Source organism: Capra hircus, chromosome 6 (assembly GCF_001704415.2).
Source record: "Capra hircus breed San Clemente chromosome 6, ASM170441v1, whole genome shotgun sequence".
Classification (NCBI taxonomy): Eukaryota; Metazoa; Chordata; class Mammalia; order Artiodactyla; family Bovidae; genus Capra; species Capra hircus.
The window spans coordinates 57,624,089-58,200,804 of record NC_030813.1 but is presented as its reverse complement, the minus strand read 5'-3'; the positions used below and the strand labels follow the sequence as shown (position 1 = coordinate 58,200,804).

The following is a 576,716-nucleotide window of genomic DNA, read 5'->3' as shown; positions in this document are numbered from 1 at the left end:
GCTGCGTGGTGGGACAGAAATATTACACAAGGAATCCTCCTGTCATCACTATCGCTTTTCAGGTAATTGAGGACTCATTAGGGAGGCTTATTAACAATATAAATTCCCTCGTTTCTAACTCCAGCCTACCCACCCCCAGGAACTCAACAGGGATATGGTAGGACTCAGGAATCTGCATTTCCACCCAAACTTCAAGTGCTCTCGATGCAGGGCATGGCTCACAGACGACACTTTGAGAAACACTGCTTTAAAAGAAAGACCTTTCACTCTGAACAGGAGCCACTGCTGCCTTCCCTCTTGCAACCGTTCTACCTTAGGTGTGGCAATAATAAAGCAATGAGTTAATCATCTCAGTTAAAATGCAGACGGAGCAGTAATCTGAGTACAGTTTTGGACTAGAGACACTCCAGTTCTGGAGGTGTGTGGGTGGTTGGCCCTTTCAAGGCAACTTGTGCTGAAGGGTGGGTCAAAATGTTTTGGGCGGGGGGTGAAGGGCAGGTCCTGGAAGTGCTCTCTCTAACTGTGGACAAGAGAAGGACATTGGCCACCAGCTGCTGTGGGAAGGTGACTCATCAGCCTATGTGGCAGTAACCACTAGCTGGCGAAATGACTCCCTTGGCCGTGGGGGGCCGTGGGGGAGGTGATGGTTGTGGCTGGAGAGAGCAGTGCATTCCAGAGGAGAACCAGACCTCCTGCAAGGATGCCGATCTACGCTGTCAGTCACCTTGGCAGCCACGGAGGAGGGAGAGGGAGGGGTAGATGAGCGGTCTCAGCAAGATGGCAGAGGCACCATTTAGTCACTGGCGTGATCAGCCCTGTGTCCACTACCCCCGGACTCACCCTGCCTCCTTCTCTCCCCATCTCTAAATCCAATGACTAGATCTACTACCCCTGGACTCACCCTGCCTCCTTCTCTCCCCATCTCTAAACCCAATGACTAGATCTACTACCCCTGGACTCACCCTGCCTCCTTCTCTCCCCATCTCTAAATCCAATGACTAGATCTACTACCCCTGGACTCACCCTGCCTCCTTCTCTCCCCATCTCTAAACCCAATGACTAGATCTACTACCCCTGGACTCACCCTGCCTCCTTCTCTCCCCATCTCTAAATCCAATGACTAGATCTACTACCCCTGGACTCACCCTGCCTCCTTCTCTCCCCGTCTCTAAACCCAATGACTAGATCTGGTCGATTCTACACTTTAACCTCTTCTAGGTGCCCCCTCTACCACTGCCTTTGTGTCACCGCTGTCATATACCGCTCATCTTTCTCTTTCTGCGCATCCCCATCATTATGATCCAGGCTTGAGTTCCTGTCATTGCTCACTTGGACTCCTGTCCCTGCCTCCTGCCTCCCTGTCTCTAATCCATCCTTCCTACAGCCACCTATGTGTTTTCTCCAAAAGTGAAAATGCAAGCATTCCCTTACTTAAAATTCACAGCTAGAAGGGGGGAAAAAAAATCCTCAGCTTACCACGGCTCAGTGGTTTTTGAACTTCACTGTGCCTCAGAATCACCCGGGGGCTTGTTAAACCACAGCATGGGGCCCCAGCTGGAATGTTCTTCACTCTTCCACATCTTCTTCCTTTACCCACTGAATTCCTGACCCTATAACCTCTGTGACGCCTTCTCCATCTCTTTGCCTTCGTCCTCACTCCACCTCCCCCCCCACCATCATCATCACCACCCACACACATTGAGTGCTTGCTATGGTGCATTCCATTGAATCATCACAGGGGGAAAAAAAAAATCCATGATGTGGGTCCCATTATTTTTCCTATATAATATAGGTGTTGAAACTGGGGCTCAGATAGGTGCAGAAACTTGGCCCAGTCAGATGACTAGAAAGCAGTGAAGTCAGGATTCAGTGCCTGGGCTCAGGACCCCAGCAAATATCAACTCATCCAGATGGAATTAAACCTTTCTTCCTCAATGCTCTCAGAACACTCTTCCTGTCACTTACACATCTAAATCCACACACAACCAGGCTGAGTTATTTGAGGGTGGGTCTTCACCTTTGTTTCCTATGCCTAGCCCATAGAGGGAACTCCATGCTGGGTGAATAAGTCATGAATTATGTGCACTGGAGTGCTGGCAAACGTAAAGGAAAATTTTTGATGGGTCATAAGAAATGAGAAATATTCCAGATTACTTAAATTCCTTATAATATGCAAACTCAACATATAATATGCCAACAGGTACCGTTTCATATTGGGGATACACAAGTATCACTCTATATTAGGGGAAACCCTGAGACAAATGAAAATACAAAGAACATGATTGCCATTAAGTGGTCATTTTGACCTTTCCATCTTGCCTCTCCTGATTACATCTTTTAGACATATTCAAAGTACATGGAGGTTTCTCTCTGGAATAGCATGATGGCAGAAGTATTAATTTTACAGGAAACTTTGGTTAAGTCTTTTCTGTTGGTGCAGAAAAAGAACTTGAGAAGTCAGCATATTAAGCAAAAAAAAAAAAAAATTTACAGGAGTATGTGTTTTAGAGTGAAATTTCACATGTATTTGGAACCAAGGCAGAAACAATGCTTTCTGTAAATGAGCACCATTAACTAGAGAATATAACTTACCTTCCATATACAAATCCAAAGTATAAGCAAATGGCAACTTTTGCTTCCCTCTTTTACTAGGAAGGAAATTGTAGCCAGCTAGCCCCCAGGGCATCTCTCCCCTGCTGCAACTTTGCTTTCCTGGGTTAAGAAATAACATTTTTGGTTAAGAAAGGGGAAAAAAAATGAGAGAATGCTACACCCCAGAGTAAAAGCGACCTGTCAGCACTGATTTTCCAGAACTAGTGCCTGCCCCACAGCTCCTCCCCATCTCACTCTGGGCTTGGGGCCATGCAGTGCCAAAGGTGGTGCTCCTTTTCCATCCGACTTCAAAGCCTTTGTCAAAACGAACCATAAGTTAACAGGCTCTGTCAACGTGGATGCCTCTTTGAAGGCACCTTAAGGCCAAGCGTCACCTGCTCTGTTCTGGAAGGCAGTGAAACAGAGGAAAAGCCGCACCCCTCCCCTCCTGCAGTGTACATTCTAACTCTCTTGCTACCAACTGTACAAAACCCTGTTCTCTCAGGCAGGTTTGGGACCCAGAGCAGCTCACTGTCTGGGCCTCTGTGTCTTCTCCCTCCACTTAGAAGCAAAGTTTTCAGGCCTTCAGGGACCTGCTGAGGCCCGGAGCTGGGCTCCTCCTTGGTGGCAATGGGGAAGCTTGGAGCTCCTTTCACCCAGTGGGCATAGAGGTGACTTCATTTTGCAACTCCCTGAGGCTGGTTTTCCCTTCCCTACAATTCAGTAAGCACAAATCTTTGCAGAGAAGCCTGGAGTTCTAAGCATTCGCTCAGCAGAAGGAAAAAAAACACAAAACCCACCACACCACTTTTCCAACTCAGCCCTGTTAAGGACATGGTCTCAGACATTTCCTGCCTGAGCCTCCGCGGCTTCCCTCCTCTTGCACACGTGCTCCCCCTACTGCCTGATGGGGGCAACGCAACCCTGGCTCCAGGAGACCGAGGAACGCCCCAGCCTGGCCCTGGAAGAGCCATGTTGTAAGGCTGCAGAGGGATTGCCAAAAAATGAAACAGTAGATCTTAAGAATTCTTCCATGGCTTCGGTGAAGGGCCCAAGCTAAGTCTTTACATTTCAAGAGTAAACTCTGTAATAGAGACTGAATAAACAAATGTTCCCTGAATAGAATTTTGCCAAATAAATTAAATGTAGGCTTCCCTCTAAGAGTTAAATAAATGAAAAGAGCTTTGGACTTGGATTGAGAATAGGGGACTCAGATTCAGGTTATGCTTCTTTTTTTAAAATGAGTGACCTTGGACTTTAACCGTTCTCACTCTCAGTTTCCTCATCCATTATTTGGGCATATGGCTCATCTCTTAGTGTTGTTGTGAAAAGTAAACGAAAGTGTGAACGTGTGAGAAACGTGTTTTATAACATAAAAATTTAATATGAGCCATTATTTTTTCCTTTCCAATGCAACACACACACACACCTGCCTTTTTCATACATTTCAGTGGAAATGATAGGGGAGGCAATTTAAACCCCCAAAAGGAAGTAGGACAAGGAAGCTCAGTCACAAACAGGAAGTAACAAAAATGCCATCAGAAAAAATTGGCTCAAGCAAAAGAAAAAAAAAGTCATAGGCTATGTTTTAAAGATCAAGTTAGACTTAGTTCATGATTTGGGGTGTTGCACAGCCCCCTAAATTAGAGGGTTTTCAGAGATGATTAGGCAACTCTTTTGACCTTGATTTGACCTCACAAATGGGAATTCTCCGGGGCGTTTTTTTGGATCTCTGTAGTTGGTAGGTTCCTGCCTTTTTAAGTGTAGGTCTCTCCTCCTTTTCCCCTGCGGCCCTGGGAGGGGCCCAGCGCCCTGAGCTGGGGCCCCGCCCTCGCCCGCGCCCGGAGCCGCCCTGCCTCCTCTCGGATTACTCCTCCCTTCCTGGCCTCACAAACTCGCCACATTGTAGGTTGGCTTCTGCAGGAAAAGTAAGAAAAGCACTGCAATGCCGGCGCACAAAGAAGTTTTACAGTGCTAGGGTTCAGGTCCAACTTTCCTTCCAAATTTTTGTTAAGAAGAGACAAAATCTTGGATATTTTCCTAGGAGGAAGAAAACAACAACAACTTAAAGGGAAACAAAATAACATGTCAGGACACATTGTGCTATTTATTTTCTTGTTTTTCCTCTCATTCTTGAAACTTCCCTTCAAAAATCTTAACACCTTTCTTGCCTCTTGCTTAATTTTGTGTGTTTTTAGCATAGAGAGAGAGGATTTGAAGCCTAAGGATTATAAATCAGAACCAAGGAGGAGGGCATGGCAACCCACTCTAGTATTTTTGCCTGGAGAATCCCCCTGGACAGGGCAGCCGGCTGGGCTAGAGTCCATGGGGTCGCAAAGAGTCGGACATGACTGAGGGACTAAGCACTGTATATGTCAAGCATTCCTAAAACTCATCTGTTTGCAGAATCAGGGTTCCTTTTCTGGCCCAAATGAAGAGACTGATTTCTGCCTTCTTTCCCCAGACTTTTAAAATTAAACCACTCTTGAGCAAATTGCTTGGGGAAGGTGAGATTTGGAAAGTAAGGAGATTCATGTCCATCTAAGTGACTCAAGTTTAAGGATAGTGCCATCAGTTCAATCGCTCAGTCGTGTCCGACTCTTTGGCACCCCATGGACTGCAGCACGCCAGGCCTCCCTGTCCATCACCAACTCCTAGAGTTTACTCAAACTCATGTCCATCAAGGCGGTGATGCCATCCAACCGTCTCATCCTCTGTCATCCCCTTCTCCTCCCGCCTTCAATCTTTCCCAGAATCAGGGTCTCTTCGCATCAGGTGGCCAAAATATTGTAGTATCAGCTTCAGCATCAGTCCTTCCAATGCATATTCAGGACCGATTTCCTTTAGGATGGCCTGGTGGGATCTCCTTGCAGTCCAAGGGACTCTCAGGAGTCTTCTCCAACACCGCAGTTCGAAAGCATCAGTTATTCAGCGCTCAGCCTTCTTCACAGTCCAACTCTCACATCCATATATCACTACTGGAAAAACCACAGCCTTGACTACAGGACGTTTGTTGGCAAAGTAATGTCTCTGGTTTTTAATAAAAGGATAGTGCCATAGAGACACATATTCTAAAGACTGTCCCCTGTCTTGTTGCAAGCTTAGTGTACTTTGTGGCGGCCTTCAGCTGTGCCGCAGCCTCCAGCTGTGCCTTGGCCTCCAGCTGTAGGTGTACATTTGGCAACTGTACTGTCAGGATGCTAATAATGATATTTTCAAAGTATTTTCACACTTGTGCTTCATAACAACACCGGGAGCATGGTGAAGGGATGAAATTTGCTGCTGTTACAGACGAGGAAGTGAGGAGAAGGGGGGGGAAAAGTGATTTGTCCAAGGCCACTCAATTGGTTCCCTACAAAACCCAGACTAAGAGGTCAAGATCTTCCAAATACTACACTGGTATTTAATGCCCGGTTTGGAAATTATTACCAACAGGTTCCACGGGCTCTTGTTTATGCCAAAACAAACTGTGTTCATTTTTAAACTAGGGTAGCATGAACTTTTAAATTAACTTTTTACAAATTATGTAGAGTATGTATCATTAGCAAAGGGACTTAGAGGCCCTTTTCAATAGACAGTATTTTTTTTTAATTAAAATTTCATTTTTAATAAACTTAGGGAGGGCATATTTCACTTTCATGACTGGAAAAGTCGCAGTCCTAAAGCCTAGTACACTTGGGAAATCTTGTTGCCACCTCCTCTCCCTTCAGCTCTTTTCTCTACTTCTGTCCCTCACTGGTAGGCACTTTTATTTTTTTGAATCCTACCCCTGTTTCTTTAGGAAAATACAAATAAGTACAAATACATGATCCTATTCTTATGTATTTTCAGTCTTACAAAAAAGAGAACATTTTGAATTGGTTTTCTGGATGTGTGTGGGCTTTGCTAAACCATCTCTCTTTTCCCTGGGAAGCTCAGGGGTCTGCAGACAATTCTAGTGTGACTGAGAATCTAGAGGTTTCAGCTGGCTGTAGAGGTTTCAGTTGGGTAGCTTTACCCGCTAAACCTAGGCCCCTCCCTCAACCAGAACCAGATGCAGCTGCTGCAACCCTGGGCTTCGATCACATACTGCTATAGGACAGCTCGTTGTTTCACAAGGAGAAAGTCATCTAGATGTCCGAGGAAACCCAAATGATATGATAGGGGCAACGTTTTAAGCAGTAATTGTCTGTTACTGTTGCTGAAAGGATGGTTAGTGACGAGTTCCATCACTATGGGACTCATTCTACTATGTCCCACTGTGACAAGGTCATAGTGCCTGACAGACAGAGGGGCCATCTCCAATACACTCTCCAAATAGGATTCTTCCACAAAGGAGCTTTCACATCCTCCCTGTCCTCAGTGGCACTGAAAGAACAATCAAAGATCAAACTCAGGCTATGGCAAGGGGGAAGGTCAGGGGCCCTCTGAGAGCAGGAAATCCAGGCCAAGAGCTAAGCAAGGGAAGGACCAGTGTGGGTCAGAGCACCTGGGCCATCAGTGCTCTAGGCTCAGGAGAGCAAGGGCACTGACGAGCGGCAAGTGCAGAGACCGGCCAGGAGGCTACCGCAGCTGCTCCTGAGGAGCGATGGGCGTGCAGCGGGGCCTGCAGATTCTCCACACCACTGACGGGGCAGATCCTGAGGAGACGGCTGGCAGAGGTGTCATAGAAGCCCCTGCTGTCCCTTGTGTTAGTTTACTGGGGCCGCCACGACAAAGTGCCACAACCCGGGTGACTTACAGTCCCAAGATGTATTGTCCCGCCATAATGGAGGCTAGAAATTCAGGACCAAGATGTCTGCGGGGCTGGTTTCTCCTGAGGGAGGAATCTGTGCCGGGGCCCTCTCCTCGGCTTGTGGATGATTGTCTCTTCCTGAGTGTCTTCTCATCATCCTTCCTCTGTGTGTGTCTGTCTGTGTCTGAATGTCCCCCTTCTTATAAGGAGTCCAGTCACACTAGGTTAGAGACCCTCCTAAGAACCATCGTTTTAACTTGACTACCTTTGGAAAGACCCTGTCTGTAAATAAGGCCACATTCTGAGGCACCGGGGCTTAGGACCCCAACATATTTCTTAGCTTTCAGGTTTTTAAATAATTTATTTAAATTAAAACTTATAGCTTTCTGTCTGCGTTAATAGTAACATACAGTTAATAGTTTTCACCCTTTTAACTGGAAATACCAAAACTCAAGAGTTTCCAGAGTTGTTGGTATTATTATTATTATTGCCATCATTATTATTTTGTATGGTGCAATTACTATTAATAAAGATTTTTGATGTTGACTGTGAGAAATTTGAAAGGTCATATTCTATATTTTCTATTCCCGTGGTATTTATCTGGGACCATAAATTTTAGAGAAAACTGTTTCTTCAGTTTATTTTATTGTGGTAGAATATCCTTATACATTTTACCATCATAACCATTTATAAGCGTACATTTCAATGCCGTTAAATACATTCATATTGTTGTGCACAGTCACCAGCTTCCATTTCCAGAACTCTTCATTTTGTAAAACTCAAGCTTTAGACCCATTAAGGAATAACTCCCCATTCCTCCCATCCATCAGCCCCTGGCAATCACCACACTACTTTCTGTCACTGTGGTTTGGACTACTCTAAGTCCCTCACACAAGTGGAATCACAGTATCTGTATTTATGTGACTAGCTTATTTCACTTAGTACAACATCCTCAAGATTCAACTGTGTTGTAGCATATTACAGAATTTGTTTCCTTTTTAAGGCTGAATAATATTCCATTGTTTGTATATATATCACCTTTTATTTATGCATATCTCCATGTTTTAACTACTGTGAATAATGCTGTGATGAACATGGGTAGACAAATTTCTAAGACTCTGCTTTCAATCTGTTTGAATATATATATCCAGAAGTAGAATTGCTAGATCATATGGTAATTCTATTTTTAAACATTTTAATTACTGTAAGTGATGCTGTGATGAACATGGGTGGACAAATCTCTCTTCAAAACTCTGTTTCATTTGATGTATACCAAGTATTAGTAGAATTGCTAGATCACGTGGTAGTTCTGTATTTAATTTTTTGAAGAACACCCTACTGTTTTCCCAGCAGTTGTACCATTTTACATTCTCACCACCAGTGCACAATGATTCCGTTTTCTCCGCATCCCTGCCAATGCTTATTTTCTTTCTGATAGTAGCCATCTTAGCAGGTGTGAGGTGGTATCTCATTGAATTTTGGTTTCCTTTTCCCTGATGATGGTGATGAGCATCATTTCATTCTTTTTCAGATCTATAAGAGTCCTCTCTATTTTCAGAGGTGTTGGCCTCATACCCCCATTTCAATATTGAGAACAAAGCCATACAGTCTGTGGAAGTGGTGAATTAATTGGGCATATTATGGTAAGTAGGAGGGAGTTTGAAATCCCCCTGCTTTCTCACTGGTTGCATATACACTAAATCTAACATGATCTCATTGTGAAGAGTGGGCCCTGTCATTTTCAACAAATCCTTTCTTTGTTTTTATAAAGTCCAAAGCAGAAAAAAAAAAAAAAAGAGAGAGAGAAAGAAAATCCCTGCAACGTCTATGCTATAAACCACGCTCCCTCACCCCTCTCACCTCTCAGTATATACACCTCACCGCTGGTGTTGAGAGCCTGATGCCCAGATTGTACAAAATCGCATGCTCTTTTTACTCAGAAGAATTTTCTTTGCCTACAGTTTTTAAGACACACTAAGCTAAAATGTGCATATCACTCTATCTAGAGTTGGGCTTTGGGTGATGTGGTGTGGTTATTAATGACTTTACTTTTGTTTCTGTTAAACCTGGCCCAACATCTTGCTGAGACGCTGTGACAAACACTTTGGGTCCATGACTCGGCAAGACCAGGTGTGGCCTGGCCCACCCCTTGACAGGCAGGCAAAGGCAGCCAAGCTCGCTCAGTTCAAACATGCTCAAGGGATTCGGCACCTGGAAATCCCCACAAAGCTAGTTCCATTCCAGATCTTTCTCAACACCCAGAGGAGGGAACACAAGGACTGATTGTCTTCACAAGGTTTCCTGCCTGCAGTTCCATAGTCGAGGGGTTTGTGTGGGCTGAGGGTGGGTAGACACATTTACTTATTAGTGTAGGGGCTCAAGCCAGAAAGGTGCCCTAGAGCTCAATGACCAAACGTTGCACCCTGGGATTCTGGGGGGTGATATTTGGAACAACGTGATCCTCAGCCTGTGGGTGCCAGTGTCAAGCCCCTCCCCCAGGCTCAGCCCAATGGCCTATTTTCCATAGGACTTTGTGATTCTGGTTTCTTGTTGCTTCCTGTCGTTCTTGTTTTCCACATTTCTTGGGCTCCATCCAATGCTGAGTAATGATTCATAGCCAGAAGGCCCGAGGCGAGAAGCTGCCACTCCAAAGAGGGAGTGACTAACAGCTCCAGGCACCAACGGCGGGCCCCTCACCTGGCCCACAGGCTCCTGGCCTCTATGTGCCTACAGGAGGAGTTGGGGCACCAGGGTGGGGTGATTTGTTTTCTCTGGCAGGGCTGGGGAGAAGCGGGGGTGTGCGCAGCTGAGCCTCCATCTCTGCTCTTCCCGGGAGAGGTCCCTTACTTCACACACAAAATGTGATGTGCAGCAGTCTCTCACTCCCCTTCCTTTCTCCTTCCCTGTCCCACCCACGGCAGGTTCTTCTTTGGAAGGATTTTACTCCAACATTGCCTTGGGGGGAAGGAAAGAAAGATCTGAAATCAGGGAAGGGTAACACAGTGACTTTCTGCATGTGCCCCAAGTCTGTGACATCCACTGGACTCTGAGCTGGCCCCAACTCCTGGTGGGTGGGCCCCCAGGGCTGGTATGGGAGTTCAGCGGGGCTGACAGAAGGCCTAAGGGAGGTGCCAGCCTTGAGAGTGAGCTCTCAACGGGCACTGTACGAGATTATGGCAGAGGTGAAGGCAGTACCAACAGCCAGAGTTCACTGAGTGCCTTCTGTGTGCCAGGTGATATTCAATGTAATACTCCCAACAATCCTACAAGGTCCATGCTATCACTGTTTCCATTTTGCCAGTGAAGACACTGAGTCACAGAGAGGTCCAGGGTCGCACCGTGAACACAAGGCAGAGCTGGGGAGTTTTAGCCCTGGAAGTGCAACTCTTGAGCTGACTCTCGGTCACAGCTCTATGTTAACCAAAGCATGGTTTCATTGTTCCTGTGTTACGGATGAGAGGACTGAGGAGTGGTGTGCTCTGCCCCACACTGCTAGGGCACACAGCTGCCAGGCACCTCCCGTCCAGTCCTGCCCACTCCTTTGTTGTGGGGGGGAGGAGTTGAGGAAGGGTGGAGTCGGGATGTGACTGCCTCCTACTCACCCTTCTCCACCCCAAGTTTCCACCTTCCTCCTGAAGCTTTGTGCTCTTGTTTCAGGTGACAGGAAGCTACCAGAAAAAAGAGCCAGATAGTGAGTGAGCAGATGAGGAAATCAGAACCCTGCATTTGTCAATCTAGGAATCGGTCCAACACGTCTTATGGAACTGACAGCTGGCTGCCCAGGTAAAGTGTCCAGATGCCCCAGGCACAGGGAGGTGAACATTAGAGGAAGTTAGAGTTTCCAGAATGGTGAATGTGGGGTAGTAGAGAAAATAGAGAAGGCTAAGTTGTGACAGAAATGGGCTAGAATTAGAAGCCCTAGATCTCTATGGTGGGAAGAGCCAGAGAGATTAATGAGTCCAACCTCTTGTATACTATTATTAATGAGAACTAACATGGCTTGGGCACTCATGTGCCAGGCATTGTGCTAAGTGCTTTCCTTGTGCCTACAACAATCCTATGAAGCGGGTGCTATATTTGTCTTCACTAAGAAACTGAATAAAAAGTTAATTGACCCAGTAAACGGTAGATCAAGACAGCCTGCCTCTCTCCAAAGCCCACATGCTTTTGTACTCTTCAACATTTTATGATGAACCATTTTAAATGTATACAAAGTAGAGAGAATATTACAATGAACCTCCGTAATTTCACTGACCAGTTGCAATAATCATCAACACAAGACAGATCTTGTTTCATCATTCATCCCCCATCCACTCTTCCAGTACTAGATTATTTTGAATCTCACACATATTATTTCTTATTGTATCATCCTGTTGGTATCTGTGCATATTTTAATAGGTATCTCCAAGAAAAAAAGACTTTCTTATTGTAGCCATAATACCAGTGTTGTAGCTAAAAAAATAATAATAATTTCTTAATACCATCAAATATCCAAACATTGTTCAGATATCTCAGACTGTCCCCAGATGTTTTTTTAATAGTTGATTTATTTGAACTGGAATTAATAGTCTCTATATTAAAAATAGAAATACCATATTATCCCTCAGTTCCAGTCCTGGGTATTTATCTGAAGAGAACAAAAACACTAACTCAAAAAGACACACGCACCCCGATGTTCATAGCAGCATTAGTTAAGATATGGAATCAACCTACGTGTCCATCGACAGATGAAAGATAAAGAAGATGTGATATATGTATATTTGCATGTGTATATGTACAGTGTACACACACACAATGGAATACCACTAAATTATAAAAACGAATTTCATCATTTGCAACAAGAATGGACTTGGGGAGTATTATGTTTACTGAAATAAGTCAGAGAGAGAAAGACAAATACTGTATGCATCACTTCCATGTGGAATCTAAAAAATAAAGCTAGCGAATATAACATAGAAGAAACAGACTCACGGACAGAGAGAACAACCAGGGGTTACCAGTGTGGAGAGGGAAGTGGGAAGGGCAAGACAGAGGCAGGGGATTAAGAGATACAAACTACTATTAATATGTATAAAATAAATCAGATACAAAGATATGTTCTGCAGCATAGGGAGTCTAGCCAATATTTTATATTAGCTATAAACAACTTTTAAAAATTGTGAATCACTATGGTGTACACTTGACACTTCCATAATTTGTAGGTCAATTGTACCTGAAGTTTTTAAAAAAGTCTCAACATTTGGTTGATACGTAAAGTCCCCTCCCTGCTGCCATTGTTGAACAGAGTCACTGGCCTTGTAAACTTTCTCACATTTTGGATTTTGCTGATTATATCCGTTTGGTGCCATTTAACATGTTCCTCCATCCTCTGTACTTCCTGTAAACTGATAGTTAGATCTAGTGGTTTGATTAGATTCACATTTAATTGTTTGGCAAAGCCACTTCATAGGCAGTACATAGTCGCAGCCCTTATACGTACACCTACTTTTCTCCGGAAGACAAAAGGTCAAATCTAACTCAGGTTAGAGTCAGAAAAAAGCCAGAACCAGGATTGGAACTCAGTCTTCCAGCCCCCTGCCCTTCCACTCGTCACTGGGCTTGACTCTAGAATATTCTCTTTTACTAGGAGGACAGTTTGGCTGTCATTTAATCCTCTACCTCCTTCTCTAAGAGAAACCAACAGAGGAGCAGTGGGAAAGTTCAAGCCTTTCTCCGGCACATGGTACTAGCTTAATTTTAAACAGATGATGGGAGGGAGGGGTCTCCTCAAGGCTGGATGGGGCTGTGTACCTTCCGCGACTGGAAGCACTTCAGCCAGAACTCTGGCACAGAAAGGAGATAGAGCTCCTTTCAAATACTGAGAACTAATTTACCTGAGTACTGATAGGAACATTTCATCTTTTTGACTTATCCATTTTCCTTGATAGGAAAGAAGTAGGTGAACACTCGCAGTGCTGGAGGCCTACTGAAGCACACAAAATTCCACCTGGGGGAATAGGAAGGCAAGAGCTAGTGAAGATGGCAACCCTTCTGTGCATTTCAGCACAGGGAGCACTTTTTTCCCCCCTATTCCTGCTACACTGAGTATGCAAATATCAGAACCAAGATTGATACAGATAACCAGAACTCTTCCCATTGCAGTGGGAAGACCACCCTATACCAAATATTATTGGACCAGGGAGAGGGGTTGGGGAGGAAAGATGACCCGAATGCACAATGACAGTGAAGATTCACATTCCCTGGACACTGGGAAGATTATGTGCAGTATTTCACTGGGGCTTCCCTGGTAGCTCAGATGGTAAAGCGTCTGCCTGCAATGCGGGAGACCCAGGTTCGATCCCTGGGTTGGGAAGATCCCCTGGAGAAGGAAATGGCAACCCCCTCCAATACTCTTGTCTGGAAAATTCCATGGACAGAGGAGCCTTGTAGGCTACAGTCCATGGGGTCGCAAAGAGTCAGACACGACTGAGCGACTTCACTCACTCACTTAATCCTCACAACAGCCCTGCAAGGTAAAACAGAGGTGCTTTAATCAAATCTGCAGGTGAGGAGGGATGTGAAATCTCACAGATACTATCAGTGAGGCAGAATTCAAATCTCTGTCTTTCTCATTTAGTGTCTGTAGCTTAACCATTAGGCTACAAGGTCAGCCAAATGAAGATGGTGATTTGAGAGGGGTTAGAAATCCAGAGGGCTTCCCTGGCAGCTCAGATGGTAAAAGAATCTGCCTGCATTGCAGGAGACCCAGGTTTAATTCCTGGGTTGGGAAGATCCCCTGGGGAAGGGAATGACTACTAATGCCAGTATTCTTGCCTGGAGAATTCCATGGACAGAGGATACAGTCAATGGGGTTGCAGAGTCAGACATGACTAAGCAACAAAGACTTTCACACTTTTTTCTGGGAATTTGGACGGGAGCTTCTGTAGGGTTCAGGAATGGCTTGGATAAGGAACACAGGGGCCCCTAGCCTTGGGGGGCAAGTCATCTGATATTTTAACACAGGTCTCTGAAGTTCATGAATTGAATTTTATGGACGGAGGGTTGGGAAGCCTCCACAAGCAGTTGACATAGAGAAGCAATAGTTAGGCGCTCTCCTGCTCTGTCTCTGTTGAGTTTAAGGCTCCTAACTGGAAAGGATCACTGGGGTCGCATCCGACACATGTGAGGCCTTGTGTAAATTTGAAAGTGACACCTCTTGAAGGGGGATAAATTGCAAAAGCTGCCCCTCTGGGAGGCCCCTTCTGCAAGAGTGGTGTCTGTGTAGCGCCCACTGCTTGGGCCAACGGTGGGTCAGATTTCAGCCCCCTTCATGGCCTCAGCCAAACCATAGAGTATGCAGCAGTCTCTAAAAGAGCCAAGCTGGTTTTCCACCCAACATGCTGTGTGTACACTTGTCAAGGCCAAGTGACCCTTGCTGAGCTGTCATCATCTTTTGGTGGTTGTTCATGTGACTGTGGTCTCAAGTCAGGTCAGAAGAGGACAGAACCCAATTACTAGATTACTCACGCTCCTGATCTTCTTTCTTTCTTTCTTTCTCTTTTTTAACCACATTCACAGCTGTGGCGCATTCAATGCTGTGGCAGTCAAATTCCCCCCTCTAACTCAAGAGGCCAGGTTCCCCCACCAAAGCCTCCAAGGGCTTCATGGTTCCCAGGCCTGAACCCTGGCTCCAAGGCCTCTCCTGGTCATCAGGTCCAGGCAGCCAAGTGCCACCCTTCTCCAAAGCCTCCTCTGACTCTGCCAGCCTCTGCAGATATGCCTGTGGAAGCCTAACTGGCCTGCAGGGACACCTGCACTCCAGGCCAGCTTCAGGAGCCAGTACTGGGGAAAGGAACACACACAGAGATGGGGCTGACACAGCAGGTCCAGACACCTACTTAGAGATCTTGGAGGGCCTGCTAGGGAGGTAGGGACTGGATGTAGCTCACCTTGTGGGCAAGGACACTGATAGTGGAGGCAGCAGGGAATTTTGTTTGTTTGCTGTTTTGTTTTGTTGCTGCTATTGTTTCATTTATTTTACCTTTTCTACTGTATTTTTTAATTTTTCTAACTTTGTTTCTTACTTTTTGTTATTATTCTGCTCTTTTCTGTTTGTTGTCTTTTGTTTTTTGTTGTCGCTGATTTTTTCTTTTGATATTTCTGTGTTGTTTCGTTTCATTTTGGTTTTTATTTTACTTTTATCTTTTTAAAATTTTTGGTTTTTGTTTTTGCTTTTGTCATTTTTGTGTATTTGTCTTTTGTTCTCTGAGCTCTTCTTTTAGTTTTTTTTTTGTTTGTTGTTCAATTTTTGTTTTATGTTTAGGAGGCTGGTGGGCTGCCGTCTATGGGGTCGCACAGAGTCAGACACAACTGAAGCGACTTAGCAGCAGCAGTTTTGTTTTTATTTTTGGTTTTGGACTCTCATTTGTTTAGATGTCTTATTTTTTGCTTTCCTTTTTTTTTAGTAGTGTTGTTTTGGTTTTTGTTTGCTTGGATTTGTTTTTATTATTTATCTATGGTTTTATTTCTATTTTCCTTTCTTTTTTTGTTTCTGTGTTTGTTTTTGTTTGTTTGGTTTGGTTTTTATTATTTGCCTTGGGCTTTGTTTGTCTGCTACCTTTTATCCCCCCATGCTGCACATCTCACAGGGTCTTGATTCCCAGGCCTGGAATCAAGCTTGAGCCCCTGTAATGGGAGCACCAAGCTGCTGGACTACCAGAGAAATTCAGGCCCCGGGGAATATTAACTGGTGTGAGTTCTCCCTGAGGTCCTCATCTCAGAACCAAGATAGGGCTCGACCCAACTGCCTACAAGGTCCAATTCTAGATGCCTCTGGCCAAACAATCAATAAGACAGGAACACAGCCCTACCTATCAACAAAAATGAGGTGATAGAGAAATATGTTACGCATGAAGGAGCAAGGTAAAAATCTACAAGACCAAATAAATGAAGAGGAAATACCTGCAATCTACCTGAAAAAGAATTCAGTGTAAGGATAATAAAGATGATCCAAAATCTCAGAAACAGAATGGAAGCACAGATCAAGAAAACACAAGAAATGTTTACCAAGGACCTAGAGGAACTAAAGAACAAACAAAGAGTGATGAATAGCACAATAACTGAAATGAAAAATATGCTAGGAGTCAATAGCAGAATAACTGGGGCAGAAGATCAAGTAAGTTAGCTAGAAAATAGAATGGTGGAAATAACTGCTGAGGAGCAGGATAAAGAAAAAATAATTTTTAAAATGAGAACTGTCTCAGAAACCTCTGGGACAGCATTAAACACACCAACATTCAAATTAGTGGGGTCCCAGAAGAAGAAGATAAAAGGTCTGAGAAAATATTTGAAGAGATTATAGTCCAAAACTCCCCTAAAATGGGAAAGAAAATAGTCACCCAAGTCCAGGAAGCACAAATAGTCCATACAGGATAAACCTAAGGAGAAACATGCTGAGACCCATATTAATCAAACTAACAAAAATTAAATTTGAAGAAAAAAATGTTAAAAGCAACAAGGGAAAAGCGACAAATGACATACATACAAGGGGATCCTCATAATATTATAAGCTGATTTCTCAGTAGAAACTCTGCAGGCCAGAGTAACAGGAGTAGCAGGCTATATTTAAAGTGATGAAAGGCAAAAACCTGTAACCAAGATTATTCTACCTAGCAAGGATATCATTCAGATTCTATAGAGAAATCAAAAGGTTTACAGACAAGCAAAAGCTAAGAGAATTCAGCACCACCCAACCAGCTTCACAACATATACCAAAAGAACTTCTCTAGACGGGAAACACAAGGGAAGAAAAAGACCTACAAAAAAACAACACCCCCCCTCCCCCCGCACACCAAATTAAGAAAATGGTAATAGGAACATACATATCAAAACATTACCTTAAACTTAAAAGGATTAAGTTCTCTAACCAAAATACACAGACTGGCTGAATAGATACAGAAACAAAAGCTGTATATATGCTCTACAAGAGGTCCACTTCAGACCTATGGACATGTCCACACTGAAAGTGAGAGGATGGAAAAAGATATTCCATACAAATGGAAATCAAAAGAAAGCTGGAGAAACAATACTCATATCAGACAAAATAGACTTTAAAGACTGTTACAAGAGGCAAGGAAGGACGCTACATAATGATCAGCGGGTCAATCCAAGAAGAAAATATAAAAACTTACAAATATTTATGTCCCCAACATAGGTGCACCTCAATACATAAAGTGAAGGTAATAGCCGCAAAAGGGGAAATCAACAGTAACATAATAATAGTGACTTTAACATCCCACTTAACCAATAGACAGATCTTCCAGGCAGAAAATTAATAAGGGAACACAAACTTTAAATGACACATTAGACCAGATAGACTTGATTCATGCTTATAGGACATTTCATCTGAAAGTAGCAGAATACACTTTCTTCTCAAGTGTACATGAGACGTTCTTCAGGATAGATCCCATCTTGGGTCACATATCAAGCCTCATTAAAGTTAAGAAAATTGAAATCATACTAAACATTTTTTTTTTTTGACCATAGCCTATGAGATTAAAAATCAATTACAGGGAAAAAACCTGTAAAAAACACAAACACATAGAAGCTGAACTATATACTACTAAATAATGAAGAGACCTCGAAGAAATCAAAGATGAAGTAAAAAAAATATGTAGAAGGAAATGACAATTAAAACACAATGGCCTCAAACCTATGGGATGCAGCAATAGCCGTTCTAAGGGGAAAGTTTATGGTAATACAATCCTATCTCAAGAAATAAAAAAATCTCAAATAAAGAAGCTAATCATACACTTAAAGCAACTAGAGAAAGAACAGACAAAATGCAGTTAGCAGAACAAAATAAATCATTAAAAAATCAGAACGGATAGAAATAAATGAAAAAGAAATGAAGAAAACAAGAGCAAAGATCAATGAAACTAAAATCTGGTTCTTTGAGAAGATAAACAAAATTGATTAACCTTTAGCTAGCCTCATCAAGAAAAAAAAGAGATAGGACTCAAATAAAATTAGAAATGAGAAAGGAGAAATTATAAAATGTTACACAGAAATAAAAGAAATCATAAGAGATTACTACAAGCAATTATATGCCAATAAAATGGGCAACTTGGAAGAAATGGGAAAATTCTTAGAAAGGTACAACCTTCTGAGACTGAACCAGAAAGAAATATAAAATATGAACAGATTAATCAAAAATGATGAGATTGAAACTGTGATTTAAAATATTACAAAAAACAGAAGTCCAGGACCAGATGGCTTCACAGGCAAGTTCTATCAAATATTTAGAGAAGAGCTAACAACCATCCTTCTCAGACTCTGAAAAAATTGCAGAAGGAGCTCCCAAGCTCATTCTATGAGACTACCATCACCCTTATAACACCCTTATAACAAAGATATCACACAAAAGAAAACTACAGAACCATATCACTGATGAGCATAGGTAAAAATCCTCAACAAAATCCTAGCAAGCAGAATCCAGCAATACATTAAAAGCTTCATACAGCATGATCAAATGGGTTTTATTCCAGAGATGCAAGGATTCTTCAATATACAAAAATCAATTGATGCAATATACCATATTAAAAATTGAAGAATAAAAACTATATGATCATCTTAATAGATGCAGAAAAAGCTTTTGACAAAATTCAAAACCAATTTATAATAAAAATTCTCCAGAAAGTGTGGATAGAGGGAATCTACTTCAACATAATAAAGGCCATATACAACAAACCCACATCAAATATCATTTTCAATAGTAAAAAAACAAAAGCATTTTCTCTAAGATCAGGAACAAGACAAGGATGTCCACTCTCACCACTAGTATTCAACACAGTTTTGGAAGTTCTAGCCATGGCAATCAGAGAAGAAAGAAAAGGAATCCAAATTGGAAAAGAAGAAGCAAAATTGGGAACTGTCTGGGAATGACATGATACTATACATAGAAAATCCTAAAGATACCACCAGAAAACTGTTAGTGCTAATCAATGAATCTGGTAAAGTTTCAGGATATAAAATTAATGCAAAAAAAAAATATCTTGCATTCCTATATACTAACAACAAAATGTCAGAAAGAAAAACTAAGGAAACAATCTCATTTACCATTGCAACAATGAGTCAGGCATGACTGAGCGACATTCACTTTACTTTCAAACCTACCTATGGAGGCAAAAGAGTTGTCCTCAGATACTGATGAAAGAAATCAAAGACAACACAAAAAGATGGAGCGATATACCACGTTCTTAGATTGAAAAAAATCAATATTGTGAAAATGATGGCAATACCCAAAGGAAACTACAGATTCAATGCAATACTTATCAAATTATGCAATCCTTATCAAATTATGCAATCCTTATCAAATCCTTATCAAAAATCCTTATCAATGGCGTTTGTCACAGAATTAGGACAAAAAGTTCTACAATTTGTGTGGAAACACAAAGACCCTGAAAAGGAAAAGCCATCGTGAGAAAGAAAAATGAAGCAGGGGGGATCAGGGTCTCTGACTTCAGGCTAAACTACAAATCTATAGTAATTAAGATAGAATGGTACTAGCGCAGAGTCATGGATGGACCTAGAGATTATCATATATAGTGAAGTAGGTAAAAAGAGAACAAATAGCATATATTAACATTATATGTGAAATCTGGAAACGTGGTATAGATGAGCCCATTTGCAAAGCAGAAATAGAGACACAGGCATAAAGAACAAATATATGGACACCAAGGGGAAAGATTTACTGAGCATGGCTCTGCCCATCAAACAAGACCCACTTTCCCCCACAGTCAGTCTCTCCCATCAGGAACTTTTCATAAGCCTCTTTTCCTTATCCAACAGAGGGAAGACAGAATGAAAACCACAATCACAGAAAACTAATCAAACTGATCACATGGAGCACAGCCTTGTCTAACTCAATGAAACTGTGAGGCATGCCCTGTAGGGCCACTCAAGATGGGCGGGTCATGGTGGAGTGTTCTGACAACACGCGGTCCACTGGAGAGGGAAGGGCAAACCACTTCGGCATTCTTGCCTTGAGAACCCCATGAACAGTATGAAAAGGCAAAAAGATAGGACATGAAAGATGAACTCCCCAGGTTGGTAGGTGCCCAATATGCTACTGGAGAAGAGTGGAGAAATAACTCCAGAAAGAATGAAGAGATGAAAACAACGCCCAGCTGTGGATGTGACTGGTGATGGAAATAAAGTCTGATGTTGTAAAGAACAATATTGCATAGGAACCTGAAATGTTAAGTCCATGAATCAAGGTAAATTGGAAGTGGTCAAACAGGAGATGGCAAGAGTGAACATAGACATTTTAGGAATCAGCGAACTAAAATGGACTGGAATAGACAAATTTAATTCAGATGAGCGTTATATCTACTGCTGTGGGCAAGAATCCCTTAAAAGAAATGGAGTAGCCGTCATAGTGAACAAAAGAGTGAACAAAAGAACTGTACAAAAAAGACCTGCATGACCCAGATAACCACCGTGGTGTGATCACCCACCTAGAGTCAGACACGCTGGAATGTGAAGTCAAGTGGGCTTTAGAAAGCATCACAACGAACAAAGCTAGTGGAGGTGATGGGATTCCAGTTGAGCTATTTCATATCCTAAAAGATGATGCTGTGAGTGCTGCACTCAATATGCCAGCAAATTTGGAAAACTCAGCAGTGGCCACAGGACTGAAAAAAGTCAGTGTTCATTCCAATCCCAAAGAAAGGCAATGCCAAAGAATGCTCAGACTACTGCACAATTGCACTCATCTCACATGCTAGTAAAGAAATGCTCAAAATTCTCCAAGTCAGGCTCCAACAGTACATTAAGCATGAACTTCCAGACGTTCAAGCTGGCTTTAGAAAAGGCAGAGGAACCAGAGATCAAATTGCCAACATTGGTTGGATCATAGAAAAAGCAAGAGAGTTCCAGAAAATCATCTGCTTCAGCTTTATTGACTATGACAAAGCCTTTGACTGTGTGGATCACAACAAGCTGTGGAAAATTCTGAAAGAGATGGGAATACCAGACCACCTGACCTGCCTCCTGAGAAATCTGTATGCAGGTCAAGAAGCAACAGTTAGAACTGGACATGGAACAACAGACTGGTTCCAAATAGGAAAAGGAGTACGTCAAGGCTGTATATTGTCACCCTGCTTATTTAACTTCTATGTAGAGGACATCATGTGAAATGCTGGGCTGGATGAAACTGGAATCAAGATTGCTGGGAGAAACATCAATAACCTCAGATATGCAGATGACACCACCCATATGGCGGAAAGCAAAGAAGAACTAAAAAGCCTCTTGATGAAAGTAAAAGAAGAAAGTGAAAAGTTGGCTTAAAACTCAACATTCAGAAAACTAAGATCTTGGCATCTGGTCCCATCACTTCATGGAAAATAGATGGGGAAACAATGGAAACAGTGAGAGATTTTACTTTTGGGGGGATTCCAAAATCACTGCAGATGGTGACTGCAGCCATGAAATTAAAAGACACTTGCTCCTTGGAAGAAAAGCTATGACCAAACTAGACAGCATATTAAAAAGCAGAGACATTACTTTGCTGACAAAGATCCGTCTAGTCAAGGCTATGGTTTTTCCAGTAGTTATGTACGGATGTGAGAGTTGGACTATAAAGAAAGTTGAGCACCAAAGCATTGATGCTTTTGAACTGTGGTGTTGGAGAAGACTCTTGAGAGTCCCTTGGACTGCAAGGAGATCAAACCTGTCAATACTAAAGGAAATCAGTCCTGAATATTCATTGGAAGGACTGATACTGAAGCTGAAACTCCATTACTTTGGCCACCTGATGCGAAGAACTGACTCTTTGGAAAAGACTCTGATGCTGGGAAAGATTGAAGGCAGGAGGAGAAGGGGAAGACATAGGATGAGATGGTTAAATGGCATCACCGACTCAATGGACATGAGTTTGAGCAAGCTCTGGGCGTTGGTGATGGATAGGGAATCCTGGCATGCTACAGTCCATGAGGTGCAAATAGAAGGATAGGACTGAGCAACTTAACTGAACTGAAGAGGAAAGAGAGGATGAGATGAATTGGGGGATTTGGATTGACATATATGTACTTCTACATATAAAATATTTAACTAGTGAGAACCTACCGTAACACAGGGAACTCTAGTCAATGCTCTGTGGTGACCTAAATTGAAAGGAAATTTTAAAAAGAGGGGATATATAAATATTTATGGGGTTTCTACGGTGGCTCAGAATGTAAAGAATCTGCCTGTAATGCAGGAGACCTGTGCTGGGAAGATCTGGAGAAGGGAATGGCTACCCACTCCAGTATTCTTCCCTGGAGAATTCTGTGAACAGGGGAGTCTGATGGGCTACAGTCCATGGGGTCGCAAAGAGTCAAACCCGAATGACTAACTAATACTTTTACTTTCACGTATACTTAGAGCTGATTCACTTTGCTATACAGCAGAAAATAACACCACATTGTAAAGAAACTAGACTCCTCCTAATTTTTTTTTTAATGCACAAAGTATTATAGTTACATTGCTTGAAAATAAAAAGTAGAGATGAAGTGAGTGTGATAGTCATTCAGTCATGTCCGACTCTTTGTGACCCCATGGACTGTAGCCTGCCAGGCTCCTCTGTCCATGGAATTCTCCCAGCAAGAATACTGGAGAGGGTTGCCATTTTCTTCTCCAGGGAGAGATGAAGCCTTAAATACAAAGGAAAAAAAAAAGAGGCCAGGCTGACAGTACTGTATATGGGCAGCCCAGAGACTGTGACCATATTAATCTTTCTTTTTAATAGAGCTGATTAAGTTAAATGGCGTATTTATGTCATTGGATTTTGCAAAAGAACATGAAAAACAGCTGGCTTTTTATAAACATTTTTTAAATCATGCGAAAAGCTCAAGGTAAATATGAATCTATACAAACTGACAGGAAATAAATTTGGTTGTGACTTGGATATGGTCATTCCACTTTTGGAAATTAATAGTCAAGAAATTCTAAACAGAAAAGAAAAACAAAAACTTCTTTTTATGAAGATATTCACTGCTGTATTATTTAAAATAGGGAGCAAATAGAAATCAGCTGTTCTTTATGGTGAATTATGCTATGTATTATGTAACAGTTTTACATAGTTTTTAGAACTTGTGTTTGTTAAATGACATAGATGCCTATCTTGTTGCATGGGGAAAATATCAGGAAACATGTAAATATAAAGTATGGTCACAACTATGCCAGGCTTGCTTAAAAGACTTCGGAAAGATATACTAAAAGCTGTCTTATTAGACTAGTGATAATAACGAACATTATCATATTTTTATTATGTGCTGGGTACTGTTTGAAGTGACTTACATATATTAACTCAGTTTATCTGTGCAGCAACACCTTGAGGTAAGTACAACTATTATGATTCCATTTTACAGATGAAGGAACTGGGGCAGAGCATTAAGTAACCTACCCAAGTCACTTAGTGTGAACAAGGTCAAAGCTGAAAGAGAAATCCAGGAAGCCTCAATGGCCATGTCTCTTAGCTGTCAATCAGTTCATGGAAAAATAGAAAAAGAATAACGTGGAAAGATATCATTAAAAATGTTGCATGCAACAGGGTGAGCCTGGGACATTTTGTCATAATAGAAAGCAAGGAAGCCGCAAAAGATTCGAGGGCTATCGTCAAGAGTACTCAAGAGCTAAATGGAAGAGGTTCCCCTCGCCTAAAGAAAATACTCCTGGGAATCAATAACAGTGGTGCACTGAAACACATCAATATTTTGAAATATACAGGTTTAATTATGCAGGAAGAAAAAGACCTGCATTGGTCCCTTTAGAGGAGCTAGGGAATAAATCGTTATTTTGAAAACTGGTAAACAGAGGAAAAGTATTTGTGCTGTATAGAACCTAGGGTTACTAAATTGTTGATGAGGGCAAATTTTTATTTATGGAAATATTCCAGATAATACTGAGGAACTGAGGAATGAGGCAGGAATAGTAATTAGCACAATTTTTAACCTGGAATAAAATAATGGATTAGGCAGTAGATGCTAATGTTACAGAAAAAGACATAGCCAGAGTGTGTACTTATTAGTGGAATTATCACATCACCATCTATGAAGTATTTAAGCTACACAAATAAAACCTGAATCAGTTGAACCTCTAGATGTGATTCTCAATTTATAAGAAATGCAGGTGACAGAGAAGTGCTTTAAATGACACAATGGGGAAAGAAATTAGCAAAATCTAGTCTGGGAAAACTTATAGGACGTGGGATTGCAAGAAAAAAGATGGGGAGTGGGGCCTTAGAGATTAAAAGAGACTAATTGCAACAATCTCATCTGCATCCTATTTGGAGGAAAAAATCCTTAAAATATTTTTGAGAGAATCAAAGAAATTCAAATACTGCTTGGATGTTTTATTGAATTAAGGGATTATTGATGCTTTTGAACTGGTGTGTTGGAGAAGACTCTTGAGAGTCTCTTGGACTGCAAGAAGATCCAACATGTCAATACAAAAGGAAGTCACTCCTGAATATTCATTGGAAGGACTGATGCTGAAGCTGAAACTCCAATACTTGGCCACTTGATGTGAAGAACTGACTCATTGGAAAAGACCCTGATGCTGGGAAAGATTGAAGGCAGGAGGAGAAGGGGATGACAGAGGATGAGATGGTTGGATGGCATCACCGACTAGATGGACATGAGTTTGAGCAAGCTGCATGAGTTGGTGATGGACAGGGAAGCCTAATGTGCTGCAGTCCACAGGGTCACAAAGAGTCATACACGGCTGAACTATAGGGATTATTGTTCATTTTTTAAGTGTGATGATGATACTGTGTTATACTTTTTAAAAGAAGTCTTGTCTTTTAGAGATGTATTCTTAAATATTTGTGGGTGAAAATATATTATTTCTAGAATGCACTTTAATATGTCTCAAGAGCAAGGGGGAAATGAATAAGGGGTGGATGCAATAAAGATTGGCCATTGATTGAACATTGTTGAAGCTGAGCAATGAGTATGTACAGGCTGATCATACTCTTCTTTCTACTTTTATACAGGCTTTAATATCTCCATAGTAAAATATTTTTAATGATACAAACATATCTTAAATTTGATCTTATTAAAGTATTTAAATATTTTACTGTAGAATTAAGGGCCAGTAGTAGGCAATGAATGAAGGCATGGACTAAGGACAAGACTGCCTGGTTTGACCTTCAGTGCTATCACTTACCAGCTGGATAATCTAGAGTAAGAAACTTCATGTCACTCTATCTCAGGTTCCTCATTTGTAAAATGGGATTAACAATGCCCACCTACTTAATACTTCATTGACTTAATATAACAAAAAAATGAGTAGAATTTCTCCAGTGTCTAAAACAGTTCATGGCACATATTAAGCAAGATATGAATATATTATTTTTATTGAATTTCTTTTCTTTTTTGTCTATGGACATAAGAATCCTGAAAAATGTCTTCACCAATTTTGAATTTTATAAATATGACTCTGATCCCACTTCTGATCACCAACTCCAATTCTAACACCAACTAATGATTCTGGTACCAATTCTAGTATGTGGGAGTTCTCCCCACATATCCAAGCAATTACTGTTCAGATTCTATCCAACTCAGTTCTTACACTATTTTGAGAGAGCATATGAACCCACAGGTTAAAGACTCAGTCCCATGAGATTGCCCACACACCCTCAACTTTAGATGCCAGTTATAAGTTCAGGCATGTTTCTGACCCACCAGCTCTATGCTGAAGTTTCCAACAACTCCCTCCTTGGGTTCAATTAATTTGCTAGAGTGACTCACAGAACTCAAGGAAACATTCTACTTAGTAGACCACCAGTTCACTATAAAAGAATATAACTCAGGAATGGCCAGATGGAAGAGATGCACAGAGTGAGGTATGGGGAGAGGGCCCAGAGCTTTCATACCCTCCCTAGCTATGCACTCTCCCCAAGTATCCATGTGTCCCCGACAGGGAGCTCTCCAAACGCCCTCCTTTTGGAGCTTCATTGTATAGGCACCATTGATTTAGTTACTGGCCATTGATGATTGAACTCAACCTCCAATCCTTCTCTTTTCCAGGAGGTCTTGGTGTGGGAGTGGAAGGTTCTACCCTCTAATCACTTGGTTGATTCTCCCAACCAACTTCCATCCTTAGGCTACACAGGTGCTTCCCAAAAGTTTCCTCATTAACATAATAAAAGGCACCTTTACTACTCTCGGTTACTTCGCAAATTCCAAGGGTGCTAGGAGCTCTGTGCCAGAAATGTATTAATATATATTAATATTTCTCATTACTAACTTCAGTATGAATAACAATATTCACCTATTCAATCACTCACCCTTAATGCATCAGCTGCAATTTTCCAGTTTCTTTAAAGTGGAGCAAGAGTTCAAAGATACTGAGGGCAAATCCTGCTAGATTTTAATGTTACTTTCAGTCTTTTATAGTTGCTTGTCTACACCTAATCTGACAGTATTTTTTTGGTCATGCCTCACTTTTATCAAGTCTTTTCAAAGAAACTTGATTTTCTTAAGACTGTTCTTTCTGCACTGTATTTTTATTATTTATATGATTCCTAATTACATTACAAATTTCTATTGCAACCATTTCAAATATGTCTGGGAACAAAGAAACCAGCTCTTGCTAAACAGACAACACAACTGGTGGCAGAAGTGCTCAGATGTTTTCTGCGAATGCCACTAGAATGAGTTAAGCTGGCTGAGGGCATCAGAAAAATGCTTTACAGGTAGAGTGGAGGCTGCATCAGTCAAACTGGTGGGTTTATTAAGTGGAAATCAGTTAGGGAAACCTGGTATATGCATGCCAACAGTTTTCCTTCTATTCCAATTTGTTTTAATGATATGTGATCATTCCACTAAGGGGAAAAAATCAGCACTTCAAATTTTTGAAGTGGTGGTGGGGGTGGGTGGAATACATATATATTTAGCAAATCCATCCACAGAGGACCAGCATGCAAACACAAAGAAAATGTGCAATGAATATTTGTCTTCTAAACACTCTTGTATGCAAACAAGTGGCTGAATTCTACAAGCTTCCCGTAACTGATTTCCACTGTTCTTGTGAGAAGTGACAGTGAGGACCACTGATGCTCAAACCCTAGGACAGTGTGTATATTGAACACTGCTGTTCAGTTCAGTTCCGTTCAGTCGCTCAGTCGTGTCCGACTCTTTGCGACCCCATGAATCGCAGCACGCCAGGCCTCCCTGTCCATCACCAACTCCCGGAGTTCACTCAGACTCACGTCCATCGAGTCAGCGATGCCATCCAGCCATCTCATCCTCTGTCGTCCCCTTCTCCTCCTGCCCCCAATCCCTCCCAGCATCAGAGTCTCTTCCAGTGAGTCAACTCTTCACATGAGGTGGCCAAAGTACTGGAGTTTCAGCTTTAGCATCATTCCTTCCAAAGAAATCCCAGGGCTGATCTCCTTCAGAATGGACTGGTTGGATCTCCTTGCAGTCCAAGGGACTCTCAAGAGTCTTCTCTAACACTACAGTTCAGACGCATCAATTCTTCAGCGCTCAGCCTTCTTCACAATCCAACTCTCACATCCATACATGACTACTGGAAAAACCATAGGCTTGACTAAACAGAGCTTAGTCAGCAAAGTAATGTCTCTGCTTTTGAATATGCTATCTAGGTTGGTCATAACTTTTCTTCCAAGGAGTAAGTGTCTTTTAATTTCATGGCTGCAGTCACCATCTGCAGTGATTTTGGAGCCCAAAAAAATAAAGTCTGACACGGTTTCTACTGTTTCCCCATCTATTTCCCATGAGGTGATGGGACCAGATGCCATGATCTTCGTTTTCTGAATGTTGAGCTTTAAGCCAACTTTTTCACTCTCCTCTTTCACTTTCATCAAGAGGCTTTTTAGTTCCTCTTCACTTTCTGCCATAAGGGTGGTGTCATCTGCATATCTGAGGTTATTGATATTTCTCCCAGCAATCTTGATTCCAGCTTGTGCTTCTTCCAGCCCTGCTTTTCTCAGGATGTACTCTTCATAGAAGTTAAATAAGCAGGGTGATAATATACAGCCTTGATGTACTCCTTTTCCTATTTGGAACTAGTCTGTTGTTCCATGTCCAGTTCTAACTGTTGCTTTCATGGTGCCAATTCCTAAATGCTACAGCAGTCCAACTTCATACTCAGATGGTTCACACACTCTAATATTCACATTCTAGTTTCATTTTGACTCTAAAGTTACACAGAAACCAAATGATCAAAACTGCATTTCTTTCTAAATCTACATGCAAATTGTGAGGCAGGGATTCCCCTTGTCACTGGCATTCCTTAGCAGAAAGGATTCTGGACAACCTCAAGCACTAAAGACGTGAGCTGCCTGAACACCAATCCAATTTTGCTAAATTAGACATATCCTGTGTTTGGTCAAATTTCACAAAGCTCACTCTAGTCTGCTCCTCTGTGATATATGATGTTACTATGCTTTTTGATCAACTGTTAATTCTCAGAGTCCTCCTTGAACAGAAGAGAGGAAGTGAGAGAGGTGTGTAGCTACTGCTGTATTCATTCTCATCACTTGACAGAGGGGGAAGCCAAAGTTACAAGTCAAATCTGTTTTTATCACCCTGGGGCATTCCACATCTCTCCTTTGACTCGGAGATTTGATCGTAGGGGCACTTCACGAGAGGTGCTCACAAGAGAAATATTTGAACCTAACTCACCTCATTAACAGTGACAGTGATGTGACCAACTTTGGGGCGTTAAAAAATACAGGGGCAAGATATTGAATTTAGTTTTCTCTGCTAGACAGTAGGTCCTTGTGATTGATCTATCTAATGTATGGTAGTGTGTATCTGTTAATCCCAAGTTTTGAATTTGTGTAACCTATAATGAAAATGAATACATGCATAAATATATTTATGTGTAATTGTACACCTGAAATATTGTAAGTCAAATATATTTCAATTAAAAAGAAGGTACAAATAAAATATAACATATATATATATATATATATATATATAGAGAGAGAGAGAGAGAGAGAGAGAGAGAGAGAGAAAGAGGGTTTCCCTGGTGGCTCAGATGGTAGAGTCCGCCTGCAATGCAGGAGACACAGGTTCAAAGCCTGGGTTGGGAAGATCTCCTGGAGATGGGAATGACTGTCCACTCCAGTATTCTCCCCTGGGGAGATCCATGGACAGAGGAGCCTAGTGGGCTACTGTCCATGGGGTCACCTAAAGTTGTAGCCAGAACACACCAGTTCCTGGTCCTCATCACTTCACTACGTGTTTCTAGAAGTCTGAGCCTGGAGTGCTGTTCAGAGAGTCCTACTGCCTAACGAACTGTACAGACCAAGTAGCCAACCTTGTCCCCAATCTCCTTAAGCACAATGATGTCATTCACAGACAGTACATTCATATTTACATTTCATCAGGAGAATGTATTTCCTCGTTATCACAACGTTTCCTATGATAGCAAAGTCAAACAGAAAAATACACAGCAGCTCCCTCTGAAGAAACCAGCTGCATCTAACATTTTCCACCTTACTGTTTTTCTTCTAATTACCAGCAGATCATTCTTTCATATACTGAAACTTTGCTGGCATTATTCAAAATAACTCCAAACCACAAACATTTATTGGATTCATTCATTCACTTAAACAATTATCGGAGGATCACCAATAATTTATATAAGATACATGAGAACTAGGCTTGGAAAAGAAAGATTACCATAGCAGTGCGATTTGAAGTCAAGGAAAAATGGTATCTGGTTATGCAATCAGATACTTTTGAAATTATTGTTATTCTCATAGGACTCTATGCATATAATTATTGTGAGAATGTGAGAGTTTCTGCAATACAGAAATCCAGCTAAAGGCCATCTAAAGTAATAACAGCACAGTCCACAGGCGAGAAAGAATCCTAGAGAATCCCAAAAATGTAAGTTGCTTTAAGCCAAAGTCTAGAAAAAGAGGAACATTTATCAAAAATATATTTCTCTAGTGCTATCTAAACTAAGCCCAGCTATTTGGTTTTCAATTTATTATTTCTCTCGGTCTAAAAAATAAAAATCTAATGAAATATAGATCAGAAGATGAAAATGAGGTCAGTGCTGCTTCTAGAAGATTGTTCTCAATAATTTCTCTTTGCACGGCATCTGTGCAGGGTAACTTTGCTGCTGTTATAGTTAAGAGGTGATATGTATTTTCTCCTCCTTTAATGTGGGCCAGCCTTGCAAGTTGCTTTGGACTAATAGGGCTTCCCTGGCGGCTCAGATGGTAAAGAATCCACCTGCAATGAGGAGGACCTGAGTTGGGAAGGTCCCCTGGAGGAGGGCATGGCAACCCATATCCAGTATTCTTGCCTGGAGAATCCCCATGGACAGAGGAGCCTGGTAGGCTACAGTCCATGGAGTCTCAAAGAGCTTGACAGGATTGAGCGACTAATCACACACCACAATATAATAGAAAGTGATGGAAGTAATGCTGTGTGAGTTCCAGGCCAGAGCGTCACCAAGCCTTGTAGCTTTCTTAGAATGCTGCCCTGAGACTTCCATGTATGAAAAACAGCTTAGATTATGGACGTTTAAGAAGCCACAAGGAGAAGCACTGCTAGGCCTGTGAGTGAGGCTGGCTGGACCTCCTAATCCACCTTCTGGCTTCCAGCTGGTTGCAAACACATAGATAAGCCCAGGTGAAACCAACAGAAGAAAAGCTCAGGGTGATTTATAAATTACTATTGTTTTGAACCATATAAATTAAAAATATATATATATATATAAAATAATTTTTGCCATTCTAACCATTTTAAAATATACAATTCAGTTGTATTTAGTATACTCGCAGTGCTGGGCAACCATCACTATCATCTAGATCAACAATATTTTCATCACCCCATAGGGAACCTGTACCCATTAAGCAGCCACTCTCCATCAGCCCCTCCCTCCAGCCCCTGAAAACAACTCATCTGTTTTCTGTCTCCATGGATTTCCCTATTTTAACTATTTCATATAAAGGGAATCATATATGGCTTTTTGTGTCTGGCTTCTCATTTAGCATGATGTTTTCAAGTTTCATCCATATATTTTATGGCATATATCAGTAGTTCACAACTTTTTATAGTCAAACAATATTTCATCGTATGGACATAGCAAATTGGTTTATCCATTCATGCTTTAATGGACTTTTAGGTTAAATTTCTACTCTTTGGCTATTATAACTAATACTGCTATGAATATTTGTACGTAAATTTTTGCTGGAATAACTGTTTTTCAAATGTCTTCAATTCTTCTGAGTTTATACCTAGGGCTGGAATTGCTGGATAATATGGTAATTCTATATTTAATTTATTGAGGAATCACCAAATGAGTTTCCACAGCAGCCGGTTTCCATTTTGCATTTCCAGCTTCTCCACATCCTCTCTCCACAGCCTCAGCACCACCTGTCATTCTGTCTGTCTCTCTTATAGCCATCCAAGTGAATTTGAAAGAGTATCTTACTGTGGCTTTCATTTTCATTTCCCTGATGACTGCTGAAGTTGTGCATCTTTTCATTTGTTTGTTGGCTATTTGTATATCTTTGGAAAAACAGCTGTGTCTACTCAAGCGCTTCATTTATTTTTTAAATTGAGTTGCTTTTCTTTCTGTTGTTGTATTGTGAAAGTCTTTTACAAAGTCTGGATGTTGTTCAGTCGCTCAGTCATGTCCAATTCTTTGTGACCCCATGGACTGCAGCACAGTAGGCTTCTCTGTCCTTCACCATCTCTGAGTCTGGATACTAAACCCTTATCAGATATATGATTTTAAAATATTTTCTCCCATTTTGTGGGTTGTATTTTAACTTTCTTGATAGTGTCTTTTTTGATGCACAAAAAAGACCAGGGTTTTTGATTCTTAACTGTAGTGAAGTTCAATTTTTTTTTTTCTTGTGTTCCTTGTAATTTGGTGTTATATTGAAGAAACTGATATCAAATGCAAGGTCCTGAAGTGTTACCCCTATGTTTTCTTCTAAGACTTATGATTTCAGCTCTTATATTTAGGTCTTTGATCAATTTTGCATTAATTTTGTATATGATATGATGTAAAGGTCCCACTTCTCTCTTTACATGTAGATTTCTAATTGTCCTAACACTAAGTGCTGAAGAGGCTATTCTTTCTTCATTGAGAAGCATAGTCTTAGAACTCTTGTCAAAAATTAATTTACTGAATCACTAATTTTGAGGCTGTTGTCGTGTAGCAATAATTAACTGATACATTTCTTTTTTTTTTTTTTTTGAAACAGAGATATTTTTATTATGATGTTTAAAAGTATCTGCTTCAAACCTACCACTAACATCACACAAAGGGAAAATTTACTGGAGGGTAAGTCTTAGAGATTGCAGTAACACAGACAGGTCAACTATTGGCATCATTTGGCAACAATGCCCCCAATGCAACACAACATGAAACCAAAATAAGAGCTATTACAACCGGGAAAGGAGGACATAAAATTATTTACAGATGATGTGATTATTAGACTGGTGAACCAGATACTAAAATTTAATTAAAGAAACTCACAAGCGGTTTCAGCAACAAAATGGATATTACATGTACACACACACATACACAAGGTTCTCCTGCTGCTGCTGCTGCTAAGTCGCTTCAGTCGTGTCCGACTCTTGTGTAACCCCATAGACGGCAGCCCACCAGGCTCCCCCATCCCTGGGATTCTCTAGGCAAGAATACTGGAGTGGGTTGCCATTTCCTTCTCCAACTGATACATTTCTTGACCTGGTGAACTATATTCTGTGTTCAAATCATAATGTACCTCATCTTTCCTTGAAACTTAACAAATAAAATATGTAAGAATAATGGAAAATGAAATAATCTTTCCTTGACCATAAACACATCAAATGGATCATGAATGGAAAGTTAGCTTGCCATCACATTTAAGGTTAGTATTCTAGGAATGGCCACTTATGACTTGATATCCAAGTTTCCAAAAATAGGACTAACCTTATAGGGTTTATATTCATTGTCTATTGCTGTATACAAAATTACATCAAAACTTAGTAGCTTACGACAATAATAAACAGTTACCTCATACAGTTTTTGTGGGCAAGGAATTCAAGCATAGTGCTGATTGAATATCTTTATGTTACATTAGCTGCTTTCTTCCAGATAAGTGATCCAAGAAAGCAAGGCAGAACTTGCAAATACTTTTATAAGCTGGTCATGAATGTTATATAAAATCCTTTCAAAATATTTCTATTAATTACACAGACCAGCCCTTGCTCATTGTGGAAGGGGACTGACTACACAAGAGCATGAATTCCAGGAGGGAATCATGGAAGGCCATCTCAGAGACTGGCTACCACAATCCATCCTCTGAATTACTCATGGCTTCTCACATGCAAAATATACTCGCCTCCTTTCGAGGACCCCAAACTCTCATTTCATCATAGCATCAGCTTAAAGTCCAGACTCTCATCTCATCTAAACCAGGTCCAATTCCTTGAGTAGAGTTAATCTTGATTTGAAGGCCTGTGAGCTTATATGCCCATCTCTCACACCCCCAAAATCCAGTATATAATGGTAGCATATGAGTGGAAAAACTGCAGTGTGGAAAGGAGAGACCTACTAGAATCACTCCTCTCTCTCTGTGAAAGTCATTCAATCGTGTCCAACCCTTTGTGACCCCATGGACTATATAGACTATACAGTCCATGGAATTCTCCAGGCCAGAATACTGGGGAATTTACATCCCTTTACATTCTCAAGGGAATCTTCCCAACCCAGGGATTGAACCCAGGTCTCCCACACTGCAGGCCAGTTCTTTACCAGCTGAGCCACCAGAGAAGCCCAAGAATACTGGAGTGGGTAGCCTATTTCTTCTCCAGTGAATCTTCCCAACCCAGGAATTGAACCAGGGTCTACTGGTGTCACTGGTCCATGAAAACTCTGAAATTCAGCAGGGCATTTTTTCATAACTCCTTGATTGGGAGTTGAGTTTTGGTAATAATTCTCTGTGGCTACTGACTTCACCCTCTGGGCTCACGTTTTTGCCCTCTGAGGCATCATTCCCTTGCCAAAAAAGTTTATAGTTCAATAGCTTTCTCAGACTTCTTCCTGCCTATAAATTTTGGGGTCCAGAGTTTTCTTCATTTTATATTATCTTTCTCTTTTTCAGCTCAAGAAGGAGATGGTTTCGCCATTTCAATACTATTCTCTTAAAACTTTGTTGACAATCTAAAAATATTATTGATAGTCCCTATAGTAGTCAAAACCACACCTACAAAACTCTTTGAGATAAACTCTTTTATATCCTAAGTGTCTATGGAGAATACCTGGGGACATCACCCTTAAGCTTGTTAGAAGCCCTGTTGTTTGATCCAACAGTTCTCTAAGGCACTGACTTAAATCTTTCTAGATGTTAGCAAGGATTTTACAGGCACATCCTTGCCTTCATCTCTATATCAGGCTTTCCTGAGAGGCCTTGGATTTGATCTTTGCTCAGAAGTCATTTCTAAATTTTAGTGTCAATTGACATCTACAGAGGCTGGAAATTTTCAGATCCAGAAATTCCAAGCTCTTTTCTGATTAACAATTCTCCTTTTAGCTTTTTGTCTTCGCTCACATTTTACAGCAAGGCTAAATCAGGGAGCACCTTTAATAATCTGCCTGGAAATCTCCTTAGCTAGATACCCTGGCTCACTAGATACTTATTCTTCTCTCCACGTTATCACTGGCAATAACACTGCCAAACTTTCTGCTTCTGCCCTGCAAGGGCTCCCTTTTCTCTGGTGTGCATTAACATTTTCCTCACTTTCCTCACCAGGACCCTCCTCAAGGACCACCTGTCTTCTGAAATCTGTTCAAAACCGTTTAGACCTTCACTTAACACCCTTCTCAAAATCCTTCTGGTTTCTACCCACTGTTTAGGCACAAAGTTTCTCCCACACTTTTTATTTTTGTTGCAGCAACATCCTACTTCCAGGTACAAAAATCTGTATTAGTTACTGTTTCTGTATAACAAATTACCCTAAAATTAGTAGCTTAAAGCTACAGTAAATGTTCATTAAAAAAAAAAAAAATACTCACATAGTCTCTGTAGGAAGTTGGAAATTGTTGAAGCTGAGTAGTCCTGGCTTGGGATCTCCCATCAAGTTGTGGTCAAAATGTTGGCCAGGGATGCAACCATTTAAAGACTTGATTGGAGCTGGAGAATCCACTTTCAAGATGACTCACTCACGCGGCCGGCAAAACAGTGTTGGTTGTTGGACAGAGGTCCCAATTACTTGCCATGTGACTCTCTTCATAGGGTGGCTGAGTATTCTCATGATATTGGCATGGGTCAGTGATCCAAGACAGCAAGGTAGAAACTGTACTATTTTTTATACTCTAGTCTCAGAAGTTACACACCATCACTAATTCTATTGGCCCCACAGACAAATTCTGATACAGTGTGGGAGGGAGACTATACAACGGCAGGAGGTGGGACTCACTGGGGCATATCTTGGAGACTGGCTGCCCCAGTATGTATATTTCATTCATGTGCTTATGTATTTCCATTGTGATATGCCATTACTTTTTTCAACAGAGTTATTGAGTATCTACCATGCACATAGATCTTGGTACTAAAAAAATACTGATTTCCAAAGCCTACAAAAACACTTCCTCTCATGATCTTAATTCCAAATGTAGAGAGACAGACAACAAGCAAGTAAATAAAAAGCTATTGCTATGAGGGGCAATCAAAGAAGGGCAGGGGGGTTGAGATTGCAAGGGGTGGGGTCAAGGATTGCACTTAAAATAGCATGGTCAGGGAGAATTTCATTGAGAAGGTGACATTTGATCGAAGATCTGAAGGCAGAGAGGGAGTGGTTTCTAGAAGAAGAGCTTTTCAAGACGAAGAGCAAGAACATGCAGAGACACTGGAGTGGCGGCATCTTTGACATGTTGGAAGAATAGCAGAGGAGCCTGTGGGTCTGGAGCAGAATGAACAAAGGTGAGAGTACTGATGATGAGGCTGGAAATGGGAAGAATAGGGCTTTATAGGCAATTGAAGGGACTTGGGCTTTTGTGCCAAGTGATTTGGGAAACAGTCCAAGGATTCCAAGCAAAAAAGTGACATGACTGGGATTAAGTATTAAACAGGACCACTGGTTGTTGTGCTGAAAAAAGACGAAGGGGAAACAAGAGATAAGGAGTCTAATAACTAGGTGATGGCAAGGATAAAGGAGATTACAGAAGCCTGGACCAGGAAGGTGATAGATGTTGTGAAGCTGGCAGATGATACTTTGAAGGAAGAGTCAGTGGCATTTGCTGATGAACTCAAGGTGGAGTAGGAAAGAACAGTCAGTAAGAAGTTTTGAGGTTTTGGTCTGAGCAAGGAGAAAAATGGAGTTGCCTTTTACTAAGATAAGAAAAACAACAGTAGATTCGGAGAGGGCTTGTAGATTAAGAGTTCTGTCTTGTACAAACTTAGTTTGAAATGTCTGTTAGACATCCAAGCGGAACTGTTAACTAAACAAGTGGATATATATGTCTGGAATTTGGGGGAGCGAGTATAGCTAGAGATGAGGTCCAAAGATTAAATCCTATCACCCCATTGATAAGAGTTTGGGTGGAAGAGGAGGAATAAGCAAAGGTGATTAACAGATGGTGCAGCCAGGGAGCTGGAGGAAAATGGATCTAATGTGACATCTCAGAAGCGAAATGAAGGAAGAAGTCAGTTTCGTCAGATGCTCCACATACGGTATGTCAGGTAAGACGAGGACTGAGAATTGACCGCTCTTCTTAATTCCTAAACTGGAGTTCGACAAACCAGTTTTTTAAATGATGTAGTGGCTTTTACCTTACCATGTATGTAATTATCTTTATATTTAATTTGAATTCTTTGCGTAGTTAATAGCAAATGGAACTATGCACACACATACACACCCAGACATATAATTCAAGTTGTCCCTTGGAACCCATGGGGGATTGGTTCCAGGTCTTTCACGGATACTAAAATCACAGATGCTCAAGTCTCTTATAAAATGGCATAGTATTTGCATATAACCTACTCATATCCTCCAATATATTTTAAATATCGAGATTGCTTATAATCATATCTAGACTACTTAGAATTTTATTACCTAATAAAATGTAAATACTATGTAAATAGTTGCAGGTGCACAGCAAATTCAAGTTTTCCTTTTTGGAACTTTCTGAAATTTTTTCTGAATATTTTTGATAGATGGTTGGTTGAATCTGAGGATGCAGAACTCATGGATACAGGGGCTGACCGTACTTATAAACCTTAGCCTAGTCAGTGAACCTAAATTATACACTTCTTAGTATAAGCTAATGTGATCTTTCTCAACTGTAGACTCCAGCCTATGCCCTCATCACTCAATTATAAGCAAGCTATGCAATTTATAACATTCTCTGAAAGAAGAAAGCAATCAGCTCAAGTGCCCCCTCAGGAAATGAATCAACAGAGTACCATCTACGGGAAACCAAGCTAAGGATATAGCCAAAAAAGTTAAAAGTATCTTTTTTGCTGGAGTATTTGGAGTCTAAGTCATTGGACTTATAGTGATTGAGAAGGCAACGCCTGTAACAATGGGCACAACAGCATGGAGATTTTCATGCACTGAGTCCATCATAAGTTAACGTCTTGAATAAATGTCATAGGACAAATAATGACCTGGCTTACTGTAGCCCTTACTTGGAATGTTGGGCTTTCCTGGTAGCTCAGACAGTAAACAATCTGCCTGCAATGCAGAAAACTCAGGTTCAATCCCCAGGTCAGGAAGATCCCCCGGAGAAGGGAATGGCTACCCACTCCAGGATTCTTGCCTGGAGAATTCCATGAACAGAGGAGTCTGAGGGGCTACAGTCCATGTGGTCACAGAAAATTGGACATGACTGAGTGACTAACACTTTCACTTTGTTGCTTTACTTAGAATGTGAGCCATATGATTTATATGACATACAAAGTATGACTACATATTTCAAGAGTAGGTTTAAAAAAAAAACACTCAGAATTGAGATAGTTGTGAGAGTTTTGTCTTCCAAGAGAAAAAAATATATACTGATTCTAGTAATGCAAATATTTATCAGCTGGCATAGCCAAGTACCCACCAATCGACGGAGAGACTCAATCAATAAAAATGCCCAATCAATTAAAACAAAAGGAAGTTGTAGGCAGCCTGTGTGTCCATTTTAGGGCAACCTGGCTGTGATAGTCACCATCACTGCAGAGAATGTTTTTTAAATTCTCTATCTGGTACCTTAGATGCATTTACACCTCAGAATGCCAGTCATGATACGTATTACTGTGTTGCGTAGCTTTTGATTCTGAATAATAATTCTGTGCTTGATCATAAACTCAGGTCACCAGAGCTGGACCCAAATGGTCTGAACTGTTTCCACATCTATTCAAAATAAGGTTCATAGGTGATTCAAATGAGTTTAGAAGAGAAGTTCCACAGGTGGAAAATTGTGATGGGGCTCTGCGTTTCCCCAGGATCCCTCTATCCTCCTGGCCAGAAGCAAGGTGACAGAAGTTGAAGTCTAAGAGTCAGGTTGGGTGAGGACGGGCATCACTAGAGAGATTACACAAGTGAATCAACCAAATGGAGAGATAAAGTCCATAATTTGGAGCCTCAAGGATGTGCATCCCTCCAAGGGACCTAATGAGAAAACGAGGGCAGGTCAGAGTGTTTCAGGTGTAGTCCTAGGATGCCTGCCACAGAAACTCCTACAGTGCTTCTTAAAAAGGCAGATTCCTGGGACCTGCCCCAGAACTAGTGAACAGAATCTTTGGGAGCAAGGCTGGGTTCTGCAATTTGCACCCGTCCTCCCGGTGAGCTTCATGCAGACTGAAGCGTGGGAACCACTGAGTCCACACAATGAAACCTGGAGGAGGAATGAGACAAGGAGGGAGGTATTGACTGAGTCAGGGAGGGGCAAGTGGCTGGACCCCTGGCACCACACAACAGGGTCAGTGTCGCGGACACCTTGCGTCTAAGAAAACCACAACCTGACTGTGTGAGTTAAAATCACATATGCAAGTGATATTTCACAGAGAAAGAGTGCAGTACATCGAAAAAGGCCTTAAGAGGTTTTCAGAGGCCTGGGGCATTTCCCTTTTTGGATGGTTGAAAGTGAAAGTGAAAGTCGCTCAGTCGAGTCCAACTCTTTGAGACCCCATAGAATATACAGTCCATGCAATTCTCCAGGCCAGAATACTGGAGTGGGTAGCCTTTCCATTTAGCCTTTCCCTTCTCCAGGGCATCTTCCCAACCCAGAGATCAAACACAGGTCTCCCGCATTGCAGGCGGACTCTACCAACTGAGCTATGAGGGAAGCCTTTTTGGAGGCTTAAGAACTTTAAAAAATAAACAATGGTGGGAGATGGGCAAAATGGGTCAAGAGGATCGAAAGGTACAATCTTCCAATTATAAAATAAATAAGTCATGAGGCTGTAATATACAGCATGGTGACTATAGTTATTAATACTGTATGGCATATTTGAAAATGGCTAAAAGCACAGATCTGAACATGTTCATAAGAAAAACAATTTGCAGCTGTGTACATGATGGATGTTAACTAAACTTATTGTGGTGGTCATTTTACAAGTATAGAAATATTGAATCATTAGGTTGTACACTTGAAATTATTATAACACAATATTATGCATTAATTATGCCCCAATAGAAATAAATTAAATTTACGATGAAAAAAGGCAATTAAAAAATTTTAATGCCAAAACAAAGTTACAAAACCTGTGATATATTTTAAATGCATGCAAGTAACAAATTAATGTTTGACAGCAGCCAAAAATAATAATAATAAGTAAATGACAGAATACAATTTTCACACAGAATTTATTTTTAAAGTATTAGTTTCTAATGCATCTAAAGTAGCAAGGTCTTGTTATACAGTAACAGAACAGTTTGAAAGCGACATGAAGGACAATTCTAAACCTTTCAGTGTGTGGCTTTGACTGTATCTGTTATAGTCTCTTTTGAGGGTGAAGAAAGAACACTAGGATAGATGCACACTGTGCTTAGGAGGTTCCAGCCACAGGCGCCAACACTCACCTTTCCACAGAGCCTGGTAATGATGAGTTCTCTGGGTTGAACTGGTTCCTGAGACACCACCTAGAGGTGTGACCTTAGGCACTTCATTTCACGTCCTGTTACACGTTTTTTCCAGTCTGTAAAATGAAAGAAGATGATTGCTAAGGTTCTTTCCAGACCTGTGTATCTATTGAATTTTCATCTGTTGTGGTCTATTTGCTATGCATTTCTCTAATACCTCTCATCTCTTACCAGAGTTTCTAGAATTTCCTTGGTGCCAGTCAACTGTGTAAAACTCACTCATTCCTTTTATTACACTTCAATTCAGTCTCTTGCTCTGAGTTCTTTGTCAGTGGTACAGCTCTTTAACAAACATTTCACATGCTGTCTCAATAATTGACAACTAATTAACAGGAAAGCTCTGCGGCTAGGGGCTGGTGCTTTCAAAAAGAAATGAGCAGGAAAGTTGCTTTGCTTTCTGTCTTCACAAGCTCCTGCTGTTGTCATTGTAATATGTTGGAGATTGTGATCCCTTAATAGTGTGAACAGTTTCACTAGAGATCTCTGCTGAAACTATCCATTTGCTATCAGAGGACCATATTGATCCTGAAGAACTGTCATTGAGTTCCAGAGTGCCTGTAAGAAATGGACAATAGGAAGTATGCTTCAGTGTGGGTTATTCCTTTCTCTGAGAAACACATTATAATCAAATGGAATCTAAGTGATTTCCTCCACTGCTCCTGCAGGCTGGAAACACTGACAAGGAATTTCCAGTAAAAAAAAAAATTTACCAACTTGTCCCTTTTCCATATACTTCAGTTAATCTGTCCCCTTCTAAGATGCTTCTGGGTGTCCATTATGGCCCCCTGTTTGGAATTCCCTAATTTGCCAACTTGATATCATGTGGCCATGCTTCCCTGGACAAGGAAATAGGACCCAAAGAGACTCATCTCTTCATTGACCATTAAGACAACTAGGCACAGGAGTTCTGTCCAGTGGAAGTACTGAATACATGTTCTGTTGGAGTGGTTTGGATGATGGGGAGAGACTATGAAAAGGAGCTGCTAATGATAGACACATCCCATGGACGGAGGAGCCTGGTGGGCTGCCGTCCATGGGGTCGCTAAGGGTCAGACACGACTGAGCGACTTCACTTTCACTTTTACTTTCATACATTGGAGAAGGAAATGGCAACCCACTCCAGTGTTCTTGCCTGGAGAATCCCAGGGACGAGGGAGCCTGGTGGGCTGCCGTCTATGGGGTCGCACAGAGTCGGACACGACTGAAGTGACTCAGCAGTAGCAGTAGCAGTGATAGACACAACAGAAGCAGAGAAGGGAGCGTAGGGTCTCCCCAGTGGCAAACCGTTAGGCTGGGTAGCAACAGACATGTGATAAGGGACCCGATGACTGTGCTCTGAACAACAGCCAGTGCTCCATCATGACCGCTGCACAGAAAAGGGGAGCATTTCAAGTCTTCATCACCCGGAGGGTAACCTGAGCATGCAGCTGACGTTGCCACCACCATTGAGAGAGTCCAGTGCCAAGATTTGGCCAGGTCAAACACCACCTGCAGCTCGTAGGGTGAAACACCATGAGTCTCAACTTTATCCTCCAAAATAATAACACAAAAGTATACCCACACTTATACGCATTGATCAATATATTGTTGTTCAGTTGCTAAATTGTGTCCAACTTTTTGAGACCCCATGGACTTCAGTACCCCAGGCTTCCTTGTCCTTCACCATCTCCCAGAGTTTGCTCAAACTCATGCCCATTGAGTTGGTGATGCCATCCAACCATCTCATGCTCTGTTGCCCCCTTTCAACTGATGCTGTGGTACTTTTTTGATAAAGAGAGAAACAAGTAGAAGACTGCGCTGTTTCAGTGGAACTGGTTGAGTGGTAAAAATGAAGACTAATGACCAAATTAAAGCAGAAGTTTAGTATTTGGAAAGGCTGACTCCTCATAGCAGTGTTTTTCATATTTACAGGTAGCCAGAAGCAGGAATGGAATATCATTACTTTCTGTATGAATTTCTTATAAGGCATACATGCTTTTGGTACTATACAAGAGATGGAAAGAAGGCTGTTGTTTAGGAAGCAAAGAGTCCCCAAATAACCTAAATGTATGCCATGAAAATGGTGGAATAAATAGTGGTTCACCCTTACTGGCAATGTCCACCCAACAATTTTTTTTTTTACTTAAAATATTTTAAATTAATTTTTATTGGAGTATGGTTGGCTTTGCAATTTTGTGTTAATTTCCGCTGCACAGCAAAGTGGATCAGCTACATATATATATTTATCCCCTCCTTTTTGGATTTCCTTCCATTTAGGTCACCACAGAACATTGAGTGAAGTTTCCCATGCTATACAGTAGGTTCTCATTAGTTAATTTATACATAGTAGTGTATATATGTCTGTCCCAATCTCCCAATTCATCCCACCAATCAATTTTTGAAAGTGAGGTTGACCTGCAGGTATGGCTATGGAATGTTTTATAAGCTATAATGTTAAATAAAAGAATACTACACCATGATGTCCACTCAGCAGTCACCAGTCAGGGAGCTGATCTGTCTTTAGGCACCATGAGGACAGAGAGAGTCCCCCAGTTTCCCTGCAGCACATAGATAGGAACGTGGGAAAAAGAAAGGAGAGGACACACTCCAAAAGGACAGATTTATCCTGAGGATACTTTTTAGACCACCCCAGGTGATACCCATCTGAACTTAAAATAGACTGCTTAAATGGAGAGGAGACTGTTTAACCCAGAAGAGATTGGAATGTTGCTTATTATCAAGTCTGGACTTTACTGGATACCCTGAGGGCTGAGCCTTGTGAGGAGCTAAGAGCGGTTTTTTAATATCTTTTTATTCTGTTTTATTTATAGCTATGCTAGGTCTTTGTTGCTGCTTGAGAGCTTTCTCTAGTTGTGGCTAGAGGGGGCTACTCTCTCATTGCAGCGGAAATTGGAAGACTCTGATGCTGGGAAAGATTGAGAGCAAAAGAGGGTGGAGGATGAGATGGTTAAATAGCATCACTGACTCAATGGACATGAATTTGAGCAAACTCTGGGAGATCGTGGAGGACAGGGGAGCCTGGCATGCTGCAGTCCATGGAGTCACAAAGAGCTGGACATGACTTAACAACTGAGCAACAACAGCATGAAGTGATAAAAAGACTCTCTGGATCTAGAGTGATGCTGTTGCTGCTAAGTCGCTTCAGTAGTGTCCAAATCTGTGTGACCCCATAGACGGCAGCTCACCAGGCTCCCCCCTCCCTGGGATTCTCCAGGCAAGAACACTGGAGTGGTTGCCATTTGAGATGTATTCAAATCTTTTTCCGTCCACCAATTAGAAGTGTGCATTTGGGTGTCATTTGACCTTCCTAAGCTTCAATTTCCTCACCAGAAAATGGAGATAACAACTTGTAATCCACCATCCCACAGAGTTGTTATGACAGAATGAAGCGAGACAATGCGTATGTAGGAACACTGTAAGATGATGATGTGATGATGGTGATGACCATGGTTGGCATCTGACATGCTTAGGTGCCTAGACTTAGGTGCAAGGAGTGTCTTGGAAGCAGAGGGGTGGAGCTAGCTCTTGCTGCCTTTGTAGCAGTTTCCCCAGTTCTTTACGTTCAGAATTCTGTGAGTACTCTGTAACAACCATGCTGTTTCTAAACAATTATGGAACACTGGTGAAATGGTGACAATACGGTCAGTGAATAAATTATTCTGCTAAATGAAGCCAGGTCAACAACTTCTACTCTTCTTTTTCACCTAATTGACTTATCACCTAGTGTTCACAATTAGACTAGAAAGTCAGGAGAAAAGAGCTAACTTTTGCATGCTTGCAGATGCCAGGAATCTTACATACATCATTTTGGTTAAAAGTCACAGTGAGCGGGTCTTATTTCCATTCCACAGATGAGGAAACAGAGGCTTAGAAAGGCTTGGTCAAGATCACAGAGGAAGTGAGTAGAGGTGCCACCAGGCATGCCTGGAGCTGACTATAACACCTGTGTTTTTCTTCTACTACAGCGCTGTCTACCCAAAAGCCCAGCAGCTGACATGTGGGCTGATTTTTTTTAAATTACAAAAGTCTTTAATCCAACAGCATCCACAATCAGCATGCACGCATGCTCAGTCATGTCTAACTCTTTGCGACCCCATGGACTGTAGCCCACCAGGCTCCTCAGTCCATGGGATTCTCCAGGCAAGAAAACTGGAATGGGTTGCCATTTCCTCCCCCAGGGGGTCTTCCTGACCCAGGGATCAAACTCCTGTTTCTTACATCTCCTATATCACAGGCAGATTCTTTACTACTGAGCCACCGGGGAAGAACCTTCACAATCTCATCACCATGGGTTAATCTTAATTTTCCACAGTAACAGAAAATTGGGACAACAGTCTGGATGATTAAAATCTGAAGTGTTTATTTCCAATAGTTCCACCCTCTTCTTTCAATCTTAATAACAAGGAATAAATTTGGCTGATTGATTTTCTTTTTCTATCCTCTGCTGTACAAAAGCCCTCTTCAATTTTGGTGAAAGAAGCCAACAAGATGTGAGCGGACTGATCAAGGAAGCAGGAAGTCCACAGATAATCCTCCAATTGGACTGCAGTCCCCAAGTAATCAAGGGTTGATTAAAGAATTGGGATAGAATCTAATTAGGGCAGAATTTGCAAATACTCAAAACCCTCCATGGCTAAAACTTAAGCTAGTTGTTTTCTACCTTGGATCCCAAGATACCTGGATTTTCACAAAAGAATAAGGCAAGGGACGGTTAGAAATCATTTTCAATATTTTAGCAAATCTAGCATCATTCACAGAGAAGGCAATGACACCCCCTCCAGTATTCTTGCCTGGAAAATCCCATGGATGGAGGAGCCTGGTGGGCTGCAGTCCATGGGGTCACTAAGAATCGGACACGACTGAGCGACTTCCCTTTCACTTTTCACTTTCATGCACTGGAGAAGGAAATGGCAACCCACTCCAGTGTTCTTGCCTGGAGAATCTCAGGGACGGGGGAGCCTGGTGGGCTGCCGTCTGTGGGGTCACACAGAGCTGGACACGACTGAAGTGACTTAGCAGCAGCAACAGCATCATTCACATATCTTAAGGTGAACAGACCAAAATACATGTTCAAGAATATTGGCTTCAGGCTGGATTTCAAGACAAATTCATGTGAAATATAACTATCATTCAGTTCAGTTCAGTTGCTCAGTTGTGTCCGACTCTTTGCGATCCCATGGACTGCAGCATGCCAGGCTTCCCTGTCTATCAGCAACTCCCAGAGCTTGCTCAAACTCATGTCCATTGAGTTGGTGATGCCATCCAACCATCTCACCTTCAACTTAATAATAAAGACAGCAAAAGCAACAATAAATATTAACTGAGTGCTTTCCCTGTTTTAGGCACTTTATATTCATTTCATCTGATGCTTAAAACAACCCGATAATGTAATAACATTATTCTTCTTCTCATAGATAAGGAACTGAGGCACAGAGAGGTTAAGTTCTTTGGCTAGAGTCCAAGCTTGCACTGCTCACCACACGACAGGCCAACAAATTGAGAGACAAGTTGTTGGGGTAAAGAATAGTAACTTTATTTGGAAAGCCAACAGATGGAGAAGATGGTAGGCTAGTGTCCCAAAGAATTATTTAACTGGAGTTAGAATTCAAGATTCTTTTATACTAAAAGTGGAAGGGCTGCTTGTTGTACACTTTTGCTGTTAGAATCCTTTGTTCTTGCAGGTGTCCACTTAGGTAGGCCAAGTCGTGATGTTCCTGTAAACCTCCAATAAGACAAATGTTATTCTCTGTTCTGCAACATTTTATCTCTATATGAATGAAAGATGTTATACCTTTAAAGGTCAGAGCCTTGATAATGGAATCTCCTGAATATTCCAGGCTACAGGCAATATTCTTAACTTATAGCAAAAGCAATAGAAAATAATGGTTAAAGTAAGAGAAACATCCAATATGGAGTCATATTTGTTCTTCCTTATTATCGGTAGGCACAGCTAATAAGTGTAAGAACCTAGCTTCACTGGTTATTAGTTGTCTCCTGGTGATCAGAAGCTATGTTTGACAAGTACATATATATCTTTGAATAATATAACATGGGAGGAAAGGGGGAGATTTATTTTTACTACTTCAAGGCAGAAGAATAAGGAAATGAGGTCCCTCACGGCAAAAGTATAATGAGAGCTGAATTATGCCATTCTGATAATGAGAGTTACTCTCTGGGGCTAGTAGAACCTGAAGTAGCTTGCTGTTGTTCAGTAGGTAAGTCGTGTCTGACTCTTTGCGACCCCTTGAACTGCAGCATGCCAGGCTTTCCTGTCCTTTGCTATCTCCCAGAGTTTGCTCATGTCCATTGAGTCAGTGTTGCCATCCAATCATTTCATCCTCTGTCACTCCCTTCTCTTCTTGCTCTAATCTTTTCCAGAATCAGGGTCTTTTCTAATGAGTTGGCTTTTTGCATCATGTGGCCAAAGTGTTGGAGCTTCAGCCTCAGTGCCAGTCCTTCCAACGAATATTCAGGATTAATTTCCTTTGGGATTGACTGCTTTGATCTCCTTGCTGTCGTCCAAGGGACACTTAAGAGTCTTCTCCGACACCACAGCTTGAAAGCATCAATTCTTTGGCACTCAGCCTTCTCTATGGTCCAGCTGTCACAGTTCAGTTCAGTTCAGTGGCTTTTTGAGTCTGACTCTTCGCGACCCCATGGACTGCAGCACATCAGAGCTCCCTGTCCATCATCAACTCCTGGAGCCTACTCAAACTCATGTCCATCACGTTGGTGATGCCATTCAACCATCTCATCCTCTTCATCCCCTTCTCCTCCTGCCTTCAATCTTTCCTAGCATCAGGGTCTTATCCAGTGAGCCAGTTCTTTGCATCAGGTGGCCAAAGTACTGGAGTTTCAGCTTCAGCATCAGTCCTTCCATTGAATATTCAGGACTGATTTCCTTTAAGATGGACTTGTTGGATCTCCTTGCAGTCCAAGGGACTCTCAAGAGTCTTCTCCTACACCACAGCTCAAATGCATCAATTCTTTGGCACTCAGCTGTCTTTATACTCCAACTCTCACATCCATACATGACCACAGGAAAAACCATAGCCTCAACTAGACGGACCTTTGTCAGCAAAGTAATGTCTCTGCTTTTTAATATGCTGTCTAGGTTGGTTATAGCTTTTCTTCCAAGGAGTAAGCGTCTTTTAATTTCATGGCTGCAGTCACCATCTGCAGTGATTTTGGACCCCCAAAAATAAAGTCTCACTGTTTCCACTGTTTCCCCATCTATTTGCCATGAAGTGATGGGACCAGATGCCAGGATCTTCATTTTCTGAATGTTGAGCTTTAAGCCAACTTTTTCACTCTCCTCTTTCACTTTCATCAAGAGGCTCTTTAGTTCTTCTTCACTTTCTGCCATAAGGGTGGTGTCATCTGCATATCTGAGGTTATTGATATTTCTCCCGGCAATCTTAATTCCAGCTTGTGCTTCTTCCAGCCCAGCATTTCTCATGATGTACTCTGCATGTAAGTTAAATAAGCAGGGTGACAATATATAGCCTTGATGTACTCCTTTCCCTATTTGGAACCAGTCTGTTGTTCCATGTCCAGTTCTAACTGTTGCTTCTTGACCTGCATATAGGTTTCTCAAGAGGCAGGTCAGGTGGTCTGGTATGCCCATCTCTTTCAGAATTTTCCACAGTTTGTGGTGATCCACACAATCAAAGGCTTTGGCATAGTCAATAAAGCAGAAATAGATATTTTTCTGGAACTCTCTTGCTTTTTCGATGACCCAGCAGATGTTGGCAATTTGATCTCTGGTTCCTCTGCCTTTTCTAAATCCAGCTTGAACATATGGAAGTTCAAATTCATGTACTGTTAAAGACTGGCTTGGAGAAATTTGAGCATTCCTTTACTAGCGTGTAAGATGAGTCAATTGTGTGGTAGTTTAAACACTTTAGGGGATTGCCTTTCTTTGGGATTAGAGTGAAAACTGACCTTTTCCAGTCCTGTGGCCACTGCTAAATTTTTCAAATTTTCTGACATATTGAGTGCAGCACTTTCACACCATCATCTTCTAGGATTTGAAACAGCTCAACTGGAATTCCATCATCTCCACTAACTTTGTTTGTAGTGATGCTTTATTTTTTAGTGAAGTCAAGTAAGGCCCACTTAACTTCACATTCCAGGACGTCTGGCTCTAGGTGAGTGATCATACCATTGTGATTATCTGGGTCATGAAGATCTTTTTTGCATAGTTCTTCTGTGTATTCTTACCACCTCTTCTTAATATCTTCTGCTTCTATTAGGTCCGTACCATTTCTGTCCTTTATTGAGCCCATCTTTACATGAAATGTTCCCTTGGTATCTCTCATTTTCTTGAAGAGATCTCTAGTCTTTCCCATTCTATTGTTTTCCTCTATTCTTTGCACTGATCATGAGGAAGTCTTTCTTATCTCTCCTTGCTATTCTTTGGAACTCTTCATTCAAATGGGTATATCTTTCCTTTTCTCCTTTGCTTTTCACTTCTCTTCTTTTCACAGCTATTTGTAAGGCCTCCTCAGGCAGCCATTTTGTTTTTTTGCATTTCTTTTTCTTAGGGATAGTCTTGATCCCTGTCTCTTGTACAATGTCATGAACCTCCGTCCGTAATTCATCAGGCACTCTGTCTATCAGATCTAATCCTTTGAATCTATTTGTCACTTCCACTGTAAGGGATTTGATTTAAGTCATACCTGAATGGTCTAGTGGTTTTCCCTACTTTCTTCAATTTAAGTCTGAATTTGCCAATAAGGAGTTCATGATCTGAGCCACAGTCAGCTCCTGGTCTTGTTTTTGCTGACTGTATAGAGCTTCTCCATCTTTGGCTGCAAAGAATATAATCAATCTGATTTTGGTGTTGGCCATCTGATGATGTCCATATGTAGAGTCTTCTCTTGTGTTTTTGGAAGAGGGTGTTTGCTATGACCATTGCATTCTCTTGGCAAAACTCTATTAGCCTTTTCCCTGCTTCATTCTGTACTCCAAGGCCAAATTTGCCTTCAGGTGTTTTGACTTCCTACTTTTGCATTCCAGCCCCCTATAATGAAAAGGACATCTTTTTTGGGTGTTAGTTCTAAAAGGTCTTGTAGGTCTTCATATGCTATGCTAAGTCACTTCAGTCATGTCCAACTCTGTGTGACCCCATAGATAGCAGCCCACCAGGCTCCCCCATCCCTGGGATTCTCCAGGCAAGAACGCTGGAGTGGGTTGCCATTTCCTTCTCCAATGCATGAAAGTGAAAAGTGAAAGTGAAGTCGCTCAGTCGTGTCTGACCCTCAGCAATCCCATGGACTACAGCCTCCCAGGCTCCTCCATCCATGGGATTTTCCAGGCAAGAGTAATGGAGTGGGTTGCCATTGCCTTCTCCAGGTCTTCATAGAATGGTTCAGATTCAGCTTCTTCAGTATTACTGGTTGGGGCATAGACTTGGATTGCTGTGATACTGAATAGTTTGCCTTGGAAACAAACAGAGATCATTCTGTCGTTTTTGAGATTGCATCCAAGTACTGCATTTTGGACTCTTTTGTTGACCATGATGGCTACTCCATTTCTTCTAAGGGATTCCTGCCCACAGTAGTAGATATAATGGTCATCTGAGTGAAATTCACTAGTCCATTTTAGTTTGCTCATTCCTAAAATGTCGACATTCACTCTTGCCATCCCCCGTTTGACCACTTCCATTTTGCCTTGATTCATGGACCTAACATTCCAGGTCCTATGCAATATTGCTCTTTACAGCATCAGACCTTGCCTCCATCACCAGTCTCAATCACAACTGGGTTTTGGATTTGCGTTGGCTCCATCCCTTCATTCTTTCTGGAGTTACTTCTCCACTTTTCTCCAGTAGCATATTGGCACCTACCGACCTGGGGAGTTCTTTCAGTGTCCTATCTTTTTGCCTTTTCATACTGGTCATGAGGTTCTCAAGGCAAGAATACTGCAGTGGTTTGCCATTTCCTTCTCCAGTGGACCACTTTTTGTCAGAACTCTCCACCATGACCCGTCTCTCTTGAGTGGCCCCACACAGCATGGCTCATAGTTTCACTGAGTTAGACAAGGCTGTGGTCATGTGATCAGATTGGTTAGTTTTCTGTGATTGTGGTTTTCAGTCTGTCTGCCCTCTGATGGAGAAGGATAAGAGGCTTATGGAAGCTTCCTGATGGGAGAGACTGACTGGGGGGAAACTGAGTCTTGTTCATTACTTTTCTAGTGTGTGAGATGAATACAATTGTACTAGTTTGAGCATTCTCAAATAACAGGGAGGGAATACAGCCCTGCCCATCGACAGAAAATTGGATTAAAGATTTACTGAGCATGGTGCCATCCATCAGAACAAGACCCAGTTTCTCCCTCAGTCAGTGTCTCCCATCAGGAAACTTCCATAAGCTTATTCTTCTCCATCAGAGGGCAGACAGACTGAAAACCACAATCACAGAAAACTAACCAGATGTCACAGGTACTGGGAAATTTGGCTCCATCTGTACTGGAAGAGACCACCAAAAGTGTTACTAGTCAACTGAATCTTGAGATGAGTATAATATTCAGAAAGCAGACACAGGCAGAGCTAAATTAGTTTCACTGCAAAGATGGAAGCAGGGTTGATTGCCTTTGTCCTAAGCCTATAATATTCAAATTTCTTATATATCTATGAAAGAGACTTGACAGGTATCAGAAAGAACTTTTCAGCACAGCTTCCAAATCCCTTTTAATGAGAAGCAGTACAGTTCCTAGGAATGCCATCTTGGGAGGCAGACTATCTGGGTTCAAGTCCAGGCTGCCTACTAGCTGTGTAAGTGCCTCAGTTTCCTCATCTATACAACCCAGGTGGCAACCATAACACTTACCTGATAAGGTTGTTGTAGGGAAGAAAAGAATTGGTTTTTGTCCAGCACTCTAAACCTCTCCTGGCACAAAGGAAGCACTGCATAGGTTTTAGCCAGTATTATTGTTGAATGAAGACTTCTGTGGAATCAGTAAAGAAATCTATGTCTGGCCTTTGAACAAATAAAAGTGATCAAATTGGGGGTTACATTTACTTCTAGGATGATGGAAGAACTTACTGTTGGAAAGAGCACTTGGGAAGTTTCTAGAGTTGATGTTATCTTGTTTCTCAACCTGGGTGGTAATTACAGGTATTCATTTTATAATAATTGATTAAGCACTTCTCTGCCTGTGTGTGTGTGTGTTTTCTAGTGTCCCATTAGAAAAAACAAAGTAGATGAAGGAAAAGGAAGAAAGAGGAAGAAGAGTGGAGGAAGCAGAGAAAGAGGGTAAAGAAGAAAGAGAAAAAGAAACTCTGTTCAATGTGAGTCCTCCCTTCTCCCCTCCATGACCAAGCACTTTTGCAGCAAGTGCCATTTCAGGAAATATGTAAACCAAGGTTTGTTTTTAACTCATTTTTCAGGTGAGAAAACCCTGGCATGGAAAATGCTTATGTAGCATCTTATTCAAAGTAAGTGAATAGCTGAGTTGAAGCACAATTCCTGAGGAAGAGAATCTTAACCATCAATGTACTGACAGGTCTACATGGAGCTATGAGTCCTGGGGCAGGGACTAGGTGAGGGACGTCATGAGCCCAGCTTGAAAACTAGACAGCCAGTGTGCATAGTCCATGAATCACTGTAGCCCTTCCAGGAGACATCCAGAAGAACTGAAGTCTAGAGGAGAGCTACACACACAGCACGCAAGAGGAGGTCCTCTTGTAGAGTAAGTTTTCTCTTGTAGGGAGTCTCTTTGTAGAGCATCAAAGAGCAGTCATGAGTCTGAAAACATCTGAGTGGCCAACTTGTAGGAGAGGAAGACTAAGGTCTCAGCAGGCCTGGAGAATTATCTTGACACCCTGCCCATCAGCAGAACTGGAGAGCATAAAGCTACTGCAGTTGGTGACACTTCCCCTAAAATCATTGTGGAGGGCAGGGTGGGCAATTCAGGTAGATTGTGGTGACTCTTTATGACTACGTATCATCCTTAGCTCCAGAAAAGAAACTCCTGGCAAATTCCCACTGCCCATAACATCTCGTGCAGAAACCCTGCAGAAGTGACAGGTTAACTGAATAGGGTTGGCCTTTAAGAGTTACGGGGACCTACAGAATCACACAGACCAATCAACTACTCCTTCCTGGAGGAAGGTCAGGGGCCAGTGAGGCAAGGGAACTCACTCAAGATTGCTTAGTTAATTAGAGGGAGAGCCAAGAGCAGAATGCAAATATTCTGCTCTAAGGAAAATTCCTGAAAAAGGCAGTGAGTCCTTATAATAAGACACATTTTCTCTAAAACTTGAGATAATAGTGTTTAAAATATTGGTAGGGGCTGCATTAGGCCATAAATCTCAAAAACAAACCTTATCTGCCCCAAAATAAAAACATCAAATACATAAGCTTTGGAGGTCTAAGAAAGATCTCAGGATTTATTCCTTCACCTCACCCCTGACTCCAGTTTTAAGAGTGCCACCCTGTATCAGGCATGAGATGAACTTCTAGAGATAAGAAGTGAGCAAGACAAAGGAAGCCCTGCCCTGATGAGCTCACAAATCAGGGAGGAAGAGAAAGAGAGAGAGGAAGACAGAGAGAGGTTGAATGAACAATTCTGTAAAAATGAAATTGTTTGAAAAGAAAGCACAGGTTTCTAGAAGAGCAAGTAACAGGTGGATTATGCTAGAGGATGAAGGATTTGGCTCTTGGTTTCATCTCTCACCCCTAGATGAACTTCTCAGATGTAGAACATTCTCTTACAGCCAAGTGTGGCCCAACAGTGAATACCACACTCTAGATGCTAGAGACCCAGTGAATCCTAGGGGTGAGTATGACAGCCCCTAGGAACTAGGATGGACTACTCCAGCCCTCAGGGACAATTTAAACAATCTCTCAGAGACACCTCCAAATCAACCCTACATCCATAGCTCACCTTTGTAGAAAACATAATTTCTCATATGTGGCAAAATGTTGCTTACTGGGAACACATCACTCTGCTGTTAACACAAATCAAAGGCATTCATCGGAATGTGGCCTGCATAAGGCTGGGGTTTTCTCTTTCTTGCTCTCCACTCTGTTCAGCATCTGGGAGACATCTGGACACAGGAGGTGCTGTCAAGCATGGCTTTGCAGGATGAATCCGCACACTCACGTGAAGAACTTCCCCATTCTGATCAGATCATGAAAATTAAAATCAGGAATGAAAGCACTAGCTCTGTGCCAGGGAACAACAGCAACAACAAAAAAGCAGGGGGAGGCAAATGGAAACAGAGCAGCAATGAATTTATAAAAGAGCCACTTGGAAAGTCCCCCAGCTCTTCCCTTATTTCACACACAGGCCAGTGGTGAGCAAGTTCTGACAGGTCAATTCACCCTGCCTGGGAATCGTGAGTTGTTGTTTAGTGTCCAACCCTTTGTGACCCCATGGACTATAGCCAGTCATGGGATTTCCCAGGCAAGAATACTGGAACAGAGTGTCATTTCCCCTTCCAGGGGATCTTCCTGACCCAGGGATCGAACCTGCATCTTCTGTGTTTTCTGCTGAGAGGCCTGAGAATTAGAGTTTATAATGAGTTTCCAAATGACACCAGTGCTTCTAGTCTGGGGACCACACTTCGAAAGCCCTGGAATGAATCGTATGCAAGAAATTAATTCTGACTGGTGGAGAGGAAGGAGTCTTGAGGGATGGATAGGAGTTGATTAGACAGACAAAGCAAAAGAAAGGCTACTATGGGAAGAATTATGAATAAAGAGGCTGGAAGAGCTTGGTGGGGTATGAGAAACCACAGGTGAGAAAGAAGCAGCTGGAGAATTCCAGAGTAAGTGCAGCAAATGGGGTAACCGGGAGGAAGCTGCTGCCATCTCCAAGGGAAATGTCACCTACTCTACCCGCTGCACTGAACCGGAGCAAATCCGCAGGGAGCGCAGGGCATTTCTGGAGCCCCAGTCCCAAGCACAGAGAGAGGGTGGCTGTGGGAAGGGCTAGGTCTCTCCTTCGCCATCTCTTCGGGGGTCTAAGCAGTATCACCCCAGGCTAACACTTGCACATCATTCCCCAACCCCACCCCCCACTCTCCCCTCCTGCTCAGAACAAATCACAGGTTTTTATTTTCTTCTTAGCTATCTGAGTTCAGGCCCACAGAATAGGATTCCATTTGGACAGGGGCTCTTGACTCTGCCAGGCGAGGAGAAACTAGGTCAAGTTAATCACTGTTGATGTCATGAAAGCAGCTTTCCTAATGGGGGCCCTGATGGAGGGTGGGGTGGGGGAAAATGCTGAGAACTCCACAGGCTGCTAAGAAGCTCTGGAGAAAGGTGGGTCCCTGGGCAGTCCCTGCCCAAGGCCTTTGAAGTTTTATTCCTTGAGTTTTATGACCACATGCAGTGAGTAAATTATACCTGCAGGCAGCTGCCCTTTGCCTTCCCTGGCAAAGGGAGATGGAATTCACACTAAAAACATTTGTCAGGAGGTTAGTGCACAGGATTGGAGGACAAGAAGGAGATGGAGTTGGTCTGTCCCTGACCGTGTAGTGGGTCTTGTACACGGACTATACTGCAGCCCTCTGCTCAATTTCTCAGGGCCCTTTGCTGTCTTGGCACATGTCCCATTGCTCCTAAGCCACCCTCTCAGAGCAGTTTGGGCAGGTCTTTGGAGCACTTGAGTTCTTCAGGATGAGTTCTTCAGGATGTTTCTAACCATGGCACTGAGTCCATGCAAAATTGGAATGGAGGTGGAGGTGACTGTTGAGAGGTTATTTGTCATTTCCTTTTCAAGCAATTGTTTCCAAACACCTGAGCATAAACTAGTTGTCTCAGATTTTTTTTAAATTGGCTTATAGTTTACTTACAATGTTATGTTAGTTTCAGGTATACAGCAATAAGGCCATATCATATTGCAAATTAATGTAATAAGATACCATTATACACCTAGTAGAATGGTCAAAATCCAAAATTCTGACAAAACCAAATGCTGGTGAGGATAAGGAGAAACAGGAACACTCATTTATTGCTGGTGGGAATACAAAACAATACAACCAGAGTTGATCTGCTGTGCACCTGAAACCATCACAGCACTGTTTATTGGCTGTACTCCAATATAAACAAAGTTTTTAAAAATACAAAATAATATGGTCAGTTTGGGAGACAGTTTGGTGGTTTTCTTAAAACATTAAACCTATTCTTACCATACATTCCAGCAATCACATTATTTGGTACTTCCCCAAATGAACCGAAAACTTCTGGCAACACAAAAAACTCAATGCAAATGTTTATAGCGACTTTATTCACAATTGACAAAGCTTGGGAGCAACCATGATGTCCTTCAATACGTGAATGGATAAACTGTGGTATATCCAGAGAACAGAATATGATTCAATACTGAAAAAAAAAAAGAGCTATCATGCCATGAAAAGGCATTGTTGTTGTTGTTGTTGTTGTTGTTATTGTTTAGTGGCAAAGTCATGTCTGACTCTTTGTGACTCCATGGACTGTAGGCCCTGTAGCCAGGCCCCTCTGTCCATGGTATTTCCCAGGCAAGAATACTGGAGTGAGTTGGGCTATTTCCTTCTCCAGGGGATCTTCCCAATCCAGGGATTGAACCAGCATCTCCTACATTGTGGTATTCTTTAGTGGTATTCTTTACCACTAAGCCACCAGGGAAGTTCCATGAAAAAGCATGAAGGAAACTTAAGTCCATATTAAGTGCAAAAATTAAATCTGAAAAAGCTACATACTTTATGATTCCAACTATACGACATTGCAGAAAAGGTGAAGTTATGGAGACAGCTTAAAGATTAGTGATTGCCAAGTGGTTGAAGGGAAGGAGGAAAAATGAATAGGCAGAGCTCAGAGGATTTTGGGGGCAGTGAAACTATTCTATATGCTACTACTGGTGGATACCATCATTATACATTTGTCAAAAGCCATAGAATGAATACCACCAAGAATGAACCCTAATGTAAACTATGAACTTTGAGTGATAATTACGTGTCAATATAGGTTCCTTGGGGCTTTTCTTGTGGCTCAGCTGGTAAAACATCCGCTTGCAATGTGGGAGACCTGGGTTCGATCCCTGGGTTGGGAAGATCCCCTGGAGGAGGGCATGGCAACCCACTCCAGCATGTGTGTGTGCTAAGTCTCCTCAGTTATGTCCGACTCTTTGCGACCCTATGGACTGTAGCTCACCAGTCTCCTCTGTCCATGGGATTCTTCGGGAAAGAATATTGGAGTGGGTTGCCATGCCTTTCTCCTGGGGATCTTCCCAACCAAGGGACTGAACTCAAGTCTCTTAAGTCTCCTGCATTGGCAGGCAGGTTCCTTACTGCTAGTGCCAGCTGGGAAGCCCTGCACATGTGCGGGGACAGGTGTATATAGAATATCTCTGTGCCTTCTGCTCAACTATGCTGTGAACTTGCAAATACTATAAACAGAAAGCTTATTAATTGAAAAACAGCACAAAACCAGGCAACAGTCTGGATTTGGCCTGTGAACCAGAATTCGCCGATCCCACTGTTGGGGCCTGCGTTTTTGCTTTCAAACTTCATTTGCATTCTGGGTAGCCACCATGCACAGCATGCAAATGGCTGGAAATGTTGGGGCAAACTGAATTCCTGAAGAAACCCGTGGCCAGACAGTGGCCAGACACAGGGATGTTGTATGGAATCCGGCAGCTTTTTCTACCTGTAAGCAAGCTTCCTGGTCTCCAGGGCAAAGGATAGCAGAGGGCCTTAGTGCGGAGAGAAGAATCAGGGGCCTCAGCTCCCAACAGGCAGCTCTTGGAGCATCTCAACCCTGACACCAGTCCCCCAGGAGCCATCACTGAGGGAGTCAGCAATGGGTTAACAGCCAAACCCAAACTGAAGTTTTACCTCCACTGCACATATAGAATAGCAAGCAGGGTCTGGATTAACATTTAAGAAAATAACCCCTGAGGACAGTGCTCTCCAATAAAAGAATCCTATTTCCACTCCACCCTCCATCTTTTTTTTTTTAAAGCAAGTCTGAAACTAGCTCAGAAGGCTGTCAAGCTATGAGTGAGTGATGAGTCAGATGTTTAACCAAACAAGCTTGCCCTCCTTGTACTGCTTGACACCTGCATTAGCCATCAGGGTGGGGCTGGTGGAGAGGCCTCAGCAGCTGGGGCCCTGGGCAGACACACACAGACAGAGTCCATCTGGATCAAGGAGGCAGCCCCACCACCCATGGCTTTGACACTGGCCTAAGTACTCGGTTCTTTAAAGTTTTGCCCTGAATCATGTCATTGCTGACCCCTTCTTACAGTAACTACTTAAGTAACTGCTACCCATGGACTGTAGCTTGCCAGGCTCCCCTGTCCATGGGATTCTCCAGGGCAGAATACTGGAGTGGATAGCCTTTCCCTTCTCCAGGGGATTTTCTTGACCCAGGAATCGAACCTGGGTCTCCTTCATTGCAGGCATATTCTTTACCATCTTAACTACCAGGGAAGACCAAGAATACTGGAGTGAGTAGCCTATTCCTTCTCCAGGTGATCTTCCTGTCCCAGGAATCGAACCGGGGTCTCCTGCATTGCAGCTGAGCTACCAGGGAAGCTCAAGTAACTACTTAGACCTATAAAATATTCAATACCCAAGCCAGATGCTTAAACAAAGGAATGCCCTGGCAGCTGTGCCTTGAGGGGGGTGAGGTATTCGTGGGAAGATTCACTCTATCTTCTCCCCCATCTTCTGTCAGCTAGGAGCAGTCCTCAAATATTAAATCTGGGAGTAAAGGAAAGAAGTTACATTTACTATATTAAATTAAAGAATGTTATATTACACTGGATCCTGACTGTGACTCTATGAGGTGGGTCTTATTCTCCCCATTTTATGGATGTGAAACTGAGGTTCAGAGAGATGATGATTATCCAATGACCCAAAACTAGGAAGTGGCAGACCCAGGGATAGAACCCATCTCTCCTGTCTTCCAGGGCACAGTTCCCTCCACTGCACCAGCTGGGGAGTATCCCTACTTTTATCTCAAGCAGCCTATGAGAATCCAGAAGTTTCTGGGGGAGTTGGAGACGGCATACATTTGGAGTGGCTCCAGAGTAACTGTGGGGATCTAAATCAAATCCAACTTTGATACTACCGTCCCATGAATCTAGTCTGCTGGGTTGGCCCCAAAGCAAAATGGACTTCTCAGACCCATGTCAGGTAATCAGGTTGAATTTGTTGAGATATAAATTGCATGATTCATCTTGCAGGCACTACAAGATGCAAATATTTATTACCTAAAGTTTTACTCATGATTACTCCTAGAGATTAATTCCCAGATGGAGGACAGCTTGTTTACACTGAATGAACTGCAATCATGTGGGAGAAAATAGCCCTCCAGTACTCCCTAGGAACTTTGACCCAAACTTGTAGATGGCTTGTAAAAATGTCCCCAGTTCGCTGCCTCTCCTGCATCCATATTGTCTGCAATGTGACATTATAGCTGTTCCCATCCAAATGTAGAGTTTATTTCCCCACTCCTTGCATCTGGGCTGGCCTTGTGATTTGCTTTAGCCAATAGGGAAAAAGCCACCTTTCTTGTGACTGGGCTAATAAATCAGATTGGATCCTAATAGGAGACAGGATCTGAACTTCCTCTTGTTAATTATTCAGTCTGGTGGGCAATGTTAAGTCACCCCTTCTGCTCCCAATCTTGGTTTTATACTTTTGTGGCCATGATGCTCTTAATGCCTGGCTACCTTAATTCTCAAATTGCCTGTACCCCAGACCTTTGATTTGGGTGCCTCCGGGGGTGGCTTGAGGGCTGCTTGCATGAACATCCATATAGGTTCTGGCTGGTCACCTACACTACCTTGTGTGTGGCTCCCAGAGAAAGCCTGGTGCCTGAGCCCTGCTTTAGCCGATAGAATGTACCAGATGTGATGGTGTGCTGATTTCAAGTCTTACACACTCCACATGCTCTCTTTAAACTCTCTGCATTCATTGTGTAACAAGCTGGGGCCAGTCTTCTAGAGAATGATATCACGTGAAGCACAGACAAGCTATCATAGCTGATGCTATCTTAGACAAGCTGGCCCCCACCTCATCTAGTAGATGGTGACAGATACATGATTCAGACCAGTCAAGAGGATAAGAACTGCATAGATAAATGCAAGTCCAATTGCTTCGCCTGGAATTGTGAGCTAAACAAATTTTGATTGTTTTAAGTCAGTTTAGTTAGTTTACAAAAACTGTATGATATAATCAATAATTTTTTATAGGAATCCATCCCTAGTAATACAATCAGAAATTCCAACAAAATATGAAAAATCTTCTCAGTACTAATTATAATAGCAAAGCAATGTTTTAGAAACCTAAATATCCAGTAAGAGGGGATTGGTAAAATAAATCTTGATATATCCATATAATGCAATTTTATAATGCAGTTATTTAATGTAGAGAGATCAAACAGTTTATGGTACAGCCACACTGCAGTGTACTCTGTAGGTATAAAAAACAAACAACAGCAAAACAAGGAATATCTCCCCTATAGCATTGTATTAAAAAAAATATTGAAAATGTATGCATATCTGGGCTGAGAAGAGGAAGGATGAATAGGCACAGAAGATTTTTTAGGGCAGTGACACCACTCTGTAATGATACTATTAATATAGTGATGAATGCAGGTCATCATACATTTGTCCAAACCCATAGACTGTACGTCATCAAGGGTGAAACTTAATGGAAGCTATGGACTTTGGTGATAATGATGTGTTGATGTAGGTTTATCAATTGAAACAAATGTGTCACTCTGGTGGGGGATGTTGAAGTAGAAGGGGCTGTACATGTGAAGGGATCGAGGGCATATGATAACTCTACTTTCCACTTGATTTTCCTGTGAACCTAATTCTGTTCTTTAAAAATTGTCTGTTTTAAGTATGCATAACATCTAGAAAAAGGGAGGAGGGCAAATATGTATGTTTGCGTGTATTTTAAGATGCAGGAGAAGAACAAAGCAAGTTTTTAATGGTCATGCACAGGAGGGGGAGGAAATAGGGTAGAATGTACGGAAACAGAAGATGAACTTCACTAATGTACCATGGTGTGTCAATTTGACTTAAGGACATGTAAATATTTTGTGTAATTATGAAATAAAAGTGTATTGCTTCCCTAAAGATAAAAAACAAAATAAACTCTGAGAACCTAATAGTACATGGAATTGTTGGCATAACAACAAAGAAGGCATTTTAAATGACTTTGAAACATACAAATTGACACCCAAGAAGGATATAAACTAAGGCCAAAAAAGAGATACAGAGCTATAAAAAAAAATCTTTGTTTTCAGTAATTACTGTGGATGGTAATATAATTATTTTGAGGCTGTTGTGTATATATTATTGGATTAAAGCCTCAGGATAACTATGTTGGTGTTGTTAAGAACCAGGGAGGAGTGAGATACAGATATTAGCTCAAGGAGGTAAAGTTCAAAACTCATAGAATCCTGGAATTGAATTGCCAGTATTGGTATGCACTTTTGATGTATTTTATCCTTAACTAAAAAGCTCAACTCCAATGATTGAAAAGGCCTAAAAATAGTGATTAACCCAATTACACTGAATACCCTTCATCCCCAGATTATGGTCCCTAAATACCTTTTTGTATCAAAAGGACTGTTAAAGAAATGACTGACTCTAGGTCTAGATAAGGAATGTCTGAGATATAAGTATGAATATCTTAGAAAAATAAGGAAGTTGTTAGATTACAAGGGTCATATTTTGAGCAGACACAAGACCCAATCTGAAAAGGATCTCACTTGTCAAAGATGGGAAAATTTGAGCCTCAGTAAGGACTTTTATTGCAATGCACTACAATTCATGAGTTCATAATGACAATGATTGTTAAAAATTGATTGCTCCTATTAGCAGATACTAGAAACCAACTCATTTTAAAACAATTGGTAAAAAAAGAATGAAGATTTATCTTACCGTTTCCTTACAAAATGTTCTTCAGAGTACCAAATAGTTGATAAGAGGAAGTTTATAGAATTATTTCAGCTAATATATGAAAAAAAGAATTCGAACATCATTATTTTACATTTTCTAACAAATTTATAATCTGGGGTGACACTTATGAGTGGGGCTGACATCATAAAAGAGTGACAATCAGACTTCACGGGCCTCCTCATGAAAGTTCCCAGCACCATCTGTGAAGCATTCTTATCGAAAGAACCCAATCTGAATCTGATAGAGCCTCTAGTTCTGATTCCAATTTACAGAAAATACAGGGGAAACCGGAATATGTTGAATGACATCACAGAAATGCAATCAACAAAACCAGACTGGGGGACATTAGGACAGAGGATCCTCTTTCTTCAACTAATAAGTTGCAAAGAAAGTAAACACATAAATAAAAGAAGAAGGAGAATCTGTAGATTAAGAAGAGCCTTATCAACTTGTTTCAGTAATAATAATAATTATGAAACAATTGGGGAGATTTATACCCTGGATAACAAAAAACTGTTATCAAATTTTGGTTGCCATTTGAAGGAAGGAATAGCGCGAGTCACTGTTTATGGGGAATCCACTAAGTGCTCAGCATCATGTGAAGCATCAGACATTCAATATCTCATTTGAGTCTTACAGCAACCCCCAGGATAGCAGCTATTGGTCTCACTTTTCAGTGAGACCTCAAAGGCATGAACTATTATTTCCAAGCCCGTTCAGCTACTCAACCACCAAAACTTGTGCTCCCCTAAGATCTACACTCATTTAACTCATTTGCTATTAGAGCCAAGCATTCAGTTCAGTTCAGTTCAGCTGCTCAGTCGTGTCCGACTCTTTGCAACCCTGTGAATCGCAGCACGCCAGGCCTCCCTGTCCGTCACCAACTCCCGGAGTTCACTCAAACTCATGTCCATCAAGTGGGTGATGCCATCCAGCCATCTCATCCTCGGTTGTCCCCTTCTCCTCCTGCCCCCAATCCCTCCCAGCATCAGAGTCTTTTCCAATGAGTCAGCTCTTCGCATGAGGTGGCCAAAGTATTGGAGTTTCAGCTTTAACATGCATTAGCTTCAGCCAAAATGCTTAACAGCCATGGAAATATTTGGTAAGTTATGGCAGATTCTCCCAGGGGAGTCCTGTGGAGTAATATAAGATGATAAGAAGACTTGGTAGCAATTTAAAAGCATGTTTATGATTAAGCAATCACAACATTTCAAATGTATTCTAATTTTAACCACATTTGAAGAATATGTAGTGCCAAATATTGAAAAGGAACAGGGTCAAATGACAGACTTATTGCCTTAGGGTGATGATACTTGGATACATTTTATTTTGACTTGCAGTTTGTTCTTTAATGATAGGTAACTGTTACAATACAAACTATTTTCTGATCCATGTTTTATTTCTTTAGGGTTCTGTTTTCTGTTGAGATAGTATATTAGTTTCCTATTGCCCTGTGACAAATTGCCACAAATTTTAGTGGGCTTCCCTTGTGGTTCAGCTGGTAAAGCATCTGCCTGCAATATGAGAGACCTGGGTTCAATCCATGGGTGGGGAAGATCCCCTGGAGAAGGGAAAGGCTACCCACTCCAGTATTCCGGCCTGGAGAACATTCCTGTACAGTCCATGGAGCTACAAAGAGTCAGACACGACTGAGCGACTTTCACTTTCATTTTTTTTTAGTGGCTTAAAACAACACATTTATTATCTTATAGTTCTTAAAGTCAAAGTCCAAACTTAGTTTCTCTGGACTGAAATCAAAGTATCAACAGGCCTGAGTTTCTCCTGAAAGCTCTAGGGGTGAATTTGCTTCCTTGTTTTCTCCAGCTTCTAGTGACTGCCCACATTCCTGGCCTCAGGGCCCCTCCCTCCGTCTTCAAAGCCAGCAGTGTAGTGTTGCCACACGTCCTCCTCTGCCTCCGCTTCCACCATTGCATCTTCTCTGACTGATTCTCTTGCCTCCCTCTTATAAGGACCCTTGTGATGACATTCAGCCTACATGGATAATCTAAGATAATGTCCCCATTTTGAGAGACTTAATTTACTCACACCTGCAAAGTCCCTTTTACTGCATAAGGTAACACAGTCACATAGTTTCAGGAATTAGGACATAGACATCTTTGGGGGCCATTTTCACCTCCCACAGGTAGATCATTCATCTCACCATCCACTCTATGCTCACATGTTGCTGGGCAGAATGTGCTCCTCTGTGATGCCAACAAGGTCTTAACCAAATGGAGAAATAAACAGAGCAAAAAGTAAGCATTGCAACAGGGCAGAGGACAGGTAAGTAGCCAGTGGGCACCCCTGGAACAGTGTAGAATCATGGGGTCACATCCAGTGTGCAGAGTCAGTGCTTTCTGGGAATCAGCAGAAATGGGGCTGCTTACATGTGTGGTCTTTGTGTAAGAACAGGTCAACTCCCATCAGTGTTTGGGAACCCTGCCCAGGTCAGCTGAGGCTGAGCAGTTATAAATAAATAAACAGCTTCCTGTAACTGCAGGAGTCACAGTGTAAAGGGCTTTTGGAGTTAGGAGTATGAAGCAGGAACTAGGATTTCTTGAAGTTACCCAGTGGCAGACAGGAATTTGAAGAGAGATCTTGAAAGCTCACAGCTTGAGAAGTAGGCACCTGGGAGCCAGGAATTCCTCTGGGACAATCAAACTACTGTGTTGGGACAGCTGGGAGACATGTAACAAGAACCCAAATGTCAAATGTTTGGGGAACCAATAACATTGTTCAACTCTATCGCACAAGTGGTAATACTTATGCCTCCAAATCCTCTGGGGACTCTGGGGTTATGGAAAGTTTCTCTGGTTCTTCTCTTTCTCCCCTCCATTTCCATCTGGGAGCTCCTTTTCCTTGAATCAGTCCAGTGAATGAGCTACCTTGCCACTGTCCATGGGCTGCCCAGGTGAGGACACACAGCTTTTCTCCCTTGATTTCTCCAAAAACATCAACCATATAAGGCTCAAGTTTGAGGCTCAGAAAAGAATTATGGCACCAAAATTCTAAACATCTTCAAGGTGAACAATAGACTTTCCTATTCTTATAAACATTTCTGTCTCATTACTAGTAAATCCTCCATGTACTTCCATAAGCTTCTTATCCTTACTGATCAGAGGGAAGACAGAATGAAAACCACAGTCACAGAAAGCTAATCAAACTGATCACATAGACCACAGCCTTGTCTAACTCAGTGAAACTATGAACCACACCGTGTAGGGCCACCCAAGATCGACAGGTCATGGTGAAGAGTTCTGACAAAACATGGTCCACTGGAGAAGGGAATGGCAAACCACTTCAGTATTCTTGCCTTGAGAATAGTATGAAAAGGCAAGAAGATAGGGCACTGAAAGATGAACTCCCCAGGTCAGTAGGTGCCCAATATGCTACTGGAGAAGAGTGGAGAAGTACCTCCAGAAAGAATGGAGAGACAGAGACAAAGCAAAAAAAAAAAAAATGCCCAGTTGTTGATGTGACTGGTGATGGAAGTAAAGTCCGATGCTGTAAAGACAATATTGCATAGAAACCTGGAATGTTTGGTCCATGAATCAAGGTAAATTGGAAGTGGTCAAACAGGAGATGGCAAGGGTCAACATTGACATTTTAGGAATCAGTGAACTAAAATGGACTGGAATGGGAGAATTTAATTTAGATGACCATTATATCTCCTACTGTGGGCAAGAATCCCTTAGAAGAAATTGAGTAGCCCTCGCAGTCAACAAAACAGTCTGAAATGCAATACTTGGATGCAATTTCAAAATATTGCTTTAGAGGACATGCCAGGTGGTCCAGTGGTTAAGACTTCGCCTTCCATTGCAGGGGATACAGGTTTGATTGGGATCCCCAGTCAAGGAGCCAGGATCCCACATGCCACAGGGCAACTAAGCCCACAGGCTACAACAGAGACCCAGTATAGTCAAAAAATAAACTTAAATTTAAAAAAAAAATCTTGCTTTAGACTTCTTTATTTTCTGTTTCCCGGATGCCACTCTTTGATTTCTTACCCTCAGACTCGATTCTACTCACTTTTTATTGCAGATGAATTGTTCTCTGCTAGATTCATTACTGTGCCCTGCCAAGCCCTGGGCATTCCACTCCAGGAGCCACCCTCTTAGCAGCAATGAAGAGTAGAAACAAGTTTTGAAATGTGACCTTTCTTTTCTATCTCCCTCTAGTCTCTGTGAGAGAAAGAGGTCACTACAGGTAGATTCTCTGTCTGAATGTATGCAGTTTCCTTAGGTGCTTTCTGTTTTAAATAGCAGTTCTCTTCTTCACATTATATAGACAAGATCGGGAAAGGGCCAATTTAGGGACCCAAAGACCCAATTTCCAGTTCCAGTGTTGCCAAGTGACCTTGCCTAAGTCACTTCACTTCCCTGAGAGCTGGTTTCCTTGCTGGTAAAGAGCCACAGTGATGTCCCAGAGCTGTTGTGATGCTTATAGAAGAAAATATGTGGGAATCTTTAAAAGTGGTAGAAGGCTATGGACTAACGGAGGATTATTATTAATGTTAGCAAGGAAACTACTGTGTATGCAGTTGGCAATCAATCAACCAGAGAAGTGGCTGGTTGGTTAGTTGGTGTCCCACACTGCGTTTCAGAGCTGAGTGATACAGAAAACCAAAATGAGTTGACTGGATGACCAGTTCAGGCCACACTGATTTCAGAGCTGGGCATTCCTGTTGCCAAACGCAGATAAGGCCACCCACATGCAGAGGGTGATGGGGAAACTGTGGGGAATCTTGAGAGGCAACTGGCATTTTCCATCGTTTTTAGGAAAAACGAGAGAGTGACAGTGTTACCAGCTGGACCCGTGTGGGGGCTGGTAAGTCCCCCACACGGGGGACTTGGAGTGCCTTGCCTTCTGAGTTGGGTCCAACCAATGGGAGAGAGGAAAGTGTAGAAGAGTGAGGTCCAAGTATTGATTTCCTCAGCTCAGCCCTTTTAAGGTTGCTTCCTGTTGCTACTTGAAGGTCACAGTGGTCCTCTGTACCCAGAGATTTCCTCCAGTGACCCATCTTTCTTCTTGCCCCTTCAGGCCAAGAGTAGTATCTGCTCCCCAAGGCTGCTAATCTACCCTGGTTCCTGCTTCATCCATGGTCAGTTTCCCTTAAATTGTCCCTGTAAAATATTCTTCTTACCCTATTTTGCATATTAGTGTCTTCTTGCTAAGACACTAACGCACTTCTTTAAATCCATGACAGGCTAACAAAAAAGTTTAACGTGATAACACAAGAAAAATATTTTAAAATCTAGTTAATAGCCAATTGCAGTCAGAACCCTGAAAGATATGAAAACAGAGCATAGGTTGCTAACATAACATTCAGATTCCAGAAACAGCTCAGCCTGACGTCACTGGAATTAGTTCTGTCCTGACTCATCCTGCGCAACAATCTCATCGTTTTGAAAATACCTGGACAAGGCCAGGTCACAGTGCCCAGCCATATCCTAGCTGTTGACAAAGACCTCTGGTTCCTTTTAGGATATTCCTCTTTCTAAACTGGAGTACCAGTTAGGAAACTTAATTCCTAAAAGAGTAGTTTTGATGCCAGACTAATGAAAGACATCTGTAGGGTTCTCCCTTATAAATGGGACACTCTCTCATGCGCTTCCTTGGCAGGATTTTTGAAGGCTGATGAGAAAAGCAAATTCAATAGATAGGTCTCTCATCCTCAGTTGGTTATCAAACAAGTACTATTGTCTACTGAGTGTAAGCACGGTATGTGCTAGAGCCAGGGTCCTGCTGGGAGTGAGAACAGAAACAAATGAAAATGTTGCTCCCCTTCCTTAAGGAATTTACAGTGTTATATATATATATATATATATATATACATACATACACACACACACACACACACATACACATATATGCTTAGCCACTCAATCAGGTCTAACTCTTTGCAACCTCATGGACTGCAGGTCACCAGGCTCATTTGTTCATGGAATTTTCCTAGCAAAATTGGAGTGGATTGCCATTTCCTACTCCAGGGGCTCTTCCTAACCCAGTGATCAACCCAGTGTCTTCTGTGTCCTGAATGTACACATATTCATCTAATGTAGGTACAAATAAAAATCTTTATATTTTGCTTAGTGTTGAGGCTAGGTCTTGTGTGTCTGTCTGCCTATCTGTCTACGTGCATGCCAGAAACAAAGGGCAGGTTTAGAAGCAGTGAGAATTAAGAAAAAGATTATGAGTTTCAGAGTTAAGTATATGAGTTTTACAGTTAATTATTTGAGTTAGTTTGTTTAGCCATATGGTAAATTGTTTCATCTTTCTAAAATTTCCACATCTGAAAAATACATAAAATAAACAAAATATATTGAATACACAGATAGACACAGCTGTCATGAAGATTTGATGACTTGAGATAAACCAAGGAGCCTAGATTGAGCTGGCACTTTGGAGGCCCTCATGAAATGTCAGTTGTTCTCTGTTCCTTCAGAAAAAAATAGACTTTGAAATCTACTTTTATAAATAGCTTGTTTATAAAGGCTTTGTCCTGGAAGAGGGTATTGCAACCCACTGAAGTATTCTTGCCTAGAGAACTCCTTGGACAGATAAGCCTGGTGGGCTATGGTCCATAGGGCTGCAAAGAGTTGGACACAACTGAAGTGACTTAGCATGTGTGCATAAAGGGTTTGTGTAGAAGATGAATCTTTCAAAGAATTTTGACTAATGAAAAGCAGGGGGCCAAAGAAATCATGACCTCTTCAGATACTGCCAGAAAGGGAAATCACAGAATTGAAAAATTAATAAATAAAGTATCCCTATAAATGTTAGGCCATCTATTCTATTGCCTCTAGAGAGAATAAAGCTAGTCTAGAGAATACTCTTTTCTAAAAGAATTTCTAGAAATGTAGTTTCATAACCCACCTAAGTATTAGTATCTCTTAGAACCACTCAAATTTACTTTTTAAACTCTTATCTTCAAGAACTTTTCACTACTATTCAATGCAGACTTTCACCTGAAATTTCAGTCCCACTGCCCCCTCCCCACCAATCCTATGTCTCCTGAGATGGTGTAAAGGTGCTCACACTTCATACCATAGCTGTCTCCATTTCCTTTTATACCATCATTTGTACCTTTTTCTTTCCAGTCTTCAACATGTTTTTTTTGTAGGAACCAGACTAACATGGGAAGGAGACTTTGGAAATAAATTTAGCTGAAGTCCTGAGCTGCCTTAACCCCAGGGAAACTTTAAAATTATCACAGCTGGACTGACCACTTTGTTCAGCAGAGTTGGAAAGCCTCCAAAGCCAATTCACACACCTTCCATGACTGTGTGTGTGTGTGTGTGTGCGTGTGTGTGTGTGTGTGTGTGCACCCAGGATGTTTGCAAACTGCTTGCCTCCTCAAGAATTGTACCTTCTGCAACAACCAAAGAATTAGCCACTGACAAGGTGATCTCTGATGACTGCAAATACTGTTGTACCCAGAATTTCAAACATTATTTAAACAATTCATTTCCAGTCCACAACACAGTTTGTTTAGCAGGAAGGGACAGGGCCACTCTGTAAACTGGCAAGAGACTGAGGAAGAACTGGCAGAGAAGGGCTTCCTTGTTTGTTTCCTGGGGCTGTGCCCTATGGACTGTGACAGTTAGGGGACAGGGTGGGGCCCACTAGACTGAAAATGATAGGAAAGATGCTTTCCTGATTAATCAATTTTATTGGGATAATTATGTATGGTAATTACCACCTGCTGAACTTCATTAACTAGACCTCATAAATGGACAGCTAGGGCTCTAAAGCGAAGAGACAATATTACAGCTTGCCCTGAAGCCCTTAACTGGAGACCATTCAAACACCAGGTCCAAATTGTCATCTTAAATACAGAGATGTGCTTTTTCAATGAAATCATTTTTGGAAAGAAGATATCTCTGATGCATGGCCCTCTTTGGGGTATCCAGTGAGCATTTAAGCCGCTGGGGCAGGCATATATGATTCTGACCCTCACTGAGTTTATTGTAATTGCCCATTGAATTACCTGTCTGCCCTGCTTGGCAATAAAATGTTATAATTTCTACCACTGGGAAAGGATAGAGTGTTTTGAAATCACATGGCAAGGACAACTAATGAAATTTTAAAAGTCATGAGAAGTTTCCCTAAGGGGGTGAGATCTCTGCCAAGATTTAAGGTGAGGCAGTCTAATCAAGCTGAACAATCAGGATGGCAATGCTACCTCCAGCATGGTTTGCCAATCTGGTGCTTCTCAAACTTGAGTGAGCATTCAAATCACTGGGAATCTTATTTAAACATGGATTCCGATTCAGTAGATCTTGGGGGCCATGAGATTCTGTATTTCTAAAAAGCTCCCAGGTAATGTTACCAGTCCAAGGATTACTCTCTGAGTAGCAAGGTGTGACTCAGAAGGTGCTAGATGACCTTCTGAAGTACTCAGCTTCTCCATGCCTTAGTTTTATAGTCTATAAAATGGGCTTCCAAAGGCTTGAGAAACATGGAAATGAATTCAGCTGTGGCATATTCTGACCTGATCACATTCCTGACAAACACTTGTTGATTGAACAAGAATCCCTAGAGATCTGTCAAACTACTTTTCCTTCTATCTTATCAGTATTTTTTTCATCTGCTTATACAATTAAAAAAAAAATCTTTTTCCTACTTCAGGTTTTATACTATTATTAGCTAGAGGATAGCTCTTACTGTAGGATGTATTATGCAAAAGAACAGAATTATTTAAAACATTCAAGTTCTTGAGCTGAAAATTAAAATAATATTGTTGTTGAGTCACCCAGTTGTATCAAACTCTTTGTGACTCCAAGGACTATAGCCCCACCAGGCTCCTCTTTTCATGGGATTTCCAGGATTTCCCACTGGAGTGGGTTGCCATGCCCTCCTCCAGGGGATCTTCCTGACCTAGGGATGGAACCTGAGTCTCCTGCATTGGCAACCAGATTCTTTAGCACTGAGCCACTAGGGAAGCCCTCAAAAGCTGTTGGTATCTTATAGTTTTGGAGGTTAACTGATCCATGGATACATGCTATAATCTCGGAGCAGAATCAGGGCCCATGGATGCTAATTTCGTCGCTCAGTGACAAGCATTTGGTAACACACAGCCTTCTTGCTATAATTAGCTTTCAGGTTAAAAAGCATATCATTTGTCTCAGAATTGCAAAATTTATACTTGCAATCAAACAGATGTTAAATTCGGGGGCTTCATGACTAACCGTGAAATTCACCCTTTTACTTTGACGTGTTGGTTTTCCGCAGCATCTCACCCAGGGCTTGAATCAGAGTGTGAAGGGAATTTTTGAAAAAGCACCCACGACTGGGGCAAACTGAGATGTGGGTGGGGTTCTTCTGAGATAAGAAAGCGATAGCAAAACAGGAGCAAATACAAGCTAAGCAGACTAAGTAAGGGAAATTATATATTTCACTGATAGGTTCACCAGAACTATTCTCTTTGAGAATACCTTGTTAATATTATTTTTTCTTACCTTTAAGATATTTCCAAACCTTTTGTTTGTTTTTATTAAAAAATTTTTATCTATAATTTTTAAAATTTACTTTTTATTGAAGTATGGTTGATAAACAATATCATATATGTAACTATAGTGATCCACAATATTTAAAGTTCATTCTCCATTTATAGGTATTATACAACATGTTGTACCATAGATCCTTGTAGCTTAGTTTATACATAATAGTTTGTACCTCTAATCTCTCATTTGGGATGTTTTTGAGAACTCCCATTTCTCAGTTTCTGCCTGATTGCTCCTTCCATCTAATTCACACACAGAATTAATTCTGAACAACATATGAGAGTGAGAATAGGCTTCATCTACTTCAGTTAGAAGACACCATCCTTCCTCATTTATTGAGCTCCTACTATGTTCTAGGTGCCCTAATGGGCCCTGAGCAACCAGTGGTGTGTGTTCTGCCTTCTTGGACTTTTTAGTCTAGTTGGGGAAGGTTCGGTTCAGTTCAGTTCAGTCGCTCAGTCATGTCCGACTCTCTGCAACCCCATGAATTGCAGCACCCCAGGCCTCCTGGACTTTTTAGTCTAGTTGGGGAAGGTTCGGTTCAGTTCAGTTCAGTCGCTCAGTCATGTCCGACTCTCTGCAACCCCATGAATTGCAGCACCCCAGGCCTCCCTGTCCATCACCAACTCCCGGATTTCACTCAAACTCACGACCATCGAGTCCATGAAGCCATCCAGCCATCTCATCCTCTGTCGTCCCCTTCTCCTCTTGCCCTCAATCCCTCCCAGCATCAGAGTCTTTTCCAATGAGTCAACTCTTCGCATGAGGTGGCCAAAGTACTGGAGCTTCAGCTTTAACGTCATTCCCTCCAAAGAACACCCAGGACTGATCTCCTTCAGAATGGGCTGGTTGGATCTCCTTGCAGTCCCAGGGACTCTCAAGAGTCTTCTCCAACACCACAGTTCAAAAGCATCAATTCTTCGGGGCTCGGCTTTCTTCACAGTCCAACTCTCACATCCATACATGACCACTGGAAAAACCATAGCCTTGACTAGACGAACCTTTGTTGGCAAAGTAATGTCTCTGCTTTTCAATATGCTATCTAGGTTGGTCATAACTTTTCGATACAAGTAAACAAATAAGTATCTAACTTGGACAATGTGCTCTGAAGGAGACAGAAGGAGTTCGGTGCCGGAGAACAACAGGCAGGGGCGGGGAGGGTGTGGTTGATCAGCGGGGCAGGAAGGAGCTCATTCAGGGAGTAACACGCAAACCTGAACTGAAGAAGGAGCAGGGACCACTGTGCAAAGTATGGGAAACATGTTCTTGGCAAGGGAGCCACGTGTGCAAAAGCCTGGACTGTTCTAGAAACTTAAATGGGTGAATTTGTGCTTCTTCATAACCCAAACTAGCTTCCTGGGAACCTTAATGTTCCTCTGTAGGAAAACAGTCAAAATATAGTGCACAGAGATATTCTATGTATGTGTGAGTTAACTGATCAGTCGTATCCAACTCTTTGCAACCCCATGGACTGTAGCCTGCCAGGCTCCTCTGTCCATGAGATTTCCCGGGCAAGAATACTGGAGTGGGTAGCCATTCCCTTCTCCAGGGGATCTTCCCAACCCCGGGATCAAACCCAGGTGTCCTGCTTTGCAGGCAGATTCTTTACTGTCTGAGTCACCAGGGAAGCCCAGAGATATTTTATAGAGAGAGTTATATGATGTGATGATTAAGAGCATAAATCCTGAAGACATCCCGATTTCTAGTTCTGCAGTTCACTAGCTGTGTATCCTTGTGCACATCATTAAATCTTCGCCAACTCAGTTCCTCATCTGTAAAACAGAGAATAGTAATAGCTCCCACCTTATAGGGTTGTTGGAAGGAGAAAATGATGAACCGGTTAATACTTTCTGGTGCATAGTAAGTGGTTTGTAAGTGCCAGCTCCTCTTACAGGCAATTTTTAGAATATAAGAGAAGTGAGGTGCTGAAACCAACAAGATAAAGTGCTAGGAAAGCACAGAGGAAGGAAAAAGAATTTCGCCCGGAGGATATCATGGTGGAGGCAGCTTTTGAACTCTATGTTGAAGGATAGAGAGATGTTGACTCTCTAAATGTGGTGAAAGCAAAATCAGCCATCAGGGGATCTTTCTCAGCTCCTCTTTTCCTTCATCCTTCACATCTAATTGATCATCAAGTCCTTTCTCTGATCACCCACCACTGCCTTTGACAGTGATCTTATCCAGACCACGGCACTGACAATGGCCTTGTCACCTGTCTCCCTTCAGACCCACACCCATGCCTGCGCTACACTTAGGACAACAATACAGGGCAGTTGTCCCTATAAGGGCTTGTTTTCCCAGGAGCCTGAGCCTGCTCCCTAAGTTTGTGATAGATACCTATTGAGCTGAACTGCTATCCACTACTATTCCCCTCTGCATCCATCAGACTTCAGTCAGAATAAAAGAAGCCATTCTAGGTGTTTCCAAAAGTGGGAATTGAATATAGAAGACTGACTTGCAAGAGAAGAGCCAAGAGGCCAAGAGGGTTTTTTTTTTAAGTAATTATTTTTAATTGGAGGGTGATTACAGTCATGAAATTAAAAGATGCTTACTCCTTTGAAGGAAAGTTATGACAAACCTAGACAGAATATTAAAAAGCAGAGACATTACTTTGCCAACAAAGGTCCGTCTAGTCTTTCCAGTGGTCATGTATGGATGTGAGAGTTGGACTGTGAAGAAAGCTGAGCACTGAAGAATTGATGCTTTTGAACTGTGGTGTTGGAGAAGACTCTTGAGAGTCCCTTGGACTGCAAGGAGATCCAACCAGTCCATTCTAAAGGAGATCAGTCCTGGGTGTTCTTTGGAAGGAATGATGCTAAAGCTGAAACTCCAGTACTTTGGGCACCTCATGCGAAGAGTTGACTCAGTGGAAAAGACTCTGATGCTGGGAGGGATTGGGGGCAGGAGAAGAAGGGGACGACCGAGGATGAGATGGCTGGATGGCATCACCGACTTGATGGACGTGAGTTTGAGTGAACTCCAGGAGTTGGCGATGGACAAGGAGGCCTGGTGTGCTACAATTCATGGGGTTGGTTGCAAAGAGTTGGACACGACTGAGCGACTGAACTGAACTGAATTGCCTTATGTTGTGCAGGTTTTCACCATACATCAACATGAATCAACCATAGGTATAAACATGTCTCTTCTCTCTTGAGCCTCCCTCCCACCTCCCACCCCACTCTACCCCTCTAGGTTGTCACAGAGCACCAGGATGAGCTCCCTACACTATACAGCAACTTCCCATTACTTATCTATTTTACACATGGTAATGTATATATTTCAATGCTACTCTCTCAAGTTATCCCATCCTCTCTTTCCCCTGCTATGTCCATATGTCTGAGTCTCTATTCCTGCCCTACAAGTAGGTTCATCAGTACCATCTTTCTAGATTCTATATATATACATTAATAAGACATTTGTTTTTCTCTTTCTGACTTACTTCACTCTGTGTAACAGGCTCTAGGTTCATCCACCTCACTAGCACCTACTCAGATTCATTCCTTTTTATGGCTGAGTGATATTCCATTGTATATATGTACCACAACTTAATCCATTCATCCAACAGGAGGTTTTAAGTAATTTAAATATTAGCATTTGCAAGAAGCTGCTAGCACTCTTGATGGGGGAAGGAGGTCGGGTGGCCAGAGCCCTAAGGCTGACACCGCGTGACCAGAGCTGAAATATAGCAGGAGCTGGAATGCGTGGAGGGGCTCTCCCACAGAGGAAATGGAGGAAGACAGCCTCTAAAGGAGATGCTGTTGGAAGCTGGAAGCGTGAAAACACCCTGGCTTCTCCCCAACTCCCTCCTGGGCAGGCTTCTGCCAGTGTCTTCCAAGGGTGCCTTTTGTCTGGAAGCCAAGTGGCAAAGGAAACTGGGAAACATAGTTGCCAGGACACAGTGCAGAGCCAGGGAGGGTGGGGCGGGGGACTGGGAGCAAACAGACAACCAACCGCCAGTCACCCTTCTGATTCTTCTCCCCCTCTGCTGCTGCAGATCTGAACTTGCTGTCCCCCAGCTCCTCTAAATGTAATCAGACTAGCTCCCTGACATCTACAGACTAAAGACCAAACTCTGCAGGCATGAAAAATAGCACTAAGAAGGTGTCTCAGAGGCTAGTCAGAGAGGACCTCTGTGAGAATACCACCCCGCTGCACCGCAGGTGAGATACGAGGCCCAGCGAGGGAAGGAAGCACCCTGTTTATCTCTCCTGGGGGTGGGAGTGTTGAACAGACTCGAGCACTGGTCCTACTGGAACTCTTGGCCATTGTTATCATTAAAAAAAAATAGGAAATGTTCATGTGCACGTTTGAATCACTTTTGATACTTTTTGAGGTGCTTTCAGAAGCATCATCCAATTTTATCCTCACAACAGCAGGCAGGAGGACATTATTATATCTCATTAAAGCCACAGGTAAGCATAAGAGACCAAGGAAGGCGAAGTGCTCAGCACAGGCCAATGACAGAGTGGTCCTTGAACTTGGGGGCCCTTATTCCTGATTAAAATTGTTTACATCAGGCTCAGACCTGGGGTCTCAAAACTCTCAAAGTCCTTGCCATCAGGATGTGGCCTCTACCCAAGGTTTTCAATACACAAAATGCTGATCAGAAATCACACATTAGCTAACTAAATGCGAGGCTGATTTTTTCCTATTGGACTTAAGACCCCTTAGTTTGGTAAGTAAAGTTATCTGTGAGAGAAATGAATTATTAACTAATAAATTGTTTATTTGGTGGGAAGAAAGAGAAGCTCCAGCACATGGGAAATGAAGAGAGCAGTAGGAGGTGGGGGAAGACAAGCTATGACATGGCTTTTACACATTCCCCTTTATAAAGTTCTCTTATGCTTTGTTTCTTGGTTAGAATTTTTCTGTCAAACAGGGGCAAGATGAGAAAGGTTATGAAATGGGGATAAAATAGAATAAAGAGAGCTTAAAATTAAACTTACAGAAATTGGTGCAAACACTCTGAGGGACAATTTGATGACACCTGTATTCCTAAAATTGTGCCCTTCCTTTGAATCAGCAATGTCATGCCTAGGAATTTATCATAAAGAAATAAATCACAGTTACCTGCAAAAATATATTTTTTAATTAAATATATATTTTTTAATTAAAAAAATATTTTTAATGTTCATTGCAGCTTGACTTGCATTGCAAGTATATTACAGCACCAAAGGTAAAAAATTCCAGTAAATAGAGAATTTGTTAAATAATCTATATTACATTCATACAACAGACTGTCCATTCATACAACAGGCCATGGAAAGTGAGAGTACAGAGAAACATGTAAATAAATCAAATAAAAAATCAAAGTGAGTTATAAAAATTTATATCAAATTGATAATACATCTATATATACTATAATTACAGTTGAGTAATTTTTTCTTGCTTATCAATGTATTTTCTAAACCTTCTACACTCATTTGATTTGGTTATCCTTTTCAGTGTTAAAAACACCTATTAATGTTATGGTAAAGGTAGATAATTATTTTAATCAGGTTTATTAAGGTATATTCTGTATATACAGAAAAAAATTACATTTTAGTATTTAGTCCTATGAGTTTTGACAAATATATACAACATAATCAAGATACAAATTTTCCATCATCCCAAATAAGTTCCCTTGAGTCTCTCTGTAATCAGTTCCTTCTCCACTCCCAATCACTGATCTGTTTGCTCTCATATAAATAGAATCATACCATGTATAACCTTTTGAATCTGACTTCTTTAACTTAGCATCAAATTTCAAAATTATACTCTTACATGAATTAGCAGTTTCATGGTGTGGATGTAATATAATATGTATACCCATTCATGAGTTGATAGACATTTGGGATGCTTTTAGTTTTGAGCTATTATGGATAAAGCTGCTATAGATATTCTCATACAGGGTTTGGTATGGACATATGTTTTCATTTCATATACATTTCATAAATACTTAGAAGTGGAATTGCTGGGTCACATGGTAACTATATGTTTAGCTTTGTAAGAAATAGCCAACCTGTTTTCTAAAGTGACTGCACTATCCCAAGCTTCTCCAGCACTCGGTATTGCCAGGTTGTTTGTTTGTTTGTTCATTCGTTAAAGGTTTTTAAGCCCTTCTGATAGTATGCAGTGATCTTTTTTGGTTTTAACTTACATTATTTAAATGAAAAATAGCATTAGGCATCTTTTCATGTACTTGTTCGTATCTGTAACTCTTCTTTGTGAAAAGTTTGTTCAGATCTCTCACTTGTGTTTGCAGGGATTATTTCTTTTCTTATTTCTGAATTAGAAGACTATTTATTCTAGATGCACATCCTTTATTGATATGCAATTAGTAAATATTTTTCCCAGTTTGTGGCTTGTCTTTTAACAATATTTTTAAACAGAAATTCTTTATTTTGATGAAGCTCAACTTGTTAATTTTTATGAGCTGTACTTTTGTGTAGCATCTATGAAACGCTTCCCTTCTGGCTCAGACAGTAACGTGCCTGACTGCAATATGGGAGACCTGGGTTCGATTCCTGGGTCAGGAAGATCCTCTGGAGAAGGAAATGGCAACCTACTCCAGTACCCTTGCCTGGAAAATCCCATGGACAGAGGAGACTGGTATGTTACAGTCCGTGGGGTCACAAAGAGACATGACTGAGCGACTTCACTTTGTGTAGTATCTACATGGAACAACAGACTGGTTTCAAATAGGAAAAGGAGTACGTCAAGGCTGTATATTGTCACCTTGCTTATTTAACTTACATGCAGAGTACATCATGAAGAACGCTGGACTGGAAGAAACACAAGCTGGAATCAAGATTGCCGGGAGAAATATCAATAATCTGATATGCAGATGACACCACCCGTATGGCAGAAAGTGAAGAGGAACTAAAAAGCCTCTTGATGAAAGTGAAAGAGGAGAGTGAAAAAGTTGGTTAAAGCTCAACATTCAGAAAACGAAGATCATGGCATCTGGTCCCATCACTTCATGGCAAATAGATGGGGAAACAGTGGAAACAGTGTCAGACTTTATTTTGGGGGGCTCCAAAATCACTGCAGATGGTGACTGCAGCCATGAAATGAAAAGACGCTTACTCCTTGGAAGGAAAGTTATGACCAACCTAGGCTGTATATTCAAAAGCAGAGACATTACTTTGCTGACTAAGGTCCATCTAGTCAAGGCTATGGTTTTTCCTGTGGTCATGTATGGATGTGAGAGTCGGACTGTGAAGAAAGCTGAGCCCTGAAGAATTGATGCTTTTGAACTGTGGTGTTGGAGAAGACTCTTGAGAGTCCCTTGGACTGCAAGGAGATCCAACCAGCCCATTCTGAAGGAGATCAGCCCTGGGATTTCCTTGGAGGGAATGATGCTAAAACTGAAGCTCCAGTACTTTGGGCACCTCATGCGAAGAGTTGACTCATTGGAAAAGACTTTGATGCTGGGAGGGATTGAGGGTAGGAGGAGAAGGGGACGACAGAGGATGAGATGGCTGGATGGCATCACTGACTCAATGGACGTGAGTCTGAGTAACTCCAGGAGTTGGTGATGGACAGGGAGGCCTGGTGTGGTGCGATTCATGGGGTCACAGGGAATCAGACATGACTGAGCGACTGAACTGAACTGAACTGATGAAATTTTTAGCCCAAGGTCACAGAGAATTTTCTCCCGTCTTTTCTTCTATAGTTTTATAGCTTTAGGTTTTACATTTTAGGTCTTTACTCAGATATGTATTTGCAAATATCTCCTCCCAATTTGTGCCCTATTTTTCCAGCTTATCATATCTTTTGGTGAGAAAACATTTCCAATTTTGATGAAGTAAAACCCAATTTTTATGGTTGGCATGAATGTTCTTACTCTTACACATACGCACCACAAGCACTCTCTCCCCTCCACCACCACCTCCCAGCTTTCCTTTTTCCCTCCCCCTTCTTTCCTCGCTCCCTGTCCTTTCTTTCAACTCTCCTCCCTCCCTCCCACCTTCCTTCTCTCACAGAGAAAGCCCGAAGATATTTGCCAAGGGCAGTGTAATACAATGGTCTATGAAAACCCAGCTCCTCCTGAGGGTTTCTACACATTGTGGTTTTCCAGACACTAGTCAGAAGCATAGGGAGGTTGATGAGCAAACCTGGTAGACAAAAATCACCGAAAGATATATAAATAGCAGCCTGTGGTTCAGGGGATTATCAAACCCACACACTTCATAACCACTCTTCAAAGGTGAGATGGGCACACACTTTTCCTCTTGTGCCTCAAAACTTAAAGGGGGGATTGCTCTGTGGAAATAAGTGAATACAAATAAGCTCATTATTACTTGGTTTTAAAGGGTGTATTTCAACACTTTTCAATCCAAAAAATTGACTGTGGAAGTTGAAACCTCGGTCAGTGTAGCCTATTTTCCAGGGTAAAGGTGTGTTTGGACAGGTATCTTATTTCATGGATCAAAAAAGGCCAGAGCCATTCACAAGTATTTCATGACTTGCAAGAATTTGAGGTCTTAAGCTGACCTCCATTTTACATAGTGTTTCATATGAGTTAAGGGCCAAAAAAAAAAAAAACAAAAAAAAACAAAAAAAAAACTATGAAAAGTATAATGTTTTGAACAAAAATACTTAAAATCAGTAATGAACTGGCTGAGAGAAAAATCAAAATGAAAAAATCCCTTATCCTTATGATATCATTTAAGAAGGAAAAAATTGAGGTCAAACATTAACTTTCATAGTACTCATGTTTCAGGAATCTCACTATCCCTCTCTCTCTCTACCTTTGTCCTTTCTCTCAAACTTGGAATTGGCAAAAATAAAAAATAAGAGTAGGGCTTTGATAGGAAAACAACTTCCACATTCTCTTTTCTCTCCCCATGTATAAACAGGAACAACCTCAGGACCCCTGAACAAAGAAATAAAGACACCGATGCACAAGGCAGCAAGCAGTACTATCAGCACTGGTGTCGAGACTTTGAACAAACATCTGCATTTATTGGGCTGCACTCTGTCTTGATACCTAGAAATGACGAGTGGAGGACAGAGGAAGGGAAGAAGCAGTGACACCCAATATGTCCTCCAGACCAATGAACTGTAGCACAGTTTGCTCCCTGTTTCTCTAGGACACTTTCCAAGTCTTAGAAAATGATTCAATACATGACAATTCACATTTCGTTCTGAATGTCTGGAACAAAGAAACCTATGGACAGGACATGAGCCAAATAAATGGGTGTGGGCAGGCATTCAGGGCTTTACAGTGACTCCTCACTATGGATGGACCTTTTAATGACAGGACTCTTAAGCACTTTTGTAGGATGAAGGCATAGGCGGGGCTAATAGTAAAAATCCTGCCTGCCAATGCAGGAGATGTAAGAGATGCAGGTTCGATCCCTAGGTCAGGACGATTCCCTGGAGGAGGGCATGGCAACCCACTCCAGTACTCTTGCCTAGAGAGTCCCCATGGACAGAGGAGCCTGGTGGGCTATAGTCCATAGGGTCACACAGGATGAGACACAACTAAAGTGACTTAGCGTGCACAGATGAAGGGATAGACCAGGCCTTCCTTGGGACTCTGTTGTCCCCACAGCTGCCATTTGGCACTTGGCATTTACTGCCTTGAGTTATGGATAGCTGTCCTCATGGACATGACTTTTCTACTCTGGCTAAATCTTAAATTCCCCAAGGGCAAGAATACCCACAGTGAAAGTGAAAGTCCCTCAGTCATGTCCGACTCTTCGCGACCCCATGGACTATACAGTCCATGGAATTCTCCAGTCCAGAACACTGGAGTGGGTAGCCTTTCCCTTCTGCAGAAGATCTTCCCCACCCAGGGACTGAACCCAGGTCTCCCTCATTGCAGGCAGATTCTTTACCAGCTGAGCCACCAGGGAAGCCCATCCCCACAGAACAGCGCCGTAAATCAATATTTACTGACTAACGTTTATTGACATAAATAGAAGGGCATATACGGTTTCTGGAATTCCCAGGTGGCGCTAGCGGTGAAGTCTGCCTGCCAGTGCAGGAGACGCAAGAGACACGGGTTTGACCCCTGGATTGGAAGATTCCCCTGGAGGAGGGCATGGCAGCCCACTCTAGTATTCTTTTCTGGAGAGTCCCATGGACAGAGGAGCCTGGTGGGCTGTATAGTCCATAGGACTGCAAAGAGTTGGACACGACTGAAGTGATTTAGCATGCATACAGTTTCTAAAAGATTTTAAAACAATATTTCCAGAAAACTCCTAGAATAAAAATACAAAATATTTGGACTCCTTTCATGATAGATAGTTTTGTTTTTTTTTTTCTTTTTTGTGTACATGCCCATTCCAAACTCCCTAACTGTCCCTTCCCCCATCCCTCCCCCCGGCAACCCTAAGCTCATTCTCGAAGTCTGAGTCTATTTCTGTTTTGTAAATAAGTTCATTTATATCATTTCTTTTTAGATTCCATATATAATGGGTGTCATATGATATTTCCCGTCTCTGTCTGACCTCACTTAGTATGACACATTCTAGGTCCATCCATGTTGCAGCAAATGGCATTATTTCATTCCTTTTTATGGCTGAGTAATATTCTATTGTATATGTGTACCACATCTTTAGATGGATGGTTTTTTTTACATAGAGTTTTAAAATTTTAGTGCCTGTGGCAACATTATCACAAGCATAACTTGTTTCCTTTACAAGCCTATGCATAATGCATACATGCTCAGTCATGGCCGACTCTTTGTGACCCTATGTAGCCTGCCAGGCTTCTATGTCCATGGAATTTTTCAGGCAAGAATCCTGGAGTGGGTAACCATTTCCTACTCCATGAGATCTTCCCACCCCAGGGACTGAACTTGCTGCATCTCTTGCATCTCCTGCACTGACAAGAGGATGCTTTACCACTCCACCAACTGGGAAGCCCTGTAAGTCTAAGCAAAAACCAATTTAAATTTTTACATTTATATCCGTCCTTAAATCCATCAGATAAAAGGCACTGTTAACCTGATCTGTCCACATATGTAAAGCGATTAAAACAGTGCCTGGCATACATGTGTGCGTAAGCAGTTGTTACTGAAGATGTGGAAGATTGGATTATTGTTTACAAGTCTTTACTCTCTCCTTTAATGGAATTATATGTCCACATTCTGCCATGTGGCTTTGCTGTGCCTTCCAGAGTAGCTGAGAGGACAACATGAAAGTGTGTGTGAATGTGTGTGTGTGTTTGTCCATATCTGAAACATAGTATGTGCTCATTAAGAATTTGTTGGATGAATAAATGCTTAAACCTAAGAGGAAAAGAAACTTCCCTCTATGTCTTATAAATATCAGTACTGTAACCACCTCCTTTTCTTTGAAGGATATATATTAGTGAGATATTGCTATGTTAATAGTGGATAACAAATTTTTTACATAGCAATATATATCTTCCTATCTAACTTTGAGCTTTATGATTTGCTTAAGCCAATGAAATATTAGCAGATATGATGCAATCAGAGGTTTTAAATGTACTTTTATAGCTTGGCTTGGCCTCTTAATTTTCTGAATCCATCATGACCAGTTTATACCTTTGGTAGCTGTTGATCTCACAAGAGACTCAGGGAGCAAACTTCAACCCAAACTAAAATAAAGCCACACAGTCAGCTCACAGACACATGACTCAAAGATCTTGAAGGACATGGTCACAGTATTGAGATTCAGTATATATATATATATATATATATATATATATATATATATATATATACATATACACATATATATATCTCTCAATACCAGGAAATGGCAACCCACTCCAGGATTCTTGCCTGGGAAATCCCATGGACAGAGGAGCCTGACAGACTGCAGTCCATAGGGTCACATAGAGCTGGACACAGCTGAAGTTACTGAGCATGAATGTACACACACGTATGTATATGCAAATATATATAAAACATGTATAAAGATATAGATGACATCCTTTTATTCTCAAGTTTAGAGATACAGATGATATCCTTTTATTCTCAAGTTTAAGCATTTATTCACTCAACAAATTCTTAATGAGCTCTTTTTATGTTCCAGACATGGTGATAGAGATTTTAAACTAACAATATTAAGACAAAAGGGGCCTGAACAATGCAGAAGATTGTTTTAGCATATTCTTCCACACCATAGTGACTGGTGTTCAAATCCTTCTCACCCATTTCACTCTTCAAATATTTAAATCCCCATACCCATCATATATACACAGCCCTCTCAAATCCCTAAGGGCCACCTGCCACTTTCCCTAGACTGGGGGATTTCCAGCTGAGAGTGGAAACTCTGTAGTCTCCTGCATCTTCTCAAGTTGTCTGCGGCTGACTGTGATATGAACCTAGTTTGGGGAACTGCAGGACACTTGGCTGCTGCATGCCCACGTACTGTTTACTGTCCTGACTGCCTGGCAGCACTCAGTGTCCACGTTGCCATCTCTGACTCCAAGTATCCCAGAGCTGGAGCCAGATAGTTACTGAAATATCTCACCATTTAGCTCTTAACAGCCAAAAAAATCAATATTTAATTTTTTTTTTTTAGCTCATCTTCCTCAGGGGGCTTGGGTGCCCAGGCAATGCTTGGGAAGGCCTCATCATGGAAATAGGAACAGAGAGAAAGATTTTGAAGGGTTGCTGTTGGTAACCCCTACACCAGGGTCTTGATGCCTTCTGGTTGCAAAAAAAAAAAAAAAAAAAAGGAAAGAAAAAAGAAAAACTATGAAACACAGACTTCAGAGCAAGGAATTTTATTAGGAGTAAAGAGAAGCACTATAGAATCATAAAGACTATCAATTTACCAGGAAGACATAACAATCCTAAATGTGTGTGCATCTAACAGCAGAGTTTCAAAATACATGGAACAAATATTAATAGAACAGAAAGGAGAAATGGATCTTCAATTGCAGCTGAAGGTTCCAACACTCTTCTCTCAGTAATCAATAGAATAAGCAGACAGAAAGTCACTACAGCTAGAGAAAACCTGAATAACACTATCAACCAAGTTGACCTAACTGACATTTGTAAAAGACTCCAAAATGTCAGAATATATATTCTTTTCAAATACACATGAAGCATTCACTAAGGTAAACAGTGTACTCAGCCATAAAATACATTTCAACAAAATTTCTAATTGAAATCATGCAAAGGATTTCTAAGACCTCACTGGGATTAAATCAGAAATCAATATCAGAAATACATGTGAAAACTTCCCAAATATCTGGAAATTAAACAACATGCTTCTAAATAGAAACAGATCAGAGAGGATTTCGGAAGGGGCATTAGAAAATATTTTGAGTTAAATGAAAACAAAAATAAAGCTTGTAAAAATTTGTAGGATGCAACCAAAGCAGAGGTTAGAAGGAAATGTACAAAATTAAATGATTATATTAGGTGTGAAAGGATGGAAATCAATTATCTAAGTGTTCCTCTTAAGAAATTATAAAAAGAAGAAAACAATAAACCCAAAGCAAGCAGAAGAAAGGAAACGATAAAGATAAGATCAGAATTAATGAAACTAAAAGCTGATTCTTCATAAAGATTGATGCAATTTATAAGCATCTAGCTGCACTAATCAAGAAAAAAAGAAATGAGAGCAAATTACCAATATCAGAAATGAGATGTTATATCACTTCTCTTACAGATCTTTCTGTAGGCAGACATTAAAAAGAAAATAACAGAATATTATGAAATATTTATGTCAATAAATTCATACTCTGAATAAAACAGACCAGTTCCTTTAAAAGCACAAATTACCAGTACTCATCAAATATAACCTCAGTAGCCCTATCCTTATTAATGAAACTGAATTTTTAGTTTAAGAACCTTCCCACAAGGAAACTCCAAGTCCATATGGCTCCACTGGAATTCTACCAAACATTTAAGAAAGAAAAATGCCAATTCTACACAGACTTGCAGAAAATTGAAGAGGAAGTATTTCCAAACTTAGGCTATAAAGCCAGCTTTATTCTAATACAAAAACCAGACAAAGATATTTTAAGAAAAGAAAACTGCAGACAAAGATAGATACAAAAATTCTAGACAAACTTTTAGCAAATCAATTCCAATAATATAAAAACAACACAATTTAGTAGAGTTTAGCCCAGGAAGCAAGAGTGGCCTAAAATTTGAAATTCACCACATTAACAAAAGGAAAACCATATGCATCTCAAAAGACTCAGGAAAAGCATTTTAGCTCCAACACCCATTCCTGACAGAAATTCTCAGAAACTAGAAACCTAAATTTGATAAACAGCAGCTATGAAAAATCTATGGCTAACATCTCACATAATAATGAGATAGTGAATGTTTTCTCCCTAAGATTAGGAAAAAGACAAAGGTGTCCAATCTCACTCCTTCTATTCAATATTCTCTTGAAAGTACTAGCCAGTAAAATTAGACAAGAAAAAGAAATGATAGATTTATACCCATAATATAGATATATTTCTCAAAAATCCATAATAAGGAAACAAAAGCCCAGTGTTAAAAAGTGGACAGATGATTTGAACCAACACTGCTAAAAGGACATACAAATGGCAAATAAGCACATTGAACATCTTTTATGTTCAATATCACTAGCAGTAAAGGATATAAAAATTAAAACTATAATGAGATACCATGTCACACATCTTAGAATGGAAGATGCAACCATCAATATCAAGTGCTAGGGCTTCCCTGGGGGCTCAGATGGTAAAAATCTATCTGCAATGCAACCAAGTTCAATACCTGGCTTGGGAAGATCTCCTGGAGAAGGGAATGGCAACCCACTCCAGTATTCTTGCCTAGAGAATCCCCATGGACAGAGAGCCTGGTGGGCTACAGTCCATGGGGTTGTAAAGAGTTGGACATGACTGACTAACACTTTCACCTTCAGTGAGGATTCAGAGCAAGTTGAACTCTCCTGTGTTGCTAGCAGGAGTGCAAAAATACAGCACTTTAAAGGAGTTTTGCAGTTCCTAATAAATCTACTTACCATATATTTGCCATATGACCCAGGAATTTCACCCTTAGGTATTTATCCCAGAGAAAAGAAAGAATAAGTATGTGAATATTACAGTGACTTGGGAAGTATGTGAATTTAACAGTGAAAAACTTATTACAGCTCAAACATCCATTACCTGGTTAAGTCGTTTCAGTTGTGTCCGACTTTGTGTGGCCGCATAGACGGCAGCCCACCAGGCTCCCCCGTCCCTGGGATTCTCCAGGCAAGAAGACTGGAGTGGGTTGCCATTGCCTTCTCCAATGCATGAAAGTGAAAAGTGAAAGTGAAGTCGCTCAGTCGTGTCTGACTGTTCACGACCCCATGGACTGTAGCCTACCAGGCTCCTCTGTCCATGGGATTTTCCAGGCAAGAGTACTGGAGTGGGGTGCCAGCGCCTTCTCCGCATCCATTACCTAGTGTATGGTTAAACAGACTGCAGTACACCCATGGAATGGAGAACTGTTCACCAATAAAAAGAGACCAACTCTGGATACATGAGACAATATGGATAAATGTCACACCCATTATGCAAAATGACTAAAGTCAGATTTAAAAGGCCACAATGTATCTTCCATTTATGTGCTATGCTTAGTCACTCAGTCGTGTCTGACTCTTTGTGACCCCGTGGACTGTAGCTCACCAGGCTCCTCTGTCCATGGGATTCTCTAGGCAAGAATACTGAAATGGGTTGCCATGCCCTCTTCCAGGGGATCTTCCCAACCCAGGAATCAAACCCAGGTGTCCTGCATTGCAGAGGCAAATTCTTGATGCCGTAAACTGAATGCTATGTCCCCCAAATTCATATTGAATCTGAACCCCTGTGCGATGGTATTTGAAAGTGGGGCCTTGGGGAGATGATTAGGTCATGAGGGTGGAGCCCTCATGAATGAGATTAGTGCCCTTAAAAAAGGGACCTCAGAGAGCTCCCTTGCCCCTTCTGCCAGATGAAGACACAGCAAAATACCATCTATGAACCTGAAAGTGGACTCTCACCAGATGCCGAATCTATTGGTGCCTTGATCTTGGGCTTCTCCGTCTCTTGAATTCTGAGAAATAACTTTCTGTTCTTTTTAAGCTACCTGGTTTACTTATTTGTTATAACAGTCCTGAATGAACTAGGACATATGGTGACCTCCAAAAAGGCAAAATGTTACAGAGACAAAAAAACAGACCACTTGTTGCCTAGGCTGGGTGAGGAGACGGCTTGATTGCAAAGGCACATGAAGGAGTTTTTGTGGAGGGATGGAAATGTTCGGTTTCATTTATGGTGGATACTTGGTCATGGTCAAGTTTAAAAAACAACAACAAACAGGTGGGCAGGGCTAGAGTTCAAGCCTGCCTTCCCATACCCAAAGAATCTAAATGGGTTCCCTATGAGCTGTGCATGGGAAACCCATCAGTGGGCCTGTACTGGATCTTACTCCCTCGTGTCCTTCAGTGTGGCCTAGTGAAGGAACACAGCATACAGCTCTGCTGTCAGCTCTGCCACTAAGCAGCTGTATAGCTGTGAGCAAGTCACTTTCTTTTTCAGTCCTGTTTCCTCAGCTGTGACTTGCCCCGTGAGAACTATACACATCAAGCTTAGTCCGGCTCTCAGTTTCTCTGACATTCCCCAGGGTTCTTTCCTTGTGCTGGAGAGGATGGATGCACGGCCTCAGCAATTTAATCTGTCTAGCTTTGGAGTTTTAAGTGCTTTTTCAGACTTCAGTTCATTGGCCTTCACAAAATCCTGTGAGGAAGCTAATTATCCCCATTTCATTGTTTAAGAAATGGCAACCCAGGAAGATTTATCAATCTGCCCCGTCACAAAGTTATCCCAAAAGGCAGAACCAGTGCTCTCATCTTTCCAGAAGCCCTGTCCCAACTCTGGGTAACATCAGCCACTGGGCTCCAGATCTGCCAGGGTGTCTCTCTGTCCTCCATTAGGTTGAGGGGTTTTATGAAAATGTTTTAAGTAGTCCAGCAGTTTTCTAGTTGGATAAGCAAACAATGGGCCAAACAGAATATGGGATTTATATGCTGTCATAAATTCTGGTCTTCAGAGGTCGATGTTGACCTGGAATTCAAAGAAACACTGCCGCTGGCCCCAGTGCCTCACTAACAGGAAATCCTTTCACAATATCGCGTCCTTATTGCATGCCAGGCACTGTTCTAAATGTTCCATGTGTGTTCTCCTACTTAATCTTCCCAACCGCCAGTGGGGTTACCATATTTAACCCCAAACTATACATGGGGACCAAAGCTCTGAGAGATTTAAATCCATGTTCCGTAGCTCATGCTTCTCCTCCTATCCATCAATCAAATGTGCATCTTTTAAGATCACAGAAAGATCTACTCCACTGAAAAAAGGAAACAATGGAAGGGAAGGAGTGGGAAAGGGAATAAGGGAGGGAGGAAGTGAACAGGAAGGCCCTCAGGCAGATATAGATGAAAACAAAGCAAGATAAAAGTGAGCATCAGCTTCTCTATCAAGGCAGACGGTGGTTGCTTAAAAGACTTATGAAAGAGGCCCAGGAAATAGACCAAAGGAGAGAGGCAAAGTACTGTGTGGGAACCACTCCATCCCATGTCAGTGCATGCGCGCGCACACACACACACACACACACACACACTGTCCAAGACCACTGATCGTCCCAACATTACCGGCTTCATTCTTCACATCTGACAGCCCTGGCTTGTTTCACTTGCATGTTTATTTAGTTTAAGGTCTGCTTGAAAGGGCTCTCCAAGAGAGGCGGAAGGGGAGCAGGAGCGGGGGAAACAACTCTTTAAAAGAGAACTTAGTGATTAAAAAGGAGCCAAGATCAACAGCTCTGAGGGCTCCAGCAGCCCAGGAAGCCAGTGAAGCCCTGAAGGGGGTCTCCCTTTATAATACCACCACCACCACCACTGCCGGCCAGCCCTCCTCGCCCTCCTTCCCATCCTCTCTCTGCGGCAGATGGTGGTCACCCTTCATGCCACAGGCTTTTCCTGTCACAGCTGACTTTGCTCTGGGTGAGAAAGTCTTTTTGAGATAGCATCTGCAGCAACCTCAAAGCACAAGTCATCTTGTTGACCTCAAAGACAACAAAGCATCTGCTGGCCGAGCGCGTGGCATCTGTACTTCCCCTCCATCTCCCAGAGCTTCGTCAGCGTTAGGCACCTAGAGAGGCAATGGGGGTGTAGAAGAAAGACTGGATGATGATCAGGAAGCCCAGGTTCCAGCTCCAGCTCCATCACTCTCTAACCATGCGATCTCACTCCACCCAGTCTTGGGGACTCAGATTATTTATCATGGGAGGGTGACATCTGTCCCGCCCACCTCACAGGGGTGCTGAGAGGGAGAAATGAGACAGGGCGTCTGAAAGTGCTTTCCACAAACATGAGGGAATGACAGGTACTCAAGGGAGGTTTGCTGCTTGACTGATGGCCTGAGTGACAGATGATGCTTCGGGCGACAAGGCTTCCCTGTCTTTCTGGAAACTCTTTTCACCAGAAGCTACAGGATGATGGATGCAGTCTTCAGGGGCAAAGACATGATTACAAATGTCAAACTGGTTGAACACTGTGTTCTGGCCAAGGAGTTTCCCACTTGCTCCCTCCTCTAATGGAATTCGTGTCCCATTTAACACAATGTGTCTGTGATGGAGTCTCTAATTAAAGACTTGCAAGAAAGATAAAAAGTCATTATGTCTCACTTTAGGAAGCACTTCTATTACTTAGGGCTTCCTGTGAGAGGCCCCCGGGGAATGTCTGTCTTCTGAGACTTGGCAAATCCACCAGCTTTTCTGGGTTTTTCTATACTTGGTCACCAAGACACAAATGTTTTAAAGCTCTAAGTGCCCCTTTCAGAAACTGTTGAGCCCAGTAAGCTTAATCCCAGGCTTCAGAAGAAGCTAAGAGAAAAGAATCAAGACCCATCCATCTTCTAGTACTTATGGAAAGAGCAAGCAAGTCACTCCTGGAGAAGGAGAATCAAGACATTGCATTAGGACTTCCGTGGTGGGTCAGTGGATAAGAAATCCACCTGCCCATGCAGAAGACATGGGTTCATTCCCGGATCCTGGAAGATCCCACATGCCATGGGGCACCTAAGCCCATGTGCCACAACTACTGAGCCCATGCACCTAGAACTTGTGCTCTGTAGTGAGAGAAGCCACCACAATAAGAAGCCTGTGCACTGCAAGGAAGAGTAAGCCTTGCTTGCTGCAACTAGAGAAAGCCCATGTGTAGCAACAAAGACCCAGCCTAATCAAAAATTAATTAACTAAATTTAAATATATATATATTTTTAAAGACTACATTAAATAGGGGTGTGGGAAAAAGAGAAAAGAGTGGGAGAAAGAGGAGGGGCCCTCATTGCTGTGTTGACTTGTGTCTTAAAAGATTAATGTGACTGCTGTATGGAGAATAAAGTGGGAGTGGAGCTGGGGCAGGGAGGTGGACGGGGGGTAGGGAGACAGTAAGGAAGCTATTGGGAGGGTTCAGTGGAGATATGATAAAGGTGAGGGCTAAAGTCAGGAGGTAAGCAGTGAGAAGTTGTTGGGTTTGATGTACAGCTCAGAGATCTCTTGGAGGCTTGGAGCATCCTCTGCCAGTCTCCATGTGTCAGGCCACTTGCTAAAGGTTTTCCCCTTAAGATCAAGAGTAAAGCAGGTGTAACCACTTTTACCACTTATTTAACATTGTATTGGAGATCTTAGCCAGTGTAGTCAGGCACAGAGAAAGAGAGGAAGGAAGGAAGGAGGGAAAGAAGAAAGAAAAGGCATTAAGAATGGAAAGGAAGAAGTAAAATTGTCTCTTCTGAGTGGACACCAAGACCCTGTATGGAAAACATCCTAAGGAATCTATTTTTTAATTACAAAAATGGATAAATGAGTTTTATAAGGTCACAAGATAGAAGGGCAATATAAAAATTACATTTCTACATACTAGCAAAAAATGGCAATAGATATAAAACAACCAAATTAGAATAGCACCAAAATAAAATATAGGGAGATCATTTTAACAAACTATGTACAAGACTGGTATTAATACAATGAGAATTACAAATGTTCACAGAGAAAAAGCAGAGAAATGAAACAAATGTATTCATATACCACATTCTGGGGCTTCCCAGGTGGCGCTAGTGGTAAAGAATTCTCCTGCCAATGCAGGAGACTCAGGAGATGCGGGTTCGATCCTTTGGTTAGGAAGATTCCCTGGAGGAGGGCCTGGCAACCCACACCAGTATTCTTACCTGGAGAACCCCATGGACAGAGGAGCCTGGTGGGCTACAGTTCATAGGGTCACAAGGAGTTGGACATGACTGAAGCAACTTGGCATACACGTACCACATTCATGAATTGAAGGATTCGAAAGTGTTGTCAGTTTTCTCCAAATTGGTCTATGGATTCAACAAAGGCCAATCTGTTTTCCAGCTGCCACTTTTGGTAGGAGATTACAAGCTAACGAGATTAAAAGACGCTTACCCCTTGGAAGAAAAATTATGACCAACCTAGACAGCATATTAAAAAGCAGAGACATTACTTTGCAACAAAGGTCTGTCTAGTCAAAGCTATAGTTTTTCCAGTAGTCGTGTATGGATGTCAGAGTTGGACTCTAAAGAAAGCTGAGCACCAAAAAATTGATGCTTTTGAACTGTAGTGTTGGAAAAGACTCTTGAGAGACCGTTGGACAGCAAGGAGATCCAAACAGTCCATCCTAAAGGAAATCAGTCCGGAATATCATTGAAAGGACTGATGCTGAAGCTGAAACTCCAATACTTTGGCCACCTGCTGGGAAAGATTGAAGGCGAGAGGAGAAGGGGATGACAGAGGATCAGACGGTTGGATGGCATCACCAACTCAATGGATGTGAGTTTGAGTAAACTCCGGGAATTGGTGATGGACAGGGAGGCCTGGCGTGCTGCAGTCAATGGGGTCACAAAGAATTGACATGACTGAGCGACTGAACTGAACTGAACAAGCTAATTCTAAAATGTAAGGAAATACAATATATTTAGAATATCCAAAACAATTGTTTAAAAAAAAAAAACAAAGTTGGAGGCTTACAGTATGAGATTTTAAGGCTTACTGAAAGGCTACAGCAATCAAGAGAGCCTGGTATTGGCATAAGAATAGGCATGTAGATCAGTGCAACAAAACAGGGGGTACATAAATCAGCCTACACAGATATGATTGATTGATTTTCAACAATTGATTTTCTATGGTGGAAAGAATAGATTTTTTAACACATAATGTTGAACAGCTGAATCATCACATAAAAAAAAGAACATTGACCCATAATTACACCATATCCCCAAATTAACTAGAAAAATTATTAGACACTAAAAGTATAAAACTTCTAGAAGAAAACCTGGAAATCCCAAGGTAGGCAAAGATTTATCAGGAGCCAGAAGAAAAAATTGAACTTTATCAAAATTGAAAACTTTTGCTCCTCAAAATATGCCACTAATTAAAAGCCAAGCCAGAGACAGGGAGCAAAGATTTGCAATATGTATTACTGACAAAGGACTCCAAAGTATATACAGAATTCTCAAACTCAATAGAGTATTAACAAAATAACCCAATGAAAAGTGGTTAAATGATCGACAATTTACCAAAGAAAATATTCAAAAAAATACCATGGCTTTTTCAATTCTGCCATTGTCCTCCTGGACTACACATGTACACACACACCACATACTTTTTTCACTGCTAAATTTTCAGTTGTCTTTCCTAAGTCATACTCAAAGTGTTTATCTTCCTTGGTAAATATGTAAATATTGCTGTCTATGAGCTTTTATCATTAGATAAATAACTTGCCTCACATTATTATCATTGTCCATTTCAGGATCTATTTCTTCCACTTAAATGTGAACCCCGTAAAGGAGAAGATTGTGGTTTCTTTATCTTGTTATCTCTATCTATTACCTAGCACAGGCCACAGCATAAATAGGTGCTTAATAAATTTTTGTCAATGGAGGGAAAAAAAATTCCTTCCTTACTTCCTGGAATGCATATTACACCTTTGTCTTATCATTTTTGTTAAATTGGGCCCTTTGGGGGAGTAAGGAATCCTAGATCCATGAGATCATCACATTTTAGAGCTCAGAGGATCTTGAAGTTAATAAATTGTGTCCTGCAAACCTGAGGGGGTTCCTCAGAAACCACCTGCAAGGGCTGAAGGACACTCCTCTGTAATTTCATTCTAAGGGATACATATTATTCTATTGTTGGGGTTTATTAAAAATTACTTTGAAAAATCCCTCCGGTTATAAATTCAGATGTTTGTCAAGATTTTATGTTTATGTTTGATACTAGAATGACCCTCTTGCATGTCTAATAATTTCTATAATTACTTAAATCTAACAGTCTATTATTAGATCCATCCCAACTCCATCCCCTTCCTACCATTGACTGTGGTATCATTGTTATTTGAAGCCAAGGAATTAGCGCATAAACCAAATGCTACTTCCTCCTTGGGATTCAGTAATCAATGATCTTTCATTAGTTTTCACTCTGCAATGTCGCATAAAATACACGCCTTCCCTTGCGCTCCCTCAGTTCTTTATCCAACTTCCTCTAAACACCTCTGCGCATCTGTCTCTATCCCATACACTACGGATTTGAGTATAACACCAGAGGTAACATATGCAGGAGAGGCGAGAAAGCCCTCTCTGTGGGTTTAAAAAATAAAATACAAAGTAAAATAAAACCCCACCTCGAGGAAAAAATACAGCATGTGCGATCCTCCCAAATTCTGGAAACATGTGGAGAGGTTTAGATAGAAAAAGTAGAGGTTATTATTCTAGTAAAATTTGATTATGAAAAATGTTCTGAAAGAGGACACTGAAAATTCACTGGGATGTGTTACAAAAGGGATTTTCATCACTGCAAATGAGACATAGGACGAATAGAAGGTCGACATTTTAAAAAATTATACATATTTTTATGTGTTCTTAGGAGAAAACCATATTTTCCTAGAAGAGCAAAAAAAAATTACTTTCACACTATAAAGTATTATAACGCACATCTACTATAAGAAATTGCGGTAGTTTGGGTAAGAAAAAAGGAAAATGAAATTATTTTTATATATCTTAATTTATATTCACATATCTTTTTTAGAATTAATAATTTTCAATCATTTCACATCATCTTTCTAGGCTTCTTTCTGTGTGTGTGTGTGTGTGTGTAACCAAAATGGGATCAAATTGACATAGAATCTGTTTCCCCCTCTGTAAACCACACCTTGAACATCCCAGTGTAATTCATATTCTCCTACAGCATCTATTCATATCCAGGAAAAATTTCTTTCACCAATTCCCTACACATTGAATATGTAGGTTGTTTCTCATTTGGAACCATTATAACAAACTCTACAGTGAACATCCTTATACCTACAGCTTCAACAATTGCCCTAATTATTTAAGATGCTTCTGCTGCTGCTAAGTCACTTCAGTCGTGTCCGACTCTGTGTGACCCCATAGACGGCAGCCCACCAGGCTCCCCCGTCCCTGGAATTCTCCAGGCAAGAACACTGGAGAGGGTTGCCATTACCTTCTCCGAATTATTTAAGATAAATTACTTGAAATAGCATTCTGGGTCAAAGGATATATAAAAAACTTGAAAAAATTCTCTTATTCTTATTCCACAAAAGATAATCTTCTAAGTTTTATGAGAGGTCTCCTTCAGCACATCCTCTTCTGGAGGATGTGCTCTTCACCAGTCCTCTTCTGGACTTGGCTCCATGTGAGTTCCTGGTTAATTAAATGATTTTGGTTGTTAAACTCACGATTGCCAAACTACAAGTATATTTGTGCTACATATGATTCACCTAACACAGGTTTTTCCTTCTACCAAAAAATCCCTGGGAGGTTGGCATTTCCTGCAGCCTGTTTCACCCTAACGTAGTCATGGTTGCTAAGTCCTGCCTTCCTGGCTTCCACCTCCTAGTGGATGTACGCGCTTAGAATCTTGCTGCTCCCGGACCCCTAATCTCTCAGCACCAAATTCTGTCTTTTAAATCCAGAGCATTTTCCACTGGGAAATCTTCCATTAGTTTGTTTCTGCCCATGTTTGTAATAGCTTGTAATTTGGCCACCCGGCCAATTTCATCAAGGTGTTTATATCTGATGGATCCTCAATAAAGATTAAATGGGCAACACCTAAGCTGACCTCCCTGGTCCCACCCACGGCTCCACCCTGTGTCAGTTTCATCCTTGGATTTCATGACACTTCCATGCTTTCTAATTTTCACATGACCACAATTTGGTTGAAGAAGCTGTGCTCCACAGTCACACCACACTTTGACCACACATTTCCCCAGACTCTTAAATGACCCCGTGGGCTGGAAACCCTCCATATACATTTCCATCTCCAAACTCTCCCTTCTCCAGCTTGCTCTATATACTCAGGAGGGTCACCAGGGCAGGCTACCTCAAAAGACTCCACAGCCCTCTGGTATCCAGTTGTGTTTAGCCAACTGGGAGCCCTGTAGGGGAGGAAGGGCAGGGAAGCCTCTCACTCAGCTCCCTCCCTTAGAATGGATGCCCAGTCCTTACACCAATAGTCACTGCCTTGTCAGGCAGCCCTCGTCACACAGCTCTCTCCAGGTCCCCCACCCACACCCTCTTCTTGCCCTTTTCCTCCAAGGAGTGGTCATAGCCCTTTCGTACCATTCCTGGGCTCTCTATGCAACCCCTGTGATTGCCCTACACCCTGCTCATCCCTCGAAAATAATGTCTTTATTAAATTCTCCTTGATTTACCCAATAGGAAAGTGTCATCTGTTCTCTACCGGGACCATGACTGATACACCATGTAACATAGCCAGCCCCAACAGGGCTGGGCTGGTTGAGGTCCCTCACCTCCGCTTGCAATGATGCCAAGTGCCTTCTGGAACCAAACCTCATATCCTCTCAGATCCATAAACATGTAGCTCTTTTGGAGTTCTTACCTTTTTTTTAATACAAAAGGAGACTTTGAAATTCTCTTGACAAGAACTGTTTCAGATGTTCCAGCATTTTCCATTTATACATTTAACAACAAATATTCACCGAGCACCTCCTATGCGCCAGGCACTGAGCTAGACTCATCTGGGACAGGCGCACACGTCAGAGTGTGAGAATAAGTTGGAACGTGGATGCTCTGCAGAGAAATTGTTTCTCACAAGAAGAGTTATCTTTTGTTCTATGTTCCAACTGGTTGAGGCCAGTACCCCTTCTTTCTGGAGGTCTCTAGTCAACATTTCATGATATCCTAAAAGAACTTCAGTCTCAGAAATATAAGAAGACAGGAAGGGAGAGCCTCAGTTTCTTTGTGTTCAAAGGTTCGCCCTGAGCACCCACAATCTTGTCTGTCCCGTCCCCAGGGGCTGTCGCCGTCATGCCGCTCGCCCTGCCTCTACTCTCTCCAAGCCTGTCGCCCTCTCACACCTGACCCGCCCCAGCCCCAGCGGCAAGGTGTGTATGTCCCAGCATGCCGCAGCCGTTACCCAGTGCCCCCTTTCTTCTTCCCAATCTGGTCTCACACTCAGCTCATTAATTCTGGAGACTGAACCTCGGACTCGGCTGCCTCAACCATCACCCCTTGGACAGTGAAATCGGTATTTCTCTCCAACCTTCCAGGTCTTTGATTCTTGCCTTCTTTTGGCGAGTCTGACCTAGCTCATCTCTGGCTTTTCTTATCCCATACTGCCTTAAGGAGCACCCTCTTTCATAGTTCTGGTCTCTTAAAGCCCAACTCCTATCCCACCCGTTCCCAAACTCCAACAGTTCTTTTTTCAGCCTCCTCTAATGTCTCTTCCTCAGATGCCCTGAAAAACCAATTCTCTTCCTTTTCTTTATTCTCTACTCTCTTTTTTGTGCCTTTTCTCCTTTCCTTCTGTCCATTTTCACCTCTCACTCTTCCTTAAAAGAGTTACAGGAATTCCTTGCTTTGCAAAATATTTTCCTGGGGATATGTATGTAATTAAAGTTTGTAACATTTGAAATTTGGACAACATGTTCAAAATCATCATGGTGATGCTGATAGTAATAGTAATAAGAGCTTCCAATTACTACGTTTTCTACATACGAGGCACTGTACTATGAACTTTATACACATCAGCTAATTTAATCCTTACAGAAGCCCTTGGAATAAGTAAATATTATCATTCTGCCCAGTTTACAGTCAAGAAAACTGAAGCTAAGGGAGGTGCAGGGACTTGCCAAAAGTCACACAGCAAGTGGCAGAGCTCGGGCTTCAACACTGGCCTGCTGGATTCCAAATCCCAGCCTTCTTGCCCTCATCACCTCACTGGTTAAAGTAATCCCATTGTAATTTCTCATGAAAGGAGCAACGTTCTGCAACAGAAAGAGGCCCTCCCCAACTACCCAAACTGTAAGTTTAAACCTTTACATAAGGAACCTCCCTCGGCGAGACACACCCGTCCTCCTTATGGGGTGGGGGAAATCTCCCAGGTGACACCTCCTATTTACTGTCCTTCCGCAGCTGGTCCTGTACCACCAGGCGTGGCAGTGGGTGGAGAGCCATCCAAACCACCTCTCTACGTGCTCTCACTGACAGGTCCCCCTAGGATGACTCCGTCAGCCGGTCTGCCTGCCTGGCAGAGCCGTCACAAAGAACAGCAGCTAACAGTCGACTTTGACTAGGGTTGGAGAAGGCAATGGCACCCCACTCCAGTGCTCATGCCTGGAAACTCCCATGGGCGGAGGAGCCTGGTAGGCTGCAGTCCATGGGGTTGCGAAGAGTCAGACACGACTGAGAGACTTCACTTTCACTTCTCACTTTCATGCATTGGAAAAGGAAATGGCAACCCACTCTGTTCTTACCTGGAGAATCCCAGGGACGGGGAAGCCTGGTGGGCTGCCGTCTCTGGAGTCGCAAAGAGTTGGACACAACTGAAGCGACTTGGCAGCAGCAGCAGCAGAGCTTCTGGTGACACGCAACCTCTGTCCGGTCTGTGTTTCTAAAAGAAAGGCTTTCGTGGCTCAGATGGTGAAGAATCTGCCTGCAGTGCAGGAGACCCAGGTTCAACCCCTGGGTTGGGAAGATCCCCTGGAGAAGGGAATGGCTACCCACTCTAGTATTCTTGCCTGGAGAATTCCATGGACAGAGGAGCCTGGGGGGCTACAGTGCATGAGTCACAAAGAGTCGGACACAACTGAACAACTAACACTTTCATTTTCTTTATAAAAAACAGATGCAAATTGAGAAAGGCCAGGCACCTAGTTAAACTAAGCCATGATAGTTCAATTATTCATTCAACAAACACACGCCAAGTGTCAATGTTCCTGGGAAAGAGCAAGGTATTGGGCTCTCTCTTGCCAGGGGTTTATACATCCATCAGCAGAAGGAATAAAAATATTCTGTGTACCTGTGGTCAACTGTATTACAATTTAGCAAACAATTTACTTTGCTCTTTCCTCTCACTCCCTCAATTTCTGCCCCATTGACTGGGGACTTAGCCTTGTAAAATACCCTAGTGAATAGAATGTGGGCCACAGTGATTGCCAGTTCCAAGTGCAGCCTTGAAGAGGCACTGCAAATGTCTGCTGGCTGTCTTGAACACCCGCCCTCCTAAATGGGAACACTGCTGGCCAATGGGGGCTTGTTTGTTCAGCCCAGGTCCCAAAATAAGAAGACACATGGGGACAGTCCTAAACCACAGCGCAACTCACAGCACTGACACAATGCATAGCAAATAATTTATACTTGTTATTGAAGGCCATTAAGAGCTTGAGGTTGTTTGTTACACAGCATTATTGCAATAAAAACTGGCAAATCCATTCCTATGCAGAGCTATATTTCAAACCTACCTCTGGTATTTTTCTTGCTTTTTAAATCAAAATCTACAGCACCCTACAAAGCAGAGACATTACTTTGCCAACAAAGGTCCATCTAGTCAAGGCTATGGTTTTTCCAGTGGTCATGTATGGATGTGAGAGTTGGACTGTGAAGAAAGCTGAGCCCCGAAGAATTGATGCTTTTGAACTGTGGTGTTGGAGAAGACTCTTGAGAGTCCCTGGGACTGCAAGGAGATCCAACCAGTCCATTCTGAAGGAGATCAGCCCTGGGATTTCTTTGGAAGGAATGATGCTAAAGCTGAAACTCCAATACTTTGGCCACCTCATGCAAAGAGTTGACTCATTGGAAAAGACTCTGATGCTGGAAGGGATTGGGGGCAGGAGGAGAAGGGGACGACAGAGGGTGAGATGGCTGGATGGCATCACTGACTCGATAGACGTGAGTCTGAGTGAACTCTGCGCGTTGGTGATGGACAGGGAGGCCTGGCATGCTGCAGTTCTTGGGGTCGCAAAGAGTCGGACACGACTGAGTGACTGAACTGAACTGATAGGTGATGAGTTTCACTGATCCATCCAAGGTATTTGCAGAATGACTAGTAAGGTGAGGAAAGCAGTCTGAACAAAAGTTACTGATCTACACATCATAGAACATACCTGCAGAAACCCCAGATACGCAACAGCAGCCCTTCTACAGAGAGTACTGCTAATAACTGCTACCCACAGACACCTTATTTTCTGTTGTTCATTATCAATTTCTAAAGTTAACATTAGCCACATCAAGAGCAAGTACTTGTTTAAATACTCTGAAAGCTACAAATGAATTAAATGTTTATAATCCAAGACTAAGGCAAGTCAGGAAGACATGAAACCAGGTACTTGTGGCTTAGAGGCCTCTCCAGTCACCATGTGGTACACTATAGGTATTTAATCTTCTTTTAATTTCCTTTAGTTCAACAAATATTTATTGAGCATGTCCTATGTACAAAGGGGAGAAGGCATGTTTCCTACCCTCAACTTATTAGCTTACCATCTCAAGGAAAGGATGAGTATTTACATAACCATAATTAAAGACAACACACCTAAAATATTTTGAAGGAGTGCCAAAATTTTGCCAGGGTTGGCTTCAAAAAAGAGAAGCATGGCACCCAACCTGAGGAGGTCAAGAAAAAAGAACATTTCAAATATAAGGAACTAAGGCGCAGGGGTTGAATGGGATAGAATATGAACAATTCAGAGTCAATAGGAAGATCAGGAAAGACCACACAGCGCACAGCCTTTAAGACCAGGCTGTTGAATTTATAGCCAAACCCAAGAATGACTGAACATGCAACGAATTCATCATGTCCATTTTGACTATGCCCTTCTCTGGCCCCCAAGATTGAATTTTTCTGAGAACTTCAACTTACAGCTGGAGCCTCCACAAAAACAACCAGGGGTAAAAGGTGCCAGTGAGAGGTAAAGATGACAGCAAGACGGTTTCCGTGAGAACAGGCAGGCTGAGCAGGTGTTTCCACAGTCTAGACACTGTCCATCCTGGCTGAGGGAAGAGGGATCAAGCAGTGGGGTGGGCTGTCTTAAACCTCACTTACCCTTGACAATGGGGTCTGGCCTCTCCAGGAAGCAGCATCCCTGTAGGCTGCTTGTGGCAGGGCAGGGCAGGGCAGGGCCCCCCACTCTCCCCCACCCTCCCTCACCATCCCCTACCCTCCCCCACCCCACCCCACACCCTCCCCCGCTCCCATGCCTCTTCCCCAGGCTGCACCTGGCCTCCGGGCTCACCTGCCCCACCTAGTTACACCCAGGACTCTACCTGGCCAGAAAACACATCACTATCAGGCAATTACGAAACAAGATGAAGAAACTCCAGCTGTACTAGGTTTCTGGCTGCACTCAGCTAAGCTGCTCTAGTGCCATCGATACGCCTCTAGCCTTCTGCTCCCACCCAGTGGTTCTTCCCCACTGGGCCATACACTGTGCAGGGACTTTTACCTTTGGGCCCAGTGCCTAGTCCATAGATGGCACCTTTAAATAACAGCAGCACCCGCCTTTCTATGTATTAAAATGCTTTTTCTCCACCCGCTCTGACATATTATTTCACGGAATCCTTCCAACCACCCAACCCTACTGAGTGGTTATTATTATCCTCATTTTGTAAACAGGGAACTTGAAACTCAGGAAGATTAAGTAATCCCTCCAAGATCACACAGCTAAGAAGCAGAGGTGCTGAGATCAGGCCCTTCTTATAGAAGTGGGTTTATATGCATTGTGTATGTGTTAGTTGCTCAGATGTGTCCTACTCTTTGCAACCCCATGGACTGAGCCTCACCAGGTTCCTCTGTCCATGGGATTTCCCAGGCAAGAATACTGGCTTGGGTTACCACTCACTTCTCTAGGGGATCTTCCCAACCCAGAGATTGAACCCAGGTCTTCCATATTGTGGGCAGACTCTATACCATCTGAGCCACCAGGGATAAACTAGGTTTCTGAAATAATAAGACAGAGCATCCTCACTAGCTTGATCATTTGGAAGAAAAATTTCTTCGAGGGTTGATACTTGGGAAATCCCCCCTTGGCTGGTGTTTGGCAGAGACATACAGGGTCTGTCTTTATTGTCTTGATAACCTGAATCGGAATATGAGTGTCTCAGGTGGGAGTATGGGAAACTGACAGGAATAACTCTGTAACTCAGAGCTACACATGCCAAGGCAGATGAGAACTTCCCCAAGAAAGCCAAGAGCTGGCCCTGGACAAGGGATAGCGGCTTGCAGGCAGGCCTCACACACCTGTTGGGAACTCTGCAGTGGCCTCAGCCACGTGCACAAGTTCAGAGGACAGCACTGATGGGAGAAGGGTAGAGGCTGGCTCAGAACAGAAACTTAAATTACCCGCCAGAGGTTGGTGGGAATCTGAGCTAAGAAGATTGCCTGCTAGCACTAACATATTCAAGAGGGTATTTGTCTCAGGGAAGCCTTTTTCAATCCATGGAGGAATTAGTCCAAAACCTAGGTGGTTTCCTAAACAGAAACTGACACCCTAACACTGCTATACAATGACGAGCACCTGTGGAACCATGTTCCGCAGGCCAGCATCCAGGCACATCATGAGGGCTGTGTGAAACAGCTGGGTTTCCTGGCATAGCGACCCTGGGTCAGGAGCTGTAGTGTAGATAAAGAAGATAACTCTGGGCTCTCACCTTGGACTTGGGCAAGGGCACACAGGGATCCGCCCTGCTGACACCAGTCTCTACCACCTGGCTCATCAGGATGAAATTATTTTTGTTTGCAGCCCCACCCACGGCTCCACCTCAAGAAACAGCAGGTAACAGCATCCAGCCTGGTCTGACCCCTGTCAAAAGGCACTCAGAGCACACACAGGTCTCTAGACAGACCCAAGAGACCAAGGCTTCTACAGAAATCCAGGCAGACACTGGGAAAAGTCTGCACAGAGGAAGGGGCCTTGGGCCTCAAAGCATTTCCTTCTCCCTCTACCTGAAGACCAGTTAGGGACCTAGTGAATGATTTACAACTAGACTATTTATACAAAGGAGCACATTAACTTTCTGGATCACTTATCCACAATAAATAATGAAATTGCAAAATTCCAGAAGGCTTAAAAGATAGATCAGGCAATAGGTTAATAATTATGATTTTAAAAAAAAAAAAAACCTTTGTCTAAATTCAGACTTTAAAGAAGTTAGCCCCATTAAATGAAAGGCTGGCATTTTCTTAAGATAAGCTAGAAGCTCATTAACATCAGATGACAGTTCAGCATAGGTACTCAGGTAAGGATGGGGAGCCAGTCTGCCCCAGAACCCTAGACCGACCCACCTCCCTCTTTTCCCCTCATCCCATAAAGAAAGCAATGGAAGGTGGCAAAGTCAGGTCACTAGTTTCCAAATGATCCTGCTTTAAGAACGCAGGATAAATGTTAAAATAGATTAATTTAGCAAACATATTGGTAAGAACTTTGTCTTTGTGAGTTTTGCTGAGTTAAACTGCTTTCAATTAACATTGTTTTTCAACTGCACTGATTTGGAGCCAGGCTTGGAATATTTATCTTTCTTTTCCCAGCAGGAACTGCTTCTTGTGCTTATTTCATTAACAGTTATGAGTCTAAAATCAATTGACTAATATGAAATGTCAGAGGAGAAAACTGGGACCAGCAGGGTGATGCTGCCCTCTTGAATATGTTCCCAGTCTTGGAAAAACCAGTCACAAAATTCATAATACTGTGGGTCTTGGCTCTACCCATATGGCACACTGGTCATATCAGAAATGAGGACGGATCACCCAAGACAAGAACTGATATTCGGCTTACGTGCTCTTTTGTGGCCAGCCTACTGCCTGTGGTTGTGCAGTGCGTGGCCTGTACCACCAGACAATGCAGGACTGGGGATGGTCTCCCTGGTTGTGTATGTCTGGTATGTTTCTGAGTGGCTGATGCTCTTGCTGGTTGTTGAAGACTGTGGCTAGCATTCTGTCAAGAGTCGAGACCCTGCTGCTTACAGAGACTCCTTTACTGAGGTCATTTTTTGCTCATTTTCCCCATATCTCTGGGGCTTGCTTAAAAGTACCCCCTACCAGTTTGGAGTGGGAGCGCTGATAAGTGTCCATTCTGCACATAGTCACTTCCTCCTCCTCTTCTGCCCATGGTCCCCATCTACCCAGTATCTCCCAACCAGAGACCTTCTGTTTCTCCTGAGAACAAACTTCCAAATGCCTTACAGGGGAGCATGATCTCAGAGCAGTGGGTTGGGGAAGGTGATGTGGATCCAAAATTTCTCAAAAAGGCTTCACCCCACTTCCTATATTAGCTCCCCTTTCATGATAGTTCCAGAAACATCTATGCCTTTTGGACAGGTTAGTTAGCAGCGTTCCTCATTGCCAGTTTGAGATTTTTCCAATCTGCTAAATCAGCTAGTATATGTCCATCTTTTGTTCAGCTTCAGAAATTGTGTCGCTGTTTCGCTTCTCCTATTCCCTCATCCTTGTGAGTTCATTCTTTAAAAAAAAAAAAAAAAAAAAGTCTTGTCATTTTAGTTGGGTTTGGGGAGAAAGTTAATCTAGATGAGTATGTTGAGTCTACCATCTGAAATTCATGCCAGAATAGTTTTTAGATCTAGCTACACATCCAAGATTTCCCAACTTTTAATTTTAAATAATATTACTATATTCAACTGGGCTTCCCTGGTGGCTCAGGTGGTAAAGAACCTGTTTGCAATGCAAGAGACCTGGGTTCGATTCCAGGGTCAGGAAGATCTCCTGGAGAAGGGAATGGCAACCCACTCAAATATTCTTGCCTGCAGAATCCCATGAACAGAAAAGCCTGGTGGGCTAGAGTCCATAGGACTGCAATAAGTCAGACACGACTGGGCAACTAACACACTACTTTGGACATTTGGCAATATAAACTCTGAAAGAATCTTTCAGTTCAGATCAGTTCAGTTCAGTTCATTCACTCAGTTGCATTCAACTCTTTGCAACCCATGAACCGCAGCACGCCAGGCCTCCCTGTCCATCACCAACTCCCAGAGTTTGCCCAAACTCATGTCCATTGAGTCGGTGATGCCATCTAACCATCTCATCCTCTATCGTCCCCTTTTCCACCTGCCTTGAATCTTTCTCAACAGCAGGGTCTTTTCTTTTTTTTTTTTAAACTTTTTATTTTTAATTTATTTTACTTTATAATACTGTATTGGTTTTGCCCTACATTGACATGAATCCACCACGGGTGTACATGCGATCCCTAACATGAACCCCCCTCCCACCTCCCTCCCCACAACATCCCTTCGGGTCCTCCCAGGGTACCAGCCCCAGGCATGCTGTATCCTGCATTGGACATAGACTGGTGATTCGATTCTTACATGATAGTATACATGTTTCAATGCCATTCTCCCAAATCATCCCACCCTCTCCCTCTCCCTCTGAGTCCAAAAGTCCGCTATACACATCTGTGTCTTTTTTGCTGTCTTACATACAGGGTCATCATTGCCATCTTTCTAAATTCCATATATATGTGTTAGTATACTGTATTGGTGTTTTTCTTTCTGGCTTACTTCACTCTGTATAATCGGCTCCAGTTTCATCCATCTCATCAGAATTGATTCAAATGTATTATTTTTAATGGCTGAGTAATACTCCATTGTGTATATGTACCACAGCTTTCTTATCCATTCATCTGCTGATGGACATCTAGGTTGTTTCCATGTCCTGGCTATTATAAACAGTGCTGCGATGAACATTGGGGTACATGTGTCTCTATCAATTCTGGTTTCCTTGGTGTGTATGCCCAGCAGTGGGATTGCTGGGTCATATGGCAGTTCTATTTGCAATTTTTTAAGGAATCTCCACACTGTTTTTCATAGTGGTTGTACTAGTTTGCATTCCCACCAACAGTGTAAGAGGGTTCCCTTTTCTCCACACCCTCTCCAGCATTTATTGCTTGCAGATTTTTGGAACATCAGGGTCTTTTCAAATGAGTCATCTCTTTGCATCAAGAGGCCAAAATATTAGAGTTTCAGCTTCAGCATCAGTCCTTCCAATGAACACCCGGGAATGATTTCCTTCAGGATGGAATGGTTGGATATCCTTGCAATCCAAGGTACTCTCAAGAGTCTTCTCCAACACCACAGTTCAAAAGCATCAGTTCTTCGGCGTTCAGCTTTCTTCACAGTCCAACTCTCATATCCATACATGACTAATGGAAAAACCATAGCCTTGACTAGACGGACCTTTGTTGACAAAGTAATGTCTCTGTTTTTAATATGCTGTCTAGGTTGGTCCTAACTTTCCTTCCAAAAAGTAAGCATCTTTTAATTTCATGGCTGCAATTGCCATCAGCAGTGATTTTGGAGCCCTCCAAAATAAAGTCAGACACTGTTTACCCATCTATTTGCCATGAAGTGATGGGACCGGATGCCATGATCTTAGCTTTCTGAATATTGAGCTTTAACCCAACTTTTTCAGTCTCCTCTTTCACTTTCATCAAGAGGCTCTTTAGTGCTTCTTCACTTTCTGCCATAAGGGTGGCGTCATCTGCATATCTGAGGTTTTTGATATTTCTCCTGGCAGTCTTGATTCCAGCTTGTGCTTCATCCAGCCCAGCATTTCTCATGATGTACTCTGCATATAAGCTAAATAAGCAGGGTGACAATATACAGCCTTGACGTACTCCTTTTCCTATTTGGAACCAGTCTGTTATTCCATGTCTAGTTCTTTTTTTTTTTTTTTACTTTATTTTACCTTACAATACTATATTGGTTTTGGCATACATTGATATGAATCTGCCACGGGTGTACATGAGCTCCCAGACATGAACCCCCCTCCCACCTCTCACCCCACATCATCCTTCCGGATCATCCCTGTGCACCAGCCCCAAGCATCCTGCATCCTGCATTGAACATAGACTGGCGATTCGTTTCTTACATGATAGTATACATGTTTCAATGCCATTCTCCCAAATCATCCCACCCTCTCCCTCTCCCTCAGAGTCCAAAAGTCCACTCTACACATCTGTGTCTCTTTTGCTGTCTTGCATACAGGGTCATCATTACCATCTTTCTAAATTCCATATATATGTGTTAGTATACTGTATTGGTGTTTTTCTTTCTGGCTTACTTCACTCTGTATAATCGGCTCCAGTTTTGTCCATCTCATTAGAACTGATTCAAATGTATTATTTTTAATGGCTGAGTAATACTCCATTGTGTATATGTACCACAGCTTTCTTATCCATTCATCTGCTGATGGACATCTAGGTTGTTTCCATGTCCTGGCTATTATAAACAGTGCTGCGATGAACATTGGGGTACATGTGTCTCTTTCAATTCTGGTTTCCTCACTGTGTATGCCCAGCAGTTGGATTTCTGGGTCATAAGGCAGTTCTGTTTCCAGTTCCTGAAGGAATCTCCACACTGTTCTCCATAGTGGCTGTACTAGTTTGCATTCCCACCAACAGTGTAAGAGGGTTCCCTTTTCTCCACTGTGATTTATGTTGGAGAGTGTTTTGCCTATGTTCTCCTCTAGGAGTTTTATAGTTTCTGGTCTTACGTTTAGACCTTTAATCCATTTTGAGTTTATTTTTGTGTGTGGTGTTAGAAAGTGATCTAGTTTCATTCTTTTACAAGTGGTTGACCAGTTTTCCCAGCACCACTTATTAAAGAGATGTCTTTACTTCATTGTATATTCTTGCCTCCTTTGTCAAAGATAAGGTGTCCATAGGTGTGTGGATTTATCTCTGGGCTTTCTATTTTGTTCCATTGATCTATATTTCTGTCTTTGTGCCAGTACCATACTGTCTTGATGACTGTGGTTTTGTAGTAGAGCCTGAAGTCAGGCAAGTTGATTCCTCCAGTTCCATTCTTCTTTCTCAAGATTGCTTTGGCTATTTGAGGTTTTTTGTATTTCCATACAAATCTTGAGATTATTTGTTCTAGTTCTGTGGAAAATACCGCTGGTAGCTTGATAGGGATTGCATTGAATCTGTAGATTGCTTTGGGTAGTATACTCATTTTCACTATATTGATTCTTCCAATCCACGAACATGGTATATTTCTCTATCTATTAGTGTCTTCTTTGATTTCTTTCATCAGTGTTTTATAGTTTTCTATATATAGGTCTTTAGTTTCTTTAGGTAGATATATTCCTAAGTATTTTATTCTTTTCGTTGCAATGGTGAATGGAATTGTTTCCTTAATTTCTTTTTCTACTTTCTCATTATTAGTGTATAGGAATGCAAGGGATTTCTGTGTGTTGATTTTATATCCTGCAACTTTACTATATTCATTGATTAGCTCTAGTAATTTTCTGGTGGAGTCTTTAGGGTTTTCTATGTAGAGGATCATGTCATCTGCAAACAGTGAGAGTTTTACTTCTTCTTTTCGAATTTGGATTCCTTTTATTTCTTTTTCTGCTCTGATTGCTGTGGCCAAAACTTCCAGAACTATGTTGAATAGTAGCAGTGAAAGTGGGCACCCTTGTCTTGTTCTTGACTTTAGGGGAAATGCTTTCAATTTTTCCCCATTTAGGATAATGTTTGCTGTGGGTTTGTCATAGATAGCTTTTATTATATTGAGGTATGTTCCTTCTGTTCCTGCTTTCTGGAGAGTTTTTATCATAAATGGATGTTGAATTTTGTCAAAGGCCTTCTCTGCATCTATTGAGATAATCATATGGCTTTTATTTTTTAATTTGTTAATGTGGTGAATTACATTGATTGATTTGCGGATATTGAAGAATCCTTGCATCCCTGGGATAAAGCCCACTTGGTCATGGTGTATGATCTTTTTAATGTGTTGTTGGATTCTGATTGCTAGAATTTTGTTGAGGATTTTTGCATCTATGTTCATCAGTGATATTGGCCTGTAGTTTTCTTTTTTTGTGGCATCTTTGTCAGGTTTTGGTATTAGGGTGATGGTGGCCTCATAGAATGAGTTTGGAAGTTTACCTTCCTCTGCAATTTTCTGGAAGAGTTGGAGTAGGATAGGTGTTAGCTCTTCTTGAAATTTTTGGTAGAATTCAGCTGTGAAGCCATCTGGACCTGGGCTTTTGTTTGCTGGAAGATTTCTGATTACAGTTTCAATTTCCATGCTTGTGATGGGTCTGTTAAGATTTTCTATTTCTTCCTGGCTCAATTTTGGAAAGTGGTACTTTTCTAAGAATTGGTCCATTTCTTCCACATTGTCCATTTTATTGGCATATAATTGCTGATAGTAGTCTCTTATGATCCTTTGTATTTCTGTGTTGTCTGTTGTGATCTCTCCATTTTCATTTCTAATTTTATTGATTTGATTTTTCTCCCTTTGTTTCTTGATGAGTCTGGCTAATGGTTTGTCAATTTTATTTATCCTTTCAAAGAACCAGCATTTGGCTTTGTTGATTTTTTCTATGGTCTCTTTTGTTTCTTTTGCATTTATTTCTGCCCTATTTTTAAGATTTCTTTCCTTCTACTAACTCTGGGGTTCTCCATTTCTTCCTTTTCTAGTTGCTTTAGGTGTAGAGTTAGGTAATTTATTTGACTTTTTTTTGTTTCTTGAGGTATGCCTGTATTGCTTTGAACTTTCCTCTTAGCACTGCTTTTATAGTGTCCCACAGGTTTTGGGTTGTTGTGTTTTCATTTTCATTCATTTCTATGCATATTTTGACTTCTTTTTTGATTTCTTCTGTGATTTGTTGGTTATTCAGATGCGTGTTGTTCAGCCTCCATATGTTGGAATTTTAAATAGTTTTTCTCCTGTAATTGAGATCTAATCTTAATGCATTATGGTCAGAAAAGATGCTTGGAATGATTTTGACTTTTTTGAATTTATCAAGTTTAGATTTATGGCCCAGGATGTGATCTGTCCTGGAGAAGGTTCCGTGAGCACTTGAGAAAAAGGTGAAATTCATTGTTTTGGGGTGAAATGTCCTATAGATATCAATTAGGTCTAACTGGTCTATTGTATCATTTAAAGTTTGCGTTTCTTTGTTAATTTTCTGTTTAGTTGATCTGTCCATAGGTGTGAGTGAGGTATTAAAGTCTCCCACTATTATTGTGTTATTGTTAATTTCCCCTTTCATACTTGATAGCATTTGTCTTACATATTGTGGCGCTCCTATGTTGGGTGCATATATATTTATAAGTGTTATATCTTCTTCTTGGATTGATCCTTTGATCACTATGTAGTGGCCTTCTTTGTCTCTTTTCACAGCCTTTGTTTTAAAGTCTATTTTATCGGATATGAGTATTGCCACTCCTGCTTTATTTTGGTCTCTATTTGCGTGATATATCTTTTTCCAGCCCTTCACTCTCAGTCTGTGTGTGTCCCTTGTTTTGAGGTGGGTTTCTTGTAGGCAGCATATATAGGGGTCTTGTTTTTGTATCCATTCAGCCAGTCTTTGCCTTTTGGTTGGGGCATTCAACTGATTTACGTTTAAGGTAATTATTGATAAATATGATCCCGTTGCCATTTACTTTACTGTTTTGGGTTCGGGTTTATACACCCTTTTTGTGTTTCCTGTCTAGAGAATATCCTTTAGCATTTGTTGGAGAGCTGGTTTGGTGGTGCTGAATTCTCTCAGCTTTGCTTGTCTGTAAAGCTTTTGATTTCTGCTTCGTATTTGAATGAGATCCTTCCTGGGTACAGTAATCTGGGCTGTAGGTTATTTTCTTTCATCACTTTAAGTATGTCTTGCCATTCCCTCCTGGCCTGAAGAGTTTCTATTGAAAGATCAGCTGTTATCCTTATGGGAATCCCCTTGTGTGTTATTTGTTGTTTTTCCCTTGCTGCTTTTAATATTTGTTCTTTGTGTTTGATCTTTGTTAATTTGATTAATATGTGTCTTGGGGTGTTTTGCCTTGGGTTTATCCTGTTTGGAACTCTCTGTGTTTCTTGGACTTGGGTGATTATTTCCTTCCCCATTTTAGGGAAGTTTTCAACTATTATCTCCTCAAGGATTTTCTCATGGTCTTTCTTTTTGTCTTCTTCTGGGACTCCTATAATTGGAATGTTGGAGCATTTCATATTGTCCTGGAGGTCTCTGAGGTTGTCCTCATTTCTTTTAATTCGTTTTTCTTGTTTCCTCTCTGATTCATTTATTTCTACCATTCTATCTTCTATTTCACTAATCCTATCTTCTGCCTCCATTATTCTACTATTTGTTGCCTCTAGAGTGTTTCTGATCTCATTTATTGCATTATTCATTATATAATGACTCTTTTTTATTTCTTCTAGGTCCTTGTTAAACCTTTCTTGCATCTTCTCAGTCCTTGTCTCCAGGCTATTTGTGATTCCATTTTTATTTCAAGATTTTGGATCATTTTCACTATCAATATTCAGAATTCTTTCTCAGGTAGATTCCCTATCTCTTCCTCTTTGGTTTGGTTTGGTGGGTATTTCTCCTGTTCCTTTACCTGCTGAGTATTTCTCTATCTCTTCATCTTGGTTATATTGCTGCGTTTGGGGTGGCCTTTCTAAATTCTGGGAATTTATGGAGTTCTCTTTATTATGGAGTTTCCTCACTGTGGGTGGGGTTGTATCAGTGGCTTGTCAAGGTTTCTTGGTTCGGGAGGCTTGTGTTGGAGTTCTGGTGGGTGGAGCTAGATTTCTTCTCTCTGGAGTGCAATGGAGTGACCAGCAATGGGTTATGAGACGTCAGTGGTTTTGGAGTAACTTTGAGCTGCCTGTATATTGAAGCTCAGGGGTGTGTTCCTATGTTGCTGGAGAATTTGCATGGTATGTCTTGCTCTGGAACTTGTTGGCCCTTGGGTGGTGCTTGGTTTCAGTGTATGTATGGAGGCGTTTGATGAGCTCCTATCGATTAATGTTCCCTGGTTTCAGGAGTTCTCTGATGTTCTCAGGATTTGGACTTGAGCCTCCTGCTTCTGGTTTTCAGTTTTATTTTTACAGTAGCCTCAAGATTTCTCCATCTATACAGCACCGATGATAGAACATCTAGGTTAAAGATGAAAAGTTTCTCCACATTGAGGGACACCCAGAGAGGTTCACTGAGTTACATGAAGAAGAGAAGAGGGAGGGGATAGTTAGAGGTGACTGGAATGAGATGAGGTGGGATCAAAAGAGGAGAGAGCAAGCTTGTCAGTAATCACTTCCTTATGTGTGCTCCACAGTCTGGACCGCTCAGAGGTATTCATGGAGTTATACAGGGCAGAGGAGAGGGAGGAAGTAGACAGAGGTGGCCAGGAGGATAAAAGAGGGAAATGAAAAGGAGAGAGACAGATCCAGCCAGTAACCAGTTCCTTAGGTGTTCTCCACCGTCTGGAACACACAGAGATTAACAGAGTTGGGTAGAGAAGAGAAGGGGGAGAGAAGAGACAGAGGCCACTTGGTGGAGAAAAAGGAGAGTCCAAAGGAGGAGAGAGTGGTCAAGCCAGTAATCTTGCTCTCAGGTAAAACTGGGTAGTGAAGTTTGGGTTTTTAAATGTACAAAATTGACAACAAAAACCAAAAAGCAAAGACTAAAAATCTAGAGTTGAGGTTGGATTTTCAAAAATACAATATTAAAGAAAAGAAGAAAGGAAAAAAAAACACAACAACAACAACAAAAACAAACAAACAAACAAAAAGCCACAAGAATTATTTAAAAACAACAACAACCACACAAAGACTATATATGGCGTTTGCTTTAAAAAAAAAGGTTGTTTTTTTTTTGAAAAGTAATAGTAGGTTATAGAAATAAAAATTAAAGGAGAAATAGAGGACTTAAGAATTTTAAAACGTTAGAAAAAAAAGAAGAGGAAAAAGAAAAGAAGAAAAAACAACCGCACAACAACATCAACAAAAGACAAAAAAAAGAAAAGAAAAAACAAACAAACAAAAGAATGATTGTAAAAATAGTAAAGATATATCTGACCCTTTCTCTGGTGTTGTGGGCAGTGTGGGGTCAGTTCCAAGGCGGTTCCCTTTGTTTAACTTCTTCTGTTTGCTGGTCTCTTCAGTATCTGATTTCTGTCCTGACACAGGGCAGGTGGTGGTGGACACTTTTTTTTTTTTTTTTTTAGGCTCACTTGTTCAGTCACACTGTGGGGAGGGAGAGATGCTGCAAACAAATAACACTGTCATGTGCACGCAGTGTTTCAGCCCTGCTGGGCCTGCCCCTGCTTGCTGCGCACAAACCTCTCAGGCTCTACGTTGCTCCACTGGGAACCGTCTGAGGCCGGCCCTAGGCTGTGTGCACCTCTCCCGTCTAAGCCGCTCAGGTTCAGTGCTCAGATAGCCCTCAGAAGCGCAGATTCGGTTGGGACTGCATTTTGTGCCCTTCCCAGGTCCGAGTATCTCAGGTGTTTGGCAAGCGCGGTCACTGCGACTTGTCGCCTTTCCCGTCTCTGCTGCCCAGTTTTCTGGGTATACCTCTGGTGCCCCTGGTGAGGCAGATGGTGACTGTCCAGCACCCCCAGAAGTCTTACCAAAGAGGCCTGCTTGCAGTTTGGTAGGTAAAGTCTCACCGGGGCTGCGATTGTCCCCTTCCAGCCCTTACGTCTCTGGCTGCCTGTCACCGGCGGGGGATGGTCTGCAGCCGGCTAGTTCTGTTCTGCCCTTTGTTCTGTGCGCAGTCCTGGCGACGTCTTATGTTTGAGCTTTTCGAGTGGTAGCTATCCCACAGTCTGGTTTGCTAGCCCAAGTTAGTTCGTTCTGCTTATGCATGGGGCGTTCCTGCCTGATTCTTAAAAGCACTGCAGCCTGCGCCTCCCGCGCTTCCCTGCCCTGCCCCCACTTGCTAGTGGCGGATGCAGGCGTTTGCACTGCTTTTTCACTGGGGGAGTTACTGTTGGGCTTGTAATCTGTTGGTTTTAATTATTTATTTATTTTTCCTTCCTGTTATGATGCCCTCTGTGTTTCCAAGGCTCGCCACAGACTCTGCAGGGAGAGTGTTTCCTGGTGTTTGGAAACCTCTCTTCTTAAGCTTCCCTTCCCGGGATGGGATTCCCTTCCCAGGACGGAGCTCCCTCCCCACCTCCTTTGTCTCTTTTTTCATCTTTTATATTTTTTCCTACCTGTTTTTGAAGTCAATGATCTGCTTTTCTGGGTGCCTGATGTCCACTGCCAGCATTCAGAAGTTGTTTTGTGGAGTTTGCTCAGCGTTGAAATGTTCTTTTGATGAATTTGTGAGGTAGAAAGTGGTCTCCCCATCCTATTCCTCCGCCATCTTCTGTCCTTCCTCCATGTACAGTTCTAACTGTTGCTTCCTGACCTGCATACAGGTTTCTCAAGAGACAGGTCAGGTGGTCTGGTATTCCCATCTCTTTCAGAATTTTCCACAGTTTACTGTGATCCACACAGTCAAAGGCTTTGGCATAGTCAATAAAGCAGAAATAGATGTTTTTCTGGAACTCTCTTGCTTTTTCCATGATCCAGCAGGTGTTGGCAATTTGATCTCTGGTTCCTCTGCCTTTTCGAAAACCAGCTTGAACATCTGAAAGTTCACGATTCATGTACTGTTGAAGCCTGGCTTGGAGAATTTTGAGCATTACTTTACTAACATGTGAGATGAGTGCCAATTGTGCGGTAGTTTGAGCATTCTTTGTTATTGTCTTTCTTCAGGATTGGAATGAAAACTGACCTTTTCCAATCCTGTGGCCACTGCTGAGTTTTCCCAACTTGCTGGCATATTAAGTGCAGCACTTTCACAGCATCATCTTTTAGGATTTGAAATAGCTCAACTGGAATTCCATCATCTCCACTAGCTTTGTTCATAGTGATACTTCCTAAGGCCCACTTGACTTCACATTCCAGAATGTCTGGCTCTAGGTGAGTGATCACACTATCATGATTATCTGGGTCGTGAAGATCTTTTTTGTACAGTTCTTCTGTGTATTCTTGCCACCTCTTCTCAATATCTTCTGCTTCTGTTAGGTCCATACCATTTCTGTCCTTTATTGAGCCCATCTTTGCATGAAATATTCCCTTGCTATCTCTAATTTTCTTGAAGAGATCTCTAGTCTTTCCCATTCTGTTGTTTTCCTCTATTTCTTTGCATTGATCATGAGGAAGGCTTTCTTATCTCCCCTTGCTATTCTTGGGAACTCTGCATTCAAATGGGTATGTCTTTCCTTTTCTCCTTTGCTTTTCACTTCTCTTCTTTTCACAGTTATTTGTAAGGCCTCCTCAGACAGCCATTTTGCTTTTTGCATTTCTTTTTCTTGGGGATTGTCTTGATCCCTGTCTCCTGTACAATGTCACGAACCTCCATCCATAATTCATTAGGCACTCTATCATATCTAGTCCCTTAAATCTATTTCTCACTTCTGCTGTATAAGGGATTTGATTTAGGTCATACCTGAATGGTCTAGCGGTTTTCCCTACTTTCTTCAATTTAAGTCTGAATTTGGCAATAAGGAGTTCATGATCTGAACCACAGTCAGCTCCCAGTCTTGTTTTTGCTGACTATATAGAGCTTCTCCATCTTTGGCTGCAAAGAATATAATCAATCTGATTTCAGTGTTGATCATCTGGTAATGTCCATGTGGAGTCTTCTCTTGTGTTGTTGGAAGAGGGTGTTTGCTATGATCAGTGTGTTCTCTTGGCAAAATTCTATCAGACTTTGCCCTGGTTCATTCTGTACTCCAAGGCCAAATTTGCCTGTTACTCCAGGTATTTCTTGACTTCCTACTTTTGCATTCCAGTCCCCTAGAATGAAAAGGACATCTTTCTTGGGTGTTAGTTCTAAAAGGTCTTGTAGGTCTTCATAGAACCATTCAACTCAGCTTCTTCAGTATTATTGGTCAGGGCATAGACTTGGATTACCGTGGTATTGAATGGTTTGCCTTGGAAATGAACAGAGAACATTCTGTCATTTTTGAGATTGCATCCAAGTACTGCATTTCAGACTCTTGTGTTGACTATGGCTACCCCATTTCTTCTAAGGGATTCCTGCCCACAGTGGTAGATATAATGGTCATCTGAGTTAAATTCACCCATTCCAGTCCATCTTAGTTTGCTGATTCCTAGAATGTTGACATTCACTCTTGCCATCTCCTGTTTGACCACTTCCAATTACCTTGATTCACGTCCACGGTAAGAGAAACCCAAGTGAAACAGTAAGCCCTGAGAGAGGGCATCAGAGGGCAGACAGATTGAAACCACAGTCACAGACAACTAGCCAATCTGATCACATGGACACACAGCTTGTCTAGCTCAATGAAACTAAGCCATGCTGTGTAGGGCCACCCAAGATGGACAGATCATGGTGGAGAGGTCTGACACAATGTGGTCCACTGGAAAAGGGAATGGCAAACCACTTCAGTATTCTTGCCTTGAGAACCCCATGAACAGTTTGAAAAGGCAAAAAGATAGGACACTGAAAGATGAACTCCCCAGATCAGTAGGTGCCTAATATGCTACTGGAGATCAGTGGAGAAATAACTCCAGAAAGAATGAAGGGATGGAGCCAAAGCAAAAACAACACCCAGTTGTTGATGTGACTGGTGATAGAAGCAAGGTCTGATGCTGTAAAGAGCAATATTGCATAGGAACCTGGAATGTTAGGTCCATGAATCAAGGCAAATTGGAAGTGGTCAAACAGGAGATGGCAAGAGTGAACGTCGACATTCTAGGAATCAGTGAACTAAGATGGACTGGAATGGGTGAATTTAACTCAGATGAAAGAATCTTTAAGAGTTTTTAAATTATTATTACCGCTCTTGTTGTTGTAGCTTTAAAAAAATAAGAGAATCTGAAAGACTTGAAATACAAATCAGCGTTCCTAAACTATTGGTGAAAACTGTTCGAAATCTGATGAGAACATTGGCTCTTCCTAGTAGTGTCCAGAGTAGAGTGTCAGCCTCTTGCTTGGAGAGTGTAGATCAGTTATGATGATAGCCAGCAGTAAGGTTGTGTGTGTGTGTCTGAGCAAGCTCAGATATGGAACAGCTATTTCTTCTGACATAGTTGGAAGCTGGGAAAGATCATTAGGATGCTGCACACAGAGACATGTCAATGGCATAAGTTGTTGACCTACTCCAAGAGAAGACTCACTCGGTTGGCCATGGATGTTCTCCCATTCTCTTGAGAAAATAAATCAGAAGAGCTGGTCCATTTATTGTAGAAATGAGAGAAGGACTCAACTCACAGCTGGGTTTGCCCTACCCTATGCTCCATAGCCTTTTGCTTCATTCCTTAGACCCCAACAGCTGCTGCAGGAGATAGCATCCTGTAACACCCATCCAGAAAGTTACTCTCTATACTGTATGGAGTTCATTCAGCCAGGATTTACTGAGTTCCTACCATGTGCTGGGACCAGTTCCAAGTCAAGCAAACAAAAGAAAGTCTCTGCTTTCATAGAGCATTTGTTTAAGTGGATGGTCAAAATAATACAGCAGACAAATGTATATGTATTATAGTAGCTGTGAAGGGCTAAGAAATTTGAAAAGAATAGTTCTAGATAGAGTGTGAGGAATGGCCTCTCTGATGAAAGTGAAAGAAACTGAAAGTGTCAGTTGCTCAGTCATACCTGACTCTTTGTGACCCCATGGGCTGCAGCCCGCCAGGCTCCTCTTACCATGGAATTCTGCAGGCAAGAATACTGGAGTCGGTTGCCATTTCCTTCTCCAGAGGATCTTCCCAACCCAGGGATTGAACCTGGGTCTCCTGCATTGCAGGCAGATTCTTCACCATCGGGGCCACCAGGTGGCTGAATAGCTAAAGAAAGAGCCTTCTAAGGGGAAAGTAGAAAGTGGGACCAGGGGCAGGATCCTAAATAGCCAGCGTGTGTAAGAAACAGAAAAATGCAGTGAAAATTTTAGAAGAGGAACTATTCCTGGCTGAGATGGTTGAGGCCGTCTTCTCAGAGGAGGAGCTGTGTGAGCTAGGCATTAAAGAAATGAGTAGATTTCCTTTGAGAGAAGATCTAGGTGAGGGAAACTTCTATGTTGGGAGACTTTATACTAATATTCCTCAGCCTTTTAAGTTCCTGCTTTCTTGGCTGGAGAGGAGGGTAATAAGAGAAATGCTTTTTAGGGTGCATGCTGGCAGCTAGTGGATAAATAAGTTCTGGAGAGTCAATATGCAGTATAAGAATACAGACAACAATATTATGTCATAATCATAAAGCTAACTGAGACTAGATCTTAATTATTTTCCACCACACACAAAAAAATGGTAATTATGTGATATGATAATTAACCATAGCTACACATTACAATATAGAAATGTTTCAAGTGATGTGTTGTACATTTTAAATATACACAAGGTTGTATGTCAAATATGTTTGCATTTAAATAAGTTGTTGAAAGAAAGAAGTCATGCTTTTTTTCAATAAGCATAGATAAGCTGTATTCTCATTTAATGTTGTTTGAATCTCAAAATAAATATCAACCCTTAAAACAAACTGAAGTCATTAAAGAAAACAAAGTCCTTAAACTAAATTCTAACCTCCCAACTCACTCTCTCTGCTCCCCTAGTCACCCAGTTCTTAATAAGGGAACAAGTAATGTGAAGATGATCCTTTCCAAAACCAGAGGACTATGAACTAAACATCTACCATCCATCCTCCCCACAGCATTACAAGCAGTTACACACATGCACACACAATGTTAGGCAATGCAGTGAAGACAGTCAGGAGAGAGCAGGGCACACACTGTTTCTGACAGGAAGAAGCATTCCAGAGAAACTGATAATCAGAGTTTATATTTTCCAGCTCAAATTCAAGCTGACTTTACCTAGAACTAGTAACTTGGCAAGAGTACCTCTAGAGGCAGCCTCTTTCCACCAGTTAATGTGGAAACAGTTTGAAGAGTAGAGAACATAACATTTGCCACAAGGAAAGCAAACATGCTTAAAGAGAGGTGCCTGATTTTATCAGAAGTGCAAAATGGCCTGTCCTGGGTCTAGATTGCTCAGTGATGCACTAGCAGGCCATATGATAAAAGGGAGTTTTATCTGACACGCTGAATGGAGGCCCTGCTGTAACAAGCCTCAGTCTGGAGCAAACAGAGGCCAACTGAACTTCTTCCTCAAACCAGAGGAAGAAAGGCAGCCCCCAGATGCACTTTCGTGAAAAGACTCACTGATCATGGCCTTCTCTCACTACAACAGGAAACAAGGGACATTAGAACTCCACCACCCAAATAAAAGGGCTCTCCAGGTGGCACAGTGGTAAAGAATCCGCCTGCCAGTGCAGGAGACACAAGAGACACAGGTTCGGTCCCTGGGTCTGGAAGATTCCCGTGGAGGAGGAAATGGCAACCCACTCCAGTATTCTTGTTTGGGAAATCCCATGGACGGAGGAGCCTGGTGGGCTGCAGAAGAACTGGACTCAGTGGCTGAGCACTCATGCATACACCCAGATAAACACAGGGCTCACTTATGTGTCTAATGGTTAACACAAGGTGCAAATGCCATGGGTCATATGGGTTAATTCAGAAAGAAAACACACGCAACCGTGTCATTAATCATTGACTCAAAATCTTAACTCCCACGACAGGCACAATTCTGAGACTTTCTTCTGGAAAGCAGTAATAAAGGAGATTGGTGCCAGATTGAGTTCTTAGAAGCCTTTTAATCAGGAAAGATTGCTGATCTCATAGATCTAATGTTGGCAATTAAGCTTCAAGGGTTATATAAATGCAGTGGCCTGGTATATTTTCCTAAAAACCCCTATATTCAATAGTGCCATAAGTAGGAATTGTGTTGCACAAAGGCAGCTGATTCGAACTGTTGCAGAGAAAGTTCACAAGAGTTCAACCTTGAACTTGGCAGGCCAAGGCAGGACACTTTGGCACCTCCACAGATTTGGATTTCAGTTCCCTAAACTTGCCTTCGGGATTCTATTCTCCAGAGGATGGACTGGCAGCAAGAAGGCTCCTCTGGGATTCATTTAGCAGCTCCTATACTTTCTTTACAATTTTACAGGCTATTGTACCTGGGAAGAAAGATGGTTCCATGGAAGTAAATCAAGTTTTACATGGTTGATATTTTCTACTAACCTTATAAACCTCTCCCTTGTAACCTCATTAATTTTTGGCGCATGTATGAGGAACTTTAGGAAGAGCTGATTTGGAGGACATAACTGGGTTAAGCATACTTTTCCGGGTTTTTTCAAAAAGTCAAATCATTTTTATCCTCCAGGCTTCACAACACAGGAAAAACAGCCTTTAAAAAGGGAGAGAGGGTGGGATTGAGGGACACTTCAGGGAGTGGTACAATCTGCCATCTGCCACACAGAATAGATGTTCCATCAATGTTACTGGTTCACTGCTTCCAACAGAGTGAAATATAAGATTTTCCTCATTTTGATTCTTTTAAATAAATTATACTTGAATTTTTAAATATTTTTTCTTTATTTGGTTGCACCGGTCTTAGTTGCAGCATGCGGGATCTCTACTCGTGACATGTGAATTCTTATTTGCAGAGCTAGTTCCCTGGTCAGGAAGGAAATCATTACCCTCTACACTCTCCCCCAACAATTCTCACAGATCTGCCTGTTCACATATAATGTTTTTTTTTTCTTCTAATTAATCCATCATACTACGATGACTCTTCCATGACTCCCATGGAAAATTCACCTCTCCCTCTCCTATTCCCTTTGTGTTTTGAGTTACCCTCTAGTGGGACAAAAGAAAGTCAATTTTACATAAAAGTTAGCATATATCTGCTTCCCTAAGGATAGTAAACATCCTTTGGATCATCAAGAAAGCAAGAGAGTTCCAGAAAAACATCTACTGCTTTATTGACTACACAAAAGCTTTTGACTGTGTGAATAACAACAAACTGTGGAAAACTCTTCAAGAGATGGGAATACCAGACCACCTGACCTGCTTCCTGAGAAACCTGTATGCAGGTCAAGAAGCAACAGTTAGAATTGGACATGGAACATCAGACTGGTTCAAATTGGGAAAGGAGTATATCAAGGCTGTACATTGTCACCCTGCTTATTTAACTTATACGCAGAGTATATCACAATAAATGCTGGACTGGATGAAACACCAGCTGGAATCAAGATTGCCGGGAGAAATATCAATAACCTCAGATACACAGATGACACCACCCTTATGGCAGAAAGCGAAGAATTAAAGAGCCTCTTGATGAAAGTAAAGGAGGATAGTGAAGAAGTTGGCTTAAAACTCAACATTGAGAAAACTTAAGATCATGGCATCTAGTCCCATCACTTCATGGCAAATAGATGGGGAAACAGTGGAAACAGTGAAAGACTTTATTTTTGGGAGCTCCAAAATCACTGCAGATGGTGACGGCAGCCATGAAATTAAAGGATGTTTCCTCCTTGAAGGAAAGCTATGACCAAGCTAGACAGCATATAAAAAGCAGAGGCATTACCTTGTCAACAAAGGTCCACCTAGTCAAAGCTATGGTTTTTCCATTAGTCATGTATGGATGTGAGAGTTGGACTATGAAGAAAGGTGAGCGTCAAAGAATTGACACTTTTGAACTGTGGTGTTGGAGAAGACTCTTGTGAGTCCCTTGGACTGCAAGGAGATCAAACCAGTCAATCCTAAAGGAAATCAGTCCTAAATATTCACTGGAAGGACTGATGCTGAAGCTGAAAATCCAATACTTTGCCCACCTGATACAAAGAACTGACTCAGGAAGAGACCCTGATACTGGGCAAGATTGAAGGCTGGAGGAGAAGGGGACAATAGAGGATGAGATGGTTGGATAGCATCACTGACTCAATGTACATGAGTTTGAGTAAACTCTGAGAGTTGGTGAAGGACAGGGAAGCCTGCCATGTTGCAGTCCATGGGGTCACAAAGAGTCAGACATGACTGAATGACTAAATTGACCTGAAGGATATTAAACACAGATGAAAACTAATGCATTTATGGGTTTCTGACAATGCCTACCAGCCCACTCTGTGCAAAGTAAATGTTTAAATGTGTAAATGTGTTGACTCTAGTAAATGTGTTAACTCTACTAGAAGAAAAGAAGTCCCAAACCTCTTCAGCAATGTGAGCATGCCAACAGAGAAGGGGAAAACCTCACTCTACATAGTTTTTTGTTTTAAGTTTTTCTTTTTATTCTTGAGCAAGAGCAGCACAGCTAATAACCAATACCCTAAACAACTCTAATTAATCTGGGATCCACTGGAAGGGTCTGGGAGAACTATCAGGAGTCCAGCAAGCCCAGTGTGGAGATGGATGGCAAACTCCAGGAAGTTTCGATGTCTTTACTTTGTGTCTCCTCTCCAATCCCTCCTTTTCATTTGGTTTGTTTATGTAATCCAGAACATCAGCAAATACACTTCACAAGGTCAATCATTCCATCAATAACTGAAGCCTGGCCATGGGACAATTCCCCACCCAGTGAACTTTACTCAGCTAAACTCACTATTGGAGCAGAGAAACAATCTTAAAAATAATACAATGCAGAAAGGCAAACAAATATAATAAATATACATACCAATAGTATATCTTTCAAATTGTGGTACTGGAGAAGACTCTTGAGAGTTCCTTGGACTGCAAGGAAACCATACCAGTGAATCCTAAAGGAAATTAACCATTAATATTCATTGGAAGGACTCATGCTGAAGCTCCAATACTTTGGTCACCTAATTCAAAGAGCTTACTCATTGAAAAAGACCCTGATGCTGGAAAGATTAAGGACAGGAGGAGAAGACAGTGACAGAGGATGAGATGGTTAGATGGCATTATCAACTCAATAGACATGAGTTTGAGCAAATTCCAGGAGACGGTGAAGGACAGGGAAGGCTGGTGTGCTATAGTTCATAGGGTTGCAGAGTCAGACATGACAGAGCAGCTTAACAACAACAAAGTATATCTTACAAAGGATAGAAAGCAAAATCAAAGAAGAGAGGTAGAGAACTTGTGTCAGAAGGCTGTGTATCATATATAGGTTTTTGGATCAAAGCTCTAACACTTTTGAACCTTGTAACCTTGGATGAGACATTTAATTTCTCCATGTCTCTCAGTTCCCTTCTTTAAAAAATAAAGAAAATACCAGCTCCAATCTGATAGATTTCTATGAGGTTGAAAGATGCTATTTACATGCGAAGGGCTTAGAACAGTGACTGGCACATAGTAAGGTTTCAACAATGCTATCATGATTATAACTAAAATTCTACAAAGGTTGTGTCTATGAAATCTGAGAAAAGAACAGGTCTTTGAGTTAGAATACATGACTGACATTCCATCTCTGCCCTTGAACAAGCTATGTGACCTTGGGACTGTGTTATCACCACTCTGAGCTTTCGTTTCTTCATCCATACTTGGACTTGGAACTCTCAAGTCCTATCCTCTTTCTGGGGAAGGGAAGGGCACTTTCTTATCAGCCTCTCTCCTCTTCCTTCAACCCTCCCCCTGGGCTCCAGGTCATCTTGTAGTGACATCAGCTGTCCTCCAGGATATTGTGCAGGTCCCAGGTGTAATGTCATCACTCTTTGATCAGTTCTCACTGGTGGGTCCATTTGCCTGAAGCAGATTCGCTTGCCATTGTCAGAACTGATTCTATCCAATCACAAAGCATAGTTCCTTCACCTCATTGTCTAATATCCAGGTTGGGGATCCAACTGTAAGGACCTCTCTTCCAATGGCTCTGGGGGTCTCTTTGCTATGACCTACAATTCTAAGGTTGACAAATACTTTTCAAACTGGGATTGAAAACCAGAAGAAGCTCAAAAATAAAAGTAAATATATTTAACCATGTAAATAGCTTTACTTATTGTGAGTTTAAAAAAAAATAGTAGGAAAATAATAGATTCAGGATAAACTGTAACACACCTGACAGACCAAAGATTAGCATTTGTAATATAAAAAGAGCATTTACAAACTGGCACCAAAAACATGGACAACTTAGAAAAATACAGAGAAGATAGTAAATGGGCAATTCAGAAAAAGAGCTAATCCAAATAACAAAATTACTTAGATCAATTACATCTAGGGAAATAATGAGACATCAGTTTACTCCCATTAAATGCCAAGAGATTTTTAAATTGAAAACATCAAGGGACTATGGGATGGAGTAAAAACTCAGCTACAGTGAAGAGGGTATTCTCATATACCTCTGATTAAAGAGTAAATTGTGATAGCCTTTTTGGAAACATTCTGATCATGTCTATTAAAATTTAATAAATATCACATCCCTTTAATCCTTCAATTCCACTCATGAGAATCTATCCCACAAACATAAAACCACCAGTACAATGGACAGGTTTGCAAGGATATTTATCATAACCTTGTTTGTTGTAACAAACCTGGAAATGATGCCCAGCAGTAGGGGAATGACTCGATAAATTACATATATCTACACAAAAGGAGATCTTTTACAGCCACTAAAAGAATGGATGAGACCCTGATCGGTTAATGTAAAGGATTTCCGTAAGGCATATTGAATATAAAAACACCAGTGTGCATGTTATTCTTGTAAAGTAAATAATGGCAAATCTTCATTTGTATGATTCATAACAATCTTCATTTGTAGGATTACATGTGCATGGAGAAAAATCTAGAAGTCACCCGGGCCATAACATGTTAACTCAGTGGAGGCTGAGGCACATGGTTGATGAACAAGAAGAAATGAGGTAGAGCTCAGGAGAGAAGAATCAAGCAGCAAATGACAAGAAAAAAAAATCCTCTTGGATATATTCACATTTATGAAAAAATTATATGTGTTTGCGGGTATAAATAAACAAACCTTTTATTATTTAAAAGTTTAACTGGAAAAAACTGATCAAGTTTAACTGGAGAAGGAAATGGCAACCCACTCCAGTATTCTTGCCTGGAGAATCCCATGGATGGAGGATCTTGGTGGGCTACAGTCCACGGGTCGCAAAGAGTCAGACATGACTGAGCGACTTCACTTTCACGTCACTAACTGGAAAAAAAGTGACAGCTTCTGACTACTTTTGTCTCATCATCAGGGAGAAGCCTGTCCTGTTAGGCTAAGACAAGGCCCTCCTTGTGTGTGTATGTGTGTATGTGTGTGTGTGTATGTAAGTGGGGGTAGGTGCGGGGGACTGCCCATGAAGGGTTAAGTCTTGGGAGCTGCTCGGCGTTATGCAGAGCCCTAGGACATGTTCCTAAGCTCCCTGTCCCGCCCCCCTGAAGAATTTATTACCCTTAAGGCTCCAGGACGTTTGGTTCTTGCAACATTTCATAGAAGATAGATTAGCTTATTGATAGAAGATAGATTATCTATTTGTGATGTACACAACGGTAAGGGTCTTGTGATTGTATTTGGAGATTAAGAACAATCTTGTGAATGTCAGAAGTCACGTACTTTATCCTATATATACTGCAGCACAATAAAGGAAGGCATCAGCCATTTTGGTCTGATCCTCTCAACCCCATCTTTCGTCTCTCTCTTATTTTTCTTAGCGGGGACGCTCCGTTCTCTCCCTATGCAGGTGTGACTCTTGCTTGTGCTGGCCGCGGCAGGTAGGGGTTGCTAAGTCACTTCAGTCGTGTCCAACTATGTGTGAACCCATAGCCCGCAGCCCACCAGGCTCTCCCGTCCCTGGGATTCTCCAGACAAGAGCACTGGAGTGGGTTGCCATTTCCTTCTGCAATGCATGAAAGTGAAAAGTGAAAGTGAAGTCGCTCAGTCATGTCCAACTCTTAGCGACCCCAGGGACTGCAGCCTACCAGTCTCCTCTGTCCATGGGATGTTCCAGGCAAGAGTACTGGAGTGGGGTGCCATTGCCTTCCCCTGGGGGGTAGGGGAGGGACACTCAGAACTTCTCAGAGCAGTGAGCAGGGAGTTAGTTTGCTTTACACTCACCTCTCCTTTATTACTTCCCTCTCCCCAAATTCCACTCCCCTGCCTTTCCAGACAGAAGCAACAGAGACAGTGTACACGAAACAGCATTGGCTAGTGAGGCAATGAAGGATCATCAATATCAGCAGTAAAAAGGGTTCTTTATCGTTTGGAGGTACAATCTGAAGCATATGAAGCCACTGCAGAAGACCAAGGATCAGAGGCAGATCCTGGAATTCAAAGCCAGAAGCCTGGTGCAAAAGATAAAGAAGACCCAGGGAAGAGAAGAGGGAAACAGTAAACCTTAGTGGCTTCTATTTCTATCAGCAGAGCAGACCCAGACACCCAGAGCAAGCCTCCCACTAAGAACAGGTAACATGCTAACACAACATTAACAAATGTACCTTTATAAATGTATCACTGAGCTGGTAAGAAAAGGACTCTTCAGAGTCCAGAAATAAAGTAAAGATAAGAATTTAGATAGGTAATCCACTTTGCTCTTGGGGGCTTAAGCCAAACCCTGGTGTCATTGAACTTTTGTTTGGACAATGAGAACTCAAAAGCTAAGTTTCATGCAAGAAAAGAAGCATAGGAAGTCCTGCCTTGTAGAACTGAGATCTTACAGACCAGCACTGTTAGTGTACAAATAAACCTACCTCACAAAAGCTGAAATAATATTAAAAGTAGGAATCTATAAAGTTAAATATAAACATACATCAGCGAGGATCAATTAATCAGGTTCTCTGAAAAAGTACAAGAAAGTTGACAAGCCTCTGGCAATACTGATCAAAAAAGAAAAAAGCAATCACTTTAAAAAATCATATTATGAATGAAAGAGTAAAATATAGTTGCTGCAGATATTTAAAAGATAGGGTGTTATAAAGAGATTTGTGCCCCAAATTAAACAGGTGAAAAAGAAAAAAGTTAGAAAATATAAAGTACTAAAATATTACCCAAAAGAGAAAAAAATAATGATTTTATGAAACATTTAAAAATTAAATCCTCTAGTTAAAAAAAAAAAATTTTTCCTACGAAGTAAACATATCATTCCAATCTTAGATAAATTCTTCTACAGACTAGAAGAACAGATAGCTCTTTCCATTTAATGAGGCTGTTGTACCCCATACAAACAACCGAGGATAGTTTGGAGAAAGATAACAAGACAAATTTACTCATGAACATGAATGCAAAAGCCTAAACAGAACATTAGAAAACTGAATCCACCAATAAATAATTTTTTAAAAGACAATACAATAGAATAAATTGACTACATTCACAGATCAAAAGAAATCTCAGGATCATCTTATTAGATGCGGAAAAGCACTCAATAAAATTCAACATCTATCACAATAAGAAAAATTGAGTAAACTAGGCAAAGAAAAAAGTACTATTTTTAAAGTCTATCACAAACATAATGGTAAATGGTGAATGCACAGAACTCAATGGCCAGGAGCCATTTCCTTCAAGATTAGGGCCATCGTGACAGTCTTCACTATTACCTTCTCAATTCAGCATCACCCAGGAGATCCTGGCCAGCACAACAAGGCAGAAAAAACCCAGAAGAGAAATAATCTTCTGTGGACCCACCCAAAGCCGACTTTCTGTAAAAAACAGGTGACAGAAGGGAGGAAGTTGTAAAATATCTTCCACATGCTATGTAAATTCAAATGCTGCTAACTGGGACATCACACACAGCATGGCATTTTTGGAGGTACATGTATAGAAGGTCCATAGGCCTGGCCAATATTACAGGCAAACTAAAGAGTAATATCTGGGGACATGAAAGGCTATTAGAAATTGTTGAACTATCATACTGTATCCAGCCTTAGTGAATCATAACACTCCATAGGACCAAGTCAACTCTAAGGGTATAGGAACCACAGAGCTCTTATTTTTCACTTTTCTGCCAGAACCGCAGCCTGCCCACATACAATTTAATCAAGTTAGAGACTATTCCCCTGGCCTCACATACATAAAGAGTTGCTAGAAACAAACAAAAAAGAAACATCCTTGTGCAAAATAAAACCACTTTTCAAGCAACGTATCTGTTCTCATGGACATAATCTGAGATATTCCCAGCTTTCCCCAGAGCTTAAGCGTTTCTACCCAAGAGTATGGGATTCCATCAGAGAAGCAAAAAGTTGGGAGAAGAGACTCCTTTGGCCATAAAACAATTACAAGCCTTTCATGGTACATGAGATAATGCAAGTAAAATTCAAAGCAGTTTGCCTATATCAGTCTTATTTTTATAACAGTATTTATTCCATGTCAGTGTCTACTTCAAAATAGAACTTCCCCTCACCCCTTCAAAGTTGCTTTTTATCTTTCATCTGAAAAATATCTGCAATTTCTAAAATTTCTCAACTTTGACAGTCTTTAGACTCTGAACAATGCAAGACTTTCTGTAATAATTAGGTTCCTAACCCTGGGGGATTTTGGTACTTCTCTCAGCTTAAATTCTGGGGTAGCTTGAATTTCCTTCCTCTTTCTCTTCCACATTTTGCTTCCTTGATCTTTGCATTTGGGGAAATTTTTTCCTCTCCCTGAGTCCTAAATCAGAGTCTCTCATTGGTGAAAAAAAAAAAACAACTTATTCTTCCCACCACCACCGTCATCCATACCTTCCCCTTCTGGTTCTATTTTCCAGAGTCCTTGTATCATCCCAAGGATAATGACAGAAAACATGCTCGACTGGAGTTAGAAGACCATGATTTCATGGCAATCTCTCTTCCAAGTGTAGAAAGAAGATGTTTGAGTTGGATATGAAAGGTCCTGGGTTAAAGTCTTAGTTCTGATATTTACGTTTATCGCCATTGGACAAGGTTCCCAGGTGGGTCAGTGGTAAAGAAATATATAAATTATATATATATATATAACAAATATATATATGCATATATATATATATATATATACATATATAGTAGTAGGTGTATGCTAAGTCACTTATGCATACTAAGTCACTTATGCATGCTAAGTTGCTTCAGTTGTGTCCAACTCTTTGTGATCCTGTGGACTATAGCCTACCAGGCTCTTCTGACCATGGGATTCTACAGGCAAGAATACTGGAGTGGGTTGCTATTTTCTCCTCCACAGTATCTTCCCAATCCAGGGATTGAGCCCACATTTGTTAGGTCTCCTGCTCTCTATGTAGGGCTTCCCATGTGGCACTAATGGTAAAGAACCCACCTGCCAAAGCAGGAGATGTAAATAGATGTGATTCCTGGAGGGGGGCATGGAAACCACTCCCATGTTCTTGCCTGGAGAATCCCATGGACAGAGGAGCCTAGTGGGCTACAGTCCATAGGGTGCAAAGAGTTAAACACAATTGAAGCGACTTAGCACACATATATATATCACATCTTCTTTATCCGTTCATCTATCGATGGACACTTGGGTTGCTTCCATATCTTGGCTATTGTAAATAATGCTGCAGTGACCATAGGGATGAATATATCTTCTCAAATTACTATTTTAATTTTCTTCAGCTAAATGCTTAAGAGTGAAATTGCTGGATCGTATGGTAGTTCTATTTTTAATTTTTTGAGGAAACTCCATACTGTTTTCTATAGTGGCTGCACCAATTTACATTCCTACCAACAATGCGGGAGGGTTTCCTTTTCTCTACATATTCACCAACACTTATTATTTGTGGTCTTTTTGATGATAACCATTCTGACAAATGGGAGATGATATATTGTTGTGCTTTTAATTTGCATCTTAGTGATGTTGAGCATCTTTTCATGTGCCTGTTGGCCATCTGTATATCTTCTTCGCAGGAACATGTTGGTTTTTTATTCTTTGCTCAAAATTTTGTAAACCATCACGAGTCTTGTTTGAGTTAGCCTGTAGAGTCTCCTTTTTTACATCTAATTTGTATGATCCTAAGAATATGCTGTGTTGTTCTGCTGCCCTGGAATTTTAATAGGCCCTTCCACAAGCCTACTCCAGTTTTCCTGAATGTTCTTGGAGGTTTGTATTGCAGTACCTTAGCCTCTGAGGCTTTGCTGCAGATCTGGGGAGTGACTACCCCTTCCTGAAACTGTTAGTCACTTAGTCATGTCCGATTCTTTGTGACCTCATGGACTGTAGCCCTCCTCTGTCCCTGGAATTCTCCAGGCAAGAATATTGGAGTGGGTAGCCATTCCTTTCTCCAGGGGATCTTCCCAACCCAGTATTCAAATGCTAGTCTTCCTCATTGCAGGCAGCTTCTTCACCATCTGAGCCACCAGCCACCTTTCTGAAGGGAGAAATATACTGGAGCTAGAATTTCCTCAAAGCACCAAGATTCTTCTAATTCTGATTTATTGGCTTGGAGTAAGCAAAACACAGAGCTGGCTATTGAAAGTTCTGAGTTTAGAACAGTCTCTAGCACATGGAACTCTCCTGGGTCTCCAGGCAAGTCTCCTCCCATGCACGACCTCTTTTTAGAATCTGGTAGGTCTGACCATTTCCTATTTCCTTAGGCCCCCCTCACACTTGGTTCCTGAGGTCTCCAGAGGTTCTCCCTGGCCAGCATGTCTTAGCCACTGATTCTCTGTTTATCCTTATGACAGCTCTTTTGACAGGACTGACTTTCCTACATATCAGATTCCACCAGAGCCACCACCTGTAAGATCACAGAACCAAATGGCTAAAAGCCCAAGCTCCAAATACAGAAATATCTGTGCTGGAAACAATAAGGGGAAAAAAATCCTCCAGCTGCCATTTACTGGCTCTGTCATCTCAGTCAAGTTTCTTCAAGCATCTAAACCTCAACTGCCTCACCCTGTGACATGGATATAAAATTAAATCTTACTGTTGTAATTATGTGTTAATTGTATGTGTCTCAGCTGGGTCACAGTGCCCAGATACCTGATCAAACACTATTCTGGATGTTTCTGTGAGGATGCTTCAGAATGAGATTAATGTTTAAATGCGTAGAATTGGAGTAAACACGGTTGCCCTCTATATATGGGTGGGCTCTTCCTGTCAGGTAAAAACCTAAACAGAACAAAAAGACTGACTGATCAAAGGTTACTTTCATCAGTAGGTGACCTTCAGACTTCAACTGCAACCTCAAGTCTTCAGCTGAAAACTCCTCAAGTCCTCAGGAGTCGCCAGCCTGCAGGCCCACCCTGCAGATTTCAGACTTGTCAGCTTCCCATGAACTAATCTTTAAACACTCTGCCCTAGCCCATAGATAGATAGAGAGATGATAGATAGACCAGTTCAGTTCAGTTCAGGGGTTCAGTCGTGTCCAACTCTTTGTGACCCCATGGATTGCAGCATGCCGGGCTTCCCTATCCATCACCAACTCCTGGAGCTTGCTCAAACTCATGTTCATCGAGCTGGTGATGCAATCCAACCGTCTCATCATCTGTTGTCCCCTTCTCCTCCTTTCTTCAATCTTTCCCAGCATCGGGGGCTTTAAGATCTACATATACCCCTTGGACAGCAAGAAGATCCAACCAGTCCATCCTAAAGGAAATCAGTCCTGAATATCCATTGGAAGGACTGATGCTGAAGCTGAAACTCCAATACTCTGGCCACCTGATGCGAAGAACTGACTCATTTGAAAAGACCCTGATGCTGGGAAAGATTGAAGGCAGGAGAAGGGGATCACAGAGGATGAGATGGTTGGATGGTATCACCAACTCAATGGACAGGAGTTTGAGCAAGCTCCAGGAGTTGGTGATGGACAGGGAGGCCTGGTGTGCTGCAGTTCATGGGATCACAAAGAGTTGGACACGGCTAAGCGACTGAACTGAACTGAACTGAACTGAACTGATACCATATAGGGGATTTCTCTGGAGGTCCAGTGGTCAGGACTCTGCACTGCCAAAGCAGTGGACAAGAGTTTGATCCCTGGTCAGAGCACTAGATTCCATATGCCAAGTGGCATGGCCAAAAGATTTTTTAAAACAGAAATATACTGTATATAGTAGATACAGATATATTATATGTGTTATATATCTATGCCTGTGTGCATACGAAATTGCTTTAGTCATGTCTGACTCTTCACGACCTCATGAACTATAGCCTGCCCAGCTCCTCTGTCCATGGGATTCTCCAGGCAAGAATACTGGAGCGGGTTGCCATGCTCTCCTTCAGGGGATCTTCCCGACCCAGGGATCGAACTCTCATCTCTGACATCTCCTGCATTAGAAGGCAGATTTTTTATGACTAGTGCCAACTGGGAAGCCTGTTATGTATCTATATCTGTATCTATATCTTCATATATACACACATACATTCTATTGCTGTTTCTTCCCTGCAGTACTCTGAGTAACATAGTCCCTCATTGGGTTCCTGTAAGATTACATGAGATAAGATTTATATACGGAAAACCACGTGCCTGGTTGTACAAATCTCCAATGAAACGACAAAAAGGGACAAATGATTCCAGCCGGCTCCATTTCTTCCCTTCTGTCTACTCCTGGAGCCCAGTGCTCCTGGATGCTGAAACGGTCTTATCCAGTGCTGCTGTCCCCTATACAGACTGCAAGTAGACAAGGGACCCAGGTTCAGGATGAAGAGGATGAATGACAGCCACCCTGTCCACAGCATCCTGGGAGCAAAGTCAACCATTTCAGAGCCATGGGCTCAGGTGTCCCTGCAGGGTACCTGCAGCTGTGGGGACCATGTTGGCCACCTTTAGCTCTTTCTGTAACTAGGAAAGGCCCAGCTTACTCTAAGGCCCCTAGGAGTTAGATCAGCCTAGAGAGATGGACTACTACCCTCAAGACCCCAACCATAAACCCTCTCCAGATTCTCAGACTCACTGGCCAGGCCACCACAGGCCAAAAATAAAAGCTCTCACAGTAGGTGCTGAATCAACAGACCCTAAGAGGAAGCGAGGAAGATAGAAATACATTTTCTGAAAGGTGAGCCCTTATACATTTTAACTGCCTTTTATTTACTTACAGTCTGGAAACCTGGCCCTGCTGGGGCCTCGGCCAGACCAAACACAGCCTCCCTGCAGCCACAGCTCTCTCTCCCCCACAGGCCCTGATGGAGGGCAAGAGTCTCGAACACATCCTCCCCTTCCCCTGGCAGGCTGCTTCCTGGGAGTGGCAGCTCTAGGTTTCTGCCCCAATTATTGTTTTGCTTGAACAACCTCTGCTTTTACAAACAGACCCAAGCCACTCGGAAGTCGCTTCTGGAGCTCCATCCCAGACCGCTGTATTGTTTTCGTTTCCTGTGCTTCTGAACTTCCTTGTCTTAGTATTATCCTACAGCCCCTGCGCTGCTGGTCAGCAGGCGGGGTGATATGCCATCCTTTGGCATCAGTGGAAATGTTTCATTCAGCTTTTAATCGCAGTCCCTCTAAGGGGCCCTTTGGTAGTTGTGTCGCTAGTTAGGAGTGAATGTCACAGTAGTGCGTGACTTTAGACGAGGTAGATATTTTTCAGATAGGCTGCCCCATGTTGAGACTGGCTTGTGTGGGAAGTGGGAGTGTGCCATCAAGAGAGGTGGAGATAGAAGCCTGAACGTCCCTTCTGCCTGGTTCTCCTAAGTCAGGTAAGTTATCAAAACCCCAGAAGCACCTGGCCCCACCCTGACAGCCCCCGAGTCTCCTCCCCACTCCAAGTGGACAAGCTGCCTAAGCTCCTTCCATGCTCAACCAGGAAATCCTCCTTCCATCGTCAGACTTGCAGCCTCACTGCAGACACTCACTACACAGTGCCAAACAGAGGGGAAATCAATATACTTTCTCTCAGACCTCCCTGGTTATAGATTTCAGAGACATAACATGTGAGGAAATGGCTAATGGTGATTTGAAAACATTGTTCATCAAAAGGCTCATTCTTATTTCTGAAATGTTAAATGATAAGGTGGGGAGGTATGTGTTTAAAATGAATGAAATACAATATCATAAACGTGGTAGCATTTTAGTAGCTAAATTATTTGTTTGGGATACAAAGCATAGCTATTCTTATATTCTCAATCGTGTTGAAGACTATGAAGAACTCAGTAATATATTACATTTTAATTATGGTTTATACTTTATACCTTATGTGAAAAGACTTTATACTCAAACTTCCTCCTTCATCCATCCAAGAAAAACCCTGAAGTTGCCAACCTGATTTTCCTCCTCTGCCCAAGGGAAATTCCTTCTTCCTGGGAGAGAAGCTACTGGTGGCTCAGCGGTAAAGAGCCTGCCTGTGATGCAGATGACGCAGGAGACACAGGTTCGATCCCTGGGTTGGGAAGATCCCCTGGAGGAGGGCATGGCAACCCACTCAGTGCTCTTGCCTGGAGAATGCTATGGACAGAGGAGCCTCGTGGGCTACAGTCCATAGGGTCTCAAAGAATCACACGCAACTGAAATGACCAAGCACACACAGGAGAGAAGCTAAGTTAATTTCATAAAGAAGGGAGAGTGCGAAGAAAAGGAGAAAAATATCAGCACAGGAAGTGGAAAGCAAGGTTTGGGTGGGGGATGGGGGAGACCTGAGGGGTCAAGGGCATGAAGTCTGTACCTGTCAGGAAATGGGATTTTCTGTGTGTTAAGTGCTTAGATCTGTTTTCCTGTCCTTCAGGAGACATAAGGAAAGAATGGAATTCTATTTTAATTACTTTTGGCTATTCAACTGTGCTTCTTGAGTAATGATGCCATTTTGGGACTGAACCACTTGGCTCCAGGGTTTTAAGGTTTACATGAACAGTGATTCTGTGATGTGGCAGAGTAAACATCTTTATCCCTTATTACCGAGAAGAAAATTTAATCTCAGATTTGTTAAATGATTTTGTCCAAAGGCTTCAAGAAGTAACAGAAATGAGAACCAAATCCAAATTTTCTGATTCTCAGTTCACTGGTCTTTCCCTGTGTTACTGCAATAAAGTATTTAAAGTGTAATTTTTTAAAATGTTGTTCAGTCACTAAGTTGTATCTGACTCTTTGCAACCCCATGAAATGCAGGATGCCAGGCTTCCCTGTCCTTCACTATCTCCTGGAGTTTGCTCAAACTCATGTGGTAATGCTATCTAACCATCTCATCCTCTGTCACTCCCTTCTCCTCTAGCATCTTTCCCAGCATCAGGGTCTTTTCCAATGAATCGGCTCTTTGCATCCAGTGGCCAAAGTATTGGAGCTTCAGCTTCAGCATCAGTCCTTCCAATGATTATTCAGGGTTGATTCCTTTAGGATTGATTGGTTTGATCTCCTTGTAGTCCAAGGGACTCTCAAGATCTTCTTCAGCACCACAATTCCAAAGGATCAATTCTTCTTTGGTGCTCAGCCTTTTTTTATGGTCCACCTCTCACATCCATACATGACTACTGGAAAAACCATAGTTTTGACTATATGGACCTTTGTTGGCAAAGTGATGTCTCTGCTTTTTAATATGCTGTCTAGGTTGGTCATAGTTTTTCTTCTAAGGAGCAAGTGTCTTAATTTCATGGCTGTAGTCACCATCTGCAATGATTTTAGAACCCAAGAAAATAAAATCTGTCATTGTTTCCACTTTTTCTCCATATATTTGCCATGAAGTAATGGGACCGGATGCCATGATCTTAGTTTCTTGAATGTTGTTTTAAGCCAACTTTTTCACTCTCCTCTTTCATCAAGAGGCTCTTTAGTTCCTCTTGGATTTCTGCCATTAGAATGGTATCATCTGCATATCTGAGGTTGCTGATATTTCCACTGGCAATCTTGATTCCAGCTTGTGAGTCATCCAGCCCAGTATTTTGCATGATGTACACTGCACAGAAGCTAAATAAGCAGGATGACAATATACACCTTGACATACTCCTTTCCCAGTTTTGAACTGGTCTATTGTTTCATGTCTGGTTCTAACAGTTGCTTCTTCTCCTGCATACAGGTTTCTCGGGAGGCAGGTAAGGTGGACTGGTATTCCCATCTCTTTGAGAATTTTCCACAGTTTCCCACTATTCTTGAAGAATAGTCAAAGGCTTTAGCATAGTCAGTGAACTAGAATTAGATGTTTTCTTCTGGAATTCTCTTGCTTTTTCTGTTATTCAATGGATGTTGGCAATTTGATCTCTGATTCCTCTGCCTTTTCTAAATTCAGATTGTACATCTGGAAGTTCTCAGTCCATGTATTGCTGAAGCCTAACTTGAAGGATTTTGAGTAGTAATCCATTTTTCACTAAGCAAATACACAGTTCTTCATGGTAGAAGGAGCCATGTCAGTTCAGAGATGTAATTTTTAAAAAAAACCCACTTCAATGAAGATTTTAAAAGTAAATTGAATGTGTTCATATATTTGAACCAAATGTTCAACTAAATTTGTACATTATCCCCCAAACTTAGTATATCTATAGATTGCCAATCATGACACTATTAACAGTGATATTAGGGCCTCCCTGGTGGCTCAGTGTTAAAGAATCCACGCGCCAATGCAGGGGACACAGTTTGATCCCTGGTTCAGGAAGATCCCACATGCCGAGGAGGAGCTAAGCCTGTGTGCCACAACTATTAATCCAGTGCTCTAGAGCCCCAGAGCTGCAAGCACTGCGCCTATGTACCATGATTACTGAAGGCCACCCGCGTGCCTAGAGCCCATGCTCTTGCAATAAGAGAAACCGCTGCAGTGAGAAGCCCGCACACAGCACTAAAGAACAGCCCCCACACACCGCAACTCGAGAGAAACCCACTCGGAAACGAAGACACGGCACAGCCATAAACAAACAAATCCTTTTTAAAAACAATATTAAAAAGACCTGGGTCCATCAACTTCACACCTAAATATTTACCAAAGAGAAATGAACGTGTATGTCCATACAAAGAATTGAATGCCAATGTTCATAGCAACATTATCCACAACAGTCAAAAAGTGGAAACAATCCAACTGTCTATCAATTGGTGATAGACGAACAAAAAGTTTTATATCCATACAACAGAACACTATTCAGCAATTAAAAGGAACAAAATGCTGATACGTGCTACAACATAGAGGAAACTTAGATACTAAGTGAAAAAAGACAGACATAAAATACTACATATGTTCTATGATTCCATTGATATAAAATACCTAGAAAACATAAATCTATCGAAACAGAAAGTAGATTAGTGGTTGCCTGAGGTTGGGATTGGGAGAGTGGGCTGAGAAATCTTGGGCTGATGGAAATGCTCTTCATCTGGATTATGGTGATGGTTGCATAACTGTTCATTTACTAAAAATCATTGGATTTGTAAATTTAAAATGGATACTTTTTATGAGGTATGAAAATTATACCTCCACAAAGTTATTAAAAGGAGGAGGAGAAGGAAGAAGTGTTCTACTATTATGAAACTCAGAGAAATTAACCAGGAAGAGATTAACTAGGAAGAGGAAATGGGTGAGGCTGGCTTACATGGGCAGGATTGTTGACCATACGAGTAGAGTTAAAGGAACATAGTGGATGCTGGCATATGCGAAATGTGGGCTGTGGTTATGCAGTGAATGGTAATCCAGAGAGGAGGACAAGTATTCAACAGAAAGGCAAAATTTGGAATGCTAAGCTAAAGGACCAACATCAAGGTTTAATGTCCATTAATACAAATTCAAGAGCTTATGAGATTTTATGGAGTCCACTTTCAGAAACCAATCTATAGGGAAGATGAGGGTACATAGGTCCAGACCATCCTGTTTTGCTGGCCTCCCTGAAGCATTCTGGATAAATCCTTACTGTAGCAAATGTTTGATACATTAATATCTACCATTATACAAAATAAATCAATCAGTTTTATAATCTATTAATCTAGAAATGTTCCATTCTTGCCCTTGGTTAAGTGCTTGGTATTTGAATATAGTTTAAAATATATTGCTCTGAAAATGCTTTATTTGCTTTTACTTTTATGATGGATGAAATCATGTGTCTTGTTTAAAATAGAGTTTTATGGTGTCAAATGAGTAAACTTCTGTTGACAAAAACTTTAAATCCAAAAGAAACACCTGGTCCACATAAAGATTAAAACAGACAGAGGAGAGTGTTAAGATTCTAGGTAAACAGGGGCTTCCTTTTACCACCCAGAAGATAAAAGGACTTAAAGAAGAATGCAACAATGAGGAAGAGATCTACAAAAGCATGGGCTCCCAACACTTTCTGTGCCTTCCTCCACCCTGCCTCTCTTCCAGTCCACCCACCATAGCTCCCAAGAAGTAAAGGAAAAGCGAGGAGTACTCAATGTCTCTGCCTGCCTGGCTGGATGACTCTGAAAAAGCTAAGTTCACACCTTCTGCAATATTAGGAAGTTCCCACGAGGTGCAGCAGAAAAAACAAGACTGACCAGGTGTGGACATTTCCAGAAGAATCTTAATCCACCTGAGCCTTCTGCATTACCAAAGCCAACACTTGGATCCAGAAAGGGTAAGAGCGCAGTAACAGTGTTTAGACAATCACAGTCGTGATCCTGCAGCAGCCAAAGACCTCCCGACTCTGAAGATGAACTGCAATCTATTAGGATCTTCTATGCAGCCATGAAATTAAAAGACACTTGCTCCTTGGAAGAGAAGTTATGACCAACCTAGACAGCATATTAAAAAGCAGAGACATTACTTTGCCAACAAAGGTCCCTCTAGTCAAAGCTATGGTTTTTCCAGTAGTCATGTATGGATGTGAGAGTTGGACAATAAAGAAAGCTGAGCACTGAAGAACTGATGCTTTTGAACTGTGGTGTTGAAGAAGACTCTTGAGAGTCCCTTGGACTGCAAGGAGATCCAACCAGTCCATCCTAAAGGAAATCAGTCCTGAATATTCATTGGAAGGACTGATGCCGAAGCTGAAACTCCAATACTCTGGCCACCTGATGCGAAGAACTGACTCATCTGAAAAGACCCTGATGCTGGGAAAGATTGAAGGCGGGAGGAGAAGGGGATCACAGAGGATGAGATGGTTGGATAGCATCACCAACTTAATGGACATGAGTTTGAGTAGGCTCCAGGAGTTGGTGATGGACAGGGAGGCCTGGTGTGCTGCAGTCCATGGGGTCTCAAAAAGTTGGACACGACTGAGCGACTGAACTGAACTGAATGAGCCAGGCAATGTATCACATGTTTACAGGCATCATCTCACATAATCCTCACTGCTAGCCTCTAAGATTCTCACTGTCAGTCTCCCCTTTTATAGAAAATGAAACTGAGGCTGGGAGAGACTTAGTTTCCTTTCCAAAGGGTACACAACTAATTAGCAGGATTTCTAAGCTCATGTCTTCTCTATCATGCCATGGGTTCCCTGGAATCAGACCAGGAGTTGGTGGCTTTATGAGAGTCAGGAGCCAAGTTCACATTCCTGTTCTTCTGCCCTAGGTGGATGAGCTTACCATCACCCAGGGGAGGCCAGGCTGAGAAGGTATGGGAGTGGAGGTGATTGACAGCTCTGCCAAGGAGCCAGGCTGCCCTCATAGATGTGGGACCTGGGAGTAATGCTGAGAGAGGTCCAGAGGCATTTGGTATATCGGAGTCTCTCTCTCAACCTGTGTAATTTGTTTCTATTCATTTTCTCTTATTTGTTTCCCCCATTTTAAGAGTATAGAATGTGGAATTGGAAAAAACAGGATTTAAACCTGAGGGCTCTGCAGTGCATTGTTGATTGATCTAAGGGAATTTACTTAAGCCCCAAGTCTGGCCTAAAATGAGGATGATTGGCCATACCTACCACACAAAGTTGTTTAAAGATTTAAACAAGATCATTCTCCAGAGAAGGGCTTTATAGGGTGTTACATACATTTATTATTGTTCTAAAATTTGGGACCCTTTCATTTTTTGTAAGAGCTGCTGCTGCTGCTAAGTTGCTTCAGTCCTGTCCGACTCTATGCAACCCCATAGGCGGCAGCCCACCAGGCTCCTCCGTCCCTGGGATTCTCCAGGCGAGAACACTAGAGTAGGTTGCCATTTCCTTCTCCAATGCATGAAAGTGAAAAGTGAAAGTGAAGTCGCTCAGTCATGTCCGACTCTTCGCGACCCCATGGACTGCAGCCTACCAGGCTCTTCTGCCCATGGGATTCTCCAGGTAAGAGTACTGGAGTGGGGCGCCATCGCCTTCTCTGTAAGAGCTACTCCCCGTCAGTTCATGCACTCACCAGTTTTGTTAACCAGCCTCCTGTGTCTTCATCCAAGTTGTTTAGAGAGATGAGGGGACGTGGGTGGGGGCAACAGGATCTGGCTGAGGACAGAGCTCTATTGTTTAATAGCAACAGCCTCCCTCAAGCTGTCATGAATCATCACATCTGATTCATGACAGCATAATTTTTTAACCAGCCAAGAGCTAATCTATTTGTCCTAAATCTGCCTGTGTTTCCCAATCTTCTGAAGGAGATCATGAAAGGATCTGTCAAGCCCCTTGAAATCTGGACACTACCCTCACAACCCTTCCTTGATCTGTCAGTCCAGGTTTTTAACAAAGGAAATCAGATTTGCTAGACCAATTTTATCCTTACTGAGCTCGTGGCACTCCCTACAGATCATCTTTAGAGATGCCCACAAGCCGCTTGTTCTAAATTTGTTCTAGAATGTTCTGGGGAAGGTATCCCTCCTCAGGGCAATGGATCTTGGGAGAATCCGGATGGCACATCAGGTTGGTAAGGGGAGCAGGGCTCAGGCACCAGGTTTTGTCTGGGAGCCCTATGCAAGGAGGTGCAAGGGAGCGGCAGGAATTCATGTGGGTATTGATGCAAGTAGTCCTCAAGTCATCCATGGCAGGACACAAATCAAAAATCCAGGGTACAGGCAAGTTGAGAATTAAGGTAGCCAGGCATTAAGAGCATCAAGGCCACAGGAGTAAAACCAAGACTGGGAGCAGAAAGGGTAACTGAATATCACCCACCAGGCTGAGTGATTAGCAGCAGGAAGTTCAGATGAACCCCACCCATCTCCTACCAGTGTCCAACCTAGCTTCTTAACCCAGACACAAGAAGTGTGGCTTTTTCCCTAGGCCTTTTAAAACAAAACAAAACAAACAAAAAAAAACCCAAGGCATTCATCCTTGACACAAAATGAAACTGAAGCTTATATAAAGTTTCAGGAGCCCACTTTCTCCCACTTCTTGAAAATGCTTCTATTTGTGTGTGTCTAGTCTTCTGGTTATTTCCTTCTCACCCACAGTTTTTAGAAAACTGCCAGCAGCTCCTCTTCCATCACGCTTGCTAGTTATCTCACTAGAGCTGAATCAAGGCTGGGAATATGGACTTTGGCTGCCAAACAGGCCTGGGTGCAAGTCCCTGACAGGCTATTTACTTCTATGATACTTTGAGCTACTACCCAATTGGAGCCCAAATTTTTTCATTGAAAAATAGGGATGACCCTAATCCTACCATGTAGAATTGTTGTGAGGCTTCAGTGTGATAGCATATGTAAAGCGCGGAGCACAGTGCTGCCCACCAAGCTCATTCCACTCATCCCTATAGTCAATTGCATCATAAATCTCTATCATTCCCTCCTCTCGGGATGGATAGCCTTTGCCATCTACATTTGCAGTTCACCCCACTAGAGAAAACATGTACCTTCCATCCCGTTGGTGTTGGGTTTGGCTGGCATGTGATTGGTTTCAGCCAATAGAATTGTTCAGAAGGGACAATGGGTACCCTCCCCGAGAGCACAGGTTATTTGACTTTGTCTCCGCCTTTGGTTCATTCATTCACATTTCTGTGGCACCTGACATGCCAGGCACTGTTGTAGGCCTGTCAATCTAGTGGCCTTATTAGGCAAAGCCACTACTCTCACAGAGCTTACATTCTAGAGAAGCAGATAATAAATAAGAGAACAAGGAATTACCTAGATAATTCCAAACAGCAATCAATGCTGTGAAGTAAGCCCATGAAGGATGAGATGAGGGGGCAGGGGGCCCAGGGGCCAGGGCAGTCCTCTCTGGAGTAGTGACACCCTCTGTTCTCCAAACAGCAAAAATGTCCCTCTCTAGTCCTTCTTCCATGTTCGCCCAGAGAAGATCATTCTGTCTTCAACACTTTAGCAAGTTGATTTTTCTTCTTTCCTTAACCACCTGCTGATCTTGGTACAGATTCAAGTGACTCTTCTAAATGTAACCCAGGTGTCGTCTTCCTCCCTCTGTGCCTGTCTGGATTCTATGAGCTACCTTGGGCGGCCACATCCACCTTTTTAGACACTGCCTCCATTTCTTCCTCCCTGACTCCATTTTTAATTTCATACATAGTAGAGGTTCCATTTTTGAGGGCTCACAACTTGTCATGCCATTTTCCCTTGAAGAACCCTACACTGATCTCATCTTTGGACACTTTGAAACTGCTTCTTTGTAGCCCACAATATTTGACTCTCCCTCCAGTCCTCTCCCTGGCTGTTAAGAACCTAAATGAGAGGACGCTTTCATGGTCTTTGCCCACATCAACCTCAGCCTTCTTCGTGGGCCAGAGGACAGCTCACACAAGCATTTGGCCTCACCCCAGACAGGTGATATCATCACGTAGTGTTTTGAGGAGACGATGTGCAAGCTGAGCATCCAAAGATGAATGTGGGAAGACTTGCAGAGTCAGAACGGAGGCAGAGGGAAGAAAGATCACCTCAGGGAGAAGGAGCTGCATGCACAAAGGCCCTGAGGTGGGAAAGAGAGCAGGTTTGAGGAACTGAAATGAGTCTGCTGTGTGGAGCCTTGCACAGTGGGGCAGGGCAAGTGGCAGACGGGAAGTTAGAGGGTAGGTCATTGTCTTGGACCTTTGTACACCAATGGACTAACCACGACTATTAAACAAAGTAAGCCTGAAATTCTACTGCAAAAGGGTAAATCTGTGATTTGATGGGGTGGAATTTGTTGGCACAGATACTTTCAAAATACCTCCTTGTTTCAGGACTGGTACATGGAAATCCATGACAGGTTAAATAAAAGTATCTGATAGAATGAAATGAGAAAGACCATCAGTCACTGTTCAGATGGCTGCTTATTTGCTCTGATAAAAAAAGGAACTTGGTGAAGAGGGTTTGGGTGGAAGTGGCAGACATCAACATAGCCCTCCTCTGGGCTGGAAGCGAGAAGGGGATAAACATATGCCAAGTGAAGTAAGTCAGACAGAGAAAGACACATATTATATGTCATCACTCATATATGGAATCTGGAAAAAAAAAAAAAGGTACAAATGAATTTATTTACAAAGCAGAAACAAACTCACTGACATGGAAAGCAAACCTATGGTTACCGAAGGGGGAGGGGGTTAGTAGCTTAGGAGTATGTGAATAACAGACACACACTACTACACGTAAAACAGAGAAGCAACAAGCATTTACTGTATAACACAGACATTTTCTGTGGGGGGGCTTTCTCTAGCTGTGGTGTTTGGGCTTCTCATTGCAGCGCCTTCTCTTGCTGCAGAGCACAGACTCTAGGCACATGGGTCTCAGCAGTTGCGGTTCCTGGGCTCTAGAGAACAGTCTCAATGGTTGTGGCACACCGGCTTAGTTATTCCTCTGTATGTGGGATCTTCCTGGATCAGGGATTGAACCCGTGTCTCCTGCATCAGTAGACAGATTCTTTACCACTGAGCCACCAGGGAAGCCCAACACAAGAAATTATATTCAATATCATGTAATAACCTATGATAGGAAATAATCTGAAATAGATATATACAAATGAATCACTTTGCTGTATACCTGAACTAACACAATATTGTAAATCAACTGTACCTCAATTAAAAAAAAAAAAGAATGGTGTAAGCATACTGCGCTTGCCTGCGTGTGTGTGCATGACGCGGTCAAGGAGGAGAGCAAGGGCAGTGCAAAATAAAGCAAAACCTCCGAAGAAAAAGCAGGTGGGCTGGAAACAGGGTAATAAAAACATTCTCATGCCCACTCAACCAATCACGTGATCCTCGGTAGTAGAGGTAATTGAGGGCACAGGGTAGAAAGGTGTCACAGGAGGTATGGTGTGGCCAGAGGTATGGTGTGGGGATATCTGTGTAGCTCGCTGGGTAAGAGGCAGGCCTGTGACCTCCCCCACAAAGCGTAGCAGCTGGTAAATCACCTATTAGATCAATGGCATCAAGTGCAATGTGGCCTGGACAAGGCTCTACATTTTTTAAGTTTCCTCAAAGCCCGAAGTCAGTATAGAGCTCTCTGAATTCCCCAAGGTAGATGGTGCAGCTAAAGCAGCTCCTGGCACTGCCTGCCCTGGGACCAGTTTCCTTCTTTTTGGAGCTTCTCCAGGAGAGAAAAGAGAGGACTCAACTCTGTCCTTTCTGTGCAGGAGACTTTCCTTTCTTAGAGACTATTGAAGAGGCTGAAGAAAGCTGGAGATTTGGTGGCATGTGCAATTAACTCATCCACAAACGTCCCCTGCCCCAGCATGGAGCACACCAAATTTACTAATCATGTATTGACTCAATTTGGACAAACCTTAAGCTAAAATAAGACATTCTCTGTGCTGTTTAAGAAGCGGTCTCAGTGTATCTGACAAGTTTTTCAATATAGTTTTACTTCTATGTTTTTATTGAGATACAGTTGACATTCAGCACTGTACAAGTTTAAGGTGTACAGCATAATGATTTGACTTCCATACTTCATGAAATGACTTTCCTGGTGGCTCAGGTGGTAAAGAAACTGCCTGCAATGCTCCCAGGTTTGATCCCTGGGTAAGGAAGATCCCTTGGAGAAGGGAATGATTATCCACTCCAATATTCTTGCCTGGAGAATCCCATGGACAGAGAATCTTGGCGGGATACAGTCCACAGGATCACAAAGAGTCAGACACGACTGAGTGACTAACGCCCACATCGCAAAATGATCGCAATATGTTTAGCAAAATCCATCAGCTCATAGAGATACAAAATAAAAGAAATAGAAAAAAATCCTTTTCTTGTGATGAGAACCCTTAGAGTTTACTCTCTTAACAGCTTTCATATATAACATCCAGCCATATTAATTGTATTTATCATGTTGTACAACACATCTATAGTACTGATTTATCCTATAAATAGAAATTTATACCTTTTGACTGCTTTCATCCAGTTTTTCTTTCCCCTACCCCCTGACACTGGTAACCACACATCTGATCTCTTTTTCTATGAATTTGTTTTTTTTGAAGTATAATTGACCTGCAACACTATGTTACTTCCTGGTACTTGATATAGTGATTTGATAGTTCTATACATTTCAAAATGGTCAGCAGAATAAGTTTAGTTGCCATCTCTGACAACTTTTAATTAGAAATATCTCTCAAAAATATTTTTTTTAATTTCAAAAAATCAAGCCCTCCATGATCCCACCAAGCTCACCCCCCCATCTTTTCCACTTTTGCCACACCTGACTAGGACCTGTTCACAGCCATCATCTGGGTCCCACTTTGTTGCTTCTTGCTTGCCCTTGTAACACATTTCTACACAAATGCAGTGCCTCCTACACCCACGTGTCTCTGTCGTCTCTGCAATTACCACTTTTGAAGTTACTCCCACATTTGTTAAGAAAAATATAGTTCTCTTCTCCTTTAGCAATTATGAGGTTATGTTTTGAAATCAGATAGGCCTGGAGTCAAACCTTCATTTTGCCAAATACCATCAGGGCCACTTTGGCTGAACAGTCCCCTGGAAGTGTCAGTCTCCTCATCCATGAAACATGAGACAAGAACCCTTACCTCCCAGAGTGGCTACGAGGATTAAACTGGGATACTGAATACAGCCAGCCCTTGGCATCCACAGGGGATTGTTTCCAGGACGCCCTCAGGTACCAAAATCCATGGATGCCCAAGCCCCCTCTAACAAATGGTGTAGTACAATCAACCGGCCATGCCCAGAGATAGGGAGAGCTGGTTGGGTATTTGTGCAAGCTGGGTATTTAGTGTAAGCTCAACATGGAGATGGGATCATAGTAAGTAAACGGAAGCTGTCTTGCTATTAGCATTATTATTATTATTATTTTTTTATCATTCTCCTTTAGAAACTTCAAACAGGATATATCACAACACAGAGGATCTCTAAATATAAATCCCTTCTAAGTTTCTCAATAATGTTCAACACCATTGTCTGCCTCCTTGAGAAGAGCCAGAAGGGCTTCAATCAGCTCAGTTCAGTCACTCAGTCATGCCCGACTCTTTGCAACCCCATGGACTGAAGCATGCTAGGCTTCCCTGTCCATCACCAACTCCTGGAGCTCACTCAAGCTCATGTCCATCATGTTGGTGATGCCATCCAACCATCTCATCCTCTGTCATCCCCTTCTCCTCCCTCCTTCAATCTTTCCCAGCATCAGGGTTTTTTCAAATGAGTTGGTTCTTCACGGCCAAAGTATTGGAGTTTCAGCTTCAGCATCAGTCTTTCCAATGAATATTCAGCACTGATTTCTTTTAGGATGGACTGGTTGGATCTCCTTGTAGTCCAAGGGACTCTCAAGAGGCTTCTCCAACACCACAGTTCAAAAGCATCAATTCTTTGGCACTCAGCTTTCTTCACAGTCCAACTCTCACATCCATACATGACTACTGGAAAAACAATAGCCTTGTCTAGACGGACCTTTGTTGGCAAAGTAATGTCTCTGCTTTTTAATATGCTGCCTAGGTTGATTCGTTCAGCCCAGGTCCCAAAATAAGAAGACACATGGGGACAGTCCTAAACCACAGCGCAACTCACAGCACTGACACAATGCATAGCAAATAATTTATACTTGTTATTGAAGGCCATTAAGAGCTTGAGGTTGTTTGTTACACAGCATTATTGCAATAAAAACTGGCAAATCCATTCCTATGCAGAGCTATATTTCAAACCTACCTCTGGTATTTTTCTTGCTTTTTAAATGGAAATCTCCAGCACCCTACAAAGTAGAGACATTACTTTGCCAACAAAGGTCCATCTAGTCAAGGCTATGGTTTTTCCAGTGGTCATGTATGGATGTGAGAGTTGGACTGTGAAGAAAGCTGAGCACTGGAGAATTGATGCTTTTGAACTGCGGTGTTGGAGAAGCCTCTTGAGAGTCCCTTGGACTGCAAGGAGATCCAACCAGTCCATTTTTAAGGAGATCAGCCCTGGGATTTCTTTGGAGGGAATGATGCTAAAGCTGAAACTCCAGTACTTTGGCCACCTCATGCGAAGAGTTGAGTCATTGGAAAAGACTCTAATGCTGGGAGGGATTGGGGGCAGGAGGAGAAGGGGATAACAGAGGATGAGATGGCTGGATGGCATCACCAACTTGATGGACATGAGTTTGAGTGAACTCTGGGAGTTGGTGATGGACAGGGAGGCCTGGCATGCTGCAGTTCATGGGGTCACAAAGAGTCAGACGACTGAGCAACTGAACTGAACTGATGGGACCAGATGCTGTGATCTTAGTTTTCTGAATGTTGAATTTTAAGCCAACTTCTTCACTCTCCTCCTTCACTTTAATCAAGAGCCTCTTTAGTTTTTCTTCACTCTGCCCTAAGGGTGGTGTCATCTGTGTATGTGAGATTACTGATATTTCTCCTGGCAATCTTGATTCCAGTTTGTGCTTCATCCAGCCCCGCATTTCACATGATGTACTCTGCATATAAGTTAAATAAGCAGGGTGACAATATACAGCATTGATGTACTTCTTTCCCTATCTGGAACCAGTCTGTTGTTCCATGTCCAGTTCTAACTGTTGCTTCTTGACCTGCATACAGATTTCTCAGGGAGCAGGTAGGGTGGTCAGGTATTCCCATCTCTTTAAGAATACAGCTTGTGGTGATCCATGCAGTCAAAGGCTTTGGCATAGTCAATAAAGCAAAAGTAGATGTTCAAACTACTGCACAGTTGCACTCATCTCACACATTAGTAAAGTAATGCTCAAAATTTTCCAAGCCAGGCTTCAACAGTACGTGAACCGTGAACTTCCAGATGTTCAAGCTGGGTTTAGAAAAGAGAGAGGAACCAGAGATCAAATTGCCAACATCTGCTGGATCATCGAAAAAGCAAAAAAAGGTAAATCAAATACCTTATGACTATACAGTGGAAGTGACAAAGAGATTCAAGGGACTAGATCTGATAGAGTGCCTGAAGAACTATGGATGGAGGTTCATGACGTTGTATAGGAGGCAGGGATCAAAACCATCCCCAAGAAAAAGAAATGCAAAAAGGCAGCATGGTTGTCTGACAAGGCCTTACAAATAGGTGAGAAATGATCTAATGGCTTCCCTGCTGGCTCAGACGGTAAAGCGTCTGTCTACAATGTGGGAGACCTGGGTTCGAGCCCCGGGTTGGGAAGATCCCCTGGAGAAGGGAATGGCAATCCACACCAGGACTATTGCCTGGAAAATCCCATGGACAGAGGAGCCTGGTAGGCTACAGGCCATGGGGTCACAAAGAGTCGGACACAACTGGGAGACTTCACTTTCACTTTCTGAATGATCTAGTGGTTTTCCCTACTTTCTTCAATTTTAGTCTGAATTTGGCAATAAGGAGTTCATGATCTGAGCCACAGTCAGCTCCCAGTCTTTTTGCTGACTGTATAGAGCTCCATCTTTGGGTCCAAATAATATAATCAACTGATATTGGTATTGACTATCTGGTGATGTCCATGTGGATTCTTCTCTTGTGTTGTTGGAAGAGGGTGAGAAAAGGAGCCAGAAGGGCTTGGGGGAGGTCTCCTTCCCAAATTAGACTGCAGAGGTGCCCAGGGACTCATTCCATATCACAGGACCCACCCCCACCCCCTACCCTTGGTTTTCCTCCCAAACAGGGATTTACCTGTCCTAATCCTCTGGGGTTCATGTATCACCACTTTTGTAAAGCCATATTAAGGCTCTAAAGATGCCAAATCATTCATCAGTTCCCTGAAGCAAAAACATTTGCCAAAGCTTCCTGTCCGAACTAGCTCAGAAAAGCCGGTCCTTTACAAACAGGAAGCACTCCCCCAACAGGGGTTCTTGCCTCTTCATAGTCTCTTTCTCCAGGCCACTGACGCAGGTTGACCCTTTTGCCAAACTGAAGGGTGACTGCTCTTCATAAAGTACCCAGAGGTATTTGATACCTAATGTAATGACAGTAGGTTGTATATGTGTATAAAATAGCCAACTGGACAGTTATCATTTCTGTAGGGAGAGGAAAAGTGAGTCAGTTTAATTCTTTTCTGCAAATCAATTATTAAGCACTCATTCGAATACTTTTTATTGAACAGTTTTTGTGTGTTAAATGCTGAGAGGGATACTAATACTAATCAGGCAGGGAAACCACTTCTGGATACTGACAGCCTAATAAGAGTGCCAAAGTGGGTAGAGCACATGTAGACGGTGCTGTGAAAGTGCTGCACTCAATACGCCCGCAAATTTGGAAAACTCAGCAGTGACCTCAGCACTAGAAAAGGTCAGTTTTCATTCCAATCCCAAAGAAGGGCAACGCCAAAGAGTGTTCAAGTGAAAGTGAAAGTCCCTCAGTTGTGTCCGACTCTTTGCGACTCTATGGACTATACAGCCCATGGAATTCTCCAGGCCAGAATATTGGAGTGTATAGCCTTTCTCTTCTCCAGGGGATCTTCCCAACCCAGGGATTGAACCCAGGTCTTCCACATTACAGGCAGATTCTTTACCAACTGAGCCACAAGAGAAGCTCAAGAATACTGGAGTGGGTAGCCTATCCCTTCTCCAGCAGATCTTCCCAACCCAGGAATTGAACTACCATACAATTACACTCATTTCACACACTAGCAAGGTAATGCTCAAAATCCTTCAAGCTATACTTCAACAGTACGTGAACCAAGAGCACAAAATACTTTGGAAAATTCTTAAAGAGATGAGAATACCAGACCAACTTACTTGCCTTCTGAGAAACTGTATGCAGGTCAAGAAATAACAGTTAGAACCAGACATGGATCAACAGACTGGTTCAAAATTGGGAAAGGAGTACATCAAGGTTGTATACTGTCACCCTGCTTATTCAACTTATATGCCAAGTACATCATACAAAATGCTGGACTAGATGAAGCTCAAGCTGGAATCGAGATTTCCAGGAGAAATATCAATAACCTCAGACATGCAGAGGATACCATCCTTATGACAGAAAATCAAGAGGAACTTAAGAGCCTCTTGATGAAGGTGAAAGAGGAGAGTGAAAAAACTGGCTTAAAACTCAACATTTTAAAAAACTAAGATCACAGCATCTGGTCCCATCACTTCATGGCAAATAGGTGGGAAACAATGGAAGCAGTGACAATGGAAACTGTTCTTTTCTTGGGCTCCAAAATCATTGCATATGGTGACTGAAATTAAAAAGATGCTTGCTCCTTGGAAGAAAAGCTATGACAAACCTAGGCAACATATTAAAATGCAGAGACATCATTTTGCTGACAAAGGTCCATCTAGTCAAAGCTATGATTTTTCCAGTAGTCATGTATGGATGTGAGAGTTGGACTATAAAGAAGGCTGAGCATCGAAGAATGATGCTTTTTAACTGTGGTGCTAGAAAAGACTCTTGAGAATCCCTTGGACTGCAAGGAGATCAAACTAGTCAGTCCTAAAGAAAATCAACCCTGAATATTCATTGGAAGGACCGATGTTGAAGCTGAAGCTCCACTATGTTGGCCACCTGATGCAAAGAGGTGACTCACTAGAAAAGACCCTGATGCTGGGAAAGATTGAGAGCAGGAGGAGACAGAGATGACAGAGGATGAGATGATTGGATAGCATCACTGATTTAATGGACATGAGTTTGAGCAAACTCCGGGAGATAGTGAAGGACAGGGAAACCTGGCATGCTGCAATCCATGGGGTCCCGAAGAGTCAGACAAAACTGAACAACAATAATACGTATGTATGTATATGTATACTAAGATGCACATATGAGTACAAGGAATAGACAATAATCTCAGAGGAAATGTTTAGATCGTGTTACAGGAGTCAGACAAGGAACCCATTCCCTCCCGCTGAGACCTGATCTCACCACCCTTCTTGCTATCACAACCTGCCTAACCCCCACACTTCCAACCTGCCTCTTCCTGCTTTCCCAGGGCACTTATCACCCTGCAGTGCATCATACAAATTATTTATTTATTGGTTTTTTATCTTTCACCACCACTAGGATGTAATCCCTCTCCATAAAGGCAGAGTTGTCTGTTTTGATGGAGCCCAAGTATAGAACCTAGAATAGAACCTAGCAGATGAGTAGGAACCAAATGATTTTCCCTCAGTGCAAGGCTTCCCTGGTGACTCAGACAGTAAAGAATCTGCCTGCAGCACAGGAGACCTGGGTTTGATCCCTGGGTCAGAAAGATTCCCTGGAAAAGGGAATGGCAACTCACTCCAGTACTCTTACCTGGAGAATTCCATGGACAGAGGAGCCTAGCAGGCTACACAGTCCATGGGATCCCAAAGAGTCAGACAAGACTGAACGGCTGGGCACAAACACACACAATGCAAGGCAGGCAGAACAGGTGTGAGAGACAGCCATGCCTCCATCCATTCACTGAATAAGCATCTACTGAGTATCTCTCTATGCCCAGCGTTATGCTAGTCCCTGGAGATGTAAAGAAAGGAAATCCTCTAACCTCATTAGGGCCTGGCAACCTGGACAGAGGACAAGAGCTTCCTGTTTAGATAAACAGTGTGAGCAAAGGCTCCAGAGGCAGAAGTGTTGAAGCAGGTGGAAAGCAGGGTGTGATGTGGACTTCCTGGGAATAAAGCTGAAGTCACAGCGGGTTCCAAGGTCGGAAAGTGAGAACCCCTGACAAAGAAATCCATGCTGACAGCTGAACCCTCGCAATCCTCAGTGATACAGCTCCAATTCTAAATAATTCCCTTCGACATGGACATAAGACTCCATCAAAGCCAAATAGATCAGACTTAATCCAAGAGGTGGAAAGTGAGACAGCAGGAATGCCCAGAGCTCTCTGCCTTACAGCCTGTGTGGTTTTCATGCTTCCTGCTTTGCTTGTCTTCAAGACACAGAGGAATGGGTTCACACAGGTGGACCCACACAGAACACATGCAGGCTGCTTCCAACTTTGCACAGATCATCCCAGCCAAGAGAGGAGAAGGCCAGGTCGAGTGCATACACATGCCTGGCTCCTGGATTGCCCAGTCACCTTGAGACAAATAAGGATTTTGTATTCAAGCAGCACATTTCTGGAAAGACAAGGGTGGGCTATAGCTCCAAGACACTGGGCAACTCCCGTCATCCCAGGCCTGAGTACAACCATTACTGGGCCTTCTGAGTACCGAGCTTAGAGCCAGGCACTGCGGGAAGTCAGAAAAGAAGTAGAAGAGAGAGTCTGAAAAGTTCACATCTGACCCAAAAGAAGGAGGAAGCAGATGCTATAAAAATAGATGCTTATAGGCACAGTTAGATTGGATGGCTATACTGAGCTCTGGAAAAAAAAATAGCTTATAAAAATAATCCTGTTATACACCGACTCTCTCCTATATATAGCAAATACAAATAATCATCCACTTCCCCAGTTCATCTCTTTCCCGTCTTTGCTTTTCAATATTGTGTCTTCTTGAGAGCTAACCTTACAAGCAAGAGTTCTAGCGCCCATCAGAGAGGAATGTCTAGCCATCAAGGTGAGCTGCTGGTCCCTGCAGGGGGAGAGGAGATCACAGAGGGGTTTTGTGGGGACTGGGTGATTCATTCACAGAGTGGATGTCAGGCCACTCGGGCAAAATCAGAAGCTTGCACGCCAATTGCTGTTGCTACTGGGCTCCCACTCCTGTTCCCAGAGTACTCTCCGAACATTCCCACCTCCCCACCCCCTGCACCTGCTTTGGAGTTCCTTAACAGCATCACTGTAAAACGCCAGGATCACAGTGGGAAGAAGCCACCTACACTGTGTGGCATAAAGGTGTGTGAAGAAAACAAGTGTTCAGGTGATCACACAGGCTGTCAAGGCCCATCTGTGAGGGCCTTGTGAGGCCTGTCTGTGAAGCCCGTCTCTCTTCCTCTAAGCAGCTCAGCCAAGGAAGTAAACCCTCACCACACCTCAGCACGACTGGCTGACAGGGCTGCTGCTAGGAATGTGTAGAGGGAGGGGCCAGGCAGACAGGAGGGATCACTCTTCAGATGACTTAGAGGACTACGTGCTAAGAGATTTCCAAGCCGAGTCTTGTCAGGAAACGCAACCTGGTGTTAAGCCTTGTAATTCTACCCAAGAAGCCTCATTTCCCATTTCTTTTTAATTGTTTCCTCCCTCTGTCCTCTGATGGGAGCAATTTAAGTCACTCTGATGTCCCACTAACAGCCTACTGGATGACAACAGCCCAGAAAAGAGAAGACATTCCAGAAATAGAAAACCACAGTGAAAAATGCCTGCTTAGAGTTTCATTACGTCTCAGATAGCAAGACCACTCCCTGGTCACTGAATTGTTCGGAACGTAAGGGGATCTGAAATAGCAGTGGAATATATTTCTGGTGCTCCAACAAGGGGTGTGGGTCCAGTCATCAGTCCAGTAAACATGCCTTGAGTGCCTGCCCAGTGCTAGGCACTGACCAGAGCTAGTAGCTGATATCTGATGGACCTCTCCAGGCCAGATCCTGGGCTAGCGCTTTTGTAGGCTATGTTATTTAATGTAATCTTCCCAAATATCTGTAAGCATCCTTCCATTGTGACTCCCAATTTATGATCAACATAATGAAGGCACTTAGCGATTAAGTCGTTTTCCCCAAAAACACAGAGCTGAATCCTGGAAAAGCCAAGAGGAAGTCTACTTCAGTTTCCAGTTTTAACTGCTACACTCCAGAGCCCCTAAGAAAGATGTACAAGGAAGATTGTGCAACTTGCCCCGAAAGTCTGTTTCAGGCTTTACCATCAGAAAGTCCCTTAGAGCAAACTCGAATGTCTTCCACTTCCCTTACAGTGTATTTCCTCCTGCTTAGCTCCAAGCAAAGCTGGAGAAGAACCAGGCAGGGCAACTTCTGAGAAGCCAGTGGAAGGAGGGGTTGGTCCCAGCCCCACACTGGAGGGAGAATGCATTCCTTCTACCCGGAACTACAGCCCCTCCAGCCCCTCTGTGGAGCCCTAGTTATATCCTGGTTACTTCTCCTTTATACCCTCAGAGAGCAAAAGGTTCATTCTGCAGATAAGTCAGAATTCTGCCTCTGTTGCAACACTTCTGGCATATTTGTCAAGCTGACCCCACTCCCGGAAAAGGACAAGCAGTGCTTTTACATTCATTAGAGAAGAGGCCCTTGGGTCAGAAGTGCATTTCTGCCTTGGAACCCTCACCAACCTGGGGGCTCGGTTCTGCTCAGCGCTGGTTAACACCACAACCTTAAGCAGCTCTCTGGTTCCGCTGAACACAGGACGCCCCTGAAACACAGCCCACCAGTTCCCTAGGTCTGGGATGGGGCCCCGAGAACTTGCATTTCTAACAATTTCCCACGTGAGGCTGGTGCTGCTGATCCGGGGACCCTACGGCTTCCTGATATTTTTCTGCAGAATCCTTGGTGCTGTGTTAGCACCAGCTGCACCATTCTTGTAAATCCTGGCTCCAAACACAATTCCTACAATCTCAGGAGCACAGATATGTGCATGAGCTGAGAGGCAGAGGGAGTGCAGAAATGAGGGTGCTGAGCCCAGGCTGAATGGCCAGTTAAGAATAAAGCTCTTAAGGCATAGAGAGCAGAATACCGAATGGAGCTGAGAGGGCTTTCCACCTCCTTGCTAAGGGTACTGGAATTGGTCTGGGCAAAGCCAGCCCTGCCAGCCCAGCTCAGCTCAGATCTGCCTGAGGCACTCATTCCTTCCTCAGGAGGGAGCCCACTTACCTTCCAGCCACAGCTCAGTGGCTGAATTCACATTCCTTTCCCTGGGAAAGCAGGGCTTCCCAGGTAACTCAGTGGTATTTAAAAAAAAAAAAAAAATCCACCTGCCAATGCAGGAGATGCAAGGAGACGTGGTTTTAATCCCTGGGTTGGGACGATCCCTTGAAATAGGAAATGGCAACCCACTCCAGTATTCTTGTCTGGAGAAATCCCATGGACAGAGTCCTGGTGGGCTACAGTCCAGGGGTTGGCAAAGCGTCAGACACCACTAAGCACGCACGCAGGCAGGCACACACTCTGGAAAAGAAGGGACATCTCTCTGCCTTGCCTACCAGCTCATCAGCACTTTTCCCGGAAGTCTTGGTTGGACCCTGTGTTTCAGGATAAATCACTGAAAGGAAGGGATCCTGCCTCATCTGCAATCACTGATCCTACTGGAAAGCCTGGAGGTCAGGAGCCTGACACAATCCACCCAGGGACTCAACCTCCTCTTGTCTTACACAGTGGGGCTTCACTCTCCTCATTTCCTCTGAATACAAATCCCTTTGTCCTTGGCCTCCTGGTGAACTCCCAGTCTTCCTTCCAAATTCATCTCAGGCCTTTTGCCTAGGGAAAGCGCTCCCTCAGCACCAACTAGAGTCCATTTCCTCCTCCACGCCTTGGCTGCACTGCTTTGCAAGCTTCCATGCTGTTCACAAATCTGAGCGACAGGAGAGGGATTACTGTCCTCTAAGTATCCCCAGCTTGGCTGCCCTCTCCTAACCAGCTACAAAGCTTCTTCCACTCAGCTTCCACCTCTCTTTCTGTTCTGAGCATGGCAATCTCCCTTTCCAGGATTCTTCTTTGCTGTGATATAGAGTCAAAGTTGGGGAGAGAAAACTAAGAAGAAAGAGGTGTTTAGAAGACATGAGAGGTAAGGACTAGGGGTAGAAAGACATTTTCTCTAAAATAAAGAAAGGAAAAATAGAGTAGACTGGGACAGCTTTCTTGGGGGAGCTGAAGGAAGAATGCCAATCAAGGCAGGCTGAGGGCATAAGGAAGCGGATAGAAAAGGGAAGAGGTTATATTGAGAGTAACTCTGGATGTCCACGAAGACTCTATTTACTAAGTTTAAGAGCACAAGGAAGGGACTTGAATTACTCTGCAGTGCCTTTGGTTGCTGGGGCCCTCTCTGATGCTGCTCCAGGACTGAACCACAGGAGTTTTGCTTTCGTTGGGTTGCATCCTCGGGTTTCTCCTGTCTTTTACTTTGCTGTTCTCAGAGTCTGGCACGGAGCCTGGTGCATAAGAGATGTGCAGAAAAGTTCAGCTTTTTTCCCTCCTTTCTTTGCTTCTGTCGACCTTGAGCAGCCCATGAGGCTGAAATGATGGCAGAAGGGAGCAGGAGCTAACAGGACAGCTTGGGGGAGAAAGGCAACTAAAACGTCCCAGTAAATCTCCCTGGACGGAGTGAGAACCAGCCGCACACTGCTGATCTTGGCTGGGAGCCCACCATTTACCAGCCCCCTCCGGGCCTCTAGGGTATGGCTAATTAAAGACATGGTTACTCATTTCATTCCCAAGTCGCTATTTAAGGAAGTAGAATCATGCCATTCCTATAAGGCCTCTGACCCTACCCTAGAGGCAAACAATGCCAGGGCTTGTCTGAGTGGCTGTAAGTACAGAGCTGTTGGGAGAGGCTGTGAGGGGGCGGAGGAGGGGGAGACAGCAGGCCCCACCGCTGGACCAGCAGCTGGATGCTCCCTCCCTCGACGTCCTCCTCTCTCCCTCCCCCTTAGGGGCTAGGATCTTGTGACCACCCTCCCTGAGCCCACTGCCAGGGCAACTCCTGTGTTTTCTGGACAGAGTCACACAGCTGACTCAGAAAAAAAAGGACTAACAATCTCCTTTTGGATTTCAAGTAGCAGCAACTCGGAGCATCTGAGATTTTTCAGTTGTTTTTTAAAATGTGAAGGAAACATTGCTTTTAATCAGCAGACTTGCTGAGATCTGCTGTATGTCAGGCCCAGTGCTAAGCACTGGGAAGGGGAATGAATAAAAATAAGCAAGTTTTGCTCTGAAAGAGTGTCCAATCTGGTAGATGAAAGAGATGCATAAACAAATACATTACACTAATGTGGAATAAATGTAAAAGTAAAGTTTTGTACTATGCACACTACAGAGAAAGTGGTGATAACCTGTAATTGGCAGGCAAAGAAATGTGTGTGGAGCAGGGGTGGGGGTGGGAAGATTTGAGGTGAGTTTTGAGGTACAAATAGGAGTTCATCAAGTGAGGGAAGAACACCCCTAGCAGAGGAAAAGCATATTCAAAGTCATTTAAATCATGGAGAAATGAGTTGAATCCATGAGTTTCAATGGGTCTCAAACTTTGCTAACAAATATCGCATACAGAATAAGTCACATTAAATAGGTTAGTCTGAAGAATCCAGTACAAGTAGGGATTTTTAAAGATTTGTTATTGAGAATTAATTGACATAGAGTATTATATCAGTTTCAAGCAGCCCAAAATTTCTTAGACTTTAAAAAAAAATTTTTAACTGTGCAAAATTATGCATTATGGTTTATAAGAGTCTCATGTTTTGACATTAATATTTTCAATTTCTAGTAAGATTATTCAATTTTCCAAACATAGATGGTCAAATAAATTGATCCCCCGTGTAGGGAGAAGCTCCACATGGATTTCTCGAGAAAGAGAAAGGCAGTTTGTAACCAGTGTGAGAACTAGGAAGCCTTTAAAAGAGGGTTGGAGACCAGAGCTCTGTCTCTGACTGTACAAGTGATTTTTCACTCTCATATTTAGGTGATGGCTGGGTTTGACCACAGTTACAGCATATTCCAAACACTCTTAGAGAAGTAAGTTTGTCCTGTTGTCTGATGAGGCCATCTTGGTTTTTGCAGGAATGGGGTTGTTCCTCTCACCCTTGCCCAGGCCACCACCCTCTGGGCTATGGGTATGTGGCTGGGGTGTGGTACCCAAGGAAAGAGATCACAGGCTAGGAAGGCCATGATTACCGCCTGCAGAGTTCAGAACACAGAGGGAGATAATTTGTGCTGCTGCTGCTGCTGCTAAGTCGCTTCAGTCGTGTCCGACTCTATGCAACCCCATAGACGGCAGCCCACCAGGCTCCCCCGTCCCTGGGATTCTCCAGGCAAGAACACTAGAGTGGGTTGCCATTTCCTTCTCCAATGCATGAAACTGAAACAGCAAATTTAACATTCACACTTTCTTACGCGATAGGGAACCCTCGCATTTCATGCTCAGTATCAAGGGGGAGGCACATGGCAATCTTGGAGAGGGTCACGGGGAGCCCATCTTCACCAGGAGTAGGAGGATGAGGCAGGTCACCAGGTACCATGTAACAACCCTTAATTTAATCTGGAAGGGAAAAGATCTATTTTGTTTCAATACAAGCCAGGCTCTGAGGAGCGCTTGCATGATAACAGCAATGTTTCTCCTTCCTTATAGTAGGAGATATGAAATTAACTTTGAACAGCAGGTTGAACTACAAAGGACAGGAAGACAGGGTGTCTGGACCCTACAAAGAATCTTCACATGCACTGACTGAACAATAAACACAGTTTATTTATTTAAATAAAATAGCTTCCCATTTGATTGCAGTTTTGTACCAAGAGCCAAGTGTTTCTGTATCAAAGGCAAGCAGGTGGCTGTCCACACTTCCAGTTCCAGCCAGCAATGCTGACATGCCCCAGGTGAGGTCAAAGGTTGAGTTATATCCCCCTACCACTGGAATCTGTTTGTTGAGGTCCTAACCCCCAGGACTTCAGAAACTGGCCTTACTTGGATATGCAGTCTTTGCAGATACAATTAAGATAAAGTCAGACTAGAGTAGGGTGGGCCCCTAATGCACTGTGACTGGTCCCCTCGGAAACAGAGGGAAAGAGGCACACGTACAGGTTGAACACCCTGTGAACAGGAAGGCAGAGATCATGACGCATCAACAGATAGAAGGACGCCAAGACTGCCAGCAAACCAGCAGAAGCTAGGAGAGAGGCTTGGGACAGATCCTGCCTCACTGCCTAGAGGGAGCCAGCCCTGCCGACACTTTGATCTTGGACTTGAAACTCTGAAACTGTGACTCAACAAATGCCTGCTGTGTATACCACCCAGTCAGTGATCCTTTGCTATGGCAGCCCCAGCAAATTGATGCAGGGATGGGAACTGTCCTCCAGGAAACCTAATAGAAGTTCAATACCAAATGTTCAAAGCAGATTAAAAGCAAAAACAAAAATCAAAAGCAGAATCTCTCCTGGTAATGAAAGACTTGGAAATCTTTGGAAACTATTCAGAAACTTAGAGGACCAGTGTTTTAGTTTTCTTTTTCTTTCTTTCTTTTTTAATGCACTTAACACTGCTGCAGGAAGCATCATAAATCTCCTCAATGAACAGCCCCAATCTGCTGATAGCTGGTGAGAAAGTAACTGGCTGTTTTTGTGTAAAAGCTCCTACGCTCCTTTCACAGCCACGTTCATTTTAGCCTGTCAGGCCAAGGGAAGACAATTGCATTAAATCACCTGGCAATTTAAATGCTCTCCTTTTTGGCATCAAAGAAGACTTTCCCTTTAATCAATTAGAAACCTGAGGTCTCCCTGACAAGTGTATAAACCTTAGAATTAGGGGGCAGCCAAGAGCTGGATTCAATAGGAGAACTTTTGCATGCAAGCTTCTGGTGGACCCTGCTGGTGGGCCTTGGCAGAGGAACCCAAGAGGTGTCATATTGCTTTTCAGTTGCCAAGTCGTGTTTGACTCTTTTCAGCCCCATGGACTGCAGCATGCCAGACTTCCCTATCCTTCAGTATCTCCTGGATTTTGCTCAAATTCATGTCCATTGAGTCGGTGATGCCATTAAACCATCTCATTCTCTGCTGCCCCCTTCTCCTCCTGTCTTGTCTTCAGTCTTTCCCAGTATCAGTGTCAAGGTGATTGAGGCATGCCCTCGATCATGCCCCGTAATGGTGACCTGTACAACTCCCATCAGATATTGAGTCCTCTGAGGGAAAGGACTGCATCCCTTACACCTCACCACAGGTCCTATTTTCATGATGGTGCCATTGAATCCTCCTACTCAAGCCCTTCTTGGGGTACCAAGATTCTTCTTCCTCACCTGATTCCCATATGATGGGACAAGGATGAAACAGAGAGCTCATAGCCTACAGGATCAGGGAGAAGGCAGGAAATGAACATCTTAACAAGGCATTCATGACTATTTTCAGGGTCACACAAGCCAGGTCAAAAGATGATAAATGGAGATTTAATTAGAGTCATTGAAAGGGTAATGGGTGTTGAACTTAGAAATGAATTTTTCTTTTTGAAGATGTGAAAAGAACCTTGGAGTCCTTTGGCTCTTCTGACCTACAGAAATGGCTTTCTAATTGAAGAGCCTGAGACTCATCTTCCCACATAAGAGATGAGCAGATCTAGGGAGCTTTAGATAAGGCTCTTAGAATAAATGCAAATGAAAGAAATGAATGTCTTCCGCCCTGACAGCTCTTCTCAGGTCCCCTCCTACTCTAGGACTTTCCGGTGGGTAGACGTGAAGGGGAAAAAAAATATTCAAATATGCAATTGATTGTTCAATCCCAAGTCAGTTTCATTTTCTAGCTCTCTGGCAGTCTGCTTGCTGTATCAACTATCACACTCCAGTTCCCTAGATGTGCCCCTGTTTGGATACGCAAACACCGGGTACCGTTCTAGGCTGGGCCCTGCTCCTCCACTGGCTGCTGGGTCTCTGCTGCTGAGAGAGGCCTTGTGTAAAGAGCTTCCATAATAACGTCTCAGATTCCAGTCCGAATCCTTCCCTGCTGCAGGTTACTTGACTCTGCAAGACTTGGCTTCTTCTTCTTAGAATGGAGATCAAATGAGTGATGATAGCAGCTTCATGGTCTCCTTGTGAGGACCCAGAGGAAGAATAAATTTGATAAATAGAGCTTGTGATATACTGCGTCAGGAGAATGATAAGTAAAGCAAGGTCCTGTTATGCTCCTTGCTTGCTTGTTAAGTCGTCTCAGTCGTGTCCGACTTTTTGCAATCCTATGGACTGTAGCCCGCCAGACTCCTCTGTCCATGGGATTCTCCAGGCAAGAATACTGGAATGGGTTGCCGTACCCTCCTCCAGGGGATCTTCCCAACCCAGGGATTGAACCGGCATCTCTTATGTCTCCCACACTGCAGGCTGGTTCTTTACCACTGAGCCACAGAGGAAGCCCGTTCTGTCCCTAAGAGATAATAAATAAAACCCCTGGTGCACTGAGGTAGGTGCTCAATAAAAGGGCCTCCACTCCACGCTGTCTGCCCTGCAGCTTAGCTGAGGGTCTGGTCCTTCTCCCCTGTCAATATGAAAACAGACAGGGAATGAGCCCAGTGGTCTGTTCCCTGGGCTCTGTCTCCTCTGGAGGTAGACCTGAGCAGAGGCTCCTGTGCTTGCCTTCCGAGGAGGGAGCAACTGCTGACAGAGAATGAAAGAGGCAGAAGTCTAGCCCTTTCCCATTTGAGAGAATCAAGCTCTATGTGCTGGACTTTAGCTCCAACGGGTACACATGAGTTGAATGTGGACCACTTGCAGATGCTATGCTAAAGCCTGAGGATGAAGAAGTGAGACACTTGGTCCCTCCAGGCCTCTCTACATCTCCATGCGCCAGTTTAAGAACACAAGATGTCTTTCAATACATCTATTTCCTAACAAATCGTCACAATTCCACATTTGATTATACTATTTTGACTTTTAACAAAAAGATTTATGTGTGGCAAAGAAAAGTACACTATTTTTTTCCTCTCTCTTAATTCCTAAACCTCATCGACTTTTAAGATGGAATTAATGTCAGTAATATAAACAGGAAGTGGCTGTCTTTTTAAGTGACTAAATAAAGCCAACCACTTTCTCATTGAGATAGTTTGACAACAGTTTTTAAGTCCTAGAGAAGAACTTGTTTTCCAATTGACTAATTAAAATCCACTTAATCTAATAAAGTAGATTCTCTAGGGACCCCCATAACAGAGAAAATTAATCTGAATTGAGCTATAATATAAACATAGAGTAAACAAATTGCATTTTGTGAGGAGAAAAAGCATGCTATAGGTGGTAATTCTCACTTATCCACACCAGCTCTGAAACGGACTCCAAGAGCTGTATTTATAGAGACCTCTGCACCCCCCACCCCCCATGCCCCCACTTTCACAGGGAGCCGTCTTCTCCAGTTAGGAACTGGGAAGCCACTTCCCCTTATGATGGCCGGTGATGTTTCTCCTCTGGGAAGACGGCATTCACTTTCCTGCTCCTTCTTCCAGGTCAAAGTGATCTTGTTGTTCTGACACTTCCTCTCCTATCCGGCAGTTTCCCTTTGAAAAATGAGACCATTCAGTCCAACGAGCTTTGCCCGTGCCTTCGAAGGAAGCTTGGGGTGGAGCAGAGACTGACTCTGTCTGGTTGTCCTCCCACACAAGAGGATATGGCGCAAAACTCTCTCTCCAGGGACTCTCTGAAGAGTAGCTGACACCAGAGTGCACTGTCATCTGGGCTATGGGGCCCCTGAGTAAGAACATGCTCCTTAGAAAGTCACCTGTATGTGTCATGTATATATGTATCTGCAAAGATACAGCTATGACTATCTCTATATGTTCAAGAAAGAAGCCTCAAATCGAGGCCAACAAACGTTTCCCTAGGCCCTCAGTGCCTCAGAGGAACTTGCTTTAATTAATAGATCAGAATAGTTAGTATTTAATGTATCAAATAAATGGATGATAGATACATAGATACACTGATGGATAGATTGATAGATACATAGATAGATTTGGAAGTCAGACCTAAGTTTATACCAATTCCTGGCTGAAGGAGCCAGTATTGTGCTGTGCTGAGTTGCTCAGTCATGTTTGACTCTTTGCGACCCCATGGACTGCAGCCTGCCAGTATCCTCTGTCGGGGATTCTCCAGAGAAGAATACTGGAATGGGTTGCCATATCCTCCTCCAAGGTATGTTCCCAACCCAGGGATTGAACCCAGGTCTCCCGCATTGCAGGCGGATTCTTCACCATCTGAGCCACCAGGGAAGCCTGACCCAGTACTGCTGCTGCTGCTAAGTCACTTCAGTCGTGTCTGACTCCGTGCGACCCCATAGACAGCAGCCCACCAGGCTCCACCGTCCCTGGGATTCTCCAGGCAAGAACACTGGAGTGGGTTGCCATTTCCTTCTCCAATACATGAAAGTGAAAAGTGAAAGTGAAGTCGCTCAGTCGTGTCCGACTGCAGCCCACCAGGCTCCTCCGTCCACAGGATTTTCCAGGCAAGAGTACTGAGTTTCCCTAAATCTAAATTTGTGTGTGTGTGTGTGTTCAGTCATGTATAACTCTTTGCGACCCGATAGACTGTAGCCCACCAGGATCTCTATCCATGAAATTTTCCAGGCAAGAAACACTGGAGGGGGTTGCCATTTCCTATTCCAGGGCATCTTCCTGACCCAGGGATCAAACCCGAGTCTCTTGCATCTCCTACATTGGCAGGGGGATTCTTTACCACTGTGTCACCTGGGAAGCCCCAAACCTAAATTTACGTGTCTGTAAAATGGGTTTGATTACCTCTCTGCTTGGTTTCCAGGCATAAATGGATGAATGCATGTAAAGTACTTATTAAAGTAACTGCCATGAAGTAAGCTTCAATAAGAAGGAACCATCACTGATTTATTTCATTCTTAGTGGAGAACAGTTCATCTGGGGGCATCTTTGAGAGTTCAGGATTTCGGAACCGCAGGGAGACACAGTGGTTTCATGGGAAGGCTCTGATATACCTATGTGTAAATGGATACTTTCTGCAACAATGCACAGCTAAAGTGGGGCCTGTCACCTGGTGGTCAGACGTTTCCCAGGTCTTGAGGGTGAGACAGTACTGCCAGAGAACCCAGTTTGATTTCCTGGTTCAAAAATCACACCTGTGAAACTCGATCCAGGTGGGAAATTCTTCTGGCTGCTTCTGCTAAAGCCATGGTTCCTTATCAAGTTATGTCTCTGGGTCACTCTGAGGTCATCTTTTAAATTAATGTAACAGCCAAGGAAGGCCACAAAATCTCGCTGCTTAGCCCTCGCCTACAAGTCCATCGCAGCAGCTCTCTCATGTTGACTGAACACACACTTGGTACTAGTAGCCTTTTGGTCATCAGTTTCTTTAATCCTCCAACAAGCCTCCAACAACCCTCCATCAGGGCAGCTGCAGTAATCCCCCTTTAAAGATGAACCATCTCAGGCTTGCAATGTCCAAGGTCACAGCTGGCAAGTGGAGCCAACACTGCAGGTAAGTAGGGAGCTCTTGCCACCCAGCCGTGCTTCACAGAAAACCATTCGTCCTGTTCTGCTCTCCCGTGCCACGTGTGTCAATACTGCATCTGAGAACAGAAAGAGGTTTGAAATTCTCATTTTTCTCTCTTGCTAAAGAGAAGCACAGCCTGTTATAAGGCTCTGCCTTGCTCTGGCTCTCCAGATTCTTCCTCCAATCCTCTTTATAGAGCACCTCCCTTTACCCCCGCAATACCTGCTCAGGATTCTTCCTGGCCTTTCAAAAAACAACTGGCAACAAGCAACTAGCTTGAATCCCTTTAGTTTGGCTAAGACGCCCCTTTTCAGGGGACCTGGTTGGAGCAAGAGTGCCACCTGCTGGAATATCTGAGTCACTGCCAACACATGTTCCTTGGGCCAACGTGGGCAGGCGGAGAGGCTTAAGCCTGGCCAAGGAATCAAGCAGTGTTCACAGAAATACCTCAGCAGCGTCCAGGCACCAACTTACTGACACTCAGTGTTTAGTTGTTCAGTGGTATCTGACTCTTTTGTGACCCCGCCAGGCTCCTCTGTCCATGGGATTTCTCAGGCAAGAACACGGGAGTGGGTAGCCATTCCCTTCTCCAGGAGATTCTTCCCCACCCAAGGACTGAACCCGTGTCTCCTGCAGTTGGCAGGCAGGTTTTTTTTTACCACTGAGCTACCAGGGAAGCCCAGATACTGACACTCAAGGTCTTATTCAAATACAAGTTTGGGACTTTAAGGCTGTGCAGTTCTTGTTTCCAAATAGGGGCTGGGATGAGGGTGGGGCAAGAGGGGCAGGGCCATGCAAGTACAGTACATCCCATCTTTGCAGAAAATTGTGAAACTGTATTCATCATGGATTTTTGCATCTATTTTGACTTTTTAAAGTGCATTAAAATATTACATATCTCGTTACTGAATTGTTTGGCACCCTCTGCTTTATGATTTACACCCACTGCAAAGGTTTCATTTGCCTCATGCTAGTATCGGCCCTGCTGAAGCCTTCTGCAAAAGGATTCAGTTTCCTTTCTGAGCTCTGTCTGTAGATGAACTACACTCAAAGAGCCTCTAAGCTGAACACCCACATCAGGGCCAGGCCCCGTGCAGCTCTGTGTCCACACTAGGCTTTTCCAATCCCCAGATCCACAGTCTGAGGTCAGGTGGGGTTGCGGGCAGTTCTTCATCTGTAGTGTGCGGGAGGGTTTCGGATGGGGGATGGTTCTCAAAACACTTGAAATTTTGTGGAAAACTATGCATTTTCCGGGGAGATGGCTTATCACCCTCTTTCATTCTCCAAGGAGGCTTGACCCCATAAAGGATAAGACTCACAACAGCCTTCATCAAAGAGTCTATGCAGGAAAAAGCAACAAGAAATGTCTTCCCACATCTGCCCTGGTAAAATGAATGTCAATCACCTGATCTGTGGTCTATAAACAGTGTTGGAGGACCCTGATACAAAGATTCAAGGGTTCTCAGAGTTTGGAGAAAAGAAAAATTCCCCTCTCGAGAAACTGGAATCTCAGCTGCATGCTGAGAACTGGATAGTCCACGTTGCCCTCTTTAGTTTTCACTCCCTGCTCTGAAAACCTCTCAACCTTGCCATTGTTCTCAGGCAAAGCTCTTTTGCAAGCTCCAGACTCTTCCACCCTCCTGGCATCCTTAACCCATCCTTCAAGATCAACTTTCTCCACATTCTCAGGCAGGGCTAGGCTCTTACACATTCCCGTTAACCTGCAGATGACTTTTCTAGATTGATTTGCATATTGATCTACCTTGCCCACAAGGTTGTGAGTCCCAGAGGGCAGGAATCCAGTCTTGTTTGTTTCCATACCCCCAGTTCTTGGCAGAGTCAGTGTGTTAAAAAAAAAAAAAAAAAGTTAGATGGATGAATAAATAAATAGATCTCTGAATGAATGAACAACACATGCCCTCGCCCAAGCCTTCTTGTGCTGGATGAGGAAAGTGAGACTCCCATAGACACTAGAAGGTCAGTGGGCCTTAGCCGAGCAGGGGCTCCCCCAGGAGCCCCACCCAGACCAGCTGCAGGCCACCCCACCCCCACACCCCAGCTGCGCACTGAGGTCAGAGCCCTCAGCAGTCACTCCAGAGCCAGCCACTAGCCCCGCTTTTCCTTCCTTTTGCTGCTCCTGGTTCAGAGCGTGAAGTAGGAAGACAGCTAACCAGGGGAATTCAGAGATGAGGACGCGATCCCTGCAGTGGCCAGCTGTCCCCTTTACAGGGTCTGGAAAACCCGAATCTTCTCCGTGGTTCTCTGCCTTCCCATAGTGAAGACCTAAATGAAAAAACTATTTGACACTTCCAAACTTACTTCAACAGAAGGGGACAGAGTCACATTTCTTGCCCAGAAATACATTGTCCGTGAACCTAAACAGCTCGTTTTCCTCTGCTTCCTTTCACCGGAATTAGATTCATCAGAAGTCTGATAAAATCTCTGGACGGATGAGCATCCCAAGCGCGGCTGGTCCCGACACTACTCAGAAACTGGAGAGAGAGCTGGGAGGAGGGCAGCCACACCAGCTGCTTCTGCTCCTGCTCTGAAGGCGGACAGGCCTCCCAGGAAAAGCCTGGGCCCAAGCACAGCTGTGGTCGTTACTGAATCTGCAGGCTTGCCACAGACAAGAGAAAGGCTTCAAACAATAGAGCAGACCTTCCCGTGGTCCTGAACGGGGCTGGCTTCTCCTTGTGTTTTTATTCCTTCTGGTGGTGATCGCCCCGCCCACACACAGGGCTTCCTCAGCTCAGGCTGCCTTCCTCAGAGAGCCATAGGAGACCCCTGTAGCCCCCCTACCCCACCCCACATTCTCCCCCAAGAGCTCTCCTCAATGAAACAAAAAAAAACAAAAAATTCTTTAATACAGGTAAATCCAGAAAGTGTTTCCCTGGTGGCTCAGATGGTAAAGAACCCACCTGCCAATGCGGGAGACCCAGGTTCAATCCCTGGGTGGGGAAGATCCTCTGGAGAAGGAAATGGCAACCCACTCCAGTATTCTTGCTGGGAAATCCCATGGACAGAGGAGGCTGGTGGCCTACAGTCCATGCGGTCACAAAGAGTCAGACAATACTGAGCAATTAAACAACAACAACAATCCAGAAAACACTCCAGGTCTTGAGTCATGACTTTGTAAGCAGCTGTTGGACCTTCTCTCGTCCACTTCTCAGAATCACTGGTCCCTTCTCCGAAGAACACAAAAGCCCTCACAGGAAATGGGAGGGCTGTCCCAAACTTACAGCTGGGAAAAGGGAAATCGTTACTGTTTGTCCTCAAATGTTCACCCGTTCCAAACTCCCCACCTCTTCCTGAAGTTGGGTAGAAACCAGCCGCTTGTTCCAACCCCAAGGTTCTCTGTCCTGTGTCTTTTCTGTTGCCCTAGATCTTAGATCTCTTTCTGTTCCCTTTTGTACCTACTAAGTAAGTAATAAATATTGATTGACCGATAGTAGCCTAGAAAGCCTAAAGCCAATGTAAAACCAAGGGCATTTTTATAAAAATAGAAACCATTTAGGAAGTGTTGCTACCAACCAGGCTCTTTATTTAATATTTAATCCTCCCTGCCATCCTGTAAGATGTGTTTTTATTCCATTTTTCAGGTGAGAAACGGAGGCTTGGAAGGATTCTGGGGGTGCAAACAGCTTTTCAGGGGTGGAATTAAGATTCCAAGACTGACCTGCAAAGCTTTGCCTTCCATCACTCTAGAGTTTCCAGTGTTTCAACAGATGGCCCAGGGAAGTTTTCATTCACTATCACAAAGGACCCAAGGAATCAGGTACGCTAAGTCATTTCAGCTGTGTCCAATTCTTTGCGACTCTATGGACTCTAGGCCTCCAGGCCCCTCTCTCCCTGGGATTCTCCAGGCAAGATTAGTGGAGTGGGTTGCCATGCCCTCCTCCAGGGGATCTTCCCGATCCAGGGATCGAACTCACATCTCTTATGTCTCCTGCATTGGCAGGCAGGATCTTTACCACTAGTGCCACCAAGGGATCAGGATGCTGCGAAAAATGCAGCCAGGCCCAGAGCAGGGGGCTTCCTGAGTGCTAGAGGTGTCAGTGCTTTTCCTGGCAGAGCTACAGGTACTGCCCAGAGCAAGCCCTCTTTCCTACGGTTCTGCCATTCCCTCCTAACCAGGCCCAGCTCTTCTCACTCCGGTCCACCTTGGGTGGGTATCAGGCCAATCCTTCCTTTGTCTCCTTCATCTAACTGGCCCTGGGCCGGGAGCATGGCACACTCTGAACCTATTCCAGCACTGTCTACTCTGGAAGACAGACTGGACCTCGGAATCCTTCTTAACACAGCATTCCAGGCCTAGCCACTACCAATCAATCAGCATTGCTTCTGAGATTAAGCCTACTGGTCATTATTGGCACTAGAAGTAACCAATACAACTTAATTTCCATTTCCTTCCATCCTTCCTGCCTGTGTTCCCTAGCATTTCTGGGATGGATGGTGGGATGAATGATAAAGGGAAACTGAGTTCTCAGCTTAAGAGGGGCACTGGTTGGCGCCACTCCTAAATCTGCTGACTTCACCCAGTGCCGATGCCTCCATGACAAAACTTGCTCTGGCATGAAGCGTATTTTGTGGTATTTGTTACAGGAACTGGTGAGATTCCTGGGTCATCCGGAGGCCATGGAGGATCCTCAACGTCAGCACTTTGCTTCTCACTCAATCTCATTTCCTCCCCCTCTAACATATGCTTGAGCTTAAAAATATCCAGTCACCCCATACTTCCTTCTTTTTTCAAGCTCAAGCTGACAGGAGAAATTTCTTCTCCCCTTCACCTTTTTTTTTTTTTTTCCTTATGCAGGGAATAAATACAGCTCCACTGTGGAGCATATAGAAATGGCCAGTTAAAAACTTCCATGTCTTTCAAGCCATCAGCATCTTTATCTTATGCCATTAGCTGCCTACAGGTTCTGAATCATTTCATGTTTTCCCAAGGCCCTTTCAGAAGCTCTGGCTTCTGGTTTTGAACCAGTCCAGTGATGGTAATATCAAGATAGTCATTCCCTTAGCAAAATACCACTCAGTGTTCGAGAGGAAGGAAATGTTAAGAAATTCTTTTTCAAGAGATGTCGAAGAAGAGTGAAACAGCTCTTATAAAGCAACATTTTTGAGATTTGAGTTCAAGTAAATCAGAAGCATCTGGATTGTGTGCTGTTAAAACATGCTTTGGTTCCCCTAGGGAGGAAAAAATACTTGGAAAATACACCTTTTATAAAATGACATGTATTGGAAAATATAGCTAAAGATTTTTCAGAAAACCTAAATGTACCAGAGATGGTCTAACCCTAGTTATAAATATCCTGGAACCAGCTGGGGAGTAAAATTAGGTGGTGAAATGATTTTATCATTTGTTATTCCAAGCTGGAAATGACACATTTCTTGTATATTTCTAAAAAAGAAAAATGCTATACTGGGGTCTGTGAGATGAGATTTGCTTTTGTTGTCTTTGATTTGATATTCGTTATGATAATAATTATTTTCACTGAACTCCCAGACCATGAATGATAAAAATGCAGAGGTAAAGAGAGGTCCCTGGGGTCAGACTCTGCCCCCACTAGCCATGGGGTCTTGGGCAAGTTCATTCACCTCTCTGTGCCCTAATATCACCTGGAAAGTGATAATGGTGATGATGATAGCAATAACTGCTGCACTTAGAATCAATGTTGTCTTCCCTGGTGGCTCAGCAGTAAAGAATCTGCCTGCCAATGCAGGCAATGCAGGAGACGCAAGTTCAACCCCTGGGTTGGGAAGATCCCCTAGAGAAGGCAATGGCAACTCACTCCAGCATTCTCGCCTGGAGAATCCCGTGGACAGAGGAGCCTGGTGGGCCGCAGTCCATGGGGTCACAAAAAGACAGGACTGAAGTGCCAGCACACAGAGTGAATACCTGGTACATAGGAAGCTCTCAGTGTTAGTTGGTGTTATTTGTCATCCTGTCTAGAAGATTCTGCCACTAGAGAACTCTGTGGCTCAGCCACTCACTTCAAAACCTAACAAACCTTTGGCTAGCCTGCCAAAGGAAAAATGAAATGAAATGAAAATGAGGCTATTACAATCAACCTTGTGAGCATGTGGGCTAAGTCACTTCAGTCGTGTCCAATATCTTGCAACCCTATGGACTGTAGCCTGCCAGGCTCCCCTGTCCATGGGATTCTCTGGGCAAGAATACTGGAGTGAGTGGCCATACCCTCCTCTAGGGGATCTTCCCAACCCAGGGGCTTAACCTGCATTTCTTATGTTTCCTGCATAAGAAATGAACCTTAGCCAGGTTCTTTACTGCTAAGCCACCAGGGAAGCCCACAATTGACCTTACAGAAATAAAAGGATTAGAATACTGTGAATAACTGCATGCCAACAAATTAGATAACCTAGATGAAATGGCAGGTTCTCAGAAACACAATGCACAAATTGCTTGAAGAAACTCAAGAAGAAATTAAAAAACCACAACAGACATCTAACAAGTAAAGAGATTAAATCAGTAATCAGAAAAATTCTAAACACAAAAAGACCAGGCCCAGATATATTCACATATGAATTCTACTAAACAGTTGAATAAAAATGAACACTATTCCTTCTCAAATTTTTTCAAAAAATAGAAGAGGAGGAAATACTTTCCAGCTCATTGATTCTACGAAGCCAGATAGATACCAAATTTATTACTCTTATACCAAAATTCTTGGCTCATTTCTTTCAAAAGTCTACCCTCCTTGACTCTTCTATACACACACACACACAGAGGCACTTACTCCCTCTTCCCAATTTGTTTTTTTTTTTACATAGGACTTATAATGGTTGATATATATTTATTCACTTATTTATTTACTGACTCTCTTGTCTAATATGATGTAAGCTTCATCAAAGCAGAGAATTGGGGGTTTTTCCCACTGTTGAATTCTCCATACTTAGGATAGTGCTAACCACTTAATAGTTGCTCATAAAAATGAACTGAATGAATAAATAAATTGCCTAATCATTCTTTCACAGTGAAACAATAGAGGGAAAACTAGTGAAGGATTATAGAATTCCAGGACCCAGTTGATGAGAAGAAAATAAGCCTTCAAAGGCAGATAACCCAGAAAGTATTGTGTCAGGAAAACAAAGAGAAATGAGATTTCTGAAAAGCAGCGATGGTCAACAGTGTCAGTTTGTGCTGAGAAATCAAATACAACAGGACAGAAGTGTCCACTGGGTTGAGCTGTGTGATGAGCCCTGGCCACTTATGACAGTCAAAAGCCAGGCTGCTTTGAAGGGTGGATGAGGGGAGGTGGTATATTCTAACAACATATTAAAACGTTCTCCTACAAAGAAGAAGGTACAGAGATAGGGAAGCTACTGGAAGAGGGTAAGACAATGGAGGATGTTGTGTTTAAGCAGGAAAGACCTTACGTCAAAAAGCCAACAGAAGGAACCAAATTGAGAAAAAAGAAGTTGAATATGGAGAAGAGGCAAGGTTCCCAGGAGAGTCATAGGACCCAGATCAGAGGACTTGCCTAACAAAGGGCAACATCTCCTACACCTCAGACTGCGGACGAACAAAGACTGCAGGAAATCCAGCCCTGGAGAGCCGATGTGCCTCACCCATGCTCCCAGCCAGGATCCAGGGCTCCTGACACCCAGTTCAGTGCTCTGTTTTCAATAGAGTGTTTCTCTCTTGCTCAAGTTAAGGTGATCAAGGGGCAGTGCAGAGGGGAGAGGAATAGAAACCGAAGATGATGAGTAGAAAATGCCCACTGTAATAGCCTTTAGCATTGAAGACTGTTGGAGACAAGGTGCTCCTGTCCCTGTGGTGGGTGCCCCCTTAGCACAACGGCCCTCCTGTAGCCCTCACTCACTCCTCCCCAGGAGGTGGAGTGACTTCCCTGATTGGTGAGCCTGCAGGGAGAAACTGAGCCTGAGGGCCTGGCCCCTACCTAACTCTTCTTCCTTTTAGGAAATAGCAGAAAAGACATGCTCTGGATGGCTTTCCATCCCACGGGAAGCAGAGATGGAAATCTTCTCTCACCCTTACCCTATGCAGAGGCCAGCGGTGGTCCAGCTCTGCCTGTGGCCAGATGGGCAGTCCTGCCAATATTTGGCCCCGCAGATCTATTCTGCCTTCTCCCATGTCAGCTTTGTCAGTCAGAAAGATGATAGTTTGGTCTCCATCTGCCTTTCTCCTTTGTCTTTTTTTCTTCAGTGAGTTTAGCAAAAGATGAAGAAGAAGGAGGCTAATGACTCCAACAGAAATTATACTACTAATGTCGGCTTATGAAGCAATCATTATTTTCATGGTATTATTGTTGTTGCTTAGTTGCTAAGTTGTGTCCCACTATTTGCAACCCCATGGACTGCAGCATGCCAGGCTTCCCTGTCCTTCACTGTCTCCTGGAGCTTGTTCAAACTCATGTCCATTGAGTCAGTGATGCCATCCAACTATCTCATCCTTTGTCACCTCCTTCTCCCCCTTCCCTCAGTCTTTCCCAGTATCGGGGTCTTTTCCAGTGAGTCGGCTGTTCACATCAGATGGCCAAAGTTTTGGAGCTTCAGCATCAGTCCTTCCAATGAATATTCAGGGTTGATTTCCTTTAGGATTGACTGGTTTGATCATGCTGTCCAAAGGACTCTCAAGAGTCTTTTCCAGCAAAAATGATTCAAAGATAAAAAAAAAAACAAAACATAAAACACAATAGGAATATTTTCTGGTGTAATGAAAACAATGAATATGCATTCTTGTTGGAGAAGATCATACATAGTGTAGAATGAAAGCCTGATTCCTTTCATGAATGTGGAAAACCCCAAGGACCTGCTTTCTTAATTCAGTTGGATCAGAGAAATCATGGCTGATAACTTTTCAACTCTGTCCAGGGTTCCACTATTTTCCATCTGGAAACAGCCATGGCCACATCCACAATTTCAAAATTGGGAAAATGACCCAGATTCATCACTGCATTTGAAGAAGCCGCAGAGCAATAACCATGTTACGAGGGCCAGAGAGAAATCTGCCAACGTACATTCTTTGCTGATGAGAAAAATGCATCAGCGACTGTAAAACTCGATGTTGGCACCATATTTAGCCATGGATCCAACCTTCAACTCCCTTCTCTCCAGCTTTTCCAGTGCCAAACACTTGATCCTAATCATCATTTCAGAAACAGTCACTCTCACCTTCTCCAATGACTTCAGTCTCCATATTTCAAATTGAAAAATACTGACCTTGACTGTACAACATCTCTCTGCTGCTCCTAAATGGCTATTTGGAAATTTACCAAATAATCTTAAGCCTATCAGTGAAGACAAAGATTATCAGTGAAATCCCTCTTGCAATTTTGTTTGCAAACTATCTTAAGAAACGAAGGAGCTGGGAATTGCTCAAAGACTTTATGGCACATTGGAATACATGGGGGTCAGAAGTCCAGGGTGGAAAAATAGAAGAAACCCTGCAAAACTCAGAGCAGGCCTGTGTAGTCCTATACCACCCAGGTCCCATGAAGGATGGTTCCCCCAACCTCGCAGCCATTGCTCAAAGTTCCCAGAGAATCTGGCCCCCTCAGTTTCCAAGCAGCCAACAATCTTCCACCACCACATACTTGAAAAAAACAGTCCATGGCAGGAGAGTCCCTAGAAGGAAGAAGGAGTGCTATTAGAACGGTGGGATTGGAACTTCCCTGGTGGTCCCGTGGCTAAGACTCCTTGATGTCAATGCAGAGGGCCTGGGTTTGATCCTACATGCCACAATGAAGATAAAAGATTCCAGGTACTGCAACTGAGACTCAGTGCAGCCAAATAAATAAATATTTTTAAAATGGTGGGATTGGGTGTCAGGGGTTGGCAGGGGGTGGTGCACCAATCTGGGGAAGTGCCCCCCATACTTGGGCCCCGATGGGGAATCCTATAGCAATTGAGTGGCTTAATTTATTACTAAACCAAAGTGGAATCCACTTGTCTATGCACCGTAAAGCCAGTCTACTGACACCAGGTTGTGGTGAAGGAAAGCGCAACTTTTGTTATAGGAGACCAAGCAAGGAATTCAGGACAGCTAGTGCTGAAAACACCCAACTCCCCAGTGGGTTTCAGCCAAGCATTTTTTAAAGGCCAGCCGAGGGAGGAGAGACCCAGGGTATGCAGTCAGCTCGTGCACAGTTCTGACTGGTTGATGGTATGGTAATGAAGCAGTGTCACAGGGATTAACGTTGTCACTTCTTAGGCACTTGTAGGCTTGGGGTCCATGTGCTTACGTTCGATTATCAAGTAGGTCAGTTCAGTTCAGTCACTCAGTCATGTCCAACTGTTTGCAGCCCCATGGACTGCAGCATGCCAGGCTTCCCTGTCCATCACCAACTCCCAGAGCTTGGTTAAACTCATGTCCATTGAGTTGGTGATGCCATCCCACCATCTCATCTTGCAGCTGATTTTCACATCTGTAAAACAATGCAGGAAATACGCATCAAATACTATTATCTAGCTTCTTCAGAGAGGAGCTACAGCAGAGGATGTGGGGGAGGGGTTTGTTCCGGGAAGGCCCATTAGGGTCCTGCCAGGTTACAGATTCATTCAAGGTTGTTTGTTGGTGGTGATCCTGGAGCTCCCATAGATTCAAAGATTGTTCACTACGTAACGACTGGGCCTAAGTGGGTGAGGACGCATTGTTGAACTAAACAGACAGCCACTGCTTTTATGCTGCTCACAGCCTCCTTAAATCATCCACCTTGACTGACAAACAACTGAACCCATCCTTGTCATGATGAGCCCACAGCTACTATATAACAGTCCTATCCAACCTCAGCCCTGGTCTCATGGAAAGTCAAGGCGAGAAGGACACCATTGGTACAGGCTTGGAACACTGAGGACTGAGATCTTGGAGTTCAATTATTCTGCAAATTAGAAGTGAGCTACATGTACAAGGAGCGGGAAAATGTGGTAAAGTCACAGACCGCCAGTTGGTGACCTGGCAGGGTGAGAAGACAACAACCCAGCCTGCTGGAAACTTTGTACTGAATTTCTGATATTGGCATATGGTAGTTCAAATACATAAACATTCTCATTTCAGCAGATTCACTTGTGAGAATAATAATTCTCTTTTCAGAGAAATAGCTGAGCTATGTGTGTGCATGTCTGTATGTAGATGTGCTAACTAGCAAGCAAGAAGAGTTCACTTTTTCCTTCTTTTTCATCTAGATATCAACAATGGTTAATGTCAAGGAAGAATTACAAGCCCCAGGGGCTTCTGCATCTAATTCTCTAAATTATTTATCTGCACAGTCTTGGGGAAATTACTTCTCTGAGGTTTGTTCTCTGAGGTCTGATGGGATTTTCCTCATCTGTAATATGAGAATAACTATATCTACCATTTTTTATGCACTTATCTTGTGCCAGGCGTGATGCTAAAAATTTTAAGTATATTATATAGTTTGACTTGCTCCCCAGAATCCACTGAGGTTTTACTTACACTGATTTTACAAATGAAAGTTCAGACACAGAGCAGTGAAGTAACTTGCATAAGGTCATAGGGCTGGCAGATGTAAAACAGACCAGATTTTAACCAGGGAGGTCTGATCCTCAAGCCAACCCTTCCAACACCTCATTCTCCTACCTTTTTGCAGTGTGTTTCTGGTAGGATAGGTTCAGCAGCAGATGACCAAAAAACACAAAATTCTCTCTCACAGTTTTCAAGGACTGCGGCTTCTTCATGGTACTTTATCATTGTCGACAATGTCAACCTCCTGATCTAAAATGGTTGCTCACATCCAGCAATCATGTCCATGTTCCAGTCAGCATAGAAGGGAAGAGGCAGAAAAAGGCATGTTTGTCCCTGTTAGGGATGCTTCCTGAAACTTGTACACAGCACTTCTGCTTATATCCCACTGACCACATGGGCATGCACAGAAAAACACACAAGAAAAACTGGGCTATGTACTTACTGAAGGAAGTCATATACCTAGCTACCAAAAAAAAAAAAGTGAGATTTTATTATTAGGAAGAAGAGAAGAATGGATGCTGGAGGACAATCTCCAGAGTTATTGAACATATGAGGGATCAGTTCAGTGCAGTCACTCAGTCATGTCCAACTCTTTGTGATCCCATGAACTGCAGCACACCAGGCTTCCCTGTTCATCACCAACTCCTGGAGCTTACTCAAACTCATGTCCATCGTGTCAGTGATGCCATCCAACCATCTCATCCTTTGTTGTCCCTTTCTCCTCCCGTCTTTGATCTTTCCCAGCATCAGGGTCTTTTCCAAGGAGTCGGTTCTTCACATCAGGTGGCCAAAGTATTGGAGCTTCAGCTTCAGCATCAGTCCTTCCAATGAATATTCAGGACTGGTTTCCTTTAGGATGGACTGGTTGGATCTCCTTGCAGTCCAAGGGACTCTCAAGAGTCTTCTCCAACACCACAGTTGAAAAGCATCAATTCTTTGGTGCTCAGCTTTCTTTACAGTCCAACTCTCACTTCCATACACGACCACTAGAAAAAACATAGCTTTGACAAGGCAGACCCTATATGAGGTACACTAGTACGATACCTAGTAGGTATTTTGAATCTAGCACTGTTTGCTATGTATTGATATTGACCTATATCTTGAGTCCTATGGAACACATGCATAAAATCATGAGTTCAAATCAGACGGGGAAAGGTCACAGGAAAAGGGTAGGAGAAGAATACATTTTTAAATCACCATGATATTACGTCCTGGGACCTCCAGTTTCACTCACACCAAAGTGCCACCTTTGCTCATTTGCAGCATCCCTGGAACTGTGTGGAATTTACTAATGAGTAGATGCTCCTGAGCCATCCTTAGATGAGCCAGTCCTCACCACGTGATCTGCTGGGTGATGCTATCACAGGTGACTCTCGGTAAATAATTTCTACAGCAGCCGTTAATGGAAATGCAGTTTTCATTACAGTAAGAAATTGAAATCTCAGCCAGCCTCTGTGGGTGCCATCAGACCCATCCCTCATTTCTCATCAGACAGTGTGTTGTTTTCATTCCCCCATGATTAACCTTTATCATGAAGGGTAGAGGGGACAGGGTAATTGAAATCCTCAGGAAATCTTCACATCACACTGCCACTGAACGATCTTCCTCAGCCATCCTGAAACCAGGGCTCTGAGTAAGTAGGAAAGGACCACTTTTAATTTGAGGTGGAGATATTATCTAGTATGGAAGGTTCCAGATGGCTGCCCTGAGTTGAAGTGACAGACACGCAGCTGGTCTGGAAGGAGAAATAGGAAGGAGAGAGAGAGAGAGAAGTCCTGGCATCAAGGGACTCATGTCGTTGAAAAGTTCTTGAACTTTTCAGACAACTTCCCTTGGGTAGGACAGACATATCTGGGGCATGAGTACAGGGCCTGCCTCTCCAGCACAAAGTGTATCTTCAACTCAGTGTGGCTTTTGCTCTTGGAAACACAAACGATCTGTGGCTGCACAGATTTTCTCCCTTGTTAGGAAGAAAAGTGAGCTGAACACGATGTAAAGCTGCTCGCTCAGAAGCCCCTTTCCCCTGAACTCTGGGTCATTGTCCCTCAGCTCCTGATCTCTGAGGCCCCATGTCCTTTCCTGCCACTGCTGGCTCCTCCCTTGCAGCTTCTATTTTCACGCCACCCACTCAACAGAGTAAGCAAGGAGCTGAGAGATCAGCCACAAAGGGAACAGCTGTTCAGCAACGCAAGTCAAGGCATTCAAAGTCCTAAGTTTGTTGAGAAAGCAGTAGAGCACCAAGCATCCTCCTTTTGGCAAAGGCCTGCCCTGCTTACAACTTAAAGTCTTTTAAAGGCCCTGTTTTTGTTTTTTTTTTTCTGTCACAGCTTATCATAGGACCAAATGTGTCCTGGCTGCCATTCTCTTAGCCCAGAACTGATCCGGTATCAACTATGTGCACAGGATTGGAAGGGAAACCATTGTCAACTCAGGAAGAAGGGAAAGTTTGATTTTAGCAGCCAGCCAGAAGCAAAGGCTTCCTGCCTGTTGCAGCCATGACCAGTTCAACACGGAGCACTGACATGAAGATCCTTCCAGAGAGCCAAGGACGCTCAAGACGTTCCAAGGAGGATTATTCCATATCCCTCGCTTATTCATTCATGTGTTCTCCAATACTTCTTCTTGCTCAATCGCTCTCTTTTAGGGGACGCCTGTTGTCCCATGACTGGCAGAAGTTCATGGGCACTGGAGCTAAATCCACCTGTTCAGCTCTTGGGGGCCATCCCGCTGGGATTCCAGGCTGGGATCATTTCACCGATCAGTCAGTTGGATTCAAGTTCACTCTCCAAATCTGAAAGCTTCTTCATCCCCACTCTTACCCTTGAATCGTGTTTCATTTGCATCTGACATTTGAGCCTTTAATACTAGGACCAACAGGAGACCCTCAGCGTCTGACTCGTTTTCACCTTTTCCTTTGGCATCTCTGAATCCAGTGAAACCACATGATGCCCTTCCACGTGACCCTTCTTGGCCTCCTGCTAAAGGCAGGCCAGAAGTGCCAGAGGTCAGATAGTGAGCCAAAGAAAGATAGAACCACAGATTATAGATTTCAGACTTATAAGGAAATTTGGAGACCATCCATCCTTGTCACATTACAGAGGGGAAGGCCAAGGTCAAGACCATGCGCAAATCCATGGCAGAGGCAGGCTGGGAGACCAAACCTCTTTCTAGTTCAGGGCTCTCTCTGATGTGCCCAGCGTGCCTGATGAATTCTGACTGATTTGTACCCAGTGACAATACCCGGCGCTAGAGCTCCCACCATCATGGGAAGACATCAAAGAGTCGTAAATGTAGAACGATTGACAGAGGAGAAGGGGCAGGAGAATTTTTTAAATCTATGGACATCTGGTACCACTATTTGAGTGAAAGTGTTAGTCTCTCAGCTGTGTCTGACGCTTTGCAACCCCGTGGACTGTATCCTTGGTCCATGGAATTCTGCAGGCGAGAATTCTGGAGAGGATAGCTATTCCCTTTTCCAGGGGATCTTCCCAAGCCAGGGATCAAACATGGGTCTCCTGAATTGCAGGGAGATTCCTTACCATCTGAGCCACAAGGGAAGCTGTACTGCTATTGGCCTATTCACAAGAGTGAATTGCTGAATGCATCTGAAGGACGGGGAGGGAAACTAAGCTTTGGAACCAACCAGCACAGGGCTAAAGGCCAGCTCTCACACTTTCTAGCTGTGTTGCTCAACCTTTCTGTGCTTTGGTTTATTCATCTGTAAAATAGAGATACTATATACTAGTATAAGGTCTACTCGGTAAAGATCTATCTTACCCACCCCAAACATGTATATGTAATTCTTTATTTGAGAATTATGTCTAAGTCACAGAATTTTAGTGTAAGAGGGAATCCTGGTGTGCATGAGTCCATTCCAGAGTTATGCCTAGCTTACTGTAAGCTTGATGGTGCATTCATGGTCAAACTATTAATAAGATACAGCCTCAATCTCTCGATTCCTATGTCTGAAGTCAAAACCAATCATGAAGTTAAATGTTCCTGCCATGTTTTGCGATAACAGAACTTCAGACAGAAGTTTTAGATAAAGACCCATGGATGGGGTCTGCTAGCTCCACCCACCTCGTCGGTGGCTGTGAGCATTAATTGAGATAATAAACATAAAATACAGAGGACTTCAGTGCAAGGACATTGGAAGGGATATTTAAATGTTAGCAATGGATGCTACTTTGGCGCAGAGCAAGGGGAGTTTCCCAAGACCAGCTGAGGACCTGTGGGAAAGCTAGCGTGGTGTGGTCTTGGGCCCGAATGCACTGACAGAGACCCCAGCAGACAGGGGCTGGCCATTACACCTCCAGCAGCCCAGGAACTGGGGCAGGAGTCACGTGAGACCACCCAGAGGGCTGGAGAACTTCAGCCTGGATCAAGGGAGCCACAGGAGACAGGGGCCCAGCTGGAGGCCTCTGCAGAGCCCGTGCCAGGCCCGGCTTTCATCATCTGCCAGGCCACCCCGTGGAGGCCAGCTGCCGGCCCGGAGGGCTTCGGCCACCCAGCCACGTGAGAACACTCTTATTCCCTTACCTCTCCCCTTTCTGGGCTTCCCTCCAGGCATGCAGGGAAACAGCAGCTAGCAAGGGGAGGAGGTGGGCCAAGGGAGAGGAGAGGAAAAGGACCATGCCCCCTTTCCCAGGGCAGGTTTCCAGGACCAGGGTGGTCAGAGTCATGGGAAGAGGGGAGGCTAAAGGCTCAGCTGCAGAGTTGGGACTTGGAATGCTAAAATCTGAAGTGAGCCTACTTTTTGCAGCTCAAGGGACTTTTTAAATTACCTGACTGCAACAGTAATTTCCTTAAGTTGTCCAAGTCATCACTGGGTGTAGAAGGCTTCTGTTGCTATCAAATAAAATTTAAAGAGATAATGAGGAACCCTACAAAACTCAGATCTGCCCCTCCTAATCTTCTGGAGTAAATAGATGACAGATTAGGTGTGTAGATAAATGATAGATAGATAGATAGGAGAGTTACATTTTGTTCACAAACTGTTTCATGCTTTTCCAGAGTTGCCATTACAACACTGACTATTACAACATGATTTTAATAGCCATGCTGGCTGTGCAAGTTATTTTTCTAGATAACCACTTCCCACTAAGAGGACCCACTTTTATTCTCTTGTGCATTCACTGAATTAAAAGTAATTTGGAGACTTCTTTTTAAACTTCACCTTGATTGCACAAATGATAGCTTTACTTTCTATAATCCTTTCACTCCCTCAAGCCCAATAATGTACATTATACAGGCCAATATTACTGTGAACTCCACTTAAGCTTAAATTGTGATCACTGACTCCTAATGTCTTCAAACCCTCGAGTCCTACTACATAGTGTTTCATGGTCTTGGAGGCCTTCCTCCATCACCCTCTACTGACAACCTGCACAGATTCCATTTAGTCAATTCACTACTCATTTATTCATTAACTCATCATTTATTGAGTTGGCTACCGTTTTCATACCAATCACCCTATGGGTGCTAGAGATATGACCTTAAAAACTGAATGATACACAGTCCCTGCCCTCAAGGTACCTACCATCTACTATTCTGTGATTCAGTGGATATTAAATCGTTGTGATAACAGGTGATAAGGACAATGTCGGCATTATAGGCAAGGCGCAGTGGGAGCGCAGGAGGGAGGAACTGACTCTCTTTGGTGACAGGTCAGATCAGCTGCACAGAAGAGAGCACCATGGAGCTGGAAGGATCAGCAGGACTTCCCCAGGCAGCTGAGAGGTGTGGGGCCGGCGGAGGGGGCAGTCAGGAAACACTAGCTAGAAGAGGCAAGAAAGGATTTTCCTCCACGTGTTTCAGAGGGAGCATGGCCCTGCTGACATCTTGATTTCAGACTTCTGGTTTGTGGTATTTGGCTACAGCATCCCTGAGAAATGGATACAGGCTTCCAGGTGGCACTCTTGAAAGGGGTGGATGAGGTGAGACCAGTCTTTTTCCAAAAGCCCAAGGAGATACACCTGAAACTAACACAACGTTGTCAGTCAATTATACTTCAATAAAAGTAAACTGATTATTTTTTTAAGACATAATGTGTTAGTCACTCAGTCATGTCCAACTCTTTGCAACCCCATGGACTGCCAGGCTTCTCTGTCTGTGGAATTCTCCAGGCAAGAATCCTGGAGTGGATTGCCATTCCCTCCTCCAGAGAAACTTCCCAACCCAGGGATCGAACCCTGCTCTCCTTCCTCACAGGCATATTCTTTACCGTTTGAGCTACAGGGAAGTCCCCAAGGCCAAGAAGAGATTACTAAGGACACAGAGCACATGGGGGCGCGTATTGGAAGAGATTTATTTTGCCCAGAGTGGAGAAGAGAAAAGGATTGGACAGGGAAACTTCAAGATGAGGGTGACATTTGAAGATGGCATTGAAGAATCTTTTTGTCTCTTAGCTGATGATAAACTCCCGGGAGCCCAGTCCACAAATCCATAAAAGTATTTGATAGATATTTATCCCGCACTTTGTGTTAGGCTCTGAGACTAGAATGGTGAGCAAAGCAGGCACAGCCCCTACTCTCATGCAATGAGTCATCTGAGGGGGAGACAGACTAGTGTTTGTGAGTACAAAAAACTACTCAGAAAAAATATGTAAGCATCACTAGGATAAGTGATGTGAAAGACAATTACCAAGCGTTAAGAGAACATATTGCAAGGAAGTTGTTCAAGCCTGGAGGCTGTGAAAGCCTTTTTGAGGAAGTGATGTTTGAGCTGTAATCCAAAGTAAATGAGCTAATTTGAGGTGAGGAGGGAAGGGAAGAGACAGCCCAGGCAAAGCCTCAGAAGGGAGGAAGGGTGACTGCTGTGGATTTGAGGATCTGAAAGACAGCCAGTGTCGCTGCAGGACAGAAAGGGAGGGACTGTTGACACTGGGAACAGGCAGCAGCCATAGCTCTAAGGGCCTTGAAGGGTTTAGTGTTCATCCCCCAAGTAACACATGGAAGGGAAAAGCAGTCAGCAAATTTCAGCTGAAGTGCCAAGAGACAAGATCAAATTTGGGAGGGGGTTACTGTTGTTTGGGGCTTCCCTGGTGGCTCAGAGGTTAAAGCGTCTGCCTGCAATGCCAGAGACCCAGGTTCAATCCCTGGGTCGGGAAGATCCCCTGGAGAAGGAAACGGCAACCCACTCCAGTACTCTTGCCTGGAGAATCCCATGGAGGGAGGAGCCTGGTAGGCTACAGTCCTCGGGATCACAAAGAGTTGGATATGGCTGAGCGACTTCACTTCACTTGACTTACTGTTGTTTACATCACCTTAATGAGAATGGTGGGAGAAAGTCAAGAATGAAAGCCAAACAAACAAACAAAAAAACATATTAAGAAACTCTTGCATTTGTCTAAGTGGATGGTGGCTTGAAAAAGGTGGCTGTGGGACTTCCCTGGTGGTCCAGTGGTTAAGAATTGCCTTCCAGTGCAAGGGATACAGGTTCGATCCCTGTTTAGGGAACTAAGATCCCACATGCCTCAGGTCAACTAAGCCCGAGCGCCACACCCCAGTGCAGCCAAGAAACAACAAAACAAACAAACAAACAAGGTGGTAACAATGAAGGATGTAGGTTTAAGAAGTGCTTCTCTAGGCACTCAAGGAAGGCAAACAATGAATGTATGAATGAATGAAAACAAGGTGTTTATCTGCAGCTATTTCATATTCTTCTCTATCTTCAGGTTCTAAGCCATTACTTCTCTGAAAAGTAGCATTGATGTCTCCATATGAAACATCTTGACATCTGATCACGAAGGTTCAGATAAGAAGAAGGGTACTTTAAGTGGTGTTCTGGGAGATGGTGAGGCTCTCTCCAGTTGGGGAAAGGGAAGAAGAGAGAAGAGAGGCTAGACTCCTGAACACTTTGACAGGCCGTGGAGGATCCAAGGCAAGGACCTATCTGAAGAAAGGGACGTCTACGTTACCTGCCAGCCAGTAAGCTTCTCTCATCTGACATTCTCCAAGAAGCCTGACTCACAGGCATCGAGCTTAGAGGTAACATAACATACAATTGAGCTCCCCTAAGGCATCCAGTATCCTATCATTTTGCCTTTTCATACTGTTCATGGGGTTCTCAAGGCAAGAATACTGAAGTGGTTTGCCATTCCCTTCTCCAGTGGAGAAACACTGGGCTGGAAGAAGCACAAGCTGGAATCAAGATTGCCAGGAAAAATATCAATAACCTCAGATATGCAGATGACACCACCCTTATGGCAGAAAGTGAAGAGGAACTAAAAAGCCCCTTGATGAAAGTGAAAGAGGAGAGTGAAAAAGTTGGCTTAAAGCTCAACATGCAGAAAATGAAGATCATGGCATCTGGTCCCATCACTTCATGGGAAATAGATGGGGAACAGTGGAAACAGTGTCAGACTTTATTTTGGGGGGCTCCAAAATCACTGTAGATGGTGATTGCAGCCATGAAATTAAAAGACACTTACTCCTTGGAAGGAAAGTTATGACCAACCTAGACAGCATATTCGAAAGCAGAGACATCACTTTGCCAACAAAGCCGTTGGTGTGTGTCCCAAAGAGGTAAGAGTGTTTTGGCCAAAGGAACTGCACAGGGCTGTCAGTTGGCTTTTTCTCAAGAAAAATCGACAGAGAGGACCCTTAAGGAAACCTCTCCATCACCACTGCTGACAGGGCTGAGATTGTTAAGAGCCTAGGCATGTCCACAAAGAAGTGTTACTTACTCATTTACTCTTTTCACTAAGAGCTTCAGTCTCCACGTACCCAGACACACACACACACACACACACACTAGCCATCTAGTCAAGGCTATGGTTTTTCCAGTGGTCATGTATGGATGTGAGAGTTGGACTGTGAAGAAAGCTGAGCCCCGTAGAATTGATGCTTTTGAACTGTGGTATTGGAGCAGACTCTTGAGAGTCCCTTGGACTGCAAGGAGATCCAACCAGTCCATTCTGAAGGAGATCAGCCCTGGGATTTCTTTGGAGGGAATGATGCTAAAGCTGAAACTCCAGTACTTTGGCCACCTCATGTGAAGAGTTGACTCATTAGAAAAGACTCTGATGCTGGGAGGGATTGAGGGCAGGAGGAGAAGGGGATGACAGAGGATGAGATGGCTGGATGGTATCACCGACTCGATGGACATGAGTTTGAGTGAACTCTGGGAGTTGGTGATGGACAGGGAGGCCCGGCGTGCTGCAATTCACGAGGTCGCAAAGAGTTGGACACGACTGAGCAACTGAACTGAACTGAACTGAACTGAACTGAAGGCATCCAGTGTTACTACCTAGAAAGCCCCAAAGTTTCTATAGTCAGATTTTCCTGGGATGCATAGGGTTTGAATTGTTCACTCAGTGGGGCAGCTAAGATGCTGCATTAGGTGGCTGCATATTCCTTTCCTCCTCCATCACGCTAGGGAAGGATGCAGCTCAGAGGGGAGAAAGGCAACCAGCCATCTTTGAACACCTATAGTGTCTCACAACCGATAAAATCTGAAGACAATGGGGAAACTGCTTCACGTCTTACCCTCTTACTATACAGTTCAATAGGTTCTGGAATGAACTCTAGATTTAAGTTAAAATGAACAATACATTTTCATCCTAATTAATCACACAACCAAAGCTACTTGTAAAGTGAACAGATGACTCAGTATTTGTTCAATAATGACATCATATTCACATCTTTGACCTAATTCTAATGACTTCAAGTTCCTCTTGCCAAACGGCAGAACCTGAGCCCTCCTTTAGAATTTTCCCGTTCTTCTCGGGCAGTCCCAAAGAGGTAAGAGTGTCTTGGCCAAAGGAACTGCACAGGGCTGTCAGTTGGCTTTTTCTCAAGAAAAATCCAGAGAGGACCCTTAAGGAAACCTCGCCGTCACCACTGCTGACAGGGCTGAGATTGTTAAGAGCCCTAGGCATGTCCACAAAGAAGTGTTACTTACTCATTTACTCTTTTCACTAAGAGCTTCAGTCTCCACCTACCCAGACACACACACACACACACACACACACACACACACACACGCACACGCACACGCACACGCACACACAAATGCAAATCATTACATACATAGAGAAGGAGCCAAAAGGTCCCACATCAAGGACTTCTAATAACGGTGATGACTCCTGGAGCACGTGTGTTTGGATGTTTCTTGCTTTTGTCTGCTGACATACTCACTTGCTTTGCTTTTTCACTGTCATTTCATCTTGTCATGATCTTTCTATTATGTATTAGTAAATATTTTGTATTTTATTATGTGGTACTTTCATTTTTAAATATCATTTTAGGTAGCAACATTCAGCTGGTAATTGGAAGCCTTGCAGTCTCTTTGGTCTTCCTGTAAGTTGCACTGAACACTTCAGAAACGGTGCTTTGCATGTTATCTGGCGTTATGTTTCAGTCTAATATGAATGCTGACATCTGTGGGCCCTCACTGTGGGCCAGGCGCTGCGCCAAGAGCTGCCTGTGCGTTGGGCCATACCACCCTCCCCAGAATCCTGGGTGGGCACTGCAACCCGCACTTCACTAATGAGGAAATAGCACTTCAGAGTGGATGTGACCTACACAGCAGCACAGTCAGTGCCGGATGCCTGGTGCAGAGACCCACCCGAGTTGTGAGGGAGCCAGGAGGTCTAGAGCTCTTCCGGGGGGGATCGGTTAGGGCACTGGTTTGGGGGCTTCCTCAGGCACTGGCTGGCTGCACTCCCCACCCTCAGGGAAACCTCTCTCCTCTTCTCCCAAGCTCCTAAATCATGGAAGAAACAGGGAAGGGCTGGATCCTCTGCGGAAACTTGCCCACTCCCCACCCACAGGCAGAAAGTCAGCAAAACTCAGCCAGCCCGCGTTCAGAACCGCCGGAGTCCTGCCAAGCCCACCCCACCCATCCTCCTGTAAGAGCTTAAGTCAACCGGGCCAGAAAAATCAGACAGGCCATCTTGGGATAGAGAAAGGAAAAACCGTGCAGCTGCCACCTAATTGGCATTCTAAACAGCTAGAAGCCTCCAAGCCCAAAAATGAATTAAATAAGACTTTTTTCCCCTTCAGGGTGGAGTACAGCCTCCAGGTTTCCACCCAAGTCACACCCTAGCAGCGGCTATTTATAATATCTAAATGCCAGATGGAACCTGCCGAGTGAAACAGAAACCAGAGGCCTGGACAACAAAGGCCCCTGGAGCAGATGCAAACTCCGAGAGAGGCAGCTTGTGGGGACTGGCCCAGGGGCAGGGCCCTCAGGCCCCGCCGGGCCGGCGGCTGGCCAACACTCCCGCCCAAGTGGCGCTTCCCCAGCCAGCAGAGACCTTCAGAGAGCCCGCTGGTGGATGCTTCGCCTGCATCCCACAGCCCGAGGCGCGGGTTGGGTGCTGGGCAGGGACGCGGGCTGTACCTGATTGACTGGGAGTGGCCAGCACTGGAGGGGGCCCTGGGGTCCAAGCAGAGGCTGGAATCAGGTAGAACGTGGTGGTTCAGGGAACTGAAGCGGGGAGTGAGGCAAACCCCTGATTTCCTCTCTTATCCCATGTGATTTTCTGCCTCTTTTTTTTAACCCCCAGGGGATTTTTCCTCCTTCTGTGTGAAACACAGGCAACTGAATGGGATATTTGAGAACACTGGGTAGACAGTAAGTCCTTAGAGGATAGATCCGCACCACTGAAGCAGCAGTTGTTGCTACTGGACTGTTTTGCCCAGATACAAAAATGCCTCTGTCCTGGCTGCTGGCTGGACCAAGGGCTTGCCAGGTGACTCTCTCCTCCTGGAGGGCTGACAGGCCAGGAGACAGCTCACATCCGCTGCTGCTGCTGCTAAGTCACCTCAGTCGTGTCTGTGTGACCCCATAGACGGCAGCCCACCAGGCTCCCCCGTCCCTGGGATTCTCCAGGCAAGAACACTGGAGTGGGGTGCCATTGCCTTCTCCAATGCATGAAAAGTGAAAAGTGAAAGTGAAATCGCTCAGTCGTGTCCAACCCTCAGCGACCCCATGGACTGCAGCCTTCCAGGCTCCTCTGTCCATGAATTTTCCAGGCAGGAGTACTGGAGTGGGGTGCCATTGCCTTCTCCGGGCAGATCACATCAGTTCAGTTCAGTTCAGTAGCTCAGTCGTGTCTGACTCTTTGCGACCCCATGAATCGCAGCATCAGAGGCTCCCAATTCCTTCCCCTAGTGTACCAATGCAGACTGGAAAGCTGCCGAGCTAAACGGGCACATGAGTAAAATCCAGTTAGTGTCTGGCTCCTCCTGCTGCCCTGGTCCTGCTTGTCGGCTAGTGAGTTAAAGCAGTTTCTCCCAAAATGAAAAGCCCTTCTCTCCTTCTCTGATGAAATAAATCCCCCCTCCATGTCAGTGCAGCTCCACTCTGCTTTTCTCTAGGCATGTCGCTGACCCTCAGACCACACTGAAGTTTCTTTCTGAGTTTCTAGGGTAGTGCTGTCCTATGGAAATGTGATGTGGACCTCACAGGTCATTTAAAGTGTTCCAGTAACTTCATGAAAGAAAGTAAAAACAAACAGATGACACTAATTTTAATAGTCAGTTTTATTTAACCCAGTATATCAAAAATAGTATCATTTCAAAATGTGATCCATATAAACATTAGTTGTTGTTCAGTCACTAAGTCATGTCTGACTCTTTGCAAACCCATGGACTGCAGCATACCAGGCTTCCCTGTCCTTCACCAACTCCCAGAGCTTGCTCAAACTCATATCCATTGAGTCTGTGGTGCCTTCCAACCATCTCATTATCTGTCTCCCCCTTCTCCTCCTGCCTTAAATCTTTCCTAGCATGAGTCTTTTCCAATGAGTTAGCTCTTCACATGCATCAGGTGGCCAAAGTATTGTAGCTTCAGCTTCAGCATCAGTCCTTCCAATGAATATTCAGAGTTGATTTCCTTTAGGACTGACTGGTTTGATCTCCTTGCTGTCCAAGGGACTCTCAAGAGTCTTCTCCAGCACCACAGTTCAAAAGGATCCATTCTTCAGTGCTCAGCCCTCTTTATGATCCAACTCTCACATCTGTACATGACTACTGGAAAAACCGTACCTTTGACTCTATGGACCTTTGTTGGCAAAGTAATGTCTCTGGTTTTAATACGCTAAGTTTGTTATAGCTTTTCTTCCAAGGAGCAAGCGTCTTTTACTTTTGTGGCTGCAGTCACCGTCTGCAGTGATCTTGGAGCCCCCCAAAATGAAATCTGTAAGAGGGTGTTTTAGAGAGTCTGGTGTTATGTTATCCTTATAGTACATCTCAGTTCCCTCTAGCTACATCTCAAGTACTTGGCCTGCACATGTGGCTGGTGGTGACTGTATTGGATGGCACATCCTAGAGAGTTTGCTTGACTTACCGTTGAGTTGTGTTGGGGGCTCCAGCTTGAGTCTTTGATGCCAGCTGCTCTGAGGCTCTGATAATTGTAGGCATGTCGAGAGAGAAGCAAGGTCTGTTGCAGGCCAGTGTGAGGAGTCTGGTGAGAGAGACTGCCCTCTGTTTTCTCACAGCCAGTCCCTCAACAGTTTGGATATTAGTCTTGGGGTGGGGATGGGTCATGGGCACTGTGAACAAAACATAAAAAGCTGGGAATTCTCTGGTTGTCCAGTGGTTAGAGTCTGCACTTTCACTACCAAGGGCCTGGATTTCATCCCCGGTCAGGAAACTAAGATCCTAAAAGACACGTGATGTGGCCAAAAAAAAAAAGCCAATTGCCCTCCAAAGAGCAGATAGCTGAGCTTCAAACACCCACCTCTTCCGAGGAGGTCGTTTCCTCACCTCTCTCCAAGCTCTTGCAGCTGGAGTGAAGGCCACCTTCAGGATCAGGCTATTATCCCTGAGGAATAATAAAAGGAGCCTCCTGGGGAAGGGGCCTCATGGGGGAAGAAACAGGAAGAAAGAAGAGTGAAAGCGAAGACCTTCCGACCACAAGCTGCAAGGGCACTGACAGTCTTTTCACACAGTCCCAGAAAAGCTTCTTTGGTTTCCAGAGTGTCTGCTTGTGGCCTCTGAAGGTTCAGCTAGCCTCTGCCTGTGAGAAATAGTTTCCAAGACATCACATGAAAAATATTTTCTGTTGAGGACCTAAGCTCACTGAGGTCTGATCCTACCCATGAATACCGAGGAAGGCACTCCCTGACTGGGAGCTGCTGGCAGCCCCACTTGCCTCCATCAAACCCCAGGATTATGATGCCTGTCTTGTGCAGAAAATTTGAGAACCTTCTGGAAAACCCTGGGAGAGGCCAAGATGGGACTTTGCGGCTGGTGCCTACCAGTCCTGAAGCCGGGGAGCTAACCCGTGGTTTTGCACAGGTCCCCACCCTGCCGGAGCCACTACTTTCTGGCACATCCCTAGAGGCGTCCTGAGCCCGGGTTTGGCACAGCTTTCCCAGGCATTCACCCTCTGTTGACTGCCCGTAATGCGAACGGCCAAGCCAGTTATTGAAAGGATTTGGAATCTGAGGAGTAAAAAAATCACCACCTATGCTTTAGGCAAATTTATGGGAACAGTCTGAACAAAATGACCCCTTCCAGACAACCTTGAGTGAGTGCAGCCCCGCCCTGACAGAAGCACCACTGGCTGCAAAGTTGAGCCAGTGGGCAAAGTTGGGCATCCGCTGATGTCGTCTGGGCTACTGTCACGTCCTTCCTAAAAGAGGTCACATGGACACCTTGTCCCAGAAGATACGTCCCAGAGAAATCGCTACAGCACACTCTCCTGAAAAATAATGTCCATTCTTCTTATCAGCATGTGCGTGTGTGCTAAGTTGCTTTGGTCATGTCCAACTCTTTGTGTCCCTATGAATTATAGCCTGCTGCTCCTGTGTTCACGGGATTCTTCAGGCAAGAGTACTGGAGTGGGTTGCCATTCCCTTCTCCAGGGGATCTTTCCAAACCTGGTCTCTTAATGTCTCCTGCATTGGCAGGCAGGATCTTTACCACTAGCGCCACCCGGGAAGCTCTCTTATCACCATGAAATCATAAAAATTAAAATGCTGAGAAAAAGAGTTTCTTTTGATAACTGGCCTTTTATGGATAACAGGAAACTGGTTTTATTTTAACCAGCTGCTGGTTTAACCAGATGTTGAAAACCTCTGTCCTGTGGACCAAGGCCTGGCCTGATTTTAATCCTACAGGACCCTGCCAGGTTATATGGTACAGTGATTCCAGACAGCACGGGCCATCAGTGTAGGGCACACTGAGTCACCCCTGATTCCTGGCCTGCTGCTGGCTGCTGTCATTCTGCTTCTGTTTGGTGTTAGCCAGACCCTTTAGATGAGTTCATTTCACTGTAGTTACGTCCTCTTTCCCTAATATCTAAGCATAACACTTCAGCTAGGGCTCAAGTTAACCAGGTTCCACTTGAAAAGTGGCTCTAGCTGGAGCAAAATGTTTCTGGCTCATGTCTAGCCCCCGACCACATTTTGACCATGGGACGACTTTAGCATTCACTTGGCAAGGGCACTTCCATTTGGCTCCCTATGAAGTCACCGAAATTCTAGTTATTTCTGGAGTGTGTGATTGCCTGGTTTATTTGTGAGAACTATCCATCAGGGCTGAGCTATTTTGTTTCTGGAGCTGCTTGTGTGATCACAGTTATGAAATGATTATTTTCTTAGATCGGCTTAAGCTGATAAGGCATTTTTGAGCCATTAAGAATCTTGTAAGTCAAGATTGTTTAGATAGGAGATGATTTTTCTGATGGGGGTAAATCAGATGAATCAAGGCCTCTCCTTTGATTGGGCTATTATGTTAAAGGGGTGTGACTGTCACATGCTTCTTTGAGAATTGGTGTTGCCTCCTTAGGAAAATCGGCTGCCAGCCCATTCTTTCTCCTCTGGCTCACACCCCAGCTGCAACCCAAGGATCTAGAGAGACGAGGCCACCCTAGAGAGGTAAAAGGTCAACTGTGAATGTCAGATAGGGCCACAGGGCCTATTGCCAACCACACCGGGTGCAAGAAGCCCAAAGAAAATATTCCAAATTAATGAGCACTGCAGAAGCTCATGGACTTAAAGGCTCAGCACAAATCTATCTGAAGACAGGCCTTGTCCTCACAAATCTTGCTTTCCTGTGGCAAACAGAGAAAGAAAGAAATATGCCTTCTGCTGTCGAGAGCACTGAGTAACAAGGACAGAGAAGCAGGATACAGGGGGAGGAGTACAGGGAGGAGGGGGAAGGGGGTACCTGTCAGGCAGGGCAGCTCTCTCTGAGGAGTAACTCAGATGGAGAGAAGAAACCAGTGCTTCCAAACAGAGGGGGTAGGGGGTGCAAATGCCCTGAGGAGGGAGTGTGCTGGCCACCAGAAGAGCGGAGAGGGAATGTGTCTGGAGGAGCAGGTGAGGAGTGGGGAGAGAGCAGGGAGGGCTCAGAGCTGGAGAGCCTCTCAGTAGAGCTGCAGGCCATCCCGACGTCCATTCTTTCTGCCTCCTCCAGCCATGAAATCCTCCACCATCTTGGCAGGGCTCGCACGCCTCTGCTAGTGACCACATCTCTTAGCCTCTAGTGCAATGGAGTGTGGCCACACCATTAAGTTCTTGCCAATGGACCGTAACGGGAAACAGGCTCTGCTGTGTCCCGGTTCGGCACTCGCAGAGCAGGCAGTGTTCCTCACTCCCCGTCATCCTTTCTTTCAGGTGGAACCCAGACCTGGTGTGAGGGTGTCACTTGGTCCACATAGATCAGGGAAGGCCTAGGCAGAGGTTTGAAAAGTGGGGTCCCTAGACTTGCAACGTCAGCATCCCCTGGAAACTTATAGAAATGCACATGGTGGGGGAAAAGGGACTCCAGACCTACTGAATTAGAAACTTTGGGGGTGGGGCTCAGCAATCCGTGTTTTAACACACCCACCAGGGGATTCTGATAACACTCAGGTCTCCAAACCACTGCAGGCTTTCTCATCACAGGCAAGGTTGAGCTGTGGGCACAAGCCGCTTTGTTGTGGGGGCTGTCTGTGCCCTGTGGAGCATTCGGCAGCAGCTCCGGCCTCTACCCACTAGAACCCAGGGGCACACACCCTTCCTCTGCCCTTCAGGTTACCACCCAAAATGTTCCCATGCACATTTCCTGTAGAAAGTGTTATCAACTCTTGGGAGAAGAGACAAGAAGCTAATAAAAGCGATTGCCTTTGGGGGCTGTGTTGAGGGAGTTTTGGAGGGATTTGCTTTTATTTGGTATGTTTCTATTGTGTGCTTGAGTCTTTACCCTATGTGCTTCTAAAATAAATCTCTAGGCCCAAGGTGGAGTCACTCCTTTCCAGGGTGCCCCATTAGCAATCCGAAATTTGAGAACATTCATGTCCCTGAGAATGCTGTGCTTGACCCAGACATGCAGGGTGTCCAGTCAGCCAGTCCCCAAAGGCCAAGCCCACTCTGGGCCTTCTCATTCCCAACAAGGGGGGGAACTTCGCCTCAGCTAATCAGATATTTTCTATTTGTCTCATCCTTGTTTATTCTTTATCCTGTAAAAGCTTCTTGAGATTACCCACTTTGTGAAGTGTTAAATGTAGCTTGTATCGTCTAAGTTGTTTTCTTTAATCACTTTTAAATAGGATGTTACAACAATGGGGAAGAAATGTTTTGGAAAGACTACACAGTGAAAGAGTGGAAACTAGGTTTCTTGACCACAGTTTTGACACCGACTCCAGTGTGTGTGGGTTTTTCCAAGTGATTCTTGGACGCCTGCAGGGTGTCCTATAGTTCAAATCCTTTCTGACACCACCTGGAGAGAGCACCAAACCCCACAGGTTAAGGGCTCAGATGCCAGCTGCGAGTCCAGGTTGTCACCCGTACTTCTGACTGACTCTGGACAGGAGGTTCTCATGACTGCATCCTTGGGTTCAGTTAATTTAATAGAGTGGCTCACAGCACTCAGGAAACCAGTTTCCTTACTAGATGACTGACTTATTAAAGGATACGACTCAGGAACAATTAGCTGGAAGAGATGCACAGGGCAAGAGAGAAAGGGAGTCAGGGAATGAGGCTCCCAGTCCTCGCCGAGCACCCCGCTCTCCCTCAGTTCTCATGTTCTCACCAACTGGAAGCTCTCAGAATCTCATCCTTTTGGGTTTTTGTGAAGGCTTCATTATGTTGGCATAACTGATTAAATCATTGCCCATAGGTGATTGATTCAACCTCCATCCCCTCTCCCCTCCCTGAAAATCAGGGGCTTGCAGCTGAAAGTTCTAACTTTAATTCCTGGTTGGTTCCTCTGGCAACCAGCCCCCCTCAGGTGGGTTTCAAAATTCACCTCATTAACATAACAAATAACATCTTTATCAGCTTCAATACAGGAAATTCCAAGGGTTTTAGGAGCATTGCTTGAAGATCAAACACATATGTCTTATTATAAATCACCATATCACACTGACTACAGGGCTTCTCAGCATCCATAACTCATGCTAACACATTTTTAACCCCTAAAGGTAGCCGAATCCTGGAAATGGCATGCCTCGAAACACTTCAGGAAGCACCAACCTGGCCAACACTGCTGAACCCTCACCATCCAGGAGAGAGTTGAAGGTGGCCAATGCTGGGCATTTTATCGGTAAAATACAGTAAAACAAACACTGGCAAATTAGTTACCGGTGAAACACAGGTTGGTCCTTCCACTCAGCCTGTGTGCTCTGAGGTATGATGCTCCTTTCAGCAACTTTGGATCATCCTCGGGGCAGTACATTCTTGACAGGAGTCCCGCAGGGAGTTGTGGTCTCTCTGGTTACACCTCACTTTGGGGATGAACCACCTGCAAGTTTCCCAGGAGCTGGAGGCCGGGGGACTTGGAGGGCTACTGCCCTCTGCACCCCATTCCCCTTCCTTGTCCCTTTGTTGGCTTTGTAGGCTCTCTCCTGGCTTCTTTGCCTTTTCTTGTCCCCTCTAGATGTTGAGGCAGATGCTTTTCCACCTCCTCACCTGCCCCTTTTAGAGGATGGGGAGGAGGGAGGTAACAGAGGATGACATTTTAAATTCTGGTAACAATTTTACTATTTATCCCAAAGGTCCCCAGGCATACAGCACACCTAGTGATCTCTCAGGGATTCCCTGGTGGCTCAGACAGTAGAGAATCTGCCTGAAAGGAGGGAGTTCAATCCCTGGGTTGGGAAGATCCCCTAGAGCAGGGCATGGCAACCCACTCCAGTATTATTGACTGGAGAATCCCAATAGACAGAGGAGCCTGGCGGGCTACAGTCCATGAGGTCGCAGAGTCAGACACAACTGAGTGACTAAGCACACACTGATCTATCAAAAACACTGGAAGGTAACCGAACCAGCCCTTCACCTGTTGCTACTCAACCAATAATGCTGACCATTCTGTGGCTGCAAACACATCAAATCCTAATCATTTCTTTCCCCACTAAATGAGTTAATAGTCATCTAAGGGGATCATAACAGGGCCTGGCATGTGGTGACTGCTGGTTTTGTTTTGTTTAGCCATTATTATATCATCATACTCTACATTCAACATTTCTCACTATTTAACAGCCTCTGGAATTATCCAGATGTTCAATGAACAGCATTATAGCATGAATGTGGAAAGAAGAGATAAGCATGTGACCTGATCCACAAAGTAAGGAAGATTTCCACAGCAGTAGGAAAATGAGGATTGAACCATAGGGACTTCCCTCGAGGTCCAGCGGTTAAGACTCCAACTTCTACCACAGAAGCATGGGTTCCAACCCTGTTTGAGGAATTAAGATCCCTCATGCTGAACTATGCAGTCAGAAACAAAAACTGTAGATCTGCAGAGCTGTGGATAATGAGATTCTCTCACAGCCATGGTTGCTAACTCAGGTGTCTCCCATTTTGTACTGCTCCAGTGTGACTTCCCCTCACCCACAAGCAAGTGGCTCTCTAATTTTGGCAGAGGTCAGAATCCTTTGGAATCCCTCAGATGCTTGCTTAAAAAACCATCGGCTCCACCTTCCTGAGTTTCTGAATTAATAGGTTAGGGTAGATCCGGAGAAACTGCATCTGAAACAAGTTTTCAGATGCTGCTGACTCTTTTCTTTGGGAACCACTGCCCTTCATGTTAACTTAGATTCTGGCATTTAAATAAACCTTTTGCTCAAATCAGGTCATGGGTCCAGCTTGTCACCATTCATCAAGGTCCTGTCATGCATCATGTTTGTTTTGCGGCACCTTTGCTTGTGAGAGACATGCCCCCTTCTACAGGTCCTTGTACAGGTCACTGATGAAAATGTGAACTGGACTGGCTAAGGACAAAATCCAGGTCAGGTTAATTAAACCCCTGCTCTAGGTTCAACCCATTATAATTACAGTGGTAGTTCTCAATCCTGATTAAACTTTAACATCACAGGGGAAGGTTAAAAAACAACCAAAAAAAAATTTTTTTTTTTAATCTCTCCAAGTGATTCTAATGTGCAACTAGGGCTGAGAACTGCCATCTAGAGGTCTTATAGGTTTAACTTGCTAAATCAACCCAATTGAGCTGTCCTGCCCATGTAGTTTCATTTAAGCTATTGTGTGGGATGTTCTCAAAACCTTTGCTGACATCATGTGTTTTTCTACAGCTGGATCATTGCTCTTTCAAAACCATAAAATTATATTGGGCTAGCAAGATATGGTTTTAGGGAATCATACAAATTTTAAAGATCAAATTTAAATATGTTTATAGTTGTTGAGGCCTTTTGTCTGGGGTTGATGTCAAGCTCACAGAATTGTATCCATTTAGTTTATATAATCCCAGTGTACTGCGTGTGATCCTGCTCAGTCATGTCTGACTCTTTGCAACCCCATGGGCTGTAGCCAGCTAGGCTCCTCTTTCCATGGGATTTTCCAGGCAAGAGTACTGGGGTGGGTTGTTATTTCCTCCTACAGGGGCTATTCCAGACCCAGGGATTGAACCTCCATCTCTGTGTCTCCTGTATTGGCAGGCAGGTTCTTTACCACTGCGCCACCTGGGAAGCTCCCAGGGTAATGATATTTAACATTTATTGCTTGCTGACTTTGTCTCAGCCACAGTGCTTAGAGCTCTTTAAAATATCAAATCCTACCAAATAGCTATTGTTATTTCTATTTTACAGATGTGAAATCAAGTTTCAATTTTAGCTGACTCTAGGGCTCATGCTTTTAAACACTAGCTGTTGCTTCCATTTTTAATTGCCAGACACCATCTTGTTCTTCAAATGTTTTATGATGTCTTACAAGGATGCTAAAGATATGAGGAAGCACGAAATAAATAACTGGAATAAAGACAGACCAGAGAGAAGCAAAATGAACTGTGGATCAGAACAAAATGTTTGTGCGTTTGCTCACTGCAGGGTTTGGCTTTGAGTGTTCTGAAAAGTCAAAATAGGAACACATGTTCAACTGCTCAGTTCACACTGAACACAAACATTGCTCAGGAGAAGTACCTGGGAAACCTGGGGCTTCTGAAAGATGATACTGAGGATTAAAGGAATGTCTGCAAAAACATCCTCATGATCTATGCAGACAAGAGTGTCACAGGACTCAGTGAACCACAATTTACACCATCCACTTCCTCCCTCATAAAAAAACAAACAGAATTTTGGCTTGCTTTACACTTCTTCAAAAATTTCTTCATTCCCATTTCCTGTGCCCTTCCCATCACTAATCACTCACTCCAAAAGAAGACTGATAACCATTCAAGTCTTTGCTCACATTTTCTCAGTACTCGGAATGTAATAATTATAGTGGGAGCAGTTAGGATTTCCTTTTAGAGTTTCAGTTCTTGACTCATATTCCCTTTTGGATTCTCGTGCATGAAATTCACACCTGACTTTAAGGAACGAGGTTTCCCCTTGCGTGAAGTCGATGTGGCTGTGTCCACAGGCTGTCAAGTCTGCAGGCGAGGTCAGCGTACATGGAAATAACAAGGTGCCCATCACAGTGCCATTGCTCCAGCCCATCCCTCCATGCAGCTTGATGATGTGGAGTCACGAACAGCAGATTCCCTCGTGTCAGCTGAAACCAGTGATGAGAGCCATAATTTGTCACTTACCTGTATGAGACTATACAGTAATGGGAGTTTTATCTTGAAAGGTATCAATGTTTTCTTGCCATCTGAAAAAGACACAGTGTTAAGAGTGCTGGGGCTTTGGAAAGGAGCTCTGTTGATGCGAGACTGATGCTTAGGACAGAATCATGCATGATTGGAAAGTACTCTGTCATTTTCCAACATTAAGCCACATAACTCCTCTTTAGCTGGTTCCTTATCCTTTGGATCCCACCGTGCGTACCGGCTCCTCAGCTGAGCCTTCTCTGACAGCTCTGCATAGGCAGTCCTTATCCCGTGACGAATTTTTGTTTACTAATTTCAGTCAGTAAACATTCCCTATATTGCTACACAAAAGGGCAGCAGGACTTCCCTTGTGGTCTCAGGGCCTAGATCAGGGTTTGGTTCGTAGCAGGGGCACTGTAACCACCTGCTGAAAAGAGTGAAAACAGCCAAACAGGTGGACATGAGTGACCGGAGTCAGGCTCAGAGGAGCACGTGGGACCAAGTCTACATCACGAGAAGAGAGTGGGGCCGTTCTGATATCAGGAGTGATCACAGAAACATAAAGGGTGAAGGAGAGGGATCCTGAAGGAAAAACTCATTTTACCTTACCATTTCTGATGATCAACATAATAGATGATTAGAGCATATGAAATTTAGGAGTCAAGGTGATTGCCACGTGCCTCAGAGGAAGGAAAATGGAATACGAAATCCTCAGTGGAAAGTACAGGAAGAGCTGAGGTGGGCAGAACATTGCCATATACGTCGACCTGCCCTGCTCCCACATCCACCAAGCACACCTTCCTCCACCTCCCTCATGCGAGGCTTCACCGTCTGCACCGATTCCCTTAAGACGGTGCCCCAGGATCACCCAGCAGGGGCCAAGAAGCAAAGCCACAGGGTCAGCTTTTCCTACAGTTAGAAGCAATGAGGGATACGATTAGAGGTTTAGGAAGAACCACTATCAAGAAGAGCAGAAAGAAGACACCTAAAACACAGACCCAAATAACGAATGAGGTGAAAACAATAGCAGGAAGATGTAGCCAGAAGAGTGAGGAGAGGCAGGCGAATCTGACAGGGACGAAGAATGTTGCAAGCCTGTCTCCCCGTGGCCCTGTCAGGCGTCCAGGCTAAGCCTGCGGTTCCACACACACGTGAAGCTTCTCTCTGCTCCGCACAACCCAGCACTCCTCAGGCCCCTGCAGGACAGCAGGAAAGGGGCACGGGGAGGGGGCAGGCAGCCCCATGGGCGAGGAAGATCCCCGCCCCAGTGCCTCCACCCCCGCCCCATTACTGAGCATGCTGGGCTCCAAAAGGGAAAGCACAAAAAAAGGCTACTGAGAATGTGCCATGGAAAGGGCTTTGTCCGAAAAGGATGCTTGGTGTGTTATTGTTCAGGTCATCTCTAAACCAAAAGCTACGTGCACGTTTACTCAAAACAATCTTGGAAATGCTTTTACAACCTGTTCAAAGCTTTCCAAATGAAGTTTGAGTGCTTTTTAGTCCTTGATTAAAAATATAAAAGTCTAACACATTTTAATTAGTTCACATTAATCTGCCTTGGAGAAAGATGAAAATTTACCAGCCAGGTATCCACAAAAAGCCTTTGCACAATTGGTGAGTACATGTGAACTAACGCACAGCCTGACTTACTGTGACCAGCAGTGCCCTTTCTCCATTTAGAAGTTGGAAGCCATCTTTTCTTCAGCCATGGCAGTGCACTCAAACCATCACACTAGGCTGACCTTGGAAACTGACATTGGAATTACTGCGTCACAGTCTTAAAACAATATTTAAAATGAAGTGTTTATTGTTCTCCTTAAAGACACTGGATATCAACTTTTTAATCGTTAGTATTTTTAAACTATTTTGTTTCACCTCATTTAAACTTCTATGTCATATAATTTAGTCAAACTTTAAAATAAATATTCACACAATGACATAAATTCAAACGACTTGCTAATAAGGGTTTACAACCAAAACAGTTGATTATTCACTTTAGAGATATGAAGGCAGTTAATCTATGAAGTCTAAGTACTAAGAACATTCTTTTTCATCTTTTGTTATCAATTTTAATTAACAACTGCTGTAGCTGCTCCATACCCCAGCTCTTATATTTTCCTAATCATTCTGATTGTTTCTAAACATGGCAACAAAAAAACTTTACCTATACTGGGAAGTTTCACTTCTTAAAAACCAAAGGCAATTCTATGACCTTTTTTTTTTTAACATGGCAATGCAAGGGTTTTAGAAGTCTAAAGTAAAAAAAGAAATGACTGTCAAGAACAAAGGTTGGACCCGACTAATTGAAACCTGTTGCAGCAGCATTTCTCTGCCACACGTAGACAGACTGGGGAGTGCCTGTTTTTTGGGGGAGGGGTTGGGGTTAATTATTTATTTTGGCTGCAATGGTTCTTCAGTGCTTCTCTAGTTGTGGTTTGAGGGCTTCTTATTGCGATGACTTCTCTTGTTGTGGTCACAGGCTCCAGGTATGCAGGCTTCAGTAACTGGCACACAGGCTCAGTAGTTGAGGCATACAGGGCCCAGCTGCTCCAAGGCTCATGGGATCCTTCTGGACCAGGCATGGAACGCGTGTCTCCTGCATTGGCAGACGGATTCTCAACCACTGGACCACTGGGAAGTCCTCCCCTCTGGTTTTAACTCAGGACAAATTAAGGCCCCTGGAGACTCCACATCTCAGGAGAGAACCCGAATTGGGCTCCTTACTATACAGATCACCCTTCTGGAAAGTGAAGCAGACCTTTCCTTGCCTTGAACTTTAATGCCATCAGAAGTGATTTGCAGAACACACTGGAATTAAAGCCGGGTGATGTAGATCATTAACTAGTCGGTCGGGAGACTGAGGATCCCCCTGACCCTGCAGCAACCATTAGCTGAAGCTCTCTTCTCAGTTTTTCCCTCTGTAAAATGAGATTGAAAATAATTTTCCAGTATAAAACAGGTTCTTTCCAACCTGAGATATTTTGAGCTATCCCAAACCCTTAAAGTAGTTTCCATTTAAGACAATGTGGCCGGTAAATTATTTTTACATTGCAAGTTTCTGGATCTTAACCTGTAGAATGTTTGGTCACACCTGATAGAGGGAAGTTTCATAGAGGGGTTTCCCCTATGGCTCAGCAGGTAAAGAAGCTGCCTTCCAACACAGGAGACAAAGATTTGATCCCTGGGTGGCAAAGGTCCCCTGCAGGAGGAAATGGCAACCCGCTCCAGTATTCTTGCCTGGAAAATCCATGGACAGAGGAGCCTGATAGGCTACAGTCCATGGGGTCGCAAAGAATCAGATAAGACTGAGCGTATGGCACAACAATGGTAGAGGAAAGGAGATGGAAGGCTGGGGTGGCCCGACATGTCAGCTGTGGTTCCTGCGGTTTTAAGTCTTCGATGCTGTACCATCAGTGACAAAGTCAAAACCAGTCTCTGAATCCTAACCCTATGGATCACGAATCATATATACTTAGCTGGAGGGCCTCCATGGAATGACTCACACGTGCATGCTCTCATTCGGGTTAGGCAGGTTCCAAAACTAATTGTCCTGGTTTGTATTACATCAGTTTGGTTAAGCCAGGACTACTTTCCCCTGTGTCCCCTTGCCTCACGGTTCTAAATTAGAATTGACTCAAAGACATGCTTGTGTGGTTTTTGGAAGGTAAAGTGAAGCCAGGGCTACTTTTCTCTGAAGGGCATCAGTCAAGCATGGTGACAAGACAGGCATGAGGCATCTGTGGGCCCTTGTCCTCGTTCTCCGCCTCCAGCTCTTCTTCCCGTGTTCTGACCTTGAGCAATTACCTGGGCTGGCTCTACTCCCACTACCAAACACTGGCCGTAGATGCAGAGGTGGTCACTGCGTGGCGGCCACAGCTGCCCCCGAGCCCTCGGCCTCGGGCCAGGCCTGCGTCAGCACCTCCATGCGTTCCGCCTCTCAGAAGGGCCTTCTGAGTTCTCATGAGCACCTCCTTCTGCACCTTCCTCTCTGCAGCTTCTCACACAGTAGTATTTTCTCTTATTCTGGTAACAACTCCTGCATCCTACAGCCCTCAGAGCAATCTTTTTCCCACCAACCAAAACAAACACAAATCCCCAAATAAACACTGTTGTTCTATCTACGTGTAACTCCTCACAGGGACCCCAACTGAGTGTTCTGCGTCACAGGGTGCTTCCTGGGGATTCAAGGTCTTCCGTCTGAGAGGGTATAAATTTTATCAAAAGACAAGACAACCTACAAGTGCACACGTGTGTGTGCATATAGTTGTTGTGTTGGGGAAGAACACAACAGGAAACTTTCTTAGTTTAAAAACTTGGCTCTGTGAATCCTCAGGCAATGTGAACCATGACTTTTATCTGTCCCCAGCTAAGACACAGGCTGACGGTCCAACCTGTAAACACAGGCCCGTGTCCACTGTCCTCTCCATCCAGCGCCACCTCATGACAGCACCCACTGGCACATACCACGGCTGCGTCTGGTCTGAGCAGCCCTACTATGCACATAGAGTAGAGGTGTCACATTTGGGGAGCAACACTTGAAAAACAAGACGCCAATCCCTCAGAGAACTCACTGCCGGTTAGGGAACAGTCACACTCTGACCCACAGGGGTTCACATGTGTGCTAAGTCACTTCATTCATGTCCACGTCTTTGCAACCCTGTGGACCACAGCCCGCTATGCTCCTCTGTCCACTGGAGCAGGTTGCCCTGCCCTCCTCCAGGGGATCTTCCTGACCCAGGGACTGAACCCACACCTCTTACGTCTCCAGCACTGGCAGGCGGATTCTTTACCATAGGTGCCACCTGGGGTGGTCCTTCAGCTTTTTGCTGAAAAGCAAAACCCCAACATTAAAAAGAAAAACGCACAAAAGTATGAGTATGAATTATTTGTTTTATTGCTTTGTATCTTATTTAATGCAGAGTTGATGTTTTTGAGTAACGGTAATAAGATGTCCAAAATTCAACATTATTAAACATTCAAACCAGTAAAGTATGTGGGAAGAAGACCTCACATGTTAACTCTGCTAAATTATAGCTGGTGGAACAATTCATAATGAAGGCTATAGGCTTGTCATCGTGGTTTATGACATGGGCAACGGTAGAGAGTCCCCGGTGTCAACCAACTGTGTAGGCATCAGGGGTGGCACGTGCGCCTCCCTTGGAAATATCTGGAAAGATCTAGAAAGACTACAGGTATTAAAAACCCTTCCTTTCACCTCAGGCTTGAAAGACACACCCACCACAGAGGGTGTCAAAGAACTCCTGTGGAATAGAAGTGGTTATGATGATACAGACCAGAAATGGTTCTGCTGTTGAGAAGTGAACTTGCCTACACGTCCCCTCTCTAATCCACCGCCCACTCTAGCCTGTCATGAGCAAGGGCCTCAGGTGGTGACCAGATGACACCAGGCAGCGGCCTTTTGACGGCTGAAGGCACTGGCTCTCCTCGTCCTGAGGGAGTGGGTCACTGGGTTGTGAGCTACATTCAACATGCACATCCTACCACGAAAAACTGCTCTCAGCTGCCGTACATTTGATGTAATTCCAGGCTGAAAGTCTGAAGACTTTAAAACCCCAGAATGTCCGGGGCCCCTGAAAGTCCTGACGTGCTGGGCAACTTCAGCAAGGAATCTGATTCCCAAGGGGTGGAGGCTAGAAGGGACACAAGGCTGCTCACGTCACATGACACCACAACATAAATATGAGACTCTACAGTGTGGATATGAGACGCCACAGTGAAATTATAAATACTCCAAACTCTACAACTGTCAGCCACACGCTAGCCATACCCGAGTGCAGTCTAAAAACTGGTGATCTCCCCGTAAAAACGTGTATCTACAGTGAATGTCATCAATACTTAAGGGCTAAGCAAAAGCATGTGAAAACTGTTCTTCAAAGACAGACTTCATTAAATATCCAGCATAGTGACCAAATTTAAGATGCCAAATTTAAATAAATCACTTTTGATTTTTCCCAGGGGTAATCTGGGGCCTCCGCAACAAGAATGGTCAAGGGCCAACTGCACCCCGCCGGCGATGCTGAGGGTGTAAATCATGCAAACCCTCTTGGAAGAACAATGGACACATCTTTGCCAAAGGAAGCGTATCTCCAGCCTCTTCATTCTCTGAAATACCAGAGAACTAACAAATGCCCTTTACAGACACAGGGATGCTGAAAGAGAAAGCAACAAAGAAACATAAAGGTGCATTTATTCGAGTCCATGCCATCTAATCTACTGAGTACAGTAATCAAGACTGGAAAAGGGAAGAATTAAACCTAAACAACAACAAAAACACTGGGACGTTCGTCCCCTGCACTGTGAGTCAGTTCAGAAGAATCTGTGTGCTGGCAAGCCAGTCTCCTCCCTGAGAAGCACGCTTCGTTTTCCGTTCTCCTCCAGCAGTTTCATCTCTCTCAGTTAAGGCCTGGACAGTGTCAGGGCGGTGGCCACACCTGCTCTGGAGCTGTGGGCTGGCAGGAGCTGGGCCCCAGGCCATCAGTCACCCGAGGGCTTGGGCAGTGTGGGGTCAGCCTCCCGGCTGCCCAGCTCTGCCATCTGCCTCTGGAGCTGCTCCACCGTCTGCAGCAGGGCTGACCTCTCCAGCTCCAAGGCCAGGGTCGCCTGCTTCAGCTTGCTCTCGCTAGTCAGGAGCTTCTCAACGGTGGCTTCCAGGCTCTGGATCCTCCCATTGGCGACCTGGAGAATAAAAGAAGACATGTGAATGTAACTGCCTGGGAGACGGTGGGAGATCCACTGTGTGCTCCGCTATCCAGCCTTGGGGGCATTTCGGAGCCTAATTCTGGCAGAGACACACATTTCTGCATTTATTACCACTTCTGGCCACAAAAGACTCTATTTTCCAGGCTCCCTCAAGGGTGGGTCAGGCCATCTGGAGAACCTCCAACGTCTTTTTCCTCTGTGTGGCTACTCTGGAAGCCACACGTGGAGACAGTGGCTTCCCAGTGCGGAGGAAGCCTGGTCCCCGAGTTGTCTGCTGGAGACGGCTGCGAAATGGTCCAAGACCACTTCGTGAAGACAAGGTAGTGGGTATATAGTACTGAGCCCTGGGATCCAGGGTGCTGTTACTGTAGCACAGTCTGCCTGCTCTGACAAATACATGCAGCTACAGGTGCACACTGGTTTTAGAGAGACCATCCAAATGGTTTCTATGTGAAGGCCCACGCAAGAACAGCTCTCTAACCTGAACCTTTCGTTTTCCCTCCAGTACCAAGAACCGGCATTTTCCCCAGAACGAGTGGAGCGCTTGAGGGGCCGAGCTCTGCTAAGAGGGTCACATGTGTGGCCTCACTGACCAGACACCAGGAGTGTCCCCACTCCCCCCAGTCTGTATCCTCAACATTCAGTCAGTGTCTGGCAGCCCTTCCAGGTGCTTCTCTGTAGCAACGGACCTTCCTCCTCTTTCGAGTCCTCTCAGAAAGGCTTCCGAGGCAACCACAGAATTGGCTCCAGCTGTCCGCTGCATCCCCCTGCATTCAGGCCCTGCTGCAAGGCACTGCTCTGGCTCACTCATCCGCCCAGCCCTGTTAGTGTCCCCATAGACTAAATGGTGTTTTTCCCCTCATTTTCAAAACAAGAGAAACAGTTTTTTGAGCAAGGTAACACCTGTGCCAGGCAGACAATTTATGACTCAAGGTTGAGCTCTGGCTGTGACACTGGAACACTCAAAACAGAAAGAAAAAAGGCCCGAGACCCTAAGTGGGTCAGTTACCAGGCAGGGGGTAGTCCCATTCAGGGGGTAAGTCCGAGCAGCCCTCTCAGACCCCCATACTCCTGCCCACGGTCAAGGCCTACAGCTGGTCCCACCTTATCTCCTCCAGCGACCACCCCTTCCGAGGCCATGGCACTCCCAGGGGTACCTGCCAGCTTAGCAGCGAGCTGGTATGCACGGTCGTTTACTGTCTGCATGAATATCAGGTCTCCTCCTCACTCAGACCGAAGCTCTCACCCTGCATGTGGGTCTGACCTCTCACAGGCACCCAGCTCACAGACACTCAGTGACTCAGTGATTACTATGAAAAACGCACACCCCTTATCATAGGGCAGTATCAGTCGTGTCTATGCAATTGTCTCATGCGCGCTGCTGGACAAAAGAGGTTAGACGGTTTAGTCTCCAGCTGCCAGAGGACAGTCTTCAGTGTTCAACAAGAAAATAAATGGGGCTTTGGTATCCAACTATATGAATGGAACGGAGTCAAAAGAGAGGTCAATTTTGATAGTTTGGGAAAAAACCAAAGATTTATGTTGGAAAATTAAGTAATGCACTGAATGCCTATCCCTGGGCTCTGAAAACTGTTTTAAAAAAGAAAAAGAAAAAAGGGAAAAGGGAAGAGAGTCTCATAGAACTTCTGTGGTCTGGCTGAAAGATAGTAATTCCATGTGATTCAGAGGGTAAAGAGAAGACTACACTCAGGCCCCCACAATCTGACTTGCCATAATCCCTAGTGCAACTCTGAACATCTGTTGTTACCAGTTACCACCTGATGCCTTTCTGGAGGGCTACAGAAGTTGGAGCAGCTTTTCACAACTCTTCTCCTCACAAGAGGGGTACAGTATTAACGGAAGCAGCACCAAATTACCTCCCCTTTTCACCACAAACCCACGTGGGTATCAGCCTAGTAAAATCAACCTTCTAGTGGAGTGCTGTTTTAACAAGACAAATGCTTGTAATGGAGATCTGAGCTTTCCATCCTGCTGTATTTCAGGGACTGACTGTTTGTCTGGAGGGATTTAAAATTCCCACCAACACTGCAGATCCTTACATGCAAGACAAGGTTCTTTGTCCCCTGGCACCTCCCCTTCAGGTTACAGCTGAGATCCCCCTGGAGAAACCACACCCAGACACTGTCATTTTCACAGTCAGGATAGCTCCATCTTAGGGGAACACGAAGCCGACTTTGAGAATGTGACCGGAGTCAGAACTCGGTAGGCAAAGCCTTTTCTTTGTTTCTCTACAGTAACTATCTACTAGGTTATACTGGCGTAAAATCCCTGCTGGGAAGAGTACATTTTAGACAAAGGCTGACTGATTAAGCTACCAAATGCTGGCCTTTCTCCCATCACTGCCAACTTTGCATCTGCAAAGCAGTAACTTTTTAGGCAGAAAAAGAAGAGGCTTAGATCAGGATGGAAAGCTTATTCTAAGGACAGCCTAGAACACCACAGAATATATATTTTGAAAATAATACAAATTTTTCTCACCAGTGGCTCAAAAGTAATTTTTAAACCCCCTCCACCCCCCGCCCCCGCACACATTTCAGTAACAACGATAGCTGTACCAGCGATCAGCTCATGACACGTAATAAGCAGATGGCACGGTTACTTTACTCCATCTGCTCGGTGGAGGGGTCGTGCGGGGCAGCAAGGTAATTTTCTGTCCTGTCACACAAATGAGGAAATCAGAGCAGGTGGGTGACGGTGGGGCGACACTGGGTCTGGCAAGGTCTGGCTCTCTGGTCTGCACCTCCGTGCTCACTCCCTCCTGCCCTCCAGCACAGGCGATCTGGGTCTGTCCCCGCCCACATTCATGCAGGCCAAGATGGAAACTTCCGGAGGGGAGAATTGTGCCCTTCGTGAACCTAACCTTGGTATCTGCACCAAGGACTCACATTTACGATCGACAGGTCTGGTTTACTCTGTTACTCCTCACTTGATGTCACTCTGAGGACCTAGCTGGTTTTGCTCCTGGAAGCTCCTGCCTTTGATTCTCCCATCATTACTCAAAGCACAATGGCTGGCGTTTGGTTAATAGCACCAGAGCACCGTGGACCCAAGCTCAGCTCTTGGCACATCTCCTGAAAGGGTAAGTGTAGAAACAGTCTCTCAGAAAGTTCCAGGACAGTCTGACCTTAGCAAAGGATAATCTGTCTGCTCCCTAACAAACAGGAACAGCTCTCCTGGGCTACCTTTGATCCCAACTACAAACAGAGCAGAAAGGGCCTACAGCGGTGGGAAACAGCCTGCGGGGCCTCTGGTGAGTTAATGAACTACCACACGCTCAAGGTTCAGGTGGCGGCCTTGCAAATATGCCCTACCTGCAGCTGTTCAAGGAGGTCAAGGTTCTGTTTGCGTAAGCTGCTGTTGGTCTTCTCTAATTTGTCCATTCTTTGGTTGTCACTGAGAGGAGAAGAATCAATAAGCTCTTCCTGAAGCACATGGTACTCAACTTCATAAGCTTGCAACTGTTTCGAGATGTCCGTCTCAAACACCTGCTTCACAGAAAAGTCATCAGGCATTGGAAATGAGAAAAACCACACACACACACTTACACTCACTCTCTCACACACATGTGACCATGTCAGTGGATATCCACTGAGCACCTAATGTTATTTAGTGATAAGCACAGAATACTCTCTAAATGGAGAAGAGAATAATTTTACTTAGGAAGAGAGAATTTAAGAAGCATTTGGAAATAAACTGAGAGAAACAATAAGTACAGGGCGTCCGTGGCGGCTCAGAGGTGAAAGAATCCATCCACCAATGCAGGAGACTTGGGTTTGATCCCTCAGTCAGAAAGATCCCCTGGAGAAGGAAATGGCAACCCAGCTCAATTGCCTGAGAAATCCCATGGACCGAGGAGCCTGGTGGGCTACAGTCCATGGGGCCACAAAGAGTAAGACATGTCTTAGTGACTCAACAACAACAACTGTCAGTGTAGGTCTCTGATGCCATTTTTCAAAGCCAAAACTTTATTTTTTAAAAAGCTTAAAAAAGTTTCTTTTTAATTCTTATTTCAGTACTCAGATCTCTTTTCTCTGAAAATTCTATTAGATACATCAACTATGGGTCAATGACAGAATAAAACAAAAGAATCACAGCCCTACTTGCCCAGTCACCAGGTCAAAGTTTAATTATAGTTCAGCTGGGTTTTCAGAGTTACAAGAACAGCTAAGTAATGGAACTGTTTACTGAAAAACCCTTCTCTGCACATAAGAGATGAAGAAATGAGCCAAAACCCAAATGTCACCCACATAGATGAGTGAATACGAAACAATGCCTGACTTGCCTTTCTTCTCATAATAGTAACAGTCATGAAAAAAACCACTCGTGTGAAAAACAACCCCAAAGTGCACGAGTGAGTGAGCTGTTCATGTTTGTACTTTCTCTTGGTGAGTGAGCTGGACCGAGGCAGGGCCGAAGAGGGAAGGGATCCGAAGGCAGAGGCTGCTGCTGCCCCAGGCGTGAAACCCCGGCATACCTCTGAGAATTCAGTCACCACGTAAGAAAAGCCAGCACGATCAGAACACATTTAGAGAATGAAATTAGTATTTTCAAGAGCAGAAACTGCCTCTTCACAGCATTTCCTTAAGAAAGAAACTCCAACACAGTTAAAATCAATGAAAAACTCATTTCCCTTGATGGTATCCTCTTAGCATTTAAACATGAATGAGCCCTATCTTTCCTGAAATCAATTTTAAAACTCCATGTTTACTTTTTCACCATTCCCAGAAATTTTCTCTTCCTTGAGAAAAACTTTTCAGCTTCCTGGCTTTCAATTTAATTCAGTGGCTAATACTAATTAGGCACAAAGTCACTCCAGGACAAAAAAGCTACACATCCAATTTGTGACATGTGTGTGTGCATATGTGTAGTTGACTGTATTGATCTGATTCTCTCCTGTCCCTCAGAGTGACCCTGAGCTCAGCAGGGATTATCATCTCTATTCCACAGTCAAGAAAACTGACCCAGGAGCTTTCAGGCAGCCCTCTAATGGGAGCTTGGCTGGCAACTCCCTGAATGACCAAGTTACCTGACCTTTCCTGGCCTCAGTTCCTGGCCCCCCCACCCCCGGGGGTGATAACCCCTACCTCCCAGCATCTGTGGGAATCATGAGACACACACCTGGCAAGCTGAGCTAAGGGATCCGCTTCCCACATTTGTCACGAAGCCCCTCACACCCAAGCTTGTGCTGCAACGAATGGCAGGCTGCTGCACCGAATGGCAGGCTGCTGCACCGTGGAGCTTCTGACCAGCTCAGCACAAAGGCCGCACACACGCAAACCAAGACACTCATGTGCAATCATAAATACAGTTCGGGAAAAACGGCACACGCACACACACGTCTCTTCTTTCACCCAGGTTTTTAAATGAGCTCCTAACCTGGAACACCCGGGGATGAAACCTTGGGCCTTTGATGCAGAGGGGCTGAGGTCAAGGGTTCTCAGCTGTGCACAGGGTGGAGTGCTCTTGCAGGGCCCCGTTAATCCCGAGGAACCATCCCAGGTCACAGGCATCTCTGCTTAATTGCATCACCACCTCCTGGTGCCAAAACACACACAGCCTTGCAGTCATGCCCAGAAATGTATCCCCGACTGCGGCAGCATGCAGCTGGCAGTGACAGAATCCTGGTCCTCCAAGGATGTTTTTTCATATTGCTGTATATTCTTCAAAACCGTAATTATAAATGGCTTCGTGGTATTCTATCAAGTTGATGCATCAATAATCATGTTAATCCAGTCATCGAATGTTGGCTATCTAGTTACTTGAAAGTTTCTGTTATAAATGACAATTCTAAACATCTTTGTATGTACTGCTTTTCCTATATTTTGGCTTATTTCCCAAGCATACATTCCAAGAAATGGGATTACTGAATCAAAGGATAGGAATATTTTACTGGCTCATGATACACACTGCCAAATTGCTTCCCAAATGGGAATAATCAACATACAATGCCACTAGCAACACTAAGAATGTGCCAGACACAGTACAGCCTTGGAATTGGGTACTGGCATTAAAATGTTTCATTCTGTTAATCTAGGAAGCTAAAGAACTATACGTTATTTACATTTAAATTATGCACAAAGCTACATACTTCTCCAGCTATTATTAGTCTGCTCTATGAGTCTCCTTTAGTGAATTCCTTTCCATTCTTGGCTCATCTGCTATTGGAGACTCAAGTGTCTTTTTCTCTCTGCTGTCTGTGGACACTACAATGCAGCCATCAACCTTGATGGGAACAGCACTAGTCACATACTTTCCACCCTCCCCACCCCCTGCCCCCCAGCTGGGGTGGGTGGGGGGAAGTCTCAATGGTGGAGCATCTGCCCAGGTATCAAAGGGGTTCAGTGTCTGTGGGGAATTTAAAAATAGTAATAAACCCAACTGAAAGTTGGTCTGCTTTTTATTATCACCACAATGCAAGCAATTCTCAACAATGCCAGGGGTAAAGGACGCCTCCCTGCCATATCCCTACCCTCTTGGTATGGCAGCGATCGGCCTTTTAACAAACTTTCAATGGCACAACCTGCCTGAGCCGCGAGGACTCCTCCTAAGGCAGAAGGGGCAGCCTCACCACTGTGATTCTGAAGAGCATCTTCTGAACAAGGGAGCTTCGGGGAGATGCCGGTTTCTCTCCTACCAGCTCAAACAGAACGGAGACCTGTCTGGCGTGTTTACGATGGAGTCACCCACTGCAGCCTTTCCAAGGTTGTGTGGCTACCCCGGGGATCTTGCTGAAAGGCAGATTCTGACTCAGCAGGTCTGGGGGGCGGGACTGGATTCTGTGTTAAGTTCTATGCAGTAGGACAGTGGTACTGGTCAGGAGCCCATGTGAGGCAGGGCCTGCAGGATGCTGAATGTGGGCTATGTGCTCCATCCTCCCAACCCCGCTCCCCTGCAATCTTCCTTGCACTGACCTGAGGCTGCAGGGCACGCCCTGTGATGAGACAGCCCTGATTCCCTTCCTTCCTGTTTATTCCCAGGGCTTCCCCCTTCCTGAGAGAGGGTTGTTAAGGCTTACATTCAACTGAAAACTTTAAGTCACACTGAGCAGCTGCCCCAGAGCCCCAGAGCCTGGGACCCTGTCAGCTCTGGGCCGGCCTCTCGGCGGCGGCTCTGAGCCTGTCTGTGTTGAGCGGGAGCTGCAGGGCCCTGTCCTTGGTGACTCTGCCCACCCTGGATGCAGACTGTGTCCCAGAGGCTCAAGTTGAGGTTTCCACAGAGAAGGCATTTAGTGAAACGCAGCTTGTCTATCTCAGGGGTGCACCCGGCTCCATCCTTTCACACACAGAACAATTAACTCATCCACGTGCAAGGAACACAGTATCATTTCCACCCTGCAGGCTCTCCCAAGTTGTACCTCTAAGCTGATCTTGAGACTAGAGCACCCTCTGCAGGAAGGGGAGGGGCAGCGAGAAAACAGAAAGCTTGACAGCCCACAGAGGTCAAGTTCCAGATGGACCGTGTGGGAGGGGAGAAGGGCCAAGAGCTGCCTGGTACCGTGAATCTGGTTTCCCAGCGAGACCTGTGACAGGCTGAAAACCTGGACCTCAGAAGCAGGTGCTGTGTCCCTACATGTCACATCCAATCCCCCACCTCCCCTCAAGAAAGCTGAAGCCGTGCCTAGGACGTCTCTCACCCCTGTGGCTTTGCACGTGCTGTAACTGCGGGACAGTTGACTGCAGCCCATGCGCCAGGGCTGTCCCACCGCATGCTCTGCAAACAGCTTTATTGCAGCACAGTCACTTCACTCCACACACATACTGGCTCTGGCCACTTTCAGGCTCCAGAGACTGAGCTTACCTCACATGACCTTATGGCCCACAAAGCCTGAAACACTTTCACCCTGGCCCTGTGCAATAAAGCTTTGTGACCCCTGCAGCCTGCCATGCTCCTCTGTCCATGGGATTTTCCAGGCAAGAGTACTAGAGTGGAGTGCCATTGCCTCCTAGAAAAGGCCTGGCTGAACCCAATTCCCTCAGCTCCCTGCCAGGCCTGCTCACTGCTCACTCCTTGCATAGCCTGCTCCTGCAGCCCTTGCACACACACTCCTGGAACTCCCACCACACTTGCAATCACTGTGTTACACACTCCTTTTCTGCACAGGATGGGCCCTGGTGTCCCAGAGTCTATTACACTCTTGGTTCTGCCACCCTATACAGGGTGCTGGGCATTTACTCCCTCTGTGCCCAGTGTCCCAGCAATGAAAATGAAGATTATGAAGCCATACACTGTGCCCAAGAGTTGTTAGGGAGCCGATGGACTAAAAGATCACCAAATTCAAAACGTACCTAAAATAACTCAGGTACACACACACACACACACACACACACACCTGTCCTCTCTCCACGCTGTGACCATTTCTATTCTTCCAACATTTAAAGAACATCCTCACATCCTAGTAAGTATCCTTTAGAGAAGAGGGGAGGAAAATGGGATTTTTTTTTTCCTGGGGCTCAATATCCAGAAGGTAATAACATCAGCGAGGCTGCCCGCCTTTGAGCCCAGGCAGCAGGTCAAGGTGGTCACTGGCACAGACTGGGGTTTAGGGAACCAAGGCTCTTGGGTTCGCCCCAGCAGCCAAAACACAGAAGGACGCACAATGAATGCTCTGAAAGACAGTAAATGCCCAGCAAGGCCAGAAAGGAAAGTATCACAGGGTGGAGGATTCTGTCTTAATGGACAATACTGGAAAACTCTGATTAAACGATACCTGGAGGCACTTGGTGGAGCTGAGTAGTTGCTAAAGCATTTGCCATGAGAGAGCCTCAGTCTGAAACACCACCTTTCCACTTCTTGGCCATGTGACTGTGGGCCAGCTAATTAACCACTCTGAACCCTAGGTTTCTCATGAGTTAAAACCAGCTGTCTTCTCAGGAGGTCAAGACTGAATAAGCTCAGGTGTGTATATGCAGAGTTGCTCAGAACCTGGCAAAGAGTAGGGCGTCAATAAGTCAGAGCGATTCACACTGAGAGGAAGGCGCCAGGGAAAAGAAAGTGCAGAGTTGAAAAGCACTGCTCCTTCACATAAGTAAATGAAATGTGCAGAGACCCAAAGCGGCACCGGGGCAAAACCCTCTCTCTCAGGCCAGACGTGCCTCCTTTTCTGGGTTCAGCACCGAAGGAGGAGCAGCAAATGGAACCACAAACTGCTGCGTTTGTGCGTGCAGCCCACCACTCTCAGATGAGCAGGAATTCTCAGACTTTTTAAAAACATATCTTTATTTCACTGTTTGTTTTAACGTAATTGCTATAAGTGTTTGCCTTATGAGAGGCCCGGCCGCTGAGTCTGCAGTGGCCCAGTGCTGAGATCCCTTCCGCAGCACTCAGCCATCTGGCCTCAGGACACTCTCAAGGGTGACCTCACCTTCTGCAAGGCAGCTCAGTCCTGCATGGTCAGCAATCATTGCTGGAAGGGTCTTCCTGACACAGAGTCAAAATCTGCTCCCACTCCTACCCCAGACCATTTAACAACTGGTCAAGCTGCAGTTCCCAAGTCACTTCATTCTCAACCTCTTAACATTTCAGAGAGTGATACATGCATACATGCAATTTTACTGCACACAGAAACCAGAGGTATGGGACCACAGATGTGGAACTGAATACTATTCACAAACACACACACCATGAAACAAACTTATAGAATATACACTCTTTATCACAACTTCATAGCAAGATATTTTAGAAGATTCCAATTAATGCCATTCAGCACAAAAATCAAAGCACTCATTTTACAAAAGCCTACAAGGAATAAAAGCTATGAATTTTGGAAGAACAAACGACGAGGGGTGAAGCCTCTTAATTGTAAGAAATTACAGTTACAATTCTTACAAACTGTAAGAAACTGTGCTCGGTGTCACACTCATAACACATGCACACTCGGACACACGCACACTCAGACACACACTTAGTCATGGAGCAAGGCCTTGAGCTGTGCCTCCTACAAGCTACTCAGGACTTGGTAGGTCCTGAGAGGTAGGAAACGGAGGGAGGGGGGCAGAGAAAGAGAAAGAAACGGAAGGAAGGAAGAAATTCAGCTTCTGCACATCCAGGATTACGGAGCTTCTGGAGGGTCCAGACTGAACCATACCTGACTGATAGTCTTCTCCATCTGCACCAAGCCCAGGTTGGGTAGTGTGCTTTTTATAAAGTCAACTATGGTTTCTAGGTTTTCATGCTGCAGAATCAAGGGCTTATGGCTTCCCAGCAGACTTAGAGCCACTTTAAATATGACCTCTGATCCCTGAAGAAAGATCATATCTGGGAAAACACAGAAAAGCCAGAAGTTAATACGGACTCAGTCGCTGATAAAATGACACACTGTCCCCTTTCACACACTGAAAAGCAGAACAGTGGGAAACACAACCCTAAATTAGAAGATCCTGATATTTCAGATAGGGTTGTTAAGATAATACCAAGAAAACAATGTATGCAAACATACTGCTAAAATTTTGTCACAGATTCAGATCTTTTTTTCACTCCAAAAATATACTGAATTCAAACATGCTTCAAAAGTTGAACTGTGAAAAGGAAATTTTTAATTGGTGTGTTTTTCCAGAAATTCTCTGGATTTCAAAGGAGTTATTACTAAAACACATGTTTTCATGGGTAAAACAAAGATTTCTATACTCTACCCTAATTACTGATGCTGCAAGTGAAAAAAATGCCTATTTCCTCTGCTTTGAAATAAGGAGTTTAGTGATGTAAAGATCTTTAAAAACTGTAAAAAGCCTACACCATTGCAAAAGTACATTATTAAAAACAAGTGGAAACAGTGTCAGACTTTATTTTTTGGGGCTCCAAAATCACTGCAGACAGTGACTGCAGCTATGAAATTGAAAGATGCTTACTCCTCGGAAGGAAAGTTATGACCAAGCTAGATAGCATATTCAAAAGCAGAGACATTACTTTGCCAACAAAGGTCTGTCTACTCAAGGCTACGGTTTTTCCAGTAGTTATGTATGAATGTGAGAGTTGGACTGTGAAGAAAGCTGAGCGCCGAAAAATTGATGCTTTTGAACTGTGGTGTTGGAGAAGACTCTCGAGTCCCTTGGATTGCAAGGAGCTCAGTCCTCGGTGTTCTTGGGAAGGAATGATGCTAAAGCTGAAATTCCAGTACTTTGGCCACCTCATGCGAAGAGTTGACTCATTGGAAAAGACTCTGATGCTGGGAGAGATGGGGGCAGGAGGAGAAGGGGACAACAGAGGATGAGATGGCTGGATGGCATCACCGACTTCATGGACGTGAGTCTGAGTGAACTCCGGGAGTTGGTGATGGACAGGGAGGCCTGGGGTGCTGCAATTCATGGGGTCGCAAACAGTCAGACATGACTGAGCAACTGAACTGAACTGAACTGAAATACTGCTTGTTTAATTTATATGCAGAGTACATCATGAGAAATGCCCAGCTAGATGAAGCACAAGCTGGAATCAAGATTGCTGGGAGAAATATCAATAACCTCAGATATGCACATGACATCACCCTTATGGCAGAAAGTGAAGAACTAAAGAGCCTCTTGATGAAAGTGAAAGAAGAGGGTGAAAAAGTTGGCTTAAAACTCAACATTCAGAAAACTAAGATCATGGCATCTGGTCCCATCACTTCATGGGAAATAGATGGGGAAACAATGGAAACAGTGAGAGATTTTTATTTGGGGGAGCTCCAAGCTGGTTTTAGAAAAGGCAGAGGAACCAGAGATCAAATTGCCAACATCTGCTGGATCATTGAAAAAAAGCAAGAGAGTTCCAGAAAAACATCTATTTCTGCTTTACTGACTATGCCAAAGCCTTTGACTGTGTGGATCACAATAAACTGGAAAATTCTGAAAGAGATGGGAATACCAGACCACCTGATCTGCCTCTTGAGAAACCTGCATGCAGGTCAAGAAGCAACAGTTAGAACTGGACATGGAACAACAGACTGGTTCTAAATAGGAAAAGGAGTATGTCAAGGCTGTATATTGTCACCCTGCTTATTTAACTTCTATGCAGAGTACATTGTGAGAAACACTGGGCTGGAGGAAGCACAAGCTGGAATCAAGACTTCTGGGAGAAATATCAATAACCTCAGATATGCAGATGACACACCCTTATGGCAGAAAGTGAAGAGGAACTAAAGAGCCTCTTGATGAAAGTGAAAGAGGAGAGTGAAAGAGTTGGCTTAAAGCTCAACATTCAGAAAATGAAGATCATGGCATCTGGTCCCATCATTTCATGGGAAATAGATGGGGTACAGTGGAAACAGTGGCTGACTTTATTTTCGGGGGCTCCAAAATCACTGCAGATGGTGACTGCAGCCATGAATTAAAGATGCTTACTCCTTGGAAGGAAAGTTATGACCAACCTAGATAGTATATTAAAAAGCAGAGACATTACTTTGCCAACAAAGGTCCATCTAGTCAAGGCTATAGTTTTTCCAGTGGTCATGTATGGATGTGAGAGTTGGACTATAAAGAAAGCTGAGTGCCAAAGAATTGATGCTTCTGAAGTGTGGTGTTGGAGAAGACTCTTGAGAGTCCCTTGGACTGCAAGGAGATCCAACTAGTCCATCCTAAATTAGATCAGTCCTGGCTGTTCACTGGAAGGACTGATGTTGAAGCTAAAACTCTAATACTTTGGCCACCTGATGTGAAGAGCTGACTCATTTGAAAAGACCTTGATGCTGGGAAAGATTGAGGGTAGGAGGAAAAGGGGACAACAGAGGATGAGATGGTTGGATGGCATCACTGACTCAATGGACATGGGTTTGGGTGGACTCCAGGAGTTGGTGATGGACAGGGAGGCCTGGTGTGCTGCAGTTCATAGGGTTGCAAAGAGTTGGACACAACTGAACTGAAAATCACTGCAGATAGTGGTTGCAGCCGCAAAATTAAAAGATGCTTGCTCTTTGGAAGAAAAGCTATGACTAACCTAGACAGCATATTAAAAATCAGAGACATTACTTTATCAACAAAGATCCATCTAGTCAAAGCTATGGTTTTTCCAATAGTCATGTATGGATATGAGAGCTGGACTATAAAGAAAGCTGAGCACCAAAGAACTGATGCTTTTGAACTGTGGTGTTGGAGAAGACATTTGAGAGTCCCTTGGCCTGACTGCAAGGAGATCCAACCAGTCCATCCTAAAGGAAATCAGTCCTGAATAGTCACTGGAAGGACTGATGCTGAAGCTGAAGCTCCAATACTTTGGCCACCTGATGTGAAGAACTGACTCCTTGGAAAAGACGCTGATGCTAGGAAAGATTGAAGATGGGAGAAGAAGGGGACGACACAGGATGAGATGGTTGGATGGCATCACCGATGCAATGGACATGAGTCTGAGTAAGCTCCAGGAGTTGGTGATGGACAGGGAGGCCTGGCGTGCTGCAGTCCATGGGGTTGCAAAGAGTCAGACACGACTGAGCAACTGAACTGAACTGAATGAAATAAAAAATTTTTTTCACTCTGAAGAATTCAAAGAACTTTATCAGAGTTATTTTCTAGTTCTTGCCATTTTTTCCCTTAGAATGGCTGGCAAATGCTAACAATTCCCACATCGACTATGCAGAGGGGAGGCAAGTGGCCCCTCAGTTAGCCCACCCTCTCCCTCTCCCTTTCCCAGAGGTGAAGCCATTCAAAAAAGAGACTCCAATGCCCTGGGGCTCAAGTATAGAACTAGTAATTCACTGTTGGGTGACTAAGTTTGGGAAAGTGACCTAACAACTGGAATAATAATGTAAGAAGAAATAGAATTTTAAAAGACAGGGACATAACTCTAATTAGAGGCAAAAAATTTTCTTTTTTTAGGGTGGCGGGAGCTGCAGGCGAATGGAAGAGACAAGGCAGCTATAAATGCCATCAAGTGAAGGAGGACAGAAGCAGGGGAGACAGTGCCCCAGACCTTGGAGAACCCATAGATACTCCCCAGATAAGGAATCAGGGAGTAATATGCTCAGCAGAAGGCAAAGCAGGTGGAAATGCAGACGGGGTGAAAGCACACAGGAGCCTGGAAGAGCAGGTAAGGTGGGAGTACCTTATTCTCCCTCCAGAAAGTTCAAAAATTAAGGCACTTTTAATTAATAGTACAGAAAATGTTACCTATATACCCACTGCCCCAATCCAGCTACTGTCATTTCCGCCCATCTCCCAATCCTTATACACTCACAGACTGGAATTTAAAAAACACCACCACCACAATAATCTCCTTGGAAAAGTGAGTTGATTTGCTGCATTTGAATATCCCTGCACAAGGAAGTGAGCTGTGAAGGCTTCCAGCAGCGTGGCAGGAGCCCCGCTCACCACCTCATGGCCAACTCTCCTTTTTTGAGCCACCAACAAAACAGGCAAAGGGGTTTAGCTGGCAAGAGAGGGAACCTAAAATTCAGCTGACTCCACCATGTTGCAAACTGCTTGCTGAGAACACTGCAAATAACTACTTTGCTTTGAAGACAACTTCAGCAGCCCTGTATCATGTTAACCTGTATGGGCACTCTATTTGAAACTCCCCACAAAATAGAAGTTCAATTTTCCTGTGGGGGGAAATGACTGACTCCAGGCACACGGCCAGTTAGGTGAACTTGCCCTGTATCTCTTTTGCAGCCACCTTCGTCTTCGTCTAGGGCAATCCCTCTCCTGCACTTTCTCTGGGAGGCTGCAGTCCTCCCATGGTGACCCCCCACAGCCTACCAGGATCGGGTAGGAGAGAGATGAACGAGGACAACAGCCTGGCTGCAGAACAACTGCACAGATTCTGTGAACACTCGCTTCTTCACCACGGCGTCATGTTACCCAGAAGAGCTGTTTTTCCAGGCCATCCATACAACCTTGTTTTCCAATCTCTTTTAGTCCTGAAGCCTCTCAGAATCCTTCCCTACATTACAGGTGGCTTTTGTGTTTTTGCCAAACTTTCGGTTTTTATATTCCACCTCCTCTCTCATCTGACTTGGCAGAATGCCCTACAGAAAACATCTGGAGCCTAATAACAGCACAGCTGCCACCTCCAGCAGGAGCAAGAATGGTCCTATTTTTCAGACTTTTCCCCCAAGGTAGATGTTAGAAGATGAAAAGAACCAGCATCTCTCCCAGGAGGGCCCCTCTGCACCTAAAGAGGAAAAATACAGGAGGGGGCGATTTCACATTATGTGACATCCAGACAGAAGGACTGACGCCCAGGCTCACCACAGCTCGACGTGAAGGTCGAGCACAGACATCACTGGCAGCTGTCCCTCCAAGTAGTGTATACTTAAGTAGAGATAGAAAGTAAACTGAAAGTGTTGGCTACTCAGTCGTGTCCAACTCTTTGCAACCCCATGGACTGTAGCCACCAGGCTCCTCTGTCCATTGGATTCTCCAGGCAAGAATACTGGAGTGGGTTGCCATGCCCTTCTCCAGGGGATCTTCCCAACTCAGGGACTGAACCCAGGTTTCCCCCATTGCCCCATTGCAGGCAGATTCTTTACCAGCCTGAGTCACAACTATTAACCTATATATGGGCTATGTTGACTGCAAACTGAGACAGATTCCTTTACTTACATATAAAATGCTGCTGCTAAATCGCTTCAGTCGTGTCCAACTCTGTGCGACCCCAAAGATGGCAGCCCACCAGGCTCCTCTCCGTCCCTGGGATTCTCCAGGCAAAAACACTGGAGTGGGTTGCCATTTCCTTCTCCAATGCATGAAAGTGAAAAGTGAAAGTGAAGTCGCTCAGTCATGTCTGACTCTTCGAGACCCCATGGACTGCAGCCCACCAGGCTCCTCCGTCCATGGGATTTTCCAGGCAAGAGTACTGGAGTGGGGTGCCATTGCCTTCTCCAATATAAAATGCTGAATAGTTAACAAAAGTTCACATGTTTTTAGGTTTATCCAGGCCTAAATGCCTATAATGAAATGGGCCTCAGACCAAAAAAGCCTACTGTGTTTGAATGGTAGGCTTTGGGATTTAAAATGAAGCTATCCACTATCGTGGAGCTAAGTCACCCATGCTAAATACAGAAACGGTTTTTTAAAAACCTGTCTTTTCTAGGAAACCTACTAATAAAATGGTTCATTTTTAAGTATTAATAGAGGAAATAGTGACATCACAAGACAACGCTGCCCTGAGTTCCCACGTCCTGCCTATAATCTCAGGAGCTCTGAGCCCTTTAGCCAGCGGGACATGGGGTTGGCGGGATCCACGAATCACAGACACTGGCATTGTCATGCATAATGTATGAGAAACTCTGAGACCCACCTCTGCCTGCACAGTACGGAGAAGACGACCCTGCTTTTGTGGCTTTAGCTTTATTTAGGAAGTCATTAGGATGAGCTTCATGCTCTAGAGCCCAGGAATTGCAACTACTGAAGCCCGCACACCCTAGAGCCTGTGCTCCACAAGAAAAACCACAGGAGAAGCCTGTGTACCGCAGCTAGAGAGTAGCTCCTACTCACCCCAACCAGAGAAAAGCCTGCACAGCAACGGAGACCCAGCACAACCAACAAATACATACGTAAAGTTAAAAAAAAAAGCACAGGTGTTTAAGTTATCAAGTGACTCAACAGAAATGGTACTAAAAACCACTCGGTATGTGATGATGATCAGTTCTTTAATAACCACTTGCTCCACAATAAACAAATAAAAAGAACTGTCAGAGTCACCACTTCATCCTGAAGCAGGGAAGCACACTGGACTGGAGCTGACTGTTCACAGCGCCTCACTCAGCTGCTATCCCTGCCACGTCAAGGCAGACTTTCACACTTTTAAGTTTTAATTTCTTTAAATTGAAGCATAATTGACAAGGCAGTTTTGAGACTTTACACGTGAACACTTATTTAACTTTGACAGAGGCAATCTTCTTGAAAAGTAAATTGAGAAAAGGGGAGATGGTTTGAAATGTGACCCACCTATGGTCACAAGGACAGACAAATGCGAAGCTGAGGTGGGGGCGTGTGAGACCAGACCGTGAGTCAGTGATACAGAGGAGCTTTCCAGAGCTGGGCAGCAGAGGAAGCAAAGCAGAGCCAAGGGCAGAAGAGGAGAGAGGGGGAGGAGGAAGAGGAGATGCAGAGGAAACCCAGAAAGAAAAGTGGCCCAGAAGTCCCCGGCTGGGAAGTCTTGAGGCGCTGTCACTGAGCAAGCCCTGGGCCAGAGAGGTGGAGGAAGACAATTCAGGAGAAATGTCTCTGGACCATGCGCCCGGCTCCCCGGTCTAGCCTTCAGGACATTTGCTCCAGTGAGAGTCTGGCAGGAGGAAATAGGACCTTATTCCCACAAGAAGGCATCGAGGGGCGGCCCTGATCATCAGAAATCAAGCAGGTCCTGAAACTCAGAGAACTCAACCTCCTCACTAAATGAAAATGACAACATCCTGTACCTGCAGATACAGGTCTGAAAATAAGAACCATCACCATGGAGAAACCACACCCGGTTCCCATCAAACCTGAGAACCCAGGTTTTGCAAGCAGCCTCACACACACTCACCAAAGACTCTGGCGACGAAGCCCAGGGGGAACTGTGAGGCAAACACGGTGAGGAACCAGGGCGCGGCGTAGAGGCTGGGGCCGATCTCGTGCTCCTCCAGGTGGTTGTAGAGGTCCCTGTGGTAGTCGTGGAGCAGCCTCGAGAGCTGGTACATCTGGATCTGCAGGAACACACACAGGGTCTCAGGGAGGCAGCAGCCTCCACCCCCACTCGGAGGGGAAAGAGAAGGACCACGAGGCTGCACGTGGCTCCCTAGACCCTGGCCTCAGTTCTCTCGTGTCCAGCCAGGGCTGTTGCCACAAGGCTGGGGCTGGCCGGCACTCAGGGCAGGGCTCCTCAGCTAAGAGACGTTCCACATCTGTCTCAGGAAAATGATCTGTAAGTTCTCCTACAAATACACGTTATTAGTGAAACTCAAAGCTAGGGGAGTTGGAGATAAAAAGCCAGCCTCTCGCAGAGAGTAAAGCGGGAGGGAAGCATTCTGTAGCAGGATGCTACTGAACCTGTTCCCTTAGTAAGTTCCGGCTGAATCCCCCCCAACCCCGCAAGGGGCAGGACAAGTGTGACTTCTTCAGCTTTATAACACAGGCGAGTTACAGTAAGATGACAAGGGTTGATCTCAAGATGGAGAAGATAACTTTTCCAACTGGGCTGGACCCAGGGTGGCAGGGGCTCGGGCATGGGGGTGCGGGGTCCCTGGCAGAGAAACCGGCAAATACACTGGGAGGTGGGAATCAGACTACCTGAAGGTGGATTCAAAGAGAAAAGGTAAAAGGAAGGGCCCTGGAGTCAGACAGGCCTGGGTTTACATCCCACCTCTGCCACCTGCTACTGTGTGACCGGCTCAGATTATTTACTATGTAACTTTTCTGAGCCTCAGCTTTCCTGTCTATAAGCTGGGATCAGCGCTGCCTTCCTGAGGGTGGAGGAGGTGAATGCGCGTGAACCACCTGGTGCAAAGCTAGCACAGAGTAAGTTCTCAGCAGTGACAGACGCTACAATGGTAACTGATGGTGGGAAATTTCCTTAGATACACTCAGAAAGGGATCATAAACATGTTTATTGTAGCATTTAACTTTATCATAAGCAGAAGGAAGGCTTTCTACCTGTAAAATAATCATGTCCGGCCGATATTGTTTCCGCAGTCCCATGTCAAACATCAGAAACTTGAGCATGTTAAACGCCTCTTCTTCACCCATATGAAGCAGCAGGATGCCTGCTACAAAGCTGAGACCTTGGCAATAACCCACTTCTTGGTCTAGAAGCGAGTAGGCCTTCAGGATGTTGTAAAGTGATAGCTGCCCTGCTCCTAGCTGAGCAGAGTAGTATGGATGTGTTGGAAAGGTTCGCCCTGTAAAAACAAAACACGTTAGCTGTAATTTTTAAAAAGGAAAGTCTATTGAATCAGAAAATCCAATGTGCTTCAAGTTAAAGCAACAGATCTTTACAAGTGGGATCATGTCATATATTAGCTCTGTAAACAAAGTCAGCTGGTTGTGCCTGGAACAACTTTTTGTTCTTTGCAATTAAAAAAGCAGCAATTAATCATGCTTTCAGGTGAAAGAAATGAGAACCACCTTCAGGCCTGCAGATATTTGGGTTTCAATCTATAAAAGAAAGAAAACTGTGCATCCTCTCAACAGGCACCTGCTCTCCAGAGACCTGCGGTTCTCGACTGCACCCCAGGCCAGCACCATCGCCCTGCCCCACCACGCCCTGATCCGCTCTCCCCAGATTACTTGTTTCCCTGAAAGTGCTTCACACAACTCACACATTTCTACACAGTAAGTCCCCTACATACAAATGAGTTCCATTTCGAGAGAGTGTGCATAAGTTCAATTTGTTTGTAAGTCCAACAAAGTTAGTCTAGGTCCCCAACTAACACTATCGGCTGTACAGTGCCATACTATAATAGGTGTATAAATTTTCACAGAAATAATGAACAAAAAAACAAACATTTTAAATCTGACAGTGCCGTACCTTGAAAAGGACACTGTAAGAGCTGGCATACAAGGGCTGGCATTGAGTGAACAGGCAGGAGGAGTTACTGACTGGAGGAGGGAGAGGAGGTGGGAGATGGCAGAGCTAAAGGACCGTCAGCAACAGGAGATGCAGGGCAAGCTGCAGTTTCACTCACGGCTGACACTGATGGTTCAGGTTCTGGTTCCTCGGTTGAACCAGATCCACATCTAAATCTTTGAAAGTTCATATATGAACTTGAAGCTTCATATATGGGCGACTTACTGTACTTTTAAACCATAGGCAGTACTCTGATACACACTGGGGAGCAACAGGCATTTTCTTTTATACAAAACAGTCGCCTCTCAAAAAGAGGTTAAAATAAAATGCTCTCAACATCCTGATTTTCACAAAAAAGCTGGTACTAGGACAAAATGGAAAGATTTCTTTTGTTCAGGAGGCCTGTGAGGTTGATGCCTGTCAAATCCCACCTCCCCGTCCCATTCTGGAATGTGACTGATGGGGAAGTGTGTTTCCAGGGAGCAGAAAAGGGCCTGAAGAAAGAGATGCTCAGTTGAGGCCACGCATGGACCCAGGTGAGAATTAATGGCCTCAGCAAAGGCAGAAGTGCACCAAAGCCACGAGGAAAACGTTCACCTTGATTATTCGGTCTCCGCAAAGGGAGGAAGATACATTCCAGTGTTCTTCCCCAGCCCTGTGAGAAAGCATTTCATCAACCCAGATTGGTTTGCTGCTGCTGCTAAGTTACTTCAGTCAGGTTCGACTTTGTGCGACCCCACAGACAGCAGCCTACCAGGCTCCCCTGTCCCTGGGATTCTCCGGGCAAGAACACTGGAGTGGGTTGCCATTTCCTTCTCCAACGCATGAAAGTGAAAAGTGAAAGGGAAGTCGCTCAGTCGTGTCCGACTCTGATTGGTTTACCTGAACTTAGTTTAAGTGAAAGTGTTAGTTGCTCAGTTGTGTCCAACTCTGCAACCCCATGGACTGTAGCCCATCACGCTCCATGGGATTTCCCAGGCAAGAATATGATTTATGAGGACAGCAATAGCCTTTTCTGATTTCCTGTCCTGTGTTCATCTCTTTCCTGCTGCTCTACCTCTCCCCCCAGCAAACCTTCCCCAAACACGCCCTGCACACATTACCCCACTGCGGGAAAGCCATCAGCGGGCCCCTGTGGGGCTCCACGCACTCCCATCCTCGCCTGCCCTCCTGGCCTCAACACTCTGCTGCAGGGTTAACCTGGGAACAGCTCTTCCCACCCAGGTTCCATGGAGTGGGAGCACAGTGCCTCTCTGCCCTGTCCTGCCCACACCCATCCCCAGCTCTCTCTGGGTCTCCAACAGGAAAGGGTGGCAGAACACACAGGAGTTGTGTGATGTGGAGGAACACCAGGAAAGGTTTAATTTTTCTTAAATTTGATCTGTCTGTGTTATCATTTTTGCTCATCAGTCACCTTCTCATATTAGAGAAAGGGCCCCCCACACCTCCTGATCTTTAGTTATTAGCCCAACCAGCCACATCTTCCCTGTCGCAGAGTCTTAGGGACCGGCCCTGATGTTCTTGATGAAGGAAAGCTGTCTGCACCAGCCTGAACAGGGCTCCTGTATGTTCCATGGGATTCTCAAGTGTCATTCCCTGAGACAGCAAGAGAGGCCCCGAGCCCCTCCCAGGCTCAGGGAGAGTCAGGCCTCCAGTTTCTGACTGAGAGGAGCGGCTGTCCAGCTGGCATGAATGCAGCTCCTGCTTTACACTAACCTGTATTTGGGAAGACAATGCCTTCCTGTATTTACCTAACACAGTAAATATTGATAGACATGATCCATGTCAAAAAGGCCCTTTGGGCTTCTCAGTCGTGTTTAAGAGTGAAGGAATCCTGAGATCCACAGCTTGGGAACAACTGCTCTAGATAAATACCATGGCTCACACACTGCTGGCCACACTCTAGGCAAAGGGAGGGGGCAGGCCTCACGGGTGGAAAAATGGACCAGGTTACATGTTTGTGGATAATCACAGCTACGTAATCCAGCACTGAGGTCAGCAGCCTTCAGCCCTAACTGAGAAGGTCCTCTGCTAACACTGGGAAGGAAAAACACTCATCTTCTGAAGACTGTACATGTGTAGCTGATCTGCAGCAGGCGAGTCCTGGGCAGTGCGCACACAAAACATGTTCAGTCCTCCACATCCTGCTTGCTCATTCAGAGGACACCCACAAGGCTGCTCAGGCTGCACTGGGGTGCAAGACAAGTTTCTTTCCTCTGTATTTTTTTCACAAAGAGCCTGGAGATTTCTGCCTCTCTAGGGAGGGGTACTGACAAACTAGCAATCTTACTGTGGAGCTCGGTTTCCTCATGTGCAGAAGGAAGAGTAACCTTATAACCACGTGAGCACCAAGGCTCCCTCCTGGCTGAGAATGGTGATGCTGAGATCTTCTCACAGTGCGTGAGTTATGACTGGAGGGAAAATGCCTTTGAATGATGCCTCACAATTAAAAAAACAAAACAAAACTCACTCATCAGTTGTTCAGTGTCTGCTTCCCCATTAGAACTCATTAGGGCTCTTAGAGTGAGGGGATGCACCATATAAGCTTGAGACACATTTGTGGCTCACCACCAAACGGTATAGATGGGCAGGGGATTAAGAAGGCAGAGCTCTCCTGTACGCAGACTACTTTTAGAAACAGCTGTCTGAGTCCAGTGACTGAGCTGGAACTGGCTCCCACAGGCCTGTGCGTATCTCTGCTTAACTCCATGATCAATGATAGCAAATTGGTAGCTCAGATTAGCCAAAGTGAATGTTTACACCAAGGAAATCTATAAATGTTGACATCAGGGCTTCTTTTGAGGGGTCTGGGGGAGCTGGTTGTTGCCAGCACACCCCTGACTGGCTGGAAGGGTGTAGAGAGATGTCAGACCACTGAGAGAGCAAGTCACCCCATTTTATTCCTTTACCATCCACATTTAATTACATCATTTTGAACTTAAACAGGATATTTAGAATGGTCAAATAAATATGAAATCATGATATGCTCTGGCTATCAGAGGCTGTGGCAGACCATTTGGAATAACGCATGTAGCTTTGTGTGTATGTGTATAGCTCTTGTTGCAAGAATTTATTAAGACTTGAGTTGTGATCGTTCAACTGACCTCCCTTAGGCAAAGTCCCCAAGTGGACAGGAAGGTGTGTTATGTAAAAAGATTGCTGCAGGACAAATCCTAGGTACTTTCCTGTCTTTTGCCGTTAATGTTTTTTAGTTTTTCTCATGGGACTTAAACCCAAAGATGAAGCAGAAAGTTGTGCTCACCACCCGCATCCCTCTGCTGGTCATGAACAGCCCCGTGTACTCCTCAAAGCACACTGCATGCGGCTCCTGGCAGCAAGGCCAGGCAGGGGAGGAGGGAAGCCCTTCCCTGTCCTTCTATGGTAGGGCATCTTCAATACTCTCAGCTGATCCTTCATCTCAGAGGTTTGTCTCCTCACCTTGAAGGGTTCTAAAAACAAGGAGAAAATTCTCTCGTGTAACACCTGGATTATAGCTCCTCTTCTTCTAGATACCAGGCAGGTTTTCTCTCTTAAATGTTTTAAGTGGAAGCACAAATCAATGACAGCTGCCATGCTGGCTTCTTGACTCGAACAGATCTTTGAATATGTGCTTTGCCTTTCACTGAAGCTTGGAATTACGTGCTTTGCCTCTCACTGAAGCACAGACATGCCCAAACCTGCCCAAACCTGCTTAGGGAGCACTGTTAAGATAGTCTCTGAAAGTCCATCAAAAAATGCTATCTGTGGTAATGGAAAGACTCATCAGACCTCTGCAGGGTATGTAAAGCAAGCCACCACTTTACTGACATCCTATAAAACAGAGATTAAAACGACAAGTGATCAATGTTGGGGGTGATCAGGAGCAGTTTCTAATCGGGAAACTGCTCTAATCGGGAGCACTGCCCTCTGATTCAGTGGTATCCCTCCATTTCTGGACCTGGTCCAGTGTTGCTCTGGCCAAGCCTCCGATTGTGGGGAAGGCTGGACAGCCTCCCGGGGAAGCACTGACGGCGGCATGCCTGGGACAGGAGCAGCTGATGGGGCAGAAGATGACGTGGAGCCTGAGGGGGGGTCTTGCTAATCCGTGTCCCCCATGGCCACACGTGGCCACAACTAGACGGGAGGCACAGCCAGAGGGCAGGATGCCGGCAGCAGAGGTTGTCCATCCAGGATGGAGAGCCAGGAAGAGGAAGGTTGCGATTACCTAAGGGCAGCACAAATACATCAGCTGGAGCTGGGCCTAGAGGGTGGGGCAGCCCCTGGACTAAGGCCCAGCGTGGCTTGCTCAGTGTCACATGCTGCCGTTTTCTCCTGGCTGGGTGGGGCCAACTCTAACGACGTTCCTCCACCTAACCAGAGGAGGGGATGGCTGTGCTGGTCCACAGCGGGCAGAGCCAAGACAGAGAGGAGCCATACGGTGTCTGGAGGGGACTTGATACAGAGACTAAGAAGACCAAGGTTCTAGCACTTTCTGTCAGTAAGTAGCAGCCCGTAACTTGGGCAAAGCACATCACCTCCGAAGTGGAAATTGTGTACACCTTCATACAGGGTTGTATAAAGCTGAAATTCAACAAAGCTAGTGAATATGGCTCCCAAACTGCAAAGCACTGCCCAACCATTCAATTGTTGTTCAGTTGCTCAGTCGTGTCCATCTCTTTGTGACCCTGTTGGGGCCACCGGGAGGAGGGCAATAGGGATTAAACCCCCTCCTCACAGATGGCAAAGACTGGAAGCAAAGGTCAGGTGGTCTCAGTTAGGGTAACGATAGCGCCTGAACCTGCATGTTGTAACTGTTAACTCTCCCGTGCCTGCATGTTGTGAAACATTACTGACGTAACCAGTTATGCAGAGCAGGGGTGTATAAAACTGAGTCCTCCGCAATCATCGGCCGGGTCCTTGTTGGGAACCGATTCCCCTTGGACCCGCTGGCGTAATAAACTGTACTCCACTGTCCTGAGTGTCTTCTGGGGAGTTTTGCGACTCTGGATTCTACATTTCTGGTGTGTTGGCCAGGAAGCCCTTGGAGAGACAGGCCCATGGAGCCTCCGCCTGTGGCTCGCTGGGACGAGAGCCTTGGGAAGGGGAAGGTGTCTCCTCCCTCGGATCAGCTCTCGCTTTAGTGACTTGTCTTTCTAGGCAGACTTCACGAGACTGTGGATGACAGAAGGGAAGCACGCAGGTAGGTCCCTCTGTAATAGCGGAAAAAGGGACCTGATCGACCCCTTGGGGCTGGATGAGTCTGAGGTGGCTGTGTCCTCCTGGGCTCAGTGGGGAATTTACTGAAATAAGTAAAACTCTGTTAACTGAATCTGTGCTGATTGTTTATCAACACAAATTTTTATCTTCTGGTTTCCAAAGGACTGTCCCCTTTGCCGCAACACCCTCCTGTTCTCCTTAGGGATTCAGGGACCTCCTGAACATTGTTTAGGACCGGACTGGGAAGTGGGGCTCTGGGGGTACATTTGTCTGCACCAACCCATGTAAGACAGATCTGGGTTTTGCCAGGATCAGACTTGTGCAAGGAGGAGTACGTAGAAGCCTTAATTGATTGGATTTCGTTGGCTGCTGACAGAGAAACATGAGAGGTAATATCACTGAAAGACTTGTTAGGTAAGGCCCTTTTCATCCCGGTTGTAGCCGAGGTAAAGTGGCCGTTGTCATGCTCCTTTGAGTGGAGGCATGATGGTGGCTGGGGTACAAGACCCTGGCAAAGGAGCAATGAACTAGAAGTTGGACTTGCTGTAAGTGATAGGAGGAAAGTGAAAAACAGGATGGGTAGTAGAGAATCCAAGCCAACCGTTCCTAAATGCATGATTAAAAACTTCAAAAAGGGCTTTGGAGGAGACCATGGTATAAAGTTAACCCCAGACAAGCTTGGAACCTTCTGTGAGATAGACTGGCCATCCTTTGGGGTGAGATGGCTCTCAGAGGGAACCCTAGTATTGGACAAAGTTCAGGCTGTGTACTCTGTGGTAACTGGATAGCCAAGCCACCCAGACCAGTTCCTGTACTCATGGCTACTCACTGCACAAAAACCATCCCTTTGGGCCCAGGTATGTTATCTTGGAAAAGGAGAAAGCGAGATTTTTCTGGCACAGGCAGAACCCAAGCAAGAAAAGTTAAAGGAAATATATTATGATTCGGAGGAGGAGGAACTCCCACCTTCCCCTCCATACTGGGGAACATGAGGTGGACCCCCAGAACAAGAGGAAGGGATGAGACAGGAGGCAGGCTTTCCTCCTCCGCCTCCCCCAGTGGAGGCGGTTTCTCTCTCTCCTACTGTGCCAACATTATATCCACCCCTCCCCAGTTTAGAAGAGGGAAAAGGGAGAGCCAAGTGTTTGGAGGTGGCTGAGGTCTACGAAGGAACCCTAAGAAAGAGAGGTGTTGCAAATGCCTCTTAGGGAGGTCCAAGTGGCACCACAGGTGGGGCGAGATGGACACACCCATCCTGGCCCCACTGCTCTTTACTATCAGCCGTTCTCTACCACGGGTCTCTTGAACCGGCAAAGGCACGCCCCTCTTGCAGGGTATGGTTGAGAAGCCGCAGGGTATGATTCATCTAATGGAGACTATTTTCAGGACCTACCGACCAGTGTAGGATGACACAGCCCAGCTTCTCCTCACCCTCTTCAGTATGGAAAAGAGACACTGGACCCTCACAGAGGCACATAAGTGACTCCAAGAAACGCACCAGAGGGCCAACTGGACCCTGAAAGTTGGGCCTGAGGAGCCACTCCTGACACAAGACCAGACTGGACTTCAATACCGACCAAGGTAAGCGACCCTTGGAAAGGCATAAGACGGCCATTATACAAGAAGGGGGCTTGCAGGCCTACTAACATGGCCAAGACTAACGTCGTGATCCAAAAGGCAGACGAGACTCCCACAGAGTTTTATGAGAGACTGTGTGAGCCGTTTGACAATACACCCCCTTTGACCCAGAGACCTCTGAAAACCAAAGAAATGCCACCCTTGTGACCCAGTTGTATCCAGGTATTAGAAGGAAACTCCAAAAGATGGAGGGGTTCTTGGATCTTACCAGCATCCAAATGACAGAAATTGCTGATGAAGTTTTTGTCAGTTGGGATCAGGAAACTATAAAGAGGCTGAGAAAAAACAAAAGGAGAGTGATAGAAGGTCCTGTCAAAACATAGCTCTCCTGGCAGCTGTGCTGGGCTGCCCAGATCTCAATAAGCAGCCAGCTGCTACCAAGAGAAGATGAACGGACACTACACCAGTCATCGGCAGGGGGGAGCCCTGGAACCCCTAACAAGGCTGTTTCCTGAAGTATGGGCTGAAAGTACCCACCCTGGACTAGTGAAAAACCACCATCCGGTAATAAGAGTTAAAGGTGAGGGCCCAGCCCATAAGGAAAAAACAATATTCTATACTACTGGCTGCCAGGGAGGGAATCAGGCTCCTCATTGATAGGCTAAAGGTAGCAGGCATACTGGTGGAACATCGATCACCACGGAACACCCCTATCCTCCCGATGAAGATGGACAGGTGAAAAGATTAGCAGCCAGTTCAGGACTTGAGGTTAGGAAATGAGGCGACGGTGACCTTATAGCCAAATGTCCCTAACATCTATACTCTGCTAAGCCTAATGCCTCCTAATGCCCCCTAATGCCCAGTATTTTACCTGTTTGGACTTGAAAGGTGCTTTCTATTGTACAAGAGTGGCCCCAATTAGCCAAAGAATTTTTGCTTTCTAATGGGAAGACCCCGGGACAGGTCAGAAGACCCAGCCGACTTGGACTCAGCTGCCACAAGGATTTAAAATTCCCCTACGATATTTGAGGAAACCCTGGCAACACATCTCCTCTCCTTCCCATTGGATGCTACTAAGTGTCAGATCCTACAATTGTGGATGACCTACTCCTGATGGCAGAGACTCATTCTCAATGCTGGGAGTAAGATTCCCTTGAGCCTGCTGGACCAGGCTGGATATCAAGTATCGTGGAAGAAGGCCCAGATCTGGCAGACTGAAGCAAAGTACCTGGGATTTGCTATAAAGCAAAGGAGGTGTGCCTTGGGCTTAGAAGGAAAACAGGTGAGCAATCAGACAAGCCAGCCTACTACCAAAACGCAAGTGAGAGAAATTTTGGGAGCCGTAGGGTTTTGCCAGATCTGGATACCTGGCTTTTCACAAATAGCTAATCAAGAACTTTATTGTGAAAGCCCCCAAATAAAGGTGCAACCACCCAGCAACTTATCTGCCGGTGAGCCAAGGCCCTCCCAATGGCTGTGAGGAGATGCTAGAGGAAGTCTTTTTCTAGATGACCGGACCTCAGAGATGTCCCCTTAAGTCAACCAGCTGAGACTTACAACACAGATGGGACCAACTACCTGGGACAGGGACACGGGAAACTGAAGATGTGGTGACCACAAAGGATCCAGCAGTCAAGGCAGGATGACGCCCCACACACTGGTCGGCTCAGCGAGCAGAGCCCTGGGCACTTACACGAGCCCTAAAACTGGCTAAAAGAAAGAAGGTAAATACACATGCTGACTCACGGCATGCCTTCACTACCTCACGTGTACACGGAGGCATAAATAATGAAAGGGGCTATTGACTGCATCTAGCAAAGAGATAAAAAATAAAGAGGAAACTCTGCTTCTGTCGGAAGCAGTGTGGGAATCTGCTGCAGGGGCAGTAATACCCTGTAGGGGCCACCAAAGGGCAGACACACCTCAGGCAAAAGGGACTCTGGCCAATCGAATGGCAAAGCAAGCAGCCGCCCAGGACAATACAGCAGCCAAGCTTACGGCGACACCTGTGGTGTCTAGCCTACTAACCGCCCAAGCAGCCCCAGCTGATGGCAAGGAAGAAACCACCTGCGCACGAACTGAGCAAGGAATGCTGTGGGAGGACGGATGGTGCAAACTCTCAGATGGGAGACTTCGACCCCTCTCGGTTGGCATTTCAATTGGTTGCGGATTTCCACTATTTTGTCATAGCACCTCTAACAGGCTTGTGTACAGATGTAAGCCTCCGATGCATAATCTATGCCAAAAATAACCCGGCTCCCAAGGAGACTATGCCTCCCGGGATACAGTTAAAGGGGACCCCTCCATTTGAACATCTAGAAGTGGACTTCACTGAGGTAAAGTCATGCCGAGGATACAAATATTTGCTGGTAATGGTATGTACTTTTACGAGATGGGTGGAAGCTTACCCCACCAAGACTGAAGCAAAGGAAGTGGCCCGATGTATGCTGAGAGACATCATTCCTAGATTTGGGTTCCCTCTGAGCATAGGATCAGATAATGGACCAGCATTTGTGGCTGAGTTACTCCAACTGGTTTGCAAAGAAACTATATACAGCATAGAGGTCACAAAGCTCAGGAATGGTTGAGAGAATGAACCAGACTATCAAGGTGACTCTGGCAAAATGGATGCAAGAAACTGGCGCCCCTGGATGGACACGCTGCCGTCAGTGTTAATGAGGGTCAGGGCGACCCCCCGGTCACATGGGTATTCCCTCTGAGACAATATTCGGGAGGCCTCCCCCAGTTATTTGGGAAGTAAAGGGAAATTTCTCCAAGCCAGGCTTCAGCAATACGTGAACCATGAGCTTCCAGACGTTCAAGCAGGTTTTAGAAAAGGCAGAGGAACCAGAGATCAAATTGCCAACATCTGCTGGATCATGGAAAAAGCAAGAGAGTTCCAGAAAAACATCTATTTCTGCTTTATTGACTATGCCAAAGCCTTTGACGGTGTGGATCACAATAAAGTGTGGAAAATTCTGAAAGAGATGGAAATACCAGACCACCTGACCTGCCTCTTGAGAAACCTATATGCAGGTCAGGAAGCAACAGTTAGAACTGGACATGGAACAACAGACTGGTTCCTAATAGGAAAAGGAGTACGTCAAGGCTGTATATTGTCACCCTGCTTATTTAACTTATATGCAGAGTACATCATGAGAAACGCTGGGCTTGATGAAGCACAAGCTGGAATCAAGATTGCTAGGAAAAATATCAATAACCTCAGATATGCAGATGACACCACCCTTATGGCAGAAAATTAAGAGGAACTCAAAAGCCTCTTGATGAAAGTGAAAGTGGAGAGTGAAAAAGTTGGCTTAAAGCCCAACATTCAGAAAACGAAGATCACGGCATCTGGTCCCATCACTTCATGGGAAATAGATGGGGAAACAGTGGAAACAGTGTCAGACTTTATTTTTTGGGGCTCCAAAATCACTGCAGATGGTGACTGCAGCCATGAAATTAAAAGACGCTTACTCCTTGAAAGAAAAGTTATGATCAATCTAGACAGTATATTAAAAAGCAGAGACATTACTTTGCCAACAAAGGTCCATCTAGTCAAGGCTATAGTTTTTCCAGTGGTCATGTATGGATGTGAGAGTTGGACTGTGAAGAAAGCTGAGGGCCGAAGAAATGATGCTTTTGAACTGTGGTGTTGCAGAAGACTCTTGAGAGTCCCTTGGATGCAAGGAGATCCAACCAGTCCCTTCTAAAGGAGATCAGCCCTGGGTGTTCTTTGGAAGGAATGATGCTAAAGCTGAAACTCCAATACTTCGGCTACCTCATACGAAGAGTTGACTCACTGGAAAAGACTCTGATGCTGGGAGGGATTGGGGGCAGGAGGAGAAGGGGATGACAGAGGATGAGATGGCTGGATGGCATCACCGACTCTATGGACGTGAGTTTGAGTGAACTCCGGGAGTTGCTGATGGACAGGGAGGCCTGGCGTGTTGCAATTCATGGGGTCTCAAAGAGTCGGACACGATTGAGTGACTGAACTGAACTGAACTGAAAGGGAAATCTATTACAAAGAGGAAGGATGGAGATGTTTCGACATCTGGAACAGTTAGGGAAGGTGATCCATGACATCACCCCCTATGTTCAGGAGAGAACTCCACTTTCTCTTGGCACTAATGTACACCCATACTTGCCAGGAGATTTAGTATGGGTAAAGGATTGGGAGCAGCAGATGCTCTCCTGTTCAGCACGACGACCCTACCAGGACTACAAACTCAGGATAATGTGTTCCTGTCCTGGGCCCACTCGTATGGGAACTTCTGTAATACTTGGAACTGTTGGGTTTGTGGGGCCACACCTTTGTCGGTGATAGACGGACTTCCTTGGTGGGTGTCTCCCTTGCAGAGAGGGGACTTCAGCCACCTCTGGTCATTCTTGAGACAACAACGAGAAACGTTTCTTCCTTTGGTAACTCACAACCTGTCGATTCTTTCTTGGTGTAGCCTGGACTCTAACCAAATTAATTAAGGCCATGAGGTGACATCTGAGGTAAAAGCTATGTCTAATAGTAATCTTCCTTTTTGGTTATCAGTATTTTCTTGGACCAAAGGTGACTGGTGGAGAAATCTTTTTGCGATTATTCTGTTAATCACTGTATTAATTTTAGGCCTTGAATTTTCCAGTGTATAACTCAGGGTGTAACCTCTAGACTGACAGCTTTGCTACAGCTTCACTGTCCCTGGAACAATAATGACCCATGACCTTTACCCATCCTTAAAGATAAGATGAACATATAGAGGGGGAAATGTTGGGGCCACTGGGAAGAGGGCCAAGAGGAATTAAACCCCCTCCTCACAGAGGGCATGGAGAAGGCAATGGCACCCCACTCTAGTACTCTTGCCTGGAAAATCCCAGGGACGGAGGAGCCTGGTAGGCTGCAGTCCATGGGGTCACTAAGAGTCAGACACAACTGAGCGACTTCACTTTCAATTTTCACTTTCATGCATTGGAGAAGGAAACGGCAACCCACTCTGTTCTTGCCTGGAGAATCCCAGGGATGGGGGAGCCTGGTGGGCTGCCATCTATGGGGTCGCACAGAGTCAGACACGACTGAAGCGACTTAGCAGCAGCAGCAGCAGCAGCAGCACAGATGGCAAACAGAAAGTGGAAGTAAAGGTCAGGCTGTCTCAGATTAACGACAGCACCTGCACCTTCAAGTTGTAATTGTTAATTCTTCTGCACCTGCATGTTGTAAAACTAATTACTAACGTGTAGCCAGTCATGTTGTGGCTTAAAACTCAATGTTCAGAAATGAAGATAATGGCATCCAGTCCCATCACTTCATGGCAAATAGATGGGGAAACAATGGAAACATTGACAGACTTTATTTTGGGGGCTCTAAAATCACTGTGGATGGTGACTGCAGCCATAAAATTAAAAGACCCTTGCTCCTTGGAAGAAAAGCCATGACCCACCTAGATAGCATATTAAAAAGCAGAGACATTACTATGCTGACAAAGGTCCGTCTAGTCAAGGCTATGGTTTTTTCCATAGTCATGTATGGATGTGAGAGTTGGACCATAAAGAAGGCTGAGAGCCAAAGAATTGATGCTTTTGAACTGTGGTGTTGGAGAAGACTCGAGAGTCCCTTGGACTGCAAGGAGATCCAACCAGTCCATTCTAAAGGAAATCAGTCCTGAATATTCACTGGAAGGCCTGATGCTGAAGCTGAAGCTCCAATACTCTGGCCACCTGATGCGAAGAGGTGACTCATTTGAAAAGATCCTGATGCTGGGAAAGACTGAAAGTGGGAGGAGAGGGGGACAACAGAGGATGAGATGAGTGGATGGCATCACCAACTCGATGGATGTGAGTATGAGCAAGCTCCTGGAGTTGGTGATGGACGGGCAAGCCTGGCACGCTGCAGTCCATGGGGTTGCAAAGAGTTGGGGACAACTGAGCCACTGAACTGAACCAGTCAAGTAGCTGCTGCTGCTGCTAAGTCACTTCAGTCGTGTCTGACTCTGTGCAACCCCACAGACGGCAGCCCACCAGGCACCCCCATCCCTGGGATTCTCCAAGCAAGAACACTGGAGTGGGGTGCCATTGCCTTCAAGTAGCAGGGGGTATAAAACCAAGTCCTCCAAAATCACTGGGTCCTTATTGGGAACCGATTCCCCTTGGACCCACTGATGTAATAAACTGTACTCCACTAGTCTGAGTGTCCTCAAGAGGAGTGTTTTGCAACTCCGGATTCTATAACAACCTCATGGACTGCAGCATACCAGGCTTCCCTGTCCTTTACTGTCTCCTAGAGTTTGCTCAAATTCAAGTCCATTGAGTTGATGATGCCACCCAACCATCTCAATTTCTGTCACCATTCAATACAAAGTCTATTATTATCACTCTTTAGAGGAAAAAAAAAAGGTTGCAAAGACTGATTAACAGCTAATTTCAGAAAATAAAGCAGAAAGCTAAGAAAACAAAAATCCTTGCAAACCCAAAATACTTCCAACCAACAAGCATTCTGTCTCTTGGCCAGGATATAGATGTTACTTTTAAAGAAAAACTGAAACATGATTTGTTTTTGCTCTGCTGCTCCACACACCTTTCTTGGGCCTTGAACGAGTCACAGTGCAGACAAAATAAGAAGTGTAGACAAAACAACTGACTTGGCAAATACCACATTGTGAGAAGTGAGGGGGGAGCAATGGGCAGTCTGGAGGAACCTCTAGGCGTGGCCTCCCTGAACCCAGCAGAGCCGGCTGGGCAGCAGGGCACCTGGGCCTCCACTGGGTCTGGGCCAACACTTTGCTTCTCCGGGTCTAAGGGAAGAGGGGAGGCTGGCCCTGGAGGAAGCCTGGAGAGAAGCACAGATGTTACCGTTACCAGGAAAATGCACTATTGGAAACAGCTTCTCTAGGGCCTTGGTGGGTACTGAGGGGCATCCAAACTGGGGGCTGTGATGGGAAAGAAGTGAGGTGGCGAGATGAGGCCACACTGTCATCAGGAGGGGGAGTGGGGCGGGGTGCCGCTAGTCTTCCGGTGCAAAGGGTGAGGGTGGGAGATGGGCAGGGAGGGAGAAGAGACACCGTGAGAGTGCAGCCTGGCCGTGCCTGGAGAAAAGGCGCAGATTCTGGCTCGCCTCTGCAGACCCCCTGCCAACTAGAGGAAATGCAGCCACAGGGCCTCGGAAGGGAGGTGTCAAGGGGGACTGTGTAAACACACTCCCGGGGGAAGAGCCCCGCCCTCATGCTGGTTCAGCCTTTTCTCCCCTCTGCAGAAAAGTAACTGCATAGCATCCGCAGAACAAGGAGAAGGGTATTCACTGAAAGGAACTGAGGGAAAAGAACATCCAAGAATCAGGACGGCTCCTCCTCCCTTCCAGAGTGGTGTGGGGGGGTGGGGGGGAGACACACAGACGGCTGTTTGTACTCCCTCCTCCCTTTCAACCTCCTACCCCAAATTTATTTTTTTCTTCATTTCACATGATAGGAATATGATGTCATGTTTTCTGTTACTCATCACATTAGCAAACACAATTACTGCCAATTTACAGAAGTGCTTCCTTGGGGTCAGTGGGCCAAATGGGCTCCTGCCCCAGGCCTTGCATGCTCACTGTCCCCAAGTTACAATCACGGCCTGGCAGCATCACCCTCCGCCCGGCTAGTGTGGGGGTCCTAGGAGCGTGTGGGACTCCTGGGCAGAGGGCCTGAGGGATAGAGGGGTCCACTGCAGCCCAGAGCCAGAGCGGGTTTAGGTCCTGGCAGGAAGCTGTGTGACCGTGCTCAACACTTGACCTCTCTGTGCCTTGGAGACCGTCCTCATTTCTTAGAGAGGGTTCAGGGCCAGTTTCCCAAGGCTGCGGTGAGGGTCACGGGAGATTGGGAGGCCAGCACCATGCCTCAGTCAACATCAAGAGACTTAACTGAGCTCTACTATGTGATATGCTCTGTCTGAGGAGCTGGCGTACAATGGCCCCAGGCCAGCCCACAGCGGGAGGCCTGCAGCCCACTGGGGAGAAAGGCCATAAAGGCACTGCCACCTAGCTGAGTGCAGCGCAGGCTAGGAGCAGAGGCCTGCAGCCCCAGCGCTCAGCGGCGCACCAGCTCTGCTATGTGGCGCAGGTCACCTAACCTCTCCGCATTTCAGCATCCTCAACTCCAAACAAGGGCAGGAGGAAGGACATGTCCCTGATTGCACTGTGAGGACTGAAGGAAGTAGTATAAGTAACTTCCCCCAACATTCGGTCCAAGGGAAAGTTAAGTATTAACATTAATAATAATAGTAACTGTAATAATACTACATAAGTCTGCTGAGCAGAGGGTAGGACAAAGGCTAAGCAGAGGCACCTGACCCAGCCTGACGGTGGGAGAAGAGGCTACCTTGGGGACAGAGTCTCAGAGATGACATTCAGACTTAGGCCTGAAGGGGAACACTTATGAAGCCGACCCTGATGAACTGCAGTGAGGTTGGATAGAGAAGCCTCGGTACTGCCCAGACCGGTTCATGTCAACTGGAGGGAAAGGTCCTGCCTCCCCCTGGCCGCTGTGCTAAGGAACCTCAGTGAGTTGGGCCGTGATGGGGGCCCTGACCCGGCCTGGGGAGCCCCAGGGCAACAGCATGCAGGACCATGTGCTCTAGAAGCAGCTGGGCCTGGAGCCCAAGGAGTTCCCCAGGAGCCCTGCTGCCTGCGGGGACGGAGGCCCCAGGGGGGAGCAGAGGCAGGAAGGATGCGCTGCTCAGCCGTCTCCTGGAAATACTTTTGTATAGTCAGTGATTTGGTAAATGCACGACCACACTTACTGTGACCACATCCTACCCTCTGAATGTTTATCTCAGAGTTGACTGGATGACCCTGTAAAGTGAGGGTCTCACAAATTGCTTTCTAGATTTTTTTTTTTTCTAAATTTTTCTAATAAATCCTGTTTGTAAACCACAGAGACTAGGGTAGCTCCTGTAACTAAATGCAGCCTTGGCTCTGACACTTGCGTTTCCAGGCTGTGTGTTCGGTTGACGATAACCCCTCCTATCAACCTCCAAGTCACTGAACTGAACCCTGGGGGAAACCAGGGCCTGCACGGTGGCTGCCTGCCTCGCCTCAGAGCGAACAAGCCACCAGGCACAGGGGGAGGTTTTTATACCTGAGAAGACATTTGTGATGACTTCAGGGCTCTTTTATTTGAAAATCTTAGCAGTAAATTGTGATTGCTAAGCCTAAAGGCAGACCACTCAATAACCCAGATGGTCTCTTCAGATTTTCCGAGTGAGTACGGCTTCCATCTCCATGTCACGTTGACTGCAGGCTTACCAAGGTCGATGAGAATGGCGTGCTGCTGGGAGGTGAGCTGCTTTAAGAGTTCTTTGTAGGGCGTGTCCTTGGGCTGCTGTTTGCAGGGAAACGGGTGCTTCAGGTGGTACTGCTCCGCCAAGAATTTCCAGATTTCACCCCGGTGGTGTCGTGGCACACCTTCAAGAGGAGGGGTGGGAAAAAGACAGACTTCATGTACAGAATGCAGCTAAGTGATGAAATGAGTTGTGTCTCATTCTACTGATTCAGCTTCTTGTTCCATTATGAATTAACGGCACAGAAATGGAAATAAAGCAACCAAAATTCCGTCCTATTTGGTCCCTTCCTTCCTCCACACCCCTTGCCATTCTTCCCTTACCTCCCTGACACCCTCCTACTTTTCAAGTATATATGCACTATGTTTGGACTCTGTTTGGACTGTGCCAAACTTTGCAATAAACTGATGAAAGACATGAGAATCCTTCAGTTCAGTTCAGTCGCTCAGTCGTGTCCGGCTCTTTGTGACCCCATGAATCACAGCATGCCAGGCCTCCCTGTCCATCACCAGCTCCCGGAGTTCACTCAGACTCACATCCATCGAGTCAGTGATGCCATCCAGCCATCTCATCCTCTGTCGTCCCCTTTTCCTCCTGCCCCCAATCCCTCCCAGCATCAGAGTCTTTTCCAATGAGTCAACTCTTTGCATGAGGTGGCCAAAGTACTGGAGTTTCAGCTTTAGCATCATTCCTTCCAAAGAAATCCCCGGGCTGATCTGTACCAATTAACACTGTCCTCAGGAAGTAACTGCAAGCATGTGAAACGACACTGCAAAATGTGATCTCAGAGAAGGGACAGAAGCAAACAAGCGAGTTTGGAAGAAGGAGATGAAGGTTTCCTGGATTCCTTCACTGGTGCCAAGACTCAAGAGCAAAAGAAGAGAGAAGCCAAGTCAGAGGAAGGGAACTGCTAGTGTTTGCCTGGGCCTCCGAGGACACCGTGAGGGAGGAGCAGACAGGTGGCAGTCAGGCTAGACAGGGCTTCACTAGAGGTCAAACTGACGGCAAGGGGTCTGCACTTTATGTGGCAGCTGAAAGGAGTCACCAAATGTTTTGAAGCTGGGGAAGGAGTAGCTGAATCAAAGCTGAGATTCTGGAATACTGACTGGACATCCTTCTGCAAGGGTAGGCTGGAGGAAGCGGTCAGATACTAGACAGGGGATAGTCGGCATGAACGTGCCCTGGTAGGCATTCAATGTGGACCTGAAAGCAAGAAAAATTACCTGGGAGCCTCTTCCTAATGTTTTAGATGTGACTGAGCTGAATACTCAGAGTGCTGCTAAAATGCCATCTAAGAGAAGTTCTCTTAAAGTCAATGAGGGCTCACCAGAAAAAGTGACTGTTCTGAATCAAATTCTTGTGTTCATGACTCCGCTGTTTCAAGGCCCAGATGTGGAAATGCGAAGACCAAGAAAATAGCAGGATAAGACACCGAACCATGCTCATTCCTGAGGAGAGCTCTTCAGAGAAAGGGAGCCTCTGACTCAGGGATTAATTTTTCCATGAGGACCGTGTAGCCTTCCCTGCCCCTCAGGGACCTACCCAGGAAGGCTACTCACCAGTCTACCCAGCCATCTCAGAGCAGGTGCTACTCCAGGAAAGAGCAGCAGTTAACCCTCCCCAGGAGGTGACCAGGTGCTGTCGCTGGTCCACACACTGCACGTCATCCCCACAACCTGCTGTGGGGAATGCGACGATATTCCACATGGTGAGGAGGAGGAAACAGAGGCCCCCTGCTGAGCAGAGATGCCCCAGTGGGTTGGTGGCAGCCCAGGGACAGTGACTGCCATTTTCTCTTAAAGTTCTCTCTGCTGGACAAGCTGCTACTCACAAGGATGATGGGGAGAATATTTTATGTTCCTACCTGGCAATTAATAATAAAATCATCATTTGTGGATCTGAACCAGAGAGTCAATTTCATTTATAACAGACCCACAGGAACTCTAGAAAGGGCTGCTCAGCCATCTCCTGGAAATACTTATAGTATAGTCAGTGATTTGGTTTTACACAGTGGGAGAAAAACATGACCACACTTATTGTGACCACATCCTACCCTCTGAATGTTTATCTCAAGAGTTAACTGGATGACCCTGTGAAGCAGGTTGAATGGTGACCTCCAAAAAGGTATGTCCACATCCTGATCACCGGAAACTATGAATGTTACCTTATTCGGGAAAAGGGTCTTTGCAGATATAATTAAGTTAGGCAAAGACCTTGAAATAAGATCATCCTGGGTGATCATTATCCAGGTGGTCCCTATATCCAGTATCTTTAGAAGACAAGAGGAGATGCCATGTCCATGGAGGCTGAGACAAAGTGTTGTGGCCACAAACAAGCAATGCTGACGGCCACCAGGAGCCTGAAGGGGCTGAGTGCAGCCTGCCCACACCCGACTTCAGACATCTGGCTCCCAGCACTGAGAGAAGACTTTCTGTTGTTTTAGCCACCAATTTTGTTACCGTGTGTTATGGCAGCAACAGAAAACTAATGTACTCTGTTATCTGCCTTTTTATATTATTCCGTTTCTTTTCTCCCTACTATTCCTGCTCAGATGTTTCTCAAGGGGAGAGGTGAGTATAGACACGTATAAACCTCGTATTTCAGACCATAGGCTGACAAATAGTCAGCATGTTAAATGATTAATAGTGGGGCTTCCAACAAACTATCCTGTCAAACTGGGAAATATCCCAAGTTATGAGAGGACCAATTTCCCCTTATTACTAAATCATTCCCATTATCTTATCAAACTTTTATTTGGGGGAGGAAACAAGTATTGGCTGTCACTGACAGTGCCACATACTCTGGAGTTTAAGGGAAAGCTTACATTCATACAATTTAGAAACAAAGGGTCATGCAAACTGGTGCCAATGTTTTTGGTAAGAATGATCTTCAACACCCTGCCCCATGCCTCTACTCCTGACCCCAGAGGGAACGCTGGCAACAGACCAGGGCCTGCAGGCAGGAGGCCACCCTCCTTCCGTATGTAAATACTTGTAAATTTTTACTGCCTTTACCGCTCATTATTTATATGGGGGAGGGGGACAATCTTCTGAAAATAGAGAGAGATAAGGAAGAAAGTGAAAAACCACCCCTTACTAGAGGTAACACACAATTCACCACCCAAAGCAGGAAGCTTTTGACAGTGACGGGGAGGAAGGCTATCAATTATTGTACCTGGACAGGTGGAAAAGCAAGAGCAACCTGGATATATGGCCGTCCTCCCTGCAACTCGGGCGTCTGCAAACACGCCACGCACAGTGACAGAGACACAGAGCAGTACATGAAGCCCTGCTCTCCTTTCTCAACAACTTACCGCAGACATCTTCTACATCAGTTAATACAAATCTACTGTGCTATTTGCAAGGAATATGATCAGGGTGTGGCCATGTGGTTGGGTTTTTCAGTCATTAAATGACACCACAGTCAACACTCTTCCCACTGCCATATATTTTTACTGATTAATTTCTAGAATGGGTTTCTACACGTGGCAGTGCTGGGGCAAAGGTAAGAAAAGACTGCACCTATCTCACACTGCCAGCTGCTCAGGAAGCCTCTCTGCCTCTCTGCAATGCCACTCCTAGAAAAGTGTGGTCCAGGTTCTAAAACTCTACCTTGCCACCTTTGGAGAAATCATTTAAAGCCAAAGTAAACTCTGAATTATTTAAATTCCCTATAATTCTTCTTCCTCGTACCAAGTTGACACCCTAAAATCCCACCATCCTGATCCAACTTTAACTTGGGACATTTATAAACCTCTCTACTTCTGCCACTTAGGGGTCTTTAGATCATCAAGAAGAAAGGCCTTGTTACCCGTACAGGGCATGTTTTTATTTCAAGGGTTTGTAAGTGACTTGGCCTCTTCTTCAGAGATTCAAGGTGAAGTTCTGATTTGATCTCTTTTTATAATAACTCTGAGTTAGGAGATGGACTGTGGTCATCTGTTTGGAGGTGTCAGATCTTATATGTTGAAACCAGCTGAATAACTGACAAATAACAATTTCCTTCTACAGTTAGTAAAAGGAATAGTAATAATCCCTTTACAATTAGTGATACAAAGTTCCTGGCACAGAAAGTGATGTGGCAGCGCACCCGAGTATAAACTGTCCAATCCCCTATCATCAGCTTCATCATGTAGGTTCCAGACACTGTGCTGAGCTCAGTCGTATCCGACTCTTTGCGACCCCATGGACTGTAGCACACCAGGTTCCTCTGTCCATGGAATTTTCCAGGCAAGAATACTGGAGTGGGTTGCCATGCCCTTCTCCAGGGGCTCTTCCTGACCAAGTGCCTAGAGTACTTCTATTTGGTTCCTCTTGTAAACGCATGATGAAAACCACTATATGTCCAGGTGCCAGGCTCCTAAGAAGCTCAAACATTTGGACTGCTGTCACAGAACCATGCAATTTACCTATGCAAAAGTAGAGCCACCTGAAGACTACCATCTAGTCAACAGTGACAAGGGGAAGACAGGACTCATTCTTTTCTCTTTCTTTTTTCAAAATGGCAGTCTGGGGACAGGTGGTGCAATGGTAAGCCTCCAGCAACCATTAATGCACAAAGAATATAAGAGCTGGAAGAAAGCTGTGAGATCCTCTGTGGGGTCCACACCTCTCATTCTGGAAGTCAGAGGCCAGAAAGATGAGGACAACTGCCACAGGCCACTGTGGCCAATACAAGACCTGTGTCCTCAGCACCCACAACAGCATGGCTGAGGCCTCGTTCAACCTTGGGCAGAGTCAGTGGTGGACAGAACTCTAGCAGCCTGGGATGCAACCTACTCTGTGGTCTTGGGGCCATAACTCAACATCTCTAGGTCCAAGTTTCCTTAACCATATAAATGGGAAAGTTATAACTAGTGGTAACTCATATATATACTTAAGCGGTCAAAACTCAGATAAAGGTTAGATAATACCTAATAGAGAGACCATAGTAGAAAAGCTGCTTTGCTCCATTTACTCGCAGAGACAAATAATACATGTGCAACTGGGTTTACTGAACTGCTGACGCAGCCAGAAGATAAGATTTACCACCTTTATTCTAACCACCTGGTTATTCACGCCCAGACTGCCAAGACTTCAGGAGCACTAGAACTAAGCTGGACTCAGGAAACTTCCCATCTTGCCAGCAGATATTAACACACATTTTAAAATAAATAGTTTTGTGTTACTGGAACACTAACAATCACTGAAGAAGAATCAATAAGCTCTAAAATGGAAGTCAAAGTACCTCCAGTTTTTCTTTTGAAATGTTCCAATGAAAGACCAGTTTTTTCTTTTCAAATGTTCCAATCCTTACAGACTGATACTTTGATAAAATACAGTGAATTAGCAATAGGAAAAAAATAAGACTGACAAAATATGCAAGACCACTTTTTTCCACTAGGACCACTGTCAAATCATGGGGGAAGTTTCTAGATGCTGAGTCTCAAGTTCCGCACTTACCTTGGATAAGCAACTGTCCAGACCAGCACACAGTCAGCAGATCACACTGAAAACACAGGCTGCCAACACGCCACAGCCTTTCAGCAGAGCACACACCTGCAGCGGCTCCTCACTACAGCCATTGTTGTCACGCACATCTCACACACGTGTAAAGTGCGGCTCTGAGAGGTTAAGCCATTTGCCTAAGATCACTCTGTAAAGTAACTGGTAGAAGCGCAATCCCAATCCGAGTCTACCTGCCTGAAGTCTGGGCTGGACACTGTGACCTGAGAGCACCCAGACAGAAGGGACACAACTTGTTGTCGGTTTACTATTTAACTCTGTGTATCATCACATCATTATACAGCTTGTAGGCAACTATGCCCTTAGGTGTACCTTTTTCTTCTTCCTGTTTTCTTAATTAAGAGAAATCGTAATGAAGAGAAATTGTAATTGAAGAGAAACTATGATGAAGACATGAAACAGATTAGGTAAACACATGATAAATAGGAGAGAGACGGCCACTGAAATTGAACCTAAAAAATTTTTTTTATTCCATACTTCTCCCTAGTCATCAACGAGGGGTGAGGCCAACTGGACTGATTCCCAATTAGGCTTACCTTGGCCAACAGCCGAGTGCATTTTTTCCATGTCAAACTTAATTTTTGATCTTCCTGGAGTGCTAAGGATCTTTTCCCACACTGTAGTCACTTCTTTAAGACAAGGAGTGATTTCTTCATAATCAAGCTTTAGGCGCTTGTTCAGCAAATCATTCTCAGAGGCTAGAACAGACAATTTAAGAACACATTAGTGAGTTATAGCTATGTGTCTCCTGTCTCACAGCAAGGCTGCCTGCTTATCACCACCACTGAGACGCTTGCAGCCAGCTTAACAGGTCCAAGGTGAAGACCGGTTCCCGCCCCACCCCAGCTTCCTTATCACAGAAAAAGCTATATACCCAGGAGGCATCCCTGATCCCTCTTATTCCTTCATCCCCGATGGATTTTGTTGGCTCTACTGCTAAAATATACAACACCTATCCAATCCTATCCATCTCCATAGCTACCCTACTAACTGTAAACCTGTCAAAGGGAAGAACTGTGTGTTAGAATTCCTAGTGCCTGGCAGGATTAGATTTCAACAAAACTTTACCTAAACTGGACTTCTGTGGTGGCTCAGATGGTAAAGTGTCTTCCTACAATGCAGGAGACCTGGGTTTGATCCTTGGCTTGGGAAAATCCCCTGGAGAAGGAAATGGCAACCCACTCCAGTATTCTTGCCTCGAAAATCCCATGGACGGAGGAGTGTGGTAGGCTACAGTCCATGGGGTCGCAAAGAGTCGGACACGACTGAGCGACTTCACTTTCACTTTCACCTAAACTAGGAGAGGCTCTCAGAGGACAGTTCCTTCTTACTTGGAGCCAAACCTTTAAGTATTGACAACGTCTACCCTTCCTCATGCTTCTGCTGCCTGGGGCTGAACAGAATAAATCTACCTTTTTCACATGGCATCTTCTCAAATACAAGAAGATAGTTACTACTTCCTACCTTTTTCAGCTTACAGGTCCATTAGGAAGAATTCTACCTGAATCACCAAACTGGAGGTGGGGGGATCAACAGAAGAAAAGGAACGTAACTGAGCACTCTAAGAAGGACTAAAGCTGACAGCCTTACTCCCACCAGACCACTGATTCCTATTCAGATCACAGGGGCAATGCTGTCAGTCCCCCACCCATTCCACAGCACATCCCCCATCTGGACTGGGAGTTTATTGGGAAAGCAGGTAGGAGACATAGCTAAGCAGGGGCCAGTATACAGGCTTCTGCAGAGTTGCTCAACTTGTCTTATGACAATAATAAACGAATACTGTATGTCTTCAGTACTTTATATTTAGCAACATTTAATGTTAACAACACTCTAGGTAGGGTTTTTTTTAATGTTTCTTCAATAATATTTAAAACAACATTTTTATTTATTAATTGACAGATAATTCCTTTACAATTTTATGTTAGTTTCTACCATACATCAACATGAATCTGAGAAAGGGTTTTTTTTGAATGAGAAGACTGGGCTCAATAGCCAAGGCCCAAGCAGAAGGCACAGTGGGCCTAAGCCTCCCGCCTTTCTCTACTGTTCTCTACCACACTGCAGAACTTGCTGTGATGAATGACACATTGTTTTCTAGGGATGTATCAATTTGGAGCCTTAAATATTTTATAGAACCCAGTGGAGCTGTTTGGACCTAGAGTTTTCTTTCTGTGAAAGATTTTTAATACAAAGTTTATCTCTTTAACAGATATAGGGCCATTCAGACTTTTTTTTTTCTTATTTCAGTTTTGATAAATTGCATCTGTCAGGAAGTTTGTCCATTTCACCTCAGTTGTTCAGTTTATTGGCAAAGAGTTCTTCTTAGTCCCAGAGACACTGATAAGTCAGTGTGCACCTCGAATAAGTCTGCTCTCCCCTGACCCCATAAACACACACTCCCTAGCCCCAAATCTTGATTCTGGAGAAGACCGAGGTTGAGCAGGTTCATTACTCTGTCCAGGGCAGCAGAGTAGGATGTGCTGGGCACAGGATTTTTGCACCCTGAATTATTTTTAAAATAGGAATTACCACTGTTTCCTTGAGTTGCTCCTGTAAAGATTTAGTGAGATGAAATACACTTAGTTGTTCAGTCTCTCAGTTGTGTCTGACTCTTTCTGACCCTGTGGACTACAGCATGCCAGGCTTCCCTGGCCTTCACCAACATTCAGAAAACTAAGATCATGGCATCTGGTCCCATCACTTCATGGCAAATAGATGGGGAAACAATGGAAACAGTGAGAGGCTTTATTTCTGGGGGCTCCAAAATCAATGCAGATGGGTGACTGCAGCCATGAAATTAAAAGATACTTGCTCCTTGGAAGAAAAGTTATGACCATTCTAGAGAGCATATTAAAAGGCAGAGACATTACTTTGCCAACAAAGGTCCATCTAGTCAAAGCTACAGTTTTCCCAATAGTCATGTATGGATGTGAGAGCTGCACCATAAAGAAAGCTGAGGGCTGAAGAATCGATGCTTTTGAATTGTGGTGTTGGAGAAGACTCTTGAGAGTCCCTTGGACAGCAAGGACATCCAACCCGTCCATCCTAAAGGAAATCAGTCCTGACTATTCATTGGAAGGACTGATGCTGAAGCTGAAACTCTCGTACTTTGGCCACTTGATGTGAAGAACTGACTCATCTGAAAAGACCCTGATGCTGGCAAAGATTGAAGGTGGGAGAAGGGGATGACAGAGGATGAGACGGTTGGATGGCATCACCAACTCAATGGACATGAGTTTGAGTAAGCTCAGGGAGTTGATGATGGACAGGGAAGCCTGGCGTGCCACAGTCCATGGGGTCACAAAGAGTCGGACATGACTGAGCAACTGAGCTGAACGGAACTTCACAGACAAGATGCTGCTCAGAGTGCTGCCATCTCTTGAAAGCTCAGGAAGGGAAGGAAGGCTAAAGGGCTGGGAGGCTAAGTTATTAAATGACACCCAAATTTTAGAAAAACTACACTATCTAACTTTTTTATAATAAACATGCGGTATGTAACCAGGAAAAAAAACTTTTAAAAATATCTTCAATTATAATTCAATTAAAACTCAAACTTCACTGTGTTACCATTATGCAGATAACCATGATGATTTGCAGAGTCAGACATCCTGGAGTGTGAAGTCAACTGGGTGTTAGGAAGCATTACTATGAACAAAGCTAAAGCTAGTGGAGGTCATGGAATTCCAGCTGAGTTACTTCAGATCCTAAAGGATGGTGCTGTTAAAGTGCTACACTCATTATGCCAGCAAATTTGGAAAACTCAGCAGTGGCCACAGGACTGGAAAAGGTCAGTTTTCTTCCCAATCCCAAAGAAAGGCAATGCCAAAGTATGTTCAAACTTTGTACAATTGCACTCATTTCACATGCTAGCAAGAGGACGTTCAAAATCCTTCAAGCTAGGCTTCAACAGTACGTGAAGTGAAAACCTCCAGATGTACAAGCTGGATTTAGAAAACGAAGAGGAATCAGAGATCAAATTGCCAACATACATTGGATCATACAGACAGCAAGGGAATTCCAAAAAACATCTACTTCTGCTTCACTGACTATGCTAAAACCTTTGACTGTGTGGATCACACAGTGGAAAGGACAAAAGAACAAACTGTGGAATATTCTTAATGAGATGGGAATACGAGACCACATTACCTGCCTCCTGAGAAACCTGTAAGCAGAACAAGAAGCAACAGTTAGCACTGGACATGGAACAACAGACTGGCTCCAAACTGGGAAAGGAGTACATCAAGGCTGTATACTGTCACCCTGCCAATTTAACTTCCATGCAGAGTACATCATGAGAAATGCTGGGCTGGATGAAGCACAAGCTGGAATCAAGACTGCCGGAAGAAATATCAGTAACTTCAGATATGCAGATGATAACACTTCAACGGTAGAAAGAGAAGCACTAAAGAATGTCTTGATAAAGGTGAAAGAGGAGAATGAAAAAGTTGGCTTAAAACTCAACATTCAAAAAACTAAGAACATGGCATCCAGTCCTATCACTTCATGGCAAATAGATGGGGAAAATGTGGAGTTAGATTTCATTTTCTTGGGCTCCAAAATCAATGCAGACAGTGACTGCAGCCACAAAATTAAAAGACGCTTGCCCCTTGGAGGAATAGCTGTAACAAACTTGGACAGTGTATTAAAAAGCAAAGACATTACTTTGCTGACAAAGGTCCATATAGTCAAAGCTATGTTTTTTCCAACAGTCATGTATGGATGTAAGAGTTGAACCATAAAGAAGGCTGAGCACTGAAGGATTGATGTTTTCAAACTGTGGTGTTGGAGAAGACTCTTGAGAGTCCCTTGGACTGCAAGGAGATCAAACCAGTCAATCCTAATGGAAAGCAACCCTGAATAATCACTGGAAGGACTGACAGTGAAGCTGAAGCTCCAATACTTTGGCCACCTGATGTGAAGAGCTGACTCACTGGAAAAGACCCTGATGCTGGGAAGGACTGAGGGCAGGAGGAGACAGGGATGACAGAGGATGGGATGGTTGGATGGCATCACCGACTCAAAGGACATGAGTTTGAGCAAGCTCTGGGAGGTAGTGAAGAACAGGGAAGCCTGGCGTGCTGCAGCTCATGGGCTCACAAAGTGTCAGACAGGACTTAGCAACTGAACAAGTATCTGCAACATTAAGTATATGGCTCATTCCAAAAGCAATACAGTGCTGACCAAAACCCACGATTGTGGTGACTTGCCCTACTGTCAGGCTGCTCCATCATGCATAACTTGGGGAAATGGCATTGCAAAGGGTGCTGCAGAGGACTGTGGGCCCATGAGAGAGGCCCTGCATTTCAGTCCTAACACCACTGAAAACCAGCTGTTTAACTTGGAGGAAAGCACAAGTCAGCCTCCAATGGTCAACAAGTAAGTGAAGTAGGTTCAGACAATAGGGTTTGATTCTTTCTTGGATGTAATGCTCCAAGAATAGTAATAAATATTTGATCCATGCATTCCAAAGCCAAGAAAAAGCCTTAACCATGGGAAAAAACTCCTTGTATATGTTCCTCTAATTTCTTTCCCAAAGAGCATGCAATTCAGCCTGAACCCTTAATCAACTGCAAGAGTATCTCTCAGCTGCAAAAAAAAAAAAAAAAAAAGAAGAATAGAATGGTTCTCTAGTGAACTTCTGGCTGGTTTTTGTCAAATCTTGCTTTTGCATTTAATAATAAGGTTCTGTACCCCTCATGTAACTCCAAGAAAACCTACTAAATGTTTTTAGATGATCCATGATCAGGCTCTTATTGGTGATTATTTTCCTCAGCAATATAGGTACTGTACACACTGACACAATGCTTCCTAAATGATATTTAGGAAGTTTACTGTGCTTTTAAGTTGGACTTTATAGAGCTAAGGAAAGAAATAGACTCAAACAGTAACAATATGAGACCACACAGGACAGAACTCTGCTGGATGAAATAAGGAAGCAGCAAATGAGGATGCTAGCAAGGGCTACTGAACTCAATGCAACACCCGGCAAGGTATTCCAGGTACCTTAGGGAACCCTTCCGCATCCATTCTAGCCAGCCTGGCCATCACTTGCACAGCTTCACAAAAGCTTTGCCTCTGTGGCAATCTGATCCTGTATCATCAAGTATAGTCACAATTCCCAAGACACATTCCCAAGAAGCCAGGCAGTATCCTTTACATTTTACAACTACGTTCTGAGTTCCTGCGGCTGCCATCGGCAAGAAGACTGGATAGGATAAGCATCAAGGTTTATGGGCTATATGATGAATGTAATTGCCTTTTAGGTTTTTAACAAAAGTCCCAACCAACATCCAATGACTCTAAGTGCTCTGCTCCAAAGCTGTCATTTAGTTGATGAAACACTCAGCGATGCCATCACTATCAAATCTCTTTTAGACATCTGCTTTTAGAATTACTTTCAAGAACAGGCAACAAAATGATGGAAAACCAGAGTTGGGAGAAAACTTAGCATTCACTGCTATAAAATCCCCTCACCACGGCATCTCTTTCCACAGTAGCCTCATGGGACGAGCGGTCTTTCTCAGCTTCAGTACTGGGTATGGAGAGGCCATGACATCATGAACAGTCCGTTCCAGCTGTCCAACTATTCTTATCGAAAGGTCTTATCACTCTGTATTTGACTCCTTGCCTTTGGTCAGAGATGATATACTCGTTTGGACAACGAACCTTATTCATCAGATTTGCTGTCTTAACTTTTAAGTTCTATAAAAATGTTACAATAAAAGATGAAGATCTGCAGTCAAGGAGCAAGTTCAACGAAACAGGAAGTAATTCCAAAACTGCTCTGGACGGGGTCAGCATGTACAAGCCTCCCTTTTAAAGAGTATGTTCAGATTTCTCAACCAAAATCCTCCCTATTTTACATTCAGACAACTCTCTGTACTCCAAGACCCATGTTCTTTCTGTTATACTACCAGGTACATAAAACATAGCTTCTCAGCTACTCTGAAAATAATACTTGATTCAAGTGACTAATGGAATCAGGAAATGAATAAAATTTAAACTTCAGACTTCATGTCTCAATTTGGCACTAACATAACCCTGGCGCTGCTCTGAGCCTCAGTTTTCTCTTCAGGCTACTACTAGCTGGCCTTCTGGAGTAACTTAGTAGGTTTTCTTGGGGTGACATGAGGGGTACAGAACCTTATTATTAAATGCAATAGTAATAAGTAACTTCTGGAGTTGTCACCAGGATTAAACGAGTCAGTCTATATAAAACCTGAGTATCAATACAGGTAGAACTCAGCTAACCCGAAGTCTAGTTCTCTGCTTTTCAGGTTAGCAGCAACTCATTAAAAAAGTACAGAGTGAGGTTATGATCTTTAATGATTTATGTTGGATCTGTTCATACCTAATACCCAGGCAAAGACTACAGCAGAGGATGAAGCAGGGACAAGAGAGAGAAGAAAACAAAAGACACTTTTCAGAGAATTAAAGCTGACATTTGAAGGATGCCTCTCAGAAGATTCAACTTAATACAATGGGTGAAATTATCATTAAATCTCCCCAAAGTAAAAGGCATTAACTTTACTTTAAAAAAGCAACACAGGCATTTAATATGTATATTTATGTATGTTGGAGTACCTTGCTTCTTTCTTTTTAATAACACATCTCTGTCTGATGTGTCTCACTTTAGAGTCAGGACCACTTAAACGACCATCAGGCCAGTTCAGCGTTAAAAGAAGAAAACCAACCTTGCAGCTTTTGATTTTCCTTCTCCATCCTGAGCAGCAGTATCTGTTGCAGAATGGCCTTTTGCCACAGCTCTCGAAGTTCACGAGATGTCCTTTTCTTTTCCTCTGGGACAGGGCCAAAGGGTCCATCTTCACAAACTGGTTCTAGTGGAGATCGTGGGGGAAGGTCTCCCAACTCTGAGTAATCTGAGGAGGCAAAAGGACATTTCAGGACGGTCAGTTTCCTTTTTTGCTTTTCATTTATTTTATTTTTTAAGTGAAGTATAGTTGCTATACAGTATTATATGTTGGCTTCCCAGGTGGTACAGTGGTGAAGAATTTGCCTGCCAATGCAAGAGACGCAGCTTCGATCCTTGGGTCAAGGAGATCCCCTGGGATCACGGCATGGCAACCCACTCCAGTATTCTTGCCTGGGAAATCCCAAGGACAGAGGAGTTTGGCAGGCTACAGTCCACGGGCCTGCAGAGTCGGACACAACTGAGCACACACACATCATATGTCACAGGTGTATAATATAGTGATTCACAATTTTTAAAGGTTATACTCCATTTATAGTTCATACAAAGTACTGGCTGTATTTCCTGTGTTATACAATATATTCTTGTAGTTTATTTTATACATAATAATTTGCATCCCTTATCCTCGTCCCCTTCATCCCACCTCCCCCTGAACCACTAAGTTTGTTCTCTGTGACTCTCCTTTTCTTATTATATTTATCACTTTATTGTATTTTTTGGATTATACATACAGTTTGCATCTTTCTCTGATTTATTTCACTTAGCATAATACCCTCCAAGTCCATCTCTTGATGCAGCAAATGACAAAAATTCATCCTTTTTTATCACTGAGAAGTATTCCATTGTATACATATACCACAGCCAGAACGGCCATTTTTCAATAAAAAATTATATTTAAACATAGGCCCTAATCAGAAAACTCTGCTCATTCAGATATTAACAATGACACTACTAAATTTAAAATTCAAGTTTTACTATGAATTGAAAAACTACACCTGATCCACAAACATAGAACAACTTATATTGCTACATTAAATAGTAAGAAGTCACAGCAGCTGGGGAAATCTTCAAAGACACCTACTTTGTAAGGTATAATATTTTATCTTTTTCTGAATTAATGACTATATGATTGATAACCACAGCAAACTTTCATATAGTGTTCACTCTGATCCAAATTGTTCTTCAGGTTTTATGTATATAATTCATTTACCTCTCAACCACCCTAAAACGCAGGTATGGTTAACTGTCCACTTCTTAAGAGAAACAAACGGAAGCACAGGCGGTTACAAGCCTTGCCCAAAGCCACACAGCTAGGAAGCAGTCAGAGCCAGGGTTGGAACCCAAGCAGTCTGGCTTTCACGTACATTCCTGACCAATGTATTATAAGGCTAGGTGCTTTAAAAGAAGATTAAAACTTTTAATCTTTAATTGCCAGTAGTAACAGTGACCATTAATAGTTCCTCTACCAAGCACTGGGCACCATGTCAGGTGTTTCATATGGACAGACTTCTTTCATCCTGATGCCAACTCCAGAAGGCAAGTATCAGCCTGAAGAGAAAGCTACGGCTCAGAGAAGCCAGGTAATTTGTCCAGGGTGAAACAGTAAGTTCATGCTTTCTATAGATACCCCTACAGTTACAAAAGGGGCTTCCCTGGTGGCTCAATTGGTAACGAACCTGCCTGCAATGAAGAAGACCCAGGCTCAACCCCTGGGTCGGAAAGATCCTGTGGAAACAGGAATGGCGACCCACTCCAGTACTCTTGCCTGGAAAATCCTATGGACAGAGGAGCCTGGAGGGCTACAGTTCATGGGGTCGCAAAGAGTCAGACATGACTGAGTGATAACCACTTTCACAATTCAAATGTCTCTTATGACATCAATTTTCAAATTTCTATTTTTTAGCTGAAATCTCTTTATAGTTCAAGAATTTGTACCTTTCCCAACTGCAGACATGATGTTGCTTGTGCAGTATTACTGTAACCAATACCTTACAGACACGCACAGAGAACATCCCAATGGCTCACCATGAAAGCAGTGATGAAGAGCTGCGTTAAGTTCCCCTACAAGTGGACCTCATCGGACTCAGTGCATTCTTAACACATGCAATGAAAAGCCTGTGCAGGCAACCTGAGCCTCACAACCATCCACCAGACAACACACTCTCTGTTCCATCCAATGGCTCTAACACTATTCCACGTTATGTCTAATTTATAGAACGGTCATCACCATTGCCTTCTATCTAAAGCTGGGTTTGTTTTCCTGCTGTGAAATCATACATAAGCCACAAAATGCTTAATTTCCTAATGTAAGTTGTCTATCTTAAATCCTCTTAAAAATGTTGGATTGAAAAAATAATAAGCCATTAAGAGTATTTATCACATTTTTATTTACACTTATTTCATTGTGAGCCTATTAAACAAATGAACTAAAATTGTACTTTTTTGGAGGCAAGAAATAATAGACCATTTATGAATAATTTATAATTTATGAATAATAGGCCATTTATGAGGATGTTCAGTATAATGGTCAATTTAAAAGCAGGAATCAAAACTATCTATATTGTATGATCTCAATTTTATAAGTATTATGAGAGGCAGACAGTTAAGTGATTAATAGGTCAGGCTCTGGAGTCAGGCTGCCTGGCTTTTAATGGTTTTATTTTTATTTTTTTTTTCTTTTAATGGTTTTAATCAACACCCTGCATGTGTGGATTCTGTGATCTTTAGCAAGTTTCTTAACCTCTTTGAGCCTCCATTTCCCAATCTTTCAAGTGGGAATAACAGCCCCTCCCTCATAATGGTGTTACAGGGACTGAGTTAATACATACATACAAACCACCTAAAACAGGGTCCCACACACAGGAATATAGGGAATACTAACTCCTATTGTTGGCTACCACATATTAAGGGCAGACAAAAAAATACTAGAAGGAAACACATCAAAATTTAGTCCCTCAACTGTAAGCTCAGAGAAGGTTAGAACTTTGCCTTCTTGTCCATAAGGGTCTGTCCAGCACCATGCAGTCCCTGGCAACCAACAGGTGCTTGATAAATAATAGCTGAGTAAGAGATTGGCAGGTTCTGGGTTTGGTGTGATTGCCATTCATTTGTATTTCCTGAAAGTTTTCTAAAATTTACAGTAATAAACATTTTTATAATTGAAAATTAAAGAAAATACTGCAAACTTGTTCTGATTTAAATCAAAGGTTGAAAAAAATGTTCTTTTGCAAAAGACTTAGAAGACAACTCACCTCTCACAACCTGCATGCTTAGAGGGGCACTCATGACTGAACATAATACAGTCTAAATTAACTTCCTTTTCAAAAGGAATTTTAGTCTGTTTTCTTCTTTTACCATCTTGGCTGCTGACACTCTGCTGGACCCTGCAGTTACTATTCAAGTTCTGCTTTATCTCATATTGGAAGTATTTACCCTTCCTCTGGTTCATAAAAGATTCTTGTTCCCAAAAAGTAATTCTTGTGAGCTATCAGGGGTGATGCGGCAGGAGTGGTGGGTAGAGCCGAATTTCAGCAGAGCTTTATATGTATATAGAAGAAAACCAGGGACCGCCTGTCACCTGAGCATTCAGTGGACTGAATCTGAAGACTCCTTCCTATCCTTAAACTCTACCAGTAAGATGAGGACTCAACTCTCGTGGTCTCCTTCCTCAAACTGCATCCTTCCTGTCTGCCACAACCTTTCTCCTCTTTAGTGTCCTAAAGATTCCTACGACGTTAACTTTCAAACTGGGAGAATGAACAGGGCAGCGTGCCTCAAGCTGGGCTGATGGAACATGTCTAGGAATTCTGGCTGTTCGGTCCCCAGACCCACCTACTCTCTGCCAACTAGGCTGCTGGCAAGAACCACAGTCTACAGAAGCTTATGACACTCCAGGTCCCGCTATTTTTCTATTCAAAGAAATCAGATTTGCAGAGTCCGAGAGCTGTCTGGTGATGATGACTGTGATGTTTAAGACATAAATTGCCTCCCTAGGGTTCTCTGTAAAAAGCAGAGACATTACTTTGCTGACAAAGGTCTGTTTAGTCAAAGCTATGGTTTTTCCAGTAGTCATATTATGGATGTGAGAGTTGGACTATAAAAAAGCTGAGAGCCAAAGAATCGATGCTTTTGAACTGTGGTGTTGGAGAAAACTCTTGCAGAGTACCATGGACGGCAAGGAGATCAAACCAGTCAATCCTAAAGGAAATCAGACCTGAATATTCATTGGAAGGACTGATGCTAAAGCTCCGATACTTTGGCCACCTGATGCAAAGAGCCAACTCACTAGAAAAGACCCTGATGCTAGGAAAGATTGAAGGCAGGAGGAGAAGGGGATGACAGAAGACAAGATGGTTGAATGGCATTACTGACTCGATAGACATGAGCTTGAGCAAACTCTGGGAGACGGTCAAGGACAGGGAAGCCTGGCATGCTGCAGTCCACGGGGTTGCAGAGAGTGAGACACAACTGAGCAACTGAACAACAAAAGGGTTCTCTACTTCAGCCTTCTTTTTCTTTTTATTCATCATAGCTCAGTTCATTGAGCTTTTACCATGTGATGAGTCCTTGGCACAAATAAGCCTGTTTGATTGTCACAACCACTTCAAGAGATAGGTGATAGTATCCCCTTTCTATAGGCAAAATAACTAAGATGCAGTGAGGTTTTATAACGTGGCCAAGGTCATACCTCTGGTAAGAGTCAGAGCCACAGTTTGAATGGAGATATATTTTCCTCCAAGTAGAAAATGCTTATCCAGTGCCTAACACTTAGACACACAGGGGTATCCTGCAGAAATGCAGATTCTGACTCAGTCAGTCTGAGGGGAGCCTGAGAGTCTGCATTTCCATCAAGCTCCCAGGGGATGCCACCACCGGTGGTCTCAAAACACACTTGGAAAACTGGGCTCCACACCACATTTTTACTGTTCACCCCTTCCCACGACCCTAGGTACTTATTATCATGTCAGTTCTTCCTTTCCTTTGGCTGTTCTATGGCCCACAGAACATAGTCCAAGTGTTGCCATCAGCTGCCTGAACTCAGGCTTTCACATGTGGTTGGAGCTCATCCCAGTCCTGGTCAGGGTACCAAGGCCCAGTGCAAACACAATGGATTATGAGCACTAGTGTGAACTAACTAAATAAAGGCTAATCCGCTATACAGTTCAGCAAATAAACCTAACAATTTACAGCAGGGTGTCTCACTGGCAGGACCACTGACACTTTGGGCTAACTCTTTGTCACAGAGGACTGTTCTGTGCATTGCGGAATGTTTACAAGCATCCCTGGGCACTACTTGCTAGAGGATAGTAATATCCACTCATGCCAGCACTAACAATCAAAAACACCCAGACAGCACTAAATGCCCACTGGGGACAAGGGAGGGCACAATCACCTCCAGTGAGAACCTGAATCAGAATAAAATACCCGTCACTTACTCGCTCCTAAACCCTGGGAAGGGGTAAAATGCCCCCTTCACCAAGTTTATTTTATGTGATAACAATTACTGGTGTCCTAATCTCTAATTAACAGTTTTTTTAAAATATACTATCTTTTGTTCATATTAACAGTAACCTAGCTACTAGTAATTTACATAAAGAGGATAGTTAAACATTTGTTTATTCTAAATGGGACCTGGCTAATCTCATCAATGGAAAAAGCTCCAGATCTGGGACAAGGCTATATTTGGTGATCACTCAGGTGTGTGCATGCATGTCTGGGGTGCAGCTGCGTGAAGTGTACACTCATGTATGCAGGAGCTTGACTGGAGCGGCAGGGTGAGGATAACAATATGAAAATGTTGGACAACTGCTGGCTTGCTTTTATTATTAGGACCTTGCTCTAATAATAAACATACGCACGAGTCAGCTTGGATAGTTCCTAAGCTGTTGACACCAGAATTTGTTGAGTCCTTTATATGTACCCAGGATGTGATGTGCTTGGTGGTCTGAGAGAGGCTTTGATGTTTCTAATATTCTCCAGAACAACGTGGGGACCTCACTTCTGTCCTCAACTTATGTTCTTGCTGAGGGGCAGCCACCCAGAGGCTCAGGTTGAAGAGGGCGGCTTAGGGCAGAGAGGCAGAGCTCGCTGCCCCACCCCCAGGCCAGCTTGGTCAGTCCCTCTCTATAAACCTCTGCAAACACGCACACCTTCTGGGTTCCAGCCCCTCAGGGCAAAATGTGAGAGATGGCATTCACCTCTGACCAACCCAACTGCGGAGACCACAGGCACCGACAGATGTCTTCCTAAAGCCTGCAAAGCCACACAGCCACAGGGCTGCAGGAACAGGTCAGTCTGGGACTGGCTTGTACTATTCTGACATCTCCTATAAAGACAGGATGGTGAGGGCTTAAAATTACGCAGACGCTCAGCAACAAAAGCCTTCAATGGGTTCTAAGAATTGTTAAACCAGCCATAATTCAGGGCCCCTAAGAGACAGCTGCCTCTACCTAAATCACAGGCGTAACGTTCTCAGTAGAGTCATAAACATGATCTATGCCGGTGCGTCAATACTGTTGATGCCAGACTGTTCTTCAGCTACTCTGTGCTGCCACATCCTCTCTGCACACACACGTGTGGGGAAGAACGTTATGGAGGAAAAGGAACGTGTGTGCCTGGCCTCACACCTGTCCAGCCTCCGGCTCTGTGAAGCCTGGAATACAAGGAGGGCTCCTTTCTTGCACTTTCACAAGACATTGATTCCAAGTTTGAACTGCAGTTCTCCCTTTTAGAGACATGACATTAAATGATGCGTTAAGTACCCCGTAAGAAAGAGGAGCCGCCGGAAGAAAACGAAGAGACAGACCTTCTAAGAGACAGTACTCGCCAATATTCTGCTTTAATTTCTTATCCCACGATAGAGCATTACGTAACTATCTCCATCCCTTTTGAAAAATCCTGATTTCCCATACCAATAGATAAAGAAAACATTTAAAATTCCAGTTACTCTCACACCTCTGTTTTAACTATGTCCCACAGACCTTGGAAACAAGAATTAAAACTGAACATTTAATCTCTGGAGAAAAGTTAACAACAACAGGGATTAACATCTGCAGCATCTGTTGTACCAACAGCTGAAGAAAATTTCTTAAAAAAAAACAAAGAAAAGAAATGCGTAGGTTTAAGAGAGAAACAGGCAGTCCTTGAATGAATGCTGTCAAACTGTTTACAAAGCGCAAACCTCACCTCTCCTACAACACAACATAGATGCCAAGGGAGCAGAGATATCGGCGGTCCCTGCTGCATTCCATGCCTGGGAAAACAGCAGACACACACAGAAAAATCACCAACAAAAGAATTCATCTCTCTGTACCCTACCCTGACTTCTTTGGATGCTTTATGGAAAATGACTAAAAAAACACAACTTGCTACTTTTCTACAGTCGCATTATATGAGATGGCTCAGTGGTAAAGAATATGCCTGCAATGCAGGAGATGCAGTTTGATCCCTGAGCTGGGAAGATGCCCTGGAGGAAGGCATGGCAACCCACTCCAGTATGCTTGCCTGGAGAATCCCAGCGACAGAGGAGCTTGGTGGGCTTCAGCCCATGGGGTTGCAAAGCATCAGACATGACTGAAGCAACTTGAGCACAAGAAAAAAGAATTTTTAAGAAACATTCATTGTTTAAAAACCAGTATTTTTAAGTTTTTGACACCTGCTACTAGAAATCCAGAAGCCCTATGAATATGACACAGTCCCTCAAATGTCAACGATGACTGGTACAGGACTGGTAAGAAATACAAAGTGTACAAGAAGTTCAGCAAAGGAAATGAATTTCTCCTGTGCATCAAGTCAAAGCTTGGGCCCTGGAGCCAGATGTCTGGGGCCAAATCCCAGCTCCACCACTAACCTAGCTACTTAACCTCAAACAGGTGGTCTGAACACTTTACACTTGCACCCTCACATGCAAAATTTGCACCAGGTGCCTCTCAGAGGATTAACATGAGCATTTAATGTAGATGCTTCCCTGGTGGCTTAGATGGTAAAGAATCTGCAATGCAAGAGACCTGGGTTTGCTCCCTGGGTCAGGGAAGAAGCCCTGGAGAAGGAAAGGGCAACCCACTCCAGTATTCTTGCCTGGAGAATTCCATGGACAGAGGAGCCTGGTGGGCTACAGTCCATGGGGTTGCAGAGAGTCGGACATGACTCAGAGACTAACACCTCCTCAATATGCAAGTGTGGGGGTGGGGAAGCCTGGCACATAGGAAGCATTCGATAAAATATCAGCTGTCATTCTGACCAACATCAGGTTGCTGGAACTGGTGGTTGTGCTTTAAGGACAAGTAATATTCAGATGGGTGGGAGTAATAAGAGCCATTTCCTATAAGAGCAGCACAACAAGAAATGCAGGTGAACCTTATGCACTGAGCTGTTCTGCTCATGACCAGGCGGTGCCCATACAAACAAGAGAATGGTTGTGCCCAGGTTATCGACAGCCCGACTGGTTTATTTATGTATTAATCAGTGGGAATGATGGAAGGATTTGGGCTCCTACAATTTCTAAAAGAAAACTTATCTCATTTACGCATTCTTCAGCCCTGGAATGATAGCCCAGCCATCAGGGAATGCAGAGCTTAGCAGATATGACAAATGAAGGGCTATTATGAAACAATGTAGAGAAGTGCTGGGGGTGGGGAAGGGAGTAAGCTCTAAAGACAGAACAGGGAGCCTACCTCTGCCTGAGATGGGGTGCAGTGGGAGTGAGGCATGTGATGGGGAGGCAAGCACACAATTGTTTTTAAGCAGCCAAGAAATGCAGAAACTGGAAACAAATGCAAGAGGCCTACAGATCTCTATCCCTATGACTTCCCAAAGTAGGCATGTGGGGTTGGATTTCCAAGGGTCTGTGAAGATGACTTTTGGACTCAGTCTGGTGAGGGGCTGTGATGACAGCTCACGGAGAAGCAAGAAGGCACAGGGTGATGGAAGTCCAGGGAGGAGAGCCGGGCAGAGGCAGGAGAAGATGACTGAGGGAAGGAAGGTACACATAGGCACTCCTGGGGAACCTGGGAGCCTCCCTCTGGGGCTGAGCTGTGAGAGCTCAGGGTGAAGCACCGCCCCATTGGTGGAGGAAATGCCTGGGAAAGTCAAGGCCTACAGAAGCTTGAAAAGAACCAAGAAATGCTGCAGACATATGAATTTTTATTTAGCGCCCTGGATAAATTATCCTTTGAAAGAATGGCATTTGTTTTTGCATCTGCAAGGGAGATGATAATATGCTTTTTGGAAGGATTAAAGGTCAGGACTCCCATTTCTTGATTAAAGACAACAAAACCCAGGGATCAAACCAGGTCTCCCGGATTGCAGGCGGATTCTTTACCAACTGAGCCACAAGGGAAGCCCAAGAATACTGGAGTGGGTAGCCTATCCCTTCTCCAGCAGATCTTTCCAACCCAGAAATCAACCCGGGGTCTTCTGCATTGCAGGCGGATTCTTTACCAAATGAGCTATCAGGGAAGCCCCAACAAAACTGTGAAAGTCAAAGTGAAAGTGAAGTCGCTCAGTCGTGTCCAACTCTTTGCAACCCTGTGGACTATAGCCCACCAGGCTCCTCTGTCCATGGGATTCTCCAGGCAAGAATACCGGAGTAGGTTGCCATTTCCTTCTCCAGGGGATCTTCCCAACTCAGGGATCGAACCCAGGCCTCCCGCATTAGAGGCAGAGGCTTTAACCTCTGAGCCACCAGGGAAGCATGAAGAGGAACAAATACTCAGCCTCAGTGGGAATATGAAATGCTCATCTTCGTCCTAGTCTCATCTCTCCTCTTACCATGTACATAACCTTGAATTTCAAATTGTGGTTCCTGCAGTTTTATGAGACACAGTAAGGTGGAAAAGCACACTACCACCAAAGGCCTTTGGGGGTATGTGTTGGGAGTGGGGGTGCGTCCGGACCAGGCCTGCCCCCCAGGGGACGCTCCTGCTCACCCGCCTTCCCTGCCTGGGCCTGAGGGAATCCTCAGCACTTGCAGGAGCACAGGAATGTGGGGCTGAAAGGGACACTAGAGGACGACTTAGCTCAAGTCCCCTCCTTTTCTGATGGGGAAAGTGGGGCTCCAACAATTCACCCCCAGTGCTTACTCTGTGCCAGGCAGCATGCTTCGTGAGTACCCATACATCTCACCCTCCCAGCCGCCCGACAAGCCTCAGTGACAAAGCTCTGAGACGCAGAGCCGACGTGCTGGTGGAGCCGGGCTGGCTCGTCCCAGTGCCTTGGGGTGACAGGAATGAACAGAGAAGGAGACAAGGCCCTGATTACACGTGTGCTGCCCCTGAGCGACCCAGAAAGCAGCCCCTCGACCGCTCCGTGCCTCGACCTCCTGGTCCACAGCGCACAGCAGCGTCTGCCTCCCGCAGCGCTGGGGCAGGGAATGTGAGACAAACCCTTGAGAGCACTGGCAGCAGCGCTGGGCCAGGGGCACGCGCTGAGCCGCACATCACCGTCACCATTGGTTCATCATCTTAACCTAAAGCTGGGAACATCTTTGTGTTGTTTAGACTTTTCCACAATCGGGCTGCGGATAGAAAAGACGACAGGCTGACCGAAGGATAGCAGAGAGACACATACTCTGTGAAGAAAATAACAGCATGGTCCCAGGTCTCGAGGGCTGTGTCCGGAACTCATGGTCATGAGAGGATCAAGCACTGGAGAGGCCTGGCCACTCTCAGGACGGCTGCGTGGCCCTTCTGGCCTTTCTTTGTGTGGCTGACTCCCTTCCTCCTCCTCCAGAGCACAGCTGAGGTCATGCCCTCTGAGAAGACTCCTCCGGTCACTCCCAACCCTGCCAGGTCCTTTATGCCCCCTCAGCAAACTTCAGCAGAGCTGCTAAGATTCTGAGAACGGTATGCCTGGGTGGGGGCGGGGCTGACAGTCATGTGAGAGCAGCTCACAGGAGCAGGAGGTCACGGCAGCCTGCAGCATCTTGGGAAACGTGAAGCAGGAGGGAGGGAGGGAAGTCAGGGGGGAGGGAAGTCAGGGGGGAGGGAAGTCAGGGGGGAGGGAAGTCGGGGGGAGGGAAGTCGGGGGGAGGGAAGTCGGGGGGGGAGTCAGGGGGGAGGGAAGTCGGGGGGAGGGAAGTCAGGGGGGAGGGAAGTCGGGGGGAGGGAAGTCAGGGGGGAGGGAAGTCAGGGGGGAGGGAAGTCAGGGGGAGGGAAGTCAGGGGGGAGGGAAGTCGGGGGGAGTCAGGGGGGAGGGAAGTCAGGGGGGAGGGAAGTCGGGGGGAGGGAAGTCAGGGGGGAGGGAAGTCGGGGGGAGGGAAGTCAGGGGGAGGGAAGTCAGGAAGGACGGTCGAGGTGGAGAGGGCAAGGGAAAAGAGGCACAGGAGGAGGAAGGAACACTGAGGGCTCCAGGCAGCACACAATTCCAGGCCCAAGTGACTGGGGCTCAGCTCTTTTCAGCAGTTTTATTCTCAATTTTAAGAAAAACTATTTTTAAAACTTTATATTAACTTTACATATAGCTATCTAAATGGAGACATCTGACATTTATATAGATGTGACTTTTTATATAAAACATTAACATTACAAATTGCAGTGTTAATCGTCCAGGGACCAATCATGCATTTAGTTCATTCTGAGAACAACGATGAAATGAACCAACTGCTGTCCCCAAGGAGACAGCTGAGGAGGCCACCATGACAGGTCAGCATGACAAGTGGCAGGACAAGAGCCCACAGGGGTGTCCAAAGCGCAGAGGGCTGTGATGGAAGACCTACCTCCAGGAGAGGTGCCCGTAGGCTGCCCCTTCCATTGGGGTGCGGCAAGGGCAGGGGTGGAAGGGATGGCCAGGCACTAAGTCCTGCAGGGTAATCAGGAATGCCACTCCCTGCAAAGGGAGGAAATTAAAACAACACATCGTGATGAATTCCTGGGGAGTTTCGAGCAGTTCCATGTGACTCCGGGAAAGTTAGCGTGAGTGGGAGGACTGGAAAGAGGGCATACAGATTTTAAGAAATGAGTCTGGTCAAACAGTGAAGGGCTCCTGTGCTAAATAAGCAAGACTGCCATCCTGACAGAAGCTCCAGAGCAGAGGAGAGAAAACAACTAGCCTGTGAACATTTACCACGTGGGGCTTGCCCCAGCTGCTACCTGAGCCCTTAAAAGCTTGTCCACATGGATTTTTAAAAAGGGGTAGGACCACCCAACATTCACCACTCACACGGTTGACCCTCCAAGATGAGAGCTGCTGGTCAAGCCCACACTGCTCGGACCTCACTGTGGATGTCCAGGAGGAGATGTCTCCCTGATCTCACTGCCCACACCAGCATGTGGGGTCACCGTCAACAGAACCCAGGCTATGGGTTTAGTCCACAGGAGTAGTTTTCACAGTGAGGTCTGCAGACCAGCAGCATCAGTATCACCTGTTGACTCATTAGAACTGCAGATTCTTGGTCCCACTTTAGACCTACTGGATCACAAACTGGGGGGTGGGATCCAGCAACCTGGGTTTCTGATGACTGGAACACTTACTTTAGGTTATGCTATGCTATGCTAAGTTGCTTCAGTCGTGTCCGACTCCGTGTGACCCCACAGACAGCAGCCCACCAGGCTACCCCATCCCTGGGATTCTCCAGGCAAGAACACTGGAGTGGGTTGCCATTTCCTTCTCCAATGCATGAAAGTGAAAAGTGAGAGTGAAGTCGCTCGGTCATGTCAGACTCTTAGCGACCTCATGGACTGCAGCCTACCAGGCTCCTCCGTCCATGGGATTTTCCAGGCAATAGTACTGGAGTGGGGTGCTATCGCCTTCTCCTACTTTAGGTTATAGGTTTACCTTAATTGGTGGTTTCATAAAACGCTTGGGAATAGGGGTACTTTTCAAATAAATTCAGCAATGACTCCATCCATTACGGATGACCTGATTATTAAATAAAAATTTTAAACGTAAAACAGCTTGCTTTGCAAACACCAAGACCAACCTTGTTTTTATCTTTGTCAAAGGCAATTGTTTATAATTAATACCATTTCTTAGGAAATGCATTAGAAAGTGGTCCCTCCCTGCTAACCCAGATCAACTACCCACACAATTACAGTGATAATAAATTTTCTTCCAGAAAACTCCCAGATACAAACATAAATAGAAACACAGACCAATGAGTCATCTGACACAAAGAGAAAACTACACAACAGATAAGCTCACGATTCTCCACTCCTGTTTTTTAATTATCTGCACAAAAGCAGCTCCTTTTGTTTACCACGTGTCTTCTAGTGCCTCCTCCCAGCAGGCCAGCCCCAGCCACCCCACCTGAGGGCGAGAGGCCTTTCTGCGCCTCCGTCCTCCTGGGCAGGTGAAAAGAAGCCTAGAGAGAAAACCAGCATCCTCGCCGCAAATCTCCCCTCAGCACAACACAGGGTGTCAGGGGGATCAGGCCATGGCCTGGTGAGTGTAGAGGGGCTGCATATGGAGTGCTGGTTTCCAAACTGTACCCTAGGATGCTCCGCGTGCAAAGTCCACATGGGGTGCCAGGAGAGGCATGGGGAGCAGAGCGGTCTTAGCTCAGGGTGCTGCAACAACGTGCCAACAACGGGTGGCAGAGACAACAAATGCTCATTTCTCCCAGTTCTGGAGGCTGGGAGTGCCAGGTGCTTGAGGAATGCCCTCCTCTGGGTCTGCCTCCCCCCTGCTGTACCCTTCACATCACAGAGACAGAACTCTGGTCTCTTTTTCACTTATAAGAAAGGAAAGCACTAATCCCACCTTGGAGCTTCTACCTTTTGTTTAGTCTAAGTTGTATCTGACTCTTCTGTGACTGTCCGACTCTTTTGTGACCCCCACGGACTCTCGTCTGCCAGCTTCCTCTGTCCATGGGATTTGGACAGGAATACTGGAGTGGGTGGCCATTTCCTCCTCCAGAGGATCTTCCCGACCCAGGGATCGAACCCAAGACTCCTGCACTGGCGGGCGGATTCTTTAGCACCCAACATAAATTACTCGTGCTTTTCAAAATGTTTATCTTAAAAACAAACAAAATCCCATGTATCTCTAAGTTTACTAAGATCAGTTAGCTACAAACAGTTAAGTTCAACCCAGGAAGCACACCCCTCCCTCCAACCCCTCCTGGAGGCCACCCAGCAGGCTTTAGACACTTGTGCAGAGAAAGCAGACACGAAGCTGTGACCACAGGCAGACCCTACACATGACGACTTGCCACACAGCGACAGAGCCACTGCCGCACCGCTGATGCGGAGGACGAGACTCCAGCGAAGACGTACATTTCCTACAAATCACATCCTTCCTCAGCTGGGGATCCTACACTGCAGAAACACCTTCCAGCTTTTGGTCTGTTGGTCCCAATATCATCGACTACACTTCTGAATTCACTGGGGGTTTCGGGATGAATGCCAGGCTGTCAAAGGTGCCCAGGGACTTCTTCAATATAGCGGTCACAGGCGATGGTGTTCTTCCCGTAGGTGATCTGCATTTGGCTCCTCATCAGGACACGTTCATCAGTCTTCAAGTTGGCTGGCAACGCAGGCACAGGCTCCTCGGAATCCAAACTCCCTGATGATGACTTTCTCTCCCTTCCAAAGTCATTTATGAGCCATTTATAACTTGCAATTTCTTTGTTAACTCTAGTCCTCATTTCATCTTCTTCCACTGTACTTGCCCAGTCTGAACATCTAGAACCTCATCTAAACCTAGTTACCTCTCCGAGGAGGCCCCACCTCCAAATACCAACACACAGGGTGTTAGGGCTTCAACATAGAATTTAGGGGAGACATAAACATCCAGTCCACAGCAGGAGTACATGTGGTTCTACATTACCCCTCCACTCCATTTCAGCATAGCAGGTCTGACTTAATGTTTTATACGGCCTCTTTAAAATTTCCTTAAAACAGAGAGCAGCAGCAAAAAAAAGAAAGAAAGAAAGAAAGTAAAAGTTCTGAAAGCACAGATAACAAGGAACAGACAGGTATTTTGAGTCTTGGTGGGTTGGCAAAATCCAAATTTGTAAGGAGAAGGGAAGACCCAGAGATCAGAATAAGGGATCTACTTGAACCTGCCACCTAAGCCATGAACGTGGAAATGATCCTGGGCTGCCATATGGTGTCTGTTATAAGCCAGGTCCTGAGCTAGACTGAGAAGTGGACTGTCACCTAGGCTACATCTTATCCTGCTACAGGAAGCAGATTTGGAAGTTTCTTCCACCCCAACAAGCTGCAAGACACCACCCAGGCACACACTCAACACACATGTGCTTCTAAGTCCCCTCAAGAATGCGGATGAACCCATCTTTCAATTAAAATCGTTTGAACACTCGTAAGATGATGAAGAAAAACAGGACAACTCCACAGCCTCAAGACATGAGATAAACACAAGTCTTCAATATAAGATTGGAGAAAGTACATTCAAGGCAAGAAAGTACTAAAGTTATGTGAAAGAATCAAGAGTTGACAGTTTCTGTCACAGAGACTTTTATAATATAGATGGACAGATTTAGTGTTATTTAGGTTGTACTTAAATAATACTTAGAAAGCTTGGACTAGAAGAGGATAATTTTATCCTGATAAAGTTATAACTCCCAAATCATTAAGGTTCATGCCACAAAACAGCACTGCATCAACATAAGATGATAACCAAAAACCTGCAGGGAAATTAAAAGCCTCTTTCCCTCTGCAGCCACAGCTTTCCAATTCAAATCTGAACTGGGCTATATCCACACTCAGTAGTTCCCATCCTTTTTTCTTCCTGACTACACCTCATGCTCCTTTATCTAGCATTAAACTCAATGCCTGGGACAGCATTCCCCATACAACTTCACACTCAGAATCTCTATGTTAATTACATAGACCTCCCTCCTCCTGTCACTGGCAGCGGATGGATCTTGTATGTAAATTTTGGACTTTCACTTGAAAACAGTATTAGCTCCTTGAAGATGGGATGACAGAGACTGATGTACAGAGCTCCTTTGAGGAGAGGGCAGAGGCCCGAGATCCGAGCCTGAGGGGCTGTGCAGGAGGAGGAAGGCAGGGACAATAAAAGGAGCCGTGAAAGGGGAGAGGAGACAGAGCTGCCTCAGTGGTGTCCAGTCTTGAGGAACCAGGAAAATGATAAAATGGTGATTTACAAGAAGGGAAGCCCTATTTTTTTTTTTACCTTATGGCTTAGGTGAAAACTTTTAGGAATGCTGACTGGCTTTTTTCCCCCAAAAAAGGGTACTACTTTAACTGACTGCAGAGAAATTGGAGACACTAAAAATATGAGGAAAAAAAAAAAAAAGGAAAAGAGTTACCTACAGCTTCTAGACTGTTGTCAGCACTGCACTGGGTCATTGCCTCTAACCACAATCGCCCTTTGGGGCCACCACAATGGAGCACAGGGTCTGAGCCCAGAGGCACACCCCTCAGGAGCAGGATCCTGACCCCAGGCCTGTACAAAGGGATGGGTGTGCAGGCACACTCAGCACTCATCTCCAGAGAGGAGCACTGGAAATCACTCAACTAGAAATAATCAAGATGAGAGTCACATTCCAGTCCTGTCATCCCCAGAGAGGAGCTGGTGGATGGAGGGAACTGCTGGGAAGCGGGAGGAGAGTAGAATGGGAGGTGGAGGGGATGTGTGACCAATGGGAAAGATCAGGAAGACAGTGGCAGGACAGGTCCCAGAGGCAGGACAAGTGGTCCATGAAGGCGGCGGGGGAGCCTCAGTGAGCAACGCCTGCACAAGGCCCTGCAGTGAACTCTGACTCAGTTGGCGACCGGGAGGGACTGCTAAAGCCCTCCCTCCTGCCTCTCCTGCAACTGTGACTAAATAATCATCTCCCCCACCCATCCCATTACACAATGCTTATCTGGATGTGATCTAAGGTCGGAATCCATGAAAGGAAGCTCATGACTTAAAAAGTTAGGAAATACTTTTGTGCCTTTCTGGGGAGAGGGGATGGGGAAGTCCATGGTATGAAATATGAAGTTTAAAATAGTAAGCCCAGTCCTTCCCCCGACCCCACACAATGCTTATCGGGTTATATGTGGAAATGTGACCTGTCGACCTGGAAAGCCCCAGCCTCACTGCCTTCCTTATAAGGGCTGTGTCCTGAGAGAAATCAGCCTGGGAGGTGGCATTCTTCCTGGGAATCCACAACTCTTGGGCAGTGGGGAAACTTGGGTTTTGGCTTTAGTCAAGTTTTGAGCTTTGATGTTTTCAACTAGAAAATGGAAACTATACGATTACTGAGATGTCTCCCTGCCCTTGAGTCAGTACACTGATACTCATTCAAAACTTCAATAGATTTCAAACAGTTCCTCACTGTATAAATCACATAACTTAAAGTGGACATATCAAGTTCAAATGTTCTTTGAAAGCTGATGTTGTAGTAAGCAAATTTTAAGACTATTACCATGATTTACTCTTCCCAAAAACTCATTAAAGGGGAAACTGAAATCCTCTGACCATCACTGAACGTGATAAATGTCCGCACACTGAAGAGTTTTGGGGAGTAAGAAGTGAAAGGTGTTACATACGCATAGGACAAAACAGAGAGGGGAGAAACTGACTGCTGAGCTTGAACAAACAAGGCAATTTGGTCAAGACTTACCTACCTGCCACTCCAGAGGGCAGATACTTTTTGAAACATCCTGGCAGAACACAGAGAAACCAGCTAAGGCACACTCAGTTTAATTCCAAGGAAGGTCAGCCCCAGGGGGAAATTGACCCTCTGAAGCCTGGCAACTGTGGGCGTGGTTGGCCAGGTCACAGCTCACTGCACCTGTCAACTTCCAGGACATCCTGAAAGCCACATGCTGTCTAACCTCTTGCCAGGATGATTTTAAAGAGTGAGACACCTGTGACTAATTTCTTCATGATTCCTGGCCTTCTGTCTCTCTCATCAAGAGACTTTGAAAAGAAACCAGTCTCTTGCATCTATCGGCACTACTGGCCCGTGGTTTTTCCATCTCTCAGTTGAGAGCACAGGGCTGCTCCGTGAGATGGCACCTGGGGTGGAGCAGGTTCCTAAGGACTCAGGTTTCCTCTGGCTGTGACTTCGGACGATGACACGCATTCTGCCAAAAAGCTGAAGCCATTGTGCAAACCACCAGCGCGCAGCCCAGGATGCCAGATGTTCTTTTTGGTAATGTGAGTGTCTTCCATGTAACACAGAGTCTCTGACTGTCCTCGCACAACCTTTCGCTGGTCCTGGAAGTCTAGTGATGATCAAAGGGAAGGTGGTGGGGGTGGAATTAAAAGCGGCTGCCATTTGTGGAGGGGACTGAGAAGGCAGCTATTTTCATTTCCTTCAAAACCCTCTTAGGAACAGACCACTCTATCATGGAGCACTAGCTCCCATTTCTTGGGTCCTTCCTCAGAGGTTGCCAAACATCCCTAACTCTATAAAGTGGGTACTACTACCATATCCATGAGATCGCTGAGGATTCTGTGGCAACTGCCTTTGGTCAAACAGCTCACAAATGGAGGGGCCGGGACTGAAGCCAAGAACGGTCTGATTTTAAAATTCATTCCTTTCAACTCAGCAACAACAAAAAGCAAACAACTCAATTTAGAAATGGACAAAGGATCTGAATAGACATTTCTCCCAAATGATACACAAATGGCCAACAAGCATATGAAAAGATGCTCAATATCACTAATCATTACAGAAACGCAAATCAAAACCACCACGAGATATCACTTCGTATCCATCAGGATGTCTACTACAAAAAAAAAAGAAAACACAAGCGTTGGTGATGACGTGGACAAACTGGAACTCTTGGGCACTGCTGGTGGGAACGTAAAGTGGTGCCCCCGCTATGGAAAACAGCATGGCAGTTCCTCAAAAGATTAAAAACAGAACTACCGTATTGGCCCACAATTCCTTTTCTAGGTACACAGCCAAAAGAATTGAAAGCAGGATCGTGGAAGGATATCCGCATACCCATGTTCAATGCACACCAGCCAAGAGATATAAACAACCTAAACAGCCACTGACAGATGAACAGTTAAACTATACTAAACTAAACTAAACTATATACATATAATGGAATAGTATTCAGCCTTAAAAAGGAAAGAAATCCTACCATATGCTTTAACATGGATGAAGCTTGGGAACACTATGCTAAGTGAAAGAGGCCAGTCCCAGAAGGACAGAAACTGTATGATTCCCACTGACATGAGGTAACTGAAGTAATCGAACTCATAGAAAGTAGAGTGATGGCTGCCAGGGGAGGCAGGGAGGAGGAATGGGGGCTACTGTTCAAGGGTACAGAATTTCAGTTTTGCAAGTTTAGAAAGTCCTACAGGTCCAAGACACAACAATGTGAATATACTTAACAACTATACACTGAAAAATGCTTAAGATGATATATTTTGTGTTACGTGGTGGTTTTTTTTTTTAACCACAATTCAAAATTTAAAACCATTTTTTGAAAATCCACACTGTTAAGCAGGATGTTACAGCCAACTCTCCAGTCAATCACTTCGGAAATTATTCACAACCCTAATCCCCCCACCAGGTCTTCCCTGGTGGCTCAGAGGGTAAAGCGTCTGCCTGCAATACAGGAGACCTGGGTTCGATCCCTGGGTCAGGAAGACCCCCTGGAGAAGGAAATGGCACCCCAATCCAGTACTCTTGCCTGGAAAATCCCATGGATAGAGAAGCCTGGTAGGCTACAGTCCATGGGGTCGCGAGGAGTCAGACACGACTGAGCGACTTCACTTCACTTCAGGAATTCCCCCAAGCAGCCAGAAGGCATTTGCAGGTAGATGCCTTACAACAGGAGTCATCAGCTGGCCCTGAGTTTCACCTGCTTCTTCCTCACAACATATCAAGAAAACAAACGACCACTGGGCCCATTTTTAAAACTGACAACTCAGAAAGGGCGGGTGTACATGGAAGGAGTGCTAATGTAAAATGAAGAGCTGAGATTCCAGGATATCCTCCCAAAGGTCATTCCAATTCAGAATCATGAAACCACAACATTCCCAGGCCCTGTCCCTGCCCCACAGACCTGTGAGGGTTCTCCAGGGCGTGCACGCTTGCCTCATGTAAGCCCTGCGTTCATTACGCAATACTGCCTCTCGCAGAGGGGGACAGTTAAAGCTCACTCTTCTTACAGAGGAATACGGTGTGGTAGCAGGCCCGAGGTCCTAGAGGGGAGAGGCAACAGGGCACTTGCAGACCAGGCCCATTCGCTCCAGGGCTCCAACCAGGATGCTCTGGGACTGGCCAAAACCAAGGTGCTGACCCTGAACACCATCCTAAACACAACGCGCAGGAAGGCTCCTGTGAGCATGATGGTCTTTGAGCCTCAGTCTTCTCATCTGGAAGATGAGGTGCTGAATTAGGAACCCCTGGTCCTTCTAACATGAAAAGCTCCAAATAATCTAAACTACCAACAATATCAAGGAGACTCTGGTGAGCTCCACAGAACTCAGTATCCTAACAGGAGTAGGAAGTATTTAAACAAAAAATAAAAGAGCCTTTTTACCCACCATCCAAAAGTCTGTAATCTAAGGAGAAAACCAATGCAGACACATGTGCCAAAAAAAATGGGGACAGAACTACACCAATCCAGAAAAAGTGAAGTAGCAAAAGGATGATAATGAAGTTATTCCTGACCCACAGCTGGTAGGAAAGTTATGGATCACAACCAAAGGGGGAGGCTAAGGGTGGGATAGCCAGGGACTGTGGCAGTGACCTAGAGCTGATATTAATGTAGGTACATAAGAAGGCAAAAGCCAAAAGCAAAAGCTTCATGCAGAGGCATCTAGAGGGAGATGACCTGGGTCACTATGCCACTACAAACAGACACCATGATATGCTGGCTTTTCTGTATCACTGACATTACTTTTTCAGGAAAAAAGAAAAAAACATTATCAGAAACCTTAATATGACTTCAACCATACAGTTTAAGTTTTAACAAACTATGCTATTTTAGAAATAGAACACACTGATTTGGAATAATGTATCAATTACAATTTCAGAAAAATAGTTTCCAGTTGTATGTAAAGAGCAATCGGAGATGAGAGAAGTCAGTATCTTTTAAGCTACCAGAAATAGAAGCAAAGGTTTCATGGGTTTTGTATTTAATTTAAATTTTATTTTTAAAATCAATTTCCAAACTATGCTCTGAAACTATGTTGTTGTCATTAAGTCACATCTGACTCTGCGATCCCATGGGCTGCAGCATGCCAGGCTTCCCTGTTCTTCACCATGTCCCGGTGCTTGCTCAACCTCAAGGCCCTTGAGTCAATGATGCCGTCTAACCATCTCATCCTCTGTTGCCCTCTTCTCCTCCTGCCTTCAATCCTTCCCAGCACAGGGGTTTTTCCGATGAGTTGACTCTTCCCATCAGGTGGCCAAAGTATTGGAGTTTCAGCATCAGTCCTTCCAATGAATATTCAGGACGGACTGCCTTTAGGATTGACTGGTTTGATCTCCTTCCTGTCCAAGAAACTCTAAAGTCTTCTCCAGCACCACAGTTTAAAAGCATCAATTCTTCGGCACTCAGCCTTCCTTATGGTCCAACTCTCACATCCATACATGACTACTGGAAAAAACCATAGCTTTGACTAGTCAGACCTTTGTCGGCAAAGTGATGTCTCTGCTTTTTAATATGCTGTCTAGGTTTGTCATAGCTTTTCTTCTGAGACTATAAATATCCTGAAATCTTATCTCTGCTGGGACCAGAGAAATCTGAAATCTCAGTAAGCATTGGGAAACAAGGTGCTTTGGGAGCTCCTTCTCGGGTAGGTGAGCAGTAGTGTGAATGGCCCCTTGGGAGCAGAGGTGTCTGAGACAGGTGACAGCAGGGGCGGGAAGGTCAAGAAGTCTTCAAATGAAGACTGGGAATCCCTGACCTTTAGGCTTGATTGATGCAAAGTAAGGCTGCCAGCTTCTCAATGCACATTCCTGGTCATGCCAAGTCTAATAATTCAATAGAAGAAGAGGGGTGGGGAACTGCCAAATGATGACCTGTAGCTTAAGCCCACAAAAGAGAAGTGATTTTATAACTGCGTCCATTTCCAATAAATCTGAATACTCACTACCATCATGATTTGCGATAGAAATGTGCTTCCATTTTAACTTCCATAAGGCTAAATACATACTGACTACTTAAAAAAAACGTTTTGCCTACCACCAAAATGTCACTACATCATAAAAGTGAAAAAGAGAAATGGGAAAAATATCACTGATAGCTAAAACTTGTGAAAACTTATACAGAGTATCAGTATGCTTTCTTTGTATTTTTTTCCATGTATATGTTATTTTTTACACAGTCTGAGTAGCTAACAATAAAATACCCATATTTGGTCAACATTCCAAAATCGTAAAGCCCTGTACCCCGCAGAAACTGAGCACCAGCTATGAACCAAGCCCTGTGCCAGGTGGCAGAACCATGCCACAACAGTGTCCCTGCCTCACAGAGCTGGAACTGGGTTTGAGAAATAAGCCCCCAAAGGGTGTAGCACCGAGAGGGCCCAGAGGCTGGCTCTCACACACACCGTGTATCTGAGGTCCACAGGGAGCTCAGCATGGCTCACCAGCCTTACCTCCTCCAGGGACCCTGACCACTTTTGGTTGTTCAGTTGCATGAAAACTATTTGCTTTAAGAATTCCAAATTTTTATGACTGGGTAAATATATCAATCAAGCCACATCCCCAGCAGAGAAATCTTTCACAGAAAATTACTCAGTTTCTTTCCATCCCAGTACTTCTGGTAGTAAGAAATTTACATACTTACCCACACACAATTTCACCTACTTTCAGATGACCATTAACTGTTAACAAGCTAGTGAATCCCTGTTACTTCCACTGTCCTGGTTTTGCCTTTGGTGGGCGAGCAGTATAATTAACAAGAACACACAGACTTGTGGTGGCTGGAGGCTGTGCCCTCTCCTCCCCACAGCCCAGGTGATACCTTGGGTGGGTCCCCACTGCTGGGCTGGTACCAGGCTCCCCCAACCCCTTCCTGGATGAGCTACCACGAGTTGGGCCAGTCAGCTCCGGGAAAAATCAAGAGTAAAACACAGATAGGCAGCCAGTAACTGGATGCCTCTGGAGCTAAGAAGTCATATGGACTCGGGGGCTGGCTGACTACAGTGACAAATAAGCTGGGAAGGCTGGTATGAAGAATGAAGAGGAGATCAGGAAAAAGAGAAAAATTACATGATCCCAAAGAGAGGGAGTCAGAGAGACTTCCTGGGTTCCTGACAGTGACCTAGTTCCTGGCTCTTGCGCTTTTCCTGATTTTTATGAGCCGCCTTCTGATTAAGCTTGCTTGAGTCATACTCTAATTCCTGCAACTAAGTGATCATTGGTTGACTAAGACAGGCTAATACTCATCTGCTTTCTGAGCATCCTCTGACCACTGCATCTATGCAGTGGGCCTCTGAGGACAGCCAAGAGTGAGAAACAACTTTCTCTCCAGAAGCTAGTTCTGGCTGCTGCTGCTCACTCAACTAGCTGGAGAGAAAAAGCAAGAGCAGAACTTAATTAGGGAAAACAGACTGGCGATACTAATGGATTAGGTTTTGTTTAGTGGAAAGAGAACCACAATTCTGGTTCATTCTACCACTGACCATCTGTTTGACCTTAAGTGGGTCCCCTTCTCTCTCTCAGTCTGCTTCTTCATCTGGAAAATAAGGAATGTGGAACGGACAACTTTCAAAGTTCTGACTTACTTTCAAGATTCCTGGAAAGCAGTGGACTCACCTCCTATATACCCAGTAACAATCATTTTAGAAGCAAGGTGAGTTGCAGAATATCCTGCCTCAGCCCGAAGTCTACTCCTTGAGTGAAGAGGGCACACAGGACAAGCACCACCTGTAAAGCACCGTCCCTGCGGTTCCGAGAGGAGTCAGGGCAGAGGGAGACCTCCGAGGGGCCCAAGAGAACGTGCACAAGGGCAGAGCTGTGCTCTCCAACACATGGCCACTAGCCGCACGCGCCTGCTGAGCACCTGAAATGGGGTGAGGGTGTGGAATTAAACGTCTACGTTCAGGCTTAAACAGCTCTTCGTAGCTAGCGGCTACCATGCTGGACAGCACGGATCTGAAGGCTGGGACAAAGAACCACAAGACAAAGCAAGCACCAGTCTAACAGGGACAAACACAAACCTTAAGGAACAGTGGGAAAACAGAAACCGACCACGCCTGAGAGAAAAGAAGTCCTGGTGACCGGAAGCAGACGGATGGAAAGGATGAGGAACTGGTCAGTGCCAGGGTGTAGGGGGAGGAGCTTCTGCACTGCATGAAGCAGGACGGCACACCAGCGGGGGAGAAACACTCGGCCCAGGCAAGATTCCCTCCACGTCCACTCTACCCTTCATGCGGAGCGCATTGCACAAGGTGGCCACCTGCTCAGCCAAGAACCAGTGTCGCCCAGCTGCCATGTAGTCATAGTGACCAGGATGCACACTGAAGTCTTCCAGGGACTCTGTAACAGCCTGCTCTCTTGATAGGGAGGGATCACTCTGCTGTCCTCACCGCTTGCTCCTGCACTCTGCTCGGAGCTGTAGGGGAAGCCCAAGGCGGAGCAGCCGCACTGTGACCAGGAGGCACTCAAGAGGATGAAACAGAAAAGTAGAAAGGACCCCAGCCTCCTGGGAACATCACGGAGCCAGGGAACCATCTTGCCTTATCATCATCCAGACTTCCAGTTACATGAGAAAAATAAACCTACCTCTCTCCCCGAACCCCCAGTTACACCAGTGTGGCAGGATCTCCAGTACATTCAGTCAGACGCAATCTCTAAGTGATGTCAAAAATCTGGTACCTGGAAGGGAGGGGCTGAACATGGTAGAAACGGCCGTACAGAGGAAACTGGGCAAATGAATAGAAACCCGGTAACTTTGCCATCTGCTGCTGAAACATCTGTTCTAACGGTGCACAGCCTGCGACACACTGGGACAGACACCAGGTGTGACTGAGACAGCAGCGTTAGGGACAACTGGAGAAAACTCCCAAGAGGCAGTGCAGAGATCTCTTAGGGAGAATGGTGAACCAAAACCACACCAGCCATTGTGCAAACAGAAACAGAAGATATACCCCTTTGCTAATGCAGGTATCCTCACCATTGGCTTCTAATCTAATAAGCCCCACGATCTGAAGCCTTGTGGGACAGAAACAGCCAACTGTTTGTATATCCCACCCAAGCCTTGGCAACAGGACACCAAGAGGAAAAAGAAAAATGTCCCTTCCGTAACTGTTCAGGGAAGATGCTACTGCAAGAGGATTCCAAAAACCAAACCACAGAGGAAAGACGATAACCTCTCATCGCCAGAGAGAGTCCCTAATCGAAAGTTCCTAAGCTAACACACCTGGACAGGAAGTGAAGCACAAGACTTCAACTTTCTGTGGGAAACCCACTATTCTCGCAAGTATAAAATGTGTACTTGGGGTTCCAAGCTATTTTCAGAATCACATAAGACTGTAATTACAGTGTTCCTACTTTGGTGAATGATGTTTAAAATCTTGTTAGTACTTACTCTGCAAATATTTTCACTTACATGAAAGAGATAAAACAAATTCACTTGGAAAAAAATCCACTCAGGAAGCACTTCAGCGTATCCCTGTGCTTTCTCTCTGAATTTTACAAAACCAAGAGTGTGCTGAGTGCGCCCACAGCTCTAAGGCTGGGGCTGCTTGGTCACATCTGGTGGGACCGCCCTGCCTCACTCCCTCCAGCAGGGACATTTTTTTCATTTAAATAAATGAATTTAATAGAAACCATTCAACTAAGAAGACTCTAATTCTATTTTTCACAAATTAGAGTTACCAGTAAATAATGCCCAAAACATGCACTGTATTAACAAGAGTTAACATTTAATTCTTAACTCTTGGATGGCATCACTGACTCAAGGGACATGAGTTTCAGCAAACTCCGGGAGATGGTGAATGACAGGGAAGCCTAGCATACTGCAGTCCATGGAGTCGCAAAGTCAGATGCAACTGAGCGACTGAACAACATTTAATTCTAGAATACTTTCCACATAAGAACTGTTCTCGAAGGCAGCTTATTACTACACAGACACTAACTTCAGTGAGTAAACCAATCAAAACTCTTGATAATTTATTCCTAAAACCATCAAGGGCTCCATACTGTGATTATGAGACTGGATTTAGAGTACAGCCAACCTGACTGGGGGCTTCCCTGGTAGCTCAGCTGGTAAAGAATCTGCCTGCAATGATGGAGACCCTGGTTTGATTCTGAGGTCAGGAAAATCCCCTGGAGAAGGGATAGGTTACCACTCCAGTATTCTTAGGCTTCCCTGGGGGCTCAGACGGTAAAGAATTTGCCTACAGTGCAAGAGACCTGGGTTCGATCCCTGGGTTGGGAAGATCCCCTGGAGGAGGGCATGGCAACCCACTCCAGTATTCTTGCCTGCAAAATCTCTACGGACAGAGGAGTGTGGTGGGCTACAGTCCATGGGATCGCAAAGAGTCGGACACAACTGAGCAACTAAGCACAGCACAGCTTGACTGGAATCGCAGCTGTGAGAACTAAGTGTATGGAGCTATGGGCACGTTATTCAATATTGCTAGCCTCCTCTCCTTGAAAATATCGGGCATAGTACTGACTGCATAGAGTCAGTGTGAGAATTACCATCTAACTCTTTGAAAGTACCAACACTAATGCTCAATACATGATAAGGATAATTACAATGACTACTATTGATGTTTGGTGAGTTTTATTGCAAACAAGATGGGATTTATTGGCTATTTCATAATCTGCCATAGAATATATTTCTAATTTTCAATTCACTTATTTTACTAACAACCACTCAAGGCTTTTTGGCATGAGTTTAAATCAGAATAGGAAGTACCCCTGCCTATCAGCTGCTGCAGCTTGCGACATCCAGAGGACCTCAGAATGTGGTCCCCAGAACTTGTAAGCATTGCACAACCTTAGGCTCCACCAAGAAACTTCAGGAATGAGGAAGAGCATTCTGTGTTTCCGTAACTTCTTCAAGGGATCCCGGGCACACAGTCCTAGGATGGTAGAAAGAAATGCAGCCCTGGGCCAATGTCACTGACCTGGAATGGGAGAGCGGGATCCCCGACGGAGGCAGCCCCACCCTCACCTTCCCAGGTGCTTCTGGGGGCAACACCAGAGTCCCCCCGCCCCTGCACTCTCCCCTCAGTCCGCAAGGGAAGAAAGGCAAACAAGGCCAGCATTATGGAGGCTCACCTACCCTCACTGGCCTAACCATCCCCAAGGTCAGAATTACGAGTGACAACTCAAACCCCCCAGAGAAGGAGCTTCCATACTCACCATTAAAACCCTTTCTCAGTACGTGACCGCACAACACTAAGCACATGAAAGTTCACAGGTGCATTACAGCTGGAAGGTAAGTGACTGTATTCGAGGCCCATCTATACAATGGAGTAGTAACTGACCGTACAGAAGAATGAAGCGCCGGTACGCACATAACACGATGCACCCTGCAAACACCGCTAAATGGTACGCACATAACACAATGCACCTGAAAACACCACTAGACACATCACATACCGCACGATTCTGTTTTCATACAATGTCCAGAACAGGCAGATCTACAGAGACAGAAAGATGATGGGGGGTTGTCTCGGGTTTAGGGGAAAGGGGAGTGGTTTTGGAAAGTGACAGCTACGGCTTTCTGTCTGGGGGACAAAAAGTGTTTTAAGATTAGACTGCAGCGATGGTTCCACAACCCTATAAATACAGAAAAATATACTGTATACTTTAAATGGGTGAACTGTATATGAATTTTAGCTCAATAAAGCCTTAAAAAAAAACACACACACACCGCAACATGAGTTTCTTGCCAAGGACTCCTCTTTAAGCTAATCTAAAGTTCCCAGGCAGCGGTGTCCTGGCTGTAGGGAGGCAGTGTACACCCACCTAAGACCAGGAGTAGGGTGAGGAAGGTGGGCCCCTAGGATGGAAAATATAAAGGAGGCACTCACTGTCAGGGTCATGTGCACACAGGGTCCATACTTGCAGGACCCTAAAAGCGACTGCCTCCTTAAATTTCGCACTCAGAGCACCTGACTGCCTCACCCTAGTCCTGCCCCAATTTTGAGGCTGTTTCAAGCTCAGGTATGTCTACAGACTATATCCCCCTGAGAACAGTTTCATCCTACCTACCATTTCCTTGTTTTACAAATGTCAGTGGCTCCCCAGTATCCACAGATTAAAGTTCTAGGATGACAAATCAAGATCTTTGACTCTGGGCTCTAATCCTGAAGGCGCACAGGCTCTGAGAGTTAGATGAGCCCTGAAGAGGAGTTTCCAGGGTGCTGTAAGCAGGATTCACACCCTGGTCTCCCGACTCCAGGACCTTGGGTACCCAAGCCCTTGGCCCTCCATCCCCTTCCTACCAACAGCAGAGACTGAAATTTTGTCTCTGCATCTCCATCAACCCTTAGAGCCAACCTCTGCATAAAGCGTAAGGACTGACTGTTTAAATGCCAATGGTTGACCAGGAAAGGCTCAATCAGGCTAATTTACAACTGATATGAGGCCTCAAAAACAGCAGACTGAGGTCAAGTCTGGCCATTCACTGTGGCTTCCCCACCTATAATGATGTACCAAAAAGCACAATTAAAGGAGAAAAATCTAGTAGCTTCAAACCATTGAAATTCGTGAACAGTCCATTCCCAGTGTGCAGTATTTTATCTTGAACCTAGTCTGTATTGACCACGGAAAAGCAAAATTATATGGGAAGTAGGTTAAGAACAATCTTAGAAAGTCTTGTGTCTCTGGCAATCAGGGACTATTTTTCTCTTCCTTGTTTTGCCCACTCCCTAAAACCTTGTGGAAAATGAAAGAAAAACATCTCAATTTCAGAAGGTACTCTCCTCGTTCAAATAAGCTGCAAATCAGCGAGGAAGGTATGTACTATAACAAAAACAAGACCAAAAACAAAAACACGGGGAAAAAAGAAAGCACGCTTTCCTGGGATTGGAAAAAGAAAGAAGGGCCAGCAAGACACAGGGAGCAACACTGCCACCAAGCGGCGACAGTGTCTCAAGTCGTCCTCTTCAGTTCAGTTCAGTTGCTCAGTCACGTCTTTGCGACCCCATGATTGCAGCACACCAGGCCTCCCTGTCCATCACCAACTCCCGGAGTTCACTCAGACTCACGTCCATCGAGTCGGTGATGCTATCCAGCCATCTCATCCTCTGCCGTCCCCTTCTCCTCCTGCCCTCAATCCCTCCCAGCATCAGAGTCTTTTCCAATGAGTCAACTTTCCGCATGAGGTGGCCAAAGTACTGGAGTTTCAGCTTTAGCATCATTCCCTCCAAAGAAATCCCAGGGCTGATCTCCTTTAGAATGGACTGGTAGGATCTCCTTGCAGCCATCCTCTTACATTTAACTAAAACAGCGGTTCCCCACAGTTAGGATGTTTTGGGTGGGTTTACAAAGACAGGAGGATTCAAGCCCAAGGCCCATCGCCAGCCCTTGATATGAGGAGCGCAGAGGGGCAGGTGTGGCCCACATGCTAAGTCTTCCCATGTGACTGACGCACAGTGAATGCCGAGAACTGGGGATCAAAACAAGGGTCACCGTGACGCTTACGGGTTCCAGTTAAGTCCTACTTGCAGTCATTCTACTTATTTACCATCTGTTAAAATTTCCCAGTGGCATATAAATTCTTGAAAATTTGCCATGAACAATATAAAATAAGTCATAGTAATACAACAGTTTCTACATTTTTCACAATATAAAATAGTCATAATGAAGATTCTGATTATACTCCTTGGTTTTGCCATTACTGTTTACACCTAATATCTAATCCAACTGATTTAACTGTGCCATAAATTAGGCATATTGACACAGCTATATTCACAACACAAAAACCCTTTGAACTTCAGCTTCACTGGATTATTTACTTATACAACAGGTTTCAAATCAATAAGTCTGATCTATATTAGATGAGTTTTCCTTTTCCTTTTTTTTTAAATAAGACGTAAAAATTTGACTGCTTCTATTGTTGGCAAAATTGGTAAATGCACAGTATAACCTGAAATGCTTAAATGAAAGGCATTGAACCAAGACTAAAATTGTTCCTTGGCACACAGAGGTAAGTAAAGGAATTTCCCCCCATTCCATAGTTGGGAGTTACCTAAAAAATCATTTCTTAACAACAAAGAATTGTGGCTTTTTTTGTATGAAGCACTAGGAGGAAAAACCATGGAGTATTTCTACTACCGAACATCTAGTCAAAAGTTGATTTTCAGCATTTTTTGTAGACCTGATGGTTAGGTCAGAGCCCACAGCTAAGATAGCAAACACCTGCGCAGTCTCTGTGCCCGGCTGCCACCCAGGAGACAAAGCTCGCCTGCAAGTGAAGCAGCAGGGACGAGGCAGACGCCATATGTTTAGTTTCACTTGGCACGCTGTCAGATTCTTCTTTATCCCTATTACCACATGTTTTGTATCACTCCATTTTCCCACCAGATCAACTCTTTGCGTCTCCAGGCAGCACAAATCCTCTCAAAAAATCTAGGTCACTTATGACCTAGATCTATCTGAGGTCCAACACATGTGGGTGACGCCTTGGGCCATCTACAGGAGCAGACACACACGGGAGTCCTGACCAAGGGCTAGACGGTCTGGGCTGGATGGACCACAGGCGCTTGTTCTAAGCGCCTGCCACTCATAGTGGACCAGTATCATCAGTATCACCAGGGAGCCTGTCAGAAACTGCCCTCTGGACCCACCCAGATCCAGGCACCAGAATCGGCCTTTGCTGAGATCACCAGAGGCCTCTGAGCACAATGGCAGTGTGTGAAGTGCTGTTCTAGGTCACGATCCAGAGACAGCCACATAACCCAGAGGCATGTTCACTCCCGCCTGGGGACGACAGTATCCCTGCCCCCTGAACCTTCAGAGCAGGCCTGTGGTGGGGACCAATAGTGGGAAGGCTTTGGAAGTGGCAAAGGGCCGTTATACAGACATCAGCAACACGGAACTGCTATGTCTGCCCTAAAAGCAGCCTTAAACACATCCAACCTTCAGGGCTCTGCCCTGTAACAGGTTTCACTGAACCCCATACCACCACCCTCAATCATCAAGTTTACAGTTTACCAAGTATGGACCTTCCACATACCCAGTCTCTCACAAACCTTTCACCCAAAGAACTGGTAACACAAAGAGAGAACGCTTTTTCCCTAGGGGTCCTGGGGCACCAGCCATGAGTGGCCATAAATTCAGAGCATCAGTGAGGACTCTGCTTTAAATGTAGAACACTACACAGCTTTTAGTATTCCACTTTATGATTTACCTATGTTTGTTTTATCACAAAGAAGTCTGCCTCACCAAGTCTTCAAGCACAAACTGGAGACGGTCCTACTTCTACTACAGTTTCCCTGCGATGCAGTGATGCTGCTGACATGACCTACCAGCTGAAAAGCAGAGAGCCCCCATCCACGCCACTGCCTCTGGGGGCCAGAATGGAAATCACCCTGCTGGACTCTGCTAAAATAACTTCAAGTGGGAATCCCTACAAGAGACCAACTGGTCTATGTCGAGTAAAAAAAAAAAAAAAAAAAAAAAAAACAGCCTGGGATTTAGGAATATTTATGCTGGATCTTGGAGAAGGAAATGGCACCCCACTTCAGTACTCTTGCCTGGAAAATCCTATGGATGAAGGAGCCTGGTAGGCTGCAGTCCATGGGGTCGCTAAGAGTTGGACACGACTGAGCGACTTCACTTTCACTTTTCACTTTCATGCACTGGAGAAGGAAATGGCAACCCACTCCAGTGTCCTTGCCTGGAGAATCCCAGGGACGGGGGAGCCTGGTGGGCTGCCGTCTATGGGGTCGCACAGAGTCGGACACGACTGAAGTGACTTAGCAGCAGCAGCAGCAGCAGCAACAGCAGCATGCTGGATCTACTAAGTATTTCTAAGTAAATTTCTAAATGGAAAATAACTGTCCACCAACTTCAGATAGATCTCCAAACATAAAGTTCAGATTCTTGCAACTTAATTATTTCATAGGGATTTTGCACAAAGTCACACACCCCTGAGTATGCAATAAGCTGACTCTCAGGCAGTATTTGCTCAGTCTAATCTACCCGCCTCTGTCCACACTGCCTGGACTTGTCCTTTCCTCTCTCTTTACAATATATTTAGTTGGAGTCACACTCCCTAGTCACCAACAGCTTTCTCTCCAGGTTTTAGCCCATCTATAAAAATCAGGGGGACTTTCCTGGTGGTCCACTGGTTGAGACTCCATGCTTCCAAAGCAGACGGTTCAATCTCTGGTCAGAACCCATACCTGTCCCAACTTGCCATGGGGTGTGGCCAAAAAAATTTTTTTAATTTTTAAATCAGAACCCCCAAATTATAGAAAATTCTATTTATCCTTCACTTATCCTACTGCTCTGCAAATACCATGGTTTTTAAATTAAGAGTTTGCTTTATCAGTATTTTCTAAGTGGGACAAAATAGATGGGACAGTACAAATATCCCTGTTTCAATTTTTTTTTTTACCTTGAAGAAAGGTTAAACTTGCCTGTTTAACTGAAGTTTGCAGTACCAGAATATAAATGCAAAGAAGTCACAGTCGCTCTGAGTACCAAAAATATTGTAAAAGGCATGTGCTAAGTGCACCTTATAAGCAGACTTTTGTGTCTCTCATGCCATGGGCTGCAGACACCTGGGCTGTCTGCAAGGTGGAGCAGACAGACACCCAAGGGCACCCCTGATAGCACGCACTCTGCCTGGCACGGTCTGGTTGATGCAGTGATCTCTGGGGCCCTCAACTGCCTGTGGATCTGGAGGTCTCATAGCTGGAGGTAAACACACAGAAGGTATGTGAGCCCAAGTGATCCCAGGCCACAGTGGAAACGCTGCTCTCTGCACCTTAAGGTTGGGAAGCAGACAATGGCAGAGGATAAAGATGCTTGATCTGTCAGAAGAAAATTCAGACAGATATAAAGAGATCAACCTCCCTCCCAGCGCACCCTAGTCCCAGGGCTAACACGTGGGGAAGGAAGATGATTAACTGAAGGCAAGTCTCTATGTCAAAATGCTCTGAAACGTGTTGCTGCCTGGCCAGCAACGGGACACAGGGGCAGGCTGAAAACAAACACCCCATGCAGAGAGAAGCAGGCCCACAGCGCCACACCCAACTTCCCGGCTGGGGTGTGGTTTCATGGGAGCCGTGGGGCACGGGCCCATGGCTGCAGTCCTGCCCACCAGTTCTGTGCTTTGGGTAAGTGACTTCACCCACTCCAAGCCTCTGCTCCCTCATCTGTGAAACTGGTGTAATAAGAACACCGACCTTCATAAGGCTGACTGGGAATTAAAGGAAACAACTCATGTAGAGCACTGGCCAAAAATAAGGGTGTGATGTGTTAATTATTACAGCAACTCAAGAGTTGTGTTTTTATTTTCTCTTCTCTATTTTATACGAAGAGTTCCTACCATACAATTTAAAAGGCTGCTGCTGCTGCTAAGTCGCTTCAGTCGTGTCCGACTCTGTGCGAACCCAGAGACGGCAGCCCACCAGGCTCCCCCATCCCTGGGATTCTCCAGGCAAGACAGCATTTCTTAATTCTGTAAGAACAAAAAGGACATAAGCAGGAAGAAGGAAGGAGGTGAGAAATCACTAAGGACCAAGTATTATGTTTGTAAGAATCTGAGCAAGCTACTTGTCTTCCCTTAGAAGTCATGGAGCCTGGGGGCTGGAGGAACCTGATGATAAAGATAATGCTTAAGCAAATAACCAGAGTATGTTTCAAAGTGAGAAAGGCTATGGAAAAAATCACAGTAAGGAGACGAGGAATATCTGAAGGGATGGGGGTGCAACTTGAAGTAGAGTGGCTGCTGCAGCCTCAGTGAAAAGATGATGTTCAGCAATAATCTGAAGTAGGTGGGGGGTTACTCATGGGGATTTGGGGGTGTGGGGGGGGCGGGGAGGAAGCAGTCCAGGCAGACGGAACAGCCCAAGCACAGGCCTCAGGAAGGAGCCCACATGGCGAGCATGAGGGTTCCAAGCAGAAGCCTCTCTCAGAGAGGCCAGGACACAGTGCCATGCCCGTCACCCAGGGCAGCATCAGGTTCCCTGGGACACCTTCCTGCAGCAGACAGTGGGAAAGCCAACAGCAGCTGCATAGTCTGGGCCCTGACGATCAGTGAGGACGGGGGCGAAGGAGCAGAAGGCAGAGCCTGCGGCGCGTAGTACTGTTCCATCACAGAGAGACACCTAGGGCAAGCCTCATTAACTTTACACAGCTTGCCACAACGCACTGGCCACCAGCACGAGCTTCAGCACCACCCACAAAGGACTGGATGACACTGTGACACTTCACAGGTGTGAACTAGATGAACACTGCCTTAGAAATCTTTCTCCATCAAGACTAGCTGGGACTTGGTCCAATTTTGAAATAACAGTTCACGCCCCAGGGGACAAGATATGGTAAGAGCCAAGAATGTGAGTTAATCACCTAAAGCAGAGAGAGGCTACGAAAGTGACCTTGTATACCCAGAGAGGAACGTGCTGCATGGGTGGGAGACGGAGGGACGCGGAGCTGGGTGCTGGGTCCCTCAGGGCCGACTATGCTCAGGGACAGGACTCTGATTAGAGGGGACTCGGCAGTAACACTGTGCCGGGGCGAAGGACTGAGGGCAGTCAGCCTGGAGGAGAGTTTCAGAAGAAGCAGCACCCCCATGACCCTCTGTCATCTGAAGAAAGGAAGTGCAAGCAAGTGCATTCTGTGTGGCCCAGAGACCAGGAGGAAGGAGGGATGGAACCACAGGGAGATAGGATGTGGCTCCACCTAAGGAAGCTCATTAGAGCCACTCCAGAGTGGGCCAGGCTGCTCCACACAGCTGTCCATGGCCCATAACACACTCCTGGCCACTGCGCTGAGTGTTTGAACACACTGTCGGTACATGTTACACATCTGAATACACTAAAGACGTCACACACTTCGAGCGCCACCAGTCCCCACACACTACCGCCACTGCCACACGGGGGCCCTGTTGTCAGACAGCGAACTCCATGTATGGTGTTATTGCTGTTCTGTGGTTGCGATCACAAATCACAACTCAGGGTCCCCTCCTGGGTCTCCTTCCCTCTGGTCCCTTCCTCTCCCCTCTGCCCCCACCTTCCACTCCCCCAAAGAAAGGAAGAGCCCTCTGCAGCATGGGGCCCGTTCACAGCAGCCCGGCCAGAAGGCTTGGCCACCAGCTCACCATGATCGCAGACAATCAAAACCCTGATTGCTCAGCCCAGAGCTCCCCCAGCGCTCCAGCGGCAGGAAGATGTGGGTGAGCAGCTCCACGGCGGCCCCCGGTGGAGGGGCCGAGGCCAGAGCAGCTTCCAGTGGGACCACCAGAGTGACTTCCACACAGGAGTGGTGACCATACCAGACACATTTGCACCACTGGTTTCTTCTAACATTATGAATTCGGAACATTTTTCACACTGTCAGTAAAAACATCACACTCCCTTATTTCAATCAGTGTGACAATAACCTCTGGGGCAATAACCATAGATCCCATCTCATCACCTGCATGCTTCTGCCCAGCTGTTTCAGAGTGTTCTAAAGTCATCAAAAAATGCTGTCTCCTGCAAAGACCATCGTAAGAATACAACATGGAGTTAAATATCCATTTCTAACAATATTCCCAGACTAAACTGATTTAATAGTTTCCTGCTTCACTTTCAAAGGGAGAACTCAGACACAGACAGTGGTGTTCCTCCCATCCCTCTTCTAGGTGCTGGGGTGACACAGGATCGCACGCGCTCACGCTGCCCACAGTGCAGTCTCCTCGCCCAGTTTATCTTGGGGTTCTCCAAAGGACCGAGTGTTCACCAGCACTGACTAACCTTCTGACTCAGGTCCCCCCAGACACCGACCGGGAGTTAGGAGTGTCCGTCCTGTCCAGAAACTCGGGTTATTTCCAACACCAGAGCAGAGTGGCACCAGGGTGGGGCCTGAGGATACCATATTTCCTCGGAGGCCAGAGCTCCAACCAGGAGCTGTGCCTTTTATCTGCCTGGTGAAATGGCCACCACCCTTCTATCGCCACCTACCCTAGCAGACCCCTCTGCCTCAGAATTTTAACAAAAGAATTTTTTTAAAAAGGGAGAACTAGGTTACACAATCTGGCTGTTGAACATTAGCAGGCAATCTACAACATGAAAATAAAATCTTTAAAACTTTCTAAAATGATAGATTGCAATAAACTCAATTTACTAAAAAAAATTTTTGATCACACTGAATTAATAACACCAGTGTTCCCTTACACTGCTCCTGCCAGGAAACATCGGTATAGGAACCTAAACACATCAGTCCTCCAAACTCAATAATGGTAACAAAAATGCTACCACTTTACATTTGATATGCCTTTAGGCTTTCAAAGTACTTTCACATTTATAATTTTATGTAATTCCATGAGATAGGAAGAGCCAACACTACTGTAACCATTTTACAATCAAAGACCTAAGTACAAATGAAGTTACATGTTTTACATCACAAGGCTAGCTGAGCCCAAACCCAGTTCTTGTTTAATCTGGCAGAAGATTCAGGATCCAAATTAACACTAAGAACTCTGGGGGGGGGTGGGGAGGAAGAGAGAAGAAACAATGAGCGGGGAGGGAACAAGGGTTCCTCCAACAGCCACACCTCCTCCCAAGACAGTTAGTTACATGGAACCTAGTCTGAAAACCCTCAGATCAGCCTTGGCTGTGTCCTCAGAGACAACAAGAAGCGTGAGTCTACACTACAGGCAATCTTGCAATCTGAGGAATTCAAGTAATCTTTGGAGAGTGACTGTTTCCCTGTGCTTCTGTAACACTTTCTGATTAGGAATATTTAGTAAAGCAAATATCTATTTTGAAAGTTTATGACCTCACTGGGCAAAGAAAAATCTTAATTTTAGTCAGTGGAACTTCATTTAAACTCCCCTTTCACATTTTAACTCAACATGCAAAAGCCTAAAAATAAACTTTAGCACATTCTCTACCACTCGCAATGCGAGTGGAAAAGAACTCGCCTCCCGACACAGGAGATTAAGAGACGCAGGTTGGATTCCTGGGTCAGGAAGATCCCCTGGACGAGTGTATGGCAACCCACTCCAGTAATCTTGCCTGGAAAATCCCATGGACAGAGGAGCCTGACAGGCTGTGGTCCATAGGGTTGCAAAGAGTCAGACACAACTGAAGTGACTTACCATGGACACGCATACAGGTATACCTTGTTTTACTGTGCTTATTAGCTTTACCGTTCTTCACAGAGACTGCATTTTTTTAGAAACTGAATGTTTGTGGCAACCTTGAATTATCAGATGATGGTTAGCATCTTTAGCAATCAAGGTTTTTTAGCTAAGGTATGTGTGTTTTTTTAGACATAATGTTATTGCACACTTAAAAGACTGCACTGTAATGTCTACACTATACTATAGTGTAAACATAACCTTTATGTGCACTGAGAAATCAAAAATTCATGTGATTCGCTTTCCTGAGATATTCTTATTGCATCTCTGAGGTCTGCATGCATTTCTTTGGAGGGCACAAAGATGATGAGAAAGAGTCTTTCCGTGACGCCAGACTGATGCACAGTAATCAACAAGGCACAAAGCAGCACAAGTGTGACCAGTGGGGTGGGGGTACGCAAAAACCCACCATGCTAAGGCAGGGTGTAAACTGACACGCTGACTGCAGAGGGAGAAAGTGGATAAGCCTGCGAACTACTGGGGAGGGAAGGAAGGATGTGGGGCCATCGAGCTGAGCTCCCAACACTCCCCGGGGTGGGGGGTGGGTGGGGGTAGTCACAAAGGCTCAGAAGGAGCACTGTTTGTAACACAAGGTGTTGTAAGCTGCTGAATGTTGTTACAGGCTTCCTGGAATGTGGGATCCTCTGAAAACAGTGACAGGAATTGCCATTTGAACTTCCTAACCTGGGAACTTTAAAATTGGGGGATGACTTTAACTTGAAATCTCATTTCACCTCTTCTTTCACCAAACACAAAACTCAAGCCGGAACCCAGGCTCACATGGGGGGGTGGGCCTCACCTTCGTATCTTTTGGGGGACTCGCAGGCCTTCTGTGGGGTGGCCACCCGAAGGAAGATCTGCTGCCTCCACGAGTGTCTCCGTGTCTTCACGGGGGTCCTGTTGGCATCACTGTTGTGGTCGGCTTTGGACTCAAAGTCCCTAAAATTAAAGACAGTTGATTTATGACTGGTGGGGAGATACAAACAGGTATTTTAGCTTGACTTTTTGTCTTTTTTAACCAAGAACTAAATTATAAATTATCTCTGTATAAGCAAATATAACTAGATAATCACAGGTGTCAATCAAGCTGGTGGTGGGGCAGCAGTCCTGCAGAACTGCTTTCTGAAAGGGTGCTCTTTATGTTAGACTACGGTTACATGTCCTTAATTTATTTTTATTATAAAAATATTACGAACTCCACTCCACGGTCCTTAGCTTCCAACTGGGCCTCTCTTGATGCCACTTTAGAAAAGAAAAATGGCCTAAAGGTGGAGGGGGGGGGGGCGCCGTCACCAGGGTCACAGCCTCCCCTAGTCTGTGTGTGAGGAGATCTCCTTAGCATAGCCCTATGTCTCCAAGCATTACCTCAAAAAATAAATAAATAGATTACACAGAACCTGCAAGGGCAATAATGATGCAGCTACTTGCTAATGATGACTTTTAATACCCATATGTTTTAAATGACAAAATGAAGTATATTTTTCAATATACATAAATAACCATCATTAAGTTTTTTCCCATTCATAGGACAACCTGGGGAACCCTTGTAGGTTGCACCTGAATATATTCCCACAACTGAACGATCACCTGAACTTACAGATCAAACATCCTGACTGACTTACTGGCAGCCATATATGCTTATCCAGAAATACTCCTATCACTTAGAGAAATGGTGAAGACTTTCTCTAATTTTCTGAAAATAACAAAATATAAATAAACTAATTCTAGTCAAAACTGGATAACAAGTTGACTCCATATTTTTTAAATTACATTCAGTAAGAAAACAGTATAAGAAAGAAGATATAACAGATCTAGTGAAAATGATTTTGGAAATGGCAAAAGAACAGCTAAAAAATCCCTGTGTGTCTAACAAGCAACATATACACCCAGACTTGATGTATCTAAATTGAACCCTACCTTTGAGTGTTCATAAAGTCAGAGGTGTTATTTTCATCTACAGGAGCCAGAAATTTTAGAAAATTTGGCACAGAGGAAGAGGAATGAAGTTTTTTCCGCAGGGCATTACGGTAGGAGATGCTGAGAGTATGGTTGAAAAAAGAGTTTAGGATAAACACAAACACACAAACTGTAAAAACAAAACCTTCAAAACAGAAGACACATTTTATACATCTAATGATAAGAAAATTAAAGCAAGTAAGAAGTCAAAAACAGTTTACAAATGAGATTTAACTTTCATTTTCAGTCAAATAAAATTCTACTATTTTAAATGAAAAGAATCAATAAACTAATTAACAAACATCAGTCCATTCAGTTACACAAGATGAATAAATTCTAAGGATCTGCTATGCAACAGTGTGCCTGCAATTTACAAAGCAGTGCCCATATAGTTAGTAATACATGAATACATAAGAAATGTGTTAAGAGGATAGATCTCTTTTAAGCATTTTGACCAAATAAAAACAAAACCACAGCAATAAAATTCAGTCCATCATCCCAAGTGATTCTTTCTTTTCAAAGTAGGAAAATGAGTTTTCTAAATTAATGAGGAAGTTTCTGAAATGGCACAAATTGCAACTTATATAATCAAGCACATTGCTGTTAAACCTGTGTGTGTGTGTGTGTGTGTGTGTGTCTGTATGTGTGTACACATCAGAGCAGGGGAATGTGAAAAGAAGTATCACATCTTGCCCTCAAGATTGTTTTCATAATAATTTTGAGGGAATTAATCAATGGCAAAATTAAATGGATTCAAATGATAGACTGAAAGTAAGAAAAGCACAACCAAACAAGCGCACACGCACAAACACACACACACACACAAGCGGTGGCCCCGGGGTCCTGCGTGGACATGCAGCACACCCTCTCTGCGTGACCGTCCTGGGAAGACCACCAACACTGAACTCCATGCGGGCGGCTCACCTCTTTGGCACGGCATTCCCACTCTGTTCTCCACTCGGGTTATGTTTGAGGTACTTAAAAAAATTAGGCGAGGAGGCGGAGGGATTAAGACGAGGTGGAGGAGCAGGAGCTGAAGACTGACCTGAAGGACTTTGAGACTCGCCAACAGGTGGACAATTCCCACTAAACAGCAAGTAGAGAGGCAGGGGAGTTAGAGGGAGGGGGAGGGAGCCGCACCGGAAAAGCAGAGGACACGCGGACACAGGAAGGGTCACAGTCCGCGGGTGCTCTCCTCTTCAGCACCCTCATCCCCACTGGGAAAGCAGCTCAGTCAAGAGGGCGCCATGAAAGGTCCTGCCTGATCACTTCCCACACTCGGAATGACCCCAAGACATCCATTTCCTCCACTCCCTTCTTAGGATCTGACAGGGAAAGAAATTTAATTAAGAGCCAAGGAAAGCAAAACAAAATCCAGAGTTTAAGAAATACATCTCTCTTCAAAATGAACAATAAGCTGCCTTGAATGTCAAAGTCTCATTTCCTGTGCAAAAGTGAGCAGAGAGGTCACGAGGGGTCACGCAGAGCAGAAGAGACAAGCTGCAGGGAGACGGGGAGGACAGTCCCGCGTTCTCTCACCATCCACACCAAACACGACCCTACAGGAAGCTGCGTTCTTAGGGGAGAAGGGAAATGGATGGTCAGGAATTCTGATTTCCTGCCACCTCTGGCTTGTGTGAAATAGCAGGCTTTAGCAAGAGGACTAGGAATCTCCAGACAGGAAGGTTTCCATCACCGCTGAAATGCCAGAAAAAGAGGGAGGGGAGCGCAGTGGAGAGGCAGAACAAAGAAGTGTGTGCACAGGGTTTTAAGAAACATGATGAGAACCCATAAAGCCTCAAACTATGCTTGTTGTGGCTCCATGGGTAGAGAATCTGCCTGCGGTGCAGGAGACAGAGGAGACACAGGTTCGATCCCTGGGTTGGGAAGACCCCCTGGAGGAGAAAATGGCAACCCCCTCCAGTACTCCAATATTCTGGAAAATTCCATGGGCAGAGAAGCCTGGCAGGCTACAGTCAACGGGGTTGCAAAGAGTTAAACGCAACTGATCACACGGCACATTCATCTCTAGAACATCACAGAATCGAGTATTAGCTTCTGAAGCAGGTCGTGCTTTGGGATCACAGTTATCCAGCCAAAGTCCAAAGAACCACGTAACTATTTTCAATAGCCAACTGGAAACAAAGCTGAAAGACCCTACAGCCTCATCTGAGACTGCTAGCACGTCGTCCTTCACCAGCAACGTATCAGAGCGCTCCCCACCCCGTGTGGACACAACACATCCTGGTTTCTGTTGTCACTGGCCAGAGGGAGGCCGTGGCCATACACAGGTGCGGCCTGTTTCATATTTACAACGTGAGAAGCTTCAGATTTTTGAAGCGATTTTTACAGACACCCGTGTCCATCCATGGTCTCCCACACTTGAGGTCAAATTAGCTGCCACGAGACCCCGGAAGGAAGTGGAACTTCTGCTGCTGTACTGCTGACCCAGCTCTAGAAGCAGGACATTAACTGCTCGCTATGGCCCAAATTATTAAAATCAGTGTTACTGGAAGAATCCAGAATTCTCACACTGGAGGCGATTTTCGAGACCATCTATTCCAATAGTGTCCTGCAGTGAAGTGAAGTAACTCTGCCAGTCAGGGACAGAGCAGGGACAGAGTCCCCACTTCACTGTGGCCCAGCCCCTCCCCTTCAAACGAGTACTCCCCTGCCCACCTGCTCGCTGCTCTCCTCTAGGCCAGTGGCAGCGTTTCCAGCCAGGGCTGCCCCTCAGACCGCTATGCATCTCAAGGGCCATTTCTGCTCATCTTACCTGCTTCCTCACAGTCCCTGCACTTGGACAAGTCACAGGAATCTCTTACAACCACATCTCTCCCAAGGGAGGAAGGCAAGAGGGACACGTCACTGATTTGAGTTTTCTCTTTTTAAGCCAAGAGTGAAACCAGACTCGGGTTTCCTTTTCGCCCAACAGACACGCCTGGGATGCACATACCTGGCGGTAACACACGCCCCAGCTATTCATACAACAAATCTACATTTTCAACAAATCTTACTTTCGTTCACGAGGCGTCTCTGTGCTCACTGAGTGATACCTCACAAGTTTCCTTTGCGAGACCCCTGGAGACCCTCGCACCAGCTGTGGAGGCTCCTGGCATTCCACAGGGACGTGACTCAGGGTGTTGGCACGCCTTCGGAAGCCCTGCTTGGGCGAGAGCAGGGCTGGCTCTTCTGTGGGTTGGCTTTCTGAGTCACTGGACAGGTCGTCTGAGGAGCCGAGGAGCCTGAAGCAGCTCTCCGAGGTGGATAAGGCCTCCTTTTCACAGCCAGACGGCTCCTGGTAGCAGACAGACAGCAAATCAGACATATCATAGGGCACTGGCGGCATTTACAAATCTCTGATTCCAGTGGCAGGAAAACATTTCAATATGTAAGCACATCTTCTGGTCATAATCCCATCCAGAGGCCACCAAAATAGGCAATAAAGGCCCACTATGCCTCCTCCTCGGGGGAGACAAAATGCTAGTGTGCAGCACAAACAGGAAACTGCCCAAGCTCAAGTGTGAAGAACATAAATTACAACAAGCAACTGCCCTAAGCAAAGCCAAAATAGTTCTCTTTGCAGAAAACAAAATTCTTCCCTACTGCCTATAACAAGTCTAGTGAGTGCTGTGTAACCTGTCTGCACTGTTTAAACAAATCAACTTCTTTATCTTGGCCAAGGGTGTTCATACATGTGATACCCACTTTTTAAAGCTCTCTGAATTTGACTAATGTTTGGATTTAACTGGGTAATCTTGAGTGTTTAAAACTGCATCCTACATTATTCTTAGATATGGAAAATATCTCTCTAGGCACTTATTGATGTGATTCAGAGAAAATCACTTAACTTCTTCCTGCACTTCAATTTCCTCATCTGTGAAAGGGTACAGTGAAAATTTATCTCACTGGGTTTCAGGATTAAGCAAGATAATACAACCAAAAGTACTTGTCCACTGTAAAATGTTATGTAAATATAAGTTATTATTCTATTAGGCACTCAATGAATTTCCTGAGTCCTCAAACATTTGTTAGGACTCACAACAATATTTTAATATCATAGGCTCTCAGGATGAATACTTTTTTAAAGGAATGAACTATCACCACTCACACTTAGCACTGGATGCCCAGGATGTGGCCAAGGGGGCAATGGTGAGGGGGAAGGGGGGATATATTTTTCTCAAATCAAGAAGTACAAAATAAGAAGTATACCGGTTTGTCCCTACTGAAATTGCCAGAAGGGATGAATAAGCCAACATGAAAGGAGCGAATGCATCAAATGGTGGACTGGAGAATCTAAATTCCATCTGTTCATCTGACCTGTAACTGAAGGCCTCTTAAATAAGAGGCATTAAGGATTTTAATTTAAAAAAATTAAATTTATGTTTATTAAGGAGAGAGGTTAAAAGCACTTAATGTAACAGAAATTAGATTTAAAAAGCTTAATTCCCAATACCTTATGAAATGTTAATCACTCTAACTGTAACATAAATTTTTCATTGTTTAGGACTCTACAGTTACAAAGATTCTTTAAAGGTTTAAAAATGTGTCTAAGACAATCCACCGTGAAAACCTATTCATCTCAATTCTCATTAACATCCCTCCAAATTATGTGAAAGAGTTAACCTTTAGCTTCATCTTACACCTCAAAGGGCCAATGGATGTTCAAAGAACATAGTGACATCAATTTAGTGGTCTGCCATAAACTTTTTAAAACAATAGAAAATACCAGTATGTATCATACACTGTTTACAGTAAATATTGTTTTGTAAAATTTTAATTTTATGTGTGAGCATGTATGTACGTGTGTTTGTGAACCATTTCACAATGTTGTTATGGTCTAAAAACTTGGGAAGCCACATGCCTAAAGGGGAACTCATGGCAGCTTCGATTCCTGTGGTAAGGGGCTGGCCTCCACAACAACTCCTCCTCTTCCCATTCCAGGGCACTCTGCCCTCCCCAGCATAAAACCTGAAATCCACTTTGCTGGTGGTTAAAAAGGTGAGCTAACCAGGCTTAAATGTTTGTGTGTTTAGAAGGCAAAAAATGAAAACGACAACATCATAGACACAGGTTTGTTACCAAAAAGAAATGCTGGCTTGCTTATCACCACAAAGCTGTGCTTGGTGGCAGACATGGAAGGGTGAGGCTTAATTTATAAAAATCGTGATGCTTAATGATAATCACAGAGTCAGCTAAAGGACACAGGAATTTAAGCTGCATACTTCTCAGAATTCACAAACTCATGTTTGAGGTTTTCCCAATTTAAATTATTTTTAATATATTTCATTTAGATTTCATTGGAAAATCTACTAAAGAAAGAAATCCACTGATTGCCTTGTGATTAACTAGATCTCAGTGCCTGAAATTGTGCATTTTGCTCTTTGCTGTGGAAGAGCCCTCTGCTTTGCTAAGCACAACTTGTGTGTCAGAGCAGACCTGCACGACCAGCCCTCCACCTGCACCATGAAATCTGGAAGCACCAAACGTTTCATGATGGCAGCTCTGAGGCTTCTTTGGCTCCTTCTGATAGGCCCTGTGTAGAGCAGACGAGCAAGACCCATTTGTTGGTTTCTTCAGGGTGTCGTATAAGAAGAAACGTGCTTACTTTGCTGGTGTTACTGAACATGCTAGACATGGAGTTGTCCAGATCCAAACTGGCTGAGTGTTCCTGGAGGCCTCTGGCTTTATTACCCTATGGAAAGAAAAGCCATCAAGTTATGACTCCTGAGGCTTTTGCAAAGACATTTGCTAGAAGCAATCTAGTCTATTTAATAACCGCAGGAAAAGTGCATTTCAGAAATGCTGCTGAGCACATATGTGCATTAAGACAATCAACATTTCTTTTTTTGTTTTTTTTTTTAAACCAACCTAAACACTCTGAAGCACCCTGAAGATTAGTCATTTGACAGGAATGATGGCAGGAGAGGAGACAGTGCATCTAGAAGAAAAGCAAGCGCTGAGTGGGCACACTCAACAACTCTCCTCTGAGTCACACAGCATGGTGAACTGCCAGCCTATGACACGCAAACCACAACCTCTCCGTTTGGGAGCTCTCAAAGGCAGGCCCCCTCCAACTCCAGTTTTGTAAATGAACCGCTTTTAATGATCTGTAAGGATGCTGTAAAACTCTCAGAAACATTTTGCACAAAATAAAATTTAACAAAAAAAAAAATTTCAATTGGAGTGGTCTGTGAAATAAAAGAGAACCATAAGAAGATACTGCAAGTTCCAGAAAGGTGTGAAACTTTTGAGAGAAAAGAGAACTTTGATTTCTTAGAAGTGCCATCAAGGTATTTATACTCATGCTGGCAGTGTGGGGAAGGGCAGTAGTCAGTCATTGGTTAAAGAACTCCCAGATTGGTATATATGTTCTTCCTGTAGAGCTCCCAGTCACAGCTTTTTTCTGTCAAGTGCCAGATCAGTAACCTCTAGACTTTGTGGACCATGTGGTATCCATGGCAATGACTCAACTCTGCAGAAAAGTATCCTGAGACAATAGGTAGCTGTGTTGCAATAAAACTTTATTTACAAAAGCAGGAAGTAGGGGACTTTCTAGTGGTCCAGTGGTTAAGATTCTGCACTTACAATGTAGTGGGGCTCAGGTTCGATTCCTGGTTAGGGAACTGCTGCTGCTGCTGCTAAGTCACGTCAGTCGTGTCCAACTCTGTGCGACCTAGACGGCAGCCCACCAGGCTTCCCTGCCCCTGGGATTCTCCAGGCAAGAATACTGGAGTGGGTTGCTATTTCCTTCTCCAATGCATGAAAGTGAAAAGTGAAAGTGAAGTCGCTTGGTCATGTCCGACTCTTCGCAACCCCATGGACTGTAGCCTACCAGGCTCCTCTGTCCATGGGATTTTCCAGGCAAGAGTACTGAAGTGGGGTGCCATTGGCTTCTCCGTTGGGGAACTAAGATTCCCCCCAACACACACAAAAAACCACCAAGAGGTGAATGGCATTTTACCCCCCAAGGGCCATGGTTTGCAGATCCTGCTATAAACAGTTCAAGACACATAACAACAGCAGCTAACAAAGGCAATTTTTAAACTGTACCTAGTGACGATAGGGAGACCAGAACCCACACCTCAGTGTATGTAATCCATGCTCTTTACAGGGACTGGCCAACAAATAACATTCCTCTGGGAGCCAAAAATTCCACTGAACATAATACAAAAGAGTACAGAATTTTTTTAACCCTAAGTTATAAACTGAATTTCAAAGGTAGATAACATTTTTCTAACACTGAAAAGACACGAACAAGGCTTTACCCTTCTATACTCTATGATGAACACTGATGGAATGAAAGCAAAGAACTGAATTTAACACTCTCTCAAAAAGGGATTTAACTGAAATTAGGAGGAATTATGTCACTTACCCGAGACAAAATACTTTCTAAAGATTCTGTTAAAGACCTCTTCGCTTTGTTTTTCAGCATATCTAGCCTAAACCGAGTGGCACTTGATGGTAATTCACTTCCAATATTCTCTGCTGCAATCTGTGATGTCTAAAAGTGAAGCAATCGAAAGTTAAGCCACTTAGGTCTTCCTTCCCTCCTTCTCTCCTTCCTTTGTAAAGGACTGAAAAATTTCTAGGATGCATCTTTTTGATCCTAGGTCACATTCTTTCTGCGACTTCATCTGCTCCTTGGTGACATGACTGCAAGTCTGGGAAATAACTCTGCCTCAAAGAGCTGCACTACCCACTCCAAACAAAACAGGGAAAAGCACTTAGAAGCCAATCAGTTCACAAGGAGTTTAGAGCTCAGGCTCTGCAGATGGATCAGAGACATGTCATTCACTAGCTATGGCCTTGTGCAAGTTACTTTCTCTGAGCCACAATTTCCTCTTCTGTAAACTGAAACCAACCTCAAGATCTAATCACAGGACTTTGTTATAAGAGTAAAACATGTAAAACAATGGGCACAGCTTCCAGTACAAAGGGGACTATGATTAGCTTTTCAAATTAAAGTAACAGCTTACTTTTGGGGGTGATTCAGAGGGTGAGACAATAAATCTAATCAACTGAAGAATCCATCCTGCCTACAATAATCTCTTCATCCCCTCCCACAGAGTTCTTTTTCCTCTCTCCTGTGGTTTCCATCATCTCATTATTCACTGTCCTCTGCAACCCAGTCTCTCCCTTAACTGACCATAACATGAAATGACAACATGAAAGTTTGTCAATCACAAAATCAAATTTAGTCTTACTTATCAGAGCTATGCTTAACAAACAAACAAAATAAACGAATAAAATTCTCTAGATTAAACTGTTTCTTCTATGGATTCTTACCTGAATGCTTCCCGCTAGATGATGATTTTGTTAGAAAAACACACAACCACATCCTCCATTACTCTAACACCAGCTATCCTTTGTTGTTATATATTTCAAGCATACAGAAGAGTGTGCAGATTAATACCTTAAATGCCTTCATACCACTCCTAGCTTTAGCTAAGTTAACATTTTGCAGGTGTTGAGAAGAACAATAATCAGCACAGGCTCCAGCATTCACTCAAAAAATTATATATCCTGAGGGAGTGTGTTATTAGTCACAGTTTGGTCCTATGCAATCATTTACCAAGAATTAGAGCCTATCCAGGCTCAAGTCAGTCTGTAGAGCTGAGAGAATTATCCACAAAGAACCCACAGGGGCTTGCATTTGACTCAACACCAGTTCACTCCTCAGAAGTTGAAGACTTGATTTCAACCAAAGTTTTCACAAAGGAGAAGCATTTTGAATAATTTTGATACATAAAGAAAATACTGGCTAAAAGATTGGTAGCATGTAGAAGATCCTTCACAGACAGAAGAAAAACTACACTGCGGTTTTCTTTTTATAAATCAAGCAATAAGAATCTCTGTATACTTAATTCAATGCTTCTTCTAGTCTCCTCTATTGTCTAAAAAGGTTCTTTTCTATGTCTATCACCATAACTCAAATGTAATCTGAAAATACAATCTTTAGAAAATAGTTCACATTTAGAAAATAACACAGTCCTTGTTTATTTTAAACTAAGCATCTAGAAGTTTCTCCTTTGAAGCTGATGCTGGTTTTTGGATAAGCTTCTCGTTTGGGGCTCCAGAGTGACTTGTACTGCAGTCCCCATACTGCCCATGCCAAGACTGAGGGGTGAACTCTAAGCATGAACATTTGGAGCCAAGGTTTAAATTCTGAAGCTAGGATGAAGTTCTCAGCTCAGAACCCACCATCCAGGGGTGTCAGAGTATCCACCAGCAGCCTTGTTCACAATAACCAGCACCTAAAATTAACTTTGGCGTCCATCAAAAGGAGAATGGAGAAACAAACCATGCTGCTGACGCAATGGAATAAAAAGGAAAGTACTACTGATTTATGCAACAACAGGGATGAATATCAAAAATATCCTTATTTTTTTTTTCCAACTCCACACCCCCAGTATGCTAAGTAAAACAGAAGCTCTGTATCTGAGCAGCATATAAACCAGGCTAATACTGTATGCAATTGATCAGTAGTGCTATCTTACATTCACACTGCATTTTTAGTACAAAGAATTTCCAGGCACTTTACGTAATTGTGAAAGAAGCTGTACAACGTCACCCTCATTTTATCAGGGAGAAAGGTGAGATGAGAGGGCCTGGCTCCTTGCAGCTCAAGGAGCTCATTCAGGCAGCAGCATTCACTCGACGCCCTATTCTAGTCCCTGTCAGAGAAACCACTCTGTCCCCACCACAGTGACACAGACAGAAACTTGCCTCACCTTTTCCAAGCACAATCTAAACATTTCCAAATTTTCCCTACATATGTAACAGGTGAAAATAAATTGCAGAGAGGAAAAGAGGTTTCAAAGCTTCAAAAATTCTCAAGACTCTGTTCTCCAGAGTGTCCTGGTGAAATCAGACAAAGAGAAAAAATGCCATACCTGTTTTATCTCCCCAATATGGATGTGAACTTTTTGCTTCTCTTCATATAAACATCTCAGGAAAGAAATAATCAATTCATTCTCTCGTTGCTCATTTCTTGGTCTCAATTTCTTAAGGTTAAAAAAAAAAAAGAATATTTTACATTAATTTTTAATTGTCACCAAGACTGCTAAACCATTCATTTGAAAATGCTCAGCTTCCACCATCGACTAGTGCTTCTACCCAATCATCTCACCAGGGGGCACCAATGATCCTAAAAGTGAAGATAATTTTTAAAAAGAAACAGACAATGAAGCCAGTGGGCCAGATTTGGCTTCTGACCTCTGATGTCCTTATACCTAAAATAAACATTTCACATCAGATAGAGGCATAGTTAAAATATTTAATAAATACTCTTGAAAACATCAGAAAAGGACAACGGCCACGATGCCTGCACATTTATAAACTCTCACGCTTAGGGAAGCAGAAAGGAAAATAGCAACTGACCCAGGGTCATGGCTCCTTTCACGTATCAAACATGTTCATCAGGAAGCGTTTTCTGGGAGTCCCAGAAGGCATACACTTGCACACAAAATTTCATGGCACAGACTCAACTTTTTTTTGCTCGTATTTTAAAAATTCTTTGCACTCCTTTTATTTTGCAGGCAAGGTAGTGGCAAAGCACACTGAACTAGAAATCAGGTCATGTAGGTTCAAGATGCTGCCTGGAAAAGGGATCAAAGGCAACTCATTTAAGCTCAGCCTCTCTGTCTGTTCAAATGAAGATTATGCACACAATACACTCCAAGGTCTCCTCCAGCTCCCAGACTCTTTGGACTTGAAATACCAGAGTTCATGTTTAGAAGACCATCTAATTTAATGTATTCAATTATTTTCCTTGAATATGAAGCAAACAAAACTGAATTACTCTGGAGATACACAAAGCCTGCAGTTTATAAACTTTAGAAACATACTCTTTTTATATATATATAATGACAGTTTTCCACTGCCCTGCTTCTTCTCTCTCCCTACCCCAAGCCTCTAGCTTGCCCTTTAAAACCAAGTCTGGGTGTATAATAAACATATCAACTACACAAGCATCTGAGGCTGAATCAAGGCTGTTCTGAGCAGCCCAGCTAACTAAGGAACAAGTTTACCCTCTGTGTCATAGACTCAAAAGAGAGCAGAGGTAACACCTAACCCAGACCTTCACTACACAAGCATCTGAGGCTGAATCAAGGCTGTTCTGAGCAGCCCAGCTAACTAAGGAACAAGTTTACCCTCTGTGTCATAGACTCAAAAGAGAGCAGAGGTAACACCTAACCCAGACCTTCACTACACAAGCATCTGAGGCTGAATCAAGGCTGTTCTGAGCAGCCCAGCTAACTAAGGAACAAGTTTACCCTCTGTGTCATAGACTCAAAAGAGAGCAGAGGTAACACCTAACCCAGACCTTCTAACATTCCCTCCCTTAAATGCAAAGATCATTTTAAAATAAGCTGTTCCTGCTACTCAACGAAATGGTAGTAAATGATCAGAAGAATTAACCCTGAAATAAACTATAGACTTCAGTTACCATGTCAATACTGGCTCAATTGTAATAAAGGTACCACACTAAGACAAGACATTAATAGGAAAAACTGGCTTGAGGAAGGGGAAAGGGCATGAGAAGTTTTATGGGAACTCTGTATTTCCACCCACTTTTTCTATAAAACTACTCTAAAAAATAAGTCTATTAAAAAAAAAAAAAAACTGCAAGAAAGAGAAGCAGACGGGAATTACGAAGCCTCTGAGCAGGTACCCGAGAGCTGACCCATTCTTTCTTTTCCTAATCTTCAGTGAAACTTTTGGGCTCTCTCACAAGAAAATCTGTATTTTCTTTGGAGAAATTCTTCATAATCAATTATTTCCAATATCAAAACAGCCCAAGAATGCAGCAGAAAGAGAGGAGCATTATTAGTACATTCTTGTTTCCTCAACATATACATGAAAGAAACTACTGGAATGGACGAAAATGAGACTAAATTGAGCAGTGTACTCCCACAGCTGCTGGCCAGACACTGCATCACGGAGCTCGTTAAACATCACAGGGTAAAGACACTACGGCTGAGAAGATCACGTCTGTGGTGTCACACAAGGTCAAGAAATAAGCGCTTCCTTAAAATAACTGAAACATGGCTGTGGGCTACCCTTCCATTGAGTGAGGTCTCCTGAATGCCTCCCAGGGAACTTTACCATTCTCCACAGGGGAAAATCATTATTTCCTGAAGGTGACTTAATCTCATAAACATTCATGAGTCAGAGAGACAGGTGTAAGGAAACTAATGGGGAATCAAGTTGGATAATATCGCTTTGCAGTCAAAATTAACTTGCTTATTCAAAGTTAACCTATGGAGTCAGGATGCCGGTTACCTGGGGCAGGACCAAGGTGGGGTTCTGAGGCTAGATATGTTCTATTTCCTAACCTGTGTGTTGCTGCAACGTATATTCATCTTATAAAAATTCACTGAAATACAGTCAAAATGTTATAATAAAGTTGTTAAATATATTTATTATATATAATAACTATAAACCTTTAAAACTGATATATTATATATTATGTATAATATATAATTATATAGCATATATAATTATATATTTTATTTAATAACTATAAACCTTTAAAAACTGAGGTATAATTATATATAACAATTATATATTATATATTACTTATATATATAGGCATTATGTATGTAATATCTATAAACCTTTAAAAATTGTTAATCACTACATCGTATGCCTGAAACTTACTTACTATTATACATCAACTATACCTCAAAGAAAGTTTATTTCATTGACCTACACAACACTGATTTGTATGCTTTTCTATCATTAGTTAATTTTTTAAGAAAGAACAATACAAAACAATTGCCTGTTAAAAGTAACAAAGCCAGTTTCATTATGTTTCTTAACCTCCTTTCTATGAGGCGTGGGGCTATAAACTGGTTATAAAAGCATTATGAGAGTCAGTTTCCAACACTGTCTACGAATACCAGCATGCTGAGAAGGTCTATGGTCTTCTGAGGAGTCTACTTAAAATGCTTAGTTGGACAATGACACCTTTTTAAAAAATTATAATGAAATCTTGTACAAAGCATTTTAAAACCGTGGAAAAATCCAACTAAGACCCTATATATTCTGTTCAAGAGGGGGAAAAAAGCTCCTCTAGCTATTAATCTTTAACTTGTAAAATCATGTCATGTTATTTAATCCATTATCAACATTTATTGAGTACACATCTACTTGGTTTACCTACTCAGTTGAGTATTAAGTCATTCCTCGAAATACACTCAAACAGATGAAGAGAATTTGACTTCTGAGACATTTTCTTTAGTAGCCCTACTCAGCTTGGAAGCAACTTCTCCCCAGGACAACCGACGAGGACTCAGCACAGCCGGCCAGCAGGGGCCAGCACAAGGACAGAGCCAGATCCCGCCAGCAGGGAGGCTTCTCACATGTCCACTTAGACGTGTTTGGAAACTGTAAATTTCAAAAAGGTCATAAATTTTAAAAAGTGGCTCCGCAGTGTCATGAGTTCTCCTAGAGAAGGGTTAGCACATCCACATGTCCATATGGCACCAAAGCCTCCTCTCAGAGCTCAGAGTCAAGGCCAGCTTGTTGGCAGCAGCAGTGATAAACCTCAGCATCATTTACACAGTAATTAATTTATTTTCCTTTATGGCTCCACTTGGGTTGCACTTATTTTTCCCCATGAAACATTTATTTACAAAAACAATGAATATGTAAGCTTTGTGCTTAGTTGCTCAGTCGTGTCCAGCTCTTTGTGACCCTGTGGACTATAGCCCACCAGACTCCTCCCCGCCCATAGAGATTCTCCAAGCAAGAATACTGGAGTGGGTTGCCATGCCTTCCTCCACGGGATCTTCTCAACCCAGGGACTGAATCCAGGTCTCCCACACTGCAGGCAGATTCTTTACCATCTGAGCCACCAGGGAAGCCCAGTGTATGCTCTAAGTACAATTATTTCAATAGTAATTACATTTGTTTTATAAAAACTTGCCCTTGGAGAATTCCTCAGAAACAACTTTTCTCCAGGAAAGACTGAAAGGAAAAATATTAACCATTCTATTTATAAGAGGTCTCATGACACTGCAAAGCCACTTCTTCCTTATGATCCATTTAAAATGCATGATTTTCAAATGTATTAGCAGGCACTACTACCTAAAAAGAAACTAGTGACCTGGTTTATATAATATTTTATAAAAAACAAGAACAGTCATTGAGGAAATAACAAGACTATCAATAAGCCATCAGAAGACGAGATCCATGTTAAGTGTGTGTTATTCAAAGAAGAGCTACACCTACAAGGGTTAAGGGCAAAGTACAAGCTGGTTATGCAAAGCCAAGGAACAATATGACTTCTTTTTGGTCTTTAAACTAAACAAAAATTACAGAGCCTGCTACAACAACACATAGGGATCCTAGTATATTAATGGCATGAATTTTCTGAAGCAAACTTCTGTCACTGATGTTCTCTAAAGTCTCTTTGCTGTAATATATTGGAGTGTCTCACATGGATCAAAGAGAACCTCAGAATCACATCCATCAGGAACTTATCACTGCTGCAGAACAATAGCTGGGGTGTTACCTTCCCTGATTCACCACACTGCTTAAGGGAAAGTTACACAGTGCTGTCTAAATGAAAAAGAAACCAAAGGCACATTAGGGGAGGAAGGAATCTTCTATTGCTTGCTAAAGAGACTTGATGGCACTACAATAAAGTAAGCCAGCATCCGATGAAAAAGGCCCCAGCTCCCATCACAAACGCATTAACAATCAGAAGCAAATTGTCCATCCATTTAAGAATTCTAAGTACCAATCACATTAACTCTGTCTGAGAGTACTGTGTACTTAGCACTCTAAAGATCCTTTAAGAAAATTAAGCAGTGTCTCGATTCAGAAGAACACAAGAAAATTTAAAAGCAACTAATAATTGTGAAACAACTGAGTCTGAGTGAACTCCGGGAGTTGGTGATGGACAGCCTGGCGTGCTGCAATTCGTGGGGTTGCAAAGAGTCAGACACGACTGAGTGACTGAACTGAACTGAATAATTGTGAAAATAACATTCTAAGCTGTTTATAAAATTCAAACTCTTTCTAATTCTACTGCAGAAGACCAAGGAAAGGAGAACTGAGAACATGTGATTAAAAAGAGAAAGACAATTCTTCAATTTCTCACTCTTAACAGAAGACAGATCACGGGTCCTGTCTCTAGCCTTTCCCCAGTGAGGAGGAAGAGAACACTGACAACCCAGACTCAATGGCCTTCCTGCTTTGTTTGAAGACCCCTCTATGCGCAAAGCCCCTGCCTCTCTCCTCACAAGAGATTTATGCTTTGTTCTGCTGTGATCGCCTCCCGAGAAAAAGTGCCAGGAAACCACAGAAAATGTCCTTTTGCAAAAGCAGACGTGACATTTTTGATGAGCTCATCAAAAATTCATAATGAACAGACTACAGGCATGCCAGCACACAGAACGTGGTCTCCCCGAGATACGTGCATCTAAATGCAAGGATGAGAGTGAGTTTCCAGGGTTAAAGCAGGAACCCAGTGAGCTTGGGTTTTGTCCTATATTTTATGTTTAGATTTTATATACTATATAGTGTGGGCAACATTTAAATGTATTTTCAAAACTGAAAAAAAAAAAAAGAGCGAGGAGGGAAACTTATGTTCAACTTCATATACAAAATGTTATATCCTTAAGACTCCCACACTGAGGTCTGAAATCCTGAGTGGAACGGAGCTAACAGAAGTCTCTGGGGAGAGTAGTGCTCAGGGACCAAAGTCCAGGGTCCTCTGTCTCCTAGGCTGAGGCTCTTCCTACTTTATAATTTCCTTCCTCTCATTCCTTAAGAGAGCGCTCCCCTGGGTTTAGCAGTTTTCACATGAAAGCCAAGTTCTGATCAGTTCAGTTCAGTCGCTCAGTCGTGTCCGACTCTGCGACCCCATGAATCACGCCAAGTTCTGATAGGAGTCTGCAATACTGACCTTGCCCTTGTCCCGAGGCTGTTAAAGCTCAAACCAAGAGGAACTCAGGCCCACTCCCTCAGGGCTCTGGCTGGTCTGCTTCGATATTTTTTACGATAACATTCCACAGAGAAGCTGCCTTTCCTCTCCCCACCCCTTTCTGGAAATTAAAAACCAGTACCGTACCTGAACCTCCTCAAAGATAGTTGCTTGCTCCTGATTAGTTAATGTTGTCAGGTGCTTCTGGAGCTCTAGTTTGGTTTTGGAAGAATTCATTCCTATTAAGAAAAAAAAGAGACCTGAGAACACACACACTACGTGACAGTTAGGAGGCGGGGTTAACACCTTCCGTTCTCTCTCCCTCTCTTACGTGCTTTCCCGCCCTCTTTAGGCATCGGAGGTTTTACGGAAATTCTAATCAATAACAATGTCAGTGATGAGGACACTGGCAACAAGTAACAGTTTTTGATTGAGCCCTCATGTGCTAGAGCCAACTTAAATGTCAGGTTTGTATCATTTCATTTTATACTAGAACCACCTGATGAAGAGGACCATTTTACAGGTAAGAAAACTGAGACCCAGAGAGCTCACAAGACTCCTGAAGTCCAACACACTGGACTCTACCTCAGCCTTGTGTGGTTCCAAATCATTTTTTTTCCTACCACTTGAAAGTGAAGTCGCTCAGTCGTGTCCGACTCTGCAACCCCATGGACTGTAGCCCTCCAGGCTCCTCCGTCCATGGGATTCTCCAGGCAAGAATACTGGAGTGGGTTGCCATTTCCTTCTCCAGGGTTGTTAACACATCGCACACAACAGGAACACTGTCCTCAGAAAATGATAAAACCTCATGAGTGTTTATATGTAAACTAGACAATCTCCCTTAAGGAAAAACCACTACTACCCTCTCTGAAAACTGTCCAACATTCTCCTGCAGGTTAGGTTCTTTCCCATAATAGTGATCCGTGTGGCAAACAGCGTTCCTTTTACCACCACATGCTTATTAATAGTCTTATGACCACATAATTAACATTACAGAGGATTCTGAGGGAAAGTCATTAAAATAAAGCTACCATTTTAGTGCCCATCAGAATCTGGTATTTCAGAAAGTTCCTTCTCCACACATATATGGCTCAGACCCTGCTCTGCCTTTCCCTGGGGGCCAAAGATAAGCACACATGATGAGATTTGGATGAAAGGATTTGCCAACCTATCATGGAAAAAACTGCAATGACTCTTAGGGCTGCCCTGGTGGCTCAGAGGTTAAAGTGTCTGCCTGCAGTGTGGGAGACCTAGGTTTGATCCCTGCATTGGGAAGATTCCCAGGAGAAGGAAATGGCAACCCACTCCAGTATTCTTGCCTGGAGAATCCCATGGACAGAGGAGCCTGATGGGCTTGCAAAGAGCTGGACATGACTGAGCGACTTCACTTTCACTTCACTGTCCCTATCCACTTGCCACCCCATTTCCTCCTGAGGGTGAACCACTGGGCCAGGATCTAGGCCAGATTTATCTACATAATAAGGATGGCCAGATGGGGCATCTCCGAAATGAAGAACAGGGACTTGGAAATCAGGCTTCTGTTTTACAGATGAGTTTCCTGAGGTCCAGAGAAGCCAGGCAACTGACAGGTCAGGAGGCCAATTAGCAGCCAAGCCCGTCCCAGAGCCAGCACTCCCTGCTCTCCCTGCCACAGAAGGCAGGGGCCCCACCCCTTTCAGCAAGCTGTGGCGAGGCCACTGCCCCAGCTCAAACCACTGCAGCTTCTAGCAGTCTTTCCAGAGGTACTCCCCCACCACCTTTTTTTTGGCCAAGAAAACCCTAAACGGCCACCATAAAAATAAAAGCCAGTATTTTTTTTAATGACTGCTGTGCCACTTTACAGAACACTGCATAATCTCATCTAACCCTCAACATAATCCTGGAAGTAGGCACTATATACAGTAATCCCAAGGTCCATAGGTAAAGAAACTGAGGCACAATCAACTCAAATATTTTGTCCAACGTCATCAGCTACATAAGGGACAGAGTGAGAATCTGACCCACGTTGATCTGCCTCCAGAGACCACTCCAGCACACTCCACTGCCTCCCTTTACCCACACACAGTCAAGTCACCTGACCCCGGTGACTTCAATACCAAAGCGAACTGCTCAGTGAAATAAGTCAAGCAGAAAAAGACAAGTACGGCAGATTTTCACTTATATGTGCAATCTAAAACACAAATAGACTTACAAAGAACCAGCTAGTGGCCGTAGGGCAGAGGGGAAGAGGGGAAGGGCAAAATAAGTGAAGGGGACTAAGGTGTACCAGCGGATTAAACTACCAGTTATAAAATAAATAAGTCACAGGGATGTGATGTGTGGCAAAGGGAATGCATTCAGTAACGTTATAATGACACTGTATGGTATAGAAGATATAAAAATACTGAATCACCATGCTGTACACAGACACTAATAATACTGGAAGTCAACTATTCTTCAATTTAAGAGAGAGAAGTGATTAAAGGTGCAGAAAGGACAGCTCAATTTGTCAGAGCACAGCTCATTCAGCTATTCCTCTGGCAAGCTGTCAGGTCACACCAGCCAGGGAAACAGCGATGCCTTCACTGCACTAACTACTTACAGGCTGAATCAAAACAGTGTTTACATTTACGAGCAAAATTAGCACTCAGAAGTCATTAAATAAAAATCCTCCCTGCATCTGGATGTCAATGATACCGTCCAAGCATCCTCTCGTGGACACACTTGTACTGTTTGATGAAACATTCACACATGGAGAAAAACCTCAAGAAGAGTTAGACTCATTATACATACTTCTAACAATCTCAGGTGAAATCATACAATACAGTCTACTCTTCATATTCAGCAGGTATGCAGAGATCCCTAGATAGTTCAATCCTTGTCTTCAGGAGCTCTCAATTCATTAAGTCCTTTCTGCCCCATCTCAAATCAAAGCTGGTCCTCCAGGCCCCATGCCTGCTCTCCACTGTGCACCCTCTGTGGGGTTCTCAACACTTTCAGCCACTCCTGGGGGTTTCTGCAGCAAGAAGGCAGCATTTCCCCACGTGATGCCAAAGGTTTTACAGGCGAGAAGGGCAGCAAGTCAGTCTGCCTTCATGCTGGCCACCAGAAAAGGCTCTTATTAAAGGGAGCACGGATGAACAGTTTTGCTTTGCCGAAGGCAAATTTACTTGGAGAGCAAAAGGAAACCTCAGTTCAACTTTTTCTTTTTAGTGAGAGTGTAATTTATGCCAAGAATTCCCAAAATGCTTCTCTAAACTTTAAAATAAGCAAAATGCTATATAAATACTAGCAGTTGTAGAGAGTCCAAACACAGAATCTGTACAGCTGCCCCTCTCAATGGCACCCACAAGCACAGTCTATTTATTCTACTTTATGGATTCCAGAGCATATTAACTACATCAGTTGATTAAGAAAACAGTCTTTAAGTCTTCCTTTTTGTGGCCATGTCATTCATTGTTCCTCTCCACTGTTTATGATGTTCTTGGCCAGATCATAACTTCCTATTAGAGCCACTGTTATGGGTACATAAAATGAGCTTTAATAAACGATTTCATTCTACTTGGGGATTCCCTGGTAGCTCAGATGGTAAAGAATCTGCCTGCAATGCAGGAGAACCAGGTTGGATCCCTGGGTAGGGATGCAACCTAGCAAAATGTAGGAACCTGAAACTAACTGTCCATAAAATAATCAGTATCTCCCTTACTAAGGACGGCTCTAATAATGTGCCATTGATGCTTTAGAAATGCTTCCCATCATGTAGGCAAAATGTACCCTCGCCAGTCTTCTAATTGTGCTAGTTAATGGATATTTTTACATTAGCATAGCTTTCTGCTTTGCTTGGATCTTATCCAGTAAAAGGATGAATTAAATGATAACTCCGAAACTACAGCAGCAAAATCCCTACCATAAATTAAACTTTTCAGGTATAGCTCTCTGAAAGCTAAGTCAGACCAAAGAAAGATTTGTCAAGTGGAACTCTGGAACCCTTCCAGCTCCTGCAGGTCAGAATCTGCTTTATCTTCAAGGCCCAAGTCACTGCAGGCTTCTTAACAAGCTCATAGGGGACACTGCCGTCATCGTTTACCTTATCTTGACAACCACTAAGGAAAGAACTAGTGATGCTCAGATGGGATCTCTTGTTAAAGCACAACTTTTCTTGCTCCCAGATATATTTTGCATCATGTCAGCAAAAAGGAACAACTAGGAAAACATGGTTGAAAATGTTAATCATTTTGATCCATTTTAAACAGCACTGGAATGCCAGCAAATGAACCTTTGAAGACCTTAAGATGATGTCAATTTGTCTTTAAAAAGGGAAATCAGATACCACCTCACATCCACCAGGATGGTTATCATCCCCAAGCCCCAGAAAGTAGGCTTGCTTATCCCTCAAATGTGCAGTAATCCCTTTTCCTTCCACAAAGTGGTGAGGATTAAATGGATGATAATACATGTTAAAGAAAGCAGTACAGTGCCAGGCATATCTTAAGCATGGAAATCGTAACATTTATTGCAGTTTCTCCCCAAGTCAAATTCCTAGAAAAACCTGGAGCAACACTTCCTGTGCTCTTTCTCACTGGCTCCTCAACTGGAACCTGCCCTCTGGCCATTCCTCACCATTAAAACTGCTCTGGAAGAAGCTATCATTGAAGCTATCATCGACCTTGTAATGGACTCTTTACGTGTCCAACTCTTTGCGACCCCACAGAATGCAGCCCACCAGGCTCCTCTGTCCATGGGATTTCCCAGGCAAGAATACTAGAGCAGGTTCCCATTTCCTTCTCCAGGGGATCTTTCCTACCCAGGGATCAAACCTGGGTTTCCTGCACTGCAGGAGAGCTGCAGTGAGCCACCAGGGAAGCCGTGTAATCGGCTCACTCAGTGGTTAGTTCTTACCTCTCATCTTACTAGACCCCTCCGTGGCAGCCAACTGAACACTCACCCCACCATGATTAACAGCGCAACTGGTCTTGTGCCCTCTGTTCCCCTAACTCCTCCACCGTCTTCGGGGCCCCTCGAGGGGAGATGGTAGCACCTGATATACAGAAGACATCCATCTATGACCCCTGTAACTAGCGTCACCCTCTGTGGGACAGAACCTTCCAACGAATTTGCCCAGGCCCCTGAACTCCTGCCCACCCCACCCCAACCAGGCTCACCCTCGATCCGCTCACAGAGCTTGTGCAGGCTCTGCAGGGGGCAGCCCTCACACAGCTGGGCTGGCGCCTTCGCTGTCTGCTGCACAGCAGCCACCGTGAAGGCCTGCTTCAAGGTCATCATGATCTCATCCACCTGATCAAAGAGGAGAGACCACAGAGAGCAGAAAGGCCATTTAAAATGATCTGGCAGAGATTTCAGGACTCTGTGGAAAGACCCAGTACTTAAGATTCTTCTGGACTGTTAGTCACAGGTTAATGGATAAGAATCATTAAGAACCACTAGGCTTATACATAGTCTAGAAACACTACAAATGCTCAAAGTTTTTCAAGGAGATAAGGTAAAAACTAGATGCAAATTAAATACTGAACGAAAACCAACTCTTCTGATCAAAAGTCCAAAATGACTTTTGAAAGATGCTAAAGCAGAGGGTGAAAGTGAGCAGGCCTTTAAGCATGATGAACATTGAAAATGTGCACCCAAGTCAGTCTCAAGTGTATATTAGCTGGTTATTAGTCATAAAAGTATAATTAAAACCAAATAATTTGTCAGTGAAGCCATATAGTTTTGCTATAAAGAAATCAGCGAGGCTGACATCCCATGTAGATGAGATTTCAAGGTAAGAAGAGCCCCTTCTCACTTACCAGAGCTTCATTTGTGCACTGAAACACGTAACAGACGAAATGAAAGCCTCCACCTCCGGAAGACTCACGGCAGATGAACCCAAAGTGGTCCACATGTCTAATACCCTGTGGAAGGCAGGGACAAGATCAAGAATGGTAAGCTATACCCAGAGGAGGCACCACTGCCACACGCGCAGCTGAAGACTCACACGGCACGGTTTTAAAGGACACTGTGAAATTACTATTTTCAAAGATGTTTTAAATATCTAAAAACATCTCTCAAATATGAAGTTCTACTAAAATGTTACTCCTCTGACTATCCCCACAATAAGAGAAGCAGGATCTGAAAACCAGAGCTTTCATCCTCATTTTCATAGTGAGAGGAAGTGGAGAAAAGCTGACACAGAAAAATGAGAACTTTTCTTAAGTATTAAGGAATAAGTAGATCAGAGAGTAACAAAGAAACACAACTGTACACACACAAGCAAACACACGTAGACACAAACATTAAAGGAAAGGTTTTAAAATATTTGTACTCCTAAAATAACAAACAAGTAAATCCTGAAGTAAACTGGTAGGAAGAGTGAGTCAAAAGTTATATACACAAAGAACAGAGATACTTTCAAGCATAAGACATTAAGGCCAAAGCTGTACCACAGTTTCCTAAGAGCTCTTTTTAATAAATATTAATATGTACACTTGTTTTGAAAGTATCAGCTAAGAACCACCTTAATACAGATAAGACATCATCCATAAATATTAACCTACAGCATCTCCTAAAAGCACCAGCATGCAAAGTGTCGGCAGCTTGAAGGGCAGGTGATCATGTAAATTTGTAAACATCCTTTAGGAAACAATAAAACTACCATATGAAAAAGCAAATATTTAGTATTACCATTTCAACAGAAATACAAGCAAATCAAGATAAAATGTCTATGGAGAATCTCACTTTCAGGTCAAATATTTCCCAATAAACGAGCAATCACTGACACATCCTGGCATTGCCATCAATGTTCTCCAACGGCAAGTTAAGCATATGCAAGAGGTTACTCCAAAGGAAAATATGATTTGGAAAAAACATTTTCTTTGTAAACGGTTCTCTAGTCGATCTTATGCATGAACGTCGTTTTCACCTTTGGGGGAAAAAATTCCCTATTGAATCATTACATAGATCACATTATAAATCAACAATGAGAGTTTCATTATGTCTTATTAATTTTGAGAAAATGAAACTGAGAAAATGATTTCAGACTTTTTAAAACTACCCAAACAGTAACCCATTTTTGCTAGGAAGATTCTGAGTAAAGTTGTCATAGCTCATTATAACTGACAGATTCTCCAAATCTCTCTATGAAACACACCCAGGAGATTTTCAGGAAACAACTCAAGTAGACACTACTCTAAGGAAAACATCCTCAAAGGTACTCATTACTTATTATATTTTAAGGAAGAGAAATAATGATCTTGGTATCCCCAAAGTCATGAATTTTTAGAAAGTAAAAATAAGTACTTTAAAAAATATATTAGTGTGTATGAGTATATATATAAATATGCATACAGACACACATACATGCACATACACCTGGAAATCAGGACTGCCAATGACTGGGAAAAAAAGAAAAGGAAACGTACTTTCTCCAGTAAGTTATGGTTGCTAAAAGCAAAATTTTTAACATTCAAGTTATATTTTGCCTTAATACACAGAAGGAAATGCAAGATCACAAACCCAGCACTTAGAAAGCATACATCTTGTGACCTTAGCCACTTCGGTTGAATGACAAACAGTAAAATAATTCATTAAAAAATTCAACTGCAGTTGAGCTGATAACCCATGTTCATTTACCTGAGAGCAAAAGGATATCTCCTTAAAATTTTTCTGCAACGCTATTTTTTTGGTGTCAGGACTGATGAGGTAAACTTCAGATTGACCAATCTTAAAAGACAAAGAAAGAAAGAAACTAGCTTTGCATGAACACTGAATTCAGATTTATTATACAAACTTTCTCATTTCATGACCTAGGAAAATAAAGAATCAATGGCTCAAGCTCCTGTTTAACAGTGACCATATCATGTAGAAGACCACTTCCAGGGCACACTCTACTCTACGGGCTTTGGGTAGGAGATAACCGTCAAGGTGTTCACCTTCGTCAGGCAGCTGTCTTGAGATGAAAGGACCAAATACCTCATAGTCAGTCACAAAGCCTCAGGTTCCCACAGCTCCCCTTTGTGAAAGAGAGGTTTTCTACATAAGCGACTCTCCAAGGATACAGGAGCTTCTCTTTTAAAATTTCCAGGACACTTTCTAATGATCAGAAAAATCTTAAATTATTGTTAAAAAATCTACCATTTGTTGAGTACATACTGTGTTAGATACTCACTCCTGCTTACCTGACTTCCTAAAAAAGTTAACAGTGTGAGCACAAACTAACATTGTCTTACAGACGAGGGTCAGCCTAACAGATCTCCGTTAGGACAGAGGACTGTCGCAATAACCACATAGTTAACCGTGCAGCTCCCCTCCTTCCCCTGCTGTTCCCTGAACCCAGGATGCTCCTCTAGCTGGCCACAGTGACACTTCTGCTCAGTGAAAATCACTGCCTTCAGAAAGCCCTGATTCCCCAGAAGCCCTCACAGCCTCCTTCGCAGCATTTATCACAATTTTAGTGAGACAATTACTCATACAATCAGTTGTCAGTCTCTCACTGGAATCTAAATTTCACGTGGGCAGAGATCATGCCTGTCCTGTCCATTGCTGTATTTCTAGCATGCTGCAAGGGACCCTGTAGATAGCATTTACACAATAAATACTTGAAAATAAATGTACTAAGCAGCTTTCCCAATGATACCAAGAGGTGTTGGTGGGGTTCTTTTTTTTTTTTTAATACAGACCACACATTACAACACCAGTCTGACTGCCAACGTAGCACTCTTTTCAGTATATTAGGTCAACCATGAAAAGAGGAAGAAATCGGCCCTCTGACACTCCATCTCGATTTCGACCCTGTATATCTCCACAGCCAGCTTCCTCATCACTTGGCCCGGAGTTAGGCATGGAAACGTTATATTTAAGCACACCTTCCTCTCTCCCTAGACTCTCAGTCAGCCTTAGGCCAAAGAAGAGACAGAGGAGGCTGAGAACAATCTCCTTCCCATACTGCAGAGGCTAACTCACTAGGAAACCAGCTGAGTCCTATCAGTTCAGACCCAGAGAACTCCTAGGACAGCAACCTTTCCAGAACAGCTGGGATCAGCCCGGACCGAGGAGCCTCAACTGCCAGGACAGCCTCCTGCCCATGCCTTTTCTGGCATTTGGCTCACTGTCAGTTTATCAAACCATTTCTAGAAAAGAGTAAGCAGCTGGCTAAACTAATACTGTAGTTTGGGTATCAATTTCAAATATCAGTTATCCCCAATTACCCAGGTAACAAAGTGTAAGTAGTTTAACAAATTTATAAAAATAGTAAAGGGGTATTTTCCAAAAAAATTTTGCTGAAATATATTACTTGAAATATGTTTAAAAAAAAAAAAAAACCCTTTTGGAGCCTCTTTTACACACATTAATTGATTGTTCCACATTGAAAAGATGTCTTCACCATCATGTGGGAGGCAGATAAAAATCATACAGGATGTAAGATAGATTCTGTTTGTTACCCCCTAATGGGGGTAATGGGGACTAAATAAGGATTCTATCCTGATAAAAGAATTATTCAGAATAAAAATATATGGATTCACACATAAATCCAAAAGCAATTCACAGATAATCTTCGTTCAACTAAGCAGATTTTCTTTTGAACACACAGACCAGACTGGGGATGTGCAGGAGGCTTGATAATATTTTACCGTGAAGAGCATAGTTCGATTTTCCTCAATATCTGTCGGCTGCACAATATTGTGTCCACTAATCAGGTGGTTCTCGATGTCGCTCTCCTCAAAAGAGCTGAAGAAACTACTACTCCGCAGCCCTGCATCCTGAAACTCCTTTCGGAAGGCCAAGGAGCGCAGCCCGGGCTGCGAGAAGGACTTGCGCATCGGCCGCGGGCCCCGCTCCCCATCCCCCGGTGGCTGCGGTGCAGACCGGAACTGATCCGAGGAGAAGCCGCCGCTCACGTGACTGAAGCCTTCGATGCACTCATCGATCAGGGCGGGTGGAGCCTTCCTGTGCGCCACGGCCACGCGGCCGCAGAACAGCACCTCGAACTTCTTGGCGAATGTGTCATCGAACTCCGAAGGGCAGCGGAGCTCCTCCTGGCGGGCGATCTTCCCAGCCTGCCGGATGGAACTGATGATCTCAGGCACCTGCGGGGAAAGGAAGGAATGTCATTTGGAACCTGCTGTGGTTGGGCTTCCCTGGTAGCTCAGCTGGAAAAGAATACGCCTGTAATGCAGGAGACCCGGTTCGATCCCTGGGTTGGGCGGATACCCTGGAGAAGGAAATGGCTACCCACTCCAGTATTCTTGCTTGGAGAATCCCATGGACAGAGGAGCCTGGCAGGCTACACACATACGTGGGGTAGCAAAGAGTCGGACAGGATTGAGTGACTAAGCCCAGCCCAGCACAGTGGTTGGGACGCACAGGGCCCGCATCCACAGGAGCCACGTCATGCTGCCCACATCGGTACACTGCGTATTTCATCACATGGGGCCAAAGGAGAAGCCCACAGAGTTCCGGACCAGGAGAGGGAAAGGCACAACTTTCACAGAGAGGAGGAGAGCAGTATTTATTAAGCATCCATTACATGCTGGGGATACACTAGGGGACTCATGTGCCTGCAAGCTTAAGTGATAAGTCCACAGACACAGCAAGTTAAATCCAGGCTGGTCCCCCTACTCCAGAGCCAAAGGTCTTCTCTGAGAAGCTGTCACTCTCCCTTCAAAAAGTCTGTCACCAAAACAGTATGCAGTTATTCTAGATTTCATGGCAGTACATCGTGGCAGTGCATCAAGTCTTCTAAAATAAAAGACAGGATGAGGATAACAAGACTGAAATTACCTTACACAACCTTTCTTCTAATCATAACATCATTATTTTCTCTAATGACAACTGACAATTTATTCCTCAGTTTTATATTCCCTAAGAGTTGAACAGTATTGACTACACAGCTAGGTGGTTTTAATCAAGGAATAAGCAACCCATGACAGTATCATTATCAAGGCAACACACTGTGGCTTCTTTCCACTGAACTTCTAAAGCCTCTGGTTCCTAATGTAGTCATGATCAAGAGAATGAACAAAAGAGTCTCATGTACTATTGTCAGGCCAACTGCTATACCCTCTCATCATTAGCTTCTGACGAGATCCTTCAAAGAAGCCACAGAAAGAGACGAGTCCTCCACAGAATGAATAAGCATGTGTCCAATCATCTGGAAGACATATGGCCACAGCACTAACACAAGACAGGCGTGAATGCATTTTCATAAGGAATGGCCTAGCTTTTGATATGACCTATTAAATAACACCCAAAGCCATTTTTTCCTTTTCTCTAAGAAAATCCAAAAGAACACCCAATACCCATAGGCCCACTGTCTTTTTAACAACATTACAGAAGGAGAAGAAAACCAAACCCTTTTCAATTTAGGTCAAAGATCAATGTACACAGTAAAGGGAGGTGGTTACAGTAGATCTGAAAAAACTTATTTTCTGTGTTCATAACATAATCCCCAAAGACCCAACTCAAAAGACTTTTCTCTGTGATTTCATATCATGCACACCTTAAAGACAATCTCTGCTGAAAAGATTAAGATATATCCTTTCAAGGTACTTTATCATACAAAAAGTCAAAACATCTTTAGACATATTTTATATTTTAAAAAATTAATTCCTGGAGCAAAGGCCCAAATGACACTGAGGAAGCCAGAATTTCAACGTCAAGCATCTACATGCACTGAGTATTGCAGAGCCTGGGCTGTGGCTCATTCCTCTACATACAAATAATTACACATCTTGCAAAGGCCTAAAAGTTATTCATAAATATAAAAGACAGGACAGAAAGAAGAAAGAAGTAGGAAGTCTAGATTTCATTCACACATTTGCCAAACAGTCACTACAGGACCTTGGCAAAAACAGCCTCAGTTTTTCTCTCTTGGGGGGAAAAAATTCTTAAAAGATTTTACAGGTAAAAGTTGTTTCTGTGAGCATAAAGAATAATGACTCTTTCAAAAAAGAAAAACAGTTCATGCAAATAAGAGATGATTTTCTAAGCAAATGGGTAAAATTATTTTATCAGGAGTCATGTGAATCTTCCTAATTACTAACCCCACTCTCTGAACAGGAAATTCAAAGCTTACTCAGTATTTTGAGGCTTCTTACAATACCCGACATTTCTATATGCTGGGTCTTCCCACTGCATCTGAAGTGAGTAATGGTGTCTTTCATTACATATCAAAGGGGAGAAAATGTGTGAAGTCATATGAGTTTATGGTGACTCGGTAATAAAGTACAAACACAAGTAAGACACGAATTAGAGAACTTGCTTTTTCCGTCTCTTTACAAGGTCAGAAGAGGCTAAAGAGTACATGGGTTCTAGGCAGATAGAGTTGTGCTGTGGTCCTTTTCCCAGCCACCAATCTTTTTCCTATCCTTTAATCAGAATCTTCAAAAGAGAATGCTTTAGTCAAAAACCAGTGCCTCCCTCCCCCTGAGCTGGTAAGCTGTGTGAATATGGGTGTAAAGGAAATAATAGGGCTTAGAAAAATCTCAGGGATCCTGACAAGAATATAACAATTTCAAAATATTTGAAGGCATATTACCAAACACACTTTCAATAATAAAGTGTAAACAGTTTAAAATCCAACATTTTAAAAACATTTCTGTAAGTCATTCAGGTATACTAAGAGACTAAATAAAAAATGGGCTCCACTTATGTCTGAAGTGAAGTGAAGTGAAAGTCAGTCTCCGACTCTTTGTGACCCCATGGACTATATAGTCCTTGGAATTCTCTAGGCCAGAATACTGGAGTGGGCAGCCTTTCCCTTCTCCAGGGGATCGTCCCAAACCAGGGATCAAACCCAGGTGTCCTGCATTGCAGGCAGATTCTTTACCAGCTGAGCCACAAGGGAAGCCCCCATTTATGTCTAATTTTGTAAAACTTTGATAGTTTAGTTCTCTTTACCAGAACAGACCTGGATACTGCTTTTTGAAAAATGAAGGCCTAAGACAAACCAACAGCTAACGTCATACGCAACACTGAAAAGCTAAAAGTATTCACTCTAAGATCAGGAACAAGATAAGGATACCCACTCTCACCACTTTCATTCAACATAGTTTTAGAAGGCCTAGCCAAAGCAAGCAAAGAAAAAGAAAATAAAAAGGAATCCAAACCGGAAAAGAAGAACACTGTCACTGTTTGCAGATGACATAATACCATACATAGAAAATCCTAAAGATGGTACTGGAAAACTACTAGAGCTCATTAATGCTCTAGTAGAAATCTGTAAAGTTTCAGGTTACAAAGTTAATACACAGAAATCTGTTGCATCTCTATACACTAACAACAAAATACCAGAAAAAGAAATTAAAGAAACAATTCCATTTACCACTGAATCAAAAAAAAAAACTGAGAAATAAATGTACCTACAGTGGCAAAAACCTGTACTCCATAAACTTTAAGACACTGATGAAAGAAACTGAAGACAACGCAGACAGATGGAAAGATATACTATGTTACTGGACGGGAAGAATCAATATAGTTAAAATGATTATATGACCCAAGGCAATCTACAGATGCAATTCAATCCCTATCAAACTACTAATACATTTTTCACAGAGTAGAATAATTAAATATATAATCATATTAATACAAATACATATATATACATATATATATATAATGGAATACCACTCAGCCATAAAAAAGAATGAAAGTTTACTATTTGCAGTAACATGGATGGACTTGGAGGGCATTATGCTAAGTGAAAGAAAACAGAGAAATCACTTATATGTGTGTGATATCAATTTTATGTGAAGTTTAATAAAATGGGGATTTCCTGGTGACTCAGTTGGTAAAGAATCCTGCAATGCAGGAGACCCGGTTCAATCCCTGGGTGAGGAAGATCCCCTGGAGGAGGGAATGGCAACCCACTCCAGTGTTCTTGCCTGGAGAATCCCACAGACAGAGGAGTCTGGCAGGCTGTGTCCACGGGGTCGCAAGAGTCAGACACGACTGAGCACACACACACAAAATACAACACACTAGTAAATATTAAAAAAAACAAAAACCAAGCAGATCCACAGATATAGAGAACAAGCTAGCAGTTACCAGTGAGGAGTGGGGAAAGGAGTAGGAAAGGTAGGAGAGAATGGGCGTAAGATGGACTCAAAAATGTACTGTGCAACACAGGGAATATAGCCTACATTTTGTAATAACTGTAAATGGAAAGTAGTCTTTTAAAATTGCATAATTTTTTTAAAAAATGAAGGCGTCATGTCCACTTATGACGAAATCCTGAATTCTCTATTCTTTATAACTCTGTCCTGGACTCACCTACACTATTACTTGTAACATAAGGGAAGTGGGTCATTTATTTCATTTTATTTCCAAATGTCATCCTAGGTTTAGCTGGATGCCAAGAGGCAGGGATTCAGAAGTGTGAGATGAACACAAGATAGCCCTGCCTGAGAAGGGAGCGGGGCCTGGAGGAAGGTCTGGTTAGAATCTTTACAGTAACTGAGATGGGGTCTGCTGGGAACCTGAACTAAGCAGCAAGCACCGCAAGAGAAAAAACGGCTGCAGGAAAGATTCTGGAAGACAGACTCACAAGACCTGGTGGCTACCTGGATGGGGGAGTTGGGGGCATGGGAGAATGCACGGGACTCACAGATGCTCTGGCTTAGGCTTCTTCATTCGGGAATTCAGAAGCAGCGGGTCTGGGGAGAGGTTACAGTGAGCTCCCCTCCTGTCCATGATGAGTACGACCAGAAGGACTTGAAAGTAAAGACATGTGGTGGGCAGCTGGACAAGCCAGCCTGCAGTCCAAGACAGGAGATCTCAACTGGACATCAACAGCCCACGTATACAGACGGGAGGTGGCTGATGCCCTGGCAACAGGAAAAGGGAAAGTAAAGGAAGTGAGCCAAGATGGGACGTTAGGATACACCAACATTTCAGGTATAAAGGAGCTGAGGGATCACGGCAGAGAAGCAGGAGGGCAGGCAAGCAGGAAGATGCCAGAGGTGGCGAGGGAAACAAGCACTCCTTCTTGGGGTATGGGGTGGGGGCGCTGAGTGAGAATAAACAGTCTGCTGGAGTTGCCAGCTTGTGTAAAACATAAAGCAGGGATGCCCACAATGACCCTCCAAAACAAGCGAGCAACGGAAAAATGTCTCACGGTGAAACCTTTAGTCTATGAGAACGTATACTTCAAGTTACAATATTTACTGCAAATACACAGGCACTTTAAGGGCAAATACGCTGAGGCCAGTAATGTTTATTCCCACTGATATGATCTGGGTACTTTTAATAAAAATCTTTTTTTAGTCACAGCAATAATATCTACGTCATTTCTGACTGCAGATAAAGTAAATCAAAACTAATGGCAGCAAAAACAAGAATCTGAAAAGCATTTTGCTGAGATAAATTCATAAGGATTTCAGATTTGGTTTTCTTTCTTTTAACAATGGGCATCGCAATAAAAATGTTAACTGAAATGAACTGCCAATAATGAAGAAACAAATTCTGTTTTAAACATATAAAAAATTTATTGAACTACTCTTCTGTCAACCTATTTGAGTTCATGCTAAAGGTCATTTTTACGTCTGCACTTCTTTCACAGCCAAAATAAGTTTCTTTTGAATTCACATACTAATAAATGCACAGTACAATATGAAGTTTCTGTAGCAGGGTTGTGAATACTGTTTTATAACTAGTCAGAAAATTATAACCTAAGAGAATTAAAATATTCATTTCTGCAAATAAAATCCTTATTTAAACCTTCGGGTCAAATTTCTTTTTAAAGATTTGAGGATTTTAAAGGATTATAAACACACTGCAAGTGTAATTTTATTCACAAGGACTTAGGAAAGAACCCTTGAAACATTATTCAGGATGAAAAGCCATTTTTAACATTTACACTTGTGATTTTATGCCAACTAGTAATAAATAAAATATTAAAAATCGTGTTTTGCCCATTGGATGAAACGTTCCCTCACTACAAGGAGTTAAAATGAGCACTTTGAATAGAAAACAATCATTTCAGATAATTATTTCCCAGAAGAAACAGACTTGTTTTTTGTTGGTAATAAATGGTCATTTGTATTTGTTGGTCATAAACAAGTAAATAGGGAAAGAAAATGAAATTAAACTATGTCTCCATGTACTCTGTCTTATCTGCCTTGAATTTCATACAAAACACTTAAGAAAACATCTTACTAATGCTCAATACTTCGATTATTTAAAGAGAATAAGACTGCTGTCTGATATTCTCAACATGACACATGAGCATTCCTATCATTCAACAGTTTGGCCTATCGAGACTGGATTCGAAATAAAGATGTGAATACACCGCATACAGTGAAGAGGACGAGCCTGCTCCTGACCTGAGCAGAGGGTCAAGTGCAGGGAGGGAGAGACTTGTCGGAATGTAGCTTCCAATGTGCCCTGCAGAAGCCTGGTCCCCAGGAGAGGTCTGGCGTGGGTCCTCCCAGGGAGCCGATGCCCCTGCTCCTGCTGGGAGCTCCCAGTTAGCCAAAGGTCAGATGAATGCGCTACATCTTCCTGACAGAGAGATCAGATGTGCTGGGATCTGGCTGGGGAAGCACCTGGCATCTCAAAAACGCTGATGACCGCTGGCCCCTAACGCAGCCCTCACACCCGGGGTCAGGACTGCCTCATCTGTCTAGTCTCCGGTTAAAACAGAAGTAGTAGCATTCAGCCGCCCTGGTTCTAATATGACAAACTGGATAAACTCTCTTCTTCGTAGCTTTTAAACTTCATGCAATGATCAGTGAAAACACAAAACCCAGCATCATACTATGAAATAGATAGTTTGAAAGGTTCCCTACATCCTTCTGGCTAAACCAGCACTTTCCTACAAACACTTAAAACAATGAGAATAAAATCCAGCTTAAGAAGTGATTTAATAGCTGCAGGAGCTAATACAAGAAGGTGGAAAAAGATAACACTGTAAGAGTATGAAATTGCCCTGTAAGTTTTCTAAAACAGTTTTTTAAAGCTAAGACATTTTGAATGGTCAGCATAAACACTGACAGAAGTCACTAAAAGATCACCTGGGAACATAAGTCCTCAAACTCTAAACCTTTTCATTTAATGCACTGATTTGTAACTCAAATGCACACTAGAGAGGCAGATAAACTTCTGAAACGAGTGACTTTTATCTACTTTTCATCAGTCTAGATGCAGCAGTCTGTGGAGGTGGGGCCCTGGCACCTGCGGTTTTCAGAAACATCTAAGAGCTCTCAGGGGCAGAATTCCAGATTAACCACCTGTCCTCTGTCATCCCGGAGGTAAGGAAGACGCTCCTCACCCTGCCCACTACATCATCACATCCCAAATCCATGGGATTCTTAAGAACCTAGGCAAACTGTGAACAGCAGTGAAGCAGCCGAACTCACAGATCCAGACCCTGCTTACAGCAGAGATGGACAAACTAGTGAAGTCAGAAACACAAAACTCACCCCACAGATATCTGGCAAGCTATGCATACAATTTAAGGGCAAATCTGACTTGCAAATAAATTCACTGTATTTCAGAAGTCCCAAACTATTAAACACAGGAGAGCAAGTGCCTTGTAAGAAACACTATATTTTTTACCAAATCTTAGAGACATCAAAATAATGTCTCCAAGATTAAGAAATATTCACAAATATAATGAACCAGCAGTTTATCATAGCAATCATCCCGTATTAGTTCTGCATGTTACATGATCTTTGAAAAAGGACTCTAGGGTTCCCTTTCTACAAAACAGGGGAACTGAAACATGTAAATATGCTGCTGCTGCTGCTGCTAAGTCGCTTCAGTCGTGTCCGACTCTGTGCGACCCCAGAGACAGCAGCCCACCAGGCTCCCCCGTCCTTGGGATTCTCCAGGCAAGAAGACTGGAGTGGGTTGCCATTGCCTTCTCCAGGGGATCTTCCCGACCCAGGGGTTGAACCCAGGTTTAACCTCTGAGCCACCGAGGTTTACAGCAAAGGAAACCATTAAAAAAAAAAAAAAAAACACACACACACAACCAATGGAATGGGAGAAAATACTTACAAATGATGCAACAGACAAAGGCTTAATCTCCAAAATACACAAACAGCTCATAACAACTCAGCAATAAAAAAACAACTCACTCAGAGAATGGGCAGAAGACCTTAACAGACATTGCTCCAAAGAAGGCATACAGATGGCCAGGAGAGAAGATGCTCAACATCACTAATTATTAGAGAAATGCAAATCAGAACTACAATGAGGTACCACCTCACACCAGTCAGAATGACTATCATTAAAAAGTCTACAAATAACAAATGCTGGAGAGGGTGTGGAGCAAAGGGAACCCTCCTACACTGTTGGTGGGAATGTAAATTGGTGTAGTCACTATGGAGAACAGTATGGAGGTTCCTCAAAAAACTAAACATAGAGCTACCATACGATCCAGCAATCCCACTCCTGGGAATATACCTGGACAAGACTGTAATTCAAAAAGATACATGCGCCCCTATGTTCATAGCAGCACTCTCCACAATAGCCAAAACGTGGGAACAAGCTAAATGTCCATCAACAGATGAATGGACACAGCAGATGCGGTACACACATACGAAATAACGAACGAGATAACGCCATCTGCAGAAACAAGGATATAACCAGAAACTACCACACTAAGTGACGTCAGTCAGAAAGGGAAAGACAAATACCGTATGATACCCCTTACACGTGGAATTTAAAACATGGCACAAATGAACCTATCTGTAAAACAGAAACAGACTCAGACGCAGCAAACAGACTTGCGGCTGCCTAGCAGGGAGGGAGAGAGAGGGACTGGGAGTTTGGGGCTGGTAGATGCGAACTGTTACATTTAGAATGGATAAACAACTAAAATCCTAACGTGTAACACAAGGAACTATATTCAATAGCCTGTGATAAATCATGATGGAAAAGAACATGAAAAAGCAATGTATATATGTATCTAACTGAGTCATTTTGCTATACAACAGAGATTGGCACAGCATGTAAATCAACTCTACTTTAACAGGAAAAAATATGCCCTTTTGAAATTGTCACTGAGAAGAGGTCTTCAATAAAGGACTATTTGGTCACATAGAATGCATTTATAAACAAAACAATGAAACCAGCTAGAGCACTGGGCACCAATACTGCTTTGTTTCTACCTAAAATCATTCAGGACCAAACATTAAACTCATTAAAATTGATTTTCAAGCTAATGAGTGCCCATGTGTTATCTTTTCACGTCCAAATCAATAATCTTAGAGGAAAGGAGACTATGGACCTTCTATTAAGTGACAAACACATGAGGGCTTTTCACTGTTCTCCTTTATTTCTCAAAAGTCCTTGAAAATCTCACAGCAGTTAAAACGCTAGTAGCCTGCAGTATGAAAATGAACAAGCTGTTGTCTATGCAATAACAGGGGTAAATACAAACACCACACTGAGTGAAAGCAACAGGTATAAAAGAATCACATGGTACAATTCCATTTTTGCCAAATTTCAAAAACAGGAAAAACTAAACTATGACAAATAGGAAGCAGGACAGGGATTCTCTCTGGAGGAGGGAGAACTTTGAGGGGGCTGTGACGGGGCCTTCTGGGCTATTGTTTATTGATCTGTTTGCCAGCCATATACGATTATTCAAACTATAAAATCACTGAGTATATGATTTATATATAATTTTATTTGGTACACTTCAACGAAAATGCCAAAAAGAAGTATTTTTGCAGGCATGATTCAATACAATTGAGAAGGGGACAGTGGCTCAGATGGTAAAGAATCTGACTGCAATGCAGAAGACCCAGGTTCGATCCCTGGGTCAGGAAGATCCCCTGTAGAAGGAAATGGCAACCCAATCAGTATTCCTGCCTGGAGAATTCCATGGACAGAAGAACCTGTAGAGCTACGGTCCACCGGGTGGCAGAGCCAGATATGACTGAGCGACTAACACTTTCAACAACTAGCCCAATGTTACCCAGCTAGGAAGGAGAGGAGCCAGACGGAATCAACCTGATGCTAGGCACATCCTCCTTCTACCACACCAAGCTTCCCTCTCAAGTCACAGACACCCTAGTCCCTGGGGGGTGGGGAGTGGGGGAGGTGAGGTTCACAAGTTCTTTGCTTTGGTTTGGGAGTTTTAGGCTTTGTTTTGGTCTTACATGGAATCCATCCCCCTTGTTTCTAATAATAATCAGTACCTCATCCCACTCCTGTTCCAGTAGTTTGGCAGGACACACACGCCCACCTAAACCACAGTTCATGAGTGGACTGGCAACCCCAGACCAAGCTGACCAGCACACTATTAATGACTCCACAAGCCCCACCCCACCCCCACCGGCCCTGTAATTAGTTCAGGGTTGGGTATGTAACTCCATTCCAGCCTAATGACTGCTAGACTTGGGTGGTTTTTGGAATTGACTGTGGGGGAGAGGGGGGGACATGCTATTGCTTTAGACAGTGATTCTCAAACAGGGGCAATTCTGCCCCACTGCTCCTCACCCAGGGGCTATTCGGCAATGCGTGGGGACATTTCTGGCTGTTATAAATGGAGGGTGAGCAATACTACTGACCCTGGATGGTCGAGGCCAGGGATGCTGCTGCACATCCTACAATGCACAGAGCAGGCTCCCCCGCAGAGAACTATCTGGCCCCAAATGTCAGCAGCGCCAAGACTGAGAAATCTTGCTTGTGGACTTAGTTCCGTGGGTGTAAGCCTGGAACTGCAGGTGCCATCACACATAAATGCATGCCAGAGAGTTCCACAGGAGGTGGAACAAAGACAGGAAGGGAGAGAACAGAAGCAAGAGGGTGAAAATGATGGCTGAGGGCCTGGATCCAGCTACCCCTGAAGTCTTATCAATCTCATTCTTATATCAATAAATTTTTTGATGATCCCATTTTACACTGTCTGTCACTTGCAACAGAGAGTCCTGTTCACACACCCAGTATGTATAAATTCCCAGTCTCTCAATCATCTTTTGACTCTTTATGACCCCATGGACTGCCATGGAATTCTTCAGGCAATACTGGAGTGGGCCGCCGTTTCCTTTTCCAGGGGATCTTCCCAACCCAGGGATCAAACCTGGGCTTCCCACATTGCAGGCAGATTCTCTACCTTCTGAGCCACCAGGGAAGCCCTAACCTTATGCCAAATTCTATGGGGAATACAAAGATAGGAACACATAAATCTTCAGGGAACCTACAATCTAAACCAAGAAAATAAACAAGTATGAAAATAACTAAACAGCATGGAACACCAATCACTACAGGAGCAGTAGTGCTACAGAGGTTACGAAGATAGGGAAATACAAACTCAGTATGGAGTATATTTCAAATAAATTACTAAGAGCAAACAGGATGATCTATACATTCACCAAACTCTACCCTTCTTAGAATGAAACCAGTTACCAAAGACCCTCAGGGAGTCCAAACTGGCTCAATTTTTTTCCCTATAAAAAAAGTGAATTTATAAAATTTTAGATCACATCAAAAACTGTTGAGAAAGAGCCAAAGTAAAACTCATATCTGAATGACTTGTTTACACATTATTGCTCTACCCACTTATCTCCCTGCTATGAAAGATGAGAAAGGATTCACAAGTAATGCAAAAGAACAAAGAACCCGGACCACAACACGTGGGTTATTTGCAAAGTAGCTACACAATGCCTCGTACACAGGTCTCAATGCTTCACTCAAAGATTACTCTGCTTCTCTCGAGAGGTCATCTCCCCCTTGCACCAGTCTGGGAGTGGGACTGCTGCCCACCCTGGGTGACTGGGGCACTGGAGCATCACGCAGCCCACCCTCTCTCCAGAATACACAGCCTCCATCACTGGCCAGTAAGCATAACCACCTCAATGAAAAACAGAGCAAAGGAATCTCCTGGGCTTCAGCAAGATCTCTAAGGGCAGGACTTAATTTCTCAGGCAAAAGATTGGTTCCCTCCCCCAAAGGAAAAGAATGAGTAAAGGAGGACGCCCTGTGCCCAGTACAGGGCTCTGAACCACAGCAACAAGCAGCAGCTGTTCCCACAGAGGCTGTGTTTGTGTCTCAGAACATGGGCAACCCAGGCTGAGCTTAAGAACAGCATCACGCACGCCATACAAAGGCCAGGGCGGGGCGGCTCCCCACCTGAGCGCACGGTCTCACCTGTTAATCAAATCAGGGCTGAACTTCCGTGTGATGGGTGACAGCCCAGGCTGTGTAGAACCAGCCCTGGAGACTGTCTTACAGTCTCATTCATTGTGCTTAAGACAAACTGAATAGAGGCAGTTTATCAGGATCAAGGCAGCTAAAGGAAAATGCAGGCTTTTCTCTCAAATTCTTCCCCTCCCTCTCCATTCCCCCCTATTCTAAGAGGAAGATAAACATGTGTTTTTCCCTCTGGGATGTATCCTTCATATGTACCCTCTGTTCCTGGAGTCCCTGGGGCCTCCACTCCAGGCAGCACCAGCCCAAGCACCACTATGACTAAGACACTGCAGGCTGACAGCTGCTGGGCAGAAGGGACAGAAAAGAGGGACACCTATCCCCTGCCTCTGACTACCTCCCAGGGCCAAGGTCAGGGCCTTCCTCCTGGGTCCGAGCCAGGAGCAAGCTGGCCTGCAGCAGCTTGCCTCAATAGGAAAGGGCCAACCTCCAGAACCAAGAAGCAGCAAGTACTAACTGCCTTCCCACTTTTCAATAATTCAGCCTCCTTCTAAAACACAGCAGCAGAATGTATTCTTCAGTCATCTTTCATTCCCAATAACAAGCTTAATAAATATCCACATAAAAGAAAAATACAGAAAAAGTTAAAATTGCCTATAATCCCAAGCCCAGAAATGTCACAGTCAACATTTTTTTCTTAGCTGTGGTTTCTTGCATACACTAAATGTTCATTTCCTTTACTTAAATTAAAAAAAAAAAGGAGGGGTGTGGATCACAGTGTTCTGCATTTATCATCATGGGCACATGGTCAACCCATTCTAGAACCATCTCCCTCCCCATCACAGCATCAATTTCATTCACTGCAAACACTACACAATGGAAATAACAACAACAAAAAATAATAATAATCTCTTCAGGATCCAATTTCAATTAATCTCACACTAGCTGTCATGAACTCTGCCCCATCAGAAGCCATTCTGGCAAACGTGCGATGAGCATCCCAAACTTTGCATCCACTGCCGAGACCCCTAGTTGTGTCAAGAGCATGAAGTGTTTGTGTATATATGGAGAGAGGCGAGAAGGTAATCAGGAGAGATGAGAATGAACCCAGTATTGCGTTTTAAGTCAGAGAGAAACATTCCATTCAGAGGAAGAAAGAGGAGATAGCATATCTGGGAGCAAAACGGAAACAGAATAACCTTCAAAAAGGTAGACAAGGTCAGCCCTAAGGCCTGCCCCAGTTGAAACCATGAATCCACTTCAGTGACAGATCCTGCAGGCAACTCCTGAATGGGAATGCCAAAGTAAGCTCCAAACTCTTGCCAGCGTGAGCAAGGCATCCAACTTCTTAGAACTCAGCATCCTACCTTGCAGGCGGTTTTGAGGAGAAAATTAAACAATGTGAAAGTTGTTAGTGTAGCACCTACCACACGTTAGCTTCCAACAAATGCCATCTGTGACCTTCACATTTGCCAAGTAATGAAAAGGTCAACTCTCAATTAAAGTAACAGCAACCACAGGCAATGAGCCTGCTATTATTCCAACTGCCTTTCAGTACAGAACTGGTAATAAATGACAAAAATTTATTGTGTATCAGCTAGCCACAGATAATGCCAATCACATTTTTTGGAAATGTGACCGAATTTCCAAACATCCCATAGGCAAGAGAACTCTCCCCCATCACACCCCACTCTCAACTTGCCAGCAATCCCAAATACCTAAGAATAGCAAAGCTCTGATTCAAACGGAGCTGGGGAAGGACATCCCCTTCTCCTTCCTTCTGCCAGCACTGAGGTGTCACAAGGCCCACGGGAACCGTGAAAACCACTACCTTACAAAACTATACATGTCTGAGAGTGGCAGGCAGTTCCGTAGCACATTCAGGACAGCCCTATAAACTTCAGAGCATAAAACACCGATTCACTTGAATGACAGCTCTAAGAGAGCGGAATTATTGTCTATTTTGCTCACTGTTATAGCCTGAAGTGTCCAGGACAGTGCCTGGCACAGAGCGAGTATTCAGTAAGTTTGCTCAATGTATGAGTGAGTGCAACTGAAAATGAAAATTTAGTGATTTCAAGGTTTTTAAGTGATAAGAAATATCTCAAGTAGACCTTAGAAGAGCAACCATGATAAATCTGTAGGATCTCCAACACAACGCCTGTGCACAGCATGCATGCAAGCAACAAGTATCTGCAGAAGGAACAAGCGCTGCAAAAATAGCAAACCAGAAACAGAGACTAAATCCTTTTGGATCAAAAGACTTTTCTAGACAGCTGAGGGCTGGCCCTTTAAGCGCCTACGCTATTTTTATTTTAACCATTTTTGGATAGGAATCATTTACTGTATTTTTCAAAGGCGACAGAGAATGTACTTTAACACTTTCTTTTTTGTGGTGAGCATATATTACAATGACCGCAAGAGCTACTGAGGCTGTGAAAAGCTCCGTGCTAGAATGGCTTAGGGCAACACACAAGGCTGTGGGAATGAGAGACGGTATCTCAGCTTTTAATTACATACCCCACCTTCCCACCAGTCCTCCCAAAACAGACGCTGGCATGCTCTGAAATGCACCCCAGGAACCGAAGCAGAAGCTCCTAAACTCATTGTGCCACAGACTCCCTCTGACAAAATCCTACAGACCCTTCTCAGAGTAAGATTTTTAAATGTCATAAAACAGAACACAAGACAATACAAAAGAATTACACCAAAAGGGAATTATCCAAATAATTATGATATAGCATTATGCGCTTCTCACCATACTTAACTAGGTCCAGTGGCAAATTGTATAACTACTGTAATTCAAAGTAATGATGAGCATATTCAGTATTTTTGAAAAATGTATAACAACTATAATACAATATGAAAATAACTGATTTTATTGGTATTACTGTCACAGGAGTTGCCAGTGCTAATGGGAGGCGGGAGGGTGAGAACTCATAACTGAAGATGTTAAACTGCAGTTAGAGATTAGTGGAAACAAACGTGAATTTTTCTTCTGTCCAAGCTCATGAACTTCCCCCCAGCCCCAACTTCCATCCTCCGATCGAAGGATCCTCCTCAGGATAAGGATCCAGGGACTAAATGAAGCAGGTGGGGTGGGGGATAGGATCAGCTACAGTTAAACATAAGATCACCACCAGCCATCTCTCTTGGGACCATGTTGTGAATATATTATATATATACATATGAATAATAAAGCCACTGCACCATTCCAGTGCAAACGTAAGTGTAGCTGTAAATGGGAAAGCTACACCAGAAGCCATAACCATCCAAGTCTACAAAGGGAAATTACAATGTTACAATGCAGTCAAGGAGGGAAGCAAAATCCAAATGGGTTAGAACTCAAGTGTCCATTAGATACAGTTACGGAATTAATTTCTACATAATGCAAATACTTCATCAATATAAAAACATTAAAACTCTTTTCAAATGTTATAAACACTCAATTTTAGTTTGATGTGATATACTGCCTAGCTAGTCCTTGATTATGACAATTTAGTCTAATATACAAACAGATGTGGAGAAGGCAATGGCAACCCACTCTAATACTCTTGCCTGGAAAATCCCATGGACGGAGGACCCTGGTGGGCTACAGTCCATGGGGTCACAAAGAGTCAGACACGACCGAGTGACTTCACTTTCACTTTTCACTTTCATGCATTGGAGAAGGAAATGGCAACCCACTCCAGTATTCTTGCCTGGAGAATCCCAAGGACGGGGGAGCCTGGTGCGCTGCCGTCGTCTATGGGGTCGCACAGAGTTGGGCACAACTGAAGTGATTTAGCAGCATACAGACAGATGAAAATCATTTTTTATGTCAGCTTCAAGTTATCCCGGCCAATGGGAGGGTAGAAAAATATGACAAATACCTTTAAATCCTTATTTCAAGAAACTGTCATTTAGATTGCAGCTCACATTTGACACTGCAAGCAAGCAGGGAAGGCTTTACTCTAGAATGTTCTTCCATCAACTCTCTACTAGCATCTGCTGATTCTTCCAGGCCCAGTTCAGTCACCTCCACTCCCACAGGCCTGGCCTGGGGTATACAGGTCACAGCCCTAACACTGGGGTGGGAACAGGGTGCTGTTTGGTTCATTTCTGTGGGCCCTGCAGGCCCGTATCAGTGTTTACTAAACACAGAGACTTTAAGAGGCAAATGAACAGCTTTTTTCTGTTTCTCCACCTTAAAGTATAAAGTATATAATGTAACCTAATAAACCTCAATTTAAATATGTGTGTATTCAGTCACTCAGTCATGTCTAACTATTTGTGACCCTAAGGACTGTAGTCCACCATGCTCCTCCATCCATAGGATTCTCCAGGCAGGAATACTGGAGTGAGCTGCCATTACCTCCTCCAGGGGATCTTTCCAACCCAGAGATTGAACCCATGTCTGTTGCATCTCCTGTACTGGCAGGCAAATTCTTTACCACTGAGTCCCCTGGGATTCCCCAATTTAAAAATATTTACTTGAAAACACACCGAAGTCAGGCAAGAAAACTGTACAGGTTAAAATGAAAGAAAAAAACAACAAAATGACTGTTTTCGAATCTTACCCAATATCTGGTAGAGAAAGTGTGACAACAACATTTTATATAATCACACAAACACTATCGAGGGAAAAGCTGAACTTCTGAGACCTTCACTGGATCGAGTAGTTTAATATCATACGTATGGAATCTTCACACCAACCCTCTGAGGAAAACCCCACTATTTCCATTTTACAGAAGCACAGACTCTTCTGCATAAGCGCTGGGCACTGGGGCTGTCAATGAATGTGACCATCTAAGTGGAGCCAGAAATGCAGTACTTTTTAGGAAACCAGGAGCTAGAGGCCATGAGAGCTGCACCGACCTCAGCTCCCAGGGAGGGGAGGGGAGGACCAGAGGAGAGAAGCCGACAGGGAATCGAGGCTGGTGGGGAGAGGCACGGAGGGAGCTTTCCCACCCAGCTCACACCTGGAGAATGAACAGGTGAGGCTGGGCCGGCAGTTTCCAACAGATCATGAGGCTGCTCTGGACAGAACGGGTTTAATGAACAAAGTAACAGAAGGAGGATGGTGTGCAAAAGCATGCTGAAGTGGAAATGCCCTCGTTACCTGCCCTCACCCCTGCGGGGAGGCTCAGTCCCGGAGGCGAAGGCCTTGTCACCCCAGGGCCTGGCTCTGTTCCTCACATCAGACCGAGTAAATGAGTCCATTGAAACTGTAGCATGTCAGCGAGGGCGGAGGCAATACAAATGGAGAGGAAAAAATGAGGTAAAATAAAGCACGCTGGGGAAGGTAAAAAGGGGAGTATCAGTAATTCACTGGGTGTGGGAGTTGACTGGCAGGTGGTAGAACCACCCACAAAAACAAACAAAAAAAACCCCAGACATTAGAAAAGAACTTAGAATTCACTATTCAGTCATACGACATCTCTTTTCAAAGCGACTTTACTTCTGAAGGAAAGGTGGAAATTGTGCCGGTAGCATGCGCCGCAGCCAGAGAACAAGCTGCCTCCTCACGCACCCAGTCCATTCTGGCATTCTGGGCGGAAATTCTGACAGAATTTTTTTTAAGTATGTATATGTGAAGAGCTGTTATTTCTTCTACTTATTTTCAGCAAAAGAGATGCAATTTTTTTTTTAAGAGATGCAATTTTAAACAGTGTTTATCACCAAAAAAGATCTGGAAGAACCGCCCACGGTTATCTCTGGGTAGCAGAAATAAGGTGGTTTGTTATTTTTGCTTATCAACATGTTATTGTTCTATATTTACGTACATCACTTTTGCAACTTCAAAAAAAGGTTAATTTTTAAAAGAGTACATTTTTCTCAAACTTTAAGAAAGTTTAAAAGTTATTGTCTAATTTCATTAGATAAAGCCTTCCAGGGACAAAAATCTTTGGAGGAGAAAAAACTCTTCATTCTAAATACATGATAGTTCTTTTCAATATACAATTTTGGAATAAATTTCTAACGTGCCCCCAAATGCTTCACCACAGAACAAAACTTAAGTCATGAGACACAATCTCAAAACTAAACTTCCACATCCATAGGAACTAAAAACAATCAAAATTCAAAAGACTGCCTTTTTATATGCATAGGCAATTATTTAAGATAAAAACTGTGATAATGGTAAGAACTGGCCGGTTTAATGACGCTGACAGTTCAAATTTGGATTTAGATAAACCATTAGCCCTCTTAACCAGATAGCTGTGCTACTTCCGAGGACTTGCAGTAAAATCAATGGAATTCAAATTATACCACTTGTGGATATAGTATGGAACCATCTCGACAACATCAATATTAATTTCTTTAAACACAAAATAATTTATAGCATAGGGCTATCCTCTGCACAGTGCCTTTGTTCAACTTACTGAAAGCTGAAAACCCCTGTCTACCCCCTACCTCGGAGACAAAAACCTACAGACAGCAGACTTTGGTACACACAGACGTGGGCTGGACCTCAGGCTCTGCTTGCCCTGCGGGCTGGATGCCGTTGTGCAGTATGTAACACGCAGACAACACAAATACCTGGCGGCCCAATCACAGCCCTGTCACCCGCATCTGTGAGATCCATGGTTCCAGGAGCATGTCAGAAATTTAAACTTACTAATGCATGATCGCCAGACTCAACTGCCAGCAGGGCTTCTGGTATGACTTATACATATTAATTAAAAGTCATATTATTTATAGTTCTTAAATTCTGTACCACATTAGCTCTCACAGCATTAACGGCATTCTTAAACAAAACCTATCACGTATGCTCAAGAATTTTGAACTTCATTCAGATGAATGGTAGAAATAGGACTTTTCTCGCACATCATCTCAGTTCTTTTCTTGAAATTGACTATACTAACCAAGGGGCCATCCCTTTTCTTTAACTCTGATCAATAGGCACATTAGAACTTTGGCCAGTAAAGGATATTAGTTAGAACTGACCTTATTATATATTTCCCATCTAACATATATTTTATGTTTACCAACTGTAACAATAACAATACTATTAGCTGGTCCTTGATTTTTCTCAGAAGTTATATTAGACAACTTCAGTAAATGTTTTAAAAACTCAGACTGTATCCTAGCACAGGATAGCTCAAAGGTAGAGTTAAAGAGGTAACACTGAAAAACATATACGCTGGAACTGACATATATACACTATTATACATAAAATAGATAACTAAACTAATAAGGACCTACTGTTAGTCAAAGGCATGGTTTTTCCAGTAGTGATATATGAATGTGAGAGCTGGACTATAAAAAAGGCTGAGCACTGAAGAACTGACGCTTTGGAACTGTGGCGCTAAAGAAGACTTTTGAAAGTTCCCTGGACAGCAAGAAGATCAAACCAGTCAATCCTAAAGGAAATCAACCCTGAATTTCATTGGAAGGGCTGATAATGAAGCTCCAGCAACAGTTTTTGGCCACCTGATGCAAAGAGCGGACTCACTGGAAAATATCCTAAAGCTGGGAAAGTTTGAATGCAAAAGGAGAAAGAGGTGGCAGAGGATGAGATGGTTAGATACCATCACTGGCTCAATAAACGTGAATTTGAGCAAACTCCGGGAGATACTGGAGGACAGAGGAGCCTGGAGTGCTACAGTCCATGCAGGGCATTGCAACAAGTCGGACAAGATTGAGCAACTGAAGAACAACAAAAGACCTACTGTACAGCGCAGGGAACTCTACTCAGTACTCTGCAACGGCCTGCATGGGAAAAGAATCTAAACGAGAGCGGATATATGTATATGCATAACTGATTCACTTTGTAGGACACCTGAAACTAACACAACATGGTAAATCAACTATACTCAAATTAAAAAAAAAAAATTTTTAAGCAGAATTAAGTGGCAAATACTTTCTTCCTCAATTTAGAGATGAAGGAAATCAATCCCAAACATGCGCACAAGACAAAAATGAAACAGTGCAAAGCTGCGCGTAGAATGAAGTTCTTCAGGTGTCAGTTCCTAACCAGCCCCAGCCCTCAGCTAACGCTTCTCCTCCTTCCTAACCCACTGACCCTTCTGGTTTGTGAGGAAGAAAATCTGATCTTGTCCAAGAAACCAACCGTCCCTCCACCGGCAGTTTCCTCAAGACCAGCTACTCATGAGTCACACTGAAGGGAATAAACTGCAGCTCTCTTTAAATCACTTCTAGTTCCAAAATGCTCCTATGCAAACAAATTGGCAAATCGAATGAAAAAAAAATTTTTTTAATCCCAATATCAGGAATGTGGTGATATGTATCAAATATTTACATAAGTTGAAAAGAACCCTCAACTGGTTAGGTACCCACGGGGTAGATACAGCATGCCAAAAGTTCATGTGAAAAAGATTTAAAAGATTTCAGTTGACTCTAAGCCCAGGATAAGCCAACAGAACAGCCTGGATAACAGAAGAAGGAAAAAAGAACAAAAAACTCGTAACAATAGGAGAAATGTTATCCTGACATTAAAGGGGCCATGGCCCCACCATCCTTCCAGCTCATCAGGCCACACAGCAAGTTTCAGTTTCAGAAGACCTTAAAAGCAGAGGCAGTAAGAATGGCAAGGTGCCTGCAAATCCATGAATAGAGCCTGGGGGACCAAGCCATGAGCTTCCAGCTCAGGCAGAAAAACAGAGTACATGCCACTGCCTTAGCAAGTAGGTCGAAAGGAAAAAACATGGGCTTCCAGGTGAGACACAGTGAGAGAGAGTTCTGCTCCAGTGTAGAAGGGCAGGGGCATTTTGGGATGCTGAGGCTCCTGGAAGGGATGGGAGCACAGCTTCAGGGTTCAGAGCCTAGGGCCCCCTTACAGACAGGCACCAGGACCACGTACTCCAGGTGCCCCCAAAGCAGCACTTCCCCCGGCTAGAATTGGACAGAGTAGTTCCTCCTCCCTGCCCGCACCCCACCAGGCTCCTCTACTGACTGCAGCTTCACGAGTTCCAGATTGTTCTACAATCAGGAACATTCCTAGAGAACCAGCACTGAAACCAAGGCTAACAAGAGATAAAGAAGCAGATGTGCCAGCCAAGAGCTACTGCTGGGAATGTGTTCAAGGCTTTGTTGTTTCTCTCGTGCCAAGGGGACAGCTAATATGAGAAGCTTCCCAGCCTGACCTACCGTAGATTGATTCTATGATAAAGGAACAATCATTTCACCTACCAAGTAGGAACTACAGTCTCTGAATCCAAAAGACATTTTCAAATGTGGGACTTCATCTTGGTTTACAAAGAGGAGAAAAACAAGCCCCACGGGGAGGGAAAAGGTGAAGAAATTTTGTTGACATAATCCCCTCCTTTAGACTAGTACAGTCTAGAGACTAGAACAGTAAAAGACAACTCCATTTCAGGCATCTCAGAGAAAACTATTACGTTCTGCTTTTCTCTCTACTCTCTCTCCAGGAACCTCACCCACTCCCCAAAGGTGAACAAAGATAATTTAGCATACATCTTAACCCTGAACTCTTTCCTAAACTTGACTCAACATTTTTTTTTTTTGGTGAAACAAGTTTGACTCAAATTTCTAATCACCTCTCTGAGAATCGCCCAGACTCTGGGCACACTGACCTTAAAACATCCAAATCAAGCTCATTTTCTTTGCCCTAAAACAGGTCTCTCTCATTTCCTTGTTTCCCAACTGCTTTCCAGGCAACTGGTTTGAAAACCTGGAAAGTGCCCTCTACTCTTCTCTCTCCTCCATTTTACAGTAAGCCATCAGGATACAGTCTCTCTCACTAGGAGCCAAAACCTAGTTTGGGCTTAAAAAAACCTCAAGCACTGGTCTAGGCCTATACTTAACTCAGACCACAGCAAGACGCTCATCCTTCCCCCAGCCCCGCCTCTGGCTCCTAGCAGTACTCCGCTCCCACACTCTCCACGGGCAGCCTCCTCTTTTACTCAACCAACTGTCCAGGGCTTCTCTCCAACATCTACCATAACACTGACCCCCCAGCCTGACCCACAGAGCCTCCACACCAGGGCATGAACGCCCTAACAGACCAAGCTCGGTGGGCAGGGAGGGTCAGAGCTCCACTCACACAGGTCCCTGGCCTCTGGTCATTCGCAAGTCCGCCTCCATGCCTTTGCTTGCTCGAGCTGCTTCTTCCATCCAAGCACTCCCGCTCACCCCTGGATGGGACTCTCAGAGCACTCATTTCAATCTGTTCATTTTCTCAGGAAACAAGCCCCAGGGGCCTGGAATGACAGGCATCCGGTCACAGGCTGGGCTAGACAGAGCTGACCTCTCCTTTCAGGGCTTTTTCCCTAGACCACACCAGGTCCCCATGATTTGCTTTTTAAAAAAAGATGAAATAAATACCTCGGCTTGAAATGTCTTCATTAGACTAAATTTCTAAGCCCATCAAATTAGAAAAAAAAAAAAAAGAAGACAAAGAACAGTGCCCACATTTCCAGTAACTTGGGGATTTCCCTTAAAAGACTCACAAGCCCCGCTGGCTGCACTTTCCAGTTTAACCACTATGACTATGTGGATGTGAAGGCTCTGGCGCCCAGCCTGGGGTCTGCCCAAACTCACCTTGCTCCTACAGAGAGGAGCCAGTGGTACTCTACAGCCTCTGTTTATTCAATCAGGGTTAAAGCCAAAAAACCTGTTAGATCTACAGAGCCCTGAAAACCTGCTGAGAGAGGTGCTCCAGGACACTGCAGGCTTCATAACACCTACATCCAAACCACATCTCTGGCTCCTTTTGAGAGGGACAATATTTAAGATGTGTACAACCGGTTCTGACTATGCCTGCTGATTAAAGTCAACAGTGAGATTGTCAAGTAGGATTTACTGCACTTTGAAAATTATGATCTCCGTGGACCAGAAGGCTACTCGTGTGTTGAGAGCCCTACCCCCAGCCCACTTGACTGTGAGACTTCTGTGCACAGACCACTGCACACACCCACCCGCCCTCCCCTCTGAAAGCCAGGAATTCCATCTTTCTCATCCTGGCATCTGTGTCCCAAGTGCCAGGTTCAGTGAAGACACACCATCAGTGTGTGCTAACTGACACTGAACTTGAAAAAGAAGCTGGATTTCTCGGCCAAGAATGTCTGGAAATACCACAGGACTCCCCGAATAGTGTGGTAACTGCAAAGTAACTAATACAGAATCATATGCTTTGGTGGTCTAGCACAGTGACCTCTTGCTCTGGGGGAAAAATCCAGAGATTACATCTCAAGTAGTCTGAGCACTATAGAATTGGTAAAATCACACCCTGGAACGATGCCCTTTCAGTTACACTAAAACTGGGTGATACGCCGTCACTGAGACTCCAGTGTACTTGACATTCTCATGTACTCCCTTCATTCCTTTTCAAACGCAGGAACAGTACTATGGCTATTTTTAGAACTATTAAGAGGGTTCTGACCATACCAAAAGCACTAGCAAACTTCATGCTCATTACACGATTCATTTAGTAATAATCAAAACACAAAGAGTCACGAACTCATTACTCATAAGAAGGTTTTTGGTTTGCGCTTCTGAAGTCACATTATACAATCAAAGCTCTAATATTTCAAATCTGGAAACTTACATGTGTAAGAAAGCAAAAAACCTGACACAATAGAGACCATCATAATAGACCTGTGTAAAATGTCTCTAAGCAAATATTGTCTCAAAGATCTTAGGATTTATTTTCACCTAATGACTGATTTCCTCTGGGTCCACCCTGTGAAAAGAACTTCCGCAAAATACCATTTGCCTGATTCTTATCTGCCTACAATTATGAACTCTGCTAAACAAATAAACTTCCTTCCCATTTTTAAAGTTTTTCCAAAATTAGAGAATCGACATCTTTGAGGGGCACGCTATTTTCTGAACTTGAAACAGCACTGGCAGTGAAGGAATTCTTCACAGTATTTTGAGACAAGAAAAGGACTTCAGACAGGGTGGCACAGCTGCTCCCTACCTCTATTTTAGGGAAGGGGAAGTCAAGGCACAATTTTCCCCCTGGGTCAGGTTACGGAGGTAGCTGGTGGCAGAGGCCAGTCTAATTTTCTCTGCCCTGTTATTCCCTTACTGGAGCTAAATGACTTGTGACCTAAAAAGCATTATGATCTTGTTCTGCACAAGTGAATCAGGACTTATGTTTAATTCATGCAGAATGTGATAAAACAACAGAAGAAAAAAAAAAACCCTTGATACCAAGGTGAGTACCCAGTGATGCAAAGAGCTCTGGTCTGAGTCAGGACACCTTGCTTTAATCTCAGCTGTCACTTCAGGGAAACCACCTCATCTCTGGAGGACCCAATGTTTTCATCTTTCAGAAAAGGGAACGGAACTAATACGTAACTGTGAAGGTCATCTCCATCTCTAAATGCGATGAAGAAGATGATGGTGATGGCTCACACTCATTAAGTGCTTGATCTGATTCAGACATTGTTATAAGTATCTTATGTGGGTAAATCCTCAACAGCCTGGAAGATGGCTCTTAGCCCCATTTTGAAGATGAACACATTCGTGCTTTAAGAGAACTGATGTGTCCAAGGTGGCACCTCCACTGGGAAGAGATGGAGAGCAGATCCATCCAGGCCAGTGGGTCCAGAGGCCTTCTCTTCCTTATCAGAGGTAGACAGTCTAAGATGACCGCCCTGACTTGCAGTTACAAGAGATATTTCAAACTGAGAACAATCATCGAGGTCATTCAACACGATGTCCTATGAGACCAAAGGTCAAGGCCCAGGGAAGTACAACTTGGATGTATGAGTCAAATTCAGTGGAAACATATGACTCCATCCACCCCACTGCCTGGACAAGCCCACTCCAAAGAGTGGTCAACAGTTTACATTCACTCACCTCATCTCATGTGACACCCAAGCAGAACTGCACGGCTGGCAGCAGAGCAGAGGTTACCATTCCCATGGCATTGAGCCAAGGCTAAATAGCAACACCAGCAAACCTGGGCCTCCAAGCCCCACCTTCAGCTTCCTGTCTGGTGTCCTGTCGCTGGCTGGAGGAGATGCCACTATGGCAGGGAGCTCTGGAATAATTCTTAACATAAAGAGCACTTTCCAGTTATCTCAACAGCTACGACAAGCTGCCTAACTTCTCTGGATTCAGTTTCTTCATACACTTTTCCCAACAAGGAGGGAGGAAGGAATAATATCACTACTTCCAGGATTCCCTGAAAGCTGACTACTCCCAATACAATAGCTAGCACATATTAACTACTCAGAAATGTAATCATCTCTTCCTTCCTATGGCTGCATTAATGTTATAAATCTACTCTGTAAGTGATGCTTCTCTAAGAAAACTCCCTCTCTCTTACTGGAGGAGAAGAGCTATAGCATACGCGCCTGCCTCGTCTACCCCAGGACGCCCTCTTGCTAATGGGAGCCCAGGACTGGGAGATACGTCACCTCACTGGACTTTGGCAACTTCCACTCTCTTCAAATAATAAGAACCTGGTTTCTTCCTGTACAAAGTTCACACAACTGGTCAAGCCTCCCAGGCTCTTGAACATCTACGACAATGACACTCTTTCATATGTTAGAGAATCTCCATCCACCTCAATAGACTACTCAATTTACGCCTCTTTTCTTTGCCTATTTCCTTGCAGGCCCCTTGATCTACTCTGAAATGCACATGCGTACACTCAGGTAGCTAACTAAAATATTCTCAATGACAATCTACTGATAGACATGGATACTTCTGATTTTAGTAAAATAATTTAGAGAGAAAATACAAACAAATCAGCAGGAAATTAACAAAGTATGAAAAAACCCAGGGATCTGGGACCTTGAGTTTAAGTCCTACCATAACAAGATAATGTGATCTTGTTCAAAGAAAGTCACCTTGTTCAAATGAAGCCCTGGGTCTCAGTTTCCTCATGCAGAAAAGAGAAAATGGAACTCCATTCCAGTATAACCAGAATGACCACCATACCACAATTATCAATAGGTGTGTCCATGCGCTAGGGTGTGCTGGGATGAAAGAAGAGAGTCACTCAATTCTGACTCTCCTGGTATCTGGGTAATTTACTTAATGGGACCTATCTTCCTTAAGGTTAAAAAAAATCACTGGTCTCAAAAGCAAAGCAGAGTTAGAGAGCAGCCCTGAAATATGCTAAAATATGCTGGGAAACTACCAAGAGTATATCCTAACTTTTCTCATAATCCATCACACCAATGACCTACAACTCACTCATGTTTCTGTAAAGACTTAGTTCAGATATCCTCTCCTCTAAAGTCTACCTGACTCCCTGTGTGTACCTGTATTATCACAGTAAATTCAACTATCTTCACAGGCGTCCTCTCCCTGTTAAACTGCAAGCTGCTCAAAGGCTAAGCCTGTGTCCTACCCTCCTCTGGATCCACGGCACCTACCACCACGCATTCACAAAAACCATGAATTTAAACTACAAACTCAACCACATTTTAAACAGTTTACATTTGCAGACAGTCTTCATAATTTCTTATGCAAAATTTGACATTCCATTTTAAAATAGGACCTATAAAAAAGATAAATACAGATAAATACAAAACACATTATTAATTTTACAGATGAAAAAGGCTCAGCCCAGCTCAAAATGAACAAGGCCTGTGAGTCTAATTCCATCGCAACATATAACAGACAAAAAATACTCTGCAGAAGTACCAAAGTGCACGATAATGAAGGAAATTTTTTTTCATCATATTTTTCTTATAAATCTAACAAAGCAGTGTAACCTGCTAGTTCATCAATCTTTCAAAAGCAAATACAGAGGTAACAGAAATAATAACAGAAAGTTATGTAAGTCTAGAGACACAAATAGAACCAAATAAATTTTTTTGCTTTTCTATAACTTTTATAAATGTTCCTGAATAGCAATGTATATTATGAAATAAAATTCAAAAAGACTATTATTTCTACTCCTTAAAAGTTTTCAAAAGAAAGGAAGGGTTCCACATCATGTATCAATAGGGAAAAGCAAATTAAAGCAACAAAGAGATACTATTACACATCTATTCAAATGGCCACAATCTGGAACACTGGCAATACCAAATATCGACAAGGATGTGGAGTAAAAGGAACTCTCACTCACTGCTGGTGGGAATGCAAAATGGTATGGCCACTCTGGAAAACAGTTTGGCAGCTTCTTAGGAAACTAAACTTACTCTCACCATATGATCCCACACTCCTTCTCCCTGATGTTTACCCAAAAAATGCTGAAAGCGTATGTCCATACAAAAACTGACACAAAGATGTTTATAGCAGCTTATTCATAACTGCCAAACCTTGGAAGCAACCGAGAGGTCCTTCTGTAGACGAATAAACTGGTACAGCCAAACAATGAGATCTTACTCAGTGCTAAGAAATGAATGGCCAAGCCATGAAAGATGCTGAGGAAACGTACACGTACATCACTAAGCGAGGGAGCCAATCTGGAAAGAATGCGTACTTTTATGGTTCTAATTATACGACCTTTTGGAAAAGGCAAAACCATAAAGACCGGCAGTTGCCAGGGGCTGGAAGGAGGAAGGGATGAAAAGCATTGCACAGAGAATTTTCAGGGCAGTGAAACTATTCATTGTGATATTACAGATACATGCAATTACACACTTACCCAAACGCATGGAATGTATAACCCTAATAATGAACCACAGTGTAAACTATGGACTTTGGGTGATAGTGATATATCAATGCAAGTTCATCAACTGTGACAAATGTACCACACTGATTAGGGACACTGCTAACAGGGGAGGCTGCTGCATGTGTGGGAACTGCATCTTCTGCTCAATATTGCCATGAACTTAAAATTGCTCAAAAAATAAATCTATCCAAAACACAAAGCAGGAGATTTTAATCTACTTTTCAATAACAATTTGATGCCTAGTTTATTATATTATCCTAATGGTATTTGGGGCGAAGTTAAATATACTGAAAAAGAGGAAAGGTCATCAAAGTATTTTTTTAATTTAATAACTGAACAGGGATTTCCCCACAGATCCAAAGGTTAGGATGCCACACTCTCACTGATGACAGCGTGGGTTTAATGCCTGGTCAGGGAGCTAAGATTCCACAAGCTGTGGAGTGCGGCCAAAAATGAAAAAAGTTAATAAACTGAAGAGTTCCTATGTAAAATGTTCAAAAATTTTAAAAGGTGCAAGAGTATACAATGCTAATTTTTCCTTCCACTCTTGTTCTCCAAACACCCAATTTCAAAGTTGCTGAGTTTTTTTAAGTCTTATTTCATAGGACACTATTCCACTATTGTCCTCCCATATACAAGTGACTATTCTGAAGTCACAGCACTTGTTTCAAAAAATACGAGCAACTCCTATGTCTAATAGTAGGTATAAAAGAAAATATTTAAATTGAGAACCTTGCTACTCAAAATGTGGTCCCCAGACAGACAGTATCAGCATCATCACCTGTGAGAAGCTTGTTGGAAATACAGAATCTTGAGTTCCATCCCAGACCTGCTAAAGCAGAACTATTTAATACATTTCAACAAGATGCCCAACTGATTTGCACACGCTGGTATACATGACACCACCACCTCTGTTTTCACAGAGTGTACAGGCTAAGAAGATTAAATAACTGCAATACAAGATACAGAGACTAGACTATACAGCTACAGGAGTCTAGGGACAGATCAGATTTGGTCTCCAATGGTTCCCACTATCACAGGTAAAATGCCTACTCCTCTGAAGGGGTCTGTATGCCACGTACATCTGTTCAGCTCACTCTCTGCTACTCCCTATAGCAGATTTCCTGCCAGCCTGACCAACAGCCTGTCACTGAGGCTCCTCCAACGTGCCTGCAGGCCTCTGAACATGCTACCCCAACCACTTTGCACCCCTGAGCTTGCTGGCTACCTCCCCCTTGGCCACCTTTGGGAGGGGGCAGGAGCCCCTCCCTGCTCTCCCATGGCACAGCCCAGCTGGCTGATGTCTACCCTCCCCTGCCAGAGGAGCTCCTGTAATTATTTTCGACCCAGTTCAGCACGCTGATCCAATGAATGAATGAATGAGTAATCAGAGATGCTTCAGGGAAGGCGTGACCATGAGCAGGACTCAGATGGTCAGAAATGGAAGATCAGAGCAGAGGCACATTTAAGGCTAAGACTGGATTAGGCAGTCTATCTAGGAGAACAAACTATAATTTACTTTCTTTCTCATTATGAGATCTGCTCCAGGCAGTGTTTCGTTGTGGATTAGATGGGGTTTCTATCCCTGCTTTTCTCCCTTCTCTCTTTGTAAAATCAACCTGTGCCCAAATTATTGTCATTCTCAGTAACCAGAGCTTCCCAAGCACAGAGAGAGGCTGCAGCCACTACTGCTCAAACACCCCCACAAGAGCTTGGTAGGGGCTACACCAGTTCTGCTTAGCAGAGGCAGCAAATTTTTCAGATTCAAGGAGTGGTTTGGCTATGACAAGTTCTTCCCTCTTCATTAAACTCAAACATGCACTAATTAAAAGTAATTTAAATCTACAGACAAAAAAATATGGTAATACATATTTTAAAATTTTCCATCTCAACCTAGGACACAATCTCAACAACAAACCAACATCAGGCTGACTTTAAGCAAGACGGCAACACTGCCACCTATATACTAGCTATAGTCAGAGTCACACCTTACAGGAAGGCCACTGTGTGCCAGTTAGCACAAGAGCAAGTCCAACTGGTCAGAGGCACCCAAGGTGGGCTGATCCAGTCTGCAGGAAACCTCAAAGGTAAGTAAATAAACCCAATGCCAGGACCCAACTGTGCCTGCAAGCTGTGGTTAGCAGCAGCTGTGCAAAGAACAAATTGTGCTTGTATTCAATACAGAAGAAGCAATTTGCTACTCAGTCATTTGCACCAATCTCAGACACTGGGTCACAGTCATTCCAAAAGATAGAGAATAATTACATATCCAAGGCATCACTACCACCTCCTGAACCACACCAGCCTCCTAAGTGGTCCTCTTGGCTTCCCAAAGCAGACATCACTCCTAGCTTTCACACCCACAGCACTTAGAAGCAAACCCTGCACAGTACCCTGGAACCTTCTACAGTCTGGCCCACATCAGCCCTTTCTGACTCAGGACCCAGCTCTCTTATGCATCACCTGCCTTCCTCCTGCTGCTCTACCAGGCCCACCTACAGGCCTTGTTCCCTGCTAGCCCCTCTTCCTGGTACTTCTTTAGGGACCTATTACCACTCAGGTGAAATGCCACCTCAGCCCCAGGCACTCCCCACCAAACCACCTTGTTAACTCTCCTTCCTAACACTCACCACCATCTGCAATTAGTACAGTTATTTATTTGCTTCCTTCACTGCTGTCTCTCCTGTCTAGAATTTGAGTCATGAAAACAGGGGCCTGGTGTGCCTGTTCACTGCTCAATCTCAGGTCCTCAATCAACACCTGGCACATAGTAGGTGCTTAATAACTAGATCCATGTTGAATACATTTGTTAACTTGTTGAATGAATAATGGCTATAAACTCAGGTTCTAAGCAAAGTCAAAATATGAAAAACCTGGTTTTACATAAAATATATATTAGTGATTGAGTATGAATTTACAAAAAGACTCCTTTCCTAATATATTTTTAAATATTACAAAGCGTCAATGTGTACACTTTTTAAAAGATAAACTTTTAGTGCAAAATGAGCTAACTCCTCCAGGGCATGAATAGTGAGTGCCTGGTACACAGATGGTACCCACTAAGTATCTGCTGAATATATACAGAAGCATTGGAGAATAGCTTAATACAAGGCATGAGCTACATGAAACTTGACTTGGATTTGAAAACACAGCAAATTTGGCTATATTTAGCTCCCATTTTCTATTTTATCTGACAAACTGACTTGTACATTTTAAATCCACTAATTTGAGATACTAGCAGTAATCGTGGCCATAGTCTTTATAGGCAGTAGAGATTCAAGGAAGTTCAGAAAATTATCCGGCAGGTCTGTTGCTGTTAGTCTTCACCAACAGGGAAGTGGACACATAGAAATATTTAATAGATTACTCAAAACCGCCAGGGATGTCTGTGGATTTAATATAAAAATCACATTAACAGTGTAATCTACATAAAAATTCCAGTATCCCTGATGAAAGACTAATCAAGAAATCATACCTCAAAAAAATAAAGAAATCACACCTCCATAAACCTGGCTCCATTTTCAATATAATGCAGACCTGCCTTAATGCTCCAGGACATGTCTAATATTAAAAAGCTATGCTAATTTTTCTTTTAACAGATAATCTCTTTGAAATAAAATTCTTCCCTATTTTGGCTTTATTCTTACATGATAAAATGACTCACTCTACATGTTCAGTATTCACATACTATTAATGCATCACCAAAGAAAACCAAATTCAAGTTCAGGTCACTACCTGCATCAAGTAACAGACATCTATTCCCCTTCTTCTTCGCTAACAGATGTTGGGCTGCAAATTACAAAGGTCAAATTAGGAATTTTTAATAGATGTGCAAGCGTTTGTGTGAGGTGTGTGCTCGTGTGCATTTGTGTGTCCGTGAAGGGTCATTCTAAAATCTAATATAAATGCACTTTGGGAGCGTGCACATTCTGCACTGTACCTGTGCCTCGTTTCTACTTTTAAAACATTTCCTAGTATATAATGCAAAGTGTGTTAACGACCTGTCTCTTAACTGAACACCAACAGGTTCCATAGAGAGCCATTCTTATAATCCCAAGAAGTGAACTTTCAAACAGTAACTTCATATTCTAAAAGTGCTCATAGACTAACACAGTCTACAAAATTCAGTTATAGGATGCAATTTACAATAGCACAAGACCTAGAAAAAATGAAATACAAAAGAATAACATTTCTTAAAATTATGCTGACAACTGATAGGTAACTTTGCTCCAAAAACATTTCATGGTTGTTTGCTATTGTTTCTGTAGTTTAAACAATTTTGGAATAACATGATTCAGAACTTAGATCAAGTTGGTCACATGCTGTTCATTTTTTACATGAACTTTTCAAAAGTACTGCCAGTTGTGGGAAGCTGACAATCCTTACAAAATCCTTGATTTTTTTTTTTTTAATAAGGCTTTGGTTTGCTGTTTTCATCATCACCTCTGTAGGCCAATATAAACCAAAGTTCAATACATTCCTATAGTGTAAAGCATCTTATATTGTATGTTTTAGGAACATACATAAAACTATAAAACAGTATTAGCAGTAAGGTTTTTTTTAGATTTACCTCTTGATTTTGGAATAAAACAAGTCTTTTTTTTTCCTTTTCTTTTCTTACTCCTTTTGGCCTTACCGTGTAACAGTATAGTAATATTGGGTTGGCCAAAAAGTTTGTTCGGGTTTTTCCATGCGATGTCACCGAAAAAGGAACTTTTTGCCCAACCCAATATAGAAGCAGATTCAAATCCTCAATCTAGAATGAGTAAGAGAATACTCAGGCAACACACCCTGAATTATTTTTTAAATCATATGACATTTTTAAACTTCAGCATTATTTGGAAAAGCCAACAAGCTATCTCTTCAAGCCAGGAAATCTGGGCATTATTAATTTGTCTTCAGTACAAAACTATTTCACAACGACTCAAAACACGTTTGAAAGTCACTTCACTTTTACTACTAGCTGTATTTCAGCAACTGAAGATTCCGGTGGGCAAGAGGAGACAGTAGGATATAATGCCTAATAACTAGTGTTACCTGGTTTCTGCACCTCTATTTTATTATCACTTAAATGACAGGCAAAGCCTATCGGCCTCATATAAAGGTATTTGTAAAAATGTACTTTAACACTCTAAAAGCACTGCATTATAACTAGACGTACCACCACCTATTATTTGTAAAGGGTCACAGAACGGCTAACGGGTTCTCTCAGTGAGTTTAATGTAATTGCTCAACTAACCTACCATACACCAAGAGCGAGCCCTGCGAAGGGACTGGCAGAGAGAGGAGCCCGCTGGACTCGAGAAAGGTGCCCCATTAGCCCGCCGGCCTGTAGAGGCTTCAAGAGTTGCATCGTTCAAAACACAAAACACCTGGTACTCCGGGAGGATATTATCCTATCACTGCCTTCTCAAACTGGTGGGAACTCTAGAAATCCACTCCAATCCCTTCGTTTTTGCAATAGAGGAATTGGCCTGGACTTGTAACGCTTAGTGATTCTGAAGGCGCCAATGTTCTGAAAATAAAACTTCAAAGAAATAAAAAGAACTTAGGTTTAAAATTCAGACCACCCCCCCCCTTAAACCCGCCCTTGAAAACAGGGAGTTAAAAACAAAAGACAGACAGGATATCCTCTAAGAGCATCGAATTCAGCCTCCGGGCATCCTCCGTGCACGGTCCCGACAACCGAGCACAAACCTGTCTGTATCGGGGAGGCTGACACGCGAGGTCCCGCCGCCTGGACACGCCTCGCGGGGAATCCGGGACGCGCTGGGGGCCGCAGAAGCCCACCCGCCCGGTATTGAGCCTCACTCTCCCCACCTGTGAAATGGGCGTAAGGCCCCTGGCTCTTTCTCCCCACAGGGAAGAAAGTCTAATGAATGAGAACCAACTGGTGAGCTACCCGGATCGCGCTGGCCGCTCTCCGGACGCGGTCCCTGTGCAACGGGCGCCCCTCGCCGCGGTCCGATCCCACCCCCACCACGCCGCAGACCCCCAGCGGCCCGGACGCCCAGCAGCCCGACGGTTACCAAGGTTCCCCGAGCCACGCCCGCCGGGACGCCAGCTCCCGGGCGGTCCGCTACCGTAACGGGCGCCGGCCCGACGCCGCCTACCTTGGCCACCCAGCTGAACAATGGTGACATCGCGGGCCGGGCGGCGGCTCGTCGCCCGCAGCTCCCGCTCACTCCCTCCGCCGGCCCGAGCGGCGGCGGGCAGCCAGGAGCGGGCTCGGGGCGCGGCGGGGCCGGGGCATGGCTCCCCCCGCGGTGGCGGCGGCGGCGGCGGCGGCGGACTCCTCCCCGCTCGTCACTGCCCGGAGAGGTCGCGCCCGCGGGGCTGCCCGGCCGAGGAAAGGGAAGTGGGTGGGGAGAGCGGGGGAGGGGAGCGGAGGGAGGGAGCGCGGCCGACCCCGCCCCCACCCCGCCCACCCCCACGCTCGCCTCGCGGCGGGAAGTTGGGACCCGCGGGGGTCGCCCTCCTCCGGGACGCCCCCGGCTGGCGGGTATCGGGGGACGAGTTGTAAACCCTGAGGGCTTAGGGACGCGGCTTTCTAGGCCTTCGGGGTCCGTTTGGCCCAACTTCGAAAAAACTAGGAATTCCTCTCCCAGAGGTTTGATGAAAGCCCCAGAGCCGGAGCCGACACAAAACCCGCCCAACTTTCCAGGGGTTACCCCCACCCCCATGGCTTTGCTTCCTAAACGCTCCAGATTGCCGGTAACAAAAGGCCTAGTGTTTCCCTAACTCCTAATACCTTTATATAATCAAAGGTGGTTTTCTTGTAGTCAGAAAACTCAGCTGTTGAGTCTAGAGAAGGGGCGGTGGAGAAAGAACCTTCAGTTCCTGCCAGCCTGGAGATTTCAGCAACGTGAGAATTGTTGGTTTCACCAGTTTTCTTCTCTCCAAGGCAAGATGATAAGCCGTGTAGTCACTTTATTGCTACAAAGGTTAAGCTGAGTTTCAAACTCAGACACCCAAGAGTTGCACATTAAAAAAAAAGAAAAAAGGCTAAAGGTCACATGAATAGTCAATGTGTAAATATCAATATATGTGTCATATGGAGCTACTCACTGAATGCCTCAGACCAAGTAGCCACCCTAGAACCAGAATTCTGATTCTTTCCTTTTGTTATATTAATTGTGCCCTGTCTTCATGGGGGGCTTCCCCGGGTGGCTCAGTTGTAAAGAATCTGCCTGCCAGTGCAGGAGACTGGGGTTGAATTCCCCGGTCAGGAAGATGGAGAAAGAAATGGCAACCCACTCCAGTATTCTTGCCTGGGAAATCCTGTGGACAGAGGAGCCTGGCGGGCTACAGGCCCTGGGGTGGCAAAAGAGTTGAATATAAGTAGAGACTAAACAACAATCTTCACGGGACATTTTTATGGCGTTTCCCAAATGCCTGTCATCTTGAGTTAGATGGGTTATATTCATTATCTATCGCTACATGACAAATTACCCCAAAACTTAGAAACTGAGAACAGCAGTTTCTGTGGGTCAAAAGTCCAGCAGCATCTTAGCTGGGCACCTCTGGCTCCAGGTCTGTAGCTGGGTCTGCAGGTATCTCAAGACTGAGCTGGAACTGAAGCATCCACTTACAAGCTCACACACAGTTGTTCCCAAGATTCAGTTCGTTGCAGGCTTTTGGGCTCAGGGTCTCAGTTGGTTCTCCCATAAAACTGCTCACAGAATGACAGCTTGTGCCCCGCAGGATCCAAGAAAGAGCAGGTGTCCAAGAAGGAAGTCAGTAGTTTTGTAAACCACAGAAGTGACATCCCAAAACTTCTGCAGCAGTCTAATCTACATTCAAGGCAAGGGTATGAGGGCATAAATACCAAGAAGACCACACGAGAGGAAAGTGTGTCTTTTTTTTCTTCTCCCAGGTGGGGTGCATGGGAACAAGATAAATGATAAAGTCATGGTGAATGTCAAGAGTGACATCATTCTAACAAAGCCTACCTGGGTACTTGAAAAGAGCCTTCAGAGTATCTTTGTTGGTTAGTTGCTAAGTCGTGTATGACTCTTTTGTGACCCCATGGACTGTAGCCCACCAGGCTCCTCTGTCCATGGGATTTTCCAGGCAAGAGTACTGGAGTGAGTTGCCATTGCCTTCACTGTTGGAACATCTTTAGTTCAGCCTAGTTGCTAAGTCGTGTCCGACTCTTTGCGACCCCATGAATCGCAGCATGCCAGGCCTCCCTGTCCATCACCAACTCCCGGAGTTTACTCAAACTCATGTTCATCGAGTGGGTGAGTTAGGGAAGTGCCATTCTTTCATTTATTTCAGCAGTAACATTCCCTAGAGATGGAAAGGGGCAGTGCATTTGCAACCTCTAACTAAATCTTTCCATGTTATCACATTACTTCCCCCAAGCAAGCAGAAGAGATAGAGCCTGAGAGCTCCATTTAAGTGAAAGCCTTTATGGTCCCTACAGCCTTGCTACTCAAAGTGTGGTCCATGGATCAGCTGCCTCAGCATCACCTGGCAATTTGTTAGAAATGCAGATACTTGGACCCTGCCCTAATCCCATCCTACAGAGTCACAAGCTTCATTTTACCATGACTCCAAGAGGCTAGGATACACATACAGTTTGAAATGCACTAGAATATGAGACACACTGGCCTTAAAATAATGTAACTGACAAACAGTTGAGAGACCAGCTAAAACTGTCCCTCATCCATATGATGGTATGAACTAGCTCAGCAGAGAGAGACCTAGTGAGCTAAGAGGAAGCAATATCATTTTGGTGGGAGTGGATGAAAAGCTGAGGACCAGCAGGACAAGCTGGATGGATGACAAATGTCGCCCTACATCATCACTCCAATCCCCAGCCTGAGCTCTATGAAAATGACTAGGACTGAGAAGCAACTCAGGGGGAACCCTGAGTGTACTCAGAGGGGAACCTGAAATGTACTACGGAAACCCGAATTACCTCCAACTGACTGAGATAAACTTTCTGCTTCTTTAGCAGGAGACGGGGAGGCAAAAATAGAGAAATTACCTTAAATTTAGAAAATTGCAATTCTTGCCAAAAGAAAAAAAAAAGACTAAATCCTGAATATGATAGAAAGAAACGAGTGTGGGCAGGTGAAATAGAGACACCTAGGCTTCACTGTTTAAACCTGGATCCAAGTACACACACATCAGGGTGAAGTCTCCTGCAGTTCCTGGTTTGCACTATGGCACCCCACTCCAGTACTCCTGCCTGGAGAATCCCATGGACGGAGGAGCCTGGTAGGCTGCAGTCCATGGGGTCGCTAAGAGTCGGACATGACTGAGCGACTTCACTTTCACTTTTCACTCTCATGCACTGGAGAAGGAAATGGCAACCCACTCCAGTGTTCTTGCCTGGAGAATCCCAGGGACAGAGGAGCCTGGTGGGCTGCCATCTATGGGGTCGCACAGAGTCGGACACGACTGAAGCGACTTAGCAACAGCAGCAGCAAACCTTACATTGGCCACCTGATGTGAAGAGCTGACTCATCTGAAAAGACCCGGATGCTGGGAGGGAGTGGGGGCAGGAGGAAAAGGGGATGACAGAGGATGAGATGGCTGGATGGTGTCACCAACTCAATGGACATGGGTTTGGGTAAACGGGAGTTGGTGATGGACAGGGAGGCCTGGCGTGCTGCAATTCATGGGGCCGCAAAGAGTCGGACACGACTGAGCGAATGAACTGAACTGAACTGAAACCTTATATGATTTTAGACTCAAGATAGGTCTCCATCTGCTCCAGGTGTCCTGCTTGATCCAGGACTGGGCAGAATCACTCATTTCAGAGCAATCTAAGAACCTTTCTGATGATTTGATAGTAACACGTGGGGCTGTAAGGCTAAATATTACATGTGTGTATGCACACTCAGTTGTGCCCAACTGTTTGTTACCCCATGGACTGTAGCCCACCAGCTTCCTCTGTCCGTGGAACTTCCCTGGCAAGAATACTGGACTGAGTTGCCATTTATTTCTCCAGAGGATCTTCCCAACCCAGGGATCAAACCCATATTTCTTGCATCTCCTGCACTGGCAGGCGAGTTCTTTAGCAGCTAAGTTCTTAATTCCCTGCCAACATGTACTTTGCCAACAGAAACTCTGTTATAATCTGGAAGTTCATTAAGGGGAAACTTAACATCAGGCAAGCTAACAGATCTCACATTCAAAATGATTTTCCTTAAAATATTACATTTCCTCCCATATGAAAAATGTATCCTCCTCCAAGAAATTGTATATTCCCCCAGGGAAGGACTGAACATAGAGGGGGCATGGATAATTTTAATAGCTCCCTGATGATGCCCTTTTAGCCAGAATTGAGAATACTTACAGACACTTAGAGACAGAATAATCATTGCTCAAATATGCTGATGGTTCCCTAGAGTTACCTGTGCTGCCAAGGCAGTTGGGTGAGGAATGAGGGCAGATGATTTGGCTGTCTGTGGCAGGGTTGAATTCTCAAAGACCTTAAGGGGCAGGCAGGTCATATTAATGTGTGAAGAGGGCCAAGTGTGAGACAATAAGGAACAAATGAACTGTGGCAATGTGGAGAACAAGTACTCAATTATTAAAGCTCTCCACCCAGCCAAGCAAAATGTGTAACCAGAATGAATTCAGCAGGAGAGGTGTTATTGATGTTGACCTCTGGATTTACTTAAAACTTGGAGGAATTTTGTGTGTGTGTGTGTGTGTGTGTGTGTGTGTGTGTGTGATTCTGTTTACTAGCCAGGATTGAGAACCACTTCCATAATTCTCAATCCTGGATCCTTTATTTAAAAAAATAAGTTCTGTGCTCTGCAGAGAGCAATAGGCTATCCAAATAAGACTGAAGAGATCTAAACAAATAGGATCTACAGAAAACCCAGGACCAATTTCCAGGGAGGTTTAAAAGGAAGCTTATGGCTTCCCTGATGGCTCATTAAAGAATCTGCCAGCAATTAGGGAGACCTGGGTTTGATCCTCAGGTTGGGAAGATCCCCTGGAAAAGGGAATGGCTATTCATTCCAAGATTCTTGCCTGGAGAATTCCATGGACAGAGGAGCCTGGCAGGCCACAGTCCATGGGGTCACAAAGAGTCGGACTCAACTGAGTGACAGACACTTTCACTTGAATGTCTCACCATCTCAGTTTTCCTGAGACATTAAAGGAGGGCTAAAAAGAGAAAACTCAGAAACTGGAAGAGTTGCTCATTGACTAAATTTGATCATAATTTCCCAAATAAGCCTGACACTGCGGCCCTTTTGCCATGTTCCTCCTTTGAAAAGGAGCAAGGGGCAAGGACAGCAAAACCCCCTGAGAGGAATCTCCTCTCCCACAACTGAAACGTGGAGGGCACATAAGTCGGAAACTTGCAGGAGTATGACCTCACTCTGCAGCCTGTTCCTCCCCACCACAAGACCCGGTTAAAAACAGAGTCATTGTCATACCAACTCTGGGAGGAAACTCAACTTGGTTTCAAGAGAATGAGAACCCCTTTGCACTTGGTAAGGAGGATGCTGACAGCAGTTACAATGTGTTTGGTTTGATTGTTTCTCCCACAACACCATGCTATTCTGGGACACCAGCTGAGTGTCCTACAATTCAACTCAATTCTGACATTATCTACTCCCACCCTGACTTCAGACACCAATTGCAAGTCCAGGTTGTCACTTGTGCTTCTGACCAACTGGTTATAGATTGGAGGTTCCCGCAACCCCCTCCTTGGGTTCAATTAATTTGCTGAGTGGTTCACAGAACTCAGGGAAACATCTGACTTACTAGAGCATCAATTTATATAAAAGGATGTAACTCAGGAACAGCCAAAGGAAAGAGAAACACAGGGCAAGTTATGGGGAAATGGGGTGAACCTTCCATGCTCTTTCTAGGCACACTACTCTCGTCAAATCTGTTAACTGTTAATCGACTTGGAAGTTCTTCAAATCCCATCCTTCTGAGGTTTTATGGAGGCTTCATACACAGGCATGACTGACCTCTTCATTGGCTTTTGGCCATTGTAATCATTCTCCCCCTCCTTTCTCTTCCATAGACTTCAGGGGGTGGGACCTTCTAATCACAAGGTTGGTTCCCCTAGCAACCAGCCTCCATCCCAAGGGGATCTAGGGACTTTCCAAAAGTCACCTCATTAACATTACAAAAGACACCTTTATCACTCTCTAAACAGGAAATTCCAAGGGTTTTAGTGGCTCTGTGTCTGGAAAGGTGGACAAAGACCAAAAGTAAATTGCTTATTATAAATCACAATTTCACAGCAACCGATCAAGAATTTATTCAGTTTGTGAATATTCATTAGCACCTATGGAGTAAATCAACACGTGTCCTAACAAGGAATAGCAAAAATAATCAACCCCGAAGCACGCCCTGAATTAGGCATAGGAAGTAGCAGGAGAGAGTGAACAACGCCAAGGGAAGGGCCCAAGTGAAGCTCCGTGGAGGTTCAAAGGAATAAAAAATAACTTCTGGCCGCAAAGGAAGAACTAGCGTCCTGACAGAAGACAGCAGGACTTCTATGGATGATGGAGGAGTGGGTTTTCCACTGGCATGAAGGACTGATGTTCATCTCTGGAAATCAAGCCATCCCAGGACAGATAGGATAGAAGTCAAAGCTCACACTGCAGAAAGAGCATTTTAGGAAATGGCAGTTTGGAGCTGTGCAGTCATGTGTCTCTGGCATAGAAGTTTGTTTCCAGAAAAAATATTTTCAAAGGATACTAGCAAATCCAGAAATGTCATGAAAAAAGTGCCTCCATATGAATTGAAAACAAACGTCCATGAAAAAAAGCTCGTACATGAATGTTTCCCAGTAGCATTACCGTAATGGCTAAAAAGTCGAAACAACCCAAATATCCATCAACTGACAAATGGATAGTGTGCCCACACAACAGAATATTATGTGGCCATAAAAAGTGATAAAGTACCAATGCATGCTGCAACATAAATGGACCTTGAAAACATTATACCACATGAAAGAAACTAGACGCAAAGAACTATATATCGTATATGGTGGTGGTGGTGGTTTAGTCGCACAGTAGTGTCCAGCTCTTTGCAATCCCATGGTCTGGGGCCTGCCAGGCTCCTCTGTTCATGGGCTTTCTCAGGCAAGAGTACTGGAGTGGATTGCCATTCCTTTCTGCAGGGGATCTTCCCCACCCAGGTCTTCTGCATTGCTGGATTTTTGACTGACTGAGCGGCCGTGCTGAGACATATATTGCATGGTTCCCTTTATAAGAAATATCCAAACAGACAAATCCAAAAAGACAGAAAGTGGATTCGTGGTTTACAGGGATTGAGAGGAAAATGAGGAGTGATTGCTAATGAGTATGGATTTTTTTTTTGAGGTGATGAAAATACTTTGAAATTAGACAGTGGAGATGGTTACACAATTTTGTGAGTATACTAAAGCCCCAAATTCCATGGCCTGTGAACTACAGCTCAATTTTTTAAATCCCTCTATGTGATGATGGTTTAATGACTTATATAATGTTTAATGGTTTAGATAATTAATTTCCTGAGCTTGTATAATAATGGAACCTATACTTCAAAGGGCTAATTTCAGGATTAAATGAGATGCATATAAAGCACACAGCCTGAATCCTTGCACATAGCAGGTGCTCAGGAAATGTCAGCTGATGTTGTGGGGTGGGGGGGTGGAGGAGGAGGGAGAGACGAAGAGGGGAAAGAAGAAACTTCGGCAGTGGCAGCCATGACTGTTGTAGCTTAATGATGGTTATAAGTAGGTGTTAGTCTCTCAGCTGTATCTGATTCCTTTCAACCCCATAGACTGTAGCCCGCCAGGCTCCTCTGTCCATGGGATTCTACAGGCAAGAATACTGGAGTGGGTTGCCATTCCCTTCTCCAGGGGATCTTCCAAACCCAGGGATCAAACCTGGGTCGCCTTCATTGCAGGCAGATTCTTTACCATCTGAGCCACCAGGCAAGCCAATGATGAGTATGTGTGATGGTTAATTTTCATGTGTCATTAAGAGCTGCCCAGATAGCTGGTTGACTTTATTTCTGGGTGTGTCTGTGGCATTCGAGTAAAGAAGGTCACCCTCACCAGTGTTCGGTGGACATTATCCCCTCCATTGAGGTGCTGAATAGAACAGAAAGGTAGAGGAAGGAGGAATGCACTCGCTCTCACTCTCTCTCCCTCTCTTTTCCTCTCCCCCGCCCCACCTCTCTCTCTCTCTCTCTCTCTCTCTCCCTCTCTCTCTCTCTCTCTCTCTCTCACTCTCGCTCTCGCTCTGCTTGAGCTGAAACCTCCATCTCCTCCTGCCGTTAGACCTCAGTGCTTCTGGTCCTCAGGCCTTCAGACTCAGGCCAGGATGCACTTTCACCATCAGCCCTCCCAGCTCTCAGGCCTTCAGACTTGCACTGAAATACACCACTGGTTTTCCTGGTTCTCCAGCTTGCAGACAGCAGATCATGGGCTTCTCAGGCTCCATAACCACGTGAGCCAGTTCCTATAATAAATCTCCCCTTATATCTCTCTAATATATCCTACTGGTTCTGTTTCTCCAGAGAAGGCTAATACAGCGTGACTGCTATAAATACAGAAATAGAACAGAAGTGATGGGCTGGAGATCTCAAGTTCATGGCTGGGTTTATAGAGAAACAGTTGAGAGTAAAGAAGAGATTGATTGTGTGTTAGCCAAAACTAACTCTGGGACAGGTGGGTCCCCCAACACATCTCAATATTTTCCTCTCCCTTTTTATGGGTTGCTATGTCTAGCAGTATGACTGCGCTCCACTTGTTACTTTCACTCTATCAGACATACCATGAATCGTCTAAGTTTTGCTGGTAAATTCCCGTCATTCTGGGCAGAGACTTGGTGTGCACAAGCATTACTAGCCTATCAAACGTTCAGAAAGTTCAGATATTCCTTCCTAAGAAATGGATTCTGCTCACTCACACAGCTCATCTAGCATTTCTCTTCCCCAATCATCCTGTGTGTCATTACCTATTGACAGCTCTTGCTTTCTCTCAAGCACAAACATGTACTCACATTTTAAATGATTCAACATAGAGTCTTTGGGTGGCAAGACTGAGTATCTTAAGACCAGCCTCAGAGCAAAGGATGCTCAATAAACTGGTGGATGAATGAAAGAATGTACAGAGTGGAAGAATAAATCTTGTGAAGACATTTAGATTTAGACAATAAATTCAGGGTAAAGGCTGAAGAACACTCTACTTTGATAGAACTGTGTCAGTGTTTAAGGTCTCTAATGTTACGTTTTGATTTTGTGCATGAAGTTGTAGTTTATTGGCCAGAATAACAACAAACAAATTTAAAAGAACATTTTTAAATTTCTTAAGCTCCAGTCACCTTCACTACACTGCAAAATTAAAAGCTGGCTGAGAATTCCCTGGTGGTCCTGTGGTTAGGGCTTTCCTGGTGGCTTACACGGTAAATAATGTGCCTGAAATGCAGGAAAACAGGGTTTGATCCCTGGGTTGGGAAGATCCCCTGGAGAGGGAACTGGCAACGCACTCCAGTATTCTTGCCCGGGAAATCCCTTGGACAGAGGAGCCTGGTGGGCTACAGTCCATGGGGTTATAAAGAGTTGAGCACAATTGAACAACTAACACTTTCTTTTTCTTTCCAGTGGGTAGGATTCTGTGCTTTCACTTCCAGAGGCTTGGGTTCGATCCCTGGCCAGGAACTGCATACTATGCCAGAAGGTCAAAAAAGAAAAAGAAAAAGAAGCTGGCTGAAGCCCAGCTAGAAATTCTAAGTCTTGCAGTGTGAAAAGGGAGCCACTGAACTTGTAACTCTAGACCTGTATAGTGAACCAGACAGTAACAAATCCCCCCAAGAATAAAGCTCACATCAGTGAGCTTTCTCAAGATGCCTTTTTTTCTCTCAGTACTCAGCAGTCTTATTAAGACAGAAACTTACTTTCTGACACAAAGTTCTCTCTTCAGTAGACAGAACAAAAATATGTCATTGTGACATTTCACAACTAGCTAAATTGATATATATTGCTATTTAAATATCGGTTCCCATCTCAATATTTTCCTTAATACATGCAGTAACTGTGTTCACTTTTTAGCTGGTAAAGTATTCCAAAAATAGAAACAGTGTTTTTCTATTTTTAGCTCAGTCTATAAAGTTTAACCAAATAATCTTCTTTCCAAAGTACTACACACACATGTTTCAAATTCATGGAAAAACCCAGTGGCAATGAGCTCATAGAAGAAAACAGTGAAAAGCTGGAGTCAAAAGATTTTTGATATCCTCACCCTGTGTTACAACTCAACACAGATGCTCAGCTTCCAACTCAGACATTTTAATTGTAATTTCTAGTAGGAACATGAAAAACACTACTTAGTACAGCACTAATTTCACTGAAAAAATAACTTCTTTTTCTACACTAAAAGTTATGTTTCTCCTTAAAAAGTAGACTAAAACCCATCAATTCCTACTTCCTGGTCAAATATTTTAGTGAATAAAAATCACACCCAGACTTCCTTTCCCCCTTTTCTCATACTAAATCGTAATTTCCTTTTCCTCCCAAAAAGGCAGTTTAATCTATCCTTGATTAGAGTGACTTCCCACTTGTAAAATGATGCGTTTGTTCACTTTCATCCATTTAAATGTGTCACGTTTCAGTCAAGCAATCGAACTCCTTATTATTTGCCCAACTAAGCTGAAAACTTATGCTCACACAAAAGCCTGCACACCAATGTTTATAGCAGCTTTATTTCATAATTACCAAAACTTGGAATAAACCAATACATGCTTTTAGTAGGTGAACGAATAAATAAACTGTGGAACATATTGACAATGGAATATGATTCAGTGTTAAAAATAAATGAGTGATCAAGCCATGAAAAGACATGGAGGAACCTTAAATATACATTACTAAGCGAAAGAAGTCAATCTAAAAAGGCTACATATTATATGATTCCAACTATATGTGACACTCTAAGAAAAGCAAAACTGTAGAGGCAGTAAAAAGATCAGTGGTTACCAGGGGGTGAGGATAGGAGAGAAAGGGTGAGTAACCAGGGCACAGATGATTTTTAGGCAGTGATAATACTTTGTATGATACTATAACAAAGAATGGCTCAGCAATAAAGAATCCACCTTCAATGGTTCAATCTCTGCGTTGGGAAGATCTCTTGGAGAAGGAAATGGCAACCCACTCCCGTATTCTTGCCTGGGAAATCCCATGAACAGAGGGGCCTGGTGGGCTAGAGTCCCTGGGGTCGAAAAGAGTCAGACATGACTTAGCAACTAAACACAACACAACAACATAACGATGAGTACAAGTCATTATATATTTGACCAAACCCATAGAATGTACAACACTGAGAGTGGATCCTAACGTGAATTCTGGACGTCAGGGCACAGTGGTGTGTCAGTGAAGGTTTGGCAGTTGTTATAACTGTTTCGCTCTGGTGAGGGATGCTGACAGTGGCAGGGGGTTCATGACTGTGTGGGGGCAGGGGCCATATGAGAAATACCACCTGCTCAATTTTGCTGTGAACCTAAAACCAAGAAAGAATCTGCTGGCCATGCAGGAGACCCGGGTTCAATCCCTGGGTTGGAAAGATCCCTTGGAGATGGAAATAGCTACCAGTATTCTTGCCTGGAGAATCCCATGGGCAGAGGGGCCTGGCAGGCTACAGGCCATAGGGTTGCAAAGAGTTGGACATGACTGGGTGACTAACGCTTTGCCACTTTGCCACAACAACTATTCTTTAAAAACTTTTGAAAAAAATCAAGTTTTAACCATCACTGAAACTTTCTGTCAATGTTCTCAGTGTTTTGTGTGTATGCTTCCATATTCTGGAACAGAACTGCACACCTTGAAAGAGGTAAAATGCCTCTTCGTGTCAGATTCCTATGCCTGGTACAGAGGCACGCACCTCCACGCAGTCACGCAAAAAAGAAGTCATATCTGTTTCCTCACCAGGGCTTGAGATTCTGACAAAGATTCCACCAAGCTATGTATGCCAATTTGGAGAAGGAAATGGCAACCCACTCCAGTGTTCTTGCCTGGAGAATCTCAGGGACGGGGGAGCCTGGTGGGCTGCCGTCTATGGGGTCGCACAGAGTCAGACATGACTGAAGCGACTTAGCAGCAGCAGCAGCATGTATGCCAATCCTGGCTCTGCTCAGCAGAGTTTTCAGGTGCACAGGACAAACGTGCTTTCAGAAGCTAAGATCTACGTGCTGCATTCTTAGGTCCACACCCCTCCAAAAACTCTAAAGATAAAAGGTCTCTCTGGGCTCACTGCTTAGCCAAAGAATGCATAGGTTGTAAAGTAAACCAGCACCTGCATCCTGGTCTCTATACACAGTTGGAGAAGGTACATCACTTATATTGGCTTTGATAGGAGATGCAAAGGCTGAGAAGATACAAGAAGGAAGTGGCTTCTCTTTTCTATTTGTGTTGGAATCACCTTCCGTTTCTCAAATGCTTATCAGCGGAGAAGCCTAAACTATGGCTCTCCTCATCTGGAGTTTTTCAAACACAGTACAGGTTATGCTCTGGGGGAAGTGAAGATGGATTCAACCTTCAGATGAGGGTCAGGATTCATCTTAAATGGTCAGACTGAATTGCACGCAGCCCTTGGAGCCTTTCTCTCTGTGCAGGCAGTGTGGTTTTGGAGACAGCCCAACAGGAGGAACAGGGCGTTGGTGTCCGGGTGTGCACAGCTAGCTTCTACCTGTTCACGACTGGCTGTGTGACCTTAGGCAGCTCACATTGCATTTCTGGACCTGTTTGCACCTTGTAAATTTTTAAAATATAATTTTAGTATATGTGCTGCCAAAGCGAGCACTTTTTAAATATAATTTTAAATTTTATTTTATCTTTTATTCATGCCACTTGGCATGTGGGATGCTAGTTTCCTGACCGGGGACTGAACCCACACCCCTTGCCTTGGGAGCGTGAAGTCCCCACCTTGTAAATTTTTGGAGGTTGGGTTCTTTCTAAACTTCCCTCAGGAATGCAATGGAATATATTCTAATTTAAATGCCCGTGGTGGGTTTGTGACTGGCAGCCTTAGCTCAGGGTCAAGGTAGAACTGAAACATACCTGCTTCCCAATCTCAAGGTCATAATTGGAAATTGCCAACTTGGAATGTTTCCAAAACCTACAGTTAGTTTCTTACTTCAGGGGAGAACATGACAAGAAAGAACGCGTGCAGCACGATAGCAGGGGTCACCTGCTTCCTGTCTGAGGTACCCTCCTCCGAGGTCAAGGGTCAGGAAGGAACAACACCCACTGAGCCCTTATTACATGCCAAGTGTTTTCATATATTCTCACGAATCCTCACAACTCCAAAGCCATGGGGGCTGGACCTCTAAGAGCCTGGGGGGTCAGACCTCTCCCTGCAGAACTGTAGGGGCAGGACTTCTGCCCCGCTGTGTCCAGAAGGTGAGACCTCTGTCCCAGTGGGACTGAGGGCAGAGAATCAAGCCAAAGGGGATTATTCTAAAGCCTTAAGGCTTTAGATCCCATGGAGTGTGCCTGGTAGCTTGGGCTTACTTGGGCCCTATCAACCCCTTTCTTCTCTCTGATTTCTCTCTTTCAGAATAGAGTTGTGTGTTCTATGCCTATCCCACCACTGTTCTTTGAAAACACATAACTTTTTTAATTTCACAGGTTCATGACTGGAGAGAAATTTGTCTCAGGATGAGTCATACCTCGAATCTCATCCATGTCTGATTTGGATGATATTCAGATGACACTTTGGACTTCTGAGTTGACAGTGGGATGTAATAAATGAATTTATTACAAAAGACATGAATTTGGGGGGATCAGGGACAGAATGCTACGGAATGAATGTTTACATACTCCCCAGATTGCTATGTTAAAACCAAATTCCCCAGGGTCTCTGGGGGTGATTAGGTCGTGAAGGTGAAGCCTTCATGAATGGGATTAATGCCCTTATAAAAGAGACCCCAAAGTGATCTTTCTTCCCTTCCACCTCATGAGGTTACAGCAAAAGGAAGCCGGCTCTTGCAAGACACCATATCTTCAGCTAGGATGTCTCGGCCTCTAGACCTGTGAGAAACAAACTGCTGCTGTTTATAAGCAACTCAGTCTGTATTTTTGTTACAGCAGCTCGAATGGACTAAGACTAACAGTAGTAATAGAACATGTGTATGGAGTGCCTACCGTCTACCAGCCACTGCTAACACCAGCAAACCTCTGACGTGCGTTCATTAAGGACCAGGCATCGTTCTAAGCATCTACAGTGCACGAGGCTGGGACCAGGATTACTCTGCTTCCAAAGGGAAACTGAACGGGTAGAACCAGGATACAGGCTGAAGCACTATGCCAACCTAACCACTTTACTACCCTAATTATTATCTCAAAACTCTGATGCAGGCTGTTACTTATTGTTTTGCAAATAAGGAAGTAGAAGTCGCGCAAGGTAAAAATCAATCCTTCACCCAAGGTCTTACTTGGTTAGAGCTGAGGCTCTCTTTGCATTGTCAAGAAAGCAAATGGCCCTGAGTGTTATCAACACAGGACTCTGTGCTCTAAGATTTCAGGGATCTAGTCTGGCCAAGAAAGTTTCTGGGGAGAGTTACCAGCTTGCAGCCACCAACAGGCTCTGTCAAGGACAGAAGTTTTGGAGCCAGGGGCTGAGCCAGTGCCAGCTAGGCTAGGTGGAGGTGGCCTTGAAATGGCAGCAAATTTTAATGAATCAACAAATGAATGAGAGAGGAAGGGAGGGGAAAGAGGCTAGTTCTCTTTGAGTCTGAGGGAGAAGGGCCCTCTCCAAAGGTACAGTGGGGCCAGGGTTTAGTAAGAAGGAAGAGAGGCTGCAGGGGGCTTACCCACAAGGCCATCTGATCTGAACCCAGGGCAAACCGGGTGGCTGCGTGTGGGGGAGGAGGAGCACCCGTCCTTCCCATGAAAAGCTGGCCTGACTGATGGGCTGGGGAACCCCACCTCCCAGTGCCCAGGAAATTCAGCTGGATGCAGTGTGGCCCCTGCACAGCTTAATGAGAACCTGATTCTTGGATTGGGTATATCAGTGGGTCCAGAAAAAGGTTTCCTTACATGATAAACATCACCCTGCCCTTCCCCTCCATGAGCCCACAGCTGGCCAAACCGAGAAAGCAGCACAGAACCCCTCAGAGTCAACAAATTCTGCCTTATAGTTTCAGTCCAATAAACAGTGATTTCAGGGATCTGACTATGGCCCTTCATGTGCACAGCAAGAGAACTTAAACCACTGAAATATCCATGAATTCACACAGTCACTTGATAAATACTACAGCGCACATTCATACAACCGTCCCTAGGGACGCCACAGTAAAGAAGCTGCCTGTGCCCAGAGGAATGTCATAGGGTCCAGTAGGCCCACAGACGCAGCAAGCAGGACACGGCATGACCAAGCGAGAAGTGCTGCTAGAAGGAAAAGGGACGGTGCTAAGACAGCATACAGAGAAGCCCGCAACCCAACCTGGGGAAGGGGGCACCCTCTCAGACAGCCTGCAGCCTCAAGGCAGGCTGAAGGGTTTAGGGACACACACCAAAAGCCAAGTGAAAACTAGCCACTCGGGGGTAAAAGGGGAGGAAGACGACCCCTAAACTGCTAAACTGCAAAGGAGCAGACTTTGATACTGGGCTTTTTATTACATACAGCATTCTTATTTTCTAAGGTGTGTTTTTTTTTTAATTATAAAATGCATCAAAATATTAAATAGAATAATATGACAGATACTTAGGTAGATACTACTAGTTTTAACAATTTTAAATATTGTGTGTGTGTGTGTGTGTGTGTGTAATGTATATAGGGCTTCCCAGGTGGCTTAGTGGTAAAGAATCCACCTGCAAAGCCTCAGACTTGGATTTGACCCCTGGGTTGGGAAGATTCCCTTGGAGAAGGAAATGACAACCCATCCCAGTATTCTTGCCTGGAGAATCCCATGAACAGAGGAACGTGGTGGACTACAGTCATGGGGTCGCAGAGTTGGACACAATGACTAAACAGCAGCAGCAGCAAAACTAGATATTTTTTAAAAGAAGTAAAATGTTACTTATAGAGCTCTTCTCCTCCATCCCCAGAGGTAACTACCATCCTGCACTGGGTGTAACTCTCCCTCTGTTTTGATTTACTAACCCCATAGGTATCAATCCATAAACAATAGAAAGTAGCATTTTGTGATTTTTGAAGTTTTTCCTACGTGGTATCATAGTATTTACATTCTTTTAGGAATTGCTTGTTTATATTCAACATTGTGTTCTTTTAATTGCTGAATAATATTCAATTGTATTAAGTTGCATGATTATTACACAATTCTCTCTTCCCTTTTTGATGGACATTTAAAGTTTACCTCACCTCCCATCTTTTTCTTTTTCTTGCCATAACAGTAAACACCCTTGTACTTGTCTCCTTGTGCACATTCCATGATGTATGCCTAGAAACGGCATTGCTGGGTTAAGGGTATTCTCATCTCCAGTGCTACTGCACACAGCCGTATTCTGCTGCAGAACCACTGTGCCAGTTTACATTCCCACCTACATACTTATGTTCAGTTTCCTCACGTCCTTACCAATCCTGATGTTAACAAGCTCTTAAATTTTGCTAATCTAATGAGTGCAATATGTTATTTTCCCACTTTAATCTGCCTTTCCCCAGTTACTAGTGAGTAGTCCACCTTTTTATACGTCAAATGGCCACTCAGGTTTCCTCTGCTGATTGCCTCTTCACATTGTCAGGCCATTTTCTACGGGCTGTCTTTCTTAAAAGACTGGTTTGTAGAAATCCATTAGATAGTCTGGATATTAATTCTTACCAATTGTTGTTTCACTTGACAATTACTCAGAAACAATACTATTGAGAGAATCAGTTAAAAGATAAGTGTAGTCTCTGAAATATGGGTACCTTCAACCAAATGATTTGTATTAACTTTAGCAGAGGACCTGGCTTGTATTTTCTTAACAGTTTCATATCTCATGGCCTAGCGCAGCATATGCAAACAGATGTCTAAAAAGAAGAGTTCACGTTCACTGCTGAAGAGGTACCTACATTAAACGATTAACTACTATCCTGGAAATGTTAAAGACCCTCAGAGAAGCCACAAGCCCTATGATGACCACAGATACACTTTAAATCAAAAACCAGATTATCATTTGGTTTAGGGTGATTTTCAAAACGTTTTCATTTTTATTCAAATTTTGTTCAATTTGTTTTCTTGATTTCAATTTAGAATTTGACTTTCTATAATATCTCATAACAATCCTGAAAAAGTCAGTAATAACATAACCAAAAATTATCACAACTATTAACGTCCTCAAAACTAAATCCAAAGACTGGAAAGTTATCATCCTCTTAAACCTCTTTATTTACAGGTGATGAAACTGAAGTTTGAGAGGCTAAGAAAGTTACTCATTCATTCATTCAACAAATATTTATTAAGCTTCTACTCTAACAAATATCATTTGGGTGCTTACTATGTATTAAGCTAAGAATTTCATCTAAATTTAGATATTAAACATTTAAACAGAATTTAGACATATTTACTGTCTCTGACGATGACTTTAAGAGGTAAAATTTTGGAAGTTAAATAGCTTGCATAGTCTGTGGTCCATCAGTGGAGGAGGCAAGATTAAGACCCCGGGATTCTGATATCAGCAAGGCTTCCAACCTTGTCATAGGATATGACTATGGTGCTTGCTCTGAGTTTGAAACACAGAGATATGTATCCTACAGGAAAACAAGGCCCTGGCATTCACACAATATCATATTCTCTTTCACAGATGAAATTCAGATCTTCTGGTGAAGAGGGCAATGGACAGGGGATGGGCAGGAGCCTACGCCCTCAACAGAAACCCATCCTTGTGTGGGCCATTGACCCAAGACAAAGATTACTGATGTGGAGAACCCACCGTGGAATCAGCTCTGGGAGAAGAATAAGTACTTAGTCTTCTTGGTGAGCCAATCAGACAAGAGCCCCCACGAGGGGCTCACAGTCTAGTAGAGGAGACAAGCAATAAGCATATCAGGAAACCAGTGAAATAAATAATTACAAAGTGTGGATAAGGGCCATGAAGGAAGGGAACAAGGTAATGTGAGAGAAAGGCTTGTGGAAAAGGGGCTTATTTTAGAATGTGTAGTCAATAGGCTTCTGTTAACACTAAAACAGAGACCCATGTGAGTTAGCCAGAGCACGAGTTGGGAGAGAAGCACGTGCAAAGGCTCTGTGAAAGGAAGGCAGAAAGTATCTCTGTGAGCACCACAGAGAGAGGCAGGTAGCAAACGCTTGAGATAAAAGCAAGGGGCAGATCACTCAAGGCCCTGAAGGCTATGGTAAGGAGCTGGAATTTACTCTAAATATAATGGGGAACTGTTGGCGGGTTAAGTAGTGGAATTACATGATTAAATCCTTTCCTCGGTCACTCTGATCATTAAATGGAGAATGGAATACTGGGGTCAGAGACGGGAACAAGAGGCCAGTTCTCTAGTTAGGAGGCCATCGTGATGGCGGCTTGGATTAGGATGGTGTCAGTGAACGTTGACAGAAGCAGATGGATTCAAGACATATTTTGGAAACAGAACCAACAGGGCTTACAAATGGATGGACGGTAGGGTATGAGTGAGAGAGAGGAATCAAGGATGACCTTAAGACTGAAAAATACTGTGAATAAGGAACTGCTTACAATTACTTCTCCAATATTTTATGATCTGTCTTGAATTTTTTAGCTTCACAGACCTCGAAGGAGAAATGTGAGGGGGACAGAAGGTCACAACACAGTGATTCTTCTACAAGGAACAGTATGGCAGTCTGGGACTGAGACCCTGTATCTCTTCCAGAGGTCAACTTTGTGCATCTTTTGGTTGGGAAGGCATCTGGACCCTTCGCCTCTGGCTGCCTCAAGTGGTCCTTCAGCAACCACATCCAGTTAGCTGTTTGTGAAATGAGATATTCAGAGACATAACTACCACCTGCTTTTCAGTAGCAGCAACAAAACTACTAAAACACGCAATAAATACCAACTCCTGATCTAGAAAGCTCACTAAATTCTGGAATTCAGCAACCATGGAGTAACTCTGTAGGCTTCTCTATGTAGACTGACATCAGACACATACCAGAATTTTGTATAGAATCCCAGGCTGTTTATAAAGCTCCTCTAACTTCGAACACATTAGAAGCAACATGAGAATTCATGCATATTATTTAACCACACAGATAATTTACGATAATCAATGTTAGTCCAAGTTGCAAATGTGTTTCCTATTTTTTTTTTTTTTTTTTAGCATTCCACTTCACTCTCCATCTTCTCTCAATTATTGCCTTTGGTTTCTAGGACCTCCTTAAGGCTTCTATCTGATTCTTGCAAGACTGGAAAGAGCTGACGTGGGAAGCTCTTGACCTGACCCTGACCATTTCCCCTTTATCCTTTGTTGTTGCCTGTCTCCTGATTTCTCTGCAGGAGCAGACATTGTTCATATATCATCCAAAGTAGGAGCCTGGGTCTGGAAGCAGGGTAGAACCTGGGGACAGCTCCAGGAGAATAAGAAGGAACATGACCCACTTTATATTTACATAGAATGTTCATTAAAGCAGAAATTGTTGTGGTAATAACTAACTCATGTAGCTGGAGCATGACCTGGGAGCCGCAGGACCACATGCAAAGTGGGCAGGCCCAGGTCAGACAAAGCTGCAAGAGGTCTCAGCACAGCTTACTGTGAGCCTGGGGACTCAGGCAAGTTTATTTAACATCCAAGCCCTATTTCCCAGTCATAAAATGGAGGTAACACCCATCCTGCAGGCATTTGAAGTGATCAAAAATACTTAGGTAAAGTACAGGGCAACCAACCAATAAACAGCAGCATTTATAGCATTTCCTAATTTATGATGAAATTTTGCATACATGGTTTCACTTCTTACTAACCTGACTAAATCCAAGTCTTCCATTTTTGGCTAGAGCAACACCCCAATGTTCTTCTAACTGCGAAGGGCCAAATATTTTCACCCTGACTTCCCTGTTGTGCCAACTTTGATTATTGGGAGCAGAAATTTAACACTTAGTGTTAGAGTCATAGAGCCTTGTCTAGGCTCAGCAGTGACATCATAGGTGGTAAAGTCTGGGCACAGGATATAGGGGTGTGGTGATGGCCACACCCATTTGCCAACCTTCCTCCAACCCAGTCCAGCCTTTTGATTCACGGCAGCAAAGGGTCACTTCTGTTTCTCAGGCTTAGAGATAAGCTGAAGGCAGCTTTGGTGGGAGTTCCTTTAGTTCAGTGATAAACATGTTTGTTCTCCAGTGCATTCCAGGAATCTTTGACCCATCACTGCATGTGTGTCTGTATTAGAGTCTATAGTCAAATATATACCTGTTTCTTTGCATAAGGCCTATTTCAAATGTAAAAGGCATTGAAAGATATTAATAGAACTTTTACTTCTAACCCAAGACAACTAGCTAGGAAGTGACAGAGTCATGATCTGGACCTGGTGTACTGAGTGACTGATTCAACAGCAACACGGAGCATGTGAACTCAAGTACCATTAGAGGTCAGGCAGTGTGTGTATAAATGTGAAACGCCAGGTGGAAGGCAACAGGGAGTGGGGAGGCTAGCGAACAGAGTGTACATGCCAATCTGAAGGCATTCAAATGGAATTGCTTTGCTTCAAACACTATGGTTGACAAATTTAAAGTCTACAGGCTGCCCATCTGCCACCTTGCACCACTGTACCATTAATAGAACCTTTGCTAATTGCTTTCATTCAAAATGTTTTGACATTCTTTTTTTTTTTTTTTTTACGATTTATCGTATCAGCTCCTTTTCATGTTTACAAGATTTGCTTCTAAGATATTTTATGTAAATTTCTTATGTCTAAATGCAGCTTCATGCAAATAGAGTTTACGACCAAACAGCTAATATAGCTACCCATTCTTTTTCCTTTTTGGCTGTGCTGGGTCTCAGTTGCGGTATGCGGGACGTTTACTTGTCACGCAAGTGCTTAGTTGGGGCATGCAGGATCTCATTCCCTGACGGACTGAACCCAGACCTCGTACACTAGGAGTAGAATCTTCACCACTGCACCACCAGGGAAGTCCCTACATATTCAGTTTTTAAAAAAATAAATAGTCTTAAAACAGTTCTCTAAATTTGGGCAAAAATATAGTAAAAATTTGTTGTTGCTGTCATTTAGTCACTAAGCTGTGTCTGATGGTGTTTTGACCCCATGAACCATAGCCCGCCAGGCTCCTCGGTCCATGGGCTTTCCCAGGCAAAAATACTGGTGGGGGTTGCCATTTTCTTCTCCAGGGGATCTTCCAGATCCAGGGATCGAATCCATGTCTCTTGCACTGGCAGGCGGGATTTTTTTTACCAGACTCATCCTAAAGAAGGGACAGACTGGTGGCGTCTAGCGGTGTGAAAGCAAATCTAATCCGGGAAAGCTCTCTGGAGGAGGCAGTATTTGAGCTAGGAGAGATGGAAGGAATACTTTTCTCAAGCAAAGGAAAAAAGAAAAAAAAAAAATCTCTTCAGGTAGAACGAACAAAGGTGAGCAAAAAGAGGAAAGCTGGGCTCCTCCAGAAAAATAAACAGTCCTATTTTGTTGGAGAATAGAACACAAAATCTTGGCATTAGAGAGCAAAGTCCAAAAAATCATCTGAGACCAGATGAGCAAGGCCTCTGACTGCCAAACTAAGGAGTTTGGCATTTATTGGCTGGGGAGTGGGAGGTGGACAGGTCAGAAGGCTTCAGAGACAAAATGGCCTGATCAGAGAATGGGTTTTCTAGAAGATAAATCTGCCTCTTTGATTTTACAGACCCTTTCTTAAGCATAATTTTTTCCCTAGACAATTTCAATCTGAAAAAAAAAAAAAAGTCATTCTTCTCAGCATGTTTTTAAAAGTAAACCTGCTGCTAAGTCGCTTCAGTCGTGTCCAACTCTGTGCGACCCCATAGACAGCAGCCCACCAGGCTCCGCCGTCCCTGGGATTCTCCAGGCAAGAACACTGGAGTGGGTTGCCATTTCCTTCTCCAAAGTAAACCTGGTCACCATAAATGTATAGGAGAAAAGGAGACATAGAAATTAGCAGCAAATCCAGCAAACATGGCCATCTGTTTCTGGGACTCTTAGTAGAGATCAGCAAAAATAGCTTTTTAAAAAACACGGAACTATGGCTGAAATCATATTTTCCAGCGTAGGTTTACACTAGTGACTACTTATAATTTTATTTGTCTGGCATTTTCCATAAAATATACCATCACTAGCACATCATGAAAAGCTATCATCTGTTCCATTATAAATGCAAAGAATGAAAAAGGAAGGATAAGAGGAAGGGAGGAGAGGAGGAAAATGATACATGGCTTGTCAGGAAATGTAAATCAAATGTCAAAATCGACCTTTTCAAAGTAATGATGAAGAAAAAGAAAAACATCAAACAATCTGTTCAGAACTTTTATGAAAAAGTGGTGTCGGGTAAAAACACAATGGGGTTTGGAGTCGGAAAAGCTCTTTTGGAATCTCCACTTTCTCCTTTTATTACTACCTTCTTGAGATGAGATAAATTTCCTCCTTTCTAAAATGGTGATATAATTTATTACTTTAATGGTTGTGAGGGATAAAAGTGTCACCCAGTGTCATGGATCATATGTATTTGCCTCTTTCTCTCCTTTGGAAAGCAACGGATGTGCCTGTTGTATGATGGGGCTGTGGCCATGGGGATCGCACAAAGGCAACAGCTGATTGAGTTCTCCCAACCTCCAAAGGGAGTCTAAACATCCATTCGGTCAGCTTGGGCCTGCATACAAGGGAGAGAAGCAGTGATGCCAAGAATACCAAGGACCACGTGACAATAATCACTTTGGCTTCACTGTGGCAGGCATCGAGTGACCTCTCTGGGGGGAATTCATGACTGTACTTCCCCTTTCTCTAGATTAGAATTAATTAATATTAAATAAATATTAAAATTAGTTGACCTCCTTGAGAACACCATATAAAGCCAAGGGGGAAAGGCACAGAAGTGAGGTACAGGGGAAAAAAAAACATTTGGAGATTTCAAATGTGTTAAAGCACAGTGAGAATAATCTGCTGGAAACACATTCATTTACAAATACTTATTGAGCACCTATTTGGGCAAGATGCTGTGTAGGCTGTGAGGATATATCTATTAATGAAACAAACAAACAAAAAAATCCCTGCCCTCACAAAACTTACATCCTAGTGAAGAAAGAGACAATGAACTAAACAATAAATGCACAGTAGATTAAAAGCTCACTAGAAGCACATGCTGTAAATTTTAATCTACACACATGAATAGAAAAAGAGAAGGTGTAAACTTTGAGGCAGAATCCTCCTATGTTAACACTGGGGATTCTTCAAATTCTGGCCGCACACGACAAATAAAGGGCAAGGATTTTTGTGGAAAAGAGTGACAGTGGAAATTACACGCTGCAGACTAATACGAATTTATCATTCTGAAAGAGAGAAAGGAGAGGAGTGCGTATGCGCATTGGAACCTCTGGGTATTCTGAATTACCTTAAGGAGAAAATTGGGGAAGGGTGCACATGTTCCAGCAGTAGGATGGAGAGGGCAATTTCTTTTTTACTTTTTATAATTTCTTAAATTTATCAGGTTACAAAAGATTCTTAAATTCCTTGGGCTTTACAGTATTTTTCAAAGAAATACAAAAATAGTTAAAGAGGGATGAATGAGCTCTCTATGTACTAACACAAAAATCAGTTTGCGATCCATAAAGCGGAAAATCGAAGTTACAGAGCTTTGTAATTTGTGATCACATGTATGTAATACATAGTTTTTTTATAATGGCAACTTACGTTAGACAGCTTCGTTATCCCGCCGAAGTCTCAGTGACTCACCTCCGAGCCCGTCCCTTTTTTACCATCCACACACAGCATCACTAAGTAATGGCTTCTGTCTTGGAGTGGCCTTCCTAGTGTACCCCTTCTTTTCATCTGCTTGTCGCTGTCCTAGGCCAGCTGTCATCATCTCTCACTTGAACAACTGCATAAATCTCCTTACTGGTCTCAGTACATGCATCACAGACTAGATTTGATTCTCAAAACATCAACCCTCCCTTGAGTCTCCAATGACCACATTGTGGATCAAGTCCAGTCTTGGCATGGCTTCCAACACTCTTCCAAATCTGGCCTACCCTACCAGCAGTAGGCAATGATTCCTGTCTAATAATGGTTTCCTCCACTCCTCTTTACTAGCAGAATCCTAACTTTGTGCAATTAATGAACAGAGACTCTTGATCTCAGGCTTAGCCCCAAGCGATATGCTATGGGTTGACACATAGCAGGCAATCCACTTTTTTTTTTGAACTAAATGAATGAATGGTATAAATAAGTCATGTTTATACCATTCCTCTTCCCAAATGATTAGTCTACAAGTCAACATGTAACCCAGTTCTGGCCAATGGGATACTGCAAGTATGTCCCATCCTTCCTGTCTGGAACTGACTTGTGCAAAGAGCTACAGCAGCCATCTTGGAACCATGAAGTCACAGAGAAGAAGGCTAAAATAAAATCGACATGCTAAGTCTGGCAGAATGTAATGAGATGAAAGCTTATGTTATTGATGATATAGATCCAGTGACTCTGGAATTGCTTACCTCCAAATCCTAAGATAAAAGCATGTGTTATTGATGATCCAGAGTGGTAGATCCAACCACTCTGAAACTGCTTACTTCCAAATTCTTATTAAAGGATATATCAAAATATCTTTATTGCCTAAATTGGACTTTCATATGCCTATGAATCACTTGGGAATATCATTAAAATGAAAATTCTGAATCAGTAGATTTGAGGTGGGGCCTGAGACTCTACTTTAATAACAGACTCCCAGATGATGCTGCTTTCCAAGGACCACATTAAGAAAAATGAGGATGTAAACCGCTACAAACTGGACACTCCATTACTTTTAGCTGGCAAGTATGGGTTGAAAGGCATGAATGCTAAATTTCAGCTAAATTACTTTTACCTGAACTTATCCTTACTGCCTACTGTCCTTCCCCACATACCAAGCTAACTACACTAATTACCTAAACTTCTCAACACATATGAAAGCCTCCTGGGCCTGCCTCATGCTCATCCTTTACTTGAAGGAGCTTCTGTAGATTTTACCACTATTCCACACATCAGCCGGAGTCACTTTTTTCACTCATTAATTTTATTTGCACTTACTCCCATATATGTTTCTCTAGGGTCTTTTATTCAAGTCATTATTAAACAATTACAGGGACTTGTTAAATAGACAAGATGATTTTGAAAGACTTGAAATTTAATTGCAAAACTGTTGAATTCCCTAGCAGATTTTATATATTATATTATGGTTGCGCTCCATTTCAGTAGCGTGGAAATTAAAAACCACATAAACAGTGTTCTATTGCCAGTAACGACATGCATGTGTCTCTCCTTGATTAACATTTAATTGCACACGGCACTTCAACAAATTTTTAATCTTCTGATATTAATATGCATCAGCTTGAAACTGAGCTCATAAGAATTTTTCATGCTCACTCTCAGATTACAACACCATCTCTCTCTTATCTCTCCAAGAAATTCCTACCTGATTCTATTTCATTAATTATCAAGATGCTCTTCATAGCACCATGTATTTTTTTTTAAATATTACTCCGAAATTTAACATTCATACCTTTCAGCCCATACTTGCCAGAAGAGGCCTCCAGTGACTCGATTAGAATGCAAGTTATGTCGAGTGTCGGGATGGGAGAAGGCTGAAGGAGATGAGTACCGCAGCTGTCACAGACGGCGCATCAATCAGCACGTGACGGCTGCACACCATCAATCAGATGTGCTGATATGCTTTGATTTCCACTGTAAATGAGCATAATTTATCTGCCGCCCCAATCAACCCAACACCATCACAAAATCTGTGCAAACAAGGACATCAGGGATAACTGAAAAAGCAGGACTCCAGAAATGGAGGTTTTTATTCAAATTCTACCAATGACTCTGCACAAGAATATCACCTTTCCCTTGCCCCTCAATACCCCACTTCCCCCACCAAATCAACAGAACTTAAAGTCACACACTGTAAAAGTGAAAATCCAAAACTACTTTATGGGGACTTTCCTGGGGGTTCAGTGGCTAAGACTCTGCACTCCTAAGGCAGGGGGTCTGGATTTGATCCCTGGTCAGGGCACTAGATCCCACATACCATAACTAAGAGCTCAAATGCAGCAACTAAAGATCTTGCATACCACAGTGAAGATCAAAGACCCCGTATGCCACAATCAAGACCTGGAACCCCCAAATAAAATGTTTAAAATAAATATTAATAAATAAATAAAACCACCCTATGACATCCACAACTGATTCAGCAAAGACCGAAACAAAAATCTCAAAGAACAGTGTGAGGATACTGGTATGAATAGATAAATAATCTCAGGGCCCCTGGTATGAGCTGGAAGCCACCAGGCTATAAGTAACCGCAGGCTCTGTGACAGTCTCAGCCTTGCCAACACTGCTAGCTCATTGTTGTTTTCCAGGTAAGTCTTTCCCACCCTCCACCTCCTTCAAATTCCACTACATTAATGGTGAACAGTTATAATCCAATGAAAGGATTATTCATAGTCTGAGGACTCTTAGGTATAATACGTAGATTTGTGTCCCGGCAGAGCAGGGTGGCATGGTAAAGTACATATCTATTATCATCTGAATCTGAACTTCATGTTACTATTCTGAAAGCTACAACTCATAACTTACGGCCTTGCTTGTCCAGGCAAAGACTGTGACCTCTTTCTAGATCTTCAGTACTTACTGCTCTTAGGCAAATACCATAACCACTTTACAGATCCTAAGTGCTTTACTAAGCAGATACGCTGAGCTCTTTAAAATATTTATTTTGAACATCCCTTTCAAATACCCTTTTTGAAGTCTGTTAATTTATAACCATAAGGTCCACTTTCTCCTCTTGCTGAGTGTCATTATATCTTGTCTTCTCTAGCTGAGGGTCATGAGGCACTTCCCCGATTGCTGACCAAATCATTTGATATGTTTTGACATAGGAATGTAACTGTGAAACCAATGCAATTTACCAAATATTTCCATAAATATTTCGTTAAATTTCGTTAAATTCTTGTGCCCCTTTGCAACCCATTCCTCCTTCTGCTCTATCCCCAAGCAACCACTGAACCACAGATTTGTTTTCTTCACTAAAGATTAATTTGCATTTTGGGGGTTTTATATAAATGGAATGATAGGGCATATATTCTTTTTATCAGTGAGGGGAGAGCCTGTCTTGTTCAGTAAATGATTTTGAGGTTTTCCACACTGCTCTGTGCGTCCTTTTTATTGTGAGTAGCATTTTACTTCCCACCTGTTGATGGACATCTGGGTTGTTTTCAGTTTCTAGGCTGTTTTCCATTTTTGGCTATCACTCATAACGCTGCTAGGGGCATTGGTACACAAGGCTTTGTGGAGACATGTATTTTTGTTTTCATGTAGATTCCTATAACTGTACTGAAATTTTGCAAAAACCCAGTAGCACACCTGGCTTGTGGTTCGTGGGCTGAGAAGACAACTAGTTTTGGCAACACCACAACTTCCACTCCACACGCCCTCTCCAGGCAGCACTGGCTGCCTGCTCCCTCCACGGCTCCCACTTCAGCCACCCGAAACTTGAAACTGGAAACTCAACTTCCTCTTTCTGTGGCCAATGCCTCTAATTCTTTTCCTTGACCCTTCAATGCCCTAGTCACGGTCAATGCCCCTCCCTGGCGAAATGACAGACCTGTTTCCTTCCTATTCAGACAAAACAAAGGGATTGTTTTAACAGATTCATATATGGCCTTTTCCAACGTTTCTAATCTATTCAGATTGTCTGTATAACAGTCCAGACACCAAAGCAAACGCCAGTTAAATTCAAAGTAAGATTATCAAAGTGTATCACTTTCACCTATCTTTACATTACCACTTTAACTGGCACCTTCTTTTAGAGAGCCAATGTTTCTTGGCATAAACAAAATATTATGGCTTTCTGTCATATTTGTTCCAGCTTCACTGTAGACACGTTGGAAAATTATAATTTTAATGAAGGCCTGTCTTTGTTGTCAACACTCAAAATGTCCACGTTTCCAAATGAATCACAGCTGACTTTTATTTTGGCTGTAATTCCAAGATGAAATTGTCTCACTGAATCCACATTTTAAAATTTCAGCCCATATCTGTGCACTAGATTCTATCCAAAAGACCTAAAATGTATCCCATTTCACAACTGTGGAACAGACCTGCTACCAGTTTAGGTACCAATATAGCACCTACGTTTAGACTTACATAAAGGCTTTGTATGGGAATCCTGGATGCCACATTATAATCTTTTGGTATCTGTTCCTTTTGTGTAGAAACACTGTGGACTGCTTGGTAAGGAAGAAGCATAAGGCAGGGTTCAAAAATTACATACGTAACATCTTTTGTAGCAGTAAACCTATGACAACACAGAGCAAAGCAGGCTGCACCAGGGTGCTGGCTTTTGCTCCTAGGTTCTTCAGAGACCACACTGAATACCAGCCCAAGGCTTTACTTTGGGACCAAACTCAATGATCAATTTGGGTCAGCCATGCAACAACATGAGATATATTTATTAAGATGCACTTAAGTATTTTATTTCATTTCAAGCATGGAAATTGAAACTGTAATCAGAAATATTCCAGCAAACAAAAGCCCAGGTCCAGACGGCTTCACAGCTGAATTCTACCAAAAATTTCAAGAAGAGCTAACACCTATCCTACTCAAACTCTTCCAGAAAACTGCAGAGGAAGGTAAACTTCCAAACTCATTCTATGAGGCCACCATCACCCTAATACCAAAACCTGACAAAGATACTACAAAAAAAGAAAACTACAGGCCAATATCACTGATGAACATAGATGCAAAAATCCTCAACAAAATTCTAGCAATCAGAATCCAACAACACATTAAAAAGATCATACACCATGACCAAGTGGGCTTTATCCCAGGGATGCAAGGATTCTTCAATATCCGCAAATCAATCAATGTAATTCACCACATTAACAAATTGAAAAATAAAAGCCATATGATTATCTCAATAGATGCAGAGAAGGCCTTTGACAAAATTCAACATCCATTTATGATAAAAACTCTCCAGAAAGCAGGAATAGAAGGAACATACCTCAACATAATAAAAGCTATATAGGACAAACCCACAGCAAACATTATCCTAAATGGGGAAAAATTCAAAGCATTTCCCCTAAAGTCAGGAACAAGACAAGGGTGCCCACTTTCACCGCTACTATTCAACATAGTTCTGGAAGTTTTGGCCACAGCAATCAGAGCAGAAAAAGAAATAAAAGGAATCCAAATTGGAAAAGAAGAAGTAAAACTTTCACTGTTTGCAGATGACATGATCCTCTACATAGAAAACCCTAAAGACTCCACCAGAAAATTACTAGAGCTAATCAATGAATATAGTAAAGTTGCAGGATATAAAATCAACACACAGAAATCCCTTGCATTCCTACACACTAATAATGAGAAAGTAGAAAAAGAAATTAAGGAAACAATTCCATTCACCATTGCAACGAAAAGAATAAAAGACTTAGGAATATATCTACCTAAAGAAACTAAAGACCTATATATAGAAAACTATAAAACACTGATGAAAGAAATCAAAGAGGACACTAATAGATGGAGAAATATACCATGTTCATGGATTGGAAGAATCAATATAGTGAAAATGAGTACACTACCCAAAGCAATTTACAGATTCAATGCAATCCCTATCAAGCTACCAGCCATATTTTTCACAGAACTAGAACAAATAATTTCAAGATTTGTATGGAAATACAAAAAACCTCGAATAGCCAAAGCAATCTTGAGAAAGAAGAATGGAACTGGAGGAATCAACTTGCCTGACTTCAGGCTCTACTACAAAGCCACAGTCATCAAGACAGTATGGTACTGGCACAAAGAGAGAAATATAGATCAATGGAACAAAATAGAAAGCCCAGAGATAAATCCACACACCTATGGACACCTTATCTTTGACAAAGGAGGCAAGAATATGCAATGGAGTAAAGACAATCTCTTTAACAAGTGGTGCTGGGAAAACTGGTCAACCACTTGTAAAAGAATGAAACTAGATCACTTTCTAACACCACACACAAAAATAAACTCAAAATGGATTAAAGATCTAAATGTAAGACCAGAAACTATAAAACTCCTAGAGGAGAATATAGGCAAAACACTCTCCGACATAAATCACAGCAGGATCCTCTATGATCCACCTCCCAGAATACTGGAAATAAAAGCAAAAATAAACAAAAGCTTCTGCACAACAAAGGAAAATACAACTTTAACATATTTTTTCATGTAATTCTGACAAGTAAGATTTTTATTTTTATTTTTTTTTTTTTTTAATTCTGACAAGTAAGATTTTTAAAAACCAGTCTCACTTTGTTAAAATTCAAATCACTTATTTGAGCCCCAATTCTCTGTCTTTGTGTGTAACTGTCTGACATATAAAAGTCTTAGTTTTGCCCTGCCAACCCCTTCCTGGAGTTAGGGACCGGTCAACCACCAACCCAACAAGGAAAATTAATAGCTACATGCCCAGAATAACTTCCCTAGAGGTCAGTTAAGAATGGGTTGGTTCTAGAACTTTGCTTCCTTAAAATCAGCAAAATACTATTTCAGATAATTTGGGTTTGGGGTTTTTTTAAGAGAAAATTTAATTTTTTATGCATTTTCTTTTTTCCAACTATATTGAATATAACTTACATATAACATTGTATGTTTAAGGTATACAAATGATTTCAATATAGATAGATAAATGATTACTATAATAATTTAGTTAAAAACCATAAAAATTTTTGTTTTCTTAAGAACAGAACACTCTACAAGTGACATCCTGAACAGGAGGATGTTCCTTTGGCCCTCAAACTGAGACAGGCTGGGACTGGGACCCTATGCTTCAATGCTGCAGTGCTTGCTCCTGGACACATCTCCCCACCAGCAACAAAATACAAAGAAACTGTATGGAACTAAAAATAACTGTGGGTCTCCTGGGCTTTTGGGCAAATTCTAGACAAAAGATACAAAGAGACCAAAAAGCCCAACAGCCACTTCTGAAGAGCTTGGAGCAAAGCAGGGTACTTACTCTGCATGCCCCCTGCACATTACACAACCTAAGAGGTGGACAAAACACCCAAGGCGGCCCTCCAGCCTGACCCCTGGACACACACCCTACCCTCTGCCCATATAAGGAACTAGCTTGCTCCCCACAGTAAGAAAACAAGCAAGGGAACCTATTGTTTCTTCTCCTTCCCTCTGAAGCTGGGGCCCCAATAAATCTTGGCTGAATTTCTTGTCTGGCCTCTGATCAATTTCTATTGATTAAGGAGGCCAAGAACCCTGGTAACAAAACTTGGTCAAAAGCAGGAGTACCTTCTCTCCAACAAAGCCCAATTTTGCTTACCCACCAAAATGACACACACCATTACATCTCTGATTCCTCCCAAGCAAGAAATACTTCCAGTAATAACTAACTAAGCACAAGCAAAGCAAATGACTTACCCTTCATTAGGCAGGTAGCCCGTCTCCAGGAATATGAACCCACAGCCATGCCACGTGACCCAGGCTAAGAGTCCAAGTAAAAAATATCTGACTATAAGCTTTACCTGTAAATTCTAAGCAACCAGTAATAATGATTAAGTCCAACCCTGTACAGTTTAAGAAACAATTCTGATCCAAGAAGTCTCTTGAAGAAGAACCTATTTCCAACTGATAAGTGTGGCTGTATCTTGGTGTAGAGTGTGGATTGGGAAGTAGAGGGACTTAACACTTTATACTTTACCCATATCTGAATTAATTGAAATTTTATAATTAGCATTTATTATAATTAAATGTTTTAAATGAAAAAATACTTTCCTTGGTTCTGAATTTTTTTCTCCAGCCCTCCCATACTGGACATAAACCATTGTTAGGTTGCCTAGCATCAAATGACTGTCTTATTTAGGGAGAAATTCTCAAATAGGTGGCAGTATGGCCCCCTCTGCTGACGGGGGACAAATATTCACACTCTCTCCCTTTGTGGCAATCAACGCTGGCTCTGCCAGACAACCACGTGTTCATTCCTGTCTGGGATCTGAACTTCGAAGGGGTAAACTCAGGTCATACGGTCAGCGAGATCGGACTCACAAGGAGGGCAGTGTCACTGGAGTCCAGTGGGGCCACAACTCACAGCCAGTGGTGGGAGTGTGGAAGACACTGGCGTCTGGTAGCAGGGGTGTCAGAGTGGTGTCCTTAGCAAGCATTCCTGTGCTACAACCTCGGCCATGGTTCCGCCTGCCTGGCTCCCCTTGGTTGCTGCTCATTTGTGAGGCTGGATTATCTTGGTCTTTATGTTGATTCTGAGAACTACTTATATCCTTTCAATAAGTTCTTTTCCTGCTTATGTCAGCCAGGGTTGATTCCTGGAGCCAAGAATTGTGACCCAGAATTTGTCCATTCATTCAGCCAATAAAGTGTTTTATTTTTCCTTTTTTTTTTTTGGTCATGCCGCACAGCTTGTGAGATCTTAGTTGCCAGACCAGGGACCAAACCCGTGCCCCCTGCAGTGGAAGAGTGGAGCCCTAACCATTAGACCATCAGGGAAGTTCCCCAACAAAGTATTTAACTGCCTCATATGTGCCCAATACTGTTCTAGGCACAGGGATTCTGCTGTGAACAAAATTAAAATCCGTTCACTCGAAGAGGTTATAGCCCAGACGATCTCATTTCTTCCTGGCCCTGACCTTCCTTTGCCTTTCTCTGGAAGCCTGTTTTAATTTGATACTACCCCTCTAGCCCTAAGCCAAGCCAAGCTGAGCTGGTTTTTCTCAGTTTCCCTTGACATTAAGAAGCAAGGACATTTTCATGTCCTCCTGGCCTTGCTCTTGAGTTCAGGCCAGAACTATGGTTTTGACACCACGCACAGTCATTCATGGTCATTTCATAAGCATCTGCCAGCACCTAGACTATTTGAGACACTCTGCTAGGAGTTGAGTCACAATGTTGAAGCAGTCACTGCCCTCAGAGATATTACAATGAGGCAGCAAAGACAAACAACAGACATTTAAGGAAGCTATAAAGGGTGATGGGCGCCAGGGAAAAGAAAGCATGCTGCCCCAGAATATACAACAGAAACACCTTATCTGCTGTAGGAGGCAGCCAGGGAAGGCTTCCTGGGGAAGTGAGTTTTAAGCTGAGACACGAGGGATGATTTAAAGTCAGACAGCTGAAGAGGATAGAGAGCAGAATAGTCAGAAGGAACAACAGGGACTTCCCTGGGCTAAGACCCCACCCTCCCAATGCAGGGAGCAAGGGTTCAATTCCTGGTCAGGGAGCTAGATACCACATGCTGCAAGTAAGACCTGATGCGGCCAAATAAATTAATAATTCTTAAAAAGAAGGAACAACCAGAAGCAAGAGAGGGCGCAGCATGCAGAGAAAATGGAAGGACTTCAGTATGGTGGGGGCAAGAAACATAGGCACTTGTGAGGGAGGGACAGTGGTTAAGGTGAGGCTGGAGAGGCAGATAAAGAGCCTTATTGGCACTCCATAGCTTAATTCTCAGAATAATCAGAAGCCATCTGCTGACGAGCTCAAGCAGAGGTGGCAACAGAAGGGTGTATTGTTGGTTCTGCAAATTAGAAAGATCACCGCATGTCAGGTGGAATGAACTGGGGAGGGGAAATACAGAGACATCAGGATTATTTTAGAGCTCACCAAGAGGTAAAGAATCTGCCTGCCAGTGAAGGAGAAGCAGGAGATGCCAGTTCGGTCCATGGGCTGGGAAGATCCCCTGGAGAAGGAAATGGCAACCTGCTCCAGTATCATTGCCTGGAAAATTCCATGGACAGAGATCCTGGTGGGCTATAGTCCACGGGGTCTCAAAGAGTCAGAAACGACTGAGTGACTGAGCATGCATATAAGAACTAGTAGAGGCAAGGAAATGAAGAGAAGCAGCAATAGTCAAGACATGTATTGGGTACAATCAAAAAGACTTTCTGAGTGGTGGGTGGGTATGAGGTGAATACGGAGAGAGAGAAGTCACAGATGACCCCCAGGTGTCTGATTTGCATAACCAGGTGGACAGGAGGCCTTCAACCAAAAACAAGCAAAATGCTGAAGAGGAAAATGACTTTAGTTTGCTTGTTCATGTTCAGTTTAAAGTGACCAAGGAGAACTGCCTGATTGGCAGCTACAGATGTGGGCCTAGATTTCTGTGCAGAGATATGAGATAGAGGATGGGAGCTAGGATCACATGGGCAATGACTGAGGTCTGGGAGTAGTGAGATGCCCCTGCGGTTGATATAGTCACGAGGTAGGCTGTGTTATTCTTATAAAGATTCATCGCCCATTCCTGGGGGGAAGATTCAACTTTGCTACCTTGCTGTTGCCACATGACTTGTTTTGACCAAAGATATGCAAGTGGAAATGACATGGATCACCTCCTTCTGTACAGAAAGCTGACCTTTAAGGTCAGCGCAGCGTTCTCCCTGGGGCTTCCCAGGTGGCGCTGGTGGTAAAGAACCCGCCTGCCAATGCAGGAGACAGAGGAGACCTGAGTTCTATTCCAGGGTCCAGAACATTCCCTGGAGGATGGCATGGCAACCCACTCCAGTATCCTTGCCTGGAAAATACCATGGATGGAAGAGCCTTGTGGGCTGCAGTCCATATCGTCACATAGAGTCAGATGCGACTGAAGCGAAGGGTTCGCCATAGTTTTCTATGGAGTTTTCTATCTGCTATGATGAGCAGCAACATTCCAGAGAGAGGCTGCATGGTCAGCCTGGACCTCAGAATAAAGATTTCGAATAACCAAGTGATAGGCAATTCATAATGAATACATAGCTAGAACAAGAAATGTGTTGTTATAAGGCACCGAGATTTGTTTGTTACTGCAACAAAACCAAACCTACTCTGACTGATACAGGTGGAAAGAGAAGCAGGTCTATGGCAGAAACCTGCAGAAAAGCAACATTTATCAGCCGATAAAGTGGAGCCTCCAGAGAAAGCCCACTCCTGCCCTAGCTTCTGACTCACAGAAACCTCTGCAAATTAACTCTTGCATTCACCTCTGGCTTACCTTGATTTTGGTCTTTGGCCTGGGGGTCACCTGGGCAGCCTGATGTACATTTGCTCCTGGCACAGGCCCAGGGACACCTTGCACTGTGGTGTCCATGCCTCTTCTGACTCATCCTGAGCTTCTGGGCTTGATTCCTGGATGTGTCTCCAGACCAACAGCTATCCTGCCAGTTGACCTTTCCAGGTTCCAATCAGTCTGATTCTTCTTGTCTTCTCACTCACACTGCCTGCCCCCTCCAGCCCCCGACTCCACCACCCAGTCCAAACTGACATGTGTAAGTGTCTTCATTTACACTGAACATATGCAACACAGGCGACTTCTGCTCCTCTTTGACCTGGGACAGGCTCTTCCATGGGCCACCCTGCTTTCCCACCTTCTAGGCTCCTTTTACCATAGATCAGGATTGCGAGTGCCACCATCTATTTAGAAGCCTTTTTTCCAAATGAATAGGACTATGCCACTTAGGTGGCTTTGGTCCAGGCCTCAAACCAGAGGTAACCAGTCTGCCAAGACAATTATGATCAGCATTTAGGTCAAGATAGAGAAACATATCTACCTTTTCTTAAGTTTACCCATTGTTCAATGTTTTGTACATTTTGTTCACAACATTCGCTACTAACATTTATTGAAAGCTTATTAGGAGACTTCCCTGGTGGCCCCAGTGCTCTTGTCTGGAAAATCCCATGGATAGAAGAGCCTGGCAGGCTACAGCCCATAGGGTTGCAAAGAGTCGGACATGACTGCGCACAAATACTGGCACTGCGTAGAGGCCCACTGGTAAAGAATCCACCTTGCAAAGCAGGGGACGCAGGTTTGATCCCTGGTCAGGGAACTATGACCCCACAGGCTGCAAAGTAACTAAGCCCACACACCACAACTACTGAGTCCGCAAGCCACAACTCGAGAGTCCGTGCGCCACATCGAAAAGATCCCGCGTGACAACTTATTAGATGGCAGACAATATGCCAAATATTTAAGATACCATTTATTTTGTTTCTTACAGTCGGTCTAAGAATAGTATTATTTTTTCTATTTTACAAGTGGTTAAAAGTTCACATATTTGCCTGAGAAATCACAGCGAATACCAGTAGGGTTGAAAGTTTGCCTAACTCCTGAGTCCTTGTTTTCGACTCTTCTGCTCTATGTCTCTGTGTTGAGATATATATGTATGTATGTGTGTGTGTATATACTGGTGTGTGTGTGTATGTGTATATATACGTGTGTGTGTGCGTGTATATATGTATATATACATATATGGTGGTGATGGTTTAGTCACTAAGTCGTGTCCTGCTCTACTCTTGCGACCTCATGGACTGTAGCCCACCAGGCTCCTCTGTCCCAGGGACTCCCCAGGCAAGAATACTGAAGTGGGTCACTATTTCCTTCTCCAGGGGATCTTCCCAATCCAGGGACTAAACCGAGGTCTGATGCACTGAAGACTGATTCTTTACCGACTAAGGCACCAAGGAAGCCTACATATGTATAATGTGTATGTATATGTACACATATATGCCTATGTGAGTCTACTGGCATATATGTGTATGTTTAGTATAAATGTGTAGATAAATATGTGTAAGGATGCGTATATATACACGTAGGTGTGTATATAACTATATGTGTATATATGTTTATGTGTGTTCATGAGTACATATATGTGTGTATAGATATCTATAGGTATAAAAATCTTCCAAGCTCAGGTTAGAAAGTATGGAAGGTAATATATTGTGTTTTAACCACCTGGTATAACACCCAGTACAATACAATATTTCAACAGAAGTTTTAAAACTCTTACATTTATTATGTTTTGAGTTTCTTAAATAAACTCTTTTCAAATTTTATTTTACACTAAAGTCATTTAGAAACTGCTTTGTGAGAGCAGGAAGCCAGGAGGACTGGGTTCCAGTCCTGGCTCTGCTGGTGTCTGGCAGCACATAGCTTCTCTGAGTCAAAGTTTCCTATCTGTAGACTTCCCGTCAGCCCAGTGGTTAAGACTCTGTGCTCCCAATACAGCGGGTACGGGTTCAATACCTGATCAGGGTAGTAAGATCTTACACACTGCATGGCAAAAAAAAAAAGTACTAAAGGTGCCTAAAAACAAAATCAAATGACAAAGTTCCCTATCTACAAAATGAAGGAGTTTGACTTGATGCCTTATCAGGGTTGTTCCTGCTCAGAAGACTTAAAATGTCAAATCAAATCACTTTTAAAAGAATAGCTTTATATTTAAAGTAGATTTGATGTTCTAGCACCTTTTTTCCATCCTAAAAGCCTTGTAAAATTATTTTCCCCAAGTATCAATGGGAACAATAAAAGTTGATTTCATATGACCGCCAATTTAATGAATGCACTAAAGCACTACGATTACGAAACATCACTGGTAATCCTTAGTGTCCCACCTCAATGAAAAGCTCAGAAATGGAAAAGACTGCATATTCTCTCTACGTTTAGTGGGCTAGACAATGCACTATGAAAGGAATCAGTTATAGAGACCCGAAAGAAGCTATTTCTGTAAAAGGCAAACCAAGGTCCAGTCTCGACACATCCTTCGGAAATGCCTGGGAGTTAGGTTCCAGAGACCTCACAGAAGATTTAACTGTTTATTCTGGCAAAAGCCCACAGTTGCAATCTTTAGCTGCCACTGGGGAGAAAACAATGACAGAGGAGCTGAAGACTTTCTCAGATGATTCCAAAGTTGTCAGTCAAAATCCTATCAACTGAAGTCAATGGAGAAACAAAACGAAACAGTTAGAGAACTTTTAGATCTAATTTCTTATTTCAAAATTGATTTCTCTATCCCGGTCAGTTCCTATCATCAGGGCAAAGTGAATTAGATTCAAGGCACAGGACAGAGTAACAGTATTTCACATTAAAGGGTAAGTCTCAAAAACACTGGGTGTGAATGAGTTAGAACAGAAAATAATGAGTGGAGAAGAGAAAGGTTGGGGGTACTGAGGACAACAGGACTTCATTCTCTGGAATCTGTGTGACAATTGCAAACAAAATACCTACGTACCTACAGTGGTTCACCTGGGCCTGCTCATTCGCTCAGCTGTGTCTGACTCTTTGCAACCTCATGGACTGTAGCTCACCAGAAGCCTCTGTCCATGGAATTGTCCAGGCCAGGACACTGGAGTGGGTTCTCAATTCCTTCTCCAGGGGATTTTTCTGACCCAGGAATCAAACCTGCGCCTCCTGCATCTCCTGCATTGCAGGTGGATTCTTTACCACTGAGTCACCTAGGAGGCCCTGCCTGTGGTGGAGAATGGCCTAAAGTAGGCATGGAAGAAATGGTTATGGCCATCATTATTCTTATACAGGCCCCTACCACAAAGTCTCCAAACGCATTCTTTCTCCATATGAAAGGAAGAGCACTCAGAGTATAAGTCGGTGTGATTTTCTCTCCCTTTGTTGGAGGAAGTTTTATTTTGTGAGAATGTGCCTAATTTCTTATGTTTTCATCACTTATACAGGCAAACCTCAGGGATACTGCAGATGCAATTAGATACCACCACAAAAAACAAACATCACAACAAGGCAGGTCGCACGATTTTTTTGACTTCCCAGTGCATATAAAGGCATATGGGGAAAAAAGGTATATATCATATCAATAGTATATCATAAGTATATGATATACTATTAAGTGTGCAACAGCATTATGTCTAAAATATGTATATTCCTTAATACTTCTGGTCACACCCTGCGACATATGAGATCTTAGTTCCCCAACCAGGGGCTGAAGCTGCACCCTTGGCTGGACTGCTGACCACTGGACTGCCAGGGAATTCCCTGCATTCACTTTTTTGTACATAATATCAAACTATTTTCCCAGCACCACCCCATCCAGCTTTTTTCCCTCTTCTATTCTTTTCTCTCTAAGACGCTTTGGTACACTTCCCCAGAAGGTCAGTTAATATCTCTTAATTGAATACAATAGACTCATTGACATTTCACGTTAGGGAGGATTAGAAAAGACATTTTCTTCCTGAATTCCTATGCAAGTTCAGGTCCTTCTCAGACACTAAAGGTTTTTTTTTTGTTTTGTTTTTGTTTTGCCACAGAAACACAATTTGCGGGATCCAGGGATTGAACCCCGGGGCCACGGCAGTGAAAGCAGAATCCTAACCACTGGACCGCTAAGGAATTCCCCAGGTATTAAAGTTGATCTAAGCTTAGTTACAGAGAAGGCAATGGCACCCCACTCCAGTACTCTTGCCTGGAAAATCCCATGGACGGAGAACCCTGATAGGCTACAATCCATGGGATCGCTAAGAGTTGGACACGACTAAGCGACTTCACTTTCACTTTTCACTTTCATGCACTGGAGAAGGAAATGGCAACCCACTCCAGTGTTCTTGCCTGGAGAATCCCAGGGACGGGGGAGCCTGGTGGGCTGCCGTCTATGGGGTCACACAGAGTCAGACATGACTGAAGCGACTTAGCAGCAAGCCTAGTTAAGCCTTCATTTATACCTTATGCCAATGACGATATCTTCTGCACATTATGAAAAAACAGTCTTCCCTTTTCCTGTTGACTGTCAGAAAGTCAGGAGCCAAATTTACCCATTGGCAGCACGTAAATAGTTCAGTGCTCCTTGAGTGTGTCTACACCATGCAGTAGGATTCCCTGGGGACACGTGTTAGCAACGTGGGTGTCAGAATTCTTTTGGGGAGGCCAAGGAACTGCATTTCAAACAAATATTCCCACCAAGAGACCAATGCACACTAAATCCTGAAACCTCTGGTGTAATGCTATCAATAGATGATACTGCATTTTAGCTTTCATGTCTGACTCAACACCCTTACCATTGTGTTCTTCCCCCTGATACCCATTTTTTTCCTTTTGTTTTTAAAGAATATTTATTTATTTTTCACTGTGTTGGGTGTCTGTTTCTGCATGTGAGCTTTCTCTAGTTGTGGCTAGCGGGAGCCACTCTCCAGTCACCATGTGGAGGCTTCTCACTGCGGTGGTCTTTCTTGTTGTGGAACACAGGTGCTAGAATGCATGGGCTCAGTAGTTGTGGTGCATGGGCTCAGCCACCCCACGACATGTGGGATCCTCCCAGACCAGGGGTCAAACCAGTGTCCCCTGAATTACAAGGTGGACTCTCAACCACTGGACCACCAGGGAAACCACTGTCACCCAATGTTTAATCCATGGAATATTGTTGTATTTTATGTGTACATATCAATCACCCATGATCATTTCTGGTTCAGGAGGTGGACTGGCTGATAAACTGATAAATGCTTAATTAGATATACAGAAAGATAAAGTTTCTCTGTTGTCCCGTAACTACAGATACCACTAATCACTTATGAAATGATCAAAAAGAGATTAGAAAGATACAAACTACTGGATACAGTTTTACATTTTATATTAAGCCATCTTATAGTTTCATCGTGACAAATTTAAAGGACCAATAGATGGGTTTTGACTAGCACTCCAGAAATAAATTCTTTGTTTCCTGCTTACAGTTCCCAAACCAAGCCTAAAGACTGTTCAGAAAGCTCACAGCACTTCAGGAAATCTTACCTGGGGTTTGCATGACCTCGTTACAAATAACTACTGTGGTGTAAAAGAGGAAACTAACTGGCCATCATCAACTTCTCAAAGTTATGATGATACTCTTTTCTTCAGCAGAAGGGACTGGAATAGCAGAAAATTGAATTTCTTCTATTTCAGCTCAGATTCTGGCCACCCACAGAAGAACATGCAGCATTCCTGACCAGAGCGGCCAGTTTTCAATCCTGTGCCAAAAAGAGCCTGGGAGAAAACTGGCACAGGTCGTCTGTTTATTGTGCACAGACAAGCTGCAAAAACAAGATCTAAATTTTCTGAAGTTTACCCACTGCAAGGGCTGGCTGCTTTATGCACAGAGGAAGAGAGCAGGCAGAGTCCAAACAAACTGTACAAGAAGCAAAACAGAGCAGAGAATCTTGCCACAGGGACTGAGGAAGAGTGGCAGAAACAAACTGAAATATCAGATGTAAAAGGAAGAAATATGTGGGTTCTACTATTTATTAGGGCTTCCCTGGTGCCTCAGTGGTAAAGAATCCACCTACAATGCGGGAACCAAAGGAAATGTGGGTTTGATCCCTGGGTTGTGAAGATCCCCTGGAAGAGGGCATGGCAACCCACACCAGCATTCTTGCCTGGAGAATCCTATAGACAGAGGAACCTGGGGGGCTATAGTCCTTGGGATCACAAAGAGTCGGACATGACTAAAGTGGCTTAGCATGGCACAGCACTTACTATGCTTACTTTGATTCTGACAAATACATGCCATCTAAAAAAGAAAACTCCTAGGGTAAGTCAATGATCAAAAGTGTGCAAAACAGACCACCACTCTGTTTTAAAACATTTAAACATTCAGTATTTGTCATTGTTGGATTTTATCACAATTTGCTTGGGTAAAGCATTAAAAAATTAATACTACATTATAAAAATGCCTACCTAAATTTTGTCTGGCTTCCCAAAGGTACTCATACAGTATTTTCATGTAGTAGTTAATGCTTATATGCTCGTAGCTCTTACTGTGTGTCAGGCCCTGTGCTAAGCACTTCACATATATTAACTCATTTCATCATTAGAACAATGCAGAATAGTGGTATTATTATTATTGCCATTTTATAAATGAGGAAACTGAGGCACAGTTTCTCACTATTTTTTGAGCTCTAGAATGCAGCTTTTTAATCACACTCGCCATATACACAGCAGTCATTACCATTTTGGGGGTTATAATGATCTGAATTTCATCCTAACTATATATATACTAACATATAATTAATTTTAATAATTATTATAAGTCATATATGCATATATTTGCTGCACCACATGGCTTGCAGGATCTCAGTTCCCTGATAAGGGATTGAACCAGGGCCATGGCAATAAAAGTCCAGAATCCTAGCTACTAGGCCCCAAGGGGACTCTCATCTTACCCATATTTTTGAAGGTGAGTTACCAGATAAAAATGTAATGATTTGTATGTTTATGTAAGTACTTCAGTTGACATGGGCTTCCCTGGTGGCTCAGCAGTAAAAAATCCGCCTGCAATGCAGGAGACATGAGTTCAATCCCTGGGTCAGGAAGGTCCCCTGGAGAAGGAAATGGCAACCCACTTTAGTATCTTTGCCTGGGAATCCCACGCACAGAGGAGCCTGGAGAGCTACAGTCTATGGGGTTGCAAAAGAGCTGGACACAACTTAGTGACTAAACAACAACAAGCTCAATTGATGCTGCATCCCACTTTTCCACAAAATTATACTGCATTTGCGTAACAGCACAAAGATTGTTTCTAACATGAAAAATTCATCCACCAACAATGTAACTGTTGGTTTTGCTTTTATGCAAACATCACAGTGGTAAAGCAAAAATTAGGAGTGCTTAGTATAATGAAGCCATAGGTCAGCATGCCCCAGACCAAAGAAAATATCAGTTAGACAATAGCTATAAGAGAGAGACTCTTCAGGAGTAGCTGAAGAGAAGGAAAGTCTTGAGACCAAGTCTAAGAACCAAAATCCAAAGAAGAACTAGAATTTGTTTTAGCAGATTCAAATGAAAAAAATAAAATTAGAAATGAGGGGAGTTTTAGGTGGTTTTGGAGGCTCCAGTTGATGTGTCTGCAACTACATGAGGAGTCTGTTTATTAGAATAGCTGCAAATTCAGTAATTACACGGTGATATTTCAAGCACCTGTAGACAAAACAACTTCCAATAAATACAGCTGAGACTTCTGAGAGTTCTAGTCTCTAAAAGACAGAGTTGATGGTGGCAGTGGCCAAAGAGAAGGTGAGAAGCAGGTAGCTTTCCATGGGGGCCAGGCTTGGATAGTAAGAGCTCGATAAATACGTGTCAAGTTGAGGACCACATACCCAGGGCTCACCTAGAGTGGGGGCTGCAACACCTAGATCTAGAATATCTATAGCCTTTGCATCCCTGGAGAGGGATGAGCCTCAAAAGGGCAAAACCAGGAGCACTACACAGAGCTTTGTGTGTTCACTGAACAAGGATGTTGGCCCGGAAGAAAGTGGAGTGCACTCAGTACCAGTTTCTGTCCACACGTGGAGCACAGCCACCTCCTGCCACAGGAAGGAAGGGGTGCCTTTTTCTAATTTGGACAAGGTGACATATGACTTTAGCAGCTCCGGAGAGCAGTGAAATAAGAAGGAGCCACCACAACCTGACCGACAGGTATGGGAGGCTGTGGGACGCCACGGAGGCACCAAGGGAAGGAATCTGCGTCCTGACGCTTGCTGCCAGGATCCGCCATCTTCTTGGGAGGCCTCCCTCTCTCCGTTTTCCTCACACAGAACCTTTCTTCAAAAGCGCACACATTCCTTCCACATAGTTAAAGTTCATGCTGACAGAATAGGAAGCATTTCCTTCTAATGATGATGGATAATCCAAGAGCCATTACAGGGCACCATCTGGCAAATTCTGCAGGATGAATGCCTTTCATAGGAAGACATAAATCTGCAGCCAGAGAACTGAGTAATTCAAACACAGTAGGGGTAGCTGAGGGATAGGGGCTCTTCAGGGACTGGTTTCTCCCCTTTACAGAGTAAAACAAACTACTTTGATTGGTAGTGGTCCAGCCACTAAGTCGCGTCAGGCTTGTTTTCGACCCCATGCACTACAGCCCATCAGGCACCTCTGTCCATGGGATTTCCCAGGCAAGAATACTGGAGTGGGTTGTCATTCCCTTCTCCAGGGAGATCTTCCTGACCCAGGGATTGAACCCAGGTCTCCTGCATTGCAGGTGGAGTCTTTACTGACTGAGCCAGCAAGGTAGCTCCCTGATGGAGGATAACAAAGCATTTTATTAGCTTAGGCTTTCATTAAAAAATTACCCCTGAATAGCTTGATTATAGGGTGATTTCTGTTTTCTTTGCTCTAGGTTTCCATCATTTTCCCAAGTTGTCTATAATGATTATGTGTCATTTTCATAATCAGAATATATATATATGTATATATATATATTATTTTTTTTTTCTTGTTTTTTTGTTCCCTCTACCTCCAGACAGGACTGGATTCATCCAGGAAAGCAGCTCTGAAAAAGCCTGGCAGGACTGGTCACCGTCTGGGCAAGAATAAAGTCCAGTGATATAAATGGAGAAGATAACACTCAGTGCATGAAAGACGGGCCAGGCACCTCCCAGGCCAGGCTTCATAGAACAGGGTGACTGTACCTCCTCTCAATTCACTAACAAGCACCCTAGGCGTGATGAACACACGATTACATACTCCAGCATTTGATCCAATGCCTAACACACAGTATCTGCTCTATATGTGCTTTTTGAAGAAACTGGGGATGATTTTACAGAAGCCTCAGCATTCCGACTAAGACTACAGCCTCTGGAGTCCAACAGGTATGGCTGTTTATGGAAAAGGATAAGCCCTTGGTCATGGTAAATTCTCTGAGCCTCAGTTTCCTTAACTTTAAGGTAGGAATAATAGTACTACCTCATAAAGTTGTGAATACTAAATAAAATAATGAACATAAAATACATACAGCACAGTGCCTGGCACATACAAAGTGCTGGGTCAACCCAATGCTTCTATTTCTGGGTATACACCTGAAAGAATTGGAATCAGGGCTTCATTCAAAGGGATACTTGTGTATCAATGTTCATAGCAGCATGGCTCACAATAGTCAGAAGGCAGAAATGGAAAAAGTATGTATCAATAGCACACAAAACATGCGATGTACATACAGTGGAATACTATTCAGCCTTAAAGTGAAAGTGAAGTCGCTCAGTCGTGCTGGACCCTCAGCAACCCCATGGACTGCAGCCTTCCAGCCTTAAGGAGGAACGAAATTCTGATACATGCTACAACATAGATAAACCTTGAAAATAATATGCTAAGTGAAATAAGTTAGTTATAAAAGAAAAAAATTATATGATCCCACTTATAGGAGATGCACAGACTAGGCAAATTCATGAAGAACAAGCAGAATGGAGGCTGCCAGGGGAAGGGAGAAGTTGGGAGTTATTTTTAACGGCTACAGAGTTTCTGTTTGGGATGATGAAAACATCTTGGAAATGAATAGAGGTGATAGCTGCTCAACATAGTAAATGTACTTATTGCCACTGGGTTGTGCATCTAATAATGGTTAAAATAGTGAATCTTATGTATATTTTATCACAATTTTAAAAGTGCTTGGTTAATGGCAAAAAATTTCTTCTGTCATTATTAATAATAGTAATAGTTCTTTCAAAGTGCAGGCAGCTCATAACTTATAAGTCCTGACTCCTAGGAGAGTAATGAGACTTCCCTGGTGGTCCAGCGACTGAGACTCTGGGCTTCCACTGTAAGGGGCGTGATTTTGATCCCTGGTTGAGGAACAAAGATAAGGAATACCTCGAAATGTGGCCAAAAAATAATAGAAAGAATATATTAGAAAAAGAGTGATGAGAAAATATCCCATGAGAGGGTTTGGTGAGGGACAACAGGGAAGGAAGGAACCACCAAGGTATGGCAAACTTGAAGAGGCCCAGAGTAAGACTGGTCTGAAGCAAATCCTAGAAAATTTGAGGGTCAAAGTTGGTGAGTCAGATCAAGATACAGGGGAGAAACGGAGCTGCAGAAAGGGAAATATTAAATAAGGCCCTTGCGGTTGCAACTGCCGCTCGAGAGGATTGAACGTAGCTGGGGACTTTATTGGCTTGTGCACCCCAAGTGCAGGGAGAGCTCCAGCTCCAGGCAGGCTGGATCCCATGAGCAAATGACATCATCAGGATCCAGCAATCCATCCGTCACTGGGCTGCTTCCATGCTATCTTCCTTCTCCCAGGCCCTTCCCAGGCAGCGACCACATGGTCCCTGGCAGCTGCAGCTGAGAGATTGTTTTGCCAGGATTGACTCTGGTTTTCATGACTTGCTTGGATCGCAAACCCACCCCTGAACCAACCACTGAGGCCAAGGTAAGAGAATAATCAGCCATGAGTCTCCTGAGTGCACCCTATGGAGGGGCTGCTGACAGAATAAGGAAGAAGAGATGCTGCTCTGGCCAAAAGAGTGAATGTCTACCAACAGCGGACGGGAGTGGGAACAGAGTGAGGGAGTCTTGGGCAATTATCACAGAGAAGACTGGAGGGCGCGTGGTTTAGTTTTACCGCTTACCTGCAATTAGCAGTGGATGAGTCAGGATGGTTTAAAGGTACAGGATCATACTCAGCTATGGGCCAGAGCTCCTCCTGTACTGAGTTTCAATAGGGTTGCCTGAACCTCATCAATATTCCCACTCTGCAGTTAGAGGCGTGCAGTGAAAATCAGGAGGTTGGATTCTAGTGCCGAGACACACCAAATAGCGGTGAAACTGACGTAAGACACACATCTGTCTGAGCTTCCGACGTGGTACCAGTAGTAAAGGACGCACCTGCCAGTGCAGGACACACAGGAGATGTGGGTTCCATCCCCGGGTAGGGAAGATCCTCTGGAGGAGGGCATGGCAAACCACTCTGGTATTTTTGCCTGGAGAATCCCATGGACAGAAGAGCCTGGAGGGCTACAGTCCATATGGTCGCAAAGAGTCAGACACGACTGAAGTGACTTGGCACACGTACTATTAATACTAACATACATCTCTCTGAGGCTCAGTTTCCTCGATACAGAAAGAGGTTTTGAGGACTTTGCTGGTCATTGAGTGGCTAAGACCCCCAATGCAGGGGGCCTGAGTTTGACCCCTGGTCAGGGAACTAGATCCCACATGCTGCCACTAAGACCCGATGCAGCCAAATAAATAAATACTCAATGAGAGAGAGAGGAGGAATTTCAAGGCATCTATGACCTCAAGTCTGAGCCTCAATCCTAAACAACTATAATTCAGTTAAAATGCCAACTCAAAGGGTGGGTGAGCATATTATATACGGTGATATATATGTGAAAGCATTTTGTAAATTATGAAGAGGCATATCATTTAGTTACGGTTATCATTTTTAAGGTCAAAAGATAGGTGAGGTTAAAAAAAAAAGGATGGCCTTGAATGGAGACAAGTTGGAAAAGGAAATAAAAGTAGGCCAGGCAGAATGAAAATTTCATAATTTATGTCTAGCTGTAAGGATGTGAGAGTTGGACCATAAAGAAGCACTGAAGAATCGATGCTTCCAAATTGTGGTGATAGAGAAGACTCTTGAGAGTCCCTTGGACTGCAAAGAGATCAAACCAGTCAATCCTAAAGGAAATCAACCCTGAATATTCATTGAAAGCACTGATGCTAAAACAGAAGCTCCAATACTTTGGCCACCTTATGTGAAAAGCCAACTCATTGGAAAAGACCCTGATGCTGGGAAAGATTGAGGGCAGGAGAAGAAGGGGATGACAGAGGATGAGATGTTTGGCATCATCAGTTCAATGGACATGAGTCTGAGCCAACTCCGGGAGATAGTGAAGGACACGGACGCCCGGCACGCCACAGTCCATGGGGTCGTCAAGAGTTGGATATGACTTCGTGACTAAACAACAACAATCTTTACTTCGCTACTGCTCTTGACACTGCTGTCCTTATCCTCCTTTTGAAACTTCCATGCCCTGGCTCTGCGGACACCACTACCACATGAGTCTCCTCTTCACGTTCCTTTTGGGACTCCCCTTTCCCTACCCGCCCTCTAAAACAATCACATCCGCAGGTGCTCCTTTCTCCCTGGATGCTGTCAACCACGCTCATAGTCCTGACTCCATGGCCATGCCCCAGCTACGTATCTCTAGCCCAGATCGTCCTCTGAGCTTCAGCCCACCGCACATCACTCCAGTCACTCCAATACCCCATATCCGCAAATGGAAGCTTCCTCTCCCTCAAATCTTCGCCCTAGTCACCCTTTCCCCATCTCAGGCAGTCACTAGGTGAGATGCCACCTCCCTCCTCCCTTGTCTTTTTGGCCACGCCCCCCCTCCTTGCTCTGGGCTTTGTCTCTTCACTTGATTCTCATTCCTCCTTAAAGATTCAGCTCACACGTCAGCTTCTTCAAGATGACTTTCCCAAACCCCCTGATTGAGGAGAAGAGTCCATCTAGTGCCCTGGGGATAACTGCACCTCCTGACTTTTTACCAGATAATATAGAAGCATCTTTCTGGAACTGTCCTCCAAATTCCCGTCCACCCTCACCTAAGTTCCCCCTAGGTTCTTCAAAGGCGTAGGCTGCTTCTATCTCTTATGCCTGGCACAGTGTTCAGTTCACACTGACTGAATTAAACCAATCTTTACCAATTGCACACCCCAGGTGGCGCTAGCGGTAAAGAACCTGAATGCCAATGCCGGAGACACAAGGGACTCGGGTTAGATCCCTGGGTCAGGAAGATCCCCTGGAGGAGGAAATGGCAACCCACTCCAGTATTCTTGCCTGGGAAATCCCATGGACAGAGGAGCCTGGCAAGCTACAGCCCATGGGGTCTCAAGAAGAGACGCAGCATGCATGCATCACTAGTTGTGGTGAAGCCAAATAAGAACATTCTGCTTGCAATGAGAAGAATTTGTTGGGGAATTCTGTGGTGGTCCAGTGGTTAGGACTCTGAATTTTCACTGCCGTGGCTCTGGTTCAATCCTTGGTCAAGGAACTAAGATCCTGCAAGCCATGGGGTGCAGACAAAAAACAAACAAAAAAAGAATTTGCTATTTTTTAAGAGTCAGTATAGATATTTTAATCCAAGCACTCAGCACTGATGAAGTCGAAGAAGGGGAGGCTCATACATCAAAACTATGAAAGAGAGGACACAGCAGATTCTAAATTTACACTAGGTTATTTATTTTGAGAACTACGCACATGCATTTTTTAACCAGTGATCACATTTTGAGTCTTAAATAGGAGCAGTTTTTTTTTTCTAGTAGTTAACCACATAGAAACTATCTAACAAATTAAAATCTATAATCTTAAAATTCTTTGGGTTACTGTTTCTTTTGAAACTTTGATTTCCAAGATACACATTTTCAGTCTAAAAAAAGAAAGTGAGGGTAAGACTTCATGCTTCCATGTAGGGCTCATTTTCTTTTGCATCTCTCACCCTGTTACTGACATTTGCAATAAGAAGTAAAATATCATCTAAAGCCTTTAAAGGAAAAGTTATTGAACAATTATGTTGAATTATGCTAATTAGAAGTTTGAAGTATTAAATATGTCAGAAATGTAATAAGAAATTTAAAATAGTATATGTTGTATATCTATTTTTAAAAATAGCATCATTTAAAGTTAGTTGATGGATGAAGTATTCATTGGTACATCTGGTTTTGGATACTGATCAAAGATGGTAAGGCTAGCTTTACACAGAAAATGCCAGAAATGCTCCATGATGGCATTGGTCTGTTCACTTATTTAACAGAAAAGCCAAAAAGAAAAATCTCAAATCTTATTTAGTGTAATTTTATTTTCCTCTTAAAACACAAATGCCAAATACGGTCAAAAATATAAAACAATTTTTCTTTTTCCCTTCTGCATTGTAAAAGTCACTGGTAGTCACCTCATTTATTATGAGCAGTCCTGAGAAAACCCAGAGTATAGTGTAAGTGGAAGGAGAAAGGCAAAAACAGATTTCAAAAATCCAAGTGTTATAAATGAAGCTTTGAGAATGGGAAGCACATGGCTGTGGCATTTATGCACATGCATGTGCAATTTATCTCCAGTTGTTTGTTTTTTTTTTTTAAGCTGTGAATCCCATTAAAGCATGCCATCATAATTAAAATATGATCTGGCTCCAAATTTAACATCAAGGAACTAACACAGGGCAACTACAGGCTCCAAGCCATGCCTGCTGCTATGAGGATCGTATTCTTAGTCTATTTTTTGAGGAGGCAGCATTGTTTCTATTAATCTCTATTAATTAACTATAACTGCTTAGAAGCAGACACAAAGCTATGCAAGATTTTGGTTACAGAGAAAACTATAACAAAGACAGGAAAATGAGGAAAATCTAGAAGACCATTAATAGGGGCTTGACTAAATTATGGTACATCCATATATAGGCCAGATGGCAGCAGGGGTCATTCTGCCATTTGGGAGATTTAAAAAAATCAGATCAAAATCTCTTCTCATGAGGAAAGAGAAGCCCGGCATCCACCCCAAATTCTCCAGGGGTTCCTGGGAGTCCACAGCTCCTCCTGTTCCCTCTGCCTCTGGATTCCAGCCCCCAGGGAACACCGGCTCTCTTTCCTCTCCTTTTCATCACTCATAGCTCATTCCTTCTCTGTTCACTGAACCACACAGTCCTTTTTTGTTGATGTCCACAAATAATGTTCACACCTCTTATGTGTCGTGGACTCTAATATCTGTTTGGGGATATCAGCAAGGGAAGGCCGTGGTGGGAGAAAGACAGACAGAGAAATTACTGCAACATAATCAACATAGCAACTAACTAAAACAAGGCTTCCTATCCTTAGAAGACCCTGGTCGTTCTTCCAACTTCGCCATCAAAAACAGGAATTTCATTTTGGCCTCAGCTTCCCATCCTGTTGAGGCTTAGCTTTCTCCAAAATCCTTTTTTGTTTTTATTGTTGTCATTTTTATTTGGGGGATTTTATTTTAATTTTTTGGCTGCACCTTGAAACTTGCAGGATCTTTGTTCCCTGACCAGGGGTTAAACCTGTGCCTCCTGCAGTGGAAGCATGGAGTTCTAACTGCTGGACCATGAGGAAATTCCCTATTTGAAGATTTTATCTCAGTTTTGTTTTTCTTGTATCTTTTTTTTTTTTTACAGCTTTATTGAGGTATAGTTGACATTTAACGCTGCAGAAGTTTAAGGTGTACATCCTGCTGATTTGATACACATATATTACAAAATATTACCCTATAGGTTAGTTGAAACCTCCATCTCATCATGTAATTACCATTTCTTTTTTTGTGGTGAGAACATTTAAGATCTGTTCTCTCAGTAACTTATAAGTATATAATACAGTATTAGTAACTATAATGACACGCTGTACACTAGATCCCCAGAATTTATTCATCTTTTAACTGGAAGTTTATATTCATTGATGGGCTTCCCTGGTGGGTCAGATGGTTAAGAATCTACCTGCAATGTGGGAGACCTGAGTTCGATCCCTGGGTTGGGAAGATCCCCTGGAGAAGGGAACTGGCTACCCAGTCTAGTATTCTGGCCTGAAGAATTCCATCGACTGTATAGTCCATGAGGTGGCGAAGACTCAGACACGACTGAGCGGCTTTCACTTTATACTCATTGACTGACATCTCTCCATTTCCCTCACCCTCAGCTCCTGGTAACCACCACTGCACTCTCTGTTTCGATGACTTTGGCTTTTTTAAAATCCCCTATGTCAGTGATATCACACAGTGTTTGTCTTTCTCTAACTTATTTCACTTAGCACCATGCCCTCAAGATCCATCCATGTTGTCACAAATTACAGAATTTCCTTCTTTCTCATGACCGAGTAATATTCCATTGTATCTGTGTACCTTGTGTTCTGTACCCTTTCATCTGCTAATGGACACACAGTGGTTTCCGTACCTTAGCTATTGTGAGTAACAGCTGCAATGAACATGGGAGCAGATACACTGGGATCTTGTTTTCATTTCCTTTGTATATATACCCAGATGTGGGATTGCTGGATCACACAGTAGTACTGTTTTTAATTTTCCAAGAAACCTCCATACCGTTTTCCATGTGGCTGACCCAATTTACATTCCACCAACAGAGCACAGGGTTTCCTTCTCTCCAAGCCAACACTGAGCTTTTGTCTTTTTGATGACAACCATTCTAACAGGTCTGAGATGTTATCTTATTGTGGTTTTTCTTTGCATTTCCCTGATGTTAGTGATACTGAGCACCTTTTCATGTATCTGCTGACCATCTGTATGTCTTCTTTAGAAAAATGTCTATTCAGTTCCTCTACTCTGTTTTTTTTTTAAGACCTCATTCAGCATCATGATCAGACTATTACATTTACCAATCAACAGCATGGGTGCAAAAAAAAATCTATATTAAAACTCTTTGTTGGAATGCTTTATACTTTTCAGAGAACAGAAACTAAAATAATCTGTTATACAATTAGTCACAAGTACAGTCCTAGAGTTTTTTTCCCATACCCATGAGTATTGTCTAAAACATGTCTTCTTTGTAGCACAGTCCTTGCCACCACTGTGCTTGGCTGAGTTCACAAACCTGCTATAACCTGTAGCTTCCCTGTCACTTTCTCTGGCTCTCCTCTCCTGCTAAGCTTTGTTTCCTGGCAATAATTAAAACCTTCTGCCACTGCCATAGCTACTGCTGCTGCTGGAACCACCATAGCCACCTTGGCTTCATGGTTTGGCAAAGTATTGGCCTCCACCACCGCAGGGGCCAGAACTTCTGTCTCCAAAGGTTCTTTCTTTCATGGGTCCAAAATTTCAATATTGATTGTTGTAACTGCCAAAATTATTGCAGCTTCGGCCACCTCCAAAACTGGTTTCATCATTACCAAATCCATTATAACCATCCCCACTGCCACCATAGCCGCTGCCACCACGGCTGCCACCAAAGCCACCTTGACCACTGAAGCTTCCTCCACGACCAAAGCTGTCATTCCCACCGAAACCACCTCCACGACCACCACCAAAGTTTCCAGAACCACTTTGACCTCTCTGGCTGGATGAAGCATTAGCCATCTCTTGCTTAGACAGGACTTTTCTCACGTCACAGCTGTGGCCATTCACGTTGTGGTATTTCTGAATGACAGTCTTGTCTATGGAGTCATGGCATCAGAAGCAAAGCCTCCCTTTTTGCCAGTACCTCAGTCAGCCATGACTTCAATCGCTTCAATTTTCCCATACTGTTGAAAATAATCTCCCAGGCGATGCTCTTCAGCGTCTTCTTTAATGCCACCAACAAAAATCTTTTTCACAGTGAAGTGGGCACCAGGTCTTCGCGAATCTTCTCTTGAGATGGCCCTCTTCGGTTCCACAACTCTTCTGTCCACCCCGTGTGGCCTTGCAGGCACGGCTGCATCCACCTCCTCCACCGTGGCATACGTGACAAATCCGAAGCGTCTGGAGCTCTTGGTGTTTGGATCCCTCATCACCACACAGTCTGTGAGCACTCCCCAAGGCTCAAAACGGCTCCTCAGACTCTCATCGGTTGTTTGAAAGCTCAATCCTACAATGAAGAGCTTCTGCAGCTGTTTGTGCTCTTTGGGAGACTCTGACTTAAACATGATGGCATTGGAAGCAGGGGAGACTTCAACAATGCTTTCTCAGTGGCGTCCGTGGGCAGAAAGCCTCTAGTCATTTTTTAATCAAATTTTTTTTCTATTGAGAGGTATGAGTGCTTTGTATACGTTAGATATTAGCTCATTATCAGATATATACTTTGCAAATAATTTCTCCTATTCTATAGGCCATCTTTTCATTTTATTAATTCTTTTGCTGTGCAGAAGCTTTTTAGTTTGATGTGTCCAACTTGCTTATATTCACTTTTGTTGCTCCAAATCTCGTTTCTTTCTAATGATAGACAGATCAGACATTTCTGAGTCACTTCCAGCCCATCCTGGTCATGCTCTTTTTTCATAACCAAAATGGTTCATCAAAGCTAAACAAAGCTGATGCTGTCACTTTCTACCAATCATGAAGCTAGCCTTTCCTTTCTCCCTGCTGCACGAAACTGTAGTCATGCAAAAGGACACATCTCTACCATTATCAAAAATGTCTAAAATATAACTATAGCTATAGCTAATTGTGTTTATATATATATATATATATATAGGCTTCCTGGGTAGCTAAGCTGGCAAAGAATCTGCCTGCAATGCAGGAGACCCCAGTTCGATTCCTGGGTCAGGAAGTTCCCCTGGAGAAGGGATGGGCCACCCACTCTAGTATTCTTGGGCTCCCCTGGTGGCTCAGACAGTAAACAATCCACCTGCAACACAGGAGACCTGGGTTTGATCCCTGGGTGGGGAAGATCCCCTGGAGGAGGGCATGGCAACCCACTTCAGTATTCTTGCCTGAAAAATCCCCATGGACAGAGGAGCCTGGCGGGCTACAGTCCATGGGATTGCAAAGAGTTGGACACGACTGAGTGACTAAGCACAGCACAGCATATATATATATATGTATGTATGTATGTACGTATGTATATCCTGGAGGAGGGCATGGCGACCCATTCCAGTATTCTTGCCTAGAGAATACCCATGGCAGAAGAGCCTGATGGGCTACAGTCCATGGGGTCGTGAAGAATCAGAAACGACTGAGGGACTAAGCACAGCACACACACACACACACATATACATATACATATATAGACAGGGAGATCTCAAAAGGGAGACTGAGTTTAAAAAGATATGTGGGGTCTTCCCCGGAGGCTCAGTGGTGAAGAATCCGCCTACCAAGGCAGGAGACATGGGTTCAGTCCTTGATCCGGGAAGATCCCACATGCCACGGAACAACGAAGCCCGTTAGCCACAACTACTGAGCCTGTGCTCTCGAGCCCAGGAATTGCAGCTACTAAGGCCACACACCCTACAGCCCATGCTCCACACAGGAGAAGCTGAGCACTGCAACTAGACAGCAGCCCCCACTCGCCACAACTACAGAAAAGTCTGCAGAGCAGCAAAGATCCAGCACAGCCAAAAATAAATAAATAAAATTATTTTTTTAACGATAAGTGTAGAAAGGAATATATAAATTGATTACATATAAAAACATTTGTTTATATAATAAAAGAATAAAATCTATAAGTCTATACACCAATCTGTTCGTTACTATTGATTTCTCTCTGGGAGGTGGGATTAAGGGACAACTTTTAATTTTAACTCTATTGTACTATTTTTTTTAATATTCAGCATAAATGCCTTAATAATCAGAAAAACATTTTATTTGGGGGGAAAACGTTGATGCCAAAAAAGATGGGCTCAAATCACAGCTGAAGGGATTTAACCTACATACCACAAAGTTACTGAGAAGTAAAGACTACTCAGCTTTCATGAAATCTTTCCCACAATTCTCACCAATAATGCCCCCAAAGTTTGTGTTCATCAAATCCAGAGAACTGTGCAGCAGAACTGAGAGGCAGTGAGTACTATCATGAACAAAGACTCCGAGGGGAAAAACACTCAGTAGGGATGGGAAGAGAGCGATGGTGTCTAAGACTGAAATTCTGGCTGAACAAGAGAAATCTGTACTGATGAGGAAGAAGAGGAAGAACAAGGAAATAAACTATTAATAATATGGCTGCACAGGGGGTTTCCAGCCGAGATTTGGCCAAAACATTAAAAATAAAAAGGGAGGACCACATCCTCCAAGAACAAATACAAAAGGTAACATCCACTCATACATTCATGAAGCAACCCCCTGTAGCAGGCATGGTTCAGGTGCCAGGGTCTAGCCTGGAACAAGACAGGCAAGGGCCCTGTTCTCTTGTTGCTCTGGCAGGTCAGGAGACTGTAAACAAGGAAGCACACAAAAGCAAGACAGTTCCAGATAATGATAAGCATGACAAAAACATTTTGTAGGGCTTCCCAGGTGGTGCTAGTGGTAAAGAACCTGCCTGCCAATGCAGTAACGTAAGACAAGTGGGTTTGATCCCTGGGTCTGGAAGATCCCCTAAAGAAGGAAATGGCAACCCATTCCAGTATTCTTGCCTGGAGAATCCCCATGGACAGAGGAGCCTGGGGGCTACAGGCCATGGGGTTGCAAGAGTCGGACACGACTTAGGGCTAAACCACCACCACCACAAAGACATTAAAATCTAATGAAGTGTCAGTGATTGGTGTGGGAGTACTTTTGACTGGGAGACTGGAGGATGAGGCTGAACTGAGTTCATAACAGTCTAAAGAACCAACCACATGAAGAGCTGGGAGCAGTGCTCTCCAGGCAGAGGCAACAACAAATACAGAGACCTCGTGTGGAGAAGTAGGTTGTCACATTTAAGCCATGTGAACACCAGGGTGGCTGGGGTCCAAAGAGCACCGAGAAGAGTGTGGGAAATGAGGTCCATGTGGAAACTCCAGCAGAAATACAGGAGTTTAGTCCAAGTACATCAGGAAGTCCTTAGAGAGGTTTTTGAGCAGGGGAGTGGCATGAATTGGTAGCTATTCTAGAGGTGCTCTGGATGCTAGCTTGGTGGAAAGAAGAAGCAAGAAAGGAAACAGAAAGAAAAGTTAGGAAGTACTGCAACATTCCAGATGAGAAATGGTGGAGTCGTGGGCTCAGGATTAGCCACGGAATCAGAGCAGTGACAGATTTGAAATGGGTCTTGAGTAATTTGGATGAGAGTGTGAACGAAAGAGAGAAATATAAGAGAAAGATGACTCCTAGATTTTGGCTGTAGCAACTGTCATTGTCACTTAAGAGCTGCAGAAGACGGAAAAACCACAGGTTAGTGGGGAATAAATTCAAGGGTCCTATTTTAACCATGTTGAGCTCAAAATGCCTATGTAGTGGCTAAGTAGAAGTCAAGTTCAGAGTTGGATAGATGAGTCTGGAACTCACTGGTGAGTCTAGGCAATAAATTAACTTTGAGAGTCCCCATCAAATAGGTGGTATTTACTGCTATGATGAGTTCATCTGGAAAGTGTGTCAAAGAGAGAAACATAGAAGACAGTCTCAAGGGATGTACAACTCAGAATTAAGAAGACGAAAATCCAACAAAGGAGACTGTGTAGAAACCACTTATTAGAGGCAAAGGGAAAATATCAGGTTGTGGTTTTCCAAAAGCCAAGAGAAGGGAATGCTTTAAGATAGGACAAACAATGTCTTGTCGACTACATCAGAGTTACTGGATGAGAGAAGTACAGAGAAGGGACAACCAGATTTCACAAGCTACAAGGGACTGCTGACATGTAGGAGCCATCAGTGGAATGATCAAGACAGAAGCCAGTTGGTAAACCAAGGAAAAAATGGGGATTTTCCTGGTGACCCAGTGGTTAAGAATCCACTTTCCAATGCAGGGAACATGGGTTCCATCTCTGGTCTGGAAATATTCCACATACTGTGAAGCAACTAAGCCTGTGAGCTGACTTGTGAAGTCTGTGATTCCTAGAGCCCAGGCTCCACAGGAGAAGCCACCACAATAAGAAGCCTTCGCTTTTCAACTAGAGAGTGGCCTCCTGCTCACTGCAACTAGAGAAAGCCTGTGTGCAACAACGAAGACCCCATTTTTATTTATTTAAAAATAAATTTAAAAAAATTTGAAGCAATTACCCTCCACTTAAACAATTAAAAAAAATAATAAAATGGGAAAGTAGAACCAAAGGTAGGCACCATGGCAACTGTTGAAAAATGGAGCAGAAGACTGGACCAGATACTGGAGGCAGCTGGGATGTGAAACGGGGTTAGAGGCTGGCTTGTTTTTAAGACGGGAGATACCAATACTCAGAAGACCAAGCAAGAGCAGACCAGGAATTTCAGTTCTGTGTTATTTTTCTTATCATTCTTTAGGAACCAAGCACTTCAGCATCAGTAGGACAGGAAGTCTTATCTGACTTTCTCTTCCATTCAGTTCAGTTCAGTTCAGTCGCTCAGTCGTGTCCGACTCTTTGCGACCCCATGAATTGCAGCACACCAGGCCTCCCTGTCCATCAGCAACTCCTGGAGTTCACTCAGACTCACGACCATCGAGTCAGTGATGCCATCCAGCCATCTCATCCTCTGTCGTCCACTTCCCCCCTGCCCCCAATCCCTCCCAGCATCAGAGTCTTTTCCAATGAGTCAACTCTTTGCATGAGGTGGCCAAAGTATTGGAGTTTCCTTCCAAAGAACACCCAGGACTGATCTCCTTTAGAATGGACTGGTTGGATCTCCTTGCAGTCCAAGGGACTCTCAAGAGTCTTCTCCAACACCACAGTTCAAAAGCATCTGTTCTTTGGCACTCAGCTTTCTTCACAGTCCAACTCTCACATCCATACATGACTACTGAAAAAACCACAGCTTTGACCAGACAGACATTTGTTGGAAAAGTAATGTCTCTGCTTTTTAATAAGCTGTCTACGTTGGTCATAACTTTTCTTCCAAGGAGTAAGTGTTTTTAATTTCATGGCTGCAGTCACCATCTGCAGTGATTTGGGAGCCCCAAAAATAAAGTCTGACACTGTTTCCACTGTTTCCCCCTCTATTTCCCATGAAGTGATGGGACCAGATGTCATGATCTTCGTTTTCTGAATGTTGAGCTTTAAGCCAACTTTTTCACTCTCCTCTTTCACTTTCATTAAGAGGCTTTTTAGTTCCTCTTCACTTTCTGCCATAAGGGTGGTGTCATCTGCATATCTGAGGTTGTTGATATTTCTCCTGGCAATCTTGATTCCAGCTTGTGCTTCTTCCAGCCCAGCGTTTCTCATGATGTACTCTGCATATAAGTTAAATAAGCAGGGTGACAATATACAGCCTTGATGTACTTCTTTTCCTGTTTGGAACCAGTCTGTTGTTCCATGTCCATTTCTAACTGTTGCTTCCTGACCTGCATATAGGTTTCTCAAGAGGCAGGTCAGGTGGTCTGGTATTCCCATCTCTTTCAGAATTTTCCACAGTTTGTTGTGATCCATTAGAGGCCAATAAACAGACTATTAAAAATTTTCTGGGTATTGGAGAGGAAGGTGATCAGAAGACATCAACATGAATTTAGCAGAAATGAACCACTTCGTATAATACTTGTGGATCAAGACACTGCTCGATTTTTTACACGACTACTGTGATAGCCTCCTAACTGATCTCCCTCTTCTATCTCATTTCACTACTTCAAAATCTGAAAACAAATATAATTATTTCACTTCCCTAATACCTCTCGTGGCTGACATAGCACAACCTTCTTAAGAAAAATACCCAATATCCTTAACAACATAGATCAAGCCCTGTAAAACCTGACTCCAGTCTTTCTTTCCTGTCGCATCTCTGACCATGCAATTTGCAAAACACCACATCACAGCAGCTCCAGCCACAATGGACAACTCTGCACACCTTTGTCCCACTTTGGCTTGATACGTTCTATCCTCTACTTGTGCATGAGTGTGTACTAAGTCACTTCAGTTGTGTCTGACTCTCTGCGACCCCATGGATTACAGCCTGCCAGGCTCCTCTTTCCATGGGATTCTCCAGGCAAGAATACTGGAGTGGGTTGCCATGCCCTCCTCCAGGGGATCTTCCCGATCCAGGGATTGAATTTGTGTCTCGTATGTCCCCTGCATTGGCAGGTGAGTTCTTTACCACTAGCGCCACCACTTAGGACATCCATTCAATCTGCACCAAACTCATCAGCCTGGGAAGTACCTAGAGGATCTTTAAAACCCACTCAAATGCCTTCCAAATTACATTTGGAAGGTCCTTCCAGAAGACAGAGGTATGAGAAGAACTAAACATTTCAGGAAACAACTTCATTTCAGCGTAAGAGATTTAGGAACAATTCCGTTTTCTGAAACAAAAGAGAACGTTGTCAGGTAGTATATGCGGACACAGGAAGATGATGACTTGCCAGGTGGAACCTCCAGCCATGTCCATTGTTCGATATGACCCATTTAATTATTTGATGGCTATCATTGTCAGGAGGAGCCAAAAATCAGTCTCTAGAAGTTTCTCTTGCTCCTAGTTCTGCCCTCTGGAGCAATTTAGAAATTGTCTACTTCGTTTTGTATACAGCAGCTTTTCACATAACTTCAGGCACTTATTATGAGCACACTAGGCCTCCTCACAGTCTCTCAAATTTGCTCTTTTATAACTTACAGATGTTTGCTAACTCCCAGCGGTGCAGCCTTCAGAATCTATATTTGGCACATAAAGCATCATGCTACTTCTTAAGGGGACAATCATGGCTTACTTGACTTTGTACCCTAGCACCCAGCCAAATAAATGTACATTAGTTGCATTTCAAAGAAAGAATTAATGTAATATCTGTAACATTTCAAATACATCACTTGAGGACAGGAAAGGATGACTTCTGATGTTCTGCTGGAATTGAAAGCAGCTCCTTTTCTGCCCTGAAGTCACATGTAGTTTTCTGGTACATCCTGCATCGAAGTCCTCCCCTAAGCCCCATTCCTAATCCAGCCTCTTCTGAGACTTTCTCTGAACTGGGCTTAGTCTCCAGTTGGCTTGTTCTGGTTGGTGGTTCAGGATCACAGGCTGCAATTAGTGGGGTGGACACTTAACCATCCAGAAGGGGGACAAGCACTCAAAAAGATAAAAATTAGAAACAAGAGATTTATCTCTTTCACCATATTCCAAACTAGCAGCCCACAGAGTTCTTAACCACTGTAATATGCACCTAGAATTAAAAACAGGTCCTAGTGTTTAATGTGATTTTTTTTGAGAGTAACTTTGAGCAAAATTCTATCACTAACAAATAGAAGGCAGCAAAGGAAAGCAGAAAAGCTGAATTAAATGTTCAACTTATTTCCAGAAATCTTTTCTAGGTAGCTTATCAAAGGCTGACTAGTAGAAGATGAAAGTTACATATGTAATTTAAAATTTTCTTGTAGGCACATTCATAAAGATACAGTAAAAGATGAAATTAATTTTATTATTATATTTGATTTAACCCAATATATAGAAAATATTGTGATTTCAAAATGCAACCAAAATAGAAAATTATCGAGATATTTTACATTCCTCTTTTCCAACCAAGTCTTTGAAATCCACTGTTTTGACACTTACAACACATTTCAGTTCAGACCTGCCACACTCCAAGTGCTCAACAGCCGCAGACAACTACCAGTGACTGTCCTGGACACTGGAGGTCTAGGCTATAAATAAGTCCTTCTAAGACACAAGTCAACTTTAGGTTCAAGACACTTGTAAAGTCTATTCTTAGGAACAGATTTTTAAAAATAATTACCAATGCAAAGCAATCAGGGGAAAATGCAAAGCTATAAAAAGTGATATGCATTGAAAATAAAGATGTCTAAAGAAATTATCTAGACACCGATCACAAGGTGGATGCTTCTGAAACCCTCAGACTCATCTCTCAAAGCCAAAAATAAATTGCATAATCAATCCTGTGTCATGGACCCAAACCTTCCAACAAATACTTTGGAGTTCATGCAGTCCAGGACATTCTTTTTATAGATGAAAAAGAGTCCCTGCCAATCCCTGTACCAAGCAACCGGCTTCTGTCTAGGGTGACAGACAGTCGAGTGTTGATGGGTGGACACAGACACACTGCTCCGTGCACCCATACCCTGCGTCATAGCCACTGAGTAGGCCCCCGGGTGAAACCTTACATAACAACCAGGATGGGATAAAAGATGCCACGTGGCAATTTTAACATCCATGAAAAAATCCTCCAAAACATATGCCACAAAGCCTTCTCAGAACCATTCCCTGAGTAGCAAAGAAAGACTCTTGTCTGATATCTAAAAATTATGAACACTCCATGCAAAAAGGCGCTAGATTAGAAGAGCTGCAAAATAATACTATGCTCTTCAGTAATCACTCTCAGGAACAAAAACACTCCAGCTCAGTGTTATAATTTCGATCTTCACTCCAGCAAAGAAAGAAAGTAATGAGCCAGCAAATATAACAGCCAAGCAAGAGATGCCACCGAAGCCAGCCTCTATTGAAAATCCTGAAATAAATGATGCACATTTTAAGTCATAACTTAAAATTCCAAGCAGATGGGGAATTATTAAGACAAATGAATGATGGGTAAAAGTGCAACAAAAGTGAACAAAGCTATGATCAAAACCAAATTTTTTAAAATTGTTAATTAAATCATAAAACTCAGCCAAAGCAACTTGGGCTTATATAGTGGACTTAAGTATTAAACCTGCTAATCACAGGAAAATAACTTTAGACCACCTTTTCAATTGATATGTAACATAATGAATCCAGAGAGGCTTGGTGGGGTGGTAGTCCATCAGTTATTGAGAAAGATAGTGTGCTTAGAGGGTCTCATGTGAGACTACATTGGCCCTATACCGGAAATTTCAAAAGGAAACCTTTATTGCTCTTAAGTTAAATACATCAATAGTTAAGCACTCTTAAAACGAGCAGTATGGGAGCCCACAGAGTTCAGCCTCAAATATAGCTCACTTTTAAGAAATGCAGTTTCGTTGCCAAAAATCATAGAAAAGGAAACCCATTCTTTCAAACGACACTAACATTCTCTCAATCATGCCTTCCTCGGCAGCACTTAGAAAAGTCTTTCTAGAAGTAGACTTCTTTCTAGACCTTTTCATGCAGTCACCCCAGTTCCTCTATCCCTTACCCCATGCTCCTTTGGCATACTTTTCTTTCCTCCTCGTCCCTAAGGTTTTAGTACTTCATTATTTTGCAGCAAGAGATAACATTTCCTCCTTAGAAAAGGGAGAAATGAAGCTAGCAAGATTCTAGCAAATCCACGATGCTCTTAGGGAGGGTGAGGGAGGGGAAGCTCTGCTCATTCATGACATCCATCACAGTTACGAAACCTCCATGTTGTGCCCAGACTGGACAGACTGTTGTGCCCAGATCAGCCCTAACTAAAGTGGGAAACAGTGTTGGAAAATCCAGGACAGGTTACAAGTATAAGTCAGCTGAAGAAGAATGGGTCCTTATAGCAAAACTACTCCCATACACCCCAATTTCTGCCTTACCCCAGCTCCCATGAACTGTCCATTCCCTCACCTAACACCAGCCTACACTTCTCTTCCATTTATTACCAGCTCAATAATCCTTGTCATTCCTCATTCAAAATCCATTCTTTCCATTCATTGACATAAAACAGCAACATACACAGTCAGAAGCCCCAGCCCAACACTTCCACTGCCTGAAACTCAGTGCTGGAAATTCTTTTAAAGGCAGCAGAGCTTTTTACTTTGTAGATTTTTTTAAGGAAAAAAAAAAAAAGGATTAAAGTGTAAATACTCTTCTGAGTGAGCTGAAGTAACATTCAAGTGAGTGGCCAAGCTGATGTTCTTCTTAGAAGAGACAAAGCTGAAGAACTGGAGAAGGAAAGAATATTGAGATAATTCTCTTAGACTTTACACTTTTCCTAGGGGTGAGTCCAGGAGGAACTCTTGATTTCTTTGTCATATGATGAGGTAAAGACCTACTCAGGGTCACCCACGTAGCTATCTGTCTTCCAGAGTGGATTTTTAAAATTTCCTGCCATGGATTCTAACTTAAAATTAAACTTTAACTCAGAACCTTATGCTACTGTGTCCACATGTGTTTGGAGGGATGTTCTTGGATGTTATGAGAAAAATGTAATTCATGGTTCAATAAATTTAGAAACTTAATGGACAAATGTACAATTAAAGAGTGAGACAGAAAATATATTGTTTCCCTAATACAACAGTTTTTAGAGTATGGTCTGTATAATTCAGCGAACCAATGTTTTCTGAATAATCACTGCATTATGTTACAGAATCATTTGTGCTTAAAATATTCATTAAAGCACAAGACAGACTAATGGATTTTAACATAAGAAAGTGCAAAAAGTGCTTTGATATGGTTCCGGATTGCACACTGCAACAAACCTTTAAGAAATTGCATTTGTCTAGTTTATGTATAGCATTAAAGAAAAATATCCATAATTTTCTAAAAAGCCTCAAAAATATTTCTCCATTTTCCTAGTACACATCTGTGCGAAGCCAAATTTTCTTAATATGCTCAACCAAAACAACATATCACAAACAGAATGAGTGGAGAAGTAGCTGCGAATTAATAATTGACCACTAATCCAGCCATCAAAGAGATTTCCAAAAAAACCAAAAAACCAAGCAAACAAAATTAAACGATGTCAGTTTTATCACTAAAATTTTTGGGAAAATACAATTGTTTTTACAAAAAAAAAAAAAACAAACTATTCAGGCTAACACATAAGGAACTTATCACTTTTTCAATTAATACCTTTGTACTATCTCTGTTTTAATTTCTAATATAGTAAGTATTAATAGACATAACACACATTAATGCTCTTTGGGATACTGAATAATTTTTAAGAATGAAAAGCATCTTCAGATCAAAAAGTCTGAGATGCTGTCCTAATGTATTTTGATCATGGAGGCCTTTCTCTGTGGAACATCTTGAATATATTCTATGAAGCATACAATGGGACACATAATTTCATACTAAGCTTATAAAACTATTCCCTATCATGTCTCTTCTCAGACCTTCGTCAGTAAGTTAATCTATATGCTGTTCAAAGATTTACTCTCATGGTGGTTTTGTGCTTATGACTCTGGCAGTAAATGCATATAGTCTCCTCTGGCAAACAGGTGGATACTGATCTCCCTTATCTAGAAGAGGGCTAATAGCATTATTTCTCTGAGCAAACATTACAAATAGTCTGGAGAAACGATGACACAGGTTAAGTTGCTCCCACAGCAGATAATGCTCTGTGGTGAGACAGGGTGCCAGGATGACCCAAGAACCCAGCATCGTGCCAGCTAGAATCAGTGCCAGTTTGCCTCACTATCCAGTTTTCAACAAGAGAATCACTGATTGAGATGCCTATGTTACAAATTACTCTTTTATGAAACAAGCGGGATGACAGCAATTTATTACTCGGAGTACTGGCAATCTGTGTTTGTAAAAATTCTAAGCAAGCCAAAGATAACTTAAGGACGGATTCATATTTCTACCGTGGCTTTTTAGAACGTAGAGAGAGGTCAATTCCCTACTTTCAGCACGACTCGAAGCCCCAGTTCCAGAATTTAGTTATAAATCTCTTCTTCCTGTCAGGTAGCTGAATGACTGGCTGGAAGCCTGTTCTCAGATGGCTATAAAAGATTTTGGGAAAGAGTCAGAAGTATAAAGTACTGAACAGCTACTCCATGCAGAGACTGCCCCCAAGGAAACAGTCCTTATACAGAGCTGGCGTGGAGAAGAGGCTGTACAGTCCTCTAATTTTCATTCTGGAATTTGCCCAAATAAGAGCACCATTAAGTTCACTTAAGCAGTTTTGTTTTGTTTTTAATGTCCGGCTTATTAAAAACGTCGCTCAAGGTTGACCGGGATTGCATCCTGAGAGCTGAAGACGCTCATCTTGGTCTTTTTGTTTTTGCTTAAGATTTGAAATGGAATTAGCGTAAAATCTGCTTCTGATAAAACTTTCTTTAATGGAAATTTTTATTGGCATAAATGCTTACTAGTTTCAGGTCCCTTTCTGGTTCATGTAGTCCTCCCAGCAGCTCTCTGAGACAGTGACTATGATTGCCGCATTTTACAGATAAAGAAACGGACTCAGTGTTGCCTAAGGCCACTGACTTTATAGATGGTTGACAGGACTGGAGTCTAGGAAGTCAGTCCCTCTGACCTCTGAACCAGGCCTCTGTCCCACCGGAGATTCATGAACAATAACATCAACTGCTTTTGAATAAGAAGATATCCAATTCTGTATGTAAAATAGTGGTTTTAAGCTCCAGGTGAGCCATTATTTCAAAAAGCCTTCCTTACACTCCGGTGTGTTAAACTCCACTCTGAGTTCCTGACACTCGTCCTGGCCACAGACTGAGTTGTGTTTAACTGCCTGGCGAAAACCTTGAATTTTCAAATGAGGTTTGTGCACCCTGGAGGTTATGAAAAAAAAAAAAAAAGTGTGGTGTAGGGACAAAACATTAGCATTTCTCTTTACAGTTACTGACAATTTTTTTTAAATTGGAGGATAATTGCTTTACAATGTTGTGTTAGTTTCCGCTGTACAACAACGTGAATCAGCCGTAAGCCTGTATACAGCACCTCCCTCCTCAGCCTCCCTCCCACCCTGCCCATCCCACCCCTCTAGGTCATCACGGAGTACCAAGCTGAGTTCCCGGTGCTATACAGCAGCTTCCCACTAGCTATCTATTTTATACAAGGTAGTGAATGCATGTTAACGCTATGTTTACCACCAGGATTGGCATTAGCATCCTCAGAGTCTGCCGCGGTGCGTGTGGAAACAGCCACACAGGCCCGCCACACAGGCACACAAGGCACTCAAGACGAGCGTGGGCATTTCTCACTCTAAGGGTTAACACCCTCACCTGCTCGTCTGCTTCCCGAAGCTGGACCAAATCTCAGTTTACACGGACACAATTGAGAAAGTGGCTGTCAGGGTTATATTTTCAACCATACCTAAACTAACTCTCACAAAACAGCCACGTGGCTTCAAAGGAGCCCTGCAGAGAACTGCAAACAAATGCTAACAACAATACAAGCACAAATGAACAAGAAAATAGTAGAGCTGGTGATGTTTTTATCACTTCTTTTATAATATTTTTCTCAGCCATATCATAAGCTATAACAACAACAAGCCAGTGAGGATAGACTTGAAGGTGGCCCCCCAAAAAATACAAAACAAAAAACAACTGAAGGTATCAAAACTTAGATTCACAGCCACTACTTTTTATGAATGGTCTCTGCCTAAGTGAACATGATACTTTGGGAAACTGACTAATAAGACTCTTAGACAGCTTACAAATAAATATATTTTTGTTAACAGCATCAAAAACGTAGAACTCGCTGATCTAGAACTTTGCTACTCAAAGTGCAATCTGCAAAGGGGCAGTGCCCACATCATCTGGCAACTTGTTAGAAATGCAGTCTCAGGGTCCATCCCAGACCTACTGGATCATATTTTGCATTCCCCCGGTCATTCATGGGCACATTTCCGCTTGAGAAGCACTGCTTCAGGACACACATCTTAAATGATCTGAATCCTAGTAGTTTAGCTCTTCTGCATATGTTTCGAAAGATTTCTCTGTGAATTTTTGAACTCATAAACTTCTCATTTTAATAAAATATCTATTATCAAATGATCTTAAAGATTATAAAGAAACCATCCCCATAAACCAAAATCCAGTGAAATAATCTTGTATAACTGCAGCATTAGTTCCTTATTAATTCTAGTACACGTAAATGCTCTAACCCCATACAACAAAGACCTTCCAGCCACACCCATTTTTTAAATCCCCACCTCCACTTACTTTTGTTTGATCATCGGCTTTGAACACATAGCAGATACTCTGCTGATTGGCTGCATCATTTTTAATCAGACAAGCAAAATAACTTGGGTCGTGACTATTGTGAATCAGTTTGTGAACTCGTTGAGGCTTACACTCGAAGATGCTGGAACAGATCAATGGATCCCATTGTTGACTTTTTCCTGGCTCAGGCTCACATCTCAATCCAGAGGGCGAAACACAAAGGCGGACTGGCTTGGTGCCAGGCTCCTTTTTGGAAGACTGCCCACTGAGCCTTCGCACCTCTGCCACCACCCACGGCAGCATGGGCATGGTAGTCAGAGAATGTACAGGCAAGGAGCCCACCAGCTGGAGGCCGAAGTCCACTGAGACCTCGTTAGGGAATGGGTGTTTCCTTGCTGTGAAGGTTATTGGTTCCATGTTGGGAAAGGTCTGGAAACTCAGCAAAACGTTGCCACTGTTTTTCTATTTTAGACCAAGCAATCTATTTCACATGCTTCTGAATCCTGTGGGAGAAAAACAGAGGCATTAGAATTTAATGAAGTCATGGCAATAGCTACTTTCAAAGAGATTATTTCAGCGCTTGAGAGTCTGAAACCCAAATAGACGAAGAAATGGATATTAGCTCAAATAAGCTGCTCTGCCTAGAAAGAGCTTTCTTTAAATTGTATTACATATAAAACCTAAAAATGCTGTAACTGTCACACTCACTACGGGTTACAAAGCTCCCAATGGGAGACTCCTGTTAAACTCAAGCCTCAGAGTCAACAGAGGACAGCTCCATAGAAAATAATATAGTGCTGCTTGGACGGCTTTAAACCCTGCTGTATTATTTAACGTACATTGCAAGACATTTTTTTAAGATGACTAAATTCAGCACTGGTGGCTCCCCCAAGTAATCTTGCAAGAAAAAAGTCAGGTATCTATCATGACAGTCTATTGAACCAGACCAGTTTTCAACAACTGACCTTATCACTTATGACACCCCTTAATTTTTAAAGGCTCTCCCCGATGTAGCCCAGAGGTTCCAAATCACGAATTCAAATTCTATTAACACATACTTGGTGACTATTACATTCTAAACACCATCACAAATATTTTGTTTCATTCATGTACTATACACACCCCATGTCTCTTCTCATCAATAGAGGGTGTTTTTTTGTATGAGACTCAAAATCACTCAAGAGGTAATTTTCCCTTCTCTATGGGTGACTTTCAACAACCACATTTGATATATCCTAGCTTACTCCTTGGAAGAAAAGTTATGACCAACCTAGATAGCATATTCAAAAGCAGAGACATTACTTTGCCAACAAAGGTCTGTCTAGTCAAGGCTATGGTTTTCCCAGTGGTCATGTATGGATGCAAGAGTTGGACTGTGAAGAAAGCTGAGCACCAAAGAATTGATGGTTTTGAAGTGTGGTGTTGGAGAAGACTCTTGAGAGTCCCTTGGACTGCAAGGAGATCCAACCAGTCCATTCTAAAGGAGATCAGCCCTGGGTGTTCTTTGGAAGGAATGATGCTAAAGCTGAAACTCCAGTACTCTGGCCACCTCATGGGAAGAGTTGACTCATTGGAAAAGACTCTGATACTGGGAGGGATTGGGGGCAGGAGGAAAAGGGGACGACAGAGGATGAGATGCTGGATGGCATCACCGACTTGATGGACGTGAGTTTGAGTGAACTCCGGGAGTTGGTGATGGACAGGGAGGCCTGGCGTGCTGCGGTTCATGGGGTCACAAAGAGTCAGACACGACTGAGCAACTGAACTGAACTGAACTGAACTGAACTGAGTGCCCTTATAAGAGACCTAGAGAGCTCTCTTTCCACTTCTACCATGCGAGGACACAGGGAAAAGAGAGCGGTCTATGAACTAGGAATTCAGCCATCACCAGATTCTGAATCTGCCAGCACCTTGATCTTGGGCTTCCCGTTCTCCAGAACTGTAAGAAATAAGTTTCCATTGTTTATAGATTACCCAGTCTGTGATATTCGGTGACAGCAGCCTGAATGACTAAGACAGTCATTCAAATCCCTTCTTTACTCTATTACTGCTTCTTAACTGACTTAACATCTAAATAAATCTTACTTTTTTTCTCAACTGGAGAAAAGGTGCCCCCACACTCAATCCTGCCTTCATGTATTTCTTAGAGTAACTCAACCAACACATAAAATTGATCATATCACTCCTCTGCTAAATTCTTAATCACAGCCCCCATAAAATCTACTCTTTGACATGGCATATAGGATCTCTTCAGAATCTGGTCCTTTCCATATCTCCAACCACATATACTCCTTTAAAACGCAGCTTTGGGAGCTTTCCAGCTGGTGCAGTGGTAAAGAATCCACCTGCCAATGCAAGAGACGCAAGAGATGCAGGTTCAATCCCTGGGCTGGGAAGATCCCCTGGAGTAGAAACTGGCAACTAGTTACAGTATTCTTGCCTGGAAAATTCCATGGACAGAGGAGCCTGGTGGGCTACAGTCCATGGGGTTGCAAAGAGTCAGACATAACTGAGAGACTGAGCACGCACGCATAGGCACATGCAGCTTTTGGCTCTGAAGATAAGTAACTAGACACGGTTCTCCACATGTGATGGGATTTCTCATGCCTCTGTGCCACAGTGCATACTGTTCTCTCTGTCAGGAACATAATACCTGTCACCAACTGTAGAGAGCCCGAGAGTTTACCCTGCTTGCAAACTTACAAGTCAGCCTGCCACAAGTTAGCCTCCTGATAGAGGACATGAGACTCCCACGTCAAAGGACAATTTATTACTCAGAGCAACAGTAGTAGCCACAGAGGCAGCACTGTGGCTGGTTCCCTGACCTTCAGTTCCCACAGGCCAGGTGACATCTGTATCCACAGTGGGTTACAGGAGAGGCACCTGAGATTTGGAGGCCTGAATATTTTATAATAAGGAGTAAGCATGTCTGTCCTTAAATTCTAGAGTATCTTCCAGAGAGGGACACTATTTCTATCTTCTTTGGCTGTTTGCTATTGAAAAAAATCGAAAAGGTGGTCTAGAACAAAGCAGCTGGTACCTCTGCTCACAAAATAGCATCATGGACAACCCAAGGAGACTCTCTCAATGAAATGAAAAAACAGGATCATTGACAACCCAAGGAGACTCTTCCAATGACCCCACTCTTGTCCTCTAACCTAATCCCAACTCATAGACCAGTCCTAGCTCAAGCAACTGTCGCCTCTTTCATCCATGGTGATTCAAGGCAGCCATCACGAGGCCCCGCTGCACTTTGCACCTAAACGTCACATTTACTTTAAAGGTTTGAATAGGTGTCCCTAAACAAGTCTGTAAGCATCTTAAGCTCACAAGGTTTGGGCTTTCTGAAATCAGTATTCAAATTCTAAACCATTTCTGAACTACAACTGAAGTCTATTCTCTTTACTCTATGTTTACTTTGTGACATATATGCATATATCCAAAGAATGAATTTTTATAATTAATTTGAACATGGTTAAAAGCTAATTTTTAAATTTCAGATGTTTCAAAGTTTGGAAATAAGCCCATATTTTATTTAGAGTGCTAATATGTTTCATAATACTGTATTCCCTATCTCTTTTCTTTTAAAGTAAAGCTTCTCTTGATGATGAAAACAGACTAAAAGCTCATATAACCCCATTAATAAAGGTCTCTCCTTTTTTTATTTCTCTCACCTACAGGTGAAAGTGGCATTAAATGTCTGGCTCAGCTTCCACTCCTGTAACTGAATCTCTTCAAGTTCTAACTGTTGACAGCTGCTAATCCCAAGACATGTTTAAAGAAGTGACTAGAATTATTACAAAGGACAGACCCAAGATCTATCAATGAGAGTAGATGAGGCAGTTATTAATATGGCGGCAACCAGTGTAGCAGAATTACTTTCAGTTTTCTTTTTAAGGGAATACAAGCATAAAGCAAAAAAATTACAGAATTTAGTCGTTTCAATCATTTGGTAAATAGTCATCAAATTGGTCCTGCAATTTCACTGTCAAAACTATCTGGATGCCTCAGATTTTCACTTTTCAACCAGGTGGGGCACATCTTAGTTTCTCTGTAAAAAACAGACTGGACCTTAACACCTTAACACTGTCAATAAACTATCAAATCATAAGTTCTACTTCAGACGGAGTCCTAATTATTTATAAGTAATTCAGATTCTGCTGACATAAGATTCATGGTAACTTAGATTCGGTGAATAACTAATGTTCAATGAAAAGTTACATAAAACAGAAGAGCCACTCATTCCTAACAAACCATCAGATTATTTTTAAGCCATCTCAGTCCACATCATATGCATGTAACCTGTGACCATCCTTGAGGGCCCAGGGAGAACCATCTATTCCAGGAAGTCTCCTGTGCTCCATATCTCAGAGATACTCTGGTCTGTTAGTCATGTTCTTGATAGCAGTCATCTGTGCAGAAGTCCTACCCCTCCCCGAGATCTTCTGTGTTTTACAACAGCTCCTGCCCACCACAACCCATTAACCATGGTGGGACCCAAAATACAGACATTCTTTGATCAGAATAGTTTCAATAACCTTGTTATTGAGTCCTGCCATAATAAATACCCCTGGAAGCATGTATTTAAAATCACAAAATTTTAAAGCTAGAAAGGTCTTTTAAAGCCACTGAAATTTCTTTCTTACATACAGGAAATGAGGAAACTGAAGAAGCTAAATGGTTTGTCCAAGTTTGGTGACAGAATTAGGACAATACAAGTCCCTGACTCCCTTCCAAGCGTGGCAAAGAACCTGTTTTCTTACAAAAACACTTTCAAGTGTGAGGCTGAGAAAACAAATTTCTTTTCCAAATCTCAAGTTTACTCTTACAAAAGGATGGAACAAGACCATCCCCAAGTTTTCTTCTGTCTCTAAAATCTGGTGAATCTCATTTTCATAATGTAAAATACCAAATGTCCCCGAGACTGTGTGGGGATAGAAAGCTGCTCCGATCTTCCCTACAGGAATATAAATGTGGGAGAAGTGCATGAAGACAGCCTGGGGTTTATTGATCAGGAAGCGAGAAACGGGATGGTGGGAGTTAGCTGGCTGCCATTGGGAGCCCCCTCTCTTCCCAGCACCCATCCACTCCCTCCCTCCCAGTAAACCACAGGGAGTAGGATGGGGACTTTCCAGTAACCAGCCATCCACTGCAGTCCCTACCTTCTCAGACGCTGGTGGGAGGGGCGGAGAGTGAGATAGATAGATGAAGGGAGGGCTATTGGAAGCTTCTAGCTCCAGGCCAGGTTAGAAACCAGTCAATACTGATTAGGTGTCAGGGACCTGCCGGAGAGACAGGAAACCCCCAAGGACACTCATTTCCCCTTGAGAATCAATGACATTTTTTTTCCTTCTGTTCTTTACTCTAGATGGAGTAGCTTGCAGCTGAACAGGATTATTCTGCCACTTGAATACTCTAATCGCATGCAGTGAGATCACTGGCTTGGCTCGGCTATTTGTCCATTTCCTGCACAGAATCCCACCCAATCAGAGAAGTGTGTTACCCACTCAGGAACTGCTCGAGGGTCCCCAAAGTCTTTGAAGCAGTTGGCTATTTCACCAGCATGGCTATTTCACTGAATGGCTCCTGGAGCTAGTGGTTCTAACCTTTACTTCATCGTGGACGCTCCAGCACCTGGCTTTGCCTCTCTGACTTGACACATAAAACAATGCTGTTTTGAATGACTTCCTTCCTATATAAATCAGAGCCAATTCAAGCCTAGTCCTTTAGAATATCACTGTCACTTCCTGTATTCTCTTCCAGGGTATTGCCCAGGATAAAAGGGTGGGGTGGGATTGTCCTAGTTGGCCTCTAGGGGTTATGTCTAACCTTCCCTCCTGCATGGCTGCTATAAGTTATTCTCCTAAAAGTAATTGAGTCAACTGTTAACACAGAATTACACTTACCTGTGAGTCTGTTAACAGGTTTTGCACTCACAATAGCCCTGACCAATGAAGACCATTATTACCATATCTGAATAAGAACTACTATGGACTATAATTACCATTATCGGCTCCAGTTTAATGAGAAACGTTAAGGAAGTTGCTGGCACAGAGAAGTGAGGTCACTTGCCCAAGGTCATACTAGTAGCAAGTGGCAGAAGCAGGATTCAGACCCAGGTCTTTCCACTCCAGAGTCAGTATTACCTATTAACTAGTATTGGATATTACACATATGCTCTTCTGTGTTCTTACAGCTCTCACAAGAGTCTTTTCATCACCCCCATTTTATATAAGTGTCCTCTAGCTAGTAAATAAGAAAGGCAGGATTTGAATCCAGACCTCCCATGTGCCCACATTTCTGTTCTTTGCAATCTGACAGTATCTCCAGATGCAAGTAACACTAAACTATCATTCTAGTAGACGAGCAGGGTTATTTTTCTACCTAAATTTTACATCAGTAACCTAAATCTAAGGACTCTCCAGGTGGCTCTGTGGTAGAGTCTGCCTGTCAATGCAGGAGCCACAGGAGGCTCGGGTTCAGTCTCTGAGTTGGGAGGAGCTCCTGGAGAAGGAAACGGCAACCCACCCCAGGATTCGTGCCGGGAGACTCCCACGGACAGAGGAGCCTAGAGGGCTACAGTCCATGGGGGTGCAAAGAGCCAAACATGACTGAATGACTGCACACGCATGCATTGCAACCTAAATCTAGTGTCAAGATGATAAGCTCAAACTGTAAAACAAGCCAATATAATCATCGCATAAGCAATATACATTGTGTGCTTACTACCAAGCATTGTTCTAAGCACTTTACATGTACAGATTCATTAAGTTTGACAACTAACCCATAAGGTCCCCCCTCTGGAAATTTAGATTCACAGATTATGTGTGCATGTGTGTGTATATATATATACAATGTGTTGTTAAATGGGTACATCTTCTTTTTAAGAACAAAAAATAGCTGCTTCTTGTCTCAAAGGAAACAGGCACACTCAAAATTAAATGCATCTTTGCTGGTACTAAAACATATTTCCTACATTCTGCACAGCTTCACTGAAACCTAAGTGTCAAGAACATTTCACATGGCCCCAGTATGACCAATCATTTTCTAAACATCTCAAACCTGAACAGGAACACACTGATCTTAAATCTAAGAATCCATTGAACGGAAATCTTGGCCTGAAAATGTCAAAAACCCTGAAAATGGAAAACTTCATATATTTTGTGAAGAATCTGTTTTAAAAATATTTTTATTCAAATGTGGAAAGCAAGCAATGAAAATAAAAGTCAGCGAAGGTGTTCATAATCTGTACTGAAAACCTAAATCCTTTGCCATCACCAAAGGGATACAAACCTAACACTCCTTGGTTTTTGAGTGGACTCACAGCCATTTTAATGAACAGATTTTACTTCTCCAAGTTTTAATGACCAAGGAAAGAAGAGGGCCTGGAAGGAAGATAAATCAAGTGTGAGGATGAATGAGGCTATTAAATTTGAGAAGAGCAGCACAGCAGACAAGAAAAAGGTCAAAGGAAACTATGCCAGGGTACCCACCCATGAGCACACCTATGTAAGCCCCCAAGTGGGCTAATACACACGCTAGATCACCTGGAGAATCTGAAGAGTGGGGACTGGGGACCCTCAGACAAATGCTGTGAGGACAGTAAAAGGGCCTGAAGAGTTGCCATTTGGTGAGATAAAATTAAAAGCATATTCAAAGATGGAATCTGAAAGCAGCATCCCCACTCTGGGCGCCATCGTGAATGAAGATGCTGGGGAACAGGTACATGGCATACTGCCTGCCAGTGGTACATCCTAGAAGCTCCCACAAGATCTGGGACTGAAAGGAGCCACCCACCAGCACCTGGCTGTGCACATGGGTACACCTGGTTGCTACTGTGGCCCTTCTGGTGAAGGTCACCTTCTAGGGTGTCTTCAGGTGACACTTCCTGTGTCTTGGGAAGTAGGACACAGAGATTGGCAACGGCTGGATAAGGGAAATGGGGCAAGCCAAATAATTTCTTCAGAGTTGCCCTTTTCTTCCTCAAACATCTGGTACCATGACAAAGTCATATGGGACAAAATGTCAACACTGACATGGCTGCCCTGCTAAGCTAAGTCACTTCAGTCATGTCCGACTCTGTGCGACCCCATATATGGCAGCCCACCAGGCTCCCCCATCTCTGGGATTCTCCAGGCAGGAACACTGAAATGGGTTGCCATTTCCTTCTCCAATGCTTGACAGTGAAAAGTGAAACTGAAGTCGCTCAGTCGTGTCTGACTCTTAGCGACCCCATGGCCTGCAGCCTACCAGGCTCCTCCATCCATGGGATTTTCCAGGCAAGAGTACTGGAGTGAGGTGCCATTGTCTGCTCCGGACATGGCTGCACCAAACCAGAAATATGACCATAGACAGAGGAGAAATCTCCAGAGCTCTCAGGGGGAAAGATAAAGGCAGACTAAGCAGAGAGTTCCATTTGCAAAACTTCATTTTGATGCTAATATGCTAATCATTTATAACTACACCAGTGAATTTTTCCCCTGTTTTACTGGTCTGCCAGTGGCTGGACAAGTCCACAGAAAGGCATTTATTTTAATGATTGTTTGATGATTTCCGGCACTACTTTGAGCCACACTTAATCCCTTTTATATTTCTTTGCACTCAATTGATACTGTGGTCTCAGGATACTACACTGTCTTCACTTCAGACAATCTCCCCTAAACATTTCACACAGTGCCCTTTAATTCACAGCTGCACTCACTATCCACTAGCTCAGGCTTTATCAACAGGATACGATAGAGGAATTTGGAGAGCAAGCACTTTTTATGGCCTTTTTTCCCTATACCTTGTCAGGATGAAAAAAAAAAGCAGGCAGATTCGAGACTGCCACACCTTTCCACTTGAAACAATTATAAAGTATCTGTTTACAAAAGCAGTCAGTCCTATTTTATGCAAACTTTTTCATTCAATGTCCTTATTTCTTAAGACAGTCTTCAAGGTTCCCAGGAAAGAGCTGTTCCGTTCAGTTGCTCAGTCATGTCCAGCTCTTTGTGACCCCATAGATTGCAGCATGCCAGGCTTCTCTGTCCATCATCAACTCCCAGAGCTTGCACAAACTCATGTCCATCAAGTTGGAGCTAAACAGGAGACACACCTCCTCCCCAAGCAAGAGAAGCCACTTTAGCTCTACAAAATCGTTCGGAACCCAGCCGCTTCCGGGATCCCCAACCAAGATGGTAATAGAACACCATGTGTTCAGAAACAGAAAGAGTTGTCATGCAAGGTGGATTCCCAGCCCCTTAAAACCACTCTCCTGTTCACTCCTCAGGCCAATCCCTCCCACCCACAGCAGGTTCCCAAAGCACAACAAAATCCAGAGGTGGCCATGCTTCTACTCCTACCAATCTCATCCCCAGTCTTCAATCTCCTACCAATCTCATCCCCAGTCTTCAATCTCCTACCAATCTCATCCCCAGTCTTTGGAGGAGAAGGAACTGCAGTTGTCCCAAAGAAGGGATTTTTTTTTTTTTTTTAATCAAGAACTCTGCAGTTCAGTTTAAGCACAGAGCAAAAGGTTTAGACGTTTAGACTTCTAGAGATAGCTAAGTTTCCTAGATGTGACCTATTTAAGCCAAGTCACTTTTATTAACTTTGCTGTAAAGCAGAAACTAACACAACATTGTAAAGCAATTATACGCCAATAAAAAATAGTTTTAATAGGTAATTTAAAAATGCTCTTTCAAAGTCTGATTATATACTATCAGTAAGTAAAATCACCCAATTATCTAAAAGAAAGAATGAGCGATATACGAAGTAAATGAACACCCATTAATTCATGCAGGGCACTCAGAATCAAACTGTTTGGTGGGAGGAACAATCATCACTTTCGATTTCTTTTCCTTTTTAAGTAACTTCCAGAGAATAATCTATTTTAAATGAAATAGCCACACGTAAAGCCGCCTCTAGGTGGACTTCAAAGAAAATGACATCTCTTTTAAACACACACACACACCTTACACCCACAACAACAACTCGTGGCGAAGTTAGAGGGGTCTCATAATTACAGACAGATCAGGAAGCTGCTAGAAACAATTAAGCAGGGTTTCAAAATGACTGGTACAGGATGTGCCCATAGAAAGAAATGTTGCGCGCGCTGGTGGAGCTGCCAAGTTGCTACTGCGAAGTACCCTGAACTTTTAAAGGGTGGCCTGGGGTCACTCTGACCGCCCTTCCCCTGTTTGGTCGACTTACAAACACACTAGCCCTAGAGATATTTGGCGGGAGGGGCGAGGACGGAGATGCGAAGACAGCGAGCAGGAGGGGAGGGAGGGGCAAAGGGAGGGTGCCTGCGGGAGCTCCCGGGTCGCTCTGAACTTGAAGGTTTCGCTTTCGTCCAACTCGGGGACAACGAGGTGGCAATAAACTTCCTCTCCCGAGACACCCTCTGCGCGACAAGGACAGCAAGAACGCCCCTGGAGTGCCCGATCCCAGCTTTTCCGCCAGCCCGGAGCGCAGGGGCCTGCAAGGGGTAGGGGACTGCCGGGATGCCCCGGGAGGAGGCGGCGGGGCGGCGTGGGCGAGGCCCCGGGAAGCGCCTACCTGTGCCGCGGCGCGCTCAGAGCCCGGAACCCGGCCGGGGCGCGCAGGTGTTCGGGGGTAGCCCGGGGACGGCCTGGGCAGGCGGGGCGCGCATCGTGGCTGGCAGGCTGCTCTCTTCCAGCCGCGGGGACGGGCAAGGCTCCCGCCTCTTCTCCAGTCGGCGGAGGACGCGGCGGGTCCCGCGGCGGCGGCGGCAGCAACAGGCACCGAGGCGCAGGAACGCCGGCGGCGGCAGCGGCGGCGGCGGAGGAGGTGTCTGCGCGCGACTCGCGTTTCCTCCTCCCCGGCAGGGCGAGCGCGGGGGAGGCGAGGGGAGGGCTGAACCCGGGATCTCCCAACTCGGTCCCCAGGGACCTAAGAGGGGGCCGCGATGCGCCCTCCCGCCCCACAGCGCCGTGTGACTCTGCTCGAGCGGCATGGCCGAGACGGGCGAGTCACTCGCGGGCAACAGCTGCTGCAGTGCAGTCCACCGCGGTCTCCCTCCCCTCCCTGTCTCTCCCTTCCCGGGCGGTCCATCCTCAACCTGCTCCCGGGCAGCCAGCCTCAGCCCCGAGAGGGTGTCGGGGCGCCGCCGCACCCAGCCCCGGAGCAGGGTCTTGGCCAGACGAATACCCTGGGCTCCGGGGACGCGGAACCCCGCGCCTATTAAGGCCCTCGAGGAGGGATGTGCGGTCCAACCCTGTGCTTAGCAGCCTATTTATAGCAGGTGGCACTGCCAGTCGCGCTCCGGGCCTGCGGGGCTCTCAGCAGGTGGCACTGCCAGCCCGCTCTTCACTGCCCTGCGGTAGCCTCGCCTCCTCTCCCCGAAACGGACAGAGGAAAACTGCACACAACACGGGAAGGTGGCCAAGCCTCCTGGAGGCTCTTCCCGACATTACCCCTTCTTCCCGTCCAGGTCAGGGAGTGCACTGAGGCGCGGGCATCCTCTGGGGCTGAATCAAGGAATCAGGGAACAGCTGAAGTGTCTTTTCCTATTAAACTCCCGTTAACCCATTTCCGAACAACTGCGGAATGACGCAGGGGCTAGACTGCCGGGCGCTTTTCCCCTCCCTGATGGTCCAGAGCGCGCGCGCGCACTCACACACACCCCCTTTCTCTCTCCCTCTCTCCCTCCCACACACACACACACACACACACACACACACACACACCCCTCCACACACACACACCTACACACACACACACACACACACACCCCTCCACACACACACACCCCTCCACACACACAAACACACACACACCCCTCCGTGTGCCTACCCTCTCTCACACATACCGTTTATCTGTCTGTCTCTCTCTCTCTCACACACACACACACACGCATCCCTCCGTGAGCCCACCCTCGAGTCAGGTTTGGGGAAGTTAGTTCTCAGTGGCCTTGTAGAGTGTAAGGAGAGACACCAGGGAGATATAAGACGTCTGAGAGAGCAGGCTCCTAGGGTTAGGAGATGGCAGGGTTCAGCCAACAGGCAAACCTCCTAAATCCCTGTCTTACCAAGTAAATTTCACGCCCCACGGCAGGGCCAGCGATCTGAGGGAAGTGGGGGACTGAGCAGAGAGGGTAAGGTAGAAGAAGAGGGTGGTCGTGGGGTAGGTGAGAGGGGGCTGGGCGGCAACGGAAGGGGGCGACATCTTTCAGGATTTTTTGCTTAGTGTGGCTGCAAGCTGACTTTAGGGAAGTAGCTGAATTCGAACTGCAGGGTTGGATGTGAACCCACATTCCAGCTCCACCACTCAGTTTGGCTAAGGCAAGCTGCTGGACCTCTGGTCTCCATTCATTTTACCTGTTAAATGGGACCAATACACACTTTATAAGAGCACTGTGAGGATATAATGGGAAAGTGTGTGTAAAGTGCTTAGCACAGTGGCACATAGTGGGCCTCAAGTAGTGGCAGCAGCTATTGTTACCCTGGCTCAGGATGCAAATACAGGTTCAAGGTTCTCCCCTCCCTGCTTGCCTCCTTCTCCCTCCAGGAAGAGTGAGTTGCTAGGAGCTGAGGAGGCATTTGGAGGAGTCTTTCTGATCAGGACTACCTTATGGTCCCTGATCCCATTCCTCTGGATGCTCACATACAAGGGTGTTATATTTGGGTGAGATACAAATTTTTATCCACCGCTTGATTTAAAACTCATCATACTGGTAACTCTTATTCATTGAGGGAGCTAGTCTATTTGGGGCATTGTGGAAGCCACTTTATATGTATTGTCTCTAATCCTTGCAAAAACTCCTCAGGGCAGAGATGATTAAATCCAGAGGTTAATGCCTCTTGGGGCCACAGAGCTAGTAAGTTCTGGGATCTAGTGCTAAAGCCCCCTGTAACACACTTTCCCTCTGGCCATTGTGTAGCTCTCTTATAGCACTCAGCTCGCTCTTTATTATAATGCAAATTGTTTGTGTACTTAGCCTCAAATCTTTTTTTTTAAGATAAGGAATATATACAGATGTATACAATGATTAGAATGTTTATTGGGTTATGACAATTGTTCTTCATTAGATTATAAGACCAGATACACCAGCCGAGTCTGGCGGGCTACAGTCCATGGGGTTGCAAAGAGTTAGACTTGACTGAGCACGCATACATACACACACACACACCAGTTAAACCATACTGTTACATCTTGGATCACACCATAATTATTTCCCATCTTCGTCTCCAGCTTACTCATACAGTTCTCATTCCCTCTCTGCAGCAGCCTGCTGAGCACACTTACCTCCAGAGTGCTAGATGTCAAGACAGGCACACTCATCCAGTTTCATTGACACCCCAAACTGTCTTTCATACATAACCAGTCAGCTGATGGTTGAAACTATTACCTAACTACCTTGGTCAGGTCAAGACTGGACAGTGCACACAGAGCATCCTGGCCAGAACTCCTATCCTGCCCTTCCCTCCCTTTGCTTTTCCTCATTAACTCCCTCTACCCCCACCCCACCCACATCCGAAGTCCCAGAGTGCAGCCAAGCTTCAGTAATGTAGGCAGCCAGATGGGGTGCTAATCAGGCCACAAAGGTAGGAAGTGGGAGGGGTGGGGGACAGAGGCAGGCCTAGGCCCCTTGTCTCTCATACTATTCCTTTCCTCCTTGCTAATTAGGTTTAGCAAGTTGTAGCTCAGAGATTAACAACTTAGTGGCAAATAACCATTTCCCTGACCCTATAACCTGAGTTAGGGAAGGATCATAACCTCGTGAGAAGCAGATTTCTGTATTACTTTTCCAGTTCCTGGGGTCAGTTACTGCCCTGGGGGTCATCATGAGAGATTTTATATCTTTAGCTTCCTGGAGACAGAACTGCTTTTATGATATGTGGTAAAGATTTTCAATATTTTTTTGCTATAAAGCACTATCTCAGAAAGTAGAGGAGAGCCTGTCATCAATCTCATTGGCACTCATTTCTAGCAGCTATGGAAGAAATACAAAAGGGGACTTTGAGATTAACGGTGTTCTTGGGATGGCAGGATAAAGACTGTTGAACAGGGAGGGTGCATCCACATGTATGGCAGAAAGGTAGGAGGGACCATTCAGTTCTCATCTGCCAATGCCATCACTCTAGCAGGGAAGCGGCTCTCTCCCCTTGTTGCACAGATATGAGACTCCCAGCAGGACTGGTACACTGTCAAGGGAGAGGCCAAGGCCACGGGGCCTAGGTGATGACAACAGAGAGCTCTCTGGGGCCCAGGTTGGTAGTTCTTGGCGTCACCAATAACAAAACTAAGTAGGGAACGGACTAAACACTGTCGGGACTCTGCTTCAAACCCCTGATTCTCCACCTGAAATCCTGCTATGGATCATCTTGGAGGGACTTCTTCTATAGATTCTTTCCTAATTTAGTCCTTTGCACAGTATTTAGTTGTTCATTGCCAAAGAGCAGAACATTGATATCAGCTTTAAGATAGCTTCAGAGCTCTAGAAAATTGTGACCCACGCACCATTAAATCAAGTGTGAGGCCCAGAGGCCAAAAGAAAACAAAGGCCACTTTACTTTTAAGAAGTTAAGGGAACTATGGGGCTTGCCTGACAGTCCAGTGGTTAAGATTCCATGCTTCCAATGCAGGGAACATGGATTTGATCCTTGATCTGGGGAACCAAGATCCCACACTCTGTATGTAAAAGTCACTCAGTTGTGTCCGACTATTTGCGACCCCATGGGCTATACAGTCCATGAATTCTCCCGGCCAGAATACTTGAGTGGGTAGCTGTTCCCTTCTCCAGTGGATCTTCCCAACCCAGGAATTGAAACGGGGTCTCCTGCATTGGAGGCGGATTCTTTACCAGCTGAGCTACCAGGGAAGCCACACATGCTATATAGTGTGGCCAAAAAAATGTTTTGAATAATTAAAAAAAAAAGTTAAAGTAACCATGTATAAATCTAGAATGAAAAGCCTTGGATTAATGTAGAAAAGAGAATTGTAATACTCCTTATTATTACATCTATTAGTTACTCGTTTAAATGTTTATATTAGTTGGAAATCCAAACTCATTATTGCTATGATATATTTTCACCTAACTTTTAAATATACATAATAAGATAAGAGTTTTTAACTAGTGAGTCTATTTCCAAAATTGGTATAAAGGCAAGAAGTTAAGATTATATTGGACAGGACCTGGGATAGTAAGGTGGTCCACTGGGGATGCTTGCTCCCACTGGTCAGTGGTGGCTCCCCAGAACCCTTGGTGGAGAAGGTTTCTGAGGCGAGTCTGAGCTCAGCCGGAACAGCTCCTCCATGGTGAAGCAGGATCTGCCTGGAGCTGGGAGGAGGTGGCATCACAGCAACAATGCTGGCCAATCCTGCCAACCTGATACATGACTGTTAGCATCTAAACAGGACATAAGTCATGCCCAAGTATCTTTATTAATTGTAAGAAACAGTCTTCACAAACACAGCAATGGATTGAAGTCAAGATCAAAGAGTACCTTACATTGGCTTGCCTATAAGGGCCTTGAAATTGCTTTCTCAAAGGCATGAGAATGAGTAAAACATAGTGGAGTAAAAAAGTAAATGAAACGAACAGATAACCAAAGTAGATTTTGAAATTTCACCTATTAAAATAAACAAAAATGTTACTATTCTCGAGAACTCGTGCTTGCAGTGGACAAGACAGCATAAACCCATGTGCTACGTGCTAGAGCCCCAGCGTGGCTGCCGGGAGAGCCTTGTCTCCTTTTATAGACAAAGCAGCTAGAACTCTGGGCACTGGTTCCACTTCCCTTTTCAGCTTCTGCTCCTACTTGTTAAATCATTGCTCTTCACAAGCAGCTGCCCCACCCCACAAATCTCTCTGACTATATCCAGTGTTTCCTGGGGCTTCCCTCTTCCCACCTGCCCTGGGCCATCAAGCACAAAGCTGCGCAAGTGTTCAATAGCATGTCACCTTTCGTTGTATCTACATTTGTCTAAGTCTCTGTGAATCTCTTTGTAAATGTCAGTGTTATGGATCTCAGGGATGTTACCCAGACTGATGAGATAACTGAACTTCCAGCACCGTGAGACCCGCCCCCCTCGCCTCCCCCCCCACCCCCGCTCCACTTCATTTGATCCCAAATACCATTCTGACCTTGCTGGTACTTGATGTGTAATCTCACCTAGAAAATGCAGCAGCCAGCTAACTGGTCTCCTTGCTGCTGCCTTTGCCACCCTACAGTCTATTCTCAGTATAGCAGCCAAGTGAATCTGATAAAATATTAGTTGAGCCATGTTACTGCTCTACTTAGAATCCTCCCGCAGCTTCCCAGAACTCCCAGAGTAAAAGCCAAAGTCTTTATAATGGTTTAGGGAGCCTTATGGAATCCTCCCCTCTCTCCGACCCTACACCACTACCTCTGATTTTATGGTCTACCAGTCTTGATTCACTCTGTTCAAGCCATATTGGCCTTGCTGCTGCTCAAAGCTGTCAGGGACAGTCGTGCCACCAAGCCTCTGCACTCACTATTCCCTCTGCTGGTCATGCTTTTCCCTTAAATGTTCACATTGCCCCCCTACTTACTGCACCTTCTTTCACCTTTGCTTAAATACTACCTACTTGGGACTTCCTTCATGGTCCAGTAGTTAAGAATCCACCTTCCAATGCAGGGGATGTGGGTTCGGTCCCTAGTTGTGGAACTAAGATCCCATGAGCCCAGAGGCAACTGTTCACCGAAACAACATAAAAAGATCCCATGTGCTGCAGTGAAGACCCGATGCAGCCAAATAAAGTAAATAAATAGTTTTTTAAGTTTTCTTAAAAACTAAATACCGCCTTCTCCATGAGGCCTTCTCTGACCAACATTCTGAAAATAGAAACACACACACTTCTTATCCTATTTTATATTTCTTCAGAGCATTTATGACTCTCTAATATACTGTGTTAGTCACTTGTCTTTCTTGTCAACTGTTTCCACCTGGCTCCCCCACTATGTGGGCAGAAAATCTTTTCTGTTTTGTTCATAGCTGTATCTCCAGTGCATAGAGCAGAGCTCAGCACATAGTGGGAATTCAATAAATATGTGCAGAATGGATGAAAATAGCTTGTAACACACGACATTTGTGAGCTCTTGCATAGCTGTGTAACACTTCCTCAGGTTAGAAACTTTGTAAGTTTCCCTCTGTTTATCCCTTGTGCCCTCATCAAGTGTCAGCTGTCCTAAGAGGTATGTCCTTCCTCCCCCAAAGTGAGCTGATGGTTAAAGCATGTGACTCCTTGTTTAATCATCAACACAGGATCGGATTTCCAGATATGTGGCACAAGGATTGCAGCGCCTTGGAACAATTGAGAACTCATTCATATTCAGTGTTTGTCAAAAATTGAGTTAAGAAGATCATTTTGGAAAACTTTCTGAAAGATACACAGTCCTTTGGCCCTCTAAAATCTGTATCCCCTAAAATCAGTTCCTATCTCAGATCAACCCAAATGAAGAGTAGTATATCCAGAAAAATTTATTTTATCAAATTGTATTTTGGCATGACCCCATTTGCCCATAGTAGGGGGATACATTTTATAAAAATGCCTTTTTCAGTCTGAGATATTGGTTTTTTAAAAAGTAAGTATTTATTTTTATTTATTTGGCTGCACCAGGTCTTAGTTGCGGTATGCAGGGTTAACTCCCCCACCCAGGGTTCAAACCTGGGCCCCCTGCATTGGGAATGGATCACTAGGCAAGTCCCTGAGATATTATTCAGTACCTCACGTGATGCCCTTTCAAGGAGAATCCAGGAAGTATTTTCTCTCAAGACTCTGTCGGGAATAACTGTTCTTTCTTTGAGTGACTAGTTTTACCTTCATTCCTGGCCTGACAGATGGGCTCAAGGGGTTCATTGCTTGGCAGGTATCCAGGTTATTTTGTATTAAGTCACAAGTACCCATTCTAAGCCCTTGCCAGCTTGTGCCAACTTTCATCCATCCACGACAAAATATGAATAACAGTGTATAATTTCAGAAGACTCAACTGGGCTGTTCTGAGGTCACATTCTTCCCACTTTGTGAAATGAAAGTGAAGTCGCTCAGTCGTGTCCGACGCTTTGCGACCCCGTGGACTGTAGCCCACCAGGCCCCTCCGTCCATGGGATTCTCCAGGCAAGAATATTGAAGTGGGTTGCCATTTCACAAGTACCCATTCTAAGCCCTTGCCAGCTTGTGCCAACTTTCATCCATCCACGACAAAATATGAATAACAGTGTATAATTTCAGAAGACTCAACTGGGCTGTTCTGAGGTCACATTCTTCCCACTTTGTAGGTATTAACAAACGAAAGTCTTTCTTTAATGAAGTGATGGTGAGCATCAATGGTAGGAGCTTTTGTTTGCTTGTTTTAGATTTGTTTTTTGATGTCTTTACCTGGTAAAAGAAAATGACAGCATGCTTTGTCAGTTCCCAGTCTGTGGGAGAATTTTCCTGGTTCAGAAAATCCAAAGTCTTAGAAGCACTGGTTTTCTACCTTACTCCTGGTTTCATTCAGCTTCACCTACTCTCTCTTCCTTTAGTCCCATTTTCTTATTTACTTACTGTTAAGTTTTCTCTTGTCTTACATGCATTTAAGCCCCCTCCAGGCATTTCTGGAATCTAGCAGGCATGAATGAATATATGAGTGAATGAAAGACCAGGCAAAGGACATATCAACCTGCTTGGCTCAGCCTACAGCTCCATACTGCGCCAAATGCTTTCCCTCATCATCACCTGGCATGTTATTTGCAAGTGCATAGTGCTTTGTAATTGACATCTTATTAATCTTCTCAGTAGCCCTCAAAGGTAAGTGTTATTTCCTCCCTTTCCCTCATTATACATAATACATGAAGAGATTTAGACTTAGAACATTTGAATTTTCCTTGAGAAATCTGTATGCAGGTCAGGAAGCAACAGTTAGAACTAGACATGGAACAACAGACTGGTTCCAAATAGGAAAAGGAGTACGTCAAGGCTGTATAGTGTCACCCTGCTTATTTAACTTATATGCAGAGTACATCATGAGAAACGCTGGACTGGAAGAAACACAAGCTAGAATCAAGATTGCCGGGAGAAATATCAATCACCTCAGATATGCAGATGACACCACCCTTATGGCAGAAAGTGAAGAGGATCTAAAAAGCCTCTTAATGAAAGTGAAAGTGGAGAGTGAAAAAGTTGGCTTAAAGCTCAACATTCAGAAAACAAAGATCATGGCATCCGGCCCCATCACTTCATGGGAAATAGATGGGGAAACAGTGGAAACAGTGTCAGACTTTATTTTTTTGGGCTCCCAAATCACTGCAGATGGTGACTGCAGCCATGAAATTAAAAGACGCTTACTCCTTGGAAGAAAAGTTATGATCAACCTAGACAGCATATTCAAGAGCAGAGACATTACTTTGCCGACTAAGTTCCATCTAGTCAAGGCTATGGTTTTTCCAGTAGTCACGTATGGATGTGAGAGTTGGACTGTGAAGAAAGCTGAGCGCCGAAGAATTGATGGTTTTGAAGTGTGGTGTTGGAGAAGACTCTTGAGAGTCCCTTGGACTGCAAGGAGATCCAACCAGTCCATTCTGAAGGAGATCAGCCCTGGGATTTCTTTGGAAGGAATGATGCTAAAGCTGAAACTCCAGTACTTTGGCCACCTCATGCAAAGAGTTGACTCATTGGAAAAGACTTTGATGCTGGTAGGGATTGCGGGCAGGAGGAGAAGGGGATGACAGAGGATGAGATGGCTAGATGGCATCACTGACTCGATGGACGTGAGTCTGAGTGAACTCCAGGAGTTGGTGATGGACAGGGAGGCCTGGCGTGCTGCAATTCATGGGGTCTCAAAGAGTCGGACACGACTGAGCGACTGAACTGAACTGAAGGCAGAAAGCTGTGGGAGGAAAATTGGAATTTTAACCTAGATGTTCTACCTCCAAGTCTAATTTTCTTACTTTGTACCATATTGTTGTCATTGTTCAGTCACTAAGTCACATCTGACTCTTTGCCACCCTGGCAAAGTAGCCTATCAAGCTCCTCTGTCCATGAGATTTCCCAGACAGGAATACTGGAGTGGGCTGCCGTTTCCTTCTCCAGGGGATCAGGATTGCAGGTGGATTCTTTACCACTGAGCCACTGGGGAAAACCCCTTATAATTTTACTGGCTTTTAAATGACTGTTTTTGAGGGCAGTAGTGTACAAGAGTTGTGTGGTTTAAGAAGATATAAGGAGAGCCTGGTTATTTCCCTGGCTTTCAGAATAACCTTGCTTGATGAAAGATGTTCTCTGGGAGGACTGAGCTTCTGCTGGGTTCTTCTGACCCCTTCCCTTTAGCTTGGGGGAATGTCCACTGAACTGAGTCAAGGTTTCCCCTTATCAGTGCATACTGAAGAAATGTGATGCAGGGTAGTCTCCTTTTGATCACTTTTTTCTCTCGCCTAGTAATTCCTATTGTGCAACAACATTATAGTGGGAGCTTGCTTCATTACTTAGTAATTTCCTTTAACAGTAGAGCTGAACTAGAGACATTCAGCCCTCTTCTCGTTTTCCTGTTGCTAAATATAAAATGTAAGATGAAGTTTTCCTGTTATTCAAAGGAAAGGAACTTAAGTCCTTAAAATTGAAGCTTAGAGAAAAAACTAAGAGGGAGAATTTACCAAGATGCCAAGATTGGCAGGTATGTACCCCAAAAGGCTTAGAAGAATCAACCAGCAGAGAGATTTGTTCATTAGTGATTCTTTCTCTGGACTTGGACTAGGCACTGAAGTGATACAAGCAAATATGAGATGTCATCCCGGTCTTCAGGACCCTTCAGTTCAGATCAGTTCAGTCGCTCAGTCGTGTCCGACTCTTTGAGACCCCATGAATTGCAGCACGCCAGGCCTCCCTATCCATCACCAACTCCTGGAGTTCACTCAGACTCACGTCCATCGAGTCAGTGATGCCATCTAGCCATCTCATCCTCTGTCGTCCCCTTCTCCTCCTGCCCCCAATCTCTCCCTGCGTCAGGACCCTTATGCTCTTCTAATTCATGGTCAACAAACTTTCTTGAAAGCCCATTTAGTAAATAATTTAGCCTTTGCAGGTTATTCCTTCTCTGTCCCAACTTTCAGCTTTGTCATTGTAGTGCAAAAGTAGCCATAACAACATGTAAGCAACTGAATATAGTTGTGTTCTAGTGAGTAAGGGCACTGCCGTTGGAATTGCATGAATTTTTACATTTCAGGAACTATTCTTCTTAAAACATTTTTTCCCAATCATTAAAAAATGTGAGAATTACTATGTTAGACTAAAAATTCCCTCAAAGGAAACAATCAACACAAAATCCCCCCTAAGGAAAAGGGAAACATTTGCAAACCATATATTGGGTAAGGGGTTTATATGTGCTTCATTATTAGCATACTGAATAACAAAATCTGACCATGGGTCGAATAGGGTCTAATAACTACCATGGTTTTGTAGTAATGAGTATGAATGATAGTCTGAGACACCTGTGGCAGCTGAAATGTAAAACATAGGGGATTTCTATTGATGACAAAGTCGCAGGGCCTGATGACACTGTTGTGGTTTGTTGCCTTCATTTATAATTAGAAGAAAACCTAAATCTTGGTCAGAGCTTCTAGAAATAATTTTAAAAATGTTTCTTGTTTTCTGTCCAAGTTCACTGACTCTCTGCATTCTACGCACAGAATCACTGGAGAAACTTTGATCTCAGGTTAAGAGCTCTTGGGAAGTCAAAGAGAACGTGGGGAAATGGGGAAGTTAGAAGGCCCTCATCTTTGAGAACACAATTTTAATAGAGATGAGAAGACAAGGGAACTGAAGGGCATTGATTCAGCAATGTTGGTTCCCAAAGTGTCTCCCCAAAGGGCAGGGAGAGACAGAAGAAAGAGGCCAGATAGGCTAATCCGACGGCTCTTGCCTTAAGTCACTCATTTTTGAGGTGGTTTCATATGAAGCAAAAGCTAACTAATGCAGGGGGTAATGTACTTTCCAAATTTATATTTCCTGGCAATTTTCCATATTGCACGAGTTCTCCAAGATTAATACACCGTGCATTAAGATAACAACTATTCTTAGTATCCAGAGAGATTCTTTCGAGTTGTATTTTCTTAGTGTCATCGACAAGACTCCACAAATATGTGTTAAATTACCCTTTAACATTCCATAACCACAGAAGTTTCTTTAGGTTTGAATGTTCTTCTGAAGAAAGACCCCATTCTTGTCACAGTGATCAGCCTCAGGCAGCCATGGATCACCACCTAGCTTTGTAAACTTAGACAAATTACTTAACTGACTTATTTTGGTTCTCAGTGTTTCCACCTATGAGGTGAAAATAAAAATAACTGTACTTACCTTACAATGTTGTCAACAGAATTCGAGTTAGTAAAGGGCTTTCCAGTTGGTGCAGTGTGGGAAACACAAGGGTTTGATCCCCGGGTTGGGAAGATCCCCTGGAGTAGGAAATGGCAACCCATTCCAGTGCTCTTACCTGGAAAATTCCATGGACAGAGAAGCCAGGCAGGTTATAGTCCCTGGGGTCGCAAAGAGTCATGCAACTGAGCACAGCACATAGCTCAAAAGTAAAGTACTTAGAATCTGGTGTGTAGCAGAGCTGCCATATTGTTATATTTCAGTGTCCAATTTCTCTGCTTTATCTTCCTGTCTGGACTTATCAGTTTTCTTTTCTCTTTCATCTCTCTGTAGGGAGAACAGGATACTAACCTAATAGGCTATTTCAAGTAACCACAATCTTTTTGGAAATTCAGACTGCAGGAATTCAGCATTTATTTGCTTCAGAAGCAGTGTAAATGATTGCTATAAAGACAAAGTCGGAAACATTTTTCCCTTTTAAATGGTCAAAGTTTTTCAAGCAAGGACTGGAAAGTGTCTTCAAAGCCAGTAACATTTTTCAAGTTAAAATTTTACAACTTAAAAGTCTTTCAAAATTCCATTGGGCCCTGTTCCCTCTTAATGAGATTTTGCTGGGTGGTAGTGGGGTGCACAGGAAAGCCCAGCCAGGGCTGGGCCAGTTCTGGCATCATGTGGCGCGAGCAAGTGTGCAGGAGGCTCGCAACTCAAACAGACATTCAGTTCAGTTCAGTTGCTCAGTCGTGTCTGACTCTTTGAGACCCCATAAATTACAGCACGCCAGGCCTCCCTGTCCATCACCAACTCCAGGAGTTCACTCAGACTCACGTCCATCGAGTCAGTGATGCCATCCAGCCATCTCATCCTCTGTCGTCCCCTTCCCCCCTGCCCCCAATCCCTCCCAGCATCAAAGTCTTTTCCAATGAGTCAACTCATGAGGTGGCCAAAGTATTGGAGTTTCCTTCCAAAGAACACCCAGGACTGATCTCCTTTAGAATGGACTGGTTGAATCTCCTTGCAGTTCAAGGGACTCTCAAGAGGCTTCTCCAACACCACAGTTCAAAAGCATCAATTCTTCGGCGCTCAGCTTTCTTCACAGTCCAACTCTCACATCTATACATGACTATTGGAAAAACCATAGCCTTGACTAGACGGATCTTTGTTGGCAAAGTAATGTCTCTGCTTTTGAATATGCTATCTAGGTTGGTGGTAACTTTCCTTCCAAGGAGTAAGTGTCTTTTAATTTCATGGCTGCAGTCACCATCTGCAGTGATTTTGGAGCCCCAAAAAATAAAGTCTGACACTGTTTCCACTGTTTCCCCATCTATTTCCCATGAAGTGATGGGAGTAGATGCCATGATCTTTGTTTTCTGAATGTTGAGCTTTAAGCCAACTTTTTCACTCTCCTCTTTCACTTTCATCAAGAGGCTTTTTAGATCCTCTTCACTTTCTGCCATAAGGGTGGTGTCATCTGCATATCTGAGGTGATTAATATTTCTCCCGGCAATCTTGATTTCAGCTTGTGTTTCTTCCAGCCCAGCGTTTCTCATGATGTACTCTGCATATAAGTTAAATAAGCAGGGTGACACTATACAGCCTTGACGTACTCCTTTTCCTATTTGGAACCAGTCTGTTGTTCCATGTCCAGTTCTAACTGTTGCTTCCTGACCTGCATATAGGTTTCTCAAGAGGCAGGTCAGGTGGTCTGGTATTCCCATCTCTTTCTCCACAGTTTATTGTGATCCACACAGTCAAAGGCTTTGGCATTGTCAAATAGACATTAGTGCTAGATAAAAAGCATTTTGTTTTTAAATGTATAGTTGAATTCTAAATAAAATATATTTCCTACATGTTAAAAAAAATTGTCCTTCATAGACTGAGAAAACCAGAAAGCAACCACTGGGGACCTATGGCCTGAGGGAGGTATGAGACCTGGTGTGGGTCTCGAGGGCTGAGGTATAACATATCACACACACACACCACGCACGGGTGCTTGGAAATGTGGCCCTGGACTGGTGGGAGGCAGGGAGTTGGAAGTAACCTGGTTGTTTTGTTTTTTATTTTTTTCCTCTAATAGTTTTATTGGGTCCTTTTTTCTAGTTTCTTGTTCTTATTCGTGGTGTCCTATCTTAATCCCAGTGCCCAAGACATCTGTAAAGGACTGTGCCTCTGTGAAAAGGAAACCAGAAAAAAATGTACTCTCTGATCCAGAATCAGAGAAACGTGTAGTTTGCTTGATGCACTGGGTGGAGATGGGAGATGGGCTGGGGATCACAGGTGAGGAGAGTGGGTTCTTGATCAAAATTCAAAATCTGTGTCACATGAGTGTATAAAATGGATTTATGCTCCCAAGTTGTGTGGGATTCAAAGTTAATAAAAGTAACATAAAACCTCACCACCAATTTTTTTAGAAGAGTTACAAATATCTTCTCCCAAACTGTGGGTTGTCTTTTAATTCTATTTATAATGGCTTTTATTATACAAATGTGGTTGACTCTTGCTTTATGGTTTGTGTTTTTAATTCCTCCTTTAAGAAATCCTTCTCTACCATGATATCATAGAGGCAATCTCCTACAATTAATTTCTTCTGAATTTTTTTTAGCCTGCAACAGGTAGTTTTAAAAAATATTTATCTAATTGAAGTATAGTTGATTTACAATGTTATGAATTTCTTCTCAGAATTTTTAAGTGTTCACATTTAGATCTTGAACCCAACTACAAGTTAATTTTCCATATGGCTTTGGATATGGTTTGAGGTAGGGATCTAATTTTAGTTTTTCCATCTGGATAGTTAATTGTTTCAGAGTTTTTAACTCAATGGCTTCCCCTTACAGATAGACTTACGATGCCATGTTGGTCACATACCAGTTTCTTCTACATACATGTGATTATTTGCTATTTCCTTCCGTTAGTTTATCTGTTCATCTCTCTGCCAAATGTATTACTGTATCTTTATAATAAATCTTAATATTTGGTAGTACAACTTCCCTCTTCTTATTGTTATGAACTGTGAAGAGTCTGAGAAATTTATCTGTTTGCAAGCTAATGAGTTAGCTTGTCACTGGTTCATGGATACAAGTAGAAGATATGTGAGGCTGGTGAGTCAGAGGCAAAGGACTGTATTGCTTACAGCACAGCAGGCAGCATAAGCTTTACATTCACCTCAGTTACCCTTGCCCCCAAGTTCCACAAAAATCAAACCTGAATCAGATCAAGCTTCTCCATCTTCCATACCACCTTACATGACCTGTAGAGCACAAAGAAACACGTTAAACACACAATGAGGAGGTAGTTAGCAGAATTCACAATGTGGGAAACCCTATGGGACAAATCATTCAGTTTGGAATAGATTTAAAAAGAAAAAAAAAAGGATGAAGAATTTATAAATGAAAAGATATTTTAAGAGACCTTAACCAAATGCAATAAGTGGATACTATTCGAACGCTGATTCCAACAAAGAGAGGCTTTCCTGGTGGCTCAGATGGTAAAGAATCTGCCTGCAATGCAGGAGATGCTGGAGATATGGGTTCAACCCCTGGGTCAGGAAGATCCCCTGGAGAAGGGAATGGCTACCCTCTCCAGTATTCTTGCCTGGAGAATCTCATGGACAGTGGAGACTGGTGGGCTACTATAGTCCATGGGGTTGCAAGGAGTCAGACACAACTGAGCAAATAACATACTTTTTTTCCAAGCAAAGACTAAATAGTACATATGAGACAAATGACTGGTTTGCACATTGACTATGTAATTGATGATATTAAGGAGTTGTAAACATTTTAAAGTGTCACAAAAGTAATATGGTGGTATGTGTGTGTGTGTGTACGTGTGAGTCACTGTGTCCTTATCTTTTATAGATATATACTGAAATAACTACAGATACAAAGATAGGTCTGGGATCTGCTCTAGAATTGTCCTATAGAGAGACAGGGCAAGAGGGAGATTTCAATGCAATGGGACTGGCCATGATGTGCTACAGCTGGGTGATGGGCATTGGGAGGCTCATTGTATGATTCTTTGTACACATTTGAGATTTTCCATAAGTTTGAAAAGGAAAGGGGGCAAGTCACATGTTAAAAATCACCAGACTCCAGGCAGGTATTTTGAGGTGGCTGTATACAGATTAGACTGGAGGAACTAACTGAATCTGGGGATCTGAGGAACTAACTGAAGAGGAAAAACAGATTTGGAGTTGGCTACACTGATCTAATTTGAGGGCATCTGAGTAGAAGAGCCCAAGGAGGCAGGTGGTAATATAGGATTGGAACTTGGGAGAAAAGTTTATAGTCCTGCACTTAGGACAACTACAGTTTTGAGCATAAAGACACTTTCAGAGTGCAGAGAATGGATGATTCCACCTCAGGGAATGAACCGACTTAGGGTTCAGAAGGAAAAAATAAGGAAGCCTGCTGGACCAGCAAAGAAGTTATCTCAAGTTAGCTCAAGCCTCCACCTAAAGTTTACTTTTGTTTTAGGAACACTTATCAGCTATGGAGCTACATTTCATTCTTGCCACCTAGAGATTTAAGGAAAATAGCTAAGGTGAAATAGTTCAGAACAATGTATTTGAAGGACACAATCAGGTCTCATCATCTCTGTAAACTGCAGCTGTAACTTTCCTTTGGAAGTTGCTCAATGCTGCTTTGAAATGGTTTCCAATGATTATTTGACCTGGAGCCAAATCTTGGCTCTGAGTGCCTGAGTCCGTTATGGACCAGGTTCGCGGCAAACACCAAAAGTGGCTTTCTTTGGACACAAATAGGAAGTGGTCAGTGTTTCGAAAATTTCAATTTCACGGACCCACACAAGTAAGCCAGGCCAAGAGGAACGAGGTTCCCCAACACTGCTCTCCACCCTGGTCACCATGTGCTCATGTTGGAGGGACTCATCTCTCCAGACAGCTACCTTTCTCCTCCAGTGAATCTGAGTAGTTACTGCCCTGTGCTTACGTGGGGCAGAGAAGGCAATGGCAACCCACTCCAGTACTCTTGCCTGGAAAATCCCATGGGTGGAGGAGTCTGGTAGGCTGCAGTCCATGGGGTCGCACAGAGTCGGACAAGACTGTAGTGACTTAGCAGCGGCAGCAGCGGCAGCTTACATGGGGAAGTCTCTAGAAGGAGCGTTATTTTAATTCTTGCTTCCCATCTGCCTAGAGTGTGACATCTTGCTTTCAATAGTTGAGTTACTCAACACAAAGTGTGTTGGTAGCAAGAACAGGACAGAGGGATGATGCAGGGAAATGGCATGCAAACAGCCTCCCAGAGTCAAATTATTTTGAACAAAAATGTTAAGAGTTTGAATTTGACGTTCTTGAAAAAGACAAGGCCAAAAGGGGATATCACAGAACTGTTTGCCCATAATTCAATCCCTTGACTATTGCAACGCAGCAATCATGTGTGTCCATATGGATTTCCTCGGCTAGACTACTTGAGGTCACAAATGCAAGCTTATTATCACTATCCAGAAAAGTGCCTGGCTCATAGCAAAATTCAAGCATGACTCAATCAGTGAACATATAACGAATACACAAATAGCTCTGAGGAAGTAGAAATTATAAATAAGATTTAGATGCCATCCTCTCAAAATCTCTTTAAAGTAGCACACATGCATTTGCTTCATTACTTAAGTATTTCTTTTTAAAACCATGTTTCCAGTGTCAAGAAATAATAATACTTTCCTTTAATAGCATGATGACAGAATTAAATCAATGAGACAAATTAATGAGAGGTAATGACAATGTTTCTTATGGGAGAAAAGAATAAAGGTCTCTTGATTTAAGAAACATCACGAAGAAAAAACCCAAATAGTTGGCCTGCATTTCCTCCTCCAAGTCAGATTATTGGACTACACTTGGGATTTGTTCTTTCCAGGCACCAAGAGAAGACGGACTGCCATCCCTACATCAAATTGTACTGTCTTCCCCAAGCACGCTCAGGCAGAGGGGGCTGCTACACAGCGCTCAGCCCCCATTTCTGCCTTCCACCCCTGCAGAGCACGCAGGTGTTTCCCGACACCTGCATGTCACCCAGTTCTGCCTTTCTCATACCTGATTTCAGCACCCCCACCCTTGCTCCAGGCTATAAGTTTAGGCGGGATAGGGACCTCCGGCTGCCTGTCTCTGTGGTACAAAATGTTTCCCCCCATCTCAGATGTTAGGTCTTTTAAGAGGGCTAGTTAAGCATTCTTCCAAAGAGAACTGCTGATGATTTATTATTGCTGATGGTGCCCTTAATGGATTTTTATATAAAGACCTGCAACGTGAAATGACCTCAGAGACCATTTAGTAAAATCTCTTTATTTTAAAAATGACAAAATTATCACCCCAAGTCCATAGTTTACATTAGTATTCACTTTTGGTTTTGTACATTCTATGGATTAGGACAAATGTATGTATAACGACATGTATTCACTATTACCGTATCAATACAGAAAAATTTTTTTACTGCCATAAAAATCCTCTGTGCTCTGCCTACTGTTCCTCACTCCTTCACTGATCTTTTTCTTGTTTCCACAGTTCAGATGATAATGATGCATTAATTTAGGTTCACTGATGGTAACAAATGTACCACTCTGGTGGGGGGTGTTGAGAATCGGGGAGGCTGGCATGCATCAGGGCAAGGTGGGTATAAGACATCTCTGTATCTTCCTCTCAATTTTTTCTATGAACCTAGAACTGCCCTAAAAAAATAACAAAGTAGTAAAAAATAACAAAATAGAGACTTTGGGAGGCTAAGTGACCTGACCAAGGTCACAGAGCTGGTTCCCAGTGGACCAGACTAGAATGCAGGGGCCTTATGTTGCAAGTTTTATGCACCGCACATTGCTACCCTGCATCTCATAGCACCAAGAAAAAGTCAAGAGATACTTGGAATTAGAGGAGGATCTCCTCTAGTTCCAACTGAATCACTCACTCGTTGCTCATGGGGAGAACTGGGGCAGGTACTGAAATTTACATCTGGGTTCTGTTTTAACCCCCCACCCCCACCCCAACCACACACACCCCAGCGCCTCCACACTTCTGCTCTTGCTGTGCTCTGCCTGGAAGACTTCCTTCTCTATCTTCAGCTGCTACTTGCTCCTGAAGGTGAAGCCTCCTCTGGGCAGAATGAATTCCTTTCTCACAAAATAACTCAGTCATAGAATGTGTAAATACTGTACTCAATGGTTACTTATTAGCCCTCCAATTAGACCCTGAGCTCCGTTAAGCAGGACTAGATCTTAAATTACCTTCACATTTCCAGAGACAAGCTCTGTGATGGAGTACCATTTATGTACTCAGATCTAAAATTTCTTTTTTCTGGAGTACAGTTTAAGACTAGAAAGCATTATCAAACAAAAATAAATATTGCTTCTACAATGAAGCAGCTGATAGAACATATGGAATATTGTACATTTAAGAGTGCTGGTAGGGGACAAACTATGTTATTGTGAGGATATACAGATATTCTTTCCTTCACATTAGAAACATGATTGACAACAGAACTGTAATTTTTCATTGTTCTGAAACGGCTAATAACCATTTAAGAATAGTAGGCAATCATTTGCTTTAAAAATAAAAGAATCACACAAAATATATAAAGTATATAAAGAACAGTTTGGTCCTTGGTCATGGTACTTTCTGGGAGTCATTTTGGAAGGTTATAAGGCCATCAGCGATGAGGAGGCACAGATCAAATAATGAACCTGGAAACGTCTGGTTTTAGATTGTGATCACATAAAAACAAGGCAAAAAACAAAAAACAAAAAAAACCAAGGTCAGTCATGAAGTTATTGCTTATAATCCTTGCTACTGTAGGACCAAGATTACATTTAAATGTACTAAAGCGAAAAAAAATATTAAATAATCTACTTTGCAAGTGTCAAATAACCAACTGTTTGATTCAAGATTTTAAAAAAGGAAATGAACACACACCACACAAAGATGGTTAAGCTGTTTTTTTTCTACCACCTACATAGTGTATAATGGTGCATAATTAGAAATAAAGTTTTAGATCAAAAAACTTCACCTTTTTAAAATATCTTTTGCTCCATTTTACAGGTTCCTGTGATTTGTATTTTCCCTAAAACACAACATTTGCTCTATTCATTTATCTCATAAGGACTTGCTAGAAATGCAAATATATACATATATAAAAGTGGCTAGCTTAGATATGACAGCCCAGAATTTAGTAACTGTATAGGCTTTATGGCTGTTTCACTTACATATAAAATGAATTTTAGAGGACAAACATATTTGGTATTTATTCTGATGAAAGCTTATTAATCACAACATGTTTTTTGAAGGTTATTTTTAAAGCCTTCATTTTTAAAATTCAGATGATGTCCAGGCTCAGCCTTTTAAAAGGAATGTTGGTTTGTTAGATTGGGCCATCTTTCTTTATTTCCCTTAAAATTCAAACATAAAATAAGGAGGAATGCAGGTCTATTAAAAAATAAAATACTTGTAGCAATACTTTAAATTATTTGGCCCTCAAAAACATTGCTTAAGAAATCAAGTTCAGCTTAGTTGTAGGTAAATGTAATTATGCTTGAGGCTGGGATGGTCTACTCTCCTTTTGGCTGGAGGTTATACTTTTGTGGCTGGAAAAAATGCTCTTCAATAGCACTAACTAGTTCTTCCAGTTCTTTCTTCAGCTGCTCGGGATCACTGCAAAACGAGGGGGAAAATAATTTCAGGTCAGTGGATTATTTTGGAGCATGTTTTAAAGACTCCCAATGTCAAGCAACACTGATATTTACTCTTAAGTGAAGAGTTAAATCAGACAGAACTCCAGTTACTTAAGCATGGGAACACAGCTGTGGCGTGGATAAAAAGCCCATGAGACAATATTCATGATTTTTCCCAAAGGCTTCCCCAGGGTCTCTACTATAAACAAAACCACACCTTTGCACTTCTCATAAGAATTCTTTTTTTTTTTTTTTGGCCATGTGAGGCATGTGGGATATTAGTTCCCTGACCAAGGATTGAACCTCTGCCCCCTGCACTGGAAGTGCAGAGTCTTAACCACTGGGCCACCAGGGAAGTCCCATAAGAATTTTCAAAACACACAATCTGTACCCTAGCGTCCCTAAAAGTTCTGCAGGGTCCACACCTAACAGTGCAGAGAAAACTTTCGTGACTCCAGTTGTCATTAAATCCCATTGAACTGTTACAAGATATCTCCTGCAAGTCCTTGGTCTTGCAGGACATGAATGTTCCTGATCCTGTCTGTCTTCAAACTATTGGGAGCTTGGCTGAAGCCTCATGTATAAAGCCTTCCCAGGATGGAAGAGATGATGAGCCTCCTGGTGGGCCTGCTGGTCATGCACTAGGAACTCAGACTCCAAATCTTTTTAATTTTACTTTGGGAACAAAAAAGTCACAACTAAAGTATAAACAAAAATCTAGGGAACTAGATCTCTTTAACGAAATCAAGATTTTAAGCACGTGAAAAATACTCATTTATGTGCAAACAATTGGAGGGTTGATTAATAGATAAAACAGACTTATAATTAGACGTGTCTAATTTATGTGTCAGGCTTATGTATCAGGCTACTAGCTGATGTGAGTTACTGTATTTAAAACCAAGAAGTTCAATAAAAGAAATTTAAATCCCTTAATTCAAACTTTTAATACTTTATACCTGACCATCTTTAACAAAATGGGCAATCTTCGTAATTAGTTAAGATCATCCTTGCATTGTAACAGTTAACCAGTACAACTAAAACAATCCATTTTATTACAGACAGTAATTCTGGCTCTATTACTTACTAGCTCTGTGCCCTTGGGTAAGTGACTTGACCTTTCAAAGGCCCAGATTCCTCACTTATAAAACTGAAATAAAAGACTATCCTCTCAAGAGAGTTGTTGTATAGATTGAGATAAATTATATAAAGCAATTAGCACAACCTGGCCCAAAAACCTCAATAAATGTAGCTATCATTATAATTATTTTTATCCCCATTGTAACATACAAAGTAATTATGCTTCATAAATACATATGAATTACACAAGTCTTTTTTTCCTTCTCCAAAAATGTGCTTTGAGGAAAAAAACAGTTCTCAGGAAGGCACACTGACTAATAACTACTGCGTTTTTCTTTTTTAAACAATATCCATTAAACTAAAACTCATCAATGAATTTAATTTACTATGTATCTCCTGCTGGTTTGGCTTATCTGTTAGAACCCTGCTTGATATAATTATTACCTAATTTTTGAGACAGTAAGAGAGGTTCTTTGTTCTTAGGAGATGAGCATTAAAGTCTGCAACTTATTTTCAAATGGCTGAGAAAACTATGAGAGCAAATATCGCCAAACATTAGCAACTGCTGAGACTAGGTTGGGGTAGGCAAACTATGGCTTTTGGCCTGTTTGAGTAGTTTTATCGGAAACAGCCACGACCACTCTTTTATGTCTGTGGGTGCTTTCCATCCACAACAGTAGAGCTGCATGGTTGTAACAAGGATTGTGTGGTCTGTAAACCCTAAAATAGTTACTTTTTGGCTCTTCACAGAAAGTTTGCCAACCCCTAGACTATATGAGGAGTATGTGCTTATTCACTACACTATTCTACATTTCTATAGGTTTGAAATTTTTCAAAATAAAAAGTTGGACAAAACTAAAGACATCAAGGGAATTCACTGCTGGTCCAGTGGTTTAGGACTCCGTGCTTTGACTAGCGAGGGTGCAGATTCAAACCCTGGTCATGGAACTAAGATCTCACAAGTCATGTGGCATGGCCAAACCACCCCCCAAAACAATAATAATAATAAAAAAAACAAAGACATCAACCCCAACAAAAAATTTAAAAAATAGTACTTGTATTTGAAAAAAGATTTTCAATTCTAAAGAGTTAGTGGGTTGTGGAATTCTACAAATGAATAGAATTCATGATGTAAAATATATTGATAATATTTAGCATTATCAGAAAATAAGGAAACCTTAGCCATGGCTTTATGGCTGTTGTGATAGGTATGTTGATGCCTTGCTTGAGTCTAGACATCATATCTATGGACTAATGTCCCAGGTTTCTGATCCTGTCTGTCTTCAAACTACTGGGAGCTTGGCTGAAGCCTCGTGTGTAAGGCTTTCCCAGGATGGAAGAGACGGGGAGCCTCCTAGTGGGCCTACTGGTCACTTACCAAGAACTCAGACCCTCTGTTTATCTTTTTAATTTTACTTTGGGAACAAAAAGGTCACAACTAAAGTATAAACAAAAATCTAGGGAACTAGATCTCTTTATTGAAAACAAGATTTTAAGCATGTGGAAAATACTCATTTATGTGCAAACAACTGGAGGGTTGTTAATAGATTAAACAGACTTATAATTAGACATTTCTCAATGACGATAATAAAATGGCAAACTTTCAAAGTATCTTCAGCAATTTGGAAACTAATATTTGAATTTAAGTCCACTCAATAAGCCATGTGAAAAATGTAAATACCACAGACCCTTGAGTAGTAAGTTGTATTGTTATTATAAAAGAAAGTTTTTTTTTTAATTACATGTATTTTCATAGGATAATGAAAAGGAAAAGATAAATATATAGAGAAAATAGATCTTTTTGTTTTTTAAATTTTTTGTCCATGCTGCATGGCACATGGGATCTTAGCTACCCAACCAGGGATCAAACTTGAACCTCCTGCAGCAGAAGCGCAGTTTTAACTGTAGGATTGCCTGGGAAATTCCCTGAATATACATCTTTAAATTGGACTTAATGTTCAGTTGTTTTCAAAACAGTGAGTCACAGAAATATGGAAACACTAAGTAAGAATGAGAAATGAGAATTATTCAGAAGATTCAAGGCTCATTTGGATGTAGCTTGCTATTTTCTTTATGATAAACTCCCCGACAGGTGAATATTCTGAGTTCTTGTACTCAAGGTTTATAGTTTTGTTTTACTATTTCTTGCTTTGCTGTCAGCACTCACTTCTCCCTGATTAAGGCAAGTCCAACTGCAACAGATCTTCCCCAGCCCCTCTAACCTGCTGCATTTAATCTGTCATTGGCTGGCTAATTTAGGATGCTCAGAAAATTTCCTTTGCTCTTACTTTCACATAATGGAAATTTGGTTCACAAGACAGAAAAACCCTCTGATCAATGCTCTGGGGGGTGTGTGCCATTACCACCTAGACAGACTTATGCTGTCCACTACAGCAGCCACTAGTAACACGTGGCTATGGTGCACTTGCAATGTGGCTGGTGCAAATGCGGAACTGAACTGAAATTTCAAATTGCATGTGGCTCGTATTTTATTTCTGTTGGATTGCACTGACTTAATTCACTTTAAAAAAAACTTTCCTGATTTTGAACTGTATTCTGAATAGAGAAGTGAAAGCTAAGCGACTGTTAAATGTGTAATATTACATTTACATGTGCTAGCTACATGTACCATGGCTGATACAGCTCCAAATGTTACAGGTGTTGGAAACTGAGTGACTCAAACCCTTTCAGTTCAGTTGCTCGGTTGTGTCCAATCTTTGTGACTCCATGGATTGCAGCACGCCGGGCTTCCCTGTCCATCACCAATTCCCGGAGCTTACTCAAACTCATGTCTGTCAGGTAGGTGATGCCATCCAACCATCTCATCCTCTGTCAACCCCTCTCCTCCTGCTTTCAATTTTTCCCAGCATCAGGATCTCTTCCAGTTAGTCAGTTCTTTGCAGCAGGTGGCCAAAGTACTGGAGTTTCAGCTTCAGAATCAGTCCTTCCAATGAATATTCAGGACTGATTTCCTTTAGGATTGACTGGTTTGATCTCCTTGCAGTCCAGGGGACTCTCAAGAGTCTTTTCCAACAAACAGTACAAAGGCATCAATTCTTTGGCACTCAGCTTTCTTTATAGTCCAAACCTTTTACAAGGTCACAAAACATGACCTTGAAGCTACTAGACTATCAGCTCTTTGGTGGTGAGGACACTTTCTGCTGTGGCTCTTTATCTGCCCCAAAACCCAGCATGATTTACACACAATGGATGCTCAAAGATATTTGTTGAATGGATTTGTAATTGATTGGATGGATTTCATTAATTTCATTAATTTAATGCATTAATTCATTAATGGATTTTAATTCATTTGTACCAGGGACATGGAGAAAAAGTCACTGGTGCCAGCCTCAAATAAAAAGTACTAGAAAAAGGAAATTTTATTAATATTACTGAAATTAAGAAGTTTTCCCATACAGGGAAATTTTAGAAGGAAATAAATAGGAAGAAAGCACTCCTGTTCCTCGACACTTCAAAAGCTATTAAAATCATAATATTGCTGCAGGTTCTGAAACAACATTCTTACTTAAACTACATAATGGACAGATGAGCTATTTTACTTAGTGTCTGCAGAGCATTTAGGAAGAGTTTAAGGAATAAACACTACAGCTGCTGCCGTCCATACCTATTTCCAGGGGGGGCGCACAGTTCCAAATAGTACTTGATTTTGGGCTCTGTCCCACTGGTCCGCATGGTGGCCACGCCTCCATTAGCAAAGCTAAAGGTGATCATCTGGCTGCTTTTACTAGTCGGGAGAATCTAGGAATTAATTGTCATGTTATAAATTTATTAGTAAGTAGCAACGTAAGTTGTTTTTTACCTAACTAATATTTTTCCTCAAATAAGCAAGAAAGTAAATGCAAAAAAAAAGAAGAACACATTTGAGGAAGTCAAAAAATATACTAGGTATAAATGAAATAAATAATAATAAGGCAATTTGTGAAAATAAAGTAACTTTGTATCCTACTTTTTACCTCTATAGTTTTATTAAAGCTACTAAAAGTTTTTCTAAAATCGAAACACACCCTTTCACAAGAAATTGCTTTAAACCGATTAATAATGCATTACAAAACCCCACAAAACAATGAAATAGGCTCATTTCACTTTCGAAAGCTTCTGGTATATGTATCATGGCTGACTGCTCTTCAAACTCTACTAACGTGACCGAAGTATTAAAATAAAAAAGCACACAAGGGCAAAGTGGCAGCAGCTGTTGAGGGGTTTGCCAACCAATCGTGGCAGTCAGAAACCAGATGAAGAGGTGGAAGGGACCTGCTGGAACACAGGACAATGACCAGGGGACGCCTACAACAGAGGGGCAGACAAGAACTGAGTCAGGACACTGCAGAGCAAAGCTCACTAACCGGGGCACCAGGTACTGCAAAGGGCAGGCATGAGGCAAGGGCAGACAGAGGGAGCATCTGAAAGGAGCTATTGGATCCTCCCAGATCCTCAACTTCTGCCCATGTGGTCAACAAACCACCTCAGCAGGAGATGGCTTAAATCTCTGGTATAACTGAAACAGAAGAGCTTAGAAGCTGGGGGACACTGGGCATCATGGAAGGCAGAGCATGGAGAAAACAGAGTAACTCAAAGTCCCCACACTGAACACTAGCGCCTCTCCTCCCAGGTCCCATGGACCTCTCCAACACTTCCAGGGACTCAGCATCCCAGCTTATTACCCTTAGGCAGGAGACTAGGGTGACAGCGAGGCGTCCCCAGAAGACTTTGAAGGAAATAAAGACAATTCATAGGAAGAAAGATCTACATTAAAAAAAAGCTGCAATTAATATCCTTAATAGAGATAAGATATAATATACACGAAACAAGATATTACTTTTAATAGAGGAAAAAGAGCTGAAATGTTCAAAGAAGCAGACATTTAATGCTGAGGTAATCTCTCCAAAAAGTAGGAAAGGAAGACACAGATGGACAACGGGAAGAGGTGAAACGTGGAAAGCAGAACATCACTCCAGGAGGGTCAGCGTCTAAGAACTTGTCAACAAGGACTTGTCAAGAAGGGGAGAACAGAAAATTCAAGGGAAAAGGTTATTTGGAAAACAACCATCCAGCCCCCTTCTTTGAAAAAAATCAAGAGTTTCTTAGGACGGAAAGAAATGACTCCACAGGCCAACAAAGACCAACCAAGTGTCCAGAAAAATGAAAGAAAGGAGGCCCATACTAAAAGCTTATCACTGGAATTCTGAACCCAAGGTTTAGTGGAATGTTCCTAATACTTTCCACAGAGAAAAAAAAAAATTGCACAGAAAGGACTGAATGGGTATGGCATCCTTATCCCTGGATGCAGCACACAGCAGGTTCCAAGTATTCCCTGAAGAAATGAATGATGGATGCTCCACAGCTTGACAAACATGGAGCAATGCTTTCAAAACTGTGAGTCAATAAAGTGTGTGGGTAGAACAAGACATTTTCAGACCTAAACACCTCTAAAAATTTACCTCTATTCCCTTCTTCTTAGGAAGATACTAGAAAATGTGATTTAGGAAGCTAATTATAAAAAGGGGTCCAGAAGCAAGGGACATAACCCCAGAGAGTAGTGAAGAGCATCCCCAGGACGACAGCTGGGCATTCAACCCAGAGAGCAGTGGGCCCTCCCCAGAGAAAGGGGCCAGGAGGGAGGCCTTTGGAAACAAGATGGAACCAACAGAAGCAGGGAAATCATTGGACTAGGTAGAAAACCCTGCTGCTGCTGCTGCTGCTGCTGCTGCTGCTACTGCTGCTGCTGCTGCTGCTGCTGCTGCTAAGTCACTTCAGTTGTGTCCAACTCTGTGCGACCCCTTAGATGGCAGCCTGCCAGGCTCCCCTGTTCCTGGGATTCTCCAGGCAAGAATACTGGAGTGGGTTGCCATTTCCTTCTCCAATGCATGAAAGTGAAAAGTGAAAGTGAAGTCGCTCAGTCGGGTCTGACTCTTAGTGACCCCATGGACTGCAGCCCACCAGGCTCCTCCACCCATGGGATTTTCCAGGCAAGAGTACTGGAGTGGGGTGCCATTGCCTTCTCCAAGAAAACCCTACTGAAAGCTATTTGAAGGATGTGGGAAGAACTGGTGAGGAATACATAGAAATCCATGCAAATAAAAGAAAAAAACAGTTATTAATTACAGAAAAAAAAATAATTCTTTATACAATGTAAGGGGAACCTAAGCAAAGTACACTACTTAGCTAAGCAGAAAACAATAGTTACTAGTCATCATAATACAAGCTTGGAATCTGATGTTGCCAAAACCTGTGGTACAACTGTACTGCAAGGACAGGGGAGAAGAGTTGTGAATGCTGCACTCTAAGAACTAAATCCCTATTTCCTTCATGTTGTTAAGTCGCTAGAGTAGTGTCCAACTCTTTGCGACCCTATGGACTATAGCTTGCCAGGCTCTTCTGATTTTCCAGGCAAGAATAATGGAGTGGGTTGCCATTTCCTCCTCTAATCTCCATCATAGAAAATTAATAAAGCCTAACACCGATAAGTCAAAGCATCACCACATGAGCATGTTATTTAGAACCATGAGAAACAACTAAGAGGGAAGGTGGTTTTCTTGACACATGGCAATGAAATGGTAGGAGGTGGAACCGCCAAGTTTCTTCATAACCCTTTAATACTATTTGCCTTTTAAAAACATATTGTGTGCAAATGTAAATTAAAAAATATAAAAAGGAGAATATTAAAGCAAATGTCCAGCATCTCATACGGATATTCTTACTCTTCTTCCCCTACCCACTTGCCATAGTTAGCAATACTATCTTCTGCCAATTTGTGCCTTCTTTTGACTCCAGTCAGGGATCCACATGGTAGGAAGAATTTGAACTTATGTGCTATAGCTAACAACTCCCATATGAATGAATGAATTAGTGTTAGTTCCTCAGTCATGTGCAACTCTGTGCAACCCCATGGACTATAGCCCGCCACATTCCTCTGTCCATGGAATTCTCCAAGCAAGTATACTGGAGTGGGTAGCCATTCCTTTCTCCAGGGGATCTTCCCGACCCAGGGATTGAACATGGGTATCCCACACTGCAGGTGGATTCTTTACCATCTGAGCCACCAGGGAAGCCCCAACAACTCCCATATAGTCAGAGAATAGGGTAAAACTAAGGAGGAAGCTAACAGTAGTTCTCAAGGTTGGACGAGTAACATCAGCATCAGCAGGGCACTTATTAGAAAGGCAAATAAGGGGTGGGCTGCAGCACTCAGTTTTAACCTGGCCACCAGGTGATTCTAATGTTTTTTCAAGTTCAACTGCTGAAAGAGAGGAAACGCCGGATTTGCGATCAGAAGACTCAGATTCTACCCAGAGCATCACCAATTGGCTTCTAACCACAGGCAGGTCTTGCACTTCTGAGTATAGTCATCCCTCAGCACCCACGGAGGGTGCCAGGAGCCCCTGCAGATACTAAAATCCACGGATGCTTAAGTCCATTATATACACTAGTGTAGTAGGTTGACCCTTGGTGTTTATGATGTGCCTAAGATACCGAGAGCCGACTGTATCAATTTCCTGCTGTGTTCAAAGATGGCATGGTCTGAGATGACTAGTGAGAATCCCTGTAGTTTTAGCTCATGTTTTAAAATTATCTCTATATTTTAATAGCTTATTCATAGTAATGCCTAAAATCAGCTTCAATTAATTATATGATTAAATAGGTTGAACTATTCAAAGCACAGTGAAAAAGTAAATAGAAAAGACTTTAACTGATAAAAAAAATTACTCACAGCTTTTTTATCAGGTTCGTTATCATCATAGCCAGTTGTAAGGTCCCTAACGTGAGAAATCTCAAATCTGCCACAAGTTTTTGGATAATTACTCTTCCCATCATAGTTTCTAAGGTTTTCAAATAATTGTTTAATAGTTTCTTGATCATGGCAGATAAAATACGAAGCTCTGGTGATATGGTAGCCATACCTATCAATACAAACATGGTTACATGCAAATGAGGAACAAATAATTGTGCACAGTGTACACTGAACATGTATCTATTAAACAGTATATTCTAAAACAAACAGCCATGACTAATTTCAAAGGAATAATTCAGCATTAAGTAAAGAGGTCCAACAATCTACCCCAGGAATCACTGCCCTGCTGTGTGGCCCTCAGTCTCTATTTGTAAGTAAAAGTTTTATCATTGGAATATAGCCACGTCATGCCCATTACCTTGTATCTGGTTGTTTTTGCACTAGAAAGGCAGAAATAAGTAACTGCTACAAAGACTAAACAGATGTTTAATGAACACATTTAGTGTTTTTCAACACTGGACATTTAAAAAATCACATTCTTCCCTCAGCCATTTCTGCAACTAATGTTCTCATTTACGAAGGATTAACGTCATCACAAATGGTAATTACTATTAACTGCTTAAGCACCAAAAGGAAAAGGTGATCTCTTATTTAGTTTTCATAAGAAATAGAATTCATAACTAAAGCAAGAGCATCAGAAAGAATATGAGTACCCCATGCACAAGAAGAGAGCAAAACAGTAAAAAATATTCCTGTGTGCGGATGCATGTTAACTGTATCTACTGTGATCATTTCACAATATAGACATACACTGAACCATTGTGTTGTACACCTGAACTGATTAAAAAAAAATTGCTTCGATTAAATAGTCAATAGAAACTTACTCAACATAGATGGCTTTTAGCTGCTGAGACAAAGACAAATTCTTGGTTGCTAGAAAGCTGGCCAACTCTGCAGTTATGACAGCAGCGCTGACTCCATCTTTGTCCAGCACGAAAGGGCAGCACATATATCCTGCAGAAATACGAGTCATACACATATCCTAAGGATTGGGTCCTTTTACACACTGCGGATACACACATCTATATGCATCCTGCCTATTGCATGAGAGGTTGTCAAGGATGTAAATGATTCTCATTTACCACCATTGTATTTAAGAATCTAGCCCAGTGCCTAGTGGGCCTTCACAAAGTATTTGTTGAGTACAAACTATTATGTATAAAATAAATGATATATAAGAATGCATTGTACAACACAAGGAGTCTAGCCAATATTTTATAATAACTATAAATGAAGTATAGTCTATAAAAATATTGAATCACTATGCTGTAAACCTGAAACTAATATAATACGGATGCGCTCAGATACTCAGTTGTGTCCAACTCTTTGCAACCGCATGGACTGTATCCCACAAGGCTTATCTGTCCATGGGATTCTCCAGGAAAGAATGGGTTGCCATGCCCTCCAGGGGATCTATTCAACCCAGGGATCGAGCCCTCATCTCTTAGGTCTCCTGCATTGGCAGGCAGGTTCTTTACCACTAGTGCCACCTGGGAAGCCCTCAGTTCAGTTCAGTTCAGTCGCTCAGTCGTGTCCAACTCTTTGTGATTCCATGGACTGCAGTACGCCAGGCTTCCCTGTCTATCACCAACTCCCGGAGCTTACTCAAACTCATGTCCATTGAGTTGGTGATGCCATCCAACCATCTCATCCTCTGTCATCCCCTTCTCCTGCCTTCAATCTTCCCAGCATCAGGGTCTTTTCAAATGAGTCAGTTCTTCGTATCAGGTGGCCTAAGTATTAAAGTTTCAGCTTTAGCATCAGTCCTTCTAATGAATATTCAGGACTGATTTCCTCTAGGATGGACTGGTTGGATCTCCTTGCAGTCCAAGGGACTCTCAAGAGTCTTTTCCAACACCACAGTTCAAAGCATCAATTCTTTGGTGCTCAGCTTTCTTTATAGCCCAACTGTCATATCCATACATGACTACTGGAAAAACCACAGCTTTGACTAGATGGACCTTTGTTGGCAAAGTAATGTCTCTGCTTTTTAACATGCTATCTAGGTTGGTCACAACTTTTCTTCCAAGTAGTAAGCACCTTTTAATTTCATGGCTGCAGTCACCATCTGCAGTGGTTTTGGAGCCCCCCAAAATAAAGTCAGCCACTGTTTCCTCATCTATCTGCCATGAAGTGATGGGACCGGATGCCATGATCTTAGTTTTCTGAATGTTGAGTTTTAAGCCAACTTTTTCACTCTCCTCTTTCACTTTCATCAAGAGGCTCTTTAGTTCTTTGCTTTCTGCTAGAAGTGTGGTGTCATCTGCATATCTGAGGTTATTGATATTTCTCCGGGCAATCTTGATTCCAGCTTGTGCTTCATCCAGCCCATCATTTCTCATGATGTACTCTGAATATAAGTTAAATAAGCAGGGAAGCCCTCAACTATGCTTTAATTAAAAAAAAAAAGTAACAAAAGAGGAAGTATTTGTTGAATAACCTGTAAGGACAGTCTCCCTTCTAGACAAACTGTCCTCATTTTCCAGGTCTAGCCCTTCAGCTCACACAAAATTGTTTCTAATTGCTCGAGTCAATGCTTATTCTGTCTTCTCTGAATTCCCATAGTTTTTGCCAGTACATGATTCACCTTGACAGTGAGCCTATACTCTTTTGCGTGGTTACTAACCTCACTTATATAAACTACTACAGGCTAACATCAGTTCATCCATTTCCTTCAGGGTCAGTGTGTGCAATAAATATTTGATAAACAAATTTTTGGCTTCCTAGGTAGCACTAGTGGTGAAGAAATCACCTGCTAATACAGGAGACATAAGAGATGAAGGTTCAATCCCTGGGTCAATAAGATCCCCTGGAGGAGGGCATGACAACTCACTCCAGTATTCTTGCCTAGAGGATCCCATGGACAGAGGAGCCTGGTGGGCTATGGTCCATACGGTTGCAAAGAGTTGGACACAACTGAAGCAACTTAGCATACACATAGTAACTTTTACTAAATAAACAGCTAAAATATCCCCAGCACAAACATTTGCATTTCACGTTTCTATTGCTGGCTCTCCTTTTCGCTCATTTATAGTGATTATTTAAGACAAATGTTTTCCCATTATCCTGGCTGGTTCTTTCAGGTGATAACCACTCTGATGGAAGTCCTACAACTGTGGCTTCTCCTTTCTTCTGGACATATCTCTGCAGGGCACTCTCTAACGGACAGTGAACTATATGTGGCCTAGATATCAACACCACAGTGAGGAAATACTACAGCTCGCCAAGTAGGAGGATTTTCTTAAGCTACTACAGCCAAGTACAAAACATCACTATTCACAGTCATCAGGGGAGAGGATTCACTTCCTTACATGAATGGCTTATTTGTGAGATATTTTTTTCTGCTAAAAAAAAAATCTGTGACGCCAACTCTGGGGTTGGACAGTTCAGCATTTGCAGAGGGTCACAGAAGAAAAGCAAACTGCATGCTTCTGTTTCACTGTTAATCTTTGAGCCCAAATCCAAATCTTTGCCCGTTTATGCACATTCTATGAATTAACTGATCACATGATCATGGTGCTCAACTCTTACCAATAGCTTCTTCAAATGCAAATAAGACATTTTTCCCCTGGTCTATCAGCTGTTTGGCTCGATTTCCCATCCACTTAAAGCCAGTTAATGTTTCCTAAAAGGATAATCCAAGAGAGAGAGAAATGCCTTAGACTTTCTCCAGAGCAAAAGAAAGTGAAAGGGGCAAGTCTCACAAACACTATACCTCAAAGTGAAAGCCCTCCTTCAAGGCGATGGCTCGCAGGATTTTGGAAGAGACGGTGCTGGACAACATGTATAAGTTTTGAAGGGCGCTGTGATCTTGGTTCTTTTCTTTCCAAGAAGTAAAGAGCCACCAGCCCAGGAGGGCCCCCAACTCATTGCCTGAAAACACTTTCCATTCGCCACTGAAAGAAAAAACCACCTATGCATGACAGTGATCTTAAGAGAGTGCTTAATTGTAAGTGACAAATATGGACAGAACAATTAAGCCAAACAAGGCTCCAAGGGGCCTCTGCAGGACTGTTCTCCCTAATCTTTCTTGTTGTTGTTCTCATTATTCTTGTTCACATAACAGAAGTGTGGCTACCACTGCACAAACATCTGAGCAGCTACCGTGTCTCAGCCAGTTTGCCTAGACAAACAACCTATCTTTGAAAACTCTAAGTATGTCAGCGATGACACAGAAATGCTTTTATTTCAGTCTTCAGCAAAGGCTTTGGTTTTAAACATAACAGATACATGCTGGCAAGATGCCCCCCCCCCCAAGTATAATAGCTCATATATTTCAATTTTTTGCTCAGCACTGCAGATTCTGAGAGAGAGCTTAGCATTCCTTAAGATTCAGCACAGTTCTAGCACAGTCTGGACACCAGAGAACAGGCCTGCAACTATCACTTTGTGAAGTCAAGGTGGTTACAAGCATGCCTCACATTTGATCATATAGCACCTCAACTTAAATTTTTAAAAACTGACACAGAATTGAACCTGTTTTGTCATAACTGAAAGTCCTAAACCTCTGCAGGACCAAACTGTCCCCCAAACATCACACATGCTGTTTGACCTGCAAAACTACCTGGAGGCTGTGTACCTTTCAACTTTCCTCCTAATCCATCACTGCTCTGTACAGACTCTATAGTCACACTTATCTCAAGCACTGCAGCACCCCACGGGCATGCTCTCTGGTCTCCATTCAGTCAGTCAGTTTAGTCGCTCAGTCGTGTCCGACTCTTTGCAACCCCATGAACCGCAGCACGCCAGGCCTCTCTGTCCATCACTAACTCCCAGAGTTCACTCAAACCCACGTCCATTGAGTCGGTGATGCCATCCAACCATCTCATCTTCTGTCGTCCCCGTCTCCTCCTGCCCTCAATCTTTCCCAGCATCAGGGTCTTTTCAAATGAGTCAGCTCTTCGCATGAGGTGGTCAAAGGATTGGAGTTTCAGCTTCAACATCAGTTCTTCCAATGAACACCCAGGACTGATCTCCTTTAGGATGGACTGGTTGGATCTCCTTGCAGTCCAAGGGACTCTCAAGAGTCTTTTCCAACACTACAGCGCAAAAGCATCAATTCTTTGGCGCTCAGCTTTCTTCACAGTCCAACTCTCACATCCATACATGGCCACTGGAAAAACCATAGCCTTGACTAGATGGACCTTTGTTGACAAAGTAATATCTCTGCTTTTCAATATGTTATCTAGGATGGTCATAACTTCCCTTCCAAGGAGTAAGCGTCTTTTTATTTCATGGCTGCAACAGCAACTGCAGTGATTTTGGAGCCCCGAAAAATAAAAGTCAGCCACTGTTTCCACTGTTTCCCCATCTATTTCCCATGAAGTGATGGGACCAGATGCCATGATCTTCGTTTTCTGAATGTTGAGCTTTAAGCCAACTTTTTCACTCTCCACTTTCACTTTCATCAAGGGGCTCTTTAGCTCTTCTTCACTTTCTGCCATAAGGGCGGTGTCATCTGCATATCTGAGGTTATTGATATTTCTCCCGGCAATCTTGATTCCAGCTTGTGCTTCTTCCAATCCAGCATTTCTCATGATGTACTCTGCATATAAGTTAAATAAGCACGGTGACAATATACAGCCTTGACGTCCTCCTTTTCCTATTTGGAACCAGTCTGTTGTTCCATGTCCAGTTCTAACTGTTGCTTCCTGACCTGCATACAGGTTTCTCAAGAGGCACGTCAGGTGGTCTGGTATTCCCATCTCTTTCAGAATTTTCCACAGTTTATTGTGATCCACACAGTCAAAGGCTTTGGCACAGTCAATAAAGCAGAAATAGATGTTTTTCTAGAACTCTCTTGCTTTTTTGATGATCCAGCAGATATTGGCCATTTGATCTCTGGTTCCTCTCTGCCTTTTCTAAAACCAGTTTGAACATCTGGAAGTTCAGTTCACATATTGCTGAAGCCTGGCTTGGAGAATTTGAAGCATTACTTCACTAGCGTGTGAGATGAGTGCAATTGTGCGGTAGTTTGAGCATTCTTTGGCATTGTCTTTCTTTGGGATTCAACATGGCATTGAAGGTCTGGCTCCTCACCAAACCTTTGTCAAGTGCTAAACTTTAAAGTCAGCACAAAACAAAGTACTTTGCCCTCATTAGGCACTGAGTCATTAATTATGATAAAAGTGATGATAAAAGGGGGATGGTAACAAGTAAGTTCAATACCAAAGTTCAATACCAAATACACGCGGGGCTGGCTGACCCTACGTTATGCTTGCCGAACCTGTGGCCGCTGGACTGGTACTTGCTCTATGTCAGAGGATCTGACAGAGGTTCAGTGAGATGATCATTTGCAAGATAACTGGGAAACATTTCCAAACACATCCGGTCCCTCTAGAAACATCTGACTGACACTATATCACACGTCATGCAGGTAATCACAATTTATTGTACCTGTCTTGCTTTTCTGCCACAGCAAGTCTATCAGCATCTGGGTCATTTGCTAAAATGATTTTGGCCTTGGTTTTGTCAGCCAAAGCAAAAGACAAAGTCTGAAAAAGAGAGAAAAAGAAGAGAAAAAGATCACTCCAACCAAGAACTGAGCACACTACAGTCTTTAAAAATATTCAGTTCTTTAAGAATTAAAAGAGGTCTTTTCCCAAACCAAGACTGAATCTTGTTTCTGGAACTGGTCTTGGTTGGTTACATACTACTTCCTAAGTCAGAGGTCAGATAAGGAGAGCATCAACGCATGACCCATGTGTGCCAGTGGGACTCGCCCAACATCTGACTGTGTTTGTGGCTAGACTGGTTATTTCTAAGCCTGGCCCTGTGATCAACCTCATAGACAAATCAAAATTGACTCCCTGAGTATAACTGTTACCCCAACCTTTAAAAAGTTTAAGTGGGGGCTTCTTTGATGGTCTAGCAGCTAAGACTCTGTGCCCCCAGTGCAGGGGGCCTGGTTTAATCACTGGTCAGGGAACTAAAGCCCACATGTTGTAACTAAGATCTGGGGCAGCCAAGTAAATAAATACTAAAAATAAATAAAATAAAAAGCTTAAAGGAACCATAATTGAAATAGCAACTTTTTCATATCAGAAAAATGTCAACTGAGAAATAAAAATTGCGTGACAAACCTTCATTCTATTATTGTTTCTTTTTGGCATTAAGAAGCACAGTAAATTAAATTAAATTAATTAAATTGAATGTAAAGCATCATTTTAAATTTGCGAGCAATTTCAGCTTTCGCATCCTGATGCTTAAGACATCTGATTTGAAAGTTCCTTTAAGAAATGGATGATTAATAAATATAAATTTCCAATGATGAAATCACATTTTTGTTTGGCACAATGAAAACACAAGAAAAACTTATTTTACTCCAAAGTAATAGTTTTGAATTATATTCAAGATAAATTTTATAATTAAAAAACAGTCAAGTTACCAAGACACCTTTACCCTCTTCGGGATTCGGGTATTTCACTGTTGGGAACTCAGGATCAGGGTCCTTCTGTTCGGGAACAGCCTCGGGAGGAACAAAGTCGAATGCCTTGAAAGCCGACTGCACGAAGCTGTGACCCACACCATGGACAGAGGTATGCACAAACTTCACCTTGGTCTCCTTGTTCACAGCCCTAGAAACAGACAGGCGGAGAACGAGAAGATACACAAACATGGCTCTCAAAATGAAAGGAGGTTTGCAAAATATCAAGGAACCAGATACCTAAGAACATAAGATTTCAAAATAATAATGTATAAGACAACTGAGTATCTTTCAAAATTCTATTTAAAAAAAAAAAGAAAGCTTTTTCACTCTCTCCCAAACATACACGCTCCCACAACACATTGTTTTAAATTTCACTCTGCAGTTACTTCCTGAAAATCCAATTACTTTTGGATTTTGTTTCATGCTACAACTTCACACCTACAGTGGGTTCCAGGAGGGACTCCCAGCTGGCCCATGGCAGTACCTACCCACAGCAGTGCCAGCTCCAGGGCTTCAACTATTCCCTACCATCTTCACATAAGATTTTTAAAATGTCTGTTTGAACACAATGCGATGGAACTTCCCATATACAGATGTATAACTAATAAAACATTTTCTTTGTCAAGTAACAATCCTATTTAGCAAAGTGCTCTGATTGAGGGACTTAATTTAGAATAAAAATAACATCAAAATTAACAGCAGAAGTTATAGAAAATGTAAATACAAAGTGTTAAAAAATTCCAGCTATCTGACTGCTAGTTTCTAGGGTAGTGTACACTTCTTTTGGCAATGAGTAAATGAACAAGGTCTTCCTTAAGACAACAGTAGTTTAAAACAAACATATCTTTGAAAATAAATACATCTAGAAAAATAAATATGCAAGATTAGTAAGAACAAATCTGGAAAAGATAAAATTCAGAAGTTGCTGCAACTTGAATTGGGAAATATGTGAGAAGCAGTAAGGCTTAGTGGTTAATATGATTTGGAGACAGATTCTAAATTTAAATCCTGGAGATCTGCTACTTTTATTTGGCTGCCCTGGGTTTTACTTGTAACACACAGGATCTTCAATCTTTGTGGCAGTATGTGAGATCTTTAGTTGTGGCATGTGGGATCTAGTTCCCTGACCAGAGATCAAACCCAGGCCCCCTGCATTGGGAGCATGAAGTCTTAGCCACTGGACCACTCGGAAAGTCCCTAGAGCTCTGCCACTTCTAAGCTGTGTGACTGTTGCTTATTTTCTGTGACCTCTCTGAGTTACAGTTTTCTCATCTATAAAACGGCAATATATCAGAATCTACCCTCAGCATTACTGTGATGATTAAAACGAGATGAGTTAATTGGTACAAAGGAAGGGAATATAGCGGTTATCTGATAGATAACAGCACTTAAATCATGTTAGAAGTTGTCTGATTAAAGGTGATATTTCCAGTTAGTCAAAGAAAAATAGATTCTTCAGTGTAATATGTTAGCACAATTTCACTTTTTAGAAAGAATTTAATCTGCTTTCCTACTTTATGCCTCATACAAAATTAAAAATAACTAAGAATTCAAAAGATTTAAACGGTGCAAAATGTGGACTTCCCTGGAATACAGTGGTTAGGACTTTGTGCTTCCACTGCAGGGGACACAGGCTTGATCCCTGGCTGGGGAACTAAAATCTCACATGTCATGTGGCATGGCCAAAAACAAAACAAAACATTGCAAAATGTAAACATGAAAGCTTTAAAATAAAACAAGAGTTGTGCTTTTTAAAAAATAATCTTGGTATAGTGAAATCTTTTTAAGTATGACACAAAACCCAGAAGTTGGCAATTAAAAGTTTCAATGAAAAAATCCAAAGGTAATAACAGAAGGGAAAACAATATTTGAAATAAACAAAGACTAGTTTTTCTGTACAAGCGAAGAGGTTTCACAAATGCAAAAAAAGAACAAATTCTTAGAAAAATATAGGTTAAATAAAGATAAAAATATTCATAATTAAAAGTGTAAATAAAGTTAGGTATTGGTTTCATGTAGCAAACTGGGAAAGAGGAGATACTTCATAATACTCAGTGTAGGTAAGAACGTGTGGGGACCATATACTGTTATCACATTCGGTTGGTGGGAACCTCAGCTAGTATAACATTTCTAAGAGCAATTTTTAAATCATTATTAACTTAATAAATATATACATAATTCTGATGCCTGCACTGTATCTTTTTTTTTTTGCGCCCTGCACATCTTGTGGGATCTTAGTTCCCCAACCAAGAACCAAAGCCCTGCCCTCCACAGTGAAAGCGCACAGTTCTAACCACTACCAGGACCATCGATCGGTTCAGTTCAGTTCAGTTCAGTCGCTCAGTCGTGTCTGACTCTTTGCGACCCCACGAATTGCAGCATGCCAGGCCTCTCTGTCCATCACCAACTCCCGAAGTTTACTCAAACTCATATCCATCGAGTTGGTGATGCCATCAGGGAATTCCATCTACTATGTATTTTTTTGAATACTCTTATACACACACACACACACACACACCAATACTCAAGGAACCGTGTTCAAAGTTGCTGACTCTGGTGCTACGTGGTGAGTAGGAGAAAACTAGAAACCCTTAGTCTTTTGAAGTTCAGTAAGAGGGACAGAAGGAACATGCACAGATGAGTTTTGTTTGGATTACAGACCATTTTTAAATGGTCCCCAACATTTAAAAATTAGAGAATTTCATATACAAAAATCTAGGTTTCCAGTTTTTCTTAGGAGAAAAAAAATCAGATAACTGGGAATGCGGGATCTATGTTTGCACATGGTAACACCAATGGCACGGCAGCTCCCTTCAGGTGGGGCGGGGCTTCCACATTCCATACAGGAGCCGCCACTCCCAGACGGTCCAGCAAATACAGTACTAGAGACAACCCTGAAGTTCTGTTGCTTAACTGTCAGTGGTTTCTTCCTAAGGGGACAATCAGGAGTGATGGGACCCTCGGCATACTAGGGCAGGACAACCCTTCACTCAGCTCCTCTGCTTCCTATCCATGAGCATCACATCTGTGTCACAGGGTTAAACAGGCTGGTACAGTAGCCATTAAAACAAAAGGGTCAGGACTAATGGGAGCTAATACGGAAAGGTATCCATGACAAAGCAGCCAGAGGGGAAAAGGCATAGGACAAGACACATGCACTCTATATTCTTAGTTATGATTCTGAAATACTAATATATTACACGTATATATGTTTATATAAGAAATGAAAATTTCTGGGAAGATAAAAAAGTCAACATTTTGTTTTATTTTTTTAATATATATTTATTTATTTTAATTGGGCTCTCCTTTTTCTCAACATTTTCTATTTGACACCTTCCAACAAGCTTTTTTTTACATACATATATAAAAGTATGCACATACACACACACACACACACACACACACACACACACACACACACACACGGCTTTCCTGGTGGCTCAGACAGTAAAGTGTCTGCCTGCAATTCAGGAGACCCAGGTTCAAACCCTAGGTCAGGAAGATACCCTGGAGAAGGAAATGGAAACCCACTCCAGTACTCCTGCCTGCAAAATCCCATGGACAGCGGAGCCTGGTAGGCTACAGTCTACGGGGTTGCAAAGAGTTGGACATGACTGAGTGACTTCACTTTCTTTCTTTACACACACATATACGTATATATGAATCTACAACAGAGGTCAGAAAACCATAGCCTGTGGGCCAGCCACCTGCTTCTACAGTCAAGGGATCTGCCACTGAGCTATGCCCCTGAAACCCATTTTTATAAACTTTTTTTTTAATACAGCTATGTTTGTGTTCGTTCATTTCTGTATCATCTATGGCTGCTTTCTTGCAACCACAGAGCTGGGTAGTTGAGCAACATAGTGGCTCACATAGCCAAAAGCATTCACTGTATTTTTAAGAAAAGTTGCCAACCCCTCATCTACAGCCTCTTAAGTCAGATGCAGTAACAGTATATGTAGTATAGAATAGCAGTTGAGGACAAAAATGTAATGAAAACATAATTTGGCTGAATCACATTAATTTAACTCAGTTTCCCACCCATTTACCTGTGAAAACAGTATTTTTTAAGGTCTTCAAAATAGTCTTTATTGATAGAAGCGCTTGGGTCATGTAGGAGCAGACTGCCATTGAGTACAGAATCGTCCCAGGCTTGAGGCCACGGTTCTAGATTTTCTTCAATAGCCTGTGAAATCTCTTTATCATGAGGAGAGATGATCTGAGCCCCATTTTCCCAATAGACCTGGAGAACATGGGAACATATCCAGATGGTTTAGAGTTCATCCGTTCCCTGTGCTCCCAAGGCACAGACTTCAGATGGAAGGACATAAGTACAGAGAGAAAAATGAAAATACCTTGTAACCATTATCCTGCTTTGGATTGTGAGAGGCGGTTATCATGATTCCAGCACAAAGTTTCAAATGTGATACTGTGTAGGGCTGTAATATAGTAGGAAACAAGAACAATTTGAAGCAAAAAATTAGATATATTTAAAAGTCTATCAGACATTGTTTGTACCATTTTCCCTCCAATAAACATAAAATACAAATATCATAATGTGTCATACAATATTTTTGTGCCACATCCAAGGAGTATACTCTGGTTACCCTTAAAACTCACTGCTCAAAATTCTGTGATGTGTATCCTACGACAGGCGAGTATTTTCCTGTGTATCTTTTTATCCTGTCTTCTCCTTGGTGAAGGTAGAAAATTCTTTACACAGTATGATGCTCTGACTCTCCACTGCACGTTCTTTTAAGCCTTCTGCTTAGGAAGGAAGCTTATGGCTTCAGTTTATTCTTTCCAACTGCATCCTCTGCTCTTCTTTCCCTGATTTGCTTTCAAGTAAAGGGTTGAGGAAAATATGGACAAGATGGAGAGAGCTCTCAGAGCTTGCATTTATCTCCCACTCCCAGGCTGACTATCCCACTCTTGTATTTCCACATAGCTCCCATCTTTATAAGACTGCTTCCCCAAATGGGGAGAGGATCCCCTATGGCTACACCTGAGGTTTACTCTACACAGGGAGCCTGAAATTCTCCCTGTCTATCCCCCTGTATCCTCCCACCAAAAATCACTGTGGTCACTTGTCCCTCTAGGAGGTATCTCACGTTCCCCAGGTGTCCTGGAGCAAAGAAAAAGGGAGAATTACTCCACGACTTGGCCCAGTGATCATGAGACACTTATTTAATTCATGTCTGATATAAAAACAATAGCTACCAACATTAATATAGTACAGAAGACCAAGGATGCCTGAACACATTGCAGTTTTTCCATCAAACAGTACAATTTGAGCCACATTTGGATGTGACATTGAGCATCTACTGGGATAGTCATAAGCTGCGAGGAGCTGCACTTACCTGTCTGTGCACTAGAGACAGTAAACACAAAGCTAGTGGAGATTACTTCTGTATTTATACACTCTTATTTCTACTTGATGGGAAGTAAGTGCATTCAAATTATGTTTTTGGTTTAATTTCTAAAAACATATATTTTGAGCATCTGGCCCTACTCTTAAAAGTTCATTTCTACTTAAAAGTGACAGCTGTCATAGTACCTGTTATCCTTTTATTTAGATTCTGTTACAATAGGAATTTGATAAAAATCTTACTAAAACATGCCAAGCATGCTTCTGGCACTGGCTATGAATAGGATTTAGAGTGAAACACTCATATATAAAAAGTTGGTACGCCAACTTGTCAAAAATTTCATGGTAAGACATGATTTGAAGTGAATTCAGATTTAGATTCGAGAAGTTTCCTAATTGCGGTAGCTGAGAAAAAGAATACAAACCAAATTAAAGAGCAAAAAGACAAACAGACAAAAGACATTCTGCTAACCAGCTAAAATATCTTCTGAATGCAAGCAAAAGAAAAAATGCACTAAAAAAAAGAAATAAATTCTGATGAATCAAAAGTTGAACACCAGAGAAATATTACTAGGGTGTGGGAGGAACATTCCTGGAGATGAAAGTCTTGATAAAAGGCAAGGAGCCCTTCTGTCTTTCAAACAACTGAATCCCAAGAGAACTAAAGATGGTAAAACCTGGCCAGGTCCCACCCCTGATCCTGGGACAGGAAATTATAAAAGCAAACACTTACCACAAAGGGGGTTGGGGTTATATCAGAAAAGAGGTACACCGGAATCCCCTGGCTGATAAACGTGGTTGCAGCAAGTCGGGCAAATCTGGAAATGCAGAGTGACCGGGGAGAAAAGGAGAGTAGAGCTGTCAGGAGAGCAGGTGACAACAGAGAAGATAATGAAGGTCCAACCATTTATTTTTATACTTATATGACCACCCCAGGTCTCAGTTGCAGCACTCCAGATCTTTAGGTGCGGCATGCAAGCTCTTAGTTGTGGCATGTGAGATCTAGTTCCCTGATCTGGGATCAAACCCAGGCCCCCTGCATTGGGAGCATGGAGTCTAGCCAGTGGACCACCAGGGAAGTCCCCAACCGTTTCTTTAGACTGAGAACGGCAGCCAGATCGATGAAAACCTTAATTATACTCTGCTGGCAGAGAACATTAAGGCTGGAGGAACCTAAGGAGTCATTTCATTCCACCTCTTTGTTTAGAAGAAATGGGACTAAAGTTGAGAAAGGCCAGATGGCTTGTCCCATGTCCACCAGGCACACAGCAGCTAAGCCAGGCTGCACCCAATCTCTTAGCTCTCTTCCATCTCAGCGGGTCTCAGCCAAGGGCAGCGCTGCTCCCGCGGGACACCTGAACCATCTGGACACAATTTCGGCTGTCACGGGGGTTGGGTGCTAGTGGCAGCTGGTGGATGGGGGCCAGGGATGCTGCTAAGCACCCACAGGCACAGGGCAGTGCCTACAGTGAAGAGTTATCTGGCCCGGTACCAAGCAGCATGGCACCAGGCAGAAAGGAGAACTCTATCCACAGCTGTCACTACCCAGGATATGCCATGAAGGCTAGTATTTGATTCAACATTGTCCTCTACAAAACACACGGCACACTGTCGTGAGTGAGTGTGAGATATATGTGGGACACACGTCTGTATATGATACATATACATCTTGGCTCCTTTCAGCTCTTAAAAGATGACAAATTTTTGACACTTTGACATATTTCTCAATTTCCACAGCATCTGGCTTAAGGCAGGACACAAAGCATGGCATCAAGTCCCTCTTCATGCTTAAAGTATTTCATCACAATGAACAATTTACTTCCAAGGAACAACATCACACTATTAGAGGATTAAACAAAGTATTTGATCATTCTCTCAAATATTTCTTGAGCACTAACTGCATGGGACACTATTTTGGGAGCTGGCTGGGGCAGAAACAGCAGATCTTTAACAACTCAGGCATTAAAATTCCTAGAATTAAGAGTAATTAAAAAATGATTTTGACAATTCAAAAAATTCCCCTGTATAGGAGAAAGTAAAAAAACAACAAATTTTAGCAAAAATAATTTAAATGAAAACCTGAATTAGATACATACTGCATTCACTAGAAGGTACAGAAGTCACTTTTACAACCTCAGGAAATGACATTGTTCATGGTAAGCTATCGAGAGGAAGTGTTCCAGTAAAAAAGGGGGTCATATAACATGATTATGACCAGTGATGGGCAAATTCCAGGCATTATTCAGTCATGAATTGTTCATGGCTGTTTTCACGCTACATGGCAGAGCTGCGTGGTTGTAACGGAGACTGTGCAGCCTACGGTGTGTAAGATATTTAGTATTTGCCCTTTGGGGAAAAAGTTTGCTGACCCCTGGTGCCAGCCTCTTTATGTTTAAACTGTGGTACCTTCTATCACTTTATGATCTTAGAGCAAAAAGTACATAGGTTACAGGTTTTGTGAGGACTAAGTAAGTAAATACCTAGGTGCCTAACTCGCATTCAGCACTTGAATGATTCTAGCATCACCACCACCATCACGCCACCATCATTAACACTACCACCACCACTACCATCACCATCATCATCTGCCTATAGCTACAAAAGACAGTCTCATTGGTTTGGGAATGTGACAAGAATGCACTTTGCAATGGGCACTTAAGAATGAGAAGAAGCTCATGAGGCTTATAAATAGTAGAAGAAAAAAATTACATAAAAGGAAGAAAAGTGAGAAGGAGAAATAATGCCACTGTTGTTCAGCTGCCCAGTCGTGTCCGACTCCTTCAGACCTCATGGACTGCCATACGCCAGGCCTCTCTGTCCCGCACCATCTCCTGAAGTTTGCTCAAGTTCATGTCCATTGCATCCAGCCATCTAAATCCTATGATGCCTTCTTCTACTTCTACCTTCAGTCTTTCCCAGAATCAGGGGCTTTTCCAACGAGTCATCTGCATCAGATGACCAAAATACTGGAGTTTCAACTTCAGCATCATTCCTTCCAACAAGTATTCAGGGTTGATTTCCCTTAAGATTGACTGATTTGATCTCCTTGCTGTCCAAGGGACTCTCAGGAGTCTTCTCCAGCACCGTAGTTCGAAGGCATCAAGACAGGAGATATCAAGGGAACATTTTGCCCAAGGATGGGCACAATAAATGACAAACAGTAGAGACCCTAGTAGACGCTAAAGAGATCAAGAAGGGAAGGAAAAAATACATGGAAGAACTGTATAAAAAAAGATCCAGATGAACTGGATGACGACGATGGTGTGGTCAGCCACCCAGACCCAAACATTCTGGAGAGCAAAGTCAAGTGGGCCTTAGGAAGCACTGCTGTTAACAAAGCTAGTGTGTGTGACAGAATTCCAGTAGAACTATTCAAAACCCTAAAGGATGATGACATCAAGGTGCTGCATTCAATATGTCAGCAAATCTGGAAGACCCAGCAGTGACCACAGGATTGGACAAGGTCCATTCTCATCCCAATTCCCAAAAAGGGTAGTACTAAAGAATGTGCTAACCACTGGACAATTGTACTCACCGCCCTTACTAAGGTCATGCTTAAAACTTTGCATCCTAGGCTTCAGCATTATGTGTACCAAGAACTTCCAGATGTCTAAGCTGGATTTAGAAAAGGAAGAGGAACCAGAAATAATATTGCCACTTATAAAGAATTACGTTAGATAGGTATTAAGTTCTACATTGTCTAAATAATTACATTTTCTTAACCTAAACATAAAACTAGAATTCTTAAAAGTTACAAACAGAACCTACCCATCTTTTTTATAGTTAAGCAATATAGCTGACAAATGTATTTAACGCCAACCTATTGAAATGGTGATTACAAATAAAACTACAAAATACACGACAAAAATGTAGTTTCCTGAATATTAATATCTTTACATACCTTCTGCTGCTGCCTCCACTTGCTAGATGGGCTCGAGCATCAAAGCTGATCACAACACCTCTTTGCTTCAGGTCACTGAATTGTTTTTCTAGGTACCTGCAAAATCCCTAAAAAACACCCCATGAATTACAAGACTATGTATGTTTTAACACACTAAACCAAAAATTGATCAAGTTTTCTCTGCTTCCACAAGAGAATACTGTAGCAGGAGAGAAATCCCTCAGTAACTAAGTGAACTGCACAATAGGAAAATAACAGCTTTATTTATTTTCTATCTGTATGTATCAGGTACTGTGTTGGACACTTAGTGTTTATTATCAGTAATCCTAGATCAACTTGGCCAAGAAATCCCATTTTACAGATGGAAAAGCTAGAACTTTCAATGACTGGCCCAGTTTCAGATACAAAAATAGCAGAGCCTAGATTTGTACCTGTAAGCCGTGAAATTAAAAGAGGCCTGCTCCTTGGAAGAAAAGCTATGACCAACCTAAAGAGCACACTAAAAAGCAGAGATATTATTTTGCCGACAAAGGTCCATCTAGTCAAAGCTATGGTTTTTCCAGTAGTCATGTACGGATGTGAGAGCTGGACCATACAGAAGGCTGAGCACTGAAGAACTGATACTTTTGGTCTGTGGTGTTGGAGAAGACTCCTGAGAGTCCCTTGGACTGCAAAGAGATCAAACCAGTCAATCCTAAAGGAAATCAACTCTGAATATTCATTGGAAAGACTGATGCTAAAGTTGAAGCTCCACTACTTTGGCCACCTGATGCAAAAAGCTGACTCATTTGAAAAGACCCTGATCCTGGAGAGATTGAAGGCAGGAGGAGAAGGGGACGACAGAGGATGAGATGGTCTCATGGTATCACTGACTCGATGGGCATGAGTTTGAGTAAGCTCCGGGAATTGGTGATGCACAGAGAAGCCTGGCGTGCTGCAGTCCATGGGGTCGCAAAGAGTTGGACATGACTGAGTGATTGAACAACAACAGACTCGTGCCTGGGTCTGGTTAGAGGTGGTTCAGTGCTAAATTAAAAGTATACAGAATCTGTGGGCTTATACCACCACTTATGAGCAAATGACAAGTTCCTTAATCTCTCAGTGCCTCAGTTTTCTCTTCTGTAAAATGGGAATAGTACCTATTTCTAAGGATTGCATGAGGACTAACTGAGTTAAAAGATGTCATGTGCTAAGAATTTAACACCAAGGATGCACTATGTGTTTGCTGTCATGAGCATTATTTTTACTGTCAAAGCTTACACCCATTTGCACCCATTCAAATCTAAAATCTCTGAGGACAAGGAGGTGTTTCAGATATTTCAACCTGCTCTATATAAATAAAAGTAAAAGAAATTCAACACAGTTGTTAAGATTTTGTCAGTTAACAGATGTAAACTCGTTCTGTTTATGAAATTATTTTCCAGCAGACAGGTCTTAAGGAGGCTCTATCAGTCCACTATTATACAAATAAAAATTGTGCAGAGTTGGGCTATTCCCATCCACTGGAGAAATGGTAGAACACACAATTCCTACATCTTAGTGGGTACAGTAACATCACCTCAGTCTGAAATATGGACGATTAGAAAACTGTGAACTTTGACTTCAAGAGGTTCCAATTACTGGACAAAATAGGTTTTATTACAGAACAAAAAGAACTCTGGTTGACTGTGTTATAATCACGATTTATATTATTTATTTCACTTTGATTAAAAGAAGTCATAAAATGAAGTGTAACTCTTGTTTTTGGTAGGGCAATATTTCACAGCTTTGTTGCCAGAGTGGTCACAGTTTAGAAAGCCTTTAGCTTTTCTAGTACAAAAATACACATTGGGCAAATCTTCTGAAGCCTCTGAGGGATACAAAGTAACAAGCACACATGGGAGCTGTTTTTGTGGGGTTCCTAGAAGGTATGCAGATGCTCACACTCTAAGGCTTCCCATAGTGATAGTGCCCTCTCTCTGACCCTGGTGGACCCCTGAGGTATGGCCCCAATGTTCAAGAGGGTCAAAAGCATTCAGTTCAGTTCAGTCACGTCCAACTCTACGACCCCAAGGACTGCAGCACACCAGGCTTCCCTGTCCATCACCAACTCCCGGAGCTTACTCAAACTTCTGTTCGTTGAGTTGGTGATGCCATCCAACCATCTCATCCTCTGTCATCCCCTTCTCCTCCTGCCTTCAATCTTTCCCAGGATCAGGATCTTTTCCAATGAGTCAGCTCTTTGCATCAGGTGGCCAAAGTATTGAAATTTCAGCTTCAGCATCAGTCCTTCCAATGAACATTCAGGACTGATTTCCTTTAGGATTGACTCGTTGGATCTTCCTGCAGTCCAAGGACTCTCAAGAGTCTTCTCCAACACCATGGTTCAAAAGCATCAATTCTTCTGTGCTCAGCTTTCTTTATAGTCCAAATCTCACATCCATATATGACTACTGGAAAAACCATAGCTTTGACTAGACATACCTTTGTTGGTAAAGTAATGTCTCTGCTTTATAATATGGTGTCTAGGTTGGTCATAGCTTTTCTTCCGAGGAGCAAGCATCTTTTAATTACATGGTTGCATTCCCTGTTTTCAATGATTTCGGAGCCCAAGAAAATAAAGTCTGTCACTGTTTCCATTGTTTCCCCATCTATTTGCCATGAAGTGATATGACTGGATGCCTTGATCTTAGTTTTTTGAGTGTTGAATTTCAAGCCAGCTTTTTCACTCTCTTCTTTCACCTTCATCAAGAGGTTCTTTAGTTCCTCTTCTCTTTCTGCCCTAAGGGTAGTGTCAGATACTTAAAACTAAGATACTTAGACTAAAGCCTTCAGCCTTTTAAAGCATTCTTAAATCCCTATTGTCTTCAAAGGGCTCTAAAAAACTCGGGCCTGCTGAGATTGAATACCTGAGGGCACGACTAAGAGAAGGTGGGATGCTTTTTCCATAGAAGAGACTCACTGAAGGGTCAAAATATTATCGTAGAACAGAAGAAACACCCTTTATATGGTTTCCAAAGGTTAAACTAAACCAATATGGAAAAGCTACAGAAAGACAGATTTGGCTCAAAACAAAGAAACCATTCTTAAATGAGAATGATCCAAAGATAGGATGGCTATTTCAGAAGACAATGAATTCTCCATCATTGATGTGTCACGGCTCAGTTAAGGAACCTAACAGGAAATGATAACCTCCAGCAATGAGGCAAACAATACAAAAATTTCCCTCTAGTCTCTATCCTGTTTCCCACCAGGATATTCCTGACTCACATCCACCAGCTTCTTAAATACAACCAGATGAATCTGGGACACTAATAGGACGAGAGTCCACACAAGGGACCAGCAAGCAGGGAGTGTAAGACTCCAGCCTCCACACCAGCCCATGTGATGCCAAAAGCTGCCGCCCCACTGAGCCCTACCCACATTACTGATCTGTGAGCAACATAAATGTGCATGTTGTTTAAAACCACCGTGTTTCATGTGATTTGTTGTACAGTCCTAGTAACAGAGCAGAGGGCAACCTTATCCATCAGCGTGATCCCATGTTATCCATAAACTAGAACAAGATTCTCAGGCTCACTTTATTCCAAGTCTTCGCTCCAGAAAGGTCTCAGGGAGCCCTACTGCTTAACAGGTATGTGTAGCCAGTGGCTTCCAGGGCAATTCGGTACCTTATGCAAGATTTCTTTCTTAGGATTTTGCTAGAACATGCCCAGCTCTGTCTTTTTAAGTACACCTAAGTACACATAATCACCAGTAGTTAATTTTCCCAGCCTTTTCTTTCCTGGACTAAAATGACCTTCATTTTTAACATGTCTCAGCAGCTGAAGAAACAGAATGACCTGTTCCACTTCATTTTCCTCATAGACAGAACTCTCAACACTCAGCGGCAGCTGTTCTGTCAAAGGCTTCATCTTTATTCCTAAAAGCTGAATGTAGCCCCGAAAGCAAAATTCACAAATAAAGGCAAAGAAACTCAGCAATAATTTCCAACTATACTATAAATTAAAACTAAATAGAACTAATAACTCTTGGTTATTCTGGCAGTTAAGAAAAGTTTAAACACTGGTATCTGTACAACCATAACAAAAGCTATAAAAACAGAAAAGTCTGTTGGTTTGTTGGTAGATTTGCACTGGAATGAGGCACCGTGAGGGAATCTGTCTGTTTTAGTCATTTTTATATCCCTGATCCCCAGCACCTAATAAATCTCTGTGAAATGAATAAATGAATGAATGAATTTCAAAACAATGCTGCTTCCACTGACTGTACAAGCCTAACTTTATGGAGTAAATGTGTGACACCCTGTGCTGAGGCAAACCCACCAGACTATTCCATAATGAAACCAAATTGGGTCTGTCAAATACAAAAGGTGCCTGGAGTTAATGAGGAGGCCATTAGACTGAGGTTGCTTTAATGCCCTAGGAGCCTACTAAGCAAGCCAAAAACCTAACCTCCTAAATGCCTTAAGGTGAAGAACTTTTAACTGAAAAACAGCCAATCACAAACAGCCAGCTAAGCCTTCCCAAATATGGCACCCACTTGAGTTGGAGCCAACCTGGTAATTTCCTTGCTTTGTTTCTGCCTCTCCTCTATAAGTCTTTCCCCTAGTTCCTGTCAGTGGAGCGCTCTGAGGGCGAGCAGACTATGTGACCCTAAAACATGTCACTCTTGCACGGGGATCATTTTGAGCTGAGGCCATCAGGAGCCGGCAGACCAGAGAAAACCTTTTACTTCTTCCTTATCTATCTAGAAGACTTCAGATAAGGAGCCTGATCCTGAAAGAGAGCTATTACCAGAAATAACTTTAAATCTGAAAGACACATCTGTATGGCAGGCAAATAGCTACCAAACATCTCCTTTTCTACTGTCCTATGGACAATATAAAAAACCATATATATTTATATGTTTGAAAAGTCCATCTCCTGTCATTCTCCACTTTGAAGCTTCAACTGCTAGATTTGCCCTTGGGTCTCACTGCGTTTATGGGGCTCTTATATGTATATAATTAAACTTGTTTACTCTTGTTAATCTGTCTTATGCCAATTTAATTAACAGACCAACCAAAGACTCTAGAAGTGTACAGAAAAAATATTTTCTCCCACAGTTCCTAACTGCTACCAGTTTAGAACTGCTAGATTCGAATAGATTTTTGCTCAAATAAATTTCTTAAAAAATGTGCTTCAGTTTATATTTTAACACTGGGAAAATGTTAAGAATTAAGTAGTATACAAATGTGGTACCTGTGTCGTCTGAATGATGGTCAAGTCATTCATATGAGAAATTCCTGCTCCCATAGCAGCTCGGAGACCAGCTGTCCCAAATTCCATTCGAGCGCTGAAACATTTTTGTAGTTCTTCTGTATTACCTGCTGCAATGAGTTGTTTCACTGACGCCAAAGTTAAAGGATTCTGCAAAACAGGAATGTATATGCCAGATATAGTCAGGTGAATGACATAATGAAAAAGCTGGAAAAAAAAAAAACAACAACCAACCAACCAACCCATAAGAATTCTAACCTACAGGAGAAAAAAGTATATATGTATGTATTTGAAAAGAATATATATATATATATATATATATATATAGACACACACACACACATACATATACATATTGTTAGTGCTGTTCTTCAGTCGCTAAGTCATGTCAGACTCTTTTGCAACCGCATGGACTGTAGCCCACCAGGCTCCTCTGTCTATGGGGTTTTCCAGGCAAGAATACTGGAGTGGGGTTGCCATTTCTTTCTCTAGGGGATCTTCCTACACCAGGGACCAAGCCCATGTCTCCTGCATTGGCAGGTGGATTCTTTACCACTGAGCCACCAGAGAAGCCCACATATACGTATACACACACATGCATAGGCTTTTCAGTTTTATGAGGCTTTTGGGGAATTTGAAATATGAAGTTGTTTTTTTAAAAATTATAATGTGTGATACTGCGATCTAATAAGAAATAACATGAGACTTCCCTGGCGATCCAGTGGTTAAGACTCCACACTTTCAATGTAGGGGGTGTGGGTTCAATCCCTAGTTAGCAAACTAAGATCCAACACACTGCATGGTGTGAACAAAAAATTAAAAAAAAATTAAGAAATATATATTTATTGTTCCTGGGATGGTAAAGAATCTGCCTGCGATGAGGGAGACCTGGGTTTGATCCCTGGGTTGGGAAGATCCCCTGGAAAAGAGAATGGCAACGCATTCCAGTATTCTTGCCCGAAGAATTCCATGGACAGAGGAGCCTGGCGGGCTACAATTCATGGAGTTGCAAAGAGTTGGACAGGACTAAGTGACTAACACTTTATTGTTCCTAGTTTCTAGCAAAGAGGTCATAAAACCCTTGAAATTCCCTGAATGATTAGGATGAACGTTGTATCTTCTGTTATTCATAATAAATCTCTTTCATCCATACCTGAATTTATCCTAATGAGGTGACCACTGGGAACCAACCAAGCGATCAGCTGATGGGAACTTTCAACTCCATCCTCCCCTGAATTCCAAGAAGGGGAGGGGCTGGAGATTAAGATTAATAACCAGTAGCCAATAATTTAATTAATCACACCTATGTAAAGGCACTGAAGCTCTGCACCTCTTCCCACCATACCTTGTCCTATGGATCTCTTCCAGTTGACCGTTCTTGGGTTGTGTCCTTCATTAAAAAAATTGGTAATAGTAAGTAAAGTGCCTTCCAGAGTTCTGTAAGCTATCCTAGCAAATCATCAAACCCTAGAAGGGGGTCATGAGACCCCCTGGTTTACTGCTGCTTGGTCAGAAGTACGGGTGACAATGTGGGGCTTCTGTGGGCATCTTAAGTGGGAGCAATCTTGTAGGATGGAGCCCTTAAGAGGGGGCGGCAGGGGGTGGGGGGGCAGTGGTCCTACACTAACTCTGAATAGTTAGTATCACAGTTGAGTTAAATTGACACCCAGTTGGTGTCCACAGAAAAATGAAAACTTGTTTGGTGTGAAAAACTCACATATTTTGTGTCTGAAGTATTATGAGAACAAGGAAATTGGTTTTCCTTTATAATATAAGTATTACCTTCTTCCCTACAAAGGTAAGCACTTTTGGAGAAATGGGATGAATACATAGGTTTTGGGGTATAGGACTCAGAATGGAATCCCAGCCACATCATCATCCACCAAATTTATACTGTTGGGCAGAATATCTAGTTTCTTGAATTCTGAGTTTCTTCATCTCTAAAATATGAACAACCTATAATCTCCCTTACAAGGTGGTTCTGAGGTGGTTTATAGAACACCCTTTTCTGTCTGGCATCTAGTAATAATCAAATGTTCATTTTCTTCCCTAATATCTTCAAATTTTCCTAGAGTGATAAGCTTATATAATTTAAATCAAAACACTACTTTGGTAGTATTTTGGTCTTTTAAAAATTATAATGCATGATACTGTGATATAATAAGAAATACATGAGACTTCCCTGGCAGTCAAATTTGAATCTTGCACTAACTACAATACGCAGGCAACTAACAAAAACCCCGTTTTATAGATGGAGAAGCCTCAGATATAGTGTCTTGCTTAAACTGCATGAAAAGCATTAACTTAGTACCTTTTCTGTTACACTGACTGCTTCAACTGGACACTCACACGAATCATTCATTTTTGGGGTACAACGGTTACACAAAATGTTAAGAATAGAGAAAAATGACAATTATATTAATTTCACATCAAACTTTTAAATTAAGAATTCAGGGTAACAAACTTTATTTCTATCTTCCAGCTATCATCTCAAGTAGATAAAGATGCAGGAAAAACGTGTCCACATAATTAAACTTTGAAATGCTACTGCAATAAACACTGGTTTTCTGGAATTAAGCCCACATTTCCAGATTGTTCCAGATTCAACAAGAAACACATAAAAGCCCATTTTCTTGTTAAAAGCAATAGCCACTGACCACAAAGCACAAGCTGACCGATCAGATTGTCAAGTTAGGGCTCAGATCTGGAATGTAAAAGAGGTTCAACAGATATTTGCAAAGAGAATGAGAAAACACAGAAACTTCGTCCTACTCAATACCCGGTAATTCTTTCATTCACAGTGTAGACTTGGAAAATCCTAATTGACTTTCAATATCTCTAAAAGACCAAATAGCCAGAGAGAAACCAGAGGAGGCAGATAGATAAGAATAAAAAATCAGGAGGTCAGTGGAGACCAGAATAAGATGTGCAAATGACACGTCTGTCAGCGTCCAAAGGGATAGGGATGCAGGCACAGTGGAAATGCTGGAGGGTACTTGCTGGGGCAATCAGACCCTTGGGGTAATCAGACCACAGTGTTGCAATGCTTTTAGCTGGCCGGAAGTTCCTTCTGGGTGCCTGTCTCAAGTCAAAGAAGAAACTGAGAAAGGAAAGAACAAGAGGAGAGGCAGAAATTAAAAAATGAGAAAAACACCCCCTCACCTCTATCTAGTGAGGTACTCTCTGAATACACAGATACAACATTTTGTAGAAACTGGATTTTTATTTCTTCAAAGGGAAAGTTTTATGAAAATAATTAATTACCAGTTATGGCTTTAAAAGATTTCTACTCACTGCCAGTAACTGAGTTATCAGAAATGGGGGCCTTTCCCTCCTCCAAAGACTTACAAGAAAAAGGAGTTGCCCATAGCATCCAGAAACAGTCTGTACTGGCATTTCCTGTGCAGGGGCGGGAGGGTGAAGGGGAAGTCCTCACTGACTCAATATCCCAGGCCTCTACCACTGTGCAGGCTTATGGACCATGCAAGTTAGTGAAGAAGTGGGCAGCACCTGCTATGTGATTTGCTGCGGCCCAGTGCAAAACAAAAAAGGGACTCCTTGTTCAAAATATTTAAAAAAATTTTAAAGTGGGACAGAATATTAAACCAAGCCCTGGGCCCTTCTAGGAGAACAGGTGCTGTGCAACCCAGTGAATCTCTTGTCTTTGAAGTCAGCCCTGGAGACAGACATTGATCAATAAACCCACAAGCAAGTGTTTTTGGTTTTGGCCAATCTCTGTAAGAGGTATGAGGGAGAAGAACAGTATGTTTAAGGAGAGTATTAGAAAGAAAGAGATAATTCACCCTTGGGAGCCAGGGAAGGCCTCTCTACATAAGCCACATTTAAGTTCAGACCTGAAACATGAGTAACCACAGGAGAAAGAAGTTTAGCAGAAGAGAGCCAGAGGAAATTTCCAGGAATGCAAACAGGTGCAAGAGACAGAACAAATAGGAAGGGAGACACCTAGGTTAGAAAGGAGACTGGGAATGGTGTCTGGAGCTGGGTCCCTCCTCCAACACCTCAGGGAGTGAAAAGCTAGGGTGCTGTGTCCAGGGGCTCCCCATCTTCTTCCCAGCAAAGTCAGAGACCTGGGAAAAAAGCCAGAAGCCAAGCAGGCCCAACGGAAAGCACCAATATTGGCAACCAAGCGCCCGGGAATGCCGCTCTGCCAAGTCCCCAGGAGCCTGAGGAACAGGGGGAACAAATCTGGGTCGCTGGGGGATGCACCGCCGACGGCAGAGGGCGAGCCCCTCGGGCAGAGTGGCAGGAACCCGATCAGACGAGGCCCCCGGAGCCCGGCTCGCTCCTGGCTCGCCAGACGGCAGGTTTGGTTCCGGAACAACCTTTCCGGGCCAACTTCGAATGGGCCACAAACCGGCCACACCGACGAGGCCTGGCGGCCGCCCCTTCACCTTCGGGCAGGACCCGCTCGGCCCCGCGGGGAGGAGAAGAAGCACTTCCACTCGCCACAGGAGAGGGGATCCCGCACCTCCCCCGGGCGCTCCCGGCCCCGAGGGACCCCTCACCTTGTCCCATCTCAGCCACTGGGCCGTCTCCTGGTCCAGCCGGGAGTCCATGCCTGCGTCGCCGCCTCCCGGAGCCCCCGTCCCAGCTGCCGCCGCCACCGCCGCCACCTCCATCCGCGCCGCCACCTCCATCCGCGCCGCCACCACCAAGTTCAGGAGGTGGCGAGACCTTCCTTCCGGAGGGGCGGGGAGAGGCGGGGGCGGGGCGGGGAGAACCGGCTCGGGAGCCACCCGCGTCCGGGAGGAAAATGACGCGCTCGGCCGAGGAGCACGCCTCCCGGCAGTGTGCCCGCGCGCCTGGGCGGGCGAGAGGGAGGCGGGGCAGCGGCATAGAAGTGTGGGGATGGAGGTGGGGCTGCCGAAAGGTCATGAGGTTACTCCTATTCACGCTTCAGCCATTCATTCAGGTCCTACAGTGCTCCAGGCACCGGGTCGGGAGCCAGGATCCGAGCATCCGTAAACCCAGAGAGGAGCCTAAAAACTATGCAGAAATTCTAAGGGTCAAGAATAACCGAGAAAAATCTTGAAAAGAAGGTTACGTGGGACGATTAAGATAGATAGATGGTGAGACAGAATGGAGAGTCCAGAAACAAGTCTACCCGTGTGGACGTGTGTGTGTGTGTGTGTGTGTGTGTGTGTGTCTATGTGTGTGTGTTTGTGCTTAGTCGTGTCGTACTCTGCGACCCCATGGACTATGGCCCGCCAGGCTTCTGTCTCCATGGGATTTTTCAGTCAAGAAGACTGGAGTGGGTTGCTGGTTCCTCTAGGGGATCTTCCCCACCCAGATATCCAACCCGTGTCTTCTGAGTCTCCTGCATTGGTAGGCAAATTCTTTACCACTAAGCCACAGTTCATTTATTTCAGAGGTGGCGCTGCAGAGCACGGGGAAAGGACGGTATTTTCAGTTAATGGTGCTAGGTCAATTGGATATCTATGGAGGAAGAAGAAAAAAGAAACTTGAGCCCCTCCCTCACATCACATCTCATATAAATACGCATTCCAGGTTAGTTGTAGATCTAAGTGTGAAATGTACAATGAAATTTCTTGAACCTAATCTTCATGATCTTAGGACCACTAACCCATAAAGGTGGAGAAGAAAATGGCAACCCACTCCAGCATTCTTGCCTGGAGAATCCCATGGGCAGAGGAACCTGGCAGGCTACAGTCCATGGGGTCCCAAGAGTCCCACATGACAGCGACTAAACCAACCAACCAACCCATAAAGGAGATACATGCAGTGAGCATGAAAATGTATATGCAAGAATGTCTCTAACGTCATTATTCGTAATGGCTCCCAAATGTCCATCAACAATACAATAGATAAATACATTGTAGTATATTCATTCAATGATATAGGCAAAGTATGGTCTAGTCATACAGCAGGGAAAAAGAAATATTGTACATATTATAGGTACGGCTTACAAACATTATGTTGAATGAAGGGCTCCCCACCCCCAATATTGGCTTATTCCTCATATATGAAATTCTAAAACAGGTAAAAATATAAGGAAAGAAAACAGATCAGTCGTGTCCAAGAACTGGGGGTAAGGAGAGCAGTTGTTTACAAAGGGCACAAGGGAATTTGTGGAGTGATAGAATTATTTTGTATCTTGGCTGAGGTTATGATAAACACAATACAGGTTCATCAAATCTCATACAACCGTGTATCAAGCGAGCTCAGTAGCTGGTAATAGTTCCCTGGGCTGCACCTATAAATTGTACATTTTCTGTGTACTCTATTTCTTTCTTTTTTGTATTTATTTATTTATTCTATTTCAATTTTAAAAAGAAAACAATATATATCCAGGATCTATGATAGCTAGCTAAGTGTAATGAGAAGTATATCATATAATCATACTGTCACAGCAGGCAGGTATTGGAGAAATGGGGGCAGGGGGCAGGTGTCAGGAAATCACGGAAATCATGCACCTTGTAAACAACAGGAATCCATAGGCAGACAAAGGTAAACCAGAACTTTCAGACCACAAGAAATTGGGTGCAAAGGATCTGAATGCGTGCGTGCTCAGCTGCATTCAACTCTTTTCAAGACCCCATGGACTGTAGTCCGCCAGGCTTTTCTGTTCATGGGATTTTCCTGGCAAGAATACTGGAGTGAGCTCCCATGCCGTCTCCAGGCGATCGTCCCAGCCCAGGGGTCTTTCTGATCCAGGGATCGAAACTGAGTCTCTTCTGTTTCCTGCATTGCAGGTGGATTATTTACTGCTGAGCCACCAGGGAAGCCTATAAGGGTCTGAGTGGCAGACAAAGAAAGGTGGGGAAAGGTGGTCATTTCCTGCATCCAAATTTAACACCTTTTGCTCATTTTGCTCTCATTAGATTGTTGCTATTGTTCATTCCATAAGTCATGTCTCACTCTTTGAGACCCCATAGACTGCAGCTTGCCAGGCTTCCCTGCCCTTCACTATCTCCTGGAGTTTGCTCAAACTCAGGTCCATTGAGTTGATGATGCCATCTAACCATCTCATTCTCTGTCATCACCTTCTCCTCCTGCCTTCAATCCTTCCCAACATCAGGGTCTTATGAATCGGCTCTACTCATCTGGTGGCCAAAGTATTGGAGTTTCAGTTTCAGCATTAGTCCTTCCAATGAATATTCAGAACTGATTTCCTTTAGGACTGACCAGTTTGATCTCCTTGCTATCCAAGGAACACTCAAGAGTTTTCTTCAATACCACAATTTGAAAGCATCAGTTCTTCGGTGCTCAGCCTTCTTTATGGGCCAACTCTCACATCTGCACATGACTACTGGAAAAACCATAGCTTTGACTAGATGGACCTTTGTTGGCAAAGTGATGTCTCTGCTTTTTAACATGCTGTCTAGATTTGTTATAGCTTTTCTTCCAAGGAGCAAGCATCTTTTAATTTCCTGACTGCAGTCACCATCTGCAGTGATTTTGGAACCCAAGAAAATAAAGTCTGTCACTGTTTCCATTGTTTCCCCATCTATTTGCCATGAAGTGATGGGACTGGATGCCATAATCTTAGTTTTTTGATCAGCCTTACAAATAAGAAGTACTCATCATACACTGATGCCATGACACTTCTTATCTACGTTAAATAAGGACAAAAATCTCTCCTCAGAAAAATGAGCAGGGGTAAAAATCAGGGAAGACAACCCCGAACTCCTCCTTCCCTGGTGAATACTCTGCCTCTTTGTTTGTATGCCCCTCTTAACCAGCTTGCCAAAGAAATCCAGGGCAGCAGCTCTTCACCTGCCTGCCCAGTCTCCCTCTGAGAGCAAATCCTTGCTTAAATAAACTCTCACTTTACTTTCTTAGCCTCTATGCTTTGTCTCCAAATTCTCTTGTGATGGAGAAAGAACCTCAAGTTTACCAGCAACAATATGATCATATAATTACACCAGTTAATGTATAATCATATCAGTTAATAAGTAATTACAAACTGATGAGAAGGCTGGAAGGAAAGCAAGCAGATTCCATGAGGGTTCATGTTAGGTCAGGAAAGCTTCCCTCAGTACCTGAGGCTTGTGAGGGCTTCCCAGGTGGCACTAGTGGTAAAGAACACACCTGCCAATGCAGAAGGTGTAAGAGATACAGGTTTGATCCCTGGGTTGGGAAGATCCCCTGCAGGAGGGCATGGCAACCCACTCCAGCTTTCTTGCCTGGAAAATTCCATGGACAGAGGCGCCTGGCAGGTTACAACCCATAGGGTAGCAAGGAGTCGGACAATATGAAAATCGACTTAGGATACACGCACCAGGGGACAGGAGGGAAGGATGTGGTTGATGTTGAGGGAGGCAACTGGGAAAATACTTTTCGGATAGAGACCCTCTAAGTGTAGTGCTCCTTCCAACTGAAAGTCCCAAGAAACTGAACACAGGGAGGCAGAAGAGAAGGAAGAGAGGCAGCCTCTGTCTCCCCACCTGGCAGGTTGTCATGGGTCAGCCACTCTCAGGCTATCTTCTTTCTCTGCACCAGACCAAGCTTCTTTTCAACATGCTAGGACCGAAACTGTGACCAGACAGGTGTCAACATAAGAAAAACACACAACCTAAAATTTATGAGTTAAACTTTGCTTAGGGACATTACTGAGGCCTACAGCCCAGGAGACATCCTTTCAGATAGCTCCAAGGACCTCCTCTGAAGAGGTGAGAGGGGAGTCAGGATATGTAGGAGTTTTCTGCTGGGGGAAAAAAAAAAAAAAACAGGTAGTTGAACATCAAAAGGTTACTGCTAATCACAAAAAGCAGGCATCTCAAGTTAATGATTTTAGTGCTTATATGACAAGATGCAAGCATTCTGATGAGCAACTTCCTGTCATCACTGGGGACAAATAGTTCTTCCAGCGATGAGAAGGTTTGAGAACACAGAGCTATCCAACCTGAAGAGATATTAAGAAGGAAGCAAAGGAGGATGAAATTTTCCATGCTTTCCCCATCTATCACCTTCACTGAGAGCTGACTGAGAGCTGCCTCAGAACAATGACTGTGCCTTTTATATGTCTTTGAACATATGAAGTCCTTATACCCTCTGTATGCATTGAAATATTACCTGGAGTAGCTTGGAATTGAGGGCTTATAATCTATGTAACCAACACACTAGTATCCAAAGGAAAGGTGGTTGCAGCTGCTGGGACAGAAAGCCTAATATGAAAGCACAAATACTTCTCCTCCCTGTGGCTTTCGTGGCATTTTCTGCCTAGGTCTGCTCCCTGCCACTGGAGCCTGAGTCCTTGTTCCACGCTAATGGATCAAGAACTGAGAATGGACTATGGGGTGGGAGGCAAGAGGCGCACAAAATAGAAGATCTTATGTCTCACTTCACCCAGAGCACTACAGGTTTGAGCCTGTAGTCCTAGTGACATATCTGTTTAACATTTTCTTGAATTTTTCATTTTTAATGCTGTTTTCCAATTAGAACTTACATTTAAATATGTTGGGGTGGGTTTTGTAGGTCCTCCATTGTCTATGACTAACTGCTGCCACCTTATATGGTTTTGAGTTCTCCGTGCAGAGATCTGAGCCCTTTAATACATGGTTATATCTGAAAGATAACTGGAAGTAACTCATTTCCCAACCATTTCTAGATGCAGTGTAACAACCACTTTTCTTTCAAAGACAGGAGGTTGCTTCCTGATAAAATAAAGTACATTCAGATAAAAGATTATGGGAGGCTAACTCTGCTGGTATCGGGAGAAGTGTTTGAAGATGTTGCCTTTGCCAGCTTTGTTGCACTATCCAGTGATGTTATGACCTTAGCTACGATCTGTGCAGATAGTTGCCAGATTGCCATTTGTTGGGGGGTTCAGGTCTGTGGAAAAACTCCAAAAAGTATAGGTTAGGTGACCATGAAATTTATGTGGGGAAGAGATACTAATCTATTCAGCCATAGAATGCTTGGAAAGATATTAAAACGTTCTATTATGGAGATTTTATAATTAAACCTATGTTGCAGGGCAAAAACTGCATATTTCTCTGGTGATTTTAAAAATTTCTATACTAAGCCTTAAAGACAGAAATGAGTTAAAGAATGATTAAAGTGTGTGCATAGTAAAAAGTAATTGCTAAATTTCTATTTCTCAAGGAAGTTGATGATGAACTTACAGTTTGCTTATAATGTTGCCCATGTTTGTTATTCACCCTGGGAACTCTCATAATAAAACTGACCGTAAGAGAGTCAGGAGGCACGAATCTTTTGAGGTAACATCAGCAGCTATTTTATTTTGCTTTTTGATTTTTTATTGAAATATAGTTGATTTACAATGTTGTATTAGTTTCTGATGTACAGCAAAGTGACTCAGTTATACATTTATGTATTCTTTTATTTATTTTTTTACCTTTATGTATTCTTTTAAAGATTATCTTCCATTATAAGTTATTATAAGATATTGAATGTCATTTTCTGTTCTACACAATAGGTCCTTGTTCCTTATTAATCCATATATATTAATAGTAGTGTGCATATTTTAATCACAAATTCTTAATTTATTTCTCCTCCTCATCTCCCTTTGATAACCATAAATTTGTTTTCTGTCTGTTGAGTCTTTTTCTGTATTCTAGATAAGTTCATTTGTATCAGTTTTTTAGATTCCACTGGTAAGTGATATCATATGATATTTGTCTTTCTCTAACTTGCTTCACTGAACATGAAAATCTCTAGGTCCTTCCATGGTCAACAACTATTTTAAAAATCAGTAATTAATGTTTGGAAATTGTGCCCTAAATCAATGCTTTAATATGTATAGCTGAAGGAGATTTAGTTACATGTCCTGATTTTATATTTAGACCAAGTTACTGGCTGCACAGGCGCAGGAGGGCCTAGAGGAGCTATCCCACGTTGAAGGTCAGGAAGGTCGGTGGTGAGGATATACCTCTTGTTCAAGGTAAGGAGCAGCGCAGCTGTGCTTTGCTGGAGCAGCCGTGAAGAGATACCCCACACCCAAGGTAAGAGAAACCCAAGTAAGATGGTAGGTGTTACAAAAGGGCATCAGAGGGCAGGCACACTGAAACCATACTCACAGAAAACTAGTTAGTCTAATCACACTAGGACCACAGCCTTGTCTAACTCAATGAAACTAAGCCATGCCCCCCGGGCAACTCTAGACCGGCAGGTCATGGTGGAGAGGTCTGACAGAATGTGGTCCACTGGAGAAGGGAATGGCAAACCACTTCAGTATTCTTGCCTTGAGAACCCAATGAACAGTATGAAAAGGCAAAATGATAGGATACTGAAAGAGGAATCCCCAGGTCAGTAGGTGCTACTAGAGATCAGTGGAGAAATAACTCCAGAAAGAATGAAGGGATGGAGCCAAAGCAAAAACAATACTTAGCTGTGGATGTGACTGGTGATAGAAGTAAGATCCAATGCTGTAAAGAGCAATATTGCATAGGAACCTGGAATGTCAGGTCCATGAATTAGGGCAAATTGGAAGTGGTCAAACAAGAGATGGCAAGAGTGAACGCCGATATTCTAGGAATCAGGGAACTAAAATCGACTGGAATGGGTGAATTTAACTCAGATGACCATTATATCTACTACTGTGGGCAGGAATCCCTCAGAAGAAATGGAGTAGCCATCATGGTCAACAAAAGAGTCTGAAATGCAGTACATGGATGCAATCTCAAAAACGACAGAATGATCTCTGTTCGTTTCCAAGGCAAACCATTCAATATCATGGTAATCCAAGTCTATGCCCCAACCAGTAATGCTGAAGAAGCTGAAGTTGAACGGTTCTATGAAGACCTTCAAGACCTTTTAGAACTAACACACAAAAAAGATGTCCTTTTCATTATAGGGGACTGGAATGCAAAAGTAGGAAGTCAAGAAACACCTGGAGTAACAGGCAAATTTGGCCTTGGAATGTGGAATGAAGCAGGGCAAAGACTAATAGAGTTTTGCCAAGAAAATGCACTGGTCATAGCAAGCACCCTCTTCCAACAACACAAGAGAAGACTCTACACATGGACATCACCAGATGGTCAACACCGAAATCAGATTGATTATATTCTATGCAGCCAAAGATGACGAAGCTCTATACAGTCAGCAAAAACAAGACCAGGAGCTGACTGTGGCTCAGATCATGAACTCCTTATTACCAAATTCAGACTTAAATTGAAGAAAGTAGGGAAAACCGCTAGACCATTCAGATATGACCTCAATCAAATCCCTTATCATTATACAGTGGAAGTGAGAAAAAGATTTAAGGGCCTAGATCTGATAGATAGAGTGCCTGATGAACTATGGAATGAGGTTCGTGACATGGTACAGGAGACAGGGATCAAGACCATCCTCATGGTAAAGAAATGCAAAAAAGCAAAATGGTTGTCTGGGGAGGCCTTACAAATAGCTGTGAAAAGAAGAGAGGCGAAAAGCCAAGGAGAAAAGGAAAGATATAAGCATCTGAATGCAGAGTTCCGAAGAATAGCAAGAAGAGATAAGAAAGCCTTCTTCAGCGATCAGTGCAAAGAAATACAGGAAAACAACAGAATGGGAAAGACTAGAGATCTCTTCAAGAAAATTAGAGATACCAAGGGAACATTTCATGCAAAGATGGGCTCGATAAAGGACAGAGATGGTATGAACCTAACAGAAGCAGAAGATATTAAGAAGAGGTGGCAAGAATACACAGAAGAACTGTACAAAAAAGATCTTCACGACCAAGATAATCATGATGGTGTGATCACTCATCTAAAGCCAGACATCCTGGAATGTGAAGTCAAGTGGGCCTTAGGAAGCATCACTAGGAACAAAGCTAGTGGAGATGATGGAATTCCAGTTGAGCTGTTTCAAATCCTGAAAGATGATGCTGTGAAAGTGCTGCACTCAATATGCCAGCAAACTTGCAAAGCTCAGCAGTGGCCACAGGACTGGAAAAGGTCAATTTTCATTCCAATTCCAAAGAAAGGCAATGCCAAAGAATGCTCAAACTACCGCATAATTGCACTCATCTCACACGCTAGTAAAGTAATGATCAAAATTCTCCAAGCCAGGCTTCAACAATTCGTGAACCGTGAACTTCCTGATGTTCAAGCTGGTTTTCGAAAAGGCAGAGGAACCAGAGATCAAATTGCCAACACCTGCTGGATCATGGAAAAAGCAAGAGAGTTCCAGAAAAACATCTATTTCTGCTTTATTGACTGTGCCAAAGCCTTTGACTGTGTGGATCACAATAAACTGGAAAATTCTGAGAGATGGGAATACCAGACCACCTGACCTGCCTCTTGAGAAATCTGTATGCAGGTCAGGAAGCAATAGTTAGAACTGGACATGGAACAACTGGTTTCAAATAGGAAAAGGAGTACGTCAAGGCTGTATATTGTCACATTGCTTATTTAACTTATACGCAGAGTACATCATGAGAAACGCTGGACTGGAAGAAACACAAGCTGGAATCACGATTGCTGGGGGAAATATCAATAACCTCAGATATGCAGATGACACTACCCTTATGGCAGAAAGTGAAGAGAAGCTAAAAAGCCTCTTGATGAAAGTGAAAGTGGAGAGTGAAAAAGTTGGCTTAAAGCTCAACATTCAGAAAACGAAGATCATGGCATCTGGTCCCATCACTTCATAGGAAATAGATGGGGAAACATTGGAAACAGTGTCAGAATTTATTTTTCTGGGCTCCCAAATCACTGCAGATGGTGACTGCAGCCATGAAATTAAAAGATGCTTACTCCTTGGAAGAAAAGTTATGACCAACCTAGATAGCATATTCAAAAGCAGAGACATTACTTTGCCAACAAAGGTCCATCTAGTCAAGGCTATGGTTTTTCCTGTGATCATGTATGGATGTGAGAGTTGGACTGTGAAGAAGGTTGAGTGCCGAAGAATTGATGCTTTTGAAGTGTGGTATTGGAGAAGACTCTTGAGAGTCCCTTGGACTGCAAGGAGATCCAACCAGTCCATTCTGAAGGAGATCAGCCCTGGGATTTCTTTGGAAGGAATGATGCTGAAGCTGAAACTCCAGTACTTTGGCCACTTCATGCGAAGAGTTGACTCATTGGAAAAGACTCTGATGGTGGGAGGGATTGGAGGCAGGAGGAGAAGGGGACAACAGAGGATGATATGGCTGGATGGCATCACTGACTCGATGGATGTGAGTCTGAGTGAACTCCAGGAGTTGGTGATGGACAGGGAGGCCTGGCGTGCTGCGATTCATGGGGTCGCAAAGAGTCAGACACGACTGAGCAACTGAACTGAACTGAACTGATGGGAAGATGCAAAAGTCTAAGCTCACTGACATTGTTCCTTGGATACACATCTGAACCAGTATTCAAAGCATAGTGGATTTCCTGTTTTTCTCCATCCTGAATTCCCCTCAGGAAGTACTTCCGGGTGCTTAGTGGGATGTAGTGCCTAATGGCTTGATGCTGGGGAACATTTGTTATTTACTGGAATGGCGGGCAACATTCCCTTTCCACACATGTCTCACTTGCCCTTCTTTCCCTGTCAAATACCAGAGGTCTCCCAAGTGGAACTCTGTAACTTCTAGCCTTCTGCCAGGGTAGGGAAGGGGTAGGGGAGAGAGGGAGGGGGTGGCCCTGGGCCTCAGGGGTCCAATCACAACCCCCATGATGGGGGTGGTTGTAGCTGAATCTCTGCTACAGTTCAAAAGATGTAAGGAATCTGGTGGCCTCAGGATATTTGATGCTTTTCATTACATTCATCAGTACAGAAGTTATGGGTCCATGGAGACATCCTGTCTGAACTATTTTAACTTCCGTCTGGGACACCAAGGGGCAGGTATCTCAGTGCTCAACATGCAAGCAAAGAAAGCAAATAAGATTCTTTAACCCTAGGGGAACTTTTCACAGGGAAATTGCCAAGTTGTAAATAAATCCTCGTCCCTTGATTATGAAGAGCACCAAGATCTCAGGTTCTGTGCAGAAAACAACACGCGATTGGCTTGCTCTGTTACTCCCTTCTGCTTCCCATGCAAAGCAGAAGTCCTCTGAATTTATGTTAGGGGGTCCCTACACCCAGGAGACTTTCTGAGGGTCTCCTAACTAAGATGCCTGCACTGGAGGGTCCTTTTGGTTCTGACAATGATGCTACCATGACCTGTAGCAGTAGATTTTCATACATGATCCCCAAATTGACATTCATGTCTGTGGAAGCCCATGTAGAATATTAGAATGTTGGAGCAGAAACAGCTCTTTGGGATCAATTTGGACCTCGTTTTATAGATGAGGGAATAGAGGCAAAACTTCCAAGTCCCTCTCTGAGACAGAGCCAGGATTCTCCTGCCTGGTCTCCTGATTTTCTAATCCAGTGTTCAATCTCCAGCTCCTCTCAGCCCATTTCTCCACATGTCCACAGAAGGAGGTTCTTAAACTCTGGTAACTTGTTTCCATGTGACAGCAGCTGGCTGTTGATGCAAAACAAATATTAATCATTTCTGTCACTGATACGTTAGGTGATGTTCAAAATAATTTAATTTGTTTGTGCATGCTCTCTTGTTTAATTTGTTTGTGATGTATGCTGTCTTGTCACCTGAGAGCTGATTCACACGTGGATGTCCCATTTTCCTAGGGAACCTTCCCAGTTTTCCCAGACACCTTGTCAGTGATTCTACCAATTCTTTTATATCTAGCCCAAGAACAGTTATTCTAAAACTTTTTATTTTGAGAAGTTTTAAATGTTTATTAAAATTATCCCCAAAGCAAATACCTAGGTCAACGATGATTATCCATGCCAATCTTGTTTCATGTACCCACTTCTCCTTCCTGCATATTTTGAAGAATATTTCAGACATCATATTATTCTATAATTTTTTAGTGTGTGTCTCTAGAAGATAAGGATACCCTAAAAATAACCACAAATCGTTATCTCACCTCAAAATTTTTTAGTTAAAGTTAGTAAGCCCTTCAGTTCAGTTCAGTCACTCGGTCGTGTCCGACTCTTTGTGACCCCATGGACTGCAGCATGCCAGGCTTCCCTGTCCATCACCAACTCCAAGAGCCTACTCAAACTCATGTCCATCAAGTCAGTGATGCCATCCAACCATCTCATCCTCTGTTGTCCCCTTCTCCTCCCACATTCAATCTATCCCAGCATCAGGGTCTTTTCCAGTGAGTCAATTCTTCGCATCAGGTGGCCAAATTATTGAAGTTTCAGCTTCAGCATTAGTCCTTCCAATGAATATTCTGGGTTGATTTCCTTTAGGATTGACTGGTTTGATTTCCTTGCAGTCCAAGTGACTCTCAAGACTTATAGAATCTATAGGTTCTGACTAAATTTCCTTGTAATTTATTTGTTGAAGAAACCAGATTGTTTGTCCTGCAGAGTTTTCCACAGTCTAGATTTTGCTGATTGTATCTCCATCTCTGTTAGCATGTTCCTCTGTCGCTTGTATTGCTTGTAAATTCATCACATTATAGTTTTCACTTTGTGGACTCTTCCTCACTAATCTCCTTGAGGATAGGAATGGTGTTTTATTTATCTTTGCCAACCCAGAGCCTAACAGATTCTCTGGTGGTTCAGTGGTAAAGAATCTTCTTACAGTGCAAGAGAAACAGGAGACATGGGTTCGATCCCTGGGCTGGGAAGATCCCTGGAGGAGGAAATAGCAACCCACTCTAGTATACTTGCTGGAAAAATCCCATAGGGTCACAAAGAATTGGACACAACTGAGCACGCGTGCTATGCTATGCTACCCAGAGTCTAGCACTGTAAGTGCCCGATAAAAGGATGAAGAAATGAATGAAGAAAAGAACAGGAGACTGTTCTTCCCTCAGCAGAAAAGGGAAGGTTCCAGAGTCAGGACTGGCCCTCTAGTTCCCATCCTTTGTTCCCTGAGGGCCCCGGACAAGTCACTTAAACGTTCTTGCACTCAGTGTCCTTATTTCTGAAATGGATGCAATCATAATGTACATCTCTAATAGTGTGGGACTTATATGAGGAAATACACATGAATCCTGTGCCTGGCATGGAGTAAGCCCTCAATGAGTGAGTGAGTGAAGTCACTCAGTTGTGTCCGACTCTTTGCGACCCTGTGGACTGCAGCCCTCCAGGCTCCTCTAACCATGGGATTGAATACTGGAGTGGGTTGCCATTTCCTTCTCCAGGGGATCTTCCCAACCCAGGGATTGAACCCAGGTCTCCCTCATTGCAGGCAGACGCTTTAACCTCTGAGCCACCAGGGAAGCCCAAGCCCTCAACAAATGTTAGCTATTATCATTGAGAGTTTTTAAGCATGACAGTCTGTCTTAGTCAGGACAGCCTAGGCTAAGCTGAAGCAGTAAATTAATCCCTGAACTTCAGTATTTGGTGAAACAAAGCTTTGTGTTTCTTGCTCATATTCACGCTCAGGGTGAGTTAGAGGATGCTCTACTCCACACAGTCACTTGGGGATCAGACTGTTTCCATCTTGAGGCTCCTCCATCCCACGATGTGGCCTGTGCCGTCACCATGAAGAGTGTGGGGGTCACTCACGGCTCTTAAATGCTTCTTCTTGAGAATGGGGTGTGTATCACTGCTACTCATATTTTATTAGCTCTAACTCATCATGTCGGACATGACTGAAGTGACTTAGCAGCAGCAGCAGCAGCAGCAGCAGCAGCATGAGAACCCACTGAACTGCCAGAGTACTGGGAGGTATAGACAATCTGTGTGCCCAGGAAGGAGAAGAAAATTGGATAGGGATGAACCCTCATGGGCACTGCCACACATTCAGTCTTATCTGTGGTTAAATGTTAGGGTGGTTGCAAATATCAATGAGTCTGATGTATCTATAACAAGCAAGGAGTAATTCTGAGCTCAGTTTAAATTTAGAATTCTCCCCTGTACAGTAGAGCAAGGGATCCCTTGTAATAAAAATCAGATCCTATCCTTCTCTTGTTTTCAGTCCTCTCCTGGCTTCATAATGTACTTAGAGTTAAATCTATATCTTTACCAGAGCCTCAGAGTTCTACTTAAGCTATCTCCCTGCCCTGATTTCCTGCCACTTTTCTCGCTCACTTTCTCAGGCTTTTCTCTGTGCGGATCCTTGAAAACCGGTCAAGCAAGAGCTGGTCTGAACCCTCTGCCTGCATTGCCCTCCCCCAGATATCCCAGTGCCAAATATCCACATGTAACTTAGGCTTCTGCCTAATTATCCCCTCATTAGAAAGTCTCTCCCCTGTAAAGAGCTGGTAAATGTTTCACGTCTAACTCTCTGGGATAAAAAGCCCCGATTTGTGTTAATTGTGTTTGTCAGTTTCTGTGGTGTAAAGACATCCACTTTGGCTGTTTCCGTGCTACCAACATGATGTCACTGAACAAACAGCTAGGAGGAGATGGAACATGGCATGCCATTATGTAATGTTTCCAGTGCGCAGATAGAATACATGTAAATAACTTAAAGAACATAAATAGTGGCAACAAGTAGGAAAATCAATAGCAAATGGTGAGTTTTGAGTATTTATTACATTTTTATTATAATGTATTTACTTGGAAGTTTGTAACATTTAAATTTTAATGATGGCAGTGTTTAAATTCTGGCTAGTAAAATTTCTAACAATTTGCTAATCAACTCTAATAAACTGTCAGGACATATCTTGCTTCTCCTAAATGGAATCTGTACCCCTCTATCATCTTACTATATTATTTTTCAAAATGTTTAGTACGACCTGCCATGATATTGTAAATTTTATTTTTAACAGTATCTGCCAACCGTGCTATAATGTAAATTCATTTTTTCCTATGGAGCCCCCAACACCTAGAACAGTTCATAATAGGTGTTCAATAAGTGTTTATTGAAGAATAAATCATTGGGTCTCCTTACACTTTATGAAGAAAAAAGAAAAACGGATATAGCAATAAGATAGAGATACAGCACTGATGCAAACTTTTTCTCCAGAACAAACTAGCATTTCTGAATTTAACCAAGAAGAGTGAAGTGCTTGTCACTGCTCTTCAGGGCCCTGATTTCAAGGCTGATGAGAAAAGGAGTAAATATGTGTCAATAGAATCACTGCAGATGGTGACTGCAGCCATGAAATTAAAAGACGCTTACTCCTTGGAAGAAAAGTTATGACCAACCTAGATAGTATATTCAAAAGCAGAGACAATACTTTGCTGACTAAGGTCCACCTAGTCAAGGCTATGGTTTTTCCAGTGGTCATGTATGGATGTGAGAGTTGGACTGTGAAGAAGGCTGAGCGCCGAAGAATTGATGCTTTTGAACTGTGGTGTTGGAGAAGACTCTTGAGAGTCCCTTGGACTGCAAGGAGATCCAACCAGTCCATTCTGAAGGAGATCAGCCCTGGGATTTCTTTGGAAGGAATGATGCTAAAGCTGAAACTCCAGTACTTTGGCCACCTCATGCAAAGAGTTGACTCATTGGAAAAGACTTTGATGCTGGGAGGGATTGCAGGCAGGAGGAGAAGGGGATGACAGAGGATGAGATGGCTAGATGGCATCACTGACTCGATGGACGTGAGTCTGAGTGAACTCCAGGAGTTGGTGATGGACAGGGAGGCCTGGCGTGCTGTAATTCATGGGGTCGCAAAGAGTCAGACACAACTGAGTGACTTCCCTTTCACTTTTCACTTTCATGCATTGGAGAAGGAAATGGCAACCCACTCCAGTGTTATTGCCTGGAGAATCCCAAGGACGGGGGAGTCTGGTGGTCTACTGTCTATGGGGTCGCACAGATTTGGACACGACTGAAGCGACTTAGTAGTAGCAGCAGCAGCAAGCATGTTATTTGGAAGTATATAGGGAAAGATAGGGCTTTCCAGGTGGCTCAGTGGTAAAGAATCTGCCTGCCAATGCAGGGGACACAGGAGACACAGATTTGATCCCTGTGTCAGGAAGATCCCCTGGAGTGGAAAATGGCAACCCACTCCAATGTTCTTGCCTAGAAAGTTCCACGGATTGAGAAGCCTGGTAGGTTACAGTCCATGGGGTTGCAAAGAGTTGGATGTGACTGACCACAGAGAACAGGGAAAGACAAAACCAGTTAAAAAGAGAAAAATGAAGTTGCATTATTGTGAAATGGTGGTGGTTGCAGAGGCTGCTGTTTTTTATAGCAAGCCTGTAGAATTATGTAACTCTTTAAACTATAGATATGTATTACCTTGATACAAATATAAGAGAAATTAAACCATAAAAAAACCCTGTATTAAAGAGGAGGCTTTGAGGTGAAGACTAACAGCTGAATGTAACTTTGGCCAACTTGGTTTCCTTTCAATAACTGAGTTCTGGGGGGCACCCCAGTTGTCAGGGACACTTGAGATGGCACTGTTAGGACTGTTGGAGGAGAATCAGGTTGTGGGGGGACCTCGGGGCCAGTGAAGCAAGTGTTTCAAGGAGAAATGGTCGGGCTTCTCAAATGCTGCTGAGAAGACAATAAGAAAGCTCCAAAATGACCACTGGAATAAAGATTATACAAATGCCAGGTGTTTCCTTGAGATTTCCAGCCTATAGGAAGAACCTATTAGCCTCCTAGTTTCACTTCAGTTCAGTTCAGTTGCTCAGTCATGTCCGACTCTTTGCGACCCCATGAATCGCAGCACGCCAGGCCTCCCTGTCCATCACCAACTCCCGGAGTTCACTCAGATTCACGTTCATCGAGTCTGTAATGCCATTCAGCCATCTCATCCTCTGTCATCCCCTTCTCCTCCTGCCCCCAATCCTTCCCAGCATCAGAGTCTTTTCCAATGAGTCAACTCTTCGCATGAGGTGGCCAAAGTACTGGAGTTTCAGCTTTAGCATCATTCCTTCCAAAGAAATCCCAGGGCTGATCTCCTTCCGAATGGACTGGTTGGATCTCCTTGCAGTCCAAGGGACTCTCAAGAGTCTTCTCCAACATGACAGTTCAAAAGCATCAATTCTTCAGCGCTCAGCCTTCTTCACAGTCCAACTCTCACATCCATACATGACCACTGGAAAAACCATAGCCTTGACTAGATGGAACTTAGTCGGCAAAGTAATGTCTCTGCTTTTCAATATGCTATCTAGGTTGGTCATAACTTTTCTTCCAAGAAGTAAGCATCTTTTAATTTCATGGCTGCAATCACCATCTGCAGTGATTTTGGAGCCCCAAAAATAAAGTCTGACACTGTTTCCCCATCTATTTGCCATGAAGTGATGGGACCAGATGCCATGATCTTCGTTTTCTGAATGTTGAGCTTTAAGCCAACTTTTTCGCTTTCCTCTTTCACTTTCATCAAGAGGCTTTTGAGTTCCTCTTTACTTTCTGCCATAAGGGTGGTGTCATCTGCATATCTGAGGTTATTGCTATTTCTCCTGGCAATCTTGATTCCAGCTTGTGTTTCTTCCAGCCCAGCGTTTCTCATGATGTACTCTGCATAGAAGTTAAATAAACAGGGTGACAATATACAGCCTTGATGTACTCCTTTTCCTATTTGGAACCAGTCTGTTTTTCCATGTCCAGTTCTGACTGTTGCTTCCTGGCCTGCAGATTTCTCAAGAGGCAGGTTAGGTGGTCTGGTATTCCCATCTCTCAGAATTTTCCAGTTTATTCTGATCCGCACAGTCAAAGGCTTTGGCATAGTCAATAAAGCAGAAATAGATGTTTTTCTGGAACTCTCTTGCTTTTTTCATGATCCAGCAGATGTTGGCAATTTGATCTCTGGTTCCTCTGCCTTTTCGAAAACCAGCTTGAACATCAGGGATTTCATGGTTCACATATTGCTGAAGCCTGGCTTGGAGAATTTTGAGCATTACTCTACTAGTGTTTGAGATGAGTGCAATTGTGCGGTAGTTTGACCATTCTTTGCTATTGCCTTTCTTTGGAATTGGAATGAAAACTGACCTTTTCCAGTCCCGTGGCCACTGCTGAGTTTTCCAAATTTACTGGCATATTGAGTGCAGCACTTTCGCAGCATCATTTTTCAGGATTTGAAACAGCTCAACTGAAATTCCATCACCTCCACTAGCTTTGTTCCTAGTGATGCCTTCCAAGGCCCACTTGACTTCACATTCCAAGATGTCTGGCTCTAGATTAGTGATCACATCATCAAGATTATCTGGGTCATGAAGATCTTTTCTGTACAGTCCTTCCGTGTATTCTTGCCACCTCTTCTTAATATCTTCTGCTTCTGTTAGGTCCAGACCATTTCTGTCCTTTATCAAGCCCATCTTTGCATGAAATGTTCTCTTGGTATCTCTAATTTTCTTGAAGAGATCTCTAGTCTTTCCCATTCTGTTGTTTTCCTGTATTTCTTTGCATTGATCGCTGAAGAAGGCTTTCTTATCTCTCCTTGCTATTCTTTGGAACTCTGCATTCAGATGCTTATATCTTTCCTTTTCTCCTTGGCTTTTCACCTCTCTTCTTTTCACAGCTATTTGTAAGCCTTCCCCAGACAGTCGTTTTGCTTTTTTGCATTTCTTTTCCATGGGGATGGTCTTGATCCCTGTCTCCTGTACAATGTTACGACCTCATTCAATAGTTCATCAGGCAGTCTATCTATCAGATCTAGGCCCTTAAATCTATTTCTCACTTCCACTATATAATCATAAGGGATTTGATTTAAGTCATACCTGAATGGTCTAGCAGTTTTCCCTACTTTCTTCAATTTGAGTCTGAGTTTGGTAATAAGGAGTTCATGATCTGAGCCACAGTCAGCTCCTGGTCTTGTTTTTGCTGACTGTATAGAGCTTCTCCATCTTTGGCTTCAAAGAATAGAATCAATTTGATTTCGGTGTTGACCATCTGGTGATGTCCATGTGTAGAGTCTTCTCTTGTGTTGTTGGAAGAGAGTGTTTGCTATGACCAGTGCATTTTCTTGGCAAAACTCTATTAGTCTTTGCCCTGCTTCATTCCGCATTCCAAGGCCAAATTTGCTTGTTACTCCAGTGTTCCTACTTTAGCATTCCAGTCCCCTATAATGAAAAGGATATCTTTTTTGGGTGTTAGTTCTAAAAGGTCTCTTATAGGTCTTCATAAAACTGTTCAACTTCAGCTTCTTCAGCGTTACTTGTTGGGGCATAGACTTGGATAACTGTGATATTGAATGGTTTGCCTTGGAAACGAACAGAGATCATTCTGTCGTTTTTGAGATTGCATCCAAGTACTGCATTTTGGACTCTTTTGTTGACCATTATGGCTACTCCATTTCTTCTGAGGGATTCCTGCCCACAGTAGTAGATATAATGGTCATCTGAGTTAAATTCACCCATTCCAGTCCATTTTAGTTCGCAATTGAAATTATCTGGAACCCTTAAAACAAAGCTCTGTAATTCACACACATAAACACTCACACACATGTGCATACACACCCACTCAAAACTGAGCTAGAGTTAGATCACTGGGTTTGTGGGGTGGGATTTGGAATCTGCATTTCAAGGCATTGTAATTCTGAGTCTAGAGGTCAGCAAGGCTTTGAACACTGGCCTCACTAGGCTTTATCTGGAGCAGGAGTTGATAGCCGGACACTGGCCATATCTAAGATTCCTGTCCCTCCTGAAACTTCACGTGTTTTTTCCTTAAGGTTTTGAGTGTCTTGCTTACAATATTGGATGTTAACAAAAGTAAACAACTGTGTCTTGCAGGGTTTTTTCTTCTAGAGTTTTACATTAATGCAAGTAGTATCTATTCTATGCATTATCCCACTCATCATTCAGACATTGAAGAGCTTGTTTCTTCTTAATAACAGTGTTGAATGAGTATCGAGACAAAGTGGCAAAATTTCTCTTTCAATGGCTTTTGTAAAGAAAGAGCAAATAATGCAGTTTCTGTTACAGTTATTAATCCTGTAACCATCTTTTATGCCATAAAGATTTATGTAACAGTAAAATTAAGTAATAATTTTTCTGACATTAATGATTATTTACTTCTATTTGGCAGCCTGGTAATACTATTCTCTGAAAGTAACTATAACTCTTTGAAAGCAGCTTCTTTTTATTGTGGTAAAATACGCACATTATTTGCCACTTTGATAACTTTCGAGTGTATGGTTCTGTGGCATTAAGTACATTTACATTGTTGAATTAAGTACCTTCACATTGTTGTGGTACCAGTACAACCATCTCCAAGACTAAAAGGGCTCTTTTTTTTTAATGTCTGAAGATAGTTTTATATGCTTAATATCACTAAAAAATTAAATGCTGGCCAAGCTAATAAAAATTAATATAAATATTAAGAGACTGTTAATAAAATGTTATCAGTATCTTGAATCAAGATTGAATCAAGATTGCTGGGAGAAATATCAATAACCTCAGATATTCAGACAACACTACCCTTATGGCAGAAAGTGAAGAAGAACCTCCTGATGAACGTGAAAGAGGAGAGTGAGAAAGTTGGCTTAAATCTCAACACTCAGAAAACGAAGATCATAGCATCCGGTCCCATCACTTTATGACAAATAGATGGAGAAACAGTGGAAACAGTGGCAGACTTTATGTTCTTGGGCTCCAAAATCACTGCAGATGGTGACTACAGCCATGAAATAAAAAGACGCTTACTCCTTGGAAGAAAAGCTATGACCAACCTAGATAGCATGTTAAAAAGCAGAGACATTACTTTGCCAACAAAGGTCCATCTAGTCAAAGCTATGGTTTTTCCAGTGGTCATGTATGGATGTGAGAGCTGGACTATAAAGAAAGCTGAGTGCCAAAGAATTGAAGCTTTTGAACTGTGATGTTAAAGAAGACTCTTGAGAGTCCCTTGGACTGCAAGGAGATCCAACCAGTCCATCCTAAAGGAAATCGGTCCTGAATATTCATTGGAAGGACTGATGTTGAAGCTGAAATTCCAATACTTTGGCCACCTGATGCGAAGAGCTGACTCATTGGAAAAGACCCTGATGCTGGGAAAGATTGAGGGCTAGAGGAGAAGGGGACGACAGAGGATGAGATGGTTGGATGGCATCACTGACTCGATGGACATGAGTCTGAGTAAACTCTGGGAGTTAGTGATGGACAGGAAGGCCTGACGTGCTGCAGTCTATGGGGTCACAAAGAGTTAGACATGTCTGAGTGACTGAACTGAACTGAACTGAATTGAGTGTCTTGAAATATTACATTTTCCACTTTTTTTCCTACTATTTTAGTTTTCTCTCGCTGTATAACAAATTACTTGAGTTAGCAGCTAAAAGCAAGATATATTTTACATTTTTTCATCGTAATAAGTTTTTGAAAACTGTTGAGTCTATTACACGGACTTTTATATCTCATTTAGAACAGACCTCATTCCAAGTGCTCAGTGACTACCTGTTAACATCCTTACTGCATGAAGACACCAGTTACAACTGCAGGGACCTGACACTTAGAACTTTTTTTTCTAGATCTCAGAAGCAGTAGATTGCAGGATAAAGGCATAAGCTTGTGGCAGTTGTATCAATTACATGCAACTCACTTTGTACCATCCTGGCTTTGTAGGAGGCCCATGAATGGTCTTAACCAGCTGAACTTCCTCTAGAGGGAGAAACTGGGAACTCTAGGGCATGTTTTTTGTCATGATACCATGGGAGGATGTGGTCTAGAACAGGGGTCTCCAACTACTGGCATCTCATGGCTACTGATCTGAGGTGGAGCTGCTGTAATAATAATAGAAATAAAGTGCGCAATAAATGTAATGCACGTCAATCATCCTGAAATCATCCCCCTTCTCTCCAGTCTGTGGAAAAATTGTCTTCCACAAAATCAGTCCCTGGTGCTAAAAAGGTTGGGGACCACTGGTCTAGAAAATAGTAGTGTTCTGGGTTCCCCTGTAGTTCAGTGGTAAAGAATCTGCCTGCCGATGCAAGAGACACAGGTTTGATCCCTGGTCTGGGAGGATCCCACACGCCGTGGGGCAACTATGCCCATGTGCCACAACCACTGAACCTGTGCTCTAGAACCCAGGAGCCACAGCTACTGAAGCATGCGTACTCTGGAGCTGGTGTGCTGAGAGAGGCGAAGTCAGTGCGGTAAGAAGCTTGTGCATTACAGCTAGAGAGTAGCCCCCATTCTCCACAACTAGAGAAAAGCCCTCTCAGCAACCCAGCAGGGCCAAAAATAAATGAATAAATATTTTTTAAAAAATAGAGAGAAAATATCAATGTTCCAAGACCCTGTCTGCCGACAGGCTTAAACTGAGGAAGTTTATACAACACCCAGGGTTTCCCTGGTGGCTCAGATGGTAAAGAATTCACCTGCAATGTGGGAGGCCTGGGTTCGATCCTTGGGTTGGGAAGATCCCTGGGAGGAGGGTATGGCAACTCGCTCCAGGATTCTTGCCTAGAGAATCCCCATGGACAGAGGAGCCTGGCGGGCTAAAGTCCATGGTGTCACAAAGAGTCAGACACAACTAAAGTGACTAAGCACAGCACAGCCTAGCGCGTACAACATACGGAGCTTCCCAGGTAGTTCAGTAGTAAAGAATCCACCTACCAAGGCAGGAGACTCAGATTTGATTCCTGGGTTGGGAAGATGCCCTGGAGGAGGAAATGGCAATCCACTCCAATATTCTTACCTGGAAACTGGAGGGCTACAGTCCATGGGGTCGCAGAGTTGGACAGGACTGAAGCGAGTGAGCACATACAAGGCACAGACAAAATGATTATTATTGGCTTATCAGAACTGTAGCAAGCTGCCACTACAACTTACATGTACCCACAAAGGTAGCTTCTGTAGTTCTATAGCAGGTCTGTCTTTCCTTCCCTACCATGAAGACGCTGAGAACACTCACACACTGGTGATGGGAGTGAGCAGGGGTAGAGCCACCTTGGAAAATAAGTGAGGTAGAAAATGGACACCCTAAACTTCAGCATTTCCATCCTAGGTATATAGGGTAAAGCTGGACTCTGCAGACCTTTTCTGTAAAGGGCCGAATAGTAAATATTTGGGACTCAGTGGGCCAGCAGCTCTTCGACACAGCTCCTCAACTCTGCTGCTATGCTTGGAAAGCAGCGGTAGACAACATGGACCTGAATGGGTGTGTTTGTGTTCTGACAACACTTTATTTGGAGACACTGAAACTTGAATTTTATGTAATATTCTCATGTCACAGATACTCTTTATCTTCCAATCATTTCAAACATGCAATCATTCCCAAATTGAAGTGAAGTGAAGTGAAGTCACTCAGTCGTGTCTGACTCTTTGTGACACCATGGACTGTAGCCTACCAGGCTTCTCTGTCCGTCGGATTTTCTAGGCAAGGGTACTGGAGTGGGTTGCCATTTCCCAACTTGAGGGCCATACAAAAAAAAAAGAAGCAAATTGGCCTAGAAGAGCTTTTGCACACATACAGTGAGAGACTCATGCAGGAAGTTTCCAGCAGTGTAACTTATAATTGCAACAAAATAAGTGTACCCCTAAAGCATAAACAGTAAGCAACAATTTGCTGATTTTCACTCATAAGGTGGGAAACTGCGTAGCACTGGAAATGCATGAACTATACGTACATGTATTAGTATGAACAGGTTGAAAACGCTTAATATTGATCAAAAAAGCATGTCACAGAAGAATTCATAGAGCATGAATTCATAATTATATTTAGGGTAAAAAAGGCAGAATTGAACAATATATCTAGGTGATAAAACTATAATGAAAGGCAAGGAAACTATAAACACATATTCTAAGAAAATGGTTCCCTTAGGGATGAGGAGAGATGGAGATAGCATAAAAAGCATAAAGGGGCTTCCAAGTTACTGGAATCTTCCTGTTTCTTAAATTTCCACACTAGGCATGTTGTTATTGTTCAGTTTCTGTCATGTCCAGTCCTTGCGACCACATGAACTGCAGCACGCCAGGCTTCCCTATCCTTCACTATCTCCCAGAGTTTACTTAAACTCATGTCTGTTGAGTCGGCGATGCTCTTCAGCCTCTGTTGCCCCCTTCTCTGCCTGCCTTCAATCTTTCCCAGCATCAAGGTCTTATCACGTAGAAGTGCCTTTTCTTTTCATAGTTTATGGTATATATATAAATAATATATACATATACATTTTATTAATTTTTGAAAAAGAATCTCTACTGAAAATTTGAAGTTGGTATATTGCTTGATTTTGCAGATTTGTTTATGTATTAGTTTAGCAAATGAATCTTAGTTTTATAGTAAAGGGCGCCCTCTTCAGGCAACATGTCCAACGTTGTTAAGATATTGAACAGAAAATGACAAAATCCAGAAACTCAGAATCAGCACTAAGAGGCACTTTGTGGCCTATTCTATGTCTAACTTTAAGCAGTACGAAGTATTTTATTTTGGGAAATCTCCAGAAAAGCATGATTTTTTTCTATTATTATTTAATAATATAACTTAACTTAGTTAAAAATCCATGTTTATTTCCTAATTCCTATTTCTTATCAATATATTAATATAAAGTCCATTCGACTCTTTTTTTGGAAGAGTTAAGGTACAACTACAGGAATGCTTATTATAGGATTCCTCCCTTGACCTGTGATAATACCGATAAGGTAGGAAAGGCTGAATTTCTTGTCATTGGCAATAATTTATATATTCTTGAAAGTATTTCAGAATTCTATTCATATTCAAAGATAAAAACTCTGTCCAGATCTAAGATCTTGTGGTTTTCTGAATAAGCCTTCATTTAATGTGTATACTATAATACAGGCCATGAAAAATATTTATACAAAAATTACCGTTTAGTCAGCAATTGCTAAAAATACAATGGAATTAATAAATCTATTCTTTTGGTCCAGGCATTGCAATTTAGGTAAATAAAATTCCTTTGTTAGCTCACTAAATAGGTACTTATTAACCATTATTATTATTATAACCTTAAGTCAAACATAGTATTTATTCTTCCAGATCTTCTTATACCATTATTGTATTAAAAATAATCTTTCCAAAGAATTCCTTTTTTATATGTTGTTAGTATAAAAAATATAAATGTTTGTTAATTTATTATTTTCCTTTTCTTTCATGGTTATCAAAACTTAATTTCTATTAGAGGTTTTACTGGCCCTAAAACTATTTTAGAGAAAAATGTAATTGATTAAAAAATAAAAAAGGGTTGTACTTCCTTAGAAAATTGTAACATTTTAATTTGTATGGAAGAATAGAAAATAGACAGCAGAAGTTAGAATCCTGGAATTTTAAAACTGGAAGAGATTTTTGAGATCCTCTTGCCTGTTGCTGTCTACTGAGGGCAACTGTCCTCAGCTGAGTTAACCAAGTTCTAAACCATCACTTGATTTTCCCCAAATCATACAATTTTAGTAATTGAAGCAAATCGTTTGCAAATGAACTCAAATAAAAGGTTGATTTTTATCTTAATGCAATAGTTTCTTTAGTGGTCACTTAGCATGGCTGTCTTTCATGTCTGTGTAGTTGGGAGGCAGTATTGTGTAATAGGAGAAAGCTTTCAAGTCAGAGACAGAGCTGGGAGCTACTGCTTGGTGGTAGACTGGGCAAATCACTAGGTGTCTAAATGGGAATAATAATACATACCCTACAGGGCTGCCATAGGTCTTAAATGGGGCTTCCCAGGTGGGTCAGTTATAAAGAATATGACTGTTAATGCAGGAGCTGCAGGAGATTTAGGTTTGATCCCTGGGACCAGAAGATCCCTTGGAGGAGGAAATGGCAACCCACTCCAGTATTCTTGCCTGGATAATCCCATGGACAGAGAGCCTGGTGGGTTATAGTCCATGGACTGGCAAAGAGTCAGACATGGCTGAACATGCACAGGGCTTAAAAGAGATGCACAGTGCTTGGGACACAACAGATCTTCAATTAACAGTAGCTGACATTATTATTAGCTGTAGATTTATTATTACTATCCTTACCTGTGTATTTTGGTATATTATTAGCTGTTGCTGGGAGCCAGCGTGAGGAACTCCGCCTGTGGCAAAGGTCATGAGGAAGGAGGCTCGGCATTACGTGAAGGCAGGATCGAGCCTCAGGAGACCCCCTGTTCCCGAGCATCTACTCCCAAAACCAGAGTCTGCCTACTTTATTGTTTTATGCTCTCATCTACACCTCTGACTTTATGGGGGGCTATCCCCCACCACCTCTCTCGGAGAAGGAGTTAACCTACAGCTCCAGTTAATAAAAATTCCTGGGCGTGACAAGGGTGTCTCAGGTCAAACCTCTCTGCTGGCAGACTAGCTTCTGTGACAGGATTATCCACACACTTGCTACTATGTACATGATTGTTTACAACCTCTCAACTATAAACAGCACAGAGAGTTTGGAGTATTTTGAAAGTCTTAGTTAGCACTGGGTTTTTCTAAAGATAAAAATCATATTGGTGAAGGGTTTTTCATTTGTTGAGCCAATATTTGCTGCTAAATCTCCATATTCCCTGCCCTTATAATGAATATAACTAGCACATAGGAGAAATAAGTGTTAACCTTTAAGATTAATCATGTTAAACCTTAGGCTAAATTCCTAAGTAAATTCCTTTCTTGATTATAACCCCCTGCACCCTCACCCTATAGGAATGCAACTTTATCTGGTACCTTCAGAGGGTGGTGCCTGGTTTAAGAAAAAATCACCCCTGGAAAAAATAAGCTTTCTGGTTGACTGACTGTTATCAGAAAGGGCCATAAAATGTCAGCGGGCCTCATGGCCAGAAGATGATGTAAAACCCCTAAGACCTTTGTATAATTTTATATGAAGCACCTGATTTTGACAAGGGTCAGGTCTGCTGACCCCACGTGACTCTGTATTCATCCCTGTGTATAACAAAAAGTATATAAGCAAACCTGAAAATAAAGAAAACAGATCAGTTTCTGGAAAGACTGATTCCCCTGTGTCGTTCTTTCTTTCCCCTTCTGGCTGAATTCCCATTTGGAGCGTGGGTACTCGCCAAGCCTGCTAATTTTGCCCTGGCTTCTTAGACCCACGCAAGAGGGAGCCCAAGGCGGGGCACCCTCTGCTATTCAAGTGGGCGCCGGTGGCCTGTGTAGGTGGTGCAAACTCCTTGTCTTGGAGTTTTATTGGTATTCCATGTAAACCAAGTTATTCAGCCTCTTTTTCTCCACTAATTTTCCTACTGCGCTATTCTTTTCTAATCTCTTTTTATATTTCTAATTGAATAGCTTTTTCCTAGGACGCTGATTCCGTCTCCCCTTCAAATTACCCTGGATCCACTGGGGCTGGACCCTGGCAAACTGTATATTTTCTTAGTGCTATTATTTAATGTTTATATGCATTTTCATCTGCAATTCATCTCAATTTCTAGTTACATGCCTTAATTTTCTACATTTTCCCACAGTTCTTAGCAGAGCCCCTTGTATCATAGTTAATTCATTGGTGCCTCTGTCTTCCCATTTGTGTTAGGAGGAAGGGGACTGTTGGACAAAACTGTTTTAAAATTCCTTATAGCCCTAAGTTCCCATGTGTTCATCAGGTGGTTTTCTGAAGGGAAAAATCCCAGCCTCTCAGAGGGACATTTTCAGGTCTGAATTACCTACATTAACTTCTTACAATGATTCACTGCTCTACACAATGAAAAATATTGGACTGAAAATCATTGTCAGGAGTTTAAAAAATGCTGATGGTGAGGGTTAAAATCACTGTTTAATGAATGTTATCAGGCAAGCAGAAGAGTAGGGGGAAAAATTAGCTTGGATCTGTATTTCATATTATTTATTGAAATAAGCTTCAGATGAGTCAAAGAGTTAAACATTAAAACCAATCTATAAAAGCTAAAAATCTGTGGAAAAATGGAATACCAAATTTAATCCAGCTGTGGGGAAGAAATACATCTTTAAATCTTGAAAAGTATAGGCTATGACCAGAGATGCAATGCAATGCATATGATCAAATCTGTGAGGTCAAACTAAAATTTGTGTACACCCAATGTATCAAAATAAATACTGAGGACTTCCCTGGCAGCCCAGTAGTTAAGATCCTGCATTTCCAATGCAGGGGGCTCAGGTCAGGGAACTAAGATCCCACATGCCAAGCAGCCAAAAATAAATAAATATTGAAAGAAGTCAATAGAATAGAGAAAACAAATGTAATGATGGCCTCTGGTAAAACTCTTCCTATTCAAATATAGCAAGCACACAAATGTAAAAGTCAACAGGTAGAATTCCTTTAGTAGTCCTTAAAGCTCATCCAGAACAAAGGATAGTGCATTGTCTCATGGAAAGAGTCTATGAGCCAACAGAAAGAAGGACTGTAAAATAAGGTAGCAAAAATTATTTTTAAAAATATAATCTCCAATGTAGCCGGGGCTACATGGTCCCCATGGGAAAACAGAATGTAATTTCTTACTTCAGAAAAGGCATCTTTCTGGAGAATAAGTGTCTTTTTCTTGTTTGTTTTTGTTTTGTTTTTAAAATTAATTTATTTTTAATTGGAGGATAATTGTTTTACATTGTTGTGTTGGTTTCTGCCATTTATTAACATGAATCAGCCATAGGTACATGTATATCCCCTCCCTCTTGAACCTCCCTCCCTGGAGAATAAGTGTCCAGTATGTAGCAGACTCTTGAAAATCTTCACACCCTCTAACCCACTAATTCTATTTTGGAAGTATACCCTAAGGAAATAAACTTAGAGGAAATGAAATCAGGTGTAGAAACACAAATAAAGCTGCTTCGTTTATACTATGAAATTTAAAAAAATGAAAAGGGAAAGAGAGTTTATTCCAACAAAGAGAAAAAATTATACATATATATACATTTATCTGTGCATGTATATGTGTGTATATAAACACTCATAATACATACACATTGGCATATTCTGTAGGCAGAAAGAGTTTGCATGGTCAGTGTAAATACTTGGAACTTTTTGAAAATAATCTTAAGGTGAAAAAGAGAAGCACAAGATAGCAGTTATGTTCTGATGGCAGCTGTCACCATCCATGAAATTACTGTTTGGACAGCTGAGTCTACTTATCCTGGCCTCTCTACGCAGCAGATGACTACGTTGTTTGCCGAAAATACTTGGGAATGAGGAGGGCAGGAGATGATGAAGGGGGGCCTTGGGAAGAATCTCTAAGAACTGACGTAGCTGCTTTGGAGAGTAAGATAGGAGTCACGTATTCTTAGAAGGACTATGGCTGAGGTTACAGATCATGAATTTCTTCCAGTCTAAACAGTGATTGGTTTTTTCCCCTGGCATTAATACAAAGTCAGAATGTGGGAGCAAAAAGAAAAGGGGGGAGGGATTGAGTCAGAGAACAAAAAGAATCCATGGAGAGGTGGAAAAAATGATAAAGGAACCAGTGAGTTGAAGGATGGTAAATCTATTTGGTTTAACGTAACGGGCTTCCCTGATAGCCCAGTTGGTAAAGGATCCACCTGCAATGCAGGAGACCCCAGTTCGATTCCTGGATTGGGAAGATCCCCTGGAGAAAGGAAGGCTACCCACTCCAGCGTTCTGGCCTGGAGAATTCCTTGGACTGGAATGGGGTCACAAAGGGTTTGACAAGACTGAGCGACTTTCACTTTCACTTTCAATGGAAATCATTAACTTCAGTAAATAAAGAATAGCCCATAAATCAAAGGCAAGGTTAGGGAATCAAACATAAAACAACAGCCAGCCCAGGAATGAATGACCAGGATACCCTGCTGGAATGGGTGCCACTGTTGCCAAGGGGCCCCACTCCTGACGGGGCTCCCGCATCTGCCTCTCTACCTGCCATACGGATGCTGAAGCCATGAAAACATACTAAGCTACCCATTTGTCCCTAGCAGTCAAGAGTTGAGGCCTCAGGCAGGAGCAACAATCGTCTAATCCTTGGTCATGTGTCCCATCTCTACTTCCATGAAGATGTGATAAGTATCTGGCTCCTTTCCCAGCTTCCATACTGGGAATGAATCTTTCCCTCCCATCAGACTCTCACCTTAGAGATTCCTTCCAGTTAGGAAGGAGGTTTAGACACTGAGGGGAAAACAAACATCAACAAACCCTACTATTCACTGTAGTAAGAGAGAGTGGTTGAGTGTTGGACTTTTGGTTCTGGGATTATGGAAGTTGTGGGAAATGATAATAATTGAAAATTTGGTGGAAAAGAGAGGGATAATGGGACTGGAGGTTTTGATGCATCTTTAAATGTCAAGAATGAGAATGCTGGAGAGATAGGAGAATGTCAGAGAGTAGAACATTAGAGTTTAAGATTTCAAAGATACAGCACAAGAGATTTCTAGACAGGACACAGTAGCAGTTATGCATCAGAGACAGCCAGGAGAACATTTGGAATGACAGGAGTGGGAAAGAGGTCTTAGACCTACTCCAACTCACAGCAGAGAACCTGGCACTTAATAAATAAATGAATAAATGCTGAATGGGTTCTTTCCTTCAGTAGAATACTCCTGATTTATGAGAAAGATGAAAGTTATACTTAATATTTGTCCTGATAATAACTAAATATGACTTTCTGTGTGACTTTGAGGTATGACACAACAGAGATGTTAGGACTAAGAAAACCCATACATATTGGCAGTTTGCTTTAACGGGTTCCTCATATTGCCTCATTTATATAGATATAGCTTAACAATTTTAGTACATCTATTAGCTTGTTCAAAAAAGTTTATTTCACTGTGCTGGATCTTTAGTTGCAGCATTCAGGATCTAGTTCCCTGACTGGGGATAAAACACCAGGCCCTTGCATTGGGAGTATAGAGTCTTAACTACTGGACCACACGGGAAGTCCCTGCTATTAGATTTAAAGAGTAAATTGGACTGTGTGTGCTGTGCCAAGCTGCTTCAGTTGTGTCCAACTCTTTGAAACCCTATGGACTGTAGCCAGCCAGGCTCCTCTATCCATGGGATTCTCCAGGTAAGAATACTGGAGTGAGCTGCCAAACCCTCTTCCAGGGGATCTTTCCAACCCAGGGATCAAACCTGTGCCTCTCATGTCTCCTGCATTGGCAGGTTAATTCTTTACAAGTAGCACCACCTGGGAAGCCCTGAAGAGTTAGATGCTCAGTCATGTCTGACTCTTTGCAGTGCCATGGACTGTAGCCAGCCAGAAGAGGTCCATGAAATTCTCCAGACAAGAATACTGGAGTGGGTTGCCATTCCCTTCTCCAGGAGATCTTCCCAACCCAGGAATCGAACACAGGTCTCCTGCATTGCAGGCAGATTTTTTACTATCTGAGCCACTAAGCAAGCTAGAGTGAGAAATTATTGTTGATCGTTTGCCTATTTGCCATTAGATTCATTCTCTGCTGTCTTCCTGATCTGCTCTGTCTCATAGGGGCCTACATTTCTCAGGCTCTCTCATTGACTGGTTTCTTGACCAGTCAGCTAAAAGGGAGGCAAGAAAAGGTTTGAGATAAAGAGGAGAGAAGCCAGAGCATTTTTCTCTGTGTCTGGGCATCCCTTCTTTCTTCTTCCTTCTTTTTCTCCCTCCTTACCTTCCTCCGTGTCTCTCTCTCTCTCTTAGTCTCTCTCTGTCCCTGGTGGAGTCTCCAAGGGCAGTTGAATATCTCCCCCCTGCCCATTAGTCCCTCTCCTTTGGGCATCTTGGCCTCCCAGGTGGCTCAGCTGGTAAAGAATTTGCCTGCAATGAGGGAGACCTGGGTTTGACCCCTGGGTTGGGAAGATCCCCTGGAGAAGGGAAAGGCTACCCACTCCAGTATTCTGGTCTGGAGAGTTCCGTGGACTGTACAGAGCCGGACATGACTGAATGGCTTTCACTCATTTTGGGCATCTTGCACTGGCTTCAGTGCTCTGACACTGTCTCTTCCTACTGACATCCTTGTCTTGGGGGTTATATTGACTTCCATATCTAAATTCTGGGCAGTCTCACTACCCCCTGTTTGGCCTCTCAAGTCCTTTTATAAATCCATTGTATTAAATTTGCACTGTTTGAAAGACCTAAAGTGTTTTTTTTCTCCTGATAGGATCCTGACTTGATGCAACATTTATGGTGAGAACTAAATGTTTGGAATTCACTTGATCTTCAGCTGAATTTTAAAGTCATCAGACTCAGAGCTTCCTGTTACCTCAGAACACTTCTATGCAGGTGTGTAGTTGTGATCTGAAGCAAAGTGTGCCTAAGTGTTAGTCACTCAGTCGTGTCTGACTCTTTGTGACCTCATGGACTATAGCTCACCAGGCTCCTCTGTCCATGGGATTTCCTAAGCCAGAATACTGGAGTGGGTTGCCATTTCCTTCTCCAGGGGATCTTCCCGACCCAGGGATGGAACCCAGGTCTCCTGGATTGCAGGCAGATTCTTTACTGTCTGAGCTACCAGGGAAGCCCAAAATGTGCCTAGCCATCCATCAAATTCTTTCTTGTTCCTTCCATACACTCAGCTAGATTCCATTTCCCAACCATGCAATGGATTTGCCAGCAGGGAAATGGAACATATACAGGTAGAATTTGTGTCTGGGACTTCTGGCCCAATCCATAAAACTCTTCCTTTTCTCTCGCTTCCCTTCTGCTGACTGGACTTCACCACTCAGGGAAACTCTGGAAGTAGATGTTGAAGATGTCAGGCCTTCCATCTGCCTTCATCCTTGTCTGTCTGTAGAGCAGACCCTTCTCACATAAACCAATTGGACTTGAGATGAGTGGGAGAAAAACTTCCAGTGTGGATATTCACTGAGATTTGGGAATTGGCCTGTTATAGCACTGAATGTTACCTTAACCAATATATGACCTGAGAAAAATTTTTATTGAGGAGCATAAGGGCTTTGAATGGAGGTACATGCACTTGGAACCCCCATTCTGCCACTAACTAGTTGTCTGACTTTGAATGAGTCATTAACTCTTTCTAATCCTCAGTTTCCGCTGCTGTAAAATAGTACTTTTCCCATGGTTATATGGTAAGCAATTACTATACATAATAGCTATATGTGTGATTTCATAATTACTATTATACTATATTACATGTAATTAGTAAGAATAATTATTTTTGTTATTATTCAACTAGAAAGTAGATCTTAAAAATAGCTTCCCTTGCTCTGTATCTCATATAACCTTAAGATGCGTCAGAATAAATTAAAGTGTTGTTTTTTAGGTAAATGGAACTTCATTATAGAGTTAGTCACATCGCCACGGAACTCTCTTCCCAGTGTTGTCATTAGGCTTTTCCACTGTAGTTGCTGGAAAATAACGTGACTGAGTCTATCTTCCTAGGGAAACTTTAATGTGCATTTGAAAGATAAATAGGAGCAGGACTTTACAAAGCACAGCCTCTCCAGACCTCCCCGGGTAGGACTGATGACTCCTTCCTGTGAGCCTTCATTGCACATTTGACTCTGTGACTTTCGCTTGTTGCCCAGCTTGCCTCTCTGCATCAGCATACAGCAAACAAATGAAAGAAAGTTCAGGGAAGGAAGAACCAAGAGTGGCTGGTGAAGCACTCCCAAGCTGCAAGAGTAGGAGCCACTACTGGCCCTGGCCTGAGGGAGCATTGGAGGGAATGGCTGCTGGAATCTGGCTCTACCTGTGGCTCTGGGGGATGGCCGCTTCCCATCCACGCATAAAAGCCAGCCTCCAGGGGCTCTGGACAGTGTCAGGGAAGGTGGAATGTGGATCCGGAGGGCGGAGGAGAAAATCCAGTACCCTGTCCCCACGGGTAGAACTGTGAGCTTCTTACCAGTAGGAGATTCTTTGTCTTGTTGCTTTCTTAACCTCCATGCTTCAAAAAGGACACAATGATTATTAGAGGAACAGATGAACATGGGAACAAAGATGCTTGCATTTAAATTTGAAGACATTTAAATATTTAAGTAAGGTTCCTATGAGCTTCCCAGGTGGCTCAGTGGAAAAAATCTGCCTACCAATGCAGGAGACACTGGAGATGTGAGTTCGATCCCTGAGTTGGGAAGATCCCCTGGAGGAGGAAATGGCAACCTGCCCCAGTATTCTTGCCTGGAAAATCCCATGAGCAGAAGAGGCTGGAGACATACAGTCCATGGGGTTTCAGAGTCTGACACGACTGAGCGACTCAACATAAGCGCAATGTTCCCATATTCTTAATTTGCCCTGTGGATTGATTAACTCTCTCCTGGAAATGAAAGCTCTAGCTGAACCGTGGTGATCATTGCTTCCTGAGCATCCCAGTCCTTGTTGTGCATGGGCAATTGCTCTTCTCCTCTGAGGTCACTCCTGGCCTGTGGCCAGTGCATCCTCCAGCATAGGTCAGCCTTCAAGCCTGCAGTGCTGTTTCTGAAGCCCTTCGCAAAGTCAAACGGCTTCTTCCATCAATGCCCAGTGGCTTGTGACTCTGCAGCCTAGATCCCTTGACCTTTTCCTTGCTAGCTCTCGTCTCACTAAAATCTGCATTTTAACATCTAGGCTGATATTTTTCTTTTTACTGCAGGTCCAGCACTGTCAATCACTCATTTTGTCAGCCATTGGTTAAAAACAGATAGCCAGTAATGGCAACAGAGAAGGCGCATCAGAGGAGGGGTACTTATTTCAGTACATCTCAACTCAGTTCAAGAGAGTGGCTCTCTCTGCTCCCTGTAGGGGTGGACTGTAGGGTCTGTTATATTTTCTTTCATGATGTAATGCTCCATATCATGCTTTTTTCTTTCCATTTTTAATTTGCTTAATTATTTATTTTTGGCCATGCTGGGTCTTTGTTGCTGCAAGCGGGCTTTCCCTAGTTGCAGCGTGTGGGCTTCTCAATGCAGTGGCCTCTTTAGTTGCAGAGCACAGGCTCTAGGGTGAAAGGGCTTCTGTAGTCTCAGCACGTGGGCTTAGTTGCCCCTCAGCATGTGTAATCTTCCCGGACCAGAGATCCAACCCATGTCCTCTACCTTGGCAAGAAGTGACAAAGTGATGTCATTCAGTCGTGCCCGACTCTTTGCGACCCCATGGACTGTAGCTTACAAGACTCCTCTGTCCATGGAATTTTCCAGGCAAAAGTACTGGAGTGGGTTGCCATTTCCTTCTCCAGGGGATCTTTCCAATCCAGGGATCGAACCCAGGTCTCCTGCATTGTGGGCAGACACTTTACCGTCTGAGCCACCAGGGAAGCCTACTTTGGCAAGTAAATTCTTAACCACTGGACCACAAGGGAAGTCCATATGACATTTTTTTTTTTCCTTTTTGGCTCAGAAAAATAATGTCAAGGCAAATAGTATGTAATAAATCAGCACTATTCCAGGGCTGCTGTAAATAGGATACTCATGTGTGAGTGCTTAGTTGCTCAGCTACATGCAACACCATAGACTGTAGCCCACCAGGATCCTCTACCCATGGGGTTTCTCAGCAAGAATACTGGAGTGGGTTGTCATTTCTTTCTCCAGGGAGAACTTCCTGATCCAGGGATCAAACCCAAGTCTCCTGCATTGCAGGCATATTCTTTACCACTGAGCCACCGGGGAAGCCAAAATAGGATATGCATGTGCTGATAAAAGAAAGTTTTAAAGAAAGTTACAGAAACTATTAATAATACTAGACATATTATTTTGTGTATAGAATCCTAGACATGTTCATTTTACTATGAAACTTCATAGGAATGAGGTTTCCATGTATTTTAACTCAGTTTACTTTGGGGCAAGTCTTTAGTCTGAGGATCAAGGATGTGTCTAAAAGGAAAGTATTAAAAAGAATTCATTTGAATCAGTTCTGATGAGATGGATGAAACTGGAGCCGATTATACAGAGTGAAGTAAGCCAGAAAGAAAAACACCAATACAGTATACTAACACATATATATGGAATTTAGAAAGATGGCAATGACGACCCTGTATGCAAGACAGCAAAAAAGACACAGATGTGTATAATGGACTTTTGGACTCAGAGGGAGAGGGAGAGGGTGGGATGATTTGGGAGAATGGCATTCTAACACGTATACTATCATGTAAGAATTGAATCGCCAGTCTATGTCTGACGCAGGATACAGCATGCTTGGGGCTGGTGCATGAGGATAACCCAGAGAGATGTTATGGGGAGGGAGGTGGGAGGGGGGTTCATGTTTGGGAACGCATGTAAGAATTAAAGATTTTAAAATTTAAAAAATAAAAAACTAAAAAAAATAAATAAATAAATAAATAAAAGGAAAGTAGACAATGGGTACGTGGAAAATCTGTTTCCTGTCTTTTTTTCAGTTGGCTTCATTGCTTTATTTGCTCTGAAGTCCGTTAGAAGGAAAATATTAGAAACAGAAATTTGTTCGGAACGGTATCACCAGTTACCTCCAGGTATGTGCAGCTTTAGTATTCACATAGTCTTTAAAGCCTTAATTTTTAACAGCCATCAGTAATCATTAAGCTCATTCACATTTCCTACACTGAACTTGTCACCAAAGGGCTCAGATCAAGTTTCTTTTCTGTCATGACATAGTCATGTGAACTTTAGCCAAGCTTCCCTAGTATTTTTATTATAGGAAAGATTTTCTCAGGGAGACAAGATGTCTTTCCTTCCATTTGTGATGACCGAATTAAGAGACGGAGGGCATAAAACAGTATGTTCTTGTAGTCTCAAACATACCTACGCATGATCTCTATTTTGTTCATGAAATCACTGTTTATTGCATGACTTTTGGTTTAGGCCCTAGATTTGATCCTCCAGGGATTTAATGAGAAGTTTTAATGAGAAGTAGGCATGGTCTCCCCCCCATAAGCTTCTCTAGTTGGAGAGAAAATAAATGTTTAATTTAATAACTAGGCAAACTGAAATGTGAGCACCATCACAAAGTGTATTTGATTAAGCACCATTTGAGGGGAAGAGAGACTATACATTTAGAGTTCTGAAAAGAGAGAGCTGATTGAAGACAATTCAGAGAATATTCTAAAAAGGAAAAGGAGATGAGATTGGTAGATTCTGAAATAACAGGAGTTGGTGGAAGAAATGATGGGAGCAAAGGTTCCCAGAGATTTGTTATTTACTCCCCTTGAACTTGAATTCTCTGTCATGCCTGGAATCAGTAAATGTGTAAACCCAGAGGAAATAGTTTAATTGTAGCATCATGATGATGGGTTTCTGACTCTTGTGGGCCAGACAGTTGTGTGCACCAATGAACATGTCTATAGTCTTTCCTAGGTAAGATACTCAGATTGTGATGAAGGATAAAAGACACTGGATAAATGATTCCATTTTAGAAAGAATGTGAAGGGTTAGGGTTAGTTCAGTGGTTAGGATGTTGTGCTTTCATTACTAAGGGATTGTTTTGCTTCAAAACCAGAAGTCAGAAATGTAATACAGAAGGAGGTAAATGAGAAAATCAGTATTGGCAAATGATTCTGTCAATAGATGTCCAGATACTGACAGTGAGTTACAAAATATATTTATTATAATAGGATACGATACGTATTATCAAAGGCACTGACAACCAATGACAAAACAAATAAATTAGAAATATATACATGCATCTAAGAATTAAATAGGTCTCTATGACAGCTTTTGAACTGTGGTGCTTTTGACTATTGAGAGTCTCGGACTTCAAGGAGATCAAGCCAGTCAGTCTTAAAGGAAATCAATCCTGAATACTCATTGGAAGGTCTGATGCTGAAGCTGAAGCTTCAGTACATTGGCATATCTGATGTGAAAATCTAACTCATTAGAAAAGACCCTGATGCTGGGAAAGATTGAAGGCAGGAGAAAAAGGGCACGACAGAGGATGAGATGGTTGGATGGCATCACTGACTCAATGGACCTGAGTTTGACCAAGCTCTGGGAGATGGTGAAGGACAGGGAAGCCTGGTGTCCTGCAGTCCATGGAGTGGCAAAGAGTCGGACATGTCTGAGCGACTGAACAGCAACGACAACTAAGAAGACTCAAAGTGCTTGTTCTCTCTGCTAATTTTTTACTGGTGCTTGAGTTTGATTGGGGTTTCCAGCACTACTGGAATAATGCTTTGATGACTTGGGGTGTCCCTTGAATTGCTGAATGCTTACCTGCATCTCTGTCCTCTGTGCATAGAGTGCCAGTAGCATCCTCCCCCACCCACCAGCTGTGACAACAAGAATGTCAGCAGATATTGTCAGATGTCTCCTGGGGGCCAAAAACCACTCCTGTTGAGAACCATTGGTTTAGACAAATGGATGAATTTTTTAAAAAAGTGAGTCCTGAATAGGTTTAACAAAGGACCATATATGTGGGAGTAGAATGTGCAGTTAGCATAGAGTAAGGGGGAAAAGAAACATTTAAAAATATTTGCATTGAGAAAGTACACTTTTAGTACAGCCACTATGGAGAACAGTGTGGAGATTCCTTAAAAAATTGCAAATAGAACTACCTTATGACCCAGCAATCCCACTGCTGGGCATACACACGGAGGAAACCAGAATTGAAAGAGACACATGTACCCCAGTGTTCATCGCAGCACTTTTTATAATAGCCAGGACATGGAAACAACTTAGATGTCCATCAGCAGATGAATGGATAAGAAAGCTGTGGTACATATACACAATGGAGTATTACTCAGCCATTAAAAAGAATTCATTTGAATCAGTTCTGATGAGATGGGTGAAACTGGAGCCGATTATACAGAGTGAAGTAAGCCAGAAAGAAAAACACCAATACAGTATACTAACACATATATATGGAATTTAGAAAGATGGCAATGACGACCCTGTATGCAAGACAGCAAAAAACACACAGAGGTGTATAACGGACTTTTGGACTCAGAGGGAGAGGGAGAGGGTGGGATGATTTGGGAGAATGGCATTCTAACATGTATACTATCATGTAAGAATTGAATCGCCAGTCTATGTCCGACGCAGGATACAGGATGCTTGGGGCTGATGCACGGTGATGACCCAGAGAGATGTTATGGGGAGGGAGGTGGGAGGGGGGTTCCTGTTTGAGAACGCATGTACACCCGTGGTGGATTCATGTCAATGTATGGCAAAACCCATACAGTATTGTAAAGTAAAATAAAGTAAAAATAAAAATTAAAAATAAAAAAGAGAGAAAGTACACTTTTAAAAAGATTGATTTACTTTCATTCATTTGGCTGAGCCAGGTCTTAGCAGCAGAACTTGGGATCCTCTATCAGCGTTGTGGCGTGCAGGACCATTAGTTGTGGCTCGTGGATCTAGCCCTTCTACCAGGGATCAAACATGGCCCCCTGCATTGGGAGTGCAGAGTCTTAGCCACTGGGAAGTCCCAATACACTCTGATTTATTCACCTCAGTCTCAAGTACTTCTAGTAGAAAACACACAAGATAATACGTCTGGAAAAGCCACCAGCTGTCTTGAGCTCTCCAAACCCAGGTTTGGTTATTCTTGGCAGCTGACCTCTGCTGGCTGAATGCAGGAACTCTGTGAGCCCAGTCTGGTGCAGACACTCACAGTTTCATCTGGCGAGTGTTCTGTGACTGATCAAGTTCAAGCCAGAGTCTTGGGTGAAGCTGATGGAGGCAGATGACCTTTCCCCAGGGTTTAGAATGTCAATGTGGACATGCTAGACATGGGGAGCCTGCTCAGTTGACCAAGTCCCACAGAAACGACCTTCCCGGTCTGGAGGGAGCAAGCCAAATTGCTCAGCACTGCCAGGCAGTGCTCTCCAGGCAGACAGAGCCAATACTGGTATCGACTCTTGTCACTAAGAAGAATAATCTCATCAATACTGGCAGCATTCTCTTTTCAATCTCTAGGGCTGTAAGTATTGGTATCCTTTTAAGAAATGTATTATCTTTTATGTACAGAAGTAGAGGATATTTTTATCTGAACATCTGGCACCAAAATTTCTTTTAGAGTGAGAACTGACTTTATTGGAAAAAAAATATATATTTGGGCTCCAAAATCACTGCAGATGGTGATTACAGCCATGAAATTAAAAGACGCTTGCTCCTTGGAAGGAAAGTCATGACCAACCTAGATAGCATATTCAAAAGCAGAGACATTACTTTGCCAACAAATGTCCGTCTAGTTAAGGCTATGGTTTTTCCAGTAGTCATGTATGCATGTGAAAGTTGGACTGTGAAGAAAGCTGAGTGCTGAAGAATTGATGCTTTTGAACTGTGCTGTTGGAGAAGACTCTTGAGAGTCCCTTGGACTGCAAGGAGATCCAACCAGTCCATTCTAAAGGAGATCAGTCCTGGGTGTTCTTTGAAAGGACTGATGCTAAAGCTGAAACTCCAATACTTTGGCCACCTCATTCGAAGAGTTGACTCATTGGAAAAGACTCTGATGCGGGGAGGGATTGGGGGCAGGAGGAGAAGGGGATGACAGAGAATGAGATGACTGGATGGAATCACCGACTCGATGGACGTGAGTTTGAGTGAACTCTGGGAGTTGGTGATGGAGAGGGAGGCCTGGCATGCTGCGATTCATGGGGTCACAAAGAGTCAGACATGACTGAGCTACTGAGCTGAACTGAACTGAACTGGAATGGAGGAAGAGATGCCTAAGTTACACTTCTGTGAGAAAGGTCATTATGGCTACAAATGCTTTGTGGGAAACAAAAGGATAATTCTGCTTTGCCTTTTAGGGTGTGAAATGAAAGAGGAAAAGAGAAGTGAAAGGATGAGAAATAAGCAAGATGGCAAAAGATTGTGTAATCTTCATGCACTCTGGGACCCCCGGAACATCACAGCAAAATCTAGTTTATCAGTTTGGGGCATAGTAGGCTGCAAGTTATAGAATACCAGAAACATGGTGGCCAAAATAAATGGGAATTTATCTAAAATCACAGATTTGTAGTTGTTGGCAAGGATTCAGCTAATCAGTGATGCCATCAAAGACTTAGGTACTTAAAAAAAATCTTTCTGCTCAGCTATATCTTTTTAAAAAATTCTAATTTATTTTTGGCTGTGCTGGGTCATCATTGCTGTGTGGGTTTTTTCCCAGTTGCAGGGCACAGACAGTCCATTGCGGTGGCTTCTCTTGTTGCAGAGCTGGGCTCTAGGGTGCGTAGGCTCAGAAGTTACTGCTCCCGGGCCCTAAAGCACAGGCTCAATAGCTGCGGTGCACGGGCTTAGTTGCTCTGAGGCAAGTGGAATCTTCCCAGATCGGGGATTGAACCCTGTCTCCTGCTTTGGAAGGAGGGTTGTTTGTCACTGAGCCATCAGGGAAGCCTCCCTGGGTACTTTCCGTATTTCCACTTTGCCATCCTTATTCTGCTGGCTCTTATGCTCATCCTTGCCACATTATGTATGGTCTCAGGGAGCTGCCATGCACTCATATATTAAATCCATACTCAAAGCAAGAAGAGAATAAAGAGAAAGACTACCAATGATGGGTGTATTCTTTCTTTAAAAAAGTAAACTCCAAGAAACACCCCCAGCAAGTTTCTGTTTACATCACATGGCCTCCCTGAACTCATGGGGCGAAAGGAAATAATTAGCTTTTTTTTTTTTTTTTCAGATCTGGGGGGGTAATTGCAGATCATACTGCAATTCATTTCATACTTCGGGCATAGCGCACAAATTATTTGTTTTATTATTTTATTTTTGGTCCTGAGGCATATGGGATCTTAGTTTCCTTACCAGGAATGGAACCCACACCCCTGGCATTGGAAGTTTGGAGTCTTAACCAGTGAACTGCCATGAAAGTCTCTAACTAGCTTTTGTATCCTCTTTAATGGGCCTCCCAGGTGGCACAGTGGTAAAGAATCCACCTGCCAATGCAGGAGACACACACGCAAGAGACGAGTCTGATCTCTGGGTTGGGAATATCCTCTGGAGAAGGAAGTGGCAACACTCCAGTATCCTCACCTGGAGACTCCCATGGACAGAGGAGCCTGGTGGGCTGCAGCCCGCGGGGCGGCAAAGAGTCGGACACGGCTGAGCACACACAGGACAGCAGCGGCCTGGTTAACAGGCAGCCAGGCAGAAGGCCTGGTCCTGGGCCAGCCAGCCTACGTGATCTGCGGCAGCTACTGTACCCATAAGTGTTGGCTGTGTGCAAGCTAGTTTAGGAAATTAAAGAAGGCGAGGAGTTTCATCTTGGAAAATGATCTGATGTGAGCAGAAGAGCTGGTGGGAAAGTCAGAGGGCCTAGAGCTGACCTCCAGGGCGAGTGGAAATGACGGTGAGAGCTTCGGGCCTCCAGAGGCTGTGGATCTGAGGGGTGGACAATCACAGCTGGGTCTCATGGCCGATGTCTGGTTGTGTTGACCTCTAGTTAAACCCCAGAATAATCTAGTTATTCTTCTCTACGGTCGTCAGATTTGCTACTTTCCTGCAGTCCCTTCTTCAACTCCACTGCTAATGTCTTCCACATCAGTCTTGAAACTTCCGTCACTGTCTTGTTTCGCTGCCTTCAGGTTTTCTGCACCTAGTCCAGCCTCAGGTAGCCTATTGGTGTCTAGTTGTTGCCCTGTCCCAGGTGGCACTGGTGGTAAAGAGTCTACCTGCCAATGCGTGAGACTTAAGAGATGCAGGTTTGATCCTTGGGAGGGGAAAATGTCCTGAAGGAGGGCATGGCAACCCACTCCAGTATTCTGGCCCGGAGAATCCCATGGACAGACGAGCCTTGTGGGCTACAGTCCATGGGGCTATACAGAGTCGGACATGACTGAAGTGACTTAGCATGCACACATATACCTAAAAGCTGCAAAATAGCTTTAAGGGAGAAATAACATAAGGAATAAATGACTAGAAAATGAGGTGGTAGGAAATCAACAGGAGAAGCATTTGTCCTATTGCTGAGGTTGAGATGTCTCCTCCTTTGCTTTTGAGAGATCATTCCTCCAGCACAGAGGCCCTGTAGCCCCACTTCTTCAGTTCCTCCCAGAGCAACATGCAGTCCCTTTGGATTCTCAGGTTCAAAGACCCACACTAAACATCTGTGGTGCAAATTATGTGTAAAGTTCACATATTGGATTGTTATTTACATATTGGATATTCTATATGCATATATTATTCACATACTGGATATTATTTTCCATAATATCTTATGGAAAAAACTGAATGAACTTTTTGGCTGACCCAATACATGAGTTACATCTCTCCATAACCAGGAATTGAAATATAATCATATTAAAACAAACTTGGAACAATAACCATAAATAGAATGTGTTTTAGAATAGCATTTGTTTATCTTGGGAAAAATCTTAAAATAGCTAGCTAAATGGAAGAACTGGACTCAAAACAACATATGTGATCTGAGTTTTTTTTTTTTTTCCATATCCAGAGAGTGAGAGGTGAGGGAGCGGGCATCGTATGTGCATCTTTGGCACCAAGGTTAGAATTTAATGTCCAGCAAGGTGTGGCTTCTTTATCATCTTTAATCCACACAATAAACCAGACTATTAATATGTATCAAGGTTACAGTTGCTTAATATTAAAATGCAACAGAGTAGATAAGGGCCAGCAACAGAACAACTTTGGAATTCTCCACCCTCCTCCCTAGGTTATTTTAGGACATTGCTTTTTCTTTTTCTTTTAGTCTAGCTAAGTAGTTCTCAAACTTTGGTGTGCCTGGCAAGCACTTTACGTGGTTGTGAACATAAAGCTATGTATACCCTACCTTGTAAGTAATTTGAGGATAATACAGGGATAGTTAGGGCTTCCCTGGTGGCTCAGTGGTAAAGAATCCACCTGTCAGTGCAGGAGATGCAGATTCAATCCCTGGGTTGTGAAGCTCCTCTGGAGATGGAAATGGCAACCCACTCCAGTATTCTTGCCTGGGAAATCTCATGGACAGAGAAGCCTGGCAGGCTACAGTCCATGGGGTGGCAAAGAGTCAGCCTTGACTGAGCAACTGAGCACATACAGGGATATTTAACAAGTTTTTCCTCCTTATTAGCTGACATTAGAATTAAACCTTGAAGCACTTGCTACTTTACCTTATTTACATTTAAAAACAGATTTGAATGGATATCATGCATGTGAGACAGTTGATAGAATTTATTTTTGAAAATGGGATTATGAAAAAACCCATCTCTTTATTCTCATCTTTACTAATTGTTCTGCAATGAAGCTACTTTCCTAATCAGAAAAAACGTTACTTAAAAATAATCAAATGATAAAAGTTCACTGACTGTGCTCATTTGACTCCTCCCCCACCCACCAAGAGCTTAGTAACCTAAAGACAGAGCCTGTTACAAAAGCTAACAGGTGGTTTCCAGAAGCTCACCCCACCCTATGGTCAGCTTCAAGTCCCAGGGATCTGGCATCTTTGACTTTAAGACAGCAAAGGTCTTCCCACCTGGTTATTTCCAATAGAGTGACAGTATGGGGTGGGGGGAGGAAATCGAGCAATCCAACCATATTTAGAGACAAATGAGTCAACTCACTTATCAAAATGGGTTGCATTATAAGATTATTCCCAGAGCACCTTTGCTCTCTGCCTCTCGTTTGGGTTATCAGCATTGTGACTTCTTTGCGTACAGTGCTTGTTTTTGCTAACCATACAGTATTCATGCAGCCACAAAGCTAAGAATTCTGTATTTCCCCAAGCTCAATTGATCTGTAAGAGAGACTACTTGTGCAATGAGGGAATTTGGTTTAAATTTCTCATGCTGAGCATTTGATAAGACAGATTAGTAATGCTGCATTTTAAAAAGTATGTAGAAACTCAACCAGTTTAGCTACCAAGTGCTGTTCAGCTGGTATGCAAATGTGTTTCATGTTCCCAGAATTTTTTCCTGAATCTTTAGGGTATGGAGCCAAGATGCCCTTTCTCTATGCTTCCAAAGTCTTTTCATCTTGGCATAGATACTCAGGAGCTGCAGGTAAGATTTTAAAAGGATAAAGAACTCTATATAAAGCATCCTCCCAAATAAAGCTTTGTTGAGCTAAGTTTTATCTGAGGTCGAGAAGTGCATTTGTCTAAGACAGCAGTGAGGATCAATGGACCACCGCAGGGCACTCCCTCCCCAGGACACTGCTGTGATTTCTAGCGCAGCTTCTTTCTGCCCTTCTCCTTGTCTCAGCCTAGACAGCTTTGAAAATCCAGAAGCAGCCATAAAAGAACCTACAAAGAAGTTTCCAGATGCCATGGAGAAAAGGGACAGAGGCAAAAGCAGGTCATTTATTTTTGTATCCTTCTTTGCCTTTGTTTCCTCTTTTTACTTATTCTCCCCATGAACTGCCACAAAATTATGGGAGGAGCGAAAGCTCATCACCTTAAAACCCATCTAGATGGAAATGGTGAGGGGACCGAAGTTACTATTTTTTTCCTTTCAGTAGAAAATAAAAGCCCACAGGATAATCCAGGAATGGAAGGGATCATAAAGTTATGGAGTTTATTTATATTAGTGTCTAAATGTGTGAGCATCAATGCAGAGTTTTGTTTTTATTTTATTTTAATATTTATTTATTTGGCTGCTCTGGGTCTCAGCTAAGGCATGCAGATCTTTCGGTTGCAACATGTAGAATCTAGTTCCCAGACCAAGAATGGAACCTGAGCTCCCTATATTGATATCTCAGAGTCTTAGCCACTGGACCACCAGGAAGGTCCCCCAGTGCAGAGTTTGGTTTTGGCTCAGCCTGACTGGTCTTCCCTTCCCAAGTGATAGCACCACACTTGCAGAGCATAGACTCTTTCCTTGTCTAAGATATGCTTTTCCACTGGTGAGGCCATGGAGGAGACCACACAGGACAAAGCAGTTCTTGTGGACCCAATAGATAGTGTAAATAACACGCTCTGGGAAGTTAAAGAATGAAAGTCATGAAGAACAAGTATGCATTCTGCCAAGACTTGAAACAACCGTCCTCCACACCTAAATCCTCTAATAAGGTTTCTGTGAAGCTTTAGTTCATCATTAAGCTGCCATGGGATATCCTCTGAGAAAGGGTAGAATGGGCAGCTTCCTCTTTCCTGGCAGCAGTGACTGTTAAGTCCATTATTTGTATTCATTCAGGCTCATTGATCTTCACATATTTTTAAATGTAAGAAACATTTTCAAATGGAGGCTAGTCATGATTTTCTTTATAAGCAATGTACGTCATTGTAATCCTAGCTTTTCGTCATTGGGAATAATGAATTATTTTATTTTACTTTATTATTGCTTAGTTGTGGTATAAGAACTCTTAGTTGTGGTAGGTGGGATCCAGTTCCTTGACCGGGGACTGAACCTGAATCCCTTGCATTGGGAGCCCAGAGTCTTACCAACAAGGAAGTTCTGAGAATAGTGAGTCATTTTGAATTGCTATTATGAGCCCACTCTTCCCTGTCTTGGCAGAACCAATCATCACTGCTCACCCAATCTGCACGCAGGATGGTGACTCAGATTGTTGAAACCCTGTTGTGTGGGTCAATGACTCTCCCTCCTGGGTTGAGGGCATGACTGCCAGCAGCAGTTACAGTCCAACCAACAAACACACAGGTGCCCTTGAGCCAAGCACAAGGCTCGACATCATGGGACTAGATGAAGAGGTATTGGCATGGTGTGTGTATTCAGTAAGTGCTCACATATATGGCACTGTACTGGCCATTACAGAAATATCCAGAGACATAGGGCATGGCTGCTGCCCCCAGGGAGCATGCAAGCTCACTAAAGAGTAATAAGCACACACACACACACACACACACACACACACACACACACACACACTCCATCTTATATCCTTACATCCTCTTTGGAGCAAACAAAACTCATTTAACCCTCACAGCTTAATGAGATGGGTGCCGTTATTATGCCCATTGTACAGCCATGGAAAGTGAAGGAGAGAGGGAGTTGGGGTGATAAACAGGAGATGGAGTTTTAACCCAGGCAGTCTTGCTGTGGTTCTCGTGCCGTTAGCCCTATGGACTATGTAACATACAGAAAATAAGGAATAAAGCGAAACTGTAGGGACTTCCCTGGTGGTCCACTGGTTAAGAATCTGCCCTCCAGCGCAGGGGATGTAAGTTTGATCCCTGACTGGGGAATTAAGATCATACACGCCGAGGGGCAACTAAGCCTGAGCTGCAACAAGAGAAAGCCCCTAAGCCAGAATCAAGAGCCCTCCTCCCATTTTAACAAAGACCCAGCTCAGCCAAAGTAAATAAACAGATAACAGTAATAGAATATGTAAAATTAAAAAAAACAAACCAATGTTGTAGTCAAGTGGACTTCTTTTTCTGAATTCTAGCATTCTAAAATCCCAACCCAGGGATCAAAACCAGGTCTTTTGCGTTGCAGGCAGATTCTTTACCTTCTAAACCACAGGGAAACCTTCAATAAATAATAATAATAAAATAAGTAAAATGCAAAAATTTTAAAAACTGTAATCAAGTAACCTTCTTTTTCTGAATTCTAGCATTCTGAAATCAGGAACTGATTGAGTGTGTGAAAGTCTCTGTCATGCCCAACTCTTGGTGACCCCATGGACTGTAGCCTGCCAGGTTCTTCTGTCCATGGAGTTCTCCAGGCAAGAATAATGGAGTGGGTAGCCATTCTCTTCTCCAGGGGAACTTCCTGACCCAGGAATCAAACCAGGGTCTCCTGCATTGCAGGCAGATTCTTTACCAGCTGAACTATTCAGGAAGCTCTGATTAGGTGTATATATTTATAATATACCAGCAGACTGCTCAGAGCACTCACTAACTATACTTTTGTAGTGGTGGTGATGGTTTAGTCACTAAGTCGTGTCAGACTCTTTTGGGATTTCCCAGGCAAGAATACTGGAGTGGGGTAGCTGTTTCCTTCTCCAAGGGATCTTCCTGACCAGTGATAAAACTCATGTCTCCTGCAATGGCAGGCAGATTCTTTACTGTTGAGCCAACAGAGAAGTCCCACGAGCCAAATAGTAGGAGTGAACAATGGATGTAATAGGAGAGGTCAGTTGAAATAAAACCTTCAAGCATAAATAAACATTAGTCCAAAGATAAAAGAAATAGTCTGGAGGCCTGTGGCACGCAGGCAAGGAATAACAACTTATATTCAGAACAAGATCGGGAAGCCTGCGTACGGCGAGAAACTGGAGATGAATGTAGACAGGGAAGCAGGGGCTGGATTGTCAGCGCACTGATTGGACTCACCCTGTAGACAATGGTATCTCACTGGTAGTTTTATTTTAAATAGTCATGCTTATTTTAAGCATGTCGCTTGGCATGATCACATTTGTGAGTTTAAAAGATCATTATGGCTTTGGTATTTCAAAAGGCTCCGTGTTAATGGCTTCTGCATGCTTGAGAATAGTTTGTAGGAGGAATGCTGGCATTTACATATTTATGCTGGCAAACTACAAAAGGCTAATTGTGGAATTTTCTTTGCTCTGTAGCTAGGCTGATGTCAAAACCATTAGAGAAGTCACAGTATGAGCAGTATGCTAGTAAGGACACGTTCCCAAATATACAGATAATATGGGGTCACCCTATGCAGCATAAAATTGCTAGTTGATCCGTCCACTATATAAAATAGTTAAATGGGAAAGCTACTTTTTTTTTTGTAAATGGTATTGGGATTATCTACATTTATAAAGGGCTCTGAGTTCTTCAAAACAGCTTGGCAATTTGCTTCTTTGTGGCCAACAGAGAGTGTCTACTGCTGTATTGGATCTCTCTGACTTCTGTCTTTGACTCTAGACTTTTTTTCCAAATGGTTTCATTTGAGTAGTTTAGGTCCATTCAAGAGCATCTCCCTTTTAAGTAACAAAGTCAACGGATTAGAGACTTTAATCACAGCTACAGAATCCTTTTTGTATGCCATATAAAATACCCGAATCATGGGAATGATACCTTCCATGGAATAGCAATCTAGAAGATCATCTTAAAAGTGTGCCCACCTTGGGTTTCCTTGCAAAGGGAAGCTCACTTCTCAGACGGTACCCTTGGTTGCCTCTGTTTACCTCAGCTAAATGCACTGCTAGACACCAGCAGTCATGGCCATGCATGTGGGACTCCATTTTGAAAGAGTTGACTTTAGTTTGGTATTTCTTTTAATTTCAGGTACAAATAATAGAACGGACAGTCTGCTGTCCCAAATAATTGTCATTATTTGCATTTCCAGGGCTGTTCCCCTATAAAAGAGGGTATTTATGGGAACACTTCAAAAACCAGCTGTTGTGGCCTGTCAGAGACAGCAGCTAGGAGCTCTCCTGGGTGGTGAGTGGGGCGGGGAGAGGGAGCAGAGTGGCCGAGGAGCCTGGCATACCGCTGCGCGGGCAGCCTGGGTGATGAAGATGGTGGCCCCTGGATGCCGTTCTGCTCCACCAGCTGCTGCCTGTGCTGCCATGTCCTGGCTGGCACCATCCTGCTGGGCACCCAGTGCCTGATCTTCAATGCTGTGGTACTGCTGGTTCTGTTGAGTGCCCTGGCTGATCCAGATCAGTATCACTTTTCAAGTTCTGGACTCGGAGGTGACTTTGAGCTCATGGATGATGCCAACATGTGCATTGCCATCGCAATTTCTGTTCTCCTGGTCCTTATCTGGGCAATGGCTGCGCACGGAGCATGCAGGCAACATGTGAGCAGGACCATCCCTCTCTTCTGTTACCACATCTTTGGTTTTGCCCTGAAGTCACTGTACTTGTTTATCCAAATTCCATCCAGGAATATACATAACAGTTCAGTTCAGTTCAGTCCCTCAGTCGTGTCCGACTCTTTGTGACTCCATGGACTGCAGCACGCCAGGCCTTCCTGTCCATCACCAGCTCGTGGAGTTTACTCAGACTCATGTTGAGTTTTCTGAATGTTGAGCTTTAAGCCAACTTTTTCACTCTCCTCTTTCACTTTCATCAAGAGGCTCCTTAGTTCTTTGATTTCTGCCATAAGGGTGGTGTCTTCTGCATATCTGAAGTTATTGATATTTCTCCTGGCAATCTTGATGCCAGCTTGTGCTTCCTCCAGCCCAGCGTTTCTCATGATGTACTCTGCATATAAGTTAAATAAGCAGGATGACAATATACAGCCTTGACGTACTCCATTTCCTATTTGAAACCAGTCTGTTATTCCATGTCCAGTTCTGCTGCTTCCTGACCTGTATAGAGATTTCTCAAGAGGCAGGTCAGGTAATCTGGTATTTCCATCTTTTTAAGAATTTTCCAAAGTTTGTTCTGGTCCACACAGTTAAAGGCTTTGGCATAGTCAATAAAGCAGAAGTAGATATTTTTCTGGAACTCTCTTGCTTTTTCAGTGATCCAATCAGTTCAGTTCAGTCGCTCGGTCATGTCTGACTCTTTGCAACCCCATAAATCACAGCATGCCAGGCCTCCCTGTCCATCACCAACTCCTGGAGTTCACTCAAACCCATGACCATCAAGTCAAGGATGCCAACCAGCCACCTCATCTTCTGTTGTCCCCTTCTCCTCCTGCCCCCAATCCCTCCCACCATCAGTCTTTTCCAATGAGTCAACTCTTCTCATGAGGTGGCCAAAGTACTGGAGCTTCAGCTTTAGCATCATTCCTTGCAAAGAAATCCCAGGACTGATCTCCTTCAGAATGGACTGGTTGGATCTCCTTGCAGTCCAAGGGACACTCAAGAGGCTTCTCCAACACCATAGTTCAAAAGCATCAATTCTTCGGCGCTCAGCTTTCTTCACAGTCCAACTCTCACATCCATTCATGACTACTGGAAAAACCATAGCCTTGACCAGACAGACCTTTGTTGGCAAAGTAATGTCTCTGCTTTTGAATATGCTATCTAAGTTGGTCATAACTTTCCTTCCAAGGAGTAAGCATCTTTTAATTTCATGGCTACAGTCACCATCTGCAGTGATTTTGGAGCCCAGAAAAATAAAGTCAGCCACTGTTTCCACTGTTTCCTCATCTATTTCCCATGAAGTGATGGGACCAGATGCCATGATCTTCGTTTTCTGAATGTTGAGCTTTAAGCCAACTTTTTCACTCTCCTCTTTCACTTTCATCAAGAGGCTTTTGAGTTCCTCTTCACTTTCTGCCATAAGAGTGGTGTCATCTGCATATCTGAGGTTATTGATATTTCTCCCAGCAATCTTGATTCCACCTTGTGCTTCTTCCAGCCCAGCATCTCTCATGATGTACTCTGCATATAAGTTAAATAAACAGGGTGACAATATACAGCCTTGATGTACTCCTTTTCCTATTTGGAACCAGTCTGTTGTTCCATGTCCAGTTCTAACTGTTGCTTTCTGACCTGCATACAGATTTCTCAAGAGGCAGGTCAGGTAGTCTGGTATTCCCATCTCTTTCAGAATTTTCCACAGTTGATTGTGATCCACACAGTCAAAGGCTTTGGCATAGTCAAGAAAGCAGAAATAGATGTTTTTCTGTAACTCTCTTGCTTTTTCCATGATCCAGCGGATGTTGCCAATTTGATCTCTGGTTCCTCTGCCTTTCCAAAAACCAGCTTGAACATCAGGAAGTTCACAGTTCACGTATTGCTGAAGCCTGGCTTGGAGAATTTTGAGCATTACTTTACTAGCGTGTGAGGTGAGTGCAATTGTGCGGTAGTTTGAGCATTCTTTGGCATTGCCTTTCTTTGGGATTGGAATGAAAACTGACCTTTTCCAGTCCCGTGGCCACTGTTGAGTTTTCCAAATTTGCTGGCATATTGAGTGCAGCACTTTCACAGCATCATTTTTCAGGATTTGAAGTAGCTCAACTGGAATTCCATCACCTCCACTAGCTTTGTTCGTAGCGATGCTTTCTAAGGCCCTCTTGACTTTACATTCCAGGATGTCTGTCTCTATGTTGGTGATCACACCATCACGGTCATGAAGATCTTTTTTTTGTACAGTTCTTCTGTGTATTCTTGCCACCTCTTCTTAATATCTTCTGCTTCTGTTAGGTCCAGACCGTTTCTGTCCTTTATCGAGCCCATCTTTGCATGAAATGTTCCCTTGGTATCTCTAATTTTCTTGAAGAGATCTCTAGTTTTTCCCATTCTATGGTTTTCCTCTATTTCTTTGCATTGATTGCTGAAGAAGGCTTTCTTATCTCTCCTTACTATTCTTTGGAACTCTGCATTCAAATGGGTGTATCTTTCCTTTTCTCCTTTGCCTTTCCCTTCTCAACTGCCTCCTAATTTTCCTCACAAAGATAATATCATGTCAATGAATCCTATCTGTTTGGTCCTCATTATTTTTCTGTTTATCAGCATTATCTTGACTTTTAACAATTATTTGATTAGCTGTGTTTGGAACTGCTACTGATGCATCAATGGCAGGAACTCCTCTGATGTCCTGGTTTATGTTACCAGCAGTGACCCTACAATGCTGTTACCCCCGTACCACTGCCACCCTATGTGTCTGCCTAAGCCTGGAAGTGGGGTGTAGCTGAGAGCAACAGCTTAATTTTACTTCTGAGATATGCTCTCTGAGCTTATTTCTTACTGAAATGCTACAGCTTAAAATTTTAGATGTTGAAACTCTGTAGTTTGAAACCTGGGCTTTAGCTAGAGCACTGTGATAGAGTAACTGTAGATCTCTCTCTGTGGGGGTGGGGTGGGCTGGGCTGGGCTCCCTTAGTCTTCCCTCTGCATCAAAATTTTCAACAACCTGGATGAACCTTTGTCCAAGGAGTCTGTTGTATGCGCTGAACCCCAGAGTTGAGTTGAATACATTACAACTTTTTACTCCCTTTTTCTCTTTTGAAAGTGTAAAATAAAGTCAAAATTAGACCCCGGCCCCCCAAAAATATCAGCTGTTGTTTATTGTGACTGGATTGGCAGTGACTGCGGTGTGTTTGTGTTAGTCACTCAGTTGTGTCCGACTCTTGCTACCCCATGGACTGTAGCCCACTAGGCTCCTCTGTCCATGGGATTTCTCAAGGAAGCATACTGGAATGGGTTGCCATTTCTTCTCTGGATTATCTTCCTGATCCAGGGATGGAATCCAGGTCTCCTGCATTGCAGGCAGTTTCCTGAATTGCAGGCAGATTCTTTACCAACTGAGCCACCAGGGCTATGTGTTTAGCTGCCTCTATTTCCTTTTTTGCCAGGTGTTAGGCCAGACTACACTTCTCAGTGTGGCCCTCAGGTATGGGTCTGGTAACTCAACTCCACAATTCTCCCCTCCCTCAGTTTCTTGCCATCTGGGAAGCTGGAAATCAGAGGATTCTAATGCCCTAGGTGGTGGTGGAGACACAGGTTCCAAGGAGCCTGAGTCCTGAGTAATTGCCTGAAAGGAAATCATACAAGACGGCTGCCTGACCAGGAACACCTCTATTGAACTAGTTCATGAGTGAAAATAGACTTTTTGTGTCAAGCATTAGCAAGCTGGAGCTGATTGTTATAACAGTGAACCTCCCCTGACTGGTACAGCTGGATTTTACTCTGCCTATGGCTGTGGAGTTCATAACTGATACTTAGATATGTATTGTAGACCTTCATTATCTGCAGGTTCCACATCCACAGATCCAACCAACTATGGATCAAGCAATATTTGAAAAAAATTTCAGAAAATTCCAACAAGCAAAACTTGAATTTGTCCCTCTGGCAAGCATTTGCATGACATTTACATGGTAATTATATTGTATAAGTACTATTTGCATAGCATTTACATTGTATTAGGTATTATAAGCAATTTGATGCTGCTGCTGCTGCTACTGCTGCTAAGTCGCTTCAGTCGTGTTCGACTCTGTGAGACCCCATAGGTGGCAGTCCACCAGTCTCCCCCGTCCCCGGGATTCTCCAGACAAGAACACTGGAGTGGGTTGCCATTTCCTTCTCCAATGCATGAAGGTGAAAAGTGAAAGTGAAGTCGCTCGGTCGTGTCTGACTCTTAGCGACCCCATAGACTGCAGCCCACCAGGCTCCTCCATCCATGGGATTTTCCAGGCAAGAGTACTGGAGTGAGGTGCCATTGCCTTCTCTAATAAGCAATCTAGAGATGATTAAAAGTTCATGGGTGGATGTGTGTAGATTATATGTAAATACTATACTGCTTTATATAAGGGACTTGAGCATCCATTGATTTTGATAACTTCAGAGGTCCTAGAATCGTCCCTAGTTTTGCTGAGGGACAGGTGTATCACTAACCTGTTTGTTGTCACTTTTGTTACTTTATTTGTTAAACAAAAAGCACAATCTATATCCTATCTTATTAAAACTCAAGAAATGTAAGAAAATATTTGTTATATTGGGGGGATTAAATAGTATTCAATTTCTTTTTTTTTTTTTTCTAAACAATTGAAGTTTTAGGACAATGTCTGCATGAATCTACTTGTAACAGGGAAATGATTTAAATTTTCTTTTATTAGTTAAATTGTTCTCTTGAAATTAGTAAAATAGAAATCTAATTGGTTTTCTTTTTATTAACCTAATTAATTTATATAAACACTGCTCCAGATTAAAGCCCAAATATTTTGAGAGCAACCGCAGTGAAAACCAGGAGGCTGGTTTTCATGGCTGCTTATCAAGTCAGCTCCTACATTTTCAAGTTCACCTTTCTTACCTTTCGTTCTTATACAATGATGTCATTGTTTGGAATTTAGCTATTTCCAGTAAACCAATGTGTGATTTTAATGACGCTACTGAACGACATTTTATTTTGTATACTGAATTCACAAAAAAGTCAATAATGTAATTCCAGTTTATCTAATACAATATCTTGATATTTAACAGACAAACGTATTTTGGAAACTCAAGGTAACATTTTTATTATTCCATGGACTTTATTGACTGATTTCAGTCAAGGTAGAAATACCTTTGGTCTGAGTTAGCCTATCCCCACAGGAATGAATTGTTAGAAGAAAGATAAGTAAAACGACAGAAACAATGATATTAATATAAACGGTGAATAGAACAGAAAAACAATGTTTGAATTATGATAATTTGTGATAATTTGAAGTAATAAAGGTGACCAAATGCAAGAAAAATGAATATAAGGATACTCAAATAAATGATATTTGAGCTAGAAGAAAAGCAAAAATCAGTATAGGCAAACATTTTGTAAACTATAGGCTTAAGAAAAGGGAGAATAAGAAAAACCACTCCACACTAAAAGAGACAAGATGTATTAACTGAAGACTATTAGCAAGGAGAGAAAGGGACGTAAAGAATACGAAATGTTTAAGAAAAAGGAGGAAATCCTGTAATTAGTGAAAACATGGAGGGCATTATGCTAAGGGAAATAAGCTAGGCAGAAAAAGAGAAATACCTCTGATATCACTTATATGGGTAATTTAAAAAAATGAACTCATAGAAAAAGTAGGATGGTAGTTGCCACGGTTTAGGGGTGGAGGAAATAAGGAGAAGTTGGTAAAAGTTACACATTTTCAGCTCTAAGAAGAATAAGGTTTGAGGAACTAATGTATAACGTGGTGCATTGGCAGGCAGATTCTTTACTGTTGAGCCACTAGGGAAACGCTATGGTTGAAATTTGCTAAAAAAGAAGAACTTAATGTCCTCACCCACCTTCCACCAAAAAAAGGTGAACATGTGAAGTGATGGATATGTTAATTAACTCGATGGAAGGAATCCTTTCACAATGTACTATACCTCATGAAGTTGGGGGGAAAAAGAAGGAAAACAAGCTTTAAAATAACTTCAGATTTCAGTTCCACATTCAACTTGGCTGTGACCTAATTACTTTACTACTCTGAGTTCAAGTGCCCCCAACTCTAACATGAAAATAATGATATCTCATAAGATACCTGAAAAGCCATCTTAAGCTTTCCAGGCCTAAGCACACAGTAGAGTCAGCCCCTCTCCTGCCAGGTCAGTTCTCTCTCCTTCCAGGGTTATTAAGTGGTACCTGGGCGTGTGACTTCTCATTCACTCTTTATTCCCCAGCCTACCTGTAATTAGACATGGCCCTGTGACTACATTCTCACTAGTAGGATGTCAGTGGACATGAAGACACTGGTGTGCCTTTTCCGTGCCTCTTCCTTGATTAGAACCAGTAGAGGTCCAGCTCTGACCATGTGGGTGAGGCCAAGGCCACAAGCCCTGAATGACGGCATGGAGAGGACCTTCCAACAGTCTCGACTACTTGGCTCACATCGTTCCGGGAAACAGCAGTATACTTCTATCCTCTTTAGCTTCCAGTAAGAGAAGCACCTGAGACAAAATGAGGAGGAGGGTCCAGACATGGCCAGAAGCACCATCAGAACATGAATAGACAGCTGTGCAGTTTGTGAAAGCCATCAGCGAGCCCTGGAGTCAAAGCCAGCTGTCAGACATTTGGGAATTTACCCCAGATGAAGTATCAGAGTCTAGATAAGAACCCAAGTCTCCTTCTTAGACAAGTGTTTTTTTCTTTTATTGGTGGAAGGGAAAATAAATAAAACCTTTAGGAGGTCAAATGGCTTTCCCAGATCTGAAGGAGAATTTCGGTTCAACCCATTCTGAGCTCAGTGATAGAGCATAAAACTTCCTGGAAAATCATGAAAAAGATAACCTGCTTGCTGTATAGCTTGCTGGGAACAAGTCCATGTTGACACCAAGAAAACCACGAGAAGAGTGCCAGTGCCAAATTCCTGCTTTGTATTTGCAACTTCCCTTCAGCAAGGAGAAACCCTGTAATCTCATGAAAAAAGTGCCGGGCAAGGTCATTGACCGGGTGAATCATCTCTCTGGGCTGTTTCCTCACAGGTAAAGTAAGAGGCCTGGACTAGTTTTATGCAAAAATTTCACCTGGGCCTAGGCCTGAGGATAGATATAAACTTTATGGCTTTACTAAGGGAGGGTAAGCTTTTGTGGGTGGGGGTGAGATCATGCCAGGGGTGACTTTTTAGAATTGTACTGAAGGTGTCATGAAAGCATTGCATCAGATACTCTTGATGTGCCCAGCTCGGGAAGTAAATGATGAGTAAGAAACAGTGGCTGACCTTGAGGAACTCAGAATTAAGTAGAAGTCTTGGTGGGAGTTAGTGTGGGACGGGGCAAGGGAGAGGGCATTGAGGGGAATCTGGGGGGACCTTGGGGAATCACACAATCTCTGATTTGGTTTCTTCCAATGAAATAGCAACTCCTCAGGGATGTTGGGAGGATTGGAAATAACATAGATAAGCTGACCAGGACAGCATCCGGAACAGAAGTGGTGCCACAAGGTAGTTCACTGTCATGACTTGTGTGGCAGAGTGTGAGGCTGAGTGACAGTCTCTCCAGGCTGCCCCTTGCCCACCCCAGCTCTGCTCCAGACGAAGAGACTGCTTTATTGGGTTGCTCACAAGTGGGCTTCTTTGGGTGTGAAACACTCTGTGAGGTGAGGCAAAAGACTGGGATGCAGAGTTAAAGGGAGCTGAGAGGGGACTTCCCTGGTAGTCCAGTGGCTAAGAATGTTCTCTCAATGCAGGGGGCCTGGGCTTGATCCCTCGTCCAGAAACTAGATCCCACACACTGCAACGAAGAATTTTCGTGCTCCAACTATAAAGACCTGGTGCAGCCAAATAAAATAAGTTATTGAAAAGAATAAAAAAATAAATATAGCTGATAGACTTAGAGGAGAGGCTAAGTGGTCTAAGAGTAAGGAATTCAGTGAGGGGAGATGAGAAGTGAGAGGAAAATGGCTCTTGGGCTTGGGAGAGGAGAGACACAGGAGGTGGGTGATGGCTGAGAGGTTACGGGGTAAGACAACTGGGCGGTGGGAGGCAGGGAGGGCTGTGTGTGCGTGGGGGGAAGTTAGAGGGAAGAGATGTAAAAGTGTAGCAGGATTTTGTATGGGACCCCCGCCTTTATTTTTGAGAGATAAGTTAAAGAATAAAGACTTCCTTTTTTTGAATGTTTTTGGCTGCTTGTGCCTCTTTAATTCTGATGTCAGTGAAACACAGAACCACAAGAGTTTGGCATCCTAAATCGTCCCACTACATAAATAAATTATTGGAATGCATTGTGGTGATGGAGGTATTTATTGATACAAAGGCCTGTGGGCATCACGGGAGGAGGATTTCTTTCTCCTGAAGAGAGAAGGAAGCAATAGATCTGTTTGCGGGCTACGTTTGACTCTCCCTGGATAAATGATCTTGGTAAAGTCGCTCAAACTCTCTGACTCTTGACTTCCTCGTCTATAAATGAAGAATGATTAAAAAATGCCCTCCTTAAAGGCTTTGCACAAAGATCAAGTGAGGTATTGAATATATAACATGAAATGAAGAGGCTGGTGGGAGTTCTAGTTGAGAGTATGGGTTGTGAGGTTGGATACATGTGGGTTTGAATTTTGGCTCAGGATGCTGTGGACAAGTAATAGGATATTTGTGGGACAAAATGGTCAACACACAAAGAGCTTTATACGTGCCACAGGAGAAGCACTCAAATGTTACTGAATTGTCTTTGCAAATCTTGAAGCACTGTGAAAGCGGCTATTACTAATTTTATGATTCAGACTAAGGCCCAAGAGTACCAAACTGTAGAGGTAAAAATGCACAGTGGGTGGGGATGAGGTCCTGTGTTACTTTCCTGCTGCTGCTGAAACAATGATCACAAACAACACAGAGTTATACTCTTATAGTTCTGGAGGTCAGTCTGAAATGGGCTTAAGTCAGAGTGCCACAGGGCTGATTCCTTCTGGAAATTTTAGTGGAGAATCTATTTCCTTGTTCTTTCCTGCTTCGAGTCTGACTCCATTCCTTGCGTGACAGCCCCTTCCATCCATCTTCAAGGACAGCATCAGAGCATCTTCTCTCCTCTCTGGCCCCTGCTCTGTCCTTGCAACTTTTTCTAAGGACACTTGTAATTTCATCAGGTCCACCCAGATAATTTAGAAAACTCTCCTCATCGCAAGATCTGTAACACAATTACCTCTGCAATTTTTTTTTTTTTGGCCAAATAAGGTAAAATATTCACAGATTCCAGAGATTAGAATGTGGTCATCTTTGTTTTTGTTTAGTTTCTAAATTGTGTCCAACTCTTCACAACCCCATCCTCTGTCCAGAGGATTTCCCAGCAAGAATGCTGGCGTGGGTTGCCATTTCCTTCTCCAGGGGACCTTCCTGACCCAGGGATTGAACCTGGGTCTGCTGCACTGGCAGGCGGATTCTTTACCACTGAGGGAATCCCGGGTGGTCATCTTTGGGCAGCTGTTATTCAGCCTATCTCAGGTACCTGGGGAAGAAAAAAGGAATTTCCAAAACGGAAAACTTGCAAACTGCGAAAGCTAATTTCAGACAGTGAATAACTACTGAAAAGTTAGAAACCTAATGAAGGCAAGTAATGAGATGCCAGGGCATATGCGTGACCCCGGTCCCCAGGAGTAACGGAGAAAGAAGACACTGCCTCCTGCTTTTTGCCCCTTCCTGGTGTCTCTCAGTCCCCATTCTCTCTTCATGTGTGTCCCTCCTTTCCCCCCCTCTCTCTGCTTCCTCTCTGTGTTGAGAAGCAGCATAAGCCTTGCTGTCATAATGACCTGATTTTTAATTTTGGATTAATTACTCCCAAGCTTTATGACCTTGGTCCAACCACTTAACCTCTCAGAACTTGAAACACCTTATCTGTTAAGATAAGTGTAAGGACAATGACCTTGGGGAGAGGGCTGCAAGATATAATATGAGATAGCTTTTTGACTTGAAAGCAGAGAGAGAAAACAACTGGGAGAATAACCCCTAGTCCTCCCTCCCATCTTTTTGGGAACAGGGGTCTCTCTAGAGCACTCTTTCTGTGCCAGTCACTCTTGTAGGCACTTTCACACATATTGTCCTATTTGTTTCTTAGTTGCTGCATGTGGGATCTGACCAGGGATCAAACCCAGGGCCCCTGCATTGGGAGCATGGAGTCTTAGCCACTGGACCACCAGGGTGCTTCCATTTGTTTCTTTCGACAACCTTTTAAGACATAGTTATCTCCCCTTTTTGATGGCAAAGAAAAATCTGTTTCTTACTCTTCTCACATTTCTGACATCAAATATGTGGGCATTTTACCCACACCAGTCAATTTGCCAACTCTCTGGACACCAACTGGATGTACTATAACTCCATTCTGACACTGACTACTCAGGGTTAGGGAAGACCCCACAGGTGAAGGGCTCAGTCCCACAGGACTGCCCCCTGATTCAGACAGCAATCATATGCAGTGAATCTCCAAGTTACTCTCATCTCTGTGGCTGCAGACTGGGGGCTCCCATGATCCTCTCCTCAGGTTTGATAATTTGCTATGATTCACAGAACTCAGGGAAACACGTGTTTATATTTATTAGTTTATTATTGAGGCTTATACATAGGGCCTTCCAGGTGGTGCTAGTGGTAAAGAACTTGCCTGCCAAAGCAGGGAACGTAAGAGACACAAGTTCGACCCTTGGGTTGGGAAGAGCCCCTGGAGAGGGCAGGGCAACCCACTCCAGTATTCTTGCCTGCAGAATCCCATGGACAGAAGAGCCTGGCAGGCTACTGCCTACAGGGTCTCAAAGAGTCGGACACAACTGAAGCGATTTACCACGCACTTAGAGGACATAATAAAGGATACAGATGAACAACCAGATGAAGAGATTCGTAGAGTGAGGTCTGGAAGAGTCCATAGTGCAGAAACTTTGTCCCTGTGGAGTTAGGGTGCACACCCTCCTATTCACCAACCAGAATCTCTCCACATCCCAGAGGTTAAGAATTCTTATGAAGGTTTCACCCCATAGACCTGAATTGATCATTAACTCAATCTCCACTCCATCTCCCCAACCCAGAGGATAGAGGTGGGCTAAAAATTCCATGCCTTTAATCACGACTTAGTTTTTCCAGTGACCATCCTGAAACTCTCAAGGAACCCATCCAGAGTCACCTCATTACAATATAAGACACTTCTGTCACCCAAGAAATGCCAAGGGATTTAGGCACTCTAAACTAGCGTCAGGAACTAGCGTCAAACACCAAATATTAGAACAAAAGATGCTCCTTGTACTCCATCACTCAGGTGTAGGAGTTCTATGTCAGGAACTGACAGGTAGATCCAGAGAGTTGAGGCGATGGATCAAATTCATATAGTAGGAGATGTCCAAGCTATGACCTTGACCTGACTCTCCTGACCCTGCAGCTGTCTATGGCACAGAAGTACATTTCATTGTTGGTGAAGTTTTAATTTCTTGCTACATATCTTCAAATGTATTGATTTAACAGTTAGAACATTCAATTATTTTTTCTTATAAAACAACAGAAGTGAAAGCCTTCTCTAATAAGAGTTTTAACTTTGGGTGCGGCTTTGGTTTTTGTGGTTCTTGGTGTGTCTACAACTGTCCCCAAAAGGTTGCCCTGTTCCTGCTACGCCCAGCAGGGCAGGCAGCACAAAGTTCTGTGTTTTTTATGCAGAGATCTGGCGGGCGGCCAGCCCAGAGCTCTGAGCTCCTGCTCACTGTAGTTCATGTCTGCCGGGCTGGTCACATGAACGGAAGTGGATGACTGGAGAACCCAAAAGCTAAGAGTGGGAGTAAGTCATATGAATGGAAGTGGATGACTGGAGAACCCGAAAGCCGTAAGAGTGGGAGTAAGTCATCACGGTTGTAGCTTTACCAGCACGCATAGCAGCAGATGCCACAGTACCTGCGGCCACACTAAGTCAGCCTATTCTAGTGAGAGGCGGTGCTGCCAGGCTACACCTCACTTAAATGAGAATAGAAAGAAGTGACCTTTCTGGACAGATGCAACCTTGGAGATCAAAAGTTTCTTGGAGCCAATTGTTAGTAGAAAAAGGTCCCCTTTCCCCTGTTATGCAGAGTATCCTGCCAAAGCAGACACAGATTGCATTTTAATCTCCATCTGCCCCCCTGGACCTTGACAGTATAGTCCAGTAAGAGCCAAGTTTCTAGGGTTGGGTCATAACTCTACTGCTGTGTGACCTTAGGCAACTGACTTAACCTCCCTGTGACTTGCTTCAGTATAAATTGAAGAGACTAACTATACTTATTTCAATAAAAGTATTGAATTCAATGCATTCAATGAGGATGCAATGACTTAACACACATATAAGTTAGAATTGTTTCTGGTCAAAGTAAGCACCGTAGGGCTGTCAGCATTATGACCTCCAGAGCTGCAAGCCCAGTTACTGGCAGGAAGCAGAGTCCCCTCCCCTCACCCCCTTCTCCTTCCAGTTGCAGGCCTCCTCTTCCACCACCTTCTAGAAGTATCTCTCTGCTCCTTCCACTCTTCTTGACTCCCTGATGATAGCCGTGAACTTGCCTGGGAGCTAAACTTGCATGCAGGTGTATTTAAGAACTTCATCTATCTTGCTGGGATTATTTGTTAAGATAAAAGCTAACTGTTGAAACAAAGAAAGCTAACATTGCAGTGCCTTAAAGGATATAGAAGTTTATAATTTAGACTTGTTACAAACTATAGTACAGTTTGGAATGGATGAGTAGTCTCTGCCCTCAGACTTTGTTTCTAGTAAGATAGCTTGTGCTTTCTCTAGTTCAGCTAGTCCCTAGCCAGTCATTTTGTTATACATAGGAAATAGAGACCATTTACATGATGTCTGAACCTAGGATAATATTTAGACCTAGTCTGGGTTCTAAGAAATCTAGAGCCTGTAAACAGTTCCTATTGGTATTAATATATCATGTGCACGCATATGTGTGTGTGTTAGTCGCTCAGCCATGTCTGACTCTTTGTGACCCCGTGGACTGTAGCCTGCCAGGCTTCTCTGTCCATGGGATTCTCCAGGCAAGAATACTGGAGTGGGCTGCTATTCCCTTCTCCAGGGGATCTTCTTGATGGATTAGTATATCATATTCGCAATAAATCGTGCCGGCTCACTTTACCCCTTCATCTTTTTTAAAAATTTTAATTTTATTTGTGTATTGATCATGGCACATGGAATGCAGGGTCTTAGTTCCCTGGCCAGGTGTTGAACTCCCGCTCCCTGCAGTGGAAGCACAAGTCTTTACCCCTGGACCACCAGGGAAGTACCTCTTCCTTCATCTCAACAATCAGTGTTAAGCTGACCTACCAAATCAGGCCAGCTCCCTGCAAAAGTTTCTTTTCTGTGGTTTAACATTGACAATAAACATTCACATGGTAGGAGGTGGCAGTGAAGAGAACATCAATATTTGTAATTGTTGGTTATTGGCTGCAAAAGGGGCTGGCAACATGAACTCATTCTCCATAATAAGTGAGGTACATGTGGGCAGCATGCAAGAAAGTGTATGTACATACAGACAAAGCACAGACTCCACATTTGTAAAAATGCTTTATTTTGCCATCTGTTCTTTAATTTCCACTCAGAGATCTCTGACCCAGGAGCATTTGTGCTGGGGGGAGGAGGCGATGCGATCGTATTGATTTCCCAGGGCACCTGGAGGCCAGAGGTCCTGCCCTAGTTTCTCAGTGGCCACCAGCAGCTGCACGAGGCAGAGATGGAGCTGTCTCTCTCTCGGTAACTGGCATTCCCATCCCGGCTCTGTGTGACTCTGTGACCTTCTTCATGTTGGAGCTGTCTTTGGAAACACACTGTCCCAGAAAAAGATAAGACAAAACAATGTAGGATGCTCCATTGTTCTAGAAGTATGAGGAAATGCGTGTTCAATTGCACTTTACTTATGCTTTCATTCGCTTATTCGGTAAATGTTGATTGTCTCCTTTGTCTCACTCAGTGTATGTGCTGGGATAAAGGGTAGGCAGATAGAACAAAGGAATCCAAAAACGCAGTGGCTTCAGAAAGAAAGAAGCGTCTGCTCTTTGCAGTCCCAGTCGGGGCAGCCCGGGAGGGCGGGATGGCTCGCCTACATATGGCTACTGGGCCATCTGTTGCTCCTGCATCCTGTGGACACTGTCTTGTGATGTGTGTGGTTTGTACATGGATTCAGGGGCTGCCTCACTCCTCTTCTCCGCACAAGGGAACCTGTTTTGACAGAGTGTTTACACTCTAGTTTGACAAACTGTAAACATGTTGAGCTTAAGAGATGTCATAAAAACATCTTCATGAAATTTGTCATTGCATATGTTGTTTCTGAGATATGTTTAAAAACAAAGGAAAACATGTTTATGCATGGAAAGCAAGCAAGTATAAACAAGTTGTTTGCATTGGAGAGAAAGGCTCTGGAGGCACTGGGTGGCTTTCTTCAGACTTGTTTGCTCATCTGTAATATAGTGGTTTTTAAAAACCCATAATTTTATTTATTTATTTACTTATTTTGGCTATTCCGGGTCTTCCTTGCTGTGTGGGCTTTTCTCTAGTTGTGGCGAGTGGAAGTTACTCTCTGGCTGCATGTGCAGGCTTCTCTCGTGGAGCACAGACTATAGCGTGTGTGGGCTTCAGCAGTCTCAGCATGTGGGCTCAGTACCTGGGGCTCCCAGGCTCCACAGCACAGTTTCAGTAGCTGTGGCTTAGCTGCTCCTTGATATGTGGACTGGAGATTGAACTCATGTTTCCTGTATTAGCAGGTGGATTCTTTACCCCTGAACCATCAGGGAAGCCCCTATAACGGTATTAAATAGGCATTGTCTCATAGGACTTTCATGAGAATCAAATGGACGCAACTTGTAAAGCAAGGGCTCTGTGGTCAGGTTGCCTTGGGTCCGAAGTTTAACCCTATTTTACCAAGGGGTATAACTTTTGAAAACCCACTCCAGTATTCTTGCCTGGAGAAGCCCCATGGACAGAGGAGCCTGGTAGACTATAGCTCATGGGGTTGCAAAGAGTCAGACATGACTGAGCAACTAAGCACACACATACATATATAGCTTATGGAAGATTACTAATTCCTCTGGGCCTCTGTTTTCTCAGCGGGGAATAATAATAGTGCTTTTACCTCATGGGGTTATTCAGTTCAGTTGCTTAGTCGTGTCTGACTCTTTGTTTGAGACCACATGAATCGCAGCACGCCAGGCCTCCCTGTCCATCACCAACTCCCGGAGTTCACTCAGACTCATGTCCATCGAGTCAGTCATGCCATCCAGCCATCTCATCCTCGGTTGTCCCCTTCTCCTCCTGCCCTCAATCTCTCCCAGCATCAGAGTCTTTTCCAATGAGTCAACTCTTCGCATGAGGCGGCCAAAGTACTGGAATTTCAGCTTTAGCTTCACTCCTTCCAAAGAAATCCCAGGGCTGATCTCCTTCAGAATGGACTGGTTGGATCTCCTTGCAGCCCAAGGGACTCTCAAGAGTCTTCTCCAACACCACAGTTCAAAAGCATCAATTCTTCGGTGCTCAGCCTTCTTCACAGTCCAACCCTCACATCCATACATGATCACAGGAAAAAACATAGCCTTGACTAGATGGACCTTAGTTGGCAAAGTAATGTCTCTGCTTTTGAATATGCTATCTAGGTTGGTCATAACTTTTCTTCCAAGGAGTAAGTGTCTTTTAATTTCATGGCTGCAGTCACCATCTGCAGTGATTTTGGAGCCCAAAAAATAAAGTCTGACACTGTTTCCACTGTTTCCCCATCTATTTTCCATGGAGTGATGGGACCAGATGCCATGATCTTCGTTTTCTGAATGTTGAGCTTTAAGCCAACTTTTTCACTCTCCTCTTTCACTTTCATCAAGAGGCTTTTGAATTCCTCTTCACTTTCTGCCACAAGGGTGGTGTCATCTGCATATCTGAGGTTATTGATATTTCTTCTGGCAATCTTGATGCCAGCTTGTGTTTCTTCCAGTCCAGCATTTCTCATGATGTACTCTGCATAGAAGTTAAATAAGCAGGGTGACAATATACAGCCTTGACATACTCCTTTTCCTATTTGGAACCAGTCTGTTGTTCCATGTCCAGTTCTAACTGTTGCTTCCTGACATGCATACAGACTTCTCAAGGGGCAGGTTAGGTGGTCTGATATTCCCATCTCTTTCAGAATTTTCCACAGTTTATTGTGATCCACACAGTCAAAGGCTTTGGCATAGCCAAGAAAGCAGAAATAGATGTTTTTCTGGAACTCTCTTGCTTTTTCCATGATCCAGTGGATGTTGGCAATTTGATCTCTGGTTCCTCTGCCTTTTCAAAAACCAGATTGAACATCAGGAAGTCCACAGTTCACATACTGCTGAAGTCTGGCTTGGAGAATTTTGAGCATTATTTTGCTAGCATGTGAGATGAGTGCAATTGTGTGGTAGTTTGAGCATTCTTTGGCATTGCCTTTCTTTGGGATTGGAATGAAAATTGACCTTTTCCAGTCCTGTGGCCATTGCTGAGTTTTCCAAGTTTGCTGGCATATTGAATGCAGCACTTTCACAGCATCATCTTTCAGGATTTGAAACAGCTCAACTGGAATTCCATCACCTCCACTAGCTTTGTTCGTAGTGATGCTTTCTAAGGCCCACTTGACTTCACATTCCAGGATGTCTGGCTCTAGATTAGTGATCACACCATCATAGGAAGATTAAATAAGTTAATCCATTTGAAATACAAAACCTTAGAATCTGGTACATATCAACCATTTAATCATATTTACATATGATTTCATTTTGCTTTCACATATAGCCCCAGTGTAATTCCTGCCATGTAGTAAATGGTCATCAAAAAATAACTATCAGGTGATAAATAAATGGAGATAGAACCATCTGATGTCAGTTGTTCATTTCCAAGAGAGCAGACTTGAATTTTTTCCCAAGGACTTCCTTTGGTAACTACCTTGCCCCATTGCATGGGGTTCTGGAGTAACAAGGGGTGACTTTAGGACCCACACCAGCATATCTTTGTGCTCCATCTAAACGCAGAAATTTGCACAAAGGTGGGCAAGGATCAAGTATGGCTACTTGGAGTTACCTTTGAATGATGACTATAGCTGCTGGAGTAAAGAGGGTCCCTTTATCTTGCATTGAGAGCAACAGTGCCTAAATGGTTGGGTTGTTTCCTAGCTACCAATAAGCAACTTGTCCACTTCCTGGAGGGAGGCTGCCACAGCCCATCACCAAAAAATAAGCAGAGCCGAGAGGTAGGGAAAGAAGTAACAGAGATCTAATCTTAGATCAAGCCATACCTGAAGCTATACCATGGCACTTGAACTTTGTAAATAGATAATCCTATTATTTATTTATTTATTTTTAACTGAAGCTATTTAGAATTGGGTTTATTTCCTTTATAACGAAAGGACCATCTTACTAAATGTTCTATTCCTAAACGTAACTGGAAAGTAATATGATTGAATGTTTGTTATGTAGCAGTAATAATACTTGTAATAGATAATATTTAGTAAGGTCTACTACATACCAGACACTGTTCTAAGTATTTTGCATGTATCAACTCATTGAGGCCTGAGGAGGCATAGTTATTCCTGTTTTACAGATGGGGAAAACAGAGGTGTGAAGATGTTTCTTGGCCTGTGATTTCAGAGTCAAGAATAAATTTAAGCATTCAAGGAAGCACCGGATTATCCAAAGAACTTAGCTTGTAATGTTTTTCAAGTGATGTTAACATCACCTTAAACATTTTTGAACTCCCTTTGAAAAGAATTATTATTAGAGCCAGTTTATATCAGAAAATAAATATCACAGTGTGTAATAACACTTCATGTTTGGCCATAATGGCATGCCTGTTCTTGCTAAATTACTTTGTTCACTACTTGCGACCCTCAGTGCTATTTAGCTGTTCACACAAATCAAATTCACCTCGAAGGACACAGGTATGTGGCCATTCAGGGGCATGTAACATGGGCCCTGAAGGTGATTCTAAAAGGAAGACTTCTAAACTGGTTTGTGCAAGGCATGCTTTTGAAGAGGACGTCTGAGCACATAAATTATAGTGTGCTGTTTTGAAAACAGTCACATCGCAGTATGTTCATACCTTATTATTATTATTTTTTCTTTTAAGTATGTATCCAACAGAGGCAAGGCATGGAGGTGTTTGCATTAGGGACTCTGCTGACTCTAGTTGGTGTCCGGAAGGTGAGCCAGCTCCTCAGCTGAGCCTTAGAAAGTCTATCTCATTCCAGAAACAGAAGGTCCAGGTTGAGAAAGTGACAGTTCATTGATGTGGGCTGCACTTGGGTGAACACTTCAGGAGTCTAACAGAAGAGACTGAGAAAAAGTTATAGGAGTGACGTCCACCCCTAACACTCCTAGCAACCAAATCTGGATGAAGCATTTTCTGGTATGGAGAGATTAGGAAAGGAGGTATTTCCTCGCATGTTATGAAAATCATTTAAAACATTCTAAAAAGTTGAAAGAAGAGTACAACACCTTTATTCAACAACTGTTAACCTTTTGTTTGTATAGATGTGTGTTTGTGTATGTGTGTGTGTGTGTATCTAGAATTTTGCTGAAGCTTCTGAAAATAATTTTCAGACACTGAGACACTTTGCCCCTAAATAACTGAGGTAAGAATTAGGACATTCTCCAACATAACATCACACTTGAGATAATACTCCCTAATTTCATTTTATTCATCCTTACTCAAGTTTGTTGTTTTCTTCCACTCACTCCAAATCAGGATCTAATCAATGCATTGCATTTTGTTGTTAAATCTCTTTATTTTCCTTTATGCTAAAAGTATTGTGCACTTTAAAAACAAATGAACAAGCAAAAAAAAAAAAAAATATTGTCCCTCTGAAGAGAACAGGCAGTGGTCCTGTAGAAGGTTCTACAGTCTGGATTCATCTGCTTGCTCTCTCCTGGTGCCATTCATCTCTCCCCTTTTCCCCAAATATTTTGTGTGGCTGGAAGGTAGATCCAGAGGTTTGACAAGATTCAGGTCACCCATCTTTGGCATAAATACTGCATAGGTGACCCCGTGAACGTCAATTGCCTCTCATCAGGAGTCACATAATGTCAGGGTGTCCTACCATGACTAAATAAATGTGACCTCTAGCCCAAGGTGCAAACTGCTAGAACTTTCTACTGAAATGTTATTTCTCTCCCTGTTGCAATTTGAATCCAGTGGGAGATACCTAAGCACCCTGCACATACCCTTGTAGGCACCAATCTTCACTGAATGACTTAGTCCATCCTGTACATTTGGGAACAACTTGCGATGGCTTCATAGCACTATTTCTAGGGCACCTTCAACCAGCTGTCTTTGTATTTCTTATGAATCCTAGGTTACAAGTATTCACTTGGCTGTTCTTCAAAAACAGCAAGATCTTGCTCAATGCTGACAGAGAAGTTCTGTAAATATGTGTAAACATTTCTTGTTTGGGACAGCTGGAAACATTTACCCTTAAACATCCCCAGTGGGTAGTGGAGGAATCAGTCTGGCTATGAAAATTTTGTGCTCCACCAGCACCTAGAGTTTTCAGATTCACAACGTAGATAGGCTTCCAGCCGGTTAGTACTCCACTGAGTTCTCCTGATACAGGGGATTTCAACCCCGATTATGCACTTGAATCATCCTGGGACCTTTAGATTGTGTTCTGATCCATTTGGATCAAAATCTATGAAGGTGAGGCCAAGAAGAAGTATATTCTAAAAGCTTTCTCAGTGATTCTATTGAGGCCAGGTGGGAACCACTTAAAAAGAAGTCACATTTGTCCCTTGAACAAGGTAGTGGGGGAGTGTGAGGGTTGGAGGTGAGGAGGTTAGTAGGAATGCCCACTCTCTGAGCAGTCAAAAATCAACGTACAGTTTTTAGTTGGCCCTCCCTATCCATGGTTCCTCTGCATCAGCCATTCTGCATCCAAGAATTTGACAAACCCTGGATTGGATTGTGCTGTATTGAAAAAAGATGGACAATGCAAACTGTGTTCATTCAAGGGTTAACATGCTTCAAAACGGTAATTATAATATCAGCATGTAGCATCAAGACATCACATGCCTTCCTTCAGCATGGTGGTTGCCAAACCTCGTCTACATATTAGAGTCTTTTGGGGGAGATTTTATCACTTCTGATGGGCAGGTTACACTTTATGGTGATTTAAATAGGAATATCTGGGCATGGAAACCAGGCATAAGAATATTTTAAAGATGTCAGGTGATTCCAGTGTACACCTAAGTTTTGGAAACACTTCCCTAGAGACTGTCTTCCAATGAGACAGCTTTGGTTTTCTCAGGAAGGCAACTATATCAGTTGAAAATGTTTGTGGCAAAAATGAGCAGCAAAACCAGTTAATGGCAGCTAAACCCAAAGGACACAATTTTACTTAACCAGAAGTCTGGAGGTGAATCTGGAGTTTTTCCTGAGGCTCGGTGATGTCATCAAGGACCCCTGCTCTGCCCTGAAAAGGGCATTTGCAGCTACTGGTTTCTCATCCTGTTTTTATTACTTCAGGGTCACAGGATGGCTACTGCGGCTTTAGTCATTTTAGCTTCACATCAGCTTTCCAAGGTAGAATGAAGGTGGGCTGGTACGTGAAAGCCTTATTCCTCTGAAGTTCTGTCATTTTCTCTTGAGATAGAGACTCTTCCAACCAACTTTCTCCTATATCTCTTTGGCGAGAGCAGATTCACATGTCTACCTCTAACCCAATTCTATCAAAGGAAAATGGGACAGTATGATGGTTTACCAAACACAGTTGTTCACTTATGCCTGGAATGCATGCCTTCTCTCATGAGATGAATGGATTTCCACTGGTTGACGTTCTGTTACCAGGGAAGACCTGGAGTGATTGCTTGTTAGGCAGCCAGCAAACTGTCTGTGAGAGCAAGCAGTGAAATGACTAAAAGGGGGAGGAAGAGGAGAAATAGTATTTAGGAAACCACAGACTTCTCCATTTTGCAAGAAAGAAGCTCCAGCCACTCCTGTTACAACAGCTCTGCCTGAGGCTAGTGGCATCACATCAGAAATGCATCTTATTCTGTATTGGGATCGTCCAGGTTCTAGTTTAAAGGCCTTCCCTGGGACTCTTCTTCAAACGCTGTTTGAAAAATTCCTGTTGATGGCAATGAGAAGAGCCAGTTGACACAATTTTTAAGCATTGAACAGATTTTGGGACCCATTTTTCTCCCTTCCTCCCCATCCCAAGTAATTGAAAATCAATGCAAAGTTTATAGAATTTTGTCAAGAAAATGCACTGGTCATAGCAAACACCTCTTCCAACAACACAAGAGAAGACTCTACACACGGACATCACCAGATGGTCAACACCAAAATCAGATTGATTCTATTCTTTGCAGCCAAAGATGGAGAAGCTCTATACAGTCAACAAAAACAAGACCAGGAGCTGACTGTGGCTCAGATCGTGAACTCATTGCCAAATTCAGACTCAAATTGAAGAAAGTAGGGAAAACCGCTAGACCATTCAGGTATGACCTAAATCAAATCCCTTATGATTACACAGTGAAAGTGAGAAATAGATTTAAGGGCCTAGATCTGATAGATAGAGTGCCTGATGAACTATGGAATGAGGTTCATGACATTGTACAGGAGACAGGGATCAAGACCATCCCCATGGAAAAGAAATGGAAAAAAGCAAAATGGCTATCTGGGGAGGCCTTACAAATAGCTGTGAAAAGAAGAGAGGTGAAAAGCAAAGGAGAAAAGGAAAGATATAAGCATCTGAATGCAGAGTTCCAAAGAATAGCAAGAAGAGATAAGAAAACCTTCTTCAGCAATCAATGCAAAGAAATAGAGGACAAGAAGAAAATGGGAAAGACTAGAGATCTCTTCAAGAAAATTAGAGATACCAAGGGAACATTTCATGCAAAGATGGGCTCGATAAAGGACAGAAATGGTCTGGACCTAACAGAAGCAGAAGATATTAAGAAGAGGTGGCAAGAATACATGGAAGAACTGTACAAAAAAAGATCTTCACGACCCAGATAATCATGATGATGTGATCACTAATCTAGAGCCAGACATCCTGGAATGTGAAGTCAAGTGGGCCTTAGAAAGCATCACTAGGAACAAAGCTAGTGGAGGTGATGGAATTCCAGTTGAGCTGTTTCAAATCCTGAAAGATGATGCTATGAAAGTGCTGCATTCAATATGCCAGCAAATTTGGAAAACTCAGCAGTGGCCACAGGACTGGAAAAGGTCAGTTTTCATTCCAATTCCAAAGAAAGGCAATGCCAAAGAATGCTCAAACTACTGCACAATTGCACTCATCTCACATGCTGGTAAAGCAATGCTCAAAATTCTCCAAGCCAGGCTTCAGTAATATGTGAACCATGAACTCCCTGATGTTCAAGCTGGTTTTAGAAAAGGCAGAGGAACCAGAGATCAAATTGCCAACATCCGCTGGATCATGGAAAAAGCAAGAGAGTTCCAGAAAAACATCTATTTCTGCTTTCTTGGCTATGCCAAAGCCTTTGACTGTGTGGATCACAATCAACTGTGGAAAATTCTGAAAGAGATGGGAATACCAGACCACCTGACCTGCCTCTTGAGAAATCTGTATGCAGGTCAGGAAGCAACAGTTAGAACTGGACATGGAACAACAGACTGGTTCCAAATAGGAAAAGGAGTATGTCAAGGCTGTATACTGTCACCCTGCTTATTTAACTTCTATGCAGAGTACATCATGAGAAACGCTGGACTGGAAGAAACACAAGCTGAAATCAAGATTGCCGGGAGAAATATCAATAACCTCAGATATGCAGATGACACTACCCTTGTGGCAGAAAGTGAAGAGGAACTCAAAAGCCTCTTGAGGAAAGTGAAAGAGGAGAGTGAAAAAGTTGGCTTAAAGCTCAACATTTAGAAAACGAAGATCATGGCATCTGGTCCCATCACTTCACGGGAAATAGATGGGGAAACAGTAGAAACAGTGTCACACTTAATTTTTTTGGGCTCCAAAATCACTGCAGATGGTGACTGCAGCCGTGAAATTAAAAGACGCTTACTCTTTGGAAGAAAAATTATGACCAACCTAGATAATATATTCAAAAGCAGAGACATTACTTTGCCGACTAAGGTCCGTCTAGTCAAGGCTATGTTTTTTTCCTGTGATTATGTATGGATGTGAGAGTTGGACTGTGAAGAAGTCTGAGTGCCGAAGAATTGATGAGTTTGAACTGTGGTTTGGAGAAGACTCTTGATGGTCCCTTGGACTGCAAGGAGACCCAACCAGCCCATTCTGAAGGAGATCAGCCCAGGGATTTCTTTGGAGGGAATGATGCTAAAGCTGAAGCTCCAGTACTTTGGCCACCTCATGAGAAGAGTTGACTCATTGGAAAAGACTCTGATGCTGGGAGGGATTGGGGGCAGGAGGAGAAGGTGACGACAGAGGATGAGATGACTGGATGGCATGACTGACTCAATGGACATGAGTCTGAGTGAACTCCGGGAGATGGTGATGGACAGGGAGGCCTGGCGTGCTGCGAATCATGGGGTCGCAAAGAGTTGGACACGACTGAGTGACTGAGCTAACTGAATTTAACCCATAGAAACCAAAGTTTCCCCCATGACCAGTACCCACTTTAATGGTTTTATTTAATTTAAAAAATAACAATAGAAACTTAATATATATATGTATTTTTGGTGATTGCAACTTTTCTGATGCCTAAAGTATGTGCTTGGTCTCTATTTTGGGTGAACCAGCATTGCTCATGGGAGTTCTTTAGTCATGTGCGTCATCGATGGTATTTTTTAAAAGTCTGTCGTCTCCATGCTTGTGAGTTAATTCAGATGATCAAATGGTAACTCTCTCAAGGCACAGCTCTAATCAACTTCAGTAACTAAGACAACACATATAAAGCACATAAAATATTGCTTGACACGTACGAGCTCGGTATAGTGCTTGTTGTTTCTAGAGATGTCAAAATTCTTTTGAAATGAAAGAGACCACACAATTCACACAAAGATAGTATGTTAACAAGTGAGCAATGTAGAAAGGGAAAGGATAAGAGAACTAATGCGCTTTGATCATCTTTCCTATTATAGGTTCAGAAAAGACAGTGTATATATTATGTACTGTTATATTTAGTGCTTCCACCTAGCCCAAAGAGGTAAGTATTATTATAGCCACTTGACCAGTGAGGAAAATGAAGCTCAGAAAGTTGGAGTAACTTGTGCAAGATAACAAATGAGTAAGCAGCCAAACTGACTTAGATCTGTCTTGATTGAGACATGTTTTTTTAAGAATACATGCTTCTTTTTCTTCATTTTTTTTTTGACAGATACATGGGACAAAATATATGGTGTATGGATAAAACCTTTAGTTGTTCATAGAAAAGGGCACCCAATCTACTTCTGTTGGGTTGCTATTGATGTCCCTAGAGGCAAGAATGGTGTAGCTTTTAGGTAACTGTTATTGATAACTGCCTTGAAGTTATAAAGGTGAAAATGTGATTCTTGTCTCTTAGAGAAGTTAAAGACCAATGGAGAGACAGAAGTGCCAACAAATGATGAATATTCAACATAATAATTGCTACTAAGTTCACATATTTGGAATAAAGGTAGACTGTGGAAAAAGAACTTCTGAGCTAGAGAGGATTAGAGAAAGATTCACGAAGGATATAATTTTGACACTAGCACAGACTTCAGGACAAGGAGGAGATATCCAGGGAGATAGTCAGGGGGAGAACATTCCAGGGAGAAAGAACAGTCTGTGCAACAGCAAGTAGATTTAAGAGAGCTCTGGGAGTTACAAGCAGTTCAGTATTGATGGCTCTTGAGGTTTAAAGTTAAGAGTGGCAGAAATGAGTCCCTGGGGGAAAGAAAGTGCCAGATTCTTCTAAAAGGGTTTAGCTGTGTTTTTTTTTTTAATAAAAATAATAATTATGTAGTGATATAATACCATCAAATAAGAGATGATTATGATAACACAGAGATCCAAAGACAATTAATATTTTAAATATTCATGCCTGCAAAAGATTAGAGATGAAATGTCCACCAATGGAAGACAGATTAAATACATTTTCTATATACATAAATGAAAAACCATATATATGGCTATTTAAAAAGCATAGGGAATGGATAGACTTGGAGTTTGGGATTGATATGTACACACTGCTATATTTGAAATAGATTTTTAAAAATAAATAAATTTTCATTTTAATTTAAAAGATGAATACATAAAACTTAAATTCTCACTTCCAAAAAAATTGAAAAACAATAAAAAGAATGAAGTAAATCCATACTGTCCTAGATCAGATTCTCCAGAAAGCAAAGCTAGAAATTTATTTGGGAGGGACAAGCCCAGAATGGTGAGGGTGAAGCTAATGGGAAGTAAGGCAAGAGAAAGTGCAATATATGTGTTACCACGCTGACCAGATCATGGACTGTAAGAGACACGACGTTTCTTTCACTCAGCAGGGAGCTTATTAGTAGGAACCATCCCAGAATAGTCTATGGATGAGGGAGAGGAGGGAGACGTCTACTGTGTGGCTTCTCCCATTTCTTGTTTCCAGTTGGTGGAGGCTGATGTCGTCTGGCCCTCAGCAGCTCACGGAAAGCTGGGACCTGTGCCTAGCAGTGGTGTTGGATGCAGGTCCCAAAGTGGGGGGCCACCAGGCACAGGAGGCCAACCAAGAGTGAAAGGAGGAAACTATCGAGGGAATTTTAAAATGTATATAGAGACTGTTATCCCAGGTAATATACTGCTTGGCTATAAAGTCTGGAAACATAGACATATTATTTTTATCATATTTTACATATCAATATGCTATCTTTTCACAAGCACATTCCTTCCTTATGTTATTAGACTTGACAGCCACCTTATATTCTAGCATAAAACAGGCCCCAAAATGTGCTCTAAGGAAACAAGGTACAATGCTGCTGTATTTAAAATGGATAACCAAGAAGGACCTATGGTATAGCACAATGTTATTGTAATGCTCAATGTTATGTGTGAGTCTGGATGGGAGTGGGGCTTGGGGGAGAATGGATATGTGTATGTGTACAGCTGAGTCCCTTCACTGTTCACCTGGAACTACCCCAACATAGTTAATCGGCTATACCCTAATACAAAATAAGTTTAAAGTTTGGCGGGGGAAAAGAAACAAGGTACAGAACAGCAGGTACAATACGCTAGCATGGGCTAAAGTAAAGAAGGCATGTTAAGTTTATTTCTTCATAGAATTCCTCCTCAAGGAGGCAAGAGAAACTAAAACTGATAGCAGCATTTGTCTTCCAAATTGAGTAGTTGGGCGACCGAATAAGAGGAAAACTCCCTTTTTATCATTTATGTTTTGTACATTGCTAAGTTTGTAGCATGTCAGGCTATACCCGTTTCCTTCTCCACTAATGTAAAAACTTACATTATAATGAGAAAACCACTTTTAACATTAGGAAAATCACAGTGGGAGTAGTAAAGAGTCTGTTTTTTTTTCTTTTTTTTGAGCATCTGTGAGCTCTTGCCTATTTATTTATGCACTTTTGGTTGCACTGGGTCTTTATGCATGGGCTTTCTCTAGCTGCCGTGAATGGGGCATACTCTCCAGTTGTGGTGTGTGGTGTGCGGGCTTCTTACTGCGGTGGCTTCTCTTGTTGTGGAGCATAATCTCTAGGGCATGCGGGCTCAGCAATTGGCGTACATGGGCTTAGTTACCCCGAAGAACGTGGAATTTTCCCGGACCAAGGATTGAACCGGTGTACCCTACATTGGCAGGTGGATTCTTAACCACTGCACCACCAGGGAAGTCCGACTAAAGAGGCTCTTGAAGGAGATCATTTCACTCGGCAAATACAGCTGAGCATCGGGGTGGACACAGCAGTGAAGGCAGCAGGCCCCGCCCCTGCCTACACAGAGCTTAGGATCTAAGAGAGAGGACAGTTTAACACGAGGAAAGATGATCAAGTGGGCACTGGAACCGTAACCAGGTGAAGACAAATCCTTGTTCTGAGTGCGCCGTCCTTAGTGCAAGAAGTCTCCACGTGGCATGCCTCCATTTCTCATTTTCACATTGTTGATGTAGATCTAGAACAGAAGTGCATGCATTTTTCTGAAAACGGCAGAGAGTAAATATTGTAGGCTTTTCGGGCCAGACTGTTTCCGTCATAACTTCTCAACCCTGCTGTCACAGCACAAAGCAGCCGTGGCCAATACCTAAAACCAAGCATGACTGTGGTCCAATAAAACGACTGGAAGTTTCGCAAATCTATTAGAGGTTCCAGTCAAACTCGAAATGACATACGACTTTAACGTGTCATGAAATACTATTCTTTTGATATTTTCCTCAACCCTTTAAAAATGTGAACTCCCTTAGCTCGCAGGTAGTACAAAAACAAGCCATGGGCCTTGTTTCATTTGTGAGCTGTGGCTTGCTCAGCCCTAAGTTAAAATATTGCTCCCGTATTCGAATTCCAATTCTGTTTCTATAAAATCTCATCGCCTCTCCACACAGTTGTTTGGCTCTCGAAGCTTGCTCTGCTTGCCTGCTAAGCCTTCATGGTTCTACAGCTGGATGGCTTGATTTGCATTTCATTTTGGTTTAACTTTACATTTGTTCTCCCAGACTCTGCCACTGTTATTCTTGGTGTGTTGTGTGCTGATTTGTAATGAAGTCCTGCATGGCCATAAAGGTCACGAAAGAAGATTTAATTCCCCTGTGACAGCTGATTAATTCATTTCTGGGCATTAGAACCACTTTTATAAACCCCACACCATATGCCATATGGAATATCATTATGCGCTTCCTGGAGCTTCTGCTGTTGCCATCTGTCTGTGACTTCCTGTGTGGTTTCTTGGCAGCAGGGAAATCATCGATCAAAACGCTTCTATAAAGTAAATTTTAAAAGCCCAATTCTAAATAACATCTGCCTCTGAACTTATATGTATATTTTCAAGGCTTGACACTTTTGAAGCACATTAATAATAATGTTTATTGTGAAGCCACAGTCAAAAATTATAAGATGTACTGTAGTCCGTCACCAGGGTAACATCCAGATACAAGCACTGCCAACCCTGTAAAGCCTCCATGAGTAAACCTCTAACATCTCCCATTTTGAGGACTCTCACATATTAGTCAGACCTTGGCATTCTGCCTGAACGAGGCCTCTGTTTTTAAACACACCCAGAGTTCTCTACCCTTAATTGTAGAAGTTGTTTCTGTTCATTTTGTTGCTGTTTCTCCGACTTTTAATAGAGCATGTAGCACTTAGTAGGAGATAAGTGAATTTGTAATCTGAACTGAAATATTGAATGACTCCCCATGAGTTCCTAGGCTGTAACTCCATCAATATCAACGACAGCGCTTTTGCTCAAGTGATCCTGTTGATTGTTTGCAAAGAAAATGAATTGGGTGTTATACTGTCTTGGTGGTTCATTATGAATGTACGTAAAATACATATTTTTATTATAAAGATGAGTGAGGTAGTCCAAGTAAAGCATTTTACATCTTCAGACGATTGCTTAGTATAGATTTCTCAGGATCACCAAATGAGGATGAAAGTGTCTTGACCTCTGAATTAGAAGATCTTGGTTTAAACATTAACTGTGTAGAAGCTCTAAAATACTAACTAACAAACAAAAACCCCACTTACCACCATGGATCTATTTATGTCTCTGTGAAATGCTCAAAATTCTCCAAGTCAGGCTTCAGCAATACTTGAACCGTGAACTCCCTGATGTTCCAGCTGGTTTTAGAAAAGGCAGAGGAACCAGAGATCAAATTGCCAACATCCGCTGGATCATGGAAAAAGCAAGAGAGTTCCAGAAAAACATCTATTTCTGCTTTTTTGGCTATGCCAAAGCCTTTGACTGTGTGGATCACAATCAACTGTGGAAAATTCTGAAAGAGATGGGAATACCACACCACCTGACCTGCCTCTTGAGAAATCTGTATGCAGGTCAGGAAGCAACAGTTAGAACTGGACATGGAACAACAGACTGGTTCCAAATAGGAAAAGGAGTACGTCAAGGCTGTATATTGTCACCCTGCTTATTTAACTTATATGCAGAGTACATCATGCGAAACACTGGACTGGAAGAAACACAAGCTGAAATCAAGATTGCCAGGAGAAATATCAATAACCTCAGATATGCAGATGACACCACCCTTATGGCAGAAAGTGAAGAGGAACTCAAAAGCCTCTTGAGGAAAGTGAAAGAGGAGAGTGAAAAAGTTGGCTTAAAGCTCAACATTTAGAAAACGAAGATCATGGCATCCGGTCCCATCATTTAATGGGAAATAGATGGGGAAACAGTAGAAACAGTGTCAGACTTAATTTTTTTGGGCTCCAAAATCACTGCAGATGGTGACTGCAGCCATGAAATTAAAAGACGCTTACTCCTTGGAAGAAAAGTTATGACCAACCTAGATAGCATATTCAAAACCAGGGACAATACTTTGCCGACTAAGGTCCATCTAGTCAAGGCTATGGTTTTCCCTGTGGTCATGTATGGATGTGAGAGTTGGACCGTGAAGAAGGCTCAGCGCCGAAGAATTGATGCTTTTGAACTGTGGTGTTGGAGAAGACTCTTGAGAGTCCCTTGGACTGCAAGGAGATCCAACCAGTCCATTCTGAAGGAGATCAAGCCTGGGATTTCTTTGGAAGGAATGATGCTAAAGCTGAAGCTCCAGTACTTTGGCCACCTCATGAGAAGAGTTGACTCATTGGAAAAGACCCTGATGTTGGGAGGGATTGCGGGCAGGAGGAGAAGGGGACGACCGAGGATGAGATGGCTGGATGGCATCACTGACTCGATGGATGTGAGTCTGTGTGAACTCCGGGAGTTGGTGATGGACAGGGAGGCCTGGCGCGCTGCGATTCATGGGGTCGCAAAGAGTCGGACACGACTGAGCGACTGAACTGAACTGAACTGAAACAAGAACAATAATCCCTGCATGAGGGAATACAGATGTGAAAAGAAAGACTAATAACTTGTAAAGGCAAACAGCTGAGTGGCAAGCATAAGGAGAATGCTGCTGAAACTGAGGTGATTTCTGATTTAGCTTCCTCTCTCAGAGAACCAGCTGCCTCCCTCAGGTAAAGAATCTGCCTGCAATGCAGGAGATCTGGGTTTGATCCCTGGGTTGGGAAGATCTCCTGGAGAAGGGAATGGCAACCCACTCCAGTATTCTTGCCTGGATGATTTCATGGACAGAGGAGGCTGGCAGGCTACAGTCTCTGGGATTGCAGAGTGGGGTACGACTGAGCGCCTAAGCAGCATACTCAGGAATTAGTTTGTATTATGATACAAAGATGATGTTCGCAAAGCGCATCAACTTTAGGACCAGATTCATATGTATATTATTTTGAAAAAAATAACCATCAAATGTACATTAAGATGAAAGTAGTTTAAATTATTTAAATTGAGTTCTTACAACCAAAAATTCAATTTAAAATTTCCTATTAGTAGGTTATATGAATAATTAAAATTTGTAGTTTAACCTGAAGGAACTTTTTCCTACTGACGCTTAATAAAATATCTGAACTATCAGTATCTCAACTATTGCCTCCAGTTCTTCCTGATTCATGTATCTCCTTAGCATGAGAAATCATCTTTCTCAAAACGAATTGCTTTCATTGAGAACCTTATTTCTTCTTTACATTAAAGTGAAATTATTTATTTATCTTTTTAAAAAGCTTCTGTTGTTGCTGTTGTTCAGTCACTAAGTCATGCCCACCTCTTTGTGACCCAATGGACTGCAATGCCCTGCTTCCCTGTCCTTCACTTTCCCAGAGTTTGTTCCGATTCATGTCCATTGAGTCAGTGATGCCATCCAACCTCTGCTGCCCCCTCTTCCCATTGGCTTCAATCTTTCCCAGCGTCAGACTTTTCCAATGAGTTGGCTCTTCGCATCAGGTGGCCAAACTGTTGGAGCTTCTATTTCAGCATCGGTCCTTCCAATAAGTATTCAGGGTTGATTTCCTTTAGAATTGACTGGTTTGATCTCCTTGATGTCCAAGGGACTCTCAAGTCTTCTCCAGCACCACAATTTGAAAGTATCAATTCTACAGCACTCAGACTTCTTTATGATCCAACTCTCACATCTGTATATGATTACTGGAAAAACTATAGCTTTGACTATGCGGACCTTTGTTGGCAAAGTGATGTCTCTGCTTTTTAATACATTGTCTAGGTTTGTCATAGTTTTCCTTCCAAAGAACAAGCATCTTCTAATTTCACGGCTGCAGTCACCATCTGCAATGATTTTGGAGCCCAAGAGGAAAAAGTCTGTCACTGCTTCCACTTTTTCCTCATCTATTTGCCATGAAGTGATGGGACCAGATGCCATGATCTTAGTTTTTTGAATATTGAGTTTTAAGCCAGTTTTTTAACGCTCCTTTTTCATCTTCATCAAGGGGCTTTTTGTTCCTCTTCACTTTCTGCTATTAGATTGGTATCATCTGTGTATCTGAGATTGTTGATGTTTCTCCAGGAAAGTTTGATTTCAGCTTGTGATTCATCCAGTCCAGCATTTCACAAAATGCACTCTGTATAGAAGTTAAATAACCAGGGTGACAGTATACAGCTTTGTCTTACTCCTTTCCCAATTTTGAACCAGTCTGTTGTTCCATGTCTGGTTCTAGATGTTGCTTTTTGACTTGCATACAGGTTCTCAGGAGACAGGTAAGTGAAAATGAAGTGAAGTCGCTCAGTCATGTCCGACTCTTTGTGACCCCGTGGACTGTAGCCCACCACGCTCCTCTGTCCATGGGATTTTCCAGGCAAGAGTACTGAAGTGGATTGCCGTTTCCTTCTCCAGAGGATTTTCCCGACCCAGGGATCGATCCCAGTTCTCCCATATTATAAGCAAGATGCTTTACCATCTGAGCCACCAGGGAAATCCCACAGGAAGGAGACAGGTAAGCTGGTCTACTATTCCCAACTTTTTAAGAATTTTTCACAGTTTGTTGGAAAAAGCAGAGGAACCAGAAATCAAATTTCCAACATTTGTTGGATTATAGAGAAAGCAAGGGAATTCCAGAAAAACATCTACTTTTGCTTCATTGACTATACTAAAGCCTCTGACTGTGTGGATCACAACAGACCATGGAAAAAGCTTTGTTGATGATAGCTGACATACAGATAACTTCACATATTTAATGTATACATTTTGATGAGTTTGGACATAGGCAAACGTCCAGCAAAATCAAGGTATTAAAGATAATCATTATTTCCAAATAATATTTTGTTTTTTTTCGTGGCTTTAAGGGTGTGTATGTGTTTGTGTGCGTATGTGTGTTATATGTGTTAAGAAGTCTTGACATGAGATCTATCCACTTGACATATTTTGAAGTGCACAACGTGTGTGTTAGTTGCTCTGTCGCGTCTGACTCTTTGGGATCCCCATGGACTGTAGCCCACCAGGCTCCTCTGTCATGGAATTCTCCAGGCAAGAATAGTAGAGTGGGTTGCCATTCCCTTCTCCAGGGGATCTTCCCTACCCAGGGATTGAACCCAGGTCTCCCACATTGCAGCAGATTCTTTACCATCTGAGCCACCAGGGAAGCCCAATACCATATTATTAATTATAGGTGGAGAATATGGCACCCATCATCATTTGTTCAGAAAGCCTTATCATCGTTTTAAAGACAGGTGCTTTCCTGCTGGATTATATTCTAGAATTATAATGAGAATAACTAAGAATTAATAATTAATAATTTTAATATTATTATTAAATAATAATATTATAATAAATTAATAAATTAATAAATTTATTTTAATTATTATAATAATAAATAATAAATAAATTATTATAATAAATTAATATTAATTAATTTTACCATTTTGATTATATAATAACTAGACAAGCCAAGACCCTGTCTACAGTTACAGCATGGAGAAACATTTTCAAGACCCAGTAAATTTGCCCTCAGTATATTTCTGAGTATCACAATGCACCAGCTGCTGCTCCATATTGTCACTTCAGGTTTAATTAACTGTGGGGAGGGGTAGCAATAGTTGAAATTAGTTCATTAATACATGTATTCCTTTGTTGTGCCCCAAACCTACTGGTGCAGATCATCTGAGTGTGATTAACTGCTTCAAGGAGTGTTGCTCACAATGCTGTTGGCAACAGCATTGGTCTGTGAGCTATTGCTTCATCCAAAGATAATATAAACTTAGCTAAAATTTTACAGAATGACTTGTTAACACTAGATGCTAATGAGATGAACTATTTTGGATAAGAGTTAATAAACATCCTGCGCTTACTAATATTGCTTTGACATCTCTATTCTATTTCTGTTAACATACTTCTGTTACACTGGTTTCTCTGCTATGAGTGTTAGTAAGTTAGTAGAACAAAATAGAGAAGAAATTTAGATTCATCTTCAGTAAGCAAGGGCTTCCCTGGTGGCTCAGACAGTAAAGAATCTGCCTGCAATGCAGGAGACCTGGGTTTGATCCCTGGGTCAGAAAGATCCCTGGAGAAGGAAATGGCAACCCACTCTGGTATTCTGGCCTGGAGAATTCCATGGGCAGAGGAGCCTGGCAGGCTACAGTCCATGGGGTCACAAAGAGTCAGACACAACTTAGCGACTGAACGACAGCAATCTCTCGTCTTTGGAAAGATTTAGAATTAAGAAGAGAAATATTCAAGAGAATGAAGTGCTTCATGGTAAGATTTATTAAGGTAGAAGATCAGCACATGTTTTGGAGAAAGCTAGGGCCACCACCCTTCTCCACCAGTCTCCTTTCTGATCAGAAGGATTTCCCTTGGCCCCTGGAGTGGGTAAGAGCTTCAGCTTCAGATCTGAATGGGCATGGGACTTAACCCTGCCACCATCACTTCCTGAGGTGTAATCTTGCTTCTCTAAGCCTCGGTTTTCTCATCCGTATAATATTCCTCACCTGATAGCATTGTACGGATTGGAGAACACATGTAGAGTGTTGGTACAGAATAAGTGCTTGGTACAGAGTAATGGCTCTGGTTACCTGTTGCTGAGTAACAGACCGCATCAAACTATTGGTGTTAAAACAACAATCATTTTTGTTAAGTTCATGGATTCTGTGGGCTAGGAATTCAAAAAAGGCACAGCAAAAATAACTATTCTCTTCTTCATGATGTCAGGAGTCTCGGGTGGAGTGACTCATATTGGGGGGAGGGTATGTAAATTGAATGGGTGGAGGCTGGCGTAGCTGGAGCCAGAGGATGTACTCTCATGATGGCCTCTTCACTAAGCATCCTGGGATGGCTCAAGAATGGACCCAGCTAGGATTGTTCACTGTAGCGCTTACACTCAGCCTCTCCATGTGACTTAGCTTCCTTAGAGCATTGCAACATTAGGGGAGTCACACTTCTTACTGATAGCTCAGAGTTATGAATTGATATCAAAAGCTACTGGTAGTTTTAAAACATGACTCTTAATTCTTGGTACTCTTCCCACCAGGAAATTTCTGATGAGTCTTCTAAGAAAAGAATGAGTGAATACTCTAAAAGCTCCTAAAGTCTGTTATTTACTGCATGAGTAATGCAATAGGAGGAAGAGTGATAAAATAAATTCAGAATTTCTTCAGGTGGGTGGTGTGTCAATTGGGGATTTGAAGATTTTGGGTCTGGTCCCTAATCCTCCTCAGCTCATAGTGATTCTTGGGTAGGTCTTTTCGAAGCCTCTCCTGGCTTCCTCCTGTCACATAGCTTCTGCCCCAAGGGCTGCTTCTGCCCTTCTTCTGACCATGATGGCCACTGGCGAGCTCCGTGCCTCTCCTACTGGCTCCCTGACTTCTGATCTGCAAGCCTCTTGGCTACTGCTCAGACTCCTGCTCTGCCTTCCAGAAGTCCAGGATGGCTGTTTTCTTCTAAGGTCACAATAAAGGGAGGCTGGGAAACACAGGACTTCTCTGGTGATGCAGATGGTAAAGAATCCACCTGCAATGTGGGAGACCTGGGTCTGATCCCTGGATTGGGAAGATCCCCTGGAGGAGGGCACAGCAACCCACCCCAGTATTCTTCCTGAAGAATCCCATGGACAGGGGAGCCTGGTGGGCTATAGTCCAGACCCCATTCCTGGCAGGGTTGCAGAGAGTTGGCCACAACTGGGCGGCTAATCACAGAATGGCATGGGAAACACAGGTGAGCTGTAGAGATTTGTGTGCAAATGCCAAGATTGTTGAGAAGGCTCCAGATTGCTCAGCCTTCACTGTAAGGTCAGCACCAAGGAAAACTGTATATTCGTTTCTTAAAACAGAGGTATCCTGAAGATACTGAAGACTGAAGACTATAAAAGTAGAGTTCTATCATTCTGCAAATGCACACTCACATTTGTTAATAGATACAATGATTCTTTTAGGAAGAATGTCATTCCCTCTATTGTTTTTCTTCTGGTAGGATCACTGACTTATACTGCTAGCTAGTTAACCATTAAAGGACCTTCCTGCTGTGGTTTACTCCAAGAGTTTAGGTTTCTCCCTCTCTGCCTGCTGAACTCATTGTGGATAGGAAATAATGAGGATGCGGCCAAGGTCATGGGCATTTCACACCGCCGTCTCCTGGTCACCCTAGGCATTCCTGACTCTTTTTAAGGTGGCTCTTTGTTGTTTAACCCAGAAGAATAAGGAGACTGAGTGGGCGAGTCTGTGGAAACCATCACCACATCTGAGGAACATTCAGACCCTTTGTAAGTGGCCTCTGATATCAGGAGATAATTGGGCAGTGGGGAGCCTAGAATTCAGGAGAACCTTTTCCCAGAGCTCTGCTTGTGTGTGTCCTCTTGGCAGGCATCGATTTTGCCTCTCAGCTTGTTAGGCACCTGCACTCTGAGCCTCTTTCTTTACTTTGTAATTTTTATGGCGATGATAATTGAGCGTCATAGAATCTCCTGGAATCCTACAGGCTTTTGGATGCTGTCTCGTTGTTTGAAATTAGGTTTAAGAGCTTCTTCCACATAAATTTTTTACTTTAGGAGTTGTTTTAAAATTTATTTGGAAACGACACACTGAGTCAGAATAAAAGCATTTAAGGACATCTCCCTTAACTGAATATGGTAGGGAAGCAAATTTATCCAAGGAGCATGGCTTGAGGAACAAGGTTTGATTGCTGTTCAGTAAATCTGCAGATAGAGTCTGCTTAGTGGACTGTGCAGGCTGAGGACAAAAACTGAGTTGCTTGGGGGTTTCTAGGAGCTGCACGAATTGACTGGGAATAGAGGATTGAGGGGCAGAGAATATAGAGAACAGACGTGGTTGGGAAGACTCCTAGGAAGAGGGTCGAGACAGAACAGAGAGTTAGTGTAGGAGGATGTTCAAGCTTAGCTGGGTGAGCTGTGATGTAAGCATCTCCTTTAGTTCAGTTCAGTCGCTCAGTCATGTCTGACTCTTTTTGACCCCATGGACTGCAGCACACCAGGCCTCCTTGTCCGTCACCAACTCCCAGAGTTTATTCAAACTCATGTCCATTGAGTCAGTGATGCCATCCAACAATCTCATTATCCTCTGTTGTCCCCTTCTCCTCCTGCCTTCAATCATTCCCAGCATCAGGGTCTTTTCCAATGAGTCAGTTCTTCACATCAGGTGGCCAAAGTACTAGAGTTTCAGCTTCAACATCAGTCCAAGGGACTCTCAACAGTCTTCTCCAACACCACAGTTCAAAAGCATCAATTCTTCATCACTCAGCTTTCTTTATAGTCCAACTCTCACATCCATACATGACTACTGGAAAAACCATAGCTTTGACTAGACAGACCTTTGTTGGTAGAGTAATGTCTCTGCTTTTTAATATGCTGTCTAGGCTGGTCATAACTTTTCTTCCAAGGAGTAAGCGTCTTAATTTCATGGCTGTAATCACCATCTTCAGTGATTTTGGAACCCCCCAAAATAAAGTTTGTCACTGTTTCCTTTGTTTCCCCATCTATTTGCCATGAAGTGATGGGATCAGATGCCATGATCTTAGTTTTTTGAGTGTTGAGTTTTAAGCCAACATTTTCCACTCTCCTGTTTCACTTCTATCAAGAGGCTCTTTAGTTCTTCTTCACTTTCTCCCATAAGGGTGGTGTCATATGCATATCTGAAGTTTTTGATATTTCTCCTGGCAATCTTGATTCTAGCTTGTGCTTCATCCAGTCCAGCATTTCTCATGATGTACTCTGCATATAAGTTAAATAAGCAGGGTGACAACGTACAGCTTTGACGTACTCCTTTTCCGATTTGGAACCAACATCTCCTTAGTCTCTACATAAAATCTTTAAAATTGGTTTTATCATTAGACTTTTTTTCCACAAAATAACCTTTTAATTTAAGGTGAATTTTAGATTTGCATTTAGATTTAGATTACAATAGAAGAGTTTTGAAAAGTACAGCATATACCTTCCTCCAAACCCAGTTCCCCTAATAGTAACATCTTTTGTTAGGATAACACTTTTGTCTCAATGAATGAGCCAATGTTGACAGGTTATTGTTAACTAAAGTCCATACTTTCTTGAGACTTCCTTTTTAAACCTAATATATTTTCTTTTCTGTTCCAGGATCCCATTCAAGGTCCCACATCACTTTCAGTTGTCATGTCTTTTTTGGCCCCTTTTGGCTGTGACAGTTTCAGACTCTCCTTGTGTTTTTTTATTACCTTGACAGTTTAAAAAAAAAAAAAGAAGTATAGTTTACTTACAAGATTATATTAGTTTCAGGTGTATAACATAGCAATTTGGTATTTTAAATTATATAATATTATTATATCATATAAAATTATATAATATATAAGACTTTATATATTATATATAAAATATATATTATTTTATAGATGATACTCCAAATAAAGTTGTTATAAAATATTGACTGTATCCCTTGTGCTGTACATCACATCCTTATAACTTTAATTGTTTTATATCTAGTAGTTTGTGCCTCTTAATCACCTTCATCTATTTTGCCCCTCTGCCTACTCCTGACCTTGACAGTTTTCCAAATCCAACATGCATTACTTTTGCAATCAGGAAAGTGATACTCTGCTGAGCATTCAACTTGTATTTAGGCAGTTAGACATTTTGACTTGTTTGCAGTACTTCGGTAATGATTTTCAGTTTCATCATAATAAATGCCTTACATCTGTTGACAGAGCATATTTCCTCTCAGCATCATCTACTTAGACCTCATAAAAGTCCTCAGAGAGGATACTTTTTCCTAGCACTGACAGCTGTACAGAACCGAAGATGAAAAGCCTGGCAGGTTTCTGTCCTATTTGATAGACTGAAAAATGTGACTCTGGGGATAGGCTGTGATTCACTCAGGGCTAAGCAAAAAGCACAGGCTGGGATGAGTCCCAAGAAGCCCCAAGTTCAAGTTGACTAATCAGATATCTAGACATGCTCTTTAGAATATCCACTTCAGTGTAAAGTGATTACTTTGAGACTGAGAGAAATAATGAAGCATGTTCAGTATAATGTATGTTCATAGGGAAATGGTTGAAACTCAAGTGCGAGTGGAAAGAATTGCTCAAAAACATTTTCCTGCCTCTTACTATATGTTTGCATTTATTTGTTGGAAAATCCATCAATTGATTTGTGGATTTGTGGTTAGGACAGTGCAATCAAAGATCCCCATTGTATCTAGGTTGGAATATATTAATAAGTCAGTATCTAACAAAGATATCTTGTGTTAAAATTTCAAGGTTTCTCTACAATCTTAGCATTTAAAAGACTGATGCAAACTTGATTTTCATTTAGCAAAGGAAACTAACAAGTACACTAAGAGTGATTCTACTTGAATTCTTGAAAATACTATTTTTTACTCAATGGGAATTATCTCTCGTTACTCTCCAAGTTCTTTGGAAGCCTTTGTTTCACTGAGTTTAACAGCTTCTATTAGAATTTATCACATAAAGCTGGAGTATAAGTAAGTAAAAACAATTTCCATAATAGTGTTTAATTGAGAAGATAATATTTAGATGTAGCTCCATCTGATTCTGAACAGATCATCAATAACAGCAAAAATTATTTAAAGTTATTTTTCTTATTTTATAAACCTTAAAGTAGATCACTGAATTTCTAGAAAATAAAATATATGATCTGATCATGGTGTAAACAGATTTTTGTAGGAGGCTGATTTTATGCATACCCTCAAATAATGCATCTTTGAAGCACATAAAAATTTTCTTATTAATAACATTGTAAAGTGCCCATAATCAGGCATTGTGGAGACTTGCCAAGTGCAGTTTGAATCATCTTGACTTTTATTTTTTTGTTTTTCTTTCAAGTTGTTTTTTTAAAAAAGGTGAAAAATTTATTGTGGTAAAAGTCATATAAACATACTATTTTAACCATATTTAACTATAGTTCAGTGGCACTAAGTACATTCACATTGTTGTGAATCATTTACCGTCATCCATCCCCCAAATTTTTCACCTTCCTAAGCTGAAACTCTGTCCCCGTTGAACACTAAGTCCTCATTACCTCTTCCCACCCCCCAGCCCCTGGCCCTGGCATCTACCAATGTACCTTCTCTATGAATTTGACTTTTCTTGGTACCTTCAGGTGCATTTTCCTGATTCAAGTAGAGTACAGTCAGTAGCTCAGCATTTCCCCTTCTTTATTGATTGTTTTCTCTCTACCACTGTGACCTTGTCCTCAATAGTTGGCTCTAGAAGAGGATGGGATTGATCTAGGGTATGGAGATGACCCTATTCTACACATTTTAAACCAGAAACTACTACACCACCAGAGGCACCAGAGCTCCCCTTGGTAACATTTTGAACACTGAATTTTTAGAGAACATGAATTCTCAGAATGTGGAATAATGGAAAAAAAGCGTTGGCAGCTGGCAGGCCTTGTGCCATGCTGAGCCTACCCACCCTGGAGTAAGTTTCACAAATCTATGGGCAGTTCCACAACTACTCATCAGGCTGATAGCAGCATCGTGGTACTGAGTAATGATCCTAATTATGCTCTGTCTCCAGATGTCATGTTTTGGATTTCAGTATTGGATGTATGATTGCATAGTCTCCATACCATATTGGAACAATCCATTATTTGAGTTCACGTTCTATGCACTGAGCATCTCTTCTGACTGTAGTCTCTCAGACTGTATACAAAATCTCGTGACTCAAAAGAGTTTTGAGTCTCACATGTGGATGTGACCCCTGCTATGTATCTCTGACCTGGACTAGCATGTTTCTTATGTGGCTTTCTCTAAGACATAAAGCTTATTTCCCAGTGAAATAAAATGGCTTCCAATATTTTAGTGTTGATAGGGAGAAGGGACAAGGACAATTAGTCTCGGAAGATGGAGATGTCGCTCTGAGAGATTACTCAAGTAATCTTACTAACAATGCATCTCTGTAGTTTCAGATGAATTTCAAAACACAAGGCATCTCCTGTCTTAGATTTAAGCAGAAACTTGCAGCAAATGTTAACCCTTTGATAGTAGATGTGTTCTAACCTGATGTGTTCTAATCTTGAGCTATTCAATTAATTTTAACCATTATAAGCAGCACCTCCCTATTTCTTTTGGGCCTAACTATGTTAGAGATGTGGGAAAATATTCTTCTTTCATACAGTTAGGTCAGTCTTCTCCGACTTTGCATAGACCTTTCTCCATTGTTTTTCCTAATGACATTACCTTTGAAATAGATTCTAGGTTTTCTTTTGCCCTTAGTCCACTCTGCTCTATTTTAAACACTAGGAACTGCTCACTGGGTATGTATACCAAGCATTCTGATTCTGTGATCATTACAATAAACAAAGTCTGATGCTGGGTTCAGAAAATGGCAGTTGATCACATCTCCATTCAAGATGAGCCTCTCTCTTACAGAATGGAGAACAGTGCAATGTAACATCAGAGGCTATTTTTACTCTGTGACACATTTGCATCCTATTATAGTCTCTTTTTTCATGGGCACTCCTTTGCTAGATGAACTACTTCATCAGTTTCAGTCAGTGCTTTTCAGAGTAGGGACATAGTCACTGCTTTTTGAGTCATGAGTCATGTGTCTTCTTGATTCCTTGCAGCGTGTTTACCTCTAAAATAACATCAGAGGAGCCCAAATTGTGGCTGAAGATTGCTATTGGCTGTTCTACCTTGAAAGGTCATTCAGTAATTGTTGCATTTATTCATTCAATAAACATTTATTGAACAGCTTCAGATGCCAGCCACTACGCCAAGCATTGGTGATACAATGACGAGAAAAAAAAATACGCCATCTTTGTCCTCAAGGAGCTTGCTCTCTACCTTACTGGGTTGGTCATTAATCAAACAAATAACAAGAAACTTCTTAAGTGTGGCAAGTGCCATTAGGTTAGGGAAGCCTTTCCTGATAAGTGATAATTGAGATGAAAACTGAAGAATAGATGGGATTTGACTAGGTAAAGAGAGAGGTAAGTAAGAACGAAAGTGTTAGTTGCTTGGTCGTGTTTGACTCATTTTGACACCATGGACTGTAGCCCACCAGGCTCCTCTGCCATGGAATTCTCCAGGCAAGAATATTGGAGTGGGTTGCTATGTCCTTCTCCAGGGAACCTTCCTAACCCAGAGATTGAACCCAGGTCTCCTGCATCGCAGGCAGAGTCTTTACTGTCTGAGCCACCAGGAAAGTCTAAACTGTTAGTTGCTCAGGTGTGTCCAATTCTCTGTGACTCTATGGAGTGTAGCCTGCCAGGCTCTTCTGTCCATGGGATTCTCCAGGCAAGAATGCTGGAGTGGGTAGCCAGCCATTCCCTTCTCCTGGGGATCTTCCCAACCCAGGGATCGAACCTTGCTCTGAGCCACCAAGGAAGCCCAGGTGAGGAAAGAGGTAAAGATATTCCAAGATAGTGGCAACTACATGTTCAAAGGCCCTGTAGTAAGAGAAAGCAAGGCGTGATATGAACTTTCTGGGTTCTGGGGAGGGTGTGGTCCAAGATAAAGTTGGAAGGGTGGGCAGGGGCCAAATCCTGCAGGGCCTTACGATCATGATAAAGATTTGGTATTTATTCTCAAAGCAATGGGAAGCCACTGAAGTGCTTGGCAGATGGCAAAAATGATAAAGTCATCAAATTTGTGTTTTGAAAAAATCATCAGTTGTAGTATAGGATACAGGAGGGTGAGAGCTAAGATGTAAGTATGCAACCTGTCTGATTAGACCGTTGAAGTAATCCAGGTGAGAAATGAAGGAAACACAGGCTATGCGGGTGGATATAGAGAGAAGAGGGTGGATGCCAGGTGTATTTAGGACTCAGTGGTGGTTTGAATATGAGAAATGAGCAAATAGAGATTTCAAGGATGAACACAGGAAGACTATGGAGGGATCAAAGTCATCTACATGAATACTTAATGTTCATCTTTTCAGGTCAAAAATTAAAAAAAATTTTTTTAAACCCTGCATCATCATCTGTAGATGATCTATCTAGCCAGTCAATTGTCTGCCTTCCCCATAAAATAAATATACCATCTCAGGTAGTGTTGTTTTTGTTTTCTGAGGAAGGGTGATCCTGGAGAAGGTGCAGATTAAGAAATGTTACAGGTATTGTGGCCTTTTTATCTCCTAGTCCCAGGCCTGGGATTGCTAAACAGAACTCTATGTTATGTTTTCTCTTCCTGAGACCTCTACTGAGGATAGTTCATTTGGGAGTAAGACAGATTTGCCTGAGAGCTTTATCAAACCAGTATCTCAGAAGACAAATTGCTAAGGCTGCTTATTCCATATTCTTCTTCCAATGACATTCAACAACTCAGAGAACTTAAACCCACAAGGAATGCACTGTCCCCACTGGAAAACACTAAGACTATGGGTGATTTGCCAACCTCGGTCCTTCAGACTATTGCAGGAAGCAGCTGGGTTCGCAATATCAAATGTTTACTGAACATTTGCTATATGCCAGGCACAGTGATATGTGTTTTATGTGCATTTAAACATTTTATTGATGCATAACATGTAGCAAAGGCACGTGATGCAGTGAAAAGAATCCGCCTGCCAGTGTAGGAGGCTTGATGAGACAGGGGTTTGATCCCTGGGTTGGGAAGATCTCCTAGAGAAGGACATGGCAACCACTCCAGTATTCTTGCTTGGAAAATTCCATGGACAGAGGAGCCTGGTGGGCTACAGTCCCTGGAGTCGCAAAGAGTCAGACATGACTGAGCACACACACACACACGTAACACACAGTAAAGGTACATCTTCATTGTATAGTGTAAATTGTATTATAAAGACTGTATACAATCTTTATTGTATAGTGTAACTCTCAGTGAAATTTTATATATATACGCACTGTATAACCACCACCTAGATCATGATATAACATATTTCCAACACCCAGTAAGACTCCCTCATTCCCGGACAATACCTTTACCTCCCCCCATGATAAACATTTTTCTGACCTCTATCACCAGCGTTCGGTTTTGCCTTTTCTTGAACTTTACAGAAATGGAATCACACAGTGCGTATATGAGAGTCGTCAATGTTGTAACAGGTAGCAGTAGTTCATTCAGTTTTTATTGCTATATACTTTTGCATGTTTACATCATAATTTATTCACACATGGTCCTTTTGATAAGCCATTTGACTTATTTTGAGTTTCAGGCTATTTTAAACAAAGTTATGACTATTATCATAAGTCGTTTTTGATGAATATCTTTTGGATATATACCTTTGAGTGGAATCACTGGATCATGAAATACATTTAGTATATGTTAGTGTGTGCTCAGTCCCTCAGTCATGTCCAACTGTTTGTGACCTCATGGGCTGTAGCTCACCAGGCTCCTCTGCCCATGGACTTCTCCAGGCAAGAATACTGGAGTGGGTTGCTGTTCCCTTCTCCAGAGGATCTTCCCAACCCAGGGATCGAACCCAGATCTCCTGCATTGCAGGTGGATTCTTTACTGTCTGAGCCACCAAGGAAGCTTTTTTGCCTATCTGTATTTTCCTTCCACTCCTCCAGAACAACCCACCCATGGAAACTGAACTATCTCAAGTTCCTTGATGATCTCCTAAGACATCTTAAAGGAGAGGAAGCTCCTTAGATACATTTGACTGAAGTTAGGTACAAACTCAAAAGAGTTTTTGTTTCATCTTTTTGCTGTTATTATTGTTGTTATTTGGTTAGGTTTGCTTTGGTCTCCAGGAAGATTAATAGGGTAAGGAAAAAGGAACCTCCTGATTCCCATCTAAATGACCCTAAAAGTGGGTCCTATTTTTAGGATTGAATGTGAATAACTATACAGTGTTAAGCCCAACAACGAACGGGTCCGTAAGACAGAAGTATAAAACTATTTGTTCTGTGTACTTCACCAGATTGTCATGAGGATAACGTGAGCTAGTGAACGGAAGTCAACACTGAGAGCTGCGACTGCAACGTTTCTTTACTGAAAGCAATCGGTCCCTGCAAAGGGCAAGCCCACGGACACAGTAGAGAAGAGAGCCATTCACTAGCCAGGGCTTATCTTAGGAAAACGTCACGATCCCAATAATGTCGCCATGCATAAACACCTATATTTTTATCTCAGCTGTGCCACCGGGCACTTGGGAGTCTGCCAGCTTTCTGCCGTTGTTCTTTTCCTCACATGAACTACTAGGTGATTCAAGTTAAGCGACTCACTGGAGGAGGAAAGAGGCAACTCAGGACTGTGCAAACTCATTTTGCAAGTTTTCTGTTGATACAAGTAAGAGGTGAAAGGTAGGATGGTGCTTTCTAAGATAATCATCTTGCATCAATTCAGAACGATTTCAGTCCTTAATTAGTTATGGAGTATGGCAAAGTCATTAAGTTATTTCCTTTAACTTCTTGCTTTGCTTAATGACAATATGGTAGAGTGATTAAATTGTCTCTCTAGTTACTAAATGACAGGCTCAAAAAAAAATCGTGACATCAAAAGAAAGCATAAACTCTAATCAGGGACACATTGAAAAATGGTTAATATTTATTGAGCTCAAACTGTGTGTCAGACAGTTTTTTAAGTGTCATACAGTGTTAACCCATTCAACTCCCATGACAGTTCTGTGGGTGAGATATAATCATTTTCTTTTTTCTAAGAGAAATAAGAGGCATAGGAGAGTGT

The 576,716-nt window shown here is 43.2% G+C and overlaps 2 protein-coding genes, 1 long non-coding RNA gene and 2 pseudogenes across 9 annotated transcripts; 1 reads left to right on the top strand and 4 right to left on the bottom strand.

Moving 5' to 3' along the window:
- Positions 161,895 to 165,494, bottom strand: LOC106502191. Of its 2 annotated transcripts, XR_001295781.2 has the most exons (4): positions 165,461 to 165,494; positions 164,714 to 164,825; positions 164,305 to 164,371; positions 161,895 to 162,618 (listed from the first exon to the last, which is right to left on the bottom strand). It is a non-coding gene; the product is annotated as an uncharacterized LOC106502191 (long non-coding RNA). The 2 variants fall into 2 exon arrangements; XR_001918247.1 differs by lacking the exons at positions 164,305 to 164,371; positions 164,714 to 164,825; positions 165,461 to 165,494 and adding an exon at positions 164,862 to 165,301.
- TBC1D1 (TBC1 domain family member 1) lies at positions 201,435 to 427,557 on the bottom strand. 6 transcript variants are annotated; one of them, XM_018049366.1, is made up of 22 exons: positions 427,450 to 427,557; positions 416,911 to 417,413; positions 316,058 to 316,513; positions 314,061 to 314,150; positions 312,239 to 312,343; positions 311,597 to 311,729; positions 306,603 to 306,694; positions 300,412 to 300,522; positions 297,891 to 298,019; positions 296,124 to 296,210; positions 293,533 to 293,813; positions 291,440 to 291,601; positions 290,477 to 290,596; positions 289,359 to 289,498; positions 251,392 to 251,577; positions 244,231 to 244,392; positions 238,156 to 238,314; positions 221,201 to 221,445; positions 220,095 to 220,254; positions 212,752 to 212,921; positions 205,979 to 206,152; positions 202,117 to 202,622 (listed from the first exon to the last, which is right to left on the bottom strand). In XM_018049366.1, the coding sequence occupies exons 2-22, from the start codon at positions 417,325 to 417,327 to the stop codon at positions 202,422 to 202,424; spliced, it is 3,780 nt and encodes a 1,259-aa protein (XP_017904855.1). In that variant the 5' UTR covers positions 417,328 to 417,413; positions 427,450 to 427,557; the 3' UTR covers positions 202,117 to 202,421. The 6 variants fall into 6 exon arrangements, with proteins under 6 accessions (XP_017904860.1, XP_017904855.1, XP_017904856.1 ...); XM_018049367.1 differs by having other exon boundaries at positions 293,572 to 293,813; XM_018049371.1 differs by lacking the exons at positions 416,911 to 417,413; positions 427,450 to 427,557 and adding an exon at positions 350,187 to 350,408 and having other exon boundaries at positions 201,435 to 202,622.
- Positions 402,129 to 403,354, bottom strand: LOC102189106 (annotated as a pseudogene).
- PGM2 (phosphoglucomutase 2) lies at positions 445,499 to 483,401 on the bottom strand. Its single transcript, XM_018049365.1, has 14 exons — positions 483,238 to 483,401; positions 478,694 to 478,861; positions 473,472 to 473,578; positions 470,304 to 470,388; positions 468,558 to 468,641; positions 468,252 to 468,445; positions 464,161 to 464,350; positions 463,170 to 463,267; positions 460,489 to 460,669; positions 460,305 to 460,398; positions 457,598 to 457,727; positions 456,693 to 456,882; positions 452,589 to 452,722; positions 445,499 to 447,866 (listed from the first exon to the last, which is right to left on the bottom strand). Exons 1-14 carry the CDS (start codon positions 483,367 to 483,369, stop codon positions 447,764 to 447,766), a joined length of 1,890 nt encoding a protein of 629 aa, XP_017904854.1. The 5' UTR covers positions 483,370 to 483,401; the 3' UTR covers positions 445,499 to 447,763.
- LOC102174467 lies at positions 531,491 to 557,410 on the top strand (annotated as a pseudogene).

What these genes read in the sequence shown, in the direction of transcription:
- TBC1D1 (XM_018049366.1), bottom strand. Translation starts at nt 417,327, where the DNA reads ATGGAACCAATAACCTTCACAGCAAGGAAACACCCATTCCCTAACGAG. An exon ending in ATCGAACTATGCTCTTCACG is followed by an intron (nt 314,151 to 316,057) that starts GTAAAATATTAT and finishes TTGTCTTTTAAG; the next exon opens with ATTGGTCAATCTGAAGTTTA. An exon ending in AGATATCCTTTTGCTCTCAG is followed by an intron (nt 312,344 to 314,060) that starts GTAAATGAACAT and finishes TGCCTTCCACAG; the next exon opens with GGTATTAGACATGTGGACCA.
- PGM2 (XM_018049365.1), bottom strand. Translation starts at nt 483,369, where the DNA reads ATGGAGGTGGCGGCGCGGATGGAGGTGGCGGCGGTGGCGGCGGCAGCT. An exon ending in AGTGGCTGAGATGGGACAAG is followed by an intron (nt 478,862 to 483,237) that starts GTGAGGGGTCCC and finishes CCTGTTTTGCAG; the next exon opens with AATCCTTTAACTTTGGCGTC. An exon ending in AGTGGAGGCAGCAGCAGAAG is followed by an intron (nt 470,389 to 473,471) that starts GTATGTAAAGAT and finishes CTGCATTTCCAG; the next exon opens with ATTTGCCCGACTTGCTGCAA.